Source organism: Aquarana catesbeiana, linkage group LG12, assembly GCF_042186555.1.
Source record: "Aquarana catesbeiana isolate 2022-GZ linkage group LG12, ASM4218655v1, whole genome shotgun sequence".
Taxonomy (NCBI): domain Eukaryota; kingdom Metazoa; phylum Chordata; class Amphibia; order Anura; family Ranidae; genus Aquarana; species Aquarana catesbeiana.
The window spans coordinates 76539068-77115783 of record NC_133335.1 but is presented as its reverse complement, the minus strand read 5'-3'; the positions used below and the strand labels follow the sequence as shown (position 1 = coordinate 77115783).

General features: G+C 43.8%; 5 protein-coding genes across 6 annotated transcripts; 2 read left to right on the top strand and 3 right to left on the bottom strand.

Moving 5' to 3' along the window:
- The first annotated feature begins 125185 nt into the window (after window positions 1–125185).
- Window positions 125186–214952, top strand: TBX21 (T-box transcription factor 21). The gene is made up of 6 exons (XM_073608087.1): window positions 125186–126265; window positions 162499–162653; window positions 168178–168299; window positions 198902–199048; window positions 207994–208079; window positions 208315–214952. Exons 1-6 carry the CDS (start codon window positions 125631–125633, stop codon window positions 208820–208822), a joined length of 1653 nt encoding a protein of 550 aa, XP_073464188.1. The 5' UTR covers window positions 125186–125630; the 3' UTR covers window positions 208823–214952.
- Window positions 214259–267760, bottom strand: MRPL10 (mitochondrial ribosomal protein L10). The gene is made up of 5 exons (XM_073608091.1): window positions 267637–267760; window positions 261898–262070; window positions 249086–249250; window positions 248852–248996; window positions 214259–214514 (listed from the first exon to the last, which is right to left on the bottom strand). The coding sequence occupies exons 1-5, from the start codon at window positions 267677–267679 to the stop codon at window positions 214312–214314; spliced, it is 729 nt and encodes a 242-aa protein (XP_073464192.1). The 5' UTR covers window positions 267680–267760; the 3' UTR covers window positions 214259–214311.
- Window positions 267706–298368, top strand: LRRC46 (leucine rich repeat containing 46). The gene is made up of 8 exons (XM_073608089.1): window positions 267706–267824; window positions 267895–267988; window positions 272779–272887; window positions 277622–277668; window positions 280554–280663; window positions 280777–280846; window positions 291025–291167; window positions 297059–298368. Exons 1-8 carry the CDS (start codon window positions 267815–267817, stop codon window positions 297634–297636), a joined length of 1161 nt encoding a protein of 386 aa, XP_073464190.1. The 5' UTR covers window positions 267706–267814; the 3' UTR covers window positions 297637–298368.
- Window positions 297713–382614, bottom strand: SCRN2 (secernin 2). Its single transcript, XM_073608088.1, has 8 exons — window positions 382462–382614; window positions 368526–368697; window positions 346564–346745; window positions 328596–328795; window positions 319160–319375; window positions 304668–304830; window positions 302595–302775; window positions 297713–298016 (listed from the first exon to the last, which is right to left on the bottom strand). Exons 2-8 carry the CDS (start codon window positions 368691–368693, stop codon window positions 297846–297848), a joined length of 1281 nt encoding a protein of 426 aa, XP_073464189.1. The 5' UTR covers window positions 368694–368697; window positions 382462–382614; the 3' UTR covers window positions 297713–297845.
- A 45498-nt stretch (window positions 382615–428112) lies between these two features.
- On the bottom strand, window positions 428113–467341 carry SP6 (Sp6 transcription factor). 2 transcript variants are annotated; one of them, XM_073608086.1, is made up of 4 exons: window positions 466731–467341; window positions 465871–465905; window positions 452876–453002; window positions 428113–431571 (listed from the first exon to the last, which is right to left on the bottom strand). In XM_073608086.1, exon 4 carries the CDS (start codon window positions 431539–431541, stop codon window positions 430528–430530), a length of 1014 nt encoding a protein of 337 aa, XP_073464187.1. In that variant the 5' UTR covers window positions 431542–431571; window positions 452876–453002; window positions 465871–465905; window positions 466731–467341; the 3' UTR covers window positions 428113–430527. The 2 variants fall into 2 exon arrangements, with proteins under 2 accessions (XP_073464187.1, XP_073464186.1); XM_073608085.1 differs by lacking the exon at window positions 452876–453002 and having other exon boundaries at window positions 428114–431571; window positions 466731–467340.
- Between the last annotated feature and the right edge of the window lie 109375 nt (window positions 467342–576716).

Genomic DNA, 576716 nt, shown 5'->3' with positions numbered 1-576716 from the left:
TTTGAAGCCGTTAATGTGTGTTGAAGCCTCATATACAGTACATAATAAAATCAAAAGATTTACAGAATCTGGAGGAATCCCTGTGCATAAGGGACAAGGCCGACCTGCAATATTGGATGTCCATGATCTTCAGGCCCTCAGACGGCACTGCATTAACCACTTGCCGACCGCCTCACGCATATATACGTGAGCAGAATGGCACGGGCAGGCAAAATCACGTACCCATATGTGATTGCCTTCCCGCGGGCGGGGGGTCCGATCGGACCCCCCCCCCCCCCCGGTGCCAGCGGCGGTCGGCATTTGGCTAGGAGCGATGAGAGACGAGGGGGAGACCATCCGATCGTGCCCCCCCCCCTCGCGATCGCTCCCAGCCAATGAGGAACATCCCCTGCCTGTGTATAGTACACACAGGCAGAGAATATGATGTCATCTCTCCTCGGCTCGGCAGTTTCCGTTCTAGTGCCGAGGAGAGAAGACATGTAAGTGCACCAACACACACACACACACACAGTAGAACATGCCAGGCACACAAAACACCCCCAATCCCCCCCCGATCGCCCCCCGATCCCCCCCCAATCACCCCTCCCCCTCCCTGTAACACTGACACCAAGCAGTATTTTTTTTTTCTGATTACTGCAGGGTGTCAGTTAGTGACAGTTACAGTGTTAGGACAGTGAGTGTTACCCCCCTTTAGGTCTAGGATACCCCCCTAACCCCCCCTAATAAAGTTTTAACCCCTTGATCACCCCCTGTCACCAGTGTCACTAAGCGATCATTTTTCTGATCGCTGTATTAGTGTCGCTGGTGACGCTAGTTAGGAACGTAAATATTTAGGTTCGCCGTCAGCATTTTATAGTGACAGGGACCCCCATATACTATCTAATAAATGTTTTAACCCCTTGATTGCCCCCTAGTTAACCCTTTCACCACTGATCACCGTATAACCGTTACGGGTGACGCTGGTTAGTTGGTTTATTTTTCATAGTGTCAGGGCACCCGCCGTTTATTACCGAATAAAGGTTTAGCCCCCTGATCGCCCATCGGTGATATGCGTCGCCCCAGGCAGCGTCAGATTAGCGCCAGTACCGCTAACACCCACGCACGCAGCATACGCCTCCCTTAGTGGTATACTATCTGAACGCATCAATATCTGATCCGATCAGATCTATACTGGCGTCCCCAGCAGTTTAGGGTTCCCAAAAACGCAGTGTTAGCGGGATCAGCCCAGATACCTGCTAGCACCTGCGTTTTGCCCCTCCGCCCGGCCCAGCCCAGCCCACCCAAGTGCAGTATCGATCGATCACTGTCACTTACAAAACACTAAACGCATAACTGCAGCGTTCGCAGAGTCAGGCCTGATCCCTGCGATCGCTAACAGTTTTTTTGGTAGCGTTTTGGTGAACTGGCAAGCACCAGCGGCCTAGTACACCCCGGTCATAGTCAAACCAGCACTGCAGTAACACTTGGTGACATGGCGAGTCCCATAAATGCAGTTCAAGCTGGTGAGGTGGCAAGTACAAGTAGTGTCCCGCTGCCACCAAAAAGACAAACACAGGCCCGTCGTGCCCATAATGCCCTTCCTGCTGCATTCGCCAATCCTAATTGGGAACCCACCACTTCTGCAGCGCCCATACTTCCCCCATTCACATCCCCAACCAAATGCAGTCGGCTGCATGAGAGGCATTTTCTTTATGTCCTCCCGAGTACCCCTACCCAACGAACCCCCCCAAAAAAGATGTTGTGTCTGCAGCAAGCGCGGATATAGGCGTGACACCCGCTATTATTGTCCCTCCTGTCCTGACAATCCTGGTCTTTGCATTGGTGAATGTTTTGAACGCTACCATTCACTAGTTGAGTATTAGCGTAGGGTACAGCATTGCACAGACTAGGCACACTTTCACAGGGTCTCCCAAGATGCCATCACATTTTGAGAGACCCGAACCTGGAACCGGTTACAGTTATAAAAGTTAGTTACAAAAAAAGTGTAAAAAAAAAAACAAAAAACAAAAAAAAAAAAAACACATACAAAAATATAAAATAAAAAAAAATAGTTGTTGTTTTATTGTTCTCTCTCTCTATTCTCTCTCTATTGTTCTGCTCTTTTTTACTGTATTCTATTCTGCAATGTTTTATTGTTATTATGTTTTATCATGTTTGTTTTTCAGGTCTGCAATTTTTTATACTTTACCGTTTACTGTGCTTTATTGTTAACCATTTTTTTGTCTTCAGGTACGCCATTCACGACTTTGAGTGGTTATACCAGAATGATGCCTGCAGGTTTAGGTATCATCTTGGTATCATTCTTTTCAGCCAGCGGTCGGCTTTCATGTAAAAGCAATCCTAGCAGCTAATTAGCCTCTAGACTGCTTTTACAAGCAGTGGGAGGGAATGCCCCCCCCCCCCACCGTCTTCCGTGTTTTTCTCTGGCTCTCCTGTCTCAACAGGGAACCTGAGAATGCAGCCGGTGATTCAGCCAGCTGACCATAGAGCTGATCAGAGACCAGAGTGGCTCCAAACATCTCTATGGCCTAAGAAACCGGAAGCTACGAGCATTTTATGACTTAGATTTTGCCGGATGTAAACAGCGCCATTGGGAAATTGGGAAAGCATTTTATCACACCGATCTTGGTGTGGTCAGATGCTTTGAGGGCAAAGGAGAAATCTAGGGTCTAATAGACCCCAATTTTTTCAAAAAAGAGTACCTGTCACCACCTATTGCTATTATAGGGGATATTTACATTCCCTGAGATAACAATAAAAATGATTTAAAAAAAAAAAAAATATGAAAGGAACAGTTTAAAAATAAGATAAAAAAGCAAAAAAATAATTAAAAAAAAAAAAAAAAAAAGCACCCCTGTCCCCCCTGCTCTCGCGCTAAGGCGAACGCAAGCGTCGGTCTGGCGTCAAATGTAAACAGCAATTGCACCATGCATGTGAGGTATCACCGCGAAGGTCAGATCGAGGGCAGTAATTTTAGCAGTAGACCTCCTCTGTAAATCTAAAGTGGTAACCTGTAAAGGCTTTTAAAGGCTTTTAAAAATGTATTTAGTTTGTCGCCACTGCACGTTTGTGCGCAATTTTAAAGCATGTCATGTTTGGTATCCATGTACTCGGCCTAAGATCATCTTTTTTATTTCATCAAACATTTGGGCAATATAGTGTGTTTTAGTGCATTAAAATTTAAAAAAGTGTGTTTTTTCCCCAAAAAATGCGTTTGAAAAATCGCTGCGCAAATACTGTGTGAAAAAAAAAAAAGAAACACCCACCATTTTAATCTGTAGGGCATTTGCTTTAAAAAAATATATAATGTGTGGGGGTTCAAAGTAATTTTCTTGCAAAAAAAAAATGTTTTCATGTAATCAAAAAGTGTCAGAAAGGGCTTTGTATTCAAGTGGTTAGAAGAGTGGGTGATGTGTGACATAAGCTTCTAAATGTTGTGCATAAAATGCCAGGACAGTTCAAAACCCCCCCAAATGACCCCATTTTGGAAAGTAGACACCCCAAGCTATTTGCTGAGAGGCATGTCGAGTCCATGGAATATTTTATATTGTGACACAAGTTGCGGGAAAGAGACAATTTTTTTTTTTTTTTCTGCACAAAGTTGTCACTAAATGATATATTGCTCAAACATGCCATGGGAATATGTAAAATTACACCCCAAAATACATTCTGTTGCTTCTCCTGAGTACGGGGATACCACATGTGTGGGACTTTTTGGGAGCCTAGCCGCGTACGGGACCCCGAAAACCAAGCACCGCCTTCAGGCTTTCTAAGGGCGTACATTTTTTATTTCACTCTTCACTGCCTATCACAGTTTCGGAGGCCATGGAATGCCCAGGTGGCAAACCCCCCCCCCCCCCCAAATGACCCCATTTTGGAAAGTAGACATCCCAAGTTATTTGCTGAGAGGTATAGTGAGTATTTTGCAGACCTCACTTTTTGTCACAAAGTTTTGAAAATTGAAAAAAGAAAAAAAATTTTTTTTTTTCTTGTCTTTCTTTATTTTCAAAAACAAATGAGAGCTGCAAAATACTCACCATGCCTCTCAGCAAATAGCTTGGGGTGTCTACTTTCCAAAATGGGGTCATTTGGGGGGGTTTTGTGCCACCTGGGCATTCCATGGCCTCCGAAACTGTGATAGGCAGTGAAGAGTGAAATCAAAAATTCACGCCCTTAGAAATCCTGAAGGCGGTGATTGGTTTTCGGGGCCCCGTACGCGGCTAGGCTCCTAAAAAGTCCCACACATGTGGTATCCCCATACTCAGGAGAAGCAGCTAAATGTATTTTGGGGTGCAATTCCACATATGCCCATGGCCTGTGTGAGCAATATATCATTTAGTGACAACTTTGTGCAAAAAAAAAAAAAATTGTCACTTTCCCGCAACTTGTGTCAAAATATAAAACATTCCATGGATTCAACATGCCTCAAAGCAAATAGCTTGGGGTGTCTACTTTCCAAAATGGGGTCATTTGGGGGGGGGGGTTTATGCCATCTGGGCATTTTATGGCATTCAAAACTGTGATAGGTAGTGAGGAGTAAAATCAAAAATGTACGCCCTTAGAAATCCTGAAGGCAGTGATTGGTTTTCGGGGCCCCGTACGCGGCTAGGCTCCCAAAAAGTCCCACACATGTGGTATCCCCGTACTCAGGAGAAGCAGCTAAATGCAACCGTGGGCACCACTGGACTACAGCGGACAGGGATGTTCAGGCTTTTTAGCAGGACTTTGTTCAAAAGCCTGCATCTCTGATAGGGCCTTTTATAGTATGGCTAGAAAAGAATGCGGAAAGTGCAGTAATCTAAGCTTGATTGAAGTTATGGCAGCCGATCAAAGCTCATCTGTATAAAGGTCAGTGCCTTTGGCAGCAATGTTTAAAACTGACTTCAAAAATTATCTTTATTTTTTATTATTTACATTAGTCCAGCTCAGATAGATTTAATTTGATTTAATCCTTCATATCTCACATCTAGAGGTATGCTGGAGATGCAGAAATCCACTGTAGTAGCCTGTTCTACATATAATATATCAAAAACAATGTGGAATGGAGTGCATGCCTACAATTACTCCAATAAGTAAGTGACTCAGGGTATCATCCTGATACATATGGCAAAAGAGGGATTAGAGAGAGACTGGCACTTTAAATATACCCCTATTGTCACTTCCTTCTATACTGAAACAGAAAATATATGTTGTACAGTATATAAAAAATCTATAATTTTATTAAAAGGAAAGAAAAAATCCAGACGGCCGACACTCCAATGAAATATATTTAATGGTATCAGTCCATACAGCAAAGAATAAAAAAGATTGTTGATGTGTTTCATACCATGGTTACAGGTGCTTACTCATAGCTTGGAAGCTATGAGTAAGCACCTGTAACCACGGTGTGAAATGCGTCAGCCATCTTTTTTATTCTTTGCTGTATGGGCTGATACCATTAAATATATTTCATTTGAATGTGGCCGTCTTTATTTTTTCTTTCCTTTTCATGTGGTTTGCATACAGAGCCGGCACCCACACCTGAAGAGCTAGGAGATATCCAGGCCCAGACACCTGGAGCGGTTTTTCTTTTGTTGTCTATAATTTTATTAAATACAATTTAAAATCATCAGTGTTGTCAGCAGTATGACATCATTTTTACATCACAGAAACAAGCAATCTGTATCTGTATCAAAAAGGTCTACGCGTTTCACAGCTATACCGCTTCTTCAGGACCCACAAGAATTTGCGTATTCAGAAAGCTTATGCACAATCATAAAAACAAGTCTACAAAGAAAAAATGAAAAAAAACAATGATCATAATAACAGAATATCACATTAACATAATACAAATATATACAGGTCTGAAATCAATTTACATGATACATAGATACACGTCTAAGATTCATATATCTATACCTTCCTGATGTATGATATTGACTATACAAGAAGAAAAGGTGAGGTATTTAGGAAATACCCATACAGTCTGGACCTTTGGGCAATCTGGCTATTTACATACGCTATACCTGTGGGTTAAAAGTAACGCAATAATAGGCATGACTTTAGGTTGTTCAAATTTTGTATTCATTTTCTTAACCTGTTCCCATCCACGCTATAGCTGAATGACAGCGAGGACCTACATTGCCGGGAGGCCGTCAATACACATCCTCCCATTTGCGTGCTGTGATCACCAAGTCAATGAGACTTGGGTCATCACAGATCGGAGTAAGGGGCCGATCCCGACCCCTTACCACGTGATCAGCTGTCAGCCAATGACAGCTGATCACGTGATGTAAACAAAAGATCGTTAATCTTTTTTTTTTCTCCTCACGCTGTCAGAGAAAAAGCCGATCACGGCTTCTGTGTAAGGGACATTGGTCCCGAAGAGGAAGAGGCACAGCCGCCTCATCTGCGCCAACCAGTACCGCCTGCCAGTGCCCACACAGTGCATATCAGTGCCCACCAGTGTATATTAGTGCCACCAATCAGTGCCAACTATCGATGCCCACAAGTGCCACCTATCAGTGCCCACCAGTGGTGCCAATCAATGCCTCATCAGTACCACCTAGCAGTGCTGCCTATCAGTGTCACCTACCAGTGCCCATCACTGTCCATCACCGCCACCTATCAGTGCCCATCAGTGCCAGCTATCAGTGCCCTTCAGTGCCACGTATCAATGCCCTTCAGTGCCACCCATCAGTGCCACCTCTCAGTGCCACCTCTCAGTGCCCACTAGTGCCACCTCTCAGTGCCCATCAGTGCCACCTCATCAGTGCCCACCAGTGATGCCTCATCAGTGCCCACCAGTGCCGCCTATTAGTGACCACCAGTGCTGCCTTATCAGTGCACATCAATGCAGCCTATTGGTGCCCATCAGTGCAGCCTATCGGTGCCCATCAGTGCAGCCTCACCAGTGTACAACAATGAAGGAGAAAAAAGAAGAGTTACTATAGAAGAAGAGTTACTATAGAAGAAGAGTTATTTGATCAACCTATGTAAGCTAATAAAAAAGTTAGTCCCCTTTCACACAGGTGCCTCCGTTGGCCGGACTCCGCTTGCTCAGTGGGGGAATTGATTCTTTGATCCCCACTAAGCAGGCGATTGACAGGTTCATCTCCCTTCACTGTGCAGAGCCGAGACGAACAAAGTCTCCCTCACCTCTATGGAGGAATCGGGTGAAAACAGACTGCCTGTCCATGTCTGGATTTGGCGGACAGGATCAGATCTAATAGAGGCGCATGTCTTTGCTGACATCTGCCACTCCATAGGAGTGAATGGAGGGCATGGGAGTGCGAAGCCTATTGTATTAGGTTGTGCACTCAAAGCTCAAACACACATGCCTTTCTCTGCACTGCACGTGGCAGTGAATGAATGGGAAGTGCTCTGTGCTGATCAGCTTCCTGTTCATTCACAAACTGAAGCACAGTTTACTATGCTTCAGTTATGAACGAAAACAATGAATGAGTGTGTTCCTTTAGAAAAAGAAGGGGCCAGTAAATGACATATCTAGTTGCTCCTTCCACACTCTCCATTCTGGGAGCGCTAGGCAAGGGGAAGCCCAGGCAATAGGGGGAAATCGGCACTGCATGCAGTGATTAGGGTGTGGCCAGGCACATCTGGCACACCCCCTGTGCACACCTATGATGGAGGGTCCAATCAGGTGCACCTAGGGTTGCCACTTTTTCTTCAAGCCAAACCTGAACACTTTAGCAACCTGGGACACCTTTAAGTGCCCCAAGGAGAGTAGTAATGAGGTGCGCATAGCGTGCCGCAGCAAAATGTGGGTGTGGCCAAATTGCTCTTGCTGACATCATCGCCCTGCCCCCCACAGTGATGCCGCACCTGCCCCCCAGACAGCTGCCCGCAGATCCCTGACGGTAACAGATTTGTATGTGACTATCTTGGTTACTTGGGGAGCCGCAGCCTGGTCTGAATAATGTGTCCGTGTTTCAGTCCACCTAAAACCTGTACTGTATGGGTGAATCCCAGACAGGTGGCAACCCTAAGTGCACCTGAAAAAACTGACAGGTGGACCTGATCGGACAGCCCATGTGAAGGGGCCATATGCCCACTTTTGCATTACTTTCGGTACAGCCCATGTACTTATAAAAAGGAGACCGTGATCATGGCATCAGTGAAATGAACTATACTGTATTTCTATATACTTTATACTGCTAACTATCACAATATAGTAATACTAAGAATTCAACACTTTCTGGCTTTTTCTCATCCACCCATACAGTATATAGTATATAAATATAACATATTTGTGTAGGTGTAGTGCAGAACGATCGTTTGATTTTCCTCGTATCTCCCCCTCTGCCAGTTCCAGCTGTGTTGGCAGTAGTGGGATCTTCGCCATATGACATCAGCTCTCTCCTATTTACTGTGCCTGCTTTTGAAAATCACGTGATAATCATGAAATGTGGCTCGGACCTCTTACTCATCTTGGGGGGCCGTGTGGTTTTTTTACTTCCACTGTGGGAGGTGATGTCATCAAGTATCGACTGTTTCCAGGCTTAGTTTCTCCCCACACCAAAGAGTGTGAGTAAGAGGGGGAGGTGGGACTTTGTAGATCTTTGAATTGCACGGTAAAGTTCACATTATAATAAATGAACAAAGTCATGTATTCTTATACGTGATAGTGATAAGCATTTTTAACGGATTGTGAAAATGAACAACATAGTGTAACGGTAAATTTAGCATTATAACTGATTTTTAGCATGCAGTGCTTCATAAATTAGGAACCAGCGTTAAAACAACTTTGTCACAGGCAAAACTTTTTTGAGAATTTTTGTTTTGTTTTTTGTTTAATTTTTTTTTTTTATAATTAATTGTTTTATTTTTATTTTTTTATTAATTCTTACCTCTTTGGCCGGTGATTGCTATCTTCATTGATTTCAAGAGCTTTGGTGGCTGAAGGATTTTTCATAATCCATCACACTTCAGGGTGTGTCATATGCTTGGTCTCCCATGGGTTTCTACATCACTACTGGAAGCGAGAAAAAAGCAAAGTTTAAAATGAATAAAGCTACAAATAATAAAAATGTTAGTTTATAGAAGGTCAGCTGGTTAGTTAATCATAAGTGTTTTAGATACAACGGAATACTTAATTATTGTTAGGTACCTTACCGTATTTATCGGCGTATAACACGCACAGGCTTATAACACGCACCTTTATTTTAAGAGAGACGTTTCAGGGAAAAAAAAAAATTAAATAAAGAATTTTGAAGCAAAATAAGGGTCAGTGTCCATTAATGCAGCCTTATCAGTGCCCATCTGCAGCCTCATCATTCCCCATCATTGCAGCCTGATCAGTCCCCATCAATGCAACCTTATCAGTGCCCATCTGCAGCCTCACCATTGCCCATTAATGAAGCCTGATCAGTGTCCATCTGCAGCCTTGCCCATCATTGCACATCTGCAGCCTTGCTCCTCACTGCAGACTGATCAGTGTCCATCTGCAGCCTTGCCATTGCCGAAATAGACAGAGCCGGATCTCCTGTGTACTCAGCTCGACTCGGCGTCACACTCAGTCCTGCCCCTTGCCCCGCATTCTATGATGGATATAAGGCCGGTCCAATCCTGGGACGTCAAGGCTCGGAGCCGTCCAGGGGGCGGGGCTGGGCGTGACTGTGAGCTGAGCCACATGAGATCCACAGGAGATCCGGCTCTGTCTATTTGGTGGCGCTCTTCCCCTCTGTGGCAGCCTAGATCACGATTTCCCCCCTATTTTAAGGGGGGAAAAAGTGAGTGTTATATGCCGATAAATATGGTATTTCATTTTTGTTAAAGGAGGAGTACAACTGTACTTGTCCTGTGGATCACAGGAGTGCAGTTCATTCTGCATTCCTGTGACCTGTTACAGCAGACAGCAGGCTGAAGCTCTCTGTCTGATGATGTCACAGAGCTGGTCCAGGCTCTGTGACATCATGTTGATTCACCCACATGCTTAGCCTGGCACCCAGCTTAGCCTCACAGCGAGTCGCTCCCACAGTCCAGCACTCCAGGGAGCGTGGAGGGCAGAGCAGAGAGCTGGTGACTGACAGTCAGCAGCGCTCTGCTCAGGGAAACCTGAGAACCGAGTGGTCGGCGGTGTTTGATCACACGGTTCTCAGTGTTTGAGCTGGAGGGAGACAGATGCAGCATCACACCGATGCTGCACCCAGCTAGGTAAGAATGATTCTTACAAAAAAATTATTAAAACCCATACCTTTAAGTATTTTTGAAATCATAACGAATTACATCTATTGAACTGAGAGCTCAGTCTTACATGCTTTATACAGTGCCTTGAAAAAGTATTCACACCCCTTGAAACTTTCCACATTTTGTCATGTTACAACCAAAAACTTAAATGTATTTTATTGGGATGTTATGTGATAGACCAACACAAAGTGGTACATAATTGTGAAGTGGAAGGAAAATGATAAATGGTTTTCAAAATGTTTTACAAATAAATATGTGAAAAGTGTGGTGTGCATTTGTATTCAACCCACCGGAGTCAATACTTTGTAGAACTACCTTTTTCTGCAATTACAGCTGCAAGTCTTTTTGGAGATGGCTCTACCAGGTTTGCACATCTAGAGAATGACATTTCTGCCCATTCTTCTTTGCAAAATAGCTCAAGCTCTGTCAGATTGGATGGAGAGTGTCTGTGAACAGCAATTTTCAAGTTTTGCCACAGATTCTCAATTGGATTTAGAGCCCTTTCACACTGGGGTGGTTTGCAGGCGCTATTGCGCTAATAATAGCGCCTGCAAACTGACCCGAAAGTGCCGCTGCTTGCATTTCAGTGTGAAAGCCCCGAGGCTTTCACACTGGAGCGATGCGCTGGCAGGACGGTAAAAAAAGTCCTGCCAGCAGCATCTTCGGAGCGGTGAAGGAGCGGTGTGTATACCGTTCCTTTACCGCTCCTGCCCATTGAAATCAATGGGACGGCGCGGCTATACCGCCGGCAAAGCGCCTCTGCAGAGGCGCTTTGTGGTGGTATTTAACCCTTTCTCGGCCGCTAGCGGGGGGTAAAACCGCCCCGCTAGCGCCCGCATACCGACGGTAAAACGCCGCTAATAATAGCGGCGTTTTACCATCGACGCCGCCCCCCGCCCCAGTGTGAAAGGGCTCTTAGGTCTGGACTTTGACTGGGCCATTCTAACACATGAATATGCTTTGACCTAAACCATTCCATTGTAGCTCTGGCTGTATGTTTAGGGTCGTTGTCCTGCTGGAAGGTGAACCTCCACCCCAGTCTCAAGTCTTTTGCAGACTCTAACAGGTTTTCTTCTAAGATTGCTCTGTATTTGGCTCCATCCATCTTCCCATCATCTCTGACCAGCTTCCCTGTCCCTGCTGAAGAAAAAGATCCCCACAACATGATGCTGTGTTCAGGGTGATGGGCAGTGTTAGTTTTCCGCCATACATAGCGTTTTGCTTTTAGGACAAACAGTTCAATTTTGGTCTCATCTGACCAGAGCACCTTCTTCCAGATGTTTGCTGTGTCCTCCACATGGCTTCTCACAAACTGTAAACGGTACTTCTTATGGCTTTCTTTCAGCAATGGCTTTCACCTTGCCACTCTTCCATAAAGGCCAGATTTGTGGAGTGCACAACTAATAGTTGTCCTGTGGACAGATTCTCCCACCTGAGCTGTGGATCTCTGCAGCTCCTCCAGAGTTACCATGGGCCTCTTGGCTGCTTCTCTGATTAATGCTCTCCTTGCCCAGCCTGTCAGTTTAGGTGGATGGCCATGTCTTGGTAGATTTGCAGTTATGCCATACTCTTTCCATTTTCGGATGATGGATTGAACAGTGTTTCGTGAGATGTTTAAAGCTTGGGATATTTTTTTATAACCTAACCCTGCTTTAAAGTGGGGGTCCACCTATCTATCATTTTTTTTTTTTTTTTGAGTTCATTCACAAACTTTTCTTCTCAGCATTACATACTCACATATTGTGTGTAATATGTCCGCCTGTGTCAGATTTCGTCGGAAAGAATAACTTATATTATTCACTGCAGGCGGTTTCCATCTTCATTGTGGGCATTTGAAGCCCACAAGCATTTATTTCCTGGATGTGGTGAATGCTGTGCTCCCAGCATTCACCACTCATTCCCGCACATGCTCAGTGGCATCCTGGGAAGCCTGAGACTAGCTCCCAGGAGACTGTGCGGAGTCTGGGAGAGGCTAGAAACACGCCTACTCCCACGGGAGGAGAACCAGGAAGTGCAAAGAAGAATAGAAAAATAAAAGGTAATTACGGCGATTTAAGTTTTTTTAAACGGCATGTCAGCATCTAGGCAAGGAAGAGAATACATACAGATATTGTTCAAAATTTGGGTGGAACCCCGCTTTAAACTTCTCCACAACTTTATCCATGACCTGTCTGGTGTGTTCCTTGGCCTTCATGATGCTGTTTGTTTGATAAGGTTCTCTAACAAATCTCTGAGGACTTCACGGAACAGCTGTATTTATACTGAGATTTAATTACACACAGGTGGACTCCATTTACTAATTAGGTGACTTCTGAAGACAATTGATTCCACTAGATTTTAGTAAGGCTTAATGTACACTGCTGATGATAAACTGACATTTAGGAGCAGTTGGGCATTTTTTTCAGTTGCCCTTGAACTCTCCTCTATGTTATCTTATCAGTACATGTACACAGGGTCGTTTATAGTAATTTCTAGGCAGTTGAGTTTAGAAGCATTTTTTGGAAAGCAAAAATATGCATTCAGGACGGATGTTCAGAGGCATTTGAAATGCCAAATGCCTGTAACAGCTTGTAAACGCAGTAACTCACGTTTAGTCGCGTTTCCTTTACAGGAGTTTTTAATGGATAAACATTTTTGACTATTTTTAATGTAAAAAATGCTTCTAAACACAAACGCGGCTAAACCCAGCATGTAAACGCGACACAACAGACGTTTTTAGACGTGGGTTACTATCTGTCAAGTTAAATCGTTCAGGAGAGGTTTTAAAATGTCCCGTGTACATGAAGCCTTAGGTGTGTCAGAGTAAAGTGGGCTGAATACAAATGCATGCCACACTTTTCACATATTTATTTGTAAAAAAATTTGAAAACCATTTATCATTTTCCTTCCACTTCACAATTATGTGCCACTTTGTGTTGGTCTATCACATAAAATCCTAATAAAATACATTTACGTTTTTGGTTGTAACATGACAAAATGTGGAAAATGTCAAGGGGTATGAATACTTTTTCAAGGCACTGTATAAGGCATGTAAGACGGAGCTCTCAGCCCAATAGGCGTAATTCGTTAGGGGCACTGTATTTATAAATCTAAACATACATACTCTTTTGTCAACCAAATAGCATTGACATATGTAGCAAAACCCTGTAATCAGGATAAATAGGAAAAAATGATTTACTGAAAACATTTGAGTATTAATTATGCAAAATAAATTAGAACTGTATTTTTCAATTTTGACTTTTTCTCTGTATATTACAAAAAAAGGGTATATTTATAAGCAAATGATAATATAAAGTAGGGCTGAAAAAACTAATCGACATAATCGATTATGAAAATAGTTGTCAACTATTTTCATAATCGATTAATCCGTCAGCCGATTAGTTGGCCTGCATACAGAATGCATTATTTGTTTACATATCAGGAAATACAGTGCAGCACACATACAGCTCAGTACACCGTCCATACATGTCAGTAAGTGTCTGAGAACTTGTGAATGTGTACAGAGCATTGCCTCATGGGACATGTAGTCCTGGGCAAGAAAAGGAAGTGATTTCAAGTGACTGTAAAAGGCAGGAGGTTTTCTTACCTTGCTATAGGGGCACTCTATGCTATACTTTGGGGCAGGAGGAGCCAGCGGGGGACCCCAGAAGAAGCGAATCGGGGATGCTCTGTGCAAAACCATTACACAGAGCAGGTAAGTATAACATGTTTGTTGTTTAAAAAACATCTAACATTTACAATCACTTTAAGGGCTCTGTGCAGGGAAGATCAGCATCTGAACCCAGAGAGGGTGGAGGCTGAAGGTAATATAAGACATTCCAATTACATTTAAAGTAAAGGTTTACCAGTATTGTGCATTATATTTATAATGATCATATCCATGCAAAAAAGTCTCAGTCTTTAGTACTACTTTAAAAAGATTTATACCCCTCCTCTTGCACCCTTCGTATAGCTTCATGTCTGACTCCCAGTTAAAGTACCCTGTATATTCAAACTCTAATGCCGCGTACACACGAACGGAATTTCCGACAACAAATGTTCCATGTGAGCTTGTTGTCGGAACGTCCGACCGTGTGTATGCTCCATTGGATATTTGCTGTCGGAATTTTCGACAACAAATGTTTGAGAGCTGGTTCTCAAATTTTCCCACAACAAAACTTGTTGTCGGAAATTCCGAGCGCGTGTACACAATTCCAACGCACAAAAGTCCACGCATGCTCGGAATCAAGCAGAAGAGCCGCACTGGCTATTGAACTTCATTTTCTCGGCTCGTCGTACGTCACCGCGTTCTTGACGTTCGGAATTTCATAGAGAGATAGATAGAATTTTCACTGTTTCACAGTATAAATAAACTCCTTAAAGCGGAGTTCCAGTCAACTTTGGAAAAAATAAAAGTCAGCAGCTACAAAAACTGTAGCTGCTGACTTTTAAAAAAACAGCCACTCTCCTGTCCCAGGATCCAGCGGTGCGCTCACCCTAGTCGGTCTCACCCCAGTCGGTCTCACCCCCTGTCTTCGGTCCCCGACACCGGCATCCTCACTATGGACACCTGGCTGCGAAAACTTGTGGCTTCACAGCCTGGTGGCCACTGAGCATCGAGAATGGCAGATGCAGTCTTCTGGGACCTGTCAGTGTCCAAGAAGTGTGCAGAGGGGAGGGAGGAGAACTTTCCTTGTGCCACGGCGGTCAAAACGAAAGTGGGAAGTGGGTAATTGGAAAAAGTGCCAATTGTTCAAGAGGAGCGGGGAACAAGTCCTTAAAGCAGAATTTCCCCTTTTGGGTGGAGCTCCGCTTTAAGGCTGGTATACACTGGCCCAATTATGGCCAGTATTGGCCGGTTCAACAGAAACCAGCCAATGGCTACCAACGCTGGCCGGTGTGTTCTGGCGGGGGGGCGGCCCCCTGTCAGAACACAATAGCTCAGCGGGGAGATCACTGTACTAACATTGCATAGTTAGTCCAGTGAGCTCCTCATCAGCGCCTCATTTTTTGTGTTTGCCAGGTATTATAGTAGTGATTATCTGCTGTTTTTGTACTATAAAGCGCAAATTTTTGTTTCTTTAACCCCATCATGACAAGTGATTAAAAAAAAAAGCATGCTTCTGCGAATAAATGCTTAATGTTGGACATACACCTATCGATTTTTGGATGAGAATATGCGTACAAAAATTCTTTGCGCATTTGATGACTGGACGAATGCCACTTGAAAATTTCACTTGCTTGTAACATTAAATTTTAAAATAAATGTAATTTCTGACTGAAAACCACATACGTTGTCCAAAACTTTGTTTGATCAGGAGAACATCGAATTTTCCTATCACTGTGGTCGAAAATAAATGCCGATTTGTCCCCACTAAGGATTAGGAAATCGAACGAACATTCTTAGAATGAAATTTTTTAAGGAAAAATTTGTTTGTGTATGCCCAGCATAAGTGACAGCAGGTGCAGGGCTTATATCAACCTACCTGCCTATAACAAGGGAGTCTATCATGCATAATATTATACTACAATCCTTTCTGAAAATCTGCAAAATAGAGATTTAGGTCTTTTTAATTTAGTTTTTTATTTCAATAAATGTTTTAATCTCTGAGTCTGATGATACTGTATGTACCAAATTCAACCTCTAACACTATATACTGTACTTCTCGTCTGTCTTTTTCTTAGAGTGGATTCACTATTTTCTGCCCCAGCCATATACCTGATTACTTACATCTACCACTACATATAGATATTAATGAATAAATTGTCTTTTTTAAATTTTACATATTAACTAAATGATTCACCAAACTTTTTTTGAGTTTTTTATCCGATTAATTGAAATAGTAATTGGCCAACTAATCGATTATGAAAATAATCGTTAGTTGCAGCCCTAAAATAAAGGCCACATACATGTTTAACCCCTTCCTTTTGGCCATATGTGGCAGCATGGAAGTGGGTCTTATTCCGTGAAGCCACATATATGGATCGCTGTTTTGTGTTGGAAGTACACTCAATCCCGCAATTCCAGGCTCTCATTCACGTGATCACTGTAACAGCCAATCACAATAAACACATGACCAGGAAGCCCATGATGAAATCAACAGATGTTAAAGGGGAGTTCCACCCAGGGGGTCGGGTAAAAAAAAAAAAAAAAAAAAAAGAAAAGTCAGCAGCTACAAATACTGCAGCTGCTGACTTTTAATTGGACACTTACCTGTCCCTGGGTCCAGCAATGCGGGGGATCGAAGCCCCACTCGTCTCCCCCTCCGTTCAGCGGCGCCGGCATTGCAATTGTGGGCGCCGGGCTGTGGCTTCACAGCCTGGCACCCACTGCGCATGTGCGAGCGGCGCCGCGCGCCGTGATTGGCCGCTCAGTCACCTGGGACCTGTAATGGGTCCCAGATGATTGACAGCGGCGAGGGAGCAAAGCGAAGCCCATCCTGCGCCGAGGGGGAAGTGATGTCACCAGCCTAGGCACTGGAAGGGGCAGACTACGAGGGACCCCCTAGCAACAGGCATTTAGAGGTAAGTTAAAAAAAAAAAATATCCAAATGTTTTTTTGTTTTTAGGATTTTTCAAGTATTTTTGTTTTTTTGGGTGGAACCCCACTTTAAGGTCTGTTGCTACCTTTAGCATTAAGAAAAAAAAGTATCGTTAAAAAAAAATAATTTGGTAAGCAAGACAGTTAAAAAGTTATTGTAAACCAGTGCATACCAAATCTTTATACACATATTAAATCACTGTGCTATAACTAGTACTAATATATTAGAAAAAAGTATATTTGTGTGTATGGATAACCTGCAGTGCAAACTATAACCATATACTGTAAAATGCAAGTTGTGTAGGAAAGTACAAAACTGAAAAAAAAGCTTTATTTAAATAAAATAAAATAAATTGCAAACATTATATTGAAACAGTGTAAAAATACTGTGCAATATAGTATCAAACATCCAAAATCAATACAGCATGCAAGCATTATAAGCAAAATATAAAAGTGCATTCAGCATAAAAGAGTTAAAGAGCTAACAAATCACCATATATAAAATCAACACTATATATAAAAGTTCATAAATCAGTACCATAAGTTAAAATCAATAGTCAAAAAAAAAAAAGAAAAGAATATCCAGCAAGTGAAAGATATTAAATCAAATAATCCTTTATTTTTCTTTCTAATAATCCAATTAGCCACTAAGATCGATTAGACAGGTTGCTGCTGACTTCTCTGAACCGGCAACAGAAGAAGAACAGGGGAGGCCAGCTGTCACTCCAGGAGTTGGTGAGAGACCACTGGCCAAAACCTACTGCACCACATTAAAGAGGAACAATATTGTTTGCTTGGAACACAGCGCCCAGGTTAGGAGGAACTTATCTTGAGCGCTGTATCGGCAGACCTGTGCCCCAACGTGCTCGCCTTGCTTTGTGCACTGGTCCAAAAAATTTGGTGGAGGGATTATGGTGTGGGGTTGTTTTTCAGGGGTTGGGCTTGGCCCCTTAGTTCCAGTGAAGGGAACATTTAAGGTGTCAGCATACCAAGACATTTTGGACAATTTCATGCTCCCAACTATGTGGGAACAGTTTGGGGATGGCCCCTTCTTGTTCCAACATGACTGCGCACAAAGCAAGGTCCATAAAGACATGGATGAGCGAGTTTTGGTGGAGGAACCTGACTGGCCTGCACAGAGTCCAGACCTCATCCCGATAGAATACCTTTGGGATGAATTAGAGCGGAGACTGCAAGCCATGTGTTTCTGGAAGAATGGTCAAACATTCCCATAGACACACTCCTAAACCTTGTGGACAGCCTTGCCAAAATAGTTGAAGCTGTTATATAGCTGCAAAGGGAGGGCCAACTTAATATTGAATCCTACAGACTAAGACAGGGATGCCATTAAAGTTCATGTGTGTGTAAAGGCAGGCATCCCAATACTTTTTACAGTATAGTGTATAGTATGTTGCTTGCTACTTTACTAATAATTTAATTTGATATAATTTTTTCTGTAGAAGAAGGATCTTGCATCCCTTGCTAAATTAATCATTCTCCTTCACTGGTGTTTCCAAATTGCTCCCACCAAACCTGAAGGGACATATTAACTGACCATGATTATGTATTTAGAAGAGCTAATTTTTAACCACTTGCCGCCCGCCATATAGCAGAATGACGGCGGCAAAGTGGTTTCAATATCGTGACTGGGCGTCATATGACGTCCGCAGGATATTGAGACGCTGCGCGCCCCCAGGGGCGCGCATCGCGGCGATCGTTGTTGCGGGGTGTCAGTCTGACACCCCGCAACTCCGATCTAGGTAAAGAGTCTCTGACGGAGACTCTTTACCATGTGATAAGCCGTGTCCAATCATGGCTGATCACGATGTAAATAGGAAGAGCCAGTGATCGGGTTCTCCTCACTCACGTCTGACAGACGATCGGCTGCTCTCCTTACAGGGGGGGTCTGTGCTGAATTGTTTATCAGCACAGCTCCCCCTCAGATCCCACCCAGGACCACCAGGGAAGCCTCCCAGGACCACCAAGGAAGCCATCCACAATGGACCACCAGGTATGCCCCCTAGACCCCCAGGGAAATATTAATCTGTGCCTAGGCAGCTGCCAATCAATGCCCAGGCAGCTGCCATTCAGTGCCCACTCACAATGCCTACCACTGCCAGTGCCACCAGGGATGCCTATCAGTGCCGCGTATCAGTGCCGCGTATCAGTGCCCATCAGTACCACGCATCAGTGCCCATCAGTGCCCATCAGTGCTGCCTATCAGTGCCCATCAGTGCCGCCTATCAGTGCCCATCAGTGCCACCCATGAGTGCCCATCAGTGCCACCTATCAATGCCTATCAGTGCTGCATATCAGTGCCACCCATCAGTGCCGCCTACCGGTGCCCATCAGTGGCGCATATCAGTGCCCATCGCCAGTGCCCGTCAGTGCCCGCTCATTGGTGCCACCTCATCAATGCTGCCTTATTAGTGCCTCTCAGTGCCGCCTTATCAGTGCCCATCAGTGAAAGAGAAAACTTACTTATACAAAATTTTTTAACAGAAACAAAAGCAAAGCTTTTATTTTTTTCAAAAATTTCTGTCTTTTTTATTTGTTTAGCAAAAAATAAAAACCGCAGAGGTGATCAAATACCACCAAAAGAAAGCTCTATTTGTGGAAACAAAATGATAAAAATTTAGTTTGGGTACAGTGATGGATGACCGCGCAATTGTCATTCAAACTGCGACAGCGCTGAAAGCTAAAAATTGGTCTGGGCAGGAAGGTGTATAAGTGCCCTGTATTGAAGTGGTTAATGATAACTAGGGTTCAGGAAATCTACTCAGGTTTGCTTCACAATGGGTTTGGCATATTCTGTTTGAAATTTGGCAAACTCAAGATTAGTGGTGAATCCCACTGAAGTCTATGGAGGGCTAATTCTGTTTAACAGAACAGGTAATCAGGCAAAAGATTAGACAGGAAGTTACTGTAATAATGCAAAACAGATATAAAGTTTACATAGACTACATAATAATGCAAAACAGATTATGAAGCTACACAAACATAAACTCCTCACTGCAGTGGCTCTTTGGCCCAATGAGGGTAACCTGGCTGTAAAGCATAAGCTCTGTAAGACTCTATAGCAGCTCAGAATCTAGCTGAGAATTACTACTTTCACTATAATGAAATTCTGGCAAATCTTGGGCAAACTACTGTCAAAAAAGGTGTGGAAAGCTGAGCACAGGGAAGATGGACCAATGTGAAAAACATCAAAAAATACCATAGAGTGGGGAGCAGTGGCGGCCCATTCACTAGGCGCCGCCCCCCCATCCATGCATCCCGCCCCCTGATCCACATACAGGGCGCTTGACGCATAGATTCCAAAGGGGGGAGGGGTTTTTTTAAGCACATGATAAGAGCCCAAGGCTCTAATAGGCTTCAAAAAAGGGTTGGCTCGGGGCACAGAGCACTGCACTCCGAGCTCACCCAGTAGTGTGACAATAGCAAATTAATATTCGCTATTGTAACACTGATTCTCCTCCCGGCCAATCAAGAAGCGGGTCGTGAGACCCATCACCTGATTGGCCAAAAGGAGATCCGATTAGATTGGCTAGAGAAGCTTCCGCCGCCCGGAGTGCTGCCCCCGAGGTAGGTGCGGGGCCCCTACTTACTGACTAACTGACCTGGGGGGGGGGGTGCTGCCTGTGACTCGACCGAATGACCGGGGTGGGTGCCCTCCATGATCCGACCAGGGGGTGGCGCCTGGTGGATCATTTGCCGCCTCTCCCCAAAAAAAACACCAGCTACCACTGGTGGGGAGTGTGTCTTTCCTTGCAGTTTTAAGGACAACAGTGAAAATACACAAAAAAAATGTTCATGTAGTTTTAACAAGCCAGACATTCTCTCTCAGGGCTGGGCTCAGCCCTTCTTTCTCTGAGCTGGCCGCTCAGCTGTCGGCTAATTGTCAGCTCCCATCTCTCTCCACAGTTACTCGCCTTGGTCAACATCACAAGAAACATCTCCTGCGTTCCTGTTTAAAAATTGGATTTGCTGACATCCCTTCTGGCTCCTATCCTGCTTGCTGTTCCACTACTTTGATCCCTGACTTATGGCTTGGCTGACTATCCGTTCCGGTTACTGAACTTTGGCTATGTTTTGACTACGTTTGTTCTTTTTACTTTTATTATTAAACAAGTGTGATTTAACTGAACTTCTGTCTCAGTCTGATTTCATGGTTTCTGACATTCTCTTTCCCTAAATGGCAATAGCCTTGCTTTGACCAGCAGATACAAATTGTCCAGGTTGCCCCTGTTTTTGCTAATGCAAAACTGTCCTGTCACCAATCAATTTCTATCAAACTTGTATTAAGATTTAAAAGACAACAGATGATACCGAATTGTAAAACTAGCCAGCAGCAGGAAGAATTTCTTGAAACTTGTACTAGAGAAAAAGAGTACAGGTAGTTTTACTACAAGAATTTGGAGGCTGCAGATGATGCAACAGTGTCAAATTGGCCATAAGCAGGACATTTTTAGATAGGAAGGCTAGGCCCAAATGCACTAGAGACAAAGAACACAGACTAGGGCTTTACTACAAGAATTAAAGTGATTGTAAAGTCTTGTTTTTTTTCCTACAAAAATAAAAAACATGTTACTGTATACTTACCTGCTCTATTGGAGTGGATTTGCACAGAGCAGCCTGGATCCTCCTCTTCTTGGGTTCCTCTTCTGTGATCCTGGCCCCACAGCAAGCAGCTTGCTATGGGGGGACCCGAGCTGAGTCACAGCTCCGTGTGTCCATTCAGACATAGAGCCCTGGCCTGGGCCCGCCCCCTTTCTCCCCTTATTGGCTAGCTGACTTTGATTGACAGCAGCGGGAGCCAATGGCTGTATCTCAGCTAATCAGGAGGAGAATCTTGGACGGCTGAGACACTCGTGGACATCTCTGGACAGAGAGGGACCTCAGGTAAGTGTTAGGGAGAGCTGAGGGGGGCTGCTGCACACAGTAGGCTTTTTATCCTAATGCGTATAATGCATTAGGATAAAAAAACTTCTGCCTTTACAATCACTTTAAGATACTTCAGAACAGATACAGCAGTGTAAATGTCACATACCTAAACTGAGACTAAATTGACAAGGATGGCCTCTCTTGTATCTCCAGCCCAGGTTTCTCTGAAGGTGGAACAGAGGGTACCAAGGGACAGGGGAAACACGAGTGCCGGTAGGTGTTGATAGGAGTGCTTGCATATGCAGACCCTGGCAGGCTGGCAGAACGGTCAGGAACGGTAGCAGATCCAGCCAAGGTTAAAGTGGGCAATCTACACAGGCTGAGATGCAAGGCTTGTCAGAGCTCCTAGCAGGCTTGAAACAGGAACTCGCTGTGATGAGCAGAGCTGATATAGATGACAGCCAGATAGGCAGTTAAACCAGATGTGAGTGCTGAATCGGGAACAGCAGTGTGGTCACAGGGATAGCCGAGGTCAGCAGCAGGCAGGCAGCGAGGTACCGAGACATAAGACAGAGATATGGTCTAGAACAGAGCCGGGTCGGGAATGATGACAGAGCAGAAGCAGGATTCAAGTTGGGGTCAGAGACAAGTCAAGTCAGCAACAGGGGAACAAGCAGAGTAATAGCAGGATACAGGGAAAAGCTGAAAGACCAGTAAGCACTGGAGCATGAGCAGGCTCGTGTGCATTCCTGTGCACATGCGCGCACCTAGTCACCATTCTGCTGAGAATGGGTGCACATGTGCATTTCTTTTAGCCATTCTTTGTGCGTGCACATTTCTATTAGCCAAATGTCTGGAAGTCATTCTCTGACATTAAAATTGGCCAGCAGCAGTAATTTTTTCAGGGATAATAGGCCTAGCTAGTGTAGGCCTAACTTTTATTTTATCTATGGGGATGGGGATGGGGAAGTGTGAGCTTGGTGTAGCAACCAATTGTTTGTAGGGAAGGAAGCTCAGCTGGTTATGTGTTTGATATTGTGCAACCTGGCTACGTGGTGCCATCCAGTGCACTGTAAAAAAATGAAAAAATGAAGCATGTCTGCATTTTATCACAGCTCGCTGCACTGCACCTCCAGGGTGCATTACAATGTAAAAGGGGAACACAGAAAATAATTGTTTTCTATGTACCCTAGCGGTGACTGGCTTACAGTGTGGGAAAACGACCAGTCACCGCACTAGTGTGAATGTGCCCTTAGAGTAACACACCTTAAAGTGTCGGATAGCATTGTCACCTGTAGATCTGCAGGAGAGCGAAGACTAGACTTTTCATCCATCGGACAGGTCCGTATTCAACGCATTTGTTTTTTTTTTCCTTGAGACAGGGTTGCTATAAGCATGCAAAGTAGAATTGTAAAATGAGTCTCCTGCACAATACTAAATGCTATTTGTTTCAAAGTGTTCCAGAAAAAAAAATCTATCTGCTGACATTCTCAGAAAGAAGGAAAAGGGTAGCTGAGTAACACATGAGTCAATTTATTTTTAGTTTCACATATGGCCATAAAGTGTTCTGTATGTTTAGTAGGTGTGTTATATTTCCATGTAAAACTCATTTCACTGCCAACAAAAGGACCCTCTTAGTAACGTGCTATAAAAACTTTTTCCATTTTGTTGGTTTATGGGGGCACTGTGTATTGCCAAGCCAAAAGTTTACATCAAGTCAATCACTACTTGACAGCATTAGAAATATGGCTGAAAGCCCCCTGCATATCATCCTCCAGCTTCCACTCCTGCTGCTGGTCAAATGTTCTTAACCTAGACCAGTGATGGTGAACCTTGGCACCCCAGATCTTTTGGAACTACATTTCCCATGATGATCAATTACACTGCAGAGTGCATGAGCATCATGGGAAATGTAGTTCCAAAACATCTGGGGTGCCAAGATTCACCATCACTGGTCTAGAGTGTTAGGCTTTTTTGTCTGTTGGTGAATGTTAAAGTGATATTAAACCTACAATTTTTATATAACCACTTGCCGACCAGCCGCTGTCATTATATTGTGGCAAGTCGGCACGATCCCGCGAACCGTCGTAGCTGTACGTCGGCTCCTTTAAGCGGGATAGTAGGCACGTGCGCCCGCTGCACTGCGGGGGTGCCGATGCTCGTGACCGGCGGTCTCGATGACCGCCGGCCACGCGCGATCACAGGCACGAGACGAGAGGCAGAACAGGAACATGTGTGTGTAAACACACAAATCCTTGTTCTGTGAGGACAGGAGATGCGGATCGTGAGTTCCTAATAGCTAGGAACCACAATCTGTCATCTCCTATAGTCAGCCCCCCCCCTACAGTTAGAAACACACACTAGGGAACACAGTTAACCCCTTGATCGCCCACTAGTGTTAACCCCTTCCCTGCCAGTGACGTTTATACAGTAAGCAGTGCATTTTTATAGCACTGATCGCTGTATAATTGTCAATCATCCCAAAAATGTGTCAAAAGTGTTCGATGTGTCTGCCATAATGTCGCAGTTTCGATAAAAGTCGCTGATCACCGCCATTACTTGTAAAAAAAAAATTATAATTAAAATGCCATAAATCTATCCCCTATTTTGTAGATGCTATAACTTTTGTGCAAACCAATCAATATACACTTATTTGTGATTTTTTTTACCAAAAATTTGTAGAAGAATATATATCGGCCTAAACTGATGAAGAAATGTGTTTTTTACATTTTTTTTGGATACTTATTATAGCAAAAAGTACAAAATATAGTTTTTCTTTCTAAATTGTCGATCTTTTTTTTTGTTTATAGTGCAAAAAATTAAAACCGCAGAGGTGATCAAATGCCACCAAAAGAAAGCTCTATTTGTGGGAAAAAAGGATGTCAATTTTGTTTTGGGTACAGCATTGCACGACCACACAGTTGTCAGTTAAAGCAACGCAGTGCCGTATCGCAAAAAATGGCCTGGTCATTAAGGGGGCAAATCCTTCTGGCCTGTAAGTGGTTAAAGGCATTATAAACCTTCCTACCTGTACCTACCTGTACCTACCTGCACCTCGTGTTTTTCACCTGCATAAGATCTAGATTGATCACATAGTTTCTTGCTGTCATTTGATGGCCTGCATGTAGGATAAATTGTCACAGTTTGTGTAGCAACACGTATGTAGCAGGGCACAGGTTAATGCATGACCTCTGTCTGCAGTGTGAATGGGAACAATTCCTCTATTCCTTGTAATAGGTTTTGTAAGTGAGCCCCAGTGTTAGACCTTATAATTACTATTCAGAAAATATCAACTTCTGACACCTGCTGTCGCCTGTATACCTAAATACCTGTACCACTCAGTATGGAGGAATCCCCACCCCTAAGTTAAAATACATAGATACATTAAGATTAAAATGGTATAAAAACTCTTTTTATATTGAGGGCTCCCCAAAGACTGAAAAATGTCATGATTGGTACATGAGGGGTCCTCGTCCAGCTTGTTGCTGCAACTACGCGTTTCACAGGGAAAACAACTCACTTCCTCAGGGGGGACTTTAAGACATGATAATAATTCCACTCAGTGGAATGACATTGGAAATGTATTATAATGAAAGATAGCAGCCATTGCAACTAACAAGCATTTTTTCAGTAAAATCTCTGTGAAAATAAATGTAAATCGTAAATAGATTACCTTAAGTTTGTTAAAGCACTGTGCATTATAAACAATTGCCATGCTTTTTTCTGCCTTCTTTTGCCGTTGCATATGTGCTATGGGGGGGTGGGGTTGTGTGTAAAGGGGGTAACCACTTAAGGCCCGCCCCATGTAAATTTACTGCGGCAGGGCAGCCCTTAATTGCAAAATCACCGCTGTTGCTGGCTCTGGGGCGCACGTGCGAGCCGCCAGAGCCGCGCTCCCACTATGATTGGACACAGCGGGAGCCAATCAGTGGGTCCGGCAGCCACCCACAATCGTTCAAAGGAGAGACAGAATGGCGGTCTGCCTATGTAAACAAAGCAGATCGCCGTTCTGTAAGGGAGGAAAATGGAGCTCGTGTGTTTCTGCTAAGCTGAAACATGGATCTCAGGTTTCCTCCAGTGTCAGCATTCCCCCCCCCCCCCCATAGTTAGAAAGCACTCCATAGGAGCACATTTAACCCTTTGATCGCCCCCGATGTTAACCCCTTCCCTGCCAGTGTCATTTATACAGTGACAGTGCATTTTCTTTAGCACTGATCACTGTATTGGTGTCACTGGTCCCCAAAATTGTCACTTAGTGTCAGATTTGTCCGCCGCAATGTCGCAGCCCCACTAAAAATCGCTGATCGCCGCTCTTACTAGTAAAAACAATAAAAAAGGCCATAGAAATATCCCATAGCTTGTAGACACTATAAATTTTGCCAAAATTAATAACTTGTGCACAAACCAATCAATAAACCCTAATTGAGATTTTTTTACCAAAAAATTGTAGCAGAATACATATTGGCCTAAATTGATGAAGAAATTGGATTTAAAAAATTTTTTTTTTTAATAAATTTTGCGCAAACCAATCAATATACGCTTATTGGGGATTTTTTTATACCAAAAACATGTAGCACAACACATATTGGTCTAAATTGATGAAAAAAAAAAAAGATTCTTTTCATTGGATATGTTTTATAGCAGAAAGTAAAAAATATTTTTTTTTTCAAAATTGTCAGTCTTTTTTATTTATAGTGCAAAAAATAAAAACCGCAGAGGTGATCAAATACCACCAAAAGAAAGCTCTATTTGTGGGAAAAAAGGACAAACATTTTGTTTGGGTACAGCGTTGCACGACCGCGCAATTGTCAGTTAAATTAACGCAGTGCCGTATCGCAAAAAAATGGCCTGGTCAGGAAGTGGGTAAAACCTTCTGGGGCTGAAGTGGTTAATGAAAGTTGCAGACTTTAGAACTTTAGTCATTGGGTTAGATCCACATAAATAAATACATAAATAAATAAATAAATAAACTGCCGCAGTGGGGAAAAAAAAAAAAGAGCAGAAATTTTCATTCCACCTATAAATTCTCGACTGCATTAGGGAAATAAAGCTAGGTTCTGGTTATTATGGGAACAATTCCTCTATTCCTTGTAATAGGTTTTGTAAGTGAGCCCCAGTGTTAAATGATACGTTGTAGGGCTCACGAGTTGCTAGGTTAATGGGGTTAATTGTGCGTGGCCTGTGGTCTGATACATGCGGCTCTCTCTATGAGTCAAAGAAACTCTCAGGTTGATCTCCATGGGGGCGGTGAGATGATTGTGGGGGTGGAATGCCGCTCACTAAGAGCGCAATGTTTTTTTTTCTGTCAAAGGACAATCTTTTTTTTTTTTTTTTTGCACAAGAAAGAAAAAACATCAGTATGTATAGGGTAAGAAAAGATCAATATATTCAAATGTATTTTATAATGTTTAATTATATTTATGAATTATTTGATTTATTATTTAATTTATTGTGAGTTTAGTTGTTATTACTACTACTGCTACTATTGTATTTATTATTATCTATAAAACATTAATAAGATTATAACTTTATAGTGTTACCTTCTACTACCAGCAGCTATGAATGCCATCATTACCAGTGAATTGCCATTTTTGCAATATGGCAGGAGTTTCAAAAACTGCCCCATATGTACGAGATGGCAAAGCAGTCGTGCACCCACCCAGAAATCGCAGTTAAAGGTGTAGTGTCTTAGAGAAATAGGAAATAACATTGGAGCTTGTCACATGTATAACTGGCCTTGGATTATGACGGTGCAGTACTTGTATGACATACAGCATGTCTGATATATCTGTACATCAATTTGACCATTTGAAGTTAAAGTGTAAGTCCTAGATTCCACAGTTGCATACATTCGCTCAATAGACTTATGTGGCAAATGTGATTCCTAATGAACTGCTGTCCACTGGTTAAAGTTGTTGTAAAGGCTCAAGGTGTTTCACCTCCATGCATTCTATGCATGAAGATAAAAAACTTTCTCTGTAGCAGCCCCCCCCAAGCCCTCACCATCTCGATCCAGAGCTATGCATGAGAGCAATGGCTCCCCTGGGTCTCTTCCTCATTGGCTGAGACAGCATCAGGAGCCACTGGCTGCCAATGCAGCGGCTTGGGAATGAACCTACTCAGGTGCCCCCAGAGCAAGCAAGCACAAAGCAAGGTCCATAAAGATATGGATGAGTGAGTTTGGGGTGGAGATAGTGGCGTCACTAGGGTTGGTGTCGCCTGGTGCGGCAAAACATTATGTCACCCTCTCCCCCCTCTGGTCTATAGCGCCCTGCAGGCAGCCCGTGGTCACGGGGCACACCCCCAAACGTCCCCTGTAAATGATAGTATAGTGCAGGTTAGGGTGGTTTATGGCAGGTTGGGGTGGTATAGGGCAGGTTGGGGTGGCATAGGGCAGGTTGCGGTGGTATATACTTTTGACAATATAGTATATACACATATATAATATATATATATATATATATATATATATATATATATATATATATATATATATATATATATATAGTCCACATTGACCATTGACATGCCAAGCTGTCCAAAATGGGAGTTACATGGGTGGGAACAGACCACTAACACTGGTAGGGGTGTTTACCCCCTGTTTTTATATGGTATAAACCTTTTTTTTCCAAAACCAAATAAAACACTATTGCTGTAACTGCATCAGAACTATTAGTTGGATTTTGGGTTTAAAAGTCCACTTAAACTACATGTCCACCTAAAGCTGGCCCTACACTAATGGAATTTGTTTGAATTGTTTCTTTGTTGTTTTAGCCCTGGTTCACATTGGTGCAATTTGGCATGCGATTTGACATGTCAAATCGCATGCCAAAATGGCAGCGCTTAGAATCGGTGTGACGCTGCATTTGTGGCATGGCACCGATTCCCAAACGTAATTTCTTTACTGCTTTTGGCGATTTTGGGGTGCAATTTCCATTGACATCTGTGCAGAAACCTGCACAGATGTCTCTGAAATCGCCCCCAAAGTTGGGACTGACATGCGGGAATGAAATTGTGCGAGTTCAGCTGATCACATGCCCCCTTGTTCTCAGCCGTGTGAGGAGCAGGAGAGGAGAAACAGCAGTGCACTGGTCTTCTCAGTGAATGGCTGTGCAGGGAGGGGTGTGTCAGGATGAGTCTGATCATTGGAGAAGAGCAGGCTGAGTTCTCAGCACAGCCAGAAAACTGCTCAAGTTGTGCTATAATGCCTAGTGCAGTCAGTTTTTGATAGTAAAGCAGAGAGACTGTCAGGAACACCAGGGATTTCACATAAAGGAAGCAATACAAAGAGAACAGGATACTTATGCCGCGTACACGCGATCGGAATTTTCGTCTGAAAAACCTTGGATGGTTTTTCCGACGGAATTCCTCTCAAGTTTGCCTTGCATACACACAGCCACACAAAAGTTCTCTGAACTTTCGACCATCAAGAACGTGGTGGCGTACAACACGTACGATGGCACTAGAAAAGGGAAGTTCCATACGAAGCGCGCCACCCCCCTTTGGGCTCCTTCTGCTAATCTCGTGTTAGTAGAAATTTGGTGAGAGACAATTCGCACTTTTCAGCCGCGTGCTGCTCTTCAGTTTGTGCTTGTGGGTTCGTATCTGTTCTTCAGTGCGTGTAGTCATTTCACATCTTGGTTTCAGTGCGTATTATTATAGGACGTTTTTTTTTTTTACATTGCATTCTTGTCCGCTCGTTTCTGATTTTCAGCTCGCTCTTCTCAGGCCTTTTTGTTTTTCAGTGCTTTCTGTTAGTTCGTTCTGACCAGCTGACCGTTTTGAAGCCATGTTGCGGTTACGCACTCATCGTAGAGTTCATTCTGTGTGAGGGTTTGGTGTTGGGGTTCTTGCTTTGACCCAAGCCCAGGTCTCTCCCCTCCGCCTTCCACTCAAAAGGCCCGGGAAGGGGAGGAACGTGGATGAGGCAGCACTTGCCCTCATTCGGGATGCTCATGCGACCCTGAGAGACCCCCCTAACATTCAAGAGGGCTATGCCTGCATAGTAGCAGCGAAAATGCAGGAAATGAAGGAGGGCCAACGCCTCATCTGTGAGAACATCATTTTATAGACCCTAAATATGGGGTTGAGTGGCCAACTGACAGAAAATACACACGTTTCTGAGTTCGTCCATCCTCCTCCTCCTCCTCCTCCACCTCCACCTCCCCCAACTCCTTCTCCTCCGCCTCCTCCACCTCCTGCCACAACTCAACGAACAAGCCACAGCATGCAGGGAAGCGTGCAAGTAAGACAAGAGAGTGATGGCCTGTGTTCAGTCTGGTCTGACAGAAGACACAGGCTGTTGTAGTACCACAGCCTGGGGACATATATGCATAGTTGCCAACATTGTAAAAAAATTTTAGGGACACTTTTTTGCCTGTAGGCGGAGTCTTGTTATAATTAGGGGGTGGGGCATGCATTTGTGGGCGTGACACAGCAGAAAAGTACAAATTTGGCGCGCTGTGCGCGCCGCGGCGAATAATGGGGGTCGTTTACGCTAAATAGTGGGCGTGTCTTAAATGGGTGTGGCTCAAATGGGGTGTGGTTAGAGTCTGAGATGAATGGGGGATGGAGAGGGAAAGGGGGGGAGAGGGATGGAGGGACAGCAGCCCTAGGTCCTACACAACAATGGAAATATGTGTATTCTAGAAAGTTTAACAATCAGCAGATAAAGATACTCCAAACACCTGGTGTTAGCACTTCAATCATCCCGGCACCATGGTTGTTATGGTGTCAGGATGATTGAAGTGCATTATTTCTATTATTACATTGTAATATAAAATGAAATCATTCAACTCACCATAATGCCGAATCAGTGGGATCCCTGAGCGTGTCACCTGCCACGTCGCCTGCCACCAGCCGACCGTCCTTGCATCAGGTGTCCCAGCAGAGTCCGTCCTTGCATCAGGTGCCCCAGCAGAGTCCGTCCTTGCATCAGGTGCCCCCAGCGGAGCCCCCAGCGGAGCCCCCCTTACATCAGAAGTCCCCAGCGGAGCCCCCCCTTACATCAGATGTTCCCGAGTGGAGCCCCCCTTACATCAGGTGTCCCCAGCGGAGCCCCCTTACATCAGATGTCCCCAGCGGAGCCCCCCTTACATCAGGTGTCCCCAGCAGAGCCCCCCCCTTACATCAGGTGTCCCCAGCGGATCCCCCCTTACATCAGGTGTCCCCAGCGGAGCCCCCCTTACATCAGATGTCCCCAGCGGAGCCCCCCTTACATCAGGTGTCCCCAGCAGAGCCCCCCCTTACATCAGGTGTCCCCAGCGGAGCCCCCCTTACATCAAATGTCCCCAGCGGAGCCCCCCTCACATCAGGAGTCCCCAGAGGAGCCCCCCCCTCACATCAGAAGTCCCCAGCGGAGCCCCCTTTACATCAGGAGTCCCCAGCAGAGCCCCCTTCACATCAGGAGTCCCCAGCGGAGCCCCCTCATATCAGGAGTCCCCAGCGGAGCCCCCCTCACATCAGGAGTCTCCAGCGGAGCCCCCCTCACATCAGGAGTCCCCAGCGGAGCCCCCCACATCAGGAGTCCCCAGCGGAGCCCCCCTCACACCAGGAGTCCCCAGCGGAGCCCCCCTCACATCCGGAGTCCCCAGCGGAGCCCCCCTCACATCAGGAGTCCCCAGCAGAGCCCCCCTCACATCAGGAGTCCCCAGCAGAGCCCCCTCACATCAGGAGTCCCCAGCAGAGCCCCCCTCACATCAGGAGTCCCCAGCGGAACCCCCTTACATCAGGAGTCCCCAGCGGTTGAATCCGTTGCCATTACAGAAGGCCAAGGGCAAACAACATGTCTCCGCCGGCCGCATGGTTACAATAGAACCACCGCCCACCCCGCCCCTTTCCATAACAGACTGGCAGCGGGGAGGAGTGGGGCGGAGCGGGGATGGGCGGAGTGGGGCGGGGGTGGGCATAGCGGGGCGGAGCGCAGGGGTGGGTGGTGCCGCAGCAGCTCAGTTTCTATTAAAGCCACCCAGCTCCACCCCACTTCTGGTCCTCTCAAAAATGGCGGCCGGCGGAGACATTGTCTCTGCCGGCCGCGGACCTCTAGCGGCGGTGGCGGTGGCGAAAAATCGGGAAAAAGTGGATTTCTCTGGACATTTCCCGGGAGTTAATAAAATCGGGAAAAGAGTCTAAATCCGGGGAATGTCCCGAGAAATTTGGGACAGTTGGTAAGTATGTATATGTGATCTGCTGCTGTTCCTGATCTCTCAGAGTCCAGGACCAGATTGTGCTCCCTATTGTATGGAGACCTAAGGCTACCAATTTTCTTTTTCAAATAATTGTCTACCCTGGGGTCCAAAGGCTTCTCAAACCTCTGCAGTTTCTCCAGCGTCGTCTTCCCTCTTTCTTCTGTTATGACCCAGAATAAATGGTAATTTTGTTTTCAGCAAATACTTGCCTATGTGTTTTTATTAAAAAAGGACAGTTTGCTTGTGAGCATTAAAAGATCCAAAAATTTACAGCGTGACGAATGTGCTATCACCATTACGAACGCTAGTTTTACCAGACCAATCGCTTCCGTCTCGTACTTGATTGTGAGCATGCATGTTTTTTTGCATGTCAGAATTGCATACAGACGAACGGAATTTCCGATAGGAATTTTTTCCGACGGAAAAATAGAGAACCTGCTCTCAATCTTTTGCTGGCGGGAACTCCGCCAGCAAAAGTCCGATGGAGCATACACACGGTCGGAATTTCCGACCAAAAGCTCACATCGGACTTTTACGCGGCATAACTCATACAAGTACATGGTACAGCAGGCACATATCAGGGATATGAAATGTTGGGGTAACATACTCTTTAAGAAGGTTCATTTGCTTTTCTAATGCTTATGGTTAGTTGGATCAAGATGATATTCATTCTTGACTGCTCTAATAAGTAAATTCAAAGCAGCGGGAATATTTTTCTCGAGAGGGTCGTTCAAACGTAAGGCTAAGGGGGCGGTGAAAGGCCCACTGAACTGGGGTTTTACAGCCCTCATTGCCTTATGTTTGAATGAGCTCTTAGAAAGTTGTTCTTTTGAGAAAAATTTTCCCCCACTGCTACCCCTTTTAGCTGCATCACTTGCTGTACTCACTGTACAAAGAACAACAGCAGAGATGTGACAAGACCGTTGGCTGGAGGAATACAAGGTATAGTGGCCACCAGTCTAATTACGCAGGAATTACCCCTATGATTAGAAAAATGCACTATTTCTCCAAGACTACAGACCGAAACAGAAGATGAACTCTATATTATATAAAAGTATGAAATCACCATTAACCCCTTGGCGTCGGCGGTACACAAATATTTGCGTGAATTGCTGCCCATGCACCTATGCCAAGAGCGCACGTGCTCCGTGCTCCCGACACAGTTACCGTCATCTAACCCAGTGGTTCTCAACCTCAGTCCTCAAGTCCTTTATCTTGTGCTTTAACTGCTTCCCTGCTTCAAATGACGGCTGGGTGGAGCGGCTCTCGTTCTGGGTGGTCGTCATATGACCACAATCGGTGGTGTAGTGTGTCCATCACTGTCGCCTATCAGTGCCCATCAGTGCCCACCAGTGCCACCCATGAGTGCCCATCAGTGCCGCCTATCAATCCCCATGAGTGCTGCATATCAGTGCCGCCTACCAGTGCCCATCAGTGCCGATCGCCAGTGCCCATCAGTGCCACCTCATCGGTGCCACCTTATCAGTGCCAGTCAGTGCCGCCTTATCAGTGCCCATCAGTGAAGGAGAAAACTTACTTATTTAAAAAATTTATAAGAGAAACAAAAGAAAAAACATTTTTTCCCCAAAATTTTAGTTATTTTTTTTTTTTGTTTAGCAAGAAATAAACGCAGAGGTGATCAAATACCACAAAAAGAAAGCTCTATTTGTGGGAATAAAATGAGAAAAATTTTGTTTGTGTACAGTGTAGCATGACCGCGCAATTGTCATTTAAACAGCGACAGCGGTAAAAGCTGAAAATTGGCTTGGGCAGAAAGGGGGATGTAAGTGCCCTGTATTGAAGTAGTTAAATCAATGGCTTGGTATTTTGTACAGCTATTTTATCTAATGCCGCGTACACATGATCGGACATTCCGACAACAAAATTTATGTTTTTTTTTCCAAAGGATGTTGGCTCAAACTTGTCTTGCATACACACGATCACACAAATCTTGTCGGAAATTCCGAACGTCAAGAACGCGGTGACGTACAACACGTACGACGAACCGAGAAAAATGAAGTTTAATAGCCAGTGCGGCTCTTCTGCTTGCTTCTGAGCATGCGTGGAATTTTGTGCGTCGGAATTGTGTACACACGATCGGAATTTCCGACAACGGATTTTGTTGTCGGAAAATTTGAGATCCAGATCCCAAATTTTGTTTTTCGGAAATTCCGACGGAAAATGTCCGATGGAGCCTACACACGGTCAGAATTTCCAACAACAATCTCCCATCGAACATTTGTTGTCGGAAAATCCGACCGTGTGCACGCGGCATAAGAGAAATTCCCAAAACATGGCCTGTTGTTGGTACTTGAGGACTGAGGTCGAGAACCACTGGTCTAACCAAAAGCTCTTGATTGCTCCTTGCGATCGGGAGTTTTCAGATCACGAGACCACCATGACAGCCAATCACAGCAGTAACATGGTCTTAAGCCCTGCCCTGCCTCCCGGCATCATAAACCTCCTAAAGGCCCGGGAGGTGCCAGCGCTGAGGGCTTAAAGCAGGAAAAGAGGTCTCTGCCTGGAGTTCAGCTTTAAGATGATCTGGTCCACAAAGTGACAACACCGCTGTGTGATTTCACTGCTAGAAAAAGCAGTTTTGTCAGTCTGTTAAATGACTTGCAAAAATAATGGATCTACTATCAGAATCAACACGTAATAAAACCATGATACAGGGAGACTCGGAAAAAGAAAAACTGCTGTGACAGGCTGCATCATCTTTTTGGTTTTGCCATCAGTTAAACTTTACAGGTTGTGTTGAATGTTTTCCCATTGTTATTTCCCATTATGGGAAGGCAATAAGACTTTTGTGTGGCTTTATAAGTTTGATTCTTAACCTTTTCACACCCACGTTAACACATATGTGCAGAGGCAAATGGGTGAACTTTAAAGCCCACAAACCATACACAGGGTTACCACTCCCGAAGTGAAATTTACTGTCAGGATGCCAACATTTACAAAGGGCACCAATTTTTTACTGACAAATAATCATGGAATTTACTGACAGAGCCATATTTTTTATTGGCACTGCAAAAAAGTACCTAAAATGGACGTTTTCTGTGCTAAACCGTGCAAATATCAATATTTAAGCTATAAACATGTAGCTAAAGCTATTAGCAATGTGTTTATTAAACAAAAGTAAAAAAACCTATTTTTCTATTTACCTGAAGGTCAGATTAATATAACCCAGCCAGCACAGAGTTACCTCATATATCAGAGTGTGCAGCATTCCCCTTTACAGTGCAAAGGAACTCTGATGTAAAGGGGAATGCTGAAGATCATGATCTATGGTGGAACTCTGATATAAGGGGGAACTCTGATGTAAGGGGGCTCTGGTCACCAGAAACCAGCTTATATCAGAGTCCACTGCATTCCCCTTTACATCAAAGATCCCACTTACATCAGGGTTCACAGAGTTCGCCCTTGCACTGTAATGGGGAATCCTGCAGACTCTGATGTAAAGGGGAATTCCAGAAACTCTGATGTGGGGGGGGGAGGGCACTCTGGTGACCAGAGACCACCATCCGCAGAGTGAATACACTAAGGTAAGGGGGGGTTACTGAAATAAGGGGGAACCTTTATATCAGTGCCTCCTTACATAATTGTATTCACCCCCCCTTTACATCAGGGATCCCCCTCAGACTGGCCTGGCAGCGCTGTCACTGACCTCCTCTCAGGTGCACCGTGCAGGGCTCAGTCAGACGGCTCCAGGTTGGTGGCTCTGGTTTTATCCTATAGTCTTCTCTCCACAGTCCACACACGTCTGACTCCTGCCCTAATCCCTATCCCGGCGGATTATGATAAAAGACAAGAGATGGTCAGAGACTGCAGACATGATACAGGAGGTGGTCAGAGGATGTGGACAGGATACAGGAGGTGGTCAGAGGATGCACACAGGATACAGGAGACAGTCAGGGGATGCACACAGGATACAGGAGGCGGTCAGAGGATGTGGACAGGATACAGGAGGTGGTCAGAGGATGCACACAGGATACAGGAGACAGTCAGGGGATGCACACAGGATACAGGAGGCGGTCAGAGGATGTGGACAGGATACAGGAGGTGGTCATAGGATAAACACAGGATACAGGAGGTGGTCAGAGGATGCGGACAGGTTACAGGAGGTGGTCAGAGGATGCGGACAGGTTACAGAAGGTGGTCAGAGGATGCCGACAGGTTACAGGAGGTAGTCAAAGAATGCGGACAGGATACAGGAGGTAGTCAGAGAATGCGGACAGGATACAGGAGGTGGTCAGAGGATGCCCACAGGATACAGGAGGTGGTCAGGTTACAGGAGATGGTCAGAGGATGCGGACAGGATACAGGAGGTGGTCAGAGGATGCACACAGGATACAGGAGGTGGTCAGAGGATGCGGACAGGTTACAGAAGGTGATCAGGGGATGCGGACAGGTTACAGGAGGTGGTCAGAGGATGCAGACAGGATACAGGAGGTGGTCAGAGGATGCGGACAGGATACAGGAGGCGGTCAGAGAATGCGGACAGGATACAGGAGGCGGTCAGAGAATGCGGACAGGATACAGGAGGCGATCAGAGGATGCGGACAGGATACAGGAGGTGGCCAGAGGATGCGGACAGGATACAGGAGGTGGCCAGAGGATGCGGACAGGATACAGGAGGTGGTCAGGGGATGCGGACAGGATACAGGAGGCGGTCAGAGGATGCGGACAGGATACAGGAGGTGGTCAGAGGATGCAGACAAGATACAGGAGGCAGTCAAAGGATGAGGACAGGATACAGGAGGTGGTCAGAGGATGCGGACAGGATACAGGAAGTGGTCAGAGGATGCTTGCAGGATAAGGGAGGTGGTCAGAGGATGCGGACAGGATACAGGAGGTGGTCAGAGGATGCAGACAGGATACAGGAGGTGGTCAGAGGATGCGGACAATATACAGGGGATAGCAAGACAGATTGTGAACATCTGTAATTCTGTACAATCACACCTCTACCATTCTTGTCTGTTAACTGCTGCCTGTGCCTGCCTGTAGACATCACATAGATAGCATCCAGCCAAGCAATGGATGGATGGATGTTGCAGGCAATGGGTGGTGGGACTCTCTCTAAGTTCAAGTTGGCTTGTATGTATTCTACTCAATCACCTGTGGGCTCCAGCCAGGGCAAAGTGTGCTCAGTGCTGGCCAGTGACACTAGTTAGGGTCTTTGTGTGTCCGTCCGGGGTGGGGGGGCAGGTCCGCGCTGTCCATCTCTCTCGCAGTGCTGGCGCTAGTCCTCCAGCTCCAGTGCATTGTCCACACTACAGGCGCCACTATTTGCCATCTGGGCTCCTGGCATTTAAAATTTTACAAGCCGGCGGCGGTGTGGTGGAAATGCCAAAAAAAAAGACATTTTCCCTGCAAGCTGCCTTTATTTTGCTCAGCAATAGCTGGGGAGCCAGTGTGTATGATGAGGCCACAATGTAGTACACTGGGAACAAGGTCTTTGGGTGTCGGTGGTGCCTTCCACAGTAACCCTATAGAGGTACTCTTGATGAACGCAAGAATTGGCCTTGCTGTAAAAAAACGCAATGATATGCACCTGTCAAACAGGTGCTAAAAATTGGTCTTTGGGTGTTAATTGTGCCCATGAAACCTATACTCAAAAACATTCTTCCAGATGAAATGATTGAGCACCCTCAAAGCTAGGCAGCCTCGAAGTCCCGCAGAGATTCCACATCCCAAAAAGACTTAATCAGTGACATCACCATCAGGGGCTTCATAGCTGGAAATCCAGGACTGATTCATATTTATAGTCAAACGGTCTGTGGACAGACGCGTTCTATGATCAGTAACGAAACCTTCTGCAGCACTGAATGCCGTTCTGAAAGCACGCTGGATGCAGGGCAGCCCAACAACTCAATAGCATACTCGGCAAGTTCTGGCCAGTGGTCTATTGGTATGACCCAGTAAGTCAGTGGATCGTCAGCTGGAAAGCTCTCCATCTCTGTTTTCGCCCCGAGGTAATTGTCCACCATGTGATGCAGACGCTGCGGATGGGATGTGGAAGCTGACAGCCATGGGCGGCGAGGACTAAAAAAATTACGAAATGCCTCACTTAGGCGGACACCTTCTCCAATGTTCCTCTCTTGACCAACAGAAGACTCAAAACTATGTAACCTACTGGAGTCAGGAGAAACATTCAATAAAATCCTCTTTAACGTGTCCTCAAGAGATTTTATCTTCTACACTCTCTGTGGGGATGGGATGAGTTCTGAGACCTTCCCCTTATAATGGTGGTCTAGGAGGGTCGCCAACCATTAATCATCCTTCTCCTTTATGCCACATATTCTTGGGTCCTTTCGCAGGCTTTGAATCATGAGGTTGCCCATGCTCCTCAAATTTGCCGAGGCTTGAGAAGCAGACTCCTCGGGGTCACTCAGGATGACAGCATCTGGAACTTCCTCCTCCCAGCCACGTACTACTCCCAAGGGTCCTGGGGTTGGAAAGCCATCGCTTATAGATTGACGCATGTCTTCCTCTTCTTTGAAGCATATGAAAGTGCCAGAATCCTCCTCCTCATCCTCCTCCCCTCTCTCCTCCTGTGTGTTCTGTGACATAGGAATGATGGTGTCTGGATAAAGTGGGCCTTGAGAGGAAAGGAAGTCCCCCTCTTCCTCCTGCTGCTCTGCCTCCAGTGCCCTGTCCATAATGCCACGCAGAGTCTGCTCCAGCAGGAACACAACAGGGATTGTGTCACTGATGCATGCACTGTCACTGCTCACCATCCTTGTGGCCTCAAATGGTGACAATACAGTGCATGCATCCTTAATGATCAGCCATTGGCGTGGGGAAAAGAAGCTGAGGCGGCCTGAGCCCGTTGTCGTGCCGTACTGGCACAGGTACTCGTCGACAGCCCTCTGCTGCATGTATAGCCGCTGCAGCATTGCCAAAGTCGAGTTCCACCTGGTGAGCATGTCACAAATCAGGCAGTTTACAGGCAGGTGGAATTCCCGGTGAATTTCAGCCAACCGAGCACTGGCTGTGTATGACCACCTGAAATGGCTACAGACTCTTCTGGCCTGTTTTAGTATATCTTGCAACCCTGGGTACGTACTTGGGAAACGCTGCACCACCAAATTGAGGACATGTGGCAGGCATGGCACATGTGTCAACCTTCCCTGTCTAAGGGCTGACAGGAGGTTTGAGCCATTGTCGGACACCACTATTCCTGGCTTCAGCTGGTGTGGTGTGAACCACTTCTGGCCCTGTCCCTGCAGAGCTGCAAGAATCTCTGTTCCAGTGTGGTTCCTGTCCCCTAAACACACCAGCTGAAGCATGGCACCTTTTAGCCTGACTCATGGAATAGCCCTTTGAACGCTTAGGGGGTACCTGATGTTCATTGGACAATTCTGCAGAGGAGGGCATGGAGGTGGCGGAGGAGGGGGTAGAGCTCACAGGTCTGGCATCACCACCAGCTGTATGGAGACATGGGGGCACAATAAGCTGCAGCACAGAGCCCTGTCCTGCAACCTTTCAAGTTGCAAGCAGCGTTACTGTGAACGAAATATATCGTCCCTGCCCTCACTTGCTGGACCACGTGTCAGCAGTAAGGTGGATTTTACGGCTGACTGCCTTGCCCAACGATGCCAGAACATTCCCTTCCACGTGATGGTAGAGAGATGGAACGGTCTTACGTGAAAAGTAGTAGCGACTAGGAATCTACCATTGCGGTACAGCACATTGTGCAAATTCACGGAATGGTGCAGAATCCACCAGGCTGGAAGGCAGAAGTTGGAGAGCCAACAGCTTTGACAAGCTTGCATTTAGGCGCTGGGGTTGTGGGTCGCAGGGACTGTATTTTTTTTCTGCTGCAGCAGATGGGGCAGAGAAATTTGCTGGCTACAGTCTACAGCTGGTGGTGTGTTGCTGGCAGATGTGCTGCTAGGACCTGGGACACCCTGTGCTATACCATCATCCCTGTCAGTGGAGGCTGCTGAGAGGTAATGACTCGGTATAGCAGGGGCAGACTGAAGTGGGTAAGGAGGAGGAGGGACAGATTTGTGCCCCTTTTGTGTGGCTTTTAGGTGATCTTGCCAACGGGCTGAGTGGTTGGACGTTAAATGCCTTGTTAGGCATGTGGTACCCAAATGGTTGATGTTTTTGCCACGTTTGATGTGCCTGAGACACAGTTTGCAGATAGCAACAGTGCGATCTGCTGAAGATGTGCTGAAAAAGGCCCAGACAGCTGAGCTTTGGGGAGTGGGCCGGGAGATAACAGCTGCAGAATGTGATGGAATAGGGTAGCTGCTCTCTACTCTTTCTTGATGTCGGCCTCCTTGGGGTTGTTCCGCCTCACCTTCAATTTCCTCCTCTGCTCTATCTGGCACCCAAGTTGCATCAGTTAACTCATCATTATCATCATCGCCATCTCCTCCATCCTCATCATTACCATTGAATACAACTTGGCAATATGCTGCGGCTGGGGGAACATGAATGCCAATTTGTGACCAGTGTTCCTCCCTCTTTCTAGGCTCATGTTCCTGTCATCCTCAACCTCAGAACCAACATCTGAATCCAGTAATGGCTGGGCATCATCAAGGGGCAAGTGGCTGACCCTGTGGTCAAATAACTCAGCTCACTCCTCAATGGCTGATGTTGGGGCTATGGCAGGAATAGATGTGGGCAAGGAGGCAGGTTTATCCACTCAGGCAACTACAGGAGACTGCACACTTGCCTCTGCCTGCGTGACAGAGGATGAGGAGGATGAGGAAAATATAGTAAGCCAGTCCACCACCTCCTCTGTATGCTGTGGCAGGATAGCACGGGAAAACTCACTAAACAGAGGGAATGATGCCCTGCCTGAGGAGTGTCCACCACGTCCACCTTTGCCTGTGGATACATTTGTTGCCGGCCCCCTTACAGTGCCAAGGGAATGTCTGCCTCTCCTTGTTGTCCTCCCAGACATTATTGGGATGGAGGTGGCGGTGCTTATAAGCAAATGTAAAGAAGAAGTTGAAATCTGTACGTAAACGTGCACTTTAATCAATGTAAAGAGGTGTTTGGTGCACTTTAATTTGAGTACTCAAGCTACACAGACACACTCCACAGATACACTATAATAAACTGCAATATAATGTGCCAAACGTACAGTGACGCACAGAACTATATGGCGTTAAACTGGCAGTAACGCACGCAAAACGAAATGTAGTGTTAAACTGGCAGTAACGCACACAAAACGATATGGCGTTAAACTGACAGTAATGCACGCAAAACTATATGGCGTTAAACTCGCAGTAACGCACACAGAAGTAAATGGCGTTAAACTGGCAGTAACGCACAAAACTATATGGTGTTAAACTGGCAGTAACGCACACAGAAATATATGGCGTTAAACTGGCAGAAACGCACACAGAACTATATGTCGTTAAACTGGCAGTAATGGATGCAAAATGATATGGCGTTAAACTGGCAGTAATGGACGCAAAATGATATGGCGTTAAACTGGCAGTAATGCACACAAAACAATATGGCGTTAAACTGGCAGTAACGGACGCAAAATGATATGGCGTTAAACTGGCAGTAATGCACACAAAACAATATGGCGTTAAACTGGCAGTAACGCATGCAAAACTATATGGCGCTAAAAACTGGCAGTAACACACACAGAAGTAAATGGCGTTAAACTGGCAGTAACGCACAAAACTATATGGTGTTAAACTGGCAGTAATGCACACAGAAGTAAATGCCGTTAAATTGGCAGTAACGCACAAAACTTTATGGCTTTAAACTGGCAGTAACGTACACAGAAGTAAATGTCATTAAACTGGCAGTAACGCACAAAACAATATGGCGTTAAACTGTCAGTAACGTACACAAAACTATATGGCGTTAAACTGGCAATAACGCATGCAAAACTATATGGCGTTAAACTGGCAGTAACGCACACATAAGTAAATGGCGTTAAACTGGCAGTAACGCACACAGAAGTAAATGGCGTTAAACTGGCAGTAACGCAAACCAAATAGACATGTTCAACTACACTTACGCTATCTGAACCGTCCCTACTGTAGCTACAGTAATGTCAAGATTACTGACACGGTCTCACTACATTACACTGAAACTATATGAGCTGTGTCTACTTTACACTAATGTATGTATATATGATACAGTCTCACTACACTACAGTGAAACTATCTGAGCTGTCCCTACTCTAGCTGCACACTATGCAAAGCTGAATGATGGTCCTCCTCACTACACTGACACTATCCCTAGACTGACACTAAACTAATATTCTACACTGACATTTGAAGCAAAATAGCACAGTATAGCACACTAACTAACAAATAGCACTGAACAGAGCCCTGTTCTATCTCTCTCCACACCAGAATCACACTGAAAATGGCTGCCGTTGAAAGAATACTTTTATACTATGGGGCGAGAATTAGTCATGATTAGATAAAGTCATGATGACAGTGTCTGTGCCCTGATTGGCTGAAGCTTTCACTGCTTCAGTCAATCAGGGCTTGCAATGCATTGTGGTCGGTTCGGATGCCGAATAAACAGTTGAACTACTTGTTTGTTTGGCTGTTTGTCGAATGTCCAAACTTATGCTCGGGCCAAACCGTTCGCCCATCCCTAGTGAAGGGGTTAAAGGAACTGAGAGTTAGGCGCAAAGGGGTTAATGCATATCTAGACCAAAGAACAAAAACATAATCTATTGTAGCTTACTATTCAAAAGTGATGGCTGTGTTAATCTTTTTTTTTCAGGCTTATTTTCCTTATTTTGTTTTTTTCAATCCTATATTTTTATTTTATTTATATTTATTATTATTATATTTGTATTATATTTTTATTTCCTTTATTACCTGGGGGTGTCCAGTATTTATAATAATTGCACAGCTGTTCAAAACTGCATGTAAATGTGTTCTTTGTGAATAGGGCAAAATCAAATGTTCTCAGGCAATATTCTCTGCAATGTGTGAATGTGGAAAATACCACATTATGGTCACTAGATGATGCTTATTTTGTTTAACTAGACACAGTGGATGACAGATCAATGTATTGGCCCACTGCCCGTATCATGTGGTAGCCATGACCAATCACAGCAGATTGCCTGGCAACAGTACACAATGGATGCCATTCATGTGTACTATTGTATTCATTCCTGTGATTGGTCACAGTGATCACATGGCACAGACAGGGCCAATCACAGCCCACCTGTACCATGTGATTTGCTGTGGCCAATCACAGCTAATCACAATAGCAAACACTGAATTAATCGATTCCATGCAGTAAAATAGTTTTTTTTTATAACAGCGATATTTACTGTTATAAGCAATCATAGTGTGCAAAAAAAATTAAATCTTGATCACTTCCCTAGAGCAGTACAGTCTTACTATGGTAACACTGTGTTGTTCTGGTCCCAGTATGCAAAAACAAATCTTTAAAAAAGAAAAAAATTTGATTAAAAAAAAAATATATTGAAAAACATTATTTATTCTTCTTTTTACTGTAACCAGTTAGTGTCCCTGATCACCGTCACACCAGTTATATGATGAAACTGTATTGGACTGGTTACAGTATGTAAAAAAAAAAAATATGAAAAAAAAATATTAAAAAAAAAATGTTTAATTTTTCAATCAATTGTGAGAAAATTACTACTTCAAAAACTCACCATGCCTCTTACTAAATACTTTGGACTGTCTAATTTCCAAAAAAGGGGTCATTTGGGGAGGGGGGGAGGGGGTATTTGTACTGTTCTGACATTTTTGGACCAGTCAGTACATCAGGATTGATACATTTTCAGATACATACACCATAGTTTGTGGACTGTATAACTTTCCTATAGACTAAATAATAAACACTGATTTGGGTTATTTTCAGCAAAGAAATGTAGCAGAATAGATTTTGGCCAAAATTCATGAAGAACAATTATTTATTTGCAACATTTTATAATAGTAAAAAAGAAATAGTTTTTTTCAAAAATGTTGGTCTTTTTTGGTTTATTTAGCAAAAATACCACCAAATCTCTGCTATAATAATATTCAATAAATAGGACCTACAGTAACTGATAGACTTGTTCTGATTGTGAGGAATGGCACAACTATTGTGCATTGCTCCTATTCAAGAAGCAGAACTTGCATATGTCATGAAAAAACACGATTGTCCCTATGTACATATATTATTACAAACTAAATTAAGGAGGCCACTTTCACATTTCTATGTAAAAAAAAAAAAAAAAAGATTCTTAAAAAAAATCTCCAGATTCCACTTTATGATGAAAGTGGCTGAGCTTATAAAAATTACTTTGCATTTAGTTTTGTTATAAGAAGTAGCTTGTACTTTTGGTTTCAGTGGTACTTTCATTTCCCATTCAAGTCATACTAACTGATTTCCACTTGCAGACTTACGGAACTCACCCTATATGATTATCAAAATAATATTTTTACATAAATGGAATTCCCCATTCAAACTTCAACTCATATTATAACAAAATAGTTATGTTAATATTTCTGTGTGTTTAAAGAATACAATTTTTTCAAACATTTACAGGTTTTCATGTACACTGGATGACATTGGAATCAGTGACAAAATAGGGTGTACTTTTTTAAATAGTGGCATAAAATACCAGATTACTAAAGCATTACCATTTTTGATTATTTAATATTTTTGTATTTTTTTTAATGCATTAATCCCCTTTAAAGTGCTCCTTTTCCCAGACTATGGTCAATAAAGTATTTGCATGTTCTAACAAACAGTAAAGAGCTTTTAAATAGCCAATACATTGCACACTAAAGTATTGACAAATTCTGAACAATCTGTAAAATCATTTTAATACAAGCCTTCATTCACCTCTGCAGCTATAAGAATTGTGAAGAAATTAATCTTAAAATCTCAACAGAGACTGAAATCTTTTTCCTACTAGTTTCTATTGCACCAGAATCTTGGTAGTCTACCAATTTTAATTAGGCATGAACAAATTTGCCATTCGCTGATATCTCCTACCTAGAAAGAACCCTTTGCCATTGCAGCCAGGAAGAAATGAATGGAGGGCAATCAGCACTTCATTAGCTTCAAAGGGAGAAAGGTCAGACATGTCTCGTTAAAGAGAACCTTAAAAATATTTAAATCATATAGGGAACTTTTTGTTATCGATGTGATATAAATAAGCATTTAAGTGAAAGTTTAAAAAAAGCCCTAAAATAAAGCTACATACAAGCACTATTTTTTTTTTCCTGTCCCCCACGTACGCAAACATGCAAGCTTAAACACATCTGTCGGGGAAAATTTTTTTAAAAAGTGACCTATCGCAACCTTGATATAACAATGGCAAATGCTTCCATCCAAGTGGGACTTTGCATGAAACATGTCATTGTGGATAAGGATAATATGTATAAATTAAAATATAGATTAAATTATTTTTAATTTTGATTTGATGTCATTAACCCCTGAGGGTAGTCCATGATTTTTAAAACATAATAAATAAAGTAATATAAAGTAATATATAATACGGATATAATTATAAAAGATTAACATAATAATTATAATAATAATAATAAGTTTAATAATAACAATCAATGGGCATGATAAATACAATTCTTACAAATGAATACATAAATCAATAAATCAATAAAATTACAAATCAGAAATACATAAATCACATGATAAAGGTACAGACAAGGGAAAATAATGTTATTGGAATTCATAATTAAAACAAGCTTAGCTGGGCACCCTTAGTTGAAAAGCTGACGCATTTCATGGCTTTCTGCCAATCATCAGAGGTAAGATTCATGTGTTTACTGAAAAATCAAGTAAATAAAGTACCTATCAATATATAGAACCTTCTAATAGAAAGGAAATATCAGAGACAACCGCTTACTGTAAATACTTACAGAATAGCCCGTAAGTTGTCGGGGGCACCTACATAGGAAACTGTTGCTTGCAATATTGCCGCACACACCCAAGTGAGAGCAATAATTCCAAGCCCATTATTCCTAGTTCACGTTAATCACTTGAGCTCTGGAAGATTCATGGCCAAGCTATTTTTTGCTATTGGGCACTGCCCTACTTTAACTGGTAATTGCGCGGTCGTGCAACGCTGTACCCAAAAAAAAATTGGATTTTTTTTTTTAGAGCTTTCTTTTGATGGTATTTCCTCACCACTGCAGTATAAACAAAAAAGGCAGAAAATTTTGAAAAAAAAAAAATATTTTTTTACTTTCTGTCATAAAACATATCCAATAAAATAAAAAAATAAAAAATCTAATTTCTTCATAAATTTTAGCCAAAGTATATTCTGCTGCATGTTTTTCATAAAAAAAAAAATCCCATTGGTTTGCGTAAAAGTTATAGCACCTACAAACTATGGTATATATACTGGAATTTTTTTTATACTACTAATGGTGGTGATCAGCGATTTATAATTGGACTGCGATAGTGCGGCAGTCAATCTAACACTAACTGATGCTAGAGGGAACTGATTAACTGCCACTGACATGTGATCAGTGATAATACTACATATTGTCACTGTACTAATGGCACTGGCTGGGAAGGGGTTAACATCTAGTGCAATGAAGGGGTTAAAAGTGTGTCTAACTATGTGTGTACAGTGTACTGTTTTTCACTAATGATCTCTCAGTTTCTCATCCCTGCTTTGCAAGGATGAGAAGTGACAGATCTCTGGGCTTTGATTGCACACATAAAGCATTGGCCAGGACTTGCTGACAGGCCCCTGGTGTGTGCAATCACAGAGGGAGCCGGGCGGGAGGCACACACGTGCACGCCCTAAACCCGGAAGTAAGCAGCGGTGTACGGGTATGTAGCTTTGCCTACAGCCGCCACTCCCCTGCAGTACATTGCTGGCGGGCGGGCAGGCGGGTGGCAAGTAGCTTTTAAAGCATTGACTATGCAAAATATAGGGTACAGAAGTTTGTTGTCACTTTGCAGGTGCGTGCAAATTTAAAGCTTGACATCTTGGGTATCTATTTACTTGGTGCAACCTCATCTTTTATATTATACTACAAATTGGGAAGTATATTGCATTTGTGTGCACTAAGATTAAAGTGTTTGTTAACCCATATCTATAAATCACTGCCAGCCCTTCTATTATAAGCAGGCAAAGCACACTGTACATGTCTTTTATAAAAACAAGGCTTGTAAATAACGTTTTAGAACGATCTTCAGGCCGGTCACATGACTCGCGGCCGCTGTACAGCTCCAATGTATGGCTTTTGTAGGAGGGGCCGAGATCTCCCCTTGACGTCAGCCGGGGAGATCACATGGCCAACTCAGCCCCTTCTGCAGTAGCCCTGAAAACTGTCCGAGAGTCACGTCATCGGCCTGAGGACCATGCTAAATCTGTATTTACAAGCCTCATTTTTATAAAAGATGTATACAGTGTGCTATGCCTGCCTATAATACAGGGGCTGGCAGTGAGAATTTATCATTTTTTATTTGTACTAATAGCAGCAGGGGGAGGGGGAGAGGGGTGGAGACAGAGACACAGAAGACAGAGCTGACAGGCAGGGAGGAGAGGGTGAAGGGGAGAGAGGAGAGCAGAGAGGAGAGCTGCGGATGATGAAAGGATGTACTCTGACCACAGTGGTCAGGGCTCAGCAGCTCTGATTATCGTGGTCAGCGCAGAGAGGGGGATACAGGAAGTGGCAGGATCAGCCAGGTTTTTTACAGTTTAGAGGGAGACAGATTACACAGCACAAGCACTGTGCTGTTTAATCTGCCTACCACTTCAGCCCCGGAAGGATTTACCCCCCTTAATGACCAGGCCATTTTTTTTGCGATACGGCACTGCGTCGCTTTAACTGACAATTGCGCAGTCATGCAATGCTGTACCCAAACAAAACTGATGTCCATTTTTACTCCACAAATAGAGTTTTTTTTGGTGGTATTTGATCACCTCTGTGGTTTTATTTTTTTGCGCTATAAACAAAAAAAGAGCAACAATTTTGAAAAAAAAAATCTTTTTTGACTTTCTGCTATAATACATATCCAAAAAAAAAGAGTAAAAAAAACGAATTTATTCATCAGTTTAGGCCGATATATATTCTTCTACATATTTTTGGTAAAAAAATTGCAATAAGCATATATTGATTGGTTTGTGCAAAATTTATCGCTTCTACAAACTACGGGATAGATTTAGGGACTTTTATTTATTTTGTATAATTTTTACTGGTAATGGTGGCGATCTGCAATTTTTAGCGGGACTGTGACATTGCGGCGGACAACCCCAAACGACACTTTTTGGGGACCAGTGACATTATTATATTGATCAGTGCTATAAAAAGGCACTGATCGATGTAAAAATGACACTGGCAGGGAAGGGGTTAACACTAGGGGACGATCAAGGGGTTAGCTGTGTTCCCTGGGTGTGCTCTAACTATAGGGGGGATGGGCTGCTAGGAACATGACAGAGATCACTGTTTTCGGATCACTGGGAACAGCAGATCTCTGTCATGTCATTAAGCAGAATGGGGAATGGCCTTGTTTACATAGGCAGTTCCCCGTTCTGCCTCTGTACACAGCTATCACAGGTCACCAGCGGACATCCTCCCTGCACAGACTGACGCACAGGTATGTCGGTCAAGCAGGTCGGAAAGTGGTTAAGGGATCCTGATCTCTATTTATTTATTTTTTTGGGGGGGTTAACAAACACTATATCTTGAGTGTTTTTTACTGAAGGATACGTAATTTTTTATAATAATAAAATTTGTATAAACGTTTTATTCATTGAAGTGTCTGTCCCATTTGTACCAGTAAAGTCCTACTATAAAATGTTGATTTTGGTTGTTTTTTTTACTGAAACTTTTAGCTTAATTAACACTTTCGGAAATATTGTCCGAAAAAGGAAAAATTGGAACCACTACCATTTTATTCTCCAGGGTGTCCGTTTTCAGAAAATACATAATGTTTGGGAGTTTTAACTAATCTTCAGGCCTAAAATTATTATTTTTTCAACGTGTGCAAAAAAATGCAAATGCGGCAATTAAAGTACCATATTCAGTACCATAATTGGGGATGCCTTAAAGCTGTACATGGTGTTACAGAACAGTATGATTTTCAGGGGCAGTCTCAGTGACAGCATACACTGACAGCGCATAATTGGCCATGGAATTTATTTCTTTCTTTCACAAATAGCTTGGCTTACATACAGCAGCACCCCAATTTGATTCATCACAGTTTATATGTAGTAATTAAAAAAAACAAAAGTAAAAAAAAAAAAGTGTGGGGTTTCCTTTAATAATCCAAACAGATACTATCCAGTCATGCAGCCTGGGTGGCCAGAAAAGGGAATGCAGCAAGTTTGCAGCTACCCCTTCCTGTACCATACCGGGCCCTTTAACACTGGGGGGAGGTACCTTGCACTGGGGCGGAGCTTGCAAAGTACCCTCGCCCCAGTGTTGAGGGACAAAGGCCTCTTTCCTACCTCAGCATGTCCCAAAAAGGAGGTAGGGTAAATCTGGAAGCCCCTTTTTGATAAAGGAGCAACCAGATATCTGCCCCCTCCCAGGAGAATGAGTACAAGGGTACATTGGCACCTTTACCCATAAAGTGTTAAAAGTAAACCAACACACCTTCAAAAACATCTTTAACCACCCCAATGCTGGGTACTTACATCCCCTTCCTGCCCAAGCCATTTTTCAGCTTTCAGCGCTGTCACACCTTGAATGACAATTGCACGGTCATGCTACACTGTAACCATGTGAATTTTTTTATCATTTTATTCACACAAATAGAGCTTTCTTTTGGTGGTATTTAATCACTCCTGGGTTTTTTATTATTTCCTAAAAAAAAAAAAAAGACCAAAAATTTTGAAAAACAAAAATTAAGTTTTTCTTAGTTTCTGTCAGTAAATTTTATAAATAAGTAATTTTTCTCCTTCACTGATGGGCGCTGATGAGGCAGCACTGATGGGCACTGAGGCAGCACTGATGGGCACTGATGAGGTGGCACTTATGGGCACTGATGAGGCGGCACTTATGGGCACTGATTAGGTGGCACTGATGAGGAGGCACGAATATACCGCACTTTTGGGCACTGATAGGTGGCACTGATATGCGGCACCGATGAGCACTGATAGGCGGCACTGATGGGTGGCACTGGGCACAGATAGGCAGCACTGGTGGGCACAGATAGGCAGCACTGGAGGGCACAGATAGAGGGCACGGATAGGTGGCACTGATGGGCAGCACTGATAGGCACTGATGGGCATTGATGGGTGGCATTGATGGACAGCAGTGATGAGCATTAATGGGCACCAGTGATGGGCTTTGATGGGCAGCACTAATAGCCAGCACTGACTGGCATCACTGATGGCCACTGATTGCTGGCACTTGTGGGCACAGATTGGTGCCAATTGTGGGCACTAATTGCTGGCAGTGGCATTGCTGGCTTTTAATTGTAATCCCTAGATGTCCTTTGCGAGGAGATGCCGCTGATCAGCTCTTCTCTCCTCACACTCTGTTGGTGTGAGGCGAGAAGCGCCGATTAGGGGCATCTCCATGACCAGCTCTTCACACAGATCTGTGTCGCACCGTGTCCTTGCAACACGGCGCGGCTGCGATCATCGCGCTGCACGCCCCCGGGGGGGGTGAGAGTGGTCGTTGTGGAGGGCCGTCATGTGACGTCCACCCAGAACAAGAGCCGCGCCGCACAGACGTCATTTGACGGCCGGCGGGTGGGAAGAGGTTAAAGTGTTACTAAACCCAGGACCCTGTATTCACTATATCTGGTCTCCTACAGTACACAGAACATGGAAATGCAATTATTTTAGTAAACATAACCTGCTAAATACCTTTTCTCTTCAGCCGTCTTGTGACTTCTATCAGTGTCTGGTTAAAGCTTGTAGCAGGAGGTTTCCTTCTACTCTGACTGTCCCATGAAGCTGCAGGACCCCCGACCCTCTGTCTGGACAGTGCTGATTGGCCCTGTGCTGATCACATGCACTCTCCCAAGAAAAAACAAAAAAGAACGCTCTAGCAAAACACACCAAACTGAGCATGTGCAGAGTGTCCCATTTGCTCTGTAAGAGCTGTTTCTGGCCAGCTCAGTAGATTGCTTTAAAAAAAAGGCCTAGATTATTTCCCAAATGTATATAATATAACTGGGTACTGACATTTATAGGTAAAGTTTATCCAGGGAAAATCCGATTGCCTCTCGGGGTATCAGGAAGGAATTTTTTCCCCAGCTGTAGCAAATTGGATCATGCTTTGCTGGGGTTTTTCACCTTCCTCTGAACTCTGGGTATAGGATTGTGTATATGGCATTGTATGATTTTTTTTTTGTTTTATTAGTTGAACTGGATGGACTTTTTCAACCTGACTAACTATGTAACTATGAGATGGATTGGGGACTGTGGAAAAAGGGGAGGATCAGAGGAGACAGAATAAAACAGCCTTTTTACACAATGCTCCAAATTAACCCCTTAGGTTCCACAGTGAGTTTAACAAGCATGCTTTACAGCATATACAGATTGATTTTACTGTTGTGAGTTAAGTAACACTTTAAGGCTAGGTTCACACCTATGCAGGCTGGGGTTGATGTGTTTTTTCCGGTGCATTTTACGGCACGGTTTGCATTTTTCACAGGGGTTTTTAATGTGTTTTCGGGATGTGTTAATGTTATGAGGAGGAGGTATCTGCAGGAAAACCCACCAAAACTGCATGTACAAGTGTTTTTCATGCATTTTTTGATGCAACTCAACTGAAGTCTATGGAGCCAAAAACACACTGTGCATAGATTTGAATGTGAGCCATAGGAACCAATGGTAAATTGACTGTAGTGCATTTCTGCAAATCTGCAAACACATATGAAAAAGCATAGGTGTGAACCAGGCCTAAAGGCTGGTTCACACCGTGTGTAGTAACCTGCATTTTCCTGCACCAGATCAATGCAGGTCATTGCAAGGGTACATAGAAAACAATGGTTTTCTGTGTGCCCGGTTCACACCACAATGTTTTGTATACACTGATCACATACCTCCCAACATTTTGAGATGGGAAGAAGGCAAGTTATGACCCACCGCATGCAGATCTATACTCCCGCTGCTAAATGACAGATTCCCAGCAACATTCATGTAAATAGACAGCCAGGAATCCTGGAGTGATGTCACTGAATAAAGGTATTACCCCACTAGATGCCATGATTGACATGCCATGATTTAATTCAGGGACATTTACAAGCTTTATTTTAAAAGCAGGCAAGTATGCTTTTGTGTTATATTTAATTAACCCCTTAGAGCTGGCAGCTCCGAGCCCTTTAAGGGGTTTAGGATGGCGGGAGGCAAGGGTTTATGATCATGTGACCGCCATGATTGGCTGTCACAGCGGTCACATGATCAGAAAGCTTTCCGTTAGCCGCCGGTAACTGTGTTGGGAGCGTGCAGGGCGCGCGCTCTTGGCACAGCTGTTTTTGCAATATCGCATGCATATATGCGGCCGCTCAATGCAAAGGCTCATGCCGAGAAGCCACATATTTGTGCGCAGTCAGCTCTAAGAGGTTAAAGGATTTTTTCATGGTGTGTATGTGTATATATATATTTACCTTAACCCTTCCGCTGCCTGAGCCATTTTTGCATTTTTTTTTTGCACATATGGTAAAATGAAAATTTTAGGCATAAAGATTAGTTAAAAGAAGAAAGGAGGTTTGAAGGCTAAGTTCACCTTTTTGAACATGTTACATGGTCCACCCATATTTAGGCCAGAGCATGTAACATGTTCCAGCTCCTGCCACCAGTTCCCTCTTCCCTACAGTGTGTGACAGCATGCAGGGGATCTTCTCCCCGCACCCACTGTCACAATTTTAAAAAAAGCGCTGCAGTGCTGGGCTCCGCCTGTGAATGAATGAACTACAACTACCATCAGCAACAGCGGCTGAAGGCTTCTAGTCTGTAATGGACCTCAGGGCAGTGATGCATGCTCTCATAATTCATTCATAAGCCCTGCAGCTTATAAACAGTCAGCCTGTATAAAGGTAGGGGAAGAAAGCTCCAGGGCTTGTCTGCAGAAGCCTAACATTGCACCTCTGATCCACTGCTCACAGGTGAATTGCTTTCCGGGCTCCTGCAGAAACAAATAATAAATGCACTTTTTTCCTGCAAAAATATGTGCATTTATTATTTTTTCTTGAAAGGTGAACTTATTAGTAAAAATGTGAAACTCCCTCTCCCAGGAAGTGGTTTCGACAATACATGTCCTTAGTCTGCTTGTCTTCAGCAAACTGTTTGCAGGCTTTCTTGTGCATCATCTTTAGAAGAGGCTTCCTTTTGGGAAAACAGCCATGCAGACCAATTTGATGCAGCGTGCGGCGCATGGTCTGATCACTGACTAGCTGACCCCCCCACCCCTTCAACCTCTGCAGCAATGCTGGCAGCATTCATACGTCTATTTCCCAAAGACAACCTCTGGATATGACGCTGAACATGTGCACTCAACTTCTTTGGTCGACCATGGCAAGGTCTGTTCTGATTGGAACCTGTCCTGTTAAACCACTGTATGGACTTGGCCACCGTGCTGCAGCTCAGTTTCAGGGTCTTGGCAAGCTTCTTATAGCCTAGTGTCAGAAACCATGAAATCAGACCAAGACAGAAGTACAGTTAAATCACACTTGTTTAATAATAAAAAGTAAAAAGAACAAACGCAGTCATAACATAGTCAAAGTTCAGTAACCGGAACGGATAGCCAGCCAAGCCAGAAGTCAGGGATCAATGTAGTGGAACAGCAAGCAGGATCCGGAGCCAGAAGGGATGTCAGCAAAGCCAGTCTTTAAACAGGAACGCAGGAGATGTTTCTTGTGATGTTGACCAAGGCGAAGGCAGAGCTCCTCTGGACTGGATGGCTTAAAGCGGAGTTCCACACAAAAATGGAACTTCCGCTTTTCGGAACCCTCCCCCCCTCCGGTGTCACATTTGGCACCTTTCAGGGGGGAGGGGGGTGCAGATACCTGTCTAAGACAGGTATCTGCACCCACTTCCGGCATAGACTCCCATGGGAGTCTATGCCTCTTCCTGTCCCTCTGCGCTGTCTCCTGGGAAACACACAGCTCCCAGGAGATAGCGGGGACCAGTTACGATGCGCAGCGCGACTCGCGCATGCACAGTAGGGAACTGGAAAGTGAAGCCGCAACACTTCACTTCCTGATTCCCCCACCTAGGATGGCGGCGGCAGCTGCCGAGAACCGAGCGGGTTCTCGGCATCGCCTGCCAACATCGCTGGACTCTGGGACAGGTAAGTGGCCATTTATTAAAAGTCAGCAGCTGCAGTATTTGTAGCTGCTGGCTTTTAATATTTTCTTTTTTTGGCGGTTTAGGTGGAGCCCCGCTTTAAGTAGGCAGGACTGATGAGCAGGATCATCAACAACAGCTGAGTAACTGTGGAGAGAGATGGGAGCTGGCAATTAGCCGACAGCTGAGCGGCCAGCTCAGAGAAGGAAGGGCTGAGCCCAGCCCTGACACCTAGGCCATCTTTATGTAGAACAACAATTCTTTTTTCAGATCCTCAGAGAGTTCTTTGCCATGAGGTGCCATGTTGAAATTCCAGTGACCAGTATGAGAGAGTGAGAGTGATAACACCAAATTTAACACACCTGCTCCCCATTCGAACCTGAGACCTTGTAACATTAACGAGTCACATGACACCGGGGAGGGAAAATGGCTAATTGGGCCCAATTTGGACATTTTCACTTAGCAAGGTGTCATTTCTTCAGTGTTGTCATATGAAAAGATATAATAAAATATTTACAAAAATTAAAGGGGTGTACTCACTTTTGTACGATACTGTACATAATTATACATTCCAGTGTGATACTATCAGCTGATAGAAGAGGGCAGCGAATCCCTACAAGGCTCAAATGGGCCTTATTTAGGAGCATATAAATATAGATTAGGTGCTCTAATTTGTAGCAAGCAATTAGAATCCAGACTTCATAAAACTAAGCATGCTGCCGCTTTGACCATTTTGTAACTTTCCAGTTTTGCATTATGGTGCGTTAATTACTAAAGTTTAAAAAATCCTTAAACAAAAAATTATGAAAGTGATACAAAAACAAACCAGAGAGGCACATGGAAACTGCACGTTCATTATGAAAAATAGAAGAGAAGTGACTAATACATGATAGCAATGCAGTAAATTGTGTCATCAGAATTTTTGTTTCTTTTCTTATTTTATGGAGATTTTGCTAAGTCCTTGGAGGTAATATGATGAATAGCACTGTGTGAACCTTTTCTGGTGTATACTGCATTTCATACATGTGTGTAATGTGGGTAAAAACTGGGTCATGCCTAAAAGCTGAGGTGTAAGTGTCATACCGCAACATTTACTATGAGTCCAGGAGAACGCGGGTCGCAAAAAGCTGCTTTGTACAGAGCTAAGCAGTGCTATGCATGTCATCGCTGGGAAAGTGAAAACAAGATGTTAGGAGCACGTCCAGTTATACTAAAAAGCAAACATTTTCTGGAAAGTTTATGATAGGCGTGCACTTCACGGTAAATACGCTCTGTTTTAATCACCTAAAATAGGTGTGGACAAAAATTATACAAATATAGAGAGAGATATATATCTATATCTCTCTCTATATATAGAGAGATATATAGTATCTCACAAAAGTGAGTACACCCCTCACATTTTTGTAAATATTTTATTCTATCTTTTAATGCGACAACACTGAAGAAATGACACTTTGCTACAATGTAAAGTAGTGAGTGTACAGCTTGTATAACAGTGTAAATTTGCTGTCCCCTCAAAATAACTCAACACACAGCCATTAATGTCTAAACCGCTGGCAACAAAAGTGAGTACACCCCTAAGTGAAAATGCCCAACTATCCATTTTCCCTCCCTGGTGTCATGTGACTCATTAGTGTTACAAGGTCTCAGGTGTGAATGGGGGGCAGGTGTGTTAAATTTGGTGTTATCGCTCTCACTCTCTCAGACTGGTCACTGGAAGTTCAACATCGCACCTCATGGCAAAGAACTCTCTGAGGATCTGAAAAAAAAAATTGTTGCTCTACATAAAGATGGCCTAGGCTATAAGAAGACTATTCTTTATCATGAGGTGCCATGTTGAACTTCCAGTGACCAGTATGAGAGAATGAGAGCGAAAACATCAAATTTAACACACCTGCTCCTCATTCACACTGACCACAATGCATTGCAGTACTGAACAGTGCATTGCAAGCCCTGATTGGCTGAAGCAGTGAAAGCACTGTCAGAGTAATGATTGGACACTGTCATCATGACTTTATTCAATCATGGCTCATTTACGCCCCACAGTATAAAAGTATTCTTTCAATGGCAGCCATTTTCAGTGTGATTTCGGCATGGAACAGGGCTCTGTTCAGTGCTATTAGTTAGTTAGTGTGCTATACTGTGCTATTTTGCTTCAATTGTTAGTGAAGAATATTAGTTTAGTGTCAGTCTAGGGATAGTGTGAGTGTAGTGAGGAGGACCATCATTCAGCTTTGCATAGTGTGCAGCTAGAGTAGGGACAGCTCAGATAGTTTCACTGTAGTGTAATGAGACCGTGTCATATATACATACGTTAGTGTAGAGTAGGAACAGCTCATATAGTTTCAGTGTAGTGTAGTGGACCGTGTCATATATACATACATTAGTGTAGAGTAGGAACAGCTCATATAGTTTCAGTGTAGTGTAGTGAGACCGTGTCAGTAATCTTTACATTAGTGTATAGCTAGAGTAGGGACAGTTCAGATAGCGTCAGTGTAGAGACGGTTGAACGCGTCTACTGTATTTGTTTGCGTACTGCCAGTTTAACGCCATTTACTTTTGTGTGCGTTACTGCCGGTTTAACGCCATTTACTTCTGTGTGCATTACTGCCAGTTTAACGCCATATAGTTTTGCGTACGTTACTGCCAGTTTAACGTCATATTGTTCTGTGTGCGTTACTGCCAATTTAACACCATATAGTTCTGTGTGCGTTACTGCCAGTTTAACGCCATATAGTTCTGTGTGCGTTACTGCCAGTTTAACGCCATATATTTCTGTGTGTGTTATTACCAGTTTAACGCCATATAGTTTTGCGTCCGTTACTGCCAATTTAACACCATATAGTTCTGTGTGCATTACTGCCAGTTTAACGTCATATAGTTTTGCGTGCGTTACTGCCAGTTTAACGCCATATAGTTCTGTGTGCGTTACTGCCAGTTTAACACCATATCGTTTTGCATGCATTACTGCTAGTTTAACGCCATATAGTTTTGGGTGAGTTACTGCCAGTTTAACGCCATATAATTCTGTGTGCGTTACTGCCAGTTTAACACCATATAGTTCTGTGTGCGTTACTGCCAGTTTAACGCGACATCGTTTTGCGTGCATTTCTGCCAGTTTAAAGCCATATAGTTCTGTGCGTCACTGTACATTTGGTGCATTATATTTCAGTATGTTATAGTGTATCTGTGGAGTGTGTCTGTGTAGTGTGAGTACTCAAATTAAAGTGCACCAAACACATCTTTACATTGATTAAAGTGCATCTACGTACAGATTTCAACTTTTTCTTTACATTTCCTTATAAGCACCGCCTCCTCCCTGCCAATAATGTCTGGGAGGACACCAAAGAGAGGTAGACACTCCCTTGGCACTGTAAGGAGGCCAGCAACAAATATGTCCACAGGCAAAGGTGGACGTGGTGGTCACTCCTCAGGCAGGGCATAATTTCCTCTGTTTGCCCATGCTATCCAGCCACAGCATGCAGAGGAGGTCATGGACTGGCTTACTAAACCTTCCTTATCCTCCTCATCCTCTGTCACGCAAGCAGAGACAAGTGTTCAGTTCCCTGCAGTTGCCAGAGTGGATAAACCTGCCTCCTTGTCCACATCTATTCCTGCCATAGCCCTAACATCAGCCATTGAGGAGTCAGCTGAGTTATTTGACCACAGCGTCAGCCACTTGCTTTAGGTATAGGTTTAGGTTTTTGCTTTTGGTATAGGTTTTAGTATAGGTTTCATGGGCACAATTAACACCCTAATGCCCCGTACACACGGTCGGATTTTCCGATGGAAAATGTCCGATTGGAGCGTGTTGTCGGAAATTCCGACCGTGTGTGGGCTCCATCGGACATTTTCCATCAGATTTTCCGACACACAAAGTTGGAGAGCAGGAGATAAAATTTTCCGACAACAAAATCCGTTGTCGGAAATTCCGATCGTGTGTACACAAATCCGAAGGACAAAGTGCCACGCATGCTCAGAATAAATAAAGAGATGAAAGCTATTGGCCATTGCCCCGTTTATAGTCCCGACGTACGTGTTTTACGTCACCGCGTTTAGAACGATCGGATTTTCCGACAACTTTGTGTGACCGTGTGTATGCAAGACAAGTTTGAGCCAACATCCGTCTGAAAAAATCCTAGGATTTTGTTGTCGGAATGTCCGAACAAAGTCCGACCGTGTGTACGGGGCATAAGACCAATTTTTCAGCACCTATTTGAAAGGTGCATATCATAGCACTTTTTTACAGCAAGGCCAATTCTTGCTTTCATCAAGAGTACCTCTATAGGGTTACGATGGGAAGGCACCCCCAACACCCAAAGACCAATTTTTACGCACCCGTTACTTCTATCCAAAGTCAAAGTGACAGTAGAATGTATCCAAAAAATCTCTAATCTTGTTCCCAGGACACTACATTGTGGCCTCATCATACACACTGGCTCCCCAGCTGTTGCTGAGCAAAATAAAGTTTTCTAAATGCAATTATTGCTTATTATTGGCTTTCTAAATGCAATTATTGCTGCAGAAGATTCTAGACATGGTACAGATCTGCCACTTTACAGGTATACTAAGGGGACCCCCCAGGCACTATATTGGAAGGAATTTTTAATTTTTATGCTTTCACTTTAAAAATAAAGAAATCATTGCTCATTTAAAAATGACGTTTTTAACATTTTTTTTTTATTGATACATGTGCCCCAGGGCAGGACCTGGACCCCTATAACCATTGTATGCCCAATTACTTGCATATAGGCCCTCAAAATGGGCACTTTCAATTTTTGCCGTTCAGGTCCCATTGACTTTAATGGGGTTCATTTTTAGGGTCCGGAGTGTCCGGAGTACGCAGTGTTCCGAAGTTCTGGTGCAAACCGAACAGGGGTCTGTTTGGCCCATCCCTAATATCTGAATATATATACAGTATCTCACAAAAGTGAGTACACCCCTCACATTTTTGTAAATATTTTATTATATCTTTTCATGTGACGACACGGAAGAAATGACACTTTGATACAATGTAAAGTAGTGAGTGTACAGCTTGTATAACAGTGTAAATTAGCTGCCCCCTCAAAATAACTGAACACACAGGCATTAATTTCTAAACCGCTGGCAACAAAAGTGAGTACACCCCTAAGTGAAAATTTTCAAATTGGGCCCAATTAGCCATTTTACAAGGTCTCAGGTGTAAATGGGGAGCAGGAATGTTAAATTTGGTGTTATCACTCTCACTCTTTCATACTGGTCACTGGAAGTTCAACATGGGTTGTGGCCACTCATTGAAATTAGAAGAAAAGAGGTTTAACCTTAAACTATGTAGAGGGTTCTTTACTGTGAGAGCGGCAAAGATGTGGAATTCCCTTCCACAGACAGTGGTCTCAGCGGGGGGCATTAATAGTTTCAAAAAACTATTAGATAAGCACCTGAATGACCGCAACATACAGAGATATACAATGTAATACTGACATATAATCACACACATAGGTTGGACTTGTAACATGGCACCTCATGGCGAAGAACTTACTAAGATCTGAAAAAAAAGAATTGTTGCTCTACATAAAGATGGCCTAGGCTATAAAAAGATTGCCAAGACCCCGAAACTGAGCTGCAGCACGGTGGCCAAGACCATACTGTGGTTTAACAGGACAGGTTCCACTCAGAACAGGCCTCACCATGGTCGACCAAAGAAGTTGAGTGCACATGGTCAGCGTCATATCCAGAGGTTGTCTTTGGGAAATAGACGTATGAGTGCTGCCAGCATTGCTCAGCCGGGTCAGCCAGGTCAGCCCATCAGTGCACAGACCATATGCTGCACACTGCATCAAATTGGTTTGCATGTCTGTCATCCCAGAAGAAAGCCTCTTCTAAAGATGATGCACAAGCCCGCAAACAGTTTGCTCAAGACAAGCAGACTAAGGACATGGATTACTGGAACCATGTCCTGTGGTCTGATGAGACCAAGATAAACTTATTTGGTTCAGATGGTGTCAAGCGTGAGTGGCGGCAACCAGATGAGGAGTACAAAGACAAGTGTGTCTTGCCTACAGTTAAGCATGGTGGTTAACTGTAAGTGTCATATTCTGGGGCTGCATGAGTGCTGCCGGCACTGGGGAGCTACAGTTCATTGAGGGAACCATGAATGCCAACATGTACTGTGACATACTGAAGCAGAGCATGATCCCCTCCCTTCGGAGACAGGGCCGCAGGGCAGTATTCCAACATGATAACGACCCCAAACACCTCCAAGACCACCACTGACTTGCTAAAGAAGCTGAGGGTAAAGGTGATGGACTGGCCAAGCATGTCTCCAGACCTAAACCCTATTGAGGATCTGTGGGGCATCCTCAAATGGAAGGTGGAGGAGCGCAAGTTCTCTAACATCCACCAGCTCTGTGATGTCATCAGGGAGGAGTGGAAGAGGACTCCAGTGGCAACCTGTGAAGCTCTGGTGAACTCCATGCCCAAGAGGGTTAAGGCAGTGCTAGAAAATAATGGTGGCCACACAAAATATTGACACTTTGAGCCTAATTTAGACATCTCTCTCTCTCTCTCTGTCTCTGTATATATATATATATATATATATATATATATATATATATATATATATATATATTACATAAAGTGTACCACAAAAAAACTGTATATTTTCCTTGTCAAAAGAAGTTTATTGAGTATACAATGTTATAAAGATACATAAAGTAAGTTTACAAGGATCTATAAAGTAAGCTCATTGTTTTACAGTAGGGTTTATATAGGTAAATATCATGAAATTTCAAATATTAAACATTGGGTTCACGTAAACCTAAATTAAAGATATATATCATTTCCTTAGTTACTTTTGTAGGTATTTAAATGATTTATACCTACTATACATATTGTTTACAAGTAGAGTGTATATAGGTCAAATAAATTCTGATAATGAGCTTTAATCGTAAGGTGGAGAAAAGGAAAGAGAAAGAAGAAAAAGGGTTGAAAGGTAGAGGTATGGTCCACAAGGTTGTCCCGCTCGTCAGTTTATTATTCTTTTTAGTTCTCTTTGAAGCCTTAGAATGGGTGTCTCTGTAAGTCATTTAATCTGTTACCATGGCAACAGGACAGAGTCATTGAAGTTTGACAGGAACTGTTGTTTTATCCAAGGATGCCAAAGTTTTTTAAATTTTGGAATTTGATTTTGATCGATGGCTACCATCTTAGCATGGGACATTGTATTATTCATTCTGTGAATTGTTTCTGCTAGTACCAATGTAGGAGATTTCCATGCCTTGGCCACTGTTTGTTTTGCAGCCGTTATTAGTTGGATCATAAGTTTGAATTGAGAGAGTGTTAACCATTCCGGTTTTAGATTAAGTAAAGTTAAATATGGATCTGGTTGTATTATTTTTTTAAATATTTTAGATGCAATCACGAAGACTTCCTTCCAGAAGGTTTGGATTACTGGGCACGTCCACCATATGTGTAAATATGTGCCTATTTCTGGGCATCCTCGAAAACAAAGAGCTGAGGTATTAGGTGAATATTTTGCCACTCTAGCGGGTACAAGGTACCAGCGAGTTAGGACTTTATAATTTGTCTCCAGTGCTAAGATGTTGGGTGAAGATGACTTAGATGTGAGCCATATGTTAGACCAGTCCGTGTCTTCTAAAGTTCGTCCCAGGTCCTCCTCCCACCTCTGAATGTAAGAGGGTCTATTAAGATTTGCTACTCCATATAATTGATTATAAAGTGATGAAATTGTACCTTTAGCAAATGGATCTTTTGTACAGATTGATTCAAAAATGGATAATTGGGATAATGGTGTATCCCCCTTTAGGAATGGTGTATAGAAATTTTTGATTTGGAGATATCTAAATATCTCAGAGTTTGGTAGATCATATTTTTCTCTAAGCGATGGGAATGAAAGGAATGATTTAGATGCTATGAAGTCATTTAGTGTCTGAATGCCTGATGTTGTCCAAGCTTTAAAAGAATTTGGGTAGATCCATGCCGGATAAAAGGCCGGATTTCTGATAAAAGAAAGGAGAGGATTGTGTGGAGATTGTAACTGATATTTGGTTTTTAGTTTATCCCAGAGAGATAAGAAGTGTTTAGTTATGGGATTATGAATTTTAAAGCGGTCTTTAGGATCAAGCCATAATAAATTTGATATTAATAGAGGGTCATTTTCTGAAGCCTCTATAAATACCCATAATGGGATTTCCTGTTTTGCATGGTATTTGGACAGACTGGCCAAATGTGCTGCTCTGTAGTAGTTAGTAAAATTAGGGTATCCCAGGCCTCCTTTATTTTTGGGAAGATGTAGTGTGTGTATAGGTATACGTGGTTTAGAAGAGCCCCATATAAACGAAGTTGCTCTTTTTTGTACTATTCTCAAAAAATAGGAAGGAATTGGAATAGGGAGGACTCTGAATAGATAAAGCAATTTGGGTAGAATAGTCATTTTGATTGCATTAATCTTCCCTATCCAGGATAAAGGAAGTTGCGACCATTGTTTTATTAGATTTGTGATCTGTCTTAATACAGGAGGATAATTGGTTGAGAATAAGTCAGAATGAGATGCTGTTAAATGAATTCCAAGATATGGGATTGATTTTTCTGCCCATGTGAATGGGAGTGCAGCCCTAGCCGGGATCAATTCCATGTTTGTGAGTGAAATATTAAGCACTAGGCATTTCTTAGGATTAATCATAAGGCCGGATAGGGCTGCAAATCCATCAAGAGCTGGTATTAAGTTAGGACCAGAGACCTGTGGTGATGATAGAAAAAGTAATATATCGTCTGCAAATATACATAATTTGTGTGTAATACCTCCTACTTCAATGCCAGTTATAGTTTGGTTTGTTCTGATGTATTGGGCCATGGGTTCGAGTATAAGGGCAAATAATAAGGGAGATAATGGGCAACCCTGTCGGGTACCTCTTTCGATATTAAAGGCTTCAGATTTGTATCCAGCATATTTTATATAGGCTTTGGGTTTATTATATAATGCTTTGATCCATGTTAAAAAGTGGGGTCCAAAACCCCATTTTTGTAATGAATATTGCATATATTGCCAGGATACTGTGTCAAATGCCCTCTTAATATCGAGAGATAGAAAACATAAAGGAATTTTCCGTTTTTTAGCAATATGTGCCAATAACACTGCCCTGCGTATATTATTGCCTGCCTGTCTATTTGGCATGAAGCCTACTTGATCTCTATGTATTAATTTTCCTATAATGCTATTGAGGCGTTTTGCTATTATTTTTGCTAATAATTTAATATCGAGGTTTAACAGAGAGATAGGCCGATAATTCACACAGGAAGTATCATCAGAAAGGGGTTTTGGGATCATACAAACAATTGCAATTAGTGTTTCTTGCCGAAAAGAATGTCCATCTAGAAGTTTGTTAAAAGTTTCAGTGAGAATGGGAGAGAGTATTTCTGAGAATGTTTTATAGTATAAAGCCGAGTAGCCGTCTGGGCCTGGTCTTTTGTTAAGTTTTAGGTCTTTTATGGCGTTAGCAACTTCATCTATAGTTATAGGCTCATCCAAACTGCTTTTTTGATTCTGAGATAACTCAGGTAAGGTTATTTTTGAGAAGAAGGATTCAGCCTCTGTAGGATTAAATTCATTGTTTGTCTTGTATAAAGTTGCGAGATGTGAGTGAAATTTATGGACTATTTTAACTGGATTACAAGTGTAAACATTTTTTGATAATTTCAAACGTATTGGTTTGAAAGATTTGTTAGTTGAATTTAATGCCCGAGCCAAATATGTACCTGGTTTGTTTGTATTCATGTAGAAATTGTGTTTGGAGCGTTTGAGGGATTTATCAACTGACTCAGTGAGAAATAGATCGTATTCCAATCTAGATTTTTCCAGATGAGATTTTGTACTCTGAGATGGATTATCTTGAAATGATATGTAGGCTGCATTAAAATTGAGTTCTAGTTTTTATGCTAGATTTTTGCGTTCCTGTTTAAATAGTGCCATTTGTCTTTGTATTGTACCACGCAAGACAGGCTTATGAGCTTCCCACAGTGTTATTGGGGAGATGTCTGTTGTATTATTAATTGATATGTATTCCTTTAAAGCTTGTTCAATGGCCATCTGATGTAGTGGGTGTTTGAGCATTATGTCCGGTAAGTACCACGTTGGGTCATGCGCTTTTGGTATGGCTGGGGCTATAGTAGTGTATACTGCATTATGGTCAGACCACGGAATCGGAATTATATCTGATGCAATAATTTCTGGTATCATTCCTATTGTTAGAAAAATATGATCTATTCTGGTGAAGGTTTGATGAGGAAAAACTGTATATTTTCAGGCATCGGCCAAAGATTTCCCCTGCAATATTAAATTCTATAAGCAACTGAAATAAGTAAAACTGTCAGATAGAAAGCAGTGGTGAGGTGGCAAGAGTTAAAATGATATTAAAGCTTTGTTTTTTTTTTGTTTTTTTTTAAGGGCCAGTTAACACCACATGCAGCCCAGTGCATTTTTTCTGCATCAAAAACACATGGAAATTAGGTTATATGATTTCCAATGCATAGTTCACACCAGTGTGGACAGTCCTAGTACATTACAGTTCCAGAAAAAAAAAAGTAGAACATGTTGCATTTTTTCTGCACCGGAATGTGGAAAAACACACCGATATGCACTAGAACACATCAAAAATGCACCAGACCTCAGTACAGGGAAAAAGAAGAAAAAAAACATCTGGAATGCATCCGGAAACGCATCAAAATGCACCAGAGCGCGGCAAAAATGTGTTAAAACCATGCATGCCGAAATTCACCCGGAACGGATTTGGAGTGTGTTTTTGTGGTGTGAACCACTCTGACCACTTGCCTACTGGGCACTTTGACCCCCCTCCTGCCCAGGCTGTTGCACTTTGAATGACAATTGCGCAGTCATGCAACACTGTAGCCATGAGACATTTTTATCCTTTTTTTTCACACAAATATAGCTTTTTTTTTATGGTATTTAACCACCACTGGGTTTTTTATTTTTGCTAAACAAATTAAAAAAAAAAAGTTTTTTCATAGTTTGTTATTAAATTTTGCAAACAGGTAATTTTTCTCCTTCACTGATGAGGCTGCACTGATGGGCACTGATAGGCTGCACTGATGAGGAGGTACTGATGGGCACTGATAAGCAGCACTGATGGGCACTGATAGGTGACACTGGTGGGCACTGATTGGAAGCACTGATGAGCACTAATTGGTAGCACTGATGAGCACCGATTGGCAGCACTGGTGGGCACCGATTGGCAGCACTGGTGGGCACTGTTGGGTCTGCACTACTAATCAGGACACTGATAATCAGTGCCCTGATTAACAGTGTAGATGTCCCTTCATCACAAGCTGGTTATCGGCTCTCCCCTCGGCTTGTATTTACATCATGATCAGCTGTCATTGGACATGTGGTTGGACATGTGGTAAAGGGCCGCTGCAATTGACCTCGATTTACCCCGATGTGTAATCAGTTATGTCTGAAGGATACGGCGATCACAGAGCATGCTGCCCGCCCCCTGCGGTGGGTCCTGAGACACCCTCCCGGCAATGTAAGCACACGCTGGGCGGGGAGTGGTTAAATAACAAACATGTCATACTTACCTGCTCTGTGCAGTGGTTTTGCACAGAGCAGCTCCGATCTTCTTCTTTTTGGGTCCCCCGCCGGCACTCCTCCCCCTCGAGCAGTGCCACCAGAGAAAGCCGCTTGCCCAAGCCGCTGCTCTATGCGCCCATAAGACACATAGAGCCGCGGATTGGCCTCCTCCCCCGCTCTCTCCTCATTGGCTCACTGGCTGTGATTGACATCAGTGGGAGCCAATGGGCTCCTGCTGCTGTCTCAGCCAATGAGGAGGGAGAGTCCTCATACAGCCGAGGCTATCGTGAACATAGCTGGATCAGAGGGGGCTCAGGTTAGGATCGGGGGGGCCCGCTGCACACAGAAGGTTTTTTACCTTAAGGAAAAAAATCTTCAGCCTTTAGAACCACTTTAAGGAGGTATCACCCTCTGCCAAACTCATGGCATCTTTACCCCTGATTTTAGAAAGCTTGCTTTCCCTCACGGCTCCATGTCAGCATAGCTAGGTATAGGCCCCTATGCTTCCGGGACCTAACTCATAAATTTAGGCCCACCTGCAGCCTCCACGTTCCTTTTTTTTTTCTTCTATGTGCAGGACCTAGGTGTGCTCCTCTACCTGGCTTTCCTAAAGGGCTGGCCGTCCATCCATGCCTGTGGGTTTAGGATGGACATGGTCCCTGGTATACCAGCTAAATGACCTATAATCCAGGGAGCCCCACTGCTGGTCCTCAGGGTGGCTTTTATCACAGCTAACAGCCTTGTCTGAAGTCTGCTAGGTTAATGTGAAGTGGGCAGCGGTGTCAGCAGAGTCTCCCCTAGGCATGTGTGCCCGCACAGTGCCAGTGTTTACAGTCAGACGGTGGAGGTTGGGTGAGCGAAATTTAAAAATGCTTAATATCCAAATGAATGCTGCATTGCTGGGTATTGTGCTTTGCTTCCTGCAGCCACTGTGCATACCCTGAGCTCCTCCATAGGGAGTACTCTGCATAACAGGTGCACAAAGTAAAACTTTGTCTGTTCACACATCGCTTTAACCCGTTGGTGGCTTCTCATGTTTGCTTTACTATTGTGCCATTATGCCAACCCCCTTAACTACTTGACCTCCGGAAGGTTTACTCCCCTTCATGACCAGGCCATTTTTTGCAGTGGGTATAGAAAAGAATCACCACCATTTCAAATAGTCGCATTTTGTTGCTTTGCAGCCTGAAATGAAGACAGACACGGTTTTTGTTTTATCCAGCTGTATTTACTCAGTGCAACTTTTAACATCCAAGTGAAAGATATAACACCTTGTGGTTGGATTACACTGTTAAAAAAAACAAAAAACTTGTGGTTGGAGATACAAAATCTTCTGCGACGTCATTCCCATCTGACGACCTAGTCCTAGTGGCTGGTGGTGCAGTCAGACACCAGCAAAGTAGGTTGGGAGCCCTATTTCAGGAGCAATGGGCTCAGGGCCAATGGCCTTTTTAAGGGTCCAAGATGGTTTTCAACATCCTGGAGTTGAGAGCAGAATTCCAGGCTCTCCTAGCCTTCAATTACCTCATCTGGGGCGGACCTGTCTTGGTGAAGTTAGACAGCACAACGACTATGGCCTACATTAGGAAACAAGGGGGCACTTTTACAGTCTCTTATTCCTGAAGAAGGTTTCTCCGATTCTAGAGGCGGTCCAAGTCAATCTTCTGCAACTATCTGCAGTCTATGTGCCCAGTTGGAAGAATCTTCAGATTAACTATTTGTCCAGGACAATCCTAGATGCAATGAATGGTCCAGACTGCCACAAGTCTTTTGAGAACTTGGTAATCTCTTCCAGAGGTAGACCTGTTCACATCCCCAGTCAACACCAAGTTTCAGACGTTCTATTCCAGGGTCCAGCATCTGCAGGCAATCAGGGTGGAGGTGCTGATCACAGAGTGAATCTCCAAGACCATTTATGCCTTTCTGCCACTCCATCTGATTCTCAGCTTCCTGCTGAGGCTGTGGTGAGGGAAGGTGAGTGTTCTGGTGATGATCCAGATTGGCCGAAGGGGCCTTAGTATGCTTTGCTGAGTGTCAAGGATCCCCTCCCTCTGCTGGTGAGATCGAATCTTCTGCAAAGTCCCATTTGTCCAGCATCCAACAGGCTCAAGCTGATAAAGAGAAATATAAACCTTAGCGCCTTTGGATAAAAGAACTGATCATCAGCTGCAGTAAAAAAACTAGCTAATAAGTGTAGCAATAACTCATGGTGGAGCTGCTGGTTTAAGCGGGTCTGTTACCTTCACTCTGCTTCCCTCTGTTTCACCGTCACCGGGTCTAGGGTTCCGTTGAGTTTACCTCTGGACGACACACGCACCAACACTGGAGTAAGTTTTCAATGCTTTATTAAACACTTGTCTTAGGAAATAGCAGGAAAGAGGCGATAAGGAAACTGCAGAAGAAACTCAAACATCTTCTTGTAGGGTTCTTTTAACAAATGTTCGGGTAGAATTCAGATATTGTATGGAATGCGCTCCCCTCATGGGACAAACTCCTTGCTCGTCTGGATAGGCCTCTCTCACCAGCCTAGCAGCCAGTACGCTGCACGAATCAAAGTCTCTGCCACAGACTTGCTTGGAAACAAAATCCGTACGATCCTCTGCCACAGGATGTATCAGATTTTCTGTAATGAATGTCAGTCACAGTGCCTGAACCTTTAAGCCAACCCGGCAACACTATGCTGTATAGTTACTTTCGGATACGTCCTCCAACCGAGTCACCAGGCCCCTCTATAGACCAGCACGCTGCGTGATCCCTTCAAGACGGGTCCTCCCCTGGGATCTCTTCAGTTGTCCAGCTTCGTCACACAGGACCGACAGCTCAGGACCATTCCTCGGCCGCGGTGGTAGACCCCAGACAAGCCTCTGGACCCACCCCTGCGCCGCAGTATCGTGGGCCTCCGGAACAAAGGACCACGAGATAGCTCCTTAATGCATACCTGTCGGCCAGGAGGGCCAGCAGGTGGCTGTAAAACGAACCCCAAAATATGGCGTCTGTCCCATAAATACCTTTGCCCAGAATGCAACTCGGAGGACCACCTCCACCGAGTTCTCTCCGGGACAGAAGAGCATCCATACGCTTCAACACGTTGCCTTTACAACACTAACCAGTGATAACAGCGACAACCACCAGTCAGCACGGAAACACACACAACGTCAGCCAAGCTGGAACAGAGGCAAACTTAACCTTCCTAACGAACAAGTTACTAAATTTACCTAACATGCGGTAGATTGCAAATCTACCAGCGCTACATAAGCAAATGGCAAAGAAGCAAAGTAGGAATTTAAAAACAGTTTGCTGCGCTTAGGGTTGATCAAATTTATGTAAAACATGCAGAACACGCAAAAAAATGCAGAACACACATAAAAATTACAGAGCATGCAAAAAATGCAGAACACGCATAAAAATTGCAGAACACACAAAGGGTTAATAAAGTCCCATTAGGTGATGAAATAAAGTGCTCGTGCTTAAATTGACATCTCCTGTGCAATGGTGTTCAGACTGGGTGCCCCACATAGATTTACAATCATCCTGGATGTTGACCAACTATCGCTAGTATGGTCTAATAGGCATGTGGGTTACCCTTAGGAAGCCTGTTGAAATTACGTCTCTTGCAAGAGTGCACCTCATAAATATAGATGGAAATGACAAAGGAAAACCTTCATTGCGCAATGCCGTAAAACCAGGTTTATTGAATACACAGATTAAAATAGTTCCACTCACATTTAAATGTGCCTTATAGTCCTGGCACCCGGCGTGTGTAGCAGGTGATTGTTAAGGGTAATTGGCCCTGATAAGGAAAGCCACCGTTTGCGGCGTTCTGTTCGATTCCCAGGTAATTACGTATGGGCGGAAGAAACGCAATGTAACCTTTGACGTTTTGGCATATCAAAAAGCCATCATCAGGGAGTGGTGAACTGCCTCTAAAGAAGTGGTGAACTGCCTCTAAGGACCCAAGCTGATGCCTTTAGAGGCCGAGGCTAATAGATCTGGGGTGCTCTGTAAAGGTTGTGAATACTCTTATGAAAGAAAGAAAAGACCGCACTAACATAGTAGAATATGGCTTAAATTCACATGACTATTGTATAACAGATGTATCCCATTTACCCCTTAGAGTCATCAACCCACAACAAAAAAGCTCGCTCCTCCTAACAAACTGAGCTGGGGAGGGATCTCTCCCACTGCTCAGTTAACTCTGCTCCACCCTTTCCTTCAACCCCAACCAATCCCAGCATCTTTTACATAAAATCTCCCTACTCTGGTCCCCCTGTTAACACTGTCATGCCCGCCCTGCGCCCATTGCATTTTATTACTTTTGCTCTGGGCTTCCTTGACTATTGTATAACAGATTTACCCCTTAGAGTCATCAACCCACAACAAAAAACTGCTACAAACCCCTTCACCTTCTTTTTCCCAGAAAATGAGACCACACCAATCTGGAGTAAATATTGGGCGTAGCAGCCAATTCTTTTATTAATAATAATAATAATAATAATAACAACCAATCAAATAGAATTAACATAAATTAACATAACTGTATGAAAGAACACCTGAAATAAACCACCCCCATCTGTTAAATCCTCCCGTTGGTCTTTGCAGGAAAAAACCCACCAATCTTGCCACTCGATCCACTCCAGCACTGCGGTACCTTAACTAAAAATTAGGCCTCCAGCTAACATGCTAGCTCAGAGACAACAAACCAATTGACCGCAGTGCACCCAATAACCAATTCCAGCTAAACCCCTGTTAACTGGAATACCACCAAAACGGGCCTCATAATACCGATGGGTCCCGAACTCTTCATATCTGGGGTTTAATCCTTCAACTGCAAAGAACAACACCACGCCGCTGCCACAACATTCATGCACTGTAAAATACAAACAAATTAATTCATCTTGACCACATACTTACCAACTTCAGGAAGGGAGGGTGGGAAGCTCGCTCCTCCTAACAAACTGAGCTGGGCAGGGATCTCTCCCACTGCTCAGTTAACTCTGCTCCACCCTTTCCTTCAACCCCAACCAATCCCAGCATCTTTTACATAAAATCTCCCTACTCTGGTCCCCCTTTTAACACTGTCATGCCCGCCCTGCGCCCATTGCATTTTATTACTTTTGCTCCGGGCTTCCTTGACTATTGTATAACAGATGTATCCCATTTACCCCACAACAACCCACAACAAAAAACTGCTACGAACCCGTTCACCTTCTTTTTCCCAGAAAATGAGACCACACCAATCTGGAGTAAATATTGGCCGTAGCAGCTAATTCCTTTATTAATAATAATAATAATAACCAATCAAATAGAATTAACATAAATTAACACAACTGTATGAAAGAACACCTGAAATAAACCACCTCCATCTGTTAAATCCTCCCGTTGGTCTTTGCAGGAAAAAAAACACCAATCTTGCCACTCGATCCACTCCACAGCACACACCAGGGGAAAACCTTACCCTTGTGTGCCCTGCCAAACCCTCAAAGCTCGCTGGATCCCATCCTGTAAACCCAAGGCCCACAGGTCGATCCCCACATCATTCAGGTGTACTCCATCTCTCCTCAAGTACCTCCACGTATCCACTTCCAACTCTAGGTGTCTGCAAGCCCACCATTCCTGACCACAAAACCACTAACTTCCTTGTTGACCTTCTTCCTGGCCCGATTAATCTTATCCACGGACCTCGCCAACCTCCAAGTCGTTCATGCCATAAGTCCGACCACACAATAAGCATGTGTGGAAAGGCCACGCGGAGTTGCCAAAAATCGAATTTGATATCTCGAACCAAATCCAACATTGACCTAATAGCTAAATCATTGCCACCCACGTGTAGAACCAACACATTTACACCAATTTAAAAACCTGCCCTTACCCCCCTTTTACATATTCAATAGATGAGGGCGAACATAAGATTGAAACCTTCTAGATTGAGATTCCCATCACCCTATCCTTTTCACCGCCGCCTCATCTAATCCCCATCGAACTGCTTCTTTAGCCACCCCTATCCGAAAAGAATGGGAAGAAAATTTTTGATCCCCAAAACCCAATGCCCCCAAACAATTTTTAAAAATTGCAATAAATTGAAAATGAGATAACGACACCCCATCCCGATGCATCAACAAGGAACCTGCCACCACCGGGCATAGCGAGAGAAATTCCCGCACTAATTTTACTGGGCACAAGAGAGACCCCGGCAGTGAAAACACTTGCACCATTTTTCCCTTGCCCTGCTGATCCATTTTACATTTTGTAACCAGTATGGATAGCCTGTCCTCCCCGCATCTGACATCCGTCACACCTATCCCCCCATTCACCTTCTTAGAGGGACTAACTAATTCGCCAATCCTAAACGCCCCAAAAAATGCCAAGGCGAATGCCGCCTTGAACAGAACCACCTCATACTCTGATGAACAGGACAAAGCTAACTGTGCCAACAACCTTCCAAACAGCTCGAACGAAACAGGATGCCTAGAGTCCCTCCCTGGCTTAGCACGCCGGTAGCCCTTCAGTTAAGTCAGGTAAACCATGAAATTTTAATCAAAACGCCAACTCTGCCATTTTCTTCTCCAATCCCGACACCGACACCCCATCCTCCAAATTGCTAGAAACAAAATACAAAACTAGCAACCTGAGAGTTGGTTCCTCAATGACCTGTTGCACCATGGATACCCATTCCTGCCATACCCTGTTGTATGCTGACTACATCGCGTCGCTCACCGATTGCCTGATCCAGCCGGCTACTTGTCCAAGGCAATCCTCCACAGCCATTAGGGACAAGGGACCCCGCTCTGTTCCGCCCCCGGTGCCAACTCCCGGAATCTGTCCCACTGAAAGCAAGATAACGCATCAGCAATGACATTTTCCACTCTGGGGAGGTGAACAGCATAGTTAAACATGTTCAACTGTAGGCAATGTAATACCAGGTGTCTGAGCAACCTGACTACCGGCTGTGAAGCCACTGACATCTTGTTGATCACCTGTACTACCCCCAAGTTGTCTCCGTGAAACCTTACTTTCAAATTTTTGAAAGATTCCCCCCACAACTCCACAGCTAACACCACAGGGAACAATTCCAACAGTAACATATTCTTCACGAGCCCTGCATCCTTCCACGATTGAGGCCATGACCCTGCACTCCACTTACCTTGGAAATAAGCTCCAAAACCCACAGAACCCGCCGCATCTGTGTACAGCTCCAGATCGAAGTTGCTAACTGGACCCGACATCCACAGCACCCTGCCGTTGAAATTAGCCAGGAACGTGTGCCATAATGTCAGGTCCTCTCTATGAGCCTTTACCAAGCGCACGTAGTGCTTGGGGGACGTAACCCCTGAAGTACTTGCAGACAGCCGCCTGCAAAATACTCGCCCCATTGGCAGGATGCGACATGCAAAATTCAGCTTAACTAGTAATGATTGGAGGGTTCGCAGTTGCACTTTTCAAAGTCCCAAGATCCCCCGAATCTCTGCTTTCAAAGCCTCCAACTTATTCTCCGGTGGCCGGCACTCCATGGCATCAGAGTCTAACACGATGCCCAAGAAATTCAAAACCGTCTTGGGACCCTCTGTCTTCTCTGGCGTCAACGGGATGCCAAACTTATCAGCAACATGCTCCAGCGTGGCCAACAGGACCGCGCAAACTTCTGATGTAGGTGGGCCCACGCAGAGAAAGTCGTCCAAGTAGTGAATGATGGAATTTACTCCCGGGACGTCACGCACCACCCACTCAATGAAAGAACTAAACTGTTCAAACAATGCACAGGATATAGAACACCCCATGGGTAGGCAGCAATCCACATAGTACTCCTCCTGTCAATAACAACCCAACAAACGAAAACTGTCCGGGTGAACCGGGAACAAGCGAAAAGCCGACTCTATGTCAGCTTTTGCCAGTAGTGCCCCCTGCCCATACCTTCTAACCCAAAATACCGCTGCGTCAAAAGACGTGTATGAAACCGCGCATACCTCAGGGTCGATGGCATCATTCACCGAAGCCCCTTTTGGGAATGATAGATGGTGAATCAGCCTAAATTTGTTAGGCTCTTTCTTCGGCGCGACCCCAAGAGGTGACACCACTAGATCCGGTATTGGCAAAGAAGGAAAAGGACCACCCATGCGACCCAACAAAATTTCTTTCCGCAGTTTCTCCGAATTCACGTCCCCATGTTGCAAGGCTGACCGCAAATTGCGTAACAGAGGGGGAGTATCGACCAGCCTTGACGGAATTCTAAACCCTTCCAAAAACCCCAGGCCCAGCAACCGTGCTGCCTCCCTATCCGGGTACCTATCGAGGAAAGGTTGCATCTTTTCCACCATCACCGGCGTTGTCCCCCTTACTAACAGATTCGCCGGTACGGTTTTTGTTCTCTGTTTGAAACAACGGGACACAGGGTGTCCACCCCCACAACATGAACATTTGTGCTTGTATTTGCACGACCCCCCAAATCTGTAGACACCCTCATTAAACTGCCAACAAACCCCTTTTTTCCTTGTGGCCGATTGTCCAGGGTTGGATAAGCCACCGGCTCCCCCTTGAAAAAACTGACTCACCGGCCTAGCCGACGTCATAAGGCGCATCCATAAACTGATGTCCTTATGATCCCACCACAAGGACGAGCGTACAGCCCTCGCTGCTGAAATTGCTCATCGCAACGTAGCCATGCTGTATCCCCGTAGACTCTGTGTGCCTCTCCCACGGCGTCCAGATAGCAAAACAATGCCGAGCAGTGTTGCGGATTTCTTTCCCCAATAACGCTCGCCATTATCGCAAAGGCCTGCAGCCAATTAGTGAAAGTCCTAGGGATGAGCCTATACCTCCTCTTTTCTTCGTCCTCTTATTTGTTATCCTCCGGCTTCACCCTATCCAGATTGAACTTTTCCAGCGGTAGGAGCGCAAAAATCTCCACGTATTCTCCCTTCCAAATTTTTTCCTTTACCTCAGGTTTCAGGTGTGCTCCGAGCCCCTCAAAACACACATAAACTTCGCATTTTGCATTTCGCATTTCCTGTTTTTTAGCCCCTTCCCCTGTTCCCCCCTCTGACGTCGTAGGCGCCACATCTTTACCTGCCACCACTGCGACCTCCGCCGCGGGCGCCGCCGTCTCCGTAACAGGCTCGGGGGAGCCCCTGTGCCTGTCGTCACCCCGCTCGTCGCCCCCCCCCCCGACCCCAGGAGCCATCCACGCCGCCGCAGGCGACTGTATAACACTCGGCCCTGGCTCAAACTTGTGTACTAATTCCTTCAAACCCGCTAAAAATGCCTGCAACCCTGAATCCGCCGTGGCGCAGTCTGCAACCAGCGCGGCCGGAGGGGAGAGCACCGCTGTGACCTGACCCCCACTATTACACTCCCCCACCCCCCACAACATTACCCCCAACACATGGATTAATACATATCGACTTACCGGGAGGCCTGGAAGGGGTCCCACCAGCCGACGTTCCTGTCTCCACCATCGTCGGACGTCCTCGCTACCCATCATCGTCCGACTGCGACAGCTCACCCTCAGACCGGTCCACCGTCATCTCCTCCTCACTCACCGACAGCCCTCCAGCAGATGCGTCACTGGATGCCGGGGATCCGCGGGTCTCCAAACCCCTCCTCTCAGTGCCGGATCCACCCACCGATTTGTGTGGTGCTTTTTTGTGCCCACTGTCTTCCTTCCTGCAGTGCCGTGCCAGGCTCCTGCCATCAGCTGACCTCCGCCCTTCTGTCCTTATGGGGCCTCCTGCCACGGATCTGGGGTGCCCGGCTGCCGTCAATGATCTCTTCCCCCACCGAAGCCCCGCCGCATTGCAGCCAGAGGCCGGGCTCAATCTCCGCACGTTGCTAGGCCCAGAATCCGCCCTGGAATTGCTGGCACTCCCCCTCCTCGCTCCCCGGCCTGAATGTATCTGCTGCTCCTTCCCCCCCGCTCCCTGCGCTGCCACGTGCTTCGCAGGCGGCCCTGGTATCGGCCGACCCGCACAGATGTGTTGTCTCTGCACTCGGGGAGGGATGGGGAGAGGGGGATCCAGAGAGAAGCAAGCCGGCGGCTTGATCCGCTGGACCCGCGCTGACTCATGCCCTGCCGCATTGGCCGCTGAGGAACTCTCACCCAGCGCCGCTGCAAGTCTGTCCTCCAGCCATCCTGGTCCCTTGGATGCCGCCTCGGCCTTCAGTCTGGCAAAAAGCTGCTCCACCACTGCCATGCTTACAAACTCACTCCTCCTAACAAAATGAGCTGGGGAGGGATCTCTCCCACTGCTCAGTTAACTCTGCTCCACCCTTTCCTTCAACCCCAACCAATCCCAGCATCTTTTACATAAAATCTCCCTACTTTGGTCCCCCTGTTAACACTGTCATGCCCGCCCTGCGCCTAATTGCATTTTATTACTTTTGCTCCGGGCTTCCTGGATTGCTGCTTATCAAGGTTTTACACTGGATTCTTCACAGGTCTGTCACATACAGTGGGCATCCAACACTTAATTATACTGTTCCTTACGCTGCAATTTGGTTAAAACCTCCCTAAGGGATTGATGTTCCCGAAGTTGGATCTCCAATTGGTGTTGGACGTTTTTGCATCAGATGCCTTCAATCAAAGTGGCCCTCTGTGGTACCTTTCGCTGAAAACTGCTTTCCTGGTGGCAATTAACATTAGCCAGAAGAGTGTCGGTATTAGCGGCCTTGGGGTTTAAAGGGATTGTAAAGTTTCAAGGTTTTTCACCTTAATGCATTCTATACATTAAGGTGAAAAACCTTCAGTTCTTTTTCTTACCTGAGCCCATCTGTTCTAGCAATGTGCATGAGCCCAGCGGATCCAGCTGCTGTCTCTGTCCTCACTGGATGTATTGATAGCAGCGGGAGCCACTGGTGCTGTCAATCCATCCAGTGACACGGGAGCAGGGGGTGGGGCAGAGTGCCAATGTCTGTGTCAATGTACGCAGCAGCAGGACTCGGGAGCGCGCCCGCACGGCTGCCCCCATGGAAGGCGGCTCTCTGTGGGGGCACCCGAGAAAAAGGACGAGCCAGGAGCGCCAGCGGGGCACCCTAGAAGAGGAGGATCAGTGCTGCTCTGTGCAAAACCCTTGCACAGAGCAGGTAAGTATGTTTGTTATTTTTATTTTAAAAAACTGAACCTTTACAACCCCTTTAAGAACCCTTTCTTACGTTCTTCCCAGACAGGGTAGTATTCATGCCAATGCTCGCATTTGTGCCTAAAGTGGCCTTCAGAGCCCACATCACACAAGAAGTTGTCCTTCCTATGCCCCTCTTGGGGAGTACCAAAGAAGTTAGCCCATTGGATGTGGGCCAAGCTTTAAAATGTCACATCAAGGCAAGTTCTGGCATCAGAAAGTCGGAGTACCTGTTCAGAGGCGGCTCTCTAATTAGGCAAATTAGGCGGTCGCCTAAGGCCTCGCACTCACAGGGGCCTCGCGGCCGCCTAATTTGCCTGTTCTCAATCACTGAAGTTGACGCCGGTGGCTCCGCCTACCCCCACTGGGACTCTGTGGCTTAGGAGCTGATGGACAAATCAGATACTGCCCGCAGCCTGAGGAATAGCGGCCTCATTTTGGAGCGTCCCAGTCCGTGGGGCCTCATGTGTAAGTTTTGCCTAAGGCCTCACAAAGCCTAGAGCCGCCTCTGTACCTGTTTGTCATTCCAGTTGGAGTGCATAATGATTTTAGTGAAGCTCATCTCCTTGACCTACAAGCTGAAAGAGTTGGCTGTGCAAGGTTGATCATAGCACTCTCCACTAGAAGGGTCTCAACCTTGTAAGTGACAATAGGCCGAGTGTTCCCTGCAAGGCAGCTACGTGGGTGGCAATATATACGTTCATGGCTCATTACTGTATAGAAGCAGCCTTAATGACAATTGAGTTTGGCATCTTGCTTTTGCTTTTAGCCAGCATTAAGGAGTGTGTAGCATTATCCCTCCCCTGTGTGGCTAGTTAGTTCCCAGCTGTGCTGACATGGAGCCATCAGGGAAAACTGAAAATTGAATCACAGATCCTTACGGTCATTTTTCCTTTTCTGACGAGCTCCAGCAACTTGGTAGGACTAGTTATAGAGCGCAGATACTGCAGGTGAGCTTAAATTTATGAGTCCTGGAAGTATGGGGCCGGGGCCGGAACCTATACCCAGCTGTGCTGACATGGAACTCATCAGGAAAGGAAAATTATAGTATGTATCTGTCATTAAATGTACTGTTTTTTGTTTTTTTTTACTTTTATTGTTCCAGCTATAGCATTATGTTCAATGGTGATCTTGTTCAAAATACATTGGAGCCTTCTTATAACAGCAAAAGTAATTTGCATGTCTTGCTTTCATCATATCTCCCCAAAATACTGTGTTTCTTTCTCATTTTTAGATAATGGGTGGTGCCACGCAAATCATTCCTTTAGCCTCCTGTGCCCAAACGGACAATCACAATTGGCAGTGGCTTCCATAGTAGAGATTATGGACCAACACAACGGCATTTGTGTTAATCATACCTCCAAAAATGTCCCAGATTGTGCAGGACTGTCTCACAGTTTCACCCTATTCCTACTGTCCAGTGTACAGCAACTGAGCCTCACTACTAGAGTATTGTATTGGTGGAGAGCGAGGGGTCTGAACTGGAGGGGTGATATATACTGACAGGGCTGCTGATAAAAATCATGGGGCCCCGTACAGACTACCTGATAGGACCCCCCCCTCCCAGAAAATATTAAAGCTATATTTCACTAAAAATACAATAAAACTATTAGCAGACACAAATACAACATAACTCACAGAATTCCTGCTAAATCTAAACGGTAAAACTAAGTTAATAAAAAAAATGAAGATGAGATAAAAAAAAAATATACAGGCTCCAGCATCAGAGGGACAGAGGGAGAGAAACAAAGTTAGGCTCCATGCATACTGGGCTTAAAAAAAACTCCAGTTCCCTTGGCAGAAAAAAACGCTCATATAGAACATTGTGGGAGATTTACTAAAACTGGAGCACCAAGAACCTGGTGCAGCTGTGCATGGTAGCCAATCGGCTTTTAACTTCAGCTTGCTCAATTAAGCTTTGACAATAAACCCTGGAAGCTGATTGGATTCTATGCACAGCTCTATCAGATTTTGCACTCTCCAGTTTTAGTAAATCTCCCCCATTGCTTGAACAAAGTTTAGACACGTTTGGGAGAGTTTTAATTTTTTTCTTCCAGTAAGCACCAATCAGAAACGTGAACCAGAAGGAAGGTTTTTTTACTCCTGTCTCTAAACGTTGAGCTCAAAATATGCCTGTAAATCCTCCTAATGTGCATGGATACATAGGATAACATTGAGCTGCTTCTACAGGCAGAATACAAAACTCCTGTAGAAGCTGTGATTTTTAAGCCAATGTGCATGGAGCCTTTCAGAGATAAACTCAGGAGCAGAGCTAACCTTAGTGCCAGTGCTAAGGGGGGGGGGCACACAGGGGAGGGGATTACTGAGGGATAACTGTCTCTTTCTTAAAAGCTGGCAGCAGGGAGAGGGGGAGAGACCAGCTTTCAGCTGCTGGAGGAAAAGAGACACAATTGTCACCTGTAACTAATCCCCCTCCCTGTGTTTGCCCCCCTGTGTGCTCGGCCCCCGTACAAGAGGATCGTTGGTCCCCCCCTGTCAGCGGCCCTGTATACTGGTGTGGGAGGAGGGGTCTGTACTGAAAAGGGGCTGGGATTGGGGTTGTGTTGAGGGGGGTTTAGAGCTGTGGGGGGAAACCTGTACTGAGTGGGAATTTGGAGTTGTTTGGGGAGATCTGCACTGGGGGGGGGGGGGATATGAGTTTGGAGGGATAACTTGTACTGGGGGGGGTAACATTTGGTTGTACATTATGCACTCCTAAAGCCCTGCATGATAAACAGGCTGTTGGGTTTCCACACTATAAATGAACTGTATTCAAAGATATAGCATAAATCATTTTATTAATGAACACTACCTTCTTAGATGTCTTTTCGTTTTTATTATGAAAAATCTTCTAGTATCAGGTGTGATTCTTATCAAAGCTGCTGCAGGATGATCTGTAAACCACACCCATATAACACCCAATTTTTCCTGGGCAAACCCACTTTTTGCTGTGGTGCGTTATGTGCACCACATTCTGCCCCTTTAAAAATTTTCCCCAATTGCCTCCGCACCAGTCACAGTGTTTCTGATCACTGCCACATCAGTCACAGTGTTCCTGATCACTGCCATACAAGTCCCAGTATCCCTGATCACCGCCATAACAGTCCCAGTGTCCCTGATCACCGCCATAACAGTCCCAGTGTCCCTGATCACCGCCATAACAGTCCCAGTGTCCTTGATCACTGCCATAGCAGTCCCAGTGTCCATGATCACTGTCACACCAGTCCCAGTGTCCCTGATCACTTCCATAACAGTCCCAGTGTCCCTGATCACTGCCATAGCAGTCCCAGTGTCCATGATCACTGCCACACCAGTCCCAGTGTCCCTGATCACTGCGATAACAATCCCAGTGTCCCTGATCACTGCCACACCAGTCCCAGTGTCCCTGATCACATCCATAACAGTCCCAGTGTCCCTGATCACTGTCACACCAGTTATAGTGTCACCATAAAGACTTGTTCACATGTGCGATGTTCTCTGAAGAGTGATCAGATCAGTGAGGAGGCAGTGGGGGTTATTTACGAAAGGCAAATCCACTTTGCACTACAAGTGCAAACTACGAGTGCAAAGTGCACTTGAGATTGCACTGAAAGTGCACTTGGAAGTGCAGTTGCTGGAAATCTGAGGGGTAGATCTGAAATGAGGGGAAGCCTTGCTGATATTATTATCCAATCATGTGCAAGCTAAAATGCTGTTTTTTAATTTCCTTGCATGTCCCCCTCAAATCTACAGCGACTGCACTTTCAAGTGCACTTTCAGTGCAATTTCAAGTGCACTTTGCACTTGTAGTTTGCACTCGCAGTGCAAAGTGGATTTGCCTTTAGTAAATAACCACCATTGCATCACCTCCTCACCACCTGCTTTAACGCCTTGGACCATACACAAGCACCCCCATTCACTTGAATGGGTCATGATCGGTGGGCGTACAGAGGGTATAATTCCTGCCACAGCTGCAAAGCAAATCAAAGCATCACAGCTGCAGCCTGTGTACACCCCCCAGCTGCTGCCTCTGAAGCCAAAACAGGTAGCAGTTGAGGAGTGGTAAAACCAGGGCTCAACTGCAAGGTTTTTGCTCCCCACAATCTTACATGTAAATGAGCCCTAATAGTGCAGCAGGTCAGTGTCTCCAATCACTACCACACCAGTGACAGTGTCGCCAGACCAGTGTAGGTAGAATCAGTATTCCTGAATGAACTTGATAAGCGTGTACCTCTGCGCTACCCAAGTGCAAAAATAATAATCAGACTGTGGTGTATAGGTGAAAAAATAAAAATAATATAAGAATAGAGACAGAAAAGACTGTGCTATATTAGAAGGAGTCCCCCGATGAAGTCACGTGTCATGACGTAACGCGTGGAGCATCCCAGACCAGAAGTGATGTCGGAGACTTTCAAACTACTGTACGTAGCAGAGCATTTTTCCTGTTTTTAAAGTTAAAGATACTATTTTTAATAAATGTATTGCTTTTAATTACTACACCATGGGAGATTATTTTCTTTTACCCCAATACATGGAATTAGCGTGGGAGATGGAGTTTTAAAGGGACCACCACCAAGGATTACATTAGGTTACCTAAGAAACCTGGAACCAGGCTAGGATTGCTGGAAAATCATCCCAATCACTGTAATCATAAGGCTTATTTGATTACTTCTAAAGGTGAGAGTTCTGGGAGCACAAAGGTGTCACAAGGAGGTGAAAGCACACCAATTTGTAAATATATATATGCACACAAGAAGCACTTTGTTTGGAAGCAAGTGATTATAGTTGATGCACCAACGGATTCCACTTTTTTAATGCATTTTATATGTTTATATTGATATACAGTTGTGCTCATAAGTTTACATACCCTGGCAAAATGTATTTCTTGGACATTTTGCAGGGAATATAAATGATAACACAAAAACTTTTCTTTCACTTATGGTTAGTGTTTGGCTGAAGCCATTTATTATCAATCAACTGTATTTACTCTTTTTAAATCATAATGACAACAGAAACTACCCAAATGACCCTGATCAAACGTTTACATACCCCAGTTCTTAATACTGTGTATTGCCCCCTTTAACATCAATGACAGCTTTAAGTCTTTTGTGGTATTTGTGGATGAGGCTCTTTATCTTCTCAAATCGTAAAGCTGCCCATTCCTCTTGGCAAAAAGCCACCAGTTCCTGTAAATTCTTGGGCTGTCTTGCATGAACTGCACATTTGAGTCCCCAGAGTGGCTCAATGATATTGAGGTCAGGAGACTGAGATGGCCGCTCCAGAACCTTCACTTTATTCTGCTGTAGCCAATGGCAGGTCGACTTGGCCTTGTGTTTTGCATCATTGTCATGTTGGAATGTCCAAGTACGTCCCATGCGCAGCTTCCTGGCTGATGAATGCAAATGTTCCTCCAGTATTTTTTGATAACATACTGCATTTATCTTGCCATCAATTTTGACCAAATTTCCTGTGCCTTTGTAGCTCACACTTCCCCAAAACATCAGCGATCCACCTCCGTGTTTCACAGTAGGAATGGTGTACCTTTCATCATAGGCCTTGTTGACTCAGTGTTTATGGTTGTGGCCAAAAAGCTCAATTTTGGTCTCATCACTCCAAAATGACTTTGTGCCAGAAGGTTTGAGCCTTGTCTCTGTGCTGTTTGGCGTATTGTAGGCGGGATACTTTGTGGCATTTGCGTAGTAATGGCTTTCTTCTGGTGACTCAACCATGCAGCCCATCTTACTTCAAGTGCCTCCTTATTGTGCATCTTGAAACAGCCAAACCACATGTTTTCAGAGAGTCCTGTATTTCACCTGAAGTTATTTGTGGGTTTTTCTTTGCATCCCGAACAATTTTCCTGGCAGTTGTGGCTGAAATTTTATTTGGTCTTCCTGACCGTGGTTTGGTTTCAACAGAACCCCTCATTTTCCACTTCTTGATTAGAGTTTGAACACTGCTTGTAAGCGGGAGAATTAGCGTGGCTGTACTATAGAGGTAAACACACTGCGTAGTATTGTAAATGAAGTAACTTTAATTGCCAGATAAGCAACAGTGGAAAATTATATTTACAAAAGTGGAGTAAACAGTTCTCTCGTTAGCATATAAGGCAGCTCAGTAAATTGGCACTGTAGTTATTATTCCTCTCTTCAGGCACATCAGTGGTATACAAGGCACATTTTGATTATTTACCATAGGCTGCTGTCCATAAGCAGATCCCACAGATGCAGCAGTGTTCAAAGGCAGGACTCCTGAGGAATCTTGTTCTGTCCCTGTAGGCCGGAACACTCTCCCTGAGTAAGGCCTAGCTTTCCCTCAAAGGCAGTATACCTTTCCCTCACTCATTCCACACACATGTCTCTCAAAATGGTGGCTGGGCTCTCTTTTATATTGAAGCTAACAGAAAATGGTCGACAAAATCTCGAGAGATCTTGTTACCAATCAGAACATGAGGCTTCTCCAAGATGGCTGTTGGAGATGAGTTAGAGAACAGTTAGAGCCTCAACAGGATTTCATAAAACAACAGGAAAACGCAAACACTTTCTGAATATATATGACATTTCTGCAAGAGAAAGTAAGTATTTTACAATTGTATCCGACTTCTCCTCTCAGCCAGCAAGACTGTCCTGTCACAGTTATCTGTATGTGAGGAGGCTACCTACATGCTGATTGGCATTCTCAATTCCTTGGATATATTTTTATATCCCTTTCCTGTTTTATACAGTTCAATTACCTTTTACTGCAGATCTTTTGACAATTCTTTTGCTTTGCTCATGACTCAAAATCCAGAAATGTCAGTGCAGCACTGGATGAAAGATGCAAGGGTCTGTCAGGAGTCCAGAAACGTATTGACCATTTACACACACATTAATTACAAGCAAACAGATCACAGGTGAGGATGGTTACCTTTTTTTTTTATCATTAAAGAATTTTTATTGAAATTTCAGGATGGTTACCTTTAATAGCCATTCAAACCCCTTTGTGTCAACTTGTGTGCATGTTATCAGGCCAAAATCACCAGGATATGTAAACTTTTTATCAGGGTCATTTGGGTAGTTCCTCTTTTGATTATGATTTAAAAAGAGTAAACACAGTTGATTGATAATAAATGGCTTCAGCCAAACACTAACCATGAGTGAAAGAAAAGTTTGTGTTATCATTCATATTCTCTGAAAAATGGCCAAGAAATCATAAATTCTGCCAGGGTATGTAAACTTATGAGCACAACTGTATATGCACTATATATGGTTTTATTACTCTCACAGGATATATCAATATTATGATCTGCTGTTACACCTACACACGTTCTGCGCAACACCAGTCTTTACAATATTCCTGATATACCATATACCAGAATGGTGCAGCCATCAACAAATTTCCTGATCACCGCCACACCACTCACAATGTAACCAGACCAGTGTAAGCCAGCAAAAGAGTTCCTTATCACCAACACACCAGTTGCAATGTCACCACAACCATGTAAGCCAGCAAGAGTGTTCCTGATTGTCGCTATACCAGTCCCAGTGTCCCCAGACCAGTGTAAGCCATCAACAAATTTCCTGATCACTGCCACACCAGTCCCGGTGTCCCCAGACCAGTGTAAGCCAGCTACAGTGTTCCTGATTGTCGCTATACCGGTCCCAGTGTCCCCAGACCAGTGTAAGGAAGGAACAGTGTTCCTGATTGTCGCTATACCAGTCCCAGTGTCCCCAGACCAGTGTAAGCCAGCAACAGTGTTCCTGATTGTGGCTATACCAGTCCCAGTGTCCCCAGGCCAGTGTAAGCCAGCAACAGTGTTCCTGATTGTCGCTATACCAGTCCCAGTGTTCCCAGACCTGTGTAAGCCAGCAACTGTGTTCCTGATTGTCGCTATACCAGTCCCAGTATCCCCAGACCAGTGTATGCCAGCAAAAGAGTTCCTTATCACCAACACACCAGTTGCAATGTCACAACAACCATATAAGCCAGCAACAGTGTTCCTGATTGTCGCTATACCAGTCCCAGTGTCCCCAGACCAGTGTAAGCCAGCAACAGTGTTCCTGATTGTCTCTATACCAGTCCCAGTGTCCCCAGACCAGTGTAAGCCAGCAACAGTGTTCCTGATTTTTGCTATACCAGTCCCAGTGTCCCCAGACCAGTGTAAGCCAGCAACAGTGTTCCTGATTGTCTCTATACCAGTCCTGGTGTCCCCAGACCAGTTTAAGCCAGCAACAGTGTTCCTGATTGTCGCTATACCAGTCCCAATGTCCCCAGACCAGGGTAAGCCAGCAACAGTGTTCCTGATTGTGGCTATACCAGCCCCAGTGTCCCCAGACCTGTGTAAGCCAGCAACAGTGTTCCTGATTGTCTCTATACCAGTCCTGGTGTTCCCAGACCAGTTTAAGCCAGCAGCAGTGTTCCAGATTGTCGCTATACAGGTCCCAGTGTCCCCAGACCAGAGTGTAAGCCAGCAACAGTGTTCCTGATCGCAGATACACAAGTCCCACTGTCACCAGACCAGTGCAGCCAGCAACAGTGTTCCTGATCACCGCCACACCAGTGCAATGTTGCCTCTGCCTGCTGCCTGTACTGACCCATACGCATGTCTGACTTGCTGTGTGCACTCATGGAACCACAGGAACTCTTTGCTTATAGGAATGGGACTGCTGTAGGTGATGCTACACTGAGCTATAGTCCCTGACCACTCATACAGAGACGACCATTACAGTAGAATAATTGTGACACAATTGGTTGATTTGTGTGATGCACAAGATACAATGTCCAGTACATAATCAGTCCAAACAGTGAAATGATCTCACATGTATGGGACTGCCATACTCTTGAACAGTAGTAGAATGTGTTTTGTGTTTGGTAATTCTAAGTATGCCCATGTCCATATTGTGTAAAAAAAACATTTTTTCAAAAGGCTCACCGTGCCCCTTAAAAATACCCAGAGGTGTTTACTCTCCAAAATATGGTCATTTTGTGGGTGTTTCTACTGTCCTGGTGCTCCTGCATTTTACAAAAACGTATGGCAAACAATGATATTTTCAAAAGACTCTCTATTCAGAAAGTACTTTGAAGTGTTTGCTTTTCAAAATGTGGTCATTTTGTAGGTGTTTCTCCTGTCCTGGCACTTCAGGGACTCAAGAAACATGATAGCTAGTCAGGAAATTAGATATATAATTGATACTCCTTGAAAGCCCATGCCCCTTAAAAAAATACCTTGGGGTGTTTACTCTCCAAAATATAATATTTTTTTGGTGTTTTTACTGTTCTAGTGCTCCAGGGCCATTCAGAAATGTGATAGGTAGTCAGAAAATTTGATAATTAGGTAATTTATGCCCCTAGAACGCCTGAAGGTGTTCCTTGGATTTTGGGTCCCTTCTATGCATCTAGACCTCTAAAAAAGCCTCACACATGTGGTATCCCCATACTCAGAAGGCATAGTAGAATGTGTTTTGGGGTGTATTTGTGAGTATGCCTACGCTGTGTGTAAGAAATAACTTGTTAAAATGACATGTCATTTTAACCTTGCCATCCAGTGTCGTACCCTTCAATGTAAAAGTAATCCTAGCCACTAAAAAGCTGCTGGACTACCTATACAGGAGGGGGTGCCACCTCCCCTCCCTCTGCTGCCTTAACCAGGCTCTCCCATGCAATTGGGGAATCTGTTATGGATGCAACTGGTGGCATCCGGTTCCTGGGACACAGTGAGAGGAATTGATGTTGTTCCTTCCACTGTGTGATGTCAGAAACTGGAAGCGGGGAGGATTTAGTCACTTCTGGTTTCAGCCTCATGTAAACAAGCCATTACCGGCTTGAACAGGCATCTGATCAAACCAATCTTGGTTCGATCAGATGCTTTAGAGGGCAAAGGAGAAATGAAGAGGACCTGTTATGGCCCTTGCTATCACAAGAGATGTTGTTCATTAAAAAAAAAAAAAATCACATGTGAGGTATCGTTGTGAATGTTCTAGTGGAGCAATAATTCCAGCACCAGACCTCCTGTGTAACTCTAAACTGGTAACCGGTAAAGACGTATAAAGCATTACCTATGTTGATTTTTAAGTACCGCAGTTTGGCACCGTTTGATGAGCATGCACAATTTTAAACCGTGACATGTTAGGTAGCTATTTACTCGCTATAACATCTTTTATATTTTACCAAACAATTGGGTATGATATTGTGTTTTTGTGCATTACAATTCACTAAAGTGTATTTTTTCCAAAAAATATTGAGTTTTGAAAAAACCACTTGGCAAATGCCTTGTGACATAAAAAATGTAAACATTTTATTCTCCAGGGCCTCTGCTTAAAAAAAAAAATAATAATGTTTTGGGGGTTCTCAGTAATTTTCTATCAAAAAAAAAAAATTATTAGATTTTTACATATATGTTAGAAGTGTCAGAATTGGTTCGGTGTTGAAGTGTTTATAGACTAACTAATGCCCCGTACACACCATCGGACATTCCTACAACAAAATCCATGGATTTTTTCCGACGGATGTTGACTCAAACTTGTCTTGCATACACACGGTCACACAAATCTTGTCGGAAATTCAGATCGTTAAGAATGTGACATACAACACGTACGATGAGCCGAGAAAAATGAAGTTCAATAGCCAGTGTGGCTCTTCTGCTTGATTCCTAGCATGCGTGGAACATTGTGCGTCGGAATTGTGTACACATGATCGGAATTTACGACAACGGATTTTGTTGTCGGAAAATTTTAGATCCAGATCTCAAATTTTGTGTGATGGAAATTCCCATGGAAAATGTCTGATGGAGCCTACACACGGTCGGAATTTCCGACAAAAAGCTCCCATCGAACATTTTCCATCTGAAAATCCGACCGTGTGTACGGGGCATTAGTATTCCTAGCATTGACCCTGTGCGAGGCTGACCGGCTGTGTCCTATCAATCAATGACATCACTGGTTGCTAAGGACACGTTGGACGCCCACACAACTTCCCTGGTTTTCCATCTTAGCTTCTCTCAGTGCCAGGGCTAGAGATGGGAAGGCCTAAGAAAAAAAATTAAAAATTGGGAAAAACTGTTTTTTTTTTTTATTTTTTTCAAAGCCGTTTTTGTATTTTTTCTGCAAAAAAAAAAAGAAGTGTGGAATATGTTCTTTTAAAATGATAAATAGTATATCTATTCAAGCTATATAACATTAAGACCTTCATGAAAGATTTCTGAGACTTTATGTAAAGTCCTAATTTAAATTACCTACCCACTTACGGACCATTATACGGCGGCTCTTTGAAATGGAATATTTATGGCTAGCTGCCATAACCCCGGTATTCGCTTCTTCAGTGGGCAGTCCGATTTCAGATAAAAGTGGTCTCAGTGGCGGATTCGCCGCGAGATCACTTCTATCGGTGGCGGGAGAGGGCCCCCCCCCCCGCCCCGCTCTTGTGCCTTCCTCCGCTTACCGGAGCCGCCGGCAGCAGCGGAGGAGATTGGATCCTGTCCCCTGCTTTGCTGGCTACCGAGTGAGGGGAAGATGGCCCCCGCCCGGGTTCATACCATTGCAGGGTGGGAGCGACGTCAAAATGTCACTTCCGCTCATAGCTCTTAAAGGGATTTTTTTTTAAATTTTTTATTCAATCTACATTTTTTTTATTTCATTTTTGTGTAAATATGAGATCTGAGGTCTTTTTGACCCCAGATCTCATATTTAAGAGGTCCTGACATGCTTTTTTTCTATTACAAGGGATGTTTACATTCCTTGTAATAGGAATAAAAGTGACACTTTTTTTTTTAAAGAACAGTGTAAAAATGAATAAATAAGAAAAAATTATTTTTAGCGTGCCCCGTCCCGCCGAGCTCGCGTGCAGAAGCGAACACATACGTAAGTAGCGCCCGCTTATGAAAATGGTGTTCAAACCACACATGTGAGGTATCACCATAATTGTTAGAGTGAGAGCAAAAATTTTAGCTGAGAACTTCTCTGTAACTCAAAACATGCAACCTGTAGAATTTTGAAGCGTGACATGTCAGGAACCAATTTACTCAGCGTAACATCTTCTTTCACAATATGAAAAAAAATTTGGCTAACTTTACTGTTGTCTTATTTTTTAATTTAAAAAAATGTATTATTTCCAAACAATGTGTCCTTGTAAGACTGCTGCGCATATACGGTGTGACAGAAAGTATTGCAATGACCGCCATTTTATTCTCTAGGGTGTTAGAAAAAAATCTATATATAATGTTTGGGGGTTCCAAGTAATTTTCTAGCAGTAAAAAAATATTTTATCAGCTGAAGGCAAGCAAATCCTGAAATACAATTCAAGTAACACTGTATTTCTCAATGCAGTTCTCAAACAAGAGAAATATGCTTGTTCACCACTAGTGGGCACTGCAGGAGAAAGGCTCCAGTTTAGTTTGCTTGTGGGCTCTAATGATTTTTGGGATACTGAGATCAGGGGTCTCCAAACATTCTAAACAAAGAGCCAGTTTACTGTCCTTCAGACTTTAGTGTGGCCGGACTATGGCCATTGGGAGTAGAAATTGTCCTGGTGTCAGTGGGACTAAAAAATGCATCTTTGGCATTAGGGGGAGGAATAGCACCTCATCATTGGTGTCAGTTGGAGGAGCAGTGTCCCATCATTGGTATCAGTGGGAGGAATTGCGTCCCATTATTGGTATCAGCAGAAGAAATAGTGCCTCATGGATGTTGTCAATGGGAGAAATAGTGCCCCATCATTGGTATCAGTTGAAAGAATAGTGCTCCATCATTGGTGTCAGTGCAAGGAATTGTGCCCCATCATTGGTATTAGTGGAAGGAATAGTGCCCTTTTATTGGTATCAGTGGAAGGAATAGTTCCCCATCATTGACATCAGTGTGAGGAATAGTGCCCCATCATTGGTGTCAATGGGAGAAATATAGCCCCGTTGTTGATGTCGGTAGCAGGAATTATGCCCCCATTGTTGGTGTCAGTGGGAAGAATAGGGTCTTGTATCAGTAGGGGGGCATCTGGCCCCTGGGCCGCAGTTTAGGGATGACTGCTGTAGATGATTTCTGTCATCTCAGGCCTTAATTGATACGCAAGAGGGTAAATTTGTCTGACAAATTAGTTTACCTTATTTAACTTTTAAATTATTCATATTAAGTTTATCCACCATCACAGCATAATGTTTACTTATAGTCTGGTCAGTAAATAATTTTTATCCTCCTCTTAGTAAAATGGTAAGACCAACATCTAGAGTTTGGAAACATTTCCACAGTGCAATTTCTACTGAGAGCAAAGCTGCAATTTACAAATATTCTGAAAATAAATAAATCCTTCATTGCCCAGGCAGTGTGTTTGGGATCATTGTCATGCTGAAAGACCCAGCCACGTTTCATCTTCAATGCCCTTGCTGATGGGAGGAGGTTTGCACTCAAAATCTCACGATACATGGCCCCATTCATTCTTCCATGTACACAGATCAGTCGTCCTGTTCCCTTTGCAGAGAAAAGCCCCAAAGTATGATGTTGCCACTCCAATGCTTCGCAGTAAGTATGGTGTTCTTTGGTTGCAACTCAGCATTCTCTCGCCTTTAAACACGATGAGTTGTGTTTCATCTAACCATGTGACATTCTCCCAGTCCTCTTCTGGAGTCCCTGGCGGCATAGTGTGTTACTGATGGTAGCCTTTGTTACGTTGGTCCCAGCTCTCTGCAGGTCATTCTCTAGGTCCCCCCGTGTGGTTCTGGGATTTTTGCTCACCGTTCTTGTGATCATTTTGACCCCACGGAGTAAGATCTTGCGTGGAGCCCCAGATCAAGGGAGATTATCAGTGGTCTTCTATGTCTTCCATTCTCTAATTATTGCTCCCACAGTTGATTTCTTCACACCAAGCTGCTTGCCTATTGCAGATTCCGTCTTCCCAGCCTGGTGCAGGTCTACAATTTTGTTTCTGGTGTCCTTCGACAGCTCTTTGGTCTTCACCATAGTGGAGTTTGGAGTGTGACTGTTTGAGGTTGTGGACAGGTGTCTTTTATACTGATAACAAGTTCAAACAGGTGCCATTAATACAGGTAATGAGTGGAGAACAGAGGAGCCTCTTAAAGAAGAAGATACAGGTCTGTGAGAGCCAGAAATCTTGCTTGTTTGTAGGTGACCAAATACTTATGCCGCGTACACACGGTCGGACTTTTCGTCTACAAAAGTCCGACGGACGCCGACGGACCAAAGCCGGCTGACAATCCGATCGTGTGTGGGCTTCCCCGGACTTTTGACGGACTTTTCCAGCCAAAAAATCTGACGGACTTTAGATTTGGAACATGCTTCAAATCTTTACGTCGTAACTCCGCCGAACCCAGAAATCCGCTCGTCTGTATGCTAGTCCGACTGACAAAAACCCACGCTAGGGCAGCTATTGGCTACTGGCTATCAACTTCCTTATTTTAGTCCGGTGTACGTTATCACGTACGAATCCGTCGGACTTTTGTGTGATCGTATGTAGGCAAGTCCGTTTGTTAGAAAGTCCGCCAAAAGTCCGTCGAAAGTCCGTCGAAAGTCTGTCGGACGGGCTGTTGGACTTTTGTAGCCGAAAAGTCTGACCATGTGTACGCGGCATTATTTTCTATCATAATTTGCAAATAAATTCTTTCAAAAATCAGACAGTGTGATTGTCTGGATTTGTTTCCACATTTTGTCTCTCATAGTTGAGGTATACCTATGATGACAATTACAGGCCTCTCTCATCTTTTTAAGTGGAAGAACTTGCACAATTAGTGGCTGACTAAATACTTTTTTGCCCCACTGTGTATATACAGTATCTCACAAAAGTGAGTACATCCCTCACATTTTTGTAAATATTTTATTCTATCTTTTCATGTGACAACACTGAAGAAATTACACTTTGCTACAATGTAAAGTAGTTAGCGTACAGGTTGTATAACATTGTAAATTTGCTGTCCCCTCAAAATAACTCAACACACAGCCATTAATGTCTAAACCACTGGCAACAAAAGTGAGTACACCCCCTAAGTGAAAATGTCCAAATTGGGTCCAATTAGCCATTTTCCCTCCCCGGTGTCATGTGACTCAGTGTGAATGGGGAGCAGGTGTGTTCAATTTGGTGTTATCGCTCTCACTCTCTCATACTGGTCACTGGAAGTTCAACATGGCACCTCATGGCGAAGAACTCTCTAAGGATCTGAAAAAATTTAATGTTGTTCTATATAAAGATGGCCTAGGCTATAAGAAGATTGCCAAGACCCTGAAACTGAGCTGCAGCACAGTGGCCAAGTCCATACAGCGGTTTAACAGCACAGGTTCCACTCAGAACAGGCCTCGCCATGGTCGACTAAAGAAGTTGAGTGCACATGCTCAGCGTCATATCCAGAGGTTGACTTTGGGAAATAGACGTATGAGTGCTGCCAGCATTGCTGCAGAAGTTGAAGGGGTGGGGGGACAGCCTGTCAGTACTCAGACCATACCCCACACACTGCCTCAAATTGGTCTGCATGGCTGTCGTCCCAGAAGGTAGCCTCTTCTAAAGATGATGCACAAGAAAGCCCGCAAACAATTTGCTGAAGACAAGCAGACTAAGGACATGGGTTATTAGAACCATGTCCTGTGGTCTGATGAGACCAAGATAAACTTATTTGGTTTAGATGGTGTCAATGGTGTGTGGCAGCAACCAGGTGAGGAGTAGGGATGAGCCGAACACCCCCCGGTTCGGTTCGCACCAGAACCTGCGAACAGACCGAAAATTTGCATGAACGTTAGAACCCCATTGACGTCTATGGGACTCGAACGTTCGAAATCAAAAGTGCTCATTTTAAAGGCTAATTTCCATTGTATTGTCATAAAAAGGATTTGGGGACCCGGGTCCTGCCCCAGGGGACATGTATCAATGCAAAAAACACTTTTAAAAACGACCGTTTTTTTGGGAGCAGTGATTTTAATGATGCTTAAAGTTAAAAAAAAAAGTGAAATATTCCTTTAAATATCGTACCTGGGGGTGTCTATAGTATGCCTGTAAAGTGGCGCGTGTTTCCCGTGCTTAGAACAGTCCCTGCACAAAATGTCATTTTTAAAGGAAAAAAAGTCATTTAAAACTACCTGCGGCTTTAATGTAATGTCGGGTCCTGGCAATATGGATGAAAATCAGTGAGACAAACAGCATGGGTACCCCCCAGTCCATTACCAGGCCCTTTGGGTCTTGTATGGATATTAAGGGGAACCCCGCACCTAAATTAAAAAAAGGAAAGGCGTGGGGCCACCAGGCCCTATATACTCTGAACAGCAGTATACAGGCGGTGCAAACAAGACAGGGACTGTAGGTTTGTTGTTAAGTAGAATCTGTTTGTAATTTTGAACTGGTACATTTTTAACGTGTTTAGCTCCAGCCAAAAAATCTATTTTAAGCTTTTTGGAAAACATAGGGAAGGGTTATCACCCCTGTGACATTTGTTTTGCTGTCTGTGCTCCTCTTCAGAAGATTTCACCTCATTTTTTGTTCCAATGACAAATGTTTTTTGAAAATTTGGGTTTTTTTGTGAAACAAGGATTGGTGATAAAGCATCAGTGGAAAGGAGAAACGTTTTTCCCATATTAACTCTTACAGGAGAGAATTTCCCTTCCTAGGGGTAGATTTCATCTCACTTCCTGTTGTCTCCTTCAGTTTGCAAGTAGGAGTCGTTTGTAAGTTGGATGTTTGAAAGTAGGGGCCTGCCCTATATATTCAGCAGAAATTGGGGCCTTAGGTGTTGTTGTGGCCACAACACTGTAAGCCCTCACAGGGCCCTGCTGTGAAATATTAGATCAAGAAATGTAATAACATGCCCCTGTCGAACAGGGGCAGAAAAATTGGGCCTTTGGTGGTGGTGGTGCTAGTGCCACAACACTGTAAGTCCTCACTCGCTCTTGGTGGGCACAGAAACGGGCCCTGCTGTGAAATATTAGATCAAAAATTGTAATTACTAGACATGTGCATTCGTTTTCGTCCGAATGCATTTTCGTCCGAATTTCACTTATTTTCGTTATCGTTTGTTAACGAAAGTGCAGAATCCGAAAAACGAAAGATCCGACATAAACAAATGCTTTATTTTAGTTTTCGTGCTACAACAGTTCGATATAGATAGGAGATTCAACATGATGATGACAATAACAATCTGTGTCCATCAAACCTGTGGTCGAATGTGCCTAACCTTAACTCTATTAGTCCAAGATTATTCTACATAGAGAGAAAAGATTCGACATAGAGAGAAAAGATTCGACGTAGGGGAGAAAAGATTCGACGTGGGGAGAAAAGATTCGATGTAGGGGAGAAAAGATAAATAAAAATAATGATGATGATGAATGTTATTGGCTGATTGTAACCAAAGAGGAGGAGCAGTAAAATAGCTAGAACTAAGTACACACTTTGGATTATGGTGTCTGTTGAAAGTTCTAAGAAGATTCGACGGAGCAGGTAAACTATATGGCGTCGTACAGTTTAGCTGCTCCGTCGAATCTTCTTTGAACATTCGACACACACCATAAGCCTTCAATGACAGATTCGACCTTAATTTGGATTTTCGGACAAATGCAATTTTTAACGAAAAACAAAATAAATAAAACGAATTTCGGGAGTAACTAAATAAATGTATTTTTCGGACAAAAACGAAATTCCGAAACGAAATATTTCAGTGTGCACAACGTGCCCCTGTTGAACAGGCGCTGAAAAATTGGGCCTTAGGCACTGGTGCTGGTGCCACAACACTGCAACCCCTCACAGATACTCTAGTTGGAATGCAGGAACGAGCCCTGCTGCAAAGTATTGCATTCAAAATTGTAATTACACGCCCCTGTTAAGCAGGGGCTGAAAAATTGGGCCTTAGGCACTGATGCTGGTGCCACAACACTGCAACCCCTCACAGATACTCTAGTTGGAACGCAGGAACGAGCCCTGCTGCAAAGTATTGCATCAAAAATTGTAATTAAACGCCCCTGTTAAACAGGGGCTGAAAAATTGTGTCTTAGGCACTGGTGCTGGTGCCACAACACTTCAACCCCTCACAGATACTCTAGTTGGAACGCAGAAACAAGCCCTGCTGCAAAGTATTGCATCAAAAATTGTAATTACACTCCCCTGTTAAACAGGGGCTGAAAAATTGGGCCTTAGGCACTGGTGGTGGCGCCCAGAGCCAAAAATGTTCTTACAAGCTATCAGCGTGATCATTGAGGAGGAAGAGGATAATTACTCAGGATAGTCACTCAGCATCAGCATAGGCAGTCTTTGAAGGGATCTGAGATTTCAAAAAAAATTATTCGGTTACATCAGCATCAGGTGCTTGGTAGCTGGTGGTGATCCAAGACTGATTCATTTTTATGAAGGTCAGTCGATCGACCGAGTGGGTGGACAGACGCACCCTGTGATCGGTTACAAAGCCTCCAGCAGCACTGAATGTGCGTTCTGAAAGAATGCTGGATGCAGGACAGGCCAGTAGCTCAATTGCATACTGTGCAAGCTCTGGCCAGTGATCCATCCTCAAGACCCAGTAACCCAGAGGATTTTCGGTGGGAAAGGTGTCCAAATCAGATCTTGCCACTAGGTATTCCTGCACTATGTAAAACAGACGCTGGCGATGGTTGCTGGAACCGATCATACCTTGGGGCTGCGGACCAAAAAATTGTCTGAACGCATCGGTCAGACGGCCACCTTCTCCACCGCTCCTTCTTTGACTGACCGAAGCCTCAGCAACACGTTGTCCAGAAACAGGAGTTTGTAACCTCCCAGTCTCTGGGAATGCGTTGCACAGACCTTTCTGCGAGGCCTCCCGAAGATGTTTCATCCTCTGCTCCCTCTGCGATGGCAAGATAAGGTCCGCAACCTTACCCTTGTAACGTGGATCAAGGAGGGTTGCCAGCCAGTATTGGTCCTTCTCCTTGATACCACGAATCTGAGGATCCTTACGCAGGCTTTGCAGGATCAGGGAGGCCATGCAGCGTAGGTTTGCGGAGGCATTCGGTCCGGAGTCCTCTGGGTCACTAAGGAGGACATGGTCCGCAGCCACCTCCTCCCAGCCACGTACAAGTCCATGTGTTTCTTGGGACTGATCCCTTAAAGACTGCTGCTGATGCTGAGTGCCAGGCTCCACCTCCATACTGACACAATCCTCCTCCTCCTCGTCCTCGTCCTCTTCCTGTGTGATCGGCGGGCACGCAGGAACACTGGATAAAGGGGGCCTTGAGAGCTAAGGAAGTCCTCCTCTTCCTGCCTCTATTCTGCCTCAAGTGCCCTGTCCATTATTCCACGCAGCGTGTGCTCCAACAGGTGGACAAGGGGGACAGTGTCACTGATGCATGCACTGTCACTGCTCACCATCCTCGTGGCCTCCTCAAATGGTGACAGGACAGTGCATGCATCCCTGATCAGGGCCCACTGGCGTGGGGAAAAAAAACAAGCTCCCCTGACCCTGTCCTGGTGCCATAGTTGCACAGGTACTCATTGATGGCCCTCTGCTGCATGTGCAGCCACTGCAGCATGGCCACGTTGAGTTCCACCTGGTGGGCATGTCACAGATTAGGCGGTTCTTGGGCAGGTTAAACTCCTTTTGGAGGTCTGCCAGCCAAGCACTGGCATTATATGACCGGCGGAAATGCACACAGACTTTCCTGGCTTGCCTCAGGACATCCTGTAAGCCCGGGTACCTGCCCAAGAACCGCTGCACCACCAAGTTGAGGACGTGAGCCAAACGGGGCACATGGGTCATTTGTCCCTGTTGGAGGGCAGAGAGGAGGTTGGTGCCATAGTCGCAAACCACCATTCCTGCCTTGAGTTGGCGTGGCGTCAACCACCTCTGAACCTGCCCCTGCAGAGCTGACAGAACCTCTGCCCCAGTGTGGCTCCTGTCCCTCAAGCACACCAACTCAAGCACCGCATTGCATCTTTTGGCCTGCATACTTGCATAGCCCCTTGAACGGCTATGAAGCACCTCTGGCTCCGAGGACAAAGCACAGGAAGAGGCCATGGAGGAAGAAGAAGAGGAGGGGGTGGAGGAGAGAGGTGTGTCACAATCATTATTAGTGGCATTTTGGAGGCGTGGTGGCGGAACAACCTCCAACACTACTGCACCTTGTCCTGCATCCTTCCCAGCTGCCAGCAGAGTCACCCAATGCGCGGTGAAACTTAGATAACGTCCCTGTCCATGCCTGCTGGACCATGAGTCAGCGGTAATATACACCTTACCGCTGACCGCCCTGTCCAGCGAGGCCAAGACATTGCCTTCCACATGCCGGTAGAGAGCCGGAATCGCCTTCTGTGAGAAAAAGTGGCGTTTGGGTATCTGCCACTGAGGAACCGCACATTCCACAAACTCACGGAAGGGGGCAGAGTCTACCAACTGAAAAGGCAGCAGTTGAAGTGCTAGCAATTTTGCCAAGCTAGCATTTAACCGCTGGGCATGTGGATGGCTGGGAGCAAACTTCTTTTGGCGGTGCAGCAGCTGGGGCAGGGAAATTTGCCTGGTACAATCTGACGTCGGTGTACCGAAAGTAGATTGCCCACAAGTACTTGGCTGTGACACACCTAATTCTACACCTTCATTCCTCTCAGTGCAGGTCTCAGAGAGGACTGAAGGTATAGTGGGGTTGGAGATTTCAGCTGATGAGGAGCAAGGAGAGGTCCTCTTTGTTCTTTGTTGTGGGTCTTTTAGATACGCTTGCCAACGAACTGCATGGCAGGTCAACATATGTCTGGTCAAGCATGTGGTGCCCAAGCGGGAGATGTTTTGGCCACACGAGATACGCTTGAGACATATGTTGCAAATAGCAGCGGTGCGATCTGATGCACTCGTCTCAAAAAAGGCCCACACCAAAGAACTTTTTGAATAACGCGCAGAGACTGCAGCGCCCTGCACATGCGGAGCTTTGGGGTGTGATGCAGTCAGTGTGTTGCCTTTAGGCTAACCCCTGGAGGGCATCCATTATTGGCTTGTGACTGTCTGCCTCTCCTTGTTGGCCTTCCAGACATACTAATGGCCTGTAGCTGCACTAAGCTGGGATATATATATATATATATATATATATATATATACTGATACTGCAGCTAGCAACTGCCTGCCTGTAGTATGAGAACACCACCAACCTTCTACAGGTAGCTTTAGCTGAACACTGAAATCAGGTATAGTATGTGGCGCTAATCTGTCCTCAAGTACCAACCTATGGAAAAAGGATCACCAATGCTGCACCAATCAGTTTGAGTACAATCTTCCTATTACCAATACAAGTGTGTAGCAATAAACCATAAGACCACTCCAAAAACTGGACAAAAACACAGATTGCTACCACAATATTCCCATATGCCTTCTTACTTCCAAGTGCACAGTGCATATATATTGAAAATAACACAGTATAGCCCCTATATCATAATATTACCTTGTGAATCTTCATGCTTAAACATACATAGACTATTAAAGTGCTTTGTGCAGAGTGCAACTCCTGATGCAATAAATAATCCAAATAATGATAAGTGACACAGTGTGCAAAATAATCATAAGTTGCATAATATGTGACTGAAAGTACAGCCCAAAAATTATTATAGTGAAAAAAAATTTAGTGTGGTTCCTGTGCACTGCTCCTCTCTAAAAATATGACAATTGTTTAAAAAATGCAAAAATGGCCCAGTGTGCAAAATACTCATAAATGCATATCTGCGACTATAGATGCGAGAAAGAGCCCCGCATCAACATATAGGCCTTAATAGTATACAGAGAGTGATGATTGTGCAATGTAGTCATATATGCATCTCTGCGGCTTGAGATGCGATTAAACACCCAGCATCCACAATTTAGGCAGTGTAGTACATAAAAAGTGACAATAGTGCAAGTAAAGTCCACACCAATGCTGTTAACATGCAATGTGACTTCTGATGTCCACACAAAAAGCTGAACACTGTGCAGAGCTCGCAAAAAACTAACTTGTAGCTTATTTAGCTGCCTGCAGTAGTGATAGGATCAGGAAAACACCACCAACCTTCTACAGGTAGCTTTAGGTGAACACTGTGCAGAGCTCGCCAAAAAATAACTTGTAGCTTATTTAGCTTCCTGCGGTAGTGATAGGATCAGGAAAACACCACCAACCTTCTACAGGTAGCTTTAGGTGAACACTGTGCAGAGCTCGCACTACACTAACTTGTAGCTTATTTAGCTGCCTGCGGTAGTGATAGGATAAGGAAAACACCACCAACCTTCTACAGGTAGCTTTAGGTGAACACTGTGCAGAGCTCGCACTACACTAACTTGTAGCTTATTTAGCTGCCTGCGGTAGTGATAGGATCAGGAAAACACCACCAACCTTCTACAGGTAGCTTTAGGTGAACACTGTGCAGAGCTCGCACTACACTAACTTGTAGCTTATTTAGCTGCCTGTGGTAGTGATAGGATCAGGAAAACACCACCAACCTTCTACAGGTAGCTTTAGGTGAACACTGTGCAGAGCTCACCAAAAAATAACTTGTAGCTTATTTAGCTGCCTGCGGTAGTGATAGGATCAGGAAAACCCCACCAACCTTCTACAGGTACAAAATATAGGAAGTGCAGCGCTAGACTAACTGATACAAACAAATAATGATAAACTCTGTTGATCAATGTATAACAAAACCCAGTGACAGATTTCTATCATTCGTGATTAAACAGCGCATGAAGTGATCATAAATATTAATTTTAAAACACATAACCCAAAACAAAAATTTAAATAAGGTGTAAATAAATCGTAAAAGTCCAAAAATATTGTGTAGATGTTCTATACAGGTTCAGGGATGAATCTTCACCATTCAGTGCTGCCCACTACCGGGTAGAAAAAATGAAGGCTTACCAGAAAGCCTGTGACCACCCTTATTCAGGGGGGTCCAAACAGGCTTAGTAGATGGATATAGACCACTGCGGGGGTGCTTCAAAGGACACCGCTGAGCTGATACATCAGACTCCTTCATGAACAGAGAACCAGCAGCAGCTACAGATACCTCCCATGATCATATCCCGGGATCTCCTCTCATAGGGCGATTAATAATGACTCCCACGGATCCAGCACAAAAATAGGATTGAGGTGAGAAAAAGAGGGGAAACAAAGGGAGAAACTCCGCTGGTGCAAATAACTTTTTGGTTGGTTTATTCAAAGTATTGGCAAGTTAAATACAAAAACATTAAAAAAGATTTAAAAAAACGACACTACCGCCGTTTAAAATGAAAACGCGCATGTGCGGTGCGTTCAATGTTGTGACCCTACGGCCGTTTCGTCACAACTGACGTCATCATACCCCTGATGACGTCACCGCGCATGCGTGTTTTCATTTCAAACGGCGGTAGTGTCTTTTTTTAATCTTTTTTAATGTTCTTGTATTTAACTTGCCAATGCTTTGAATAAACCAACCAAAAAGTTATTTACACCAGCGGAGTTTCTCCCTTTGTTTCCCCTCTTTTAGGCACCTCAATCCTATTTTTGTGCTGGATCCGTGGGAGTCATTATTAATCGCCCTATGAGAGGAGATCCCGGGATATGATCATGGGAGGTATCTGTAGCTGCTGCTGGTTCTCTGTTCATGAAGGAGTCTGATGTATCAGCTCAGCGGTGTCCCTTGAAGCACCCCCGCAGTGGTCTATATCCATCTACTAAGCCTGTTTGGACCCCCCTGAATAAGGGCGGTCACAGGCTTTCTGGTAAGCCTTCATTTTTTCTACCCGGTGGTGGGCAGCACTGAATGGTGAAGATTCATCCCTGAACCTGTATAGAACATCTACACAATATTTTTGGACTTTTATGATTTATTTACACCTTATTTAAATTTTTGTTTTGGGTTATGTGTTTTAAAATTAATATTTATGATCACTTCATGCACTGTTTAATCATGAATGATAGATATCTGTCACTGGGTTTTGTTATATATTGATCAACAGAGTTTATCATTATTTGTTTGTATCAGTTAGTCTAGCGCTGCACTTCCTATATTTTGTATATGTTTTTGTGCCCTTATATCGGGGTTATAGTGCACAGCGGCAGGACCATTTTTCACTCACAATTTTTTGCACCTAGGGCAATTCTTCCTTTTTTGAACCTTCTACAGGTAGCTTTAGCTGAACACTGTGCAGAGCTCGCAAAAAAATAACTTGTAGGTTTAGCTGAACACTGTGAGGAGGACGTACTACACTAACTTGTAGCTTTAGCTGAACACTGTGCAGAGGTCGCACTACACTAACTTGTAGTTTTAGCTATACACTGTGAGGAGGACGCACTACACTAACTTGTAGCTTTAGCTGAACACTGTGCAGAGGTCGCACTACACTAACTTGTCGTTTTCGCTGAACACTGTGAGGAGGACACACTACACCAACTTGTAGCTTTAGCTGAACACTGTGAGGAGGGTGCACTACCCTAACTTGTAGCTTTAGCTGAACACTGTGCAGAGGTCACACTAAACTAATTTGTAGCTTTAGCTGAACACTGTGAGGAGGACGCACTACACTAACTTGTAGCTTTAGCTGAACACTGCGCAGATGTCTCACTACACTAACTTGTAGTTTTAGCTGAACACTGTGAGGAGGACGCACTACACTAACTTGTAGCTTTAGCTGAACACTGTGCAGAGGTCGCACTACACTAACTTGTAGTTTTCGCTGAACACTGTGAGGTGGACACACTACACCAACTTGTAGCTTTAGCTGAACACTGTGAGGAGGACGCACTACCCTAACTTGTAGCTTTAGAGGAGGACGCACTACACTAACTTGTAGCTTTAGCTGAACACTGTGCAGAGGTCGCACTACACTAACTTGTAGTTTTCGCTGAACACTGTGAGGAGGACACACTACACCAACTTGTAGCTTTAGCTGAGCACTGTGAGGAGGATGCACTAACCTAACTTGTAGCTTTAGCTGAACACTGTGCAGAGGTCACACTAAACTAACTTGTAGCTTTAGCTGAACACTGTGAGCAGGACGCACTACACTAACTTGTAGCTTTAGCTGAACACTGTGCAGAGGTCTCACTACACTAACTTGTAGTTTTAGCTGAACACTGTGAGGAGGACGCACTACACTAACTTGTAGCTTTAGCTGAACACTGTGCAGAGGTCGCACTACACTAACTTGTAATTTTAGCTGAACACTGTGAGCAGGACGCACTACACTAACTTGCAGCTTTAGCTGAACACTGTGCAGAGGTCTCACTACACTAACTTGTAGCTTTAGCTGAACACTGTGCAGAGGTCGCACTACACTAACTTGTAGTTTTCGCTGAACACTGTGAGGAGGACACACTACACCAACTTGTAGCTTTAGCTGAGCACTGTGAGGAGGATGCACTACCCTAACTTGTAGCTTTAGCTGAACACTGTGCAGAGGTCACACTAAACTAACTTGTAGCTTTAGCTGAACACTGTGAGCAGGACGCACTACACTAACTTGTAGCTTTAGCTGAACACTGTGCAGAGGTCTCACTACACTAACTTGTAGTTTTAGCTGAACACTGTGAGGAGGACGCACTACACTAACTTGTAGCTTTAGCTGAACACTGTGCAGAGGTCGCACTACACTAACTTGTAATTTTAGCTGAACACTGTGAGCAGGACGCACTACACTAACTTGTAGCTTTAGCTGAACACTGTGCAGAGGTCTCACTACACTAACTTGTAGCTTTAGCTGAACACTGTGCAGAGGTCGCACTACACTAACTTGTAGTTTTAGCTGAACACTGTGAGCAGGATGCACTACACTAACTTGTAGCTTTAGCTGAACACTGTGCAGAGGTCTCACTACACTAACTTGTAGTTTTAACTGAACACTGTGAGCAGGACGCACTACACTAACTTGTAGCTTTAGCTGAACACTATGCAGAGGTCTCACTACACTAACTTGTAGCTTTAGCTGAACACTGTGCAGAGGTCTCACTACACTAACTTGTAGCTTTAGTTGAACACTGTGCAGAGGTCGCACTACACTAACTTGTAGTTTTAGCTGAACACTGTGAGCAGGACGCACTAAACTAACTTGTAGCTTTAGCTGAACACTGTGAGGAGGACGCACTACACTAACTTGTAGCTTTAGCTGAACACTATGCAGAGGTCACACTACACTAACTTGTAGTTTTAGCTGAACACTGTGAGCAGGACGCACTACACTAACTTGTAGCTTTAGCTGAACACTGTGCAGAGGTCTCACTACACTAACTTGTAGTTTTAGCTGAACACTGTGAGGAGGACACACTACACTAACTTGTAGCTTTAGCTGAACACTGTGCAGAGGTCGCACTACACTAACTTGTAGTTTTAGCTGAACACTGTGAGCAGGACGCACTACACTAACTTGTAGCTTTAGCTGAACACTATGCAGAGGTCTCACTACACTAACTTGTAGCTTTAGCTGAACACTGTGCAGAGGTCTCACTACACTAACTTGTAGCTTTAGCTGAACACTGTGCAGAGGTCGCACTACACTAACTTGTAGTTTTAGCTGAACACTGTGAGCAGGACGCACTAAACTAACTTGTAGCTTTAGCTGAACACTGTGAGGAGGACGCACTACACTAACTTGTAGCTTTAGCTGAACACTGTGCAGAGGTCTCACTACCCTAACTTGTAGTTTTAGCTGAACACTGTGAGGAGGATGCACTACACTAACTTGTAGCTTTAGCTGAACACTATGCAGAGGTCACACTACACTAACTTGTAGTTTTAGCTGAACACTGTGAGCAGGACGCACTACACTAACTTGTAGCTTTAGCTGAACACTGTGCAGAGGTCTCACTACACTAACTTGTAGTTTTAGCTGAAGACTGTGAGGAGGACGCACTACACTAACTTGTAGCTTTAGCTGAACACTGTGCAGAGGTCGCACTACACTAACTTGTAGTTTTAGCTGAACACTGTGAGGAGGATGCACTACCCTAACTTGTAGCTTTAGCTGAACACTGTGCAAAGGTCACACTAAAATAACTTCTAGCTTTAGCTGAACACTGTGCAGAGGTCATACTAAACTAACTTGTAGCTTTAACTGAACACTGTGAGGAGGACGCACTACACTAACTGTAAATAGTCTAGCTGCCTGACTGTGGTACTAATAGGATCAAAAGAACACCAGCAATTTTCTTCAGGTAGCTGTAAATACTGTAACAAGACAAGCCTGCCTGTTAGTAGGAAGATAACAGGAACGGATCTAGCTAAACTGAATACAGTGTATATATATATATATATATATTTATATGCAACACCTGGGATGCATATATATACACAATACACTGTAAGTGCAGCTAACTCACTGACTGTCCTGCCTAATCTAGCTAACTCAAATGAAATGACACTGTCTCTCTCTCTATCTCTCAGCACACCGGAACACACTACACAGGGCCACCGTGCAGGCGGCCTTATATAGTGTGGGGTGTGTTCTAAACCCCCTGAGCCATAATTGGCCAAAGCCACCCTCTCTCTACCGACGGCGCTGTGATTGGCCAAGCATGCGGGTCATAGTGCATGCTTGGCCAATCATCAGCCAGCAATGCACTGCGATGCCGCAGTGAATTATGGGCCGTGACGCGCCACACGAATTTGGCGCGAACGGCCCATAGCGTTCGAAATTCGGCGAACGATCGAACAGCTGATGTTCGAGTCGAACATGGGTTCGACTCGAACGAGAAGCTCATCCCTAGTGAGGAGTACAAAGACAAGTGTGTCTTGCCTACAGTCAAGCATGGTGGTGGGTGTGTCATGGTCTGGGGCTGCATGAGTGCTGCCAGGCACTGGAGAGCTAAAGTTCTTTGAGGGAACCATGAATGCCAACATGTACTGTGACATACTGAAGCAGAGCATGATCCCCTCTCTTTGGAGACTGGGCCGCAGGGCAGTATTCCAACATGTTAACGACCCCAAACTCACTTCTAAGAGGACTACTGCCTTGCTAAAGAAGCTGAGGGTAAAGGTGATGAACTGGCCAAGCATGTCTTCAGACCTAAACCCTACTGAGCATCTCTGGGGCATCCTCAAATGGAAGGTGGAGGAGCGCAAGGTCTCTAACATCCACCAGCTCCGTGATGTCATCTTGGAGGAGTGGAAGAGGACTCCAGTGGCAACCTGTGAAGTCTGGTGAACTCCATGCCCAAGAGGGTTAAGGCAGTGCTGGAAAATAATGGTGGCCACACAAAATATTGACACTTTGGGCCCAATTTGGACATTTACCCTTAGGGGTGTACTTACTTTTGTTTCCAGCAGTTTAGACATTAATGGCTGTGTGTTGAGCTATTTTGAGGGGACAGCAAATTTGCACTGTTATACAAGCTGTACACTCACTACTTTACATTGTAGCAAAGTGTCATTTCATCAGTGTTGTCACATGAAAAGATAGAATAAAATATTTACAAAAAGGTGAGGGGTGTGCTCACTTTTGTGAGATACTGTATATATAATCAAATACACTGCCTACAATGATTGAATATAGAGTCTACACTGAATATCCAGTCTACACTAAATGCACAGTATATATATATATATATATATACACACAGTGGGGACTGAAAGTATTCCATCTCCCTTAAATTTTTCACTCTTTGTTATATTGCAGCCATTTGCTAAAATCATTTAAGTTCATTTTTTTCCTCATTAACGTACACACAGCACCCCATATTGACAGAAAAACACAGAATTGTTGACATTTTTACAGATTTATTAAAAAAGAAAAACTGAAATATCACATGGTCCTAAGTATTCAGACTCTTTGCTGTGACACTCATATATTTAACTCAGGTGCTGTCCATTTCTTCTGATCATCCTTGAGATGGTTCTACACCTTCATTTGTGTCCAGCTGTGTTTAATTATACTGATTGGACTTGATTAGGAAAGCCACACACCTGTCTATATAAGACCTTACAGCTCACAGTGCATGTCAGAGCAAATGAGAATCATGAGGTCAAAGGAACTGCCTGAAGAGCTCAGAGACAGAATTGTGGCAAGGCACAGAGCTGGCCAAGGTTAGAAAAAAATTTCTGCTGCACTTAAGGTTCCTAAGAGCACAGTGGCCTCCATAATCCTTAAATGGAAGACATTTGGGACAACCAGAACCCTTCTTAGAGTTGGCCGTCCAGCCAAACTGAGCTATCAGGGGAGAAGAGCCTTGGTGAGAGAGGTAAAGAAGAACCCAAAGATCACTGTGGCTGAGCTCCAGAGATACAGACGGGAGATGGGAGAAAGTTGTAGAAAGTCATCACTGCAGCCCTCAACCAGTCGGGGCTTTATGGAAGAGTGGCCCGACGGAAGCCTCTCCTCAGTGCAAGACACATGAAAGCCTGCATGGAGTTTGCTAAAAAACACCTGAAGGACTCCAAGATGGTGAGAAATAAGATTCTCTGGTCTGATGAGACCAAGATAGAACTTTTTGGCCTTAATTCTAAGCAGTATGTGTGGAGAAAACCAGGCACTGCTCATCACCTGTCCAATACAGTCCCAACAGTGAAGCATGGTGGTGACAGCAACATGCTGTGGGGGTGTTTTTCAGCTGCAGGGACAGGACGACTGGTTGCAATCGAGGGAAAGATGAATGCGTCCGAGTGCAGAGATATCCTGGACGAAAACCTTTTCCAGAGTGCTCAGGACCTCAGACTGGGCCGAAGGTTTACCTTCCAACAAGACAATGACCCTAAGCACACAGCTAAAATAACGACGGAGTGGCTTCACAACAACTCCGTGACTTTTCTTGAATGGCCCAGCCAGAGCCCTGACTTAAACCCAATTAAGCATCTCTGGAGAGACCTAAAAATGGCTGTCCACCAACGTTTACCATCCAACCTGACAGAACTGGAGAGGATCTGCAAGGAGGAATGGCAGAGGATCCCCAAAGCCAGGTGTGAAAAACTTGTTGTATCTTTCTCAAAAACACTCATGGCTGTATTAGATCAAAAGGGTGCTTCTACTAAATACTGAGCAAAGGGTCTGAATACTTAGGACCATGTGATATTTCAGTTTTTCTTTTTTAATAAATCTGCAAAAATGTCAACAATTCTGTGTTTTCCTGTCAATATGGGGTGCTGTGTGTACATTAATGAGGAAAAAAAATGAACTTAAATGATTTTAGCAAATGGCTGCAATATAACAAAGAGTGAACAATTTAAGGGGGTCTGAATACTTTCCGGCCCCACTGTATATATATATTAGGGCTGTGGAAATTAAAGATTAATTCCTCGATTAATCGTTAATTTTTTTGATCGATCAAAATTCTTTTGATCGGTACTCACCTCTCCGCCGGCTTCCGGGTCCGACTCGAACATCGGGCTCATCCCTAAAAAGAGGCATGCCTACACCAGATATCATCACTATTGGACTGCTGAGAATTGAAAGGTGGTCTTATGGACCGGTGAATCAAAATGTAAAATCTTTGGTTTGTTACACAGTGTTTTTGTATACTGTTAAGTGAAAGGATGGTTCCTCAGTGTGCAACACCAACTGTCAACTATGAAGAAGAAAATGTGATGGTCTGGGGCTCTTTTGCTGGATCCAAAGATGTTGACTGGCACCCCAAATCAAAAGACCTATCACAGCACTTTTTAGTGCCTTGCAATGCTTTCTAATCTACAATTAGTTCATTACGGGTTTATCCTACGAAAAAGCATGTCTCAAGACATGTAGACATGTCAGAACTACAAGAGAGCAAGATGGTAGGCTTCAATTCACAGAATCACCAACACATTTCCTGACCTAAACCCCATTTGAGCAATCAATAGTACAATTACAACACATTTGTGGGAAGTTCAGCAGCAATGTTGGGGAGAAATTTTTGAAAAGCAATTGATTTACATTGTAGAAAAAAATGCCACAAGCTTGTTTGGCTGGTATATCTTCAAAAGCTGGCTGCTTTGATGAGTCAAACATCTTTACTGCTTAGCTCAAGAACTAGAATTTATTGTATTGGAGCTTACTGGTCCTTAGATGTGGTGGCTACATTAGTTTTATTTTTTCCTTTATTTTCACCTGGTGATTGTGCCAGTAACACACTTCTTGTCCTAGAAGTAGGACAAGAAGGGCACCTCCTGCATCCTGTCATTAGTGGCCTAATGCACACATTCAGTTTCACACTCTCTGCTTTCCTTCTAAGGCTCCATTCACACTAGCGCGTTTTTTGATGCATTTTGCATTTTGCAGAAATGCATGGGAATTTTTTAACATGGGTTCCTATGGAACATGTTCACATCAATGCTTTTTTGTATCTCTGCGTTTTTGGAAAGGGTCGGGGACTTTTTTTCATGCAAAAAGCAGCGTTTTGCATGTAATGGATTTCAATGGACAAGCATCAAAAACGCAAGTGCACCGTTTTTGCAGCGTTTTTGCAGCGTTTTTGGTGCGTTTTTGCCGTTTTTTTTTTTTTGTAATTTTTTTTTAAGACTGTAAAAAAAAAATGAAAAAATAAAAAAATAAAAAAAAAACGCAAAACGCAAAACGCAAATCGCGGCAAAAACGCGGCAAAAACGCTACAAAAACGCTGCTCAAAAACGTGGCAAGCATGAAAAAAAAACCTCCAAAAACGCTCAAAAGCAACATGCATAGGTGTGAATCGAGCCTAAGGGCTTGTTCACACCTTGCAGCACTTCCTGATAAGACCCTAATGAGGGCTTGTTCAAGAAAATGTTGCCTGTCTTAACAGCTGGAACACACAAGCAGACTCACCAATTGCAGTAAACAATTCCACTTTGGGGGTTTCCATCACCTCTGTTACTCATTCTGAGCATCCTGGGTGTCTAAACTCCAATCTGGGGCATCTGGTGGAGAATTCAAACCCAACACCTCAGCTGAAAATCCGCAGAAGCCAGTTGGGCATTTTTACTAGAGGTAGGTTTTTAGTCGTTAATTCCTGACTAGTCCACAGCTGTTCCTTACATACATCACAGGAACCGTCCCCAGAATTTACCTTATTCTTCAAGGATAACCTACGAAAGCCATAAGTTGTTTCTCTTGGTCCTTCCGTACACACACACAAAGACACTTCCATGGCACTCTCGCCTGTGGTAGTTTGCAAAGTACAGTCCCTCATAGCAGTGGTTCTCAACCCTGTCCTCAAGTACCCCCAACAGGCCATGTTTGCAGGTTGTGTTTTATCTTGCACAGGTGCTTAAAATCAGAGTCAATGGCTTGGTATTTTGGACAGCTACTTTTATCTAAGAGAAATTCCCAAAATATGGCCTGTTGGGGGTACTTGAGGATAGGGTTGAAAACCACTGCTTCATAGTACCAAAATCAGCTTTCCAATTTTCAAAGAACCAGCCCAGACCACACCCGCCCTCGCTGCACTGACAGTCTCTGCCAGGGTGCCAAGCACCTTTCATTTCTTGACCATTAAACTCTCTCTTTATTCCAGCTCATACTAACACAAATTGTCTAGTAAAGGTAGTGGTGGCATTTCAATGGTTTTACTTAAATATACTTAAAAAATACAATTGTTTTCTTTTACCCTGGTTTTCCAGCCAGGTAGCTCAGCATAATTTCTACAGTTTCTGCAGATTCTTCCTGTTTTTATGGGTAAGGATGTTACTGTTTACTAATCCTTAGGTCCCCAATTTTCATAATGTCCCTTCTGCTCTCCTCAAGTATTGTCCCTCTTCTATCTTTCATATACTTGCCCTCCTTGGGATTAAACTTACTGTAAAGCAGTCCTGGTGCCCAAGTAATGGGAGTGGGCCCACTCAGTGGAGAACCATGCCTCACCACAAGGGCGTCTGGATTCAGCAACGCAAGTGTCTTCCACCCTGGCCCTTAATATTAAGGGCATCCCCAGGGACATAAGTGGCAGGCAGTCAGAGTAGACATAAATATGCACAATGTCATACTTGACAAAAACAATGTCAGTGCAGGTAGACACATACACAGTACTAATTAGGAGGTGAATATGAGATGCCGAACATCCCTAATAACGAATGGAAAAATCTTTTACACACACAGATGGCTTATGTTCGGTAGCTCTCTACACAATGAATGTCCCTTTCAACGAACAGAGATCTTCTGAACCAAAAATTTATATTTATGTATGTCAGTCAAAGAGGGCTCCAGATGGAAGTTCTTAGAGTCCATCCATTGGGGTTTATTTACTAAAACCGGAGAATGCTAAATATGTTGCAGCTCTGCATAGAAACCAATCCGCTTACAGGTTTTTTTCTTCAGAGCTTTAAAACTGAACCTAAAGAAAAGCCCGGAGCAGCAGCATGCAATGCGATATGGGAAGGGCGTACATGACGGTGGTAGCAGTGTAGGTAGACAAGAGAAAGTGTGGTAACATGGAGCCGAGGGGGAGGGACTGGATGGGAGGGGTTATATAAAAAGAGATCCCACTCTGGGAGGGATCAGCAGAAAGTTGAAGAAAGTTCCAGGTCAGCAGCATGTCCGAGGTGGAGCGCCTGATGGCCCAACTGCGGGAAGAAGCGGCGGTGCGAGGTACGGCATGGCTCCAGGAGACGATCGGGTCCGCGCTACACAGAGCGGACCAGCAGGCAAGTGTGGGCGAGAGGAGCGGCACAAGAGCGCCAGTCCCGGCCGCCTGAGCGGTTCTCCCCGGACCGCCTGATGGCAGCACAGCGGCAGTCGGGTAGTCACGTGCCGGGAATCCTGGTGGGCCCTCCGGCAAAACGGGCAGCAGGGGGAGACTGTGACAGCGTGTCTACGGCCCCAGCGGGACAGAACAGAAGACAGGAGGGAGCGAGAGCCGCGGTGCAGCCTAGCAGAAGAGGACATGCAGGGAGCGTGAGCCCCGCCCCCAGGATGACGGCGGGGAGCTCCACCATCTCTGCTGTAGGAGAACATGGAGTGGTCCCTGGGCCTGCTAATTCCTCGGCAGGGGACAGGAAGAGGGAAGAGTGCGGAAGACCTGGACTGACACTAGGAAGAGCGGAGGCCTGCAGGACTGCGGTATCCCACACCGGTCCTGGGAAGGCTGTCCGAAAGTCGGCAGGCGGTTTCACTGCGCGGAGGCGGGGAAGGATGGAGAGTTCTGCGGCAGCCATGGTCACCAGGCCGGGTGGGCCTTCATCGGAGGAGGGAGAGGAGACAGATCTGAGTTTGCTGGACGATGCATCCGGGTCGGAAGAGGAGGCGACCCCCCTTTCCAGGAGAACAGCTGCAGGGGAGAGCAGAAGGTCGGCTGATGGGGCGACACCAGTGCAGCCAGGGAAGTCTCCTCAATTAGGGTCTAATACGGGTATGCATAATGGTGCGGGTGTAGGGGTTGAGGCAGTGGTGACAGGCGCCAGTACGGTGGGAACTGAAACAGCTGGGGGGGCTTCGGCTTTGTTGGGATTTTTAGTGGGCATAAAAGAGCTAGTGCAAAGGTTTAAGGCTGCAGAGCGGCCTGCTTTGGGCCCGACATCTACTTGGGTCCCGCCAGCAGAGGGTACCGAGTTAGGCGGTACTGCAGGGGGGCTGGGGTGCCAGCAGTTGTGGCTGCGGTCACTTTGCCCATTCCGGGGGCCACGGCGAGTGGCGTTACGCAGGGGAAGGAAAAAGCTGCGTCGTCAGGGGAGGCTGCAGGGAGGCAGGACATTACCAGGCTGGCTGATGCAGCTCGATGTGAGGTGTATGTGTGCTACGAAGGGCCATTAGGAGCTCACCTAAAACAGGAGGTTCATGAAAAATTGTGGAAGGGTGAGTATGTGGAAATTTTTTCGCTGCTGCCCTTAGAGAAGTTTAACCTTGATAGAGTAAAACCAGATGATTCCAAGAAGGAAGATGAGGAGAAGAGGAGGTATCGGTTAATCCCTAGGACATTTGCTAACTGGTTGCAGGCGTTTGCAATTATGGCAAGTGTTATAGGAGAAAAGCAACCCGAACACTGTTCGGCGTTGTTTTGCTATCAAGATGCGATGTGGTGGCACAGCTTGGCTGAGGTACGACGAACAGTTCCGGCAGCGGAGAGCGATACGTCCGGATCTACGTTGGGACCACAAAGACATCAGCCTGTGGATGCATTTGATGACGGCGGCGAGGGCACCTAACCAGTTTTTTCAGGGAGGAGCCGGTGGACCTTCGGCCCAGGGACACTCGGCTAGAAACAAAAAAGGGATTTGTTGGCAGTATAACACCGGAGCCTGCAAGTTTGGCATGACATGTAAGTACAAGCACAAGTGTTCAGGCTGCGGGGGAGCTCATCCAGCATCCAGATGCTTTAAACAAGGTAAAGGTCGACCTGGAGAGGCTGGGAATAAAAGGGAGGACCCCGGTAATGGTGGCAAGGATGCGGCCGTTTCTCGGTAGGTATCCTGACAGGAAAGCGGCACTTTTATTAGAAGAAGGTTTCTCGGCAGGTGTTAAGATCCCATGCATACTAAAGGTTATTCCCCCGGTGCCTCCAAATTTACGGTCCGCATTGCAACATCCGGAGGTGGTTTCGGAGAAACTGCGAAAGGATGTTGCATTGGGGAGAATGGGTGGTCCTTTTCCAGTGGCGCCATTGGCCGATTTGGTTGTATCGCCGTTGGGGGTGGTGCCCAAGAAAGAGCCCAACAAATTCAGGCTCATTCACCACTTGTCATTTCCGAAAGGGGGATCAGTTAATGATGCCATAGAACAAGAGGCGTACTCTGTGACTTATACTTCATTTGATGCCGCAGTGGGATGGGTGCGTCGTTACGGAAAGGGAGCTTTGATGGCGAAGGCAGATGTGGAATCAGCTTTCCGACTGCTGCCAGTTCACCCGGAAAGTTTCCGGTTGCTCGGGTGCCATTGGAATGGCGAATTCTACGTTGACCAATGCCTACCAATGGGTTGCTCAGTTTCTTGCGCGATATTTGAGCAATTCAGCTCTTTTGTGGAATGGGTAGTAAGGGACGTATCGGGAGTGAATTCAATAATTCACTACTTGGACGATTTCCTGTGCATAGGCCCGGCTTCTTCCAGAATCTGCGCGGTGCTTCTGGCTTCATTGAAACATATCGCGGACAGATTCGGCATTCTATTGGCTGACGAAAAGACGGAGGGACCTTGCACGGTTATCACGTTCTTAGGCATTGTACTGGATTTGGAGGCAATGGAATGTAGGTTGCCGGAGGACAAGTTGGAGGATTTAAAAAAGGAAATAGCAGGTTTGATTGGATTGCGGAAGGTGCAACTGCGATTGTTACAATCGGTGTTGGGCAAGCTTAATTTTGTATGCCGCATACTATCGATGGGGAGAGTGTTCAGCCGCCGGCTGGCGGCTAGCACGAGTGGTATCAAATCACCAAGGCATTTTGTGCGATTAGTGAAAACGCACAGGGAGGATTTAGGGGTATGGCATACCTTTTTGGAGTCTTTTAACGGAAGGGCGATATGGATGTCGGGACCAGTCAGCAATTTTGACTTGGAGCTATTCACCTATGCTGCAGGGTCCACAGGTTTTGGGGCGTTTTTTCAGGGTCGGTGGAGCGCAGGTCCTTGGCCGCAATCTTTGATAGGATGAGGGCTTCACAAAGAACTTAGTTCTGCTGGAATTGTTTCCAGTGGTTCTAGGGGTGGAACTGTGGGGTGCATCGTTCAGGGATCTGAAGGTGCGTTTCCATGGGGACAATTTGGGGGTGGTGCAGGTGATAAATAGGGTTACGGCATCATCTCCGCCAGTGATCAGGTTGCTACAGCATTTAGTTTTACGATGTTTACAACTGAATGTCTTCATTCATGCTGTCCACTTCCCGGGGGTTGAAAACGTTATAGCTGATGCGTTATCTCGCTTCCAGTGGGACAGGTTCCGAGAGTTGGCGCCGGAGGCGGAGCAACATGAGGTACCTTGTCCTGAGTGGCTGTGGGGGATAGCATTGGCATCGTCGCTGGATGAATAAAGCAGTCGGTAAGTGGGGCTACCTGGTCAGCATACACGAAGTTATGGAGGGAGTGGATGTCTTTCGTACACGGGGTAGGTGAAGAGCCGACTGGACAGGCAGTGCATTTGCTATTGCTGTATTATATTGCCAGGAAAATGGAAGCGGGTGCGTCAGCGTCTGTGGTTAATACAAACTTTGTGGGGTTGGCTTTCCTTTTCAAGTTACAAGGGCAGCCTGACGTCACAAAAGATTTTTGGGTGTGGCAAGCGTTAGAGGGTTATCGGAGGTCAGTGGTCAAGCGTTTACTCCAGGAGACCGGTGACTTTTGAGATTTTGAGGGGTATTGTAGCCCAGTTGGGGGAGGTCTGCTCATCGGCTTATGAAGTCATTTTGTTCAAGGTGGCTTTTGTGTTAGCGTTTTTTGGGGCATTCAGGATAGGGGAACTGGTTAGTCCTTCTAAAAAAGTTCAAGGGGGATTGGGGTGTCATGAGGTTAAGTTGGAAAATGAAGGTTTAACGTTGTTCTTAAGGAGGTCTAAGACGGATCAGGTAGGAAGAGGTAGGCTGGTACAGGTTTACCCAGTTCAGGGATCTCCCCTGTGCCCTGTTGGTACGGTCAGGGAATTCTTGATGGTTCGTCCGGATCTTATGTACGGCCTCATCTGGTGGTAAGATTGTAGTGAGGAAGTGGGGTTTTTTAGATTCTTCAGTTATTGACGGTTTGTTCATAATAGTGTTTGAGTATAGTGTTCTTGTCTTCTTCTAATTTCAGGTTCGGTGCCAGGAATGGTCTGGATTATGGGCCATTCTTATGTGTGTTGGGGGGCACGGAGGGGGACGCTCGTTATGATGGTAGGCAGTTAGGCTTTGATAGGCGGGAGGCGTATATCAAGTGGTTGGGGATACCGGGCATGTTGTGGGGTAGGTGGTTTCGGAGGTGCATCGTTATGCACAAGGAGACGGGCCGCCTGACGTTTTAGTTTTGCACGTTGGCGGCAATGACCTAGGAATCCGATCCATGGTGGACATCACACACGACATCAAGTTTGATGTGTGGCGCTTGATGGAAGAATTCGCCAAGACGATTATTGTATGGTCGGACATGGTGGCCCGGGCGTCTTGGAGAATGGCCAGGTCGGTGGAGGGTGTGAACAGGGCCAGGAGGAAGATAAATAGGGAAGTGAGCAAATTTGTGGTGTGCAATGGGGGGTTGGCAATTAGGCATATAGAACTAGAATTTGAGACCTGGAGGTATTTAAGGCCTGATGGGGTCCATCTCAATGATGTGGGCATAGATTTGTGGGCTTTAGGCTTACAGGATGGGATACAGCGAGGTATTCGGGTTTGGAGGGGCACCCAAGAGTAAGGTATTACTCTTGGGGTGCGGTGGCGGGCGTTGGTCTGTGCAAGGGAAGGGAGATGGCAAAAAGTAAGAGTGGGATCTAACGTTGGTATGGGTCCGGATGTTGGTTCCCGGGTAACGGAGGTTAGCCGGGAAGTAATAATGGGGCACTGCGGTCATTGGCAGTCTCTGAGCTAGCTTGTTGGCTTGAGGCCTATTTGATATATATTTGATAAGTACTGCAGTGCCATATTTGTTATGGCCATCAGACTGATTGCTAAGTTATTGCCCAGACCAACGCTCATTAGATTTATGGGGTTGTGTAACAGATGTTTTTTGGTTATTGTTTTTGATGACAGAATTTTATAGGTAATTTGAAAATATATATTGTTTTAAATAAAGTAGGCTGCTACGGCCTTTTGTTACTCCAATTCTGGTGTGGTCTTATTTATTTGGAGTAGAAGTTTAAGGGGTGGTTAGATAATGGTTTGATAATAACATCTGTTATCCAACAGTCATGACAGTTGCAGTAAATGCCCTGGATAATTTAATCCAAACCAGGAAAAAAACTGTGAAGAGGTGCCAGTGTCATTGGCAGAGCAGCAAACTGGTTGCTGTATAAGTTGCAACTTACAGATTGCAGTTTACCAATCCTTAGATGCTGCAATTTTTAGAGATATTTGTAGAGGCGGCATTTTTTTTTTTGGGTGGGGAGGATTTACTTTTCTTTTATTTAACTGGTGATCTGGCATTTAACATATTTTTTTTTTTTTTTGTGGGCTATACCCACTCTGCTTTTTCTACGGAGGATCAATGACCCACTCCTCTGCTTTTTCTACGGAGGATCAATGTAGCTACCTTTGGACTGTCAGCTTGTGGACAGGGTAGTGTTAGATGAACCGGTAGATTTAGGCTTTACATACGAGACTAACAAATTAAGGCATAACTCCAGGTAACACTTTTTAAGCAGATAAAACTGTGTTTTTTTTTTCTTTCAGGACAAAGATTTTACCTAAGTGAATAAAAGCTGACCATTGTAAGCACCCATGTCAGTGGTAAATAGTTTGTTTCAGTCCTACAACTGCCATTTTTTGCTGGACACTTTGATCTGGTAGCCTCCCTGACGGTATTCCCGAGTGTGGCTCGGGGTTAAATTTCAGCACCATTAGTGGTAACCCCGAGCCACACTCGGGATTACATCTCAGGATCCTGGTGCAGGTTACTTACCTTGTCCCCAGGATCCTGCGATGTCCCCCTGCACTGTCTGCGGGCTCCATCCTCTGCCCGAAGCCTCTCTGTGCCACGCTCCGTTCACTGCGAGCGTCACAACGCACAAAGGCGGAGCCTGGCGGAAAATTTTAAAAACTGTAAAAATCATAACACATACAGTACTGTAATCTTACAGATTACAGTACTGTATGAAATCATACAATACTTTGGCCCATGCCCTGCATGCAGTTTTATATTATATATACTGTTCTTTCTGCCTGGAAACTTGAGATTGTCCATAGCAACCAAAAAGTGTCCCTTTACGTCAAAAGTGGCTTTAGACCAGATAGTAAACAGCGATAGTAAATTAGAACACTTGCAGAATTGAGCGATAGTGAATCGTGGGGCAATTTATTTTATTATTATTGTATTATTATTTTTTTTAATTATTTATATTTATTATATTATAATTTATGATTTTGTGTTTCAAACTTCATCATACCTGGGATATCTACTAGACTCTTGGTGGACAGATCTAAGTGTGTTATTGCTAAGAATTACAGACCTACAATATAAAACGCCAAATTTCTATGCAAAATAATTGTACCGCTTTGAGACGCAAAAATCTGAAATAATCATACCGCCAGGGAGGCTAAAGGCAGTTGAAAAATTCCGGACTTACTGGCAGAATCAACAGGCGCAAATAAAGGAAAAAGGGCTAATAAGGAAAGATAAAGGCCAAGTTCACCTATTTTCAGTAAATAGTCTGTACAGTCCAAGATCAGATTCATATTCAGAATACTTTAATAATTCCAAAGGCAAATTATTATTAGATATGAAAAAAATTGTAGATATTAGTAGATATGAAAAAAAATTGTGCAGTTTTGTCGAACGTTCATTAACCCCTTTCGGTGGTTATACCGGGATGATACCTGATGACGCCCATCACCCTAGCACCGTTTTTTAGAGTCGGCTCTCTTGTAATAGCAATCGGAAAGGCTCACCAGCCGCTACGGGGGGGGGGGGGTTGGCTGGGGGGGGAGCGGTTTGATCGTCTGTTCATAATGGTAACCTGGAAGCCATGGCATGACATCACTTCCGGTTTACTCAAAAATCATCGGTGCCATTTTTTGAAAATCATAAGCTTTCAGAAACACCGATCTTGGTGTTTTGACAACAGATCTCTCCACAAAGAGGACCTGTCACATGCCTATTGCTGTCACTAGGGATGTTTAAATTTCTCATGACAGCAATAAAAGTGATAAAAAAAAATTAAAACAACAGTGTAAAAAAAAAAAATTAAATGAATATTAAAAAAAAAAAAAAAACCATGTAAAGTGCCCCTGTCCTCCCATGCTTGCGCACAAAGGCAAACGCATGCTTTAGTCCTGCAGGCACGCAAACAGTGATCGTCTTACTCATGAGTCGCGAACGTCTGATCATAAGCAGTAATTCTAGCACCAGACCTCCTCTGAAAATCTAAAGTGGTAACCAGTAAAGGCAACTTCCCACCCAACGACATCATATGATGTCGTGGACTTTGAGTGGGGATAGGACTGCAGGCATCATACAGATATCTTCTTTTTCAGCCGGCGTTTTCTTGCACCGTAAAACAATCATAGTGGCTGTTCAGCTGCTTGATTGTTTTTACAGGTGGCGGGAGGGGACACCCACCTCCTGCCGCCCTCCGCTGCTTTTACCGGCTCGCCTGTGCGTTTGGCAAACCGGAGAATGAATCGGCCGACGGTGGCCATTTACCATAGAGCTGACCAAGGTGTCATGAGGTTAAGTTGGAAAATGAAGGTTTAACGTTGTTCTTAAGGAGGTCTAAGACGGATCAGGTAGGAAGAGGTAGGCTGGTACAGGTTTACCCAGTTCAGGGATCTCCCCTGTGCCCTGTTGGTACGGTCAGGGAATTCTTGATGGTTCGTCCGGATCTTATGTACGGCCTCATCTGGTGGTAAGATTGTAGTGAGGAAGTGGGGTTTTTTAGATTCTTCAGTTATTGACGGTTTGTTCATAATAGTGTTTGAGTATAGTGTTCTTGTCTTCTTCTAATTTCAGGTTCGGTGCCAGGAATGGTCTGGATTATGGGCCATTCTTATGTGTGTTGGGGGGCACGGAGGGGGACGCTCGTTATGATGGTAGGCAGTTAGGCTTTGATAGGCGGGAGGCGTATATCAAGTGGTTGGGGATACCAGGCATGTTGTGGGGTAGGTGGTTTCGGAGGTGCATCGTTATGCACAAGGAGACGGGCCGCCTGACGTTTTAGTTTTGCACGTTGGCGGCAATGACCTAGGAATCCGATCCATGGTGGACATCACACACGACATCAAGTTTGATGTGTGGCGCTTGATGGAAGAATTCGCCAAGACGATTATTGTATGGTCGGACATGGTGGCCCGGGCGTCTTGGAGAATGGCCAGGTCGGTGGAGGGTGTGAACAGGGCCAGGAGGAAGATAAATAGGGAAGTGAGCAAATTTGTGGTGTGCAATGGGGGGTTGGCAATTAGGCATATAGAACTAGAATTTGAGACCTGGAGGTATTTAAGGCCTGATGGGGTCCATCTCAATGATGTGGGCATAGATTTGTGGGCTTTAGGCTTACAGGATGGGATACAGCGAGGTATTCGGGTTTGGAGGGGCACCCAAGAGTAAGGTATTACTCTTGGGGTGCGGTGGCGGGCGTTGGTCTGTGCAAGGGAAGGGAGATGGCAAAAAGTAAGAGTGGGATCTAACGTTGGTATGGGTCCGGATGTTGGTTCCCGGGTAACGGAGGTTAGCCGGGAAGTAATAATGGGGCACTGCGGTCATTGGCAGTCTCTGAGCTAGCTTGTTGGCTTGAGGCCTATTTGATATATATTTGATAAGTACTGCAGTGCCATATTTGTTATGGCCATCAGACTGATTGCTAAGTTATTGCCCAGACCAACGCTCATTAGATTTATGGGGTTGTGTAACAGATGTTTTTTGGTTATTGTTTTTGATGACAGAATTTTATAGGTAATTTGAAAATATATATTGTTTTAAATAAAGTAGGCTGCTACGGCCTTTTGTTACTCCAATTCTGGTGTGGTCTTATTTATTTGGAGTAGAAGTTTAAGGGGTGGTTAGATAATGGTTTGATAATAACATCTGTTATCCAACAGTCATGACAGTTGCAGTAAATGCCCTGGATAATTTAATCCAAACCAGGAAAAAAACTGTGAAGAGGTGCCAGTGTCATTGGCAGAGCAGCAAACTGGTTGCTGTATAAGTTGCAACTTACAGATTGCAGTTTACCAATCCTTAGATGCTGCAATTTTTAGAGATATTTGTAGAGGCGGCATTTTTTTTTTTTGGGTGGGGAGGATTTACTTTTCTTTTATTTAACTGGTGATCTGGCATTTAACATATTTTTTTTTTTTTTTGTGGGCTATACCCACTCTGCTTTTTCTACGGAGGATCAATGACCCACTCCTCTGCTTTTTCTACGGAGGATCAATGTAGCTACCTTTGGACTGTCAGCTTGTGGACAGGGTAGTGTTAGATGAACCGGTAGATTTAGGCTTTACATACGAGACTAACAAATTAAGGCATAACTCCAGGTAACACTTTTTAAGCAGATAAAACTGTGTTTTTTTTTTCTTTCAGGACAAAGATTTTACCTAAGTGAATAAAAGCTGACCATTGTAAGCACCCATGTCAGTGGTAAATAGTTTGTTTCAGTCCTACAACTGCCATTTTTTGCTGGACACTTTGATCTGGTAGCCTCCCTGACGGTATTCCCGAGTGTGGCTCGGGGTTAAATTTCAGCACCATTAGTGGTAACCCCGAGCCACACTCGGGATTACATCTCAGGATCCTGGTGCAGGTTACTTACCTTGTCCCCAGGATCCTGCGATGTCCCCCTGCACTGTCTGCGGGCTCCATCCTCTGCCCGAAGCCTCTCTGTGCCACGCTCCGTTCACTGCGAGCGTCACAACGCACAAAGGCGGAGCCTGGCGGAAAATTTTAAAAACTGTAAAAATCATAACACATACAGTACTGTAATCTTACAGATTACAGTACTGTATGAAATCATACAATACTTTGGCCCTTGCCCTGCATGCAGTTTTATATTATATATACTGTTCTTTCTGCCTGGAAACTTGAGATTGTCCATAGCAACCAAAAAGTGTCCCTTTACGTCAAAAGTGGCTTTAGACCAGATAGTAAACAGCGATAGTAAATTAGAACACTTGCAGAATTGAGCGATAGTGAATCGTGGGGCAATTTATTTTATTATTATTGTATTATTATTTTTTTTAATTATTTATATTTATTATATTATAATTTATGATTTTGTGTTTCAAACTTCATCATACCCGGGATATCTACTAGACTCTTGGTGGACAGATCTAAGTGTGTTATTGCTAAGAATTACAGACCTACAATATAAAACGCCAAATTTCTATTCAAAATAATTGTACCGCTTTGAGACGCAAAAATCTGAAATAATCATACCGCCAGGGAGGCTAAAGGTAGTTGAAAAATTCCGGACTTACTGGCAGAATCAACAGGCGCAAATAAAGGAAAAAGGGCTAATAAGGAAAGATAAAGGCCAAGTTCACCTATTTTCAGTAAATAGTCTGTACAGTCCAAGATCAGATTCATATTCAGAATACTTTAATAATTCCAAAGGCAAATTATTATTAGATATGAAAAAAATTGTAGATATTAGTAGATATGAAAAAAAATTGTGCAGTTTTGTCGAACGTTCATTAACCCCTTTCGGTGGTTATACCGGGATGATACCTGATGACGCCCATCACCCTAGCACCGTTTTTTAGAGTCGGCTCTCTTGTAATAGCAATCGGAAAGGCTCACCAGCCGCTACGGGGGGGGGGGGGGGGGGGTTGGCTGGGGGGGGAGCGGTTTGATCGTCTGTTCATAATGGTAACCTGGAAGCCATGGCATGACATCACTTCCGGTTTACTCAAAAATCATCGGTGCCATTTTTTGAAAATCATAAGCTTTCAGAAACACCGATCTTGGTGTTTTGACAACAGATCTCTCCACAAAGAGGACCTGTCACATGCCTATTGCTGTCACTAGGGATGTTTAAATTTCTCATGACAGCAATAAAAGTGATAAAAAAAAAATTAAAACAACAGTGTAAAAAAAAAAAATTAAATGAATATTAAAAAAAAAAAAAAACCATGTAAAGTGCCCCTGTCCTCCCATGCTTGCGCACAAAGGCAAGCGCATGCTTTAGTCCTGCAGGCACGCAAACAGTGATCGTCTTACTCATGAGTCGCGAACGTCTGATCATAAGCAGTAATTCTAGCACCAGACCTCCTCTGAAAATCTAAAGTGGTAACCAGTAAAGGCAACTTCCCACCCAACGACATCATATGATGTCGTGGACTTTGAGTGGGGATAGGACTGCAGGCATCATACAGATATCTTCTTTTTCAGCCGGCGTTTTCTTGCACCGTAAAACAATCATAGTGGCTGTTCAGCTGCTTGATTGTTTTTACAGGTGGCGGGAGGGGACACCCACCTCCTGCCGCCCTCCGCTGCTTTTACCGGCTCGCCTGTGCGTTTGGCAAACCGGAGAATGAATCGGCCGACGGTGGCCATTTACCATAGAGCTGACCAAGGATCAGATGGTCCCCGGACATCTCTATGACCTTCGGATCCATGGCACTGTGTTATGACGTCACGTCTGGCCTCAACAGTTGTAAACACTGCTGTTGCCTTGGCTGGAAAGCCAAAATCGTTTTTGTATTTTTTATTTTAGGCTTTCCCGCCTACAGACAAGATCTGGGGACTTATAGACCCCAGATCTCACTGTAAAGAGGACTTGTTATGCACCATTCCTATTACAAGGGATGTTTACATTCATTGTAATAGGAATAAAAGTGATCCAAAAAAAAATGTAAAGGGAAATTGTCAAAATATAAAAATAAAAGTAAAGTAAACAATAAAAAAAAATAAAAAATTTAAAGCGCCCACTGTCCCCGCATGCTCACATGCAGAAGCGAACGCATACATCAGGCTGCATATGAACGAGGCGCTCAAACCACACATGTGAGGTTTCACCGCAAACATTAGAGCGAGAGCAAAAATTCTAGCCCAAGACCTTCTCTGTAAGACCCCTTTCACACTGGGGAGCTTTTCAGGCGTTTTAGTGACAAAAATAGCGCCTGTAAAGTGCCCGAAATGCGCCTCTCAAGCCACCCCAGTGTGAAAGCCTGAGTGCTTTCACACTGGGGCGATGGGCTTGCAAGACGGGAAAAAAAGTCCTGCAAGCCGCATCTTTGAGGCGGTGCGGGAGCAGTGTATACACCGCTCCTCCACCACCCATGCCCATTGAAATGAATGGGCAGCACTGCCGAAGCGCCTGAAAAGCGATTCGGCGGCGCCGCAAAAGTGGCTCTTTTAACCCTTTCGTCAGCGACTATCGGGGGTTGAAAGCACCCTGCTAGTGGGCGAAAAGTGCTGCTATATCAGCGGTAAAGCGCCGCTAAAACTAGCGGCGCTTTACCGCTAACACCGGCACCACCCCAGTGTGAAAGGGGCCTAAATTTTAAAATGTCACCTATGGAGATTTTTAGGTACCGAAATTTGGCACCACTTCATGAGTGTACGCAATTTTAAAGCGTGACATGTTAGGTATCTATTTACTCGGCGTAACATTATCTTTCACATTATGCAAAAAAATCGGACTAACTTTTTTGTTTTTTCAAATTTATAAAACAGTTTTTTTTTCCCAAAAAACAATGCGTTTGAAAAATTGCTGCGCAGATACCGTGTGAAATAAAAAGTTGCAATGACCACCATTTTATTCCCTAGGGTCTCTGCTAAAAAAAAAAACCATATGTAATGTTTGGAGGTTCTGAGTAATTTTCTAGCAAAAAATTTAGATTTTTACATGTAATGTATTCTATGCATGAAGCTAAAAAGCCTTCTGCGTCTAGCAGCCTCCCCAGCACCCCCTAATACTTACCTGAGCCCCATCTCTATCCAATGACGTCCACGAGTCCCTCAGCCATCTGATTTTCCCTCCTAATTGGAGACACAGCAGCGGTGCCATTGCCTCCTGTCCTGTGGCTGTCAAAGTCAGTTAGCCAATCAGGAGAGAGAGGAGGCGGGGCCGAATGGCAGCTCCGTGTCTGAATGGACACACGGAGCTGCAGCTCGGCTCAGGTGCCCCCATAGCAAGCTGCTTGTTGTGGGGGCACTCAACAGGAGGGAGGGGCCAGAAGTGGTCAAGAGGGACCCGAGAAAAAGAGGAGGATCTGGGATGCTCTGTGCAAATTCATTGCAACAGAGCAGGTAAGTACAATAAAACCTTGAATTGCGAGCATAATTCGTTCCGGAAACATGCTTGTAATCCAAAGCACTTAGAAATAAGAAATAATGGATACTCAGATGATTCGTTCCACAACTATTTATTCATAAATTCTTCAGTTTATAGTCCATATAAAAAGATTATAGCAATGTGATAGGTTGTGTAACCATAAAATGTCCATCCACAGAGAAGAAGAGAATAGAGGCGCCTCTAAGTGTAGCAATATGATTACATTTAATGAAGGTACAACATTTAGAAACTCATATGGTTGGTGATTAAAAGGAGGCACATCTAAGTATGCAGGCATCTGGGGTAAAGCTGTCCACATAGACCATCCTCCACACCTCCGTCTCTCACCTCTGTCAGTCTGCAATCATGACCAGGAAGACTACCCTGCAGTAGAGCGATCTGAAAGCGTGGCTTGAACCGCTCCTGGAGTGCAGCATGGAAGGGATGACGTCGATGGTGGTGCGGAGGACAGTCTATGTGGACAGCTTTACCCCGGATGCCTGCAAACTTAGATGTGCCAGTTTTACTCATCAACCATGTGAGTTGCTAAATGTTGTACCTTTATTAAATGTAACCATATTGTTACACTTAGAGGCGCCTCTCTTCTCTTTTATACTCAGTTGTGACATGACGCTACTTGTATATCAAAACATTGCTTGTATATCAAGTCAAAAATAATTTAAAAATGTTGCTTGTCTTGCAAAACGCTCTCAACCAAGGTATTACTGTATAACATGTTTGTTATTTAAAAAAAAAAAAAAAAAACATTACAATCACTTTAAAGCGTCCCCTAGGAAAGTAAAATTTACGTTTAAAGCGTGACATGTTTGGTATCTATTTACTCAGCGTAACTTCATCTTTTATATTTTACAAAAAAAATTGGGTTATGTATTCAAAAAAAGTGTATTTTTTTCCAAAAAATTGTGTTTGAAAAACTGTTTGCGCAGATACTGCATAACATAAAAAAATTGCAAAACCCACTAATTTATTCTCTAGGGCCTTTGCGTTAAAAAGTATATAATGTTTGTGGGGGGGTTCTAAATCATTTTCTAGCCAAAAATACTGATTGTTACATGTGAACAAAAAGTGTCAGAAAAGTCGCGCACTGGAAGTGGTTATTTTTCTCATACCTGTAGGCCATTTGAACCACTACGTCTTGCCGTGTTGCTTTATTCTTGTGTGCAAAAAATGAAACTGTTTTCAGCATTGTAATAGTATAAGGATGAATGTCGAACTTCACCTAGGGTGACCTCAGGTTTGCTGTTCTTTATTTCATTAGTTTTTTTTACTTTGCCAAAAGTATTTTTATGGTGCAAAGCGTAAAACTGACCAGCGATATCAAGTGATAAATGGTGTGTAGTGCTTTAAAATGAAAAGCAACTTAAAATCAGCCACAAGATATATATATATATATATATATATATATATATATATATATATATATATGTTTATATATACACACACACACTCCCTATTTAATTTTCGTTCTTAATATGTCTATATATTTATATACTGACCCTGTATATCTCCTCTTGTTTCTCCTCATGTTACCGGCGGATTGCCTGGAGCTGCCGGTAACCTGAGCAGTTACTTCCTGCACATGTTGCACACTACACCACAAACACACACTTCAAAATAAATATGCTCAAAGCACAAAATGCCTTCCAGCAGAGACACATGCTCGGGATATAAACATGAATGACATTTTGTATCTGCACGCCGGTGCTGCCTGTAGCATGCTGGCTGACGAGGGGCTGCCCTGTCACCATCCGTATGCTATAGGTTTGTAGAGCTCGTACATTAGCTGTTGGCATGTGTTCATACATTTATATATTTTTTTTTTTACATACTTGTTATAAGCTGTAGAAGTTTATTGAGGGATACAAAGCTACTTTTTTTTTGCAGGTGGCACCCAGCAAATGTGACGAAGAAACTTTTAAGGCTCAGCCACCACTGTAGGCAGTTTTAATGGGCAACCTAAACCAATCAGTGAAGAGTTAATTTCCCTATGTTAAAAGGCTCGAGGTGACAGAGCGTCAGACTCACAGAAAGCAAGCTGTGGCAGACCGAGTGACATAAAAAGATAGTGACAAGTGACACCTGCAGAAGATCTATAGTTATGTGTGTAATGGATACACATAGAAATAAGGTGACAGGGTTACGGCAAGGAGCTAGAACGGTATGAGCAGAGAAAAATGAAGGACTGAGCATTTTCAGGTTCTAGAAGTTGAAATTGTGTCAGGGAGTGAGTGACATGTGCCAACGTGATGGGGAGATAATGACAGGTGCATAGGTGGAGGAAGGACATCCTCACACGTGACTCTTGTGTGACATCCACCTGGTGTGACAGTGACACCGGAGGGGTAACTCTGAGACACTTCCATGGGTGCAGCGGAGCATTACGCATCAGAATGCACAGAGGGACTCAAATGCACAACTTACCAGAAGAGCAGCACATGCAGGGCACAGCTGAACCACAGAGCATGCCGAGGATGCCAGGCATGATGAAAGTGCAGAGTACAGGACTGCAGAGCATAACAGGAGTTCGGAGCGAAACAGAATTGCAGAGCACAGAAGAGCTAAGCCGCGGAACACCGATGCAGAGTGAAACAGATGCGCAGAGTACGTTGAGTAAGAAAAGTATGATGGGGATCCAAAGGGACAAACTTATGCAGGGAACTGAAGAACTGCAGAGCGGCGCAACTGAGCAGAGCCTTTCCACCCAACTGCAACATAAATTTGATCATCTTGATTCTGGGGATGAAAGCTTACCTGCTAATTATACCTATCTCCATGGAGTCCGTCACTCCTCCACCGTTATCTGCCCCTACAGACAGGACTGTAACCCTGAGATTGAAGAAACCGAAAGTTACCCTCAATGTGATGGACATCTCTCTTTCCCCATAACCCTAACTCACTCCTTCACTCGTACCCCTAGCCCAGGAAGCCAGAGTTCTGAGAAGATACAGGTCACCCTAGCTAATCACCCCCTATGGAGTAAATTTCACAAGCATCACACAGAGATGATCATCACCAAACAAGGCAGGTAAGTAATTGCTCTTCTCTTTTTTTTAAGTAATTGTGTTATTTTATATTTAATGTATATTTAGTATTTTCTATATAGCGGTAATTGCAGTTTTCCTAAAAAAACATACAAACATACCGGTGGGCCTTTGTAGGCAAACCTAACTTTAACTTAATTTACCCCACAGCTACAAGTCTAAATTAATTAGACAATAAATGAATGCGTTCATGAAAATTGCCTTATTTATTCATATGCGTAATTATGGTCTGTGCCTAACTAATATCTATACACTGATTGATATGCTGCCAATGGCATATACAAGATGTTTTAAGGTTTAGACCAATTACTGCCACACATACAAAACTTTATGCAACAACCACAGAAACACACTGACAAAAGATTGGATTCCACAAATTAAAAAAAAAAAAATGACAAAACAACAACAAAATCAAAGTTATAATACAATAAGGCCTCATGCACACTGGACATTTTTACCGTGGCTGTTTTTGGCTTCAGACGTTTTTTCCTGCAGCCAATAAACTCTCCAGCATGTTATCCTATGTGTCTATGGCTGTTATCAGCAATTTTTGGCAAGGGCGTTTTCTGGCTGGAGAAAAAACCCCAGAACTAGTGGGTTTTGAGAGGCGTTTTTCAGCTAAAAAAGGCTAAAAAAACGCTGGAAAATGCGGCTTTTGTGGGAGTATAATTTTTTTAAAAAAAAGCTAAAAGCACTACAGCTAAAAAACGCTGAAAAATGCTACTGCAAAAACACATTCTACAGCTACAGCTTTCTACAGCTAACGCTACTGGCATTTTTAGATAGATAGATAGATAGATAGATAGATAGATAGATAGATAGATAGATAGATAGATAGATAGATAGATAGATAGATAGATAGATAGATAGATAGATAGATAGATTTTTTTAAATTCATACATATTTGCATATATTCATTTTTGGAACTTTAGATAAATCTTTAAGTCATGCAGCAACTCCTTGTCATCATATTGCTGCATATCCGGATATTAGGCCTAATATAATATAGCAGGTGCTGCTCACCTATCAATTGGTGTATATATTATATGTATATATATCAAGTGAACGCATATGGCGTAGTGTTTTACAAAAGAATGCTCCAGCTGAGATTGGTTGAAGTTAGTTGTCAGAATAACCTTGATTAATTCCTACTTCATATCACTATTAGATTTATTTCCATATGTGTACATGTCATTTATTGAAAAAGAAAAAAAATTTCCAACACAATTTTTAAAAGTTGAGTTTTGTTCATTATAGCTAATCCATTATGCAGTGATCACAACCCCCCCCCCCCCAAAAAAAAGCTACGTAGGCTTATTTAGGGGAACATAAATAACCTCCTCTCAAATTGCTGGTAGGTTTCAGTAAGCATGAGTCATAGTGGGCCGTTCACTGTAAAATTCCATGAAAGATCTGTGGTATTTTTTTTTTTCTATGAATTTTTGAAAACTTACTGAAAACAAGGGCATTGTAGGTTACGTGAATCCTAATGGTGGTCAAATGTATAAAGTAAAAAAAATAATTATTCAAGAAGGCCCATACCAAACGTGGCCATTCTAGTATGGTTATTTGTATATTTCTATAACAATATGATTGAAAAAAAAATTGTATTAATGGTTGGTAGATTTTGTATGCACATTTGCATAAGCTGGAGTGAACCCACATGATGAAGAAAAATAATTAAAAGGTGTAATAATGTTTAGTACTCCAATCTGCAAGAGGCTATAGCTCTTGGTGCCAACACACAGACCAGACTAAGCCATGAGTTATTGGCTTTTTTCAAAGAGTCTCATAAGATATCCATAGCTCAGAAATGACCCATTAGGATAGACTTCCCCCTCTTATGAACCCAAACCCTTCTTCCCTATCTCTCTTGCTCAACTGTCCCCCTTTTAGGCCTAATGCACAAATTCGTGTAATTATCTCTCTGTGTAGCATCAAAAGTCATGTTCATATTGCTCTCAACCTTAGGTCAATTATTGTTGCTTTTCTTGGAATATTATTATAAAGAAAAAGTCATTTGCAATAGCAACTTGCCTAAAAATATATATTTTTTAACATTGGTTGATATGGGCAGTACATTTTTTTTTGTTATGAGTACCAGCATGTTTCGAGGGATTTGTGTTTTGGTTTTTGCTGTTGTCTAATGCAAGAGTTTGTTAAGACTTACGTAGGCAGATGCTTTAAGGGTGTTCAAGCTCTACTTACTTTTGCCCTGGGGTATGTTTTTTTTCTTAAAGACCTTTGGTGCTTCAATATGTCCCTCTTTTCCATCATAGGAGTTCAAGAAGTATGCCCATGCTACCCATAACTCCTTCAAAGGGCTGCATTGTTTTTTGAGGTCAGAAAAATGAATGGCTGGATGGCAACGTAGAGTACACCAGCTGTTCTAATAAGTTATATATAATCACAATAGTAGTTATATTAACATTTTTGTAATTAGTGCTTATGTCTGTGGTTTTAAAATGACCATGTTTAAATAGAAGCAACAGCTATTGCAATTCTGAAATGTGTATTTTGAATCATTATAGTAAGTGGAGGACAGAAAACTAAAAAAAACAAAAAACGGAGTAGCTATTAGGACATGGCAGAGAATCAGAGGCCAATCTGGTAGGCAGGCCCCAGATACACCGCAATAACCTTTGTCTGCAATACTGGGTGGAAACAGCATGCTCATACTCAGTGACAACTATTAACTATTTGATTTTTAATATAATAGCAGAGGTTTATTTATCGCACACAGGCATTCACATAAGTGCCTATCTGATAAAATCAAAGACTTTTGTGAGTGACTCTTGTCACTTTTGTGACACCCACACCATCACCCCAGATCTGTTTCACATAAACTGTCACTAAATCAATCATAACATTTTTTTAAAAATAGATTTACCCACTGTAGACAACAAGAACATACAAAAATTCTTCAAATATACAGCACAATAAAGACTTTAGGGCAACATTATATTCTATATGAAATATTGCATAGTTAGTCCATACCATATTGTTGGTATGGATCAGAGAGTTGAAAATTGCATATAACGATCATTCGTTTCTTTAAGCCAGTATATCATTATTAAATCTGCCCTTTCTAATTAGGTTTGGCGCTGTCTCAATTTTCATTTTTAAGGATCAAGGAACCGGGGAGGGAGACGTGTGGGAAAATGGGGGAAGGGGGGGGAAAGGACGGAGAAAAGAAGAAGAGAAACTAGGCTCACAACATCCATCAGGTTACCAAATCATTTTGATTAGTATATAGTTTGGAGTTATCTTGAGGTACTCAAGTTGCCACAGATGAGTATCTGTAGTAAATATAAATTCATTTCAGTAAAACCATTTCCTTTGGAAGGACTCTTCTTTACCGTTAATAGTGGGTGATAGATCTTCCATAGATTTATTACAATTTGTTTGGGCAAACCATTGATTCAAGGAAGGGAGTTCTTGCCTGCTCTGATTCTCCAGAATACTGGTTCTTGTCATCTTTACCAAGGTGCTAATGAGGGAGTTTTTGTATGATTTTTTAAACATAGTATTGAGGATATTTTTCGTTTTTAACCTACAATAAACACACACAAGAATTGCGCATGTTCTAATTTGGCAGAGCATGTCTTTTGACCAGTAGAGGGGGTGAAATGTATAAAACTAGGATCTCACAATGAGTCTGTCTCAGATACATTTCTATAAGATTTCTGCTTTTGGTTTTTTGTAGGCCAAATGTTATAAATCTTCTTGGCATATGTTAGATACTATAGTAGAAATATAAAACTGCACGTTGTTATTCATAGTGTTACTTTATTGGATTTTGCGTGGACACAAATTGCTATACTGTAATTTGGGACATTAGATTGGTGGTTCATTAGTGTACTCTTCCTGTATATATTTTTTCTGAAGTCTCTATATATGAAGACAAGAAGTTAAGCTGGGTTGTAGTTGGTTAAAACATGTTACTGTAAATGTGTTCAAAAGTTCTGCAGAATTGGAAATAGGAAACATGAAAAAAGTTTTTCTTGTTTAGCCTTTTATCTGACTTCCTGGTGGTCTGGTGGTTTGGACGAGCTGTGCCCTGTGTCTTTGCTATGTCCATTGGTAAATGTCATGTTTTACAAAATGGGTTACAAAAGTAGCTTTCCAAATAGATTGTTAAGTTCATAATACAATATTAATCTTTTTGTTTTAAATCCTGTAAGCAGAAGGGATATTATATCCAAACTTGGTCTTTTGTCAGAAAGTTCAACTGTAATAGAAGAGCATTAATAATATAATGAATAATGGCATTAATAATGGCATCAAAATATTCATCCATGTTTTAACTCCAGTCTTGACTCTTTGGCTAGTCCTCTGTGAAATGCCACTTCAATTCTAAAACTCCTATGACTTTACAAACATATATATATATATATATATATATATATATATATATATATATATATATATATATTCTTTTACATAATTAACTAATCCAGATGGGCATTTACTATCAATTGATTCTCAAAAGTGATTCTTATTGCTGTGATTCTCAAATAGGAAAATTAGAGGTTCCAAGTTTTGAAATCCTGCGAGCCAAATAAAGATATAGCTAGTGTTGGTGAGTCACTCTAGCCATAAAAACATAAATATTGAAACGTATTCATAAAAATGATTATAATATTTTTTAATTGATAAATTCTGCTTCAATGTATGCTTAGCAAAAACACAATCAAGCAAGTTTTCAGAGAAGCTTGCTGCAAACCACATCAATAGAAGATAAGGGCCGTTGTTGGGTTCATGAGCGACTACCTCATGGTCTACATATATGTACTGTATATGTATGGATATGAATCATTAAGGATATTCTAGTTAGACTATAAGATACACAATTCCTCTTTTTAAATTGTTAATTAAATTATTTAGGAATTTATTTGCCCTATTTATTAACCTATTTATTATTGAAAAGAATTCAAAAGAACGTGTCCTGTAGTAGACAGATGGAACTATAATCAACCTATTATGTTCATACTAAATTTAGTATCTCACATACGGAATTTCAAAACTTTGCTGGGACCTACTTCATATTACAGCTGCAAAGAGCTCAAGTGTAACTAATTAATGATGGCCAAATTTGTTTTTACTAGTCTATAGCGGCAATCGCAGGAAAAAATTGATCAATAAACCATCAAGATGTCCAGCGTGTCATGATATAAGTGATACTAATGAGCCAGTCATACACAAGTACCAACGCACCCAAGCAAAATTATAGCCAAAGAAATTTAAATGGGGCACAACAGAAGATGGGGGTCACTATCTGACTGAATAAGAACACTGTATACACAGCTCAGATACTTTCTATCTATCAGATTGCAATGAACATAGTATGCAGCACATCTAGGTTGGCCAAAGATAAGTAGATTTCTCATACAAATGTGATTGTCTAAACCTTTGTGCATCTGTACTGCAGAAGAAAAGGGTGGTAGACCCCTGAAAGCTTATTCTGAAAATTGAACTGTTGGTGCAAAGTAAGAGATTCTCATGGACAGTACCCAACAATCATATGAATGGCAAGCCCTTACTTGCCACAATTGTGCTCTGTTAAAAATGTTGCAGTCTTATTCCTCACTAGGTGACTCTTTGACAGTGGTACAATGCAGTCCATGCACAGTAGAATGTTAACATCTTTTTTATATGGAAAAGAATGATTAATGCTCAAGTTATAAAAAAAAAATGTTCTACATGCCGTAAAATCTCTTTGAGGAACAAGAAGCACTTGCAAATTTTGGAAGCACGTGCTATCTCTTGACAATTGCTACTTGGAATTGCTACTGTTTAATAATTTAAAAGGGACATTCCACTCCCAGCAAGAAAGTGGAAACTCCCATAACATTTAGGTCTAGGTTTACCTGTGGGAGTCTGTCTCCTACCTTCAGTAAGTATTTTTAATGACAAACGTGTTACGTAAAAATATTAGGTAACTCCTACTGAGCTAATATTCTATGTGGAAGGTTTCTATTTGGATGGAGCTAGAACAACACATTTGAAGGTGTTTGGTTGCTGTTAAACACTTTATAACAATGTTATTTTTTTTTTACCTTGTATAATAATGGTATAATAATATAATAATAATGGTACATTATTAAAGTGGAGCTCAATACCTTCTTTCTAGAAAGCTTTCTGGCTTTCTGGCTTCAACCATGGAAACAGTATGAAAATGAATTTGGACATTGACAGACTCTTTGGTAATTTTGGAGGTGTTCGTTACCAAAATTAATTTTTTTTTCAACGTTGCATGTAAAAACTAAAACAGATGCAGAAAATAGATTTTCGTTTGACGTCATATACCTAAATATGTTACCCTAACAATTCTCAGTTATATGTAGTTATTTAGTTAATAAGGGTGACAGTTTTCAATGGTTTCTAAATCGGTGCTCTCTAGCAATTTTTTGGACCACAAGCACCGTAACGCCATAATAATGTATTATCGTGTTTACATTTTTAACCACTTAAGCCCCGGACCATTTGGCTGGCCAAAGACCAGAGCACTTTTTGCGATTCGGCACTGTGTCAATTTAACGGACAATTGCGCGGTCGACGTGGCTCCCAAACAAAATTGTTGTCCTTTTTTCCCCACAAATAGAGCTTTCTTTTGGTGGTATTTGTTATTTGTTTTTATTTTTTGCGCTATAAACAAAAAAAGAGCGACAATTTTGAAAAAAAACGCATTATTTTCCACTTTTTGCTATAATAAATATCCCCAAAAAATATATAAAAAAATATTTTTTTTCCTCAGTTTAGGCCAATACGTATTCTTGTACATATTTTTGGTAAAAAAAAATCGCAATAAGCGTATATTGATTGGTTTGCGGAAAAGTTATAGCGTCTACAAAATAGGGGATAGTTTTATGGCATTTTTATTAGTAATTTTTTTTAACTAGTAATGACGGTGATCAGTGATTTTTATCTTGATTGTGACATTATGGCGGACACATCGGACAATTTTGACACATTTTTGGGACCATTGGCATTAATACAGCGATCAGTGCGATTAAAAATGCATTGATTACTGTAAAAAAGTCACTGGCAGTGACGGGGTCAACACTAGGGGGCAGTGAAGGGGTTAATGTGTGTCCTAGGAAGTGTTTTAACTGAAGGGGGATGTGGACTGTGCAGGGAAGCTAACAGATCCTCTGTATGAACAGAGGATTTGTCAGTTCTCCCCTCAGAGAACTGGAAACTGTGTGTTCACACATACGGTTCCGGGTTCTCCGTGTGCCCCAAGCGATTGCGGGAGCTCGGCGGTGATCGAGACCGCCAGGCACTCGCATCGGCTCGAGGGGGGCGAGCTGGGGGCGTGCGGGCGCACCTTCGGTGGTGCGCACATGCCCCTTAGTGGCCACAGGGCGAAGCGAAGTTACATAATGTCGTTTCGCCCAGCTGTGCCATTCTGCCGCCATACAACTGCGGCGGCTGGTAGGCATGTGGTTAAAACATTTTTTGAGAATTGCTTTGGCTACACAGGAAAACCAGGGCAATCTGCTGTGAAAAATAAAGAATTACGAACAACTTTTGCAAAATAAAATGCAGGGGAAAATGGGGTACATCGGGGGGGTCCTGTCCCGTGACCAATTTTTTAACTTGTTCATAAAGAGGTTGTAATAAACATTTCTCTCAGTGTTTGCTGGTGATACAAATCCTAGCAGGGCAGTAACTTCACAACAGGATATAGAAACTGTAGCTATTTAAAATAGAGAAGTGGGCAGCTAAATGGCACATGAGGTTTATTATTAAAAAGATGTAAAGTAATGCACTTTGGAGCTAAAATAATGCATGCAAGTTACTCGTCAAGGGGGAGAACCTCTGAGGGAATCAAGGATGGAGAAAGATCTGGGGGTCCTAGCAGACCTCAGATTGAGCAATAGCATGCAATGCCAAGATGCAGCAAGCAAGGCCAGCAGACTATTAGCATCAATAGGGTATTTAGTTTAGAGATAAAACTAAAAATTCAACCATATTACAAAACTCTAGTTTGACCACATCCTGGGGATGCTGTCCAGTTCTGGTCACCAGTCCTCAGGAAGAACGTGTTTGAACTGGAAAGAGTCCAGAGAAGGGCACCAAAGCTCTTAGGGGGACTGGAGGACCTCAGTTATAAGGAAAGACTACAAATAATTAATTGTATTCTCCCATGAGAAGAGACGATTAAGAGGTGATATGATAGTAATATACTAATTAGTAAATGGTGACTTTAGCATTGGGAGGAATGTAATTAACCCAAGAAGACACAGAGCTACACAATGAAGTTGGACAAGAGGTGGTTCAATCCTAAAATTTGTATGGGATTCTTTACTGTTAGAGCAGTAAGGATGTGTTTCGATGTGTTTCTTAGCATACACACACATGCGCGTGTTGAACTGAATAGATGAGCCTTTATTCAATCTTACCAACTCTGTGGAAATTATTTTTTTTTTCAAAATTGCTGGTCTTTTTTTGTTTATAGCACAAGAAACAAAAACCACAGAAGGGATCAAATACCTCCAAAAGAAAGCTCTTTTTGTGTCAAATTTGTTTGGGTACAGCGTCGCACTACCGTGCAATTGTCAGTTAAAGCGACGCAGTGCTGTATCTCCCGGTCATTAAGGGGACAAATCCTTCCAGGGCTGAAGTGGTTAAAGGAGAAGTACAGTCAAAACATGTTTGGCTTTACTCCTCCTGTGGGTCACAGAAGTGCAGTTCGTTTTGCAATCTTGTGACACGCTTTCAGCAGAGAGCGGGCTGAAGTCCAAAATAAAAAATAAAAACATACTTCGCTTTAAAAAGTAATCTTACAGGGTATTCTAATAACTGGGAAAAAAACACCCAATATTTAAGCAGTTTAAACATCTAATGCACAAATAATGTTCTTCCCATTGAAGTCTCTGGAGTGGATTTATCACTAATACTTTCTCCTATGAGTGTAAATTGGCTCATTGTGTAGCCTCAGGTGCTCAGCTGCAGAAATGCAGATCTCTTCCATAGTTCCATAGTTCCCATGATAGCTAATATGACACAAATATTGAAGTTGATCACAAGAAATTGTAGTCATAGGACGGTGATACTAAAGTATTAGTGGTGCAATTGACAGATTGACAGATTTCAAATTTGCCATTTAAGCATCACAGAATTGAATTAGAGAAAGAAATTAGTTGCCCAGTAATTTCTCCCATATGAAACGGATGGGCAACCTTAGTTCCTGTGAGATTAATCTCTTGGATCTAATCTTAGCAATCATGCAGAAATTGACAACCTTAGAATGAATGACACATTTAGTTAATATTTTTCAGACTTAATTTTTAAAAGCAGTAATAGCAATCAATCGGAATTCATTTTGTAATGCTCTCATTTCAGCACAGTGAATTATGATTGCTACGGGTTGGGTGCACTGAAGAAAGATCTCTTTGACTATGAACAATTTTTTTGGATAGGCCACTTAAATAGAAAAACATGTTTTCATATTTAGTGGTATAATTGCTTCATGGGCCAAGACCCCCTAAAGTGACCCCTTCAGTAGGATACAAAATACTCTATTTCTAAAGTTCGATCAAAACACAAATATCAGAACTGCTATTACTAAGGCAATTAAAAAGGCAGGGGACAATAGATACTTGAAAGCTGCTCTTGCCAACTGTCTGATCACTCACTCTCACATTTTCATAGTGTGCACTGTGTGAAATCAGGCAATTGCCAATCAGCAAGTGTCCCTAACACTCCAGATAAGAACCTGCCACCAAAAGATTGCTCAGCAATTTTTATAAAGTTGGTATGTTTATTGAATGATCAAGGAAAGCCAACATGTCTAATTGATGAGGGCACCCTTCATCAGGGCTAATAATGGGTGTAAATAAAAGAAGAAGTACAGCCAAACATTGTTTGGCTGTACTTCTCCCGTGGATAACGTGTATTTTTTTTTTATTTAGTCCAATTACTGGTACATTTTTTTCATAGTTATATATTTTTTATATTTTTATACTTTTATACAAAAAATTTTCATGCCATTCCTGCTTGCAGGTGTTGACTCTCTGATGTTGATATTTATTTTTGCTCTCCTTATTGTTGTTTATTATATGTGATGAATATTCTGTAGGTGTATTGTTCAATAATTATGTATTGTTTACTTACCAGTTAATATATTATGTGAACCTCAAGTGGATCCTGAAGAAGCCCAATTTGGGCAAAGTGCGGCGATCCCACCACCATCCTGGGTTCTGTTAATTGTATGGCAAATTTGGTAGCACTGTACACACATTTTTAGAATGTCTGCTTACACTTTTTCTATGGATTAATAAATTCTGTTCTTTAAACATATCTTTATCTTGTTCACTATTGGTTGTTGCACACTTACAAATCCCATATACGCCTGTGTCTATCCTTGTGGGAAACTCAGGGATACCCTATGCTCTTTAAATTCTGCATTCCTGTGACCTGTTTTCAGCAGACAGCGGGCTGAAGCCCACTGTCGGCTGACGTCACAGAACCAGTCCAGGCTCGGAAAAGATTGCGACAATGAAGTCGTGATCCACCCCCATGCCTGCACCGGCACCCGGGTCAGCCTCTGAGCGAACCGCTGAAAGCCTGAGCTGGCCGCTCCCACCTCCTCTATAGCTCAGCACTCCAGTGAGCATGGCGGGGGGGGGGGGGGGCCAGGGCAGACAGCAGTGACTGACAGTCATCAGCTCTCTGCTCAGGGAACTCTGAGAACCAAGCGATCAGTGGTGTTTGATCACTTGGTTCTCAGTCTTAGAGCCGGCGGGGGACAGATGCAACATCAGACAGATTCTGCATCCACCAAGGTAAAAAAAAAAAAAATACTTCTTTAAATATAAACCTATAAGTTTACTAAAAAAAGACAAAGATAAAAATTTTAGGAATAGATAATGCTTCCCAATAACATTTAATATTCATTAATAGTAAATATCCAATTATTATATACTGTTCAAATGATGAACATCTACATATTTATTTATTTTATGTATTGTTAGGTATATATATATATAGTTATGTCAATATTATGCAGATGCTTTACATATTTTCTGCGTTAAATATTAAAACACAAAAGAGTCTCTTAAAAAGATCAACTATATAATTATGTATAATTAATTACTAAAATCAAAAGAACCTTATTGCAAAATGCATTCACTACCAGTAGAGGAAGATAAAACAACAATAAGAATGCTTTGTTCTTCTTTTCAGAGTTCTTACAGTATGTTGTGCAACTGAATATCATTCCTTTCATTCCATAGAAAAAAGTAGGACACATTTCACTGAGTACACGCTGTATTGTACCATCACCTGGGAGTAGCCTAGTCAGGGAGAAGACTTCAGCTTTTTCAACAGTGTACAATATAGTCAAGGAAGGCTTTGTCATTGGCAAGAGAAATCTGCTTTTCTTTGGTTAACCTAACTGTACAGTATAGTAATTGTGTTCATAGCAATCTGCTAGAGGTACAGTGGATATAAAAAATCTACACACCTCTGTTAAAATGTCAGGTTTCTGTGATGTAAAGACAAAGATAAATCATTTCAGAACTTTTTCCACCTTTAATGTGACCTATAAACTGTACAACTCAGTTGAACAAAAAATGGAAATCTTTTAGGTGGTAGGGAAGTAAAAATAAAAAAATAAAATAATATGGTTGCATAAGTGTGCATACCCTTAAAGTGGTTGTAAACAAAGCATACTAACTCATTATGAAATACTCACCTTAGCTCAAAGCCCCTGCAGTGTTCCCCGTACACAGTTCCGGCCGGCGAAATCGCTCCCGGAGTGGGCTCCGGTGCTGTGATTGGCCAGAGCCGCCATGATATCACTTCCGCGCATGCGTGCAGGAGCCGCCGTGAATGGCACACTAGCTGAAGCAATGGCACGCATGTGCCAATGTTGTCGGCACATGCTGGTACAGGGGATATCTCCTAAACCGTGCAGGTTTAGGAGATATCTGGGGTAGCCACAGGTAAGCCTTACTATTGGCTTACCTGTAGTAAAAAAGTGGTCTGTAAGGGTTTACAACCACTTTAAACTAATACTTTGTTGAAGCACCTTTTGATTGTATTACAGCACTCAGTCTTTTTGGGTATGAGTCTATCAGCATGGCACATCTTGACTTGGCAATATTTGCCCACTCTTCTTTGCAAAAACACTCCAAATCTGTCAGATTGCGAGTGCATCTCTTGTGCACAGCCCTCTTAAGATCACCCTACAGATTTTCAAACAGATTTAGGTCTGGGCTCTGGCTGGGCCATTTCAAAACTTTAATCTTCTTCTGGTGAAACCATTTCTTTGATTTGGATGTATGCTTTGGGTCGTTGTCATGCTGAAAGATGAAGTTCCTCTTCATGTTAAGCTTTCTAGCAGAAGCCTGAAGGTTGTGTGCCAATATTGACTGGTATTTGGAACTGTTCATAATTCCCTCTACCTTGACTAAGGCCCCTGTTACAGCTGAAGAAAAACATCCCCAAAGCATGATGCTGCCACCACCATGCTTCACGGTGGGTATTGTGTTCTTTTGGTGATGTGCAGTGTTGTTTTTTGCACCAAACATATCTTTTGGAATTATGGCCAAAAAGTTCAACCTTGGTTTCATCAGACCATAACACATTTTCCCACATGCTTTTGGGAGACTTCTGCAAAATTTATCCGGGCTTGGATGTTTTTCTTGGTATTGCCACTCTACCCCATAGCCCAGACATATGAGGAATACGGAAGATTGTTGTCACATGTACCACACAGCCAGTACTTGCCAAATATTCCTGCAGCTCCTTTAATGTTGCTGTAGGCCTCTTGGCAGCATAACCTGACCAGTTTTCTTCTCGTATTTCATCAATTTTGGAGGGACATCCAGTTCTTGGTAATTTCACTGCTGTGCCATATTATCTCCACTTGATGATGACTGCCTTCACTGCGTTCCATGCCTTGGAAATTCTTTTATATCCTTCTCCTGACTGATATCTTTTAATAATGAGATCCCTCTGATGCTTCGGAAGCTCTCTGCGGACCATGGTTTTTGCTGTAGGATGCGACTAAGAAAATGCCAGGAAAGACCTACTAGAACAGCTGAACTTTATTTGGGGTTAATAAGAGGCACTTTAAATGATGGCAGGTGTGTGCTGACTCATATTTAACATGAGTTTGAATGTAATTGCTTAATTCTGAACATAGCTACATCCCCAGTTATAAGAGGGTGTGCACACTTATGCAACCACATTATTTTAGTTTTTTATTTTTACTCCCCCCCCACCTAAAAGATTTCAGTTTGTTTTTCGATTGCGTTGTACAGTTCATAGGTCACGTTAAAGGGGGAAAAAGTTCTGAAATTCTTTATCTTTGTCTCATTTTTTACAGCACAGAAACCTGACACTTTAACAGGGATGTGTTATGTTTTTATATACACTGTAGCTGAGCTGTGTATGCAGTCATTTACCATGCATACAATCTACCTTGACCTACTTTACCTATAAACTGCTCTGCACCTAAACCTCTCTTCTGATCAAAAGTGTGAACCCAGTGTAGACTTTTCCAAAGGCCTTGTTTAAAGAGAATCCATCATGGCAAGATTTATAGTATTCTATACTCTTGCCTCTTCTGAAGTTGAGAATGAGGAATAGTTTGGTTGTACTTCTCCTATGGATCACAGAAGTGCAGTTTGTTTTGCACTCCTGTAACCCATTTTCAGCAGAGAGCGGGCTGAAGTCTGCTCTCTGCTGATGTCACAGAGTTGGCCCAGGTTCTGCGTCATCATGACCATGGAGTTGGGATCCGCACAGATCCCTGGTCCAAAGCCCGGCTCAGGCTCTGAGCGAGCCGCTGAAATCCTGAGCCGGCTGCCCCTGCCCCCTCCCCAGCCCAGCGTTCCAGTGAGCGAGGAGGGGGCAGAGCAGAGTGTGGTGGCTTACAGTCTGCAGCTCTCTGCTCACGGAGTTCTGAGAACCGAGCGATCGGCAGTGTTCGATCTCTTGGTTCTCAGTGTAGAGGCGTCGAGGGACAGATGCAGCATTGGACCGATGCTGCATCCACCTAGGTAAGTATAAATTAAAAAAAAAAAAAAAAGCAGAAACCCATGCTTCTCTTTTAAATATTTATTTCTGTAATTATTTCTTTCCAATTTTAGATTTTTTTTTTATTTATTTTTTTACATTTGATACAACTCTGTTGGGGGGCTTTGCTGAAATATTAGGGTCTAAACAGACCTCTAATGTCTCACATTTGAGAAAGAGAAAGGGGCTGAGGGCATAGATTTCTCATTCCTTTTCTCTGCAGCCTCAGCTGAACTGGATAGTGAATGAACGGAAAGCACTCTGTGCTGAGCGACTTCCTGTGCATTCACAAACTGAAGCCTAATAAAAACAGTGTTTGTGGTGTGCTACTTGCGGCTTGTGGACATCGCCAAATAGTGGACACAGTCGGTAAAGTGGGTGATGTGTCACAGTTTATGCCTTGTAGTGTGCCTTTTTCTCCTCTTTGTTTTGCAATGTTTTAGACAAAATAGGGCCTGGGGGCACACTGAAGGGATTGAGGGAATAAAATAAGCCTCATTGTCAGTGTCAGTGCCAGCAATAACTCTCAGCATGTGTCAGGACCAGCAATAACCCCCAGCAATTATCAAATCCAGCAATGATAACCCCAGCAATATCTAAAACAAATGTCAGGGCCAGCAATAATAACACCCAGTAAGTGTCAGGGCCAGCATTAATAATGCCCAGCAAGTGTCAGGACCAGCAATAATACTGCCCAGTAAGTGTCAGGGCCAGCAATAATAATGCCCAGCAAATGTCAGAGCCAGCAATAACGCCCAGCAAGTGTCAGAGCCAGCAAAAACCCTCAGTGAGTGTCAGGGCAAGCAATAATAATGCCCAGCAAGTGTCAGAGCCAGCAATAACGCCCAGCAAGTGTCAGAGCCAGCAATAACCCTCAGTGAGTGTCAGGGCAAGCAATAATCCCCAGCACAATTATCCTCAACACAATAACCCCCAGCAAGTGTTAGGGCAAGCAATAGTAACCCAACCACAATAACAAAAGTAATAATGTAACACTAGCTATAACAGATAAATAAATAGGTATATTGATATTTACAAGATATCTATTTTCTGTTGCAGAATACTCAACTATGTTGTAGTAGTGAATCATCCCAAATACACATGTATGGGACAAAGATTGTACAACAGGGATTCTTTAGCAAATGCACTCCCTCTAGAATCATTGGTAAGATTTAAGTCATTACCCTGAGGTCACAATACTATTGGGTCACAAAACTCTTAGTTCTCAATTCTGACAATCACATGATGCCAAATCTATCAAAATAACAGCCACAATAAATGCAGTCCACTTGTAAATATGATATATTTATTTGTTCACACAAAGATACACCCAAGGGAACCATAGGCAAATTTGACTCAAGTCGGGCTCCCACGCTGAAAATAAAAACATAGCTCAGCAGTCAGAGCACTTCATAACACGCTGCAAGCTCTTCCTTCAACTTCTGCTTTACAGTTCAGTGTCCCGTGACTTTACACCCCAAAACTCTTCCCACCTTATGGTGGGCCACTGCGCCACTGCTACTGCCCTTTTCCTAGACAACACACTACTCCCTTGCACTGTTACTCAACCTGTCATCCATTTCCCTTGCTATACTGTACACTCCTTGTTTTCTTAATGCTCAGTCTCCTGGCTGCTCCACTAGACTCCTCAGCTTCCCTCACATGGCCCACCTGATAAATAACCATTCTTAAGACCCCGGGCCATACCAATCCACCAGGGACAGCCCTGAGCCCTGACAGCCCTCAGGCAGGTGCTGAAACTATAGTCTAAGGCAGTAGTCTCCGAGCTGTAGCCGCAGGGACAGATGTGGCCTTTTGCTTGCCTATTCTGGCCCTTGGGGCACTATTCCTCCCACTGATATAAATAGTAGGGTCCTAGTCCTTCCACTTTAATAATAATGGGGTACTATTCCTCCCAATGAAACCAACAATGGGACACTATTCCTTCTATTAATACCAATGATGGGGCACTTTTCCTCCCACTGATATAAACAGTAGGGCACTATTCTGTCCACTTTACTAACAATGGGGTACTATTCCTCCCCCTGAAATCAACAATGTGATACTATTCCTCCAACGAATACCAATGATTGGGCACTATTCCTCCCACTGATATAAACAGTAGGGCATTATTCCTTCCACTTTACTAACAATGGGGCACTATTCTTTCTTCTGAAACCAACTATGGGAGACTATTCCTCCAACTAATACTAATGATGGGGCACTATCCTACTGATCACAGGTGCTATGTAATTCTTTTTACTCCCATTGACCACCAAGCCTGAGACATTGTTTACTCCCACTGATGCTAAGGTATTTTCTACTCCCACTGGCAACAGTTTGGCCTTCCTAAAACCCAAAGGAGAGTAAACTGGCCTTTTGTCTATAAAGTTTCGGAACCCCTGGTCTAAGGAAATGCCTATAATGCTTAGCACAGTCTAGTGGCCAAAGGCAGTCTTTTTCATTTTAAATCAGTAGAAATACCTCGTCCAGCACAGAAAATAGCCTAATAACATTATTTTTTTTACTCATTCGCACAAAAAGAATGTACATTCACGTTTAATGGCCAAACTACTACAAGGTGGTATCAAAATGTTTAGAGAATAGTTTTGTAACACACCAACAGATGGCAGCACAAGGCTGCACGCAAAGTCACAGGGAGCACCGATGTACACAGGACGATGCCTTTTGGCACCAATGCCAAAAGGTATCGTCCTGTGTTCATCGGGAGCTGTGCAACTGGTGCTATGCTGACCACGTGCGTTACCACTTCTGCTATTTCATCATGGACAGCAAGTTAGAACAAAGAGCAAACATGAAATTCAGGCTTTGAAAACAATGGCAGCGAGGGGAATCTTGTTGTACCCTGTAGCTGCCAGCACTTAGGGGTGTATTTATAACAAATTGGCATACGGGGTGGTATCAATAAGTTTTGAGACTAGTTATGTAACACGCCACGGAGATATTTGACATGATTCGGTGCACAAGTTGCCAAATGGTTTCGACAGTTTGGGGGGTTGCACTCGTTGAAGGTCTTTCTGATCTCTCGGCGTCCTCCAGTGATGTTCTTCCGCTCTTGAAGTACACTTGTCACTCAAAACACCTCGAACGACTCATTGCAGCATCACTGTAAACTTTCCAAATCATGTCAAATATCTCCGTGGCATGTTGTAAGACTAGTTTTGAAAATTATTGATACCACCCCATATGCCAATTTGTTATAAATACACCCCTAAGTGCTGGCAGCTACAGGGTACAACAAGATTCCCCTCGCTGCCATTGTTTTAGATGAAATCAGTGCAATATATATCAATAGTGTTCCTGGCATTTCCTGCTGATGTAGGTTCTAGCAGAATTTTTAGGGGTGCTATAGCACACGCAAGAACCCTTCTGGTGCCGAATTGACACAACCTGTTACATATTCTAACCATTGGCAGTACACTTGAACAGGAGCATAGAGAAAAGAGGGGTTCTTACCTGACAATTATTAATAAGATTCTATGGGGGGGGGGGGCATTTTAATTTCCATTTTAGAAAGCTCTGCCTTTGCAGGCCACACCTGGCTACAGTTATTGCTTTTAATGCTCTCTATGACCCGACTCTGAGTAACATTCTCCTCAGATGGAACTACAATGTGATTCAGGCTCTGAAACCTTATGGTTTACCTCAGTCAGCTTCCAGCGGTCACACTTCTGTGTTCTCACGGGGCCAGCTTTCTTTGAATCTGACAAAAATAATTCTGCAATATTTTATTGACAACCACTTGTAAACTTGCAGTTTATTATATACAGTATACAGTATAAGTTTTATTTGGAAGAAAACTATTGCATTCATCAGAAATCATATGATGCACTTTGCTAATGAGGCAACATCCTGGAGGAAGGTCATAATGGGCACCATGTTTTTGTATGTTTGTTCACCGTTTCATTTCCTTAGTTCTCCATTTTTCTAGATGGCGTTAACAAAGTTATTTATAAAATATATCTACAGTCAAAACCTTATTAGAAAATGGTTAAAGCCCCTGTCAGTTTTGTTTTCCCCATCTGTGACTCTTTTATTTCCTGCCCGTTAGACACAACAGGAAATGAGAGAAAATCTATCTGATGTGAGAGAACTCAACAGCTAGACAGCTGTCACCATAACAAGATTTCGCCTCTATTGCTATTTTGGTGACAACTCAAAATTTTTGATTTTTTCCCTTGTTTTTAGTTTTGGTGATAGTGGTCACCGGGACAAACAGAGACATACAAAGAACAATGCAAGATCTGGAAAGTAATCCTGCAGCTCCTATGGGAGTAGTGCTACAAAAGTATGCATCTTCTGGAATAAAAAGTCTGCCTGTAAATTTTTCTTTTAAGTAAAGTTACACTTTGATAATGGACAGAGCCGAAACACATTGTTTTTAGACAAATAGTGAGGGTTTAAGAAACCTCATTATTTGTCTAAAAACAATGCTCTCATAGGGGCTGCAGGATTACTGTTCAGGTCTTCCCCATAGGCTTTGCCCCGCAGCCAGGCACACAGGCTTATTCACAGTATCTTCAATGACCAGTCTAGGGGTGTTTTTTTTATTTTTGAAAAATTTGGATAGGATTGAGGGTAATGGTGAGATACCCCAAAAACAAGAACTATATACAACCTGACAACCTTTGGTATTCTTTCTGAGGAAGCTATAGTGATATCCGGCTTGAAACAAACAGTAGACTTCTGCTTCAGAGTAGTAGTTAGAGCTACAAAAGCAGAGTCCCTTAAATAAGAAGAAGATATGGACAAGCTCTTCAGAATGCCAGCTGGTATCCCCTTTAAATAGACTGAGAGCTGACTTTCCCTAGCACCAGAGTGTTGGCAAAAGCACAAAGGTCCCCAAGATCTTTCAGAATGTCTGTACTCACACATGGCCCAAGGAACAGCTGGTTGCCTCTTTCCAACTTCCAAGCAACACCTTACTCCAGTGATACCAGTCTAGATCTTCTGTGGACAGTGTCCCCTCAGTCAGCTTTCTTTAGTTCCAGGGTCTCAGCATCCAGTCCCTCAGGTCGCCCACCTGAGGCCTCATGATGGCAAACATAGCAGCAGTGACTGGGAAGGGCAGCGTGTCCTCCAGGCTGGACCAATCCACTCTGGGAAAAGACCCTGAGCTCAGTGTGCTCATAGAATATACAGTGCCTTGCAAAAGTATTCACCCCCCTTGGATTTTTACCTAATTTGTTACATTACAGCCTTTAGTTCAATGTTTTTTTAATCTGAATTATATGTGATGGATCAGAACACAATAGTCTAAGTTGGTGAAGAAAAATAAGAAAAATATATACATAAAACTATTCTTCAGAAATAAAAAAAAATGATAATTGGCATGTGCGTATGTATTCACCCCCTTTGTTATGAAGCCCATAAAAAGCTCTGGTGCAACCAATTACCTTCAGAAGTCACATAATTAGTGAAATGATGTCCATCTGTGTGCAATCTAAGTGTCACATGATCTGTCATTACATATACACACCTTTCTGAAAGGCCCCAGAGGCTGCAACACCTAAGCAAGAGGCACCACTGGTCAGAGTTGAGGGAAAGATGGATGGTGCTAAATACAGGGATATTCTTGAGCAAAACCTGTACCACTCTGTGTGTGATTTGAAGCTAGGACGGAGGTTCACCTTCCAGCAGGACAATGACCCCAAACACACTGCTAAAGCAACACTTGAGTGGTTTAAGGGGAAACATGTAAATGTCTTTGAATGGCCTAGTCAAAGCCCAGACCTCAATCTAATAGAAAATCTGTGGTCAGACTTAAAGATTGTTGTTCACAAGCGCAAACCATCCAACTTGAAGGAGCTGGAGCAGTTTTGCAAGGAGGAATGGGCAAAAATCCCACTGGTAAGCTGTGGCAAGCTCATAGAGACTTATCCACAGCGACTTGGAGCTGTGAGAGCCGCAAAAGGTGACTCTACAAGGTATTGACTCTAGGGGGGTGAATAGTTATGCACATTGATTTTTTCTGTTATTTTGTCCTATTTGTTGTTTGCTTCACAATAAAAAAAAAAAAACATCTTCAAAGTTGTGGGTATGTTCTGTAAATTAAATGATGCAAATCCTCAAACAATACATGTTAATTTCAAGTTGTGAGGCAATAAAACATGAAAAATGCCAAGGGGGTGAATGCTTTTGCAAGGCACAGTATAGTCTCCCAGCATGCTGCCAGAGCCTGCATCTCTGGGGTAGGCCAGGGCTGTATCAATATTCATGCTGTCATCTGCATAGCTCCACACCTATCATACAGAAACCTCTCAAGTTCTCTAGATGCAGAGGGAGCTATTAAGCCAGACTGGCAGCAGCTGATCACACTGAGCAGACCTAACTTATCAATCACAGCTTCACTGAGTACAGTGAGCAAACTATGCTTTTACCTAACAAACATTACAGCCACACTGACCACAGTGTGGCAACTATAATTACTTATCAAAACACACACTAATTCTATCAAATTTCTAGCATCTATCTAACAGGGTGCTACATTATGTACAGTATATTCTGCAATAAAAGCTTCTTAGCTTAGTGTAAGCTGAGCCATAGATGGCCAAAGACACTGGAAGTTGACTACTAGGAAGCTCACAGACATCACATTGCTGAAGCGGAGGTAAGTTTCATTCCAATTTAACTTTGCAAAGCAATTATATATTTTTATTAATTTACACATGTAAAGACCTCCAAGATAATGAGCAAAATAAATTGTTTTGGCTGCATTTTCACACGCATATGTACAAAAGAAAAGGGGAAAATTATTTTTGAAAATAAAATTACACTTTGCATTCTGCTTAACTCGTAAAATGAAGGGTAACTCTGAAGGGTCACATTCTTGTTTTTATGAGAAATCATTAGTCAGGCTACTATGATCCTTTGCATAACTTGGCCTTTATGCTTCCTGGTGGATTAAATGATGATTTGTGATTACACCTGCCAGTAGAGTCTTCCGCTATGTAAAATAAGATCAGCTGGTAATTCCTTTCTCAAGGCAACGTTGCCTCGTACTTGAAGGGAAAACTTTGATCATGATTCTGCAACATTAGAGCCTGATGGGAAGGGTATTTCACATATCAGATTATTTAACCAAGAGAGAAATAGATGATATATTTTATATATATATATATATATATATATATATATATATATATATATATATATATATATATATATATATATATTATGAATATTTTTTCACAGTCATTCTTTTAATAAGAAGCTAAGGTAATGATAATCCTTAAAATGTTCTATCTTCTAGTAGGCAATGAGATTTCAGATTTTAATCATTTTTAGACTGCTTTATTAAATATGCCAGGCTACTTTAATGTGTTGGTATTTATGATTCCAAAGTTAGTCATGCCATAGTTCTTATTATTAAAAAGTTTGATTAGGTGACTTTTATTATGGGCCAGAGACCAAGTCATCAAATTTCATTAATACAAGCCACCAAGTAATTTGCCTTTCCTCTACTCACATATATTACATACCGAAATAAATATCCATACTTTTTCCTACTAGAAAGTTTCTATCAATAACCTATATGGCCTGACACAAGACAAAGAATATTTTTTATTGTGTCGCATAACATTTTATACTCACTGCTTAGATATCAAGTAATCTCACAGAATATTGGTGGAATGATTTTACAACTATCACTACTGGTAAAATTGAGATCGGAGGGATCGGTATGTGCATGGCAAGCATTGGTCTGTCAAATCCCAATGAATACATGAACAAAAAACACCTGGTGCATATAGCACGGTAAAACCCCTCATGGATTTTTTGACAAGCAGACCAAAGTGTAGGTAAAAAATATATATTTTATTATAACATGATAAAATAATACAAATCAACAATGAACATCATATAGTATTAATTGTGTATATAAGATTATGATACATAATACCCAAAATAGCGCATTCTGTATGTCTGGCACATACTGCCCATGGATACTGGTGGGCTAGCTGTCGTACATACTGGCGTAGACACCTTACATGTTTCAGACTAATTATAGTCCTTCTGCAGAGGTTTTATGTCAAATGGGTAGTAGTAGTTCTACAATATAAATATATCATATTAGTAATATAGAAATGCATATAGAGCAAAGAAAAGTGCATTCATGTATCTATATATGGCATAAACAGATCATGTCATACTTACAAAATTATAAAAACCAAATATTGCATATAACTGATGATTAAGCGCAGACATGCACCAGATGGAACCACGAGGACCGCAAGGAAATGAGCCCAAAACTGCACATACAGGGACCTCAGGTGACGGAGCAAAGGCTCCCACCATGTAACAGCCAGTTTGTAATCGTTCATTGGAGAGTTTATTATGATACTCGTCTGTATAGATAAGCAGATATACAGAGTTGTTAATATGATGTACAGGTATGCAGAGACTTTGAGACATTTAAATTGTAATATAGTCATAAGCAAAGTACTTAGAGATTAAATCTGGCTAGTATCCAGTTATATATCTCATGATTAAAATCAAAACGATCTGCCTCATAGTTCAGCATACCTTGGTCTCCACAGTCAGCTCCAGTACAACCTACTCCTAGTTGTGCGTTGCAGGAATGACCACACAGGAAGGAGCAGATATACCCAGCTGGAGGGCTTGATGATTCAATTCCCAATTCAATAATAGGGGACAGCTGATAAGGTAAGATGGAAAAGCTGGTGCTTAAGTCTGGGCATCCAGCGTCCATCGTGGATCCCTCGGCATCTGGACGTGCAGCGTGGCCACACCCCCCAAGAGAGTCACCAGCGAAGCTGCGTCCCATGTCAACACGCCACTCTACCGTGTTTCAGGGTGGAACGCAAGCAGGAAGGGAAATGGCAGTGAACCCCGCGATTTCCTAAGGAAAAAAGAAAGTCCATCCACGCCCCAAATGGGGGAGGGGTGAGATGGACCCACGTGTGCTGGGCAGAGCATAGAGGGTCCAATCCCTCCAATCCTCCAGCACCATCCGAAAAAAAAATGGGGTGTCTGCGCATGCACAGTTTTTTTTTCTTCCGAGGAATCCATGATGGACACTGGATGCCCAGACTTAGGCACCAGCATTTCCATCTTGCCTCATCAGCTGTCCCCTGTTATTCACTTGGGGATTGAATCATCAAGCCCTCCAGCTGGGTATATCTGCTCCTTCCTGTGTGGTCATTCCTGCAGCGCAAAACTGGGAGTAGGTTGCACTGGAGCTGACTGTGGGGACCAAGGTATGCTGAATTATGAGGCAGATCGTTTTGATTCAGAAGATATGTAACTGGATACTAGCCAGATTTAATCTCTAAGTACTTTGCTTATGACTATATTACAATTTAGATGTCTCTAAGTCCCTGCATACTTGTACATCATATTAACAACTCTCTATATCTGCTTATCTATACACATGAGCATCATAATAAACTCTCCAAATGACCGATTACTAACTGGCTGTTTGGCAATACATGGTGGGAGCCTTTGCTCCGTTACCTGGGATCCCTGTATGTGCAGTTTTGGGCTCATTCCCTCGCAGTCCTCGTTGTTCCATCTGGTGCACGTCTGCGCTGCCCTCTCTGGGAAACAACTGATCACTTACTCATCAGTTACAGTGTCTCACAAAAGTGAGTACACTCCTCACATTTTTTATAAATGTTTTATCATATCGTTTCATGTGACAACACTGAAGAAATGACACTTTGCTACGATGTAAAATAGTGTACAGCTTGTCTAACAGTGTAAATTTGCTGTCCCCTCAAAATAACTCAACAAACAGCCATTAATGTCTAAACAGCTGGCAACAAAAGTGAGTACACTCCTAAGTAAAAATATCCAAATTGGGCCCAATTAGCCATTTTACCTCCCCAGTGTCATGTGACTCGTTAGTGTTACAAGGTCTCAGGTGTGAGACCTCCCCATTTTGGGCCAAAAGTGTCAATTTTTTGTGTGGCCCCCATTTTTTCCAGCACTGCCTTAACCCTCTTGGGCATGGAGTTCGCCAGAGCTTCACAGGTTGCCACTGGAGTCCTCTTCCACTCCTCCATGACAACATCATGGAGCTGGTGGATGTTAGAGACCTTGCGCTCCTCCACCTTCTGTTTGAGGATGCCCCACAGATGCTCATTAGGGTTTAGGTCTGGAGACATGCTTGGCCAGTTCATCACCCTTATCCTCAGCTTCTTTAATCTTCCTGGAGGTGTGTTTGGGGTCGTTATCATGTTGGAATACTGCCCAGTCTCCGAAGGGAGGGGATCATGCTCTGCTTCAGTATGTGTCAGGGCTGGGCTCAGCCCTTCCTTTCCTGAGCTGACCGCTCAGCTGTTAATGATACCCTGCTCATCAGTCCTGCCTTCTTAAGCTGTCCAGTCCAGAGGAGCTCTGCCTTCGTCTTAGTCAACATTACAGTGACGATCTCCTGCGTTCCTGTTTAAAGACTTGCTTTGCTGACATCCCTTCTGGCCCCAGATCCTGCTTGCTGTTTCTCTATGTTGATCCCTGACTTCTGATTTGGCTGACTATCCAATCTGGTTACTGAACTTTGGCTATGTTTTGACTACGTTTGTTCTTTTTACTTTTATTATTAAACAAGTGTGATTTAACTGTACTTCTGTCTCTGTCTGATTTCATGGATTCTGACAGTATGTCACAGTACATGTTGGCATTCATGGTTCTCTCAATGAACTGTAGCTCCCCAGTGACGACAGCACTCATGCAACCCCAGACCATGACGCTCCCACCACCATGCTTGACTGTAGGGAAGACACACTTGTCTCCGTACTCCTCACCTGGTTGCCGCCACACACTTGACACCATCTGAACCAAATAAGTTTATCTTGGTCTCATCAGACCACAGGACATGGTTCCAGTAATCCAGGCTGACCCCCCACCCCTTCAACCTCTGCAGAAATGCTGGCAGCACTTATACATCTATTTCCCAAAGACAACCTCTGGATATGACGCTGAGCACGTGCACTCAACTTCTTTCGTCGACCTTGGCGAGGCCTGTTCTGAGTGGAACCTGTCTTGTTAAACCACCGTATGGTCTTGGCCACCGTGCTTTAGCTCAGTTTCAGGGTCTTGGCAATCTTCCTTTAGCCTAGGCCATCTTTATGTAGAGCAACAATTCTTTTTTTCAGATCCAAAGAGTTCTTTGCCATGAGGTGCCATGTTGAACTTCCAGTGACGAGTATGAGAGAGTGAGACAAAAAAGGAGGAAGGAATGGGACTTTGTATGAGGCATGTCACTGAATGAATACCTTGTTCATATTGATCATTGAATTATTTATTGATTACAAATCAAGTTAAAAAGTGTCAGTCTTTAGTAAAGGACACAATATACTGTTATTATACAAAGTAAAATACAACATGATTAGCAGTACAATTTCATAAAATGTTCATCCATTGATAATAATTAAATAAATAAAGGAAATTGCTCTTAGTGAGCCAAACTTGTCTGGGCATCAGTTCGATGTATACTCGACGCACGTTTCATGGCTCACGACAATCATCAGGAGTAAAATGCTCTGAAATTAAATCAATAACATGTCTATAAATATAGGATACCCTTTAAACGGAAAACCATCTCTCAAAAAAAGGTCTATAACTTACAATGCAACCCAATGGTAATGCCCAACCTGTGTCCAAGGAAGGACGGGGGACAGGGATGATGATCTCCCCCCGGGGCTGAGGTGAGGAATCCCATCCAGACACGAGACAGCAGCCAGGTGAAGACCAGGCGACCATATCATGATTATGTGAATCTTGTGTATGCTTGACAGCCCATACTGCTCTGCAGGGATATGGGGATGAAACCATGTGAAATGAATAAACTGTTAATGGAATGAACCTATACCAGTGAGTGAGTTAAGGTGATGAATAATGTGTAATTACTGCAATGATCTGTTGTCATGTTGAAATACTGCCTTGCGGCCCAGTCTCCAAAGGGGGGGATCATGCTCTGCTTCAGTATGTCACAGTACATGTGGGCATTCATGGTTCCCTCAATGAACTGTAGCTCCCCAGTGCTGGCAGCACTCATGCAGCCCCAGTCCATGACACTCCCACCACCATGCTTGACTGTAGGCAGGGCTTTTTTTCAGCGGGAACTAGGGGGAACTCAGTTCCACCACCTCTGGCTGAGATCTTCTACTCCCTGCTCACCACTATCGCTTGGTAACACTAAAGTCCAGCTTCTGCGTTTACAATTGATAACTCATCTCCCAGTAGCTCCCACAGGTCAGATCTCCTGCGCAGATCTCACTAAGTGCCGGACAGGGACAAGGGAGATACAGAACAGGTGCCCAGGGTTTCAGTGCAGTCTTGGGTAGGAGAGGGTGCGTGGTAGGCTGCACCCTCTGTGGTCTCCATTTTTTCCCTGGTGATCAGTTGTTGATGCTCCTGCTACATAATCTCCCTTGCAAGTGACTGTAGTATAGTATAGTATGCTGGGAGGTACTACAGCCGGATAGGTGTTTCAGCTTAATATTGCAACAAAGGTAAGATATATGACAGATGTGGAGCTTTTAAGGAGGGGGGAGAAAATGAGGGCAGAGGGAAGAGATACTATTTGATGCCTTTTGGCAGGTATGTGAGTGTGGCGGACATGGTTGAGTTCCTGCACCTATTCTCTGAGAAAAAAAGCCCTGACTGTAGGCAAGACAAAGTTGTCTTTGTACTCCTCACCTGGTTGCCACCACACATGCTTGACACCATCTGAACCAAATAAGTTTATCTTGGTCTCATCAGACCACAGGACATGGTTCCAGTAATCCACGTCCTTACTCTGCTTGTCTTCAGAAAACTGTTTGTGGGCTTTGTTGTGCATCATCTTTAGAAGAGGCTTCCTTCTGGGACGACAGCCACGCAGACCAATTTGATGCAGTGTGCGGCGTATGGTCTGAACACTGAGAGGCTGACCCCCCCACCCCTTCAACCTTTGCAGCAAAGCTGGCAGCACTCATATGTCTATTTCCCAAAGACAACCTCTGGATATGACACTGAGCACATGCACTCAACTTCTTTGGTCGACCATGGTGAGGCCTGTTCTGAGTAGAACCTGTCCTGTTAAACCGCTGTATGGTCTTTGTCACCATGCTGCAGCTCAGTTTCAGGGACTTGGCAATCTTCATATAGCCTAGGCCATCTTCATGTAGAGCAACAATTATTTTTTTCAGATCCTCAGAGAGTTCTTTGCCATGAGGTGCCATGTTGAACTTCCAGTGACCAGTATGAGCAGTATGAGAGAGTGAGAGTGATAACACCAAATTTAACACAACTGCTCCCCATTCACACCTGAGACCTTGTAACACTAATGAGTCACATGACACTGGGGTGGGAAAATGGCTAATTGGGCCCATTTTGGACCTTTTTACTTAGGGGTGTACTCACTTTTGTTGCCAGCGGTTTAGACATTAATGGCTGTGTTAAGTTATTTTGAGGGGACAGCAAATTTACACTGTTATACAAGCTGTACACTCACTACTTTACATTGTAGCAAAGTGTCATTTCTTCAGGCTGGATTCACACATGTGCGGTGCGAATTCCAGCTCCGTTTTCTCTTAGAAGAGAAAAAACAGCTGTTCAGTGATTTCTCTCTGTTGTATCTGCGGCTCAGCTGAGCAGGGAGAGGGGGGAGGTGTAGTGAGGAGGGGGAGAGAATTCTTGTTTACAACGGTATGCATCTGCGAATCAGATGCGTTCCCATAGAAGATTATGTGCCTGCAATTCACACCACAATGCCCAGAAAACGCACACCTTTTTTGGGCAATGTAGAGTGCGAATGCAAAGCACATATGTTAACCAGCCTCATTCAAATGCACAGATTTTAAAATGTTCTGCGAATTAGATGCGGTGTAAGCCACATCCAATTCACATAGGTGTAAACCCAGCCTCAGTGTTCTCACATAAAAGATATAATATGAGATACTGTATATGCAATATTTGTTTTTTTTAGAATTTTGTAAGTATGACATATGATCTGTTTATGCCATATATAGATACATGAATGCACATTTCTTTGCTCTATATGCATTTCTATATTACTATGTTACTAATATGATATATTTATATTGTAGGACTACTACTACCCATTTGACATAAAACCTCTGAAGAAGCACTATAATTAGTCTGAAACATGTAAGGTGTCTACGCCAGTATGTACAACCAGTATCCATCAGCAGTATGTGCCAGACATACAGAATGCGGTATTTTGGGTATTATGTATCACGATCTTATATTCACAATTAGGGATGAGCCGAACACCCCCCTGTTCGGTTCGCACCAGAACATGCGAACAGGAAAAAAGTTCGTTCGAACACGCGAACACTGTTAAAGTCTATGGGACACGAACATGAATAATCAAAAGTGCTAATTTTAAAGGCTTATATGCAAGTTATTGTCATAAAAAGTGTTTGGGGACCTGGGTCCTGCCCCAGGGGACATGGATCAATGCAATACCTGAAGGGCCTGGTATGGAATTTAGGGGGACCCCCACGTAATTTTTTTTAAAATTTTGGTTCGGGGTTCCCCTGTGGGGAATTCCCATGCCATTTTTATCAATGAACTTCTATGTGTATTGTTGGACCGGCAATGCAATAGCCGCGAGTAGTTTTAAATGACTTTTTTTCTTTGAAATGTCATTTTGCTGTCAGACTGTTCTAAACACGGGAAACATGTGCCCCTTTACAGGAATACTATAGACACCCCCCAGCTACGAAATTTAAAGGGATATTACACTTTTATTGTTTGACTTTAAGCATTATTAAAATCACTGCTCCTGAAAAAACTGCAGTTTTTAAAACTTTTTTTTGCATTGATCCATGTCCCCTGGGGCAGGACCCAGGTCTCCAAACACTTTTTATGACAATAACGTGCATATAAGCCTTTACAATTAGCACTTTTGATTATTCATGTTTGTGTCCCATAGACTTTAATGGTGTTCGCGTGTTCGAACGAACTCTTTTCCTGTTCGCATGTTCTGGTGCGAACCGAACAGGGGGGTGTTCGGCTCATCCCTATAGGTCTTATATAGGTGTATAGGTGTGCAGTGAAGGAAGAATGTCTAGTGTCAGTGGTTACTTACTGGAGAGCACAAACTGCTCATTGCTTAGTGAACCCCTAGCAACCTCTGGAGAAACCCTAGAGTTCCATGGAATGCTGATTTAGAAAGGCTGTGCAAGGGGATGATGTTGGCATAGAATTGACTAATCATGCAGATCAACAATTTTTGCAATACTAAAGGGAGTATCTTGTTTATTAGATTTGAAAGATCATGTCGTTTCAGGTTTAGGATGTTGTACATGGAGGTTTTCTATTTATTTTATTTTTTTTTTCTGTTGGTTGAACTAGATGGACTTTTTTCAGCCGTCCTAACTATGTAACAAGGCAGCTTTACTTAGCAGGAAACAGAACCTACACTTATACAGTATCTCACTATTCTATCTTTTCATGTGACAACACTGAAGAAATTACACTTTGCTACAATGTAAAGTAGTGAGTGTACAGCTTGTATAACAGTGTAAATTTGCTGTCCTCTCAAAATAACTCAACACACAGCCATTAATGTCTAAACCGCTGGCAACAAAAGTGAGTACACCCCTAAATGAAAATGTTCAAATTGGGCCCAAAGTGTCAATATTTTGTGTGGCCACAATTATTTTCCAGCACTGCCATAACCCTCTCGGGCATGGAGTTCACCAGAGCTTCACAGGTTACCACTGGAGTCCTCTGCCAATCCTCCATGACTCCTCTGCCACTCCTCCAGGAGACCTTGCACTCCTCCACCATTCCATTTGAGGATGCCCCATAGATGCTCAATAGGGTTTAGGTCTGGACATATGCCTGGCCAGTCCATCACCTTTGCCCTCAGCTTCTTTAGCAAGGCCATGGTCGTCTTGGAGGTGTGTTTGGGGTCGTTATCATGTGAGAATATTGCCCTGTGGCCCAGTCTCCGAAAGGAGGGGATCGTGCTCTGCTTCAGTATGTCACAGTACATGTTGGCATTCATGGTTCCCTCAATGAACTGTACCTCCCCAGTGCCGGCAGCACTCATGCAGCCCCAGACCATGACACCCCACCACCATGCTTGACTGTAGGCAAGACACACTTGTCTTTGTACTCCTCACCTGGTTGCCGCCACACACGCTTGACACCATCTGAAACATATACGTTTATCTTGGTCTCATCAGACCACATGACATGGTTCCAGTAATCCATGACCTTAGTCTGCTTCTCCTCAGCAAACTGTTTGCGAGCTTTCTTGTGCATCATCTTTAGAAGAGGCTACCTTCTGGGACGACAGCCATGCAGACCAATTTGATGCAGTGTGCAGCGTATGGTCTGAGCACTGACAGGCTGACCCCCCACCCCTTCAACCTCTGCAGCAATGCTGGCAGCACTCATACGTCTATTTGCCAGACAACCTCTGGATATCACGCTGAGCACGTGCACTCAACTTCTTTGGTCGACCTTGGCGAGGCCTGTTCTGAGTGGAACTTGTCCTGTTAAACCACTGTATGGTCTTGGCCACCGTACTGCAGCTCAGTTTCAGGGTCTTGGCAATATTCTTATAGCCTAGGCCATCTTTGCCATGAGGTGCCATGTTGAACTTCCACTGACCAGTATGAGAGAGTGAGAGCGATAACACCAAATTTAACACACCTGCTCCTCATTTATACCAGAGACCTTGTAACGCTAACGAGTCACACGGGAGGGAAAATGGCTACTTGGGCCCAATTTGGACATTTTCACTTAGGGGTGTACTCACTTTTGTTGCCAGCGGTTTAGACATTAATGGCTGTGTGTTGAGTTATTTTGAGGGGACAGCAAATTTATACTGTCATACAAGCTGTACTCTCACTACTTTACAATGGAGCAAAGTGTAATTTCTTCAGTTTTGTCACATGAAAAGATATAATAAAATATTTACAAAAATGTGAGGGGTATACTCACTTTTGTGAGATACTGTATATGTGTGTGTGTGTGTGTGTGTGTATACAGCAAGCCCATGTAAAGGGAAAGTGATAGAGCCATATACACATCCAGGTTTCAATAATCAATATTTTACACTCTTTTTCTTTAAGACGGGAGTCTGGATCAGGCCAGAAAAAAATATGGAAAAATAATGCTATTTAATAATAATAATAATATACATAAATAATTTAATAAACAAAAAAAAATTTCTCTCTAAATGAAACATTCATATTAAACGCCCACGTAGGAGAGTGCTAATTCATTCAGAATTTTAGTAGATGCGGGTGGGCTGAATAGGTTAGGAAACATTAAGTTTCATATCTTGTTGGTTAAAACAGCTTTCACAGAAAAAGAAATAAGGAATCTGTGTTGCTCGGTACATCTTACTGTCGCAACTGACAGCTCCAGCTCACAGCTGTCATCTCAGGTGTTCCCGTACCTATCTACAGGTACAATTTCCAGGAGACAGAGCACAAGATCCTTCAGAATGACCAGACAGACCCTACTCTCTTACATACGTAGTTCATACAAACAACTGCAGCAGTGCAAAACTGTTTTTTTTTTTACTATTTAGTTCAGCCTAGTTTTCCACTCCCTCACTATCCTGCTAGCTCAGTTTTATTACCGCCCCCTCCCTCCCCCCCCCAATATAGTCTTAGGACAGGATTGTCATTTGTCTGGTCTGGATTTTAAGGGGAACCCCCACACTAAAATTTAAAAAAAAAAGCTGTGGTGTCCCCTAAATCCATACCAGGCCCTTAACAGAGCATGCAGGAAAGGGGGGTGGGGTGGGAGAGTGCCCCCCCTCCTTAAACATACCAGGCCACATGCCCTCAACATGGGGGGGTGCTCTGGGGTAGGAGGGGAAACCCCTAAAGCACCTTGTACCCATGTTGATAAGGACAAGGGCCTCTTCCCCACAACCATGGGCAGTGGTTGTCAGGGCCTGCAGGCAGGGGGTTTATCGGAATCTGGAAGCCCTCTTTAACTAGGGTTCTTTCAGATCCTGCCCCCCCTCCCCCCGATGTAAATGAGTATGAGGTACATACAGTAGTACCCCCTAATCATTCACCAAAAAAAAGTGTAGTGTAAAAAAAGACAGTGGGCAGTATTTGACAAGTCCTTTATTTAAAAAACAAAAAGAAAAAATGTCCCCTGGTATAGATCCATCATCAATCACAATGCCCACCACCACCGCCGATCCAGAAAAAAAAGGTCCACACCCGATGAAGGTTGCCACCGTCTGACAGATCTGAAATAACTAAGGGGCAGGAGCCATCCGATGACTTCACTGGTTGGCCCCACGCCTTGTGACATTACCGACCCAGCATGCCCCCTGTTGATGATGTCATAATGGGAAAGGGTCACCAGGAATTTTTTTTTAAATAGATTTGAAAGATCGTGTAATTTCAGAAAGGTCATGTAAAAGAAATAAGGTCTTAATTCTCACTGTATAAATTGTATTTGTATAAATACACAATGGCTTCCAATAGACTTAGTGCTATGCAAAGTAAGAGATTTTTTTTCTGTAAATATTTTTTTGCCTTCCTTTGGATCAACTGTGGGTATAGTGGGTATAGGATGTTGTTCATGGATCTTTTCTATTTATTATTTTTTTTCTGTTGGTTGAACTAGATGAACTTGTGTCTTTTTTCAACATCACTAACTTTGTAACAAGGCAGCTTTACTTAGCAGGAAACAGAACCTACACTTACTGTATATATGTGTGTGCACGGCAAGCCCATGTAAAGGGAAAGAGATAAAGGCATATACACATCCAGGTTTCAATTTTTTACACTCTTTTTCTTTAAGAGGGGGGATCTGGATCAGGTCAGGAAAAAAAAATGTAAAAAATAATGCTAATTAAAATTATAATAATAATATACATAAATCGTTTCATAAACAACAAAAAAAAGGATTTCTCTCATTCATAACACCCACGTAGGAGAGTGCTATGTCATTCAGGATTTTAGTAGCTGAGGGTGGGCTGATTAGGTTAGGAAACATTAAGTTTCACATCTTGTTGGTTAAAAGAGCTTTCACAAAAATAGAAACAAGGAATCTGTGTTGCTCGGTTCACCTCACTATCACAACTGACAGCTCCAGCTCACAGCTGTCATCTCAGGTGTTCCAGTACCTATCTACAGGTACCAGCACAAGATCCTTCAGAATGACCAGATGACCTGCTCTCTTACATACAGTAGTTGATACAAACAAATGTAGGCATAGTTCCCAACTGTCCCTGATTTCGAGGGACTGTCCCTGATTTGGAACAATGTCCCTCTGCCCCTCTTTCCTCCTCATTTGTCCCTCATTTTGTTCTGATCCATATAACTGTATATAAAATGCACTTTTTATCTTTCAAAAAGTGATTCCCAGTGCTAAACCTTTCATCCAATTTCTAAATTCTTGCATTTGTACATTTTAAAAGCCAATATAAAGGAATAGTAGTGGTAAAAAAAAGTCCTTGTGGGTTTAATGAATCTTTTTTTGGGGTTATTCTCCTTTAAGGGGGTGTGGCAGGGGGCATGTTCTATGCCTACATACGTTTGTTAGTAGGTGTCCCTCATCCCCAACTCAAAATGTTGGCAGGTATGCTGTAGGTAGCCTATGTGTACATGAACACATAGGATAACATGCAAGGGAGTTTAGAGGCAATAACAAAAAAAAAACATGGAGTGTGCATGAGGCCTTAGTGCTAGTTAGTTTTTCCATGTTTGCTCATTCAGTGTTAGTACTTTGCAGAGACAGAACTTAGGATAGTCATTGTCTTCTTAGACTTCAAAAGTCTAAGACTGGAAAAACACAATCTGTGCTGCAATTAGAAGTAAAATTGTGTTGGATTTAACTTCTGTGTTTTATTGAAGAGTTAAAGCGTTTGTTAACCCAAAAAAATGGATCTTGCCCCTTTAAAGCATGTTATGACACAGTGCTTGTCCTGTGTCATTTGGCCCCCTGTAACACCTAAAAAACCTGGCTGATTCTGCCAGTTTCTCCCCACCCCTCTGCAAGCTGACCACTGTGTATCATGGCTGCTGAGACCAGACATCGTGGTCAGTTTACGTGCCTCTGCCATCAGCAGTCTGCTATCTGCTCTCCTCTCTGCTCCTGTGTCCTCCTCCCCCTCCCCTTTCTGTCTGTGTGTGAGTCCCCCCTCCCCCCTCCTGCTGCTCTCATAACATTAACCTGTAAACACCATCAGCACTGCTTCCTATTGCAGTGTCCCCCCTCTGTGAATGATTTATAAATATAAATGCTGTAAATACCTCATTTAAGAGCCGAGATTGCGATCACATGACCAGCCAGCTCTCTCCTCCAGACTGACATCAGCAGAGGAATCTCAGCCCCGCCCACTGCATCTCTCAGAGGAGGAAAGGAGAAAGCTGGGCAGTCATGTGATCTCAATCTCGGCAGTGAAATAAGGTATTTGCAGCATTTATTTTCATAAATCACACACAGAAGGGGATACTACAATAGGAGGCCATGCTTATGGTCTATACAAGTTAGAGCGGCTTAACAACCACTTTAAGCTGCCTATGGATGGTGCCAAGTCAGAAGGTGACCATACTGTCTGGACAGGGTTTAAGGAGGTAGTTGAAACAGAATATTGACTGTTAATGTAAAGAGGATTCTACACTGATCACCATTAAAGTGGTGGAATTTACAATGACTTTGTAAGGAAGGAATTCTGCACATACCACCAATGCCACTGATTTTATGGTGGTCAGTGAAAATATCCTTGTTACATTGGTGATTAGTTTAGAATTCCCTTTCATTGGCTGTCAGTGTAAATGCTCCCTTACACCAATGTCAGTAGAAGAAGGGCCACATTCCCTGGTTTTAATAGCTATATACCACATGACTCAGATGAGCAGTGCTGTGATGATGGTGCCTCTTCCTAGTGACGTTGACCATGGCAGTGGAACTATGTAGGCACCTTAGGGACAGTGTAAAGTCCAGAAACTGACCAGGCTTTTTTTTTCACCTAAAGTACCCTGGTGTGGTCCAAATTCCAGAGCACAGATATATAGAATTTGGACTTCTGCTGAGATAAGTGTTCTTCTTATGGCTTTCAAAGACAAGCTGAACTGACCTCTATTTTTGGGCTTTTCGTGGTGAACTAGATGCTCAACAATTCACTCATCAGACTGGCTCAGATAACTGGCACTTGCATTTCCTGCAAAAGGTAAAAGGCATTCCCAGATACAGTAAAACCTTGGTTTAAGAGTAACTTGGTTTGAGAGTGTTTTGCAAGACAAGCAACATTTTTTAATAAATTTTGACTTGATATACAAGCGATGTCTTGATATACAAGTAGCATCACGTCACAACTGAGTATAAAAGAGAAGAGAGGCGCCTCTAAGTGTAGCAATATTGTTACATTTAATGAAGGTACAACATTTAGCAACTCACATGGTTGATGATTAAAACAGGCAGTATGCAGGCATCCGGGGTAAAGCTGTCCACATAGACCATCCTCCGCACCGCTATCAACGTCATCTCTTCCACGCTTCACTCCACGAGCGTTTCAAGCCTCGCTTTCAGATCGCTCTACTGCAGGGTAGACTTCCCGGTTACAATTGCAGACTGACAGCGGTGAGAGCCGGCGATGTGGAGGATGGTCTATGTTGATAGCTTTACCCCAGATGCCTGCATACTAAGATGTGCCTGTTTAAATCATCAACCATGTGAGTTGCTTAATGTTGTATCTTCATTAAATGTAACCATATTGCTACACTTAGAGGCTCCTCTCTTCTCTTTTATATTCTGTAGCTCCTACTGGATTTTGCTTCTAGGAGGCTTCCATTTGTGGATTGACATTTTATGGTTACACAAAAAAATATAGTCCATATAATCTTTTTATATGGACTATAAACTGGAATGGCCTATAAACTGAAGGACTTATGAATATATGCTATGAACGAATCATTTGAGTTCCCATTATTTTTTATGGGAAAATTTGCTTTGATATAAGAGTGCTTTGGATTACAAGCATGTTTCTGGAACAAATTATGCTCGCAATCCAAGGTTTTACTGTATCAGTTCACTCCATGAAGTGTATGCTTCCATGCCATTTCAAGAAAGGTAGTTGAAATGCATTCTATTACTATAAGCCATAATGGTGTCTGATACCATGTTACGTATTTATAAAGCTACATGGCTATTTATCATATCTGGCATTTATAACATAGGCGTATGTTCTCTCTTACAGACGCATGTTCCCATTCCTTAGTTACCGTGTGTTAGGTCTGGATCCTCTTGCCCAGTACACGTTACATGTGGAAGTAGTTCTGGCAGATCAAAATCACTGGAGATTCCAAGGAGGAAAATGGATCCAATGTGGCAAAGCTGAGGGTAACATGCCAGGTGAGAAATAAAATACCACTTTGATGCCACATGTTACAGAAAAGTAGAGAGGCTGATTCACCATTGAAAATGCTATTTGCCTGGCCATACTGAATCGGTGGTTTTGATGCGTTTTTACATTACTGACCTAGAACAGGAATACAGATTAGTAATTCTGACCTCGCTTTGATTTTCCTAAACTGTTTTAGATTAGTTTAAGTATTGAAATCAAAGACAGCCATGCAACTAGCATATGAAAATGATGTCATCAGTTGCAGCTTCCATATTTCTCTATTTCTATTAACCCCTATGCTGGCTATAGAATTACAAATCTGGTAGTTCAAAACACAACAATTCTACCTCAAACGTATCCTCTGTACTTGCAATCTCTACATCCTGCTGCAGTCGCTGATCGACAAAAGTTTTCCAACATTACCGTTCATCAAATCGTGTCTGCCAAACCGGCCAAATTTCGATCTACCTATGACTAATTTTAATATATGTAGTATGATCTTTATATTGTTGCCTACAGAGCATTCATGGGGAGCATTCAATTATCTATATTGATCTATACATACTGTAGATTACAACAAGATTGGAGAAAATGTCCGATTGTCTTGTACATGGCAAAATCTGCATTGCACTCAAAGCAAATTATGGTCTTTAGTATCTAAGTATCTGTAAATTCCATTCTGCTAATGTTACTGTCTAAATTGTATATCAAACCCACAAACCCAGCACTAGAATTATTGCTCTTGCTCAGATGTTTGCAGCGTTACCCCACATGTGTGGTGCAAGAACCGTTTACATATGTGGGCGTGACCTAAGTATGCGCTCAGTACTGTGCGCAAAATTTCTTTACACGGTCTCCTTAAAAAAAAAAAAAAAAAGTGATCACTTTTATTGCTATCACAAGGAATGTACACAACCCTTTACGCAGAGATCTGGGGTCTAAAAGACCCCAAATCTCTCCTCTACCCTTTAGAAGCAAAAGATCAAAAAAAAAAAAGTTATCTTTTGCTTTAAGAAAAAACAAAACATGTTTACATGGCCCAAGAAGCGGAAGTGATGTCAGACATTGCTCCGGCCCTCCAAGGGCATAGAGATGAGCAGTGACCATCTTGCCATCGCTTATCTCTATAGAAAGACACTGCCATCACCGGATGGTTTCCGGGCTCAGTGATCGGTAAAGTAAGCCGCGGAAGTTGCGGGGGACCATTTTTATCTGAAAGCAAGCTGCCTAAGGGAAAGAAAATGGTGTTATGGCATCTAGCTGCAGCCATCATCCCAGTATTTAACGTCAAAATAATGACGTGAATTTCCAGTTATGAGGTCATGAAGTTACCTTGGTCCAGCTTGGACTGGTTTAAAGCTTGGTTGTATGAAAAAAAACAAAAAACTGACAGATCACCTCATCCACACAAAAATGTGTATTGCAGGGATCTCTCCTGCTGTGCTATTGTATTTTGACAGCGAGGACTCCCCTACCACCAGAAAACACTGATCAGCGCTTGCAGCCATTTGCTGTGAGCACTGATCGAATGCTGGTTTTCCAACAAGACCGTTCGACAAAAGCTGGTCGTTAAATCAGCTTCTGACGAACAGAAATCTGTACACAGGTACCGAAAGTTGTCCGGTTCTGTGCTTTCTGTAACTGGAGGAAGTGAAGCTGGTGATGACACTTCCCTGCCTATCCACATCATACAATCAGAGAAAGCCTTCAATTCATTGAAAAAATAAAAGGCATTCTGTAAATGTTGAATAGATAAGGACCGGCACACGAACTTTGGATTGCTGAAACACATGATAAAAAAATCCATATAAACTATATTACCAAAAGTATTGGGACACCTGCCTTTACACGCACATAAACTGTAATGTCATCCTGTCTTAGTCCGTAGGGTACAATATTGAGTTGGCCCACGTATTGCAGCTATACCAGCTTCAACTCTTCTGGGAAGTCTGTCTACAAGGTTTAGGAGTGTGTCTATGGGAATATTTGACCATTCTTCCAGAAGTGCATTTCTGAGGTCACGAACCGATGTTGGTCGAGAAGGCCTGGCTCGCAGTCTCCGCTCTAATTCATCCCAAAGGTATTCTATCGTGTTGAGGTCAAGACTCTGTGCAGGCCAGTCAGGTTCCTCCACACCAAACTCGCTAATCCATGTCTTTATGAGCCTATTTTTGCCTGAATGCATCTTTAAAAGAAACCTGTCATTAATGATTATGTAAGCTTCCCTTGTCGACCTCTCCTGACAATGCTAGTGTCCTGGTTCTAATGCTGATACCTTGGAGTGGGTATTGAGGAGGGCCCAGTACAAAAGTTAATACCTCCCAGAGGTCTAATTTAAATGTTTTGTAGCGGTACCCCCCGTAGGGGCTGCTAGATATTGTGGTCTACCTGTCACCCTGCCCGGCCCGGCATTCACTTCCCAGTCACTCTTGAGACAATAAACAGTCCATATGCTTGTTTTGTATTTTATTGAGGGATTTGAACTTGGATGGGGTAAGGGAAATTATGGGATGCCCAGAATCAATAGTAGTATCAATTGGATGATCAGTTGGAACCTCTATTTACTCTTCTAGAGTTCCAGTTTCCTCCAGCACAATGCTTATTTGTAGATAGTTTCTCACTCTCTTGTACCATACTTGGTTCCAGGCACAACTAGCACATAGTAGGCCCAACTCTGACTCTGTCAGCCCTTACCAACTGCCATTTGCAGGCAGGGACCGCGGGTAGGGTTGCCACCTTTTCTTCAATCCAAACCCAAACACTTTAGTGGCGCACGAAAAAACATTTTTTAAGGGGGAACACTGTGGACTCTGATGTAAAGGAGAACTCTGGTGGAAGAAGATTTCTGCTCACCACTAAACCTCCCATACACATCAGAGTTTCATGCATTCCCCCTTAAATTAGGGTTCCCAAAGCCCCCCTTACATCAGACTCCACAGGGCACCCTTTACATCTGAGTCCCTCTTACCTCTTACCTACTCACTCGCTCGGAGGCAGGAGAGAGAAGGGAGGGAGGGGGGAGACTTCAGTCACAGACATTGGATGGTGGCAGCTCACTCACCTGAGGTGAAGGCTCAGGTATCGACACCTTTCATCCACGATGTATCTGCCGGTTCCTGAGCTTCAAATTTCCAACCCACACATACCTTTTCTAAGGCACAGAACGCCGAGGATTGAGTGTGGGTTGGCAGGTAGGAGTAGGGGTGGGAGGAGGAGGAGTAGATCAAAACCCTTTCTCCTTTCCTGTCCCTGTATGGAGATGGGGCCCGTGCGCACACCTATTTACTAGGCGGTTGTGGTTACTTGGGGAACCACAGTCCCTTATGAATATTGTGTCTGGGTTTCAGGCAGTCTGAAAAACGGATACACAATTTGAAACCCGGACTGTCCGGGTGAATCCCAGACAGGTGGCAACCCTAACCGCAGACCCCTTTAGTGTAGCAACAAATAGTGAGAGAAAGTTTTTCAATGCTAGCTGTCCTATGGTTGACTACTGCTCCCAGTCAGTCCTCTTCAGGCCCTGCCAGCCCACCCGACTGCAGCTGCCTGACTCCACTGCCCATGACATCACAGTCTATCCTGCTGGCTCTACATCTATCTCAGACTGCACACTCCCAGTCTGCTCCGGCATGCCTCCCCAACTTTCACAACTGTGCCTGTCACTGACCAGCCCTCCTGGCTGCAATCTGGTGGATCCCTCCTAGAGACTTGTTGTCTTTCTCTGTCCCTCTCTGTGCCTCCTGTGTAGATCCTTCTTTGTTTCTCAGAAAGGCTCCGACTTGCACCCAAACCCCACAGGCCCAATGTCACCCCCCCCCCCCAGACTAGGGAGTACCTCAAGGGCCGACAACCCCCCAGCTTCTTCCACTCGACAACTCCTCCCCAGCAGGACTGACTCTAGGTATTTAAAGGGGTTGTAAACCCTCGTGTTTTTTCACCTTAATGCATCCTATGCATTAATGTGAGAAAACTTCTGACACTGACCAGCCCCCCAGCCCCTCCCCGTTTTTACTCACCTGAGCCCTTCGTTCCTTCGGCGATGTGCTCTTCCTCTCTGCCCAGAGTTCTCGTGTCTTGATTGGATAGATTGATAGCAGCGCAGCCATTGCTCCCGCTGCTGTCAATTAAATCCAATGACGTGGGCGCCAGAGGGCGAGGCCGAGTCCAGCATTCTGTGTCTATGGACGCAAATGTTGGACTCGGGAGTGCACCCGAAAGGTAACCCCCAGGGAGAGTGCTTCTCCCAGGGGCTTTACCGATGTGAGGAGGAGCCGCGAGTGCTGCTAGAGGACCCCAGAAGATGATGTTTGGGGCCACTCTGTGCAAAACAAACTGCACAGTGGAGTTAAGTATGATATGTTTGTTATTAAAAAAAAATAAACAAAGTTTTACAATCACTTTAAGGAGGCCTGCCCCCTACCAATCCAAGTTGGGGATTGGTCAGAGCTCCTCAGAACACCCCAGGCAGCTCCACCCCTCTTCCCCTCCTCTCTTCTAGAATCCATGAGAAGTGATGCTGCATGTCACCTGCTGCTACTCTAGGCAGCTCCCAGCCCGCACAGATAAAAAAATAGGCCTAGATTATAGCTAGGCCTAATTAAATTTACCTGTACTCACAAAAATCCTACTTCCAGCACCTTCCTAAAGTAGCGGGTGCTACAGTTTATTAGTTAAGGACATCAAGGGAAGTCAACACATTTCGGGGATAAGGCTTTCCCCTCTTTCTCAGGGATGGAGCAATAGATGTGATTAGATTCATGATGAGATGCAATAGAAGACCCATATTAGAGCTTGCTAGAGACCGTCAAATGTTATCGTATTATGAACTACAAGCATGGTTACTGATTATGATGCTGATACCTTGGTAAGGATTTTCAACTTTTTTTGGGCATTTCATTACAACATACCTGTTTCCAGTCAGTGACACAAAATCACTGAAGCCACACTCGTATTTTTAGGAGATTAGCAATGAAAGGCCCCCTATTTCTATCAAGACAGGGGACCTTTAAAGTGTATATAATGCAAGAAGAAAAATGTAATATATTGCACCTTACCAATCCAGATATAGTTGCTACACCCAGGGTAAGTATATTTTCAGTAAGTACAAAAAAACATCTGTTGACTCTGCCAGAAATCCAGGATGCTGAAATCTCAGAGAATGTTATAAGCTATTATCAGGTTTATTCTGTAAAAATACAGAACCCCCCCATTCCCACCAAATCCCCACCCCACCCCACCTGCACCCCCCCAATATTATAAATATGAGAAGAGTGGGAGGGGTTTGTTGCACAGTGCTTCATTGACTATCACCCTAGGTCAGGAAATGTGTTACTGGCAAGATCAGCAGGTTAAAATTAAGGGAACAAATGCTGAAATAAAAAGATAAGTAATTCAGTCATGACATTGAAAGGACTAATACACTGCAATATACAGTATAGTTTTTGAGTTTAGACTAAAACGCTGCATAAGTGTGTTGATAAAATGAAATACTATTAATATTAGATCTGGTAAAATTTCCATTTTTCTTTCTAGGGAACAGAATTTACCAACATCCTGATTCTCCTAACACAGGTGCCCATTGGATGCGGCAAGAGGTGGCATTCAGTAAACTCAAACTGACCAACAACAAAGGAGCCTCCAATAATATGACACAGGTATGCATGTATCTGTTCATGTAACAGGCATAGGAGTAATACAATTACAGTGCATCTGGAAAGTTTTCACTTTTTCCACATTTTGTTATGTTACAGCCTTATTCCAAAATGGATTAAATGCATTATTTTCCTCAAAATTCTACAAACAATGCCCCATAATGACAGCATGAAAGATGTTTGTTTGAAATCTTTGCAAATTTGTTTAAAAAAAAAAAAGGAAAAAATCCCATGTACATAAGCGTTCACAGCCTTTGCCATGACACTCAAAATTTAGCTCAGGTGCATCCTGTTTCCACTAATCATCCTTGAGATGTTTCTACAACTTGATTGGAGTCCACCTGTGGTAAATTCAGTTGATTGGACATGACTTGGGAAGGCACACACTTGTCAATATAAGGTCACACAGTTAGCAGTGCATGTCAGAGCACAAACCAAGCCATGAAGTCCAAGGAATTATCTGTAGACCTGGATTGTATAGAGACACAGATTCGGGGAAGGGTACAGAAATATTTCTGCAGCATTGAAGATCCCAATGACACAGTGGCCTCCATCATTCGTAAGAGGAAGAAGTTTGGAAGCATCAGGACTCTTCCTAGAGCGGGCCACCCGGCCAAACTATGTGATCAGGGGAGAAGGGCCTTAGTTAGGAAGGTGACCAAGAACCCGATGGTCACTCTGACAGAGCTCCAGCATTTCTCTGTGTAGAGAGGAGAACCTCCCAGAAGAACAACCATCTCTGCAGCACTCCACCAATCAGGCCTGTATGGTAGAGTGGCCAGACAGAAGACACTCCTCCGTAAAAGGCACATGACCGCCCATCTGGAGTTTACCAAAAGGCACCTGAAGGACTCTTAGACCATGGGAAACAAAATTCTCTGGTCTGATTAAACTCTTTGGCCTGAATGGCAAGCTTCATGTCTGGAGGAAACCAGGCACCGCTCATCACCTGGCCAATACCATCCCTACAGTGAAGCATGGTGGTGGCAGCATCATGACTGAGGGAATGTTTTTCCGTGGCAGAAACTGGGAGACTAGTCAGGATCGAGGGAAATGTGAATGCAGCAATGTACAGAGACATCCTTGATGACAATCTGCTCCAGAGCGCTCTGGACCTCATACTGGGGGGAAGGTTCATCTTCCAACAGGACAACGACCCTAAGCACACAGCCAAGATAGCAAATGAGTGGCTATGGGACAACTCTGTGAATGTCCTTGAGTGGCCCAGCCAAAGCCCAGACTTGAACCCGATTAAACATCTCTGGAGAGATCTGAAAATGGCTGTGCACCGACGCTCCCCATCCAAACTGATGGAGCTTGAGAGGTCCTGCAAATAAGAATGGGAGAAACTGCCCAAAAACAGGTATGCCAAGCTTGTAGCATCGTACTCAAAAAAACTTGAGGTTGTAATTGGTGCCAAAGATGCTTCAACAAAGTATTGAGCAAAGGCTACGAATAATTATGTACATGGGATTTTTTAGTTTTTTATTTTTAATACATTTGCAAAGATTTCAAACAAACTGCTTTCACGTTGTCATTATGGGGTATTGCTTGTGAGATTGAACAAAATAATGAATTTTATTTATTTTGTAACATAGCAAAATGTGGAAAAAGTGAAGTGCTGTGAATATATTCCAGGTGCACTGTACATGTCATGGAGCAGACTCATCCTGTGTATCTCAGGGAAGTTATAGTACAACCTAAAGAGCTAGACCAGTGATGGCAAACCTTGGCACCCCCAGATGATTTGGAACTACATTTCCCACGATGCTCAACTACACTGCAGAGTGCATGAGCATCATGGGAAACGTGGTTCCAAAACAACTGGGGTGCCAAGATTTGCCATCACTGAGCTCAACCATGTAAAAATGACATGTAAAATATAGGTGGGATGTCTTCGTCCCTCATTGGTTTTCTTTATCTATTGAAAAACAATGGAAAAATAGAAAATTACACATAGAAACTTAAGCTGCCAACACTCTATTAGACATATAGTGCAAAAAAACATATAAAACAATGTGGCGCTCCAAATGTGAACAAATAAAAAATTGTATCTGGATGTGGACCTATGACGTCCAACGTATAAATGAGTGTATGATAAGGTTGGCACGCTGACCAGAGATGGTGGGCTCATATACTGTACAGCATTTGAGTCAAACAGGCAGTCGTGAGGGAGTACCTCCAATGGAACCAGCATGGAAAGGTCAATGTTTAGAGGATGAGCCCCATCCGGTATTGAGGGAAAGGTTCCAACATCAAAAGGCAGGCTCCAGACTGTGCGGTGGACCTCATCAGATGTTAAAGTGATCCATGGTAGTAGGTATAAAAAACAATACAACCGCACATAGTGTGACACTGTAAGGTAAGTTTAATATAAAAAAGGGGGTGTACACTTACAAAAATTCCAATAAAAATACGCTAGTATCCTTTAGTTGTATAAGCAGTTTGCAATAACTCCACAAGCGTCACCCAACGTGTTTCGTCCTATTGGACATCATCTGGGGTGTGAGGGTCGTGTGTGATCATTGCAGTATATATAAACAAGTCAGCCAGTAAGAAATTGCATCCGAAATGGCAACAGGGGACACAGCTGAAGCGTGCCAACCTTATCATTTGTTATCATTTTTATGCACTTACTTAATTTCTCATGATGGATTATCCCACAACGTTTATACATTTGTTTTGAACAGTGTTCTTTTTTATCCTTTTATTTCTGTCTACCCTCAAGTTGTAAAGCGCTATGTAAACTGTTGGCGCTATATAAATACTGTATAATAATAATAATTTCATTTTTTTCACTTATTACCATTTTCACATCATTGATTGTTTTTTTTATCATACACTCATTTATACTTTGAACTTCATAGGTCCACATCCGGATACGATTTTTTATTTGTTCACATTTGTAGCGCCACATTATTGTTTTATATGTTTCTTTATCTATTGGTGGGGATATCTTCCCTCCTCTATCTATACAGGAATTTGATTCACAGCTCTTAGCGCTTGGGACACAATGCTGGTGATATATTCCTGCCAATCCTATCTACATATTTTCCTGTCCACCATTGGATTTTTGGATGTTCCCACCCACTTTGGTGTGTGCCCGCTCTTCTTGTTACATTCCCAGTAATATAAAACAACAAAGAAAGTGTAATTGTCTATATACCTGTGTATATATACTGTAATATAATATTATATAATGATATAATATAATAAATAATAAAAGTTAACGTACTATATAAGATAATATAACATAAGATAAAACAGCAAAGAGAGTGTAATATTTGTGACAGGTGTACATACTTTAAGAAATTGACCATAAAAATCTCCACAACAGCAGCCATGATAATAAATTGTTAGGTGGTATAACCATCCAGAAACATTTTTCTTTGCCAGGTCTGAAAGTCCAAAAGGGTTTAACTGAATATCATTAGAAAGACATCCATCGCGTTTTGGGGGCTTGGATACGCCCCCTTCATCTTGGCATGTTTATTTTATAATCTCTAAATGTGGCTGGATCTTTTTTAATGAGGCAGGTCTCTGCACTGTACAGATTGCCAGTGGTAGAAATGTGTTACATAATATATAACTGTCACGATGGCCACGTACCTGATATGAGACCGAAGTAGTGGGGAGGCCTCCCTTGCACCTCAGGTCCTTGAAGCCTCTGGAGATGGAGACAGAAACTTGGTGAACACCGAGTGGCACAGGGGCAAGGGGTGCGGAGCACCGTGCAAGCCTCAGTCCGAGATCCGAGCCGAGGTCAACTCCAGTTTGGCAACAAAGTATAAAAGGGTTAATCAGAAGAAGAATGGTGGAGATCCAAGCCGGGGTCGGTTCCAATCTGGCAGCTGAGTACAAAAGGGGCAAAGAAGTAGAATGGTCAAGGTACAAATCCGAGGTCAATGGCAAGCAGCAATCAAGAGTAGTCAAATAGGTTTCCAGGTCACAACAAGTTCAGACAGATCACACAATAGCACAGGAACAAGGGGAGACTGAAGATAATCCCGCAAGTTGGCAGTGTCTGGGCTGGGCTTATATAGGGAAGTTTGAGGTCACTTCCTGTGCGCCTCCTGGGCATTTTCCCACCTTTTTCCATCAGCTTGAGGTCAGTTCCTGTGCGCCTCCTGGGCATTTTCCTACCTTTTTCCATCAAGTCTTCTGCACAGGTGTGAGTTTACGAGGCGTCTTTGGCGCATGCTCAGTTGGCATGGATTTCCTCTTGCGGCAACACGCCATTGGTGCATGCGTAGTAAGCCCTGGATTCTTACAATAACGTGTGTAACTTTTCAATCAAATCTAGCCACATAGAGATTATAAAATACAAAATAATTAAATATTATAGTGCAGACCATTGCTAATGTTTGTCTTTATGGGTTTCGGGCACTACATATTATTGTCTATCTCTGGTGGTTTTGTCCCAGTTAAAATGTATATCTTTTAAGGTATAAAATGTGATATGGGATTGGTTCTACAATCACAGTTTTAGTTGGCAAGATTGAATAGACACCAGTCCATCCAGTGTTAGTGTGTGTGTGTTTATGTCACTACCATTTCCTATATCCCTTTATATTCTGTTCGCAAAGAAGCCCATCTAAAAGTTTTTTTTTTTAAATATTGACACTCCTTGCGGACACCACCAACCGTGGAAGGGAGTTCCACATCCTTAGATTCCCTTTTTTTTTCTAGTTTATTTCTAATTCTATGTATTTTGAAGGGCTAGAGCCATTTCACGTGTTTGTTTATTCTTTATTACCCTTACCCAGTGGGTTCTCTATGATTCCTTTCTATCTTAGAAGAGGTGTGTGAACAAGACTGGCTGAACAAAACTACAAACTCTTTTGGTAGTTTAACCAGCTATGCTATGCATGCCTGAAAAAATCCCCCCTGCTGCCACTCCCTCTTGACGCCCCCCCCCCCCCCCAGGCCGCAATTCCCTGTTGTCAAAATGACAGCCAGGGGTTGCTGTGTAAATATAGCAGCTATTACAACTGCTGCTGTCAAAAATGAACTTTGACACTGCATTTACAAACTCTGTTCAGATACAGACTAGCTTTTCAGATTTTTTTACATGCGATTATTGCCAGCAGCTATAGTTGCTAGCAGTAATCACTGTGTTCTGCTGGTCAGGAAGGCTCCCCAGGGTGGAAGGAAAGAAAATCAAATCATCCATGCTTCGATGGGTCAGAGTTGTTAGGTGGCAACAGGGGGACCTACTCAATATTAGTGGGTAGTCATATTATGGAGGCTGGTTATAATGTTATGGCTGATCAGTGTATACTGTATGTATTTCAATTATGTATATAAAAGTGTGCCTGGAGTTCCAGTATATACACACACGTCTTCATGAAACTCTTTATCATTCGGGATCAGTACTCAAAGCCCCGGTTCACATTATTGCGGTGCAGGAACCAGTGCAATTCCAGTGCCGGTTCCCACATCACATGTCCCTCGCAGGCAGTTCACACCTCCCTCTGCGAACCTCTGCGGGTGTCAATACAAAGTTAATGACATCCCCAGATCTGTTCACAGATTGCAGTGCGAACTGTGGATTCAGACAGGAATTGGATCGCATACTTTTCTCAATCATCTATCTTTTTAGCTTTTTTTTTTTTCTTCAAAATCTCCTTTCTCTGAGCCATTATGTCTAATTTGTCCCACAGACAATATTTACAATTTGTTTGGAATGATGAACATCTGCTCACAAAATAAAATTACTAATTTCTTTTCGATGTTGCACAACCAACTTTCTGTCTATCAAATTCAGAAATTCAGGATTAGGTCTAGAAAGATAACGCTCTCTAAACTATAAATGTCAAGTTGATATCATTCTGGTTTCATTTGCACATAATTTATTTAATGTTTATTAAATAAAAGTCATTCCACAAGCTCATCACATCATAAATAAATATTGCCAAGTATTTATGTGATTTATAGAATGTATTACATTTTTTTTTTCTGACAACTGTTTTTTCTACCAGCCCAAGCACAGGTTGGCAAACCTTCGTTGTTCATTTAAGCATCTGCATTCTTTTTTTGTAAAACCCCCACATCCTAATATTAACAGACAGCTAGGTGAATTTTTTTTATCTTTGTACTATTTCGGCAAGGCATAAAAAGTTTGGGATCTTTGGTTTTGCAATTTATTCCTATTTCTGGCATTTGTCGCTTGCAATTTAAAATACGTATTTTTTGCTAGAAAAATACTTAGAACCTCCAAACATATTATATATATATATATATATATATATATATATATATATATATATATATATGTGTGTGTATGTATGTATGTATGTATGTATGTATGTATGTATATATATATATATATATATATATATGTGTGTGTGTATGTATGTGTATATATATATATATATATTTATATATTTATATAATTTATATATTATTTATATAATTTTTAGCAGAGAATCTAGAGAATAAAATTGCAAACTTTGCAACAGTTTATGTCACACTGTATTTGCGCAGCGGTCTTTCAAACGCAGTTTTTTTAGGAAAAAAACACTTTCATGAATTAAAAAAAACTAAACAGTAAAGTTAGCCCAATTTTTTGTATAATGTGAAAGATGATGTTACATCGAGTAAATAGATACCCAACATGTCATGCTTTGAAATTGCACACACTCGTGGAATGGCTACAAACTACGTTACCTAAAAATCTCCATAGGTGGCGCTTTAAAAAAAAAAAAAATAACGGTTACCAGGTTAGGGTTACAGAGGAGGTCTGGTGCTAGAATTATTGCTCTCGCTCTGATGATCGCGGCGATACCTCACATGTGTGATTTGAACACCGTTTACATATGCGGGCGCGACTTAGTTGTGCGGTACCATTGCTGCGCGAGCTCGCGGGGACGGGGCACTTTAAAAAAAAAATGTCTTATTTATTTTATTTATTTAATTTTTTTTACGTTGTCACTTTAAAAAAAATATATATATTTCCCCTGTGACAGTAATAGGTGGTGACAGGACCTCTTTATGGAGGGATCGGGGGTCTAAAAGACATCCCCTCTCGCTCCTTCAGGATAACAGCCGAGTGGCTTTTAGCCACAACAGTTGTTATCCCTGTAGAGCCGACCGCCCACTCTAAAAAACGGTACCGGGATGATGCCTGTAGCTGCACACATCATCCCGGTATAACCCCTTAAAGCCGAGGTATATGTGCGTACGGTCAGGCCCGGATTTACTCCCTTTGCCGCCCCAAGGCCGGGTCCTTCAATGCCGCCCCCCCCCCATCAGTGTCCTCTGCCCCTAAAGACACACATTAGACTGCCTTACCGAGAGCCATTTAGAGCCAGGAAATGTGGGAGCCGGAGTTTGGGGGCGGAGCGAAATACTCTACTGTATTGCTATTTTCCTTCTTTCCTTCCATTGTGCGGAGGGGCTTGGAGAGAAGGCAAAGTAGAGGCAGGTGCTGCATCGCTGTGCCCAGTGTGTTGGCAGTAAACACAGGAATCAAAACATATCCGAACTTGTGCACTCACTCACAGGGCCGCTGTTAGGAATCATGGGGCCCTCGCCCCCTGAGGGGGAGAAGAGGTGGGGGAGGGAGGTGAGAAAGGGTGAGAAGAGGAGGTATGGGGGTTGTGAGGGGGAGTGGGGTAAGAGAGAGAGGAGGGGTGGGAGAGAGAAGGGGGCTGAGAGGGAGGAGGGGTGAGAGAGAAAGTTGGTAAGAGAGGGGGGTAGCTGACAGAGAGAGGGAGGGTAGCTGACAGAGGGGGGGTGTAGCTGACAGAGGGGGGAATAGCTGACAGAAGCGGGGAGTAGCCGACAGAGGGGAGAGTAGCCGACAGAGGGGGGAGCAGCCGACAGAGGGGAGAGTAGCCGACAGAGGGGAGAGTAGCCGACAGAGGGAAGTGAAGCCGACAGAAGGGGGGACTAGCCGACAGAGGGGAGAGTAGCCGACAGAGGGGAGAGTAGCCGACAGAGGGGAGAGTAGCCGACAGAGGGGGGGAGTAGCCGACAGAGGGGGGGAGCTCCGACAGAGGGGGGGAGCAGCCGACAGAGGGGGGGAGCAGCCGACAGAGGGGGGGAGCAGCCGACAGAGGGGGGGAGCAGCCGACAGAGGGGAGAGTAGCCGACAGAGGGGAGAGTAGCCGACAGAGGGGAGTGAAGCCGACAGAAGGGGGGACTAGCCGACAGAGGGGAGAGTAGCCGACAGAGGGGAGAGTAGCCGACAGAGGGGAGAGTAGCTGACAGAGGGGGGGAGTAGCCGACAGAGGGGGGGAGTAGCCGACAGAGGGGGGGAGCAGCCGACAGAGGGGGGGGAGTAGCTGACAGAGGGGGAGAGTAGCTGACAGGGGGAGAGTAGCTGACAGGGGGAGAGTAGCTGACAGGGGGAGAGTAGCTGACAGGGGGGGAATAGCTGACAGAGGGGAGAGTAGCTGACAGAGAGGGAGAGCAGCTGACAGAGGGGGAGAGTAGCTGACAGAGTGGGAGAGTAGCTGACAGAGAGGGGGAGCAGCTGACAGAGGGGGAGAGTAGCTGACAGAGGGGGAGAGTAGCTGACAGAGAGGGGGAGCAGCTGACAGAGAGGGGGAGCAGCTGACAGAGGGGGAGAGTAGCTGACAGAGAGGGGGAGCAGCTGACAGAGGGGGAAGCAGCTGACAGAGGGGGAGAGTAGCTGACAGAGAGGGGGAGTAGCTGACAGAGGGGGGAGCAGCTGACAGAGGGGGGAGCAGCTGACAGAGGGGGAGAGCAGCTGACAGAGAGGGGGAGAGTAGCTGACAGAGGGGGGGGGATAGCTGACAGAGGGGGGGGGGTAGCTGACAGAGGGGGGAATAGCTGACAGAGAGGGGGGCAGCTGACAGAGGGGAGAGTAGCTGACAAAGAAGGTGTAGCTGACAGAGGGGGAAGTAGCTGACAGAGAAGGTGTAGCTGACAGCAGAGGGGGGTAACTGACAGAGGGGGGATAACTGACAGAGGGGGGGTAACTGACAGAGGGGGGGGTAACTGACAGAGGGGGGATAACTGACAGAGGGGGGATAACTGACAGAGGGGGGATAACTGACAGAGGGTGGGTAACTGACACAGGGGGGGTAACTGACAGAGGGGGGGTAACTGACAGAGGGGGGGTAACTGACAGAGGGGGGATAACTGACAGAGGGGGGATAACTGACAGAGGGTGGGTAACTGACACAGGGGGGGTAACTGACAGAGGGGGGGTAACTGACACAGGGGGGGTAACTGACACAGGGGGGGTAACTGACAGAGGGGGGGTAACTGACAGAGGGGGGGGTAACTGACAGAGGGGGGGGTAACTGACAGAGGGAGGTAACTGACAGAGGGGGGGGTCACTGACAGAGGGGGGGTCACTGACAGAGGGGGGGTAACTAACAGAGGGGGGTAACTGACAGAGGGAGGTAACTGACAGAGGGGGGTAACTGACAGAGGGGGGTAGCTGACAGGGGAGGGGAGCTGACAGATGGGGAGTGGCTTACAGAGGGGGGAGTGGCTGACAGAGGGCGAGAGTAGTTGACAGAGAGGGGGAGAAGCTGACAGAGAGGGGGAGTAGCTGACAGAGGGGGAGGGTAGCTGACAGAGAGGGGGAGCAGCTGACAGAGAGGGGGAGCAGCTGACAGAGAGGGGGAGCAGCTGACAGAGGGGGGAGTAGCTGACAGAGGGGGGGAGCAGCTGACAGAGAGGGGGAGCAGCTGACAGAGGGGGAGAGTAGCTGACAGAGAGGGGGAGCAGCTGACAGAGAGGTGGAGCAGCTGACAGAGGGGGGAGCAGCTGACAGAGAGGGGGAGCAGCTGACAGAGGGGGGCAGTAGCTGACAGAGAGGGGGAGCAGCTGACAGAGGGGGGGAGTAGCTGACAGAGAGGGGGAGAGTAGCTGACAGAGGGGGGGGGATAGCTGACAGAGGGGGGGTAGCTGACAGAGGGGGGAATAGCTGACAGAGAGGGGGGCAGCTGACAGAGGGGAGAGTAGCTGACAAAGAAGGTGTAGCTGACAGCAGAGGGGGGTAACTGACAGTGGGGGGATAACTGACAGAGGAGGGGTAACTGACAGAGGGGGGATAACTGACAGAGGGGGGATAACTGACAGAGGGGGGGGGTAACTGACAGAGGGGGGGGTAACTGACAGAGGGTGGGTAACTGACAGAGGGGGGATAACTGACAGAGGGGGGATAACTGACAGAGGGGGGGTAACTGACAGAGGGTGGGTAACTGACAGAGGGGGGATAACTGACACGGGGGGGTAACTGACACAGGGGGGGTAACTGACAGAGGGTGGGTAACTGACAGAGGGTGGGTAACTGACAGAGGGGGGGTAACTGACACAGGGGGGGGTAAATGACACAGGGGGGGTAACTGACACGGGGGGTAACTGACAGAGGGGGGGTAACTGACAGAGGGAGGTAACTGACAGAGGGGGGGTAACTGACAGAGGGGGGGTAACTGACAGAGGGGGGTAACTGACAGAGGGGGGTAACTGACAGAGGGGGGGTAACTGACAGAGGGGGGGTAACTGACAGAGGGAGGTAACTGACAGAGGGGGGTAGCTGACAGGGGAGGGGAGCTGACAGACGGGAGTGGCTTACAGAGGGGGGAGTGGCTTACAGAGAGCAGGATGCTGACAGAGGGGGGCGATAGGGCAGATAAGAGAGATACCTCAGTGAGGACTCCAGGAGACACAGCAGAGCACACACCAGCTAAGGAGGCGGGACTACGGGCGGCCGCGATCACCCACAGTCCAGCCCCGCCTCCACATGTGAGCAATCACAGACGCTCGTGTCCGCTGCCAATTACAGGCTGAATAGGTACGCCTGCTGCCCACCGCTGAGATCGGTTCGGATGCGGAGCGCACAGGCAGTAATAAATGTGTAAAAGTGATGGCACGGGAATCGGGATGCTGAACTGCTGCTATATGTGCCCGGATTTCAGGCGGCTTGAAAACCGGGCACAACACATGTGTCCAATACCAGACAGGTGGCAATCCTAGCGGTGCCGCCCCTTCACCACTGCCGCCCCGAGGCCTGGCCTCGGTGGCCTTGTGGGAAATCCGGCCCTGCGTACGGTTGGCACTAAGGGGTTATATATAGTCACTTTCTACTTAAGACCTTCCTAACCACTTTAGCCCCGAAAGGATTTACTAGACATGTGTAGTTTGTTTTGTTCCGGATTAATATTCGGACTAATTTTTCGTTATTCGGAAATTCAGATATATCCGAATACCCGAATTACAATATAAACAAATTTTACTGAATGCTCCAAATAACATAATGAAATTCGGACTGAAATTTGAATCGAAATTTACATTAAACTCCAGTCAAATTCTCACTACACATATTGCTAAAATCAAAGGCTGTGTGTGTTATTAGAGTACCATTTCAAAATAATGATGTTTTTGTTAAGCCACAAGTGATTTAAAGGATCATTGTAATCATTTGATGAAGAATTTTCTTTTGTTTGTTCACTTTGCTGCATGCGAATCAAAACAATATAACATTTTTATTTCAACCAATTAGAAAATTTATTGATTCAATCGTTTCGAATCGAAAAAAAAAACGGTGAACTCGAAGAAAATTTGAAAATTCCAAATACGAATTCTGAATACGAATTCCGAAAAGGAATTTAAAGAATCAACTGAATTTAACCAAGCAAAAAAACTAGATTAACGAATCAAAACAAAATAAATTTACCTGTAAACAAAATTGATGTCCTTTTTCCCCACAAATAGAGCTTTCTTTTGGTGGTATCTGATCACCTCTGCATTTTTTTAATTTTTTTTGCTATAAACAAAAAAAGACAATTTCGAAAAAAAAAAATATTTTTTTTACTTTCTGCTATAAAACATACCCAATAAAAAAAAGAAATTTCTTCAAAAATTTAGACCAATATGTGTTCTGCTACATATTTTTGTAAAAAAAAAAAAAAAAACAATCAGCGCATATTGATTGGTTTGTGCAAAAGTTATAGCGTCTGCAAAATAGGGGAAAGATTTATGGCATTTTTATTATTATTGTTTTTCTTTTTACTAGTAATGGCAGTGATCTGTGATTTTTAGCGGGACTGTGACATTGTGGCGGACTAATCGGACACCTAACTGACATTTTTGACATTTTATGGTAAAACCAGTGACATTACTACAGTAATCCGTGCTAAAAATATGCACTGACATTGTACTAATGACACTGGCAGGGAAGGGGTTAACATCAGCGGCGATCAAGGGACTAAATGTGTTCCCTCAGTGTGTTTCTAACTGTATGGGGGATGGGCTGCCTGGTTAGCAGAAAGACAGGATCTGTGTGATCTCCCCTGTCAGAACGGAGATCTGCCTTGTTTACTATGGTAGAACCCCGTTCTGTCACTGTGGGGAACGTTTGCGGGGGGGGCGGCGGACATCGAGTCCACCCCATCCGCTGATTGGCTCCCCCCGCTAGCCAATGGGCGAGCGTGCAGGCCCACAGATGGCTGTGTAAAAGCCCGACGTACACCTCAGCGATTTGCGCAGCAGAGCCAACCTGCCACAATATAACTGCAGCGGCTGGTTGGCAAGCGGTTAAACTTGTTTTATTTCAATTTTTATTCTTTAGTATTTTTATATACAAAAGCTCATATTTATTTTAATCCATGATTAAACTGAACTCTTATTTTCCATTATTTATCGTAGGCTAGATTAATACTTTTCAATCCTTTACACTGAATTGTGTAATAATGTGCATAATGTTAAGGCAGTAAAGGATTAAGAGTACTTTGGGCCCTCAGCTGTTTTTCTTCTAAGTTAAAATCCCAGCTTATTAGCACACATACATTTCTGAATCATGGAATTATCTATGACTTAAAAAAATGTAAAATAATAATGATAAAATGATAAATGATAAAAATAAAATAAGATGTTCAGTCTTCCTTTCCACCCTGTGTCATGTGAATACCATGCCATATGTGAAAGCTGAGATAAGGCTTGCAAGGATTTATCTCTGACCAGTTGCTGGCCATGAGATTTAAGAGGGATGGGGCTAGCATGCATTTATACACAAGAACAATTATCGCTGTGATTATAATGAGGTCTTACGAGCTGACAAACTTTGTGGCATATGGTGTCTACTACATAATATAGTGCCACCCTCATTTTCCCCAAAATGCACAGGTTGGTAATGGGGACAGTTAGATTTAAAGCTCATGTCTGTGATGAGCCGCCAGAGAATGTGACAGAACACAGCCAACATAAGAAACAATTAAACACGAAAAAGATAAAGTTAGATTGAACGCAGAGGCTCTAGAATAGGGTGACCAGACGTCCCCGGTTTCTGGGGACAGTCCCCAGATTGAGCCCGTCTGTCCCCGGATCTGTCCCCGGATCTGTCATCTCAGCAGGGGGGCCCAGAGGTAGAGTGGGCAGGGACTCCCAAATCCTGTCCACCAATAAGCAAATCCCCCGCGGTGTAGCTGTTTACAAAACAAATGTCTCCGAGCCCCCCTGTGCTCAGTGGGGGAAAGTAAACTGACTATTTCTTCATTTTCGGGTTTAGATGGATTAATACGCCACAGCGCGCTACACAGTTGAAGCCCGGCCTCTTCAATAGGAATACACCGTGACCGCCTAAACCCGAAAATGAAGAAATAGTCCGCTTACTGTCACCCGGCTCCCACTGAACACAGGGGACTCAGAGACGTTTGCATACAATAACTCCATAAAGACATACCATATACACTGCATTTGAGGAAAATATGCTTATAAAATAGTTTACCATTTGCCAATAAAAAAAAAAAAAAATGTCCCCTGATTTAATTTTAAAAATCTGGTCACCTTACTCTAGAAGAGCATGCAAATGTCATGCTTACCCCTAACACAGGTGGTTGGACACTATAGCTAGCTTCTGTGTTGGACACCTATAGAAGCCCCCTTTCTCTTAAGGAAAGCAGGCCTACTGGTACTTGGTTGCCCCCAGGACTTATACACAATACTATAGTGCCTATTCTACCAGAGCAGATGTGAACTGAGCAAAGCAAACAGGTACTTGCTGTTGGCAGACAGGCAGAGTGGTTCTATGACAGTCCAGGTAAAAGGCAGGCTGAGTTCAGAGAATAGTCGAAAAGTAGCTACACTGATGTATGGAAGATGCCAATAAATAAGACTTGTAACACACATTAGCCCTCCTAAATGAGACATACATAATATCGTATTTGGTCTCTAATGAATTGAAATTTCCTTATGTGCAATAATACACTATATTACCAAAAGTATTGAAACGCCTACTTTTACACGCACGTGACCTTTTTGCCCATTCTTCTTTGCAAAATAGCTCAAGCTCTGTCAGATTGGATGGAGAGCGTCTGTGAACAGCAATTTTCAAGTCTTGTCACAGATTCTATATAGAAATCAATCAGCGCAAACACAACTCGATAATTATATAAAGCAGCTGAACGCTCAGGGTCAAATGATCAAATCCCAGCATGAAACCTAAAATGTAGTAGTGAAGCGCTAGAACTTCAGCTAATTACACACAAAGAAGTGAATGCCCAGGTCAAGGCTCTCTCAGAAAGCAAAGATATCATGAAACCTACTTTGCTTCTGTCTGTGGGAAACGCCTGGGGCAGCATCTCAAAGTATATCTCAACCTGGTTGAGAAACCCTCTGCATTGGACTGGATCACCCCCAAATCACAGGGGAAGCGGAGCGGAACCAGACATACCTCAGAAGTAATACTCGAGGCGGGTGCCTGCACACAGACTGGAGCAGCAGCAGGGATGGCCTGCAACACAGGTTTGTACTGGGGCAGCCACAGTGGGAGATTCCAGGTGAGCCATGCGACTCAGGAGTGTTTGTAACGCCATGGCAAACTGATCCATGCGGTGATCCAGTTCATCCAATCTGGCCTACGCCTACTGTCAGAAACCCAGAAACCATGAAATCATGCCGAGACAAAAGTACAGTTAAATCAAACTTGTTTAATAATAAAAGTAAAAAAAACAAACGTAGTCAAAACATAGCCAAAGTTCAGAAACTGGAACAGATAGTCAGCCAAGCCAGAAGTCAGGGATCAATGTAGTGGAACAGCAAGCAGGATCTGGAGCCAGAAGGGATGTCAGCAAAGCAAGTCTTGAACAGGATCGCAGGGGATAGTTTCTGTGATGTTGACCAAGGCGAAGGCAGAGATCCTCTGGACAGGACATCTTAAGTATGCAGGACTGATGAGCAGGATATCATCAACATCTGAGTAACTGTGGAGAGATAGGAGCTGGCAATTAGCCGACAGCTGAGCGGCCAGCTCAGAGAAGGAAGGGCTGAGCCCAGCCCTGACAAGAGATGAGTCAATAGGTGGCATTCAACAGCAGTATATTATACAGGTTGGGCTCAGCAGATATGTAAATTCCTTTATGGTGCAAATAGTAGGGCAAGCCCAGATGTAGGATGTTCTATGGCAATAGCAGTCAGATAGGGAGCAAGAACAAAGTCAGCAGTCTGGAAGCTTATGCTCCATGGATAGCTCTGTCAGCCATAGAGTAGCGATGAATGTAGCACCGGCTTCCTTTTTAGTCAGTCTTCTGGTAGCAATAGGTGTACTGTACAGTAGGGAGGGAAAGAGACAGCTGATGTGACGACTCTTACAGCGATTCTGGATGAAGGTGTCTCGAGTCACCAATGCTGCTGCAGTCCTTCTCCAGTTCAGCTTCCAGGTTCTAGAGTCCAGCAAATCCAGCACAGCTCCCCTCGATCCTCCCCATTGGGCACACTTCCCCAACTGCCTGGACTCTTTCCCAGGTTTTTGCTACTATCGGACCCTTCCTGCTCCCAGGTGTCTGTGGGCATTGTAGTTGTGGTCCAGTGATGGTTATAGTTGACATCCTTCTCCGAGACATCTCCCAGATTGCTCCTGTGATAAGGCTTAACTGGCATCGCCATCTTGTGGACAAAGAAAGTTTTGCAATCAGTAACATTGCCCAGTGTTACAGCTGCATTCATTTTTTTTCCCTTTATTTTCATCTGGTAATCCAGGCAGTAACGCACTTCCTGTCTTTGGGTGCCCCCACTCTGGATGGAGAAGCAAGAAAGACACCTTTGGACAACAGCATTGTCAATCTGGGGAGAAGATGCAATAGCAGATTTAGTTGGACTTGTGTAGCCATGCCCCCATAGGGGTTGCTGATTACTGTGGTTCACCTGACACCCTGCCCAGCCAGACATCCATCTCTCAATTACTCAGAGACATAGAACAGTCCATAAGCTTTATTTTTTTATTTAGGGGTACTAACTTGGATGGGTAAAGGGTAGTTATTGGATGCCCAGAATGATTCAGCACAACTGACTTCTATATACACTCTGGGATATACACTCCAGTCTTCTCTCCAGCACAAACACTTGCTTTGGACCGCTTTTCCTTCACTCCTCCAGCACTTCACTTGCTGCAGACTGTTACTCCTCCGGCACTTCCCTTGCTACCAGGGCTGGTGCAAGGATTTTTGACACCCTAGGCGAAACCTCATTTTGCTGCCCCCCCCCTGGCTCCACCGCTTTTTAATGAAGCGCCCATCAAATGCGGCCCACCAGCGTCCATCAATGCAGCCCACCAGTGCCCATTAATGCAGCCTCACCAGCGCCCATTAATGCAGCCTATCAGTGCCCATCAATACAGCCTCACCAGCGCCCATTAATGCAACCTACCAATGCCCATCAATACAACCTCACCAGTGCCCATTAATGCAGCCTCACCAGCACCCATTAATGCAACCTCACCAGCGTCCATTAATGCAGCCTACCAGCGCCCATTAATGCAGCCTCACCAGCGCCCATTAATGCAGCCTCACCAGCGCCCATTAATACAGCCTCCCCAGCACCCATCAATTCAGCCTCACCAGCGCCCATTAATGCAGCCTCACCAGCGCCCATCAAATGCAACCTGCCAGCGCCCATTAATGTAGCCTCACCAGCACCCATCAATGCAGCCTACCAGTGCCCTTCAATGAATGTTTGCTTGCTTCAATTCATTCGGGAATCGGGACACAGACACAGTCCTCCACCGCCGCTGCGCCTCTGACACAATCTGCGAACGGAGCGGCGGCTGCCTGCTGATGCTAAGACCTAGTTGCTTGCTGCAGAGAGAAGAGAGTAGGAACACCAGTGACCAGGCGCCCCCCGGCAGCAGTGCCCCCTAGGCGGCTGCCTAGTTTGCCTAGTGCTTGCTGCAGACTGTTACTCCTCCAGACTAGCTAGCACCGCATGATTAGGCCTGACACTAACTCAGCCAGGCCTTAGTGGATTGCCTTTTATGGGCAGAGGCCTCGGGCCCCTATGGTGTAGAAATGGTCTGGTGCTAACTGTCCTCTATCCAGCTACCACTCCCAGATAGCTCTCTTCAGGCCCTGCCAGCCAGCCTGGCTGCAATGACCTCTCTCTACTGCCCTTCCCACAGTCCTCTCTTCTGGTTCTGCACCCATCTCAAACTGCAATCTCCCAGTTCTCTCAGGCGCATCTCCCCAGTCCTCCCGACTGTGCTCCACTCACCAGCACTTCACTTGCTGCAACCAGTTGTCCTCCCTGGAGTCTCTTAGCGGTGTTCTCTCCCACTCTACTTGCTCTCTCATGTGTTTCTCTTTCCAGGATCTCTTCTCTCCTCCCAGATGCACCAGAGCCCCAGCCCAAGGTGAGTCACCAGCTGCTACCCTGAGCCACTCCCAGCCCAGAATGAAAACAAACAGGCCTAGCTGGTAGCTAGGCCTGCCTAAATTTTCCTACTCTTCCTCCAGAATATCCTCACTCCCTACCTAACTAGAGGGTGCTACACTTGATTAACAAATTAAATCTGAATTTCAGCTAACACTTTAGAAGCAGAAACAACAGTTTTTTTTCCCATTAAGGATAAAATAATAAAAGCTGAACATTATAAGCACCCCTGTCAGTGGTAAATGGTTTGTCTCAACCCTTGAACTGCCACTTTAAATATAACCGGAAAAACCACAAAGGATTTTATATGTGACCTGTCCTGTGTGCACAAAAACAGAATGTATTTTAAAAATAATAATGTAGGTTTCATAAGCATTTGCATAAATATTGCACAACATATAAAACTGAGACATTTTTATTGTTTAGGTCCTATGCTTTTCTAAAATTCATCTGTCAGGTTTTTCTTCTTTTAAGTAGAACATTTTTGGGCGGTTATGAAAGTGACACTAAACTCTGGTTGAAAAAAGTTCTATTCAATTATGTATTCTCATAAAAGTCTCTTCTATTGCTCTCCGCTTCTTCCGATTTTTTTTTCTTTTTTTACTGCTGTGATGTGACTTCCTGTTAGAGGGTGGCTACGTTCATTCTCCATGACCCCACTGTATGTAGTCACCGTCTCTTGTTCACTCCTGGCATGGACTAGAGACAATGGACAATGGGATTTGCAGTGTGCATAGAACAGTGCATATGACTGAAACTAACAAACACTGCTCATTCTGAACAAATGGAAGTGAGGGTGGGAAAAGGAGAGGTTTGAAAGCTCACAGAGGACATTACAAGGAGGAAGAAAAACACCAGAAAAAGTTTCATTAAAAATAAATTACAGGGCCATTAAGTAGTGAATGTGTATGAATTATTTTTGGACTATAAGTACTTAAAGCCACTTGATCATTTCTACATTGCAGGAAAGCAGTGCCCCCCTCCTATTCCATCTTCCTAATGGAGTACCTAGCATATGTGACACCCAGGGCGAGTTGTTTTAGGACACCCACCTCCTCTGTATGTCAAAACTATTTTCAGTAGTAATTATTAAACTAACCACTTCAGCTCCAGAAGGTTTCACCCCCTTCCTGACCAGAGCATTTTTTGCAATTTGGCACTGCGCTACTTTAACCCCTTCAGATCCGTGCTATAGCCAAATGACGGCTACAGCGCGGACCTACTTTGCCGGGAGGCCGTCAATAGACACCCTCCCCTTTGCACGCTCCCCGCGCGCCTCCTGCAGGGCACGCGCTGTGATCACCGAGTCAATGAGACTCGGGTGATCACAGATCGGAGTAAGGGGTTGATTCCGGCCCCTTACCATGTGATCAGCTACCAGCAAATGACAACTGATCATGTGATGTAAACAGAAGATCAGTAATCGTTTTTTTTTCCTCCTCACGCTGACAGCATGAGGAGAAAAAAAAGGCGATCACCGGCTTCTGTGCAAGGGACATCATTCCCAAAGAGGAAGAGGTGAAGCTGCTTAATCTGTGCCAACCAGTACCGCCTACCAGTACCTACAGTGCCATGAATCAGTGCCCAATAGTGCATAACAGTGCCAGCAATCAGTGCCACTTATCAATGCCCACCAGTGCCACCTATCAATGCCCACCAGTGGTGCCGATCAGTGCCCATCACTGCCACCCATCAGTGCCCATCACTGCCACCTATCAGTGCCCATCAGTGCCAGCTATCAGTGCCACCTAACAGTGCCACCTATTAGTGCCCTTCAGTGCCACCTATCAATGCCCTTCAGTGCTGCCCATCAGTGCCACCCATGAGTACCACCCATCAATGCCACCTCTCAGTGCCCACCAGTGCCACCTCATCAGTGCCCACCAGTGCTGCCTATTAGTGCCCATCAGTGCAACCTATCAGTGCCCATCAATGCAGCCTCATCAGCGTACATCAATGAAGGAGAAAAATTACCTGTTTGCAAAATGTATTAACAAAATATAAAACGGCTTTGTATTTTTTTTTTTTTTTATTTTAACAAAAAATAAAAAACCCAGAGCTGATCAAATACAACCAAAAGAAAGCTCTATTTGTGGGAAAAAAATTATGAAAATTTCATTTTGGTACAGTGTTGTATGCCACGCAATTGTCGTTCAAAGAGTGACAGCGCTAAAAGCTGAAAATTGGTCTGGGCAGGAGGGGGTTTAGGTGCCCAGTAAGCAAGTGGTTAAGACCCCTTTCACACTGGAGGAGTTTTTCAGGCTCTTTAGCGCTAAAAATAGCGCCTGTAAAGTGCCTGAAAAATGACTCATTCGCAGTCCCAGCGTGAAAGCCCGAGTGCTTTCACACTGGGTCGCTGTGCTGGCAGGACGGTAAAAAAAGTCCTGCAAGCAGCTTCTTTGGGGCGCTTTAGGAGCAGTGTATACACTACTCCTAAAGTACCCCTGCCTATTGAAATCAATGGGCAGTGACGGTGAAGCGCTAGTGGCCGAAAAGCGCCTCTTAAAATACGGTGAAGTGCTGCTAAAACTAGCAGCACTTTACCGCTAACGTGGCCGCGCTCTCAATGTGAAAGGGCTTTTACTGGTAATTGTGCAGTCGTGCGATGCTGTACCCAAACAAAATTTCTTATCGTACGTCAGGGGACACAGAGCCATAGTAGGTACTATGTGGGTTATAGGCCACCTTCAGGTGATGGACACTGGCACGCCCTAAGACAAAAAGTGCACTCCCTATATAACCCCTCCCACTACTTGGAGTACTTCAGGTTTTTCGCCAGTGTCTAAGGTGCTGGCCAAGAGTAGAGATGTGCTGTGCTGAGCTCCACTGGAGCAATCCTTGCTGGGGCTAGCCATGCAGCTGGATCCATTCAAAGTGTCTTTGTTGGCCAAATTGAATGGTACCCTGGTCTCATATCCGAAGAAACTAGGTCTTGCCTGTAACGCTTCTCTTTTTAGAGAGCTGGACCCCGGGATCCAGTACTTTTTGGTATTAAGGCCATAAAGTTTTTACTGGTGGGGTTCTATTACAGGTCCAGGATTGTGGGTTTCCTCGAGGATCCCCAGCTCCTAAAGGTTTGCAACGAAACCCACCGTGTAGGGTGAAGATTGGGTCTGTTGGCTTACCACAGAAAACCCTGCGGTGGGAAAGGTAAGTGGAGTCTTCTAAGAAATTTTTTAAATGTTTCCTATGAAATGTCTCCTTTAAATTTAGTAAGTGTTGTCATGCCTATGTGTCACCACTGGGAGCTGTATTGAGCACTTACCGTTTCATGCTTCTCAGAAAGCCCACATTGTGTCTAGGAAGCAGAAGTCTTCTTCCTCCAGCCAAGCAGCAGACCTCCAGTAAGTCTGGGGGGGTTCTCTCTCCCCCCACCAGATGCCCCACTATGCCGTTTTTTCTTCCCCTCTGCTTGGGAGAAAGAGCTCCACAAGTTTAAAAAAAAAAAATGGCGCAAACGGCACGCCACTTGGCGGCTCCCCCCCCCCGCCATTCCTCTTTCCTCCTTGTGGATGCCATAGGATCAGGAGCCCGCGCTCGCGCAGGAAAGAGCTCTTTTTAAAAAAGAGGGGAAGGGCCGTAGGTGACAGGGGGCGGGGCTTAGTGCGGCGTTGGCGTCCTCCAACGTCCAGCGCAGGAAGGTATGTTTTAAAAGGCACCATTTGTGCTGTTACATGCTGCAGGAGGGACACAAGAGCAAAGATGGCATAGAGGTTTGGTGACACAGGCATTCCTTTTGACACATTTACTACTGCATCAGGCTGAGCATTAATAGCGGCGACAGGGCTGGACTATTGCTCAAGCAGTAGATGCATTCCTTCTAGTAGTACCTCTGCTTTGTTCACTGGGCTATGGTCAGAAGGGGGGTGAAAAACACCTCAAAAAAAGGCTCTAAAAGGACTACTACAGTCACACGGAAGCCTAGAACCATCACAAAAAAGATGGCATCCTCCCCTGAGAGTAATATGGCTGGTCAGAGTGAGCCATCAGAAGGGGCAACTGTTGCAGCTGCTCTTAACACTGCAGCCCCTATGTATATTACTAAGGAGGTTTTTTCCTCAACCATTTTAAGCTTGGAGCAAAAAATTGATGCTTTAATTGCGTCCCAAAGTGGGACTAAGCGCAGCAGGTCCCCGTCCATTGCTCTGTACCCTCTTGCTGAGGAGCAAGAGATGATGAATTCCTTTTAAAGGACCAGGAAGAGGCTGAAGTCTCCTCTTCTGAAGAACCTGATACAAAGTGTCAGGTTTGCAGGAAAGATTGTTGGTATAGTCTCTCACTGAATTGGTCCGCTCCACATTTTTACTGCCAATAACGCAGTCTGTCGATGAGCTCACTTCTGGTTTGGGCTCAATAAAGCCTCCCTAATCTGTTCATTCTTTTCCTATCCATTCATGGCTAAACATGCTTCTTCTCCAGTGCCAGGGGCATCAGCCTCCAGGCAGTCTCGACGGCCTCCACAGTCAGGTTCAAGAGGTAAACCTCAGGGTCAGTCCCAGGGTCAAAAAAGGACCTGGGGGAAGAAACCCACAAAACTGAATACTAAAGCCTCCTTGTGAAGGTGCGCCCCTGCTCGCTCGAGTGGGGGTGAGGCTTCTACAGTTTTCAAAGATCTGGCAGGAACAATGTCAAGACACATGGGTGGCTTCCTCAATTTCTCTAGGATACAAACTAGATTTCAGAGAGTTCCCACCTCCTCGTTTTCTCAGATCAAACGTTCCCAGAGATCCAGTGAAAAAGAAGTCTCTCTTTCTAGCCTTGGATCATCTCTTGTCTCAAAGAGTAATATTGGTGGTCCCTCTGGAAGAGCAAGGTTTGGGGTTTTATTCAAACCTGCCCACGGTTCCAAAAGCAAGCGGGGATGTCAGTCCCATTTTAGATCTCAAAGATCTAAACCAGTTTTTGAATATCCATTCTTTTCCCGTGGAGTCAATCCGATCAGTAGTCTCCATCCTACAAGGGGGAGAACTTCTGGTGTCAATCGACATAAAGGATGCTTATCTCCATGTTCCCGATTATCCCCGCTCACCAGAAATTTCTACACTTCGAGGTAGAAGATCTTCATTTCCAATTTGTAGCTCTGCCTTTCGGTCTAGCTACTGCACCTCGAGTATTTACAAAGGTCCTGGCTCCTCCTTTAGCCAGGCTAAGGGCTCGAGGTATAACAATACTAGCCTACTTAGACGATCTACTCTTGATAGATCAATCATTAGCCCACCTAAACCAAACTTTGGTCACCGCAGTAGGCTACCTGGAATACATAGGTTGGATTCTCAACCTAGAGAAATCCTCCTTAAAACCATCAAGGAGATTGCTGTACTTGGGGCATAGATACATCTCAGAAGAGGGTGTTCTTGCCTCAGGAAAGGATCAGTTCCATAAAGGAACTGATTCAGTTGGTCAAGACAAAGAAGAAACCTTCTATTGGACTTTGCATGAAATTGTTGGGAAAGATGGTGGCTTCTTTCGAGTCCATTATGCGCAGTTTCATTCAAGACTGCTACAAAAAAGTATCCTGTCAACTTGGAACAAGAAGGTCCAAGCTCTGGACTTCCCAATGCGTTTATCCCCCAATGTGCGTCAGAGCCTCAATTGGTGGTTGATATCCAAGAATCTTAAAAAAGGAAAATCCTTTCTACTGGTTACCTGGAAGTAACAACCGATGCCAGCCTTTTGGGCTGGGGAGCAGTCCTGGAAGAAGTGTCTGTCCAAGGGAAATGATCCAAATCAGAGATGACCTTGCCCATTAATATTCTAGAGATTCGGGCAGTGCGCTTGGCCCTGGAGGCCTGGAATTGTCCTGTCAGAATCCAATCTGACAATGTCACAGCGGTGGCCTATATCAATCACCAAGGGGGCACGAGGAGTCGTGCGGCCCAGGAAGAGGTGAATCATATTCTTTCTTGGGCAGAAAACAACATTCCTTGCCTATCAGCAGTCTTCATTTCAGGGATAGAGAATTGGCAGGCGGATTACTTAAGTCGCCAGCAATTGTTCCCGGGAGAATGGTCCCTTCATCCCGACATATTTCTCGCAATATGTCAGAAATGGGGAGTTCTGGACGTGGATCTGTTTGCGTCCAGGTTCAACAACAAGATCAACAACTTTGTGTCAAGGACAAGGGATCCGATGACATACGGAAAAGATGCCTTGGTCCTTCCGTGGGATCAGTTTTCACTGATCTATGCGTTCCCTTCTGTTCTGCTGCTTCCACGTCTTCTTCGCAGGATCAAGCAAGAAGGGAAAGGGGTGATTCTGGTGGCCCCAGCGTGGCCCAGGAGATCTTGGTTTGCCGAGATCATAAAGATGGCAGTAGGGGACCCTACCACTGTGGCCAGACCTTCTCTCGCAAGGTGCGGTATTCCATCCTACCTTACAAACACTAAATTTAACGGTTTGGTGATTGAGACCCACATTCTAAAAGACCGTGGGCTGCCAGCTTCAGTAGTTTCTACTTTGGTGAATGCTAGGAAGCCGGCCTCCAGAGTCATTTACTAATGAGTCTGGAAGGCATATGTCAACTGGTGTGAATCCAAGGGTTGACACCCCAGAAAGTATGTCATGTAGGATCCTTGAATTCCTACAGATGGGATTAGAAATGAAGCTGGCCTTGAGTACTATTAAGGGCCAGGTGTCAGCCTTAATGGTATTGTTTCAATGACCACTTGCTTCACACTCTCTGGTTCTTAACTTTATTCAGGGGGTAACGCAGATTAATCCCCCATTTAAATCACCCCTGAACCCTTGGGACTTAAATTTAGTCCCGTTGGCTTTACAAAAACAGCCTTTTGAGCCAATTTGAGATATTCCCTTGGTCCTCTTGATGAGGAAAATAATTTTCTTGGTTGCCATATCTTCTGCAAGAAGAGTATCAGAGTTGGCTGCTCTTTCTTGTAAAGAGCCATATTTGATTATTCATAAGGATAAGGTTGTATTGCGGCCTCATCCTAATTTCCTACCGAAGGTAGTGTCAGGTTTTCATTTAAACCAGGATATTGTTCTGCCTTCATATTTTCCAGAACCTCATTCTGTGGAAGAAAATTCACTACATTCTCTTGATGTGGTGAGAGCGGTCAAGGTCTATTTGAAAATGACCGCTCAGATTCGTAAAACAGATGTTTTGTTTGTATTGCCAGATGGTCCTAAAAGAGGACAGGCAGCATTGAAATCTACTATTTCTAAATGGATTCATCAAGTGATTGTTCAAGCTTATGGTTTAAAAAGGAAAATTCCTCCTTTTCATATTAAAGCGCACTCCACCAGGGCTGTTAGTGCTTCTTGGGCAGTGCATCACCAAGCCTCCATGGCTCAGATCTGCAAGGCCGCAACTTGGTCTTCAGCCCATACATTTACCAGATTCTATCAAGTAAAAGGTCATGAGGATATCTCCTTTGGGCGCAGTGTACTGCAGGCTGCAGTATAAGTCCTCTAGTCTCTTGGTGCCCTACTTTTGTTGTGTCTCCCTCCCTTCAGTTGGCATTGCTATGGGACATCCCACATAGTAACTACTATGGCTCTGTGTCCCGTGATGTACGATAAGAAAATAGGATTTTTATAACAGCTTAACTGTAAAATCCTTTTCTTTGAAGTACATCACGGGACACAGAGGTCCCTCCCTTCTTTGGTATACACGTGTATTGCTTTGCTACAAAACTGAGGTACTCCCACCAGTGGGAGGGGTTATATAGGGAGTGAACTTTGTGTCTTAGGGTGTGCCAGTGTCCATCACCTGGAGATGGCCTATAACCCACATAGTAACTATTATGGCTCTGTGTCCCCTGATGTACTTCAAAGAAAAGGATTTTACAGATAAGCTGTTATAAAAATCCTATTTTATGTCCCTTTTTCCCCACAAATAGAGCTTTCTTTTGGTGGTATTTGATCACCTCTGAGGTTTTTACTTTTTGCGCTATAAACAAAAAAAACCCGACAATTTTGAAACAATATTTTTTAGTTTTTGCTAAAAAACATATCCAATAAAAAAATTTTAAAAATCTAATTTCTTCATCAGTTTAGGCCAATATGTATTTTGCTACATATTTTTGGTAAAAAAAATCCCAATAAGCATATACTGATTGGTTTGCACAAAAGTTATAGCGTCTACAAACTACGGAATATTTTCATGGCATTTTTTTTTTTTACTAGTAATGACGGGGATCAGTAATTTTTTTGCGGCGGACAAATCTGACACTAACTGACACTTTTTGGGGACCAGTGACATCAATGCAGTGATCAGTGCTAACAAAAATGCACTGTCACTGTACTAAAGACACTGGCAGGGAAAGGGTTAACATCGGGGTTAAACGTGCTTCTAGGGAGTGTTTGCTAAATGTGTGGGATGTTTTGACTGGGGGAAGAGAGATATCTGTGCTTAGCAGAAACACAAGATCTCCATCTTCCCCTCTGACAGAACAGTGCTCTGCTTTGTTTACATAGGCAGACAGCCGTTCTGCCTCTATCAAGAGAGATTGCTGGGTGGCGGCAAACATCGGGTCCACCGTACCTTCTGATTGGCTCCCGCTATGTCCAATTATAGTGGGAGTGGCTTTCTAGCGGCTCGCGCCCAGACCAGGAAGAAGCTGTGACGCACAGGTACGTGATTTTGCGCTAAGGGACCGCCCTGCCACAGTAAAAGTACATGGGGCGGTCCGGAAGCGGTTAAACAAACTCAATGAGCTGGCGACAACCAGTGACAGGATCACTAACAGATCACTTACCTTTTGCTATGGAGTCAAGATGAGTATCAGAGCCAGGGAAGCTTTAGATGTATGATCAAAGTCATGAAGCCTAAACACTTTTTACCTTAAAGTGGTTGTAAACCCTTCCATATACCCAGAGAAGTGACTGTCCTCAGGTATACACAGAGATGAAACTGATCCTCCTGCATAAGTTGTACTTGCTTATCTGCAGTCTTCTCTTCTCTATAGCCAGTGCAGATTTTATACAGCTTGTCTGAGCTTTCAGAAAACAGGGTGCAGGGAGCTGAAGTTACACTCTGTAGAGCTCAGTGAGGGCTGATTTTAGAGACACACCCCACCTTTACACAGGAATAGTGCTTAACCACTTCAGCCCCAGAATGATTTCCCCCCTTAATGACCAGGCCATTTTTTGCAATACGGCACTGCGTCACTTAAACTGACAATTGCGCGAGCATGCGATGTTGTACCCAAACAAAATCAATGTCCTTTTTTTCTTACTTTCTGCTATAATACATATGCAAAAAAAATATTTATTCATCAGTTTAGGCCAATATATATTCTGCTACATAATTTTGGTAAGAAATTAAAAAAAAAAACGAACTCTATTAACCTTTTCATTGCATAAGACCGTTGTTTATTTATCTCTTTTGCACAATTTTTTCATATGCATACTACTACCTTTAGCACTTTATTGAATTCTTCACTGTATGGACATTTTTTAACATATATCGTCTAGTTAGTATTAATTTTATTTTGCTTTATTCATTTACCTTAATAACAGCGCAGCATCATTTATTTTATATATAGGCATCAGAATCCCCCTCTCATCCCCCCACCCCCTCTTTTGCTTACCTGATCCCTCATTCAACCCAGAGCTGTGCCTGTCTGCAGCTCTCCTCCCCCTCACTTCCTGGACTTTTGGGCTTTGCTGAGGCAGTGGAGGCCATTGGCTCCCGCTGCTGTCAATCAAAGCCAGTGATGAGGGAGCGGGGTGCACGGCCAAGTCCGGCTGTCTATGTCAATAAATGCAGACAGGAAGACTCTGGAGCATACCCGCACAAGTGCCCCCAGAGAAAGCTGCTACTGCTTGCTATGGTGGACACTCGCTGGAGAGGAGTAGCCAGGGGTGCCGTTGGGGGCACCAAGAAGAGGAGGTTCGGGGCCGCTCTGTGCAATGGAATTGCAAGGAACAGGCAAATATAAACCTGTTTGTTCTTTAAAAAATAAAAATAAAAAAAAGAATTTACATTTGCGACTACTTTACTCACTTGACCTCCAGAAGAATTACCCCTCTTCATGACCAGGCAATTTTTTGTAATATGGCACTGTGTTACTTTAACTGACAAGTGCAACACTGTACCCAAATAAAATGTATGTCCTTTTTTCCCCACAAATAGAGCTTTCTTTTGGTGGTGTAACAGAACCCAGTCGCACTCCGCTTGAGTAACTTAACCCAGCCTAGGTGACTCAATGCCCACCCAGACAATGTTGTGATTAATCAAATATCCCCACTTCAGGTCAGACTTGCCGGCATCAAACTCCTAAAGTACAATACACATTGTTACAAGTATAAACATATACCCAAGGGTTTGCTAGGATAGACAAAATGTGTTCCAATTAGTACAATTAACAATACAAACAGTGATCTCCCCCCTCCTCAGCTTAGTATGCAACAGACTATAGCAGGGGACCTCAGTAGCAGACTGTCCGTCTTCTACATTGAAGAGATCAATGGGACCAGCTCTTTCAATAAACATGTATAGTTCAGAATCAAACAAACCAGGAATAGTCTTTATATATTTCCTGGGAGATATTGTGAATAAATATTACTGTCCCATCTGAAGTAATCCACCACATTCTCAGTGTCCATTAAGTAGTTGTCCATCACTTTCTCAGTCACCCTGTGCCCCTAATAGACACAGGGCTAGTGCAAGAATTTTTGACACCCTAGGTGAAACCTCATATTGCCGCACCCTCCTTGGCTCCACCCGACTCCACCCCCTCTGTCCCACCCATGTATACTCCACCTTTTTAATGAAGCACCCATCAAATGCAGCCCACCAGCGCCCATCAAATGCAGCCTCACCAGTGCCCATCAATTAATGTTTGCTTGCTTCCATTCATTCGGGAGTCAGGACACAGACACAGTCCTCCGCCGCCACTGTGCCTCTGACACTATGTGCGAATGGAGGGGCAGCTGCCTGCTAATGCTTAGACTTAGTTGCTTGCTGCAGAGAGAAGAGAGTAAGAATACTAGTGGCCGGGCACCCCTAGGCAGCAGTGCGCCCTAGGCGGCTGCCTAGTTTGCCTAGTGGTAGCACCGGCCCTGAATAGACACAGGGTAACTCAGACATAAGAGGGGCCTGGGGAGCTGAAACATAGGTTTCTCAACCTCTCCAAGGGAAGCAGGTGGTATTTGGTATTTTTTATTTTTTTTGTGCTATATACAAAAAAAGACAGACAATTTAAAAAAACAAACAATATTTTTTACCTTCTGCTATAAAACATTTCCAATAGAAAATTTGAAAAAAATTAAATTTCTTCATAAATTTAGGCCCATAAGTATTCTACTACATATTTTTGGTAAAATAAAGTCCCAATAAGTGTACATTGATTGGTTTAGGCGAACGTTATAGCTTCTACAAGCTATGGTATATAAGTATATAAGGAATTTTTTTTTTTTTTATACTAGTAATGGCAGTGATCAGCGACTTCTATCGGAACTGTGATATTGCAGCGGACAGTTGGACACTGACACTTTGCGGGAACCAGTGACACTAATACAGTGATCAGTGCTAAAAATATACACTGTCACTGTGCTAATGACACTGGCTAGGAAGGGGTTAAACATCTAGGGTGATCAAAGGGTTAAATGTGTGCCCAGCACCCACAGAACAATCACAGCCGAAGCAGACCACTGGCAGACAAGGTGCTATGGGGGGGGGGGGTGTTGCTCGTCCCCTCCCTTTTCTGACCTGCTGGGCTGCCTGCTCGGATAAGGGTCTAGTATGGGTTTTGGGGGCCCAAGCCATTTTTGGTTACCCTCAAAATCCTATACTAGACCCAAAGGGCCGTTTTTTTGCTGATTTTTTTTGTTATTGCCGCCAATTCTTGTTATTTACATTCAGCTGTCAGCGGGGAAGCCTGAGAGCTGATGATTCATCGGTTGTTAAGGACGAGGCGGCTGGCTTCTCAGCCCTGCTCTCTAACAAACAGCTAACATAGTTTGTTAAAGAGTAAAAAAAAACAAAAATGTATGTTCAAAAACGTAAAACGCGCCTGAAACCTGCATCGTCTGCAACTGCATAGATGTGGAGTTAGGGTTAAAGGGGGTTGACATTGTTGTCTTTATTTTAATTACACAGTGGTCCAAGAGTGTCTATCCTGTTTTTGGTACTGTGCGCTTCAATAAACTTTTTGTGATTTTGTATTTATTAGACATGTGCAATTTGTTTCGTAACTAAATGAAATTCGGCCAAATTTTGCATCTTTCGGACATTCGGATGCATCCGAATGTCCGAATAAAAAAAATAACGAATTTCAACTAATATGAAAGAAATTATAGCGATTATAACGAATGAATTTGACATGATTCGGTAATTCGAGATTTAATGAAACAAAAGGTCAACTCAAAGTAAATCTTACAGTCCAATCAGCTGATTAATTTTGTGGTGGAGGTTGGATTACTGGCAAAGTGCATTCCTGAGAACTGAGTGAGAAGGATGTTGTATTGTATTTGAGCAGAGGAGAAGAGATATTGTCATTGTGTGTCTTAATAGATTCAATAAACAAACGACTTTACAAACTACGAATCATTATCACGAATATATATATACAGTACATACATAAATATCGAATTTCAACTAATACGAAAGAAATTATAGCGGATATAATGAATTAATTTGGCATAATTCGAGATTCAGTATAACGAATATCGACACTACGAATAATAACGAATTATCCGAAAGCGAATTAACGTAACAACGTAACGAATATAACAGAACCAAATTATGTATTTTACGAATGACAACGAACCGAAACTAAACAAAATTTCCTGTTGTGCACAAGTCTAGTATTTATGACTTCTTGTTATTTTTGTTGTGGTCCCCCCACCACTAACAGAAGTGACATGCTGAAGAAGAGTTTGCACACACATCTCTTCATTTGTTTCATTCTTCCACACAATAATCACTGTTAGAAAACTGAGGACTCCATGAATAGTATGTCTTCCCTCAAGAGAGTTAATAATTGAATGAAAAATGTATTTATTCTCTCATTTGGCAGATGGTGGTACTGCAGTCCCTTCACAAGTATCAACCACGTCTGAATGTGACACGAGTGATGGAATCTGGAGTTGTGGAGAACCACAGTCACACCTTCATCTTCACAGAGACCCAGTTCATAGCCGTCACAGCTTATCAAAATGCTGAAGTGAGTACAGATCTAATGTTGGGACACATATAACAGAATGTATTAAAGTGGTTGTAAACCCCAATTGTTTTTTTTTTCCTAAAAGAAAAAAGATGTTATATTTACCTGCTATGTACTGTACTATGGTTTTGCACAGAGCGACTCCTTACAGCCTGATCTGGGCCCCCCCCCCCCCCGGCTCTTTCTCCTCCTTCCCTTCTCTGAGTACCCCTGTAGCAAGCCGCTTGCTATGGGGTCACTCATGCAGGCGAAGTCTCAAGTCAGGCTGTGTACGTCCATAGACACACACCGTGCAGCTCGGCCCTGCCCCTGCTTCCTCCTCACAGCATTTGATTGATAGCAGCATGAGCCAATGTCCACCACTTCCGTCAGAACCTCCTGTGAATACTGAGAGGCGTCATAGCTGTCCTGCAGACAGGACAGTGCTACTGATCAAGAGAAGACTCAGCTGCAGTGGAGTTGCTAGGGGTGGCTACTGGGGCTATAGCCCTGAATCTAGGGCTCATAGCCCCGGGTATCTCACCTACGGTTGGCTCTGGGCTCCATCTGTATATATATATATATATATATATATATATATATATATATATATACATACACACACACACACATACGCACACACACACATGTGTATTATATACATGTGTATGCCCGCCCAAGCGCATGACTTTCTTTACTTTGCTGCTATGGGCTCTAGCATCAGATCTTTTGTAGACCTAGCAACGCCCCTTCTCAGCCGACAAGCCCATAGTAGCCCTTGTCTCAGCCGACAAGCTCATACCAGTTTTTATTTTTTTTTAACTGCGACCGATTCTCTTTCAGATAAAAGCAGTCCTGTGGGTGGATTTTCCGCAGGGTCACTTTTAGAAGCAGCGGGAGGGGTGTCCCTTCCTCCCACTGCTTCCCAGTCGTTCCCGGGCTTACCTGACCCATCAGTGAAGCCCGGGAGCGATCCGGTGCTAGCGGTAGCTGGGTATGGAGAAGAGTGAGGCCAAGACGGTGGGCACTCCTCTCTATACCCTTGGAGGCAAGAGCGACGCATGTCGTCACTTCCAGGCCATAGTAAATCTTTTTTTTTAGAGCAAAAGTAAAAAAAAAAAAGTTTTTTTTCCCTTTGCTTTTAGGTAGAGGAGAGATTTGGGGTCTTTTTGACCCCAGATCTCTCAATAAAGAGGATCTGTCATCCTTACTTCTACTACAAGGGATGTTTACATAATAAACAATAAAAGTGATTAAAAAAAATAAAAATAAAGGGACAGTGCAAAAATAAAAAATAAAAGGTAAAATAAAGAAAAGTTCTGCGATCGCACACAGAAGTGAACGCATACGTAAGTCACACAAACATATGTAAACAGTGTTCAAACTACACATGTGAGGTACTGCCGTGAACGTTAGAGGAAGAGCAATAATTCTAGTGCAAGATTTACTCTGTAACTCTATACAGGTATTTTTAAAGTGTCACCTATGGATATTTTTACGTATACATCATTTGTCACCATTCCATGAGCATGCGCAACTTTGACATGTTAGGCATCTATTTACTCAGCATAACATCATCTTTCACATAAAAAAAATGGGGTAATGGGGTAAATATTGTGTTTTGTGGCTCTGGGGGGTGCTGTGATTGGACACAGCGGGAGCCAATCAGCAGGTCCGGCGGGACCTGCCGATTGTTCGTAGGAAAGGCAGAATGGTGGTCTGCCTATGTAAACAAGGCAGACTGCTGTTCTGTCACAGAGGAAGAGAGAACAAAGGTGTCTCTCTTCCTCCAGTCAGTCCATCCCCCCACACAGTTAGAAATCACGCTCTAGGAACACTGTTAACCCCTTCCCTGCCAGTGTCATTTATACAGTGACAGCGCGTTTTTTTTTTAGCACCGATCACTGTAATGGTGTCACCGGTCCCCAAAAAGCGTCACTCAATGTCAGATTTTTCGCTGCAATGTCGCAGTCCCGCTAAAACTCGCTGATCTCTGCCATTACTAGTAAAAACAATAAAAAAAAGTTCATAAATATATCCCATAGTTTGTAAACACTATAACTTGTGCGCAAACCAATCTATATACGCTTATTGGGATTTTTTTTACCAAAAATATTTAGCAGAATACATATTGGCCTAAATTGATGAAGAAATTAGATTTTTTTACATTTTTTTATTGGATATGTTTCATAGCAGAAAGTAAAAAATATTGTGTAAAAGAATACTTATGCGCTACTCTGTGTGTAAATTACAAAAAGTAATCAAATTCACTTTTTTGCACATTTTTGTATATTTGAAGAGACTATTTTTACAACACTTTTTTGCACTGGACATTTTTTATGAATTCTTTATTCATCATTGCACTTTAATGTTTATTTGCACATTTTTGAGGATTCGCACATTTATATTATCTACTGATATGTATTTTTTTTATTGCATCTTTATTGATTATTTATTGCGATATTACACATATAGCGCTGCTCCATCATATACATTGTAAGTAAAAAAAAAATGTTTTGTTTTCGAAATTGTCGCTCTTTTTTTGTTTATAGCGCAAAAACTAAAAATCGCAGAGGTGATCAAATACCACCAAAAGAAAGCTCTATTTGTGGGAAAAAATGGACATCAATTTTTATTTGGGTACATTGTCGCACGACCGCGCAATTGTCAGTTCAATTAACGCAGTGCTGTATCGCAAAAAATGGCCCAGTCATTAAGGGGGGGGGGGGAACCTTCTGGGGCTGAAGTGGTTAATTAAAGTGTATTTTTTCCCCCAAAAAAATTTGTTTTAAATAATTTTCTAGCATAAAATACTGATTTAAACTTTTCAACAAAAAGTTCCAGAAAAGGCCTGGTCAACGAGTGGTTAAGGGGGGGGGGGGGGGCTGCTATTTTTTAGAGAATAAAGTTTTATCAGGTTTTCAATAAATGAGTTACAGAGTCACAGTGTGCTATCAACTTCACAGATATCATGCGTAATGCGTATGCACAGTACAAACAGCAGAGTTGTGCACATATTACAGTCTAAGTCATGTTTCAAAGAGTTCAAGCAAATCCAGAATCCTGAGTAATATAGTGTGTTACATAAATATTGGCTCTACAACTTACAGGAATACAAGAACTTATCTGAGTCTGAGCTGGCTATAAATCCCTCACTCTTCACCTGAAACATTGAATATATCAAACAGCAGACAAAATAATGAAAGCATATTGTGGGAGGAGGAGCCTAAAGAGAACAAAAAATCCCAAAGATGGAGACAGAGAGACAAAAGTAAGCGAAGGAGAAGGATGGGAAGGAAAAAAAAAAGGGGGGGTGGAGACGTGAAGGGAGGAAGAGCCACCCAGCTAGGGTTGCCACCTGTCTGGGATTCACCCGGACAGTTCGGGTTTTGAATCATGTGTCCAGGTTTCAGTCTGCCTGAAATCCGGACACAAAATTCAGACAGGAATGTGGCTCAGAACAGGGGCTGATAGAAAAGTGAGGGGCCACTATGCGTGCCACATTACTATTCTCTTTGGAGTGCCCTAAGATCTCCTAGGTCTGTTATGCCTTGTTTCCACTGAGCGGATTGGTTCGGGTCGGTACAGTGTGAATGGCCTAGAATGGTCCGGTATATTCTGGTGGGCGTTTCCACTGCAAGTGGGACCACAAGGGGCCATACAGGGTTTCGAAAAAATGCCTCAGCATAGCACAGCAGAGGGTTTTCTGTCAGCCAATCAATGGAATGTATCGTAGCTCCGCCCTAACCGAACCGTTCCATTTTCTATGGCCCCACATCTGAAGCAGGACCCTGAATGGAATGGTTCGGTTCGGTTGTATGGGCCGCTTTCATAATGGAAACCAAACCGATCCACTCAGTGGAAACGAGGCATTACAGTCCTATAGTGTATAGAAGAAAAAAAAAAATTACTGTGCGCCACTAAAGTGTTTGGGTTTGGCTTGAAGAAAAAGTGGCAACCATACACCAAGCGGGCAAGCTGGCCGCACCATCTTACAGTGTACTGCAAGGTCTCGGCAAGGATTTTTTACCTTAATGCAGAGAATGTATTCAAGTATAACTAAAGTATAAGAATAACCTGTTTTTATTTCTGTCTGTGCCCCCAGTTAGGGAGATTCACCCTCTCTATGCGTCCTTTTTACCATTAACATTAAAAGTGAAAGTAAAAGAAAATACCAAATTTTAGGTTGCCTAAGAAAAGTAATAGAGGGGGATCTTCCAATAAGGACACTAGTTCTGGTGATCTGGGGGTCCCCAAGGAATTCCCTTAATTTGGAGGGATTTCCTCTCACTTCTTGCTTGGCTATGGGACAGGAAGTGAAGGGAAATCTCTCTCGATGGTGGAAAAAAATCTGTCAGGGGTTATAACCCTCCCTTACTCTATCCAAAATGAAAATAAAACGTTTTGCCTATAGGTCTACTTTAAGAGGAGTTCCAGTTGTTTTTGTGTTTATTAAAATTTAACAGCTACAAAAAGTGTAGCTGCTGACTTTTAATAAACACACACTCACCTGTTCCACGGTCCAAAGATGGGGCCGTCCGAACCTCTGGTTCCCTCTTTCTCCTCTCATCACAAGTGTGGGCACACGGGATGCAGCTTCACAGCAAGGTGCGCATTGCTCATGCGCGAGTTGCACTACGACATCTCAGTGGCCAGGCAATCTTCTGGGACCTGCGACGTGTCCCAGAAGATTGCAGGGGGGGAGAGGGAGAGAAGGATTTGGATTTCCACTCAGATCGCCTAGGCGGCTCGAGCGGAAATGGGAGCCGAGTACCTGTCAAAACTAGGTACTTCAATGTATGTGTGGTTGCATACTAATTTACAAGGATGGAAGCTGAGACTAGTGATAGGGGGATTTCCATACATCGAAGTGTAGAGAAGTCATTACCAAGGACAAGGGGGCACTCTTTATGCCTGGAGGAAAAGAGTTTTAACCACCTTAATACTGGACACTCCCCCCCCCCCCCCTGCCCAGGCCAATTTTCAGATTTCAGCGCTGTCACACTTTAAATGGCGATTACTCAGTTTATGCAACACTGCACCCATATGACATTTTTACCATTTGTCTTAGGCAGATAGAGCTTTCATTTGATTGTTTTTAATCACCACTGTTTTTTTGTTTTTTTTTTACTATGTAAAGGAAAAAATACTGAAAATTAAGAAAAAAGTAAAAAAAAAAAAAAAAAAGCGTTTTTCTTAATTTCTGTTATGAAATCATCATAAATCTTTCTTCATACATTTAGGGCAAAATGTATTCTGCTACATTTCTCTGGCAAAAATAACCCGAATCAGTGTATATTATTCTATTCTATTACTAAGTGTAAAAGTTATAGAGTCTACAAACTATGGTATATATTTCTGAAAATTGATCAATCCCTGATGTACTGATGGCCTATCTCCGAAACCCAATCCTACACTGTCTTGAGGCCTTAAAATGCCAGGACAATACAAATACCCCTCAAATGCCCCTTTTTGGAAAGTAGACAGTCTAAGGCAGGGGTAGGCAACCTGGGGCCCTCCAGCTATTGCAGAACTACAAGTCCCATCATGCCTCTGGGAGTAATTGTAACTGCCAGCCTTGCAATGCCTCATGGGAAAAATGTAGTTCCACAACAGCTGGAGGGCCCCAGGTTGCCAACCCCTGGTCTAAGGTATTTCGCTAAGAGGCATTGTGAGTTTTTTTAAGAAGTTTTTTTGTTACATTTTTTTTGGAAAATGAAGAAATTAAACAATATTTATTTTTTCTCACATTTTTTAAAATACTCTCATCAGAGCTGTACAGTGTCACCATACGACGTGGCGTGGTATGATGTGACGGTGATCAGTGACACTTTAACGTTTTTTCTTTTTTTTTCTTTTGTTACATACTGCTCTGGATTTTTTTTTTTTACACTGATTGCTTATACCAATGATCATCACTCTAATACACAATCATTTTTATGAATGGTATCCTTTCATGTACCATTGTGTACAATTGTGATAGCTGTGATTGGCCGTGTAGCATGAGATCGCTGTGACCAATCACAGAGATCACAATAGTACACAATGAATGGCTATGAATGAAAGCCATTGAGTATGACTAACATGCGATCACAGCGAATACAGGTACCAGGGTCGGCATGCCCCTGGTGGTGCACACGAGTTGCAAGAGTGACAGGACGTCACATGACATCCACCCGGGATAAGGAAGCTCAGGCGGGGCCGTATTATCATAATAGGCCAGACCAGATGTGGTTAAAAAAAGAGCTGGATGTATTCCTAAATGCACACAATATAACTGGATATTAACATTTATAGGTGATTACACCAGGGGTGGTTGATCCAGGATATATGCGATTGCAAATTGGATCATCCTTTTTCTTTTTCCTTCCTCTGGATCAACTCTGTATATGCATGTCTTCTTTTTGCTTTTTTTTCTATTGCTTGAACTAGATGGACTTATATATTTTTTCAACTTACAGTGCCTTGCAAAAGTATTCACCCCCCTTGGCATTTTTCGTAATTTGTTGCCTAACAACCTGGAATTAACATGGATTGTTTGAGGATTTGCATCATTTAATTTACAGAACATGCCCACAACTTTGTAGATGTTTTTTTTTTTATTGTGAAGCAAACAACAAATAGGACAAAATAACAGAAAAAGTCAATGTGCATAACTATTCACCCCCCTAAAGTCAATACTTTGTAGAGCCACCTTTTGCGGCTATCACAGCTCCAAGTCGCTTTGGATAAGTCTCTATGAGCTTGCTACATCTTACCAGTGGGATTTTTGCCCATTCCTTTTTGCAAAACTGCTCCAGCTCCTTCAAGTTGGATGGTTTGCGCTTGTGAACAGCAATCGTTAAGTCTGACCACAGATTTTCTTTTGGATTGAGGTCTGGGCTTTGACTAGGCCATTCCAACACATTTACATGTTTCCCCTTAAACCACTCAAGTGTTGCTTTAGCAGTGTGTTTGGGGTTATTGTCCTGCTGGAAGGTGAACCTCCATCCTAGCCTCAAATCACACACAGAGTGGTACAGGTTTTGCTCAAGAATTGCCCTATATTTAGCACCATCCATCTTTCCCTCAACTCTGACCAGTTTCTCATTCCCGACTGCTGAAAAATATCCCACAGCACGATGCTGCCACCACCATGTTTCACTGTGGGGATGATGTTCTTTGGGTGATGTGATGTGTTGGGTTTGTACCAGACATTAGGCGTTTTCTTTGATAGCCAAAAAGTTCACTTTTAGTCTCATCAGACCAGAGAACCTTCCTCCATACATTTTGGGAGTCTCCCACATGCCTTTTCGCAAACTCAAAACATGCCATTTTGTTTTTTACTGAAAGTAATGGCTTTCTTCTGGCCACTCTGCTATAAAGCCCAACTCTATGGAGCGTACAGCTTATTGTCGTCCTATGTACAGATATTCCAGTCTCTGCTGTGGAACTCTGCTGGTGCTCCAGGGTTACCTTATGTCAGTGGTCATCAACCCTGTCCTCAGGGCCCACTAACAGGCCAGGTTTTATGTATTACCTTGGGGAGATGCAGACTAGAATACTGCAATCACTGAGCAGCAAATGATATCACCTGTGATGTATTTCAGTTATCTTGCAAACCTGGCCTGTTAGTGGGCCCCGAGGAGAGGGTTGATGACCACTGCCTTAGGTCTCTGTGCTGCCTCTCTGAATAATGCCCTCCTTGACGGTCCATGAGTTTTGGTGTGCGGCCGTCTCTTGGCAGGTTTGCTGTTGTGCCATGTTCTTTCCATTTGATTATGATAGATTTGATGGTGCTCCTAGGGATCATCAAAGATTTGGATATTTTTTTATAACCTAACCCTGACTTGTACTTCTCAACAACATTGTCCCTTACTTGTTTGGAGAGTTCCTTGGTCTTCATTGGCAGTGTTTGGTTAGTGGTGCCTCTTGCTTAGGTGTTGATGGGGCCTTTCAAAAAGGTGTGTGTATATGTAATGACAGATCATGTGACACTTAGATTGCACACAGGTGGACATCATTTCACTAATTATGTGACTTCTGAAGGTAATTGGTTGCACCAGAGCTTTTAATGGGTTTCATAACAAAGGGGGTGAATTATTATTATTATTATTATACAGTATTTATATAGCGCCAACAGTTTACGTAGCGCTTTACAACTTGAGGGTAGACAGTACAAATACAATACAATTTGATACAGTAGGAATCAGAGGGCCCTGCTCCTTAGAGCTTACAATCTAAGAGGGAAGGTCAAGAGATACAAGAGGTAATAACTGTGGGTGATGTGCTGATTGAGAAGATAAATGTACAGTTGTTAGGTGGGGGCCAGATAGGCTTCTCTGAAGAGATGAGTTTTCAGGGATCGTCTGAAAGTGGATAAAGTAGGAGAAAATCGGACGGATTGGGGTAGAGCATTCCAGAGGATGGGGGAGGCTCTGGAGAAGTCCTGAAGGCGAGCATGGGATGAGGTGACAAGGGAGTTTGAGAGCAGGAGATCTTGGGAGGAGCGAAGAGAACGATTAGGTTGGTATTTTGTGACTAGGTTAGAGATGTAGCTAGGGGCCAGGTTGTGGATGGCTTTGTAGGTTATAGTTAGTATCTTGAATTTAATTCGGTGACTGAGTGGCAGCCAATGGAGGGATTGGCAGAGGGGTGTAGCAGACGCTGAGCGGTTTGTGTGGTGGATGAGCCTGGCCGCAGCGTTCATGAATACATACGCACATGCCAATTATCATTTTTTTATTTCTGAAAAAATTGTTTTATGTATATATTTTTCTAATTTTACTTCACCAACTTAGACTATTGTGTTCTGATCCATCACATATAATTCAGATTAAAAAAAAAACATTGAACTAAAGGCTGTAATGTAACAAAATAGGTAAAAAGCCAAAGGGGGTGAATACTTTTGCAAGGCACTGTATGTAATAAAAAGCATGACAACCTCTAAATAAGACTGACATTCATTCCATTCTTTTCTGCTGCAGATCACACAGCTGAAAATTGATCACAATCCGTTCGCTAAAGGATTCCGGGACCACTGTGAAACACAAACAGGCAGTGAAATGATGGGGTCAGTAAAAATAATAAAACTCTTGTCCACAAAAAGCAAGAGCTGTGGAATTAAACTTGAGTATGACTTTTTTAAACCAAGAGTCTGTAGGGCATTCTGTCAACCTACTAGTGTCCCAGAAGTTCTCAGAAGCATAGTGTACAAATTCTGTGTGTGTAAACTAGTAGTGTTATTTGTGCTGGTTTTGTGGACCATATGATGATAAATTATTATTCTTTTTTCTTTTTTTTGGTAGGTTGTGTGTCTCATCTGCTGAACGCCAAACACCACCACCACCACCACCACCTCTCTGCTATTCTAATCCTTTCTTGCACAACCCTCTGCAGACCACACGTCTCTACTCCGTAGAACAGAAAGAACTGCCACCTTGGTACTTATCGTCTCAAGGTATTGCTCCACCCCGGGACTACGCACCTTACGAAACCACAGGCAAAATGGCCGCAGCCTATGCTGTAAAGTGTTATACCCAGCCACCTCCTCTGGGCTATTATGCAGATACCTTGGGTTCAGCCTGGGCAGGACCAGCTCAATACCATCCGAAACCCAATCCTACACCATCTAGCTGGGTTTATCCCTTTCTAGATAACAGAGAAAAAGAAGAGCAATCTAGTCTTTGGGGAGACCATACAACATATGCAGAAGACAGCAAAAGGAGGAGACTGTCACCATATAAACCAGAAGCATCCCCCCATATGTATGACAGGGACACAGACTTGCCTTTCTGTGGATTCTACAGCCAATGACATTAACAAGAGCATACAAGTTACCACCAAACTACAGAAGAGAACAGTGCCTTGTGCAAGGGTATTGCTAATTATGTATGGGCCCTAGCGCAAATATTGGACTAAGTTCCCTCTTATAATGGGTGGTTTTGATGTTGCATGGCCAAGAGCAGGAAAGGTATAGGGGTACTACCAGAGCACCACTCCTTAACAGCTCTGCCTTGAAGACCCGATGTCAACACCTGTCTGCTCAATGTACTCTGCGAACTGAGCAGGGCCCTGTCTGCCTCATAAGTGTACTTTGACAAAGGCTTCCATCTATTTTGCCACCTTTTTTTTTTTTTCAATGTGTAGTATACAAATGTAGACAACTTTATAGGGGCCTGGCCATATTTCAAGGCAGTAAAGTAAAGCATATTCAGGTTCATAGACCCGGGTGTCACCAACTCAAAACCAGCATGTTGCCTATTTTATTTTTGCCCATATACACAGTTGCTAGAAATTGGTTATACCCTTGCCTGGTCATTGGCACAAAGAACTCCCACAATATGGTCCATTCTTTAATGAAGTCAGTAGATCATATTTTGTATTACTAACACACAAACATTTGTACTCTTTCACAAAGACTTTCAATTCACTGGTGTTTCTGTTTTATTTATCACATGAAAAGCTCTCTTTGGCTTATCATCCCGAATGAGTTGAGGTCTGGTCCCCAACTTCACAATTACAGAATATATGGTGAAACTCACACTAAGCATCACTAGAGAACTCACATACAGTATCTCACAAAAATGAGTACACCCCTCGCATTTTTGTAAATATTTTATTATATCTTTTCATGTGACAACACTGAAGAAATTACACTTTGCTACAATGTAAAGTAGTGAGTGTACAGCTTGTATAACAGTGTAAATTTGCTGTCCCCTCACAATAACTCAACACACAGCCAATAATGTCTAAACCGCTGGCAACAAAAGTGAGTACACCCCTAAGTGAACATGTCCAAACTGGGTCCAAAGTGTCAATATTTTGTGTGGCCACCATTATTTTCCAGCACTGCCTTAACCCTCTTTGGACATGGAGTTCACCTGAGCTTTACAGGTTGCCACTGGAATCCTCTTCCACTCTTCCATGATGACATCAAGGAGCTGGTGGATGTTAGAGACCTTGTGCTCCTCCACCTTACATTTGAGGATGCCCCACGGATGCTCAATAGGGTTTAGGTCTGCTAACATGCTTGGCCAGTCCATCACCTTTACCCTCAGCTTCTTTAGTAAGGCAGTGGTCATCTTGGAGGTGTGTTTGGGGTCGTTATGTTGGAATACTGTACTGCGGCCCAGTCGCCGAAGGGAGGGGATCATGCTCTGCTTCAGTATGTCACAGTACAGTATGTTGGCATTCATGGTTCCCTCGATGAACTGTAGCTCCCCAGTGCCAGCAGCACTCATGCAGCCCCAGAGCATGACACTCCCACCACCATGCTTAACTGTAGGCAAGACACACTTGTCTTTGTACTCCTCACCTGGTTGCCGCGACACACGCTTGACACCATCTGAACCAAATAAGTTTATCTTGGTCTCATCAGACCACAGGACATGGTTCCAGTAATCCATGTCCTTAGTCTGCTTGTCTTCAGCAAACAGTTTGCAGGCTTTCTTGTGCATCATCTTTAGAAGTGGCTTCCTTCTGGGACAACAGCCATGCAGATCAATTTGATGCAGTGTGCGGCGTATGGTCTGAGCACTGACAGGCTGACCCCCCAACCCTTCAACCTCTGCAGCAATGCTGGCAGCATTCATACATCTATTTCCCAAAGACAACCTCTGGCTATGATGCTGAGCACATGCACTCAATTTCTTTGGTTGACCATGGCGAGGCCTGTTCTGAGTGGAACCTGTCCAGTTAAATCGCTGTATGGTCTTGGTCACCATGCTGCAGCTCAGTTTCAGGGTCTTGGCAATCTTCTTATAGCCTAGGCCATCTTTATTTGGAGGAACAATTCTTTTTTTCAGATCCTCAGAGAGTTCTTTGCCATGAGGCACCATGTTGAACTTCCAATGACCAGTATGAGAGAGTGAGAGAGCGATAACACCAAATTTAACACACCTGCTCCCCGATCACACCTGAGACCTTGTAACACTAACGAGTCACATGACACTGGGGAGGGAAAATGGCTAATTGGGCCCAATTTGGACATTTTCACTTAGGGGTGTACTCACTTTTGTTGCCAGCAGTTTAGACATTAATGGCTGTGTGTTGAGTTATTTTGAGGGGACAGCAAATTTACACTGTTATACAAGCTGTACACTCACTACTTTACATTGTATCAAATTGTCATTTCTTCAGTGTTGTCACATGAAAACATATAATAAAATATTTACAAAAATGTGAGGGGTGTACTCTTTTGTGAGATACTGTATGTACCAGAATCTTCTATAGTAAACAATGGCCAATCTGGGCAAACATTCATGGCCTAACGAAGTTCTGGGCCACTGCTTTGATATTTTCCTCTGGGATAGGAAACCAGCCCAAAACTATGATGCTCCTACAATGAGACAGTAGTCTCTCTTTCAGTGCTGGGTGCTGGAACACAGAAAGCAATCCAGCACCTGTCAGCCTTTGGCTACTCTACCCAACAGCCCGTGGACTGCATGCAGAGGGCCGCGCGTTGGGCATCAGGGAACTAGGTGGACTTTTGCAGAATTGATTATTTACTTCTGAAGTGCAGTGGTTTCCCTTGTAGAGTCCTTTCATGTATATTCTTGTTCAGTGTTCTAACACTGGATACATTAAACAGGCTTTCACAAGCTCAGGGATTTCTACGGTGCTTTCCTGTTCTGTTGTTTCACCTTCATCATTGTACGCTGCACTATTCACATGATATTTCCAGAATGCCCACTCAAAGGGAGAGTAGCGAATGCACTATATTTTTTATTTATTTTTTCTTTTTGTGGCGCAATGAACACCCAGGTTTTTGTGTGTACCCATTTCCAGAATTCTTTTAGCATCTTAAAGTTGAACTTCACCCAAAAGAGGAAGTTACGATTTTTCTCCTCCCCCATATTTGGAATGTCTTTTTTTGGTGGTGGTGAGCAGGTACCTGATTTTGACAGGTATCCACTCCCACTTTTGGTCAGATCGCTGCGGCGATCCAAGTGGAAGTTCGGTCCCCTCTTCAGTCACGTCACAGGTCCCAGGAGACTGCAGGACCATTCACGGGGCGCAGCGTGGCTCACACATGTACAGTGGGCAGCTGGCTGTGAAGCCCCAAGGAGTCACAGTCGACTGCCCACAGTTAAGATGCCAGCGCCTGGACCCGAAGACCGGCAAAGAACGGGGTCGAGTGAGGACAGCGCTGGATCCTGCGACACCTGAGTGAGTGTTTTTTAAAGGTCAGCAGCTACAGCATTTGTAACTGCTGACTTTTACATTTTTGTTTACAGGTGAAGATCCTGATCCTCTAAGTAATATCCTTGGAACTGGGCCAGAATCATATCAGCAGATCTTTCTTGAGATAACCAGACTATCAGTAACCAAACAAGGTGTACTTGTTTTCTTCCTTAAAGCGGAGTTCCACCCAATATGCTTCCTTCCCACCTGCGGTGTCACATTTGCCACCTTTTAGGGGGAGGGGGGACTCATTTATGACAGGTCCCCTTCCCCACTTCCAGGAGACGGGCTGTGGCCCGATCTCCCAGAAGTTTGGCCCCTTCCTCCTTCCCCTGTCCAATTGGAAAGGGCAGCAATCTTCGCACATGCGTAGTAGGGAACCAGCAGTGATGTTGAAAGGCTTCACTGCCTGGTTTCCTTACAAGGAATGCGGCGGGAGCACCTGGGAGTCGATCTGAAGATCGGCTGGGATGCCGACATCGCAGGCTCCCTGGATAGGTAAGGGTCCTAATATTAAAAGTCAGCAGTTGCAGTATTTGTAACTGCTGACTTTTACATTTTTTTTTGGGCTGGACCTCCTCTTTAAATCAGGGTAGGGTGCCATTAACACACCTGTGACAGCTTACTGATTGGAATACTAATACCGTATATACTCAAATATAAGCCAACCCGAAGATAAGCCGAGGCACCCAATTTTACCAAAAAAAAACTGGAGAAACCTATTGACCCGAGTATAAGCCGAGGGAGAGAAATGCAGCAGCTACTGTAAGTGGAAAAGAGGGTCAACAATGCCCATTTGCAGCCTCACTGTGCCCATCTGCATACCTCAGCCTCACTGTGCCCATCTGCATACCTCAGCCTCACTGTGCCCATATGCATGCCTCAGCCTCACGGTCCTCAATTATGTAAAGCTGCATTTACTGTGGGGGTTTACAGGCATCTGCGGTGGGGTTTAATTGGCCATCAGGGAAAGCTCCCTGCCTCATGTACCTGATCTCCCAGCGCAGCCTGTGTCCATCTGCAGCCTTACGATCTCCCGGCTGTTCTGTCCAGGTTTCTGCCTGCAGTGTGGTAATGAAGGGTAATGGTCTGGGGGAGGAAGGAAGGAATTAATTCTCTACAATCTCCCGGTGTCCTGCCGAATAAGGTCCCCCGGTGGATAATGCCCCCCCTGTACTGCACAGGCGCAACGCTTGTGCAGTACGAACCACAACGGAGCCGCCGAAAATAGCCGAAGATGAACAGCTGTAGTCTAGTCAGCGCCCGTGCAGTGTACCAAAGCCCCGCCTCCTCCTTGTCCGTGACGGAACACTGACTCAGTTTCCCAGCAGGGAGTCAGTGTTCAGCCTATCACGGACGAGGAGGAGGCGGGGCTTTGGTACACTGCACGGCTGCTGACTAGACTTCATATCACAGCGCCGGGAGATCGTAGAGAATTAATTCCTTCCTTTCTCCCCCAGACCATTACCCTTCATTACCACACTGCAGGCAGAAACCTTGACAGGACAGCCGGGAGATCGTAAGGCTGCAGATGGACACAGTGAGGAAGGAGACTCGAGTATAAATCGAGGGGGGCATTTTCAGCACAAAAAAAATGTGCTGACAAACTCGGCTTATATTTGAGTATATACGGTACCTTATTTTTTAAATGTCATCCTAAAATGGTCAATTTTCATTCAAGGAACTTGACTTTAAACTATTTGTTCAATAAAGATATGACAATGTGAAATAGTGTATGTTGCTTGTTAAAGATGACTGTCTTATGAATTAGATGAGGGTGAGGAGCAATTTCTACAGCAATCGTTCACAAACATTTTTTCCTGCAAGTGTACAATGCACTAGGTGCTGTATGGTAAAGTTAGGAACGGACAGGCTATTAAAGTGCTGAGACATTAAACTACAATTGCTGTGTATTACAACTTATAACCATTCTCAGGGCAGATGGACTGCTTCTAGTCCAATATGGATGTTATAAACTGAACAGGTGTGCCATTCTATAACATATGTATAATAAAGATCATATGTTCTGATTGATCATGTTAATAAAAAAAATTTATAGACGTGGTGTTCACTACATGCACTTTTATTAAAAAGTCTTATCAATAATATACAGGGATTCCTCAATCAGTCTTGACATTCTCCTTGCTGTGTTGCTCTAGTAGGCTGGACAGATGTGATGAATGATGTGTCAATAAACTCGACGTTTGGAATGTCATTGTTGCCAGTGTACTCACAAGCTGGCCATGCAGTGTCTCCTTGCTAGGTAGCTTGGAATAATTCACCATCCCTTGTGGGCTCATCAGTCTGTTTTCAACATAGGCTCCTAAAAAAAAAAAAAAAAAAAATATTTAGAATGTCTTGCAGAGTGCCTTAGGGCATCCCTCTTCTTGGCTACGCCTGTTTGCCTGCTCTGCCTGGGTAAGCACTACAGTATTCAATACCTTCCTTCCTCAATTTTTACAGGACAGTCTGCCATATAGAAATTATATTGTACTGTTTTACCATAGAGGATTTGTATGTAATTCCTCCCGAGGAAGCAGTTCTCGCCACGAAACAAGTAGAGGACTCAGTATACATTCAAGTACTTCCAAAGTCATGGATATCCTCAGCCCTACTTAAGGATATTGCCTTCCCAGCAACACCAGCTCGGAATAGCAATGATTTTGGAAATGCCACTATAACCAATGCTTTTTACTTTTATGAATATATGTCTTGAATGATTTTATTCATGGATAAATAAAACTGTATCTTTTTTAAAAAACATGTTTGTAATTCTTGGGCACTGAGAAAGTCCATTCAGCTCTTCTTGGTGGGCAAATAAGGGATTCCCCTAAATCTTTTCTTGACCAGAATGTCTTGCAGCTGTAAGGCTCGGTTCACACAGGGGCAACACGACTTACAGCGCGACTTTGCAAGGTGACATGGAGGTGACTTCAGCGCGACTTTGAGCAACTTACAACGCAACTTAAATTTGCCTCCAGGACAGGCGACTTTGGCTGTGGCCAATCACAGAATAATCAGCTCTCTGGGAGGGAGGGGTTTGCCTGGTTAAACTATTTTCTTTTCCTGTAAAGTCGCTTCAATATAGATGGGAGATCCGACTTTGAGGCGACTTCCATTGAAATCTATGGGTACAAGTCGCCTACAAGTAGTAAAGGAAACTTTTCTTAAGTCGGAGCGACCTCAGTAGTGTACATTAAGATGGCTCTCATTAACTATGATGGAATTTTTGATGTCAAGCGACTTGGGGGGACTTGAGGTCTGACAAGTCGGATCCCAAGTCGCGGTAGTGTGAACCGAGCCCAGGTGTGTACATAACAAAAAAGAACAAAAAAAAGGTGTGTCTGTGTTTGGAGGGCATCCTTAAGTGCATCTATGCCTGGACTATGGTTGAAAAAGCAAATTTTCCAAGGGAGAGGGCTGCTCTCCAAGACAGACTGGGAGGGAACATAGAATAGAAATTGGTAAAAATGTTCTAATTTTTTGACTCTTTAATACCATTAGATTGGTGCAAGGCTGATGTGGTGCCTATTTTTCAAAAAGGAATCAAAGTCGGTTAGGTTAACTATATTTGTGAAGATACTTGAGAGTTTAATAAAAGACCACGTAAAATAGTTGCTAGAAAATTTGGTAAAAAAAAAAAAAGAAAAATGTAGTTGTATTTTTCTTGTTACTACCATAACCTACCACCAAAAACAAACCAAACTAAATTCTCCTGTTCCTGATGATCGCAGTGATACATAGTCGTATGTTATTTGTACCCCTAGTACTGCCCAGAAGCAATGGTGTACATTTTGCTTTTTTATCTTAGCTAAAACACGCTGACATTGATACTATTTTAACCATTTCCCGACCGCCTAACGTAGATATACTGAGGCAGAGCGGCACCGCTGTGCCGCATCATATATATGTACGTGATCCAGCTCTCCCATGGTGGGGGTGCCCCCCCACAGTGCTGTCATTCACTACAGCACATGCCGATCAGTGGGTCCCAACCACTGATCCATGGCTGGATCGGCTGAGCAAATGACAGAAGAGAGCCACATGTTGGTAAACAACACAGGGCTCTCTACATATAGCAGTGACGTGACTTTTTTTTAACCCTGCCAAGCAGGGAATAAAAACTGACACATTGCTTTGTATAAATAGTACACAGTAAACATTGGTAGTCACACAGTTAACCCTTTGATTGCCCATAAATGTTAACCCCTTCCCAGCCAGTGTCATTAGTACAATGACAGTGTATATTATTAGCACAGATCACTGTATTAGTGTCACTGGAGATGCCAGTTCCCACCCAGCGTCAGTGTCATACTGCCTGTCGCACTATCACAGTCCCACTATAAGTCAATGACTGCTGCGATTACTAGTATAAAAAATAAATAAAATTCCAGTATATATACACCATTGTTTGTAGAAGCTATAACTTTCATGCAAACCAATGAATATACACTTATTGGGATTTTTTTTACCAAAGAGATGTAGCAGAATACATTTTGGCCTACATTTGAAGAAATTTGATTTTTTTTTTAAATGTATTGGATATATTTTATAGCAGAAAGTAAAAAAAATGTGTTTTTCCAAATTTTCGGTCTGGTTTTTATTTTTATAATTAAGAAAATTTTAAAAAACCCAGTGGTGATCAAATACCACCAAAAGAAATCTCTATGTGCATGAAGCAAATGATATACATTTCATTTGGGCACAGCATTGCACAGCCGCGCAATTGACAGTTAGATTAGCGCAGTGGCGAATAGCAAAAAATTACCTGGTTGTGAAAGGGGGTAAAACCTGAGGCTTAAAGTGATTGTAAAGGCAGAATGCTTTTTTTTTTAATCTTAATGCATTCAATGCATTAAGATAAAAAGCCCTTTGTGTGCAGCAGCCCCCCCTCATACTTACCTGAGGTGTATCTAGAGCCAGTGATGTTGCACGAAAGACACGGCTGTCTGGGACTCCCCTCCTCATTGGCTGAGACAGCAGTGCCGTGCCATTGGCTCCCGCTGCTGTCAAAGTCAGTGAGCCAATGAGGGAAAAAAAGGGGGTGGGTCAGGCCTTGGTTCATGTCTGAATAGACACAGGGAGCTGTGGCTCAGCTCCCCCCGTAGCAAGCTGCTTGCTGTAGGGGTACTTCATCAGGAGGGAGGAGCCAGGAGCACCAAAGAGGTACCTGAGAAAAGGAGGATCTGGGCTGCTCTGTGCAAAACCATTACACAGAGCAGTTAAGTATAACGGTTGTTATTTTTAATGAAAAAAAAAAAATAGACTTTAATATCACGCTAAGTGGTTTAACCACCCAACAACCGTGCCATAGCCGAATGACGGCTACAGCGTGGCTCGATAATTCTGGGAGGATGTATATTGACGTCCTCCCAGAATCAGGCACGCACACTAGAGTATCCGTGACCGGCGCATCACGGATCAGGGTAAATGGCTGCTGAGAGCGGCTGTTTACCATGTGATCGCTCCGTCAAATGACGGAGCGATCACTTGTAAACAAACCGGCGTCATTTCCGGTTCCTCTCTCCACCAATCGGTAAAGTGTGAGCGGAGAGGGGAGAGATCGGGTGCAGCAGCGCTGTGGGCTGGATCTGTAGTGCCCACTGCAGCCTCATCCAGCCATTCATCCATGATGTCATACTCATCCAGCCATTCATCCATGCTCGGCCATCCCTCTGTCATACTCATCCAGCCATCCATCCATCCTCAGCCATCCCTGTCATACTCATCCAGCCATCCATACTCAGCAATACTCATCCATCCATTCTCCGCAATACTCATCCATCCATCCACCCCTATCCATACTCAACCATACCCAGCCATACTCATTTATGCTCAGTCATCCCATCCAAATGCAGCCATCCACATTTATGGCTCAACCACGCTCAGCCATCCCAATCCACGGCTCATACATCCCCATTCATGCTCATCCATGCCACATCTGTTCTCAGCCATGCCACTACAGTGCCTCACAAAAGTGTAATAGGTAGTCAAATTAGATTTGAAATGTATGCCCCTAGAACACCTGATGGTCATGTTGGGCCTCTCTATGTGGCCTGGCTGTGGAAAAGTCTCCCACATGTGGTATCGCCATACTCAAGACGAGTAGGAGAATCTATTTTGAGGTGTAATTTTTGGTATGTACATGCTGTGTGTTAGAAATATTGTATAAATGGACAACTTTGTGTAAAAAAAAAAAAAAGTGTTTTAATTTTGTTTCCACATTTTCCAAAAACTTGTAGAAAAAAAATGACGTTCAAAAGACTGCCTCAGATTATACGTTGGGGTGTTTTCTTTCCAAAATGGGGTTATTTTTGGGGAGTTTCCAATGTCCTGGTGCTCCAGGGCCTTCAAAAGTGTAAGAGGTAGTCAAGAAATTATATGTGTAATTTATGCTCCAAGAACGCCTGGTGTTGGGCCTCTGTATGTGGCCAGGCTGTGTAAAAGTCTCACACATGTGGTATCGCCGTACTCAGGAGGAGTAAAAGAATGTGCTTTGGGGTGTAATTTGTGGTATGCACATGCTGTGTGTGAGTAATAACCTGCTAATATGACAATTTGGTGAAAAAAAAAACAAACTTGATTTTGCAAAGAATTGTGGGAAAAAAATACAACTTAAAAAAACTCACCATGCCTCTTATTAAATACCTTGGAATTTCATTTGAGGGGGTTTTTGTACTTTCCTGGCTTGTAAGGCTCGGTTCACACAGGGGCAACACGACTTGCAGGCCGACTCTGTGAGGCGACCTGCACACGACTTCAGCGGCCACTTGCAAAACGAATTCTGTAAAGAAGTCAATGCAAGTCGCCCTAAAAGTAGCACAGGAACCTTTTTCTAAGTCGGAGCAACTTAAGTCGCTCCTATTAGAACGATTCCATAGTACAGAACGGGACGCGACTTGTCAGGCGGCTAAGTCGCCTGACAAGTCGCCCCTGTGTGAACCGAATGTTAGGGTCTCAAGAAACGAGATAGGCCGTCAGTACATCAGGTGTGATCAATTTTCAGAGATTGGCACCGTAGCTTGTGGACTCTCTAACTTTTTTTTTTATTTTTATCAAAGATATGTAGAAGTATAAATTTTGGCCAAAAATTCTGAAGAAAAATTACTACTTTGCAAAATTTTATAACAGAGATAAATGCATTTTTTAAAGAATTTTCTTCTATAGCGCAAAAAATAAAAAACCCAGCAGTGATTAAATACCACCAAAAGAAAGCTCTATTTGTGTGAAAAAAAGGACAAAAATTTCCTATGGGTACAGTGTTGCATGACTGAGTAATTGTCATTCAAAATATGAGAGCACCGAAAGTTGAAAATTGGCCTGGTTAGGAAGGGAGTTTAAGTGCCCAGTGGGTAAGTGGTTAAAATGCTTTTTATAAAAGTCCTACCTAATATACTAACCTTGACCTTTGACCCCGGCACCACTCCCACCTCTATTTTTTTTTCTTTTTTTCACAGACTTTTGTTTATTTACATTTTTATCTCTAGCATGTTTCTCCATTCAGAGGAGAAAGCACATACGGGGCAGGCTTTACAGTCATTAATTACTGTGATAGCCAATTAGAGGCTATCACAGCAATCAGGTGTTCAGGAATCGGGCTTTCCTCATCCCAATTGTTATCACGGGGCCCAGAACTCTCGGTGAGAACCCGGACCCTGTGCCGGGAGAGCGCTGTGCAGCACGATTCCAGCACAAACACAGGTACGCATGTATGCGGCCTGATGGAAGATGACCCACTTCATATGTGTACACTCGGTAGCAAGGGGTTAAATTAGAGGGCTGGCCAGCTGTCAAAATCTACTCTAACAGGAAAATAAAGGTAAGATTTCAGTGCTTGTGTTGTGAACTTTGATAATGAAGGCTGAACTCCAGGCATGCTATTCCAGGTATGGCTGAACTCTAGCTTGGACCAATGCACAGGAAGTATACATAATCCATACCTGTGGGACCACTGTGGAAGATCACTCAAGTAGTCACCACTTCTACCGTGATTGTTGTGGTCTTCTGGGTCCTCTGCCAGAAGACCACAGAGTTTTTTTCTTCTAAGGAATACACGGTGCTCTCTAATTGGATGAGGTTGTTTTAGTTATATACTGATTTCTCTGTATTTAGTTATTTTACCCGGATTAACTCCGGATTGATCTCTATATCTGGTTTTGAAGGTTGATAACTCAGACAATCCACACCAGAAGAATAGAAGATATAACTAATACCTTGCCCGACTCGAGGCCTCTAGTAGCAAGATGTGGTATTCCTCTCCTGACACAGTGAGTTCCCTACTGGGGTGTTAGGAGACGAGGTGGTAAATAAAGTCATCAGACATTTAGAGGCCTGAGACGGATTAATAATCGCCTCTTTAAATCTCTCAGGTCGCACAAGGTCTTCCTAAAGACTGTCTTCTCCTTAGTGAACATTATTGACCTAGAATTTATTGACTTATTCTGTACATTGAACCTATTTTTCAGCTGATATTCTGAATGTAATGGTATTTCATGTTATCCTTTTGAAAAACCAATAAAACTTTAAAACGTAAAAGATGACATAAAAAAAAAAAAAAAAAAAAAAAAATGTAATGTTTGGGGGTTCTAAGTAATTTTCTAGCAAAAAATACTGATTGTAACATGTAAACAAAAAAGTGCCAGAAAAGGCCTGGAACTGAAGTGGACCCTGTCACCATTACAAGGGCACAGCAATGTATTGTAAGTAATCGGACCATTATGCATTATGATCTTCCACATACACATTTACTACCAGCATTTCTACAGATTCTGTGACATTGATATTCAGTGCTGAGTGAAGACTGTACAGGGAAATATGGAGGCTGCCATTGCTGCGCTCTCCTTCTGGATATGTTAGTGTCCTGGCTATCATGATGACCCAAAGCTTACAGTACTTTCTGAGTCACTGATCCGGAACAAATGTGTGTTTTAGGAGATCTGGCATTTCTCTGACTTCACTAGCTACATACTTGTAACAGGTCTCTGACTATGAAAGCATTGAAGCCAGAGAATATAGGGGAGAAGATGTTGCAGGGACTGGTCTATCAGCATGGAGGAGTGGAGGATTGAGTAAGTGAATCCTCGTTAACCTATTTCTGCCTGCAAATGTGCAGCAGCAAAAGAGTGGGCTTTAACACCCTCACTCCGCACATGTGTAACTTGGGGGCAAATGTTCCTGTGCTGTGTGGATGCTGACTGCATGCTCCTAGCACAGAGACTGAGCTGTCAAAAACAGCTCTCAGTCGTCACTTACGTTCAGAACCAGCACCTGACCTGCTGCTTGGCTCCCGCTAGAGCTGCACGATTAATCGACAAGAATCATTATTGCGATTTTTTCCCTGTTGCGATCTTGATAAAAGTGTTACACGATTCTTGCTATGCAAAGAATTCTCTCTGCTCTTCTAAAGCCACAGCCATCAAAAGAAGGAAGAAAAAAACTGGGCAGCCTGCCAAGAATCACAACATTTTTTATCAGTTGAACTAAGTCTAAACATTGTAACAATTTGGCAATGGAATAGACTTTGTGTGTAAGTGAATTAAGTTTAACCACTTAAACAATAAACCTTTTTCTGACAATTGTTGGTTTCAAGTTAAAATCATTTTTTTTTTGCTAGAAAATTACTTAGAACCCCAAAACATTATATATATATTTTTTTAGTAGAGACCCTAGAGCAGTGGTTCTCAACCTGGGGGTCGAATGACGATTTGCCAGGGGTCACCGAATCCTGGGCTGTTTCTGAAGCCCGCGCTGCTCTCCCAGGCTTTGCAACTGTCCAGCAGGGCTGTCCCTGGAGCCCACAGCTGCCCACTCAGCCTCTTCGCAGCCGCCCATTCAGTTCACGGCATGTCTGGGGGATAGAGACTAGAGGTCAGCTGAGTAGCGAGGAATGTGAAGTGGGAGGGGCTGGAGGAGACCCTATCTCCTGATTTCGGCATAGGTGTCACTGCTATGAGACACAACAAAGTCAGAGACCCAGTGAGTAACACTACCTGTGATTATAGTTGCCATCAAAAGTCCCCACTAAAGTTCTCAGATCAGCAGATGACTTTGATCGAGAGCACCTAACTTGGCTGATCCGAACTCCCCCCAGCACTGCCACTCCTCCCAACTCCCCCACCAAGGAGTAAGAGAAGGAATAAAAATAGAGAATACGTGGAAGGGAGAGGAAAAGAGGGGGAGGAACAAAGAAAAAGGGGAGAGAAAGAACAAGAAAAAACAGCTAGAGAGAGGGATGGGGGGAAAAAAAAAAAAAAACAAGAAATTAGCATAGAGAGGGATAAAAGGGAAAGAAAGGAGAACAAACAGAAAGAGTGGTACATCCTAAAATGTACCATAAGGGGTTTTAATACTGTACGGGTGGAAGGGACTCAGGGAGCGCTTAATGTTCGTGGGTTAGGGGCGCAAATTACTTGTCTTGCCTTGGGTGCTGACAACCCACGCTACAAAATTAATTTTACAGTTGGGGTCCCCACAACTTGGGAAATTTTATCAAGGGGTCATGGCACTAGAAAGGTTGAGAACCACTGCCCTAGAGAATAAAATGGTGGTTGTTGCAATATTTTATGTCACACTGTATTTGCGTAGCGGTCTTTCAAATGCTATTTTTTGGGAAAAAATTACTTTAATGAAAAAAAACTAACCCGTAAAGTTAGCCTAATTTTTTTTTTTATAACGTGAAAGATTTTACGTAGCGAGAATGGTGAGAGAATGGTGATCTTTTTATTCTAAGCAAAAAAAAAAATCATGATTCCCATTTTGGCCAGAATTGTGCAGCTCTAGCTCCCGCTGCAGGTGCAGTTTGCCGGCGACGCGCGTGCGTGCCACAGACCTGGAAATGCAGAATCACGTATCTATATGTGTTTCTGCGTGCAGGAGCCACTGCCTCGCAGTAAATGTACATGGGACAGTCAGCAAGAAGTTAAAAAGAGGCATGATTCTGTGATGGACATCACTGCATGGGCTCAGGAATACTTCCAAAATTCACTGACTGTGAACACAGTTTTCTGTGCCATCAAAAAATACAAGGTAAAGCTCTATCATGCAAAGAAGAAGTCATATCCGAGTATGATCCAGAAACACCGCCATCTTCTCTAGGCGAAAGCGCATTTAAAATGTTCTGTTGCAAAATGGAAAAAAAATGTTCTGTTGCAAAATGGAAAAAAAAATGTTCTGTGGTCAGACCAATCAAAATATGAAATTCTCTTTGGGCACCACTTCCTCCAGAGCAAAGAGGAGAGGGACCTTCTGGCTTGTTATCAGCACTCAGTTCAAAAGCCTACATCTCTAATGTTATAGGGGGTGCATTAGTGCGTATAGAACAAGCATCTTGCACATGTAGAAAGGCACTATCAATGCTGAAAGATATATCCAGGTTTTAGTGCAGCATATGCTCAGGGAAGAATGGGACAACATTCCTCTCCTAAATCTCCAGCAACTGGTCTCCTCAGTTCCCAGAGTGTGGTTAAAAGAAGAGGAGGAGATGCTACACCAAAACATGGTCCTGTCACAACTTTTTTGAGATGTGTTGCTGCCATCAATTTTAAAATGACCTTATTTTTCTTAAAATAGCACATTTTCTAAGTGTAAACATCTGATGTTTTCCATTTTATTTGTGAATAAAATATGGGTATATGAGATTTGCATTCAGTTTTTATGTAGATTTTACACAGCGTCCTAACTTTTTTGGAATTGGGGTTGTATAATACAGTGTAGAGAGTGCAGCAGTCTGTAATGTACAATACAGGGAGGGTTTTGCAATGCACAGAGTGCAAGGGTCAGAGGTACATAAGTCACAGAATGCTCGTTCCAGTAACAAAGCCATCTACCTCATTCTAGCAAACCCCCCCTTCCACAAATCTACCATTTCAGCACAAATCTTCTCTCCTATTCTAGCACAAACCTCCTGCCCCCACCCCCCATCTTTATTTCTGTACAAATGCTCTCTCCGCCCTGAAATCTCCTCCCCAGCACAAATCCCCCTCCACACCCCCTCCCTAACACAAATCCTCTCCCCCCTTCTAGCATAAAGCCCCCTTCCCCCCCCCCACCCCCACTTCTAGCACACATCTTAATAGGTGATGTCTATTATAAGCTCAGTTCATAAAGCTTTCAAGCTGTTCATCTAGTCCACAAACTTACAGCAGAGCCCTGCTTTGCAGTGGAGAAGACCAGATTTTTCGCTGTTGCAGTTTTTCTTTTACTTACAGGTCTTCTCCCCACATTATGACTGGACAGTAAAAGGAGAAGCAGCACACTGATGAGCTTATCTCCCTGGACCCCAACCCTCTCCTCCTACCAGAGTGCATTGCAACACACCTAATAGACTCCTCGTCTTGCTTCTCCCTCCACCCCTCTGAGCTCTGTTGTACAGAGGCGGTTTTCATGTTAAATTCAGGAACTTACACTGCTAGCATTTAACCATTTGCCGACCACTGCACGCAGATATAATGCGGCAGGGCGGCTGCTCTGCGCTGGATCACGTATCTGATACATGATCAATGCTTCCAGGTAGGGGCCATGCAGGTCGCCTGGCTGTGCTGTGAATTGTTACAGCACAGGCCAATCAGCCAGTGCAGGCCAATGACTGGTCACTGGCACCCGCTGATTGGCTGTCATTCAGAGATGACAGCCAATCTTGCTTTTTTTCTATTTCCTGCAAAGCAGGGGGAAAGCACGAACGCTTAGTAAAAGCAGCACATAACACACAGACACACAGTAAATATTGTAAGGCACACATCTAACCCCTTGATCGCCCCTAGATGTTAACCCGTTCCCAGCCAGTGTCATTAGTACAGTGACAGTGTATGGTCTTAGCATTGATCACTGTATTAGTGTCACTATTGATGTCGGTGTCAGTTAGTGTACCTCCCAGCCAGCGTCAGTTAGTGTCAGATTGCCCGCCATACTATCACAGTCCCACTATAAGTCGCTGATCACAGCCATTACTAGTATAAAAAAATAAATAAGAATTCCAGTATTTATACCAGATGCTATAGCTTTCATGCAAACCAAACAATATATCCTCACTTGTTTTTTTGTTTTTTTTACACTTGATTTGTTGTAGCCGTATTAGTGCAATTGTGACAGAGAAAATGGAGTACTGTCCGTGATACTTTTTTTATTTGCACTAACATACAATTTTTCAGGACAAGCTTTCGGGGTATGTCCCCTTCTTCAAGGTCCAAGCAGTACGAGTACTGCTTGGACCTTGAAGAAGGGGACATACCCCGAAAGCTTGTCCTGAAAAATTGTATGTTAGTGCAAATAAAAAAAGTATCACGGACAGTACTCCATTTTTTCTTTGTTTTTTTACCAAAGACATGTAGCAGAATACAGTGTAGCCTAAATTTATGAAGAAATTTGATTGTTTTTTAAAAAATTATTGGCTGTGTTTTATAGCAGAAAACAGAGGTTTTTTTTCAAAATTCTCCATCTTTTTTCATTTATATCCCAAAAAAAAAAAAAACCCAGTGGTGATCAAATATCACCCAAACAAAGCTCTATTTGTGTAAAAAAAAACCAAACAAACAGTGTTGCATGACTGTGCAATTTCCAGTTAAAGTAGCGCAGTGCAGAATAGTAAAAAACACCCTGGTCATGAAGGGGTAAAACCTTCCAGAGGCAAAGTGGTTAACTCAAGGTGTTGGTGGGTTAGCTTTGTGAATAGAGGCTATTTGTCAGTACAGGCCAGTGTTGATGGGCTTTAGGTGTGACCATGAATGTGTTTTTGACATTTTCAGTTTGAGACTCTTAATGAACAGGCGCATCTGACTTTCAGTTGTCCTCCTCCTGACCTGCATTTAACCTGCTTCAAGCTGCATTTCCTTCCATAGACTTGTACACAAGTCTGTCAGCACTGGTCCTTACTGTACTACCTAAATAATGAGCAGGAAAAACTAAAGAGAAATTCCAGACACAGAACGTCTCTGTATGTATTAGACCCTAATCACACCTGAGCGTTCCATGAACATATGCAAAATCACGCATTTTTGCATGCGTTAATGAAACGTTCCAAAACTGCATGTTGCACTTGTGGTGGCACGCATTGTCAATAGCACCCAAAATGCGACAGACGCATCTTTTTTGAGCTTGGACAAATCAAACTGCACGATCCTCAAGGCTGCATGAGCTACTTAAGCACGTTTGCTGCACGTAGGGCAGCCCACTGAGATAAATCAGCTGCCCTACGCATGTAGTATGAAAAAAAGCATACAAAATGCACCATAGCACATCATAGTATTAGGCTCGGTTTCTACTAGTTGCGACTTTTCATGCAACTTGGGACTGCAAAGTCACATGACATGTCGTACCCCATGATTTCCAATGAGTACTGTTCATATCTGTGCGACTTCAAGTCACAGCGACTTCAAAGTAGTCCCTGCACTACTTTGGTCCCACTTGCGACTCCATAGACCTCAAGAATACACAGGCATTGTTTTAAGTCACAGCAAAAAAAACAAAAACGCAGTAAAATCGCACGACTTTGAGTTTGCAATAGTGGAAACCGAGCCTTAATGGGGCCTCAGCCTGCATTCACACCTGAGCAGAGGATTCCTGATGATTTTGAAGCATTTTTTTCAGGCGTAGAGCTACTGAGCGTACAATTGTGAACAGGGACAATTAAAAAGAATTCTGCGTCAGGCATAGGGAAACAAGCAGAAAAATACTCAGGTGTGAATGGGGGATCAGAGATGATAATTTGGAGGGAATTTAGCAAAATTGATTTTGCCATTTGCAAACTGTCACCAACGTCGTCACTTTTTTTGGGGGGGTGGGTGCATATTTGTAGTAGCTGGATGGCTCATTTATATTTTTTTTCTTTTGTATGTATTAGATCACTGTTCATATAACATGGCTTCAATTTCTTTCTATTTTACTTTATTTGCTTGTTTTGCCTTTCTGTGCAAAAATGTCAAAATAACGAGGCTGTTGAGGGATAATTTTTGGTTAAAAATAGAACAAAGCATCCATTTTTAGTAGAGTGGGAACGATTTAGATCCTCTGACAAGTTAACCACTTCCTGCCCGCTGGACATCATATGACGTCCTGGACTTTGAGTGGTTAAATCTGATATTCTTTTCTGCCGGGGATTCTCTGTCATGTAAAAACAATCATAGCAGCTGTTCAGCTGCTTGATTGTTTTTACAGGCGGCTGCGGGAGGGGACGTCCCCGTCCCCCGCCGCCCTTTGGTGCTTCTACCGACTCGCCCATGCGATCGGCGAGCCAGAGAATAAATCGGCCGGCAGCCGTTTACCGGAATACAGCTGGCCGGATGTTCCCGGCAGTCTGTATGACCTTTGGAGGCCAAGCGCGTCGTTATGACGTCACTTCTGGCCTAGGCAGATATAAACACTGTCTTTTTTTTTACCTGAAAAGCCTGAGATCGCTTTTTTTTTTTTTTTTTTTGATCTCAGGCTTTCCAGGCTAGAGGAGAGATGTAGGGTCTTATAGAGGTATCGTCATCAACGTTAGAGCGAGAGCAATAATTCTAGCCCAAGACCTCCTCTAACTCTAAACATGTAACCTGTAAGGAAATTTAAAGTGTCGCCTATGGAGATTTTTAAGTAAACCGAAGTTTGGCGCCATTCCACGAGTGTGTGCAATTTTAAAGTGTGACACGTTAGGTATCTATTTACTCAGTTCAACATCATCTTTCACATTATACAAAATAAATCAGCTAACTATAGTTTTTTTTTTTTTTTTCATGAAACAGTCTCCCCCCCCCCCCCCCCCCCCCCCAAAAAACATGTTTGAAAAATTGCTGCCCAAATACCGTGTGACATAAAAAAGTTGCAATGACCGCCATTTTATTCCCTAGGGTCTCTGCTAAAAAAAACATATATAATGCTTGGGGGTTCTGAGTAATTTTCTAGCAAAAAAAATTATGATTTTTACATGTAGGAGAGAAGTGCCAGAATTGGCCTGGGCTGGAAGTGATTAATCACTGTGTGGGTTTCCATTGGGGAGACATGTCCACATTGCTGATTATGGACTGGCAGTATGCGGTCTATGGGACGATAAAAAAGGCCACTGGTGTGGCTGGAACCAAAGGATTCATGGCTCCAGAGGTTTGTATATTTCTCCAAACTCATAACTTATGTTTTCAGTATATCAGAAGTCTTAAAATATCCCTCTGATCCTTTTAATAATGCTCGAAGTCCTGAGAAGCCCGCAGAGTGCTTTATAAAAGGTTTATTTTTGTAAAGCAGCAGTATGGCCATTTAAATTCATAGCTCTATAAATACGTCCCTTAGAATATGTGTTTAACATACATTATAAAAGGAATTGTATATAAAGGACTATAAGTTAGGGGGGCTTGTGCCTTTTATAAGATAATGGGGTCAGCCTTTAGAAATGAACTCAGCTCTTCTGTACTGACCAATGTACTTATTGATGTCTTTTCTACGGATTGGCAGGTTATCAACAATGACTTCTACCAGTTTGAACCTGGCTGGTTTTCACTAGGAGTCATTACCTACATCTTGGCCACAAAGTATTTGTCATTTAAGAGCAGGACCTTAGATCAATACAGGAGAGAGGTCAACTTTAGACATCCTGATTACCCCCCTGACATGGACCTGGACCTGGAGGACTTCATAGAAGGAGTAAGTAGAAGAAGACCTTTTTTAACGCTAAATAGCCAAAGGAAAGGCTTCTGGGCCTACTACTTCTGCTCTAAGAGTATGATGTAGGTTTGCTGACAAGTCTGGTCATCGGCTTGACTGCTGGGTAGTTTAACTTCTCTGTCCCCCCCCATAAAGTTTCAGTTACGCAACCAGGAAAACACTTTATCATGGGGCAGAATATACCACATGGGGTAGATTACGGATATGCACACTATAATTTTATCAAAAGCAGAACTCAAACTCATTTGTTTGTTTGTTTTGGACATAGTGGGGAAGATTAGATTTTCTGTCATAAGGTTTCTGTCTATGTCTATTGTGGATATTTCACCTCACATCCTGTAATGGTGACACAACATAAAAAAAAATAAAATAAATAATGCCAATGGGGACACCTATATTAACCACAACCTGACAGAGATTCTAACCCTTCTTCACTCTACTAAGTAAAATGCTTTGTCCCCACTGGAGACATTCTTCTCATTTTCTGGTGACCACATAGATTATCCTGGAAAATTACATTAATGTGGTCAAAGAGAAGTATAAAAATCCCAAAGTGGTTCTTTCTCCTCCCTGCACTATTTAATAATTTTTTTTTTTTTTTAACTGGAATTCTGTCTTAAGTGTCTCTGCCAATCCAAAGACCTGATTAAATGGCAGCAGGGTACTAATTTGTTGTGCTTGTATATAATATGGATTATATCCATGGGAAATTACTCTACACACTCTATTACCTACACATGAGCAGACATACATCCAGGACCTGTAGTAGGCTATCTGTGTGTGTCTTCACACGCTAGGATGCTTTACTGGGTCGAAAAGGACCCAGGAAGAGATGCACAGCAGTCAGAGTTCTTTCCTAAACTATACAAAACCAAGTGAAATAACTTATTACCCATGTATACAAGTCCTCATAGATAACTGTTCATTATTTTATAGCTGCTTTGCAAATATCCAGAGGAGAAACTGGGGATCCGTGAAGTACAGATGATGTAGGGAACAGGGATACAGTATCTCACAAAAGTGAGTACACTCCTCACATTTTTGTAAATATTTATATCTTTTCATGTGACAACACTGAAGAAATGACACTTTGCTACAATGTAAAGTAGTGAGTGTACAGTTTGTATAACAGTGTAAATTTGCTGTCCCCTCAAAATAACTCAACACACAGCCATTAATGTCTAAACCGTTGGTAACAAAAGTGAGTACAATCCTATGTGAAAATATCCAAATTGGGCCCAAAGTGTCAATATTTTGTGTGGCCACCATTATTTTTCAGCACTGCCTTAACCCTCTTGGGCATGGAGTTCACCAGAGCTTCACAGGTTGCCACTGGAGTCCTCTTCCACTCCTCCATGATGACATCACAGAGCTGGTGGATGTTAGAGACCTTGCGCTCTTCCACCTTCTGTTTGAGGATGCCTCACAGATGCTCAATAGGGTTTAGGTCTGGAGACATACTTGGCCAGTCCATCACTTTTACCCCAGTCTCCGAAGGGAGGGGTTCATGCTCTGTTTCAGTATGTCAGTATGTCACAATTTGCGGGCTTTCTTGTGAATCATCTTTAGAAGAGGCTTCCTTCTGGGAAGACAGCCATGCAGACCAATTTGATGCAGTGTGTGGGGTATGGTCTGAGCACTGACAGGCTGACCCCCCACCCCTTCAAACTCTGCAGCAATGCTGGCAGCACTCATACGTCTATTTCCCAAAGACAACCTCTGGATATGACGCTGAGCACTGGCACTTCTTGCAGCTTCTTTGGTCGACCATGGAGAGGCCTGTTCTGAGTGGAACCTGTCCTGTTAAACCTCTGTATGCTCTTGGCCACCGTGCTGCAGCTCAGTTTCAGAGTCTTGGCAATCTTCTTATAGCCTAGGAGTAGTGTATTTAGGTTTTGTGCTGCCCTAGGCCTGACTAAACTCATGCACCCCCTAATTTAAATATGACCCACCCCTTCCTGTCAGGGCCACACCCCTTGCTGTTTAAGACCCGCCCTGAAATTTTCGAGTGGTGACAGTAGTTCTGAGGGCCTGGGGGGGGCAATGGATTTCCTTAATTTGCATAGATTTCCTCTCACTTCCTGTTTGGCTATGGGGCAGGAAGAAAAGGAAAATCTCTGCAATGGGACAGGGATGGTAAAAAATAAACTGACAGGAGTTGTAACCCTCCCTTACTCTATCCAAAAAAAAAAAAAGTGTTGCCTATAGTTCTACTTTAGGCACAAATTTCTGATAATTTTATGGAGAGGACTAAGAAGATATAACCATGCCAATGGTGCAGCAGAAAACATATAGCACAGTGAGGAAGGTTTGTGGTCTAGGATGAGAGAGCAGTCAAAATTAGAAGCGGCGCCCCCCCACAGTTGCAGAATGCCAGCCGCCCGCATACCGTAAGCAGTGCGGTCGCTTTATGGGGGTGCTAGACTAATGTGCCTCTCAGCCTAGTCCGCCCCATAAGACTGGTGCTACACTAACAATGTAGCGCAAGCCGGCAGGGACTCTTTCCGTGCTGCCCCCCTGCAAGGTGCTGCCCTAGGCCTGGGCCTTGTCGGCCTAGGCCAGGATACAGCGTTGTAGCCTAGGCCATCTTTATGTAGAGCAACAATTTTTTTTTTCATCCTCAGAGAGTTCTTTGCCATGAGGTGCCATGTTGAACTTCCAGTGACCAGTATGAGAGAGTGAGAGCGATAATACCAAATTTAACACACCTGCTCCCCATTCACACCTGAGACCTTGTAACACTAATGAGTCACATGACACCAGGGAGGGAAAATGGGCAATTGGGCCCAATTTGGACATTTTCACTTAGGGGTGTACTCACTTTTGTTGCCAGCAGTTTAGACATTAATGGCTGTGTGTTGAGTTATTTTGAGGGGACAGCAAATTTACACTGTTATACAAGCTGTACACTCACTACATTACATTGTAGCAAAGTGTCATTTCTTCAGTGTTGTCACATGAAAAGATATAATAAAAATATTTACAAAAAAGTGAGGGGTGTACTCACGTGTAACATACTGTATATTCCAGCCTGAAGGAAAATCTCACAGACTAACCGGTCAATTGTTCCCTTTTCCATGAGAGAAGATAACAAAATTTTCTATGTTATGCACCAGACACAATGGTGCACAGTTGGGAGTGACCGTGGAAGTGAGATGGTACAATAGTACATAATACAATCTCTATGAGATCTATGAGATGTGACGTCACCCATCACCATGTTGTGGAAGCGATGGGCATAGATTTGTACCCTATCTGCTCTCCCACTGCATGGAAATGAGGAAGAAGAGATCAGCTCTAGTTTGTATTGAGACAGCTGGTCATTATTAAACAATAAGACCAGGGATCTAAAAAAACAATGAATCTGACTTATGTGTTTTCTTTTAAAGCCCTTGGATATGGAAATGGATCGTCAACTTTCTCCATCAGCTATAATGCTTAAACCATCAAAGGATCCAGAAGAGATACATGTACCCATGTTCACATACATCAACAGCATGTGGGCACGCTTGTGAATCTGCAGAACACAATGACATCATCCTGCGAAGATTCCGAAAAAAAAAAAAAAAATCTATGTATATTGGACAATTTGTTAACATCACAGAAATGTTACACCACAGATGGTTGATCCAGGGAGTAATCTGATCGCCTTCGGGGGTCAGGAAGGAATTTCTTTGCCTGTTGGAGCAAATTACACCATGCTTCGCAAGGTTTTTTTTTTTGCCTTCCTCTGGATCAACAGGCGAGTTCCACAATGTACCATCACCTGTTAAGTAGAGCTGCACGATTCTGGCTAAAGTGAGAATCACAATTTTTTTGCTTAGAAGATAGATCACGATTCTTGCGGTATAATATCATTTTTCACATTAAAACAAAAAAATTGGGCTAACTTTACTGCTTCGTTTTTTTTATTCATTGAAGTGTATTTTTCCCCCAAAAATTAAGTTTGAAAGGCCGCTGGGCAAATACAGTGCGACATAAAATATTGCAGCAGTTGCCATTTTATTCCCTAGGGTCTCTGCTAAAATATATATAATGTTTGAGGGTTCCAAGTAATTTTCTAGCAAAAAAAATTGATTTTAACTTAAGAAAGAAGTGTCAGAAAAATATTTAGACTTTAAGTGGTTAAACTTCTTGCATTTACACGTTGTTTAAAAACTTGGCAGACTGCCTGGATTTTTTTTTTCACACAGAAGCTTATCCCTTTGATCTAAGAAGGAAGAGCTAGTTACAATTTTTCATGTTAAAAACTTGGCAGACTGCCTGGATGTTTTCTTTTGACAGTGGAGTGAGCAGATAAGTCTCTCCACTTATATGAAAGAATCGGCAAACTCTGCAATAGAGATCGTCAGGGGGGTTGAATCGAGATCACGATTTTTTAACGATTAAATTGTGCAGCTCTACTGTTAAGGCTCAAATCCTGTATATACAAAAGAAACCACCAAGAATTTGTGTCCTGCGCCTAGTGTTTTCCTTTTGATAGAAACTGTCAAGCTTTGTGCCCTGTGTCAAAAGACACCATGAAACCACCTAGGATTTCTTCCCTGTAGATGCAGTGTAGGGTTGTCCCGATACCACTTTTCTAAGACCGATTACAAGTACGATACTTTTTTTCAAGTACTCGCTGACACCAATTCTTTTTTTTTCGTGTCAGTAGCTTTTTATTTAATTTTTTTTATTTAATATATATATATTTTTTTTTTTTACAGTGCTTTCTTTTTTTTAGGTGGGGGGAGGTGGACAGTCAGTGTTTATTTTATTTTTTATTATACTTACAATTTTACCTTAGAATATTTATTGATTACAATGTTTCTTTCTTTTTTTATTCAACCCTGTTGGGGGGTAGGGGGCTTTGGTGAGATATGAGGGGTCTAAACAGACCCCTGACATCTCCCCTTTGAGACAGAGACTGAGTATAGAAATTCCCCAGTCCCATTCTCAGCAGCCTCAGCTGCACTGAAGATGAATGGACAGGAGACAGCGGCTCCTCTCGATTCATAAACTGAAGCAGAGGAAACACAGAGGTACAATGCTCAGTTAATATGAATGGACAGAGTCAGTAATCAGTGACTCTGTGCATTCAGAAAAGGAAGGAGCTGGTAAATTACTGGCTCCTTCTTCCGCTCTCCATCCTGAAAGATCTGGCACATGGTGGAGGAGGACGGGGGACCGGAGGAGAACACGGAGGAGCACATGGAGGGGGACTGGAGGAGGACAGGGGAAACACGACCAGAGATGAACACAGAGGAGCGCACGGAGGGCGAGCGTAGGAGGATGGGGGGGGGGGGGGGGACCGGAGGAACCCACGAAGGAACACAGAGGAGGACTCATAGGGGAGCTGGAGGAGGATACAGGGGACACTCAGGAACAATCGGTGCGGTGGCGATCTCCCTGTGCTTCTCCTCCTCTCCCCTCCACACCTTTCAGCATTATGGAAAGCTGCAGAGGGAGATTGGTAATTATAACTTCCCCGCCACCACGCCGATATCGGGTGAAGCATCGGGAGCATTTGCATGAGTATTCCTGCAAATACTCGGTATTGGGACAACACTAGTGCAGTGTTTTTATACTGGAACCACTAAGCTTTGCTCTGTATGTACAGAGAATAAAAAACAAGCTAACATACACCCTCATCTGTATTTACCTCCCAGGGTGCTGAGCTGTCAGTGCCCACGGAGCCAGATAAACACAGTAAGAAAAGATTTCATGAAAAATAGATCATAGGGCCATTAAGTAGTGGGTATGTACAGAATGTGTTTGGATGTTTTGGGAGGACGTCATATGATGTCTTAACACTCTCACTGCGGGGACACATGGCGATCGGTGGTGTGCTCTGTCCCTGGGACACGACGTATTACCGATCTTGGTAAAGAGCAGATGACAAGGCTCTTTACCCATGTGAACAGCTGTGTCCAATCACAGCTGATCACATGTAAACAAAGGAAATGCCAGTTATCGGCATTTCTCTCCTCACACTGACAGTGTGAGAGGAGAGGAGGGACGATCACTGGCATTTCCACACAGGGGAGATCTGCACAGATAATCAGGGCACTGATTATCAATGCAGCCCCAACAGTGCCCAGAAATGCTGCCTTTTAGTGCTGCCTATCAGTGCCCAACAGTACGACCAATGAGCGCTAGCCATCAGTGCCTCCTCATCAGTGCCCTTCAGTGCAGCCTTATCAGTGCCCATCAGCGAAGGAGAAAAATTTCTTATTTACAAAATGTTGTAACAAAAACTAAGAAAATTGGCCCAGGCAGGAAGTGGGTGAAAGTGCACAGTAGGCAAATAGTTAATAAAAAAGATACTTGTAACTCTCCAGGCAGTGAGGAGGGTGGCACTGTTGCAGAGTTTGGTTTTGGCGTGGAAATCAGTGCTGAGGACAGCATAGAGGGAGCAGCGTGCAGAGGAGCGTGCTGAAGACTGGACACTCCGAACCCCGAGGAGCGACATCCCAACCCCCCTGACCGGACCCCCCAACGACTGTGCAGTGGGTGACCCGGGGACCCATAGCGGTGGCAGAGCGGGATATCGTGGTGCAGGAGCGGGTGTACTGAGGACAGTAATCACCCCACAGACACCGACAGAGGAGGCGGGAGGCCTTCCAGTGGGACCGGGAGGTTGAAGGCTGACAGGGAGAGGCGGCAGGTAAAAAGTGCAGACTGGAGGAGGGACAGTGACAAAGACCTGAAGCGCCGAACTGTATGCTGTCTACCGGGCGCTCGGGAATCGGCACATCACGGATCTGGTGGACACATTATTAGATTACTGGAAGGGGCTGGGGAAGACCTGGCTGTCATGGTGCACGTTGGCACCGATGACAAAGTCAGAGGCAGATGGAGTGTCCTAAAGAACGATTTTAGGGACTTGGGAGCTAAAGTGAGAAAAAGGACCTCCAAGGTAGTATTATCACCGGTACCTTGAGCCACACCAGAAAGGCAGAGGGAGATTAGGGAAGTAAACAAGTGGCTGAAGAGCTGTTATTGTAAGGAGCGGTTTGGGTTCCTGGATGACTGGGCCGACCTCTCAGTAGGTCACCAGTACTATAGAAGGGACGGACTGCACCTAAATGAGGAGGGTGCAGATGTGCTGGGAGTGAAGATGGACAAAAGGTTAGAGGGGTTTTTAAACTAGGCAACTAACTGGGGGGAGGGTCCAGAGGTAGAGATAGTCAGCGCGGAACATATTCCAGAGGATAGCATTGGGGGCATTAGTGGTAGGCTGATTAAAGCTCATAAACCCAAGGAAAGTAACAAGTCCTAGTTGCAATCTCGGAATACCCAATAAGAGGACAGTGTGCGACCGGTCTAAACTACCTGGCATGTTCACCAATGCCAGGAGCCTGGTGGCCAAGATGGGTGAACTAGAGATACTGTTGTATGAGGAGGATTTGGATTTTGTTGGAATTTCAGAGACCTGGTTCAACAGCTCTCATGATTGGCTGGCAACCATTCAAGGGTATACCCTTAATGGCAGGGATAGAAAGGCTAAAAAAGGGGGAGGGGTATGCCTATATATCAAGAATAATGTACAAGTGAATGTGAGAGATGACATCACTAAGGAAGCTAGGGAGGAGGTGGAATCCTTATGGGTAGAGCTCCAAAGAGATGAAACTAAGGGGAAAGTAATACTGGGAGTATGCTATAGGCTATAGGAAAGAGGGGGAGACGGACCTGCTATCACAATTTGGATTAGTAGCAAGGATGGGAAGGGTTATCATAATGGGGGATTTTAACTATCCAGACATAGACTGGGCGGAGGGAACCGCGCATTCGTCTAAGGCTCACCAGTTCCTAAATGTATTGCAGGGCAATTTCATGGGTCAGATGGTGGACGCACTAACTAGAAATAAAGCGTTACTGGATCTACTGATTGCCAACAATACAGACATGATCACGGATGTGGAAATACGGGGCAATTTAGGAAACAATAATCACAGGTCAATTGGCTTCAGTATAAATCACACAAATAGGAAACACAAGGGGAATACAAAGACACTGAATTTCAAAAGAGCCAAGTTCCCTAAACTACGAAGCTTGCTAGAAGGCATAAATTGGGATAAAATCTTAGGAACAAAGAAAACAGAGGAGAAATGGGTTTGTTTTAGGAGCATATTAAAAAAGGGCATTTAGCCAGTACATCCCATTGGGTAATAAATTTAAAAGAGCGAACAGAAGTCCTGGATGGCTTAACTCCAATGTAAAAATGCATATAAAAGCAAAGGAGAAGGCCTTCAAAAAACACATGGTTGAGGGATCATCGTCAGCATTCAGACTTTATAAAGAATGCAACAAGAAATGTAAGGGTGCAATTAGGGCGGCTAAGATAGAACACGAAAGACTCATAGCGGAGGAGAGCAAAAAAATCCCAAGAAATTCTTTAAGGACGTAAAAAGTAGAAAAGGGAGGACAGACCATATTGGCCCCATAAAGAATGAGGAAGGACATCCGGTTACAAAGGATGGGGAGATGGCGAATGTATTGAATTTATTCTTCTCCTCAGTCTTCACGAGGGAATCGGGGGGCTTCAGTAACCAAAACTGCAGAGTTTATCCTAATGACACATCACAGGAAGCACCCTCATGGCTAACAGAGAAAGGATTTATAATTAGACTTGGGAAACTTAACATTAATAAATCACCGGGAATGCATGGCTTGCACCCGAGGGTACTTGGGGAACTCAGTCAAGTAATTGCCAGACAATTGTTCCTAATTTTTACTGACAGTCTACTGACTGGAATGGTACCAGCGGATTGGAGAAAAGCCAATGTAGCAACAATATTTTAAAAGGGCCCAAAATACATCCCTGGGAATTACAGACCAGTTAGCCTAACATCAATAGTATTCAAGCTTTTGGAGGGGATGATAAGGGACTATACACAAGATTTTAGTAATGAAAACGGTATCATTAGCAGTAATCAGCATGGATTCATGAAGAATCGTTCTTGCCAAACCAATCTTTTAACCTTCTATGAGAAGGCGAGTTGCCATCTACATAAAGGAAGGCCCGTAGATGTGGTGTATCTGGATTTTGCAAAAGCATTTGACACAGCTCCCCATAAACGTTTACTGCACAAAATAAGGTCTGTTGGCATGGACCATAGGGTGAGAGCATGGATTGAAAACTGACTACAAGGGCGAGTTCAAAGGGTGGTGATAAATGGGGAGTACTCAGAATGGTCAGGGGTGGGTAGTGGGGTCCCACAGGGTTCTGTGCTGGGACCAATCCTATTTAATTTGTTCATGAACGACCTGGAGGATGGGGTAAACAGTTCAATCTCTGTATTTGCGGACGATACTAAGCTAAGCAGGGCAATAACTTCTCCACAGAATGTGGAAACCTGGCAAGAAGATCTGAACAAATTAATGGGGTGGCATTGAACTACATGGCAAATGAGGTTCAATGTAGAAAAATGTAAAATAATGCATTTGGGTGGCAAAAATATGAATGCAATCTATACACTGGGGGGAGAACCTCTGGGGGAATCTAGGATGGTAAAGGACCTGGGGGTCCTAGTAGATGGCAGGCTCAGCAATGGCATGCAATGCCAAGCTGCTGCTAACAAAGCAAACAGAATATTGGCATGCATTAAAAAAGGGATTAACTCCAGGGATAAAACGATAATTCTCCTGCTCTACAAGACTCTAATCTGGCCGCACCTGGAGTATGCTGTCCAGTTCTGGGCACCAGTCCTCAGGAAGGATGTACTGGAAATGGAGCGAGTACAAATAAGGGCAACAAGGCTAATAAAGGGTCTGGAGGATATTAGTTATGAGGAAAGGTTGCGAGCAATGAACTTATTCTCTCTGGAGAAGAGACGCTTGAGAGGGGATACAATTTAAATTTACAAATACTGTACTGGTGACCCCACAATAGGGATAAAACGTTTTCGTGGAAGGGAGTTTATCAAGAAAACGTGGCCACTCATTTAATCTTAAACTATGTAGAGGGTTCTTTACTGTAAGAGCGGCAAGGATGTGGAATTCCCTTCCACAGGCGGTGGTCCCAGCAGGGGGGGGGGGCATTGATAGTTTCAAAAAACTATTAGATAAGCACCTGAACAACCACAACATACAGTACAGGGATATACAATGTAATACTGACATATAATCTCATACATCTTTTTTTCAACCTCACCTACTATGTAACTAGATATACTGTACATAATATATGAATAAAAATAACTCTTGCTCGCAGCCACCATATAACACTGAGTAAAAGTGGCTCTTCAAACTCAGCACGAATAATGTAGCACTTTGCAGTAGTCACTACTATCTAGTTAAAAAAACAATCCACTTACAAAAGAATCAAGAAAACAATAAAAAGTTCAAATCCAAATGTCTGGAAAGGTTTTTTCAATCGGTAGCTAAACACTCCTAAATACTGTCTAAAAGGTTTAACTATACTGTATATGATACAAAACTCGAGTATGACTTCTCCACAAGCATCAAAAAGACAGCATTTCATCAGCCACTCCACTGGAGCAATCCAGCCACTCACACATCCAAAAAAGTTTAAAGCAAACCAGAAAAACAGAGGGACTGGTGGCAAAAAAAAAAAGTTAATTAGAATGCGTCATAAAAACAAATGCTTGCTTCTCTCATGAGAATTCCAATGCGCTGTGATACTGTATGTGTGGCACACAAGAGCAATCTAAGATAAGAGCTGCAGCGGATGGGAAGAGTCTAAATTATCCTGAATAATTTCCCCTCACTGAAGAACTAAAGTTCCAGGTCTTCACAGGATTTACTATGGAACATATCAGCATTTATAGAACTAAATGCCTATTGAGATCTTTTAGATATCTGGCAGTTGCGATCTTTGATGTTGATGGATTTGTGTTGTGAAGATGAAGAGCTGATGTTTACACACATACAGTGCCTTGAAAAAGTATTCATACCCCTTGAAAATGTCCACATTTTGTCATGTTACAACCAAAAACGTAAATGTATTTTTTTTAGGGATTTTATGTGATAGACCAACACAAAGTAGCACATAATTGTGAAGTGGAAGGAAAATGATAAAATGGTTTTCAACACTTTTTACAAATAAATATGTGAAAAGTGTGGTGTGCATTTGTATTCAGCCCCCTTTACTTTGATACCCCTAACTAAAATCTAGTGGAACCAATTGCCTTCAGAAGTCATCTAATTAGTAAATAGAGTCCACTTGTGTGTAATTTAATCTCAATATAAATACAGCTGTTCTGTGAAGCCCTCAGAGGTTTGTTAGAGAGCCTTAGTGAACAAACAGCATCAGGAAATCTAAGGCTGCTTTCACACTGAGGCGTTGGCGGTAAAGAGCAGCAATTATTAGCGGCACTTTACCGTCGTTTTAGCAGCGCTATTCGAACGCTAGCAGAGTGCTTTTAGCCCCCGCTAGTGGCCGAAAAAGGGTTAAAACTGCCAGCAAATTGCCGCTGCATCGGTGCTTTGGCGGCGCTCCCCATTGATTTCAATGGGCAGGGACACTCGAGGAGCGCTGTGTACACCACTCTTACAGCGCTGCAAAGATGCTGCTTGCAGGATTTTTTTTACCGTCCTGCAAGCGCACCGATCCAGTGTGAAAGCACTCAGGCTTTCACACTGGCATGAGAGAAGAGGCTCTTTATTTGCACTATGCAGGCGCTATTTTTAGCGCTATAAATTGTATATTGTAAAGCGCCTCAGTGTGAAAGCAGTCTTAGGAACACACCAGACAAGTCAGGGATAACGTTGTGGAGAAATTTACAGAAGGGTTAGGTTATAAAAGAAAATATCCCAAGCTTTGAACATCTCACGGAGAACTGTTCAATCAATCATCAGAAAATGGAAAGAGTATGGTACAACTGCAAACCTAGCAAGACACGGCCGTCCACCTAAACTGGCAGGCCGGACAAGGAGAGCATTAATCAGAGAAGCAGCCAAGAGGCCCATGGTAACTCCAGAGAAGCTGCAGAGATCCACAGCTCAGACAGGAAAATCTATCCACAGGACAACTATTAGTTGTGCACTCCACAAATCTGGCCTTTATGGAAAAGTGGCGAGAAAAAAGCCATTGTTGAAAGAAAGCCATAAGAAGTCCCGTTTGCAGTTTGCGAGAAACCATGTGGAGGACACAGCAAACATGTAGAAGAAGGTGCTCCGGTCAGATGAGACCAAAAGTAACATTTTTGGCCTAGAAGCAAAATGCTATGTGTGGCAGAAAACTAACACTGCACATCACCCTGAACACACCATCCCCACTGTGAAACATGGTGGTGGCAGCATCATGTTATGGGGATGCTTTTCATCAGCAGGGACAAGGAAACTGGTCAGAATTGACGGGAAGATTGATGGAGCCAAACACAGGGCAATCTTAGAAAACCTGTTAGAGTCTGCAAAAGATTTGAGACTGGGGCGGAGGTTCACCTTCCAGCAGGACAACGACCCTAAACATACAGCCAGAGCTACAATGGAATGGTTTAGATCAAAGCATATTCATGTGTTAGAATGGCCCAGTCAAAGTCCAGACCTAAATCCAATTGAGAATCTGTGGCAAAACTTGAAATTGCTATTCACAGACGCTCTCCATCCAATCTGACAGAGCTTGAGCTATTTTGCAAAGATAAATGGGCAAAAATGTCACTCTCTAGATGTGCAAAGCTGGTAGAGACATCCCCAAAAAGACTTGCAGCTGTAATTGCAGAGAAAGGTGGTTCTACAAAGTATTGAAAATGTTGAAAGCCATTTATCATTTTCCTTCCACAATTATGTGCCACTTTGTGTTGGTCTATCACATAAAATCTCAATAAAGCACATTTACGTTTTTGGTTGCAACATGACAAAATGTGGAAAATTTTCAGGGGTATGCATACTTTTTCAAGGCACTGTACATACATATACCAGTGGTAAAAAGAAAGAAAGTTTCTATTATGTCTATTGCTTTCTTGAACCTTTTTAAGTGGGATTTTTTTTGGAATGCATAATGGTGGTAAACATTACTGTAAAACTGCACATTATTCTGATCCAGTTTTAACTGCTTCCTGCCCAGGAAACAATGGGAGCGCTCCCATCCTGGGTGGACATCATATGACATCCTACCAGTCACAGACCTTGCGCACACCCTAGGGGCTGCACTGCGGTGTGATCTGTCACCTGCTGTGTCTACCGGACACAGGCAATGACAGATTATTGCATCGGGCCAGTCCCAGGGCCATGTGATTGCTGTAACCAGGTGTACCCAATGAATGGCTTCCATTCATAGCCATTCATTGTGTACTGTTGTGCTGATCTCTGTGATTGGTCACAGTGATCACATGTTACAGACAGGGCCAATCACAGTGCATCTTTACCATGTGATAGCTGTGGCCAATCACAGATCAACAAAAATAGGATTTTTTAAAACAGCTTACCTGTAAAATCCTTTTCTTTCGAAGGACATCACGGGACACAGAGCCACAGTAATTACTGATGGGTTATATAGGTATCACTGGTGATTGGACACTGGCACACCCTATCAGGAAGTTCAACCCCCTATATAATCCCTCCCCCTTGCAGGGATACCTCAGTTTTGTAGCCAAGCAATATAGTGTATTAGAAGAGGGGCGGGACCTCTGTGTCCCGTGATGTCCTTCGAAAGAAAAGGATTTTACAGGTAAGCTGTTTTAAAAAATCCTATTTTCTTTCTCGAACATCACGGGGCACAGAGCCACAGTAATTACTGATGGGATGTCCCAGAGCAATGCTACCTGAGGGGGGGGAACCACGACCAAGTAGGGTGCAATCAGACCTGAGGACCCTGTACCGCTGCCTGCAGCACACTACGCCCAAAGGCGATATCCTCATGCCTTCTCACATCCACCTGATAGAATCTGGTGAATGTATGAACTGAAGACCAGGTTGCGGCCTTGCAGATTTGAGCCATAGAGGCCCGGTGATGCACTGCCCAAGAAGCACCAATAGCCCTTGTGGAATGTGCCCTGATCTGAAACGGAGGAATCTTCTGTTTCAAACCGTAAGCTTGAATGATCAACTGTCGAATCCATTTAGAAATGGTAGCTTTTGACGCTGCCTGTCCTCTATTGGGACCCTCTGGCAGCACAAACAAAACATCCGTCTTGCGGATCTGAGTAGTTGCCCCTAGATAGGCCTTAACTGCTCTTACTACATCCATCGAATGTAGAGATCTCTCTTCCGGAGAACAGGGATCTGGAAAAAAGGAATGTAGAACAATGTCTTGGTTTAAATGAAAATCAGAAACCACCTTCGGTAAAAAACTAGGATGAGGGTGTAGTACCACTCTATCCTTGTGTATAATCAAATAAGGCTCCTTACAGGAAAGAGCTGCTAATTCTGATACTCTTCTAGCAGAAGAGATGGCCACCAGAAAAATTAATTTCCTTGTCAACAAAACCAAAGGAATCTGACTTATTGGTTCAAAAGGCTGTTTCTGTAACACAGCCAGGACCAAATTCAAGTCCCAGGGGTTTAGGGGCGCTTTAACCGGAGGATTAAGACGCATCACCCCCTGCATAAAGTTTCGGACCAAAGAATACGAAGCAAGTGGCCGCTGAAATAATACTGATAAAGCAGAAACCTGGCCCTTGATGGTACTCAAGGCCAGCTTCATCTCTAATCCCATCTGTAGAAAATCAAGGATTCTACCTATGACATATTTCCTGGGATGCCAACCTCTGGATTCACACCAGGTTATATAAGCCTTCCAGACTCTATGATAAATCATCCTGGAAGCTGGCTTCCTTGCATTAATCAAGGTAGATATGACAGGACCTGAGAGCCCACGACTCTTCAGAACGTGGGTCTCAATAGCCAAACCGTCAAATTTAGCGTTTGTAAGGCAGGATGGAACACTGGACCTTGAGATAACAGGTCTGGGCGTACCGGTAGGGTCCACGGGGAACCCACCGTCATCCTTACTATTTCTGCATACCAAGTCCTTCTGGGCCAAGCGGGGGCCACCAGAAGTACCGACTTCCTTTCCTGCCTGATCCTGCGAAGGAGTCGTGGTAGTAGCAGAATAGGCGGGAATGCGTAAATCAGTGAGAACCGATGCCACGGAATCACCAACGCATCCGTCCCGCATGCAAGAGGATCTTTTGTCCTTGCCACAAATCTGTCTATCTTTTTGTTGAATCGGGATGCAAAGAGATCTACATCTGGAACCCCCCATCTTTGGCATATGGCCCAAAAGACGTCGGGATGCAGAGACCATTCCCCTGGAAGTAACTGCTGGCGACTTAGATAGTCCGCCTGCCAATTCTCTATTCCCGGGATGAAAACTGCCGATATGCATGGCACATGCATCTCTGCCCAGACTAAGATCTGGTTCACCTCTTTTTGAGCAGCTCGGCTCCGGGTGCCTCCCTGATGATTGACATAAGCCACTGCTGTGGCATTGTCGGACTGGATCCTGACCGGACAACCCTGTAGCCTGATAGTCCAGGCTTTTAGAGCTAGATGTATCGCCCGGATCTCCAGAATGTTGATGGGTAAGGTCCTCTCTGTCTTGGACCATACCCCTTGGACCGCAGCCTGTTCCAGAACTGCTCCCCAACCTGACAGACTGGCATCTGTTGTTACCACCGTCCAGGTAACCGGTAGAAAGGATTTCCCCTTCTGCAGGTTTTCGGGTATGAGCCACCAATTGAGGCTCTGACGCACCGCATGCGACAGGTGCATCGGAAAGTCTAATGCCTGAACCTTCTTGTTCCAGGTCGACAGAATACTGTGTTGCAGCATTCTTGAGTGAAACTGAGCATAGGGAACTGCTTCGAATGAAGACACCATCTTCCCTAGTAGCCTCATACAAAGGCGGACTGAGGGACCCTTCTTAGTCCTTACTGTCAGAATCAGCTCTCTCAAAGCAGTGATCTTTGCCTGGGGTAGAAATATTTTCTCCTGGCTTGTATCTATAATCAGACCTAAATACTCCAGTCTTCTTACTGGTTTTAGGAAAGACTTTTCTAAGTTGAGGATCCAACCCAGGTGTTCTAGATACCTGACCGTGGTCCTCAAGTTTCCATTCAAAGAGGCTACCGACCGGTCTATCAAGAGCAGGTCGTCTAGGTATGCTATGACAGCTATACCCTGAGCCCTTAATCTGGCCAGAGGAGGAGCCAAGATCTTTGTGAACACTCGAGGTGCAGTGGCTATCCCAAAAGGCAGAGCCACAAACTGGAAATGGCGCCCTCCTACCTCGAAGCGCAGAAACTTCTGATGAGCAGGAAAAATGGGCACATGCAGATATGCATCTCTGATGTCTATTGATGCCAGAAATTCTCCTCCCTGCAGGGTGGGAACTACTGTTCGAATTGATTCCATGCGGAAGGATTGAATCCTTAGGAATCGGTTCAGATCCCTTAAGTCCAAAATGGGCCTGACATCCCCATTTGGCTTTTGGACTGTAAAAAGGTTGGAATAGAAGCCCAATCCCTGGTCCTTTGCGGGAACTATCATAATGACCTCCTGCGACAAAAGTCGCTCTAACGCTAGAAGGAGCGACTGCTTCTTCTCTGGGTCTCTGGGAACATTTGATCTGAGGAACCGAGGAGAAGGGAATTCCTGAAACTCCAGCTTGTACCCTAAGGTTACCGTGGAGACTACCCATCTGTCCTGGAAGTCCTCGTGCCAGAGCTCTGAGAACTGTCGCAGTCTTCCCCCCACTCGAGTGAGCGGGGGCGCCCCCTCATGCAGAGGTCTTAGTGTTTTGCCTAGTAGGCTTCTTTCCCCAGGACTTCTTTTGTCCCTGGGGTTGACTCTTGTCTCTGGACCCCGATGGAGGCGGCCGTCGAGACTGCCTGGAGGCTGAAGCCCCCGGCGCTGGGGAAAGAGTCCGTTTGAAAGAGGGACGCTTACTCTTCTTCTTGACAGGTAAGAGAGTGCTTTTCCCACAAGAGATTCTCTTGATATAGTTATCCAAGTCCTCTCCAAACAACCTTGCACCACGAAATGGAAACCCAGCCAGTAGCTTCTTACATGGTGCTTCGGCTGACCAATTTTTCAACCATAGGATTCTACGTATATGCACCAACCCCAGTGAAAGACGGGAGGTTTGCACGATAGAATCTCTAATGGCGTCAACCACAAAGCATAAGGCCGCTGGAAGGTTAGCAAACCCCTGGGCCTGCTGTTCAGGTAATACTTTGATGACCTGCTTAACATGGTCTCTTAAGTATTGACAGACTCCAATCGCTGCTACTGCAGGTTGGGCCACTGATCCTGCTAAGGAGAAAACATCCTTCAATAGGGATTCCATCCTTTTATCTACAGGATCCCTGAGCATCTGAGCATTGTCTACAGGACAAGTCAGGCTATTATTTACGGAGGAAATGGCGGCATCAATAGCCGGTATTCCCCACATTTTAATAAACTTTTCTTCCATCGGATAAAGTGTTGAAAACTTTCTCGGCGGAAAAAAACGTTTGTCTGGGTGATCCCACTCAGAATAAATAAGCTTTTCAAGTAAAGTATGAACAGGAAAAGCATGTGCTGCTTGGAAAGGTTTCAGTGACCCCAAAGCAGAAGAGGATTCTTTAGCAGTTTCAGGTATGGGCAACTTAAATGTGGATCGGACCAATCCAGTGAGGATCTGCACTAAGACTTTCTCCTCTTGGGAAGTCGCAGAGGGTCCCTCTCCACCTGATTCCCCCGAAGAGGAATCATCCATCCCATCCCGATCCTCTGAAAGGGATTCATCTCCTTTATCCCAGAGCTCCTCTGTCTGAGGGTCTTGGGGAACAGAGGAAGGCCTAGTGCGTTTTCTTCCACTGAGTGAAGACGTAATCATGGCCATTAATCTTTCCTCTAGACCATTAATGGTTGAGGAAAAAACCTCTTGTGTAATATATACAGGGGCTGAAGTGCCAGAAGCAGGTGTAGCCCCTGACCCCGATGGCTCTCCCTGGCTAGCCGTCCCTGGCCCATCTTTAGGGGGGGAGGATGCTGCCGACAGGGGGCCCTCAGAACCTGAACGAGATCCCCTAGTGTCTCTGGTTCCTGGGGTGCTTGAACCTCTTCTACCCATAGTGCAAAGCAACAAGGTGTGAGGTATACAAATGAACACTGCCCGCTGAGCGATGTAGTCTGGCTAAAAGCCTTGCTACCCAATGCTCAGTCTGGTGTTACTTCAGTAAATGCTGCCTAGGAGAATGCCTGTGTCCCACCTTACATGCGACCGTCAGCTCTGTGTCTCTCAGAAGGCTGAGTGCACCTGTACAGAGTGCCTCTAATAGCCTGCAGCTGGCCTGAGTGGGAGTCTAAACACTCTGTGCTGACATCCCGCCCCCTCCTCTACCACCCCCCCCCCCCTCGAGTTTTGAAAAAAACGAGCGCTTCCCGCACTGCCGACTCTCCTGTCATGCTTCTGGAGAAAAGGCTGAGGATGGGGGGGGGGGGGGGGAAGGAGGGAGACTGGTAACAAGATTTGCCTGAACGGCTATCTTCAGAGATGGTGGCCATTAGGCCACAGAGCCCGGGTGGTATAACCACTTTCTAGACCCCTGTGGCCCCTCTCTAGCCTGGGGGGAACATTCAAACATGAGAAATCCCCCCTTTCCACCTTACCTGCTTGCAGCCTGCTTTGAGATGCTGGGAATAATCAGCACTGAACACCTGAGACAAAGTCAGCATGTGTAGGTTTGTGCTCTTGGCAGCCCCCGGTGGTCACAATAGGCATAGCATGCATTTACCTTAAAGGAGAAAAGCCACTAGAACTCAAAAATTCTGTGGAATCTCCTCTTACCTTATCCAGCCGCAGGGTGCTGTTTACACAGACCCAATCTTCACCTCTCACGGTGGGCTCCCTTTGAAAAAACCGTCAGAGACTGGGGCCCCCATCAGTAGGGGGATCCAACAGTTCTGGGACCGTAAAGCACCTCGCCAGAAATTAGGAAGTTTAAAGCCATTTTCTGATCTGCGGGGTCCAGCTCTCTAAAAAGAGAAGCATTACGGGTAAAACCTCGTTTCTTCGGACACGAGGCCCGGGTACCATTCAATTCGGCCATGAAAAGACACTTTGAATGGATCCGGTTCGCCTGGCTTGCCCCAGTATAGGATCTTAGGATATTCCCTTTGGAGCTCAGCACAGGACATCTTTACACGTCCATCACCTAAGACACTGGCGTAAAAACTGAGGTATCCCTGCAAGGGGGAGGGATTATATAGGGGGTTGAACTTCCTGATAGGGTGTGCCAGTGTCCAATCACCAGTGATACCTATATAACCCATCAGTAATTACTGTGGCTCTGTGTCCCGTGATGTTCGAGAAAGAAATAGTACATTTTTTTTGAACATAGATGCTCAAAAAGATGTACAAAGATGGCGGCCTTTGGTCTACAGATGTGAGCACATGGTTTGTTACCGCCATCTTTGTTTGATCTGATTAACATCTGGGAAGCTGATTCTATCTAGTGATCTCAGTCATGGTGAATTTGGAGGAGCTTCATGCCTATATTGTAAATAAATCAGTTTTGACTACTTTATCAGGGTAGTCTAACGCTTAGGGTAAGGGTCAGTGGGTGTCCCCATCAGTGGTGGTCTTCACTGCAACACCTATTGTTACTGGAATCTTTTTATATGGACTTTATATTTATACTCAATTAACGCACTATTCCCATGTTTACAAGAGTACAGCCATTCCCTTGTGTGTGGCTCCCTTAGTGTGGCAAAGCGGCAGAAGATTTAGGCTAGGCATAAAAAATGCCTATAATCATTCATGTGCATGAACCCTTAATGGTGCATGCAGGAAGTTTTTCAGGATATCTCTAAAAACTGTGCTGCTTCCTCTGGAACTGTGCAGACCAGCCTCAGAAAACCTGTTTGAGAAACACTGGATTTCTGAGACCAGGCATGCATTACGCTGCAGAAAGTCAGAAGCTCCCCCATTGGGGACAACCTCAGAGCTGCTCCACAGCTGTCAAAAGAGCAAGCTGAACATTTCTGAAATGTTGATATTTTTCAGAGGAGCTCTTGAGAACAAGTATGTGTTATCATTAACCTCATATGCTCTCAAATGCACAAAAGTGTTATTCCATCAGATATTAATTCGTCACTCACCCAAAAGCACTATTTGTGGCACTGTTCGTGCAGCCTGTAGCATCTCCTTCACCTTTGGTTGGGGATTCACCACTAGAAAGGTATATCCAATAAATAATGGTAGCATGGCTTGGAGTTGGAACTGGCCCAGAACCTTTCTAACGACCTGGAGACAGGAAAAAGTCATAGAAGTTTATAAATCCATATTCTTAATCTTCTACATTTCATGTATAAATAATATTTTTCCATCAGTACCTGATTAGGAAAAATTTTAACATGAGCGCCATTTTTGAATAGCCTGTGTCGAAAAAGTAAGAAGTCCTCTGCTCCGATTGAATTGCGCTGGAATACTGCAATCATCTTACTGTCCTGGAGAACCGCATGTAGCTGGTTACATAGAAATCGCTCGTATAAGTTCTCCTAAAAATAAGACACATCACGTTTATCACACAAATATCTACAATTAGGCCAGGCCTTGTTCACAGCTTTTAAGAGAGGAGTGTGTACAGCAAGCTTTTGTGAATCCTTCAGCAAGCCTTTTCAATAAATTTCCAAAGTATTCAACAAGCTTTGTACATCTTTGCTAAAGCCTTCCAGTTCCAATTTGAGAATGTGAAATAGATCATACTGTATTTGGAGTGCTGTCACTTTAAACAAACTGTTAGCAGGCTTCAAGTAAAGCTGAAAGAAGTCGTCTTTTTTAAATTTTGTTCTGATTGCACGTAGCACTTTGTCCCATCAATGTGGTCTTCAAGCCAAGCTAGTGTGGTTGTCAGCACATCCCCCTCCCCCCACCGCTGTCAGACCACAAAACTAGCAAGAAGACAAATAACTACTGAGTCTTGATTGAGGATGCTTGTTTTATGTCACGGGGAGGAGCTGTGTCAGTTCCCCTGTTGTACCTTATTTTTTCATTGGTGCCAGGACACTGGCGGCAACAACCTTGGTTGCTAGGACGCAGGCAGCTGGGCTGCACAGCATCCTTCGTAGCTAGGATGCAGGCAGCTGGGCTGCACAGCATCCTTCGTAGCTAGGATGCAGGCAGCTGGGCTGCACAGCATCCTTCGTAGCTAGGATGCAGGCAGCTGGGCTGCACAGCATCCTTCGTAGCTAGGATGCAGGCAGCTGGGCTGCACAGCATCCTTCGTAGCTAGGATGCAGGCAGCTGGGCTGCACAGCATCCTTCGTAGCTAGGATGCAGGCAGCTGGGCTGCACAGCATCCTTCGTAGCTAGGATGCAGGCAGCTGGGCTGCACAGCATCCTTCGTAGCTAGGATGCAGGCAGCTGGGCTGCACAGCATCCTTCGTAGCTAGGATGCAGGCAGCTGGGCTGCACAGCATCCTTCGTAGCTAGGATGCAGGCAGCTGGGCTGCACAGCATCCTTCGTAGCTAGGATGCAGGCAGCTGGGCTGCACAGCATCCTTCGTAGCTAGGATGCAGGCAGCTGGGCTGCACAGCATTCTTCGTAGCTAGGATGCAGGCAGCTGGGCTGCACAGCATTCTTCGTAGCTAGGGCGCAGGCAGCTGGGCTGCACAGCATCCTTCGTAGCTAGGGCGCAGGCAGCTGGGCTGCACAGCATCCTTCGTAGCTAGGGCGCAGGCAGCTGGGCTGCACAGCATCCTTCGTAGCCTGGCAGCCTGCATCCTAACAACCAATGACACTGTGCACCCCAGACCAGCTTCCTGTGTCCTAGCAAACAATGAAAATGCAGCTAGCGAGGAGACATAACTAATGAGTCTTGATTGATGTCACTGGTCTCTGGCTCCTGGCTCCATGCACTTGCCCGCCATAAGCAATGTCACAGAAATGCGGGCAGTTCCCCTGTTACACCCTGTCTCTTTATCGGTACCAGGATGCTAGAGGTGCACAGTGTCATTGATGCTAGGATGCAGGTGACTGGGCTGTTACTGGTTACTTGGATGCAAGCAGCCAGACAACATAGGTTGGATGGCAGGGAGAAGATGGAAAATATGTAAGCATGGAATAAAAAAGGGAGAAGATGGAAAAATAGGATTTTTTAAAACAGCTTACCTGTAAAATCCTTTTCTTTCGAAGGACATCACGGGACACAGAGCCACAGTAATTACTGATGGGGTTATATAGGTATCACTGGTGATTGGACACTGGCACACCCTATCAGGAAGTTCAACCCCCTATATAATCCCTCCCCCTTGCAGGGATACCTCAGTTTTGTAGCCAAGCAATATAGTGTATTAGAAGAGGGGTGGGACCTCTGTGTCCCGTGATGTCCTTCGAAAGAAAAGGATTTTACAGGTAAGCTGTTTTAAAAAATCCTATTTTCTTTATTGAACATCACGGGACACAGAGCCACAGTAATTACTGATGGGATGTCCCAGAGCAATGCTACCTGAGGGGGGGGAACCACGACCAAGTAGGGTGCAATCAGACCTGAGGACCCTGTACTGATGCCTGCAGCACACTACGCCCAAAGGCGATATCCTCATGCCTTCTCACATCCACCTGATAGAATCTGGTGAATGTATGAACTGAAGACCAGGTTGCGGCCTTGCAGATTTGAGCCATAGAGGCCCGGTGATGCACTGCCCAAGAAGCACCAATAGCCCTTGTGGAATGTGCCCTGATCTGAAACGGAGGAATCTTCTGTTTCAAACTGTAAGCTTGAATGATCAACTGTCGAATCCATTTAGAAATGGTAGCTTTTGACGCTGCCTGTCCTCTATTGGGACCCTCTGGCAGCACAAACAAAACATCCGTCTTGCGGATCTGAGTAGTTGCCCCTAGATAGGTCTTAACTGCTCTTACTACATCCAACGAATGTAGAGATCTCTCTTCCGGAGAACAGGGATCTGGAAAAAAGGAAGGTAGAACAATGTCTTGGTTTAAATGAAAATCAGAAACCACCTTCGGTAAAAAACTAGGATGAGGGCGTAGTACCACTCTATCCTTGTGTATAATCAAATAAGGCTCCTTACAGGAAAGAGCTGCTAATTCTGATACTCTTCTAGCAGAAGAGATGGCCACCAGAAAAATTAATTTCCTTGTCAACAAGACCAAAGGAATCTGACTTATTGGTTCAAAAGGCCGTTTCTGTAACACAGCCAGGACCAAATTCAAGTCCCAGGGGTTTAGGGGCGCTTTAACCGGAGGATTAAGACGCATCACCCCCTGCATAAAGTTTCGGACCAAAGAATGCGAAGCAAGTGGCCGCTGAAATAATACTGATAAAGCAGAGACCTGGCCCTTGATGGTACTCAAGGCCAGCTTCATCTCTAATCCCATCTGTAGAAAATCAAGGATTCTACCTATGACATATTTCCTGGGATGCCAACCTCTGGATTCACACCAGGTTATATAAGCTTTCCAGACTCTATGATAAATCATCCTGGAAGCTGGCTTCCTTGCATTAATCAAGGTAGATATGACAGGACCTGAGAGCCCACGACTCTTCAGAACGTGGGTCTCAATAGCCAAACCGTCAAATTTAGTGTTTGTAAGGCAGGATGGAACACTGGACCTTGAGATAACAGGTCTGGGCGTTCCGGTAGTGTCCACGGGGAACCTACCGTCATTCTTACTATTTCTGCATACCAAGTCCTTCTGGGCCAAGCGGGGGCCACCAGAAGTACCGACTTCCTTTCCTGCCTGATCCTGCGAAGGAGTCGTGGTAGTAGCAGAATAGGCGGGAATGCGTAAATCAGTGAGAACCGATGCCACGGGATCACCAACGCATCCGTCCCGCATGCAAGAGGATCTTTTGCCCTTGCCACAAATCTGTCTGTCTATCTTTTTGTTGAATCGGGATGCAAAGAGATCTACATCTGGAACCCCCCATCTTTGGCATATGGCCCAAAAGACATCGGGATGCAGAGACCATTCCCCTGGAAGTAACTGCTGGCGACTTAGATAGTCCGCCTGCCAATTCTCTATTCCCGGGATGAAAACTGCCGATATGCATGGCACATGCATCTCTGCCCAGACTAAGATCTGGTTCACCTCTTTTTGAGCAGCTCGGCTCCGGGTGCCTCCCTGATGATTGACATAAGCCACTGCTGTGGCATTGTTGAACTGGATCCTGACCGGACAACCCTGTAGCCTGATAGTCCAGGCTTTTAGAGCTAGATGTATCGCCCGGATCTCCAGAATGTTGATGGGTAAGGTCCTCTCTGTCTTGGACCATACTCCCTGGACCGCAGCCTGTTCCAGAACTGCTCCCCAACCTGATAGACTGGCATCTGTTGTTACCACCGTCCAGGTAACCGGTAGAAAGGATTTCCCCTTCTGCAGGTTTTCGGGTATGAGCCACCAATTGAGGCTCTGACGCACCGCATGCGACAGATGCATCGGAAAGTCTAATGCCTGAACCTTCTTGTTCCAGGTCGACAGAATACTGTGTTGCAGCATTCTTGAGTGAAACTGAGCATAGGGAACTGCTTCGAATGAAGACACCATCTTCCCTAGTAGCCTCATACAAAGGCGGACTGAGGGACCCTTCTTGGTCCTTACTGTCAGAATCAGCTCTCTCAAAGCAGTGATCTTTGCCTGGGGTAGAAATATTTTCTCCTGGCTTGTATCTATAATCAGACCTAAATACTCCAGTCTTCTTACTGGTTTTAGGAAAGACTTTTCTAAGTTGAGGATCCAACCCAGGTGTTCTAGATACCTGACCGTGGTCCTCAAGTTTCCATTCAAAGAGGCTACCGACCGGTCTATCAAGAGCAGGTCGTCTAGGTATGCTATGACCGCTATACCCTGAGCCCTTAATCTGGCCAGAGGAGGAGCCAAGATCTTTGTGAACACTCGAGGTGCAGTGGCTATCCCAAAGGGCAGAGCCATAAACTGGAAATGGCGCCCTCCTACCTCGAAGCGCAGAAACTTCTGATGAGCAGGAAAAATGGGCACATGCAGATATGCATCTCTGATGTCTATTGATGCCAGAAATTCTCCTCCCTGCAGGGTGGGAACTACTGTTCGAATTGATTCCATGCGGAAGGATTGAATCCTTAGGAATCGGTTCAGATCCCTTAAGTCCAAAATGGGCCTGACATCCCCATTTGGCTTTTGGACCGTAAAAAGGTTGGAATAGAAGCCCAATCCCTGGTCCTTTGCGGGAACTATCATAATGACCTCCTGCGACAAAAGTCGCTCTAACGCTAGAAGGAGCGACTGCTTCTTCTCTGGGTCTCTGGGAACATTTGATCTGAGGAACCGAGGAGAAGGGAATTCCTGAAACTCCAGCTTGTACCCTAAGGTTACCGTGGAGACTACCCATCTGTCCTGGAAGTCCTCCTGCCAGAGCTCTGAGAACTGTCGCAGTCTTCCCCCCACTCGAGTGAGCGGGGGCGCCCCCTCATGCAGAGGTCTTAGTGTTTTGCCTAGTAGGCTTCTTTCCCCAGGACTTCTTTTGTCCCTGGGGTTGACTCTTGTCTCTGGACCCCGATGGAGGCGGCCGTCGAGACTGCCTGGAGGCTGAAGCCCCCGGCGCTGGGGAAAGAGTCCGTTTGAAAGAGGGACGCTTACTCTTCTTTTTGACAGGTAAGAGAGTGCTTTTCCCACAAGAGATTCTCTTGATATAGTTATCCAAGTCCTCTCCAAACAACCTTGCACCACGAAATGGAAACCCAGCCAGTAGCTTCTTACATGGTGCTTCGGCTGACCAATTTTTCAACCATAGGATTCTACGTATATGCACCAACCCCAGTGAAAGACGGGAGGTTTGCACGATAGAATCTCTAATGGCGTCAACCACAAAGCATAAGGCCGCTGGAAGGTTAGCAAACCCCTGGGCCTGCTGTTCAGGTAATACTTTGATGACCTGCTTAACATGGTCTCTTAAGTATTGACAGACTCCAATCGCTGCTATTGCAGGTTGGGCCACTGATCCTGCTAAGGAGAAAACATCCTTCAATAGGGATTCCATCCTTTTATCTACAGGATCCCTGAGCATCTGAGCATTGTCTACAGGACAAGTCAGGCTATTATTTATGGAGGAAATGGCGGCATCAATAGCTGGTATTCCCCACATTTTAATAAACTTTTCTTCCATCGGATAAAGTGTTGAAAACTTTCTCGGCGGAAAAAAACGTTTGTCTGGGTGATCCCACTCAGAATAAATAAGCTTTTCAAGTAAAGTATGAACAGGAAAAGCATGTGCTGCTTGGAAAGGTTTCAGTGACCCCAAAGCAGAAGAGGATTCTTTAGCAGTTTCAGGTATGGGCAACTTAAATGTGGAGCGGACCAATCCAGTGAGGATCTGCACTAAGACTTTCTCCTCTTGGGAAGTCGCAGAGGGTCCCTCTCCACCTGAATCCTCCGAAGAGGAATCATCCATCCCATCCCGATCCTCTGAAAGGGATTCATCTCCTTTATCCCAGAGCTCCTCTGTCTGAGGGTCTTGGGGAACAGAGGAAAGCCTAGTGCGTTTTCTTCCACTGAGTGAAGACGTAATCACGGCCATTAATCTTTCCTCTAGACCATTAATGGTTGAGGAAAAAACCTCTTGTGTAATATATACAGGGGCTGAAGTGCCAGAAGCAGGTGTAGCCCCTGACCCCGATGGCTCTCCCTGGCTAGCCGTCCCTGGCCCATCCTTAGGGGGGAAGGATGCTGCCGACAGGGGGCCCTCAGAACCTGAACGAGATCCCCTAGTGTCTCTGGTTCCTGGGGTGCTTGAACCTCTTCTACCCATAGTGCAAAGCAACAAGGTGTGAGGTATACAAATGAACACTGTCCGCTGAGCGATGTAGTCTGGCTAAAAGCCTTGCTACCCAATGCTCAGTCTGGTGTTACTTCAGTAAATGCTGCCTAGGAGAATGCCTGTGTCCCACCTTACATGCGACCGTCAGCTCTGTGTCTCTCAGAAGGCTGAGTGCACCTGTACAGAGTGCCTTTAATAGCCTGCAGCTGGCCTGAGTGGGAGTCTAAACACTCTGTGCTGACATCCCGCCCCCTCCTCTACCGCCCCCCCCCCCCTCGAGTTTTGAAAAAAACGAGCGCTTCCCGCACTGCCGACTCTCCTGTCATGCTCTGGAGAAAAGGCTGGGGATGGGGGGGGGGGGGGAAGGAGGGAGACTGGTAACAAGATTTGCCTGAACGGCTATCTTCAGAGATGGTGGCCATTAGGCCACAGAGCCCGGGTGGTATAACCACTTTCTAGACCCCTGTGGCCCCTCTCTAGCCTGGGGGGGAACATTCAAACATGAGAAATCCCCCCATCCACCTTACCTGCTTGCAGCCTGCTTGATACGCTGGGACATACACAGCGATTACAACACCTGAGACAGACATTCAGCATGTGTAGGTTTGTGCTCTTGGCAGCCCCCGGTGGTCACAATAGGCATAGCATGCATTTACCTTAAAGGAGAAAAGCCACTAGAACTCAAAAATTCTGTGGAATCTCCTCTTACCTTATCCAGCCGCAGGGTGCCGTTTACACAGACCCAATCTTCACCTCTCACGGTGGGCTCCCTTTGAAAAAACCGTCAGAGACTGGGGCCCCCATCAGTAGGGGGATCCAACAGTTCTGGGACCGTAAAGCACCTCGCCAGAAATTAGGAAGTTTAAAGCCATTTTCTGATCTGCGGGGTCCAGCTCTCTAAAAAGAGAAGCATTACGGGTAAAACCTCGTTTCTTCGGACACGAGGCCCGGGTACCATTCAATTCGGCCATGAAAAGACACTTTGAATGGATCCGGTTCGCCTGGCTTGCCCCAGTATAGGATCTTAGGATATTCCCTTTGGAGCTCAGCACAGGACATCTTTACACGTCCATCACCTAAGACACTGGCGTAAAAACTGAGGTATCCCTGCAAGGGGGAGGGATTATATAGGGGGTTGAACTTCCTGATAGGGTGTGCCAGTGTCCAATCACCAGTGATACCTATATAACCCCATCAGTAATTACTGTGGCTCTGTGTCCCGTGATGTTCGAGAAAGAAATATGTAAGCATTAGAGCTGCACGATTAATCGTTAAGAATCGTTATCGTGATTTTTTCCCTTTGCGATCTTGACAAAGTATTTCCCGATTCTTTCTATACAGAGAATTATCTCTGCTCTGCTAAAGCCGACAGCCGTCAAAAGAAGGGAAGAAAAAAAACGGGCAGTCTGCCAAGAATCACAACATTCTTTAGCAGTGGAACTTAAGTATAAACATTGTAACAATTTGTCCTTTAGATCAAAGGAATACACTTTGGTGTGTAAATGAGGGAAGTTTAACCACTAAATCTTTTTCTGTTGGTTTCAAGTTAAATTAATTTTTTTTTGCTAGCAAATTACTTAGAACCCCAAAAAGAGGGAGAAGATGGAAAATATGTAAGCATGGTACAAAGGAGGGATTTTCTTCACATTTCAATGGCATTTCATTTGAGGGGCTAATACAGATACATAGACATGAGTGTATGGACCTGTATGCCTTTTTTTAATGCTCATGAGAGTTGTTCTTAAAGTTTAAGCTGGATGGGCAGCTTGTTTAAAGTGACTCCAATCAAGATCTGTATTTAATAATAAAGCTTGCCAAAAGCTCTGCGAATAAAAAAAGTAAAGAACATAGATATTGCTTGTTGATTTGATGTATACTGGTAGAATGATGTTATAAACCCCTTATCTGGGCTTTTAGGACCTTAAGACCCCTTTCACACTGAGGCGGTTTGCAGGCGGTATTGCGCTAAAAATACCGCCTGCAAACCGCCCCTAAACAGCCTCCGCTGTTTGTTCAGTGTGAAAGCCCGAGGGCTTTCACACTGAAGCGGTGCGCTGGCAGGACGGTGAAAAAAGTCCTGCAAACCGCTTCTTTGGAGCGGTGAAGGAGCGGTGTATTCACCGCTCCTAAACCGCTCCTGCCCATTGAAATCAATTGGACAGTGCGGCTATAGCCGCGCTGTACGAGGGATTTTAACCCTTTTTCGGCCGCCAGCGGGGGTTAAAACCGCACCGCTAGCGGCCGAATACCGCTGCAAGAACGACGGTACAGCAGCGCTAAAAATAGCGATGTTGTACCGCCGACGCCCCCACCGCCCCAGTGTGAAAGGGGCCTTATGGAAATACTCCTGAGCCTCTTTGCATCTGCATTTTGCAAGTTTTTAGTAATTCCATAAACTTTTCACTTTAGTGATAGAATATAGAGCCCTACACTTCCAGATGGCGATGAAGAATGTACATAATGTGATACAATTGAGAAGACAGTGTTAAAATTTGACCATATTTACCTCTTTAATCTGAATATTTTTAAATTTAAATTTTTGTCCTAGATTTTGTTCTGAGACAGTACAGCCACTTGAAGGCTGCAGTGATCACAGAAGGGGCACCATCATAGGGCTATACATGGGATATCTTCCAATCTGCCATAATGTCACATTTTCACTCCCAGCATTTAGGTAGTAGTCAGCTGGAAGTCTAAAATAGATGGGCAACAGGACAGAAACTCTTCAGTCACTTTAAGTGGCTGTAAACCCTTACCTATACCCAGTAAAGTGACTGGCCTCATTTGATACAGAGATGAAACAAAATACTCTGACATAAGTTGTACCTGTTTATCTGCAGCTCCCTCTTCTCTACATCTGTTCAAAGTGCTGAATTTTAAAGCTGAGTTGAGAGTTCAGAAAAAAGGGGGCGGAGAGCTGAAGTTACACTCTGCAGAGCTCAGTGAGGAAAGCTCTGGGAGCTGATTGGAGGGAAGAGACCCCCATCACACAGTGCACAAGAACAGATCTGAGGCTGTCTCTCTCTGCTGGAAATCCCTCCCCTGTCACCATTTTTCTCTTGGCGTCAGGAAAACTTGTCAGTAGTGTTTCATGCTGTTAGCAGAGGGATGAAGCAGCAGACAGAAATTACACTTAGCTTCCTGGATAAAGACAAGTATACACTGGGCATATTACTATAGGGCTGCTTTCACACTGATGTGCTGCAGTTTACCCACACCAGGTGCAGTGCAGTGTACCTGCAAATTTGCTGCACTTAGCGATAGAATTCTATTATATTCTGCGCTTTTAGTGCACTTTCTGAATGCAGGAGTTTTGGTGCGATTTCAAAAAGTGCATCACACATGCATAACAAAAAGAAGAAAAAGAAGAAGTCTATGGCAAAGGGCAGCTAACCCAGGAAAGTTGCAGATGCACTGCGCTGCAACTGCGATGTAGGTCACACGCAGCACATCAGTGTGAAAGCAGCACTATACTATTATGCCCAGTGTATTGTTTCACAATTAAATGACGAACTCCTCTTTTTACATTTGCAGTTTGGGGGGTGGTAAAACCCCATAGTTAAGACATGTTTTTATCACCCCTGCCCCAATCGCGCCCCCTTTAGCTGCAGTGTCCAGGGGTGTACACATGTCGCAGCAGGAGTTCTACACCCTGTCATGGTTGGTGGATGTAGCAACTGCCAATCATGACCCATTCAAGTGAATGAGGCTGCTCTGCAACCTTGTGCAGTACAGCAAACAAGAGGTGAAAGTAGGCAGCATTGTGCTGCTTTCTCACCACCTGCTTTAACCCCTCGGACCCCGCAGAAGCATGCAGTTGCAGGGCACTTGCACAGTGGCCCTATTTACTCGACTGGATCTCGAATGAAGAGGGTAGCACTCACCAAAAGCAACAAGGGGCTTTATTCCTGCTGCGGCATGTGTACACCTTTGGCAGCTGCCTCAGCAGCTAATCGGGGTAGGAATTGGGGACAGTAAAACTGCAACTCAACCACAGGGTTTTGCCACCCCTCAACTTTACGTGTGAACGAGCCCCACTGGGGCCACTGCTGAATGCAACTAAGGGCTCATTCACAAATGCAGCAGGCACTGCTGCTCCTCTGAAAAGCATTAATAGTGTGTTTGACAGGTGGTGAGGAGGAGATATGCTGCCTCCTCACCACTTGATTTAAACCCATGATTGCCTTGTAATGCACGTGATTGAGACACAGTAGTACAGCAATTAGAGGCTTAAATCAGGTGTGAGGAAGAGACACTGTGCCCAGTGATCTCTGACTTCTCCCATATTCTTCAGGTAGATATCCACCTCTTTATGGTTGCCTACCCCTGGTCTAGAGGGATACGCTTTGTTCAGATTTCATGCCTGAGGTTTACAACCACTTGCCTACTGGGCACTTACGCCTCCTTCCTGCTCAAGCCATTTTTCAGCTCTCAGCGCTGTCGCACTTTGAATGACAATTGCGCAGTCATGCTACACTGTACCCAAACAAATTTTTTATCATTTTCTTAGAGCTTTCTTTTGGTGGTATTTAATCACAGCTGGGTTTTTTATTATTTTTTTTTTTTTTTTTAAAAAGGCCAAAAATGTTGAAAAAAACATTTTTTTTTACTTAGTTTATGTCAGTAAATTTTGTATCCAAATAACTTTTCTCTTTCACTGATGTGCGCTGATGAGGCGGCACTGATAGGCTGAACTGTTGGGCATTGATGAGGTTGCACTTATGGGCACTGATACGGGGCACTGATAGGTGGCACTGATGGGCACTGTTAGGCGGCACGGATAGGTGGTACTGATGGACATTGATCGACAGCAGTGATGGGCATTGATGGGCAGCACTGATAGGTCGGCACTGATAGCCAGCACTGACTGGCATCGCTAATGGGCACTGATTGGTGACACTGTTGGCGCTATATTGTAATCAGGGCAGTGATGATCAGTGCCCTGATTACATGTGTAGATGTCCCCCTATGATGAGATGCCACTGATCGGCTCTCCTCGCCACACACTCTGTCAGTGTCAGGCCAGGACCGCCAATTACCGGAACTTCCGTGTTTACATGTGACCGGCTGTGATTGGACAAAGCCGATCACATGGTTAAAGAGCCACGGACGTGTCCCAGCAACACGGCACGGCCGTTCTGGGACGCCGTAATATAACAGCGTCCCAGAACAAGAGCCACACTGTCCACCGTCATTTGACGGTGGGCAGGCGGCAACTAGTTAAGTAGAGGGATGGCACACTGACTCAAAGTTCATTTACTTGTAGTGGACTTACATTTAGCCCCCCCCCCCCCCCCCAGCATTTTTACAATAGGTCAAACTTATCCGTAACACTGTTCTTACAGCATCTTCACTGTGTGGCCTTCCTGGCACTACACAGCTTCAGAAAAATCTTCCCAATTGGCATGAGGCTATTTCATTTAGGATCTTAAGACTTAAAGGCATTGTAAAGTCAGAAGGTTTTTTATTCTATGCATTAAGATTAAAAAAAAAAAAAAAAAACCTTCGGTGTGCAGCAGCCCCCCTAATACTTAGCCCGTCTTTATCCAGCGATGTTGCAGGAGTGTCTAAGCTGCTCTGGACTCCCATCATTGGCTGAGAAGGCAGCGTGGTGTGACTGGCTTCCGCTGCTGTCAATCGAAATCATTCAGCCAAATCAGGAGAGAGAGGGGGCGGTGCAGGGTCGCGGCTCTGTGTCTGAATGGACACAGGGAGCTGTGACTCGGCTCGGGTGCCCCCATAGCAAGCTTCTTGCTCTGGGGGTACTCAACAGGAGAGAGGGGCCAGGAGCACCAAGGAGGGACCCGAGAAGAGGAGGATCTAGGCTGCTCTGTGCAAAACCAACAGCACAGAGGAGGCAAGTATAACATCTTTTTTTTTATATAAATAACAAACAAGACTTTACAATCACTTTAAAGTAGAACTATGGGTAAAACAACTTTTTTTTCCCCATTTTGGTAGGTAGGGGATAACCTGTCAGACTTTTCTTATTACCATCTGTGTCCCATTGGGGAGATTTCCTTTCACTTCCTGTCCCATAGCCAAACAGGAAGTGAGAGGAAATCTCTGCAAATTAAGGTGATATCTCACCCCCCGTCGGTCACCAGAACTACCCCATTGGAAGATTTACTTTTCTGGGGACAACTCAAAATTTGGGATTTTCTTTTACTTTCAATCACTGTATGGCCAGCTTTAGAGCTGGGGAAGTAGGATGGTAATGGGAGTGTTAAGAGCTTGCATTAAAGAGGAAAAGTTAAGTGTGAGGATTTCAAATGAAGCTGGTGGGCAGCTACAGTACTGGGAGCCTTACACTAGGGTTCCTGGTGCTGAAAGTGAATGCGTCATTTTTTACATACCTGCCTGAAGATCTTTTAACACTTTACATTTACCTTTCCAGTGTCTTCACGTTTAGGCTTTGGTTTGAAACAGCTGTCGTTGGAAGGTTTAGGTGGAATATACTTTGTGAGTGCCATAATCTTTTGCCTCTCAAAGTGCATGGCCTTCTTATGGCGGGTAACTGCTTTGGAGCCATGGCGGACACACTGCAAGGACGGAAGCCAGGCTGAGGGGAAAAGAAAAATGGATACTGTTAATTCATTAAAACAAGATTGTAGCCACTGCAAAGTAATCAGTGTTTTTGTTGGAAAAACAAACTAAAGTTCACATGTATCCAATGCTAACCACTGAAAAATAGGGTAACAGATACAGGGAAAGACAAAGGGGAAAAAAGTTGTAGATCCTTAAAAATGTTAGCCTCTCAGATTTTTACAGGTTGCCAACAACAGTGCTGGATGCTGCACTTGAGCCTTCCACCCGCACAAAAATCGCTGGGATCTCATGCACAGGCACTAAACGCCTAGTCTACATGAGGTCTAAAGGGTTGGTACAGACACATATCTGAATCCAGGGAGTGAGCACGTTACGCAAAATGTATAATTAAAGCTAATAAAAATATTGAATACCCCTCCCTCATCATAACCAACTAAAATGTGAGTGCAAGGTCAAAGATTCACAATGGCATCCATTTATTTAAATGGCGGAGCTGCTCTAGGGAGTATGTAGTATCTACTAATTAACCACTTCAGCTCTCTAAGATTTACCCCCTTCCTGACCAGGCCATTTTTTGCTATACGGCACTGCGTTACTTTAACTGACAATTGTGCGGTCGTGCAACTCTGTACCCGAATAAAAATTTTGTCCTTTTTTTTTCCCACAAATAGAGCTTTCTTTTGATGGTATTTGATCACCTCTGCAGTTTTTATTTTTTATGATAGAAATAAAAAACAACCGACAATTATGAAAATAACCAAAATATCTTTTACTTTCTGCTATAAAACATTTCCAATAAAAAAAAAAAAAAAAATCGAATTTCTTCCTCAATTGAGACCAATATGTATTCTGCTACATATTTCTGGCAAAAAAAAATCCCAATAAGCGTATATTGATTGGTTTGCGCAAAAGTTATAGCGTCTCCAAACTATGGGATATTTTTATTAATTTTTTACTAGTAATGGTAGTGATCAGCGACTTATAGTGGGACTGCGATATTGTGGTGTACAAATCGGACACCTGACACATTTTGGGGACCAGTGAGACTAATACAGTGATCAGTGCTAAAAAAAAATGCACGGTACTAATGACACTGGCTGGGAAGGGGTTAACATCGGGGGTGATCAAAGGGTTAATTGTGTGCCTAGCTTGTGCTTACTCACTGTGTGGGAGGCGCTTGTACTAGAAGAAGGCAAAGATCCATGTCCCTGTTTTGCAGAAACACAAGATCAATACCTTTCCTTCTGACAGAACGGCAATCTGCCTGGTTTACATAAGCAGATTGTTGTTCCGACTCTGTAATCAGCGGGTGCTGGCGGACATCGAGTCACACACAGCGGTAGTGGGTCGCGGCGGAGCGGGTGCCCCAGACCCGGAAGTGTTAGATCAAGTACTAGGTACATGATCTGGCACAGAGCAGCCGCCCTGCAGCAGTACATGTACAGTGGGTGGTCCGCAAGTGGTTATGGTGACAATTATAGTTTCCAAATTTTATTTTCAGTCAAGCTATACGATTTCAGAGCCCTATGTTCACAAATACCATCAAGTATTACTAAAGACAACACTTTATTTTTGTTTTGGAGTGGAGAGGGATTAGAACACCTGTCAGGTTTTTATTGCTGTCTTCTTATTTTGGCTACAGGACAGGAAGAGCCCTTTCACACTGGGGCGGTTTGCATAGCGCCTGCAAACTGACCCGAAAGTGCCGCTGCTTGCATTCCAGTGTGAAAGCCCCGAGGGCTTTCACACTGGAGCGATGCGCTGGCAGGACGGTAAAAAAAGTCCTGCCAGCAGCATCTTCGGAGCGGTGAAGGAGCAGTGTGTATACCGCTCCTGCCCATTGAAATCAATGGGAAGGTGCGGCTATACCGCCGGCAAAGCGCCTCTGCAGAGGCACTTTGCGGTGGTATTTAACCCTTTCTCGGCCGCATACCGATGGTAAAACGCCGCTAATAATAGCGGCGTTTTACCGCCGACGCCGCCCCCGCCCCAGTGTGAAAGGGCTCGAAGCGAAGGGAAATCTCCCCAATAGGACATAGATGGCAACAAAAACTGACAGGGGTTATAACCCTCTCTTACGCTATCCAAAATGAAAAAAAAAAACAAAGAAAAACAAGTTTTGCCTTTACTGTAGTTCTACTTCCAAGTCCTTTCAGGATTTTATAGCTGTCTGGAGCTCTGACTAGAGGGATTCCCACTCTCTTCATCCTAGTGATCACTGCAAAATCCAGCCATCCTAACACAGTACCATGCATTTTGGTGCGGCACATTTAACCACTTTATGACCACCGACTGCACATATACTGTGGCAGGGCAGCTGCTCTGTTCGGGATCACTTACCTAGTACGTGATCCGACAGTTCCGGCTGCGGGGTGCGTATGTACGCCACCCGTGACCCACTCCCATTGTGAGTAGACACAGCGAGAGCTGATCTGCAGGTACTGCGGTCTCGATGTCTGCCGACACCTGCCGATCAAAAAGCAGAGAGCCAGAATGGCGATCTGCCTATGTAAACAAGGCAGATCACCGTTCTGTCAGTAGGGAAGGCATTTATCTATTGTTCCTGCAAAGCAGAGACATGGGTCAATGCCTTCCCCTAGTAAAAGCACCTCCCACACTGTTAGAAAACACCAACTAGGCACACAGTTAACCCTTTGATCACCCCCCAATGTTAACCACTTCCCAGCCAGTGTCATTAGTACAGTGAGCATATTTTTAGCACTGATCACTGTATTAGCGTCATTGGTCCCCAAAGAGTGTCAAAAGTGTCAGTGTCCCTACTGTCTGCTGCAATATAACAGTCCCACTATAAGTCGCTGATCGCCCCCCCATTACTAAAAAAAAAAAAAAAAAAAAAATTAAAAATGTAAATATCCAATAGTTTGTAGATGCTATAACTTTGCAAACCAATCAATATACACTTATTGGGATTTTTCTTTTTTACTCAAAACATGTAGCAGAATACATATTGACCTAAATTGGATGAAGAAATTAAGACGTTTACATATTTTTTTATTGGATGTGTTTTATAGTCATGACATTACTTCTGGCTCTGGCAGATCTAAACTCTGACATTTTCTTTCCCCATGAAAGCATTTTTGCGAAACTGCACTGCGTTGCTTTGACAATTGTGCGGTCGTGTGACGCTGTACCCACACAAAATTGATGTCCTTTTCCCCCCACAAATAGCGCTTTCTTTTGGTGGTATTTGATTGCCTCTGCGGATTTTATTTTTTGCGGAATAAACAAAAAAAAAGACCGACAATTTTGAAAAAAATAAATAAATACATTTTTTACTTTATGCTATGAAACACATCCAATAAAAAAAAAATGTAAAAAAAAATGCCTTCATCAATTTAGGTCAATATTTATTCTGCTACATATTTTTTGGTAAAAAAAATCCCAATAAGTGTATATTGATTGGTTTGCGCAAAAGGTATAGCGTCTGCAAACTATGGGATAGATTTGTGGAGTTTTATTTTTTTTTAAAAGAGAAGTAAAGGGTTTTTTTTTTTTTGCATATTCATTCTTACCTAGGTCCGATGCTGCATGTGTTCCCCGACGCTTCTGCACTGAGAACCGAGCGATTGAACACCACCGATGGCTCAGTTCTCTCAGCTCCCTGAGCAGAGAGCTGCTGACTGTCAGTCAGCGGCTCTCCGCCCTGCCCACCCCCCCCCCCCATGCTCACTAGAGTACTGAGCGCAGGGGGCAGCTCGCTGAGAGGCTGGGATGGGTATCAGTCCAGGCACCTGACGGATCCAGACTTTATTATCGGGATGACGCGGTGCCTGGACTGATTCCTGTGACTTCAGCAGGGAGGGGACTTATGTTTTATGCATAAAGGTGAAAAAACTTCTGTCACTGATCGGCCCCCAAAATTTTACTCACCTGAGCCCTGCAATTCCCATGCTGGAGACGCGCTCTTCCCCTCTGCCTGTTGTCTCAGCTCTTGATTGGATAGATTGATAGCAACGCAGCCATTGGCTCCCATTACTGTCAATCAAATCCAATGACGCGGGTGTCAGGGGGCGGGGCCGAGTCCGGCATTCTGTGTATGGATGCAAATGCTGGACTCGGGAGCTCGCCAACAAGGTAACCCCCAGGGAGAGCGCTTCTCCTAGGGGGGGTTATACGATGCAGGGAGGACCCCAGAAGTCGAGGATCAGGGCCATGCTGTGCAAAACGAACTGAACAGTGGAGGTAAGTATGACATGTTTGTTATAAAAAAAAAAAAAAATTAGAGGGTTCACAATCACTTTAAGACCGCTCTCTGATGAAAACAGGTCACAGGATTGCAAAACGAATTGCACTCCTGTGACCCATAGAAGAAGCCCAGCCAAACAAGCTCAGGCTGGACTTCTCCTTTAAATTTTTTTGACTAGTAATGGCGGTGATCAGTGATTTTTTGCGGGACTGTGACATTGCGGCAGACAAATCTGACACTAAGTGCCAGTTTTTGGGGACCAGTGACACCAATACAGTGATCAGTGCAAAAAAAAAAAAAGAAGCACTTTCCCTGTACTAATGACACTGGCAGGGAAAGGGTTAACAACAGGGGCGCTCAAAGGATTAAATGTGTTCCCTGTGAGTCCTTTCTGTGTGGGGGGTGGGGAGAGGTGCTTTGACTGAGGGAAGACAGAGATCTGTGTTCCTGCTTAGCAGAAACACAAGATCTCCATCTTCTCCTCTCACAGAACGGCGATCTGCCTCGTTTACATAGGCAGACCGCTGTTCTGCGTCTCCCGGGAATGATCTTGGGGCGCCCGCCGAACATTGGTGTCTGCTGGACCCACTGATTGGCACCCGCTGTGTCCAGTCACAGCGGGGGGTGGGCAGGCCCCAGACCTGGAACTAGAAATCACACACAGATATATGCGATTTCGCCCAGGAGGGACGCAGTATATATGCACGGGGCGGTTCAGAAGAAGTTAAAGTAACGAAGTGCCATATCACAAAACAATGACCTGGTCATGAAGGGGGTAAATCTTCCAGAGAAAAAAAAAAAAAGGGGGTCACATAATGCTTTTGTGTGAGTGTTCCATGTAAGGCATCCCAGTGAGATGAATGGGCGTCCCTAAAGATGATGAGCCAAAATCACACAAGCGTGCATCTTTCTAAGTGTGATCTGAACCTCAGTGCAAATTCACAAAGAAAATAAGAAAAGTGTTACACTTGCTGTTTAATTTTTTTGTTAATCCCCCCCAAATGTGACAAGCAGATGTGTGTTTTTCATTAGATATGCAAAAAGTAAATTAAATTAAAAAAGTGCCCATTTATGGAGAATACGGTTGGAATGAAAGGGCTGCTCTCTGTGTATAGTGTCACAGTGTGAGGTCATAGTGTGAATGGGGCCTGAATGCTGCCTGTCCTGTTTGAGGAGAACATACAATGTCCTGTCTGAGGAGAACATACAATGTCCTGTCTGAGGAGAACATACAATGACAGGTGCCCCCCAGAGGTCACACTCTGCATGTACAAGCCACTGACAATACACACAGCCTGGAGGAAGAGAACACGGCCCCCCACCTCATACCAACACCCCAATGTCACCATTCACGTGTCCCCCTCCTCCTCACCTAACTCCCGGGCCACCACCGCTCTCACCAAGGCCGCCGCCATGTTGCCGGAAGTCACTGACAGAGCAGAGCTGGCGCACAGGATGACGGGAGCCGGCCGTATCCTAGCAACCGAGGACGCGCCGAGAAGTCAAAGTAGTCTCCGCTGATACAGAACCTCTACCAAGAGCGACCCAACATGTCTGCAGGTGAGTAGAGGACACAGTTATCGGGCAGAGGTAAGTGTGCAGCGACTTATCATCTACTCCTCTTCTACAGGGAGGAGGGGGAAGGAGGACACACCGCCCATCCTGGCCGCCATCCTCAGGAGGAATGTCAGCACTCCCATCCATGGAGCTACACAGGACGATGTGTAAGTGGGATCTGCCTTCCCTGTCTGTGTGTCACATGCAGGTGCAACATGCAATCAGAGGAAAGCAAACCTATGCTTATAGTGTTACTAAACCCACAGCAGTAAAATCATTCTGTATATGCAGTAAATCATGCTTGTTATACTCACTGTGGAGCCTAAAGGGTTAATCATCTGCATTGTGTAAAAAAGCTGTTTGATCCTGTCTTCTCTGATCCTCCTCTTCTTCCACTGTCGCCAATCTATCTCCTGGTAGAACAGAGCCTTGTGGGCACTCTGCACATGCTCAGTGTGTATTGCTAAAGCTTTTTTTTTCTTGTGAGGGCATGTGATCAGCACAGGGCCAATCAGCACTGTCCACACAGATGTAATGCAGCCTCATAGGACAGTCAGAGGAGAAAGAAAACTCCTACAAGCTTTAACCACACACTGATAGAAGTTCTAAGACTGCTATATACTGCCAATGAGAACATTTATTTAGCAGTTTATATTTACTAAAATAATTGCATTTCCACTAGAGCTGCACGATTCTGGCTAAAATGAGAATCACAATTTTTTTGCTTAGAATAAAGATCACGATTCTTGCGGTGTAACATCTTCTTTCACATTATACAAAAAAAATTGGGCTAACCCTTACTGTTTAGTTTTTTTTAATTAATTAAAGTGCATTAAAAAAAAAAAATGCATTTGAAAAACCACTGGTGTGACATCAAATATTGCAACAACCACCATTTTATTCTCTAGGGTCTCTGCAAAAAAAAATATATATATCATTTTTGAGTACTTCAAGTAATTTTTCTAGCAGAAAATGATTTTTTACTTGTAGCAACAAATGTCAGAAAAGGTTTGGTCTTTAAATGGTTAAACTTCCTTCATTCACACGCCGGAGTTCTTTCGTGTGTTGTAATAAAACTTGGCAGGCTGCCTGTTTTTTTTTTTTCCAGCTGTGAGAACTCTCTGCACTTGTTAGAAAGATCGTGACATCCTGTTTTGAACATCGGGAAGGGAAAAAGATTGCGATTTCGATTCTTAACCTTTAATAGTGCAGCTCTAATTTCCATGTTCTGTATACTGTGGGAGACCAGATATAGCAAATGCAGGGTCCTGGGTTTAGTAACACTTTAAGGAAGGATAATAACTTCTGTCAGCATCTATTGGAGAGATTTCCCTTCACTTCCTGTCCCAAAACAGGAAATGAGAAGAAATCTTTCCAAGATAAGGGAATCCCTGGATATTACTAGAACTAGCATCCCTATTGGAAGATTTCCACTCTGTTCTTGTTCTGGTGACAACCCACAATTTGGGATTTTCTTTTACTTTTATTTTCGATAATAATGGTGAACAGGACAAATAGAGAGAGCAAATCTTGCTAATGGGTACACAGACAGCAATAAAAACTGGCAGGGGCTCTAATCCCTCTGCCTCCCTAAAGAAAAAAGTCTTGCCTTCAATTACACTTTCTACACTTTAAAATATTAGTTCACCTTTGTAGAAAAAATGTAATGGTGAACTTCCACCTTCTCCACTTCCATAGTGGCAATCCTGAGCTGTTAGCTCTCACACAGCCAACAGTCCAGGGGTTTGAAATCCCCCACTCTTCTCCCTTTTCTCCATCAGACCAGATTGATTCACTGTGATGGAGATGACCAATCAGAATCAATCTGGTCGGTCCGGGAGGCGCTGCTCAGAGAACAGCGGAGATTACAAATCCTCGGACTGCTGGCCCGGCTGTATGGGAGCTGACAGCTCAGGATGGCCAGAGGTAGGTACAGCAGGGACCGGGGGTGGGGAAGGTATATGGTGTTAGTTCACCTTCATTTTTTTTGGAAGCTGCAAAGGCAGCCAGACTGGAGAGACCACATTCTGTGAGCGCACCAAGAATTAAACCTCCTGTCACATTTGGCTGGCAGTACTGCCCACTCAACACGACCCATTCACAGGTGAACGGGGGCTGCCACAACTGCAGCTGAGCCATCTTTTAGGGGTTAAAACAGGCAGTGATGAGGTGACATTGCGGCTTCTCACCACCAAAACCCCTCTGTAAAGGGTTCCACTGTGGATCGCTTTTCAGAGGGCTAATGCTTATATAAACCACCTGTGAAAGATGAATTCTAGGTATGCATATTTTTGCATAGTTACATTGGTCCAGCTTGGATCGGTGAAAGTTGATATATTCCATACCTGGCCGATCCTTGTGGAAGCGGAGAATCTTTGTGCTAGGCACGGCTACTACAGTGATCCTCGCTGTCTCTGGGGTCCTGTGGCGTGCAGCTGCCCGGCTGCATAATGAACACAGGAGGTTGTTCACTCAACCTGGGTTCAATGCACAATACACCTTGCATTTTTCTCCGCTAAGCCTTTTCTGATTGGATGAGGCAGAAGGGCAGGGCGATGATGCCATGATCTCCACCTTCTCCAATCACAAACACCTTGTAATGAGAAAAATGCAAGACGTTCTATGAATGGCACCTGTGCGAGAGTGCTTTAAAGAGTAACTCTGCTTTAGGGGAAAAAAATAATAATATAGCGTATACAACTGTGACACAAGTCGTAATTGAATGTTATTAACCACTTAAGAGCAGAGCCTCTTTCTGAGATTTGTTGTTTACAAGTTAAAAACAGTTTTTTTTGCTAGAAAATTACTTAGAACCCCCCTAACGTTATACATTTTTTTTCTAACACCCTAGAGAATAAAATGACAGTCGTTGCAATACTTTCTGTCACACTGTATTAGCCCTGCGGTCTTACAAGCACACTTTTTTTGGAAAAAATACACTTTTTTTGAATTAAAAAATAAGACAACAGTAAAGTTAGCCCAACTTTAATTTTGTATTGTGAAAGATAATGTCACGCCGAGTAAATTGATACCCAACATGTCATGTCAACATGATACCCATCGCTTCAAAAGCGCGCCCGCTCGTGGAATGGCGACAAACTTTCACCCTTAAAAATCTCCATAGGCAACATTTAAACAATTCTACAGGTTGCATGTTTTGAGTTACAAAGGAGGACTAAGGCTAGAATTACTCTCGCTCTACCGATTGTGACGATACGTCACATGTGTGGTTTGTGCACCGTTTTCATATGTGGGCGCTACTCACGTATGCGTTCGTTTCTGCAAGTGAGCTCGTCGGGACGGGGCACGTTTAAAAAAAAAATGTTATTTCTTTTTTATTTTTACAGTTTAAAAAAAAAAAATGGTGTTACTTTTTTTTTTCCTATTACAAGGAATGTAAACATCCCTTGTAATAGAGAAAAGTATGAGAGGACCTCTTAAATATGAGATCTGGGGTCAAAAAGAGCTCAGATCTCACATTTACACTAAAATTCAATTAAAAAAAATGTTATTTGAAAAAAAAAATATATAAATAAAATGGCCCTTTAAGAGCTACGGGCGGAAGTGACCGCTCCAGTAAGTGGCGGAGGGCACCGAAGCATGGCGGGAGGTAGGGGGGCCCATTTCCTGCCGCTAATAAAAGTGATCTTGCGGCAAATCCGCCGCAGAGACCACATTTATCTGAAACCGGACCGCCAGCCGAACAAGAGGATACCAGGATTATGGCAGCAGCTGCTTCCATAACAACGATACCCCTCTTCAAAGTACCGACGTATCACAGCGGTGGTCAGTCCGGAAGTGGTAATGACCTTTGCTTTTCAATCTGCAGCTCTGTAATTTTTCTGTAAAATGCAATATGTCTACCTAGAGGTGTTCTGTATACAGATGGTGTACGGAACGCCCCAAAGAAATGTCATGTGCTGTGATTGGCACACTGATTTCCCCAGAAGTCTGCACTAAGATACTAATCAGATATCAGACATCCCCTGCAATAAAAATGTAATTTTTGGTGAGATACTTCCAATAGGAAATCATGCTTAAAGGGATGCAGACCTTGCCACTTTCCTCATTAGTGCCCTGCAAGTGCTCTCATACAGATTCTCTCTACACATGGACACAGACAAACATCTATTTTGTCAGAATAACAAAAGGTAGGAATCTGCAACAAAGTTTGTTAAAATCCTTGCAATGTACATAGATCACCCAGAGGGGTGTTTTTTTCTCAACAAAAGTGGAGTTATTCTTTAGCCCTGGTTCACACCGGTGTAGCTTTGAAATCACGCTACTTCAGTGCGATTTCAAAGCCATAGATCAGTGCGATTTTCTCCTCTGATTTCATTGTGGCTTGCGACTTTGTTTAACAGAAGTCTATGCAAGTCGCAATGAAATCGTAAAAAAAGTAGTGCAGGAAACTTTTTTCAAAGTCGCTGCGACATAAGTCATGTCGATTTGAACAGTGCCATTGCTGACAGTGGGGTGCAACGTGTCATGCAATATGGAACTGTCAAATTACATGACACATCGCACCAGAGGGAATGAGGGCTTAAAGCTGAAGTTTAGTAAAACTTTTTTGGGGGGTATACATCACACAATTCATCTCTGATGATGTGCATCCCATGATCTGGGACTGAGGGACTGCAGGGGTTAATCGCAGCAGCTGCGACTGAAAGGCTTGTGCTGCTTGGCTCCTCCTCCTGCCCCCTTGGCTATTCATAAAACCCCAAATTTTCTTTCCCCAGAATGCAACTCATTCTGTGAATGGGCAGGGGACAGCCTATCATTCATCTGCACCTCCTCCATTCACAGAACTTCTTGCATCGCAAAACCTATAAGTGGAAAAACACAGCTGCCCCCAGGTAAATATATCAGCTCATAGAACATATTTAGTAAGGTTGTGTATATCAAGTGGATTTCTTTTACTAAAAAAAAATGATAAAGACTATGCTTGTCTTAACAGGTCTTCAGCATTACAAAGTCTACAAACGGTGAGACTGGACAGAGAAGGGATCACAAAACTGAGCAATCTGGAGGCTGTAAACAAGGCGCACAGCCTGTACTTGCAAGAGGTAAACCAGTTAATGACATCCACAGTACAAATGCAACGTACAGTGAGGGGAAAAAAGTATTTGCTCCCCTGCTGATTTTGTACATTTGCCCCACTGACAAAGAAATAATCAGTCTATAATTGTAATGGTCAGTTTATTTTAACAGTGAGAGACAGAATAACACCAAAAATGTCCAGAAAAAAACGGATTCCAAAAAAGTTATAAATGGATTTGCATTTTAATGAGTGAAATAAGTATTTGACCCCTTTGCAAAACATGACTTAGTACTTGGTGGCAGAACCCTTGTTGGCAATCACAGAGGTCAGACGCTTCTTGTAGTTGGCCACCAGGTTTGCACACATCTCAGAAGGGATTTTGTCCTACTCCTCTGCAGATCCTCTCCAAGTCATTAAGGTTTCGAGGCTGACGTTTGGTAACTCCAACCTTCAGCTCCCTCCACATATTTTCTATGGGATTAAGGTCTGGAGACTGGCTAGGCCACTCCAGGACCCTAATGTGCTTCTACTCGAGCCACTCCTTTGTTGCCTTGGCCGTGTGTTTTGGGTCATTGTCATGCTGGAATACCCATCCATGACCCATTTTCAATGCCCTGGCTGAGGGAAGGAGATTCTCACCCAAGATTTGACGGTACATGGCCCCGTCTATTGTCCCTTTGACACGGTGAAGTTGTCCTGTCCCCTTAGCAGAAAAACACCCCCCAAAGCATAATGTTTCCACCTCCATGTTTGATGGTGGGGATGGTGTTCTTGGAGTCATAGGCAGCATTCCTCCTCCTCCAAACACGGCGAGTTGATGCCAAAGAGCTCGATTTTGGTCCCATCTGACCACAACACTTTCACCCAGTTCTCCTCTGAATCATTCAGATGTTCATTAGCAGACTTCAGACTGGCCTGTACATGTTCTTTCTTAAGCAGGGGGACCTTGTGGGCACTACAGGATTTCAGCCCTTCAAGGCGTAGTGTGTTACCAATTGTTTTCTTGGTGACTATGGTCCCAGTTGCCTTGAGATCATTGACAAGATTCTCCCGTGTAGTTCTGGGCTGATTCCTCACCGTTCTCATGATCATTGAAACTCCACGAGGTGAGATCTTGTATGGAGCCCCAGACCGAGGGAAATTGACAGTTATTTTGTGTTTCTTCCATTTGTGAATAATCACACCAACTGTTGTCACCCTCTCACCAAGCTTCTTGGTGATGGTCTTGTAGCCCAATCCAGCCTTGTGTAGGTCTACAATCTTGTCCCTGACACCTTGGACAGCTCTTTGGTCTTGGCCATGGAGGGGAGATTGGAATCTGATTGATTGCTTCTGTGGACAGGTATCTTTTATACAGGTAACAAGCTGAGATTAGGAGCACTCCCTTTAAGGGAGTGCTCCTAATCTTAGCTCATTACCTGTATGGAAGACACCTGGGAGCCAGAAATCTTGCTGATCGATGGGGGATCAAGTACTTATTTCACTCATTAAAATACAAATCAATTTGAAACTTTTTTGAAATGCGTTTTCCCGGATTTTTGTTGTTGTTATTCTGTCTCTCACTGTTAAAATAAACCTACCAATAAAATGATAGACTGATCATTTCTTTATCAGTGGGCAAATGTACAAAATCAGCAAGGGATCAAATATTTTTTTGCCCTTACTGTACATGCTAAACACACAAACTATAGCCTGCTCATATCTGGGTAAAGTTGGCCCTGTCCACTAAAGGTGGACATTTTTAAACAAAAGAAGAGAGCCTGCTCATACTGTTTTTTTTTCAACTTCCATTGTTTATTTTCTGGAAGAGATTTTGGGGTCTAGTTATAAAACATTCTTTGGACGAATGTCGCACACATTCGCGCAGGCTGGATGAATTTTCTCCATATCTTCTGTAATAGATTAATTCCTAGGATTGTCATCTCCATCTAGTGGTCAAAATGCCATATAGCTTTCTGGATCTCCTCAATAGGAAAATCTGATGGAGCTACACTAGGTGGAGCTGACGTTACTAAAAATGAGTCTAATACAGAAAATACAAGGAAAATTTGTCCAGCCTACGTGAATGTTTTATACAGAGACCCTTTAGTGTGTCTCTCTGGTCAAGGTCTCCATTTTGGGACTTGTTTAGCATTTAGGCTTGTACTTGCTTTTAATTGCAATAAATAAAGCTGGCTATAGCTGAAATAAAATTGACGTTTTTGAATTTAAGTGAGTGTAAGGCCATTACTTTAAGTGTATGGCCATCCCTGTTTGGATGGTCCTTATTCATAAGATTAGTGTGAATCAGGAAAATACCTGATTATGACCACTAGATGGAGCAATGATTATAGGAGTTACATACTTGTCTGCTATGATCATCAGCTCCATTTAATGTCCATAACGTGGTGTTTTTCTGATTTACACTATTCTTATGAATGAAGAACATCTGACCTAGAGAGAAAATAACCTAGTAACATTCGATTTCGTAAGCATTCGCACAGAACAAATTTACATGCTTTTTCACTGGAAGATTAGTTCTGAAATGTTTTATAAATACACTCCAAAGTGTTTTTTGTGTCACAGGAACAGGAGGTGAGCAGAAATTTTGAAACGGGGAAACCTGTTCTGCTGACAACTCTTTAACCACTTCAGCTCTGGAAGATTTACCCTCCTTCCTGACCAGGCAATTTTTTGCGTTGCGGCACTGTGCTACTTTTACTGACAATTGTGCGGTCATGCAACGCTGTACCCAAAAAAACAAACAAAACGTATTTCCCTTTTCCCCCCCACAAATAGAGCTTTCTTTTAGTGGTATTTGATCACCTCTGCGTTTTTTTATTTTTTGCAATATAAACAAAAAAAGACCAACAATTTTGAAAAAAAATAAAAACATTTTTTTTACTTAATAAATAATAAACTTAAAAAAATCTAAATTTTTCATAAATTTAGGCCAAAATGTACATGTCTTTGGTAACGAAAAATCCCAATAGGTGTATATTGATTGTGACAGTTATAGCATTTACAAATGATGGTATATGTATGGGAATTTTTATATATATTTTATTTTTTTCTGCTAGTAATGGCAGCGATCAGCGACTTATAGTGGGACTGTGATAGTGTGGTGGGCAATCTGACATTGGGTTGGAACTGACATCACCAGTGACACGAATACAGTGGTCAGCGCTAATAATATGGACTGTCACAGTATTAATGACACTGGCCTGGGAAGGGGTTAACATCTAGGGCGATCAAGAGGTTAAATGTGTGCCTAACCAGTGTTAATGTGTGTGCTGTTTTTACTAAGCAATGTGCCAGTTTTTACTCCCTGCTTTGCAGGGAGACAAAACAGCACATTGCTGCTGCCAGAAGAGAGCCCTGTGTTTGCTTACCTACACAAGGCTCTCTTCGGTAATTATCGGCAGGTGCCAGTGACCAATCAGTGGCCAGCACCAGCTGATTGGCTTCTGCTGCAGCGAATAACAGCCCAGCTTGGGAGGTGGGAATGCGCAAGCGTGCCCCCTACCCTGGCGCACGGATCACTTACTAGGTACGTGATCCAGCGCAAAGCGCCTGACCTGCCGCAGTATATGTATGGTGGGCGGCGGCAATCGGTTAAGAAGGAATTCCTCTTACTATAGAGAAATTTTCTCTAACTTCCAATCATGTTTCTAGGACAGTAATTTAAAGGACTTATAGGCGTCAAGGGACCCAAAAACAACACAAAAAAAAAAAAATCTTGGTCTTAAAGCCCAACTCTGGGTAACATAAAAATGATCCCTTGCGGTGGGGCTGCAAAGGTTAATTTTTCATTAAAGTGGAGTTCCAGCTTGGGGAAAAAAGTTAAAAGTCAGCAGTTTTACAAATACTGTAGCTGCTGACTTTTAATATAAGGACACTTACCTGTCCAGGGAGCCCGCAATGTTGGCACCCCAAGCCGATCGGTCCATCGGCTCCAGGTGCAGGCGCCAGCATCTTCACTAAGAGAAACAGGAAGTGAAGTCTTGCGGCTCCACAGCCTGTTTCCTGCTGCGCGTGCACAAGTCACACTGCGCTTTTTGAATGGTCCCGCTGTCTTCTGGGACCTGTGTGTCTCCCAGAAGGCAGCGGGGGGGGGATTGCGTAGATCACCCCACAACGATTTACCCGGGAGTGGGAGCGGATACCTGGTTTTGACAGGTATCTGCTCGCACCTCTCCCCTGAAAGGTGCCAAATGTGGCAGCGGATGGAGGGAGCAAACAAGCGAAGCTTCCCCTTTTGGGTGGAGCTCCGCTTTAAGGTCTGGGGGACTTGCTAAAGCAGATTTACTTACCCGATCCTCTGCATTTCTAGACCAGTTGCTGCAGTATCCCCTCCCCCACATTTCAGCGGTCTAAGGTCCTGAAGTCATCAAGACCAATGCTGGGCTCATAGACATAGAGAGTCCACCACTGGAGTGTGGGGGAGCGCCATCTGCTGGGAGAGCAGAGGAAACAGGTAAGTTAAAGTGCTTCTCCTCTCCCTAGACTAAATAAGCTGTTAACCCTTGCAGTGCCAGTGCAGCCCCTCTGCAAGGGATGATTTTCAAAGTTGGGCTTTAGCCATGTCCAGCTCTATCCACCAACTTTATAAAAAAAAAGGACCTTCCATTCCATTTAATTATTCATCTTTTTGCTCACAGAACACTGTTTATTGACTAATCAGAAATCAATGTTTATTATTTCCTTAGCCGAACGTCACTCACTAACTCGCCCTTTATTTACAGATCACTCATGTGACCTTTACCTTTTCTCTTTTTAGAATCAAATAAAGACCATTGAAAATGTAGAAGTCCTCCAGAATCTGCAGTGAGTGTGATCAGTAACCTCTATATCCGCTTACTATCTGATAGCAGCGTGTTTTTCTGTTTGTAGCAGTCTACCGGTTGCTTAGCATAACCCGATATCTGGCTGACATTGCTCTCTATTGTTCACCACAGATGAGATGTTTCCTACTTTGATAGTATCTATGTGGTACTTCTTTACAGCTGACTAGGATTTCATTTCTCTCTATACTTCACCAAACACTGCAATAAAAAGGGTGGAAACCTAATCTGATCATTTATCCCTAGCATGTCATCTCTATCTGCTAAGTCACATTAGTATTGTTATTGTTAGTATTCTGGTAATCTAGTATTAGGCTGGAAATGTATCATCACAAACTGGTTTGTGTTTAACCACTTCAATACCGGGCACTTTTACCCCCTTCCTGCTCAGGCCAATTTTCAGTTATCAGTGCCGTCGCACTTTGAATGACAATTGCGCGGTCATGCAGTGCTGTACCCAAATGGGTACCCAATGATGGGTGCTCCGACAGGTACAACGATGGGCTGCGCTGCGCTGACAGGTACACCGGTGGGCTGGGCCGACGGGTACACCGATTGGCTGCGCTGCGCTGACGGGTACACCAATGGGCTGCGCTGACGGGTACACCGATGGGCTGCGCTGACGGTTACACCGATGGGCTGCGCTGATGGGTACACCGATGGGCTGCGCTGACGGGTACACCGATGGGCTGCGCTGATGGGTACACTGAGGGGTGTTCTGACAGGTACACCGATGGGCTGCGCTGACAGGTACACCGAGGGGTGTTCTGACAGGTACACCGATGGGCTGCGCTGACGGGTACACCGATGGGCTGCGCTGACGGGTACACCGATGGGCTGCGCTGACGGGTACACCGATGGGCTGCGCTGACGGGTACACCGATGGGCTGCGCTGACGGGTACACCGATGGGCTGCGCTGACGGGTACACCGATGAGCTGCGCTGACGGGTACACCGATGGGCTGCGCTGATGGGTACACTGATGGGCTGCGCTGATGGGTACCCCGAGGGGTGTTCTGACAGGTACATCGCTGGGCTGCGCTGACAAGTACATCGATGGGCTGCGCTGACAAGTACATCGATGGGCTGCGCTGACAAGTACATCGATGGGCTGCGCTGACAAGTACATCGATGGGCTGCGCTGACAAGTACATCGATGGGCTGCGCTGACAGGTACATCGATGGGCCGCGCTGACAGGTACATCGATGGGCCGCGTTGACAGGTACATCGATGGGCCGCGCTGACAGGTACACCGATGGGCCGCGCTGACAGGTACACCGATGGGCTGCGCTGACAGGTGCACCGATGGGCTGCGCTGACAGGTACACCGATGGGCTGCGCTGACAGGTACACCGATGGGCTGCGCTGACAGGTACACCGATGGGCTGCGCTGACAGGTACACCGATGGGCTTCACTAACAGGTACGCCGATGGGTATTCTGACAGGTACACCGATGGGCTGCGCTGACAGGTACACCGATGGGCTGCGCTGACAGGTACACCGATGGGCTGCGCTGACAGGTACACCGATGGGCTGCGCTGACAGGTACACCGATGGGCTGCGCTGACAGGTACACCGATGGGCTGCGCTGACAGGTACACCGATGGGCTGCGCTGACAGGTACACCGATGGGCTTCACTAACAGGTACACCGATGGGTATTCTGACAGGTACACCGATGGGCTGCGCTGACAGGTACACCGATGGGCTGCGCTGACAGGTACACCGATGGGCTGCGCTGACAGGTACACCGATGGGCTGCGCTGACAGGTACACCGATGGGCTTCGCTGACAGGTACACCGATGGGCTTCGCTGACAGGTACACCGATGGGCTGCGCTGACAGGTACACCGATGGGCTTCGCTGACAGGTACACCGATGGGCTGCGCTGACAGGTACACCGATGGGCTGCGCTGACAGGTACACCGATGGGCTTCGCTGACAGGTACACCGATGGGCTGCGCTGACAGGTACACCGAGGGGTATTCTGACAGGTACATTGATGGGCTGCGCTGACAGGTATACCGATGGGCTGCGCTGACAGGTACACCGAGGGGTGTTCTGATGGTTACACCAATGGGCTGCGCTGATGAGTACACCGAGGGGTGTTCTGACAGGTACACTTCTCAAAAATAAGAATTTCTAATGGTGTATGTGATTTTTGTTCGGTAAAATCCATAGATTCCAAAAATCGAATGTTAAAAGCAAACAAAATCTTGACCTACTTTTGACGAAATTCGAACGCATTGAGAATTTTTGTACAAATTTTCTTTCAAAATTGTACTAGTGTATACCCAATTTAGGGCTGTGTTTGCAATTGAGCTGAGCATGTTTAGCTGTTTTACATTTTTATCTTTTTTTTGTTTGGCTTCAAAGTTTTAAAAAACACCAAATATCTGTTCCTCCACCTAATGCCACACATGAAGTCTTATCGTAAAAAATATCACCCTCTAATATAGAGAAGTCACATAATGCTTGAGAATAGCAGACAAACTCTGGCAGTAAGTCAGTCGTATCGCCATTTCCATCCACAATGTGTATCAACTCAGGTTCAAAGAAGCATACATGGGAAGACAAAAAAAATCCAGATGCCCAACATAGCTTAAAACCGCTAATAATAACATTTTTGGAATCATTATAACTACTCACATAAAAATTAGGCAACCAAAAATGTAAAAACAATGTACTCTGGGGATACTGAGTGGATTGTTTCCTCATTCTCTGGTGTATCGTGATGTCACAAGCGCCAGCTCTTCCCTATGCGTTTTGTCGCAACTGACGTCATCGTGGGCTCTGTTTGACCAAACAAAAAGTTACTAGCCTTTTTTTAATTTAGTTGACTTTGCATATTCACATTTGTATTGCAGGTTCCTTAATCTTTCTGGAAATCGAATTGAGAAAATTCAAAATCTCCGCTCCTTGCAGAACCTGCAGTTCTTGGATCTATCTAATAATTTGATTCAGAAACTAAATGCTGGTGAGCTTTATAAATACTTAACATCTCCTTGCACTTCAAACCTAAAATTGAAACTGGATTCCAATGATTATGTGCTTCTGGATCTCAAATGCCAACTTCTTTTATCTGAACAGGAGAATTACCCCAGAATCTCCTCATCTTAGATGTGTCTGGAAATCCATGTACAAAGACAAAAGGCTACAGGTGAGGCTTTAGAGATATACTATCAAACTGCGGATAGAGCCATTTCTTTCTCGAACATCACGGGACACAGAGCCTCAGTAATTACTGATGGGTTATATAGGTATCACTGGTGATTGGACACTGGCACACCCTATCAGGAAGTTCAACCCCCTATATAATCCCTACCCCTTGCAGGGATACCTCAGTTTTTTTACGCCAGTGTCTTAGGTGATGGATGTGTAAAGATGTCCTGTGCTGAGCTCCAAAGGGAATATCCTAAGATCCTATACTGGGGCAAGCCAGGCGAACCGGATCCATTCAAAGTGTCTTTTCATGGCCAAATTGAATGGTACCCGGGCCTCGTGTCCAAAGAAACGAGGTTTTACCCGTAATGCTTCTCTTTTTAGAGAGCTGGACCCCGCAGATCAGAAAATGGCTTTAAACTTCCTAATTTCTGGCGAGGTGCTTTACGGTCCCAGAACTGTTGGATCCCCCTATTCGTAGGGGGCCCCAGTCTCTGACGGTTTTTTCAAACGGAGCCCACCGTGAGAGGTGAAGATTGGGTCTGTGTAAACAGCACCCTGCAGCTGGATAAGGTAAGAGGAGATTCCACAGAATTTTTGAGTTCTAGTGTCTTTTCTCCTTTAAGGTAAATGCATGCTATGCCTATTGTGACCACCGGGGGCTGCCAAGAGCACAAACCTGCACATGCTGACTGTTTGTCTCAGTGTTTTTTTCATCGCTGTTTATGTCCCAGCGTCTCAAGCCGGCTGCAAGGTAAGATGGAAGGGGGGATTTCTCATGTTTGAATGTTCCCCCCCAGGCTAGAGAGGAGCCACAGGAGTCTAGAAAGTGGTTATACCACCCGGGCTCTGCGGCCTAATGGCCACCATCTCTGAAGATAGCCGTTCAGGCAGATCTTGTTACCAGCCTCTCCCCCCCCCCCTCCCATCCCCAGCCTTTCTCCAGAAGCATGACAGGAGAGTCGGCCAGCGCGGGAAGCGCTCGTTTTTTTCAAAACTCGAGGGGGGGGGGGGCGGTAGAGGAGGGGGCGGGACGTCAGCACAGGTGCTTAGACTCCCACTCAGGCCAGCTGCAGGCTATTAAAGGTACTCTGTACAGGTGCACACAGCCTTCTGAGAGACACAGAGCTGACGGTCGCATGTAAGGTGGGACACAGGCATTCTCCTAGGCAGCATTTACTGAAGTAACACCAGACTGAGCATTGGGTAGCAAGGCTTTTAGCCAGACTACATCGCTCAGCGGGCAGTGTTCATTTGTATACCTCACACCTTGTTGCTTTGCACTATGGGTAGAAGAGGTTCAAGCACCCCAAGAACCAGAGACACTAGGGGATCTCGTTCAGGTTCTGAGGGCCCCCTGTTGGCAGCATCCTCCCCCCCTAAAGATGGGCCAGGGACGGCTAGCCAGGGAGGGCCGTCGGGGTCAGGGGCTACACCTGCTTCTGGCACTTCAGCCCCTGTATATATTACACAAGAGGTTTTTTCCTCAACCATTAATGGTCTAGAGGAAAGATTAATGGCCGTGATTACGTCTTCACTCAGTGGAAGAAAACGCACTAGGCTTTCCTCTGTTCCCCAAGACCCTCAGACAGAGGAGCTCTGGGATAAAGGAGATGAATCCCTTTCAGAGGATCGGGATGGGACGGATGATTCCTCTTCGGAGGAATCAGGTGGAGAGGGACTCTCTGCGACTTCCCAAGAGGAGAAAGTCTTAGTGCAGATCCTTACTGGATTGGTCCGCTCCACATTTAAGTTGCCCATACCTGAAACTGCTAAAGAATCCTCTTCTGCTTTGGGGTCACTGAAACCTTTCCAAGCAGCACATGCTTTTCCTGTTCATACTTTACTTGAAAAGCTCATTTATTCTGAGTGGGATCACCCAGACAAAGTTTTTTTCCGCCGAGAAAGTTTTCAACACTTTATCCGATGGAAGAAAAGTTTATTAAAATGTGGGGAATACCGGCTATTGATGCCGCCATTTCCTCCGTAAATAATAGCCTGACTTGTCCTGTAGACAATGCTCAGATGCTCAGGGATCCTGTAGATAAAAGGATGGAATCCCTATTGAAGGATGTTTTCTCCTTAGCAGGATCAGTGGCCCAACCTGCAGTAGCAGCGATTGGAGTCTGTCAATACTTAAGAGACCATGTTAAGCAGGTCATCAAAGTATTACCTGAACAGCAGGCCCAGGGGTTTGCTAACCTTCCAGCGGCCTTATGCTTTGTGGTTGACGCCATTAGAGATTCTATCGTGCAAACCTCCCGTCTTTCACTGGGGTTGGTGCATATACGTAGAATCCTATGGTTGAAAAATTGGTCAGCCGAAGCACCATGCAAGAAGCTACTGGCTGGGTTTCCATTTCCTGGTGCAAGGTTGTTTGGAGAGGACTTGGATAACTATATCAAGAGAATCTCTTGTGGGAAAAGCACTCTCTTACCTGTCAAGAAAAGAGTAAGCGTCCCTCTTTCAAACGGACTCTTTCCCCAGCGCCGGGGGCTTCAGCCTCCAGGCAGTCTCGACGGCCGCCTCCATCGGGGTCCAGAGACAAGAGTCAACCCCAGGGACAAAATAAGTCCTGGGGAAAGAAGCCTACTAGGCAAAACACTAAGACCTCTGCATGAGGGGGCGCCCCCGCTCACTCGAGTGGGGGGAAGACTGCGACAGTTCTCAGAGCTCTGGCAGGAGGACTTCCAGGACAGATGGGTAATCTCCACGGTAACCTTAGGGTACAAGCTGGAGTTTCAGGAATTCCCCTCTCCTCGGTTCCTCAGATCAAGTGTTCCCAGAGACCCAGAGAAAAAGCAGTCGCTCCTTCTAGCGTTAGAGCGACTTTTGTCGCAGGAGGTCATTATGATAGTTCCCGCAAAGGACCAGGGATTGGGCTTTTATTCCAACCTTTTTACGGTCCAAAAGCCAAATGGGGATGTCAGGCCCATTCTGGACTTAAGGGATCTGAACCGATTCCTAAGGATTCAATCCTTCCGCATGGAATCAATTCGAACAGTAGTTCCCACCCTGCAGGGAGGAGAATTTCTGGCATCAATAGACATCAGAGATGCATATCTGGATGTGCCCATTTTTCCTGCTCATCAGAAGTTTCTGCGCTTCGAGGTAGGAGGGCGCCATTTCCAGTTTGTGGCTCTGCCTTTCGGGATAGCCACTGCACCTCGAGTGTTCACAAAGATCTTGGCTCCTCCTCTGGCCAGATTAAGGGCTCAGGGTATAGCTGTCATAGCATACCTAGACGACCTGCTCTTGATAGACCAGTCGGTAGCCTCTTTGAATGGAAACTTGAGGACCACAGTCAGGTATCTAGAACACCTGGGTTGGATCCTCAACTTAGAAAAGTCTTTCCTAAAACCAGTAAGAAGACTGGAGTATTTAGGTCTGATTATAGATACAGGCCAGGAGAAAATATTTCTACCCCAGGCAAAGATCACTGCTTTGAGAGAGCTGATTCTGACAATAAGGACCAAGAAGGGTCCCTCAGTCCGCCTTTGTATGAGGCTACTAGGGAAGATGGTGTCTTCATTCGAAGCAGTTCCCTATGCTCAGTTTCATTAAAGAATGCTGCAACACAGTATTCTGTCGACCTGGAACGGGAAAGTTCAGGCATTAGACTTTCCGATGCACCTGTCGCATGCGGTGCGTCAGAGCCTCAATTGGTGGCTCATACCCGAAAACCTGCAGAAGGGGAAATCCTTTCTACCGGTTACCTGGACGGTGGTAACAACAGATGCCAGTCTGTCAGGTTGGGGAGCAGTTCTGGAACAGTCTGCGGTTCAGGGGGTATGGTCCAAGACAGAGAGGACCTTACCCATCAACATTCTGGAGATCCGGGCGATACATCTAGCTCTAAAGGCCTGGACTATCAGGCTACAGGGTTGTCCGGTCAGGATCCAGTCCGACAATGCCACAGCAGTGGCTTATGTCAATCATCAGGGAGGCACCCGGAGCCGAGCTGCTCAAAAAGAGGTGAACCAGATCTTAGTCTGGGCAGAGATGCATGTGCCATGCATATCGGCAGTTTTCATCCCGGGAATAGAGAATTGGCAGGCGGACTATCTAAGTCGCCAGCAGTTACTTCCAGGGGAATGGTCTCTGCATCCCGACGTCTTTTGGGCCATATGCCAAAGATGGGGGGTTCCAGATGTAGATCTCTTTGCATCCCGATTCAACAAAAAGATAGACAGATTTGTGGCAAGGACAAAAGATCCTCTTGCATGCGGGACGGATGCGTTGGTGATTCCGTGGCATCGGTTCTCACTGATTTACGCATTCCCGCCTATTCTGCTACTGCCACGACTCCTTCGCAGTATCAAGCAGGAAAGGAAGTCGGTACTTCTGGTGGCCCCTGCTTGGCCCAGAAGGACTTGGTATGCAGAAATAGTAAGGATGACAGTAAGTTCCCCGTGGACACTACCGGTACGCCCAGACCTCTCAAGGTCCAGTGTTCCATCCTGCCTTACAAACGCTAAATTTGACGGTTTGGCTATTGAGACCCACGTTCTGAAGAGTCGTGGGCTCTCAGGTCCTGTCATATCTACCTTGATTAATGCGAAGAAGCCAGCTTCCAGAATGATTTATCATAGAGTCTGGAAAGCTTATATAACCTGGTGTGAATCCAGAGGTTGGCATCCCAGGAAATATGTCATAGGTAGAATTCTTGATTTTCTACAATTAGAATTAGAGATGAAGCTGGCCTTGAGTACCATCAAGGGCCAGGTCTCTGCTTTATCAGTATTATTTCAGCGGCCACTTGCTTCGCATTCTTTGGTCCGAAACTTTATGCAGGGGGTGATGCGTCTTAATCCTCCAGTTAAAGCGCCCCTAAACCCCTGGGACTTGAACTTGGTCCTGGCTGTGTTACAGAAACAGCCTTTTGAACCAATAAGTCAGATTCATTTGGTCTTGTTGACAAGGAAATTAATTTTTCTGGTGGCCATCTCTTCTGCTAGAAGAGTATCAGAATTAGCAGCTCTTTCCTGTAAGGAGCCTTATTTGATTATACACAAGGATAGAGTGGTACTACGCCCTCATCCTAGTTTTTTTCCGAAGGTGGTTTCTGATTTTCATTTAAACCAAGACATTGTTCTACCTTCCTTTTTTTCCAGATCCCTGCTCTCCGGAAGAGAGATCTCTACATTCGTTGGATGTAGTAAGAGCAGTTAAGGCCTATCTAGGGGCAACTGCTCAGATCCGCAAGACGGATGTTTTGTTTGTGCTGCCAGAGGGTCCCAATAGAGGACAGGCAGCGTCAAAAGCTACCATTTCTAAATGGATTCGACAGTTGATCATTCAAGCTTACGGTTTGAAACAGAAGATTCCTCCGTTTCAGATCAGGGCACATTCCACAAGGGCTATTGGTGCTTCTTGGGCAGTGCATCACCAGGCCTCTATGGCTCAAATCTGCAAGGCCGCAACCTGGTCTTCAGTCCATACATTCACCAGATTCTATCAGGTGGATGTGAGAAGGCATGAGGATATCGCCTTTGGGCGTAGTGTGCTGCAGGCAGCGGTACAGGGTCCTCAGGTCTGATTGCACCCTACTTGGTCGTGGTCCCCCTCCGCTCAGGTAGCATTGCTCTGGGACATCCCATCAGTAATTACTGTGGCTCTGTGTCCCGTGATGTTCGAGAAAGAAAATAGGATTTTTTAAAACAGCTTACCTGTAAAATCCTTTTCTTTCGAAGGACATCACGGGACACAGAGGTCCCGCCCCTCTTTTAATACACTATATTGCTTGGCTACAAAACTGAGGTATCCCTGCAAGGGGGAGGGATTATATAGGGGGTTGAACTTCCTGATAGGGTGTGCCAGTGTCCAATCACCAGTGATACCTATATAACCCATCAGTAATTACTGAGGCTCTGTGTCCCGTGATGTCCTTCGAAAGAAAAGGATTTTACAGGTAAGCTGTTTTAAAAAATCCTATTTTTGTATGTAGAACAATCAAAATGTTCATGTTCTATGCAAATATGGGGGAAATAACATGTACTCAGGCTATATTCTCTGCAATTTGAATGTATGACTACGGAAAATACTGCATTATGACCACTAGATGGAGCGGAGGAGCATAGTTATTTTCTAAGATAGTCAGCACCATCTAGTGGCCATAATGCAATATTTTATGCATTAACACATTCGAACTGCTGCACAAATAACCTGAAAACATTCGATTGTTTTCCCCATTTGCACAGAACAAACTTGCATGCAGTTTTGATGCAAGAACAGCTATGTGGATTTTTTACCCCCCCCCAAGCTGTCACCCAGGTGTGAGACTGAAGTGAAAACTCTGGCAAAAAAATGTACATTTACATGGATTTGCCCAAGAAAGATTGGGCTCCAGTTGGTGTTATCAAGAAGAGTATAGTTCCCACATTATACTCCTGGGAAATGCTGCAATGATGGGGATGATCCATAAAAAATGGAGAGAAGAAAATAAGCCCAAAAGTAGAATTGGTAATAGCAACCAGGCAGGTTTAATTTTTTTGGAAACATTTCGGGTTAATTCTGATTGGTTGCTTGGTACAAAAACTTTACTCTACTAGTTTTGGGGCTCTTTCACACAGGTAGCTGGACTGGGGGTGGTAAAAACTGGAGGCTAAGCTGCGGTTTTACCACCCTGGCTACCTACTTGAATCTTAACATTACAGCCTGCCAGAGCTAATCTAATGCCACGGCCGTGGCATTTTTAACTCAGGCTGCAGAGTCTGACCAGCGGCGCCACCTGTAAAACTTGCCCATTGAGATCATCCGACCAGCAACTGTTTGCAATGCACGCGATTGAGGACTGTTAGTATGGCATTTACAGGTTATAAATCATGTGGTAATCACTCTTCAGAAGGCACTGCAGGTGTGAAAGAGCCCTTTAATGCACTGGCCCTAGAATTTCACCTGCAATTGAAAATAGTGTAGCTGAGTGAATATTCCTAGTGATGAGTGAATCAGTTTGAAAATCAGGCAAATTGGGAAATAGCAGTGTTTTGTTGTCCTGAATATATGCTTGTAGGTTTGTCCAATCTGCAGGAAAATATGCAATGAATGAATCATTTCCTAATTTGCAGATAAGGAGCATCAAAAAATAATACTTGCACAATTCTCCTGATAGGATTTTTCCACATCCACCCTAATCTTGAAATGTTACCCGTAACTCTTACTGCACCCAAATTAGTATTCTTTCTACAGTGCATCCGGAAAGCATTCACAACGCTTCACTTTTTCCACATTTTGTTATGTTACAGCCTTATTCCAAAATGGATTAAATTCATTATTTCCTCAAAATTCTACAAACAATCCCCCATAATGACAACATGAAAGAAGTTTGTTTTGAAATCTTTGCAAATATATTAAAAAAATAAAATAATAAAAAATCCCATGTACATAAGTATTCACAGCCTTTGCCATGACACTCAAAATTGAGCTCAGGTGCATCCTGTTTCCACTGATCATCCTTGAGATGTTTCTACAACTTGATTGAAGTCCACCTGTGGTAAATTCAGTTGATTGGACATGATTTGGAAAGGCACACACCTCTCTATATAAGGTCCCACAGGTAACCGTGCATGTCAGAGCACAAACCAAGCCATGAAGTCGAAGGAATTGTCTGTAGACCTCAGGGACAGGATTGTATCGAGGCACAGATCTGGGGAAGGGTACAGAAACATTTCTGCAGCATTGAAGGTCCCAGCGGCCTCCATCATTCGTACATGGAAGAAGTTTGAAACCACCAGGGCTCTTCCTAGAGTGGGCCTCCTGGCCAAACTGAGCGATCGGGGGAGAAGGGCCTTAGCGAGGTGACCAAGAACTCGATGGTCACTCTGACAGAGCCCCAGCATTTCTCTGTGGAGAGAGGAGAACCTTCCAGAAGAACAACCATCTCTGCAGCACTCCACCAATCAGGCCTGTATGGTAGAGTGGCCAGACGGAAGCCACTCCTCAGTAAAAGACACATGACAGCCCGCCTGGAGTTTGCCAAAAGGCACCTGAAGGACTCTCAGAAAATGAGAAACAAAATTCTCTGGTCTGATGAAACAAAGATTGAACTCTTTGGCCTGAATGGCAAGGGTCATGTCTGGAGGAAACCAGGCACCGCTCATCACCTGGCCAATACCATCCCTACAGTGAAGCATGGTGGTGGCAGCATTATGTTGTGGGGATGTTTTTGGGCAGGAATTGGTAGACTAGTCAGGATCGAGGGAAAGATGAATGCAGCAATGTACAGAGACATCCTTGATGAAAACCTGCTCCAGGGTGCTCTGGACCTCAGACTGGGGCGAAGGTTCATCTTCCAACAGAACAATGACCCGAAGCACACAGCCAAGATAACAAAGGAGTGGCTACCAGACAATTCTGTGAATGTCCTTGAGTGCCCAGCCAGAGCCCAGAATTGAACCCGATTGAACATCTCTGGAGAGATCTGAAAATGGCTGTGCAACGACTCACCCCATCCAACCTGATGGAGCTTGAGAAGTCCTGCAAATAAGAATGGGAGAAACTGCCCACAAATAGGTGTGCCAAACTTGTAGCATCATACTCAAAAAGACTAGAGGCTGTCAGTGTTAATTTCATTGACTAAATGAATACTATTTTAGTCTACTAAAATACGACTAAAACTAAAACAATTGAGATGACTAAAATACGACTAAAACTAAAATGGCATTTTAGTCAAAAGACTAATGCCCTGTACACACGGTCGGATTTTCCGACGGAAAATGTGTGATAGGACCTTGTTTTCGGAAATTCCGACCGTGTGTGGGCTCCATCACACATTCTCCATCGGAATTTCCGACACACAAAGTTTGAAAGCAGGCTATAAAATTTTCCGACAACAAAATCCGTTGTCGGAAATTCCGATCATGTGTACACAAATCCGACCCACAAAGTGCCACGCATGCTCAGAATAAATTAAGAGACCAAAGCTATTGGCTACTGCCCCGTTTATAGTCCCGACGTACGTGTATTACGTCACCACGTTCAGAACGATCGGATTTTCCGACAACTTTGTGTGACCGTGTGTATGCAAGGCAAGTTTGAGCCAACATCTGTCGGAAAAAATCCATGGATTTTGTTGTCGGAATGTCCGATCAATGTCCAAACGTGTGTACAGGGCATTAGACTAAAACTAAATTGAAATTTTACTTAAAAATTAACACTTGTCTGTAGTGCATGTTTATACCTCAATACCATAAATAATAACATTTGATTTTTCACTCCAGCAGTATATGTTGAGTTTGGAAATTGTAGAGAAATGTTAACTAATGCATTACAATTAAACTACACCCATTTGATTTTAGATGACTAAAATGAGTTTTAGTCGACTAAAATGTACTGGAGATTTTAGTCGACTAAATACGACTAAAGCAATTGCAGAAGACTAAAATGGGACTAAAACTAAAATGCCATTTTAGTCCTAAGACTAAGACTAAAATGAAATTGAAATCTGATGCCAAAATTAACACTGGACGCTGTAATTGGTGCCAAAAGTGCTTCAACAAAGTATTGAGCAAAGGCTGTGAATACATATGTGCATGCGATTTTTTTTTCATTTTTTATTTTTAATACATTTGCAAAGATGTCAAACAAACTTCCTTCACTCACGTTGTCATTATGGGGTATTGTTTGTAGAATTTTGAGGAAAATCATGATTTTAATCCATTTTGGAACAAGGCTGTAACATAACAAAATGTGGAAAAAGTATACTTTCCGGATGCACTATACCTGGACTCCCTCCCCTCCTTCACAGCTTATTCTTTTAAAGAGACCCTGTTATGTCTCTGAAGGTTTAGTTCTAAATGCCAAAGATGCTTTATAGTGTGGCAGTGGTGGAGCAAAGAAGAGATAGGACAAACTGGCCACCAGAGAGGTGAGTACATGCTATCTTCAGACAGGGAACAGCCTGGTTTAAAGATATGTCAGAGGGTGCCTTCAAAATAAAACCTGTTATGGCGCTATCATCTTCTTCTGTAAATGCTAGTTTCTATGCTTCAGTAATTTTGAGTGAAGCATATACAGGGTCTGCATATAGTAACGTAGGTGTCATCTGCCTGGGACCATTTACAGGTGTGACAAAACGAGATGGTCTCCATCTCTATTGTGCCAAGCCCTATACCCTCCACAAGGTCTGCCAATGTACAAAATTGTTATAGGTTTGTAAGATATCCATTTCTTTCTCAGACAGCAAGTAATAGACGCCTTGCCCCTCCTGCAAGAACTAGATGGAGTAACGGTAAGAGCCCCAAGCAGCCAGAAGTCTGTCAGCGTAGAAGAAAAAGATGGCAGTGACAGCGATGACCCCAGCCTTCTGTCTGAAGATTCAGGTACAACATACTATTCCAATGCTGTGATCTTAACCCCTTCACGCCTAAGCCTTTTTATGACACTTGATGCTTACAAGTTACAATCCGTATTTTTTGCTTGAAAATTACTTAGAACCACCAAACATTATATATATATAAATAAAAAAACAGCATTTTTGCTTGCACATGATTGGATGATGGAAATCAGCAGAGCTTCCCCTAATTTTGATCTTCCCCTCAGATCTAAAACGACTGCACTTCCAAGTACAAAGTGGATTTGCCTTTAGTAAATCAACCCCACTATCTCACAAAAGTGAGTACACCCCTCACATTTTTGTAAATATTTTATTATATCTTTTCATGTGACAACACTGAAGAAATGACACTTTGCTACAATGTAAAGTAGTGAGTATACAGCTTGTATAACAGTGTAAATTTGCTGTCCTCTCAAAATAACTCAACACACAGCCATTAATGTCTAAACTGCTGGCAACAAAAGTGAGTACACCCCTAAGTGAAAATGTCCAAATTGGGCCCAAAGTGTCAATATTTTGTGTGGCCACCACTATTTTCTAGCACTGCTCTAACCCTCTTGGGCATGGAGTTCACCAGAGCTTCACAGGTTGCCACTGGAGTCCTCTTCCACTCCTCCATGATGACATCACAGAGCTGGTGGATGTTAGTGACCTTGCGCTCCTCCACCTTCCATTTGAGGATGTCCCACAGATGCTCAATAGGGTTTAGGTCTGGAGACATGCTTGGCCAGTCCATCACCTTTACCCTCAGCTTCTTTAGCAAGGCAGTGGTTGTCTTTGAGGTGTGTTTTTGTATGTGGTGTGTATGTATGTATGTATGTGTGTGTGTGTATGTATGTGTGTATATATATATAACATTTTTTTTAATAGAGACCCTAGAGAATAAAATAACTATCGTTGCAATATTTTGTCATCACACTGTATTTGCGTAGCGGTCTTTCAAATGCAATTTTTTTTTAAAAGGAATACCCTTTCATGAATTGAAAAAAAAAACAATTTTGTTGTATAATGTGAAAGATGATGTTACACCGAGTAAATAGATTCGTAACATGTCATGCTTTAAAATTGTGCACACTCGTACTTAAAAATCCCCATAGATGACGCTTTAAAATTTCTACAGGTTACCAGTTTAGAGGTACAGAGAAGTTTGAACACCATTTACACTTGCGGGCATGACTTACATGTGCGTTTGCTTCTGGAGGGATGGGGCCCTTAAAAAAAATCATTTCTAATCACAAACATCCATTGTGACAGTAATAGGCGGTGACAGTTACTCATTATGGAGGGATCGGGGGTCTATAAGATCCCAAATCCATCCTTTGCACTTAAAAGCATTCAAAACGTCAAGTTTGGCTGTTTTGAATTCTGTCATTTTAAAAAAAATTTGGCTCCTTTAAGTCTTCTGTAAAACGGAGGTGATGTCACAACATCGCTTCCCGGGTTACTAGATCCAAGACCCAATCCCGGTGTTCTGGAAAAAGAGCCAACTCATCAAAATCTCCAACCACGTCACTTCTGGTGACTCTCCAGCAGCTGTAATTGGAGATTTTGACTAATTGGCTGTTTTCACAGAACCACGACAGCGTATACACTATGGTACATGACGAGTTGGCTGTTTTGACAGAACACCAGGTAAGGAGTAAAAAAAGATGTCGCCGCCTTAGAGGCAGCCATTTTGTTGGTTATTAGCATGGGCGGACTAAAAATGTTTACTCATTATATCGTGTACCGTAGTGCAGTGGTCATCAACCCTGTCCTCAGGGCCCACTAACAGGCCAGGTTTTAAGTATTACCTTGGGGAGATGCATACTAGAATACTAGAGCAGAATACAGACTAGAGCAGCAAATGATATCACCTGTGATGTATTTCAGTTATGTTGCAAACCAGGCCTGTTGGTGGGCCCTGAGAACAGGGTTGATGACCACTGCTGTAGTGTATACGCTGCCAGTGTTCTGTCCAAACAGCCAAGTCGTCAAAATCTGCAAAAAGTGTTGCTGGAGAGTCCCTGAAAGTGAAAGTGACATAATTGGAGATTTTGGCGAGTTGGCTCTTTTGACAGAACATCAGCTTCTTTTGTGTCTCCAGCCAGCCAGCGGACGTGCCAGCTGGTGGTCGCTCGAGCCTCCTGGTGGAACAGAAGAGCCCAGGCAAGGCGCGGATGGCGGTGGCAGGGAGGGGGGGAAATGTCCCCTCGCGCTGTTTGGGATAACAGCCGAGCGGCTGCTTAGCCGCATCTGTTATCACAAGAAAACCGACCGTCGGCTCTAAAAAAACAGTACCGGGGTGAAGCGTGCAGCGGCATGCATCACCCGATACAACCCCTTCAAGCCGTAGGCCACATATTTGCGTTGCGTCAGCATAAAGGGGTTAACAGATGTGTTTTTCTTTCTTTGGGGGTATATATATCTTTTGCCAAAACAGTAAGCCCTGGTTCACACTGCTGTGACTTGCGACACAAAGTCGCATGACAAGTAAAAACACATTTAGTTCACTTGCAGACGTTCCAATTAAACCACTTCCGGACCACCTTCCGCACATTTACTACGGCAAGGTGACCTGGCTACACTAAACTATGTAGCTGTACGTTGCTTCGTGCAGTAGCCTCTGGGGGCGCACGCACGGTGATTGGACAGCGGGCGAATCAATCAGCGGGGGAGTCAATCAGCGGGTCCGGTGGACGCGATGTCCGCCGGCCAGCCACGATTGTTCCCCAGAGAGGCAGAACGGCAATCTACCTATAAACACAAGGCAGATCGCCGTTCTGACAGGGGAGAAAATAGAGATCTTATGTTCTTGAGCATCATGGGAAGTGTAGTTCCAAAACATCTGGGGTGCCAAGGTTCGCCATCACTGACCTAGGGACACACTTAACCCTTTGATCGCCCCTGATGTTAACCCCTTTCCTGCCAGTGTCATTAGTACAGTAACAGTGCATATTTTTAGCACTGATCACAGTATTAGTGTCACTGCTCCCCAAAAAAGTGTCACTTAGTGTCAGATTTGACCGCCGCAATGTGGCAGTCCCGCTAAAAATCGTTGATCGCCACCATTACTAGTAAGAAAAATAAAAATGCAAGAAAAATATCCCAAAGTTTGTAGACTCTTTTGCGCAAACCAATCAATATACGCTTATTGGGATTTGTTTACCAAAAATATGTAGCAGAATACATATTGGCCTAAATTGATGAAGAAATTCGATTTTTTTATTGGATATGTTTTATAGCAGAAAGTAAAATGTGTGTGTGTGTATGTATATATATATATATATATATATATATATATATATATATATATATATATATGTGTGTATATATATATTTTTGCTATTATAAATATGCCCCAAAAAAATATAAAAAAAACACATTTCTTCTTCAGTTTAGTCCAATATATATTCTTCTACATATTTTTGGTAAAAAGAAATTGCAATAAGCGCATATTGATTGGTTTGCACAAAAGTTATAGCGTCTACAATATAGGGGATAGATTTATGGCATTTTTATTATTATTATTTTATTTTTTTTACTAGTAATGGTGGTGGTCAGTGATTTTTAGCGGGACTGTGATATTGTAATGTCAGAGGGGGCGAGGTCACCGGTTTACGTCACTGGGTGGCCCCGCCCTTGGCTATATAACAGCTGCCATCGCGAAAAGGCTGCAGTCGGCGGGACACCCCCCGTGGAGGCAGAGTTTTTCCTGTTTATTTCTCTCTGGACCATCGGCGCCGTGATTGACGATGGATTTACATTGCGGACACTTTGTTTTATAAAGGAATTGTCAAAAACTGTCTGCTGTCGTTTTTTTTACTTTTTTGACACTTTTTTGATGAATGGGTAAGGGGTACATACATACCCATTCACATGGGGGGGCGGGATCTGGGGGCCCCCTTCCAGATTCCGATAAGCTCCCCACCCGCAGACCCCGACAACCACCGGCCAGGGATGTCGGGATGAGGCCCTTGTCCCCATCAACATGGGGACAAGGTGCTTTGGGGGGACCCCAAAGCATCTCCCCATGTTGAGGGCACATGGCCTGGTACGGTTCAGGAGGGGGGGGGCGCTCTCTCTTCCCCCCCTCTTTTCCTGTGGCCTGCCAGGTTGCATGCTCAGATAAGGTCCTGGTATGGATTTTTTTTTTCACATTTGGTGCGGGGTTCCCCTTAAAATCCATACCAGACCTGAAGGGCCTGGTATTGATTTTGGGGGGACCCCCCACGCCATTTTTTTTTTAAATCTTGGTGTGAGGTTCCCCTTAATATCCCTACCAGACCCGAAGGGCCTGGTAATTGACTGGGGGGGGGGGGGGGGGGCACGCCATTTTTTTCAATGATTTTTTATGTATGTTGCCGGGATCCGGCAATACATTACAGCCGCGAGCAGTTTTGCATTAAATTTTTTTCTTTAGAAATGTAATTTTTGCTGCGGTACTATTATAAACATAGGAAAGAGGCGCTACTTTACAGGCAGACTAAGGAGACCCCCCAGGCACAATATTTAAAGGAATATTTCATTTTGATTGTTCCACTTTAGGCATTTTTAAAATCACTGCTCCTGAAAAAACTGCAGGTTTAAACTTTTTTTGCATTGATACATGTCCCCTGGGGCAGTACCCAGGTCCCCACACACTTTTTATGGCAATAACTTGCATATAAGCCTTTAAAATGAGCACTTTTGATTTTTCACGTTCGTGTCTCATAGACTTTAACTGTGTTCGCACACATTTTTTGTCTGTTTGCAATGTTCTGGTGCGAACCGAACCGAGGGGTGTTCGGCTCATCCCTAGTGACAACAGTTGGTGCGATTATTCGCAAATGGAAGAAACACAAAGTAACTGTCAATCTCCCTTGGATCCCCCGCTGGATCAAGAGGGGGCTCAAGTGAGTATTGGGGGGGCTGCTGCACACAGAATGTTTTTTATCTTATTACATTAAGGTAAAAAACCTTCTGCCTGTAAAACCACTTTAAATGACAACTTTCTGTATTTAAAAGTCCTGTGTTGTTGGTTTGTAAAGTGAATATACAAATCCTTGATTTTGGATCTTGCATATGCAGCCTACCAAACCGGCTGATCCAGGGAAAACTGGGTCCCGTGCTCTTGGCATCTCAGGTTCCACTGACTTAGGTATATGTTTTTAGATGTTTGAACAATAGTCATCTTCAAATCATTGGCAGCCCGTCCACTAGGGGCACAGGGGCGCTGCCCCCCCCCTCCCCCCAAATACATGCGCCCGGCCCCTAATCTCCATGCAGGGCGCCAGACGCATGGATTTTAATGTGGGTTTTTTTTTTTTTTTTAAGGTGATTAGAGCCGGAGGCTCTAATTGGCTTCCAAAAAGGGTGGGCTTGGGGCGCAGTGCTCTTGTGTGACATTAGTGAAATAATATTCGCTAATGTCTTCCTGCTTTTCCTCTCGGCCAATAAGAAAGCGGCTCCTGAGACCCGATGGGCCAGCTGGTCTTTTCAGGACCCGGGTTCTCAGGACCCGCCTCCTGTTTGGCCGGGAGGAGAAGCATCAGCCCCGGCAGCAGCAGTCTCTCCTAGAGCCCTACCCTGGATTGGTCTAAACAGCGCACCACCACCACCTTGTCTTCCTTCCCCACCTCTCGCTGTATAAGGTAAGAAGGCCATGGATCACGTGGAGGGGTGGCGGTAGTGTGAGGATCGCCGCCTATCGAGCCCCCGGGGGGGCAGTTTTAGTGTAGTGTGAGTGGATCACCACTGTGCGAGTGAGGGGGCCAGGTCTGTTTGCCGCCCAAGCACCCCCAAAAAATTTTTTGACTACCAGCCGCCACTAATTCAAATATATCCAAATCTATAGGAAAATAGCACTTAGGTTCCTAATGGACATTTCCACTTTTAACACATTAATTCTCTTCCCAGACAGTCTCTCATCTCTGACTCAGGACATGCTGCAAAGGTCTCATCAGAGGAGGCAGAGGGCACTAAGAGAACATGAGGATCGTCTGGCAGAACTGAATGAGAACAGAAATGGACAATCCTTTGTTTCATCCCAGCAGTTGTGCAGTGCTGAACTGCCTGGAACCTCTCATCTTAATATAGACTCACAGGACAAAACCTCTTTGCAAACCAAGAACACCGGTAAACCTAACAAGGACCATCAGGCTGCCTCTCTACTTGAAAATACTACCAAAGATCTCCCTAAGGTTGGGAAAGTTGTATTTAAGAAACAGACAGCAGCCCCTGCTAGTGCTGGAGTTTCAGCTGCAAAAAGAACTAACTTAATTAAAACAGCACCAGCATCTAACACACAAACAAAATTCCAGCAAACGAGTAGGCGTTTTGCAGAAATAACCCGAGGTACAGCCTCTTGTAACCTGAAAGAAGGACAGACTACGCAGAAAATAACACGGCACACCCCAGAGAAGGCAACAGCTCCTGGTAGATCAGCCATGAGTGCTCCAAATCAGAAACGAGCTGTCTCCTCAAAGAAATTGTAGACTGGTTGGTCTCTGTATAGACTGTATAGAAGTACATATCTGCATGCTAAGAGAAAGGAACATGAAAACACCATGCTTGCCAGAACAGGTTGTATTTATTGATTTCTGTAACAAGTTTATTGAAAACATTTATTATGGCTGCCATTAATCTGAAGAATGGTGTTAGGTGGCGCAGTAATGCACTTGCAGCAGGCATGGTTCATAATTTGTTAGTGGTTGAACTCTTTGTATAATGCAAGCTCTTTCTCCACACTGAGACAAAATAGGTCAGATAGTTTAATAAGATCTGGGTTCTTGGTTTCATCTAGCAAGTTACTGACCACCAATAAATTCTCTTTCTCCATTTCTCTTTGTTTCTTCTGTAATGTCTCAAGAGCCTCCTGTCCACATAAATAAGACTCATATTAGAACAAAACATAAATGTAATTCAAACACCCCAAAGATAGTCTTATACCCCCCCCCCCCATATCTACATATCTATCGCTTGCTGTGAAGGCCAAGGGTGCCTACTCTAGATACCTGTCTCCGCTCACCATCCAAGAACACTGATGGATGACTGGTGTGCTGCACCCATTCATAAGTGTCCTACTGGTTAAGTTTAATTAGGCAAAAACTTCTAAAAGAAGTGGCCATTGTACAGAGGAAAGTGGAAAGCTAGCATTGGACCCATAGGTTTACTTTACTGCTATTGTTATCTTAAGTTATTATTGTTGGTGTAAATGATCTGGTTCCTGATCATTTACACCAAGTCTCTTTGGGTTGTAGTGTAATGTAAGAAGGGTTGAAATTTAAACACCACGCCACTGCTAAGAGGTCCAGATACAACTTTATTCCAATAAAGGTCAGGGGTACAGATCAAGAAAAAGCCAACGCGTTTCGGGGGGTCTACGTGCCCCTTCATCAGGGCTAGAAAAAACATAAGAAGATTATCATGTCATTCTGAAATCAATACAATGTCCCCTAAACGGGGTCATAATTAAAACCAAACCATCAGTAATAATGAGTGTCAAAATAATTACATAAAAAAGAGAACATGAGAACAAAAATAAGAATATGGGTGCTGAAAGAAAGGGAAAAAAAATTATAATAATAATCATCACTTATTAAAATGATACATTGTGGATGGGATGTTAACCCAATAAAAAAAAGAGAGCAAAAAAAAAACTCTCGAAACTGGTATGTGTATAAATTGAATCATACATTATACAATCTAATTGTACAGTCGTAAACGAAAATAAAAAATGAAAAGAATATTTTTTTAAATAATGGCAGAATAATATTATTAATAATGATGATATTACTACCGACAATAATAGTCATAATGACTATTGTTAAAATAATACATTCTTGGCATTAAATTGATCTAAAAGGAATAGATGTATTTATTTTACTCAAGTTTTCATACATCTATTCTTTTAGATCAACTTAATGCCAAGAATGTATTATTTTAACAATAGTCATTATGACTATTATTGTCAGTAGTAATATCATCATTATTACTAATATTATTAGTAATATTGTACTATTATTATTATATTGAATACATACATCTGTCTATTCCTTTTAGATCAATTTAATGCCAAGAATGTATTATTGTAACAAATACAGTCAGTAGCAATATCATTATTATTATTATTAACATGCCATTATTATAATTTGTTTTCATTTTTTTTCTTTTTCCGTTTTACGACTGTACAATCAGATTGTATAATAGAGGTTCAATTTATACACATACCAGTTTCAAGAGTTTCTTTATTTTTTTTCTCTCTTTTTATTAGGTTAACATCTCATCCACAATGTATCATTTTAATAATAGTGATGATTAACATTAGTGTTATTATTATTATTATCATCATCATTTTTTCCTTTCAGCACCCATATTATTCTCTTAACATGATAATCTTCTTTTGTTCTTGTTGTTTGTAGCTCTGATGAAGGGGGCATGTAGACTCCCAAAAACCAATTGGCTATTTCTTGATCTGTACCCCTGACCTTTAATGGAATAAAGTTATCCATTAAAGAATAAAAATGAAATATTAAAGATATCTGGACCTCTTAGCAGTGGCATGGTCCTTTAATTTCAACCCTTCTTATATTGTACACATTTTAGCCTCATATTTGTTTTAAGGCAGTAAAACAAATGTCTAGCTTCAGTGTAATGCCCTGTACACACAATAGGATTTTCCGACAACAAAACCATGGATTTTTTTCCGGAGGATGTTGGCTCAAACTTGAATTGCATACACACGGTCACACAAATGTTGTCAGAAATTCCGAGCGTCAAGAACGCGGTGACGTACAGCATGCACAACGAGCCGTGAAAAATTAAGTTCAATAGCCAGTGTGGCTCTTCTGCTTGATTCCGAGCATGCGTGGACTTTTGTGCGTCGGACTTGTGTGCACACGATCAGAATTTCTGACAAGTTTTGTTGTCGGAAAATTTGAGAACCTGCTCTCAAACATTTGTTGGCGGAAATTCCGCCAACAAATGTTCTATGGAGCATACACATGGTCGGACTTTCCGACAACAAGCTCACATCCAACATTTGTTGTCGGAAATTCTGACCGTGTATACGGGGCATTAAGTAATATGTTTGTCTTGCAGTTAGTAGACTGCTGGGGAGTATGAAAACGCTGCTTGTAATAAAGGCTTGTCCGAGAGTTATTCTTTATATTATACAGTGCCTTGCAAAAGTATTCACCCCCTTGGCTTTTTACCTATTTTGTTACATTACAGCCTTTAGTTCAATGTTTTTTTAATATGAATTATGTGATGATCAGAACACAATAGTCTAAGTGGGTGAAGTAAAATTAGAAAAATATATACATAAAACTATTTTTCAGAAATAAAAAACTGATAATTGGCATGTGCGTATTTATTCACCCCCTTTGTTATGAAGCCCATAAAAAGCTCTGGTGCAACCAATTACCTTCAAAGACTTTTGATCAAAAGTATAAAATAAATGAGATTTATATGTAATATAATTAGGTTGAAAAAGTCCATCTAGTTCACATTATAGAATGGTAACATTCCAAGTGGAAGCTTGTGTTTTAATTTAGGGGAGCTTTTTTTTCCCAACATTTTTAGCATAACATTAAAGTGGAACTTTAGTCAGAAAAGTAAGTCCTTCAGGCTAGCCCTCTTTGCAGGTATATCTATGTAAAACATTAAAATTAAGTGTCTACGCTGTTTAAAATCCAGTAATACACTATTCTGCACATGCTCAGTTGCTCTCCATTCTTAGGCCTGTTTTAGGCACCGCTGAGTTAGTAGAGGCCGATCTGCTGACAGCCTTAAAGCCAAATTAAACCCTCCTATCCTTTACAGCCAAGGAAGCTGCTTCTTTTAAAATAATGGTGCAGCGCTAGTGCCATTTGGAAATGAAACCAAATGAGGATCCTTGGTTGTTAAAATAAATGAAATACCGTAATTGTGCTATCAATACATCACAATTATATAGTGCAATGAATAAACAAAATAAAAAGTAAAAAAAAAATACAATATATCCACAAATATGTGAAAAATAAAAAACTGAAAATCCACTCTTAAAGAATTAAAGAGCAGTACAGTAAAGCAAACAGAAGCTGCTTCTGCTTGATCTGCAACTGTCATGGTGCTGAAATGACACCAGTCATTTGATGGTTTTGACAGTTTGGTTGAAAGCACAAGCAAATGTGACAGTTAGCAATTCCAGAAATGTAACTGTGTTTTAAAATCGATGGGTTTTTATGCTTTATGATATACTGCTGTTCAGGGGCTCTGGGCTTCAACAAAATGGCAGCCTCCAGCAAGAAGAAACAGGAGCAATGCTGGAGACAATTTACAGCACACACTCAGTTTGGTAGCATAATTATTTATGTGGAATGTATGTTTCTTGCTAAAGAATATTATTTTTTATAAAGTTGTTATGGGTAAAGTTCTGCTTTTAGATAAGATCAAGTCAGGTTTGCATGTGCTAAAATTTCGAATGAGGCAGCATATGTAAATGTCATCCAAAACATCTAATGTATCAGTTTGAATCTGGATATTAATGTGGGACAGGAATATTTTTGCAGAAGTGCTCTGTAGCAGCATTGGAAGCCAAGGAGCTGGTTGATTCCTGGCTGTCACGGACAGGACCCCTCCAGAACCCGCCTATCCAAATCCCATTTTAACTGCTGCTGGAACAAATAACTGTGCCTTAAAATGGCATCTGGGACTTGAGTGGTTAAAGTTAAAGACATAACACCCTAAATGAAAAACTAAGTTAAATATAAAAGTAGGCACCACCTGGTGCCAGATGGTGCCTTCTGCTCATTAAAACTGAACTAAACCCTCCTATCCTTTACAGCCAAGGAAGCTGCCATCTTGGCCTCTGTTTGATCTGCAACTGCCATGATGTTGCACATGTGATCAGTTATGACACCAGTCATTGGATGGTTTGACAGTTTTGTGACAGTTAGCATTCCTGGCATGCCGGGAAACGTAACTGTGTTTTTAAACTGTTAAATCGTTGGGTTTAGTTCCGCTTTAACTGTTCCTCCGGAGGTGCCCTGGGAGTCCCTAGACTCTGTGTGTTTGCAGCATGCAAATGAAGGTTCGACTAAAGCCTGGTACACTCATACCAAAAGTCTGCTTTCTCCTCCCATCAGCATGCTTTTTTTTTTTTTTTTTTGTCAGCACATGATCTGATTGACTACTTGTACTGCTTGTTTGTCTCTGTAGCCAGTACAGGGACTCAGACGCTAACACCAGGTCAAATTCAAGTATTTACACTGCTTGCATTTAAAAAAAAAAGCTGCAATAATGTGTCTTTTTATATCAGTTGTATTTACATGTGTATGACAAAGTCTGTTAAGGAGCAGACCATTCACATGCTTAAGCAAGCAGGATTGCCCATTATTTTTATGATGGCCAATTTTATCCACCACTTCCCCATTATCAGCCTGTCCCAATTACTTAGTGGCCTCCATCATACCTCATTGCCCTTACAGGCCTCCAGTGCATTCTGGTGGTGCTTGTAAAGTTCATGTCTTCTGTCCACTTGGGTTTTAAACCGAGGAATCTGCCTGAGAGGGTCTTTTTCACCAAATACAGGGGACAGCAACCAGGGTACTTGTGTAGTGTGTGTGCCAAACACAAACGGCTTGAACACCGACCTGCGCCAAACATAGGAAGTTGGTAATATACAATCAGTGATCAAAAGGGAATTAAAGTATTACTAAACCCACAACAGTAAAATCAGTCTGTATATGCAGTAAAGCATGCTTGTTATACTTAAGGGGTTAATCCTCTGCATTGTGTAAAAAGGCTGTGTTATCCTGTATACACAGATCCTCCCCTCCTACACTGTCTATCTGGGGAAGGCCAGCTAACACAGCGGGGGCGACCTGTCCATTAGGGGCACCGCCCCTCTCTCCTCTCCACCCCCTATAAGAAAGGATAGATTCATGCATAGCATAGGCTTTAATAGGCTTCAAAATAGGGTGGACTCAGGACGCAGAGCATTGCGTCTGTAGCCCACCCAGGTGTGTTGCAACAGCAAATGAAAATTTGCTGTTGCAACAGTGATCCTCCTCCCGGTCAATCGGGAAGCAGGTATGAAACCTGTTTCCCGATTGGCCAAATTGTCAGGCAATTCTATTAGACGCCTAGCGCCAGGAGGAGGAGATACCGCGGAAGCTGCTCCAGGAGAGGACACCGGAGCAGCTTTCCCTGAGCCCGCCACGCTCTCACCGCCCGCATCCAAGGTAAGGACAGCGGGTGGTGGTGGGGGGGGGCTGTGTTAGTGCCACGGGCAAGGGGGTAGTGCCACTCCACCAAGGGGAGGGGGTTGTTTGCTGCCCACCGCAAAAAAAAAAAAAAAAACATCAGCCGCCACTGTAACACAGGCAGAGTAGCCAACCTGCACATGCTCAGTTATGTCTTTTATGCTGGAGAGAGCATTTACTTGTTCTCCGAGTTAGCCAGGTCACATGATATTGACATCACACATGTGGGTGTGTATACAGGCTGTAGTTAAAATCTCCTTCCTGAACTCTCAGCACTGGAGAAACTGTGCAGTTTATCATGTAACCGTGGTATACAGTTCATCTAAAAAAGGTATATAGTGGCAGTATTTTAATGTAAAAAGATGATTTATAAGCTGTGGGCACTGTGGGGGGGCGGATGAACTATTTTCATATTACTGGGTTTAGTAACACTTTAAGTAAACATTTCCTGAGAGAAACAAAACCAACCATTGATGGCCTTCTGAAAATGCTAGTTGCCTGGAAGACCAGGAAAATCAAAGGGAGGTCCTTATCGGAGTGCTTCTTCTGGGTCAGTGACACAACATATTGAAGCCAGAAGGTCAGCATGACAGCCTTCAAATCTCATCATTGCAGAATTAGTTAGCAGTAGAAACTCTCAAGTTTTTCCCCAAGCAAGGTTTCCTTTAGTTGCACTTTGCAGGGCAATTATTATAGATTTAAAGTAGCTATACATGCTGAAACCAAACTATCAGATGTGACTTAAGAATGGATCTTTAACAGATTCAGTCACATGATTCTACTAGGCACACAGACCCTGTACTGTGCAGGTAAAAGAAGTCATCATACAATAAAGGCGAGTACTGATGGAAAGTGCTTCACCAAGCTCAACATCCAGGAAAAGTTGATGTTAACCTATAACAGTGATGGCGAACCTTGGCACCCCAGATGTTTTGGAACTACATTTCCCATGATGCTCCACTACAATGAAGAGTGCATGAGCATCATGGGAAATGTAGTTCCAAAACACCTGGGGTGCCAAGGTTCGCCATCACTGACCTATAACGTCAGATGTTTTTATGTCTGCATCTTTAGTACTTACAGGAAATTATGGCTTGCAGTTTCGAAGGTGACTTCGGTGTGTGAAATTTTTATATGATCACTGCAGATTATACAGGTTTACAAGCACGGATTTCATGTATAATCTGGGAACAGTGTAAAGCAAAAAAAACAACCCTGAGCCCTACAACAAAGTGTGTCTGCAACTATATGCTTCATTTTTGGTAGAGGTGGTCTCTTACTTGGATGGATCCGGTGTGCCAGTGATCAGATGGATGCATGGTAATTGAGACTGGGGCAGAATAGAGATCATACTGCCTGTTGTGCGGAATCCACCAGAATCCATACAGATGCCACTGTCCTTATCCCGTAGAATGTGCAGCATTGAGTCAACTGTGATGTGCCCTAAAAGGGAATTGGATATGTTATAACTTTACTATAGTTTGTCTAGATCTCAACAAGCTAAAACTGCTTTTTTTTTTTTTGAAAATTCTCAATTTCACTGCCTATTTTGCAAAATATATTAGGGATATTTGAAAAAACAAAATTACTACTTGAACAAAAAACAGATTACTAAATTTTTTTTTCCGGTGGAACTCCGCTTTAAGCACATATCAGGATATGTGCTTAAAGCGGAGTTCCGCTGGAAAAAAAAAAATCAAGTCAGCACCTACAAATACTGCAGCTGCTGACTTTTAAAAGAAGGACACTTACCTGCCTAGGGCGCCCGTGATGTCCTCACCCGAAGCTGACTTGTCCCTCGGCTCTCAGATGCAGGCGCTGGCATCTTCAGTAAGGGAATCAGGAAGTGAAGCCTTGCGGCTTCACAGCCTGGTTCCCTACTGGGCATGCGCGAGTCACGCTACATGTACTGACTGGTCCCTGCTGTCTTCTGGGACCTGTGTGTCTCCCAGAAGACAGCGGGGGGGGGGGGTGCGGCGGACATGGCGTAGATAGCAGTGGATTCTGCGGCGATCTATCGCCAGAAGTGGGAGCAAATACCTGTATTAGACAGGTATCTGCTCCCCCCTCCTCCCTGAAAGGTGCTAAATGTGACACCGGAGGGGGGAGGGACCGGATAAGCGGAAGTTCCATTTTTAGGTGGAACTCCGCTTTAAAAAATAGTGATAATCGTTTTAAGGTATACCAGGCATCAAAGGTGTCTGGTCACTAAGGTTTTGATTACTTCAGGACTTGAAAAATTTAACGTACACATGCAATGAAAGAAATATAGAGGGTGCCAAGCGTGCATCTATTGAAGTCAGCACAGGATCAGAAGTTAATTTAAATGTTTTCCCAGCACAATCATGCACAAAGTAAAGAAGCGATTGCATCAACACGGAAGCTAGGTTTTTATTGGGCTGAGTTCACACCTATGTATTTTTTAGTGCATTTTCAGTTTTGCAGAAACACACAGCAGTCCATATAACATGGTTTCCTATGGATGTAGTTCACATCTGTGCATTTTATGGAAAGGGCCAGGGACTTTTTGGTTCCATAGACTTCAATGGATCAAAAAGGTGTATTGAAAAACGCAAAATGCACCTGGAATATGCAAACTCCAACTTTTATAGGTGTGAACCAGACCTGAAGGAGAAGTAGAGCCAAAGCTTGTTTGGCTCTACTTCGCCTGTGGATCACATTAGTGCAGTTCGTTCTGCACTCCTGTGACCCGCTTTCAGCTGAAGCTGGTGTCAGCTTGGGCAAGATCGCGATAATGAAGTCGGGATCCTCCCACATGCCTAGACTGGCACCCGGCTCAGTCTCTCAGAGCTCCTACCCCCTCCACAGCCCAGTGCTCCAGTGAGTGAGGAGGGGGCAGAGCAGAGAGCGCTGACTGACAGTTCGATTGCTTGGTTCTCAGTGTTAGAGCCAGCAAGGGACAGATGCAGTATTGGATTGATGCTGCATCCACCAAGGTAAGTATTATTCTAAAATTTAAAAAAAAGTGCATACTTCTCTTTTCAAATGCATGTTATTCACGTTGGTGCACTGCGGTGCCATTCACTCTTAATGGCATCCTATTGCACTTTATCAATGCACAGTAACTCATTACCATGCACTGTAGTTTGCAGTGTTAGAAAAAAACACATTACTATACACATTAACATAACACACAAATGTGAGCCCATCAAAAAACTGATCCTATGCCCACACTTTGCATACTAAAGTATTTACATGTTCTGAACAAGCAGTAAAATCACTTTAAAAGCAAGCCCTCAATAACTTTTGTAGCTATAGGAATCGTATGGTGAATCGTATGACTTCAAAATAGGCACTGACATTTTTTTTTCTTTCAATTGCTTTCTATTGAGCCAGAATCTTGGCAGCTTACCAGCCTTCTAATGTAAAAATAAACAGATGTTTCTTAGCTTTTGGTAAACTACTGAAACCTGACTTTAGAGTCAATTGTAGTTTTTGAGAACTAATTACTCCACATTACAAGCAGCTATCGAGGTTAGGGATAGCTTGTTTACATCTCTTTTACTCCTTAGAATCATACAACAGGGACAGCAGAAAAAAGACCAACGGGACGGCAGAAAAAAGACCACCAGGCCATCAAATCTGCTCTGTCCCATCTTTTAACTTTTTTTTGTCTAAGTATAGATCTATGTTTGTCCCAAGCATTTTTGAATCCACGTACTGTTGACTGACTCACTAACTCTTCTGGAAGTCTATTCCATCAACTACTCTTTTAGTAAACTAATACTTTATAAGATTAGTTCTAAACTTTCCCCCTGCTAGAGTTTGTGTTCTTCATTTTAGCTTCATATTGAAAATACTGCCATCTTGCCACACCCTTCATGTATTTCAAGGTTTCAATCTTGTCTTCCCTTTCCCTTCTTTCCTCCAGACTGTACATATATAGTACCTGCACTCTCTCTCCTGATATGTTTTACTCCTAAGACCTTTCACTGTTTTTGTTGCCAGTCTCTGTACTTGTTCTATTTTATCTATATGTGTTTGTAAGGGAGATCTCCAGAACTGCACACAGTATTCTAAATGTGGTCTAACTATAGATCTATATAGAGGAATCAGGCCCTCCATCCTCCTGCTGGTGACCCATCTAGTGAGGAGACTACAGATCTATAATGGAGCATCAGGACCTCCTTCCTCCAGCTGGTTGGCCCATCTAGTGATGCATCCTAGAATTCCATTTGCTTTTCCCACTGCCTGGCCACACTTTGTTCATTTTGCAATCATCTGAAATAAGTACCCCCAAATAATTTTCCTCTGTAGTCAGTAGTGTATTTAGGATTTGTGCTGCCCTAGGCCTGACTAAACTTGTGCACCCCTCAATTTAAATATGACCCAACCTTTCCAGTCAACAAGGCCACACCCCTTGCTGTTTAAGAAATTTTCAAAAGGGGACACTAGTTCTGAGGGCCTGGGGGGAGGGGGCAATGGATTCCCTTAATTTGCATAGATTTCCTCTCACTTCCTATTTGGCTATGGGGCAGGAAGTGAAGGGAAATCTCTGCAATGGGACAGGGATGGTAAAAAATAAACTGACAGGGGCTATAACCCTCCCTCACTCTATCCAAAATGAAAAAAAAAAAGTGTTGCCTATAGTTCTACTTTAAGCACAAATTTCTGATAATTTTATGGAGAGGACTAAGAAGATATAACCATGCCAATGGTGCAGCAGAAAACATAGCTCAGTGAGGAAGGTTTGTGGTCCAGGATGATAGGACAGTCAAAATTAGAAGCGGCGCCGCCCCCCCCCCCCCAGTTGCAGAATGCCGGCCGCCCGCATACCGGAAGCAGTGCGGGCGCTTTATGGGGGTGCTAGACTAATTTGCCTCTCAGGCAAGTCCACCCCATAAGACTGGCGCTACACTAACAGTGTAGCGCAAGCTGGCGGGGACTCTTTCCGTGAGCCCCCTGCAAAGTGCTTCCCTAGGCCTGGGCCTTGTCAGCCTAGGCCAGGATACAGCGTTGTCTGTAGTGCTGTTTAAAATGGCTGGCACACAGAGGCTGCAATCGGTGGGCACAGAGGCTGCAATCGGTGGGCATACAGAGGCTGCAATTGGGTGGCGCAGAGAAGCTGCAGTGGTGGGCACAGAGAGGCTGCAGTGGTGGGCACAGAGGCTGCAATTGGTGGGCACAGAGAGGCTGCACTCACGGGCACAGTAAAGCTGCATTTGATGGGCACTGATGCATTGATCTCTTGTACCATGTCTGCAGTCTCTGGCCATCTCTTGTACCATAAAAAACCAGGTGAACCAATATCTGCGCTAACTAAAAAGAACAAGAAACGCAGCCAGCATAGTTTGTTGATTTCATCAAACACAAATATAAAAATCCAAAATGCAGCGCTGAAACAAATTTAAAAATGCAAAATGCAATGCTGAAACAAATTTAAAAATATATGTGATAGTCCATAGAAGATCAATAAGAGATAGAGATAACGTGAAGCCTCCAACAAACTTCAGTGTGCAAAGGAAAGGCACACCACACCCACGTGCTATCAATCTGCTTACCAGAAAGATATGAAAACAAGCAATGTAATCATATGATGCAAAGGGTTAACAGTAGATCCGAATGGAACACTCCATACTTGACAGGCAGGTCATAGAAATTATCAGGTCGTCAAATATCAAAAGGACATCAGGACTTTATGTTTAGCGAAATAAACTGGTGGCCCCTTCAGTAGGAGCAAAAACATTCTCTCTGCAGATTTAACATTTTTTATTGCATTCAAATCTGGCTTTCCAGTGAAGAAGATTTTTCCTGGAAGAGTTTCCACCTTACTCCTGAGATTTGTTTGGCATGGCTCATATGGTTAGTCAAACGACATCTCTTGTACCATGGCTGCAGTCTCTGGCCATCTTTAGTATGATGTCCTCAGTCTCTAACCATCTTCTGTACCATGCCTGCAGCCTCTGACACCTACTGTATCATGTCTGCAGTCTCTGACATCTACTGTATCATGCTTGCAGCCTCTGACCATCTCTTGTATCTTGTCCTAAACCTCTGACCATCTCTTGTATCATGTCCATAACCTCTGACCATCTCTTGTATCCTGTCCTCAGGCTCTAGCCATCTCTTGTATCCTGTCCTCAGTCTCTAACTATCTTTTGTACCATGTTCGCAACCTCTGACCATCTCTTGTCTTATATCATGTCTGCAGTCTCTGAGGGGGAGTCTGGAGAGGAGTCAAGAGTGGGAGTGCCGCCAGGATGGGGGTCATGGGAGAAGTAAAATGTGTGTGGACTGTGGAGAGAAGACTATAGGATAAAACCAGAGTCACCAACCTGGAGCCGTCTAACTGAGCCCTGCATGGTGTACCTGATAGGAGGTCAGTGACAGCGTCGCCAGGCAAGTCTGAGGGGGGAGTGAATACAATAATATAAGGGGGCACTGAGATAAAGGCTTCCCCCTAATATCAGTAACCCCCCCTATTCTTTCTGTGGAAGGTGGTCTCTGGAAACCAGAGCCCCCCCCCCCCCCCACGTTCCTGGGGTGCCCCTTGACGATGGATCAATTTTACCACTTTTAACTGGAATGGAATTAGCTTTTTTATATACAGTACCTCACATAAGTTAGTACACCCCTCAAATTATTGTAAAATCTTTTCATGTGACAACACTGAAGAAATTACATTTTGCATCAATGTAAAGTAGTGAGTGTACAGCTTGTATAACAATGTAAATTTGCTGTCCCCTCAAAATAACTCAACACACAGCCTTTGATGTCTAAACTGCTGGCAACAAAAGTGAGTACACCCCTAAGTGAAAATGTCCAAATTGGGCCCAATTAGCCATTTTCCCTCCCCGATGTCATGTGACTCGTTAGTGTTACAAGGTCTCTGGTGTCAATGGTAAGCAGGTGTGTTAAATTTGGTGTTATCGCTCTCACTCTCTCATACTGGTCACTGGAAGTTCAACATGGCACCTCATGGCAAAGAACTTTCTGAGGTTCTGAAAAAAAGAATTGTTGCTCTACATAAAGATGGCCTAGGCTATAAAAGATTGCCAAGACCCTCACAGGTTGCCACTGCCGTATGGTAGGTGTGTCCACCGCATCTGGTAAGGGTGTTTTATCTTTTCCACTTTGAAAATTGATTTGAAATCTACATATATATTTCACCTATTCCATCTGAAGTCGACCCATCCTTCGTCCTCAGAAGTGGATCCTTCACTGCTGGCACTCTCTGGACTTTGGTGTTTACACTCTAGTGAACTGGTTTTTCTTCATGCATTTCAGTGTATTTACTTTTAAAGGAACCAAGTTATCATGGCTCATTGATTTTGATGTGTTTTATGTTAGCACTTTTGCACCTGCACTTTAGTGAGTGACTGACCATCACTCTCTTAGTAGATTTTTATTATTCAGTGCTTCTTTGCACATACAGGCATTTCACTATTTAGCGCTACACTATTTTTCACACATTTGTGTAAAAAGCTACTGTCCACACTGTGCAAATAAAAGATGGATGTGTTACATTGTAACTAAGTATAACACCGAGATATAAAGATACTGATTGCTGAGTCCAGTCCACCAAATTTTTAGTGACAGCTCTAAGCCTGTGTAGCTGGAAGAATGACCACTTACATTATATTCCTGACTTTTTGTATTCTTATTTTTAATTTCCTTTTTTACCCGTTTTTTATTTCCTCTTTTCATTCTGTATAATAATACATATATTGTGTAGCATCTATCTCAGTATATGGTTGGTCTGCTGATATGTGCATTAGGACTATGGGGTTTCAAGTTATTTTACCAATAATCCTATTGATTCCCATCAGAATATCAATGTTACGAATGTATCCAATACTCGTTGATTGTACAAATGCATTCAATATTTTCCAACTGTATATATGGTATGTAAATCAGGAAAATGCAATGTAATATTACAATATCTTTTGATAATTTCTATGGAATGTATCCAATACTCGTTGATTGTACAAATGCATTTAATATTTTCCAACTGTATATATGGTATGTAAATCGGGAAAATGCAATGTAATATTACAATATCTTTTGATATTTTGTTGCGCATTTTTACAATGACCTGTTTTTGATCCCCCATATCTAATATTCCAACGTATTATCAATCACTCTTTCTTTCCATTTTTATCAGCATTATTCAGGTACTGTCGGTTTGTTTTTCGGCCCTTGCATTTTCCCCCTTCACGGGTAGGCTCCACGCATCAATGCGTGGAGCCATACCATGGATGCCTGGGGATCTGCAGCACTCCGCCATCCGCGCATGCACTGGACGGCGGACCTTCGGATTCGCTACATTGGCGTCCCTCTTTCCGTGTCGGCGGCGCTTGGACGTCTGATGTCACCGCGCCAGCCGGCGAGGTGGCATCATACGCCACTGTGCTGGGGGAACGAGCTCTAGGTGATAGTATCACCCCCTTTGCTGACACTTGTCAGCAGTGGGAGGTGTATCGCCTAGCTGATCCCACCCTCCCCTCTCTGCCCATACATCTCTGATCCACCAAAACACCTACAGCTGCGAGGTTCTCCGCCCTCTATGGGCGGCTACACCTCGCAATCAGCTGGTTTATAATCTGGCAACACACCAGTCTCCTCTCATACACCTTTGGTGTGTCTTGTGGAGCAGGTGTATGCAGACTCTCAACTACAAAGTAAGCACTGGCTATCATGCTCTTTCTTTTGGTCCTTTATTCTTTTTATGTCCTAGCAATTATATATACTTGAATTATTGCTAGATACTAAGTAACTAATTTTATTTATTTAGTAAATTGCTTCCTTATTTATAAATCATGGGCAATTTTTCACCTATATAGCCATCAAAAAATATGTAGTTTTTTTATACTATACATAGGCCCTAAACCCCCCTTTTTGCCATGTGTTAACATGCCTGTCAGTTCCATACTTATGGATAAAACAGAGCATAGGTCCATATATATGGAGTTAGCATTTTACTCTATAAAACCCTCTCTCTCCCCTTTTCCCCCTCCCTCCCTTTTGAAAGTAGCATATATTGTTGAGTTTATCCAGCTCCTACAATTTTCTATATAGGCCAAGTTTCCCGTATATATAGATTTATGTACAAAAGTTCATTTGCAGTATAGCATATCTGACTATGCATTATTCTTTTACCATAGGATTTGGCATAGGTATCCACTTAGCCGTTCCTTGTGGACCGCATAGGCCGGATGCATTCTATGACTCTGCCTGTCTGAAATGCTGTTACCCATGAATATTGATATGGGACAACACTACCAAATGATGGTTTGAGTTTTCAATCCACTCCAATCCTTTCTCCTCCACTACCTCAAAAATTTGGGAGATCAATACTGCAAGCATTACACTTGGAACATTGCATCCTCCTTGATTCTTATAAACAACTATAAATGGTGTAACAAGTAAGTTTGTTTTTTGTTGGTGTGTCACTATTACCAGCTAGAGTTTTTCCCAAGCTCCCCAACCAACTCCTGTATGCCGACTAAACTATAGATGTCCAGTATTTTTGTACTCTGTTTCTTAGTATATTTTTACTTCTTATACACTTGCAGATTACATAAGCTGGATGGCTTTTTGAGTCACCGCCGCGTGACAGGAGAGGGGAGTGGGCACACTGTGTGTGCAAAAGGTGCCGGCTGGATTCAGCTCAACCTGCTGGTGCATATGCCGGTACTGGTATATTCCTGCAGTATCTGCACCCCTGCCTGGGGCTTTGTAAGTGTTGAATGCCAGCTCACCTTTCTGCCGTCTTGGGGGGGGGGGGGGGGGCCCATAGTGGTGGAATGCCAGGGCCGGACGCAAATGTAACCTAGGTAGCTCCGTCACTGGTAAAGTATATAAGAGGAAGCCATGAAAGATTCAGGAGGAAGTTTAGAAGTGAATTAACATTGAAGCTTAAAGGATGTTTTAGTGCCGGAAACCTACTTTAACCGCTTCCCAACTGCTCCATAGCCAAAAGATGGACGTCCTCCAAAACTGTGCCCTCCGTGCGCCCGCTGGGGCATTTCCTTTGGCTACAGTTGATCACAGATCGGGGCAAGGGGTCAATCAGCTGTGTTCAATCACAGGTGATCACATGTAAACACACTTGTCAGTTATCGGTATTACTTTTCTTACGCGCTGTCACAGCATGAGGAGAGGAGAGCCAGTAACTGGCAATTGTGACAGGGGACTTTTCTTTTACAAAAGATTTTATTTGCAAAATAATTCGAACAGGTAATTTAGGTAAACAATAAGGCCGTTACATTATATATGACAAAGGCGGAAAAAAAATCCCAAAAGGATAAAACAAGATAGTTGCAGAGCTTCGGAGTTCCATTTAGCATCCTAACAAATGTCCAAAAGTCTCTGGTTAAGAGAGCTCAAGTTTCCTGGTTGTATTGTACGGTGAACTAAAACAGAACAACTCGGGCCACGTAATTAGAATCCCAAAACATAGAAACTTATTAAGGTTGGACATCAATATAAAGAAGTGCACCCTCCAATCTTAGGAGGATACCCCCCCCCCCCGATAAGAAAAAGGGAGGATTCAAATCCATTGTATTTAATTTTTGCCTGGGAGGAATCATACAAAGCCGTTAACCACTTCAATAGGGCATTTTCACACCCTTCCTGCCCAGACCAGCTTTCAGCGCTGTTACACTTTGAATGACAATTGCGCGGTCATGCAACACTGTACCCATATGAAACTTTGATAAATTTTTTTTTTCCCCCACAAATAGAGCTTTCTTTTGGTGGTATTTGATCACCTCTGCGGTTTTTAATTTTTGCATTATAAAAACAAAAAAAAGAGCGACAATTTTGAAAAAAAAAAAACAATATTTTTAACTTTTTGCTAAAATAAATATCCCATTCAAAAAAAACAAAAACACTTTTTTTCCTTAGTTTAGGGCGATATGTATTCTACATATTTTTGGTTAAAAAAAAAAAAAAATTGCAATACGCGTATATTGATTGGTTTGCGCAAAAGTTATAGCGTCTACAAAATAGGGGATAAATTTATGGCATTTTTATTGTCATTATATTATTTTATTGTTATAGTGTGTATCCAGCTTAAAGCCTCGTATACACGGTACGAAAATCAGAAGGGGATTGTCATTTGACAGGCTGTTGTCCAAAGTTCTTACCATTAGTAGGCTCCTTTCAACAATTGTTGTCCAATTTTCGGCCAACAAATGTTGGATGATAGGCTTATAAAATTTATTTATTTTTTTTTTATTTTATTTTTATTGTGACTGCGATATTGCGGCAGACACTTCGGACACTTTTGACACTATTTTGGGACCATTCACATTTATACAGCGATCGGTGCTATAAAAAAATGCTCTGATTACTGTGTAAATGTGACTGGCAGGGAAGGGGTTAACACTAGGGGTGATCGAGGGGTTAATTATGTTTCCTAGGGAGTGATTCTAACTGTGGGGGAGGAGACCGATCTGTGTTCTTCTGTACTGGGAACACACCATCGGTCCCCTCTCCTCTGACAGGACATGGATCTGTGTGTTTACACACATACAGATCCATGGTCCTGCTGTGTTCACGGAAATCGCGGGTGCCCAGCAGACATCGCGGCCGCTTGGCACATGCATCAGGTGCCTAGTGACACGGCGCGCCCGCCCCCTAAAGGCTCAGGAAGAAAAGATGTCATATGATGGCGGCCCGGAGGGACAAAGGGTTCCTGCCACCGTCATATGACTATGCGCGGTAGGGAAGTGGTTAACAAGTGTAGATACGAGACACCGAAACCATAATGACGGTGCACAGACATCGAGTAGGGCCAGGACAAGGTATCGAAGGCTTCATTCACATCGAGTGATGCAAGCATCATCTCCAAAAAGCGATGGTGAGCGATGTGTTGCAGCTGTATGATTCGTCTGATTGCATCTGCAGCCTGGCGTTGAGGAATGAACCCAACCTGGTCTTTTTTAATTAAGTGAGGGAGGAACAGTTTCTCTGTCCTAAATATTTGCTTAATTATGGGCCGAATACAATGTGGCAAGTCTATGGCGGGATTCATCTAAAATCCTAGTTGGGTCGCTAGTGAGTATGTTATGGCGGATGCGCAAAGTGATGATAGTGAACTTAGGGGTAAAAAAGGTGCGCAACCTATTGGCCAGCATCGCATTCAGTTTATTCGCTTTGGCATACCATTTCTGGCAGGACCAGCGTAAAGTGCTTTCGGCAATATCAGTAAGACATAGATCCAATTCCATAGTTTATGGTTAGCGAGATTAGGAGATTGTTTAAAAGTAGCAAAGATTGACTCAAGGCAAGATTTTAAATCACATTGGAGCTTTTGGCACTCTTGTTTGCGTTTCATAGCTAATTGAATGATGTGGCCCCTGAGCACTGCCTTATATGCCTCCAAAAGAGTACCAGGAGAGGATACTGATGCAGAATTCAGGCTAAAGTATTCCGACAAAGTTTTCAAGAGGTCTGCCTGAATATCTTTAGGAGACAAAAGGGAATCATTCATAACCCAAGAGAAAACATGGGGCTTACATAATAGGGAACGGCAAACAACTAAAACGGGGTCATGGCCGACCAAGGGGCAGCCAGAATGATATGGAGCATACCAGGGGAAGATGTTTACTTAACATAAACATGTGGTCGATTCTCGAGTGAGAATGATGAGGATGAGTGTAATCTTTACCCACGGAATGAAATTCCCTCCAAAGGTCCACCAGATCATGAGATTGCAAGGAATGAGAACATTTTCTCGCATCAGGTGATGCGGCTATTCTTTCCGAGGGATATTTGTCTAGGATAGGATTCAAGGTCACATTAGAGTCTCCCGCCAAGAGCAGAGTACATTTTTGGTGTGACATCCACAAAACGCAGACATGAGTCAGGAAAAGCCCTGGGTTGGAATTAGGAGTGTAGTAGGTCATAATAGTGACCTCAGTATCTTGAATGGAACGCTGAAGCAGAAGGTATCTGCAGTATGAGTCAGCTATCTGTTTAGTGCAACTGAACGGGACAGAATTGTGAAAGGCTATGAGCGCTCTTTTGCAAAAAACACCTGAGAGTACTGAGCATGAAAGTACCTGGGGAAAGAGGTGGATGAAAAAAGCGCATCCTGTAAACACGTGTCGATCTGTTGTTTTTTAAGATATTTACATATAGTTACATAGTAGGCGAGGTTGAAAAAAAAGACTCAAGTCCAACCTATGTGTGTGATTATAAGTCAGTATTACCTTGTATATCCCTGCATGTTTTGGTCGTTCTAATAGTTTTTTGAAACTATCGATGCTCCCCGCTGAGACCACAACCTGTGGAAGGGAATTCTACAGCCTTGCCGCTCTTACAGTAAAGAACCTTCTACGTAGTTTATGGTTAAACCTATTTTCTTAAAATTTTAATGAGTGGCCACGTGTCTTGTTAAACTCCCTTCCGCGAAAAAGTTTTATCCCTATTTTGGGGTCACCAGTACAGTATTTGTAAATTGAAATCATATCCCCTCTCAAGCATCTCTTCTTCAGAAAGAATAAATTCAGTGCTCGCAACCTTTCTTCATAACTAATATCCTCCAGACCCTTTATTAGCTTTGTTGCCCTTCTTTGTACTCGCTCCATTTCCAGTACATCTTTCCTGAGGACTGGTGCCCCACACTGGACAGCATACTCTAGGTGTGGCCGGACCAGAGTCTCGTAGAGTGGGAGAATTTTTGCTTTATCCCTGGAGTTAATCCCCTTTTTTTTTTTTTTTTAATGCATGCCAATATTCTGTTTCCTTTGTAAGCAGCAGTTTGGCATTGTACGCCATTGCTGAGCCTATCATCTACTAGGACCCCCAGGTCTTTTTCCATCCTAGATTCCCCCAGAGGTTTTCACCTAGTGTATAAATTGCATTCATATTTTTGCCACCCAAATGCATTATTTTAAATGTTTCTACATTAAACCTCGCCCTCTTTTGGGGGGAATTTATACCCTGGACATTTAAGGACAACCAGTTCAGCGTCACGATGAAATAAAAGGCAAAAAAAACTGTAAAAATGTCTCCAATTGCAGACCCCGTGGACTCCAAGAGGGGGAGAAAAGAGTAGGAAAGATCTTAGAGGAGAAGGTGACAGGGGACTTTTACATTGATAATCAGGGCATTGATCATTAGTGTCCTGATTATCAGTGCAGCCCCAACAGTGCCACCTATCAGTGCCCATCATTGCCGAATATCAGTGCAGCCTCATCAACTCACATCAGTGAGGAAGAAAAACCACTTATTTGCAAAATTTATAACAGGAACTAAAACTTTTTTCCAAATGTTTGCTTTTTTTTATTTGTTTAGCAAAAATTAAAAACCCCAGTGGTTATTAAATATCACCAAAAGCAAGCTCCATTTGTGTGAAAAAAAATTATAAAAATTTCATGTGGGTACAGTGTTGCAATTATCATTCAAAGTGTGACAGTGCTGAAATCTGAAAATTGCCTGGGCAGGAAGAGGGTGAAAGTGCCCGGTATTGAGGTGGTTAAGGATATCAGTGAGAGCATACAGATGAGTTTTACTATTGTTCACTCCACTCGGGCTATTCCTGATAATTTACTCTGCTGCTGTCAATGTATATTGGAGTCACGGGACAAAGATCCATTGAGAACAAAAAATATTACAAAAATCCAAACAAAATGGATTGCACCCTATGGTCAGAGGCGGTCTATAAAGAATCAGAAAGCTAGAACTTCTAAAAACGTTAGAAAAGTAGCATAAACAAAAGCTCATAATGGTGACCAAGGTTGCATTTGTACCTGCTGGAGGCCCTTCTCACATTCAAGCGACATCTCAGAGTTGGATTCTCTTCTGCACACTGCTCATTGGTACGTGTCTGGTCACAAGACCGTTCCCAGCTCCAGCCCTTCAGTGTGGTGGGGCGCTCTGGGACAAAGCCTTGACACAGCTTTCATTGGACAAATAACTGAAATTCTGAACTGTCCAGGTAAATCAGGAGCAGTTGGCAGATATGCTTTAAAGTGGTTGTAAACCCCAGTCATGGAATTTGAGCAAAGCACATATCGTAGTGTACACTTACCTATCGCCAAATCTCTAAGTGTCGTTTCTCTCTGGTGCTTCGTTCCTCTGTTATCAGTAACTTCTGAGAAGTTTTCCAGACACATGACAAATTTGTGACGGGAGGGAGATAAGCATGGAGCGTGTCTATTTAGAATACAGCTCTGCATGTTCTCTCATACCTCTGCCTATGTGGGGTGTCCCGGGTGAGGGGGGTGTCCCTTTCCTCCTATTAGCTCTCCCATACTAACTGAAGCCTCTCCGCCCCCTCCAAATGCAGAAGGATTTTAACACTTTTCTGGCCTTTTGCAGGGGTGTAGGGAAGAGAAGACTGCAGATAAACAAGCAAAACCTATGTAAGAGGATGTGTTCATCTCTGTGTATAATCTGAGGCTGTTCACTTCACTGGGTATATGTGAGGGTTTACATTCAGTTTATTTCAAAGTACACTACGCTGGGAACAAAACAAATACATAATTATCTGCACAAACTTTTGGTATTATGTAAGACTGAGAGCTGCAAATTGTGAAGTAGGATGCTTTTAAGGAATTTAGGGATCCTTAAAATGCCAGATTTTTAAGAAAAGCTGAACTATCCTTTATAAGAGCACCACTCACATAATGAAGACTAAATATTTCCATCTTCTTCTCAAGAAACAAGACGTCAATCTGATAAGTGAGCGGCTGCAATAAATCACAAAGCATGGGGCGGGTATCATCTTATCTCCTGAAAGCATTATATAGATAACCTAAAATCTGATTGCAATCTAGCAGAACATATCTCTACTCACCTTCTTGTCTCTGCAGCAGTTCTTGCCCAGCCTTATATCGTGCCTTTGCTGCCTCCATACGAACTGGCTGTTTCTCTAGAGAATAGACTTTCCTAAAGTTGAACTGTTCTTTTTCATTCCACCAGCCCTGTGCCAGGGCATGTGAGCAGAGCTGTGGGTGTTTCTGCCATATATCTATGCCCACACTTAGCTGGTTAGAGATGTTTCGTGCTCCCCCTATGTAAGAGACACAATATAAATGGAACTGAGCAGGACAATTACCATTCAGACTTCCACAATAATCCTATATTTTAAAGTGAATAAATAAATAGCACAATGAAATACATATAAAATACACACACACATATTTTTTTCAACTACTGCATTAAAGAGCACACTGAATCAACATTAACACACATGGGGAAAAAAAAAAAAAAAAAGCATCTTCAAGTAAAAGTATGGCCACCCTACAAAAAAATGTGCAGCAGCACTTAAAGCGGAGCTTCACCCAGAAGGGTGCCACAGAACAGGTAAGTGTCAATATTAAAAGTCAGCAGCATTTGTACAGTATTTGTAGCTGCTGACTTAATTTTTTCGTGGGGGGGCTGGACCTCTTCTTTAAAGTAGAACTATAGACAACACTTTGTTTTCATTTTAGATAGAGCAAGGAGAGTTATAACCCCTGTAAGTTTCTTTTTTGCCATCTGTATCCCATTGCAGGGATTATCCTTCACTACCTGTCCCATAGCCAAACAGGAAGTGAGAGGAAATCCATACTTGCTGACAGCCTTTTCTGGAACTTTTTGTTTACAAGTTTAAATTAATATTTTTTACTTAGAACCCCCAAATACTATATACAGTATCTCACAAAAGTGAGTACACCCCTCACATTTTTGTAAATATTTTATTATATCTTTTCATGTGACAATACTGAAGAAATGACACTTTACATTGTAGCAAAGTAGTGAGTGCACAGCTTGTATAACATTGTAAATTTGCTGTCCCTTCAAAATACACACAGCCATTGATGTCTAAACCACTGGCAACAAAAGTGATTACAGCCCTAAGTGAAAATGTCCAAATTGGGCCCAATTAGCCCTTTTCCCTCCCTGGTGTCATGTGACTCATTAGTGTTACAAGGTCTCAAGTGTGAATGGGGAGCAGGTGTGTTAAATTTGGTGTTATATCTCTCTCTCTCTCTCATACTGGTCACTGGAAGTTCAACATGACACCTCATGGCAAAGAACTCTCTGAGGATCTGAAAAATCAAGTTAGACTTACCGGTAACTTGTTTTCCAGAAGTCTTTCAGGACAGCACCTGAGAGATAGCGACTCCACCCACCGGAAACAGGAAACGCCTTCTTCCTCCAAACTTTAAAGGGAGGCGCCTCCCTACCATACCTCAGTTGTAATCGAGAAGACCTCCAGCCCCGGCTGGAACACATAAACACATACGTTAGTCACAGCATAGTATATTAAATACGATAGGGCGGGATGTTGCTGTCCTGAGAGACTTCTGGAAAACAAGTTACCGGTAAGTCTAACTTGATTTTTCCCAAGGCGTCTTTCAGGACAGCACCTGAGAGGATAACAGAGACTTACCCCCTTAGGGCAGGACAACAGCTTGCAGGACCTTTCTGCCAAACGCCTGATCATTAGCAGATGTGGGGTCCAGCCTGTAATGTTTCACGAATGTGTGAAAACTCGACCATGTTGCCACCCTGCAAATTTGTTCAGGGGTGGCGCCAGCTTTCTCTGCCCAAGTGGCTGCTAGTGCTCTTGTTTAGTGCGCACAAATTCCTGCTGGTGGAGACACACCTGCATGCGAATAAGCCTCTGAAATGGATAGTTTCAGCCACCTTGCTAAAGAAACCTTAGAAGCCTGGCAACCCTTCCTGTTGCCTGAGAAAAGCACAAAGAGTGAATCTGAACGTCTAAAGGACCTTGTTCTTTCCAAATAGCATAACAAAGTCCTTCTGACATCCAACATGTGGAAACAAGTCTCCTTCTCCCCTGCTGGGTTGGGGCAGAAGGTTGGAAGTATAATGTCCTGAAAACGATTCTGTATTGAAGCTACCTTTTGGTAAGAATTTCTGTAAGAAAGTAAGAATTACTGTCCTCAGTATAACCCTATCAGGAAAGATAGACAAATAGGGTTCCTTAATTGATAAAGGGTTAAGCTCACTGATCCTGCGTGCAGAGACCATGGCTATCAGAAACACAGACTTAAAAGTGAGATATCTGAGTGGTGCTTCATCTAACGGTTCAAAGGGACTCTTTGTTAGAGACTGAAGGACTATAGACAGATCCCATTTAGGAAAGACTTTAAGCAGTGCTGGTCTGGATCTCGTAAGGGATCTAAAGAATCTGGTTACCAACGGATTCAAGGCCACAGATCTTTCTAAGAACACTGCTAGCGCAGCAACCTGCACCTTCAAGGTACTAACTGCTAGTCCCTTGTCGGCTCCATCCTGTAAAAATTCAAGAATGGTAACAAGACTCCCTGGGTCCTGGGCAGATGAATTACACCATGTCTTATAAACGCTCCAGACCTTGGAATAAATGTCCCTAGTCACCTTTTTCCTACTTGATAATAGTGTTGCAATCAATCGGTTGGAAAAACCCTTGCTTTTTAGGAGCTGCTCTTCAGATACCAGGCTGTGAGAGCCAAAGTGGCTACCTCTGGATGATTTACAGGACCCTGTAATAGTAAATCGTGCCTGAGGGGCAGATGCCAATAAGGCTGGACCGCCATTCTCAGAACGGTTGAAAACCAGGCCCTTCTTGGCCAAAAGGGCATGATTAGAATGACTGGTACCATTTCTTTCTGAATTTTCCTTAATATTAAGGGAATTAACTGGAATGGGGGGAAAGCGTAGCAAAGATGGAATTTCCATGGATACGCCAGAGCATCTGTCCCTAGTGACCCGTCATGACTGTTTAGGGAAAAAAATAGCGGAACCAGGGCATTCTCCTTTGAGGTGAACAGGTCCACATCTGGCAGCCCCCATTTTTCGGTAATCAGAGCGAACACCTCTGGGTTCAGAGACCATTCTGCTTCCTGAATGGGGTTTCTGCTCAGGAAATCCGCCACTCTGTTTAGGGACCCTTTTAGGTGGACCGCAGGTAGAGACAGCAAGTGTCCTTCTGCCCACCGAAGAATGTCCATGGCTAGTACTTGCAGCGATTTGCTCCTTGTACCTCCCCTGTCTGTTTATATAAGCCACGGCCGTGGCATTGTCTGTTAGTATTTGAACATGCTGAGCCTGAAGACCCTGAGCGAACAACCTCAGAGCCAAGTCGATCGCTTTGAGCTCTCTCCAGTTTGAGGACTTTGTTGCCTCTTTCCTGGACCAGTTTCCCTGAGTGAAATCCTTTTCTAGGTGGGCCCCCCACCCCCAGGAACTGGCATCGGTTATCAGCCTTTTTCCGATCGGAAAGGCCCAGACTAACCCCTCTGATAGGATATCCTGCCTCTTCCACCACCATAGTGACCTCTTCACCTGGGTTGGAATTTTTACTTCCGATTCTAGAGATTCCAAATTGTGATCCCAGGATCTCAGAAGAAAGGCCTGCAGATGCCTGAAATGTAACCTTGCCCACTGAACAGCCGACATTGACGAAGTCAGAACACCCAGAGCTGACATGACCCGCCTTACCGACAGCTGCTGTTGGTCTGCAGTAAAGACACTGTATCCTGGATCTTTTCCTCCTTCTCTGAAGGAAGAAAGATCCTTTGAGCTACCAAATTTATTATATACCCTAGAAACCGAATCTCCTGAGAAGGGTTCAGGGAAGATTTTTTTGGAGATTTAGAATTCATCCGAGAGACTCCAGATGGCTGCATGCTCTGCCTAAATTTCTCTGCAATTCCTCTCTTGAGGGGGCGAAAAATAACAGATCGTCTAAATAAGGAATTACTGCAATTCCTTGAAGACGAAGCGGAGCTAGTGCCTCTGCCATCACCTTGGTAAAAATTTGTGGTGCGGAAGATAGTCCGAAGGGTAGGGATCTGAATTGTAGATGCTGGATTCCGCCCTCCAACCTTACCGCCAACCTGAGATACTTCTGGGATTGGGATGAGATTGGAATATGCAGGTATGCATCTTTTAAATCCACTGACGCCATGAAGCAACCTGGAGTCAGCAGATTTCTGACAGTGAAAATTGAGTCCATCTTGAACTTTCTGTACTTGATGGCTACGTTTAGCGGTTTTAGATTGAGAATTAATCGAAATCTTCCTGTTGGTTTTTTCACTAGGAAGACATGCAAATAGAATCCCTCCCGCTGTTCTTTTGGTGGCACTGGGATTACTACATCCTGCTGCATCAGTTCCTCCAGAGAGGACTTTATGGCCAGGGCCCTTATTGGATCTTGAGGGGTATTTGTTAACAGAAACCTTCCTGTGGGGCTTCTGGAAAACTCGAGAGTATAGCCCTGCGAGAGAGTGGTCAGAATAAACTGATTTGAAGTTATCCCTGACCACTGCGGAAGAAACTCTCCTAATCTTCCACCAACCCGCAGGGACGGGTCATTGCGATTTTTCGGCCTGTGAAGGAGGACGGAAGAGAATTCCGCCTTTACCCTTCGTTTTTTTTTTGTGGACCAATTTTTCCTCCTCCCCTGAAACTTGCTGTCCTGGTCTTGAGCTTTTTGAGGTCGAAAAAGACGTTTTGGGGCCTGCTTTTTCTTTTTGACCGGGAAGGACTTCTTTTTATCGGCTGTTCTGTCTAGGATATTATCTAGATCAGGGCCAAAAAGGTCACCTGAAAAAGGAATACCACAAAGTTTGCTCTTTGAAGCTGTATCCCCTGGCCAGGTTTTTAGCCATAAATCTCTTCTTGCAGCATTTGTCAAGGCTGCAGACCTAGCTGACATTTTAATTGCTTCAGCCGAAGCATCCGCAATATAAGCCACTGCAGAGATCAGGGTAGGAAAGGAATCTAAGATCTCTTGTTTGGGTGAATCTGCCACTATATGTGATCTAAGCTGGTTCACCCAGTATTCCAGATTCCTGGCCACACATATAGTGGCCATTGCTGGCTTCAAATTGCTCATGATTGATTGCCATGATCTCTTGAGAAAAAGATCCATGCGTTCGTTTTGTCCATTGGATCCTTCAGAACCCCCATGTCTTCAAAGGACAGGTCTGTGGATCTTGAGACCTGGGAAAAATGCAGCATCCAACCTGGGCACCTTATTCCACACCGCAGAAGGGTCCTCCTCAAAAGGGAAGCGCCTTTTTGTGGGCTCTGGGAAAAAAAGGGTTTTCCCTCTGGATCTTGCCATTCTTTAGCAATGGCGTCAAATAGCCGAATGGACCGGAAATGTTCGGCCCTTAGGTTCATTTAATCCTGCATATATGCGGTCATGAAGAGAGAATTCCTTTTCCTCACTTAAGCCAAGTGTAACATGAATAGCCTTAAGGAGCCCGTCTACCTCCTCTAGGGATAGCTTAAATTTGGAAGGGGCCACCTCCGCTTTCTCACCCTCCTCTTCCGAATCTTTAACAGAAGGAGCAGGGGACTGCTCTTCCCTGGTTGAGGGGTTTTCAGATAGAGCTTCCACCACCGGGATAGAAAGGGAACCCTGGGAAGCCTCAGAAGTGGATGGCTGAATAGCAGCTGGATTAAGTAAAGAGTCACGAAAAGTTTGAATCGTGGCATATAGTTCCTTCTTTACAGAGGCAACCAGGTCATCACAAACCGAAGCTGATTCCTCCCTGACTAAAGAAGTGATGCATGTACTGCATAGGGCTTTTTTCCAATTTTCTCCCATTTTGGCCCTGCAAGAAGGACATCTCTTTTTTGGGTCAGAGCTTTTAGCCTATGAGAGAAAAAAACAAAGGGGAAAAAAACCAGGGGACCTTTTAGTGAGACCCAGTCTCAGCTTCACAAGAATCACCAACAGGTGCACTTAGAAGAAACCAGTCAGCCTCTAGTGCCCAGACAAGCCCCTTGCCACTAGGGGGTAGAGAAAAAAGGTATAGACCAAACCCAGGTAAAGGAAGAAAACAGACTTTAAACCGCTGCTCCTACCTGAGCTTTGCTGGCACCTGTGCCTGTCCCCACCGCTGCAGACGCTGAGTCCTCCATCTCTGGTGTGCAGCTTTCCACTCGTGGCTTCATATACCGCTTCCGGACTCCCATAGTGCATCTGCACCGGACCGGAAGCGGAAATAGGCGCCAGCTCCTGTCCTCCCTCCTCCCCCTTGCGTCCATGCCGGAAATGGCGATTTCGTTGACCCAGTGACCCGCTTTGTCACTTGCGCAAAGGAAGCCCCGTCTCCCAGGAGCACCCGAGAGACCTTGACTCCCCTCCCAAAAGATGTTCCCTCCGGGCCGGAGGAAACACAAAAACTGAGGTATGGTAGGGAGGCGCCTCCCTTTAAAGTTTGGAGGAAGAAGGTGTTTCCTGTTTCCGGTGGGTGGAGTCGCTATCTCTCAGGTGCTGTCCTGAAAGACGCCTTGGGGGGAAAAAAAGAATTATTGCTCTACATAAAGCTGTCCTAGGCTATAAGAAGATTGCCAAGACCCTGAAACTGAGCTGTAGCATGGTGGCCAAGACCATACAGCGGTTTAACAGGACAGGTTCCACTTGGAACAGGCCTCGACATGGTCGACCAAAGAAGTTGCGTGCACGTGCTCAGCGTCATATCCAGAGGTTGTCTTTGGGAAATAGACATATGAGTGCTGCCAGCATTGCTGCAGAGATTGAAGGGGTGGGGGTCAACCTGTCAGTGGACAGACACCGCACACTGCATCAAATTGGTCTGCATGGCTGTCATCCCAGAAGGAAGCCTCTTCTAAAGATGATGCAGCATGCTAAGGACATGGATAACTGGAACCATGTCCTGTGGTCTGATGAGACCAAGATAAACTTATTTGGTTCAGATGGTGTGTGGCAGCAACCAGGTGGGGAGTACAAAGACAATTGTGTTTTGCCTGCAGTCAAGCATGGTGGTGGGAGTGTCATGGTCTGGGGCTGCACAAGTGCTGCCGGTGTCTTGCCGAGAAAGTTCCCCCGGCGGATAAGGACCCCCCCCCCCCCTCTACGGCGCAGCGCTTGCGCAGTAGGAACAACAAGGGAGCCGCTGAAAAGAGCCGAAGCTGAACACCTGAGTCAGCTGTACACGGCGCCTGCACACTACATTCTACCCTATGTCCACGTTAAAGCCCCTTACCATCCAAATGGATATAGAGTTAGAATAATAATATGCCGAGTACAGCGAGGCCGTGCCCGAATCGTGGCGAACGTAGCGAGGCCGTGCCCGAAGCGTAGCGAGCCCGCGAGGTGCCTGTTACAAACTCTTTTTTATTAAAATTGTCTTTGCACGCAGGCGCCGTGTACAATTGACTCTGGTGTTCAGCTTCGGCTGTTTTCGGCGGCTCCCTTGTTCCTACTGCGCTGCACCTGCGCAGTAGAGGGGGGTCCTTATCCACCGAGGGGAACGTTCTCGGCAGAACACAAGCACTGGGGAGCTACAGTTTATTGAGGGAACCATGAATGCCAACATGTACCGTGACATACTGAAGCAGAACATCATCCCCTCCCTACGGAGACTGGGCCGCAGGGCAGTATTATAACATGATAAAGACAACCAAACACACCTCAAAGACGACCACTGCCTTGATAAAGAAGCTGAGTGTAAAGGCGATGGACTTGCCAAGCATGTCTCCAGACCTAAACCCTATTACGCATCTGTGGGGCATCCTCAAAAACGGAGGGTGGAGGAGCACAAGGTCTCTAACATCCATCAGCTCTGTGATGTCATCATGGAGGAGTGGAAGAGGAGTCCAGTGGCAACCTGTGAAGCTCTGGTGAACTCCATGCCCTAGAGGGTTATTTAAGACAGTGCTGGAAAATAATGGTGGCCACACAAAATATTGACACTTTGGGCCCAATTTGGACATTTCACTTAGGGGTATTCTCACTTTTGTGAAAGATGATGTTACGCTGAGTAAATAGATTCTCAGCATGTCATGCTTTTAATATTGCGCATGCTTGTGGAATGGCAGATTTCCTCATTAGTGCCCTGCAGCTGCACAGCTGACAGATAATTATGAAACCACTCCCATTAGACCCACTTAGCACAGAGGCACAGAGAAACAGAGGGATTTCTTCAGAATAACAAAAGGTAGGAATCTGCAACAAAGTTTGTTATAATCCTTGCACATAGATCACCCAGAGGGGAATGTTTTTTTCTCAAAAAAAGTGGAGTTACGCTTTAAATGCTATGGAAAGCTTGTACTTGGAACATACTGCAGATAGAGCTTTTCACAGAACTGAATGGAGATTGTAAAGTACCACACTGTGGAGCTCTTGCTGGAATGTAAAAAGGTGATTATAGGAATGTTTAGGGAGGCTGGAAACATGGGGGGGTTAAAAATAGTGTTATGCCACGTACACACGACCGGTTTTGCCGTCGGAACAAACTCCGAAGGTTTCTCCGACGGAACTCCGACAGAATTCCATTCAAGCGGTCTTGCCTACACATGGTCAACCCAAAGTCTGAACAAAGTCCGACCGTCAAGAACGGGGTGACGCACAACACTTACGACGGGACTAGAAAAAGGAAGTTTAATAGCCAGTAGCCAATAGCTTCCGTCTCGTACTTCAGAGCATGCGTCGTTTTTGGTCCATTGGAACAGCATACAGACGATCGGTGTTCCCGATAGGAATTGGTTCCATCAGAAATATTTAGAACCTCTATTTCTATGTCTGTCAGAATTTTCGAAAAGAAAAGTCCGATGAGGCATACACGCGATCGGAATAGACGATGAAAAGCTTCAGTCGGACTTTTTCTGTCGGACATTCCACTCGTGTGTACACGGCTTTAGATTAGAATGAAAAGCACACAGAAAATGCTTGCGCATTCATGCGCGTTTCCATACATGTATATTTGTATGTCTTGCAATTCTTCTCTTCTCAATTCTTCTCTGCACTCTTCAGAAGATACAGGAAATACAGACTGCAGGTCCTTTTACCAGACAAACACCACTTTTTTTTTTTTTTTTTTTTTTTTTTTTTTACTAAGTCGCAATATGTTTACATGCGTTTGTGCATGTTGCCCTCTGAATAAAATGCAGCCTGCCCTACTTTTTTAAACACATGTCACCATAATGCAATGGTGTGAAACCATTCATTTTATTGTCTATGTGTTTAGAATGTGTTTATGAACAAATCTGGTGTGAACAGGTCCTAAGTGTTAGGAGACTAAATGTTAAGAGTTATTCATTTATTTTCTACAGGTAGGGTAAATCTTAGGTTACAGGGCAGTTCAGGGTTAATTCTTAGCGTCATGTCAGGGTTAGGAAAGGTTTTACACTGGGGACATGCCCACACACATTTAAGAAAGCCTTGGACTGTGAAGAACCGCACTGAAAATAGCAAACTGCAAGGAAATACCCTGTAATACGTGATAAGGCCATGTTCAAAGCAATATTCTGTAACTCACCAGTGATCTTCTCAGCTGCCCAGTACTGCCCAGCTGTCTCAAGCACGTATGCTTCTTGGCGGTCACACAGTAGGAATGTGTTGTGGTACATGAAGGGCTCAGGCTCCTCTCTACAGCTGCCCCCCTGACCATAACATGCCAGGAGTTCAGTTATAACCTGTACAGCAGCTTTGGCAGAAGTTGCACGCTCCAGTGCTAATCTTCAGAAAGAAGGAGAAAAGCACAAGGCTGTTAAAGTATCATTGTAACATAGACTCTTGCAAATGAACATACTTCTTGAACATAGGTACATACAAATAAAATAGTCTTGTTTCAGCATTGTAGGTGGCTTGATTTCCTCCTCTTTTACCAATCAATCAGTTTTGTAAGGGGAATTTCACTAATGCCGTGTACACACGGCCGGACTTTTCAACCAAACTTGTCCCACGAACAAATCCAAATCCGTCGGACAATTCGACCGTGTGTGGGCTTCATTGGACCTGCAGCGGACCTTTTCTGTCGAAAATGTGACGGACTTTAGATTTAGAACAGGTTTCAAATCTTTCCGACGGACTCGAGTCTGGTCGAAAAATCCGTTCGACTGTATGCTAATCCGACGGACAAAAACCGACACTAGGTCAGCTATTGGCTACTGGCTATGAACTTCCTATCCTCCGATTTTACGGAAGTCGGTTGAAAAGTCCATCAAAAAGTCAGACGTGATTTAGTCCGTCGAAAGTCCGGTCGTGTGTACACAGCATTAGTCGTGGTGGTGGGGTTTGGTTGATAAAAAGAAGGCATATGCCAATATGGTTTAAGAGTCAAAAGGCTTGGGAAAATTGGAAGAGTTAGGAACCGCTCTCCAGGTATGCATCTCCGCCTCTGGTAGCTCACCTGGTACGCATCTACACATCTGATTACAATGCCCCATGGTGGAACAATTTTGGTCTGACATATTGCAGATGCTCACTAAATTATTCCCAATCACCCTTTCTCCTGATCCACGCACAGCCCTTCTCAACGTATGCCCCACGATTTTAAGCTCTACCCAATGCAAATTATTATAACATTAAAACTGATGAAAAGCAAACTATTGTGAAAATCTAGAACTCCCCCTTTATGCTTGTTGTGGAGACTAAAAACGTGATTACTCAATCAATAATCCATGATCCATGTCAAAATTGAGGCCATCCACCTAAGTAGTTCACAAATATGAAAGACTATAGCAATCTTGGGTGACTTAATTCCTTACTCCCAACTTTGAGTCCCTACTCCTACCTTAGGAATGTCACTGGCTAGCCCAATCATCTTGTTGCCTGTCTGCACAACACTCCTTGCCAACCCCCCATTTGCCCCCCCCCCCCCCCCCCGTCTTCTCTTCTCCGTCCTCACCCTTTCCTCTTCTCTGGTTAGAACCATGGTACCTGTAATCAGGGTGCTATTTTACTGTCTCTGCTGCTTACTCTTTTTGTGGACATGACTGCTTGTGCCAACAGTTACTGTTGACTTTTTTTTGTTTCCAAAATCAATGTTCATTGTAGACAAAAGGTATAATGCACAATAGGAATACAAATGTAGTGTCTAATGTGTATCACAATGCATTGTTACAAGTTGACATAGATATCACTGGGAAGAATACATTATACTTTAGTAAGGTGTAAGAAGAATAAAGCAGAAACAAAACAGCAAAAGATGAACAACAAGGGCATCTAGCCCTGCAGGTAACCAAGTGGTTATATAGTCACCACAATTAATTGGTTAGCATGCTATAGTTTCCCTATCTTTACATTACAATCTGGGACGCTTGACTGTTCTGGTAGCAGGGAGCCATCGTGTTTTTTAGGGTATTTCCATTATATCAGTGTTGGTCCTGGGTAAAGGTCTTAGGAAGCCTTGGCGGTAATAGGGGGCGAGTGTAGACACACTAGTCAGGCTTCCCTTTTGGAGATGATTGTTTGCTATCATAGGTTGGGTGTTCGATGATGTCATTGGTTAGTTGCCAAATGTCTCTAGATTTCCTGTGGGATTGCGGTCACCGGACCACTAGCAATCCACAGGTGACAGGCGAATCTAGTAGGCATGTTCCGTCTTCAGGTTAGTCCATTGAGTCATTGGGGAGGCACTGTTAGGTCAGTTGAATGGAGGGGAAGAGGGGACCGTGGAAAGAGAAGCTCCTCGCGGCAAAGGAGTGTGTTAGCGGATATAGTTAACGGGGGGGGGGGGAATAAAAGGCCTAGGGAGAAGGGTGCGAGTGGTAACTCAGTCTATGGAAAGATGTATTAATTGTAGTGTAATGTGTGTGTAGAGGGAAATGAAAGGAGATGTTGGTTTGGGGGGGGGGATGGGGGTAGATGAAAGGAGAAGGGGGTGGCCTTTTCCTCTTCCTCCGACCTGATATCGTGTTTCTTTGTGTATCATTGAGACAGTAGTAGTAATTTTCCTGAATTGAGTCGGCGTGTCTTTGACTTGGTCCACTAAATCTTCCATTTCTGCCACTTTATTTATGAGTCTGATCCAGTCTGCAATGGTTGGGGGTTTGGAGGACCTCCAGAGAGTTGGGATACACGTTTTTGCAGCGTTTAAGAGGTGTAAAGATAGTGAGTGTTGATAATCTCTTTTGGGGATGGCGGAGTGGTGTAGGAGCATTTGGGCTGGGGTTAATTCTATCTGATAGGTGGTAATTAGAGTAGTGTGGCAGTGGACCCCTTTCCAGAAATTTTGGATTAAGGGACATGACTGCCATTTATGGAGGAGTGATCCGTCTTCGTTAGAGTAGTTGGGGGGAATAGTAGGAGAGATTTTGTGTAGTTTAAGGGGGGGTCTTGTACTACCTAGAAATAACTTTGAAGCCATTTTCCTGCGCAAAGACATTGATTGACCCCTTGTGGATATAAGAATTGATGTTTTCCCATTCTTCATCTGAGAGGTTAATTGAGAGCTCCCTTTCCCAACTATGGGTTACTATATTGGATTTGGGGTTGTGGTTACAGAGTAGAATAGAATATATGTCCGAAATCAAATGTCTTTGCGGTTCTTTTTTGGTACAAAGCACTTCAAAAGGTGCGAGTTGTCTAGCATATTTGGAGCATGTTTGTGGGTGAGTGAGAAATGTCGGATTTGGCAGTACGTCCAGAAAGGGAAGGGTTGTCCAGACATCTGCGTAGACAGTTTGGGTAGGGTCAGAAAGGTGTCCCTGGAGAAGAAGTGTTCAGCTCTCATATCAGTGTGTCGCCAAGTATATGAAAGGAACAAGTCTGATAGGCCTTGTGGGAAATCCAGGTTGTTGCAGATGGGGGTTAATGGGCCCAGTGAAGAGCAAATTTGGAAGTTACGGCATGTTTTCTGGAAAATTTGGAATGTGTTGTAAATCAATGGGTGTTGTTTGCAGCAGGTGAAACATACATTGGGGCGGTCCAGGGTAGTTGCCGTATTGGTATGGAGAGCGCATTTTCGATGTTCGTCCATGCTTTTGTATGTGCGTGAACATTCCAATCTATTATTCTCGTCAACTAACACTACCCAATTTGTTAATCTTTCGAAGCCAAGTCTTGGATGCCCTTTTCCCCACAAAAATTCTGAACAGGTTCTGCGGTACGAAGCAAAAAAGGCTTGTGGCAATTTTATGGGGATCATTTGCATAACATATAATATTCTCGGGAGGATGTTAATTTTGATTATGGATGCCCTCCTAAATCATGAGAAGATGCCTGGCGACCATGACTTCAGGTCATTCTGAATGTGTTAAAGGATCGGGAGGTAATTTTTGTTATATAGTTCAGAAAACTGAGATGTCAGTTGGATCGCAAGATAGGTGATTGAGTCTCGGTTCCACCTGAATGGAAAGTTTGTTTTACATTGCGCTAGGGCCTCTTTTTGTAGGGAGATATTCAGGGTTTTCAATTTTATGAAGTTGATTTGTAGGTTGGTCAATGTGTTAAACGTGGCGGAGTCCTTAAATAAGTTGGGCAGTGTAATGTGTGGTTCTGTCAGGAACATGAGTATGTCGTCTGCGAATGCAGATAACTTGTATGTAGTCTTGGAGATCGTCACGCCTTTGATGTCCAGGTTGGACCTAAGGCTTTGGAGTAGCGGTTCTAGGGTGAGAACAAATATTAATGGGGAGAGAGGGCAGCCTTGGTGAGTTCCGTTCGAAATAGAGAAGGCCGTTGGCTCGGACCTTAGCGGCTTGGAAGGAGCAGAGTGCCAAGATAAATTGTAGCATGCAAGCTCATATGTCAATTATTTTGAGTACTTCCGACATGTAGTCCTATGCCACTCCATCGAACGCCTTCTCGGCATCAAGGGATAGAAAAACTCCACATTGTTGAGTAGATGTTAGCCATTTGTGAATATTAATGGCTTTTATGGTGTTGTCTCTCGCCTCTCTGCCTGGTATAAAGCCTACGTGATTTAGTGAATGGAGTTTGGGTAGTAAGGGTTGAGGTGATTTGCTAGGATTTTGGCATAAATTTTGAGATCTACGTTCAGTAGGGAGATTGGACGATAGTTTGTTACCAGGGAGGGGTCTTTGTTTGGTTTTGGGATCACAGTGATGTGCGCCGTTAGGAGGTCTCGAGGTGGGGGATTGTCGGATGAGAGGTAGTTAAATGCACTCAGGAAGTGTGGCTTAAGTGTTTCTTTAACCACCTGAGATCCGCGCTATAGTCAAATGACGGCTACAGCGTGGACCTGCTTTGCCGGGACTGCGTCCATTGACGTCGTCCCGTGCACGGGAGGCCTATGCGCCCCCTGCAGGGCGCGCACGGTGCGCTCTGTGATCAGCGAGTCTGTGAGACTTGCCTGATCACAGATCGGAGTAAGGGGTCGATCCGGACCCCTTACCACATGATCAGCTGTCAGCCAATGACAGCTGATCATGTGATGTCAACAGAGCCAGTAATCGGCTATTTTTTCTCCTCGCGCTGACAGCATGAGGAGGGAAAAAAAAGCCGACCGCCGGCGGCCGTGAGAGGGACATCAGTCCCGATCGCGGCAAGCTGCTAACGATCCTCAGTGCCCACCTGTGCCCCCTGCCAGTGCCACCTAGCATTAGGCAGCAGTGCCGCCTACCAGTGCCCACAGTGCCCACAATCAGTGACTCAATAACAGTGCTGCACATCAGTGCCACCTACCAGTGCCGTCTATCAGTGCCCATCAGTGGCCACCTACCAGTGGTACCTATCAGGGCCCATCAGTGGCCATCAGTACCGCCTTATCTTTCCCCATCAGTGCTGCCTTATCTGTGCCTATCAGTGCCCACCAGTGCCGCCTCTTTAGCGCATCAATGAGAAAAATTACCTGTTTGCAAAATTTTATTACAAACTATGAAACATGATTTTTTTATTTTCAAAACTTTCCATCTTCTTTTGTTTGTTTAGCAAAAAATAAAAACCCCAGCTGTGATTAAATGCCACCAAAAGAAAGCTACGGGCAACATTTCTTAATTAGGATAGATACTCCTTTGGATTTTGCATTGTGGTTTGTTGCATGGAAAGAGGTTGGGAAGTGTGTATTGGAAAGTTTCGGGATGGAATTTGTTTCAAAGTGTATTTTCTGAAAGAAGATGTCTGCTTCGTTTCTATGCATGGAGAGAAGTAATTGGGAGCGTTTTTTGGAAGGTTGAGGCCACGTACATTAAGGGAGATGATTTTGGTTTTGGATTTGGCTTGTTTATGTGGCGATCTTGCCATTGTTTGGGGAGAGCTGGAGACCTTTAAGTAGGTAGTGATACTTGCTGGAGTCAGTTAAGGATGTATCGGAGGAGGAGGGAAGGGGTTCGGAAAGGGACAGGTGTCCTGTAGAGAGCAGAGGATCAAGATCAGTAGGAAAGAGTGCAGGAGAGGGTCTGGGGTAAGGGAGGGGGCAAAGAAGAATGTGTCATTTAGGGATTATTTTTTTTTTTTTTTTATCAGAAAATTTTTTTTATTTTAATTTAATACATACACTTCACAAAACAGTTATACATAATATATAATAATACAATTTCTATAATCTTACAATGGGAGCCTACACCAACTGTTACCTTTTTTTTTTTTCTGTCTGGTGAGCAATGGCCCCAAATTCAGTCGAAGATACTCGGCTGGCTCTGGGGACTCCATCACTCCCAAATATTTAAAGCAGTTAACAATAGCAATTTGTTCAGCCCCCTCTGGGAGTCCCTCCCTCGTCTGATCTAATGGCATTATAGTTGATTTCGACCAATTAATTGCAAAGCCCGAAAAGCTGCCAAAGTTTCCCACTATCTCCATCACTGCCCGCAAAGAAGAGGACATATCCCCTAGATATATAAGTGCATCATCTGCATATAAAGATATTTTTTCCTCTCTCTGAAATCTGCGGAACCCCACTACCTCAGGTGGGTTCCGGATCAGTATAGCCAGGGGTTCAATCGCCAAGGCGAACAGTAATGGAGACAGCAGGCAACCTTGTCTAGTCCCCCTATATAATCCAAATGGGGGGGAGATGCGCAACCTGGCTCTAGGTTTGGAATACAGTACTCTTACCCAGGATATGAATTTACCTCCCACACCAAATCTTTCCAGTATTTCCATGAGGTAGGGCCACTCCACACTGTCAAACGCCTTAGTCGCGTCAAGTGACAGAATGGCCCTACCCCCGGATTGTCCACTGGCATCTGCAAATTCATGTATAACCTCCTTATATTATCAGACGTAGAGCGCGTTGGTATAAAGCCAGACTGGTCACAATGAACCAGTTAGCCAATTACCTGAGAGCCTCTTCGCCAAAACACTGGCCAGCAACTTAACGTCTGCATTCAATAACGAAATTGGATGGTATGAATCCATTAGAAGTCTATCTTTTCCTGGTTTCAAAAGAACTGTAATTATTGCTTCTTGCATACTATCTGGTAACCTTCCCACTTCCCCAGCCTCCTCTATTGTCTGCAACAATGACGGTAAGAGGACCTCCCTATAATGGGAGTATACCTCTACCGGTATTCCTTCTGGGCCTGGTGATTTATGACGCATTGCCCCCTCTAATGCTTCCGTTAATTCAGCCAGTGAAATTGGGGAATTCAGAGTTTCCCTCTCCTCCTCCGTTAACCGCAGAAAAGGACAGGTTTGTAGGAACTGTTCCAAGTCCGATGGTTTATACCTGGTTTTACTAGAGTACAAATCCCTGTAGAACTGCTGAAAACTATTTACTATGTCTGAGCTGAGAGTTAACTTCTCTCCAGTTTCAGTCCCTATAGCTAGTATATTTGTAGATTCCCGTTGCTCTCTAGCTATTAGAGCTAATAGGCGGGCAGTATTTTCCCCCTCTTCGAAATAATTTTGTTGCTGAAAATATCTTCTCTTCTCTGCTGCAGATAGCCATACCGCATTGTGTACTGCCTGCGCCTCTCTCCATAGCTCTTGATTGGATTGTGATGGATCAATTATTAAGGCTTGCTCCCCTTCTTTCAGTTCTTCCCGTACCCTGGTTTCCCACTCTCTCGATCGGGATTTAACTCCCGCAATTTCTTTAATGAGGCAACCCCTCAAGAATGCTTTGTGTATCCCAGACTACCGCTTTACTGGCTGAGCCCCCATTTAATTGTAAAAATTCCCGTAAAACCTCTCCCGTTCTATCTGCCTGTGGAAGCAGAGTCAACCAATATGGGTTCATTTTCCACAGTGGTTGTCTCGAGGTACCAATAATGCCCAGTCGTACCCAAAATGGGGAGTGGTCAGACAGAAGGCGCGGCTCATATGCAGAGTCCTCTATCCACTGAAAAAGTGACTCATTCCCCAGCCCCAAATCAATACGTGAGAAACCATCATGTGTTGCAGAGTAACAGGAGTAACATCTATCCTTGTCATGTCTCTCCCTCCATACATCCCTAAGTCCCAATTCCTCGAGGAGGGCGGCAAAAGCCGTCTTCCCAGAGGTATGTCTCATATTTTTGGATGTCAAAGACATTCTGTCCAGGGAATTATCCAAGATATTATTGTAGTCTCCTACTGCTAACACCGGGACCCCCAGATGCAGAGCCATGAACTGCGATAGGCACCCAAGGGGAACTGCTGAAAAAGGCGGAGGAATGTATATGGAAGCTATTATACACGTTAGTCCATTAAGCTTACATAGTAGAAAAACAAACTTTCCCTCCTTATCCACTCTCTGTTGCAAGCACTCAAAGGAGATATCCGAGGAGATCACAATACTAACCCCCCTTGAATATGAGGTATGCATAGAATGAAACTGTATCGGGTATCTCCTTGAGCGCAATAAATGTACAGAGTCAGGCCGCATATGTGTTTCTTGCAAACAAATTATCTGGGGTTTCATTTTATCAAAATATTTAAACATTGCACTTCTCGTATCCCTATACCCCAGCCCCCTTACATTCCATGTCATTAATAAAATACCCTTTTTTTTTTTCCCCCCTTTACTCATACATGATAGCTCTCTATTTTTTGCACTCATAGAATCAAACAGCTACATAAATAGTAAATCATAACACCGTTGGCCTTCTGGGTTTTAACCATTCCAAGGACCCTGCCAGCATACAATACATTTCTACATAACTTTATTTTTTTTCCCCCATTTGTCAGTTGTGTGATACAAAAAATATATTTGTGGCAAAACTTATACTTGTGATAACTTCCCTTTCTTAATTGCATAAATCCGCCCTTTCTCGTGCCTACCCTACCCCCCCTCCCTCCTCTCCACCCCACTCCCTCCCAAACCTTCCCACCCTTCTTCTCCCCCCTCCCCTCCCGCCCAACTGGGCCTACCCTAGGGGCTTGTATCTTGACCTCCCCCCTATATTCACTCCCCAACATACTCCCTCCCATCTTTTCCATACCATACATCTCTGTATCCCCCTGTTCTACGGGGACTTACCTCCCCCCCTCTCCAACCTTTTTTAGTGCCACTCCTGTGCGATGACTTTTGTGTTTGTGAAGGTAAATACTCATATCAGCCCCATTTTAATCTAATTAATATATCAATCTTCCACTATTTTATTACATTCTAATCCCCCTCCTAATCCGTGTTTTACTTGCCAACACTAAACATTTATTTAATTTTTATTTTTTAAATAATTATTATCTGTGATCCCTTTTCTTCACCTTTCCTTCCCACTTCCCCTATATAAAAAAAAAAAGGGGGGGGGGGGGGGGGTTGGGGGGAAAAAAGTCTAAATAGTCTCTGATCTCTCATCTTCTGTATTCCGTGCTGTTTTCCCGTTGTCCTTCAACCACTCTTCAACACTCCGTGGGGAATCAAAAAAGTGTATACCATTTATATTAGTCACTCTCAATCGGGCTGGGTATAGCAGTGCATAGTCCATCTTGATTTGCTGTAGCGTACGTTTGATTGGTATGTATGCCGCTCGGCGCTTTTGTAGCTCTGGAGAAAAGTCCTGAAATAATAAAATTTTGGCCCCCTTGTATAGAATATCTCTCATTTCTCTTGTCTTCCGGAGCAATGATATTTTATCTCTAAAGTTGAACAATTTTATGATTATGGGCCTTGGATATTCTTTTCCCTGACGAAGTCTAGAGGGCATTCGGTGTGCACACTCAATGCCAAAAAAAGGAGAAAAAGTCGCAGCCCCAAATATTTCTTTGGCCCATTCCTCCAAGAACTCTATGGGGTTAGACCCCTCACTCGCTCAGGCATGCCAATTATTCTTACGTTGTTTCTTCGATTTCTATTTTCTAATTCGTCCATTTTGGCTGCTTGTTCTTTTATACGTTTTTTTCATCTCAATGACATCCTGTTTGAGTGGAGATAGCGTATCTTCTACTGCACTTAATCTTTCTTCTAAAGCCGTTGTTCTTTCCTCCATCTCCTTCAGCTTGCCGCCTATCACTGCGATTTCCTCCTTTATGCCTTTCAATTGGGCATCCACCCCTGCGATTGATTCCTTGCATGCGATTATCGCATATAGGAGGTCCCTCATTGTGGGTTCTTCTGCTCTTCCCCTTTGTTCTCCCTCCATATCTGCCTCTGTTATGTTAGAGAGCTTTCTAGTTGCTCTGTCACCGCTTGATGTATCCATTTTCCCTGCTTCTTGTTCCTTTTATATGCAAGGCAGTCGTCGGGCTTGGCACCACCGGCACTGGTCCGCAGCTTGAACTTTTCCTAGTCCCTGATGGAACTGTGTGGGTTAGTTGTGTAGATTTAGCTGGTGAAAAATGTCCTAGCAAATCGCTCTAACTTAGTTGCTGCTGCAACTGCAGTTGCTGCTGCAGCTTTTGCTTGATTTGTCTGATTTTTTTTGTAGAGCGTGTGACTTGGGATCCTTCTTGTTGTGGCTGGTTTACTTTCTCCTCAGCAGCTCGTTTCCCCACCATGTTGTTTTCCTCCTTTCTCCTTCTCCTTTAAGGATTAACCAGTTTATACATTGTTTCAAAGCATTGCCCAGTGTTGCATCATCACTTGTTATTTCACCCTGTTAATTCCTGTTGGACTCAAAAAGAACGACAAAACAAACCAAAAAAAAAGGGGAAACACTGTCCCTTTACATATGTCCAGAGTTTACAATGTCATTCCGCTCAACTGAGCCTGAGATTAAATAGTAGGCAGTGAAATACTGCACTTTAAATTGCCACTTTAGTCATAATAGCCAGCTTTTAAACACCATTCCTCTATTTATATTGATTTGTACTATTGCTGTTTGGTTTAGTTGGCCTCCCCAGCTTGCTCCCCTTCTGTCTCACACCCGGGACTAGAATTGCATCTTTCTGAATCGCAGATATAATGTCTTTGACGGCAAGGGTTAAATAAAGAAAGGCAGCAATGGATTCAGCTCAGCCCCAGTTCCAGCTGAAAGTTTCTATTAGTTTCAGCTATACATTCAGGATAAACAAACATATATGGCAGATATGTAGGTTGAAAACAGTAGGAAGAGCTTTCACCTGCATCAGACGTCTTCACACATGATAGTCAATCTCCAACGTTACCTTATGAATTTTATATGTATAGAGTCTTTAATAACAACCGCTAAGCAGTAGATCAGCTCAGAGAAGGTTCCAAGTGAGAGTGCAATAAATTTATATTTGTTTCTTCTGTTATGGGCTAAGCTTAAATAAGCATATGTGGCAGATATGCGATTCGAGACAAATAGAAAAAACTTTCACCTGCATCAGACGTCTTCACACATGTCTGTTGGTTTTCAGCATTACCTTATGTTCTTAACAACCGCTCACCGCTTCACCCCCCTCAGCCCCAGTTGCTGAGGCCAATTCGTTACTCAGCTGCTGATGTCTCAAATGGGAGCCTTTCACGCTACCCCTCTGGTTCCTCTCACCAAGCGTTCACTCCATCCCTCACACCGGCGCTGTTGCTGCTCTTAAAGCCGGTTTTCTCGCCGAGCGCCGGCAGGTCTGGGAGACCTCTCATGCCTGACCTCCGGGACTCTGCTCTCACCGGGACTAGGTATGTACTTGTGCTGGTGAAGGTGTCTGTCTCTAGGGCTGAAGTCGGCTGCTTTCTCCTGCTGCCGGGTCGGCTAGCATTTCCTCAGCTGTATGCTTGCTAGTTAGAGCTGGGGGAGAGGAGATCACACACACACCCTCTCACTCCCACATCCGGTCACCCATTTAGGGATTTTAGTGAAAGCGTAACCGGTTGAAGGTTTGAGAGTGGAGGATGTGTAAACACGCGGTAGTGTCCAGCGAGTAGCGAGGACAAGCTCGCTAGTCAGAGTGGGCTATATACCTATTTCAAGGTGTAGCCGGAGCGGTTCAGTTTTATAGTGTACGAATGTGAGCAGAGATCTAAATGGGCAGTGCTGGGTACCACTGTGGGGGAGGAGCCAGCGACGGTGGGAAGTAGTAGAAGCAGTGAATGGGGTGTGACCTGCTAATCAGAGGAGGCTGTATATGTTTGGAATGAAGAGGTTGCGCATGGGAGAGATGAGGCGGGGTGGAGGTTGTGCTACTTGAAGACAAAGTGGTGGTTTGGAAGGGTGTTGTGGTTTGGAAGGGAATGGAAGGAAGACCCTGGCATGAGGCAGGTTAGATGGGCGGGAGTGGGGAGCTAGCCTGAGTGCCTTACCAGTATATGATAGGGACCAAGGGTAATATCAAACTCAACAAACAATACCCTGTTGTCTGAGCAGCAAAATGCAAAGAAAAAAACTTGCTTATCTAATAACTGTAAGAGGCAAAAAAAAAAAGTACAGTGTACAAAGTGAAACAGTCCATTATCCCATAGTGCTGGTTTGTAGTGCGATCCTGCATTACCTGATCTAAACTATTGGTAGTAAAGGGGTATTCGTTCTTGCTAATGCCTGTGCCCCATGTGGTGCGTCATTCAGAAAATGAGGGGTTGAATGGCTCATGGGCTTAAGTAATCCCACTTTTAGTGGGACAGATAAGAACTATGTAGAAAGGATCCCTCATGGGATGCATATTAAGGCAAGTCACCTAACTATTTCGTATTACATGCGTTTAGGGTATTTTAAGGTAGGTGCCATGGTATCCATTAGTCCCTGTATGGGAAAACATCATTAGCAAGGGTATTGTTCTAAAGGGGAATACCGATGGGGCTTCTGCACCCATGAGAGGAAATGTTTGTTGTCTTGCCGGCTATTCAGTGTGAGAACATGAATTGAGTTCCCTCATATAAGGGTTGGAGTCTGCCAGGAGTCAAAATCCAAGGGGTCCTTCAGTTTTCAATTTGGCATCTAATCCGTATTGCCGTGACAGGTTCAGCTGCAGGATATTGTATGCATTCCCCATTAGAAAGTGATCTTAATTGTGAATGGTATACTGTAAATAGACAAATGGTATGTGCTAAGCTATTGAACGTTGACGATAGGTTTAACAATAGAAGATTTCCAGTGGGTATTTCTTTTATACTGGGACGAGGATGATCTGCAGGGGCCACTTCCCCAAGCCCCTACTATAAGGGGGTATTGGATGCGAAAGGTTTTTTTATTTTAGGGATTATAACCAATGGGTAGTAGCCTGTGCTGAGGGTTTGGTATTATGGTCTGGCCCATTAAGTGCTATATGTCAAAATGTGTGCAAATACAGACGCTTGAATCAGCTTGGCAAAGCTGTCAGAGACCTCCCAGGGGGGGCGATGTATTGTGGGCAGAGTGGTAGGGCCGTGCAGATCATTCTCACAGCATGGGCCTCCTAGAGGAGCTGAGAGGCCCTACAACTGTCTTTTTCCATCACTGTTACAGTATTGTGTGTATGCACAAATATATCAACGGAAAGAAGCGAAGAAAACAAAACTAGTAAATCTGGTATAGCCACCAAGGTGTAAAGCGTCCACTGCAGCTAAAGTCCCAGACTTACAGTCAGGTCCATAAATATTGGGACATCGACACAATTCTAATCTTTTTGGCTCTATACACCACCACAATGGATTTGAAATGAAACGAACAAGACGTGCTTTAACTGCAGACTTTCAGCTTTAATTTGAGAGTATTTACATCCAAATCAGGTGAATGGTGTAGGAATTACAACAGTTTGTATATGTGCCTCCCACTTTTTAAGGGACCAAAAGTAATGGGACAGATTAACAATCATCCATCAAACTTTCACTTTTTAATACTTGGTTGCAAATCCTTTGCAGTCAATTACAGCCTAAAGTCTGGAATGTATAGACATCACCAGACACTGGGTTTTATCCCTGGTGATGCTCTGCCAGGCCTCTACTGCAACTGTCTTCAGTTCCTGCTTGTTCTTGGGGCATTTTCCCTTCAGTTTTGTCTTCAGCAAGTGAAATGCATGCTCAATCGGATTCAGGTCAGGTGATTGACTTGGCCATTGCATAATATTCCACTTCTTTCCCTTAAACTCTTTGGTTGCTTTTGCAGTATGCTTTGGGTCATTGTCCATCTGCACTGTGAAGTGCCGTGGGAGCCACATATACAAACTGTTGTAATTCCTACACCGTTCACCTGATTTGAATGTAAATACCCTCAAATTAAAGTCTGCAGTTAAAGCTCATCTTGTTCGTTTCATTTCAAATCCATTGTGGTGGTGTATAGAGCCAAAAAGATTAGAATTGTGTCGATGTCCCAATATTTATGGACCTGACTGTATGTGGTTAAATGGGCAAATAAGTGGGGGATGGGAGCACAGTGTGTTCAAAATGTGCAGGCCCAGGTGCAGAGTCTCATATGTTTGCGGGTCTTGTGGTGGGGTCCCACTTGGAAAGAGATATCGATTGGGTACTGGGTAGGTGAATGGGGTTAGAGTAGGGAGAATAAAAAAAGAGAAAAACTGAAAAGTAACTTAGCTGAGTATTGAGGGCTCCAGCGCCGCTGATCAGTGATCACAGCGAGCTCTTCTTGTGTGCAGAGCTTTCGATGGGCTATAGCCATGGTTAGGGCCTGGTGCTGAGTGGTAGGCCCAGGCTTTGGACGGCAAATGTTGCCTATGGAAGCGGTATTCTTGGATTTCCATGGGTTCACTGCTGGGTGGAGTGCGTCTTGCAGCAGGAGGGTGAAATTCCGCATACCATTTGGATACATCTGTGTATGGGATCTCCAGCGTTTCACAGAAGTAACGCAAATCTTCTGGCACTCTTATGCCCCGTACACACGGTTGGATTTTCCAACGGAAAATATGTGATAGGACCTTGTTGTCGGAAATTCCGACCGTGTGTAGGCTCCATCACACATTTTCCATCAGATTTTCCGACACACAAAGTTTGAGAGCAGGATATAAAATTTTCCGACAACAAAATCTGTTGTCGGAAATTCCGATCGTGTGTACACAAATCCGACGGACAAAGTGCCACGCATGCTCAGAATAAATAGATGAAAGCTATTGGCCACTGCCCCGTTTATAGTCCCAACGTACGTGTATTACGTCACCGCGTTTAGAACGATCGGATTTTCCGACAACTTTGTGTGACCGTGTGTATGCAAGACAAGTTTGAGCCAACATCCGTCGGAAAAAATCCTAGGATTTTGTTGTCGGAATGTCCGAACAAAGTCCGACCGTGTGTATGGGGCATAAGAAGTGTGGAGCGGCCTTGTGTGGAGGCTGAGAGGCTGAAGGGGAACTTCCACCTGTATTGAATTCCCTTGGTGTGGAGTACCTCCAGGAGTGGGCGGAGTTCTCTCAGACGCTAAAGTGTGATGGTGGAGAGATCCTGGAACAATCGAATATCTGCGTTGTTGTACTTTAGAGGAGTTTTATTACGGGCCTTCCTTAATACCTCCTCCTTAAGTTGATAGTCTATTATGCAGCAGACTACATTTCTAGGAGTATCAGAATCTCTGCCTCGTGGGCGGAGGGCGTGGTGGATGCGTTCCATCCCTATCGGGGTAGTGGGGGCTCTTTCTAGTAAATTATTGAAAAGGCCTACCACTTTGGCCTGTAGTTGGTCTGCATCGATCGATTCAGGGAGGCCCCGTAAATGGAGATTGTGGTGCCTGCCACGGTTGACCAAGTCTTCCATATGGCGATTTAGGTACCTAAGTTGCAAGGTGTGGACATGGCATGTGCGACGCAGTGCTGTGGAGGGCTGTGCTGTCACCTTCTCAACTTCTTGGACTCTGCCTCCGATCGCTTGTATGTCGATCCGGAGGTGAGTGATTGCAGCCGTTAGGAATACTTTTATGTCTGCTGCTACGGATCGGAGATCACTGAGGCTGGGGTGCTGGCGTGGTGTGAGTTATCTCGCCATTATCGGGAGAGAGCCGCATGGTGGCTGTAGTTCCGGTCGTCAGGCCTGATGATGGGGGAGAGCCTAGAGTGGGCGCCATGTTGCCTGCTTGGGACCGGAACATTTCCAGGATGTTTTGGCTCAATCTGCCGGTCAAGTCACGGGGAGACCTGGAGCGGGATGCAGAGGAGCTGTGGGAGGAGGTCCCCATGATGTTTTCTGCCGAGTTGTTGCATTAAAAACCACCGTTGTAGGCTGGTGCTTACAAGCTAAGCTACCATCTTCCTCCGAGGTCAGGCCACGCTCCCCTACTGTTGACTTTTTAATGGAGCCAAAGTTTTGTGACAACTATTTCTCAGGTTACCTTATTGTCTGTACCTGCCTCACAAATCATAACTCTGTAAATTTCTTTGTCTCTAGCTCGTCATACGTGGGATGTACTTCAACCTGTCTTTTTATGAGTACCATGTACCCTTTTTGGGTTTTTTCCTGTCACTATGTTGTATTGTTTTTACCCCTTTGCTTCTTTTGCGATAAAATATTTGATCAAGGAAAGAAAAAAAAGAAGTTAGGAACCTAAAGGGATTAGGACTGATAAATGGGATGCAGAGAAGGGGAGCGATTAAGAAGTGAGATGCAGAAAGAGGAATAACAAAAGTCAAAACTTGTCAACACCATATTTGTTTCATCTCAGGATCTCTGAGTATATAAACTAGAGGGTCAGTATCACATGCAGACATTAGCATTTTCGGAAAGAGGTTAGGGATGAAAGCAAACATTTTTCCCAAAGTACAGGTTGCCATTTTAGCCTATCCTGTCATTTACAGTATAATTGCCTAAGTGTCACTTTCCCTTTGTCACTGAGGGATTCTGCCTCCAGTCCTAAATGTAGTCAAACAGAGTATGTTCTAGCAGGGAATCCCACCCGCCAAAACACAGGTGTTTCTCTAGTGAGATCTCACTTTCAGCACACACACACATTGGTCTTTTTCCATTGAGATCCCAACTTTAGCACAGCTGATCTAAGCAAGGTAGCACCTTTGCCCCTCTTCTTTGGTGCAACAGGCAAAGAGAAGCCACACCATTTGCATTTTATGTACTGGAATGGTAGCTTGAGATGCCAACTGGCTGCAGGTGCATCCTACTTCATAAGATGACAGGAAGTTGCACATCTTTGATGATAAATGATGTGGCTCTGGTTGAATCCCACCTCCAATGCACACACTGGTCTTTTTCCAGTTAGATCTTACCTCTATTACACACACAGTGGTCTTTTTTCCAGTTAGATCTTACCTCCATCACACACGCACAGTGATCTTTTTCTAGTGAAATTCCACCTCCAGGACACAAACTGGTCTTTTCCCTATATCCTACCTCCAGCACACACTACAGTTTATGCTCTAGAGCAGTGTTTCCCAACCATTTGTCAGTTAAGTAACCCTTTAAAGTTTGCACAATTTTCTAAAATGTAAACTAATAGTTTTACATAACGCAGCAACATCCACACACATTGGACACTCAACGTTAGAGGTGATTTATTCTTCCAAAGCAAACACACATTTGCATAATGGTACTGATTAGTATTCCAATGTTTCTCTTCTCCCTCAGTTTCTCTCACTCAGCTAATGTAACCCCAGTGCTAACAGAGAGGGGCAAACAAGAATGCTGGGCAGGCACCTGACATCCTCCTTATCAACCGATGATAACATTGTAATGGTGCACAAAAAACCTGTGGCTTTGTGTAACTAAAAGACAGGCTTGATCCACTTGCTGGCTTGTATACAATTCTTGGGCAATTTTTAGGTATTTTGCCAAGGCACCCTTGAAGACCCCAGTGTGCCTGGGCACACTGGCTGAAAATGGCTGCTCTAGAGACTCAATGTGCAATACCCACACTCTCATCACACACATTACACATTTTGCATGCTTTTTGCTCACTGAGCATTGACACAAAGACTAAAGGTTTAGCACCTAGAGTGCCGTTAAGTTTCCCTCCTGTGGGGTGTGTGTGTTTGGTGTAGGACACACATTGATCTTTCTCTGTATTCTGCCCCCAGCACTAGAGATGAGGTTTGAGTTGGCCACTACCATGGGTTTGAGGCGAATATTGCAGGATCCAGAGTCATGGTACCCTCACTTTAAAAGTAGGCACGCAGAGCAGCCATTGTGTTGGTGAATTGAAAGCTGTTGTAGGGAATGCATCGGAAAAACAAACTGCATAGGGTGAGATTAGGGTCAGTTAATAAACTACTTTAATTCTGATTGCTAGCTCTTTGGGTAATCAACCCCTTTGTAAGAATAAGTAACAGGCATTTGTAAAGGAGAAGGACTGATTTGAGAAGACAAAGTGGTGTTTGTTATTTTCTCTGGTCCACCACAATGGGTTTACAGGCCTCACCTTACCAAATCCATGCCGAGCAGAGCCTCATGCTCTACAACTGGTTCTTTGGTCCACACTGCTTCATTCCCAATGCAGACTCCCATCTCATTAGCTCCCATCTCGGCCCCCCACAACCAGGATGGGCGACTCAGGATCACAGCTAGTGTCCTTGGGGCCTGCTCCACTTCTATGTAGGTACACTATACAGAGAAATTTTAGGTACATTTATTTAGTAGAATGTATGCCTAAAGTAAAAACAAAAGTTGTTAGACACATTAAAGTAAATCTGTCACAAACCTGGGTTAGTAATGTAAACATGCTTACGCAGAGATAACCTTCAGTGAAAACCTCAGGTCAAAGTGATCAGTAGATCCAGAAATGGGAAGCTTAAATTATAAGCATATCAGTTGCTGCAGTTGTCATTTGTTAATTTATCTTGGAGTGGCTTATTACCTTCCTTATCTCAGGGCAAGAGGGCAGCTCGGATCCAAAGTGATTCATGTCACAGAATTGAGTTGTTATGAGACAATTGGGGTCATGTTGCCACTTACAGGAGAAACTGGACACAGGCAAACAGCCATTGGCCAACCAGGTATGACTGCTCCCACTCCCAGCATGATTCAGTTTTTGCTAGTGTCCTAGCAGGATGGGCATCTTTTCTCTATTGAGAAATGATTAACTATTTTTCTAGCCATTCTCTCTTTTCCCAAGTTATGTGTTTTTTTTTTTTTTTTTTTTTTTTTTTTCAATCAAGGCTTCAGCTACATGCTACTGTGTTGGGCTCTTTATGCAGCTGTCTGGATCGGAATATCCTCAAAATTAGTTCCTGTGATCTTTTTCAAATACTGCTAGCCTCTCATTCATTGGAATGAGACATTTGAACAGGGTTTCTATCAAGTGGCTCCTCCTGCTCAGCTGTCATATGTCTGGGATTGAACCTAGGTGTGGGCTGTGGCTCTCTTCCTTCTGCCACCTGAGGAACCTGAGTCAAGCAGTTGTAATATTTTAGAGTGTTTAGCTCAGTGGTAGATGCTTTTTCAGTGAGTCCACGGCAGTCAGCTATCAGGTTTTAAGGGCGTGGTAGCCCGTTTTTATTAAAAGGAACAAAATAAAAGTTCATACCCAGGATTCTTCTCCAATAAATGCAACAAATGAAAAAAATACTGTTTCACCTGGCACTTAGGCTTACTCTGCCTTGACTTGCAGTTCCTTGCTGCACAGGCCTACTCCTGGCCTTAACAGGATTATCCAAGCCCCCTGGGTTTGCTCACTCTCCCCAAGACTTCAGGACTTCCTCCAGCCCCCTTGGACTTTGGTCACCCAGACTCTCATGGCTGGCCAGCCTTTCCCAGTCCTTAGGCATAGAATACCCCTTACATGGGCTGCAGTCCCAGACAGAGACCACCAGGTTCTTTGACAGGGCACTGAATCCAAATGGCAGCACCTGCTCACACTCCAACTTCCACCACCTACTATATGGGCTGTGTGAACCTGGGCACACACCCTGCTGGCTATCCACAACACCTGCACACAGGGTTGGAGATCCCATCCCACCCAAGACTCTTAGGAATCTCCAAACTACAGAGCCCCATCCGGAAATAGCAAACTCCAGGGAAAGCTGCCAGACAAGTTTTCTTCTCTCAAAACCTAAGCTCTGTATACCAGCAGTCAGCAGAAATGCAAACTCTGTGTTCATTTCCTTGCCATTCCTATAGTGACAGAGTCTCGCCGTATTACAAAGTATACACCTTGCATAGTACCTCTGCTCCTAGTACTCCCTAGCCCCACCTGGCTTCCAGCTGCAATCAATCCATAGTCAGATCAGTAGTTCCTGTGGACTATGCCCATTTGTTGGATTTGTTTCCCTGGATGTATGATATACTGCTGATCCACTAAACTTCTGGACTTTGACCTCTGCCTGTTTCCTAGATTACTCCCTTTGCCTGAGGATTTTACACTACTCTGGCAGCCTGTGCATGACCCTGCCTGTCCCGGACCACACTTCTGGATTCTGACTTTGTACTATGCTATCAAGACTTGTTGCTGACACGGTCTGCCTGACTACGCCAATTCCTCAACCCCCAGCCAAAGCTCCACTCTGGACTAAACCATACCTTTCAACAACCACCTATTACTCTGCACTTCAAAGACCGCCATTTGAACCCATCAGGGATATTCCCCTTTTTACTCTCACCCACAAGTTTGCTTTCCTGGATGCCATTGCTTGTCTGCAAGGTGTGTGTCTTAGCCTTAGCTGGCAGCCTTGTCCTGTAAATGACCCCATTTGGTCTCACATAAGGATAAGGTGGTGTTGATGCCTGGAGCCTCCTTCCTAAGGGGAAAGGTTTAGATCTTATACCTCATTATTATTCTTCCCTCTTCCTGCCTGGCTCCAGTACATCAAAAGGAAATGTTCCTTTACTGCCTGAATGTAGTTCACGCTGTGTAGGTTTACCTTTCAGACACTGCTTCCATTAGAAAGACCAATTCTCTTTTTGTCATTCCTGATGGTCCCTGTAAAGGTGAATCCACTTATCGCAACCCATTTCTCAGTGGTTCAAGCAGATCATTGTTCTAGCTTATGGTCTTAAAGATCAGATTCCAGCCTTTGCTATCAAGGCACACTATACTATATCTGCAAGTGCCTTACACAAGGTATTTCGGCATCAGTTTCCCAGGTTTGCAAAGCTTATCTGTTCACATGCTGTCTAAGTTTTACAAGGTCAATATCAAAACCTGATTTTTTTTTTTTTTTTTTTTTTCCAAAACTGAGGCATGCTTGCTGAGGGAGGGATGGGTTATATCTGGCTGGCTATTAGGAAGGTTGGTCATAGAAGTAGAACGTGTCCAAGTGAAGATGGATGTTGAAACATCCATTCAACCGTTAACCACTTCAGCCCCGGAACGATTTACCCACTTCCTGACCAAGCCATTTTTTTGCGATACAGCACTGCGTCGCTTTAAATGACAATTGCGCGGTTGTACGATGCTGTACACAAACAAAGTTTTTGTTTTTTAACCCACAAATAGAGCTTTCTTTTGGTGGTATTTAAACACCTCTGCGGTTTTTATTATTTTGCACTATAAACAAAAAAAAGCAATATTTTTAACTTTTTGTTATAATAAATATTCTTCAAAAATATATAAAAAAACAAAATTTCTTCCTCAGTTTAGGTCGATATGTATTCTTCTACATATTTTTGGTTAAAAAAAAAAAAAAAATCACAATAAGTGTATGTTTGGTTTGCGCAAAAGCTATAGCGTCTACAAAATAGGGGATACATTTATGGCATTTTTATTACAATTTTTTTTTACTAGTAATGGCGGTGATCTGCGATTTTTATGGGGACTGTGACATTGTGGCGGACAGATCGGATGCTTTTGACACTATTTTGGGCCCACTGACATTTATAGAGGGATCAGAGCTAAAAATAGCCACCGATTACTTTATAAATGTCATTGGCAGGGAAGGGGTTAACACTAGGGGGCGATCAAGAGGTTAATGTGTGTTTCTAACTGTGGGGGATGGGACTGACTGGGGGAGGAGATCAATCGCTGTTCCTAAGTACTAGGAACAGAGGATCTGTCTCTACTCCCCTGACAGAACGGAGATCTGTCTGTTCTGTCCGTCTCAGGAGCAATCGTGGGTAGCTGGGGTCCATTGCGGCCACCGGCCAGGCCCATTGGCTGCTATGTCACGGGTTAGCGTGAGCGCTCCCTATACTACTTAAAGTGCTCGCCGTACAGCTACGGCGATTCGCCAGGAGTGCCATACTGCGTGAATCAGAGTGCCATACGGCGGGCGGTCGGCAAATGGTTAAAGTGGGGTTCCACCCAAAAAACAAAAATACCTGGAAAAATTCTAAAAAAAAAAAAACAAAAAAACATTTGGATATTTTTTTTTTTCACTTGCCTCTAAATGCCTGTTGCTAGGTGGTCCCTCGTAGTCTGCCTGTTCCTTTGCCTGGGCTGGTGACATCACTTCCCCCCCCCCCCCCCCAGGCACAGGAAGGGCTCCGCTCTGCTCCCTCCCTCCTGTCAATCATCTGGGACTCATTACAGGTCCCAGGTGATTGAGCGGCCAATCATGGCGCGTGGCGCCGCTCGCGCATGCACAGTGGGTGCCAGGCTGTGAAGCCACAGCCCGGCGCCCACAGTTGAAATGCTGGCGCCGACGAGCGGAGGGGGGGACGAGCGGGGCTTCGATCCCCCGCATCGCTGGACCCAGGGACAGGTGAGTGCCCAATTAAAAGTCAGCAGCTGCAGTATTTGTAGCTGCTGACTTTTAAATTTTTTTTTTTTTTTTTTGACGGCCCCCCTGGGTGGAACTCCTCTTTAAGCAAGCCTGTCACTAGAAAAAAAAGTCTAGTCTGCAGAATACTGTGAAAGAAGCTGGATACTCAACTCTCAACCACCGCTGCTACTATTTGACACTTCCAGGAGTGTCAGATATTTTATCTATCCCTAAGGGGCTGTAGTTACTCTGTTGGCCACTACATCACTACAAAACACGGATAGCAGCATGCTGTTAACTGTGGATAAAAAGGGAGCTGTGATTTGCTAACTGCCCAAGAAGTAGGTACAGTACAGCTTCCTCTTTCACATCATGCTGCAGACGGCTTTAAAATACAAGCGGCAGGGTTGCTTTAAAGCTTAATTCCAGCAAAAACTTTTTATTTCAGTTTTGAATTGTTTAGGGGAGGGCAAGGGGAAGGGAAGTGGAAGCATCTGTCAATTAGGGATTTGGGAAAGGTAGGACATGGAAAATGGAAAAAACTGCGCTACCAATATACAAAAAAACCCCCAAAGAGCAGCAGTTTAACTGTGAGATGCACACCAAAAATATCAAATGTAAAGAAAAAAACTGCGCTAAACTATGGATAAAATGTGAATGTACATAAGTAAATCATACATATCATGAGATCATAAAATGTAAATGTAAAAGATTCCTCTTATGAAAACGCAACACCAAAGAAAACCAAAAAATGTGCAATAATCAAATAGATCATAAAGGATCAGTGATAACTATGACAAATACCGTATTTATCGGCGTATAACACGCACCCCAAGTTTAGGAGGGAACTTTAAGGAAGAAAATGTTTTAAGGGAAAAAACTTACATTTAAATGCCCATCAATGCAGCCTTGCACAGCGTCCATCTGCATGCTTGTCCAGTGTCATTTGCAGCCTTGCAGTCATTTGCAGCCTTGCAGTCAGCAGCCTTGATGTCATTTGCAGCCTTACAGCTTTGCAAGTGCCGATCTGCAGCTTTGTCTGTGTCCTTTTGCAGGCTGCAGTTAAACTGCAGTGACATGTCAGTGTCACTGCAGTTTGAAAATGGCGCAGCCGGCACCGAAATACACAGAGCCGGTCCTTGGCTCTTCTCGGCGGCTCTCGTTCACTTTCGGCCACTTTCAGCTCCACTCGTAGTCCCGCCCGAGATGGTACACTCGGCTAGGTTTGGGCAGCGCTCGAGTGAAGCCGAAAGTGGCCGAGAAGAGCCGAGGACCGGCTCTGTGTATTTCGGCGCCGGCGGCGCCATTTTCAAATCGCGGTCGGCGATCGCTTCGCTAATTCAGCAGGGGATCGGCATATAACACGCACCCGTGATTTTCCCCTGATTTTAAGGGGAAAAAAGTGCGTGTTATACGCCGATAAATACGGTAAAATTATGAATAAAATGATGAGTCAGTATATGCATATGATCTTGGCTGCAGAGAAACAGAGACCTCAGGTGAAATGAGAAAAAGTCCCAAAGGAAGCCCCTCAATATTGTACAAAGAGGACTTGATTATGAAGATTACAAAGACACACCGCTCACAGGGATCCTTCACCACATAGATTTTGCGCTTACCAAAAAGCAAGCAATAAAGGCTTGTGTGCAGTCCAAGCAAGGAATGTCCAGCTGGTGATATGACTTGTCTGTGTGCAGCGTAGCTACGGAAGTGCAACAGGGAATCCAAACACTCGAGCTCAAAGGCATGTAGACAAAGGAGAAATGGCCATAGTGTAAATCAGAAATGTGGGACCCTTATTACGGGGGTCTTTCAGGCTCTAATGTAGCGAATCTCGCAGGCTGGAACGGCCAATGAAGTCCTGCTACACACACACACACACACACACACACACACACACACACACACACACACACACACACACACACACACACACACACACACACACACACACACAGTGGGGACAGAAAGTTTTCAGACCCCCCTTAAATTTTTCACTCTTTGTTATATTGCAGCCATTTGCTAAAATCATTTAAGTTAATTTTTTCCTCACTAATGTACACAAAGCACCCCATATTGACAGAAAAACACAGAATTGTTGACATTTTTGCAGATTTATTAAGAAAGAAAAACTGAAATATCACATGGTCCTAAGTATTCAGACCCTTTGTGACACTCATATATTTAACTCAGGTGCTGTCCATTTCTTCGGAGCATCCTTGAGATGTTTCCACCAGTGCTGTGTCTTGGCCCAGGCCTAGGGCGGCACTGTGCGGGGGGGCGGCAGAAAGCCGCCCCCCCCCCCCCCCCGAAAATGGCAGCGGCGCCCTCTTCCCGACTCCCGCACAGCAGGGGGTACAGCTTAGCAGTGCAGTACAGTGGCGTAAAGCTGTGAGTCTGTCTGTCTGTTCTGAGGAAAACAGCGGGGAGGAAGCTGGGCGGCGGCACGGCGAAACCAATTAGAGCCGCTCTCTCTCTCTCTCTCTTCTCCCTTCGGCTGACAGAAAGGGGAGGGGGGGCGAGCGGGGGAGTTCTCTGGCAAATGGAGCAGCAGATCTGTGACAGGGAGAGGAGAGATGCGGGTTGTCAGGGGAGGGGGGGCGAGCGGGGGAGATACACAGACAACCCGCATCTCTCCTCTCCCTGTCACAGATCTGCTGCTCCATTTGCCAGAGAACTCCCCCGCTCGCCCCCCCTCCCCTTTCTGTCAGCCGAAGGGAGGAGAGAGAGCGGCTCTAATTGGTTTCCTGCGCCGTCGCCCAGCTTCCTGACCGCTGTTTTCCTCCCCGTGATTGGCCACAGCAGAGGGCCAATCAGAAGACTCTGGGGGGCATCATGGGAAAAGTAGCCCCCACAGACATGCTACAGCCCCCAGCATGCACTCTGCTGAGGGGGGGTGTTAGAGGAGAAAAAGAGAGCCAGGCTGTACCCGCACCACCAGAGAGCCAGGCTGTACCCGCACCACCAGAGAGCCAGGCTGTACCCGCACCACCAGAGAGCCAGGCTGTACCCGCACCACCAGAGAGCCAGGCTGTACCCGCACCACCAGAGAGCCAGGCTGTACCCGCACCACCAGAGAGCCAGGCTGTACCCGCACCACCAGAGAGCCAGGCTGTACCCGCACCACCAGAGAGCCAGGCTGTACCCGCACCACCAGAGAGCCAGGCTGTACCCGCACCACCAGAGAGCCAGGCTGTACCCGCACCACCAGAGAGCCAGGCTGTACCCGCACCACCAGAGGGGGAGAAAGATGAAGCCACTGCCGGGGTACAGACATGCTACACTACTGACCAGAGTCAGCCTGGGCAACCCAGAGTGAGCGAACGTCCAGCCGGAGGGATCACTGTTGCGGTTTCACCGGGTCTGGTAAGAGAGCCTGTTGGCCATTATTCATTACTGTTCCCAGGAACTGAGCCATTAGGAAGTGCCTAACCTGATATCCTCTGGGCCTTGTTGACCGCCACAATGAGCTCCAACGCTGGGCCTCCAGTCAAAAAATTAAGGGGGGATGACACAATTTTTACAGATCCAGGTGACACCAAACCTAGTGACGCCACTGTCCCAGAGCCCACAACAAGTTCCGGCACTGAGCTTCGGTAACTGGCAGCCAGAGTGCGCTAGCGTGGGCACCCAGGACATCTGCCACCCAGGGTCCCACAAGCGGCGATCGGCTTTCCGTAGCAGCCACCACCTCTCTCCCCACTGTCAGCCACACACACTCCTCAGCTCCTCCTCCTTCTCAGCTCCAATGTTCTAGTGTACACAGCCAGGAGGAGAAGGAGCCACAGGGGAGGGACACTACTTCAGTGCAAGAGCCGCGCTTCTGCTCTGAGGTCTGTGTATAGTTTACAGTGGAGGGGGACACAGTAACCGGGAAGGGGGTAGATAACAAATGCACACATGGATGAGGGGAGGGGGGGTAAGGGGATATGTGCTGGGTGCTTTGGGAGGGGTCTGATCCTCCCCTCCCAAAGCAACCAGCACATATCTCCTTACCCACCAAATGAAAAGATGCTGCATGCCTCTCTGTCCTCCTCCAATGAAGATGACAGGGCGGATCTTTAAAAGAAAGGGGTGTGGCCTTGACAGGAAGGGGTGGGTCATATTTAAATTAGGGGGTGCGCAAGCTCAGTCAGGCCTAGGGCAGCACAAAACCTAAATACACCACTGGTTTCCACACCTTCATTTGAGTCCAGCTGTGTTTGATTATACTGATTGGACTTGATTAGGAAAGCCACACACCTGTCTATATAAGACCTTACAGCTCACAGTGCATGTCAGAGAAAATGAGAATCATGAGGTCAAAGGAACTGCCTGAAGAGCTCAGAGACAGAACTGTGGCAAGGCACAGATGTTACAAAAAAATTTCTGCTGCACTTAAGGTTCCTAAGAGCACAGTGGCCTCCATAATCCTTAAATGGAAGACGTTTGGGATGACCAGAACCCTTCCTAGAGCTGGCCGTCCGGCCAAACTGAGCTATCGGGGGAGAAGAGCCTTGGTGAGAGAGGTAAAGAAGAACCCAAAGATCACTGTGGCTGAGCGCCAGAGATGCAGTCAGGAAATGGGAGAAAGTTGTAGGAAGTCAACCATCACTACAGCCCTCCACCAGTCAGGGCTTTATGGCAGAGTGGCCCGACGGAAGCCTCTCCTCAGTGCAAGACACATGAAAGCCTGCATGGAGTTTGCTAAAAAAAACACCTGAAGAACTCCAAGATGGCGAGAAATAATATTCTCTGGTCTGATGAGACCAAGATAGAACTTTTTGGCCTTAATTCTAAGCGGTATGTGTGGAGAAAACCAGGCACTGCTCATCACCTGTCCAATACAGTCCCAACAGTGAAGCATGGTGGTGACAGCATCATGCTGTGGGGGTGTTTTTTAGCTGCAGGGACAAGACGACTGGTTGCAATCGAGGGAAAGATGAATGCGGCCAAGTACAGGGATATCCTGGACGAAAACCTTCTCCAGAGTGCTCAGGACCTCAGACTGGACCGAAGCTTTACCTTCCAAAAAGACAATGACTAGAAGCACACAGCTAAAATAATGAAGGAGTGGCTTCACAACAACTCCGTGACTGTTCTTGAATGGCCCAGCCAGAGCCCTGACTTAAACCTAATTGAGCATCTCTGGTGAGACCAAAAATTGGCTGTCCACCAACGTTTACCATCCAACCTGACAGAACTGGAGAGGATCTGCAAGGAGGAATGGCAGAGGATCCCCAAATCCAGGTGTGAAAAAACTTGTTGCATCTTTCCCAAAAATACTAATGGCTGTATTAGATCAAAAGGGTGCTTCTACTAAATACTGAGCAAAGGGTCTGAATACTTAGGACCATGTGATATTTCAGTTTTTCTTTTTTAATAAATCTGCAAAAATGTCAACAATTCTGTGTTTTTCTGTCAATATGGGGTGCTGTGTGTATATTAATGAGGGAAAAAATATGAACTTAAATGATTTTAGCAAATAGCTAAAATATAACAAAGAGTGAAAAATTTAAGGGGGTCTGAATATATAAATATATATATATATATATATATATATATATATATATATATATATATATATATATATATATATATATATATATATATATATATAATTATCCTGAACTTCTCCCTTAGGACACAGACAGCAAACTTGTTGGTTCGCTGGATTCTTCAATATGAATATTTCCTAAAACCGTTCTCTGCTTACATAGTGTTTGCAAGCAAGAAAATATTTCGGGTAGAATTGGGCTTTAAATCTACCTCAATGTCAACTTGCAATTCAAATGAAACCCTTTCATATAAGGCAAGACAGTGCTTATAATCAACATCCCAATAATGAATACATAACTTTTGAGCATACAAAAAAGAGAAAAATTCATACAGTGTTCAGTGTTTGGAGAGCTGGGTTTGCCTTGTTGACTGTAAGCCCTTGCACACTGGGGCGGTTTGCAGGCGCTATTGCGCTAATAGCGCCTGCAAACCGCCCCGAAAGTGCCGCTGCTTTCATTCCAGTGTGCAAGCCCCGAGGGCTTGCACACTGGAGCGATGCGCTGACAGGACTGTAAAAAAAGTCCTGCCAGCAGCATCTTCGGAGCGGTGAAGGAGCGGTGTGTGTATATCGCTCCTGCCCATTGAAATCAATGGGACGGCGCGGCTATACCGCCGGCAAAGCGCCTCTGTAGAGGCGCTTTGCGGTGGTATTTAACCCTTTCTCAGCCGCTAGCGGGGGGTAAAACCGCCCCGCTAGGGGCCGCATACCGACGGTAAAACGCCGCTAATAATAGTGGCGTTTTACCGCCGACGCCGCCCCCCGCCCCAGTGTGCAAGGGCTCTAAGTGCACTACTTTTTTACCAGTGAGTCCAATAAATTTATTGCACTATGAGAGACTCTTCCTTTCTTCTTTGATGGTCCTGCTGTACAGGTTGCGCTGTTATGAGAGAAATGTAAAAGGGACATCAGAGAACACCTGGTGGAGGATCCAGCATATAACACATCCTGTAGGAGTGTGTTTTGACTGTCTTGTTTCATACAAAATAAGTCAATATTGTCCGGTGAGTGCAGTGTGTGAATTGGGCACATTGGAGTGAAAGCACTATTTCATTTGGAACACATTCAAATAATCAAGTGACACAGAGCACAAATATCACTTGGACTTCAAAGAACAAAATAAGTGCAGCGCTAAAGCTAAATATGAATAGTATATCATACTACAAATAACCATAAACCGGTAATTGATCCACCAAAAATAACCATAAACAGATAATTGATCCACCAAAAATAAATGAAAAAAATAAAAATGATAAAACAGAGAACAGGTCTCCCATAGAAGACAAAGACAGATGTCTCACCATATACCACAAGTGAAAAAATTATTGTGTAAAGTGATAAAATAAGTCCCAATTGTAAATATTACAAAAACTCAAAAAAGTCCATAAACAGGATGAGTTGATGGCCAGAGTGCATATATTCAGAAGAGATGTGACATAGGTGAGTCCAGCATCCAAAGTGATTCGCACCCAAGTGAGATATGAGGCTCCTTACCAGCTCGCGGTGACCACCATAACAGTGGTCTCACCAGGCATCTGGGAAATTATCAGGTCACCCACAAACCTATATCGATATCCCCAGTAGTAAGCGTGGTACTCAAAAAACAAAAACAAGAAAGGCTCCCATAGCGTAAAATTGCAATATAGTGTGGTTTATTTAACTAAAGGTTTGCACTTACAAAAATCTTCATCCATTAACAGCGTGTAGCCAAACATAAGGATCGCGGCGTCTCCACGAGCTTCCGCCTGCTTACTGTGTATGTCCCATCAATCACTAAGAAAACGTAATGACGTCAGTGTCACAGGCTCCTCCCTACGCGTTTCGTCACGATAGGACGTCGTCTGGGGATTGGCCGAGTGACGCGGTCATCACGCTTAAGATTTAAATAGTCCCACGGCGCCATGTTGACTACTGGCTACTCGGGTAGAAAAGATGGGAACAACTTACTACGCTTACTACTGGGGATATCGATATAGGTTTGTGGGTGACCTGATAATTTCCCAGATGCCTGGTGAGACCACTGTTATGGTGGTCACCGCGAGCTGGTAAGGAGCCTCATATCTCACTTGGGTGCGAATCACTTTGGATGCTGGACTCACCTATGTCACATCTCTTCTGAATATATGCACTCTGGCCATCAACTCATCCTGTTTATGGACTTTTTTGAGTTTTTGTAATATTTACAATTGGGACTTATTTTATCACTTTACACAATAATTTTTTCACTTGTGGTATATGGTGAGACATCTGTCTTTGTCTTCTATGGGAGACCTGTTCTCTGTTTTATAATTTTTTTATTTTTTTCATTTATTTTTGGTGGATCAATTATCTGTTTATGGTTATTTGTAGTATGATATACTATTCATATTTAGCTTTAGCGCTGCACTTATTTTGTTCTTTGATGTATTGGAGTTTAGTATTAGACTTTTAGTGCTGGCGGCTTTTACAACTCACATATCAATATACACCTTTCTAGCGCAGCGTTAACCCCCTTTTTTGGGTTTTTTTATTTTTATTTGCAATTTCTGATACTACCACGTTGCTGCTGAATTATCATTATGGATATTTTTGATTTTAGATCTCAACACAATATTGACACTGAGGGTGTGTTTAATGGTAAAGGGGAACAGACTGATGAAATAGGTGGTCTTTTCCTTAGACTTAAGAACCTTCTAGTCTCAGAGTTACATACTAGTTGGGACATAGCATACCTTGAGCAGTATGTTGCGCAAAAAATGGTACCCCGTAGTCTAAGATGGGAGGTGAGCCCGCAAAAGGGTGAGACAGATTTAGAGGGTTGGTTTGCCTATTTTAACGCTATTGGCATCCGGTTTCTCCAGTTTTTGGTGGGGAAGAAACGTGATAAGCTTAAAACCCTCAATGATGAAATTTGCTCAGTTAGAGACAAACTGTCTCCTCTGAAGGGTCAAGATCTGTACAAACAGAAATCTGATCAATTGAGACTCTTTCTTGAGAAGGAAGATATAGATCAGAAGAGTAAAAAAAAGAAAAAATATAATCGTGACCTAGCGGACTACTCCAATCAGGTTGTCTTTAAATGGCAGATCAAAACGGATGAACCTATGGAGGGTGCAGGCACAGATATACCCCCCACTATACCAACGCAACCCCCCCCCCCTCTTTTGCCTAACACCACGGGACTTCCAATACAAGGTGATGGCGGCAATATGAGGGGACTTAGAGGACATCCCTCCCAGGACCATCATAATGGTTACGGCTCCACTAGACCGAAACATAACAATAAAAATAAGAAAAACAACTACAATCAGTATAGACATCCTGGAGGTTCACAATTGCCTTATCAGTATGGCAATGGCCCTGGGAGACCTGAGATGTATCCTCAAAGGACCCCCTATGGAAAGAACTTTCCAGCACAGGGGACACCTTATAGGAATGATCACCCATTTCTGAGGACCCCCTACAGGAATGATTATAAACATCAGAGACCCAGGGATTCGAGGGAAGATCCCAGGGATTTTGTTAATCACCATAGGGGGAGGCCCAATAGGGGTACATCTGGCGATAGGGGTGTTCCCCTACGAAATAGGTTTGCCCCACTCTACCGGGAAGAAGATTATGGCTTAGAGTCTGCCATTATGAGACATCCTAATGACCGGTATTTGGAACAAAGGAATGAGCAGCAAGAATCCCCCTATGACCTTGACCGAATGGAACGAAACCGTTTTTTTCCCATGGGCAATACCAGGCCAAAAAGGGGTTTCGAAGAAAGAGGCACTAGAGGGGGGAGGAGGGTCAGGTCCAAAGAAAAGAAAATACTAGATATTACTGGTGTTTTTAACCTGAGCTCTGTCCAGCTATCACAAGGGGAACAAGCTGTCCTCAGTCGAGGACTTAAATTTGCACCCCCCCGTGCACTAAATAAATTCGAGACATTTATAGATGTCCATAAATTCATCCGTAAAATGAACATAAAGAGACATTTTTTGCTGAATTTGATTGGCAATCGGAGTCAGGTGGCTTCTACTAATGTATATCATAATACTAATGTGGCCCCTATTAATGCTATCTCTGATGCCAATCAAGAAGCTGATCTTACATCTACCGGAGGAGTGGCAGAAGCAAGCATGGTTCAGATTAGACATACTGATCTGGCTAACGCTTCATTATTCAACCCTCCAGGATTTGTAGCCCCCTCTGTTCAAGTGTTTAAAGAGATGGTGATTAGGGATCTGATTGCTCTCAAGACACCAAGATCTGGCGGCAATTACGATCTTCAACATAATATCAAACAAATTTGCGCACGTAATGATATTATTATACGCCCTGCTGACAAGGGTGGTGGTGTCGTCGTTCTAAATAAAACAGACTACCTAGATGAAATGAACAGACTTTTGTCTGATAGTGTAACCTATACTAAATTAAGGTCGAATCCTACTTTTAAGTATAAGAAAGCTCTTTTATCATTAGTTGATTCTGGATTCCAAATGGGCATTTTGAACAAAAAAGAAAAATTACACCTGGTGCCCTCAGCACCAAGGGTACCAGTAATGTATTTGCCCAAAATTCATAAAAGTCTAATAAAACCACCTGGTCGCCCTATCATTAGCGGCATTGATTCAATTACATCAAGAATAGGCCGCTATGTTGATAATTTTTTGCAACCCCTTGTGGTTAAAACACCTGCTTATTTGAGGGACACGACTCAAGTAATAAAACTTGTAGCTGAGTGTGACTGGAAGGAGGGTTGCATCCTGGCCACTGCTGACGTTGCCTCCCTCTATACTGTCATATCTCATGAACATGGCTTTGAGGCTGCTAAATTTTACTTGGAACAGGATCAAGCTTTACCTGCTAATCAAAGGGAATTTATTTTAAATCTTTTGACTTTTGCTACCAGTCATAATTATTTTTGGTTTGGGGGGGGATTTTTTTCTGCAGACTGTCGGTGTGGCTATGGGGGCAAAGTTCGCGACCAGCCTAGCAAACCTCTTCATGGCCCGATGGGAAAGTGAAGAAATTGATGTTAACCCCCCAAAAGAGCTACGCCTCTGGAGAAGGTACATCGACGATGTCCTTCTCTTGTGGGAAGGGGATTTGCCTTCTCTTGAGGCTTTTTTCCATAAGCTCAATTCAAATGACAGAGGGATTTCCTTGCAGTATGAGACTAGCCAAACTCAAATTCATTTCTTAGATCTCAATATTTGTGTTAAGGATGGTCAATTGATTACAACTACTCACTTCAAAGAAACCGACCGAAATGCCTATATTCCGCTCAACAGTTGTCATCATGCCTCTTGGCTCAGGGCAGTTCCTAAAGGGCAGTTCCAGCGGATCAGGCGTAATTGTACCAACTTATCAGATTATCAGCAACAGGCTCTGATCCTCAAAGCGAGATTTCTGGATAAGGGATATGATGAGAGGGAGATTAATGAAACCATTATCAATGTTGGTAATATGAACAGGGAGACTATGCTTCAAGGACCCAGTAGGGTCAACCAGAGAGACAACAATAAATTTGCCTGTTCTTTAGTGACGAGTTATTCCAACCAACACTTCTCAGTCAGTAAGATCTTTAAGAGGTATTGGAATTTGCTGAGGAATGATAAGGTATTGGGTCCAGCTCTCCCTGACCAGCCTGTGGTTATTTTTAGAGGAGCACCCTCTTTGTGCCATAGGTTAGCCCCCAATGTTGTAAATCCCCCCAAAACCATCTCCTTTTTCCAAAGCATGAAGGGTTTTTACCCTTGCAGGAAATGTGAAATATGTCATTGTCACGGACCTGGCCGGGACGGAGGCTGTTGGAGAGGACTGTATGCAAGCCTGTTGCCCACCGATTATGGGCCCTAGCATTTGGGGAAATGGTGCTCTCTGTGAGCTGTATGCCTGGGGACCCTGGGGTTGATGTTACTATGGATTCAGCTCCATGTCCCCCCAAAACACACAGACTCTGGAACCCTTTATATGCCATATTAGAATGGTGACTGATTTATACCATTGGGACTCATACTGTTAAATGCTAATGTCATCAATTCTGCTATAATGTGTTTAGTGTGGCTCTAAGAGTCTTTTCACCCATTGTTGTTTATGTTAATTGAGAGAGCTGATCACATTAGCCACCAGCACTGGCTAATAGACGAATGGTCTGGGCTGAGGAGGGGGGAGATTGTTGTTTGTATTGTTAGTTGTAATTAGCTCCAGCTATTGTGTTTATATTAATGTGTGAAGCTCGGTGCCTACAAGTCTGTCATCTGGTCTGGGTACATTTTGTAGTAAATTAGCTCATGTTAATTAGGTTAGCTTTCAGTCATCCCTGCTGTATAAAGGTCTGTGAAATCTCAAAATAAAAGAGTTCTGATGTACTCCAAGACTGGTGTTGTCTAGTTCTTGGGGTTCCTATAGCCAGATCCATTGGACTCGTGTTCCAGAACTTAGGAAGCGGTATATGACGGAAGCACTCAAGCGGAGTGTGGGGCGTTCCGTGACATTGGTGGCAAGCAGCGGGAAAGCTTCCTGAAGTCTGAAGTCTGGGACATCCAAACCTCCAACTGGATCCAAGATCAGCATAGCAGACTTCAGTCACCCCAGCGGAGATATGGACCTGGCATCAGAATTCCCGGGGCTGCTGCGGATCATCCTTTCAACGTACACCAGGACTGTGTCTGAGGATGAATACCTGGAGCTCAGGCAGCTGATTCGGGTGGAGCTCTGGATTGCAGCCCTCCGTCTCGCTGGTATAAAACAGGGCACGTGCTTTCCAACCCAAGAGCAACGGGCCAGTGACCAACGGGCATTGCGGATGGCATTCCTGGGAGAGCAGCCCCAGGAGCAATGGGTGACTGAGTTGGACAGGTTGGTCCAGCAGGAGATAGAGCTGGACAATCGTTATCGGGCTCTGCAATGGCACGCAGAGGAGGGATATTTAGGGGAGACAACAGAATGCTCTCCGGAGGGATATGACTTTGGCGGCCCTGGATTGCTGTGGGAGAACCTTACAGATCTTTTTATGTTTGGCGATGAGGGAGAACCTGACCTTGAGGACATGAGAGACTATAGAGAGTCTATGCTCGGTCTTGCAGGGGTCTCAGAGCTCAAACCTGATCTGGACCATTTGCTAAGGAAGGAACAGCATCTGGAAAGGGCATACAGGAAACTGCTAGAACAAGTTCAGCAGCATGCCAGAGGATCGGCAGTGGAAAATCCGGAGATTGCCGTCCCCAAACCTGAAGTGCTGACAACAGGGCAGAGCTCTGCTAACCTCTGTCCAGAAATGATAGCATCTTCTGGGTTCCATGGACAGGAGATGGTGAACCTCTATTCCCAGACATCAGTTGCAGAGACATGGGATTTGATAGACTTTTCTGCTGAGGAAGAACAACCTGATGAGCCTCCAGCAGAAGAGCTGCTATCAGGGCCAAAGTTCACTGTGTTCTGCCCAGCACCAACAGTGGCTTCGGCCTTCCTGAGAGAAGAGGTAGTCGGCCTTTCTCCCACAACACTGACAGGGACATGTGATTTTCTGCCAGCAGCATCTATGGAGTTAAAACAAACTTCTCCAGCTGAAGATCTGGTAACTGAACAGAGGGTCCAAGACCTCTGTCCCACACTTTTACCACTTCCAGAGACTGGGGATTTAATAGACATTTCTGTAGAGGAGGAACCACCTAGCAAACCCCCAGCAGAAGTGCTGGCAACCGGACAGAGGGTCCAAGACCTCTGCCCCACACCTGCAGCAATTGTGGAGGCTCAGGGTGAGAAGATGGCAATCACTTCCCAGCAGCAGATACAGGGGGAGAAGGGAGAGGAGGTGTGTGTTGTCCCTCCCCAACAGTTGGCCAGGGTGGAGGAAGTGGGCTTTCCTCCCCAGCAAAGATCCGTGTACCTGGGAGACAGTACCATCGACATGTCGTCCCAGCAGCCAGATGAGGGAATGGAAAAGGAAGCAGCCGGCTCACCTCCCCAATGGCAGCTACACAGTTTGGGAGGGGAGGAAGCCAGCTGCCTGCCCCAACAGTTAGCTGGAGCAGAGGATGCGGAGTCCCCAGCAGAAGTGCTGGCAACAGGGCAGAGTGCTACCAACCTCTGCCCAGCACCAGCAACAACTACAGAGTTCCAGGGAGGCGGGGCAGTCGGCCTCCCTCTCCAACAGTTAGCCGGAACAGATGGTGTGGAGTTTCCAGCAGAAGGGCTGGCAACAGGGCCGAGGACTGCTGGACTCTGCCCTCAACTAACAGAGGATGGATTTCCTGTGAAGGTGGATGGGACTTCAGTCTCCACCTGTATACCCCAGGGATGCTGGGCAGTGGGCCCCGATCCCCAACAGCATGACAGAGAGGTTGGCTGGGTGAGTGATACTCTGTTTGGAATAATTTATTTGGGGTACGGTGTGGGTACAGGCAGTAGAGGACTGGAGCTGTTTACTAACTTCGGAGTCAACCCGTCTGGGGTCTCCTCCTGTGTTAGTCTCCTGCCAAAAGGGGAGAAATGTCACGGACCTGGCCGGGACGGAGGCTGTTGGAGAGGACTGTATGCAAGCCTGTTGCCCACCGATTATGGGCCCTAGCATTTGGGGGAATGGTGCTCTCTGTGAGCTGTATGCCTGGGGACCCTGGGGTTGATGTTACTATGGATTCAGCTCCATGTCCCCCCAAAACACACAGACTCTGGAACCCTTTATATGCCATATTAGAATGGTGACTGATTTATACCATTGGGACTCATACTGTTAAATGCTAATGTCATCAATTCTGCTATAATGTGTTTAGTGTGGCTCTAAGAGTCTTTTCACCCATTGTTGTTTATGTTAATTGAGAGAGCTGATCACATTAGCCACCAGCACTGGCTAATAGACGGATGGTCTGGGCTGAGGAGGGGGGAGATTGTTGTTTGTATTGTTAGTTGTAATTAGCTCCAGCTATTGTGTTTATATTAATGTGTGAAGCTCGGTGCCTACAAGTCTGTCATCTGGTCTGGGTACATTTTGTAGTAAATTAGCTCATGTTAATTAGGTTAGCTTTCAGTCATCCCTGCTGTATAAAGGTCTGTGAAATCTCAAAATAAAAGAGTTCTGATGTACTCCAAGACTGGTGTTGTCTAGTTCTTGGGGTTCCTATAGCCAGATCCATTGGACTCGTGTTCCAGAACTTAGGAAGCGGTATATGACGGAAGCACTCAAGCGGAGTGTGGGGCGTTCCGTGACAGTCATATTAATTCCTTTAGAGGACGTAGATGTGAATCTTTTCAATCAACCCAAACCAACAAATCATACAATATAGAGTCGTTTATCACATGCTCGACGGAGTGTGTGGTTTACATGATCCAGTGTCCATGCTCCAAACAGTATATAGGGCGTACCAAGAGAGCCCTACAGGTACGCCTGTCTGAGCATATAGGGAATATCAAACGCGGTTTCAGTAAACATAACCTTTCTAGACACTATGCGAAACACCATAACAAACAGCTTAAAGGGACTTTGTTTGTTGCTTTGGATAAGCTTCAACCCCACTGGAGGGGTGTTAATAAAGTGAGAGCCATCTCTAGGTGTGAAACGAAATGGATTTTTTTGATGAAATCCTATGTACCCCTAGGCCTTAATGTTGACTGGGACATACATTTTTTATCAATAATTCTTAAATTATATAATAAATTTTATTTTGTATTTTTTTTGTTTTTTATTTTTCATTTTGTAATTTTTGGTAATTTCTGTAATCTTTTAATGATCAATATTTTTTAGGGTAATTCTGCATTATTTTAGTGGTGTATAAAGTACAGTTATTACAACTCTTTTATGCAATGTTTAAATATAATATTTTTTTGTGTGGTATGGCCATGTGTTTTCCATGGGTTTCTAGCCTGCTAGTGTATATAACCCATCAGCTTATAAGTGGTATAGTTTTTGTCCACTAGATGGCGAAAACTCTATCTCATTTTTTGTTGTTTCTTTTAAACGAATACTTGTCACTGGTGTCATTATTTGTAACCACTAGATGGCGGAAATTCTATATTTCATCTAACTTGTATGTTCCCTATTTGGCTTATATAGGCTGCCAGAAGTCAATATGGCGGCGTTTGTTTTGTTCCCATCTTTTCTACCCGAGGAGCCAGTAGTCAACATGGCGCCGCGGGACTATTTAAATCTTAAGCGTGATGACCGCGTCACTCGGCCAATCCCCAGACGACGTCCTATCGTGACGAAACGCGTAGGGAGGAGCCTGTGACGCTGACGTCATTACGTTTTCTTAGTGATTGGGACATACACAGTAAGCAGGCGGAAGCTCGTGGAGACGCCGCGATCCTTATGTTTGGCTACACGCTGTTAATGGATGAAGATTTTTGTAAGTGCAAACCTTTAGTTAAATAAACCACACTATATTGCAATTTTACGCTATGGGAGCCTTTCTTGTTTTAGTTTTTTGAGTACCACGCTTACTACTGGGGATATCGATATAGGTTTGTAAGTGACCTGATAATTTCCCAGATGCCTGGTGAGACCACTGTTATGGTGGTCACCGCGAGCTGGTAAGGAGCCTCATATCTCACTTGGGTGTGAATCACTTTGGATGCTGGACTCACCTATGTCACATCTCTTCTGAATATATGCACTCTGGCCATCAACTCACCCTGTTTATGGACTTTTTTGAGTTTTTGTAATATTTACAATTGGGACTTATTTTATCACTTTACACAATAATTTTTTCACTTGTGGTATATGGTGAGACATCTGTCTTTGTCTTCTATGGGAGACCTGTTCTCTGTTTTATAATTTTTATTTTTTTCATTTATTTTTGGTGGATCAATTATCTGTTTATGGTTATTTTTGGTGGATCAATTACCGGTTTATGGTTATTTGTAGTATGATATACTATTCATATTTAGCTTTAGCGCTGCACTTATTTTGTTCTTTGATGTATTGGAGTTTAGTATTAGACTTTTAGTGCTGGCAGCTTTTACAACTCACATATCAATATACACCTTTCTAGCGCAGCGTTAACCCCCCTTTTTTGGGTTTTTTTATTTTTATCACTTGGACTTACCTGAACACCATCTATGAATGTCTCTTTTTTTTGTATGCTCAAGCTATATATTCATTGTTGGGCTATTGATTGTAAGTGCTGTCTTACCTTATATCAGTGGTGGAACTACCAGGGTCGCAAACATCGCATTGTGACTGGGCCCTGGTGTTCCACCATTGTGGGGGGCCCCAGGCCTCCTCTCCTCTCCCCCTCACCGGCCGATTAGTAATCGGCTGAGCTCAACTCAGTCTCAGCTGGACTGGACTGGGCTCAGGCCACTGGTCAGGTGAATCTGAAAGCAACTGCAAGGAGGGGGTGCAGGGGCAGAGGAGGACCAAAAGACTTACAGGAGGTCTGTGTGACAGCTTCATGCCACACACAGTTTGTAGGGCAGTTAGTCACTCTGTGGGGGGGGGGGGGGGGGGGGGTGTCACTGATATAAGAGGGAGTAGGGACCCTACAGTAAGAGGGGACACTGATATAAGGGTCCCCTCTTATATCAGTGTCTTTACTCTCCTCCTACATCAGTGAACCCCTTTACCTTAGTGTATTCACTCTGTGGACTCTGGTGTAAAGGGGAAATCTGATATAAGAGGTTCTTTGGTCACCAGGGATCCCCCTCACATCAGAGTTCCCAGCATTTCCCCTTACAGCAGAGTCAGCAGAGTTCACCCTTACAGTGCCAGGGGAAACTTTGCGGACTCTGAGGTAAAGAGGAACTCTGGTGTAAGCGGGGGGCTCTTTAGACCAGAGAGTCCTTTACATCAGAGTCCACAGCATTCCCCTTTACATCACGGTCCACAGTGTTCCCCTTTACATCAGGGTCCTCAGAGTTCCCCCTTGCACTGTAAAGGAGAACCCTGTGGACTCTGATGTATTGTAAAGGGGAAGCCTGATGTAAGGGGGGCTCTGGGAACTCTGATGTAAGGGGGAACTCTGTAAAGGACCTGGGAATCAGTGGGAAGGCTTGGGTCAGAGGGGCCCTCAAAGGCCTTTCATGGTTTCTTGCGCCTGGGCCCTGACTGTTTTAGTTACGTCTCTGCCTTGTACACAAGGGCTTCGTTTGTTTGGGTTTGAGGCATATTATTTGTCTTATGACAGCAGCTTTACTTATAATTTCAGTAGTTTTGTTTTTGATAGCGTGGGTGTAGGTCATTGTTTATATTATAACTTGCAATTCAGTCAACATGTATACATTTGACAGACTCATTGTTCTTACCAAGACCTTTGACCCTGGTGGATATGTAGCTGCAGGATAGTATACAACCTCCTGGACCTCTGTGTGAGGTCGATCAGAATTTTTTGCAAATATAACCACAGGGGAGCTTGAAGCCGGTGGAAGTGACACAAAACAGTCACATGAGTTAGGGTACAATCTTTGGGACATGGCGCTGCAAAAAAAAAAAATAAAATAAATGGTGTTAGACATACTGGTAAATTCATGGTCTTCGAGGACAGCCCCTTCGAGGACAGCCCTCCAACAGAAGTCTTAGAAGTTTGCTTTCCCCCAAAAGATAACAGGTCTTTAGATTTTTCTAAGGAATACAAGAAAAGTATTTCTGACATCCAAGAAATGCAAGTTCAATTCTACAGCAAACTTTTTATCGGTCATGCCCCTTCGACAGAAACCAGCCAAACTTCTGTCGGACCTGCAACTGTACACACGGGCCGAATGTTGGCTGGTTTCTATTGAACCGGCTGATGCCGCCCGATATTCTGCCCATCATGTGTACGGCCCCTAAGCATCATGAGCAGCCATCAAAATATAGAAAGAAAAGGTTCCATAATTGCAAGCTTAATCCACTTATTTTGATAGGGGAGTGGGAAGAACATCTGTACTAAGGTTGACCTGCTTCACTCCAAACACAACTTCCAATAGGACTTGCCCTCGATCCCGAAGACTCCACTGGTGTGTATTTGCCACTGACAGAGACTCAACCACCCAATTCAAAGGCTAAGAATCAACAGTATTCTTCTACTTCAGGAGCTCCAGATCCCTAGGTCAAGGATACAGTGGAACCTTGGATTATTACGAGCATAATCCGTTCCAGGAGAATGCTTGTAATCCAAAGCACTTATCAAAGCGAGTTAATCCATAGAAGTCAATGGAAATGAAAATAATTCGTTCCACATTGAGTTCTATTGCATGCATACATGTGGCCAGAGGTGTGGGGTGGGCACCGGAGAGCCTCGGAAATACTCAGGGACAGCTCGGCTGAACTCGGAAACCCTTGGAAAGGCTCGGAAACACTCGGGAATGGAGTATTTCTGAGAATTTCCAAGTGATTCCGAGCATTAAATTCTCGCAAACCGAGTCAGAATTAAAAAAAAAAATGTTGCTTGTCTTTCAAAATGCTCATTAACCGCGTTACTCGTTAACCAAGGTTCCACTGTATCCTGTCTGTGGGTAATAGTCATCAGGTTGGACGTTGGGGCGCATTTCCCTGCAAGGGCTATCAGAGGAATCATGTCCACCAAATATTCTGTTTTGTAAAACATTATTGTTGATATGTATGCTAATTTTCCTGATTCTTGTAATACCGTGTATGCAGTGCTGGATTAAACTCTGTGGAGGCCCCTAGGCAGTTGAAACCTTGGGGCTCCCCTCGCAGGTTTCTGGAGGTTTCTCGTGCACATGCTTTAGTCTAGTGAGAACATTGAACTAAGTCATCAGACACTAGATGGAGATGACCATCACCATAGTACATTACACGTATGTTGGTTGCACTAAAACATTTTTACAAGCTGACAGCTGAAAGAAAATGAGCTTTTAGGCGACACTGTAATGTAAACCCGATGTCTATGGTTTATGTACTTTAAAGCGGGGTTCCCATTTGAAAAAAAAAAAAATTAAAAGTCAAATACTACAAATACTGCAGCTGCTGACTTTTAATCGGACACTTACCTGTCCCAGGGTCCAGCGATGCTGGGGATCGAAGCCACGCTCCCCCCCCCCCCCCCTCCGCTTGGCGGCGCCGGCATTTCAACTGTGGCTTCACAGCTGGGCACCCACTGCGCATGCGCGAGCCGTGCCACGCGCCGTCACTGGCCCCGCAATCACCTGGGACCGGTCACGTGTCCCAGATGATTGACAAGAGGGAAGGTGGAGAGGCGATCTCCCTTCCTGCGCCGGGGGAAATGACGTCAGGAGCCCAGGCACCGAAGGAGGCAGACTATGAGGGACCCCCTAGCAACAGGCATTTAGAGGTGAGTAAAAAATAAATAAAATTTTTCTCCAAATGTTTTTTTTTTTTTTTTTTTTAAGAACATTACAAATTTTTTTTTTGGGGGGGTAGAACTCCACTTTAAGTTGTTATTGGGTACATTTCATTAATACAGTATTTTCTCTATAGATTCTTTAACCACTTGCCGACCAGCCACCACAGTTTTACTGCAGCAGAATGGCACGGCTTTGCGAAACAATGTTATGTTACGTCGCTTCGCCCTGTGGCCACTAGGGGTGCCCGCTGCTCGCCCCCGGAGCCGATGCGAGTGTCCGGTGATCGCTCGTGATACAGCGAGAACCGGAAACTCACAGATCCCGGTTCTCTGAGGGGAGAAGAGACAGATCGTCTGTTCATAGAAAGTATGAACAGCGATCTGTCATCACACCTAGACAGTCCCATCCCCCCTACAGTTAGAACACACACTAGGGAACACATTTAACCCCTTGATTGCCCCCTAGTGTTAACCTCTTCCCTGACATTTTTACAGTAATCAGTGACTTTTTATAGCACTGATCGCTGTATAAATGCCAATGGTCCCAAAAAGTGTCAAAAGTGTCCGATCTGTCCACTGAAATGTCGCAGTATCGCTAAAAATCGCAGATCACCGCCCTTTCCCATAGTTTGCAGGCGCTATAACTTTTGCACAAACCAATCAATATATGCTTATTGCGATTTTTTTTTTTTTTTTTTTTTTTTTTTTTTTTTTTTTTTTTTTTTTTACCAAAAATGTGTAGAAGAATACATATCGGCCTAAACTGAGAAAAAATTTGCTTTTTTTTTAAAAAAAATGGGGATATTTATTATAGCAAAAAGTACAAAATATTGTGTTTTTTTTCAAAATTGTCGCTCTTTTTTTGTTTATAGCGCAAAAAATAAAAACCGCAGAGATGATCAAATACCACCAAAAGAAAGCTCTATTTGTGGCAAAAAAAAGGACGTCAATTTTGTTTGGGTGCAGCGTCACACGACCGCGCAATTGTCAGTGAAAGAGACGCAGTGGCGAAACGCAAAAAATGGCCTGGTCATTTAGCCAAATCTTTCGGGGCTGAAGCGGTTAAAGTGGATGTAAACTCCATTCATGAAATCTGACCTGGGCACATATATCTGCAGCGTTTACTTATCTGTAGCTCTGTTCCCCTGTTATTGGCATGATAACTTCTGACAAGTTCTCCAAAATGGGAAATAAAAGCAGCTGGAAATTTGTGTCGGGGAGGGTGCTATAAATAGATTAGCAGAGAGCTTGTCTTGTCACAGCACAGCTCTGCATGTTTCTTCATTCCTCTACCTATGTGCAGGAAGGTGTGTGTGCCTTTCCACCAATCAGCTCTCACACAGTCTATGCCCTGACTCCCCTCCCACTGCGGAAACAGGAAAAAAATTCTAACATGATGTGAACTTTCTAAATAATCTAGAAAGCTGAAGATAGCAGATATACATGTAAAACTTATGTAGGGAGATTTATTTAATCTCTGTGTATCATCTGAGGCTTTTCACTTCACTGGGTATATGTGAGGGTTTACAGCCACTTTAAATTAGAGTTAAACCCCCCCCCCCAAAAAAAAAAAATGAATGTGCTTAAAAAAAAGAAAAAACATTTGGAGAATTTTTTTTTTTTTTTTTTTTACTCACCTCTAAATGCCTGTTGCTAGGAGGTCCCTCGTAATCTGCCTCCTTCTGCGCCTGGGCTCCTGACGTCACTTCCCTCAGCGCAGGAAGGGAGATCGCCTCTTTCCCCTCCCTCTGTCAATCATCTGGGACACGTGACAGGTCCCAGATGATTGCGTGGCCAGTCATGGCGCACGGCGCAGTTAAAATGCTGGCGCTGCTGAGCGGAGGGGGAGACGGGCGGGGCTTCGTTCCCCCACATCGCTGGACCCCGGGACAGGTAAGTGTCCGATTATTAAAAGTCAGCAGCTGCAGTATTTGTAGCTGCTGACTTTTATTTATTTATTTTTTTCAGGGCAACACCACTTTAATGTAAATTATTCATTTATTTGAGTCGATTCATTTTTTTCAATATTCTGTGAACAATTTAACCAGTTGCCACCCGCCCACAGTACATTTACTGCGGGTGGGCGACACGGGCAGGCTAGATCACATACATGTATGCCATCCAGCCTGGGGCGCACAGTTTGAAGGAATATTATTAACAGCTGTGCTTCCTATACAGTGATGCTGTGATTGGCCCACAGCTATCATATAGTACCTGGGCCAATCACAGCACCCTGTACCATGTGATTAGCTGTAGCCAATCACTAGTAACCCATTCATGACCGTTCAAAACATTGCTTGTTTCAGTGATCATCATTGTAACAGCAATCAAAGTGTACTCTGATAAAAGTAAAGTAAAATGTAAAAAAAAAAGGAAAAAAAAAATTACAAAAAGAAAAGAAAAAATTGAATAAAAAACTATTAAGGAATTATGCCTTGTTAGTGTCATTGGATGGAATAGTGCCTCAAGGCCCAGATTAAGGCAAGCAAAGGGCCAAAGGGCCGCATCCGCCCCCCCCCCCCCCCCCCCCCCCCCCCCCCCCCCCCCCCCCCCCCCCCCCCCCCAGGCTGAGCGGACAGAAATCACACTCAGTGCTTTTGATCAAGCAAGTACACACTATAGAATGATATGCTTTATTCATTTTAAATTTACGAGTTTACAACCACAAAGTTTGTTATTTTAATATTATTTTGCAGCCTACGTTTCTCTCTTTTTTTTTTTTTTTTTTTTTTTTTTTTTTGAGCCATTCTTCCCTTTATGTGCACCTACAGTATGGTCCTTCCAGTAATACACTTCCTGTCCTTAGGGTGATAATGTTCACACACTCGTATTGTATCTCCAGAGGAGCAGCGTTGCACCCTAGGACAGAAGGTGCTTAGGACTACAGATCTACTCCTCCTCCCCCTCTTCTCCATAACATAGGGGAAGGTGTTCTGTAGTTCTATGAAACCATTAGGTACAATGCTAACTGTAAGCAGAAACAGAGAGCATACAGTGTTAAAGTTTTCATCAGTATTACCAGGCTTCACAGGACAGGTATTGTCTTGCAACAAAGAGAACTAAGCTGCATTCTGTGTACCCTTAAACTACTCTTTAATTATAGTGGCACAAATGAGAGTCTACAGACATACATTTCCCTGAGCACAAAGGATCCTTTTTTATAACTGAACCCCTTTCATTATATAGGCCCTTTCTCTGCACAGACTCTAGGCTACCGCTACCACTTTGTCTGATGCCACCTTTAATAAAATAGACAGTTACACCATGGTCAGGAGACGGGATGAGCTGACGAAGTTTGCTTGTTCTGGGTTTGGCTAATGGCTCATCTAAACTGGTGTTTGGCCGAGTCGAACCGCCGGCTGCAGCAGCAAGTGATACATTTATTAGCAGTATAGCCGGTGTCCTAACAACCAGGTCTCATCCCTGCATGACCCATTCAGCTGTCCGCCAAGAATCCTAAATATTACAGTTGTCACCGGAAAAGAAATAAAGAGGATTTCAACTAAGTGGGGGATTTCCTTCACATTGGAGAGAAGTGGAAAAAAAAAATTCCACTTTCAGTCAGGGCCGGGACAAGGGGGCGACTGCCCTGGCACTGTTGTATCATGTGAGGGAAAGGGATTTGTGCTGGGAGGGGGGAATTTGGAGGGTGGTAGGGGATAAGAATTGTTCTAGGAGGGGAAATGGGGGTGCTGGGAATGGTGATTTGGGGGATTTGTGTGTGGGCAGGGGTAGAGGATTTGTGCTGGGAGGGGGGATTTGTGCTAGAAGAGGTGATATGGTAGAAGGGGCATGAAATTTGTGCTAGGAAGGGACATTTTTTGTTGGGGGGGGGGGGGGATTTGTGCTAGTAGGGATGATTGTGGGGTATTTATTCTAGGAGGGGAAATTGGGGGGGGGGATTTGGGGAGTTTGAGAGGTGATATGGTAGAGCGGGGGAAGGAAATTTGTGCTAGGAAGGGGACATTTGTTGTTGGGGGGGGGGGGCGGTTTGTGCTAGTAGGGATGTTTGAGGGGTATTTATGCTAGGAGGGGAAATTTGGGGGGGGGGAGTATTTGTGCTGGAGGAGAAACTTGAGGGGTGATTTTTTTATTGGGGGGATTTGGAGAGAGAGGATTTGAGCTTGGAGGGGGGATAGGGGGCAAATTTGTACTGGGAGGAGGGGAAATGTATGCTTAGAGGGTAAGCATGCAGATTGGTGCTCTTTTTTTTTTTTTTTTCTTTTTTTGGGGGGGTTTGCCGACACATAATGCTCATACATCTTGGGGGGGGGGGGGTGCTGTTTGGAATGTTTGCCCTGGGTGTCCCGGCACTGCTTCAGTGATGCACTTAGGCGGGTTTGGACACGAGTCAGAACCTGCCTGAGCTATCCTGCCAGGAAGCTGTCAAAGCTGAAACCAATCATAGGTGACGGAGGCATTCTCTGCCGCACAGTTACACATACATGCACCTTGCATATGAGCAGCTGCAGGGCAGGGAATGCATCCGTCGCCTATGATTGGCTGTTGGGTTTGACAGCTTCCTGGCAGGATAGCTCAGCAGGTTCTGACTTGTGTCCAAACCCCGCCTGAGCTCATCTGTACTCACTTCCCCTGACTCTCTGGACAAGAAGTGTAAGAATTTTCCCCGATGGGGTACAGAGGGCACCCAGAAAAATGTTTAAGAGGGGGTTTTATCAAACTAAAAAAAAAAGTTTTGATCATGGATACACCTTTAACCACTTTAGCCCCGGAAGATTTTACCCCCTTCCTGACCAGAGCACTTTTTCCAATTCGGCACTGCGTCGCTTTAATTGACAATTGTGCGGTCGTGCGACCGTTGTACCCAAACAAAATTTGCATCCTTTTTTCCCCACAAATAGAGCTTTCTTTTGGTGGTATTTGATCACCTCTGCGGTTTTTATTTTTTGCGTTATAAAACAAACAAAAAAAACGAGAATTTGAAAAAACAATATTTTTTACTTTTTGCTATAATAAATATCCCCCAAATAAAAAAAAAAAAAAAAACAAATTTCTTCATCAGTTTAGGCCAATATATATTCTTCTACATAAAAAAAAATAATAATCGCAATAAGCGTATATTGATTGGTTTGCGCAAAAGTTATAGCATCTGCAAACTATGGGAAAGCTTTATGGCATTTTTATAAATTTTTTTTTTTTTTTTTTTTTTTTTATTTACTGGTAATGGTGGTGATCTGCGATTTTTAGTGGGACTGCGACATTGCAGCGGACAGATTGGACACTTTTTTTGGGACCATTGACATTTATACAGCGATCAGTGCTATAAAAATGCCACTGGCAGGGAAGGGGTTAACACCAGGGGGCGATCAAGGGGTTAAATGTGTGTTCCCTCAGCGTGTTCTAACTGTATAGGGATAGGATTGACTAGAAGAGGAGACATATCGTTTTTCCTATTTAATATGAACAAACAATATGTCTCCACTCCTCTGACAGCACAGGGATTTGTGTGTTTACACACAAATCCCTGTGCTGGCGCTCGGTCCACGTGATCGCGCATGACCGGCGGCGATCGGGTCCCCCAACGTGCAACGGGCGCACGCACCCTCTGGTGGCCGAAAAAGGGCAGGACGTACCTGTACAGGATTTCGCCCAGGAGAGCCATTGTGCCGCAGTATATCTGCGTGACATGGTCGGGAACCGGTTAAGCCCTGGTTCACATAAATGTGGTGCAGGAAACGCAGTTAATGTTAAATGACACCTCAATAGGTCGCAAAATGCAGTGCGATTTCAAGAAACACCCATGCGATCCAATTCCAGTACGGCAAAATCTGCTAGTATATATAACACTCCCCTCCCCCCACACTCACAATGCAGCTGTCCAAGGGTGCCCCTGTGCTCCTTCATCCAGAGTGGGGACACTCTAATACAGGAAGTGTGTTACTGGCCAGATCACCAGGTGAAAACAGAGGGGGGAAAAAAGTGAAAAAAGAAAACAAATGCAGCCACCACATGTGATCATTGTTAAGTTGAGACATATGACATTTTTGGTTTCGGGTTTAACACTGCCTTAGGAAACAAAACAAAAAAAATGTTTCTTGCCCCAAAACAAATGCACGGAATGGACCTAAATGGACGACATCTGTTTTTGTGGACATAAACGGAAGGGGATGCAGACCTTCTGTTTTTTTTTTTTTTTCTGCGGACTTACGGCCCGTACACACAATCAGAAAATCGTATGAAAAATACCTCTTTCAAAGCGATTGTACAATAATCTGATTGTTAGTACACAGCTTTTGAGAGCCGATCACAAATTTTTTTCTTGTACAAAACCAGAATGTGTGATTTTCGTTTAACCACTTCAGCCACGGAAGAATTGGCTGCTCAATGACCAGGCCATTTTTTGCGATACGGCACTGCATCGCTTTAACTGACAATTGCGCGGCTGTGCGACATTGTACCCAAACAAAACTGACATCTTTTTTTCCCCACACATAGGGCTTTCTTTTGGTGGTATTTGATCATCTCTGCGGTTTTTATTTTTTGCGCTATAAACAAAAAAATAGTGACAATTTTGATATATATTAAAATATTTTGTACTTTTTGCTGTAATTAATATCCCCATTTTTTTTTTTTTAAAAGCTAATTTTTTTTCCTCAGTTTAGGCCGATATGTATTCTTCTGCATATTTTTGGTAATAAAAAAAAAAAAAAAATCACAAAAGGCGTATATTGATTGGTTTGCACAAAAGTTATGGCGTCTACAAAATAGGGGATAGTTTTATGGCATTATTATTATTATTATTATTATTATTATTATTATTATTATTATTACTATTTTTTTTTTTTACTAGTAATGGCGGCAATCTGCGATTATCGAGGCTGCGACATTATGGTGGACACATCAGATAAATTTTTGGGTCGATTGATAAATATACAGCGATCCGTGCTATAAAAATGCACTGATTACTGTATAAATGTCACTGGCAGGGAAGGGGTTAACACTAGGGGGCGATCAAGGGGTTAAGTGTGTTCCCTCGTGTGTGTTCTAACTGTAAGGGGAGGGGACTGACTATAGGAGATGAGAGATTGTGGTTCCCAGCTCGTAGGAACTCACGATCTGTTTCTCCTCTCCTCACAGAACAGGGATTTGTGTGTTTACACACACACACTGCCTCTCGTGCCTGCGATCGGCACCCCTACTGTGCAGCGGGCGCGTGCCTGCTATCCTGCTTAAAGGGACCGATGTACAGCTACGACGGTTGGTGGGAACGTACCGACCTGCCGCCGTATAATGACGGCGGCTGGTCGGCAAGCGGTTAATCAGTACAGCTGACTTTGAAAAATACATTACAGCGGTGTTTCTCAACTCCAATCCTCAAGGCGCCCCAACAGGTCATGTTTTCAGGCCTTCCATTATTTTGCACAGGTGATTTGATCAGTTTCACTGCCTTAGTAATTACCACATACATTTCATCTGAGGGAAATCCTGAAAACATGACCTGTTGGAGCACCTTGAAGACTGGAGTTGAGAAACACTGCACTACAACACATTACATCACTTATGAATTTTGATTCTGTTGTACAAGAATTTTTGTAACTCTTCTTTTTCGATATGAGACTAGCATGCAAAAAGAAAAAAAAAAAAAGGATAATCATACGTCCGATAATCTCATCGTGTGTAGCAGGCATTAGGCTTCGTTTACACAGGGTTTATTATACTGTACACCTGTGCAGAGTGCGTTGTACCCATATAGCATAGTTGCCAACATTGAAAAAAAAATATGTGGGACACTTTTTTGGCTGTAGGCGGAGCTGTACAATAATTAGGGGGCGGGGCATTCATTTGTAGGTGTGGCTTAGCAAAAATCCATAAGTGCGATGCGCGCCGCGGCAAAAAGTGGGCGTGGGTTGTGTGGAAAAGTGGGCGTGGCTTACGTGAAAGTGGACGTGGCTTAAATGGGCGTGGCTCAAGAGGGTGTGGTTAGAGTCTGAGATGAATGAGGGATGGAGAGGGAAAGGGGGAGAAGGAAAGGGGGAGAGGGAAATGACGGGACAGCAGCCCCAGATCCTACACAATAGAAATATGTGTATTTTAGAAAGTTTAACAATCAGCAGATAAAGATACTCCAAATGCCTGGTGTTAACGCTTCAATCATCCCGGCACCATGGTTGGTATGGTGTCAGGATGTTTGAAGCGCATTATTTCTATTATTACATTGTAATATAAAAATTAAATCATTCAACTCACCATAATGCCGAATCAGTGGGATCCCTGAGCGTGTCACTAGCCACGTCGCCTGCCACCAGTAGAGTCTGTCCTTGCATCAGGTGCCCCCGGCAGAGTCTGTCCTTGCATCAGGTGCCCCCGGCAGAGTCTGTCCTTGCATCAGGTGCCCCCGGCAGAGTCTGTCCTTGCATCAGGTGCCCCCGGCAGAGTCTGTCCTTGCATCAGGTGCCCCCGCCAGAGTCTGTCCTTGCATCAGGTGCCCCCGCCAGAGTCTGTCCTTGCATCAGGTGCCCCTGCCAGAGTCTGTCCTTGCATCAGGTGCCCCCGCCAGAGTCTGTCCTTGCATCAGGTGCCCCCGCCAGAGTCTGTCCTTGCATCAGGTGCCCCCGCCAGAGTCTGTCCTTGCATCAGGTGCCCCCGCCAGAGTCTGTCCTATATAGACCCCCTCAGTGCAGACCCCCCCTCAGTGCAGCCCCCCCTCTATTAGTGCAGCCCCCCCTCAGTGCAGCCCCCTCTATTCGTGCAGACCCCCCCTCAGTGCAGCCCCCCCTCAGTTAGTGCAGACCCCCCCTCAATGCAGCCCGGCCCCCGCTCAGTGCAGGAGCGGCCGGTGTTCTGCCGAGAAAGTTCCACTCGGCAATGGAGGACCCCCTGTACTGCGCAGGCGCAGCGCTTGCGCAGAACGGGGCTGGGAGCTTTCAGCAAGACACGGCGACGACGCTGTGTCTTCTGCTCGCTTCAGTGGAGAGGGGAGGGGCCGTGCAGCTAAAGAAGGCGCTTCATTGGCTGCACGGATCGAGCCCCCTTCCCCTCTCCACTGAACACTAGAGGAAGAGAGAGCGGCGGCGGCCGCCGCCATTTTGCTGGAGCCCGCTGCTCCAAAAAAAAAAAAAACAACATTCCCGATTTTCCTTATGGAAAATCCCGATTCGGGACACTCTCCAATCGGGACGAGGGTCCCAAAATCGGGATTGTCCCGGGAAAATCGGGACTGTTGGCAACTATGATATAGGGATGCACAGGCGTTCCATGCAATCCTGTGCAGGCAATCTCATTGATGTCTATTGGAACACAGCGACTGCATACACATGGCCCTGTGTCCCAATATGACATACGCTACACTGCCAAAAGTATCGGGACGCCTGTCTTTACACGCACATGAACTTTAATGGCATCCCAGTCATATACAGGCAGTCCCCGAGTTATGAACGGGTTAGGGACTGCCAGTTTGTTCTTAAGTCGAATATGTTCGAATATTTGGAAGCGCATGCGCATAACGGCAGGGACGTCGTTCTCCGATGTTCTGTCAAGTAGCCACACATGCGCAGACGTCGTTTTCCGTTGTGCCCGCCGTCAAAGTGGCCGCGGATGGGCAGAACGGCAGGGTTCGTAAGTAGGAGTCGTTCGCGAGACGGATGTTCTTAACTCGGGGACTGCCTGTAGTGTAGGATAATAAGAAATATGTGGCGCTAACCAGAGTGCATAAATAAATAATAGGGATGATAAAAAATAAATACATCAAATACTAACTGAAGTGCATAAGTGAAACAGTATTAACCTCAATACATAAATAAACTACAGTGAGATAACATAAATGAAGTGACCGTTCATAAAATGTGTCAACAAATGGATTGATAAGAGGGATCCTCTAAGACAAAATAAACTAAAAAAGTTGCATAAAAATGGGGAAAAAAAAATCGCATAAAGTGCAAAAAAGGGCAAAAATCTCAAAAAATGACTAGTCCAGGTAGTGCAATACGGTGCCAACAAATACGAAGTGAATCTTCATATAATAGTTTGTGCAACAGGTGAAATTCCTCTAAACATCCGTAATCCGTGGTGCGCAGCACATTTCCCCCAGCCTCTCACCTCTAGTAGAGACCCCTACGGGTCAAGTCGAGCCTGCAATCAAAAAGTGGGTAAAGACCACCGATCGATCAATATCATCCGATCGTCACAGCCCCGGCAGGTCTCCAATGGAAGGCTTCAAGCTCAGCAGATGGGGTGGAGGCTGAGCGTTCCAACCCTCAACAGCGTAGCTACACTTAGCGGTTCTCCCAGTGTAGATTACTCCGCTTCGGGAGTAACGCAACGCACAGATCACTCCGCCGCGTAGCAAGCAATGCGGTGCACGTGGTGTAGTGGCGGCTACCAGACGCTGGGGGCAGTGTGGACCATTGTGGTTCTCAGAAGGAGACACAATGCCTGTAGTGTGTATCCAGCTTAAAGCGGGGTTCCACCCAAAAGTGGAACTTCCGCTCATCGGATTCCTCCCCCCCTCCAGTGCCACAGTTGGCACCTTTCAGGGGGGAGGGGGGGGTGCAGATACCTGTATAATACAGGTATCTGCACCCACTTCCGGGAATAGACTCCCGCGGGAGTCACGCCCCCTCCCGCACTCCTCCGCTGTCTCCTGGGAAACACACAGGTCCCAGGAGAGAGCGGGGACCATTGAGAACGCGCAGCGCGACTCGTGCATGCGCAGTAGGGAACCGGGAAGTGAAGATGCAACGCTTCACTTCCTGATTCCCTCACTGAGAATGGCGGCGGCAGCACCCGAGGACCGAGGGACAGTTCGGTCTCGGGTGCTGACATCGCTGGACCCCGGGACAGATGAGTGTCCTTATTTTAAAAGTCAGCAGCTGCAGTATTTGCAGCTGCTGACTTTAAGCCCGGGTTCAAACCACAACGGGCTGCGGATCGCACAGGAGCGCTGTGCGTCCCTGTTCCACGTTTCAGGGACGAATCAGGGCCGATTCAATGCCTGAATTCGGCCCTGAAACGCAGCCAAAGACGCACAGCGTTTTTGTGCAGTGCGCACCGCAGCCGCCCCGGAGATATGTGAACTGGCTCCATAGGGAGCCAGTCACATTCTCCTGCTATGCGAATTAGAGGTGCGGAAACGCACCTCTAATTCGCATAGGTGTGAACCCGGGCTTAAAAAAAAAAATTTTGCGGGACTCCTGCTTTAAAAGGTGGATACACACTATACAACTTTTGTTGTTCGATTTCCTTTAAGCCTCGTGCACACTGTACTATTGTTGGCTGTACTATTGTTTACACACACAGATCCCGGTTCTCGGTGTGTCACGAGCGATTGCGGTTATCGCACTTGCATCGGCTCTGGGGGCGAGCAGCGGGCGTGCGCCCCTAGTGGCCACAGGGAGAAGCGACGTTACATAAAACTGCAGAGGCTGGTCGGCAAGGGGTAATCGGCCTCAGAACCTGTGTAATTAATGTGTGTTCGGGTTTAAAGGGATGAGGTGGCAACCCTAGCTCCACGTCAGATTTTCGTATGGTCAGTACACAAATCCGTCACACAAAAGTGGAAAGTACAAACACACATGCTCGGAATCAATGCTCACCAAACACAAAATTAGCAGAAGGGGCCCAAAGGGCGGCGCTCAAGAGCTGAAATTCCTTGTAGTACATCACTACGTTTGTGTTTGTGTACCGTTAGCATGCAAGACAAGATCCAGACACACGCCCTTAAGACAAAAATCAGACGCTCGGTTGGCCAACAATCATACTGTGTGTACGAGGTTTAAGACTCCGTATACATTTTACTTGTTTGTATATATTTTTTCTTTACTTGCACTCTTTGAATGGAGAATATGAAGTCCTGGGCCTGCAGCAGGAAATGAAGCCTGACTTCAGAGTACTCGGCTGAGTTTCTGATTAGAATACACACATACTACTTCTTGTTTTAATCCTGCTGATCATTCTTATCCATGCACTCCTGTAGTTACCTGGTAGTGTGTCTTCGATTCTTGCTCTTTCTAAGCTTTTTCCTTCGTGTGAGAATAGAATACAAGTACCTGGCTGAACTACGCAGCGTCAGGGAATGGCGTACACCACAGACACCGTCTGCCCTCCGGTGAACACAACTGGAATTGCGCCGCTGTTCAAAATGTTCCACCAGAGAGAAAAGACGTGAAATTTCATAAGATCTGTTAGGCCTCGTTCACACAGACGTACTGCAGTGTACACCCATGTGAGGGCCGGTGCTAGACTATTTTGTGCCCTGGGCAAGACCAGATATTTGTGCCCCCCCCCTACTGTAAGAAAAAAGAAAAATAATAATTCAATAATTCTAGCGTCAGAACTACCCTATATTATTTCATAGGCAAAACTTTAAAAGCCCCTGCAGGACATCAGGTTAGTGTTGTGCAGTAGTTCTGATGATAGAATCATTGCTCTCACTCCAGCGTGCGCGGTGATACATAACGTGTGTGTGTGTGTGTGTGTGTGTAGGGGAGGGTGAGCTCTAAAATGTTTTGTATTTTTATGCGTCTCTTTAAAATGTTTCAAATTTTTTTTTTATATTTTTATTCTTTTTTTTTTTTAACGTAACTTTTATTGCCATTACATTGAGGACCAAAGGCACCCTATGTGATAGCATATAGGTGACAGGTACTCTTTTTGTAGACATTCAGGGTAAATTAGACCCTCGATGTCTCCTCTGTACTCCGCTACAGCTGATGGAACACAGGTGGGCAGTAGAGGGGGGGGGCAGAGCCAGGTGGACAGGTCGGGGGGGATGTAGCCAGGTGGAGGGGGGGATGCAGCCAGGTAGATAGGGGAGGGGGATACAGCCAGGTGGACAAGGGAGGGGAATACAGCCAGGTGGAAGGGGGATACAGCCAGGTGGACAAGGGAGGGGGATACAGCCAGGTGGAGGGGGGATACAGCCAGGTGGACAGGGGAGGGGGATACAGCCAGGTGGAGGGGGGATACAGCCAGGTGGAGGGGGGATACAGCCAGGTGGAGAGGGGGGATACAGCCAGGTGGACAGGGGAGGGGGGATGCAGCCGGGGGGGGGTGTAGCCAGGTGAGGGGGTGCAGCCAGGTGGACAGGGGGGGATGTAGCCAGGTGGATGTGCACCCAGGTGGAGGAGGGTGCAGCCAGGTGGAGGGATGGGGTGCAGCCAGGTGGAGGAGAGTGCAGCCAGGTGAGGGGGGTGCAGCCAGGTGGACAGGGGAGGGGGGAAATCAGCCAGGTGGAGGTGCAGCCAGGTGAAGCGGGGATGCAGCCAGGTGGAGATGCAGCCAGGTGGAGGGGGGGATGCAGCCAGGTGGAGGTGCAGCCAGGTGGAGGGGGGGATGCAGCCAGGTGGAGGAGGGGTGCAGCCAGGTGGAGGTACAGCCAGGTGGAGGTGGGATGGGGGAGGCAGCCAGGTGGAGGTGCAGCCAGGTGGAGGGGGGGATGCAGCCAAGTGAAGGTACAGCCAGGTGGAGGGGGGATGCAGCCAGGTGGAGGTACAGCCAGGTGGAGGGGGGGATGCAGCCAGGTGGAGGGGGGGGATGCAGCCAGGTGAAGGTGCAGCCAGGTGGAGGTACAGCCAGGTGGAGGCAGTGGCGTCTCCATCTTTCAAATTTAGGGGGGGCACATGGGGGGACAGGGACAAAAGTAGGGGGGCAACTATAAAATCTCTATCTATCCTGGGGCCCTTTCACATGTTCTGCAGTGAGCTCCCTTCCTACTGTATTGGGGCCCCCCAGGGTGGCAGAAAACAAGAAATATATGTCACCAGCATACCAAGAAAATATAAGGGTCCAAAGCAGTGGGAGAACTATCAGGGTTGCAAAGGTTGTCTTGCCACCGGGCCCTGGTGTTCTGCCACTGTGGGGTTCCCCAGCCTCCTCTTGCTGTCCTGCCCCTGCTATTGACTGCTCTGGTCTGGCATCTCTTGGAATTTACAGGCTGGTTCTCCTGTCCTAAGGATAGGAGAAATCAGTCTGTTTTTTCAGTAACTGAGAGTCCTGGTGGAGTCCTTCCTACAACTCGCTCTTCTCCCTGCCAATGAGGATGCAGGTGAAGGAGCAGATCGGGCGGCTGTGGTTGTGTGAGCGCTCACATTATGCAGTGTCAGCGAGCAGGGGAGGAATCACCCGCAGGAGCTGACTGGGGACTCTCTCCCTCTTAGACATTGATTTTTTTTTTTTTTTTTTTTTTTTTTTTTTTGGGGGGGCACATGGTGGGGCACAGCATAATGTTGGGGGGGTCAGGGCCCCCTCTGTCCCCCCTAGGGATGCCATTGGGTGGAGGTGCAGCCAGGTGGAGGGGGGGATGCAGCCAGGTGGAGGTGCAGCCAAGTGGAGGGGGGATGCAGCCAGGTGGAGGTACAGCCAGGTGGAGGGGTGATGCAGCCAGGTGGAGGGGGTGCAGCCAGGTGGGGGGGAGTGCAGCCAGGTAGACAGGAGAAGGTGGGGGGGTTCTTACCTTGAGGGATATGATCACTGGCACTTTTTCCTGCTCCCTCCACAAGTCAGGCAGCCAGTGTCACCAATCACAAGATCAGGAGATGGGGACCTCCTCAGTTTTTCATGCACTTGTCAGTGTTTAACTGCTTAAGGACCGCTCCACGTACATATACGGCTGCAGGGTGGCCCTTAAGCGCCAAATCACGTACCTGTATGTATATATTCTTCTTCTGGGTCTGGGGCCCACATGCACACACGCCACTGGCGACCTGCTCCCACTGTGTCCAATCACTCAGCGGGTCCAGCGGACCCGATGTCCCCTGGGACTCGCTGATCGTTCCCAAGGCAGACAGAACGGTAGTCTGCCTATGTAAACAAGGCAGATCACCATTCTGTGGTTGTTTCTGCTTAGGCCCCTTTCACACTTGTGAGACCTGAAAGCCACGTGACTTTGCCGTGATTTTTGCTGTGACTTTGCCGTGATTTTTGCTGTGACTTTGCCGTGATTTTTGCTGTGACTTTGCTGTGATTTTTGCTGTGACTTTGACGCAACTTGAAGCAATGCCTGTGTAATCATGAGGTCTATCTAGTCGCATCAAAGTCAGACCAAAGTAGTGCAGACACTACTTTGAAGTCGCACAGATATGAATGGTACTCATTGGAAATCACAGGGTATGACTTGTCATGCGACTTTGCAGTCCCAAGTCGCAGTACAAGTGAAAGGGGCCTAAGCAGAAACACGAATCTCTGTCTTCTTACAGTACAAGCACCTCCCCCACACAGTTAGAAATCACCCCCTAGGGACACATTTAACCCTTTGATTGCCCCTGATCCTAACCCCTTCCCAGCCAGTTTCAGTACAGTGACAGTGCATATTTTTAGCACTGATCACTGTATTAGTGTCACTGGTTCCTAAAAAAGTGTCAAAAGTGATTTGTCCACTGCAATGTCGCAGTCCCGCTTTGTCACTGATCGCCACCATTACTAGTAAAAAAAATCTATAAAAATTCCAATAAATTATCCTATAGTTTGTAGACGCTATAACTTTTGCGCAAACCAATCAATAAACACTTATTGGGATTTTTTTCACCAAAAATATGTAGCAGAATACGTATTGGTCTAAATTGATGTAGAAATTATTTTTTTACATTTTTTTTATTGGATATGTTTTATAGCAGAAAAGTAAAAAATTATTGTTGTTTTTTTTTTTTAAATTGACTTTGTTTTTTTCTTTATAGCGCAAAAAATAAAAACCGCAGAGGTGATCAAATACCATGAAATGAAAGCTCTATTTGTGGGGAAAAAAGGACACAAATTGTATTTGGGTACAGCATCGCACGTAATTGTCAGTTAAAGTAACGCAGTGCTGTATTGCAAAAAAACAGCCTGGTCATGAAGGGGAAATCCTTTCGGAGCTGAAGTGGTCCCTTTAAAGAGGAAGTAAACCCTTATGGGTTTTACTTCCTCTTTTTTTCCCTGCAAAGTAAAAGCATAATGGGCTAATATGCATCGCATACTAGCCCATTATGTTGCACTTACCTGCACATGAAGCCTGCAATGTCCCCGAGGTCCCCGCTTGTGGCCGCGTCCATCTTTACCCCTCTTCCTCCCGGGGCCATGGACTCCGACTCTGTGACTGCCCGTAGTCGGGTGACGTCACTCCCGCGCATGCGCGCCGGAGCTGACGGTCACGTCATGGGCCCCTTAGAAATGGCACGATCGTGCCCTTTCTTCAGTGCGCATGCGCATATGATGTTGGCACAAGCTTATATGGAAAATATGTCCTAAACCGTGCACATTTAGGAGATATTTCCAGTACCTCCAGGTAAGCCTTATTATACTGTAGGCTTACTTGTAGGGAAAAGTGGTGTGTAAGGGTTTAGAACCACTTTAAGTCCTATAGAACTCTTCAAACCAATGTAATGTTAGTGAGGGTGCTCTCTGTGGCATGCTCAACAGAATTTGCTTTTCAACTGTATCCCAGGAGGGTTGGTATTTTGTCACACTGCTGTAATTTCTAGCAACCAATCAGTGAGCGGTAATGATAAGCAGTAATCTATCCCTACCAATCGGTGAGCAGTAATGATGTGCAGTAACCTCTAGCAACCAATCAGCAAGCAGAAATGATGTGCAGTAAACTCTAACACCTAATCAGTGAGCCATAACATGTGCTGTAATCGCTAGCAGCCAGTCAGTGAACAGTAATGATACACTGTAACCTCTGGCAACCAATCACAATCGCTGCCTGATCTCCCGCAGTAAACTGATTTTGAAAATGTTTGCCCAGGGTCCATTTAATTTTAAAGAGGGTCCTGGCTCTCGCTGCTCCGCCTCTGCACCTCAGTGCCTCCAGGTTCCTTTATATGAGATTGTCTTCTTGACTTGTCCAGCCGCAGCCACCAGGACAGGAGGAAGCACTGAACAGAGTGGGAGCAACCGCCACCTACCCGCCCACTGGTCCTCCCTATTTCCATTGGCTCCGCCTCCTTGCAGTGCCGCTTCCCACCTTTGACTGCCGCTTGGGTGAGGAGCTGGGCCCCCAAGGGTGCTGTTAGCCACCAGCCTGCCACGTGGACATAGATGTGGATGATGTTCTGAAGTGCTGCTGTCTGTTGACCCAGTCCCCCCCGGGCCACCAGGTGTGTCCCTCTTTTTCTCTTGTGTCCTCCTCAGTCAGGTTAGCTTAGAACTGCAGTGCTGCAGAATTTATTCCAGTCATTCTACTGGTATCTGAGATTGTGGCAACTGCTGGCAAAGTTGGTAATTGAGGCTCTGGACTGACTCTTCCATAATTGCTGTTGTGTTAGCCTGTTAGGCACATGTAGCGATTTGGGATCGTGGGTGTGATTCTGCCTGCAACCACGCCCTGATTCCAAATCACACTGCAATGCTGGCAAAACGCAGCCCATGTGTTTGTGGTCCATTCATTTTTACTGGCACCACAATGTGGTGTCTTTCTGCTGTGATTGTTGAGCGATTTATCACACAAGAAGCATCCAAAACCACACCGTGTTTTGGTACCACTAAAAATGAATGGAACACAAGCGCATGTCCTGCGTTTTGCCAGCATCGCATTGTGATTTGGAATTGCGGACAGAATCACAGCGATTCTACCCACGATCCCAAATCGCTACATGTGAACAGTTAGGGCCTAACAGGCTAACACAACAGCAATTATGGAAGACTCAGCCTCAACATATTTTATAGGTACAAGGAAGCCCAGGTTGTGTTTAAGCTGTGTCCCTTAAGACCCTCCCACTATCATGTTTGGCCACACCCACTTTTTTGCAGCGGCGCGCTACACGCGCCGCAGGACACTGCTTCCCTGTCATGCCCCTCATTCTCATTATGCTGGGTTAACAAAAAATCAGTGAGTGTGCCGCCTTCCACAAGATGGAGCCTGCAGGCACCTGCCCAGTAAGATTGGCTATTACAGTGCACCACCCTGTGATAGGCACTCCAATGGCAGAGAGCACTGATCCGTCAGGTTTTTTTCATTTTTCGTTCAGCCAGTACCAGGCCTTAGACTGGATAATAGCCAACCTCACTGGGCAATGTTCATAAAAACTGGAAGAAGGCAAAACTGAAATCGGGTTCGATTTTTCAAAAGGATCTGAGAAAATACAATTAAGGATGTTTACTATGAGCAACACATAGGTTTTCCCTTTTCCAGTCTCTATGAATTTTGCGCAATTTGTTTTGCTTAAAAATACTTTTACTTAGTACCTGTTGTAGAACCCCCCCCCCCCGAGGAAACAATTATCTATGGCCCTGTGATGGAAGGAAAACCTTCTTCCCATTGACAACTTTCTGGCAGCAAGAAGAATTTGATGGTATTTTTCCCCATCCATTTTTCCTTCTCTCCCGACAAGTGCTCCAGTCCCTGCTGCAGAGAAACACCCCCATAACAGGATGATACCACCCCCCCATAACAGGATACCTACCTAACATATCGTTTGATGTTGAGGCCGAAAATTCAATTTTAGTCTCATCTGACCATAACACCTTTTCCACGTGGCCTCGGAATCTTCAAGGTGCATTTAAGGTGGTCAGATGAGACTAAAACTCACAAACCCCCTTTCCCAGCACAAACCCCCTAGGGGAAACTTCTTTTGGTTCTGATATTTTTTGTTGTGCCACTCAGTTGGCAGGGAGAGGTGCAAGCTGCTGCAATTACTGGTGACTGCAGCACAGGAGATGCAGGGCATGTGCTCCGAGTGCCTGCCCTAGCATGCCCCGGCTAGTGCTGAAAAGTAAATTAGTGGAGCCAAGTGCCAGAACTTGCCAAGTGCCAGAATAGTCCTGCAGGGTTTTATGGATGGTATCCTCCCAGCCAATCAGGAAGCCGGTCTTTAGACAGGATAATGCCCCGTACACACGGTCGGACATTGATCGGACATTCTGACAACAAAATCCTAGGATTTTTTCCGACGGATGTTTGCTCAAACTTGTCTTGCATACACACGGTCACACAAAGTTGTCGGAAAATCCGATCATTTTGAACACGGTGACGTAAAACACATACGTCGGGACTATAAACGGGGCAGTAGCCAATAGCTTTTATCTCTTTATTTATTCTGAGCATGCGTGGCACTTTGTGCGTCGGATTTGTGTACACACGATCGGAAATTCCGACAACGGATTTTGTTGTCGGAATATTTTATAGCCTGCTCTCAAACTTTGTGTGTCGGAAAATCCAATGGAAAATGTGTGATGAAGCCTACACACGGTCGGAATTTCCGACAACAAGGTCCTATCACACATTTTCCGTCGGAAAATCCGACCGTGTGTACGGGGCATTAGTGTGGGGCTGGTGGGTGGACGGGCAAGCGACAGGGGTTTGTTCGCTTATCGACTGATCAACGGGTGAGTGTGGGGGGATCAATGTTGGCTTTGATCAACAGACCGACCGAACGGGGTTTGTTTGCTGCCCCCCCTCCCAAAAAAATGGAGCACCAGCCCCCACTGATAGACCAACATTTTTAAAACTTGTGCACTGTGTCCTCAAGTAGTAGCAAAATAAACACTGAAAAGACCAGGGCTTTTTTCTCAGAGAATAGGTGCAGGAACTCAACCATGACCTCCACACTCACATACCTGCCAAATGGCATCAAATAGTAGCTCTTCCCTCTGCATACAACCCCCTCCCTCCACTGCCCTCATTTTCTTACCCCTCCCTAAAAGCACCACCATCTGTCATATATCTTACCTTTGTTGCAATATTAAGCTGAAACACCTATCCGGCTGTAGTACCTCCCAGCATACTATACTACAGTCACTTGCAAGGGAGATTATGCAGTAGGAGCATCAACAACTGGTCACCAGGAAAAAAATGGAGACCACAGAGGGTGCAGCCTACCATGCACCCTCTCCTGCCCAAGACCGCACTGAACCCTGGGCACCTGTTCTGTATCTCCCTTGTCCCTGTCCGGCACCTAGTGGGATCTGCGCAGGAGATCTGACCTGTGGGAGCTACTGGGAGATGAGCTATCCTGGGAGATAAGCTATCACTTGTAAACGCAGAAGCTGGACTTCAGTGTTACCAAGTGATAGTGGTGAGCAGGGAGCAGAAGACCTGAGCCAGAGGTGGTGGAACTGAGTTCCCCCTAGTTCCTGCTGAAAAAAAGCCCTGGAAAAGACTATTTGATACATTTGGATTACACACCATACATACCTCCCAACATTTTGAGATGAGAATGAGGGACACCTACTAGCAAAGGCATGTAGGCATAGGACAGCCCCCTGCCACACCCCTTAAAGGGGACATAACCCCCCAAAAAAGTTTAATTAAATCCACAAGTGCTTTTTTTACCACTAATATTCCTTTAAATTGGCTTTTAAAATGACAAGCAATTTAGAATTTATAAGAAGGGTTTAGCACTGGGAAACCCTTTTTGAAAGATAAAAAGTGCAACTATATAGATCAGACCAAAATGAGGGACACGTGGAGGAAAGAGGGAGAGAGGGACGTCGAAATCAGGGACAGTTGGGAACTATGACCATATCTATTTTGTATATTGTAGTTTGATAGCCAACCTTAAGTGAAAATCGTGTTTTCATGTGTTTCCGATAGCATTTGCCATCATCTCCTGGTTTCCCTGACGGCAGTGGTGACGTAGTCCTCATAGTCCTCGTAGTCCTGTGCATTGCAGTATCACAAGCATTTTAAAAATGGCAGCGCGGGAACAGGTACTCAAGCAGCACAGAGGCAGAACAAAGGTAGGTAAGTATGAAAAAAAAGTCACAAGGATATAGGTAAGTATAAAACGGAAAATTGTATACTTACCTTCCGTAATTTTCCTTTCCTGACGCATCCCATGGCAGCACACACAATGGGTTGTGACTCCGCCTCCACAACCTGATAGGACTGGTTAGCTATAAGTTTTGAAGAGGAGCCCACCGCTGCATTCTTAGTAACTATCACCTTAGAAGGGTGGGATTCCGTGTGCTGCCATGGGATGCGTCAGGAAAGGAAAATTACGGAAGGTAAGTATACAATTTTCCGTTTTCCTGACGCATCATGGCAGCACACACAATGGGAAATAACTCGCCACATGGGTGGGTGCTTTTAGAGCATTTTATTTACTCAGGTACAAGGTATAGAGGAGTTAGATTGAATGATTGATCTTCCGAACTCAACCGTGGTTAATTGAGCCGGATCTATTTTGTAGTGTGACATGAACGTGTTTTTAGAAGACCAAGTTGCTGCCTTGCAAATAGTTTCCGCTGACACTCTGCAGTACGCTGCCCAGGAGGTGGCCACTGCTCTGGTCGAGTGGGCTTTTAGACCATCCGGTATTGGGAGCGATTGTATACTGTACGTCCTCTTAATGATTTTAATCAACCAGGTCGCTATTGTTCTAGGGGAAGCTGCTTGCCCTTTTCTAGGGCCATGTGGAATGACTAGGAGGTTTTCGACCTTCCTGAATGGTTCAGTAGCTTCAAGGTAGGCAACAATGGTAGACTTGACATCTAGGGGGTGTGGATGTCCTTCATTAGAGAGAAAAACTGGAAGATTGATTTCCGAGTTAAAGTGGAAGGTAGACGTCACTTTGGGTATAAATCGTTCTGATGGTCTGAGAACAACTCTATCCGGGTAGAGAACTAGATGTGGTTCTTTAATTAATAGAGCGTGCATCTCTGAGACTCGTTTGGCAGACGTTATTGCGATCAGAAATGATAATTTGAGCGTCAGATCCCATAAGGATACTGATTGCAGGGGAAGATGGTTTTTTTGATAGAGCTTCTAACACGGTGGACAAATTCCAGGTTGGAAAGACTGGTTTTCTGGACGGCCTTATCTTCATGCATGCCTTCAAGAACTGAACTATGAGCGGGTCTAGGGCCCATCTAGTTCCCATCATTGCGGACAGTGCCGAGACTTGTACTTTAAGAGTGCTCGCACCCAGGCCCTTTTCCAGGCCTAGCTGCAAGAATTCCAGGATATTATAGACTGAAGGGGATAACTGATCCCAAGAATGTTGCTGGGCAAATGCGGTAAATCTTTCCCAGATCCTGCTGTACGTGCCATTTGTTGATCTTTTTCTGGCCTGTTGCAGTGTGGCCACTACTCTGAGTGAGCATCCCTTATCCAGCAGCCTTTCCCTTTCAACCTCCATGCCGTTAGGTGTAAGCGTTCTGGTGCCGGGTGCAGGAATTGACCCTGAGAGAGTAACTCCGGGCTCAACGGGAGCGGAAGCGGCTCTTCTGTGTTCAGTTGTAACATAGTCGCGAACCAAGGCCTCCTTGGCCAGAAGGGCAGTACTGCTATGACCGTGGATGTCGAGTTCCTCAGCCTGGCCAGAAATCTGGCTATTAGGGGAATTGGAGGAAAAATGTATCCCAGGTGGAATTCCCATGGGTGGTGAAGGCAATCGATCCCTGCTGCTGTCGGATAATTGTTCCTCGCTAAGAATTGAATACACTTGTTGTTCTCTGGGGTTGCTGCTAGATCTATGTCGGGCATTCCCCATTTGTGGGTGATGAGAGCAAAGGCTTGGGAACTGAGAGACCACTCGTTGTTCGATATAAACTTCCTGCTCAGGTCGTCCGCTAGTTGGTTTTGTATACCCGGAACATAAATCGCCTTCAGATCCGTCAGGTAGATCTGAGCCCACTCGAGTATGGGACGCACTTCCTCCATGAGCGTTTTGCTCCTGGTACCTCCTTGTCTGTGGATGTAATTTACCGCTACTGTATTGTCTATACATAAGAGAACACTTTTCCCTTCTAGGTATGGTCCGAATGCTAGAATAGCCTGCCAGGCGGCTCTGAGTTCCAGGACATTGGAGACTATGCCATGTGGGCAGAAAGACCAACGTCCCTGTGCTCCGTGATGTTGGTAATGTTCTCCCCATCCCTGAAGACTGGCATCCGTCGTGACCACTTCTGGTAGTGGAGGAACTATGGGACGACAGCGTGATAGGTTGCTGACCCGTGTCCACCACCATGCCGATCTTTTTACTGCCTGGCTGATGATTATTCTCTGCTTCATAGAGGACCCGTTCCATTGAGACAGGAATGCGTTTTGAAAGACCCTTGAGTTCCACTGGGACCACTGGATCATTAGGAAGGTCGAGGACATGGAGCCCAGGATGCTCAGACACATTCTGGCAGGAAGATGTTCTGCCGCCAAAAGGCAAAAGGTTCTTTATTTTGTGAATCAATGGGCCTATCTTCTCTTGAGGCAGTCCGACCGTATTGGAACTGGTGTCCAATTCTGCGCCTAAGAAGACCATTCTTTGCGTTGGAACCAGACTGCTCTTTCCCCAATTTATTACCCAACCGAACTGTTGAAGTGTAGAAATTAGAACTGCTCGATGTTGGAGGGCAACTTGTTGGCTGTCGGCCAGGAGGATGATGTCGTCGAGATAGTGCAACACCCTTAGACCTTTTTCTCTTAGGAGAGCTATGATCGGGAGTAAGACTTTTGTAAAGGTCCTGGGAGCCGTCGATATGCCAAAAGGAAGGCTTTGGAACTGGAAATGCTGATGACCTATTGCAAAGCGTAGGTATTTCTGAAAGGTTTGGTGCACCGGAATATGTAGATAGGCGTCGGACAAATCGACCGAGAGCATCCAGTTCTTTGTCCCTATTGCTAGTAATATGGACTGGAGGCTCTCCATTTTGAAGGATTCGACTGAAATTGTTTCGTTTAGGTCTTTCAAGTCTAGCACTGGCCTCAAATCTCCCGTCTTTTTTGCTACTAGAAAAAGCGGAGAGTAGAATCCTAAACCTCTCTGTTCCTGAGGAACCTCTATGATTGCTTGTTTCTGCGATAGTTCTTGAATATAACTGGTCAGGATCTTTCGTTTTGGTATAGAAGATGGTGTTCTGGTCAGTCTGAAGTGGTCTTTTGGAGGTTTGTGTTTGAATGACCATCTGTGACCCTCCTGGATGGTGGAAATCGCCCAGGCATCTCTTATTTGATTTTCCCAAGTCTGAGTAAATCGCCTCAACCTCGCTCCTACTATCGCGGGTTGGGCGTGCACGCCATCAAAATGACTTCTGCTGCTCTCCTGAATTGGGGACTTTAGGTTTTTGCACCCTCACAAAGGACGACTGGGGATTTCGCCAGTTTCGCTTGAATTCCCTTCCTGGTTTGTAAGATCTTGCCTCTCGGTATCTTTCTGGCAACTGGCGTCTAAACGGTGGATTTCTTTGTTTGGGCCTTCTATCGGAAGGGATGAGGCCAGACTTCCCTCCAGTAACTTTTGAAATCGCTGTGTCTAGTTTAGGGCCGAATAAGTTGGTGCCGTCGTAGGGAATCCTACACCAGGTCGACTTAGAAGTCGCATCTGCGACCCATGGTTTTAACCAGAGTGCTCTCCTTGACATTACTGAAGCCAACATCGCCCTTGCTGAAGATCTTATGATATCCACGGCCGCTTCAGCCACGAAGTCTCCTGCTAGGCTAAGTTCTTGCATAGCTGATATGATTTTTTCCTGATCCGCTGCCTCTAGCAACAATTTCTCAATGTTGGCTGCCCAAAAGGTAATCGCTCTGCCGACCGCTGCCAGAGTGATCGCTGGTCTGCATGCTCCTCCTGCTGCTGAATAGGCTTTCTTAAGATCGAGGTCTATTTTTCGATCCATTACATCCCTAAAGGTAACGGCATCCTCGATCGGGAGAGTTACATGTCGTGCCAAACGCATTAGTGAGGAATCTACTACAGGAGCTGAAATTAGAGGGTTCACCATTGGTTCCCTTAATGGGTAGAGTTTTGCTATCCTGTTGTTCAGACTGTTTTTTTTATCTGGTTTCTGCCACTCATCCTTTATTAGCTCTTCTAGCTCTTCAATAAAAGGAAAGGTTTCAGGGTCTCTTTTCAGGTTAGGAAAATACTTTCTTAATTTGCGTGGTGCCTCTTTGTCCTCTTCCCAACCGATTTCCTCTTTTACAGATTTTGCGAAGGGATCTATAAGCGCAAAATCAAACGAAGTGGGCATTAGAATTTCTTCCTCTTCTGGGGAGTCTTCCTGAAGAGTATGGGAGGCTGACGGGGAGAGATCTTGCGGCGTATAAGAGGTTGAGGCCATTGAAGCCTGTCTGATGGATTCGTGGGCTGCTACTTGCATGATAGACTCTTTCACAGATTCTTTTATTATATTGGATGCTTCCCTTGCATCCGCTTCTTTTTCACGGGTTGCTTCATCCAAACAGACTTGGCAGACTAGCTTAGCAGGTAGTGCTACTGCTCCGCAAACCCAGCAGGCGTTTGCCGCAGGATGGGTGCGATGGTCATCACGAGCTTGACGGGATGAAGTCTCATCTCTATGGTGGTGGGATGAGGTTCTTGACCGACTTCGTCTGGACTGAGAATGTTTTGAAGGTGATCGGTCCTTGCGTTTGGAGTGCGTTGATCTTGATGATCTGCCAGAGCTATTAAAATAATATAGCATTAGTGGCAAAGCTCTCTTTTACTCCTCTTCACTACTTACCTAATGTCTGTCCCCCCTTACCTTGTAGCCCGTGGATGGTCTGCTGGAGCAGCGGCCTCCATGAAAAGGAGATAGAGTGTATCTGAAAGGAAAAAAGTTTGTATGTGTTTTTTTTTTTTTTTTTTAAAGACAGGAGGTGCCCAGAGAATAGAAATGCAGAGTTTTAGCAGAGAGGATGAGAGTTCCAGACTTACCAGTGTCAGGGATCAGAAAAACAAACACAAGGCAGCACTGTGGTGATGTTCTGGGGCTCACAGAGGCAAAATGACAGAATTCCTCCGTTTTTAAATATACCGCCGTCGCTGTGGCTCTGACGTCACGGCCGCGCATGCGCAGTGGCCATTTGCGGCGTCCGGCGCCATCTTGGAATCTGGCGTGCCCTAACGCCGCCTATGTCAGATCCTGTGCGCCCTGGAGCCAGTGCTATGCATAGCTATGCATAGTAGGAAGACGCTGTGAGACTACAGCGCACAGCGCACCTGGAGCCCACATTACACAGATGTGTATAAAGAAATACAGCATGTCAGGAGAGGGCAGAGAAGGAAGGAAAGCTAGTACCTGGAGGCCGCTGCAGATGTCACCAAAAAACCTCTTTAAGGTTTGTAAGGCACAGGTGGATTGTTTGTTTTTAACCCCTGAGACCACCAGAGTGGGGTTCCCTTGCATAAAGCTCTTTTAGAGACTGTACAGCCAGGGCTTCCAACTAGGAGAGGCTTGAACCTAGCTGGAGCGAAGCGGTAAGGGGTTCTTCAGCTTTTACCGGTCCAACCATCTAGGTGAGGAAAAAAAGGAGAATGCAGCGGTGGGCTCCTCTTCAAAACTTATAGCTAACCAGTCCTATCAGGTTGTGGAGGCGGAGTCACAACCCATTGTGTGTGCTGCCATGATGCGTCAGGAAATGTTTGTTTCCCACCAGTCAAGTTTTAATATTTATAGAGTAGGGGCAGGGAGGAGGAGGTAGGATGAAGGTCCTCTTTAACATCATTTCTCATTTATTAGCTAAAATCCCTATATTCCAAATATTGTATGGGAAGAATAACATTTTAATAGAGGAGCATATACAGAATATATTAACCAAATAGAAAATAGCACTTTCATGGAGGGCGAATAAAAGGCTAGACATTAAAAGGTATATACAAATGGACATTACCGGTGTGAATAAAGTAAAATACATCAAATATAAATCATATTACAAAATGAACTACTGTGGATTTACTACCTCCAAACATTGTTACTGTAGCACGGCCCCCTTGGGGACTGCTTGGATTTACCTGCTCATCTGCATTGCTGTGACCCTGTAAACATTCCAACCCACCTGACACTCTGGGTTCAGACATCATTGCAGCACCTTGGAGTAATGAGACAACACTCAATGCGTTTATGTTCTATTAATGTTTACTGGAATACTTCAGATAAGGTATTGCTGTACAAGGTAGGTAATGGTTCAACTGAGCTTTGCTTAACAGCACAAACTCAGTAGAATGATTCCTCCAAAATGCCAGTCAAAATAGTTGGTAAACAGAGTATTATTTATACATATGTACAATAGGGCACCACATGGACATAACCTGAAAGGATAAGCAGGGCTTAAGTATAAATTCTGACAATACTTCTAGAGAGGAACTGACAGAATGACAGAATGTCCCTGTTGCGGATCTGATGGCGCTCATTAACTATATCAAATAAGGTTTAATAACAGAGTGGTAGTATATCTTATGATGACTGTAGCTAAGGATGCCTATGTACAGTGTTCAAATAGAAATGCAGTGAAGTGGTCTGTACAGTGTCCCAGTGAAACAACCAAGGAAAGACTTGCAAAGGTGCGCAATTGCTCTCACCCACGACCAGGCAGAATCAATGCCTTGCAGACGTCCTGGCTGCAGACACACTTGTGATGATTCCCCAAATGCGAAACACAAAGCGTGGTTTACTGAACGGTCGAGTTGTTGCTGGTCAGATGTCCGATGTACAGCAGGCAGCGCTGGACCTCTTCTCAGTCGGGTAGGAATGGTGTACACCCGCGTGGTAGGCCGCGACCTCACTTTTCCTGCACAGAGAGATCCATCACACATGAGGCCTGGGAAGAAGAGCGCCTGGGGCGGGTCTCTGGTTTCTTTTATAGCACTTCTCAGCAATCTCTCCGGTGGTAGCAAAGATCCCTGGGATATGTAGTCGGAGCATATAGTCATGCAAGGGAACAGCCATCTGGTGGAACTACAATCCCACAATCCCCTTGGTTAGGCTCACAAATAGGATGTCAGTTTAATAACACTGGGCACTAGAGGGATAATATGATATACAGATAGAGCAGGGAATAGTGGTTTGTTGCAATCATGGTCCATATTTCTACATCCTCCCCTCACTTGAAAGTCTTTAGTCCCCGAAGACAGAACGCCACCTGTAGGATCAATTCACTGTATTATAAGAAAGCCAATGGTTAATTATATGAGAAATTAGAAGTTGCAATAGCCAACAACTGATCCAAAGAGGGATCTTCTAACAATAACTTATGTACATTGTCAGGCAAAGTCATATCAAGTTCCTGACAGGTCAGTAACAAACTAGTGGCCCACCCAGTAGTGTCAGGGGGTGGATCAAGGTCATATTTTACTAAAGGTTCAATAAAGGAGGCAAGTGCTTGTCTAGAATGTTGAGCAGTAGGAATAAGTTCATCAGAATTTTCCCCAAAGGTATCATACGTAAGTCTTTTTGGAGGGCAAATTTTCTGTCTCAATCTAGAGTAGATATCTTCCAGTGGTTTTTATTAAGGCTCTGATTCATGTTCCGGTTCAAGCTCGGGTTCAAGCTCGGGTTCAAGCTCGGGTTCAAGCTCTGGTTCATGTTCTGGTTCAAGCTCGGGTTCAAGCTCTGTTTCAGGATAGTCTCTCTATTTACTTCATTGATGGGGGAGTCAGGAGTCTCTGGAACATTGGGTACTTCATTGGGTTCGATCTTGACGTCCTTGTTTCCTCTTAGTGGGTGAAAATCGAACACTTCCACTTCTGGTAGAGAAGGACATGTCTCCCTCGTGGAAGGTGTCCCCTGAGCGGTGGGATTGTCTTCAAGAGGGGAAATCCATAACCAATCAAGGGCTAATTCCTCTTCATCTCTCTCCTCTTCAGGTGACATGGGTTGGCAGGCAGCCCTAGGCCTCAGCGTAGGGGATTGATAAGTCTCTTGACAGGAGGATGAGGGTACTTGGACAGCCCCGGATATGGGCAGCAGATGGTTTCGGTGCCAAGTCTTCAGGAGCCATTGATCAGCCAGTTTATGCTTTCCGGGCACCCCTAGGTTGTGTAACAACACTCGATCTCCAGGTTTGAGATCCTGCACCCTCACGCTGAGATCAAACTTTTTCTTGTTCCTCTGTTCTCTGGTGGTGGATGCTTTCTCATAGGCCATCTTCATATTTTTCCGGAGCCGTCGACATACCCCTGGTAGGAGGCCTGAGAGGTATGATCTAACGATGTTATGAAAAAGTTCACATAATCTTCTGATTAGTTTGCTTTCAAAGTCTCGACCTTGGTCTGAGTGTAAGCTTCGAGGCAGCTCATAATGAATAAAAAACTTCTCCACTAGGGTTTTTGCGACAGTATTGGCTTGTTGGTCCCGAGTGGGAAAAGCTTGGGCATAGCGGGTGAAATGATCTGTCAGAACCAGGACATTACTCCATCCACTCAAGCCAGGTTCAAGACACAAGAAATCAATGCACATGAACTCCATTGGTCCCTGACTCTGATGAGGGCCCATTGGGGCTGCTCTGCCTGGTAAAGTCTTTCTCTGAATGCATCTGATGCAAGAGCGACAGTAGCTTTCCACCTTAGCTCTCATGGATGGCCAATAGAATCGATCCCTGACTAACTTGAAGGTTCTGTCCGGGTCTAAGTAACCATAATCATCATGAAGGGTGGTCAAAACTTTCAGTCAGTGCTTTTCAGGGAGGAACAGTTGACTAGTGCCCTCTGGCTCTTCAGATGGGCCTCTCCGGTATATGATTCCGTTCTCCAATCGGATTCATTCCCATTCTCTATGGACCACTTTGGCTGCCTCAATGGAACTATTCAACAGCATCTGGGGGTCCCAAATGGATAGTGCCTCCCTTAATAAGATTTCCCAACAGGTCTTCCAGTTGGTCCCACCTCATATCTTCTCTTGTCGACTGGGGCAATTCTTGGCTGCGCACTTGTGTCAAATCACAGTAGTATTTGGGCACACCAGCAGGAGTGACTCCTATAGCTTCAGCTCCTATTGCCCCTCTGTGCTTATGCTCAACCCCTTGACATACGGCTAACTTTCCTTCCAGGGGCAAAATACCCCCACTTTTCTGACCAACATTTGTGGTATGAGGTTTTTGGGAAAGGGCATCGGCATCCCGATTTCCCACTCCTGGCCGGTATTTCAGACTGAACCGAAATTCAGACAGAGCAGCCAACCACTGATGTCCAGTGGCGTCCAGTTTGGCAGTGGTCAGTAGGTAAGTTAAAGGGTTATTATCCGTTTTCACCACAAAGGTGGCCCCGTATAGGTAATCATGTAACTTATCTACCACAACCCACTTGAGAGCCAAAAACTAAAATTTGTGTACAGGATAGTTCTGCTCAGGAGGGGTGAGGCTGTGGCTCACATATAAGCTACCGGGCTGAGTCTTCCCTCTGAATCTTGGTACAGCACTCCTCTAAGGCCATCTCTGCTAGCATCCACATGCAGATCATTCCCTGTCACAGGGGTGGCAGCACTCACTTTCCCATTCACCATCCAAGGCTTCAGGCTAATCGGGTGACCGGTGACATTCCTCACACTGACAGGGATTCGCCCTCCGCTTCTCAATAATGCCCTAGTGGGTATAACCTCTGGTACCAATTCTATTCCAATGTCCTCTTCAGCTGAATCGGCTTCCACCACCACATAATGGCCTGGCTGATCCCAGGATAACTTAACAGTGGCTTTCAAGCAGGCCCTCTCACCCGGCTGCAAGACCTTTTTGTAAGTGTCCAGTCGCCACAGTCTTCCTACTCCTTCCATGGGGGCCTTCTTCTCCTGTAACACTCGCTAAAAAAGCCTGTCGCAGCTGAGGGTGGATTTTCCCCACTGGAGCGCCTTCCAAGGCCAGGGGAGTGAGCAGTCTCCTCACAAGATTGGTGTTGGTGCCTATCAACAAAGAATTTCGGCCTGCCCCCGAGGCCAGGGGCAGACAACAGCCAACATGTCAAAAGTCTCGGGTTTCCCAGCCAGGGAAGTATCAAAGGCTATCTTGATGGGTATGTATCCGTCATATGGGCATTTCTGGGTCCCTATGCCCCAGATCTCTAGCTCCTCAAGTTTGCACAAAGTGATATGCTTCAAATACTTGTGATAGAAGTCTCAGTATAGCAACGTCACTTGGGCTCCTGTATCCAGCAGGGCTTGGGTATAGATACCCACTACTTGTATCAAGACTATAGGGGGGGCCCCCACTATGTTCTTTGGCAGATTTCCAGCGGGTGACTCTATAGTTTGTGCCCTAATCAGTCTCTTTTGTAGGTGGCAGAGTTGGTCTAACTATTCGCTAATAGGGTGTGCATTGATTTCCTGCCTCCGACTCTCCTTCCTTGAGGGTTTAATTTCTGTTGTTTTCCTTGGCAAAGAAAGGGGAGGAGCAACAGAGAGCTTGTGTCTCTTTTTCTTCTTAGGTCTTTCCTTGGGTGACGGAGGGGGGGAAGCAGCAGATGACCTGTGTCCCTTTTTCTTCTTAGGTCTTTCTCAGTCTTCCCTCGGGACTCTCAACTAGCTCCTTCACTGAGGTCTTCTGGAGTTTCCTGCTGGTTTTGAGAAGAGTCGCTTCTGTAAGTCCTTCAGAACGTCCGCGAGTAATTGGGAGCTGATGCCGACCTTAGGAAACTCGGCCCAAAAGTGTCCAGCCTCCCCATATCCGTAACATCTCCTCTCCCTTGGGAAAATTTTAGCTCCCCTTGGCAAGTCCCTTGTTCTTTGACCTTTACCGCATCAAGGCATGATACATCTGGGTTTGAGCTTGAAAGACTTGAGCCATTAGATTGGTTGGTCCCAGTTCATTTACTGGCTTATTAGTGTCAGGAATGGCTAGTCCTGCCGGTTCAGACTTAGTTCCACTGTCTTCATCCGAGAAATTCATCTCTGCATGGACAGCACGGGCCACCACTTTCTCCCTTTTTCCAGTAATAGAGCCCACTTCTTGTCCTTTGGCTTTTCTGTTCTAATAAAGCCTCTTCTTCTCGCACTTCTCTTATCAATTCAGGGTATGTAGGCACTACTTTGGTTCTCTTTAGTAGCAGCTTTAATAAAATCGGGTGATTTGGCCTAGCCCCTTGCAGAACCCGGTCTAGACCAGCTTGATCAGTAGCTTTGGGATCAATACCCCTCTTGAGAATAATTTAATGCAGCCTTCTGTCTACTCGAGATATGTACTCAGACAGGCTTTCCCCTTTTTGCTGGTGGATGTAGTTGAACTTGTACTTCAAGTCTGCAGTAGTTGCAATTCTTCCAAATACAGCATACAGGGCATCTATGTAGTCCATGACAACACAAATCTTCTTCCCCATCCTCATCTGCTGGGCCTCGAAGAGTCTCACTGAGCCTGTCGTTCCAGGTTTCAAACTCATCTTCCCCTACAGGAGTCGGTAGCTGCCCTGAGAAAAACCTGAGTGAGTCTGTGGTAGCTCTGGTTGTCATTTCCAGGACCATTTTTCACCAAACTATCAACTAAGAAAGAGGAGGGGCATGGGCCCCTTGGGAGTCGGCTCCCACCAGTACTGGGTCCCTCTCCTGAGCCCTTGGTGAAGGCTGCCGCTCAGCAAGCTCTCCCCCCACTTCAAGTGGGATCACTCTAGCAATCATATATAATGTGTTATGTGCATGTGTACCAAAAGACACACACATATATCACTCCTTCGGCTAAATGTACCTCTTCTCTCTGGAAGCACACAGGTATCTCTTCTTGCCACTCCAGTAGTACCCTGACTTGATCCAAGTCGTAGTTGGCTTGCGTGTCTACAATGTAGGCCCAGTGTTCTGGGGCTAGAGCTCTCACCCACTTTCTAATCTCTCTCTCAGTATGTTCACTTCCCGAGATCTCTAGAACAGTGCTTCTCTCCATTTGAGCTCCCTGAGTTATGCCCCAGGCAGCCGCGGCTACCGAATCAGCCTCTCATGCAGGTTGTGGCTCTTGTCTAGGTTGGTTGGGCTCGCTGCAGTTGGCATCCCGGACAATCCCCCAAATGTAGCACGGCCCCCTTGGAGACTGCTTGGATTCACCTGCTCATCTGCATCGCCATGATCCTGTAAACATTCCAACCCACCTGACACTCTGGGTTCAGACATCATTGCAGCAGCTTTGAGTACTGAGACAACACTCAATATGTTTATGTTCTATTAACGTTTACAGGAATACTTCAGATAAGGTATTGCTGTACAAGGGAGGTAATGGTTCAACTGAGATTTAACAGCACAAATTCAGTAGAATGATTCCTCCAAAATGCCAGTCAAAATAGTTGGTAAACAACAGAGTATTAAATATACATATGTACAATAGGGCACCACTTGGACATAACCTGAATGCAAAACACAGAGCATGGGTTACTGTACGGTCGAGTTGCTGCAGGTCAGATATCCGATGAACAGTAGGCATCGCTCGACCCCTTCTCGGTCGGGTAGGAATGGTGTACACCCGCGTGGTAGGCCACGATCTCACTCTCCCTGCATGGAGAGATCCATCACACACGAAGCCTGGGAAGAAGAGAGACTGGGGCAGGTCTCTGGTTTCTTTTATAGCTCTTCCCAGCAATCTCTCCAGTGGTAGCAAAGATCCCTGGGATATATAGTCTGAGCGTATAGTCGTGCAAGGGAACAGCCATCTGGCGGAACTACAATCCCACAATCCCCTTGGTTAGGCTCACAAATATGATGTCAGTTTAATAACACTGGGCACTAGAGGGATAATATGACATACAGGAGGGAAAAGCGGTTCGTTGCAATCATGGTCCATATTGCTACATTACCTTATGGATTAAATGTAGAGTTTAAAATGCAACCTTTTTTTATAAATGGTGCTCTGATATTAGATTATTGAACAGACCCCTAGATGTTAAAAAAAAAAAATTGGGATTTTTTGGTCATTTTCCATGTGGTTTGTCTAACTCTGCTAATGCTGTTTATAGTCTAAGGAAGTGCTGTATCTTGGCCTAGGCCGACAAGGCCCAAGCCTAGGGTGGCACTTTGCAAAAAAGCCTCCACCTGAGACTCTACTGCCCACTGGTTGCTAGAGCTGCCTTGTGACTAGCAACCAGTGATGTCACGGCCACAACTCCCTGGCCCTGCCCATAATTCAAAGCGGAAGAGGATTTAACTTCCTCCTCCTCTGTGTCTAGTGCTCGTGGGGCCCAAAGCAGCTGTCAAGTTGAGCCCCTTGTCATGGAGAGTCCCGTCGGCCCAGTGGCGGTGGGGAGCTAAATCCACTAATCTGGTGCTGATAGCAGTCGCTGCTGCTGAGCAGCGGCATCTTCACACAGTGAGCGGCAGCCCCGGAGGCTGGCTTAAACCGAGAGCCCGGGAGGGAGAAGACCTCCACCGCCACCCTGATCTGAGCAGCAGCAGGCGCAGCCTCGCTGGTACACACCAGAGCCTGTCCTCCTTCTCCAAGCTCCTCTCCACTCCCAGCTTTCCCCCTTAACAGGAAGACAGGCTGACCGAGGGCCTAGAGAACGAGGGTGGGCAAGAGGTAGGTGCATCACACCTACCCACAGGGGCCACAGGAGGTACTGCAGGCAGGGCACAGGAGGTACTGCAGGCAGGCATTCCCCACAAATTCGTATGAGATCACTTTTACCCCTTCCACCACATCCCGATTATCTCCGCTTACCGGTAGCGGCGGAGACGATCCGATCCTTTCCCTTCAGAGGCATGAAGTCGAGTGAGGGAATGATGGCCACTCGACTCCATACCATTGGATGACGGAAGCGACGTCAAACTTCACTTCCACCCAATGGTCTTAAAGGGGAAATTATTTATTTATTTTTTTCCATAGATTTTTATTGAATAATTTTTTATTAAACTTACACTTGCATTTAAGTGTAAATGTGAGATCTGATGTCTTTTTGACCCCAGATCTCACATTAAAGAGGTACTGTCATGCTTTTTTTCTTTTACAAGGGATGTTTACATTCCTTGTAATAGGAATAAAAGTGATCCAATTTTTTTTTTAAAGGGACAGTGTAAAAATAAAAAATAAAGTATAATAAATAAGAAAAAAAAATGTTTCTAAAAGTCCCCCGTCCCGCCGTGCTCGCGCGCAGAAGCGAATGCATATGTAAGTCGCGCCCACATATGTAAACGGTGTTCAAACCACACATGTGAGGTATCAGCGCGATCGTTAGAGCGAGAGCAATAATTCTAGCAAAAGACCTCCTCTGTAACTCAAAACTGGTAACCTGTAGAAATTTTTAAACTTGCATATGGAGATTTTTAAGTGTCAAAGTTTGTCACCATTCCACAAGCGGGCGCAATTTTGACTAGCATGACTAGGGTGTCTGAAGAAAAAAAAAAAATATGTATAACATTTGGGGGTTCTAAATGATTTTCTAGCAAAAAAAAATGATTTTAACTTGTAAACACCAAGTGTAAAAAATAGGCCCGGTCCTTAAGTGGTTAACCACTTACCGACCAGCTGCCGTCGTTACACGGCGGCAGGTTGGCTCTGCTGCGCAAATCACTGTGCCTGTACGGCGGCTCACGCCGCCAGCAGCGCGCTTGCTGCACGCTGCGAGAGCGTGGCCGTGGGTCGGGCAGACTTGATGTTCGCTGGTGACCCACGATCGCCTATTACAGAGGCAGAATGGGGAACTGCCTTTGTAAACAAGGCGATTCCCCATTCTGACAGGTGACATTACAGGGATCTTCCCAGTGATCTCTGTCATGTTCCAGTAAGCCCACCCCCCCCCCTACAGTTAGAACACACCTAGGGAACACATTTATTTTTCACTGTTTTTGTTATACAGAGGAATCGCTGCTTGTGTCACTTTTTGATCGCTCACATATTTAATTGTTTTTGCATATACCTCAGTGCAGTTTTCTCCTCTTTTTCTTTAAAAAAAAGACAAGCAGATTCTGAATCCAAACCAGAATGCGCTTTTGCATACAAATTTCAAATTACACTTACCTTAACATTTGCTAACTTGTGCTTTTGGCATGTCACTTTTAGTTTCAATAGTTTTTTATTGATATATAAAGAGATTACAAAATTATTTGTACTAACATATGTACATTCTGTGGAGCATACTAACATTCTGTAGCATCACTGGTAAATTCCGCATTATACATTTCAGAATAGATCACCAATATTCATCTTGTTGTATGTACGTATAGACCATTAATAAAAGTTCTGTTGTACTCAGTAGCACATATTTGATGTACAATGTGAATCACATCCCGTTTTTGCCTAGTGAGTGTTAGTAGATACTCTGGGAGTCCCGACACACTAAAAATTTGTCGTGCCGGGTGTATTTTAGCCGTTATGATCTCACAGCAGGAGAAAAAACGGCAGGTAAGAGGAACAGCAGGGGTAGAAAATATAACATATAAACATAAGAAAAACAAAACCTGAAAACATGAAAAGCAGCAATATGTACTTTGTAAATATAAAAGATACAGATATTTAGTACATTAAGGGTTTCGATCTTTATGTTGAGTGGAGTACCATGAGAGCCATTTGGACCATTTAGTTTGCATTTTCTGAAATTGACCCTGAGCTGTTGCAAACATAAGTTCATAAGAGGCATGTGTATTTGTTATTTCAACTATCTCCTGGAATGTGGGGGGTTTAGTGTCTTTCCAGTGTCTCAGTAGTGCCAGTCTAGTACTGAGTAATATGTGGATGACTATAGTTCTGGTTATATGTGGAAAGCTCTCTACCTCTAATGAGTGAACTGCCACAGCTGCTACTGGGGTGATTGTAGAACCAGTTATTGCTGAGATTAGACCAAAAACTTTTTGCCACAGAGGGCGGATAGTTGGACAGTACCACAATATGTGTGACAATGTGCCTACGCTTCCACAATGTCTCCAGCACAGGGGTGAGACTTGTTTAGCAAATTTTGATATTTGGTAAGGGGTTAAATACCAGTTCAGTGTTATCTTGTAGGTGGTCTCCCATAAATTTACACATTTAGTAGCGGTAAATGTATTGCGCAAGGCTTTTTGCCATTGATCTTCAGTAAAGGTTATACCCAAATCACGTTCCCACTCAATAATATTGTTAGTTTTTACAAATACACTTTTATTGTTTAATAGATTATAAAATAAGGATATACCTTTTATGTTGGTGTTTGTATTTGTGAGATATAGATATACTCGCCATGGCACTTTGATGTATGTGCTCGTGAGTTTTTGAAGTAGATGAGAGATCTGAAGGTAGCTATAGTGGTCTTTGTCCTGCAAATTATATTGTTTTTTTAAAAATTCAAATGTTTTGGGTGTTGTACCTAGCATGAGATCTTCAATTAATAGTATGCCTTTGTACACCCAATCTGTTATGTGTAGGTTTGGTATGACTAAGGTGAGACTAGTTAACGTGATTGGTATGTTTTTGGTTGCTTGGTTCAGAAAATCTAATGATGTAAACATCTTCCAAGCCGATAGTGTAGCTTCTATTGTGGGTGATAGGTCTGTCTGGGTATATGTTCGAATATTGTTGGATAACAAAAGGTCTGCTAGTTTAGAACCAGGTATTTGCGCCTCTTCTAGTTCTAGCCATCTGTGAGTTTGTGACTGAGACAACCAAAATCTTGTTTGTGAGAGAATTGTCGCTATATAATAGTCTTTTAATATGACATGTCCTATGCCCCCAGCATCTCTATTGTTAGTTAGTTTCCTAAAGGAGCATCTAGCTTTCTTTCCTTGCCATAGAAACCTGTTGATCTGGGCTTGTGTTTTGTCAAAAAAAGAGTTGGAGATAGGAATTGGCAGTGTTCTAAAGAGATATAGCAGCTGTGGCAGAATTATCATCTTGAACGCAGCCAAACGTCCTGCCCATGACAGTTCCGCTCTAGCTAGCTCCGTTAGTTTAGCTGGTAGTGTTTCTAGAAAGTGAGTGAAATTAACTTTGACTAAGTTGTCCGTTGTTGTTGTTAGGGTAATACCTAGGTATTTTATCCCCCTCTTTTCCCATGTATAAGGGAATTGCGAGCTTAGTTTAGTTTGTAGGCTAGCTTCAATTCCTATACCCAGTATGTAGGATTTACTCTCATTTACTTTATAGTAAGATACTTTGTTAAACAAATCTAGTGCTGTGTGTACCGAAGCCAGGGAAGTTTCCACGTTGGTTAATATCATAATTATGTCGTCCGCAAATAAGCTGATTTTGTGGGTAGATTTAGCTACGATGAAGCCTTTTATTTCAGGGCAAGTGCGGATATATATGGCCAGGGGTTCTATTAGCAAATTGAAAATTAAAGGAGATAAAGGGCAGCCCTGTCTTGTACCGTTCGTGATGTTAAATGGTTTGGATAGTGCTCCCGATGTGAGTACTCGTGCAGAGGGTTTGGAGTATAGGGCTAAAATCGCTGATAATATATTGCCTGTAAAACCAAATCTGTATAAGACCTGGGTAAGGTATTGCCAGTGGATGCGATCAAAGGCCTTCTCGGCGTCTAACGCCAATAGCAGAGATGGCCTTTTGTGTACCTTAGCTAGATGAATGATATTTATCAATCTCCGGGTAGCGTCAGACGTCTGGCGACCCTTCGTGAAGCCAGTCTGGTCGGGGTGTATTAATAAAGGGAGTATATGTAATAGGCGGGATGCAATAATTTTGGCGTAGATTTTCAAATCAGAATTGAGCAGTGAAATGGGTCTAAAGTTTGAGGGGACAGTTGGTTCCTTCCCCGGCTTCGGTAATGTCACTATGATTGCAGACAGCATTTCTGGTGGGAAGGAGGCAGAGGCAATAGCAGCATTAAAAGTGCGTTCCATATGAGGGGTCAGTAATTGTTTGAAGGTCTTATAGTACTCCCCAGAGAATCCGTCAGGACCTGGAGATTTGTTGCTGGGTAGGGAATCTATGGTTTTGTTTATTTCTTCTGTGGTGAATTGTTGGTTTAAGGTCTGGAGGTGTTCTTGTGTGAGTGTAGGTATGTCTAGATGTTGTAAAAAGGAGGTGATTGCTTCAGTGCTAGGTTGTGCAGTATTTGTATCGTCTTTCAGGTTATAAAGTGAGCTATAGTATTGGCTGAAGGTATCAGCTATGTCTTGGGGGTGATACAATTTGTGTTTGGTGTGGGGGTGCAGTATGTAAGGTATCTTTGTTTTATGTCTGTGACCTTTTATCCTGTGTGATAGTGTTTTCCCAGCTTTGTTGTTTGTAGCGTAGTATGTCATTTTGAGTTTTTTGGAAGCCTTTTCAAAGTTTTCTAGTAGTAGTAGCCTCAAGTCATAACGCAGTTTTGTAAGTTGTTGGGAAATTATATGAGATGGATTTTGTTTATTGCAGGATTCTAGTTGGGAAATTTTGTCTGTCAGCTCTCTCATGCGCTGCTGCCTCTGCCTCTTGGCTCTAGCCCCCAGTTGAATAAAGATGCCCCGTATGTATGCTTTGTGTGTATTCCACAGAACAAAATGGTCTTGTACAGAGGAGGTGTTAATGCTAAAGAATTCGCTTAGATGCTTGCTAATAGTATTTCTAAAGTCTGGCTGTTGCATTAGATAGGTATTTAAACGCCACATATGGGGTACACTACACATTGAGTCATCATTCAAAGAGAGGGTGATGGACGCATGGTCTGACCATGTGATGGAGTTGATTGTTGTAGAGGTCACTTGAGACAGAGTTCCTTGGTCTACCAGGAAAAGGTCTATACGTGAGTATACCCCATGTGGAGAGGAGAAAAATGTATAGTCCCTTTCGCCGGCATGCATGCATCTCCATGCGTCAAAGAAATCTTGTGAGTGAAATATAGCGGAAAGAGAAGGGGTTAATCGCCTTGTGCCAGAGGAAGAGTCCAGGCTTGGGTCAGGCGTAGCATTGAAATCTCCGCAAACTATCACTCTTCCTCTTTGATGTTTTTTAGTTATTCGAAGAATTTTATGTAGGAAGTGCACTTGATGATGGTTGGGTGTATACACGTTGACTATAGTGTATGTGATTGAGTTAAGGTCACATATTAAGATTAAATATCGACCTCTGGGGTCTTCAATGGTATCATGTAGGGTGAATGCCACTGTGTCTCTTATTGCTGTGAGAACGCCCTTGGTTTTGTTATGGGCTTTGGCTGTGTAAACATGAGGAAAATTTCTATGGGTGCAGGAAGGAGCAGCCTCTGCAGAGAAGTGTGTTTCCTGCACACATATAATATCCGATTTGTTGGAGAAGGCTTCTTTCCACATTGATTTCCTTTTGGCAGGATGATTAAGGCCTTTAGCATTAATGGATATGATTTTTAAGCCCATATATAAGGTGTTGTAATGCTAAAGATATGGTTGAGTATGTTATTCAACTTTAAGGAGGTAGCGCCCTCTAGTGGTTGTTTTTCAGAATAGCAGGTTGGTTTTCCCATAAAGTATGATGGAGCATGGATATACTCACTGTTGTGCAGCCGTATTCCTGTGTGGTTGAGTGCACGTTGAATGTTGATCGTTGTTTTTCTGTTGTCCTGAGTAGTGAAGCAGAGCCCGGTTCATCTGTGGTCCCATGGGATCTAATTGCTGCGTTTTTCAAGAACAAAAACAAAAAAAGGAAAACATAAAAGCGAACAAAGTTTCTGAAAATAGTGCAAAGATCAGTTTCATCTGGTGTCAACATTTACAGAGGTTGACCCCAGATACCGATAACTAGAAAAGTTTGTGTACAGCGTTTGCTGTTCAGGCTGTAGGGGGAAGAGTTCAAACTTGTGAGCATTGAAACTCCAGGAATTTGTAAGTTGTAAAATAACCATCCTAGCTCAAGTGTGCGTTTTTGCATTTCTTGGTGTAACCATTTTCCATGCAGGTTCTACTGCTCTGGGAGACTGAATAGATCCAGATTCCTGTTCAGGGATGATTTTCCACTCCTCCAAAAGAGCAAGTCCCCTTTCTAAGGAATTTACCACATGGGTGCGTCCATCTCTCGTGATGGACAATTTGGTAGGATATCCCCATCTGTACATGATATGGTGATTTCTCAGTGCTTTGGTGATAGTGTTTAAGTTCTTTCGCTTTTGAAGTGTATATTGGGAAAGGTCTGCGTAAAACTGTAGATGTTGGTATTGTGCAGGTATTTGTTCTTTTTTACGCATGGTTAGCATCAGCTGTTCTTTCGCGTGGTAAAAGTGTAGGCGTAAGATTACATCTCTTGGGATGTGTTCTGATAAGTGCGATGGTTTTGGCAAGCGGTGAATTCTATCGATTGTAATCTCAAGATCAGTAAGGTCAGGCATGAGGGATTTAAACAGTGAAGAAACATAAGATCGCAAGTCAGTTTGCAATATTGTTTCGGGGATCCCCCTGATTTTTAAATTGTTCCTCCTGTTTCTGTCTTCGATGTCTGCGATTTTAGCCTTTAGCCATTCAGTATCTCCCTCTCTCTGATCATGTGAATCCACCAAATCATTAATGGTAACAGCATACTCTCCCATTTTTTGCTCAATATGTTCAACCCGGGTTTCTACTGCCTGGACACTGGTGTTAAACTTATGCATGCAGGTCATCAGATCTGATTGCAGTGAGCTTCTTAATGATAAAAGCATGTCCTTCAGGACAGTGTCCAACACGGGTTTGTGCATGGTGGGGAAAGTTTCAATGGAGTCAGGGAGTTCACGTGTGTCATCCCCTGATTCCATATCTGGGCTGGCCGCTCCGAGGGATCCCTCTCCATCCATCCTGCATTTAGCCTTAGCTGGGCTGCCTGAGGGGGTAGAAGGAGAGTGTGGATGTGGGGTCCCTGTCGTGGGTCTATTTGGGAGTAAGCTGTTTTTCTTAGGAGGATTATTAGAGGTATAGCCTAACGGTGTGGATGATGACTCGGCGCCATCTTGCCTACCGTCATGTTGCTTCATATCATAGAAGTCTGTCAGTCTTTGTGGCTTCCTCTGTTCCTTTCGTTTTCTGGACATTGTCCCAGTGATGTCCTTACACAGATCGCCTGCTGTAGGGATCGGAATCCGAGCTGGATGGATCGATTTGGGCCGCTTTTTATCCTGGGGTCAGCGGAGCTCCGGATCTATGCTGCCATCCCGCTCGCTCCTAGGGAACACATTTAACACCTTGATCACCCCCTAGTGTTAACCCCTTCCCGGCCAATGTCATTTATACAGTAATCAGTGGCTATATATAGCACTTATCGCTGTATAAATGTCAATGGTCCCAAAAAAGTGTCAAAAGTGTCCAATCTGTCCGCCGCAATGTCGCAGTCTAGCTAAAAATCGCAGATCGCTGCCATAGCTAATGAAAATGCCATAAATCTATCCCCTACTTTGTAGACGCTATAACTTTTGTGCAAACCAATCAATATGCGCTTATTGTGTTTTTTTTTTTACTAAAAATAAGTAGAATACATATTGGCCTAAACTGATGAAGAATTTTTTTTTTTTGGGAATATTTATTATAGCTAAAAGTTAAAAATATTGTTTTTTTTTTTTTTTTTCAAATCGGTGAGTCTTTTTTTGTTTATAACGTAAAAAATAAAAACCGCAGAGGTGATCAAATACCATCAAAAGAAAGCTCTATTTGTGGGAAAAAAAGGACGTCAATTTTGTTTGAATACAGTGTTGCATGACCGCGCAATTGTCAGGTAAAGCAATGAAGTGCTGTATCGCAAAAAATGGCCTGGTCATTAAAGGGGCAAATCCTTATGGGGCTGAAGTGGTTAAAGTGGATGTAAACCCGATTCATGAAATTTGAACTGAGCACATCTATCTGTAGTGTTTTCTTAGCTCTCTTAAAAGCACTGAGTTCAGTTGAGTAAAACTTATGTAGGAGGATTTGTTTCATCTCTGTGTATCATCTGAGGCTGTTCACTTCACTGGGTATATGTGAGGGTTTACATCCACTTTAAGTACATAAGCACAAAAAGACACAGGCTGGAGAGGCGTGGAGCAGGCTGTGACTCTCAGAACCTCCCCCTAGATATCTTTACAATGTACCTTTTTGTTAACTCCATAGAAGATCCCCCTGCTGATGTTTCCCTGAAGACAGGGCAGTCTTACTCTGAGTAGGCACCCCTGGGCACTGCACTGCCCAGGGGCCCCAGGTGTCTCAATGGGAGAAGGTAGGGGCGGGTGCAGTAGAGCTCCATGGCTGCGCTGGATTTTGGAATGTGTGTAAGTGACATTAAGCTGACACCGGGCTCTTTGCTGCCCCCTCTGGTAAATTCCTGCATGTGCACCCCTCGTGTGTGCTGCACAAGAGCTGGGACAAGGAACACCACCTTACAAGTAAGGGCTGTTCTACAAGTGGGGGGGAGGGGGTATTGTATGTGTGTGCCTGTGTACATGCGTGTGTGTGTGTACATGTGTGTGTGTACATGTGTGTATGTCTGTGTACGTGTGTGTGTGTGTCATATGTACACATGTGAGGGGGGGCTGAGAGCGTACAGGTGTGAGGGGGGGCTGAGAGCGTACAGGTGTGAGGGGGGGTTGAGAGAGTACAGTTCTCTCAGGGATTTTTTTATACCAAAGACATGTAGCAGAATACAATTTGGCCTACATTTAAGAAGACGTGTTTTACATTTTTCTAATTTGATATGTTTCTTAGCAGAAAGAAGAAAATATTGTACTTTACTTCTTAGGAGTAGGTGCGTAAATTGGGCAGGCTTGTAGGGGCCCATGATGCTATTAAGATGGCTCTGCCCGAAGAATAGAAAGAGCTGAAGGAAGTCACGTGACTGATGTATATTGACTATGAGAAAAGGCACTTACATTTTTTTTTTGGTTATGATCAGTGGCATCCTCCATGAATTTATAGGCGTCCGAGCCGACAAAATCTGCTGAAAACAGATGTATGGCCATACATTCACCATGCATCCAGTGGATCAGATCGGATGACAATTGGATGGAAACGAACATGTAGTCCGTTTCCATCCGACGGCCCCATAGAGCAGGAGAGGGCTGTATCTGTGTCCAGCCTGCATAGTGGAGCGGACACGGACCTGTCATCCGCCTGCTCAGCAGGGATTCCACTTGGACAGATCCGGCCCATGTGAAAGGGGCCTTAGAGGACAGCAGAATACTATACAACACGATTTAGGGGGTCAGTTTACTTATGATTTTTATTCTTGGTCTTATCTAAGATAAACAAGCAGCTGGTGACACATATACCTAAAAATATCAGTTCTGGCTTGAATTAAATTGCAATTTAAATTTTAAATGGAGTTAGTCAAAAATGTAAAAAGCCTGGGGTATACGTTTAAATTAGGGCTATAGAAAAATATTGATTTTGAATTTTTTTTCCCATAATTATTTTTGTTTTCTGGATAATTTGTACAAACAAGAGGTTATCATACAGAATGTGTCAAATAACTCTTATATTGGAAAAATGGTAACTACAGTGATTGATCTCATAATAATAATTTGTACTCTTAATGTAATTGTTAAGCATGGATGAACAGTTGGACCATTTTACAGTTTAACATTTTAACAATTCTAGATTCCTTGTCAAAAAACCATTCTAACCTAGTAATTTAGAGTGTTTTAGAGTATGATAACGTATAATAAAATAAGATTTAAAAAAAGGAATTAAATAAAAACAAAAATATCAAAATAAAAAAGGGAAGGAAATGTAATGACTGAAACTGGTGTACCTAAGAGTGTCATTTTAGTCCAGAGGCTCCTTGTTGAGCAATGGGATAATTTGCAGAACCAGATATTCTAAATGAAAAAGTAATGAGCAGGTCATCAATTCTTCTTTTTTTTTTTTTTTTTTTTTTTTTTAACTTAAAAACACTAGTGAAAGAATGGAGAACACGTTCAATGAATACAAAGGAAAACAAGTAACAGAAAAATAAAAACAAGAAAAAAGGTAAATCTTTATTTTCAGAGTCCCGAGATCTTGTGTGAATGAATGGTCATATATGCTAGTCCCATGGTGTAGCACCATCTGATGTAGCACCAGTCCTGTCTGCCCATCCCATGATCACATCAGCAGAGACCACAAATCCCACAGGAGACGCTGATTCATGGATTATACAAAGTGTTCACCCTCGAGACGCCTGCTAAGGAGAAGACTGAAACCTGGGCTCCTAACCCCCTCCTTGTGTCTGCCCCTAAATAAAAACACACCACAAATTTTACAATATTTTTATTCCTGCTGCTGTCAAAATTTCATTCTTGTTACTAACACTAGGAGATGAATCATCTAGATCAGCTTTTATCAACCTTTTTACCCAAGAGGAACCCTTGAAATACTAGTCAGATCTCAGAACCCCTGAAAAAAATAAGTATATTAGGAGTCAGTGAGAAAAATTTCCCTTGGTTGTCAGAGAAGAATGCCCCTCTTACAGTTGTGGTCAGAATGGCATCCTTCTAGAAGGCTAAAAAGATCATTGGTGTCATGCTGCTGGCTCCGCCAAGTGGCATTGGACCCAGAAATATCTGGGCACCATCAGATAGGAGGTCAACCTGTAGGCAGGTGCAGTGGACTTTCTTCACTGCAGGTGGCATAGTGGCCCTGTAGCTGGAGAGGAGGTCAAGAGAGACACAGTTCCTCTATGGTTTCCTGGATCACTGGGAAAGCAATCCAGTTTTATGCTGCCACCCCATGTAACTTTGGCAGCCATCTTGGGTCAGGCAGAGCCTATTTGTGGCTCTCCCTCCGAGGTTTGGCACGCTTTTTGCAAGTTGGTAGAGTAGGGACAGCTACCCTATCTGTTAGGAACAGCACTAGTGGTAGGGAAAAGTTCCGGATGAGGGGGGACATCTTCCCACTTAGGCATGAGAAGGCACGGCCGCATTCTGATCTCTTAACAGATACTGTTTGGGCAGCTTTCCCACTGGGTTTGTTGTGAACTGTTGCTGTACTATTTCAATACAAGTGTCTCATTGCAGCTAACAAACAAAAAAGAGCGCTAGGTGCTAATATGACCCCCAAACTTCACATATAAAACAATATTAGTTTTATATACTGTATCTGCTATGCCAGCTTTTTATTCTTGCCTCTGAGAGCTTGTGGAGCAGGATACCGGGGAGTTAGCTCGGGACTCCTAGAAAGCGTTATTAGTGTTGAAAGAACAACAGCAAGTAATGTAAAGTTGCTTTCTATACTGTGAACTATATACATTATACCTATCTATCCAGCAGGTAACACTGTAGTGTGTATCTATGGTAATGTAATCAAAAGAAGCGTACTCTCTCAGTGGATGTAGTTGTATGCTCCTTGTGCCTGTTCCATGAAAAGACATGTTCTGATAATCCTTCATAAAAGCAAAGAGTATTGCTTTAAACAACAAGCTTCCAGTGCATTATTTCAATACTCTGACAAGAGGTTATGGGTCCAGGCACTGGAGAGTATATTACAAGCCCTTGAAAACCCAGGCACTGGAAAGAATTATACAAATCAGTGAGTACTGTATACAAGCTGCTGAAAGATGGCAAGTGGTTCAGATGTGAAGTTTGCAATTGCAAAGCTGAACAATGCCAATTGCCAGCTGTGGAAGTTCAAACTACAAATGCTTCTTAGCAAAGACAACTTGTGGCAAGTGCTGAATACAGACAGACCCACAAAACAGGGAGACGGAGGAATGGGACAGGAAAGAGACAGGCAAAAGCGACTATAAGCTTACTAGTGGAAGATGACTAGCTTATCCACATAAGAATAGAAAAAACGGCCAAAAGGTATGTGGACTTCATTGCAGAAACTGCATGAGCGTTCAAGTCTGCGGGCCATAGGAGAGGACATCAAAAAGATAACCATGTTGTTGCCCTGCTCCTCTGCAGCCTTTCAGAGACATATACTGCTCTTATAAACGCTTTAGAAACCAGACCCGAGCAGGATCTGACACTAGAACATGTCAAGAGGAAATGAATCAACGAATATGAAAGAAGGAAAGAAAATACGCACCGTGATGACAAAGCTCTTAAGATGTACAAAGGCACAAAGCACAACAAAGAAAGCAGAGCCTGTTTTTGCTGTAAAAGGACTGGTCACTTAAAAAAGGACTGTTCTATCTGGAAAGCCAAGCACCGAAAGCTAGAGCTATCCACAAAAAGAGTCAAAGCAATCACAAAGGAAACTGAAGACACATCATGGAGTGGCACCTTTAAAGTAATACAGAGCGGCAAGCCACGCGGTTGGTGCATAGACTCAAGTGCGACAAGCCACATGACTAGCGATGAGATCTTCTTCACAAACCTTGATTACAGTGCAAAGTTTTCCTAGCAAACGGGAAAAGCATTACTGTGGAACGTAAAGGCCAGGGCTTCCAGAACTGCATTACACCACAAGGAGGCAAGCAGAGTATTCTTGTAAAGAAAGCGCTGTATGTTCTAGAACTAGAAGACAGACTTCTATCAGTGAAAAGCTTTGCAAACAACGGTCTCACAGTTAAGTCCCGGGGTGATGAATGCACAAATCACAATAATGAGCGATTCCTCGCAAAAAACTGGATGATCACCTATACAGGCTCATCACCACAGACCAGCAAGCCAATATAGTCTCTAAAGACCCACACAGCAAATGTATTCACTTATGTCACAAGCAGTTGGGGCACAGAAGTCCAGAAGCTATTCATAGATACTCTGCATATATGAAAAATTGAAGTTATTTACCTTTTGTTTTGTACATTAAAATCTTTTTCAAAGTGTCTTCCATGATTCCTTAGGAAGGCATCTTGGATATTACGATAGCGGCATCCTGCGGACAAAGAGTTGTCACTACAGTGATATCCTGTCTAAAAAGTATCTAAACCCAAAAGTAACAAATGTTATATATTGCAGTTTACCAATCCTTAGATGTGGTGTCTACGTTTGTTTTCTTTTTTTAGTCATTTTGTTCCCCTTTATTTTCACTTGGTGATCTGGCCAGTAACACTTTCTTTATTAGGGTGGCTACACTCACTCCTTCACTCCATCTGTGGGTGAGCAATTTAGCTACTCTTGGACAACAGTAATGTCAACCTGTGGAGACGGTATTATTCAATGAACCAGTGGATTTAGATGGACTTTGCATAAGTGACTAATACATTAAAGCCTAACTCCAGGTAACACAGAGCAGTTCTAAAAACAGTTTATTTTCCTTTTGGAATAAAGTTTTTGCCTAAATGAATAAACTCTGAACGTTGTAAGCACGCCCCTCAGTGTTAAATGGTCTGTCCACCCTCTAATTGTAACTTTTTTATGGACAGCTTGGTCTGTTAAAAGGAAGTTGCAAAATAACAGACTTACTGGCCAGATCAACACATGAAAATAATGGAGAAAAACATTGAAAACAAATGTAAATACACATCCAAGAATTATTAAGCTGGGGTAGATTACATTTGTGTTTTGGGGTTTAGATACACTTTAACCACTTTACAACCGCCCTATAGCAGTTTTACTGCTACAGGGCGGCCGCTGTGCACAGGATCACATACAATATATATAAATATAAATATAAATATATATATATATATATATATATATATATATATATATATATATATATATATATATATATATATATATATATATATATATATATATATATATATATATATATATATATATATGGCTTTTTTTTCCCTCAAACAATAGGTGCTGGAACTCAACCACGACCCCCCAAAACCCCTCCCCCCACATAATCACATCAAATAGTGGGTGTGGTCATATTTCACAAACAGTAGAAGGGTCTTAAAGGGGCATTAAATATCAGGATTGCATTACATACAGAGTGTAGAGTTCATGGGGGTTACACACAGAGTGCAGAGCTGTCACTTGTAAACACAGAAACCAGACTTCTGTGTTTACAAGTGATTGTAGTGAGCAGGCAACAAAGGGTCTGAGCCAGAGGTGGTGGAACTGAGTTCCACCAAGTTCCCCCAAGTTTCCCCTGAAAAAAAGATATATATATATATCCATATATATATACCAAATTACTAGCTAGGCACACATTTAACCCCTTGATCCCCCCTGATGTTAACCCATTCCCAGCCAGTGTCATTAGTACAGTGACAGTGCATATTTTTAGGACTGATCATTGTATCAAGCCTCTTGCACACTGTAGCTTGAAAAAGCTCAATACAGCTTTTTTTTTTTTTTTTTTTTTTTTTTTTTTTTCTTTGAGCTAAAATAAAGCCTAATAATTGTAATGTGCCTATGCACACAGGTGCATAAACAAGCGCCATGCATTCTGCAGTAAAAAAAAAAAAAAAATAGAAAAATCAGCTTTTTGGTCAGTCGTTTACGCCTCATGCATGCAAATGCACGCAAATGCATTACATATTGTGCAGAGGAAGAACGTGAGAATAAGTTTTTGCTAGAAAATGCACAAGTGCGTGCGAAAATGCGCAAACTCATGCGCAAAAATGTGCATAAATACATGCAAAAAAAAAAAAAGTCTTAAAAAAGTAGATGCTCAAACAGGAGTAACGTGCAAAAGGCCTTAAGCCGCGTACACAGGGGCGGACTTTTCGACCGGACTGGTCCGACGGACTTTTTAACAAACGGACTTGCCTACACACGATCACACCAAAGTCCGACGGATTCGTACGTGATGACGTACACCGGACTAAAATAAGGAAGTTGATAGCCAGTAGCCAATAGCTGCCCTAGCGTGGGTTTTTGTCCGTCGGACTAGCATACAGACGGGCGGATTTCTGGGTCCGGCTGAGTTACGACGTAAAGATTTGAAGCATGTTCCAAATCTAAAGTCCGTCATATTTATGACTGGAAAAGTCCGCTGAAGGTCTGATGAAGCCCACACACGATTGGATTGTCCGCCGGACTCAGTCCGTCGGACCAGTCCTGTCAAAGTCCGACCGTGTGTACGCTGCATTAGTGTCACTAGTTCCCAAAAAAGTGTCAGTGTCTGATTCCATAAAAATATACCATAGTTCGTAGATGTTATAGCTTTTGCGCAAAACCAATCTATATATACGCTTATTGGGATTTTTTTTATCAAACATTTGTAGCAGAATACATATTGGCCTAAATTGATGAAGAAATTCGATTTTTTTTTTTTTTTTTTTTTTAAATCTTTTTTTTTTTTTTCAAAATTGTTGCTCTTTTTTTGTTTATAGGGCAAAAAAAAAAAAAAAAAACTGCAGAGGTGATCAAAGACCACCAAAAGAAAGCTCTATTTGTGGGGTAAAAAAAGGACATACATTTTATTTGGGTACAGCGTCGCACGACCGTGCAATTGTCAGTTATGGTATCGCAAAAAATGGCCCGGGAAGGTGAATAAATCCTCCAGAGCTGAAGTGGTTAATCATGTGCTTGTCCTGGCCAGATTGGTGCTCCTGGTACTGATAGTTACTAATGCCGCATAAACACAGCCGGAATTCCCGACAGAAAAAGTCCAATGGGAGCTTTTGGTCGGATATTCCGACCGTGTGTATGCCCCATCTGACTTTTTCTGTCGGCATTTCTGATGGACTTAGGTAGAGAACATGTTCTAAATCTTTTCGTTGGAAATGCCGACGGAGGTTATCCCGGTGGCAAGTCCGACCGTGTGTACGAGGCATTAAACTAAAGCCGGCTATACACTAGTAAATGTTTGCCCGAATGTACAAAACATACACAAGATATGCTCATACAAACATTAGCAAGAAAATTTGACTAAAGAGTCTCTGTACATTGGATGACTTGATAAATTTCATTCGAAAGTACTCCAAAATTTTGTTTGCTTTTAACATTTGATTTTGGAACAAATTAACTTTCCTAAACATAAACTACACATTGTCAGAAATTCTGATCAGTGTATGGCCTTCCGGTCTCTTAAAAAGGGACCTGGTGGAAAACTTTTGTCAATCAGCAGCTGCGGCCAATCTGCTGCAGCCGCTGACCAGTGTATTTTTTTTTATTTTATCTTATCTTTATATTTATTTTCCATATAAAAAAGCATCATAAAGCTATACATTTCGTCAACTACATTTTCTCAAAAAACATATAAATTTAATTATTAAATCTTTCTACCTGTCCCTTCTCTCTACTACTAAGGTATTCCAATTTAAAAATATATTCCATTCTTTTATGTTTGGTTTTTCTGGGTCCAAACAATTTTTTGGCATTAAGCCTTTTGCTGCATTTAGTAAGTAAGGGGTCATGGTTCTCCTGTATTTTTATTTTTTTTATTTTTAGTATTATGGAATAGACAAGCCCATGGATCATTTAATATCTTTTTCCCGTAATCTCCTTTATATATCCTTGTATTTCTTGCCAAAACTCTTATTTTTGGACACTCCTATCATATGAGTCATAGTACCCATCTGATTACAGCCTCTCCAACATTGTGGAGATTTATCTTGTTGCTATTTTTGGGCTCTCTCTGGCATTATATACCATCTTATAAACACAATAAAAATGAACTGGAAGTGTTTTGTATCAGTTGCATAATCATAAACCTCTCTAATCATTCTTTCTATTTGTTGCTCTTCCAAGCCTGTGCCCTGTCCCTTTTTTCCAATGAATGGGGGTATCCCCACCCCCTCCAGTTCCGTGAGAATACTATAGATCCGAGATACCCCATGGCTCACTGGTGTATGTACACTACATAGTTGTTCTATGGTTCAACTTCCCTCCATCTCTAATTGGCTGGGGTATTTTGGTTACAAAACGCTTTAGCTGTAAATATCCCCATTCATTGATCTTCATCCGTCCACTACTGCGTTTTAATTCCTGAAATGATCTCATTTTCTATGTCTACTACATCTTAACTATGCATTTCCTATCCAACTTCCAAAAAGTGTCCCCTTCCCAGGCAAAAAATAATTTGTTCCTGAAAGTGAGATTAATGGTCAGTTATAGTCCCATTTTTCTTGTTTATGTATTAAGTCCCAAAAACTTTAAAACATTTTTTTGTCAACTCATGCACATCCTTAGCAAGTGTTCTATATTTTCGTGGTATCCAAATATTCTTGTTCAACTGTGTCTTACTAAATCTACACTTCTCATTCTTTCTTCTGGCTTCTTTCAACACACACAGTCACTTTCTGGTGCTCAGTTTGTGTCAGTATCTTTCCTATTTACACACCCCTATTCACACCCTGGCTCACTATCATTTATCATTTTTCAATTTTCTCCACAGCCTTTTCATTGTCATCTAGCCTCGCTGTTTGCCCCCGCCTGGCGGTCTTTTGGGGAACTTTGGTCAACCTGGTGGCTGTGGCCGACGGGTTTCCGGGTCCAGCTCTCTGCCTCAACCCCGGGGGAGACTTTGCAGACCCGGACCAATGCTGCATTTCAGTATATTGGTCGCTATCGACCAATGCACTTTTTGTGAGTATCATGGAAACTTAGATTCCCATAGTACCCCTTCTCTACATATCTGCCCGTACACTAATAGATGTTTCATTGTTTTAATGCAGCCAAATTGCATCGGACTCCTGATGATTGGTTATAAGCCAAGAAACGCGTTGAGTTAATAACTATGGATGCACATATCAACCTACAGTACAATGTATTCCCTTTTGCAACTGTACAATTTTTATGTTTGAATGATGTCTGTTAATACACTGCTTATATATGCTCAATTGTGCCCTACGATGTTTTCCTTCATGATTGTACTAGTCTTACGATCCATGCCATTAAACCGTTTTACCATCATTATCTTGCAAATTTTTTGTAGATACAACTGTGTATATGACGTACCTTAGATATTACATCCCAGCACAAATCACTGAGCTCACACACTCACCAACATGCCTCATGCAAAGTCCCGCTTCTATCCTCTTATTTATTCTGTACTAATTGGGATGGAGGCATGTTGGTGCATCCTTCTAAAATTGTGGGGACAGGTCACAACCCCATTTTTAGTGTCTTACTAAATGTATTTTCCATCTTATGCCATGTACACACGGGTGGACTTTTCGACCGGACTGGTCCGACGGACTGTCCAACGGACTTTTGACGGAACAGACTTTTGATGGACTTCCAATGGACTTTTGAACGAACGGACTTGCCTACACACGATCACACCAAAGTCCGACGGATTCGTACGTGATGACGTACGACCGGACTAAAATAAGGAAGTTGATAGCCGGTAGCCAATAGCTGCCCTAGCGTGGGTTTTTCGTTCGTTGGACTAGCATACAGACGAGCGGATTTTTCGACCGCACTCGAGTCCATCGGACAAATTTGAAACATGCTCCAAATCTAATGTCCGTCAGATTTTTGACCGAAAAAGTCCGCTGCAGGTCCGATGGAGCCCACACATGGTCGTATTGTCCGCCGGACACGGCGTGTACACGGCATTAACCAATCTTTTTTCACTTTTTTATATTTACCCATTCTATCATACCTACTAATATTACTGCTTTGTAATATCTTTTTTAAATCTGGTGTTGCCAACCCCCCGTGTTTTTTCCCTCTACTTAATAATGCAAACTGTACTCTGGGCTTTTTATCCTGCCATATTTTAGAATCTTTTTTTTTTTTTATTGATAAAAACAAACTCTGGGGGAGTGATATTGGTATCATTTGAAATTCACATAATATTTTTGTGAGGATGACCATTTAAAATATTTATCCTTCCTATCCAGAATAGTGGGCATGTTGAAATTACCGATATGCAATCAGCTTGATATAATTTCCCCAGTGAGGTTGTCAACTTAATTCCAAGATAGTTAAACTCCCCCCCCCCCCCCCCCCCGTGTAAATGGGAATTCTCTCTGAAGTTCTAGTTCTTCTTTCTTATCTAAATTTATGTTTAGTATGTTTGATTTGATTTATTTTGCAGGGTTGCAAAAAAAAAAAAAAAAAAGTTCCAGCGATAGTACGTACAGGAGAACGGGCGCCCTTGTCTTGTTCCATTAAACATCTCAAAGGGAGGTGACATATTTCCATTGACCTTTACCGACGCTGTAGGGTGGCTGTATAAGTTTTTAATCCAATGGATCATTTTTGGCCCTAACCCTAAATCTCTTAATGTATCCATCATGAAATCCCCAGTCTACCTGGTCAAATGCCTTTTCCGCATCTATTGACAGGAGTAGTGCTGGGGATTCCATATTTCTTTCTTTTTGCAGCATAAAATAATGTTCTTACACTATTATCTTTTCCTTTTCTACCTGGTATAAACCTTGTTTGATCTGCAAAGATCTATTCCGACATCAATTCCTTTATTCTTGTTGCTAAGACTTTTGCATGTAGCTTTGTATCCGCATTCAACAGTGCTATTGGTCCATAATTAGAACAGATTGTTATGTCCTTTCCTTCTTTAGGAACTACCATAATATATGCTAACAATGCTATAATTGCTTGATGAAGGCTTCTTAGCCGAAACGCATCAGCGTTTTTTCATCCTAATGATGGCTTGCTTCACTGATAGTGACAGCTCTTTGGATCTCATATTGAGAGTTGACAGCAACAGATTCCAAATGCAAATAGCACACTTGAAATGAACTCTGGACCTTTTATCTGCTCCTTGTAAATGGGATAATGAGGGAATAACAAACACTTGGCCATGGAACAGCTGAGCAGCCAATTGTCCCATTACTTTTGGTCCCTTAAAAAGTGGGAGGCACATATACAAACTGTTGTAATTCCTACACTGTTCACCTGATTTGGATGTAAATACCCTCAAATTAAAGCTGAAAGTCTACAGTTAAAGCATATTGTGTTTGTTTCATTTAAAACCCATTGTGGTGGTGTATAGAGCCAAAAAGATTAGAATTATGTCGATGTCCCAATATTTATGGACCTGACTGTATATGCCAACAATGATTCTCTTCTCATCTCTTCTTCCTCCCCTAATTCATTCAGATATTCACATATTTTTGGTATTAGTTGTTACTTAAATTTTTTTATACTAGCTAATTGTAAACCCATCGGGACCTTGGCTCTTCCCTGTTGCTGTACCATTTATTGCTGTTCTTATTTCTTCCTGTGTTATTGGATCTTCTAGGGCCTGCAGTCTTTCTGCTGAGATTTTAGGTAGTTTTGCATCTCTTAAGTATTCTTGTATTCTTTTTTTCTGCTTCTCGTGTCTCTTTATTCCTTACCACGTATAGGGCACTATAATATGTTTGGAAGGCCTTTGCAATTTCTGATGTTTTATATACCATCTCTCCTTTATTATTTTTCATCTTTTCTATGCAATTTAATGCTTTTTTTGTTTTTACGAAAGGTATTTCCCTGGTTTGTTCCCCGATTTATACCTGTCTTTCGCTAATTTATTAAAGGCTTTTCTTGTTTCATTAGATGTTTTAGTTGGTCCCTTTTCATTATTAGTGTCTGTTGTATTTTAACATCTAATCCTTTTTATTCATCTGTTCCAGCTTGTATATATATCCATATTTCTTGTTCTCTTTTTCTTGCCCCTATAGAGATCTGTTTTCCCCCCCAATATAGGCTTTATGTGCTTCCCATATAGTGGCCTTTGCGACCTCAGGGGTGTCGTTCAGCAGAAAATATTGTTCTATTTCATTTTTCTTTTTTACTGTTTTTTTCTACTTCTGTGTCTATCAGATCTTCATTGAGCCTCCATGCTAACCGCACATGCGGTCCCACTGGACTGGGCTTTTTTCCGTGGGGCTGAATACTTGTGCATCTCCCTTTGTGCTCGGCCCTCCCAGCACAGAGGCCAGAGTCTCACGGAGAGCCTTGGGCCCCATTCCTGATTCTGGGTCACCTGATCGCTGTGATAACCTCCGATTGGCTATGACAGTGATCAGCCACTGCAAAGACCACCCAGTGTTTCCTTTCTCTGTTAATGGAGGAGAAAAAAAAAGTGTGCATAAAAAAATAATTAATAAAAAATACCTAGCTCAAGGTTTCATCTAAGTTAGTGTTTGGGTCAAGGTCTTTTTTTTTTTTTTTTTTTTTTTACTTTTTGTTTTAGTATCAGCATATTTTAGGTAGGATAAAAAAAACAAAATGGGAACTATGTTTTTTTGGCTGTACTACAGGTACTTACAACAACCAACATACACATATATACGGTATCATGGCAGTAGCAAGAAAGATACATCTACATTTTTTTTTTTAAAAAGTGTTTTTTTTTTTTTTTTTTTACGATTTTGGGACAGTTTTCCTTTGATAATAATAATAACAACAATAAATAAAAAAAATATCTCAGGCAATATCCATTACCATTTACCACCAAATGAAAGCCCGACTTGTCCTGGAAAAAAAAACCCACGGTATTATCCACCCCGATGCACAAAGTACACTGTGTGCACAATTATTAGGCAAGTGAGTATTTTGACAAAATCATAATTTTTTTTATGCATATTGTCCAACTGTTCAAGTATAAACTTGACTGCTTATTGGATTTAAGCATATTAGGTTATGTGTATTTGTGTAATGAGGGAGGGTGTGACCTAAGGAAATCAACACCCTATATCATAGTGTGCATAATTATTAAACAGGTTCTTTTCCTCAGGCAAAATGGGCCAAAAAAGATTTAACTGACTCTGAAAAGTCAAAAATTGTAAAAAAGTCTTTAAGAGGGATGCAGCACTCTTAAAAATTGCTAAGATCTTGGAAGAACTTGTTGATAAAAAAAAGACGCAAATTAACTGCCAAAGATTTGAGAAGAATCAAACATGCGGGAACCAAATTTTCCTCCAAGGCTATCATTTTCCAGAACTGCAACCTACCTGGGGTGCCCAGTAGTACAAGGTGTTCAGTGCTTAGAGACATGACTTAGGTAAGGAAGCCTGAAACCCGACCACCACTGAACAAGACACACAAGCTGAAACATCAAGAATGGGCCAAGAAATATCAGAAGGCAGATTTTTCAAAGGTTTTATGGACTGATGAGATGAGAGTGACTCTTGATGGACCAGATGGATGAGCCTGTGGCTGGATCAGTAATGGGCACAGAGCTGCACTTTGACTCAGACACCAGCAACGTGGAGGTGAGATATTGGTATGGGCTGGTATTATTAAAGAGGCGCTAGTTGGACCTTTTCGGTTGAAGATGGACTCAAAATCAACTCCCAGCCCTACTGCCAGTTTTTAGAAGACACTTTCTTTAAGCACTGGTACAGGAATAAGTTTGCATCTTTCAAGAAGACCATGATATTTATGCAGGACAATGCTCCATCGCATGCATCAAAGTACTCCATTGTGTGGCTAGCCAGTAAAGGCATTAACAATGAAAGAATAATAATAATGACATGGCACCCTTCCTCACCTGGCCTAAACCCTATTGAGAACTTGTGGGCCCTTCTTAAATGGGTGATCTATGGTGACGGAAAACCGTACACCCCTCTGAACAGTGTCTGGGAGGCTGTGGTTGCTACTGCACCAAAAGTTGATCATCAAGAAACTGACCGACTCCATGAATGAAAGGCTTATGACTGTTATTGAAAAGGGTGGCTGTATTGGTCACTGATTTTTTTTTTTTTTTTTAAATGTCAGAAATGTTTATTTATAAAATTGAGTTGTTTACTAGTCTCACTTTAACCAGTTCTGGACCGCCCTACGCAAATATACTGTGGCAGGGCGGCCCTCATGCACGAAATAACATACCTGTACGTGATCTCGTGCACGGGGTCTGGAGCATGCATGAGTGACCTGATCCGGGTGTGATTGGACACAGCGGGAGCCAATTAGCGAGTCCAGTGGTACCCAGCGATCATTCTAAAGGAGATGCAGAACGGCGGTCTGCCTATGTAAACAAGGCAGATCACCGTTCTGCCAGAGGGGAAAACGGAGATCTTGCGTTTCTTCTAAGCATCCACCACATGGTTAGAAAGCACCCCCTAGGAACACACTTAACCCTTTGATCGCCCCTGTTGTTAACCCCTTACCTGCCATGCAGTGTCATTAGTACAGTGCATTTTTTAGCAATGATCACTGTAATAATGTTAATGATCCCCAAAAAGTGTCGCTTAGTGTCAGATTTGTCCGCTGCAATTTCACAGTCTCACTGAAAAGCGCTGATGGCCGCCATTACTAGTAAAAAAAAAAAAAAAAAATTATAATATATGTATAATAAATATATATATATATATATATATATATATATATATATATATATATATATATATATATATATATATATATATATATATATATATATATATATATATATATATATATATATATATATATATATATATATATATATATAATTATTATATATAAATTTTTTTTTTTTAAATGCCATAAAAATATCCCATAGTTTGTGGACGCTATAACTTTTGCGCAAACCAATATGCACTTATTGGGATTTTTTTTTTACCAAAAATATGTAGCAGAATACATATTGGCCTAAACGTATGAAGAAATTCAATGTTTACATTTTTTTTATTGGGTATGTTTTATAGCAGAAAGTAAAAAATCGTTTTTTTTTTTCAAAATTGTCGCTCTTTTTTTGTTTATAGCGCAAAAAATAAACACCGCAGAGGTGATCAAATACCACCAAAAGAAAACTATTTGTAGGGGGGGGTGGACATTTTATTTGGGTACAGTTTTGCATGACTGCGCAATTGTCAGTTAAAGTAACGCAGTGCCGGATCGCAGAAAATGGCCTGGTCATAAAGGGGGTGAAGTGGTTAACAGATGAAAACAAGGCAGATGGGAAAAATTTTCGTTTTTCATTTACTTGCATAATAATTGTGCACACAGATAATTCTTCTAAGAAAGCCAAAACCTCACTTTTAAATATTCAGGTTTATTAACATTTTGGATTGACAGAGAGCACTGTTTATTAAGGAAATGAATCCTCAAAAATACAACTTGCCTGATAATTGTGCACGCAGTGTAGTTGTGGTGATATGTACAGTTTTACTAACACATGTCAAAGTTTCAAAGTTGAACTTAGGCATTTAGATTTGTTTTACCCTTAGGCGCAAAGGGGCATCCGACGCTCCCAAAAGCGATAGACACTTACTACATTTTGAGCACTGATCAATTTACTAAATATGCGGGACAGCAAGTATTTACTAATTTATATATTTTCTGTTTGCATGGAGTAATTCAGAAACTTTGATCTGATGGCAAAATCCCTTTAAGTGGGTGCTAAATCCTTCCCTTTGGGTGCCATTTGTGGAATTTAAAAAAAAAACATTGTACGCATTCCACAAATATTCATGAATGGCAACACATATGCAAATGTAATCCTATCTCCTATTACAACAGGCAGAAAACCTTGATAAATATAAAAATAGTGAACTTTAATAAGTGCACGCAAGAACATAAAAATGCAATAGATGAGTCTTCAGGACTGCATTTCTACTGTTTATCCTGAATCACTTGATCTCCAAACTATAGCAGGGCACCCTATACCAACCCCCTCCCCATACACACCCTTCTTGGATAAGACTAGTTAAAGTCAAGACATAACAGAAATATGTTTTAGGGCGTGGCCCTTCATTAGGCAGAACTGAGAACGAGCCACACCCTGAAACACTGCACGCTTCTGTCATGCCGTGACTTTGCAATAAATGCCATAATCTGTGAAAATGGTTGAACTCTAGATGGTCTCTTGTTTTCAGGTAACCCTTTTCCATGACAGGTACATAAATGATACACCTTTAAGAAATCAGTGGAAGTTTTGTGCAAAGACTAGCCAAAGCCTGGTTGGACCGTAGTCAACGAAGTCACTGCTGGCTATTAATATGCCTCCAGGAATCACCAAAATCCTGACTCTGCCCACCATATAGTCAGGCCTATTAGTTACTGAATTCGCCTTTCACATATAGAAAATTCAAACGGGAGAGAACTTGACTACCTTGATAAGCTTAAAGATAAGACAACAGAATTGTTCACGGATGCGATGGTTTTGCAAACGTTTCAAGCTTTGAGTTCCGCTGCTTGGATCCCAGAGAGGTAGAAGCAGGCCATTGTTTCATTTAACAGCAATCACCCATCAATGAAACACCCCTTGCAAGCAGATATAGCCTTTTAATGCTATTTATTCTCTTTTTCCACAATTAATTGTCCATTACATTTATAGTCAGACTCTTCTGCATTTACTGGCCCATCTTCCCATTTCTTGCTCTATTACTACACCACAGTATGTGCTAGAGGCAATTGTCTATCTACAAATAAATTAATACATAAAATAACCTAATCCATTGGCGCTCAACTTCACTAATCACGGCCTACTAAACAGTGCATATTTTGCCCAATATCAGGTGAGGGCACAACTGCATTAGTTAGTATAGCAAATCTTACACCTACAAGTCTGAAAAGAACTAAAAATACATGTAATTTTTTTTGGTTCATACATTTTGTATATGGGAATCCATGTGCGTTGACGCAGATGCATTGTGTAGGTAGCCTGTTTATTTTATTTTTTTAGAGAGCTCCCTATGCATTTTAATGCAAGAAGATAATGCACCTGCACTATTTTTTTGACAACTGTGTGGTGAATATGAATATTTGTTACTGTATATGTGTGTTGGGCTGCCAAATGCAGTACACAAAAATGCACATATACCTATGTGTTTTGCAGAACACATGGTAAAGCCTGCCTTTTATAAACAAGCAATGCAAACTATTATGTGCCCTAATATGCTGAAGTTGAGCACCACTGACCTATTCCACACTACTGTTTCTTGAATGTGGAGGATATTATTGCAGGGGTGAAAAGCCCTGTACTACTAAAGATCTTCAAGAATGGCTACTACTGCTCTCATCTGGCTCTCTCTTGGTCTTGACAGCTATCTCTGAGTTTCCCCTGTTTTCGCCTTCATGGGTCTTCATGTGCTTGGTCAGATGATCACTTCGCATGAAGACACGACTACAGGAAGGACAAGGATATTTTTTTGCCCCAGTATGGGTCTGTAGATGCCTTTGTAGCTCATCGCTTCTAGTGAATCTTTTCCCACAGAACAGCCAGTTGCAGACAAAGGGGCGATCTCCACTGTGCCAGCGCAAGTGTGCTTTCAGGTGAGATGTCTTGGCATATGCCTTTCCACAGCCGGGTATGTGGCAGTTATGCATAATTTTACGCTTTGTTACATCATTAGTGGAGCCAACTCGTTCTGCCTCTTGGCAGTTGGGGCAACGGCAAGCAGCTTGAGCAGCACTGCGTGGCATTGCTCGCCTGGCACCCTTTGGACGAGGAGAAGTATCTGAACTGGGATCAGCAGCATGAGATTCCATTGTTGCATCCATATTTCCCATTAGATGAGGTGCAGGAGTCAGCATATGTGTAGAAGGAATGCAAAGGTCAGAACCATAGCCTCCTAAAGAGGCTTGGTGGGGTGAAGGAGCTGTAAAGCCTCCTGAGCTAGGTTGCATATCCATCCAGCTGGATGCAGCATGAAGATCCCACCATGAAGGAACACCACTCTCCTCCCCAGGGCCCCCAGGGGCTGGAGGTCTCATCCAGGACTCATATGGATGAGACATCTCAAGTGGTGGGTGCAGAAATTTGGTGAATGATGTGGTTTCTGAGGAGTCTCGTCCTGCAAAAGTTTGATATGGCAGTCGCACAGAAGACAGTGATGTATATCGCTCAGAGGAATATGGTGAGTCTTGAGCAGTGTCCTCATGAAGAGGCAAACCGGAATCGGCTTCTGAAGGGATGGTATATTGTTTTAAGGGGAGTTCAGAGGTGGAGGGAGATCCAGGAGCCTCTGATGGTTGGTTTCCCAGAGAGCTACATACAGCAGTCAGCATTGCAGAGAAGGTTGTGCAGCCAAGGGTGCTCTGTAAAAATTAAAAACACAGTTATAAATAAAGTACAAGTAATAAATTCTTATTCATTTTATAAAATATATGTTATTCTCTTTCTTTCACATGAAGCAATTTATATATTTTTATCTCTTTATACAAGTGGTAGATTAATAGTAATAAAAGACTTCGGAACTATCTGTTGAATATTCTGTTCACTAGACTCCACCAAGTACATAGTTTATATTAGATCATATACTGTAAAAATCCACATGCTAAATAACTACTTTTGGGTATATGTCTTGCTAAATTTCTCAAATTCAATTATTTGGGTTTCCCTTCATCCCTTATACCCCCCCAAAAAAAACAAGGGCTGATTTTTCTAAAGTGTGAAGTGTTGTGAAGTACAGTAAAGAGAAGTGAACCCTGGGGGCCCAAGCGATCTTGAACCTTTATTTTCCTCCTATGGTGCTGTGCATTTCAAAATCATACCACTCTCTTTAGTCATGTTTACACTGGAATGTTACTCTCCACTTCTGCAATAAAAGCTCTACTTGGTTCCGGTGTGCTCTTGAATTCTTATGTTCCTCTTATGAGGTCATATGCAGCAGAATCATTTCTTTGGTTGCGTTTACACTAGAATATTACTCTCAACCTCTGCATTAAAACCCCTACTTGAGCCATGTGTGATCTTGAATCCAATACATTCCTCTAATGGTGCCATGTGCATAATAAATCATACCACCCTTCCTTTTGTCATGTTTACATTACAGTAATACCCACCACCTGTTGTGACAGTGAGGCCCTGCCACTGTGGAAATGTAGGCGAAAATGACACAGGATTCACATTAAGGCTTAAAGCAAAGTTAAAGTATATAATTTCTAAGCAAAGAAAATGTTGTTTTGGTTCGGATTCTGTAGTCCCGGATTGGGCCTGAACATGAAGGTTCTAAAGTGTGTTGGGTAGGACTTAAATCTCAAACCTGTGTCCACATTTTACTAGGTGCCTGCAGATTGTGTGTGAGTACACAGGTGCGCAGGGTCATTATATACACTCAAGCCAGAGGATAGCTCAGGAGAGGAGGCTCAGAGGTGCCCCAGCCAGGAGACAGAAGGTCTCATCCCAGCACTCAAGTGGGCTCCTATCAGGGTGTCAGGAGAACCCCTATCAAGAGACCAGGAGTGGGCTATGCAGCAGGGCTCTGTGACTAAAGGCTAAGCAAGCCAAGTGAACCAGGAGAGCTGGACAATACAATCAGAGGGACTGGTAAGAAGAGCAGCGGTGCTGCTGACAAGGGAGCCAGGTGGCTCTGTATTTTTCGATGACTAATCATGTTAATGTGGAAGAATCCCTGCATGGGCAACTGATGTTTATGTGAACTTTCTATTTTGTTCAATAAAATTGGGCTGCCATGCTCTAAAAGAAAGTTTGGACTGGCGAAAAAAACATTGGAAAAAGCATCTGCCAAATGGAGTATAATCACCCCGATACCACACTGTGCATTTAAACTCCTACTGCATACTTTCGAAACCTTATGTTCCTCATATAGTTGTGCGTGTAGCAGAATCGTACCAACTTCCTTGGCCGTATTTACACTAAAATATTACTCCTCACCTCAGCATTAAACCCCTACTTAGTCCCCGTGTGCTCTAAACCCTTTTGTTTCTCCTATGGTGCTGTGTAGAAGAATCATACCACCTTCCTTTTGTAGTGTTCACACGAGAAAATTACGCCTCGCATCTCCATTAAAACACCTACTTGGGCTATGTGTGCTCTTGAACCCTTATGTTCTTTCTATGGTGCTGTGTGTAGCAAAATCATACCACCTTCATTTGGTCGTGTTTACACTAGAATATTACGCTGCACCCCTGCATTAAACCCCTGCTTAATCCTTGTGTGCTCTTGATCCCTTATTTCTCCTATGCTGCTCTGTGTAGGAGAATCATACCACCTTCCTTTGGTCGTGTTTACACTAGTATATTACTCTCCACCTCTGCATTAAACCCTTACCTGGTTCCTGGGTGCTCTTGAATCCTTAGGTTTCTCCTATGGTGCTGTCTGTGGCAGAATAATACCACCTTATTTTGGTTTTATTTAGAATAATACTCCAAAGCTCTTCATTAAAACCCTACTTGGGCTATGTGTGATCTTTCTTTCTATTACTCCTATGATAAAAAAAATCCCCTTAGAGAGAGAGTACAACATTGGGGGGCAGTGTTAGCCAGCACTACAGAAGAAAAAGATTTGGGGGTGCTTATTTCAGATGATTGCAAAATGAGCAGTGTGACCGGGCAGTGAGGAAAGCGAATAGAATGCTTAACTAGAGGGATCACCAGGAGGAGGAAGGAGGTGGTCCCGATTCCTCTATATAGATTTTTAAATCACTAGAGGAATCACCAGCAGGAGGAAGGAGGTCCTGATTGCTCTATATAGATCTTTAGTGAGACCTCATTTAGAATACTGTGTCCAGTTCTGGAGACCTCACTTACACATCAAGGGGGTGAATACGGTTCAGGAAGGCTGGATTTTTCAATATGAAACCAAAATCAAGAACACAGGGACATGACCTCAAACTAGAGGAAAGTTAAAAACGAATCTTTGAAAGTATTATTTTACGGAAAGATGATTGGAATAAACTACCAACAGAGGTAGTGAGACAGTCAACAGTAAATGGCTTTAAACATGCTTGGGATAAACATAGATCTATGCAAAAAAAGGAGAAAGGCTGGTGCCATGGAAGTCAGCTAGAAACATTGTTTTATTATTAAAAATAGAAAAGCCGCGCATTAGACTGATATATGCATAAATAAATTAATAAAAAATGAATCTGTGAAAAAATGTATGAAAAAGTTCCTTTGTGATATAGAGCTAATAAAAATCCAGCTGCAAGAAAGGAAATCCAAATACTCCTCGACTATCCAATGGTTATAACTTAATTGAATGAAACAATTCAGGCTGGATTCACACCTATGCATTTTTAGTGCTTTTTGCATTTTGCAGATTTGCACCACATAACGTGTTCCATAGCAAACCATGTTAGATGGACTGTAGTGCAAATCCGCAAAATGCAAAAAGCACTAAAAATGCATAGGTGTGAATCCAGCCTAAAAGTCCCAACTGATGAATGGCATGCTTACCAGATGGCAAGCCAAGTCGAGCAGATGGCTTAAACCCAGCCTAGGCCTTTGAGAAACCGATCAGTGGAATTTGGCAATTTTCACTCGTGAGATTGGCGTGGATTCACAAAAAATTCAACCCAAAAAAATATAAAGCAACAGCGTGATACTGACATATAACTTGGTAATAAAAAGAAAAAGGTGGCACTCACAAAGTGAGAGAATCATATAAACACCCAGTGCTTGGAAACAGTAGATAACACACGAAGGACCTCTTAAATATTGGCAAAAATTTAGTGCAAATCATGCGGGTATGTGGATCAACTTCCAGTGAAAAGGATAGTAAATACACCAGCACCACACAGAGGGTCTGCTTACCAGATGATATATATAACAAATGTGGATAATATATCGGTCAACCGAATGCCTATCCATGAAGGGGTTAATGCGTGCAGCAAACCGCATAAAGAGCCTGCTTACCAGATGTCAGACTTCGGGTGAGCAAAATGACACAGCCAGAGGAAACGACCAACTTAATGTAAAGAGCGGTGTAGATCCATCATAGCAGACATGTCAGGGGCTCCACAATACACGAGTGAAAATTGCCAAATTCCACTGTGATCGGTTTCTCAAAGGCCTAGGCTGGGTTTAAGCCATCTGCTCGACTTGGCTTGCCATCTGGTAAGCATGCCATTCATCAGTTGGGACTTTAATCAGTCTAATGCGCGGCTTTTCTATTTTTATTTGTCTTTTGGTGTACCCCACTAATAGCCGCTGCTTCACTTTATTGGTCCCTAGCGCAGTTTTTCTTTTTTCTTATTGTTTTATTATTGCATGTGAACAACAGTCAAAAAGAAAGCATAGATCTATATTTAGACAAGGTTAATGGAAAAAAAAAATGGGCAGACTCGGTGGACTACTCAGTCTTTTTCTGCCGTTACTTTTCTATGTTTTTATGGTGCTGTGCGTAGCAGAATCATACCGCCTTCCATTAGTCGTGTTTATACTAGAATATTACGCTCCACCTCTATGTAAACCCTTATTTTGCTTCTCTGGCTGTTTGTGTGCTAGAATCACTGCTTCTCTCTGATGCTGTGGACTCTAGAATTTCCACTTGAGATCCCTCAACTTTCGTTTTATAGGCACCTGAACTTTTTCCATTTTTTTCAGATGTCTATTTGTTTTTTACTTTTCCGTATGGGATGCATTTCATTCTTCACTTTCTATGCTAAACATGCTGCCATGAAATTCAATCATTCTAAAAGCGCCTGTTGCTATAAATCGAGGAACCGATACTTGCAGGCTGTAAACTGCCAGACTTGCAGCCCACGTCACCCACCCTGATTAGATGTTTTCAAACACAGAGGAAATGTAAATATAGTTTATCTTTCATTTCTAAATATCCCAGGAGCCAGCAACTGTAATAAAGGGCTGCAGGATGCAAATTACAGTAATTATTGTCTGAGCTCCAACTAGATGTGGAGGCTGACAGAGACCCCAAGGATATTAGGGTCAGAAAGTCTGGGGAACAGAGAATTAACCCGTGCACTGCCAAAAAGTCTCGTATGTAAAGACTTGGCTTTGTAATCTTGTGAGTGTGTATACTATATATTGTAAGTATTGTATATATCTTCTACAATGCGCACATGCATACCTCCTAAAAAAGTGGTTTTATTACAGGAATGTGTGGGTTAACCACTTCTGGACCGCCCAACAGAGATATACTGCAGCAGGGTGGCCCTCCTGCGCGAAATCATGTACCTGTACATGATTTTGTGCACTGGGTCTGGGGCATGCGCAGGCGTGCCGCCAGCTGCCTGCTCCCGCTGTGATTGGACAAAGCGGGAGCCAATCAGCGGGTCCAATGGACCCGATGTGCGCCGGCACCTTGCGTTCATTCTGAGGAGATGCAGAACTATGTAAGCAAGGCAGATCACTGTTCTGTGAGAAGGCAAGATGGAGATCTTGTGTTCCTGCTAACCCCTTCCCTGCCAGTGTCATTAGTACAGTGACAGTGCGTTTTTTTAACACTGATCACTGTATTGGTTTTACTGGTCCCCCAAAAATGTCACTTAGTGTAAGATTTGTCCGCAAAAAACAAAACCATTCCATAAATATATCCCATAGACGCTATCATTTTTGCATAAACCAATTAATATATGCTTGTTGGGATTTTTTTTTACCAAAAACATGTAGCAGAATACATATTGGACTAAATTGATGAATAAATTAGATTTTACATTTTTTTTAATTGTGTATGTTTTATAGCATAAAGTAAAAATTTTTTCTTTTTTTTCAAAATTGTCGGTATTTTTTTTTTTTGTTTATAGCGCAAAAAATAAAGGACCGCAGGAGGTGATCAAATACCACCAAAAGAAAGCTTTATTTGTGGGGGGGGAGAGAAATACATTTTATTTGGGTTATTTTGCAATATGGCATTGCCATAATGCAATGCCATATCGCAAAAAATGGCTTGGTCATGAAAGGGGTAAACCTTTCAGAGCTGAAGTGGTTAAAATAGCAGTACTGCACATGGCAACCAAATTCTATTTATATTTCTGGACAACAATTCACAAATGATTGATTTGGCTAACAGAGTTTTCTAAACAAAAAAAACAAGTGGTTGAAAATTATCGGTATAATCATACACAGATCTTTACACACACACTATATTATATATATATATTTTTTATAAATATAAGACGCTTGAGAGGGCATATGATAGCTATCGATATACAAATACTGTACTGGTGACCCTAACATAGGGAACAAACTTTTCAGTAAAAAGGAATTTAAAAAGACTTCCGGACATTCACTAAAATTAGAAGAGAATTGGTTTAACCTTAAGCTGCGTAGAGGGTTCTTTACTGTCAGAGTGGAATGTGGAATTCTCTTCCACAGGCAGTGGTATCAGCGGGGAGCATCGATAGTGTAAAACAAAAAACTATTAGATGGGCACCTTAATGATCACAACATAAGGGGTATATTATGTACTAGTGACATAAACACACTCATCATAGGTTGAACTGAATGGACTGGTGTCTTTTCAACCTCACCAACTATGTAACAGGTCTTCTTTACAGAGAGATCTGGGGTCTATAAATCCCCAGATCTCTCCTCTAAGCTGGAAAGCCTGAGATAAAAAAAAAAAAGAAAAAGAAGGGGGAGTCATAGAGATGGCCAGGAACCATCTGGTCCTCGGGCAGATCTATAGTAAAATGGCCGCCGGCAGCCAATCAATTCTCTGTCTTGCCCATAGCACAGGCGAGCTGGTAGAAGCACCGAAGGGCAGCGGAAGGGGGGGGCGCACTACGATTGTTTTTACACGAGACGGAATCGCTAGCAGAAAAAAAAAATTATATCTGAATGATGCCTGCAGATACAAGCATCATTCAGATTTAACCACTTAAAGTCCAGGAGGTCAATTGACCTAACTGTCAATTGATCCATCTAAGGAGAAGTTAACCACTTCCGGACCAACCACCGTGGATATACGTCACTACTTTGCCTTTAAATACCAAGGTTATGGCATAACCCCGGTATTTTTTTTAAACAGCGGGCGGTCCGCTTTAACATAAAAGTGGTCTCAGCGGCGGATTCGCTGCAAGATCACTTTTATGGGCGACGGGAGAGGTTCCCCCCCTTCCGCCACATCCTGGTGGTCTCTGCCGCCTACCGGACCCATGGGTAGCGGTGGAAACCATCCGAACCCCGGGATGGATGGGCAGGAAGTCGAGTGAGGGCAAGATGGCCCCCACTATATGCCCTTAGAGGACCGGAGCGACGTCAAATGTCACTTCTGCCCAACGGACTTAAAAGATGATTTTTTTTTTTTAAATTGTTTAAGTGTAAAATGTTAGATCAGAGGTCTTTTTTTCTCACATTAAAGAGGCCCTGTCCTGCTTATTTCTATTACAAGGGAGGTTTAATTTTTTTTTTTTAAGGAGAGTGTAAAAATAAAAACTAAAAAGTAAACGAAATAAAAAAATTTAACGTGCCCACTTCCTCCAAGCTTGCATGCAGTAAACGGTGTTCAAACCACACATGTGAGGTATCAATGCAATTGTTAGAGTGAGAGCAATAATTGAAGCCCAAGACCTCCTCTGTAAACTGGTAACTTATGGAGATTTTTAAGTACCAAAGTTTGTCGTCATTCCACAAGCGGGCGCAATTTTGAAACATGTTATGCTGAGTAAACTGATACCTAACATTATTTTTCACAATATAGAAAAAAATTGAGCCAACTTTACTGTTTTCTTTTTTAATTCAAATTTTTTTTATTTTTTCAAAAGAAATTGCATTTGTAAGACTGCTGTGCAAATATGGTTTACAAAGTATTGCAACGATCTCCATTTTATTCTCTAAGGTGTCTGAAAAAAAAAAAAATTATAATATATATTTATAATATAAAATATATATATATATATATATATATATATATATATATATATATATATATATATATATATATATATATATATATATATATTTGTATTTTTCTTTATATTATATATATTTTGGGGTTCTAAGTAATTTTCTAGCAAAAAAAAAAATGTAACTTGTAAAAACAAGTTTGAAAAATAGGCCTGGTCCTTTGGATCATGGGGTTGGGTTTATTTTATTTTTGAGCAGGAGCTCCTCTAATGATTGATTAAAAAAAAAAATCCATTTGTAGTTATATAGTACAATAAAGGAGGGGCAGAAGCCCAATGGGACAGCTTGAAGCTATGAATATTTCTCCTACTGCTTGGAAACAACTGAAAAGTGTAGCTTTAATGATAGTAACTCATTTTGTGGGAGTGTCAGGATGTGAAGGGAATGCGATTGGAATTCCACACTTGATATATCTCTACTTTATTAATACAGACATCAATGAAAGGATGAAAACAGTCTGCTATTTATCTGTCAGGGATGCAGCTTTCCTCTGCAATTTACTGCATTCTTATCCAAGTACTAGATAGAAGTAAAATAATTTATCATGCAAGATTCAACAGACCAAGGCACAAATGTGGAACATCCCAATGTAGAAATCAGTGCATTTTGACACATAAAAAAAGCTTGCCCAGATATAAGTTGGCCATACACTAGTAGATTTTCATACAAAAACTGTATGAAAATTTTTAGGAACATTTACACAAAAATTCTCAGTATATTCAGTGACTTGATGATTGTCACTCAAAAGGACTTTAAAAATGTGCTTGCTTTTAATATTTGATTCTGGAATGAATGGAATGAATGAAAACTACATTCTCTGTTAGACATGTGTTCACTCAAGAAACATTTTTCCATCCTGCTGCTTCAATTTTTCTCATCACTTCAGTTTGACCAGTCTGACGATTAGACAATTGAATGAACATTCATACAAAACTTTACTACTGTATGGCCAGCTTTAGTCCCACTTTTCCACGTTTGGTAGAACTGTCTCGGTGATCAGACTATTATGTACACTCATTTACCATCTTATTTTGACCTTATTGGGTCACCCCATCTCAATAGATTCTTGAGAAAAAAACTTTGCTCAGTAAAAAGTCTTTTACTTGCATTAAATGCGGGATACATTTGTGTCAAAAATAATTTGATGCCCTGCAGATTTTGTAAGTTTGCCCACTTACAAAGAAATGAAGGGTCTATAATTTTTATCATAGCTATATTTTAAATGATAGAGACAGAATATCAACCAGAGAAAAAAAAAAAAACACATGATACAAACGTTATAAATGGAGTTACAGTTCAGTGTTTAAAATAAGTATTTGATGCCCTACCAACCAACAATAATTCTGGCTCCCACAGACTGACTACAGTATGTGCTCATATGGTACACAGATTAGTCCTGTCAATTTAAGAAGGTGCTCCTAACGACAACTCGTTATGTGTATAAAAAGGACACCTGTCCACAGAATCTCTTTTTTCCATTCAAACCTCACCATCATGGCCAAGACCAAAGAGCTGTCAAAGGATGTCAGGGACAAGATTGTAGATCTGCACAAGGCTGAAATGGTCTACAAGACCATCAGTAAGAAGCTTGGTGAGAAGGAGGCAGCTGTTGGAGAGATTTTTCACAAATGGATGAAATACAAAATAACCATTGTTCTCGGTCTAGAGCTCCATACAAGATTTTGCCTCATGTGATAAGAATGATGAGAAAAGTGAGGGTAGAGAACTACACGAGGAGGAGCTTGTAAATGATCTCAAGACAGTTGGGACCACAGTCACAAGAAAAAAAATTGGTAACACAATACACCAACAAAGAAATTATCAGTCTAGAATTTTAATGGTAGGTTTATTTTAACAGTGAGACAGAACAAAAACATTCAAAAAAAGTTAAATTGATTTGCATTTTAACGAGTGAAATAAGTAGTTGATCCCCCATAAACCAGCAATATTTCTGGCTCCCAGGTGTCTTCTATACAGGTAATGAGCTGAGATTAAAAGCAGTCTCTTTAAAAAGGGAGTGCTGCTAATCTCAGCTTGTTACCCGTATAAAAGACACCTGTCCACAGAAGCAATTGATCAGATTCCAATCTCTCCTCCATGGCCAAGACCAAAGAGCTGTTCAAGGAGGTCAGGGACAAGATTGTAGACCTACACAGGGCCTGAATGGGCTACAAGACTAATCGCCAAGCAGCTTGGTGAGAGGGTGACAACAGTTTGTGCAATTATTTGCAAATGGAAGAAATACAAAATAACTGTTAATCTCCCTCGGTCTGGGGCTCCATGCAGGATCTCACCTCGTGGAGTTTCAATGATCATGGGAACGGTGAGCAATCAGCCCAGAACTAAACGGGAGAAACTTGTCCATGATCTCAAGACCGCTGGGACCATAGTCGCCAAGAAAACAATTGGCAACACAATACGCTGCCATGGATGGAAATCCTGCAGCACCTGCAAGGTCCCCCTCAAGAAGGCACATGTACAGGCCTGTTTGAAGTTTGCGAATGAACATCTAAATGATTCAGAGAAGGATTGGGACAAAGGGCTGTGGTCAGATGAAACCAAAATTAAGCTCTTTGGCATTAACTCGACTCGCCGTGTTTGGAGAAAGAAAAATGCTGACTACGACCCTAAGAACACCATCCCTACAGTCAAGCATGGAGGTGGAAACATTATGATTTGGGGCTGTTTCTCTGCTTAAGGTATAGGCTGACCTTGCCGCATTGAGGGGCCAATGGACGGGGCCATGTATTGTAAAATCTTTGAGAACTTTCTTCCCTGAGCCAGAACACTGAAGATGGGTCGTGGATGGGTCTTCCAGCATGACAATGACCCAAAACATACAGCCAAGGCAACAAAGGAGTGGCTCAAGAAGAAGCACATTAAGGTCATGGGGTGGCCTAGCCAGACCTTAATCCTATAGAAAATTTATGGGAGGGAGCTGAAACTTGGAGTTGCCAAGAGACAGCCAAGAAACCTTAAGGGTTTAGAAAAGATCTGTAAAGAGTAGACCAAAATCCCTCCTGAGATGTGCAAACCTGGTAACCAACTACAAGAAACGTCTTACCTGAACAAAAGTCCTGTGTACACCAATGTATGGTTTATGAAAAACTAACCACAATTTAAAAAGAAAGAATTATCCAATTTCATTAAAAAAAAAACAAAAAACACACAAACACACTTGAGATCCATGGATCATCCACTTTCTTCCTGCACACATTGACTGCTGCCTACTTGAGACTTCTTGACTCTTCTACTCCTCTTGACTTCTTCTACTCCTCTTCTTTTCTCCTCTCCCCTTGTAAGGGACTTTATCAGATTTTTTTTTATTTTATGTTCCCATCTCCATGCAGCAAATCCATAACCTTGGAGTCCAAGCATTTTTTTTTAAATTTTTGCCTGCAATGTTATAGGAAATTTACCAGCATTCTCCACACATTTGCTATATTTAGAATGTAGCAAAAGCAACTAACAAATCTCTTGCTGTAAGTGGCTTTGATGTGCCATCTGAAGCTCACCATACAGCGTGGTTTTTTTTAACAATAAAGAGAATTAAGAAAAAAAAGGTGTATGGCCTTCCCAGGGCATATGTACAGGGGTCACCATTGAGACCGGGCTCCATGCTCAAGGGGGCCCGTGCAGCCCCCTCTGAATGCCTGGATAGGAGGGCAGAACTGATTCCCCCCCCCCCATGCAGCTGCTGAATGCCCGCTTCTCCTCCTCTCCCTCCTGCAGACATTCAGCAACTGTAGGAGAGAAATCAAGGACATTGGTTCCTCCACATACCACTCATCACTTCCCAGGCCTGCTGCCCCGGGCCCTGTCTGCTTCCCCCCACTCCCCCGCAGCACGGCTGGGTTTCCCCTCCCACCAGCTGCTTTTGGGGGGGGGGATCAGGATGGAGAGCGGGCGGGGTGATTTACAGTACAGGCCCCTTCCTTGTCTTAATGAATAGAGTCAGTGATCGGTACCAGTGTTTTTGTGTTTTTATTTTGTTATGCATTTATTTATAGTGGGGCGTAGTGAACTGCGCTTACTATGCCTCAGTTTATGAATGAACAGGAAGCTCTGTACAGAGCTATTCCTGTTCATTCATTCTGTGCAGCTGAGGCTACAGAGAAAGGAACTGATGAATCTGTCCTCAGTTCCTTTCTCCATCTCAAAAGTGAGACATCAGGGGTCTGTTTACACCCCTGATATTTCACCAAAGCCTACCAGTGGGAGTCCTTTAAAAAAATATGTAAAAAAGTCATAAAAAATAATGCAGCAAGGTCCCAGGCCTCCTTCGGTCTAATGGGAACCTCCAGGGCCAGAGATAGCTGACATCCTTCTTTATATGGTGAGTTGTGAGGCATGGTAGGTGCAATGTAGTTAAAGTTATTGGGCGCCATGCAGGGAAAGGCATCCAGCAAGATGCCACATCTGCATGTGCAGGGATGCTGCCTATGGCAACAGTCTTTAACAGTTCTTTCACTTCCACTACAATTGCTCCTTGTAGTTCATCAGCCCACTGAGCTTCCAGTCTCTCACTAGACCCACCGATTTACTGCCACTGAATCTCTTGAGCTCCTCCAATCTTCACGGCGGTATCTTCCTCAAGCGTCATCCCCGCTGGGTCCCTAGCTTGGCGCTCAAGATACTCCTCAAGCTTCACCCATGCTGGCCTGCTCAGTCCCTGGCTTGACACACAAGACTGCTCTGCAAGTGTCGCCTCCGCTGGCTGGGTCCCTGGCTTGATATCTGCTGAAGTTTTCCCGATTCTTCACCGTCCATGGTAATAAGGCGGATGGTCCCTTAGTGGCAACAGCTTCCCTCTACCTCCGACCACGACAGGTTCTCCGGCCGGCAGAACCGTCACTTCTGGTTGGACTGCAAGCCGAAGACCCAATCCTGCGCTGCTTTCTTGCTTCTGGATAGGCCCTCAGACAGCCCAGCAGCCAGATGTGCCCAGGATAGGCCCAAACTCCGGCCGGACAGTACAACACACATCCACCCAGACAGCCGTCCAGGTGGCACAGAACACCGATCACCTAACTCCACCCAAATATATAGGTTCTCCCAGCAGGCCAAGGGATTTAATAAAACCCCTGCCCATTGGCTGGGATACCCCAAATACCCATAATCTGACCTTGCATTGCCCTTCTCGTATCTAATGCCACCAGATACCCGGCCACCTAGCAGCAAAAGAGAGAAGTGCAGCAATTACAGACTTAGGGTAAAATCAATTGATCCCTAACAATAGTCCAAGGTAGCTATACCTGGCAGGTAAATTTAGGAGCAACCCTGCCTAAACACCAGGGTGCTACAATAAAATTGTAAAAATAAAACAAACAAAAATGTTAAAATAATCAAAAAATAAAACAAATAAAAAAACTACTGACACCAGTGGATGGAGCTACCAGGGTCACAAAAGTCGTACTGGTGACTGGGCTCAGGTGTTCCCCCACCTTTCATGGGCCTTTCATGGTTTCTTGCATCGGGGCCCTGAAGGTTCTAGCTACGTCTCTCACACATATCACTCCCACATTTGTGATGCAATACAGAGAAAATGGCAAGGCATTGACTGGACACTGCGTGTACCAGAAAAAGAAGTTACCTGTCCCATTAGTGAATAGGGACAAGCTAGGTGATAAAAAAAAAAAAAAAAAATCGATCAGCCATGACACTGCATACATAATATGTGAACCCATCATTACATAATAAGGCAAACAATATTGCAACTATAACTACATTAATACCTAGTTAAAAAAACATTTGATATTTTACAATGCTTTTAATTCAAATGCCTTTGGACAGGCAAATCAATCAGGGCAGGGGGGGGGGGAGTATGAATTAAAGCGCTGCCTGGCAACTAGGATGCCAAGAGCCTGAGGTTGGTGCATTGCCTGATGTGACCACAGGAGGGGACGGACCCAAATGGGAGTAGTCACAAGTGACAGACACAATCTGCTTGGCAATAATCTTCATCATATGCAGTGTGTGACAGCACAGTGGGCCCCATCACCCTTGAGGCTCATGTGCCTGGCACACATTGCACCCATGCAGTATATAGTTATCTCCTCAGATATAGAATGACATCTGGAATTGTCCAGGAATTCATTCAACTTAAAAAAAAAATATTAGTTATATATAATATAGTTGCAATACTTTGTAAACCATATTTGCACAGCAGTCTTACAAATGCAATTTCTTTTGAAAAAATAAAAAAAATTTGAATTAAAAAAGAAAACAGTAAAGTTGGCTCAATTTTTTTCTATATTGTGAAAGATAATGTTGGGTATCAATTTACTCAACATAATATGTCATGTTTCAAAATTGCGCCCGCTCGTGGAATGGCGATAAACTTTGGTACTTAAAAATCTCCATAAGTTACCAGTTTACAGAGGAGATCTTGGGCTTGAATTATTGCTCTCACTCCAACAATTGCATTGATACCTCACATGTGTGGTTTGAACACCGTTTACTGCACGCAAGCTTGGAGGAAGGGGGCACGTTAATTTTTTTTATTTCTTTTATTTTTTATTTTTACACTGTCCTTAAAAAAAAAAAAAAAAAACAAAAAAAAAAAAAAACCTCCCTTGTAATAGAAATAAGCAGGACGGGGCCTCTTTAATGTGAGATCTGGGGTCAAAAAAGACCTCTGATCTAACATTTTACACTTAAAAAATAATTTTTTATTTTTAAATTGTTTAAAGTCCATTGGGCAGAAGTGACATTTGACGTCGCTCCAGTCCTCTAAGGGCATATAGTGGGGGCCACCTTGCCCTCACTCGACTTCCTGCCCATCCATCCCGGGGATCGGATCGGTTCCACCGCTACCCATGGGTCCGGTAGGCGGCGGAGACCACCAGGACGCGGCGGGAGGGCGGGCACCTCTCCCGTCACCCATAAAAGTGATCTTGCAGCGAATCCGCCGCTGAGACCACTTTTATGTTAAAGCGGACTGCCCGCTGTTTAAAAAAAAATCTCCTGGAAAACATTGCACCCATGGTCATCAGATCACAGGTGCCAAGCAGGACTCCTGCAGACTTCTCAGTGTAACTATCTGCTCGTAACTTGTACGGGCAGGCACATACTCACTGACAAGAAGAAGGAATGAACTACCTAGAGCGCTCAACAGCACCATAGTAGTTCATTGAAACTACAAGCCGACAGAATGACTTAGCTGTGCGGGCGGAACCCCATACGGCCATGACAGCGGCCTGGAGAAAATGCCCGGCCGCTGTCACTAAATATGGGCGGAACATGTAACATGATCCAAAAATGTGAACTTAACCTTTAAATGATATCAATAAGGCCTCATGCACACGGGCGTTTTTACAGCTGCTTTTTTGAGCTTTTTTTCAGCTTAAAAAGGCCTGTCTATGTTAGTCTATGGCTTCATGCCCACCTAGGCGTTTGAGCTGTAAATGGCATAAGCGTTTTTAAGCTGTAAAAAAAACCCAGGACCAGTGGGTTCTGAGAGACGTTTTAAAGCTGTAAAAACACTCTAACGCTGATAAACGCTCAAAAACGTCATTCACCAACGTTTAACGTTTTTGTTCCATTGAAAAAAAAAAAAAAAAAGCATTTTGAAAAAAAAATCTAAAAAACGCTATTGCAAAAAAAAATCACTGCAAAGATACTGGCGTTTTCATAACATTATTTTAACAGCCTGTGTGCATGAGGCCTTAAGAATGAGTGAATCTGCCCAGGTTCACAAAACATTCTCAAAATTTGGAAAATTCTAACTTTTCTTTGAACCTAATTGAAATCTAAGTGGCATGAATCTTGACATTTTCATTTCTTTCTTCTTGTGAGGTTAATAAGCAAACTCAAATGACTGCTCAGTGTAATAATATGCTCAAACCATTGTGACTCCATTTTGATATGCTTTGCCATTTCAACTATGAAAGAATGCTTAGAAAAATGCTTGAACAAGCTATAATATCTATCTAGAGGTTTGTCCTTTCCTGTTCTCTGTTCTGTAGGCCATGGGCCAGGATGCACGACTTATGACTCATAACCAGTGGCCTGTTGACTCTTGTAACCTTGTGATAAATGTATTTTAGGGGGTCATTGACTTGTGTAACCATATATTTATTAAACCAATACAAAACATCATTTACTAACCACTCCTCCCTCTCATCTTTCTATTGGTATGTTGCGCCATATATAAGCTGTAATGCACCTAATAAAGGCATTTTATGAATGCACAACCTGCTTCTCGTTTCATTTGGTGTCTCCACATATCTGAGGGCCCTGTTGGTGTACCTATAAGAGTGGTCATGCAGAATACCTACTATTTCCTTTCACTCAGGTGACAACACTCAGGCTCAAAATGCATTACAATCACAAAAATCGCAACCGCAAACACTCCTGGCTCGGTGACAAAATTTGGTATATGAGCTTCTTTGGAGAGTTTTTGGAGGGGAGAGGGAGGCCCATTCAAATGTATGGCGCGGCACCAAAAACGCTCAACTAAAAAACACCGAAAAAGCTAATAAAAAATGCGCTGCAGCAGCCCTCGATGCGCTACGCTCAGGTATGAATGGAGCCTAAAGAGGACAGGAAGTATAGGGAAATCAGATTTCACTCTATCCCAAATGAAACAAAAGGTTTAGGATAGAGTTGTACCATTGTGTATTAAAAAGGGGTAATTCATTCTATGCATCAAGATAAAAAAAACCTTCTTTGTGCAGCAGCCCCCTCAGCCCCCCTAATACTTACCTGAGCCCCATCTCTATCCAGTGATGTCCACGAGTGCCCCAGCCCTCCAGGACTCTCCCTCCTGATTGGCGCTGCTGCTGTCAGACTCAGTTAGCAAATCAGGAGAGAGAGGTTGTGGGGCAAAATTGTGGCCCAGTGTCTGAATAGACACAGGGAGCTGCAGCTTGGCTCGGGTGCCCCCATAGCAAGCTGTGTGCTGTGGGGGCACTCAACAGGAGGGAGGGGCCAGGAGCTCCAAGAAGAGGAGGATCGGGGCTGCTCTGTGGAAAACCAACTGGAACAGAGCAGGTAAGTATACAGTAGTATATATTTGTTTTTTGTATAAAAGTAACACTTTGACTTTAGTACTACTTGTGTACTAAATAAATGCTTATTCATAGGGTGATCAGACCCGTGCAGCATGTAAAGCAGTTTGTTTATCTTTTTGGACTAGCTCTGCGCTGCATGCAGTCAAGTTTGACGAGTACGCATGGATGGCTGAACCGGTCAAAACTTGGCTGCATGGGTGAGTCTTTACAGCCAATGTGTATCCACTCACCCACATGTTGTATGGGGCTGAGAGACTGTATGAATGAGCACCAATAATTTTCTTACAATGTGATATGGTGCATAATGATTATAATATATTTTTAGGCAATAGAATGCTGCCACATGCCCCCTTTGCCCAATCTTGCTTTTACGAATGAGCTTGGTACTAAAGTTGGCCACACACCAGTAGAATTTAATTGAAAAATGTGTGTTTTTTAAATGGTTAGTGGGGTCAATCTGACACTCATTTTCAACCATAATGTTAAAAAACCAAAAAAAAAAAAACAACCAGCGCATGGATTCCGGCCCCTAACGCATGGATTCCAATTTTTTTTAAAAGCACATGATTAGAGCCTGAGGCTCTAATTGGCTTAAAAAAAAAGGGTGGGCTCGGGCTGCGCCCTGAACTCACCCACTTGTGTGACAATAGTGAATTAGTATTCGCTATTGTCTTCCCGATTCTCCTCCTGGGTCCCAATTGGTTGGCCGAGAGGAGAAGCACTCATATTGAAGGTGGAGGAGGAGGAGACATCACCGCCCGAGGGAAGTAGGGACATTTCCATCCGATTGCCCCATAGGAGGAAAGCGGGACCTGTCATCCACCTGCTCAGCAGGGTCAGCAGAGAGATCCCTCGCTGAGCAAGCGAATACCGCTTTGTGGAGGCACCCATGTGAAAGGGGCCCATGGCTCTGTCTGTGAGCTCAGCAGATGTTAGAAACACTCCAACTGCTGAGTTCAAAGCCTAGTAACTCAGGATCATTCATATTTGTTAGGATTTCCACTGCCCTAAACTCAGCCCACCTCTTCTCATTGAATTACACTAATCTAAACTTCCCAGAAGTTTAGAACTGCAAAATAGCAGCCAGCTTAGAGTTGTCTATCGTGATATTATCGCTTTTTTTTTTTTTTTTAGAGGGCTGGTTTACACCACAATTTTTGCATTGTGGATGCGTTTCTGCATACGCATTTTTATGCATTTTGAAGGAATTCCGGTGCATTTTACCACATTCCAGATGCACGCCATACAGAAAATTGCAACATGTTCTACTTTTGTTGACTGCATTGGAATGCACTGCCCTGGTGTGAACTTGATGCAGAATAAAAACGCACTGGACTGCATATGGTGTCATCCAGTCCTGAGTCTTTTAATCTGTTGACTATTCATTATACCGTTTTATATTTGTGACGTACGCTTATACTTGTGCTTTATGTAAATGGTGGCTTGCATTGCAAAATTTTCAGCATAGTCAAATAATAAATAAAGTCGCCTGTAAAAGTGGTTGTAAACCCTTTACAACACACTTTTTGCTACAGGTAAGCCTATAATTAGGCTTACTTGTAGCTACACTGGATATCACGGTTTAGGAGATATCCCCTGTATTTGCATGCACCAACGTCAGTGGCACATGCACACTGAAGCAACGTGCTGTTGCTTCAGTTAGACTGTGCCGTTACTGGTGGCTCCCGCGCGCATGCTCCAGCCAATCACAGCGCCGGAGTCCGTGATACCCGTAAATAGTCGGGAAGCGATGTTGGCCGCCAGAGCAGGGTACAAGGATGGCTGCAAGAGCTTCGATCTCAGGTAAGTAATTCATAATGAGCTAGTATGCTATGCATACTAGCTCATTATGCCTTTGTCTTGCAGGTTTTGTTTCTAGTTTACAACCGCTTTAACTTTGGCCATCAAACTGCTGTTGCCGTTAGACATCAATGATGACCTAAGTGGAAATCTTTTACTCATTATCTGTAAGTGCAATTTATATAGGATGCCTGAGAAATTTTTAATTGGTCATAACAACCAATAATTTATTTGCCTAATAAACAGCTGCCAGTATGAATCATAAATTACTTGGAATTAGAGGCATATGCACAAGCCAGGTAGACACCCAGCTAATGGATTAAGTGGCAGGTACCTTATTTAAACGCTAATCACTTATGTTTGAAAAATGGTGGTACAAAGCACTAAATTACCCTCTCAGTTATTGATTAGTCTGTAGATCATTGTGGCAGGCTAACATTAAAGATATGGTAGAAGAGCTTGGTGCCAACAGGAAACTCATAGATCCCTAGAATAGGGAATCCAATTGTGACACTCAAGGTAAGCAGCTGTGAATAATTTTAGGGTTTCAGGAAAAACTTGATTTTACAGTAACATAATATGTTGGTAATAAAATTAGATGTATACTGAGTAGGTGTGTTCCTCTCTATTACCCTTTGTGACTACATTATGTTTGTCCACAAGTGAAAGCTCACACAGCCATCAAAATAAGTCAGAATTGATGAAGCACCAAGAAATCATCTTTCTGTAATAAATCATTTTTATATATTGTAACTGATTGTTTTGACAATATTTTAGACGTGTACCACCTCTGCACTCCTAGAGAGGTTGGTATTCATACCAATGAAACACGTTGAGTTTTCATATCTGCAGTAATCTGAAAATAGTGATACATGTATAAAATATGTCTTAAGCAAGTAAGGACGTGAGGGAGAAAGTATATTGCAGAAACTAATATTTAATGGTGGATTTTGAGCTTGGAGGTGGTCAAAGTTAATTGAAACTGTATATGTAAAAGGTGAATTCTAAATGTCTGAGACTTTAATATAGATTTCAATAAAACAAGCAAAAGATGTTAATGGTTCACGTTTATTTAAGCAGCATTCTGGCACAGTCCCTAATGTTCAACTTTCATCTCTAATCTAGAAATGATGAGCTGCTGTACAAATAAATATGTCTTGGACCTATGCCTGTAATATTATTTATATATATATATATATATATATATATATATATATATATATATATATATATATATATATATATATATATATATATATACACACACACACAGTGCCTTGAAAAAGTATTCATACCCCTTGAAATGTTTAACATTTAGTCATGTTACAAACAAATACGTAAATGTATTTTATTGAGATTTTATGTGATAGACCAACAAAGTGGCACATAATTGTGAAGTGGAAGGAAAATGATAAAATGGTTTTCAAATAAATATATGAAAAGTGTGGGGTGCATTTGTATCCAGCCCCCCCCCCCCCCTCCCCGAGTCAATACTTTGTAGAACCACTTTTTGCTGCAATTACAGCTACAAGTCTTTCTGGGGCTATCTCTACCAGTTTTGCACATCTAGAGAGTGACATTTTTGCCCATTCTTCTTTGCAAAATAGCTGAAGCTCTGTCAGATTGGATGGAGAGCATCTGTGAACAGCAATTTTCAAGTCTTGCCGGACATTCTCAATTGGATTTAGGTCTGGACTTTGACTGGGCCAGTCCAATCTGACCAGAGCACCTTCTTCCACATGTTTGCTGTGTCCCCCACATGGCTTCTCGCAAACTGCAAATGGGATTTCTTATGGCTTTCTTCTTGTCACTCCTCCATAAAGATCAGATTTGTGGAGTGCACAACTAATAGTTGTCCTGTGGACAGATTCTCCCACCTGAGCTGTGGATCTCTGCAGCCCCTCCAAGAGTTACCATGGGCCTCTTGGCTGCTTCTCTGATTAATGCTCTTCTTGCCCGGCCTGTCAGTTTAGGTGGACGGTCATGTCTTGGTAGGTTTGTAGTTGTGCCAGACTCTTTCCATTTTCAAATGATGGATTGAACAGTGCTCTGTGAGATGTTCAAAGCTTGAAATATCTTCTATCTATATATATATATCCTAACCTTGCTTTAAAAAGAGATGTATGTTTTTTTTTTTTTTCCCCCCAGAATCATACTTACGCACCAGTCTGATGCTGCATCTGTCCCCCACCGCCTCTGCACCGAGAACCGAACGATCGAACATCACCGATGGCTCGGTTCTCTCAGTTCCCGGAGTAGCTCCCTCCTCTCTGCTCCCTCCTCGCTCACTGGAGCGCTGAGCTCTTGGAAGGGTAGGGAGTGGCCCTCTTAGGCTCTTAGCAGCTCGCTGAGAGGCTGAGACAGGCATCAATCCAGGCACCTGGCGGATCCAGACTTTGTCGCAATGATGTGGTGCCTGGACCAATTTCTGTGACGTCAGCAGAGAGCGGAATCCAGTCCGCTCTCTGCTGAAAACAGGTCACAGGAGTGCAAAATGAATTGTACTCCTGTGACCCATAGGAGAAGCCCAGTCAAACAAGCTTTGGCTGGACTTCTCCTTTAAACTCCTCCACAACTTGTTTACTAAGGGTCTCTAACAAACCTCTGAGGGCTTCACAGAACAGCTGAGTTTATACTGAGATTAAATTACACATAGGCAGACTCTATTTACTAATTAGGTAACTTCTGAAGGCAATTGGTTCCACTACATTTTAGTTAGGGGTATCAGAGTAAAGGGGGCTGCATACAAATGCATGCCACACATTTCAAATATATTTTATTTGTAAAAATATAATTTTCCTTCCACTTCACAATTATGTGCCACTTTGTGTTGGTCTATCACACAAAATCCCAATAAAATTCATTTATGTTTTTGGGGTGCAACATGACAAAATGTGGAAAATTTTAAGAGGCATGAATACCTTTTTAAGGCACTGTACGCATGAAAGAATAACTTGCTGCATATAGATACGTACTTCTTAGTTTTAAAGTTCCCTGTAAAAGTTTGCTGCAGACTGGCACATGTAGCTGCCTTTTTCAGGTTCTTAGAATTTCTTTATGTTGATTTTCAGACCACATCCCTTGTTGTGTTCAGTCCATTAACTGCAAATAACCACAAAAGTGATAAAAAAAAAAAAACACCAAGAACATTCGTAACTTCAGCCTCTCAAATGTATCAATTTTGCAAAGCTGAGGGAACTTTTTAGGTATTTCTAAGAACCTTCATAAAAAAGTAGTTCTATCTAAACAGGCCTCCTAATGTGCTCCTATTGTGGATTCAAACTAAAGTCCGACAATTAAAATGCTGCTAGAAGTTAAGATGGCTATTGTTGGATTGAAATTCAGATTGTTCAGCAGCTACATGCCATATATAATTAATTTTTTTTTTTTTTTAATTAAACAAAAATTGTGAATTTTAGCTCTTAGGATCTTGGCAGTCCTCTGTGAAAGCCCCCTATTCTTCATGATTTTCCTTTGTTCAGCAGCTACCAGCCAAATTTTAATCCATGCATGGCCATTCCCACAACAGAAGTCAATCTAATCTATGGACAGAGCGTCCTGGCTGGGGGGGGGGTTTGTATTGTCCCCCACAGCACAGCAGGGGAGATCACTGTATTAAAGTCAGATAGTTAGCACAGTGGCTCCTTCTGAGTTTTTTTTTTTTTCGTTCAGCCCGCTGGGTTGAACGAAAATAAATAAATAAAATAAAAAGTAGTGTGTACTAGGCTTTAGAGTTTTTGATAGAAACTTTTTTTTCCCCCAGTTTCTTGCAGGTTCTTAGTTTCTATGTACACTGGAAGGTGCTTGCGGTATACAGTGTACAGTCCCGGCCTTATTATTTTATCAAATTAAGTCTCATCACTGAAGGAGTACATTGTGTGAGGCGTTTTATGAAAAGAGCCCACCCTCCTACAAAGCAAACTTTTCCACTTAAAAAATGCCCCCTCAATGAATACACTATCTACTGGGCCCCAGAACCTATAACAGTCAAGTGCACATTTAATAATAATAAAAAAAAAAGCATAACTTTTTTTTTTTTTTTAATCTATGTATGGCCTTCATTCTCAGAAGTAGGGCACAGCTAAAAAAGTTCCATAATGCATCTTCCTCAGGGGCATTTTGATGAACCCATAAGGTTTGCTTTACTAATGGCAAACAGACTGTTTACTTTGTAAAGGGGAGTTGAGCTTTGCATGCAAGGGAATGTTTCCCAGAGTTTAAAGCAGATTGTTGCCTAAAAGTTCCACTCACCCCCCCCCCTCAACCTTTTTTAATTTTATTTTAACCATTTTGGACAGGTACCTTTTCCCACTTCTGCTTTTCTTGCCTAGGAACTATGGGTGATATTTCACTACTCACTCAAAATCAGTGAAGCCAACAGGTGACTCAAATCACAAGACTCCACTTATAATTCAAAGGGTCACTTTGTAGAGTGACCCTTTTATAATTTAGGGCGAAATTGTAGCAAAAAAAAAAGAAAGTGTAAAATAAATTCTAAAAGCTTGCCAATGGTCATAAATTTCTGGATATTTGAATCCTAAAGCAAATCTGCAAATTTATAAGAAGATGCATGAAATAATATGTAGTATATACACTTACTTCCAGTCATTGTAAAGAAGAAAACAGAAGAAAAAAAAAAAAAAAGGAGCACACTTTAGAATGGACTTGTGTGTCTATAACACCACTTTCTTGTAACTACATAGTGTGAACTATTGGCAAAAAAGTACGGTTTTTAAAAGGTTAAAACGTGTATGTAAGGCCAAAACTTTTTTTTTTTATAGTTTTAGTAAAAGTAGAGAATGGCAAAAGGTGTTGTCCAGGTTTTGTTTTTGTTTTTATGGCCTGTGTCCTGATAGGAAGTGAAGGGAAGTCCACCAATCAACTTGAGAAAGCAGGAAGTAAGAGGATATATCTTTTTTGGGCATTTGTCACCAGAACAGGTTTATCCTTTGGTTAATATTATGGTGTAGGGCAGGTGTCTTCAAAAACTTTGGCCCTCCATTTGTTCAGGGACTGCAATTTCCATCATGTCTAGTCATGTCTGAATGTCAGAGTTTTACAATGTCTCATGGGATGTGTAGTTCCGCAACAGCTGGAGAGCCGAAGTTTGAAGATGCCTGGTGTAGGGTATAACATATTTTTCTATTGCCATAACAAAATGTAAATCACGTAATTTTTTTTTTTTTTAAATAGTTCCACTTTAAGATATCCTGAAAAACATAGGAGAGTTAATAACTGTACTCTTTAACTGCGTTAATACTGGACACTTTTACGCATTTCCTACCCAATTTTCAGTGCTGTCATATTTTGAATGACAATAGCAAGGTCATGCAACACTGTACCCAAATTACATTTGTTTTTTTTTTTTTGAGACAGAGCTTTCTTTTGGCGATATTCAATTGATTGATTGATTCAATGATTTTTTTTTTTTTTTTTAAGCAAAAAATAAAACGTTTTTCCTGGTAGAAAATTTTGTAAAGAAGTACATTTTCTCCTTCACTGATGTGCACCGATGGACACTGATGGGTGTCCATCAGCTCTTTACCAAGACTGGGGATGCGCCGTGTCCCAGGAACACAGCGCGGCACCGATCATAGTGCTGTGCGCCCGAGAGTGGGACGACGTCATATGACGTTGTCCCAGAACAGTAGAACCACCCCGCAGCCGTCATTTCCCTATACATCAGGTGGGAACTGCTTAAACTATTTTTGCCTGAAAACATTCTAGGCCTGCAAGAGCAAGTGAAAAATGTTTACACAGACAATTATACATAGATGGACAGAATACATAAGAGAGACTTAAGATTTTCCTAAATGGTCACAATATTCTCGTACTACTGTGATAATTACTTACTACCTTGATATGACACAACAGTCTGTGTGTCTGTTGCGCATACTCCTCAACCACATACTGTAGGTTTCCAAGTTATGCTGAAGTATTACTAATACCCAGATCAGACACATAATCTCTATCTCTCTCTCTCTCTCTCTCTCTCTATCTATATCTATCTCTTTAGCATTTACAACGTGTACTTTCAAAATTACAAACCATAAGAAATTAAATCTAAGAAACTGATAAGGAGAAAAAAACTATTAAAAAAAAAAAAGGGTATAAAAATGTTAAATATTGGGGAGCAGAACACCCCCACCACAATTTTTAGAAACTCCAGCCTGTAGAAGTGATCAGACCACAAAATACATTCTAGTGTAAGATTTACTTTTATCCCCAAAGTGTCCACTAATGTTTTCTTCTATGTCCTGCTAAATGTTTTTGGTTAATAACTACAAAGGGGGGGGATTTACTAAAACTGGTGCACACCGAATCTGGTGCAGCTGTGCATAGTAACCAATCAGCTTCTAACTTCAGCTTGTTCAGTTAAGCTTAGACCAGTGGTCATCAACCCTGTCCTCAGGGCCCACTAACAGGCCAGGTTTTATGTATTACCTTGGGGAGATGCAGACTAGAATACTGCAATCACTGAGCAGCAAATGATATCACCTGTGATGTATTTCAGTTATCTTGCAAACCTGGCCTGTTGGTGGGCACTGTGGACAGGGTTGATGACCAATGGCTTAGGCAATAAAACCTGCAAGCTGATTGGTTTCAATACACAGTTGCACCAGATTCTGTGTGCTCCAGTTTTAGTAGATCTTCCTCAATGTGCGTCTTTAAAGTTATACTAAAGTCTTGGTTTTTTTTTTCTCAAAAAAAAGTTTATTGGAACACAAACAAAGAAAAACATTACAGTTTACAAAGATACACCAGCAACGATCTTCATGCAATTCACAAAGATAGAATGACAACTGTCATAGATTCCGGACACATACAGTTCAGTGGTTCATTCAGCACAAACATCACTCAGTACTCATTAGCCTGGTATACAAGTTACTGCCAGCCCCAAGCGTCTCCCATATATTTCATATCTAGGAGGTCTGCCCCCTACACCTGATTATTAGTTTACCCCCCCCTCCTGCCCTCCCCTCCATCTCATCTGAGCAGATTAAAGCAGCAGCCTATCCATCACCAGGTCTATAGGAGAGATGCCAGGGGTATCCAGCCAGGATGACTACAGTTTGTATGTTGAAAGATGTATTTCTCCAGCCGGAGCGTGTCCCCCATCTGTGCCAACCACTCCTTCAGCGCTGGAGGGTCAACCGCCTTCCAGTGCCTAAGGATTAATTTGCAGGCCTGAAACAGAGCCCTGGCAATGGCCTGCTTCTGATCGTCCCCAGTGGGGATGTCATCCGCAATCCCCAACAGTCAGGGTTTTGGATCCATCGGCACAGTGACCTGAAAGGCTCCATTTATCGTGGATACGACCCCTGTCCAGAACCGATGCAACTTGGGGCAGCGCCATAACAGATGTATGAGATTTCCATGGTCTCTCAGACATCTAGGGCAGTGCGAGTCCGGCCTTACCCCCATTTTGATCTAGCCGTATAGTGAACTCTAAGGACAATATACAGCTTGGACAAACGTTGGGCCACGTTAAGGGAGCACAGCTGTACCGCCTGCAGCGCCTCCTGTTCAAGTCTTGTTTTTTTTAGTTATTTTTTTTTTAAAACAACATGTTATACTTACCTCCTCTGTGCAGTTTGTTTTGCACAGAGCAGCCCAGACCCTCCTCTTTGGCATTTCTGGCTCCTCCCTCCAGTCGAGTTCCCCCACATCAAGCAGCTTGCTATGGGGGCACCCAAGCCGAGCCACAGCTCCCTGTGTCCATTCAGACATGGAGCCCTGGTTCGTCCCTGCCCCCTATCTTTCCTGATTGGCTAACTGACTGATAGGCAGCAGCAAATAGCACTGCTGCTTTGTCTCAGCCAATCAGGAGGGAGAGTCCCAGACGGCTGAGGCACTCGTGGAAATCGCTGGATAGAGATGGGACTCAGGTAAGTATTAGGGGGGCTGATGCACACAGAAGATTTTTTATCCTCATGCATAGAATGCATGAAGATAGAAAAAAAAAACCTTCTGCCTTTACAATCACTTTAAAATTTCAGAAAATATTGGCAGGCATCTGAATACTAGTCTATGGAATTTCCTAGATTTCAGATCTCCCACCAAAGGATTGTGGGAACTTGTTTTCCATTACCTTCTCAGTTAAAAATGTTTATATCTAAAGATTATGATACATTAGATTAATCAGCAAGCTGCATAGATATAAAAATCAAACATTTTTAACACCCTCGCCTATATACAGTAAAACCTTGGATTGTGAGCATAATTTGTTCCAGAAGCATGTTTGTAATCCAAAGCACTTGTATATCAAAGTAAATTTCCCCTTAAGAAATAATGGAAACTCAGATGATTCATTCCACAACCATTTATTCATAAATCCTTCAGTTTATAGTCCATATAAAAAGATTATAGCAGTGTGATAGGTTGTGTAACCATAAAATGTCCATCCACAAATGCAAGCTTCCAGAAGGGGATTAGAAGCAAAATCCAGCAGGAGCTACAGAGTATAAAAGAGAAGAGAGGTGCCTCTAAGTGTAGCAATATGGTTACATTTAATGAAGGTGCAACATTTAGCAACTCACATGGTTGATGATTAAACGAGGCATATCTAAGTATGCAGCTATCCGGGGTAAAGCTGTCCACATAGACCATGGCCCGCACCGCCGGCTCTCACTTCTGTCAGTCTGCAATCGTGACCGGGAAGACTACCCTGCAGTAAAGTGATCTGAAAGCAAGGCTTGAACCACTCATGGAGAGCAGGGTGGAAGGGATGAGGTCGATGACGGTGCGGAGGATGGTCTATGTGGACAGCTTTAACCTGGATGCCTGCATACTTTAGATGTGCCTGTTTTAATCATCAACCATGTGAGTTGCTAAAAGTTGTACCTTCATTAAATGTAGTCATATTGCTACCCTTAGAGGCGCCTCTCTTCTCTTTTATACTCAGTTGTGACATGACGCTACTTGTATATCAATTTATTTAAAAATTTAGCTGGTCTTGCAAAACGCTCTCAAAACCAAGTTACTCTCAATCCAAGGTTTTACTGTACAACAAAATTGTTTTTAGTAGCATAAAATGAAACAAATAATTATAAGATATAAACGAAATTCTGCGCTGGCAACTTACCAAGTGGAAAATTAATAAACTATAATAAAACCAAATAATAAAACCAAATAATAAATACACTATGCAAATAGTTGTGAATGTGAAAAAAAATGTATAAAGGGAAATTTTTTTTTTTTTTATGTAGACCTTGCACAATTTGCTGTGTACTGAGTGAAATCGTGCACATATGCACTAACAGACTGGGTAACTCAATGTGATAAGGGACAAATCAAAAATATATATGTACATACAAGTGATGCAGTTTGGATGAGTAATCCAAAAAAACACACATCCAAAACACTATGCGACTTGAGGCGATAGAATATCGCTAAACTGATGCAAAAAATATATATATATATAATATATATATGTGCTCTCATGTATTCATAATCATAAATAGCAATGAAGTGAGCCTCTAAACAAAATAAACACCAAGTGAAATTATGAAACAAAAATGTCAATTGGATCAGAATTTGCAAATGACAGAGTATCTATTAAATCAAAATGTTCCTTCACAAAAGGACAATCAGCAGACTTCCAGCTTTTTCATCCGTATGATAAATCAGGGCAAAAGGTATGCTGATGTAGGAGATGGTTAGAAGGAAACTTTTGGGACCACAAAGCTCGCGTTCCACCAAAAGAAAAGAAAAGACATATAGTGTAAAACCTTAGGATACCATGGGGTCACCTGCGCATATGTGCGCTACTCACGGGACCGGCATGCAGAGCAAGCATTCAGATACTTGGTCGGTTCGCCGCTGAACGGCGTGCGTTCCACCAACTCCAGGAAGTGATGTCACTGGTTAAACAGGCGTAGGCAGGATGTTGCGTTGACGCGTTTCGCCCCTCCCCCAGGGCATAAAAAAACATAAAAAAAAATTTTTTCCCTTTTATACATTTTTTTTCACATTCACAACTATTTGCATAGTGTATTTATTATTTGGTTTTATTATTTGCTTTTATTATAGTTTATTAATTTTCTACTTGGTAAGTTGCCAGCGCAGAATTTCGTTTATATAAATAATTATAAGAGTCAGTAAACAGGCAATGAAAATTGTAGTGTCCCTTTACATTGAACAGCCCTGTTATGCTGGTAGTCAGTATAGTGGCCACTGCTAAGACTTGCCATAAACCAGTTGACCTTTGTTGGAAAATGTCATTTTAAGAATGTTAGTTCAATTTTCAATTAGAGTCAAATCAATGTTTGTTTTAGTGTACAGAAAATTCAACGCAGCAGGAGGGAAACTCATTTCTAATAGTGAATGTAGTTCATTCAGGAAAGTCAATTCATTCCAAAATCAAAATGCTGAACGCAAACAAAATTTAGAAGTACTTTCAAACGTTCCTTAAGTCGAATGTACTGAGAATTTTTGTACAAATTTTCATACTACTGTTCATGTGAGCTTTCTTTCGAAAATCTACTAGTGTATAGCCAGTTTAAGGCACATCAGTACCAGAGCTTTGCAGGCTCCATCAGGTAGGAATTCAATTGATCACCGATAAAACAATACCTAGCAAATTCTGGAGGAACAACAGGGTAAGTTGCATCAAAGTGAATAGCCTGCTTTCATTTACAAAATTGGTTCAAAGTGTTACTAAACCCACAACAGTAAAATCAGTCTGTATATGCAGTAAAGCATGCTTGTTATACTCACTGTAAAACCTAAGGGGTTAATCCTCTGCATGGTCTAAAATGGTTGTTTGATCCTGCCTTCTCTGATCCTCCCCTTCTTCCACTGTCCCCAATCCATCTACTGATAGAACAGAACCTTGTGGGCACTCTGTACATGCTAATTTTTTTGTGTATTGCTAGAGTTTTTTTTCTTGGTTTGGCAGGGTGCATGTGATCAGCACAGGGCCAATCAGCACTGTCCAGGCAGAGGGTCAGGGGTCATCCAGCCTCATAGGACAGTCAGAGGAGAAGGAAGACTCCTCCTGCAAACTTTAACCAGTGCCTGGCCAGATACTGAGAAGTTATAAGACTGCTATATGCTGTTGATGAGAAACGATGTTTAGCAGTTTAGGTTTACTGAAAAAATTGCATTTCCATATTCTGTGTATTGTGGGAGACCAGATATAGTGAATGCAGGGTCCTGGGTTGAGTAACACTTAAATTCAACAGCATACACTATAGTGTCCTCCTACGTTTTGTTCTCATTTTTCTTGATATGCAAGGATGTTCATATTCCAATTATAATAGAACAGTCAACAATGGTGCATTGATATGGTCAAGGAATATTTTTTTACATTTAGGCCTCATACACACTGAACTCTTCTGAATGGCTTTTCTCGTGGCAGGAGAAAGACACGCCCCTAAAGCCAAATGCATTTAGGAGCATCAAACGCTTGGGTGTTCATACATTTCATTGGCCAGAATATGAATTTATTCTGGCTATTGAAATGAATAAATGCTCAAGCGTTAAATGCAAAGCGTTGATGCGCGCTTAGACGCATTAAACCTACATCTTGCCTCTAAACTCATGTAAACACCTATGTGTGCATGGACACAAACTCTCCTCCATGTTAGCCTAACGGCAGAAGAAAAAAAAAAACTCAAACGCTTGTAAATCAAGCGTTTGAGCTACAGTGTACATGAGACCTAATAATTTCTACATTGGCCCATTTTAAAAAAAGTTGGCACTAAAATACCCTCTAACCAAGGAATTATTTTAAAAGTCAAAAGCCGCATTAGCAAGTTACATATAATTGAAAGATTACAAAACTGGCTTTTTCTCTCCTTGCAGGTTTATTGAATACACATAATGTTTAACCCCCTTAATGACCAGGCCATTTTTTGGCAATACGGCACTGCGTTACTTTAACTGACAATTGCGCAAGCGTGCAACGCTGTACCCAAATAAAATTGATTGTTTTTTACCCACTTTTGGTGGTATTTGATCACCTCTGTGGTTATTTTTTGCGCTATAAAAAAAAGAGAGGACACTGGAGAGAAGGAAAAAGGATTGCTGCTCACCCCTTAAAAGCTAAAAGCAAAAGAAGAAGTTTCCCCAGGGTGGGGTTTTTAGGCAGCACAATGACAAAATAGAGTCAGTGATGTATGAAAAAATATAACAAATTTATTAAATAGTATACCATAAGAGCTAAAACAATGAGCTCCAGTGGGGGGGGGTACTTAGATTTAAAATTGAAATAAGCTGAACATACATTGGCAGACACATATTCATAACAACGCTTGGTAACATGAATATTAAACCTGACGCGTTTCAACCCCTATACTTGGGGTCTTCTTCAGAGGGTCTGTCCAATAATGTGTGTCCAGCAGAAAAGGAAAAAGGCCTTCTCCTGCTCGGTGGACTGCAAGCACTCTCTGTTTTCACTTCAACTGTTGGACTCAGGGTTGGATACTAATCCACTGAGCCTCATACAGTTTGTGACCAATTCCGGGTTGGCTGACAAGCAACAGTCTAGCTATATGGGGCAACATGGTGCAAACACATGAGCTACCTAGCACCTTTTGAGGTGTGTTTTTGTGTTTCCTGGTCGGTCGTCTGACCTGACGGGCGGTGCCCAAGAGTGTGACCTCTCATAAGTCACGTCGCTGTTTTTCACTGCCCTGGTCTGAGGCGTGTTGGCGATAGAGGTGCCTGGGACTCTCCCTTTGGGGAAGAGGGGAGGACAGTCTTCTTAGGGGATCTCCATGTGGGAGGCCTTTTTCCTTTTCTGCTGGACACACATTATTGGACAGACCCTCTGAAGAAGACCCTAAGTATAGGGGTTGAAACGCGTCAGGTTTAATATTCATGTTACCAAGCGTTGTTATGAATATGTGTCTGCCAATGTATGTTCAGCTTATTTCAATTTTAATCTAAGTACCCCCCACTGGAGCTCATTGTTTTAGCTCTTATGGTATACTATTTAATAAATTTGTTATATTTTTTCATACATCACTGACTCTATTTTGTCATTGTGCTGCCTAAAAACCCCACCCTGGGGAAACTTCTTCTTTTATTTTTTGCGCTATAAAACAAAACAAAAAAGCGACAATTTAGAAAAAAAAATAAAATCAATATTTTTTTACTTTCTGCTATAATACATCTCCAAAAAAAAAAAATTCTTCTTGAGTTTAGGGCAATATGTATTCTACTACATTTTCTTTGGTAAAAAAAAAAAAATCCCACTAAGTGTATATTGATTGGTTTGGGCAAAATTATAGCGTCTACAAACTACGGGATAGATTTATGGACTTTTTATTTATTTTTTTATTGTTGTTACTAGTAATGGCAGTTATCAGCGATTTTTAGCGGGGCTGCGACATTGCGGCAGACAAATCTGACCCCAAGTCACACTTTTTGCACTGATCACTGTATGAATGACACTGGCAGGGAAGGGGTTAACTACAGGGGTTATCAAAGGCTTAAGTGTGTTTCTAACTGTGTGTGTGTGGGGGGGGTACTGACAGGGAGTACACAGAGATCGCTATTCCTAATTACCAGGAGCAGCAGATCTCCATGTTCTCCCCTTTCAGAACAGGGATCAGCCTTGTTTACATCAGATCAGTTTACAGGCAGATCCCCGTTTTGTCTCTTTGTGAAGCGATCACCGGTGGCCGGCCGGACACGCGCATTGGCTCCTCCTCCACGCAGTGAGCGCACCAACAGGTACAGGCAACAGGTACGTTGTTTCACGCAATAGAGCCGCCCTGCCGCAGTATGTGCGGTCCTTAAGTGGTTGAATCATAAGTGTGTATTTTTTGTAGCTGTACTACATAAAAATAAAAATGATGTTCATATGAGAGTCAGACCAACCATTCAACCCCATTATAATAAATACTATATTGATAAAAAAAAAATAAATACATAAAATAAAGGGAGGAAGGAAGAAACGGGGGGGGGTCTTCTTTAGGTCCTGATTCTATGGTCTTGATGATTGTGATTTATAAAGAAGTTTTATCTGTGGGTAGATATGTTATACTTTACATCAATAAGGTTGTTGATCTGTTAGCCATTAAGGCCCCTTTCACACTTGTGCGACTTGTCCTGCAACTTGGGACTGCAAAGTCGCATGACAATTCGTACCCCACATATCTGTGCGACTTCAAGTTGCAGTGACTTTGATGTGACTTGGGGTCCGTAGACCTCAAGCTTACACAGTCATTGCTTCAAGTCGCGCAACTTTCAGGTTGTACAAGTGTGAAAGGGGCCTAACCCATAGTTATTGTATCTACATTACTACTGTATAAAAAGAAAAAAAAAAAAAAAAAGTTATAGAACTCAAACAAGGGAGGCAGAGCTACTGAAGTAACTAAAAGAAAATAGTTTTAAATCCAAGGCTTAGTTATTCAACAAATACAATCTTCATCAAGCCAAATATGTGAACATCAAAGTTCCTGCCTTCTTACATACCAACACCCCAATTAAATCTCTGACTATAGTCTAAAAACTACCAGGAGTCAGTAACGACTTTGTGAGGCACTACTGAAGTCTAAGTTCACTTATCTTATATAGGAGATGCCAGATTTGTTAGGAGCTGACAGCTACTTTACATACCTGATGGTGCAATGGCCAGTAAATCTGGTTCTGCAAAGCAAGGCTGGCTAGCTACCATAAGAGCAATTAGCAGGGAGCCCTGGCATGGGTCTTCTTCTATGGCGGTCTGTTAAGTCCACTTTATACCTTTGTATGGGTGTTAATTAGAGCTGTTCGAGTGCAGACATTGGGTTCACATCAAACTAGCCAATCGGTCATTATTTGTTTTTTTATTTAAAATATTTTTCCAGAATTAAAAAGTTGCAAACACACAAGACCCATGAAATTTTATCTAAGGAGTAATGGAATTCCCCAAGGATCACATGCCAAGTTCATTCTACTGAATTAGCAATGGCCAAAGTAAGTAGCAGTGAAGTTCAACATCTGATTGTATTCATATTAAGAAAAACTGAACATAAATCATGACAATTTAGAAACGCACCAATATTAGAATTCTTGCCTTATTATGACCCAAATTATCATTAGAGACCTTGGAAAAGTCGTAGCCTAGGTTGAGATATTATAAAATGTTAGTATCAAGCAACCCTCACCTCCCTCTCCTGTCTTTTCCCTCTTCCTCTCCCCCCCCCTCTTCTCATACCCAAAATTTTATGGAATTTTATGCTTCCATCAGTTAAATTTTTATAGAAACAAACTTTATTTTCAAATTGATCCCAATTAAGATCTTCTTTTAAACCCCTAAATGTTCTTTTCATGCTATTAAAATGCCCCAATGATGTTGTAAATTATTGTATTAGACCACCTTAAACATACAGTTTAAACATTTTCTTTTGTGACCTCCTTTTTATAATGTATTTTTCAGGCTTCGTGCACACTAGTATTTTTTATAAGCTAAAAAAAAAAAAAAAAAAACACACTGGATGAAAAACACTGAGAATAGCATTTTTGTGCCAGCTTGTAGTAGCTTTTAGAAATGTTTAGGAGCGTTATATTAGTGTTTTCACAGCAGTACAAGAAAAAAAAAAGCTGTTTTAGTAGCTTTTAGAAGTGTTTGGGAGCGTTCCTGCCAGAAAAAGGCTCCCAAGAACTATTCTTTTTTTCTGCTCCTAAACTCTGAAGCTTTAAAAACACTTTGATCATCAAATAGTGTTTTATCCTATGTGTTCATGCACACTATTAGATTCTAGGAGCAGAAAAATGCTCATAATAGCTTCTAGGAGCTTTAAAAAAAAAAAACGCTAGTGTGCACAGAGTCTCATTGTAGCAATTTTTTTGATTGAAAGACAGTAGCACATGGTAAATCTAACAGATAGCACAGTCAACCTGTAGCAAAAGCTATGTAGTACATGGGGCAATCAGACTGGATATACATTGATTGGATTATTTAGGTTGATTCTCCTACTACATAGATGATGTTCACTGGAGATTGTACCACCATGTAAGGTCAGCTTTACTTTACCTTATGAAATGATGTATAATTCAATGAAGCAGATTCTGGAAGAAAAGAAGAAACACAAAATTCACTTACCGGATTTGTAAAGTGGTAAATAAATAAATTAAAATAAATAAATACATTAAAAAAAAAAGGGGGGGGGGGGAGAAAAAGGATGTGGATATTATTTTAGACAAATGCTTTGTTAGTTGGTGGGGTTAGTTGTTAGTTTGGGGGGGTTTACTTTTGTGGTTATAGAATTAGTGCATGACCCTAATAGCACACCCGGCTAGTGTGTAATCTGTAGAACACAAATTTAAATGTGAAACCAAATCAACCACTTAGGTTTTTTACTTACATGTTCTAAATACTATTTTTTTGATTGGTCACCAAAAATATTTTAATGGCCACTATGGGCAACAGTTGCCATTTTGCTCTCATTTCTTTTCTCCTCTCTTAACAAATTAGAGTCACATCATCTACATTGGCAATGTCAATCTTTACTGTGATTTTTTTCACTCAGATTTACCAAAACTGTATGAGGTCAAACCTTAAGAGTTTCAGTTTTTTATGCAATAAGGCAGGCCCTTGCACTTCATGGTTTTGGCAAATCTTAAGGAAATCAGACAACTATACAACAACAAAAAGTTGTATAGTGTGTATGGGGTCTTCCACGCCAATTCATTTGAGAGGCCAGAAAACCACAGAGGTCCAAAAACTGCACTAAACTGGAGTAGATCAGTATGCATCCAAGGGAAAAATCTTCATCATTTGTCGCAAAGAAGTAGGTTAAGTAGTAGTAGAAACTCCATTTAAGCATTTTCCTTTTAAAATTGTATTTTACCCTACATGGAAATACATGCTTACATCATAGTACAAGTAAATACCTTCACAATCCAGTCTGGAAACTGCCCATAAAAAATGTTCATCCAGAAGATGTTGAGAGGTCAGCAGGATGGTCCTTTCTAGACAGTCACATTATTGGGGACCTGAACATTGGTGTCAACCATCACTGTTGTGAAAGTCCATCTGTGATCAGATCTGAGGTCCACCTGGTAAATTGAACTTGACAGCTGGAAGATGTCCAAAAACGTAAACATAAAGACAGGATTTCCTGATCTCAACAATTCCCTGATCTCCTTCTTCAAATTAAGAGAATAGCTATTTACTTAGGTCCATCTTCCTTAGAGACGTTGACAGCCAAGCGTAATCTAGCCTTAACGACAAGCAGCCTTAGGCCATCCACTGATTACCAGTGATGAAGGGAGCTTGTGCTATCTGTGCTGTCCACTTGACACCTCCACAAAGCAGCATCTGGTCTCATCTGCATGGAGCTCCTGTAATGTTTTCAGACCCAGACTGCTCCTCTCACACACCTAAAGTTTTTCCTGTCTGCACCTCTGCCTTATTTCTCAGCCAGCTCCTCCTCTGATAACTTTAACCCTTTGAAGCGGAGGAAACAGCCCAGCTGGCATGGCTTCACCCTGTGAAGTTACTTGTTAAAAGGAGGGGTGTGTCAGCCGGCAGACAGCTCAAGCACACAAGAAAGGAAGAGGGATTTGTGGGATTACCTGGGAGATGTACATTAGTGGAGGAAGTCACAAGCGCCTGACAGTCTGCAGGATGTAGACCTCAGGAAGGAATAAAGACTTCTATCAAACACAATACCACATATATAATACAGGTTCTTTTAATAACCTGATCAAGTCAGGCTACTGCAATCCACAACACAGCTGAGTACTGTCCGTGATACTTTTTTATTTGCGCTTACCCTAGGTTCACACTTGTGCGTGCACATTTGCACAAGCACATCATGGGTGCAGCAGCCCATTCATTTGAATTAGCTGTTGTACCCACAAGAAATGTAAAGAAAGAAGCCCCTGAACCTTTTTTTTTTTTTAAATGTGCTGTACAGAACTGTGTAGGGCAGCCCATTCAAATGAATAGGCTGCACTATGAGTGTCGCATGAAAACGTGCACAAAAGTACGCAAAACTTCAGTTCCTCCTACACCAAGTATGAGTGAAACTGACTGCATTCACATTTGTGCATCCTGGGAAAGCGTGCAGAAAGAAATATTTAATGGCATCCTGAACGTGGCCATGTGCTATCATGGCTGACCTGTCTTTACAGAGATACATGGGCTATCATGGCTAACCTGTCTTTACAGAGATACATGGGCTATCATGGCTAACCTGTCTTTACAGAGATACATGGGCTATCATGGCTGACCTGTCTTTAGAGGAATGCATGGGCTATCATTGCTGACCTGTCTTTAGAGAAATGCATGGGCTATCATGGCCGACCCGTCTTTAGAGAAATGCATGGGCTATTATTGCTGACTCGTCTTTAAAAAAAAAAAATACATGAGCTATGATGGCTGACCTGTTTTTAGAGAAATAAATGGGCTATTATGGCTGGCCTTTCTTTAGAGAAATACATGGGTTATCATGGCTGACCTGTCTTTAGGGAAATGCATGGATTATGATGGCTGACCTGTATTTAGAGCAATACATGGGCTATCATGGCCAACCTGTCTTTAGAGAAATACATGGGCTATGATGGCTGGCCTGTATTTAGAAAAATACATGGGCTATGATGTCTGGCCTGTATTTAGAAAAATACATGGGCTATGATGGCTGGCCTGTCTTTAGAGAAATACATGGGCTATCATGGCTGACCGGTCTTTTGGGAAATGTATGGACTATGATGGCTGGCCTGTATTTAGAAAAATACATGGGCTATGATGGCTGGCCTGTCTTTAGAGAAATACATGGGCTATCATGGCTAATCGGTCTTTAGGGAAATGCATGGGCTATCATGGCTGATCCGTCTTTAGAGAAATACATGGGCTATAATGGCTGATCAGTCTTTAGGGAAATGCATGGGCTATCATGGCTGATCTGTCTTTAGAGAAATACATGGGCTATTATGGCTGACCTGTCTTTAGAGCAATACATGGACTATGTGTTGTCAGAGTATTAAAATCATTTGCTGGAAGCTTTTTGTTTGCAGAGAATACTTTACTTTCATGGAGAATGGCAGAACGTATGTTACAGCATGTCTTTATCATGGAACAGGAACAAGGAGCATACAAGTACATAGTGAGGAAAGCAAACACTTCCTCTCATTACATTACCATAGAATACAAACCCTAACACTGCAGTGCCACCTACTGGATAGATAGATATAATACATATAGTATTGTCTATTAGCAACCATGCTGTTTTTCTTTCCAACACTATCATGGCTCACCTGTCTTTAGAGAAATACATGGACTATCATTGCTGACCTGTTCTTAGAGAAATACATGGACTATCACTGCTGACCTGTCCTTAGAGAAATACATGGACTATCATTGCTGACCTGTCTTTAGAGAAATACATGGGCTATCATGGCTGAACTCTCCATCAAAAAATACTATTTGCCTGATAGTGGTGCTTTTGATTTGGCATCCATACTTTGAGTCAGTGACAAAGAAGAAGAACGAACATGGAGAATTCTGAGTTTACTCTAGCTTTCATTTGACACATGCTTATTATGGATTGGCATATGACTTTAATCACAGTGCCACCACACATTTTGCATATTAAAAGCACTCTGGTTTGATTTTTTTTTTTTTAAGTATACAATTGCATGTGCTGGGCAGTGAATGATGAAGGGTGCCATTGTTCCCAGAGCATGTGCTTTATTTTCTCAGCTCCCAGTCTCCAGTGCATATACAATAATCCTTCACATTTATTCAATATGCTGAACCAAATATTAATGCTATCTTTACTGCCCTTGGTCTAATAGTGATATTACCTCCACTTTCCCATTTCCCTTGTTAACATTCTCCAGCAACAAATCTCTCACTGTGTCACCTGCTCTGTACCTGGACTCGGTAACGCAGTACCTGCTAATAACCTGTTTTAATTTTGGTGAACCTTTTTGATGTCCCCAATTTCATTAAGGCACTCCTCCCTTTTTTAAATTTCCGTGCCCCCTTCCCCAACACCTTTACAGTTTGCTGTGCTGCTGGCACATTCCCCACCAGCTCCACTGTCCTGGAATAACCTGCTTCAATTTCAACCATACTGAGCAACGCTGTCACCGTAGGACAGGGAGTGTGTTAGGACTACACAACACTGTGTTAGGACTACATAACACCTCCCTCTTACCTATAACAGGGGGAGGTGTTTAGTAGTCTGTGGCAGTAGCATGAAATTCCAGAGCCAGACAAGACAAGAAGTTATCAGCTCAGAAGGTTTTTGGCTGAATAAAAAAGCTTTTTTTTTTGCACTTTTATGTATTGAACAGACCAAAAGGGAACAAATATGGAAAATGTATTGTTAGTGTTTACATACAGTATCTCACAAAAGTGAGTACACCCCTCACATTTTTGTAAATATTTTATTATTTCTTTTCATGTGACAAAACTGAACAAATGACACATTGCTACAATGTAAAGTAGTGAGTGTACAGCTTGTATAACATTGTAAATTTGCTGTCCCCTCAAAATAACTCAACACACAGCCATTAATGTCTAAACCACTGGCAACAAAAGTGAGTACACCCCGAAGTGAAATTCTCCAAATTGGTCCCAAAGTGTCAATATTTTGTGTGGTCACCATTATTTTCCAGCACTGTTTGGACATGGAGTTCACCAGAGCTTCACAGGTTGCCACTGGAGTCCTCTTCCACTCCTCCATGATGACATCACGGAGCTGGTGGATGTTAGAGACCTTGCTCTCCTCCACCTTCCATTTGAGGATGGCCCACAGATGCTCAATAGAGTTTAGGTCTGAAGACATGCTTGGCCAGTCCATCCCCTTTACCCTCAGCTTCTTTAGCAAGGCAGTGGTCGACTTGGAGGTGTGTTTGGGGTCGTTATCATGTTGGAATACTACCCTGCGGCCCAGTCTCCGAAGGGAAGGTATCATGCTTTGCTTCAGTATGTCACAATACATGATGGCATTCATGGTTCCCTCAATGAACTCTAGCTCCCCAGTGCCAGGAGCACTCATACAGCCCCAGACCATGACACTCTTGGTCTCATCAGACCACATGACATGGTTCCAGTAATCCATGTCCTTAATCTGTGTAAGGTACCTGTGATAGGTAGTGTCCGAAGTGGAGCTTGTGTGCTGAGGATTCTGGCGAAAACTTAGGCAGATCAGGACGGCAACAGATCAGGCAAAGCGGTACACAATCGAAATCCAGAGATTGGTCAGGCAAGTGAAGGTCATACACGAGCTGGTGGTGAAGTACAAAATCAGCAGGCTAGAGAGTAGTCAGGAATTCAGGCAGAAGTTCAAACACGGTATTCAGAGTCAAAAAGCAGTCAAAAGACCCAGGAAGCTAGGCCAAACAAACAGGCACTGAGAGATAGGAAGTGCTGCTATTTATGGGCTATGGGGTAATGCATCAAATTAAGAGAACATAGCTATAACTCCAGAGCTCCTCTGTGGCACAACAAGTAAGACTGCAGCTGTGAGACCAGGAACATGCCAGTTCAAATACACCCAGGTACATGACAGGGTCCCCTCCCCGTGGACCCCTCTGGGGGTCTAGCATGGTGTAGTGGGAAAAGAGACATGGAAGTCTCGAGCAGGAGCATACAAATCTTTGGCTGGGACCCAGGAACGGTCTGTGACGGGATATCCCTTCCAATGAACCAGATTACCGTAGGCCACAACCCTGTCTTCTAAAATCAAGAATCTTAGAAACTTCAAACTCATTTTGTCCATCAACAAGAACAGGAGGAGGTAGCTGTTGTGTTCTGGAGCAGTGATTGAAAATTGCCTTTTTGAGGAGGGAAACGTGAAATATGGGGTGAATCTGGAGAGAGGAGGGCAATTTCAACTGATAGGAGACTGGCCCAACTCGAGCAATAATTCTGTAAGGACCGATGAATCGAGGGCCCAATTTGGTAGAAGGTTGTTTTAGTCTCACGTATTTGGTTGATAGCCAAACTCTGTCCCCCACCACATATGGAGGTATATGGCGTCTTTGTTTGTTTGTTTCTTGAAAAGCGCATACTTGCCTGCTGACTTCCGTAGTAATAAGCTAATCTTTTTCCAATGTAGCAGAATATTTTTTCACCCACAGATCTGCTGCTGGTACACCAGAAGAAGGCTGAAGTAGAGGAAAAGTCTGAGGGTGATAGCCTAGGGCTGCATAGAATGGTGTGGTGTGAAGAGCACTGTGCCAACGGGAATTAATGGCGAACTCAGCCAAAGGCAAATACTTAGACCAGTTGGAGTGTAAGGCATTGACATAATGTCGAAGATCGGTTTCTAGGGTCTAGTTCATGCATTCGGTTTGTCCATCTGTTTGAGGGTGATGTGAGGTAGAGAGTGAGAGTGTTACTCCCAGTTTCTTGCAGAATGCTCTCTAGAATTGGGAAACAAACTGGAATCCACAGTCTGAGATGGCATTGGTAGGTATGCCATGATATCTCACAATATGGGAAAGGAAGAGGGTAGACAGTGCTTCTGCTGTAGGTAATCCCGGGAGCGGCACAAAATGAGACATTTTGGAAAAGCGATCCACTATGACCCATATAGCAGTCATGCCCTCGGACTTGGGTAAGTATGTAATGAAGTCCATAGTCAAATGGGTCCAAGGCTGGTGAGGTGCCGGAAGTGGTTGTAATAGTCCAGTAGGCAAAGTACAGGGTACTTTATTAGCAGCAAGTTGGACAGGCAGCCACATAGTAACATTCCTTTTCATGTCATGAGGCCACCAGACATGACGTTGCTTAAGAGTGATGGTAACACCAGGATGACCGGATAACACACCATCATGAGCACAGAAGAGTACAGGTTTTCTGAGGCTAGGGGCTACGAACAGGCGACCTGGTGGTATCTTCATGCCTTGGGGAACACAATTCTGGGTTTCTTGTAACTGTTGGGAAAGAGCTGTAAAGATCTGTGCGACAATTTTGTGAGGTGGGATTATATACTGCTCGGTAGGTTGATCTTCTTCAGAGGTAGCGAATTGTCTGGAAAGAGCATCAGCTTTCTTGTTTTTATGCCCAGGCACATAAAGAACAAAATTAAAACGGGAGAAAAACAGAGCCCATCGAGCCTGACGTGAGTTTAAACGTCTTGCAGTCTGAAGATACAGCAGGTTTTTATGGTCAGTGAGGATAGAAAAGGCTTGGGAGCCCCTTCCAGAAGATGTCGCCATTCGGACAGTGCCAATTTGATGGCCAGTAGTACTCTTTTCCCAACGTCGTAATTCATCTCCGCTGGAGAAAACTTTCTAGAAAAAAATGCTACTGGATGGATTCTACCAGACTTAGGCTGTCTCTGGGACAGCACAGCACCTGCTCCTACTTCGGAGGCATCAACCTCAACTATGTACTGGAGATCGGGATTTGGATGCTGAAGAATTGGAGCCTTGCTGAACATGTCTTTTAATTGCTGGAAAGCAGATTCTGCTTCTGAGTACCACACCTTGCAATTTGTACCTTTCCTAGTCATAGCAGTAAGGGGGGCCGCAATGGAGGCAAAACCTTTGAAGCGTCTATAGTAATTTGCGAACCCCAGAAAGCTTTGGAGCCCTCTTAAAGTGGTCGGTTTGGGCCATTGCAAGACAGTGGAAAGTTTTTGAGGATCCATTTGGAAACCGACAGCACTTATAATGTATCCAAGGAAAGGAATAGGGCTTTGATGGAAACTGCATTTCTCAATCTTCACGTAAAAGATGTTTTTTTTCTCAGTCGTTGTACTACCTGCTTTACATGTGAGATGTGCTCTAGATGAGTCTTGGAAAAGATTAAAATGTTGTCCAATTATATGATCACAAACCTGTTACTGACATCGTGAAAAATGTCATTCATGAAACGCTGGAAGACAGCAGGGGCGTTACACAACCCAAATGGCATAACCAGGTATTCAAAATGTCCATTACGAGTGTTAAATGCTGTCTTCCACTCGTCTCCGTCTTTAATTTGAATCAGATTATAAGCCCCTCGTAGGTCCAGCTTAGAGAAGATAACGGCTCCCTTAAATATATCAAGCAGTTCAAGAATGAGAGGTAAAGGGTAGGAGTGTTGTACAGTGATTTGATTTAACCCTTGATAATCTATGCATGGTCGAAGACCCCCATCTTTTTTTTCAACAAAGAAAAAACCTGCCCCTACTGGAGAAGAGGGTCAGGTAAAACCTCTTTCCAAGTTGTCTTTCATGTATTCCTCCATGGATTTTTGTTCAACCAAAGACAGGGGATAGGTCCTTCCTTTGGGAAGAGGTGCTCCAGGAATCAAGTTGATTGTGCAATCAAAAGAACGATGTGGAGGTAAAACCTCTGCTTGAAAAATACATCTGCAAACTTATGGTATTCATGATGCAAGGTAGGTGGGATGGCAACGGAAGCCAACAGACAACCAGAAAGTCTTTTGGGTTGAGACAAACTGTTTAGATGACAGAACGACCCCCAAGAGGTTAGTTCTCCATTTTCCCAATCAAAAGAAGGGTTATGTTGTTGTACCCATGGGTAACCAAGGATAATGGGCAGAAGTGGGGAATCAATAAGAGACAAGACAACTTCCTCTTTGTGGAGTATGCCTACCTGAAGGGTGATAGTCGTAGTCTCAAAATTTAAAATGCTATCTCCCAAGGGTTGTTCAATTGGGGTGGTGATGTTCAGGGGTCTAGACATTGGAACAAATAGGATTTTATTTTCTTTAGCAAAAGTGTAGTCCGAGAATATGCCAGCGGCTCCAGAATCCACAAAAGCCTCACAGGAGACACGTTTAGAGGGTAAATGGATAATTGCAAGAATGGTACACTTGGTCTTGGAGGATATACCTGTAAGGTCTAACCCAGCTCCTCTAACACTGGTTAGACCCTGCCTTTTACTGGACGGGAAGGGCAGACAGATAACAAATGTCCTTTAAGTCCACAGTTTCTCTGATTCAGTGTGGAGATGGCTTACTTCCATGGGTTCCACAGGTGCCTGGGGTTCAACTGAGATTTCAGGTCCTGGCTGAGGTGGTGCTTGGAAGTTAGGGGCCAAACGGTAAACTGGCCTAGGAAACTTGCGAGTTCTAAGTCTCTCTTGGCACATTTCATGATACCAGACATCCAGACGAACACACAGCTTTATGAATTTCTTAAGGTCTTCTTGGGAATCCTTATAGACTAATTTGTCCTTGATGCGATCTGTAAGACCGTTTCGGAAGTCTGCACGTAATGCCCTAGAGTCCCAATTAGTCTCAGCAGCCAGGGTACGGAACTCAATAGCATATTGTGCCACAGACCTGGTACCTTGTTGTATGTCCAAAAGTGAGTACTCAGCTGCAGAAGCTCTATCTGGCTTGCCAAATACAGTCTGGAGAGAAGCCAGAAATGTGTCAGCGTCTAGCAGCACAGGATCATTGTGTTCCAGGTAAGGAGAGACCCAGGCCAGGGCCTTCCCCTTTAACAAGGAAATTACAAAAGTCACTTTGGCAGACAAAGTGTTTAAAGTCCCAGGGTTGTTGTGGAAATGCAAATGGCAAACATTTAAAAAACCTCTGCAGACCTCAGTATCACCACCAAATTTTTCAGGCAGGGGAAGCTTGGGTGGTACAGAAGAGGTGGGTTGGATTGGAGCAGGAGTCTGGACTGTTGCAGAAGGACCAGGCAAGCAAGATTTAAGCATAGTACAAAGTTCATCTAACTTGGCATCCAGGGAAGAAAGATGGTGTTCATGAGCTCCAATCAATTGTCCCAGACGTGAAATCCCCTTAACAATCTCAGCAGGGTCCACTGCCATTGTGTCCACTTTATATGCTTGGATAAATGGTACCCGAGCCTCGCAAAGATGACTCAAGATCCTGCAAGGTTTTGCCTGTAATGCGGCCTCCGGGTGCTGGACCCTGCGAAGTGGAATCCTGGACACCACAGCGCTAAGGCATTCCTGCAGGGTGCTGTACAGGTCCAAGGGAGTGGACTCTAAACATGAAAAGGGTACCCAGTCCTTGAAGGTCCTCAAGTGACAGGAACCCGCCATGAAGGGTGAAGATTGGGCTCTTAGTTTTTAAGCTGCCCTGCGCCTGGATGGATAAGTCAAACCCCTTTATTTATTATTGTGAGGTGTCAGTCAAGGTAGCTAGAGGCTGGACACCTGTGTGCGTTGACCATACGGGGGGAGCTTTGGGCTAGCTGTGGGTGTTTGCAAGGCGTACTTTTTTGCTTGTGTCTGGCTGTTTTTTACTTGTATGATGGCGCACGACGGTGCACCATTTTGCCTTGTTTCACCATGGCGCATGTGAATTCACAAGAGTGCCGCTGTGCTCAGCAGTTTGTTTGGCAGGCCATGGCACAGTGCATTCACAAAAGCGCCACTGGACTTACCTGGATTATCCAATGTTCTTATCTCCTCGGGCACGCTTAAGCCCAAACTGGTGGTTCCAGGATAAGAACCTGCAAAAGGGAAGATCCTTCCACCCGGTAACTTGGAGAGTACTGACTACAGATGCCAGTCTCCCAGGCTAGGGAGCGACCCTAGAGGGGCTCACATCTCAAGGGAAATGGTCAAGGACAGTACAGATCCTGCTCATCAACATCCTAGAATTACAGGCAGTACGACTGGCCCTACGGTCATGGACAGTGGAGCTTCAGGACTGTCCTATCAGGGTTCAGTCTGACAATGCCACTGTAGTGGCCTATATAAACCACCAAGGCAGTACCAGGAGTTGTTCAGCTCTGAAGGAGGGTAACCACATACTAGCCTGGGCAGAGAGACATGTGCCGATTCTATCGGCAGTCCATATCCCGGGAGTAGAGAACTGGGAGGTAGATTATCTCAGCCGCCAGCAAATCTGCCAGAGGGAATGGTCCCTACACCCAGGAAATTTGCCAACGTTGGGGATGCGCAGAGGTCGACCTACTGGCATCCAGGTTCAACAACAAGCTACAGCAGTTTGTGTCCCGAACAAGAGATCCTCTTCAAACGAAAGCAGATGCTCTGGTAGTTCCATGAAGCCAGTACTCCCTGGTTTATGATTTCCCTCCGATACCTCTCCTTCCACATTTGTTGTGCAGGATTTGGAAAGAGGGGGTTCCAATCATTCTGGTGGCACCAGCCTGGCCCAGAAGGCCTTGGTTCCCGGAGATTGTGAGACTGACAATAGACGGCCCATGTACGCTTCCACGTTGCCCCGATCTACTGTCTCAAGGTCCTATATTCCACCCCAATTTACAGTCTCTAAATTTGACGGCATGGCTATTAAAGCCAGGGTGTTAAAGGACCATGGCATCTCGGGACCAGTGGTGTCTACCCTAGTGAATGCTAGAAAAGCTGTCACTAGGAAGATCTATCATAAGGTCTGGAAGACATATTGTTTGGTGTGAAGCCAAAAAATGGCATCCTCGGAAATACGTGATTGGGAGAATTCTCTCTATTCTACAGTCAGCTGTGGAAATTCAAATTGGCTTTGAGTACAATCAGAGGTCAAGTTTCGGCCCTATCAGTATTCTTCCATAGGCCTTTAGCCTCCCATTCACTGGTTATGCAGGAGGCAACTCGCTTGCTTCCCTCCATTGGGTCACCTATGTGTCTTTGGGACATGAACTTTCTGCTGTCTGTGTTATAGAAACAACCATTGGAACCTATCAAGGAAATTCCATTAGACTTGTCATGCAAGCTAGCCTTCCTGATGGCTATCACCTCGGCTAGAAGGGTGTTAGAGTTGGTGGCCCTTTCATGCAGGGAACTGTACTTGATCCTTCACCACAACAGGGTTGTATTACAACCTGTTCCATAATTTTTTCCAAAAGTGGTGTCAGCTTTTCATTTAAATCAGGACATCATTTTGCCTTCTTTTTCCCTCAGCCTCGTTAGGTGGAAGAGAGACGACTGCACTCCTTGGATGTTGTCTGGGTAGTTAAGGTTTATTTGTCTATTTTATTTGTTATTTGACTTTTTTGTCCAAAAGGACCCAAGAAAGGGCAGGCAGCTTCCATTGCCAATTGGGTCCGTCAATTGGTCATTCAGGCCTACGGTCTGAAACGTAAAACTCCTCTCTTTAGGATGAGTGCTCATTCTACCAGGGGTGTAAGAACCTCCTGGGCTTTTTGCCATCAGGTATCTGTGGTTAAGATTTATAAGGCTGCTACTTGGCCTTCAGTGCATACGTTCGCAAAATGTTATCAAGTGGATGTTTAAGCAGCCGAGTATTCGGCTTTCGGTCGCCGTGTACTGTGGGCTGTCGTATAAGTTCTGATGGCTATTGTTTGGCAGGGTATCTCCCTCCCCTCAAGGCTATCACTCTGTGACATCCCAGCAGATAATGAATATTAGCCTGACTGTGTCCCATGATGTATGAAAAAGAAAATAGGATTTTTTCCTCATACTTACCTGTAAAATCATTTTCTGTGAGTGCATCATGGGACACAGAGATCCCTCCCCTCTTTTTTGAGGATTTAGTGCTTGCTACAAAACTGAAGTGCTTCCTGTATGGGAGGGGTTATATAGGGGATTACTTCCTGTCTAAAGACCTTTGGTCTACCAGTGTCCATTCACCTGGATATGAACTATAACCCAGCAGATAATAAATATTAGCCTGACTCTGTGTCCCATGATGTACTCAAAGAAAAGGATTTTACAGGTAAGTGACAAAAAAATCCTATTTTTCATTCTGGTATTTCCCTACATCTGTCCGCCTTGCCAGACAAATGCTCATAGATGACAATCTTTATCTTTTTTTTTAATGATCTGGAATATGAACCTCACTGAATGCATGTAAGGGCTTGTATCAATGAGCTTTTGTTCTTCTCAGAACGGCTTCTCTCCTCATACAAATCAATGGGAATGCAAAAGTGACTTGTAGCAAGTTGATGCAGAAGGACATAAAATGCAGGTCAGAAAGTCAACTGCAGGTCAGAAAGTCAATGAATTTTGAAATATTTTTAAAGTGGATCTAAACTTTCTTAATCAACATTAGCTATTTTGAATCCTTATGCTGTTAGCATTAGTAAATATATAGCGCTACCCCTGCAGGCGCCGTTAGGGTCTGTACTCATAAGGCTTCTGAAGCACCAACGGCAGCCTTCCTCTGTGATACCAGTCAGGATCCATGGACGTTCTCCCTTGGTCAGCTCTCAGCACAACCCTGGGTTTCAGCCCCTTTTGTTCAGGCCCTCAGGCCGCCCACCTGAGGCGACATGGCAGCCTGTGCTGAGGAGGGGCAGCAGGCCCCTGCCCGCCTGGACCTCTCTTTTTCTGGAGGAAGACCCAGAGCCCATGTGAGATATAAATACAGACACTCAGCATGCCCAGGGGCACCTCCCCTTATAATTGACCAGGAGTTAATGAATATTCCCATTTGCATGGTTTCCGACTACTGTCCAGCACTTTACATAGTTGCTAGGACACAGGGAAACTTCAAGACAGCATGGGCAGCATCAGAGCACACTGAGCAGACTACACTAAATGATCACAGCTCTCTGTTAAGCAGACAGCGCATACATTTACCTTCTTTTCCTCTGTTAAGCAGAGAAACCAAAAACTAAAATACACTCATCCTAGCACCTACTTAGGAGGGTGCTACAAATAGATAGGAAGGTATATTATATTTACTTGTTTTAACTTTTTTCTACACTTAGGCTAAAATTATATCTTCATGGGCAGTTTTTTCTGTGATTTGGAGGAGGGGCTTTCTTAGATAAGCGCACCCTCCTGTCTGCATGCCTGAGCTAAGGGCAGATGGATTTCAGGAAGCAAATGCTACATAAATCATCTGCCCTTACTCAAGATGGCCATGGCAAGTAATGCTAGGGGGTGTTTTTCAAAGTAATTTCTCACTTGAAGCATGGAGACTTAAATGGATGGGTGAATTTGCTTTGAATGTTAAAAATGAATTAAATAGCGTTTTCAGTTTAGAGTTCAGTTCCACTTTAAATTGATTGCAATGCAAGTGGAATGCACCTGAAAGAAAGCTGCATTTGCCTATCAACAAATACCCAATGCCTGTAGACGCAGGCCTTTCATGTGTTATGTAGTTACAGCAGGTAATCTGGATTCATTGTAACCTTGCTAACATACACTGAAAATTTAAAACACCACACACACCACAGAGTCAAGTGACAGGTGCCTGCAGCACCGCCCTAAATTAGGTTGCAAGGCTCTTGATCATTTGACATCAGCACAGGTTTATTAATGATGTTAATCAGGGCCGGTGCAAGAATTTTTGTCTACATAGGTGAAAGTGCATTCTGCCCCCCCCCCCTTTCTCCAGTTATCCCACCCTGTTACTGCTAGCCCACTTCCCCATCCTCCAGCCACCCCACACAGGTACTGCTAGACCACCCCTGACTCCCCCCGGCTCCATGCTGCCCTGCACTGGTACTGCTTTACCCCCCCTTCCTCCAGCCACCCCACGCTGGTACTGCTAGAACACCCCTTCATCCCCCCGCTCCATGCCACCCCACGCTGGTACTGCTAGAACACCCCTTCATCCTCCCACTCCATGCCATCCCACACTGGTACTGCTAAACTAAAACACACCTTCACCCCCCGTTCCATGCCACCCAACACTGGTACTGCTAAAACACACCTTCATCCCCCCCGCTCCATGCCACCCCACACTGGTACTGCTAGCTCCCCCACCACCATTTTCCTGCCACTCCACACTGGTACTGTTATACCCCCCACCCCGTCCTCCAGCCACCCCATGCTGGTACTGCTAGACTACCACCAGTATCCTAGCACCCCACGCTGGTACTACTAGGCCACCTCCCCGTCCTCCAGCCACCCCGCACTGGTACTGCATCAGAGGGCTCTGCACACGGGGAGGGTTGGAGGGGACGCCGGGGGTCCCGAGATTCTGGGTGGGGGTTTGGATTTTGTTACCCCCCCATCCTAGCGTCCTAAGGTAGCTGCCTTGCAGGCACCGGTCCTGTTGTTAATTGTTGGCCAGAGTTGCCCTTTAATTGAGAACTGGCTTGCTTCCTATGAATCGATGATCAGGTATAAGGGCTGCAGGGTTTTCAGGTATGTTTCAGTTCTTTGTGTGTCAAAACTGGTAACAAGCTGGAGATGAGTAGATTATTGTATTGGGCATAACAATTTGGATACGCGGCCCCAGCCTGCATGCATGTCCCTGGGTGGTAGCCTGGGATCAGACCACACACAGACTACAAGTCAGTCACCTAATTATACGCTCTCTGTTCATGAAATACCAGGCTATAGAACCACAGAGACTCAGCGTGTGCTAATGAGCTGACTGGACGCACATTACTTTAAATTATCGAGGATGCCATGGGATTACAGGCGGCGTAAGAGCACACAACAACTATAATACAAAATACATTTCAAATTAAAAAATAAAGGCAACGGAACTTAGAAATGTATATGGCTGCGTCACTTTATTTGATCAGAAACAAATTAAATAAATCTGTAAACAAAACTTTATTAAACAATACTTAACAAAATTGCTGAGACATTAGGATTGCGAGTCTAGGATTATGCACCCAGAAGGGCTTTGAAAAGGTACTCTTCTATCTGCCATATCCATGAGACAGGTAATTCCTACTAACCCTAAAGACATACAGTAGAGGTGCTCCAGAACGACCACTGCAAAGCCATGGTGGTTGGGAGCACCCATCATTTGTACAGATACCTTTAACAGGGTATATTTGATTTGGGAGCTCGTCCTAGATAATTTGTTGGAAAATGTGACATTTGTGCAAATGTGCTCCAAAAACTCAAATCAGCTATTGGATAAATTTAGTGTTAGAGGCTAGTTTAAAGGAAACCTGTATTGATGTAGATATGTAAGCTGCCATTGCTTATCTCCTTTTTTTAAAATGTTTTATTTATTGCAAAACAAGAAAGGAGCAGACAATATTGGCAATAAGCAAAATATGACATAAGCATCTGAAATGATCATATCGTATCCTGGCTACTCTTGAAATAACAATCAACAGTCAACCAGCTGAATGATGATGTCTTGTTTTGTATATGCGTGATATACCAAGATATTTCCAAAGGAGGTTTGTAAGGCAAAAGGGAAAAGTTGGAAATGTGGGTGAGGTATAAGGTTACTTTATTTAATGGAAACGAAAGTAATTATTTTTGCATTCTCCAATTGTGAGGCTAGTCAGAGATGCAGAAAAAAGGTACAAAAATAAAAAAAGTGGTGTGTGCAGGGGAGTACAAAGTGAGAGCAGAGTGAGTGAGTCGCTTGTTATGAACCAGAGGAGAGTTGGAAGGGAAAATAGAGGGAAGGGAATAGAAGGTAAACATTTTAACTGATAAATCTAAAGTCTATCAGGTAGGAATGAAACTCTTTGGGCAAATAAGAATGATAAAGGGAAATACCAAAAAGGCAAAAAAAAAGAAAAAAATATATAGATATATATACAACCCCTGGCAAAAATTATGGAATCACCAGTCCCTGAGGATGTTCCTTCAGTTGTTTATTGTTGTAGAAAAAAAGCAGATCACAGACTTGGCCAAAAACTAAAGGCATTTCAAATGGAAACTTTCTGGCTTTAAGAAACACTAAAAGAAATCAAGAAAAATAACTGTGGTGGCCAGTAACAGTTAGATTTATAGAACAAGCACAGGGAATAAATTATGGAATCACTCAATTCTGAGGAAAAAATTATGGAATCATGAAAAACAAACAAACAAAATAACACTCCAACACATCACTAGTACTTTGTTGCACCACCTCTGGCTTTTATAACTGCTTGCAGTCTCTGAGGCATTGACTTAATGAGTGATAAACAGTACTCTTCATCAATCTGGCTCCAGCCTTCTCTGATTGCTGTTGCCAAATCATCTTTGCAGGTTGGAGCCTTGTCATGGACCATTTTCTTTAACTTCCACCACAGATTTTCAATTGGATTGAGATCCGTACTGTTTGCAGGCCATGACATTGACCTTATGTGTCTTTCTTCAAGGAATTTTTTCACAGTTTTTGCTCTATGGCAAGATGCATTATCATCTTGATAAATGATTTCATCATCCCCAAACATCCTTTCAATAAATGGGATAAGAACAGTGTCCAAAATTTCAATGTAAACCTGTGCATTTATTGAAGATTTAATGACAGCCATCTCCCCAGTGCCTTTACCTGACATGCAGCCCCATTTCATAATTGACTGTGGAAATTTGCATGTTTTCTTCAGACAGTCGTCTGCATAAATCTCATTGGAACGGCACCAAACAAATGTTCCAGCATCATCACCTTGCCCAATGCAGATTCGAGATTCATCACTGAATATGACTTTCATCCAATCATCCACAGTCCACGATTGCCTTTCCTTAGCCCATTGTAACCTTGTTTTTTTGTGTTTAGGTGTTAGAGATGGCTTTCTCTTAGCTTTTCTGTATGTAAATCCCATTTCCTTTATGCAGTTTTTTACAGTTCGGTCACAGATGTTGACTCCAGTTTCCTCCCATTTGTTCCTCATTTGTTTTGTTGTACATTTTCTGTTTTCAAGGCATATTGCTTTAAGTTTTCTGTCTTGACACTTTGATGTCTTCCTTGGTCTACCAGTATGCTTGCCTTTAACCACCTTCCCATGTTGTTTGTATTTGGTCCATGTTTTAGACACAGCCGACTGTGAACAACCAACATCTTGTGCAACACTGCGTGATGATTTACCCTCTTTACCTACATACTAACAAGCAGATTTAATCTGATGCAGGTGTTAGTGTTTGTAATGAAAATTTACAGGGTGATTCCATAATTTATTCCCTGTGCTTGTTCTATAAATCTAACTGTTACTGGCCACCACAATTATTTTTCTTGATTTCTTTTAGAGTTTCTTAAAGCCAGAAAGTTTCCATTTGAAATGCCTTTAGTTTTTGGCCATGTCTGTGATCTGCTTTTTTTCTACAACAATAAACAACTGAAGGAACATCCTCAGGGACTGGTGATTCCATAATTTTTGCCAGGGGTTGTGTATATATATATACAGTATCTCACAAAAGTGAGTACAGCCCTCACATTTTTGTAAATATTTTATTCTATCTTTTGATGTGACAACCCTGAAGAACTGACACTTTGTTACAATGTAAAGTAGTGAGTGTACAGCTTGTATAACAATATAAATTTGCTGTCCCCTCAAAATAACTCAACACACAGCCATTAATGTCCAAACTGCTGGCAACAAAAGTGAGTACACATCTAAGTGAAAATGTCCAAATTGAGCCCAATTAGCCATTTTTCCCCTCCAGTGCCAAGGTTCGCCATCACTGGCCTAGGCTATAAGAAGATTGCCAAGACTCTGAAACTGAGGTGCAGCACAGTGGCCAAACCATACAGGGTTTAACACGACAGGTTCCACTCAGAATAGGCCTCGCTATGGTCGACCAAAGAAGTTGAGTGCACATGCTCAGCGTCATATCCAGAGGTTGTCTTAGTATGAGTATTGCTGCAGAGGTTGAAGGAGTGGGGGGGGGGGGGGGTCAGCATGTCAGTGCTCAGACCATATGCCGCACGCTGCATCAAATTGGTCTGCATTGCTGTCATACCAGAAGGAAGCCTCTTCTGAAGATGATGCACAAGAAAGCCCGCAAACAGTTTGCTGAAGACAAGCAGACTAAGGACATGGATTACTGGAACTGGAAGATAAACTTATTTGGTTCAGATGGTGTCGTGTGTGTGGCGGCAACCAGGTGAGGAGTACAAAGACAAGTATGTCTTGCCTACAGTCAAGCATGGTGGTTGCAGTGTCATGGTCTGGGGCTGCATGAGTGCTGCCGGCACTGGGGAGCTACAGTTCATTGAGGGAACCATGAATGCCAACATGTACTGTGACATACTGAAGCAGAGCATGATCCCCTCACTTTGGAGACTGGGCCACAGGTTAGTATTCCAACATGATATCGACCCCAAACACACCTCCAAGACGACCACTGCCCTGCTAAAGAAGCTGAGAGTAAAGGTGATGGACTGGCCAAGCATTTCTCCAGACCTAAATCCTATTAAGCATCTGTGGGGCATCCTCAAACGGAGGGTGGAGGAGCACAAGGTCTCTAATATCCACCAGATGATGTTGTCATGGAGGAGTGGAAGAGGACTTCAGTGGCAACCTGAGAAGCTCAGGTTGCCCAATTCCATGCCCAAGAGGATTAAGGCAGTGCTAGAAAATAATGGTGGCCACACAAAATATTGACACTTTGGGTCCAATTTGGACATTTTCACTTAGGGGTGTACTCACTTTTGTTGCCAGCGGTTTAGACATTAATGGCTGTGTGTTGAGTTATTTTGAGGTGTTGTGAAAATTTTTATTAATGTATGTTGTCAGATGTACCCAGTGTCAATTTTGCTGTAATACGCTCATGTGAGGGTATTCGCACATACAGACGTTGATAGAAGACCATTGGCTGCGGAAACCTTTCCGTGGGCACGACAGATCTGTTTGATCTGTTTGCTCTTTTAAGGATGTTTGTTTATGACTCACCAAGGGACTGGCCACTCCATGGTAAGTAAGCAGATTTGCGTACATGGGAACCATAGCATACCCATACAAAATTATGGCCCACTGAGCCATGATGGAGTATGGCTCGCATCATTGGTAGCAGTGGGAATGTGCACACGATCGTATTCAGAGCCATGCAAGTAATGTTCAAATTGTGAGTCCTTTGTGTCTCACAAAGAACTTGCTGCATGGCCCTGAACATGACCATCTGCACACGTTACTACTGTATTTCTATTTGAATATATACATGTGTGCGATTGGTTCTTTTGAAAGAATACAAGTGTCTGATTGGCTGATTCTGAAGCCACCACCTTTCTTTGTTATTCATGTTTATAGTATAAATAAAAGGAGCTGGTTATTCTCTTGATGATTCTGCTAAGCTCAAGGTGATACCAGCATCTGTCTGTGTTACTTGGAGAAATAAAAGCACGCTTTCCCGGCATTATATGAAAGAGCTGTTTTTGTGCTTTTAAGTGCAAAGAAATTATATGCTTATAGGGAGAAGCTTAGAATTTCGCTGACAGAGTGGACTGCAAATTTACACTGTTATACAAGCTGTATACTCACTACTTTACATTGTAGCAAAGTGTAATTTCTTCAGTGTTGACACATGAAAAGATATAATAAAATATTTACAAAAATGTGAGGGTGTACTCACTTTTGTGAAATACTGTATGTATATAAAAATAATAATGCCACCCAAACATGTGTTGTGCATCTTCCATGATTTGAATACAAGGGCAGAACCGCAGCGATTCTGCCTGTGATTTCAAATCGCCTTATGTGAAAGGGTTCCTAATGTATAAATAAAGGCAAAACTTGTTTTTAGTTTTGGACAAAGTGGAGAGCGATTAGAACACCTATTACGTTTTTACTGCTGTCTGTGCCCCCATTAAGAAGATTCACCCTCTCTAAATTCCACATTTTGGGTTGTTCCCAGAAAAGTAATAGAGGGGAAATCTTCAGACAACAAGCATAAGGCAGCCCATTGAAGTGATTTTTCCATGGTGTTTGATGTTGGAAGTGGTAAGGAGTAGCTTACTTTCACCCAGTCAGCCTGTCGTCCAGTGAGGTAGATGTTAGCTGAGTATTGAAATCATGCACTGAAAGCTTCTTGGTTGCAGCAATAGCTTTGCTTTTACAGAGGATTGCAATGCATGTCTAACAGCATGAGAAACATGAAACAGGAACCTAGAGGATACAACTACGTACACTGAGAGAGATAACACTTCCTCTGATTATATTACCATAGATACACACTACAGTGCCATCTGTTAGATAGATAAATATAATGCATTCAGTATATAGTTCACGGTACTTTACATTACATGCTGTTGTCCTTCCAACACCCCTTCTCAACAGCATGTGCCATGTCAAATTATATTCAGCTTCTTCTGTATATAATTATGACGTGCCTTCAACAAAGGCTTGGTAAATGCATCAGCAGTCATCTCCTCTGACGAGCAGTATTGAATTTCAATAACATCTTGCTCTTGATTGTCCCTCAGTAGGTGATACTTGACATCGATGTGTTTGGTCCTAGGATTGACCCTTTCTGATTGCGTGAGCTTTATACAGGAGTCAGAAACCATGAATCAGACTGAGACAGAAGTACAGTCACAGTAGTTTAATAATATTAAAAAAAAGGTAAACATAGTCAAAACATAGCCAGAGTTCAGGAACTGGAACAGATAGTCAGACATGCCAAAATGTCAGGGAGCCAGAGAACAGCGTAGTAGAACAGCAAGCAGGTTCTGGAGCCAGAAGGGATGTCAGCCAAGCAAGTCTTTAACAGGAACACAGGAGAGCGTCTCTAGAGATGTGACCAAGGTGAAAGCAGAGATCATCTGGACTGGACGGCTTAAGTAGGCAGGACTGATGAGCAGGGTATCATCAACAGGTGAATCACTGTGGAAAGATAGGAGCTGGCAAAAAGCCGGCAGCTGACTGGCCAGCTCAGAGAAGGAAGGGCTGAGCCCAGCCCTAACAGTACCCCCTCCTCAATGACCCCTCCCCCTCGGAGGACCACCAGGCTTGAGGGGAAAATGTCTATGGAAATTACAGAGCAGGACAGGGACATGTACGTCCGAGGATGAGACCCAAGAGCGTTCCTCCGGACCATACCTCTTCCACTGCACCAGGTACTGTATGCGCCCATGGAACCTACGGGAGTCAATAATGGACTGTACTTCATACTCCTCATGGTTCTTAACCTGCACAGGGTGAGGACGAGGTACTGAGGTGGTAAAGCGGTTGCAGACCAAAGGTATTAATAAGGAGACATGAAATACATTTGAGATGCGCATTTTAGAAGGAAGGTCTAATGCGTAAGCCACTGGAGTTAATCCTTCGAAGAATACGGAAAGGCACAATAAACAGAGGTGCGAAGTTCAGAGAGAACACAAAGTCGGAGGTTGCGAGATGACAGCCAGACCCTGTCCCCAACCTGGTAGGAAGTAGCAGGCAGACATCTGCAGTCAGCATGGAGTCTGTACCTATCGTTAACATGTCGCAAAGCCTCCTGGACTTGTGCCCAAGTGGAACAAAGACCACATAGATGCTCCTCTAACACAGGAATACTCTGCGGAACAAATGAGTCAGGCAACATGGAAGGTTGGAAACCATAGTTCACTATAAATGGGGACAATCGGAAGCAGAATTCAAGGCACTATTGTGAGCGAACTTTGCACATGATAAGAGGTCTGACCAGTTATGATGGTCAGAAATATATTAACATAGGAATTGCTTCAAGGACTAATTGGCTCGTTCTGTTGCCCCATTAGACTGCGGGTGATCCGCAGAGGAGAAAGCAAGCTGAATTCCTAACTGTGCATAAAAGGCTCGCCAGAACCGGGACACAAACTGACTACCCTTGTCCGAGACAATCACTTTGGGTAGCCCATGTAAGCGAAAGCTCTCCGGAGCAAAAATAGAAGCCAGTTCCTTAGAAGGGGGTCAACTGAAGAAGTGGAATACAATGAGACATTTTCGAGAACTGGTCAACCACCATAAGGATAACTGTGTTGCCCTGGGAGTTGGGTAACTCCACAATGAAATCCATAGACAGGTGGGTCCAGGGCCTCTCTCCATTGGGTATGGGTTGTAGGAGGCCCACTGGAAGGTGTCATGGAGTCTTACTCTGAGCACACACGTAACCGGCAGCTACCAAGGAAGCGGTTACATCAGCACATAGACTAGGCCACCAGAATTGTTGGAAAATGGCCCAAAAGAGTTGATTCTTCCCAGGGTGGCCAGCAGCCTTGGGAGAATGGTAAGTCTGGAGCACGGCAGTACGGAGACTTTCTGGGACAAAGCAGCGGTCACAAGGTTTCTCAGGAGGAGCAAGGTCCTGAGCAGCAAGAATTTTGTCATCCAAAGGAGAAATGAGACTGGAGCGAACCGTAGCCAGAATACGTTTAGGAGGAATCACAGGAACCGGAACCGACTCCATCTTGGAAGTGGAGAAAAATTGTTGTGACAAAGCGTCAGCCCTTACATTCTTAGTACCGGGTAAGAATGAGACAATGTACAGTGGGGACGGAAAGTATTCAGACCCCCTTACATTTTTCACTCTTTGTTATATTGCAGCCATTTGCTAAACTCATTTAAGTTCATTTTTTTTTTCCTCATTAATGTACACACAGCACCCCATATTGACAGAAAAACACAGAATTGTTGACATTTTTGCAGATTTATTAAAAAAGAAAAACTGAAATATCACATGGTTCTAAGTATTCAGACCCTTTGCTGTGACACTCATATATTTAACTCAGGTGCTGTCCATTTCCTCTGATCATCCTTGAGATGGTTCTACACCTTCATTTGAGTCCAGCTGTGTTTGATTATACTGATTGGACTTGATTAGGAAAGCCACACACCTGTCTATATAAGACCTTACAGCTCACAGTGCATGTCAGAGCAAATGAGAATCATGAGGTCAAAGGAACTGCCTGAAGAGCTCAGAGACAGAATTGTGGCAAGGCAAAATAAATGTGCTGCACTTAAGGTTCCTATGAGCACAGTGACCTCCATAATCCTTAAATGGAAGATGTTTGGGATGACCAGAACCCTTCCTAGAGCTGGCCTTCCGGCCAAACTGATCTATCGGGGGAGAAGAGCCTTGGTGAGAGAGTTAAGAAAAACCCAAAGATCACTGTGGCTGAGCTCTAGAGATGCAGTCGGGAGATGGAAGAAAGTTGTAGAAAGTCAACCATCACTGCAGCCCTCCACCAGTTGGGGCTTTACGGCAGAGTGGCCCGATGAAAGCCTCTCCTCAGTGCAAGACACATGAAAGCCCACATGGAGTTTGCTAAAAAAACACCTGAAGGACTCCAAGATGGTGAGAAATAAGATTCTCTGGTCTGATGAGACCAAGATAGAACTTGGCCTTAATTCTAAGCGGTATGTGTGGAGAAAACCAGGCACTGCTCATCACTTGTCCAATACAGTCCCAACAGTGAAGCATGGTGGTGGCAGCATCATGCTGTGGGGGTGTTTTTCAGCTGCAGGGACAGGACGACTGGTTGCAATCGAGGGAAAGATGAATGCGGCCAAGTACAGGGATATCCTGGACGAAAACCTTCTCCAGAGTGCTTAGGACCTCTGACTGGGCGGAAGGTTTACCTTCCAACAAGACAATGACCCTAGGCACACAGCTAAAATAACGAAGGAGTGGCTTCACAACAACTCCGTGAGTGTTCTTGAATGGCCCAGCCAGAGCCCTGACTTAAACCCAATTGAGCATCTCTGGAGAGACCCAAAAATGTCTGTCCACCAACTTTTACCATCCAACCTGACAGAACTGGAGAGGATCTGCAAGGAGGAATGGCAGAGGATCCCCAAATCCAGGTGTGAAAAACTTGTTGCATCTTTCCCAAAAAGACTCATGGCTGTATTAGATCAAAAGGGGGCTTCTACTAAATACTGAGCAAAGGGTCTGAATACTTAGGACCATGTGATATTTCAGTTTTTTTCTTTTTTAATAAATCTGCAAAAATGTCAACGATTCTGTAATTTTCTGTCAATATGGGGTGCTGTGTGTACATTAATGAGAAAAAAAATGAACTTATATGATTTTAGCAAATGGCTGCAATATAACAAATAGTGAAAAATTTAAGGGGGTCTGAATACTTTCCGTCCCCACTGTAATTGAAACTAGACTAGAAAAGAGCCCATCGTGCCCTTCTGGGAGAGAGCGTTTAGCCTCAGAGAAGAATTTCAGATTCTTATGGTCAGTAAGAATGAGAAACGGCACAGTGTTCCTTCGAGGAGATGTCTCCATTCTTTCAGGTCTAAAATTATCGCTAACAGCTCTCTGTCACAAATCTCATAATTGCACTCTGCAGGTGACAATTTCTTGGAAAAGTAGCCACAAGGATGCATAGCGCTCTCAGAGGTAGGACGTTGAGACAGAATGGCGCCGACTCCAGTCTCAGAAGCATCAGCTTCAAGAATAAAAGGTAACATAGGATCAGGATGTGCCAACACAGGAGCAGAAACAAAGGCAGCCTTGAGACTCAAAGGCCTTAATGGACTCCGGAGACCAACTCTGTGGGATACCGTCCTTTCTGGTCATATCAGTCAAGGGCTTGACCAGAGACGAGAAGTTACGAATAAACTTCCGATAATGGGTTGGGGCCACTGTAGAACTGCTGAAAGTTTCTCTGGGTCTATCGAAAAACCAGCAGGGGAAATGACATAACTCAGGAATTTAACCTGTTCACAATGGAATTCACACTTCTCCAATTTACAATAGAGATTGTTCTCTCTTAGTTTCTGAAGCACACGACAGACATCTGTCTGGTGGCTCTCCAGGGACTTGGAAAATATGAGGATATCGTCGAGATAAACCACCACACATAACTGCAGCAAATCTCGGAGGACATCGTTAATAAATTCCTGGAAAACTGCCGGGGCGTTACAAGGGCCAAAAGGCATTACAAGGTACTCATAATGGCCTGTTCTGGTATTAAATGCAGTTTTCCACTCGTCGCCCTCCTTAATTCTCACGAGATTATATGCCCCTCTCAAATCAACTGTTGCTACCTTGAGGCGGTCAAATAACTCCGTAATCAACGGAATCGGATAGGCATTCTTAATCATGAAATGATTGAGACCCCTATAATCAATACAAGGTCTCAGTTCACCACTCTTCTTCTTCACAAAGAAGAAACCAGCATCAGCAGGAGACGAGGATTTGCGGATGAAACCTTAAGAAAGTGCATCTACAACATACTCCTCCGTGGCCTGATCCTCCAAGACCGACAAAGGGTAAACCCGGCCTTGAGGGGGTATGGTACCAGGTTGAAGGTCAATTGCGCAATCATACGACCGGTGTGGAGGCAAACTACCGGCTTGACCTTTGTCAAAGACCGCTAAAATCGCGGTACTCCTCTGGCAGGGAGGAGAGTGAAGAGGTGCACAGGACCTTGGCTACCTTCTGGAAGCATGTCTTACTGCATTGTTGCGACCAGAAGAGAAGCTCAGCACAGAGCCAATCAAAAGAGGGGTTGTGCCTCTGTAACCAACGATAACCAATAACCAGTGAAAACTTAGGTAAGGAAATAACTTGGAATTGGATTATCTCATGGTGAAGAGCCCCTACGGCCATGGACTGTCTCATGAGTCACATGGGCAGGCTGTATAGGTCTCCTGTCAAGAGCCTCAATGGCAAGTGGAGTGTCACGCAGCTGCAGCAGAATCAAGTGTTTTAATTCAAAGGCAGCATCAATGAACAGGCCTGCAGCCCCAGAGTCGATCAGAGCCTGTATCTCAACGGACAACTCATGAAAGGGTAACCGGAACCAGGGGCTTATCCTTCTGGATAACTGGGGACGAAACAACGCCACCTAAGGTCTGTCCGTGACAGGACATCAAGGCTCGGGCGTTCCCTGGACAGGTAGGACAAGACTTCAAAAAGTGACCTGCCTGGCCACAATAAAGGCACAATCTCACCTCCTAAGGGTTCTGTTATCCGCAGAGAGACACGTGAAGCCCAAGTGCATGGGTTAATCTTCACTGACCGACTCTGTACCAGGAGGTAAGGGAGGCAAGGGTGGGACTGCAAAGCTGAGACAAATGTACAGGAGGTTTCTGCAAGCCCTCCTTAAAAGGGAGTCTTTCTCTGAGTCTGGAGTCAATGAGGATGGCAAACGTGATCAACTTCTCCAGCTCAGTGGGTATGTCTCGGGCTGCCATTTCATCCTTGATGGTATCCGAGAGACCATGAGAAAAAGCAGCCACAAAGGCCTCATTGTTCCAAGCAACCTCTGCTGCCAGAGTACGGAATTCAATGGTGTAATCGGCAACAGTTCTCGTACTCTGTTTGATGGACATGAGGCATTTGGCAGCAGAAGCGGAGTGTGCGGGAACGTCAAATACCCTTTTAAAAGAAGCCACAAACTCAGGGTAACTCAAGACAACAGGTTTTTTCGTTTCTCATAGAGGATTTGCCCAGGCCAAAGCTCTCTCAGAAAGCAAAGATATCACGAAACCTACTTTGCTTCTATCCGTGGGAAACACCTGGGGCAGCATCTCAAAGTATATCTCAACCTGGTTTAGAAGCCCTCTGCATTGGACTGGATCGTCCCGGAGTTGCTGGGGAAGCGGGGCGAAATCAGACATACTTCTTATAGAGGTAATACTCGAGGCGGGTGCCTGCACAGAGACTGGAGCAGCAACAGGGATGGCCTGCAACACAGGTTGTACCGGAACAGCCACAGTTGGAGATTTCAGGTGAGCCGTTTGTAACGCTGTGGCAAACTGATCCATGCAGTGATCCTGCTCATCCAATCTGGAAAAAATATTACTAACAAGTGGATTGCCTGCATCTTCTGACAACTTCAGACTGAGACAGAAGTACAGTTAAATCACACTTGTTTAATAATAATAAAAAAAGGTAAACGGAGTAGACACAGTCAAAACATAGCCAGAGTTCAGGAACCGGAACGGATAGTCAGACAAGCCAAAACGTCAGGGAGCCAGAGAACAGCGTAGTAGAACAGCAATCAGGATCTGGAGCCAGAAGGAATGTCAGCCAAGCAAGTCTTCAACAGGAACACAGGAGAGCATCTCTAGAAATGTGACCAAGGTGAAGGCAGAGATCATCTGGACTGGACAGCTTAAGTAGGCAGGACTGATGAGCAGGATATCATCAACAGGTGAGTCACTGTGGAGAGATAGGAGCTGGCAATTAGTCGACAGCTAAGCGGCCAGCTCAGAAAAGGAAGGGTTGAGCTCAGCCCTGACAACATCCCTGGCTGTCTTCAAAGATGGGAATTGGTTTTGACATGTCTACCCCATTGCCCACAAAAAGTTTACGAATCCATATCATTTCTTGACATGCGTGTGCTGTTGTAATGTACTCTGCTTCAGTTGAAGATAGATCGACAGTTGCTTGCTTTTGACTATACCAATTTATGGTTCCTTCCCCATACTGGAAGGTGAATCCACTTGTGGATTTGCGGTCTGTGCAGTCCCCGGCCCAATCAGCATCCACATATTTAACCAGTTTTGGATTGGATGTTGCTGGTAACCGTAACTTCATCTGAATTGTTCCTTTGAGATATTGCATCACTCTCTTCACTGTGTTCCAGTTACGCTGAGAGGGAGATGAGACTTTCCTGCATAGTATTCCCACTGCTGTGGCTATGTCTGGTCTTGTCACTGTGGCAATATATAACAGCTTACCAATTGCTCTGCTATACATGTCATTGTTGGGTAGCAAGTTTTCTGCTTCATTGCTCTTTAGATAGCCTGGTTCCATAGACGTTTTCACTTCCTTTGCATCTTGCATATGGAATTGTTCAAAGATTTCTGAGATTTGTTGAGAAGATAACTTCCATCTTCTTTTCTCTCTATTTGGATTCCCAGATAGTAGCTATGATTTCCTAGCACTTTGATTTCAAAATTTTGAAATTCTGATTGTAATCCCCTTCTTGTTCAAAACAGGTTAGAATGTCAACAACATAGATAAGGATGTATATCCATCTGTCCTTTTGTTTCCAGGAGTAGAGACAGGAGTCTGCTTTACTTCATGAGAATCCCTCTCTAGTAAGAGAGTCCCGGAGCCAAAGAAAGGAGAGAAATAGGCGTAGGGACAACATGACATGGCTGGACGGCACAGTTGCCACTTTAAGATCAGGTTTCCCCTTTTAGAAAAGGGGAGTGGGCTGGGTGAGGGCGTCGCCCAGAGCTTGAGAAAGGAAAGGAGAGGGGGAAGTGACATCAATCGTAAGAGCGGAGGAGGAAGCGATTAGACGTCTCACCCTCACCGCTCTGTATCCTCCTCTCATCCTCTCATACACAGTGCTGCATAGCTAGGATGGAGGGCTGATAGCCCAGCGCAGAGCGGCGGCCGCCGCACAAGGTGCAGATTGGCTGTAAGCCCCTATGGCAGCCAGGGAGGCGGTCGGCGGAGCGGCAATAGACGGGGGGGCGGCGGCACCACATGCACGGCGGTCACGGCCGCCGGAAGTTTTCAGCCAGGGAACAGGCGACAGTGGAGCTCAGAGGTGGCAGCTAACAGCAGAAGGGAGTGAACCCCCGACCCAGGGCACACCATGGTGCCGGAGGACAAGGTACAGGGGCAGAGCGGGACCTGTCCAAGGGGCAAGGGTGCGGCGGGGGGAGCCCAGTACAGCGCATGGCTCTGCTCCCCCTGGGCTCGTCGCAGACACACAGCGCAGGCGGCCAGGGGCTGCGGGGGGCAGATCTGGGTAGCCAGCCGGCCCACAGTTTCACTCTGCACAGCTGAGGGTTCAAGAGGAGCACAGGGTTGTTGGGGAGCGACGTCGGAGGTCAGGGTCGAGGACCCAGCCAAGCAGTAAGTGCAGGGGCCCGTCACGGGGGACAACGAACACTCAGAAAACGGAACGGTCCTGCAGGGATGCAGCCTACGGTCGGTAGGACGGAAGGACAGCAGCAGATTGGAGGGTGAACGGTCCGGGTCGGAGCGTGACGATGGTCAAGGACATCCAGCAGCGGTGGTTCCAGGAGTGACGGCTGGTGGGCCCCTTGCCTAGGCAGCCTGGTGAGGATGATTCTTACTTTATTTCTACTTTCTGATTTAGTCTGTTGGGGTTGGGTTAGTTTACCTGGGCTGTCAGGTTTAGGGGTAATTGCGGGAGCTGGGGGGAACACGTCTACTCCCGTACTGACAAGAGACAGGACTCCGGACAAGTACCATCTGGGTTAGGTGGGGTTAGTGGCAAAGTGGTTGGTGAAGCGCTTTTAGCTGGGCATATGAAGCAGTCCTGGACAGGCATTCTACACCACCACATACACTCATACGGTAGGGGGCGCCCTCAGGGTGCAGGAGTTACAGCTGCGACATGGGTGAGTCTCCCGGTTTAGTGGACAGGCTCAGTATAGCCAGGGTAAGACAGGGGAGGTTGCAGCCAGAAAAGGCAAGTTGGACAACGGGGATATCGGTTGAGTCCCCGTGCCCAGCCACGTGGCTACAAGCATTTGCCATAGGGGAGACAGGACTAAGTAAAAGACCCCGAGCAATGTTCGGCTCGGTTGGTTTACTTGCAGGCTTGTAGTGATGCACACAAGACTCATGGCGGTGTGGCTTGGCTTAGGCACAATGCATAGTTTTGGCAACGGATGGCCGTCCGACTGTCCCTACACTGGGCCCATAAGGACGTCAGCCGGAGGATGAGGCTATTGCAGCGTCGCGGGCTACTAATCGGTTTTTAGGCAAGGGTAAGATTTGGGACAAACTGTCTAGTCTGACACACGGGTTCAGGCGGTGTCTATCCCATTCACGGTTCGAGGGGTTTTTTGGAGGTAAGAACAGTAAGTGCCGTGGGGTCCGGTATTAAGAGGGTCTACGCCCGTGCATGGGAGTAGGATGCTTTCTTTCCTCAGTACATGCCCGGACCGAGCAGCGGTAAAAAATTTTTGGGGACAGGTTTTTGTCCTAACGGTTTATATACCTTGGCGTTTGCGAGGGTCCTACCCTAGTCGGTGAATTTATAGGCTGCCTTGGTCATACAGAATCGGTTTTGGAAAAACTGGGAAGGGGGTTTGCTATGGGGCCCAGGGCACCTTTAGCAGGCCTCTTCCGGGCAGGGTGGTCTTTCCACTGGAAGTGGTTTCCCCAGAGAGAGCCCAACAAGTTTGGATTTATTCAACACCGGGCCTTTACAAAAGGGGGGTCCGTCAGTGATTCCAATGCCCCTGAGGAGGGGGAGGGTAAAGTACACTTCTTTTATGCATCGGTGGCATCGTGTGACGGTATAGGTATAGGTCTTAGGGGGCCAAGTCAGGCAATTCATTGGCTTTTAGGATATTGCTGGTACATACGGTCAGCTTTCTGCTGGTGGGAGACACAGGGTAGGGGCACAGTATGCAGATCTTTGACCGCTGATGGGTCGGTCCAGCTAAGTGCCGTTTTTTCGGGATGTTAAGTTCTTTCTAAGACAGGGCAGTACGGGATCTTTTGGGTGTCTCAGGGCGCATGCTTTACATAGATTAGTTGGTATGTTTTGCACGGCGGGTTCCAATATCTGTGCCGGCTTGTGGGGGACGGTATAACATCGGAAGGTATGTTTCGGGGTTTCGTTAGCTATGGGGGATAACAGAGGGCCCCTCAAAAAACATTTCATTCCTGGAAATCGCAATGGAGTCTATGGGTATGTAATGTGGCCTGCCTAGGGACAAGCTAGAGAGGCTATAGGACGAGGTGCAGGGGGCTTTTTAGAGTCCGCAAGGTGCAAGTTACGCCAACTACTATAGGTGCTGGGGAAAACGGTGTGTTGTTTTCAACAGCATTAGCCCCATGGGCAAGGTTTTATTGTGCTGGCGGCAGCAACCGCAGGCTCAGGGGCTTCCACTCACTTTTGGAACATTACTAAGGTTACTGAAAGGACTGGCGGGTGCGGCAGTATTTTCTACACTCGCTCAGCGGGCGTTTTTTTGGATGTCATGTCCCATCAGCGATGGTGACTTGGGAATTAGTCGCGGAGGCTGCATGGTCCATGGGGTCGTAGCCTTTTTCAGGGGACCACGGAGCGCTGCTACGTGGCCATCAGCTTGTTTCGATACCGGGTTTTGCAGAACCTGGTTTCGGGTGGAATTGTTCACATTGTAGTGACCTTACAAGTTGGGGGCATTCCTTTTGCAGCCAACAGGTCTGTTGTAACTAGGTCTATCGGGGGGTTGTACAGGTGGTTTTTTCTGCTGACCACGGCATACGTGCCGGGGGTCAGGCGTGTTGTGCCATTGGGTACTGCGCTGCTTACAAGGGATACATTCATTTACGCTGTGTACTTATTAGGGATTGATAACACTTTGGCTGTGGCTTGTCTCGTTTTTTCAGTGGGATAGGTTTTGGGGTTTGTCGCCATAAGTGGGCCTGCTTTGGGAAGGTAGTAAGGAGGATTGACAACCTATTGGTAAGGCAAATTGTTATGAGTACTTAAACGGTATGCAGGACGGGTTCGCTTGCTTAACAGGATTGGTATGTCCCCAGCAGGTCATTGCACAGCACATGCGGTTCTCTATGGTATTAATTTGGTTTTAGCAGGGGATCTCGGCAGCTGCCATTGACCGCAGGTTGTCAGGTTTGTCCTTTCTTTTAAGTGGTTTGGGCTATGGTATCACACCAAAGGGTTTTTAGGTATAAAACAATTGGTTATGGGTACAGGTTGGGGATAAGAAGAGGGTTGGGAGGCGCCCGGTCTCCTTTGAGATATTACAGGTCTGGTATTTGGTTTGCTAAAGGTTTACAGCTCTCTGTATGCAAGGGCTTTATGGGTGCAGCAGTTGCAATAGCATTCTTTTGTTGGGACATTAGGCCTGTGGTCTTGGAGTCCTTTTTGTACACATGTGGACAGGTGTGTCCTTATCGAGGTTAAAGCGTGGAGCGGTCAGAATAGGGGGTCAGCAGCTGGGCATGACCCACAAAAGAGTTTTTCGTTCTTATTCCCTTTTTGGATGGGGCAGCCACAGAGCAGCACGGGTGGCTGCTGTAGGAAGCAGCTTGGCGCATTGGTGCATGGGACTCAGATAGATGTAAGGGGTACATTCGCCCTCATTGTATGGGGTAATAGGTTGCACATTTCTGTGTGCTAATGGCATACAGCGTTGATGATTGCTGTTTATGTGTTTTGCGCTGTCATTTATTATTGTGCACAGGTCGCGAGGATGGCCAGTTGGTATACTTGTCACTCCTATGTTATGGGGGGTTCAGAAGAACTGAGGTTCGGCTGAACGGCAGGCAGTCCAGTATCCTCTGGCTGTAGTCTGGTCAGGTGCAGTGTGCCCTGGCAGGTGGTGGGACAGGGTTGGGGGATGTACACAGGTCCTCCCGTTTGCACTTGTCCCTGTATGTTTGTGGTTACGCGTGGGGTAATCGGTATGGGAGCCAAACTTCTGAGGGACCTCATTTGTGACGTAATAATGCAATGTTTTTACGTTTATTAGTGGCTTACCCAGGTATGGGCAATAATATGGTTTAATATGGTGGGGCTGGATGTCATTGCAGTGGACCCTGTCTAGTAAGAAGGTGGACCGGGCCCGCTTAAGGAGGTGAGCAGGCTTTCATAAAGACGGGGGTTGGTCATACGCCTCTGAGAGCGGGTGCTGGATACATGGAGGTATCAGAGTAAGGTTGGGGTACACCTTAAGGTGTGGATTTTGTTGTAGGCAATGTACCTTCAGGAAGGCATTCAGCGAGGGCTGAGGGTGTGGGGGCGCACGCAAGGGTAAGGTGTTACCCCTTTCGTGCTGTGGCAGTGTTGGGTGGATGGAGAAGGAGAAGATAGAGGTTACATGTATGGAACATGTTGTACCCATCCATGGGATGGGGGTGTTTTCTGGTACCCATCCATGAAAGGATGGGGGTTGTTTCTGGTACCCATCCATAAAAGGATGGGGGTTGTTTCTGGTACCCATCCATAAAAGGATGGGGGTTGTTTCTGGTACCCATCCATAAAAGGATGGGGGTTGTTTTTGGTACCCATCCATGAAAGGATGGGGGTTGTTTCTGGTACCCATCCATGAAAGAATGGGGGTTGTTTTGGTACCCATCCATAAAAGGATGGGGGTTGTGTCTGGTACCCATCCATGAAAGGATGGGGGTTGTTGTTGGTACCCATCCATGAAAGGATGGGGGTTGTGTATGGTTCTTTCAGGTTACGAAGGGGTTAACCTGGAAGGGTTAAAAAGGGTAGGTCACTGCGAAGGTTGGGTACTGCCTCCGAGTCAGGGGTTTCCGACTGGAGGCCTAAAGTTAAAAGAGGTTGTTCGCAGTGACCAATCTATGTTGTTTCCCGCTATGACGCTAAAAAGTATATATTGAAGTTTAATGGTTATTTATGAAGATGTTATTTAATTAATGTTATAATTGGTTAATAAATAGGCCGTCAAGGCCATTTACTCCAAAACCTTGTCAAGTCATTTGTGAAGGGTTTGGAGGGGAGGGGAAGTTGTTGGGGACAAAAGGTATCAGGAGACTGGGCTTAAGTCCTACATATGTCAAGCAGTTTGTTCACTTTCTCATTCCACATCCTTGCAGATTGCTTAAGACAGTAGATGCTCTTCGGAAGTTTACACACAAGATTTTCCCCTTGCTCAAACCCTGGTGGTAGAGGTCTTCCTTGAAGTCTCCAGTTTTAACATCTAGGTGTTTCACTTGCTTGCCCTTCCTGGCTGCAATGCTAAGAAGCGCTCTGATAATGGAGTGTTTTACGACAGGAGCGAATGTTTTATTGTAATCTTCACCAAATTTCTAGGAGTAACCCTTCGCAACTCAACTGGCTTTATATTTGTGGATATTCCCTTCTGTCTGACTTTACTTTGAAAGTCCAATTACTTCCTATAGTTTTGCGGTTAGGAGGGAGCTGTGTGAGTGTCCATGTTTTATTTTTTTGAAGTGACTTTAATTCTTCTTCTGCTGCCTTCCTCCATTTATTGGCTTCACGTTTTGGCAGTTTTTCTATGTCTTCACAGGATCTTGGTTCAAGTATGCTGTGTGTGTTTTGACAGTGTATGACAGCTTGCGGGGTGGTATCCCCTTTGTAGTCTGAGTGGATCTTCTGAATTCAGGCAGTTCAGCAGGATCTGGTGGGGAACTTGATTAAGGCATTGTGAGTTCCACCTCTTGTTCTGACTCCTGCACAGGTTCGCTTTGGTCGACCTTTTCTTCTGGTTTGCTGTGTATATTCACTTTGCAGCTTTCAGGGATTGGTGTTTCTGGTGATGGGCTCTCATCAAAATAAAACCTACGGCTTATTGTCACTTTGTCAGTCTTTGGGTGTAGGATTCTGTAACCCATTGTTTGCTCACTGTAGCATACCAGAATGCCCTCTATGGCTCTGTTCTCCAGCTTGGATCACTTTTCACTTGGAATATAGGCATATGCTTTACATCCAAACACTCTGATGTGCCCTATGCTAGGCTTTGATCCATGCCACATTTCGAATGGAGTACTTTTAATGGCTTTTGAGGGTAGTCTGTTCTGTAGGCAGCAGTCATGACAGCTTCTCCCCAGTACTTGTGAGGTAGGTTGGCATCTGACAACATGCACTTGCCCATTTCTATAAGAGTGTGATTTTTCCTTTCTGCTACACCGTTTTGTTCAGGAGTATATAGTGCTGTTGTCTAGTGTACTTTTTTCCTTGTCGCTTCATGTATGAGGCCACTTCTTTGCTTATTTATTATCCCCCATTGTTAGTACATATTATTCCTGGTTTGCATTGGAATTTGGTGCTAGACATGGCAACTAACTCAGATTCTCTGAGGTTTCATTCTTGTGTTTCATCAGATATGTAGCTGTGTACCTGGAATAATCATCAATGAAAGACAGTAGATATCTGTTCCCGCCTAACGTGGGAATTTTCATTGGACTGCATATGTCACTGTGTATGAGCTGCAGGGGGGTGGGTAGTTTTTCTGTAAGATGCCTGTGGAAGGGGAGTATGTGTGGCTTTTGCTTCAATACAGCATTTGCATTTCATGTGCACTTTGCAAGGCGCTATTGTCAAATCTTGTGATAAGCCTCTCTTTATAGTCCTGTATAGCTTCTGAACTTCTGTGTCCCAGCCACCTGTGCCATAAGTGAATACATTTGCTGTGCGCTTCATTATAGACTATGTTGGCTTGCTGGTCTGTGGTGATGAGTCTGTAAAGGTGATCATCCAGTTTTCCTTTTGCGATGTATTGCTTATCATTGTGATTTGTGCATTTATCACCCTGGAACTTAACTGTGAGACAGTTGGCTGTGAGGCTGCCTTCTAGTTCTGGAACATACAACACTTTCTTTACGAGGACACTCTGCTTGCCTTGTGGTGTAATGCAGTTCTGGAAGCCCTGGCCTTTATCTTCTGCAGTGATGCTTTTCCTGTTTGTTAGGAAAATTTTGTCTTTTGCACTGTAATTAGTCTTTGCACCAGCTACGTAGCTTGCTGCTCTGTCTCTGGAAGGCTGCAGAGGATCAGGCAACAATATGGTTATCTTTGATGTCCTCTTCGATGCCACACAGCTGCTCTATGATTTCTATCATTACTTTCACATGGTCACACATTTGCTGGTCTTCTTCTAGTCTCATCTTATACAGCTTCCTTAGCAGAAAGAGCTTGCTGTTTAGACTTGAACACTCATGCAGTGTAATGAAGTCCACATACCTTTGGCTGTTTTCTCTGTTCTTATGTGGATAAGCTGGTCATCTTCCACTAGTAAGCTTATGGTTGCATTTGCCTGCCTATCCTTCCTATTCCAGACCTCTGTCTCTCTGTATGTGGGTCTGTCTATTTTTCAGCACTTGCCACAAGTCATCCTTGCTGAGAAACATTTCTAGTTTAAACTTCCACAGCTGGTAATTGGCATTGTTCAGCTTTGCTATTGCAAACTTCACATCTGAATTACTTTCCAGGTTTCTGTAGCTTGTATACGGTACTCACTGTACTCACTGAGTTGCAGAGTTCTCTTTCCAGTGCCTGGGTGCTGCTGGGTGCCTGGGCCCATAGCTTGTTAGCTGAGTATTAAAATCATGCGCTGGAAGCTTCTTGTTTGCAGCAATAGCTTTGCTTTTATAGAGGATTGCAATGCATTTCTTACAGCATGAGAAACATAAAACAGGAACTAAGAGGATACAACTACATACACTGAGAGAGATAACACTTTCTTTGATTACATTACCATAGATACACACTAAAGTGCCACCTGCTGGATAGATAGGTATAATGCATACAGTACATAGTTCACAGTACTTTATATTACATGCTGTTGTCCTTCCAACAGTAGATTCAGGAGTACACAAGGAAGGTCTTCGGAGAATGGCAAAAAAAATACAGCTACATTTCTATAAAATTATGTTTTTCTACTCTTTTGGGTAGAACTTAGGAGATATCTATTACCATTTCCCACCAAATGAAGGTCCAATTTGTCTTAAAAAAACAAGACTAATTCCTTGGATATACTAAGTAGAATAATTTGTTTTAACATATAAAGAGGTTAAAATACATGCTGCAGCAAAGCATTTAGCATTCAGAAACGTGCGGGGCAGCAGGTGTGTGCTTGCAGTAATGCCGTGTACACACGAGCAGACTTTACGGCAGACTTTGTCCTGCGGACTTTCCGAATGAACGGACTTGCCTACACACGATCAACTAAAGTCCAACGGATTCGTACGTGATGATTTATGACTGGACTAAAACAAGGAAGTTCATAGCCAGTAGCCAATAGCTGCCCTAGCGTCCGTTTTTGTCCGTCAGACTAGCATACAGACGAGCGGACTTTTCGACCGAACTCGAGTCCGTCAGAAAGATTTGAAAGATGTTTCATTTCTAGGTCCATCGAACTTTTGGGGAAAAAAGTCCGCTGGAGCCCACACACGATCGAATTATCCGACGGACTCCGGTCCGCCGAACCAAGTATGTCGTAAAGTCCGGTCGTGTGTACGCGGCATAAGCCAACATTTAGATATTTAGATTACATTTCATATTTCTTGAAAACAGCCACAAAAGTAACCCACAGCTATACACTTGCATTTTCCAGCTCTAGAGATTTTATGTTCTTCTTAGGCTGGGTTCACACATGTCTGGTGTGAATTGTATGTTTTCACTGCGAATAAAAAAAGCATTTGTTTAGTGAATTTGCAATGACTCAGGACCAGATTTTTGTCACAGCTGCAATTTCAGTGCTGGCCAATACATTGTAGAAAAGGGTTGTCAACTCTTGCAGTAGGAGAGCAATCCATGCTGAAATCCTGAACTGAATCCTAAACACAACTGAACACATGTGCAATTCAGAAGTATTTTGGGGGGGCCATGCCATTTTGGCTTTGGGGTTCCCCTCAAAATCCATACCAGACCTAAGGGTTTGTGGGGCCTCAGCCAGGGTTGTGGGGTCTGCTGGCAGGGGGCTTTCCAGAATCTGGAAGCCCCCTTTAACAAGGGGGCCCCTAGATCCCGGGCCCCCCCTATGTAAATAAGTATGGGGTACATTGTTAAAAGGGGCTTCAAGATTCAGATAAGTCCCCTACCCCCAGACCCCCACAATCACCGCCCAGGGTTTTGGGGAGGAGGCCCTTGTCCCCATCAACATGGGCAGAGCAGCACCGCCCCAAAGCACCCCCCATGTTGAGGGCATGAGGCCAGGCTGCATGCTCGGAAAAGGGCTTTTTATGGATTTGGGGATGACCCCACGCCATTTTTGTGTAAACCGCATCAACCACACAGATGTGAACCTAGTGTAAATGCCAATTTGGCAGAAGTCCTAATAAAATAGCATTAAGTGACTGTGGACCAAATTTGTTGCCAATTCTCTTCAGTGTTATTGCCTTTAGGATTGATTCTATTTTGAAAACGTAATTGTAAGCTTTTGGCCGGGTTAAACGGTTGATTTTGGAAAATGTGAAAGTTATCAATTTGGGAGAGAGAGGCGTGTGATAACAAATAACTGTAAGCTCACGTTCACACTGAGGGCTGGTTTGAAATCGTGCTAGTTCAGCTGAAATTAATGAAATTAAAACCAACTTAGTGTTAACTTAAAATTTACCACATTTTACCCTGTGCTAATAAATAACTAAAATATATTTCTCCTTAAAACATACTCAAAATGTGCTTTGCAATGTGTTACAACCATACACATCCATATGTAAGCCTTCAACTGCAATAAAATGTTCAGTTCAACAAAGACCCATAATACATCTCCATATCTTTTGTAAACATTCTAATCTTCTGTGCCAACTTCAAGTGATTCATATTCAATGTGCTCCAAACGAATTGAATACAATAACCTTGATTACTGGTGCTCCACACACATTTTGTGGAAAACTCACTCCTACCCAAGATGGCTGTATGCTTCAAATACCGGAGGTGACATCACAGACGTAGCCCTGCCCAATGCATTTAATCTGTTGGATGTTTTCAGGGATCGCCAAACAATATGGAACTATATAGAATTTATAGCGGTCCACTAGCTAAATAAACCAGGGTAGGTACAAATAGCAGGTTGGCTGTGAGTGGTAATGAAGGTAGATGCAGTGGAATTTGTATGCTGACATTTTTAGCGGTTTCGGAAATGGCTACGCTGTGTGGCATCCACTGATGACCTCTTGTTTTGGTCTGAACACAGGTTCAGTCTGAACATTGCTTGTTTGGGCCTTCATCCAAACACTGGACTTTTAACTCTTTGGTGGGAGCCAAAAGTCATATATCAACTTTCGGACCGCCCAATGTATATATACACGTCATTACTTTAACGTTATATACCATTGTTATGGCAGTGGGCGATCTTCCTTGACACAAAAGTAGTCCCGGCGGCAGATTCGCCACGGGATCACATTTATAGGCAGCAGGAGAGGTTCCCCCCCCACCCCCATGCAGATTCCTGGTCATTTCCCCGCTTACCGGAGCCATCAGTAAAGGGGGAAACGATCTCAATATCCCTTGGAGCAATAGGCAGGAAGTCGAGTGAGGGCAAGGTGGCCCCCACTCGACTCTGTGCCCTTGGAGGACCGGAGCGACATCTGTTGTCACTTCGGCCTAACGCCTTAAGGGGCCAATTTTATTTTTAGTAAATGTAAAATTATATTTTTTTTTTTTTTTTGCTTTTAAGTGTACAGCTGGGGTCAAAAGTTTTGAGAATGACACAAATATTGATTTTCACAAAGTCTGCTGCTTCAGTGTTTTTAGGTCTTTTTGTCAGATGTTACTATGGCATACTGAAGTATAATTACAAGCATTTCATAAGTGTCAAATGCTTTTATTGACAATTATATTACGTTTATGCAAACAGTCAATATTTGCAGTGGTGACCCTTCTTTTTCAAGACCTCTGCAATTCGCTCTGGTATGGTGTCAGTCAACTTCTGGGCGAATCCTGGCTGATGGCAGTCCATTCTTCCATAATGAATGCTTGGAATTTGTCAGAATTTGTGGGGTTTTTTGTTTACCCACCTCTTGAGGAATGACAACAAGTTCTCAATGGGATTAAGGTCTGGGGAGTTTCCTGGCCATGGACCCAAAAATTTTGATGTTATGTTCCCCAGTCCACCTAGTTATCATTTCTGCCTTATGGCAAGGTGCTCCATCATGTTGGAAAACGTATTGTTCATCACAAAACTGTTTTTAGATGGTTGGGAGAAGTTGCTCTCAGAGGATGTTTTTGTACCATTCTTTATTCATGGCTGTTTTCTTTCTTTCTCTGTTTTGTGAGCGAGTCCTCTCCCTTAGCTGAGAAGAAACTCCACACATGAATGGTCTCAGGATGCTTTACTGTTGGCATGACACAGGACACAGGACTGATGGTAGCGCTCACCTTTTCTTCTGTGGACAATGTTTTTTCCGGATGCCCCAAACAATCAGAAAGGGGATTCATCAGAGAAAAGGACTTTACCCCAGTCCTCAGCTGTCCAATCCCTGTACCTTTTGCAGAATATCAGTCTGTCCCTGATGTTTTTCCTGGACAGAAGTGGCTTCTTTGCTGCCCTTCTTGACACCAGGCCATCCTCCAAAAGTCTTCTCCTCACTGTGCCTGCAGATGTACTCACACCTGCCTGCTGCCCTTCCTGAGCAAGCTCTGCACTGGTGGTTCCCACGATCCCGCAGCTAAATCAACTGTAGGAGATGGTCCTGGAACTTGCTGGACTTTATTGGGCAACCTGAAGCCTTCTTCACAAATGGAGTGGAAATGTTTTTTATGGGATTAAGTTCATTTTCATGGCAAAGAAGAACTTTGCAATTAATTGCAATTCATCTGATCACGTTTTATAACATTCTGAAGTATATGCAAATTTCCATCATAAAAATGGAGGCAGCAGACTTCGTGAAAATTATTATTTGTGTCATTCGCAAAACTTTTGCCCACTGCTGTAAATGTGAGATATGAGGTATTTTTGATTCCAGATCTCATAATAAAGAGGGGACCTGTCATGCTTATTTCTATTACAAGAGATGTTTGCATAGTGGCTGACATCATTGCCCGAATATGGCCTTATAGTCATCATTTATTGTGATTAAGAAGGATTTGACGATGATGCGATTGACAATGGATATACATTGTGGGCCATTTTTGTTTTGTTTTTTATTTTTTTTTAACAAAAGATATGTCAAAATATGTGTCTTTATTTTCTATTACTATTGTTAATGTATAAGTAGGGGAACTACAGTAACTACAGTATGTACTTTTTACTCATTCACATAATGGGCAGAACCAGTAACTAAGAGCTCCCTTATTTTTAAACGGGGCTTCCAGATGGCAATTAACCACCAGGCCAGGGTTGTGGGGAAAATATCCTTGTCCTCATCAACGTGGGGACAAGTGCTTTGCTAAGGGGGTCCCCTCTAGAAAGGTACAACCCCTATGTTGAGGGGGGTGTTTAATCATCCCCCCTTTCCTGGTCTGCCAGGCTGCATGATAAAGGGTTGATAAAGATTTTGGGGTTCCCCCTTAAAATACATACTAGATTTAAAGGATCTGGTATAGAATTTGGGGGAGACTCACTCCTTTTGTTTTGTTTTTTATGGGGTTCCCCTGACATCCATACCAGACCATTTAGCCTAAAAAAATTACCATTACTGTTTTTTAACATTCAGTTCCCATTTAGTACAATGGGGTTCAGATTTGGCACCCAAACTTTGGTAAACTGAACTCATAGACTGAGGACTTGATTGGGGTGGAAGCCAAGGGAGTGCCAAGGGAGTGGATGTTCACAGGTGACTCCAGGTCTACCCACAAAGGTAAAGAGAGGTATTAGCGGGGTAATCTTAGCTGCCTTACAATATTTATGAAAGTTAGGAACTCCCTGGCATTTATGTATATACAGCATATGTTTGGTAATTAGAGGTTTCTTATAGGACCAGATACATTTCGTAACTTGGTTTTGTAATGAATTGAGTGTAAAGGTCAGGATGGGGTTAGGGAGTATGCGAAACAAGTACAGGGGTTTCTATAGGATAGTCCTCTTTATTGAGTCCATTTTCCCTATCCATGAGATCTTGTATTTTGACCAGGAGGATAATGAAATACATTATTTTTCAGTTGCCTGACTTGCATTACAATGGTTATACAGTAAAGCACAACCATTGTGTAGCCCTCTAAGTCTGGGTTCACACTATGTGCAGCGCGGGGCACAGCAGGGTGTCCGGTGTGTCCCCATTCACCATTTCAGGTCTGAATTAGGTCCAAATTTTTGCCTGAATTCGGACCTGAAACTGAGCCAAAAACGCACAGGACCCTTCTGCTGTGCGCTCCGCGGTCACCCTAGAGATGTGTGAACCGGCTCCATTGAGAGCCGGTCACACTCTAGTGTCATGCGATTTTGATGCGGGGAAAGCCTCATCCGATTCGCATAAGTGTGAACCCAGCCTGTAGCAGAAGACAGAGCCTGCATACAAAATGTAATGACCTTTTTTTTTTGCATTAGGCTGATGTCTTCTGGATGTTTTTCTGAAACAAAACCTTAGAAATGCCTTACCTTTAATCCCAAAAATAATTAAAAATGCATAAAAAAGAACAAAGACAGCGGAAACAAGACAATGTCAGATTAAAATAAAAAATGTTCTTCAATGTCATTGGTTATTCCCTGTTTCAGAGGTCATTGAAAACAAGTTAAGAACTGGCACATGTGAAATCATGCCACGCCACCCCCTGTTCCTCCCTGCTCTGAAAATATAATGCTGCTGTACATGGCATATTACTTAATACTGCAGAGTACCAGTCACACACATTACTGGAGGTGGAGGGGTTACCGCCCGGGCTAATTATCTATACCTCTGGCAGATTTATTGATAATAATTAACCCACCTCCTGCCTTCCTGCTTCTAGCTACCTCAGGGGTGGGCAGGACTACAGAGCAGGGGTATTGTGCATATCAAGCAGCAAAATATTTATGATCTTTTCCAAGAAAAGATCAAAGCACATGAACAAGCCTGAAATAAGAATTTATATTGGGTGTTGGAAAATACGGCAGAACTATACAGTAGGTAAGATAACATTTTGGGGATCGGGTAATCAGGTTTCGACAATGCTGTGTGTGAGAAGAGCCAGGTCACATGCTACAAGACAAGACTCTACCTGTCACTTGGCTCTTTACAAATGTCAAAATCTGTGAGCATTTTGATACTATTACACAGGGGTTGCAAAAGAAATAATTAGGAATCATATCTATCTTTGTCTCTGTTTTTGGCTTTATTCTGGTCTGTCCTTGGTTGAAGTATTAACATGAAGCCTCATTAGCTTGTATACAGTTCTACATCAGCTGTTTACACTTGGATGTGCACTTACCATTGTTTATAATAAACCAGAACAAAATATAGACTGCACCATCTAGCAATTACCAAATAGACCAAATTACTAGTCCATGGCAGTCAATAGCTTGTTTGAAAAGATGTATAAATTAATTATTATTTTTGTATTATTAAACAGGATTTATAAAGCACCAACAGTTTGCATAACGCTTTATGATCTAGAGGGAAACAGTACAATTTCAATACAGAAGGAATAGGGGGGCACTGTTCATGGAGCTTAACCTCCCCCACCCACTTACCCTTCCAGCAACATGTAGTATCATCTGTGCTAATAAAGAACAAACAGTATGCATAAAATGACATCAATAAAAGTGAGTAATTGTGCGAGTGCACAAATAGTGTTATAAATAGTCCCAAAGAAGTGAAAAACAAAAACTGTCCCAAATGTAAGGATGAATCTTATAGGAATATCTTGATCCGCATCTTGACCCCCGATGACGTCAGATGAGACGAAACGCATAGGGAGAAGCAATTGCTCATGACGTCACCATGTAACCAGGAAGTGGCTCTTTTCATATGTCATATTTGTAGATGGGGCGCAAATGAGGATGTAACGGAAACCTGGAGGAGACTACATGAATTTACAAGCGTGTTTGACTTTTGTTGTTCAAAGAGACCATTAGCTCCATTAGCTAAGTCTGCCCATCAAAGACTTCAGGTATGAATGGGCAGGAAAAGGAGTGAAAGTGCAAAGAAATGAGAGGTCAGAAGCAGAGATTGGCAAGTATGTAATGAAGTCTGAACGTTAGCAGGGCTGTTAGAAATCTGGTCACCTGCAGGTGGAGAGCAGGCAGCGAAGACTGGTCATGGAAAACAGAAATCATTGACCTACTGCTATAGATTCAGATACCTTTAAGGCCTCATGTACAGTGCCTTGAAAAAGTATTCATACCCCTTGAGATTTTACACATTTTATCATGTTACAACCAAAAACATAAATGTGTTTTATTGGGATTTTATGTGATAGACCAACACAAAGTGGCACATAATTGTGAAGTGTAAGGAAAATGATCAATGGTTTTCAACATTTTTAACAAATAAATGTCTGAAAAGTGTGGCGTGCATTTGTATTCAGCCCCCTTTTAAACTGATACCACTAGCTAAAATCCAGTGGAACCAATTGCCTTCAGAAGTCACCTAATTAGTAAATAGAGTCCACCTGTGTGTAATTTAATCTCAGTATAAACCAGTGCTGTATTTGGGCCTAGGCCCACAAGGCCCAGGGCGGCACTTTGCGGGGGGTGGCCCACCGCACGAAAATAAAGCCCCCTCTCCTCTAGAGTCAGTCCATTCACTGCCGGGGGTTACTGGTTGCAGCGTCTCACATAGCGCAGAGTGTGTGCTCAGTTCTCCCCTCCTCCTCCCCTCTGCACAGACAGGAGAGCAGAGAGAGAGAGAGAGAGAGAACTGGTCAGCCTCCTGTGTTGTGACTCCAGGGTGGAGCCTCTAGATCGGTGGGATTGTGGCTTCAGCTGGCAGATCCAGCTACATTCTGCATGTCCTGGAGGGAATAAAAGTAAGATACCCATCCTCCTCACTGTCTCTCCTTACAAACCTCACACCTCTGCTACCACTTTGTTTCTCCTGTCCCCTGTTATCTGAAATAGGGACAACTGTCTGATAATTAACCCTCTGTGTCCTTGGTGCTAGGGGAAGACTATGCTTTTCTTCTCTGCATCAATGGACAAATGTACACTGCTGCTTACATATATGGTTAACTCTTTGCAGCTCAATATCTGCAGGCTGGTTCTTCTGGAATCAATGGAATTTAACTCCTTAAGCTACTTTCACACTGAGGGGCTTTACAGGCGCTTTAGCGCCTCTGTCACTCCAGTGTGAAAGTCCAGGGGCTTTCATACTGGAGCGGTGTGCTTGCAGGACGCTCAAAAAAGTCCTGCAAGCAGCTTCTTTGAGGCGCTTTAGGAGCGGTGCCCCTGCCCATTGAAATTTGCGACGGCAAACCCTTTTTTAACCCTTTTTCGGCCGCTAGCGGGGGTTAAAAGCGCCCCGCTAGCGGGTGAAAAGCACCGCAAAAACTAGAAAGCGCCACTAAAAGCTTTTAGCCGCGCTTCACCGCCCACGTCCCAGTGTGAAAGTGCCCTTAATGTTTGCTTGTATATATGTGGTAACCTTTCAAAGCTACCTGTATGGCTAATGCTGCCTTCTGACATATGAAGAAAAGTGTAATTTCTGATCATAGATCAGTCTGGATTTCATTACCCATCCTGCTGACTACATTAAGCCCAAGTTCACACTGATGCGGGTTAGAAACCCTGTGGGTTCAGCTGATTTAGCAAGATTTCAAACTGGCAATGCAGTCCAACTTCGGAGGGCAATTTGACAGACATCTGTGCGGGTTCATGCACAGATATCTATATAAATGGCACCCAAAGTAGTAGTAGTACAGGAAGTACTTTTGGGAATCATTGTAGCGAGGCAAAGTCGGCGTTGCACCAATTTGGACAATGCCATTGCTGCCAAATCAGCCCGATGTGAACAGGTGCTTAAAGAAGAACTGCAGTCTGCTCATATAATTTGGTATGATTAGAATGCATTTGGCAACCCTTATTGGGTACTGATGAGGCTGCGCTGATGGGTGCTGATGAGGCTGTACTTGATGGGCACTGGTGAGGCTGCATTGATGGGCAGTGATGACGCTGCATTGATGGGCACTGATGACACTGCATTGATGGGCACTGATGAGGCTGCATTGATGCGCACTGATGAGGCTGTGCTCATGGGCACTGGTGAGGCTGCATTGATGGGCACTGATCAGGCTGCATTGATGGGCACTGATGAGGCTGCCCTGATGGGCACTGATTAGGCTGCGCTGATGGGCACTGATAAGGCTGCCTTGATGGGCACTGATGAGGCTGCACTTTTAATGTACAGAGAGGAAGCGGTGGGGCTGTAAGAGGAAAGGGTGGAGCAAAAATAGGAAGGGGTGTGGTTTACAGATGACAGGGCGGGTCTTAAGCAGGAAGGGGTGTGAGATTGACAGGAAGGGGTGGGCCATACTTAAATTAGGGGGTGCACAAGTTTAGTCAGGCCTAGGGCAGCACAATACCCAATTACACCACTAGTATAAACACAGCTGTTCTGTGAAGCCCTCAAAGGTTTGTTAGAGAACTTTAGTGAACAAACAGCATCATGAAGGCAAAAGGAACACACCAGACAAGTCAGGGATAAAGCTGTGGAGAAGTTTAAAGCAGGATTAGGTTATAAAAAATATCCCAAGCTTTGAAAATCTCACAGAGCACTGTTCAATCCATCATTTTAGCAAGGAAAGAGTGGTATTTCTACTACTGAAACATACTGTACTGGTTTTAACTACCCCACAATTAATAGACTGTGGTGGAGATTTACAGTGCCTTGAAAAAGTATTCATACCCCTTGAAATTTTCCATATTTTGTCATGTTAAACCAAAAACGTAAATACATTTTATTGGAGTTTTATGTGATAGACCAACACAAAGTGGCACATAATTGTGAGGTAGAAGGAAAATGATAAATGGTTTTCAAAATGTTTTACAAATAAATGTCTGAAAAGTATTGCTTACATTTGTATTAAGCCCCCTTTACTCTGATACTCCTAACTAAAATCTAGTGCAACCATTTGCCTTCAGAAGTCACCTAATTAGAAGATAGAATCCACCTGTGTGTAATTTAATCTCAGTATAAATACAGCTGTTCTGTGAAGCCCTCAGAGGTTTGTTTAGAGAACCTTAGTGAACAAACAGCATCATAAAGGCCAAGGAACACATCAGCCAGGTCAGAGATAAAGTGGTAAAAACGTTTAAAGCAGGGTTATTATTATTATTATTATTATTATTATTATACAGTATTTATATAGCGCCAACAGTTTACGTAGCGCTTTACAACTTGAGGGTAGACAGTACAAATAAAATACAATTTGATACAGTAGGAATCAGAGGGCCCTGCTCCTTAGAGCTTACAATCTAAGAGGGAAGGTCAAGAGATACAAGAGGTAATAACTGTGGGTGATGTGCTGATTGAGAAGATAAATGTACAGTTGTTAGGTGGGGGCCAGATAGGCTTCTCTGAAGAGATGAGTTTTCAGGGATCGTCTGAAAGTGGATAAAGTAGGAGAAAATCGGACGGATTGGGGTAGAGCATTCCAGAGGATGGGGGAGGCTCTGGAGAAGTTCTGGAGGCGAGCATGGGATGAGGTGACAAGGGAGTTTGAGAGCAGGAGGTCTTGGGAGGAGCGAAGAGAACGATTAGGTTGGTATTTTGTGACTAGGTTAGAGATGTAGCTAGGGGCCAGGTTGTGGATGGCTTTGTAAGTTATAGTTAGTATCTTGAATTTAATTCGGTGACTGAGTGGCAGCCAATGGAGGGATTGGCAGAGGGGTGTAGCAGACGCTGAGCGGTTTGTGTGGTGGATGAGCCTGGCCGCAGCGTTCATGATGGACTGAAGTGGGGATAGCCTATTTAGAGGTAAACCAATGAGGAGGGAGTTGCAGTAGTCAAGGCGGGAGATGACCAGGGAGTGGATTAGAAGCTTTGTGGTGTCATTGGTTAGGAAGGGGCGTATCTTGGAGATGTTGCGAAGACAGAGGCGGCAAGCTTTGGATAGTGATAGAATGTGGGGTCGAAAGGTTAGTTCAGAGTCCAGGATTACACCTAGGACCTTGGCGTGGGGAGATGGGTTGATAGTTGAGCCGTTGATCTTGACAGGGAGATCAGGGGAAGTGGCACCTGAGGGAGGAAATATCATGAGCTCGGTTTTGGATAGGTTGAGTTTGAGAAAGTGATGTGACATCCAGGCTGATATGTCTGCTAGTAAGTTGGTAATGCGTGAGGAGACAGATGGAGAGAGCTGGGGGGTGGAGAGATAGATTTGGGTGTCATCAGCGTAGAGATGATATTTAAAGCCGTGGGAGGCAATCAACTGACCCAAGGAGGTGGTGTAGATTGAGAAAAGGAGAGGTCCGAGAACAGAACCTTGGGGGACCCCAACGGAAAAAGGAAGAGGAGAGGAGGAAGTAGAGTTGTAAGTGACACTGAAGGAGCGGTGGGATAGGTAGGATGAGAACCAGCGAAGAGTACAGTCACGGAGACCAAAGGAGTGGAGTTTTTTGAGGAGGAGGGGGTGGTCCACTGTGTCAAAGGCAGCAGAGAGATCCAGGAGAAGTAGTACAGAATAGTGTCCATTGGCTTTAGCCATTAGTAGGTCATTTGAGAGTTTAAGGAGAGCAGTTTCCGTGGAGTGTTGAGGGCGAAAACCGGACTGAAGGGGATCAAGAAGTTTATTCATGGTCAGATGGTCGCTTAGTCGGTTGTAGACCAGTCTTTCAAGAAGTTTGGAGGAGAAGGAGAGTAAGGAGATGGGACGTAAGTTGTTGAGACTGGTGGGATCCAGTGAGGGCTTTTTTAGTATGGGGGTGACTAGCGCATGTTTTAGAGAGTTTGGGAAGATGCCCCAAGAGAGGGAGAGGTTGAAAATGTGAGTTAGAGAGCGTAGAATCGAGTCAGAGGGTGAGCGTAGCATTTGCGAGGGAACAGGATCCAGGGGGCAAGTGGTTAGATGAGTGCCAGATAAAAGTTTAGCAACCTCAGTAGTAGTAGCAGGGTTGAATGAGGGAAGTAATGATTGTATCTGTGGATATGGGGTGTTGCATGGGGGAGGTTTTTGCGCATTGGCGATCTCCTCGTGAATTGTATCAATCTTAGTTTTGAAGTGATTGGCAATCTCCTGGGCAGTGAGTGAGTTGGTGGGTGGAGGCAGTGGAGGACAGAGTAGAGTGTTGAAGGTAGAGAAGAGTTGACGTGGACTGGATGAGAAGGTGTTGATGAGTGTGATAAAGTAGGTCTGTTTGGCAGTGTGAAGGCAGGAGTAGTATTTTAGGAGGGCAGATTTATATTGTGTGAAGTCTTCCTGGCTCTTAGTCTTATGCCACAGGCGCTCAAGAGCGCGGCTACGTTTTCTGAGACTTCTGGTGTCATCTGTTTGCCAGGGTTGTAGCAGTCAGGGCCTAATTCTGCGTGTAGTGAGGGGGGCCAGCTTGTCTAGGGAGGAAGACAGTGAGCTGTTGTAGATGAAAGTAGCTAGGTTGGGGCAGGACAGGGGGGAGATTTTGTCATAGAGGTGATCAGTAGCAGAGTAGAGAAGAGAAGAGTTGAGGTGGCGAAGGTTTCTGCGTGTAACTGTTAGGCGGTTGGAGGGAGAAGAGGTGGAAGACAAGGAGAGAGCAAAAGTAATAAGGTGGTGATCAGAGAGTGGGAGTGGATTGTTGGAAAGGTTGCACGGAGTGCACAGATAGGAGAAGGCAAGGTCAAGGGTGTTGCCATTGGAGTGGGTAGGAGCCTGTATCCATTGCTTCAGGTCAAGCGATGAGGTTAGACTGAGAAGTTTAGAAGTAATAGTAGTGTTAGTGTTGACAGGGATGTTGAAGTCCCCAAGAATAATTGTGGGGATTTCAGAAGAGAGAAAGTAGGGTAGCCAGGCAGAGAAGTCATCAAGAAAGGCTGATACCGGCCCAGGGGGCCGGTAGATGACAGCAATTCTTAGAGAAATGGGAGGTTATAAAAAAAATATCCCAAGCTTTAAACATCTCATGGAGCACTGTTCAATCCATCATCCGAAAATGGAAAGAGTATGGCAAAACTGCAAACCTACCAAGACATGGCCGTCCACCTAAACTGACAGGCTGGGCAAGGAGAGCATTAATCAGAGAAGCAGCCAAGAGGTCCATGGTAACTCTGGAGGAGCTGCAGAGATCCACAGCTCAGGTGGAAGAATCTGTCCACAGGACAACTATTAGTCGAGCACTCCACAAATCTGGCCTTTATGGAAGAGTGGCAAGAAGAAAGCCATTGTTGAAAGAAAGCCATAAGAAGTCCTGTTTGCAGTTTGTGAGAAGCCATGTGGGGGACACAGCAAACATGTGGAAGAAGGTGCTCTAGTCAGATGAGACCAAAAATTGAACTTTTTGGCCTAAAAGCAAAATGCTATGTGTGGCAGAAAACTAAAACTAAACATCACTCTGAATACACCATCCCCTCCGTGAAAAATGGTGGTGGCAGTATCATGTTGTGGGGATGCTTTTCTTCAGCAGGGACAGGGAAGCTGGTCAGAGTTGATGGGAAGAAGGATGAAGCCAAATACAGGGCAATCTTAGAAGAAAACCTGTTAGAGTCTGCAAAAGACTTGAGACTGGGGTGGAGGTTCGCCTTCCAGCAGGACAACGACCCTAAACATACAGCCAGAGCTACAATGGAATGGTTTAGATCAACGCATATTCATGTCTTAGAATGGCCCAGTCAAAGTCCAGACCTAAATCCAATTGAAGAAGCTATGGCAAGACTCTGTTCACAGACGTTCTTCTTCCAATCTGACAGAGCTTGAGCTATTTTGCAAAGAAGAATGGGCAAACATGTCACTCTCTAGATGTACAAAGCTGGTAGAGACATCCCCAAAAAGACTTGCAGCTGTAATTGCAGCAAAAGATGGTTCTACAAAGTATTGAGGGGGCTAAATACAAATGCACCCCATACTTTTCACATATTTATTTGTAAAACCTTTTGAAAACCATTTATCATTTTACTTCCACTTCACAATTATGCGCCACTTTGTCTTGGTCTATCCCATAAAATACATTTACGTTTTTGGTTGTAACATGACAAAATGTGGAAAATTTTCAAGGGGTATGAATACTTTTTCAAGACACTGTAAATCCCCACCACAGTCTCAATTACCCCATCCATCGTCTGTGGTTTGTTTGGTGGCTGACCTGTATTGGGTTCAGCATATAGTATGCTGCAATGCTACAAGAGAAGACAGAAATAATATTTGCTTCTTTAAGAACCTTCACCTGGATATCACAAAAATAAAAGTTAGCAGTTACAAATACTGTAGAATTACCAGCTGATGGAATCTAGTGATGCCTTCCCTGCAGCTGATTATTCTCAGGTCTGTTGATTTCCTAGCTCCCAGCTCCCCATTGCTCAGGCACCAGACATGGCACACTGGCCCTGCAGCCTCTTAGTACATGTGACATGATGTCATTAGGCAAGTGAAGAGGTGTGTGTGGGGGGTCATATGGACATCATCCTCACTCACCTAGGCAAGGAATAAAGTGGTGAATACCATTATAAAAAGGTGCTTGCTAACATGAAAAAAATACTAATTATTTATAACACAGAGTTCTCCAGGCCATGGTTCCCCTGCAGCCCCAAGTCCGTGACATTATTATTATGTAACAAGCTATAGGGGAGGAAGTAGATGAAGAACACTTTCATTTCCGGGTGAAGGTCCACTTTGAGCTGCACTGATCTTTCCTGTTCCTGGCCATTGACATACAAATGTAAATGCTACAAATCATAATGCCATCGTAAGTACAAAGTGATGACATACAACTAGAATAATAACATGCCAACAGAATGAAGTAATGTTACAAGATCCACAGTAAAGAGATGCATAGCTTTCAACATTTGTAAATGATATTTATAAAAACTGTGAAGTAAAGTGCTCTATGAACAGTATGCTAACCACCCACAATACTGCCTTGGGGAAAGTACCCAATGCATTAAAATATACAGTATAAGCAAAGGAAGAAGGCACACCAGCCTAGTGCATTACTGTTAAACTCTTTAATAAAAGAGTAGAAAGGTAATCCATTGTGCTCACAAAAGGAGAATCAACACAGGCGTCAATATATCAGGACATTACCAGGCGCATGACCATCGGATAGGGTGCAGCTAACTCATTTCAAGGGCCATGTCCTTTTCCTCATGAGCTCTGGGGAAGAGGGTGTAGCCCTCAAAAGGCATTAGTGGCACACTATCCAATGGTCATGCAGCTGGTAGTGTCCTGTTATATTAACACCTGTCTTGATTCTCCTTTTGTGGGTACAATTGATTTATCTTTTTACTATTTATTAAAGAGTTTAACAGTCATGCACTAGGCTGGTGCACCTTGTTCCTTTGCTTGTGTTTTAGTTTTGGTTTCCCTGAAACGAAGAGGGCGGGAAAGCTTCAGTGCTTATGTTGGTGGTTCCAGTTTGTAGAAACATACAGCGGTCCATTTGGTTGCCCAAGGTGGAAGATTGTCTATTCGGGCTCCATAAAGATTGGACTGGCAGTAAGAGTCATACCTGTAGCATGGACATTAGTATATATACTGTATATGTCTATTAAAATATAAATTACAGTGTATAGTGTGAATACCCAAAGGATGCTTGAGCCCCCGTTCACACCTATGCGAATTAGATGCGGTTTACACCGCATCCAATTCGCAGGACATTTTAAAATACATTCATTTGAATGCATCTGGTTCACATATGTGCGTTGCATTCGCACTGCGCATTGCACAAAAAATGTGTGCGTTTTTTGGGCATTGCGGTGCGAACTACAAGCCTATTATCTCCTATGGGAACACATCTGATTTGCAGATGCATTGCGTTCTGAACAAGGATTTTCTCCTTCTCCTCACTACACCTCCCCCTCTCACCCCCCCCCTCCCTCCCCCTCTCCTTGCTTACTGATCCGCAGCTACAACGCAGTGATTCCTTTGAACAGCAGATTTTTATCTTCCCAGTGAAACCTGAGCTTCAATTCGCACCGCACATATGTGAACCCAGGCTAAAAGTTTTATATAAATATATTTGTGTGTGTATTGTAAGGTGCAGACTCAATGGCTCAACTAGCTGTAGTAGCATTCACAAGACAACATAGAATAGGCCAAGCCTGTTCTGCCTTTTTATTAATCAAAGCAGCAAGTTAACACAGCTTCATTACAGCTAGGCCTTTTTACAGTAGGTTCATAGCATAAAACAAACAAAACATTGTCCAAGCTGCTAACTTAACACAGTTCAATTCCAGACCAACTGATTGTCCCGTAATGGGCTCCCCAAAACAAACAGGCAATGTATGTACAACATCCTTGGTGTGCTGTCATCGCTCAGCCTTTTCACCCAGCAGAAGGCTCGTACAGCAGAGAGAGCAAGAGAAAGAGCACTGAGCATCAGTCAGCTTACATATATAAAGACCTGTGCACAGTTGATACTAATAATGAGGTCTGGCTACCAGAAAAATGTGAACCTAGGAATGGAGGCTTCTGCCCACCCATGTGTATATATACAGTACTGTGCAAAGGTTTTAGGCAGGTGTGAAGAAATGAAAAGAATAAGTGATAAGGGGCACTAAATATTAAACCCACTGTGTGAATGTGCTGGTGATTATGGTAAATATACCAATTAAGACCACATATAATACATGGAAAGCAAAGTGCTAAATTAAATTGCAAAACAATGAAATTACAAGTGTCCTTTAGACAGTCCTTAAAATCTTCAGTGAAGTATCTTCAATTAGCCAATGACATACAATAGTATTCCTCCACCACTTGGCTATAGATTCAAAAAACACACACAATGTGCACGAATAGGAAAACCTACTCACCAGATAGCTGTGACCTTGTTAATTAAAACGAAGGTCTAAGGCTACTTTCACACTGAGGTGCTTTACAGGCAATATAGTGCTAAAAATAACGCCTGCAAAGCGCTTGTAAAGCACCTCTCCTCTCACTCCAATGTGAAAGCCTGTGGGCTTTCACACTGGAGCGGTGCGCTGGCAGGATGCTCAAAAAATTCCTGCATCTTTGAGGTGCTGCAGAAGCGGTGTATACACCGCTCCTACAGCACCCCTGCCCATTGAAATCAATGGACATCGCCACCGAAGCGCCGGCGCTTTTTGCTGCCTGTTAGCGGGGTTTAAAACAGCCGAAAAGCGTTGCAAACATTACGGTAAAGCGCCGCTAAAAATAGCTTTACTGCCGATGCCCACCCACCCGCCCCAGTATGAAAGTGCCCTTAAAGTGCTTTGTTGAAAAATCCTGTGGCTTGCTTAGATAGGGATGAAGCAGGAGACTCTCCACCATGGTATCCCATTGGGAATGAAAGAAAGGAAGGGAACTAAATATCATAATACTGCTTTATTAAACGATGTTAAAACAAACAAACTGCCTGCTTACATGTACTAGTGTCTTGTCCTAGCGCTAGGGATGACTCGCATAAGATGCTGATAGGAGCCGCCCTGCTTGCACTCAGTGATCGGCGTGCGTTCCACTGCCGTTGGGAGACAAAACCAGAAGCCGGGACCTGGAAGTGACGTGACCAGAGAGCACCTCGAGGTACGTTTAGTTTTACAACATCATCAGGAACATTTTAGTTCTAATTTGATTTAATTTTTTTCGTTAATACCAGATCTAGGATAGCTATTTGTCTCTGGATGCCAATTGGCTAAACATTTTAAACCATAAATGTTGGTATTTAATGTGCTGAGAAAAGATTCTAAACTGGCTTTGGAACCCTCCCACAATAAGACAATGTCGTCAATATATCTTTTAAAAAATGTGAGCCCCCTCCACTCCTGTTGATAAATAGTTTCATGCTCCCATTTATTTAGCACTATGTTGGCTATGCTCCAGTCACTTCTGGGTCCTGACTTCTGGTTTTGTCTCCCCATGTGACAACACTGAAGAAATGATACTTTGCTACAATGTAAAGTAGTGAGTGTACAGCTTGTATAACAGTGTAAATTTGCTGTTCCCTCAAAATAACTCAGCACAGCCATTAATGTCCAAACCGCTGGCAACAAAAGTGAGTACACCCCTAAGCTAAGTGAAAATGTCCAAATTGGGCCCAATTAGCCATTTTCCCTCCCCAGTATCATGTGACTAGTTAGTGTTACAAGGTCTCAGGTGTGAATGGGGAGCAGGTGTGTTAAATTTGGTGTTATCGCTCTCACTCTCTCATACTGGTCACTGGAAGTTCAACATGGCACCTCATGGCAAAGAGCCCTCTGAGGATCTGAAAAAAAGAATTGTTGCTCTACATGAAGATGGCCTAGGCTATAAGAAGATTGCCAAGACCCTGAAACTGAGCTGCAGCACGGTGACCAAGACCATACAGCCGTTTAACAGGACAGATTCCACTCAGAACAGGCCTTGCCATGGTCGACCAAAGAAGTTGAGTGTACGTGCTCAGCGTCATATCTAGAGGTTGTCTTTGGGAAATAGACGCATCGCTGCTGCTAGCATTGCTGCAGAAATTGAAGGGGTGGGGGGGTCGGCCTGTCAGTGCTCAGACCATACGCCGCACTCTGCATCAATTGGTCTGCATGGCTGTCATCCCAGAAGGAAGCCTCTTCTAAAGATCATGCACAAGAAAGCCCATAAAACAGTTTGCTGAAGACAAGCAGACTAAGGACATGGATTACTGGAACCATATCCTGTGGTCTGATGAGACCAAGATAAACTTATTTGGTTAAGCGTGTGTGTTGGCAACCAGGATAAGGAGTACAAAGACAAGTGTGTCTTGCCTTCAGTCAAGCATGGTGGTGGGAGTGTCATGGTCTGGGGTTGCATGAGTGCTGCTGGCACTGGGGAACTACAGTTCATTGAGGGAACCATGAAAGCCAACATGTAGTATTTACAAGTTAGTGTACTGCGTCCTCTGCACACTGTGCACCTAAAGCTACCTGAAGACAATTGCTGTTGTTCTGCTCCTATTAATACCACAGGCAGGCAGCTGCAGTATTTACAGTTAGTGTACTGTGTCCTCTGCACAGTGTGCACCTAAAGCTACCTGAAGAAAATTGGTGGTGTTCTTCTGATCCTATTAGTACCACAGGCAGGCAGCTGCAGTATTTACAGTTAGTGTACTGCGTCCTCTGCACAGTGTGCACCTAAAGCTACCTGAAGGCAATTGCTGTTGTTCTGCACCTATTAATACCACAGGCAGGCAGTTACAGTATTTACAGTTAGTGTATTGTGTCCTCTGCACAGTGTGCACCTAAAGCTACCTGAAGAATATTGGTGGTGTTCTTCTAAACCTATTAGTACCACAGGCAGGCAGTTGATTCTGCTAGCTGCAGTATCAGTATATATATATATATACATCCCAAGCTTTGTGCAGCTACATCTCACTGCAGGCCATTAGTATGTCTGGAAGGCCAACAAGGAGAGGCAGACAGTCACAAAGCAATAAAAGAGGGCAAACAGGCTCTGTGTCTAGAAGCAACAGTGCTGATCATGGAGACGGTGCATCCTCATCAGCACGTGGCCCTGGGACACGCTTGTCCTTTTTTTCGGCAGCTGGCCGTGTTGAGACGCAACATGCGGAAGACTTGGTAGAGTGGATGACCAAGCCGTCCTCATCCTCCTCATCTTCTCTCACCCAGGCTCAGGGTACTTTGTCTGACAAAGCAGCTGCCAACGCGGCCTCTTCCCTCGGCTCAATGGCATCAGTCACTCCTTCCCTAGCCTTACCATGGCCTCCTGAGGAGTCCCCCGAACTGTTTGACCACAGTGTTGAGTACATGCTCCAGGAGGATGCAAAGCATTTTGAAGGCTCAGATGATGGTACCCAGCTAGAGGAAAGCAGTAACGTGAGCCCAGAGAGAGGGGGTGCCCAAGAAGGACAGCAATCTGGCAGTCATGTTCCCCCAGCTGTAGCATACTGCCAGCTTTGCTCCAGTGATGAGGAGGGAGGGGATGATGAGGTCACTGACTCCACGTGCGTGCCTGATAGGAGAGAGGAGGAGGTGGAGGAGGCACATCTCCAACGAGGCAGGATGCCCTCCAGGGGCCAGCTTAAGGGCAGCACACCGACTGCATCACACTGCAGAGCTCCGCATGTGCAGGGCGCTGCTGTCTTTGCGCATTATTCCAAAAGTTCTTTGGTGTGGGCCTTTTTTGAGACAAGTGCATCAGATCCCACCGCTGCTAGTTGCAACATATGTCTCAAGCGTATCTCGCATGGCCAAAACATCACCCGCTTGGGCACCACATGCTTGACCAACATATGTCGACCTGCCATACAGTTCATTGGCAAGCGTACCTAAAAGACCCACACCAAAGAACAAAGCGGACCTCTCCTTGCTCCTCATCAGCTGGTATCTCCAACCCCACTATAACTTCAGTCCTCTCTGAAACCTGCACTGAGAGGAATGAAGGTGTAGAATTAGGTGTGACACAGCCAAGTACTTGCGGGCAATCTGCTATCGGTACACCGATGTCAGATTGTACCAGGCAAATTTCCCTGCCCCAGCTGCTGCACCGCCGAAAGAAGTTCGCTCCCAGCCATCCACATGCCCAGCGGTTGAATGCTAGCTTGGCTAAATTGCTAGCACTTCAACTGCTGCCTTTTCAGTTGGTAGACTCTGCCCACTTCCGTGAGTTTGTAGAATGTGCGGTTCCTCAGTGGGAGGTTCCCAAACGCCGCTTTTTCTCACGGAAGGCGATTCCGGCTCTCTACCGGCATGTGGAAGGCAATGTCTTGGCCTCGCTGGACAGGGCGGTCAGCAGTAAGGTGCATATTATCGCTGACTCATGGTCCAGCAGGCATGGACAGGGACGTTACCTATCTTTAACCGCACACTGAGTGACTCTTCTGGCAGCTGGGAAGGATGCAGGGCAGGGTGCAGTAGTGTTGGAGATTGTTCTGCCACCACGCCTCCAAAATTCTACTAGTGGTGATTCTGCCACACCTCTCTCCTCCACCCCCTCCTCTTCTTCTTCCTCCATGGCCTCCTCCTGTGCTGATTTGTCCTCAAACCAGCGGTGCTCCGTAGGTGTTCAAGGGGCTACACAAGCACGCAGGCGGAAAGATGCCATGCAGTGCTTGAGCTGGTGTGCTTGGGGGACAGGAGCCACACTGGGGCAGAGATTCTGTCAACTCTGCAGTGGCAGGTTCAGAGGTGGTTTGCGACAGCTTAAGGCAGGTATGGTGGTTTGCGACAATGGCACCAACCTCCTCTCCGCCCCCCGACAGGGACAACTGACCCATGTGCCCTGTTTGGCTCACGTCCTTAACTTGGTGGTGCAGCGGTTCTTGGGCAGGTACCCGGGCTTACAGGATGTCCTGAGGCAGGCCAGGAAAGTCTATGTGCATTTTCACAGGTCATATAATGCCAGTGCTCGGCTGGCTGACCTCCAAAAGGAATTTAACCTGCCCAAGAACCGCCTAATCTGTGACATGCCCACCAGGTGGAACTCAACGTTGGCCATGCTGCAGCGGCTGCACATGCAGCAGAGGGCCATCAATGAGTACCTATGTGACTATGGCACCAGGACAGGGTCGGGGACCTTGTTTTTTTTCCCCACGCCAGTGGGCTATGATCAGGGATGCATGCACTGTCCTATCACCATTTGCGGAGGCCACGAGGATGGTGAGCAGTGACAGTGCATGCATCAGTGACACTGATCCTCTTGTCCACCTGTTGGAGCACACGCTGCGTGGAATAATGGACAGGGAACTTGAGGCAGAACAGAGGAAGGAAGAGGAGGACTTCCTTACCTCTCAAGGCCCCCTTTATCCAGACAGTGTTCCTGCATGCCCGTCGATCACACAGGAAGAGGACGAGGAGGAGGAGGATTGTGTCAGCATGGAGGTGGAGCCTGGCACTCAGCATCAGCAGCAGTCTTCAAGGGATCATTTACAGTCCGAAGAAACCCATGGACTTGTACGTGGCTGGGAGGAGGTGGCTGCGGATCATGTCGTTCTTAGTGACCCAGAGGACTCTGGACCGAATGCCTCAGCAAACCTACGCTGCATGGCCTCCCTGATACTGCAAAGCCTGCGAAAGGATCCTCGTATTCGTGGTATCAAGGGGAGGGATCATTACTGGCTGGTAACCCTCCCTGATTCACGTTTCAAGAGTAAGGTTGTGGACCTTATCTTGCTGTCGCAGAGGGAGCAGAGGATGAAACATCTTCGGGAGGCCTTGCAGAAAGGTTTGTGCAACGCGTTTCCAGAGCTTGGGAGGTTACAATTCTCTGGTCCTCCTGGACAACGTGTTGCTGAGGCTTCGGTCAGTCACAGAAGGAGCGGTGGAGAAGGTGGCCATCCGATGCGTTCAGACAATTTTTTAGTCCGCAGCCCCAAGGTCTGATCAGTTCCAGCAACCATCGCCAGCGTCTGATTCACATGGTGCAGGATTACCTAGGGGCAAGATCAGACTTGGACACCTTTCCCACTGAAAATCCTCTGGGTCTTGAGGATGGATCACTGGCCAGAGTTTGCACAGTATGCAGTTGAGCTACTAGCCTGTCCTGCATCCAGCGTTCTTTCGGAACGCACATTCAGTGCTGCTGGAGGCTTTGTAACCAGTCACAGGGTGCGCCTGTCCACCGAATCGGATGATCGGCTGACCTTCATAAAAATGAATCAGTCTTGGATCACCAGCTACCAAGCATCTGATGCTGATGTAACCGATTGATTTTTTTTTTAGAATGTGAGATCCCTTCAAGACTACCTATGCTGATGCTGAGTGACTATCCTGTTATGCTGAGTCACAATCCTCTTTCTCCTCAATTTTCATGCTGATAGCTTGTAAGAACATTTTTGGTTCTGGGCACCGCCACTAGTGGCCAAGGCCCAATTTTTCTGCTCCTGTTTAACAGGGGCTTATAATTATAATTTTTTATGCAATACTTTGCAGCAGGGCTCATTCCTGCGCTCCAACTATAGTATCTGTGAGGGGTTGCAGTGTTGTGGCACCAGCACCAGCGCCCAAGGCCCAATTTTTCAGCCCCTGTTTAACAGGGGTGTATAATTACAATTTTTGATGCAATACTTTGCAGCAGGGCTCATTCCTGCGTTCCAACTGTGAGGGGTTGCAGTGTTGTGGCACCAGTGCCTAAGGCCCAATTTTTCTGTCCCTGTTCAGCAGGGACATGTAATTACAATTCTTGATCTAATATTTCACAGCAGGGCCCATTCCTGCACCCACCAAGAGTAACTGTGAGGGCTTACAGTCTTGTGGCAACACCACCACCAAAGGCCCAATTTTTCTGCCCCTGTTCAACAGGTGCATGTAATTACAATTCTTGATCTAATATTTCACAGCAGGGCCCGTTCCTGTGCCCACCAAGAGTAACTGTGAGGGCTTACAGTGTTGTGGCAACACCAACACCTAAGGCCCCAGTTTCTGCAGAGTATAGAGTTAATGTGTGTTGAAGCCAAGGCATGTGTAAATGAGCCCTTAGCAAAAAAAACGCTTTAGTTGGGGGGGGGGGGGGGGGGGTGCTAAAACCCTGAAAATCAGCATTAAGTTAAATGCTGTTAAGATTACCCTAACAACCAGCAAGGCAATGACCAGTAAGAAAGAACCTGCAGCTTGATACAACAAATTTGAAGGCCTTGTTCACGCTGCTGCTCAGCTGCACCCACCTGCCACATTAGGACCAGTGCTGTGTTTATAAATTAGTAGTCTTCAATGGGCTGACTGTATGCAGCACCTGGAAGGTGACATGCTTCCAAAAACGACCCATTCACTCTATACAGGTATCATCACTATACATGTGAACAAGGCTTAAATTAAAGATACTTTATTACAACAGCACAGAAATATTACTATTCTAGATTGCAAGAGGTACTGTAATAAAGATATGTATTGTTATACAATTTATGCTCATTCTTACCAACCCTGTGGAAACTGTTATATCTCAGATGTACATGCCAAGAATGTCTATATCGTTGCCATGTAAAAGGATTTCCCAAACTGCATAGAACAGTTCCTTCTTGTAGTAGTTGTTTTGGTTTAACATTTTTCATATTAGGGGCAGTCCCTCGAAATCAGGGACAGTGGGAGCTATGCACATCCCGCTTGGGGGCTAGACGGCCAGGCCGCACTCTGATCTCTTTACAGATGCTGTCAATTCGACTTATGCCTGCTCTCTTCACATTGCTGGAAACTGAGTGCATCTCGTTGGGAAGCTTTCCCACTGGGTTTGTTGTCAACAGTTTTTGTGCTATTTCAATACAAGTTCTTCATTGCACCTGATTTTGTGAATTATTGCTGCCGCACCACGCTACACCCCATCTACATGAGTGTTATAGACATACCCCCTGGACTGTCATAAGCAAATCTGCTGCATCCTCTGGGGGTTTTACAAGCAAGTACATGCTGGTGCAGCCACTTAGAAATTCCCACTAGAAAATAATTGTCCCTGGCTGGTGGAAGGAGTGGCATGGAAGGAACTCAGTGACTATTGAGACATGACATGTAGTCCTAGAGATGCAGCACACACGCAGCAAAATGTGGTCTCCCGTTTACTCCTTCCACCAGCTAATATTGAGTAAAATCCACATGAGCACTTCTGTTAGTGTATTGGTTAATAAAATGTCTGCACATAGTATGCGGGTGGGACGGTGGTTTGTACAGAAGATTACACATTTCTGCTTATTAGTGTTGGGCTTTAACTTTATTTTTTTTTTATTTTGTATTTGGGCATGTTATTATTATTCACTGTTTTTATTATTCATTTGCACCAAACTGAAAAATCTTAATTTGAATATGCATGAATTGTTGTTCAGTGTTGAGTTGCACAGCGTACTTGGATTCATTTTTAAACCTCCTATACAATGCAAAGAAATCCATTCCACTCCATGACAGCTGCATGCTTTTTTAAGCTTGTATTACATTTCTCAGCTTTTCATGAACAATTTGTACGTTAGCTAAATGGGGACATTGCTGAAGGCAAAGTGCTAATAGAGCTGCAATTAATATGTAATCCCTATGAGTAATATCTGTGGGAGGCCCTTCCTCCAGACCCTTTCTTTTAATGCACCTAAAGGTTTACATAAAAGGTATTTAAAAGGTCCCAGAAAGAGATATTTGTATAACTTTCCAATAAAGAGCTAAAGAAATAATGTATAGAAAGTGGAGTATATTGACTGGGTCCTCAGTACTTTAGTAAGTGAAATGATCACACTGTGCCCTGCAGCTAGCTGCCTCCGCGTATCTGAATGGAAAGCCTCCACATACTCATTTTTATCTAGACTGCAAATGCAGGGGATGATATAGGTACCATCAAAGCGGTCCTGTTACAAATATTGAAGCGGAACTAAAGTCCTGCTGTTACACACTATGAGCAGGCAGGCTTTTTATTGCAGATTTCTGGATGGGTAAGTGCTGGATTGGCCACCATCTCTAGCAACTATTCACTCTTATAAGTTTATTGCTCTTTTCAGAAAAACATTTATGTTTATTACTATTACTATTGGTATTATTTTGTACATTTTCTGTCCTTTTGTTGTAGAACTTTGCTCCCTCAATTTACTCCTGAAGAAGCAGGTCACCACGAAACATGTTGAGTTTGGCTGATTGCATGTACACCCCTGTCATGGTTACAGGAGTGTACATGCCATCTACAGTATATAATGTAAGTGGGCACTATCTTGTGGGTGTAATACAGCCATAAAAGGGGAATTTTCATTCTAATGTAAAGTATTTTTTTTTTGTGATGTTATTTTTAACTGTAGGACCCTCTACCAGTAGATAGGTGCTAGTAAGGGTTATATTAGTAGGGTTTGTTCAGCACAGGCAAATTTAAGCAGGCTTATGCTGAAAGCTAGGTTTGTCTGTTTAGATCTGGGGGCTGGGAGTGGTCAGAGTAGCAGTGGGTGTGATCACTTGTGCTCCAGTTCTGAGGCACCTCCCCTGCTTCCAGGGAGAATGTTCTGGAGGAGAGGTTGGGACAAGAGCTGGAGTGGCAGGCAGCACATGTGGGAGCCCTGACTAATTCCTATCTGGTGTTGGCAGGGGGCGGGCCTCCTATATGAGCTGAGGTCACATGTCACTGGGGAGGAGAAGTCGACTGGGTGAAGTGAGGAATGGAGTGCTAGACAGCTGCAGGAGGACACCCCCATCTGCAGGGGGGGGTGTACCGATCGCAGGAGGAGGCCCGGGGAGAGCTGTGAAGGGACATTGCCTCTACACAGTCATTGGCAATGTCTCTGTCACCACACGGTCAGTGGCAGGGAACTCCTGGAGCAGAGGGGCAGGAGAAGCTGTCGGAACGCATTTTTCAGACAAGTTCCTCATCAAGGACTCAGTGCTGGAAGGTCAGTGAGTGTTACCAGAGTGAATTGCTGGAGGTGCCAGGGAATCTGTGAGGGAACTCTGCTTCTACACGGTCACTAGCAGAGTCTTTATCATGCACACGGTGGATGATGAGGAGTCCTGGATCAGAGAAGAGACTGTGGGGATCTGTGTCAAATCAGTGTGGCCAGAGGACACATGGTTTGCAAGTTGGGCTGGCTGGGAGCAGTAGTCTATTTCCTAGAAGATAGACTTTTAACCTACTAGGGCTCTGGGGAGAGGTTCTGCAGGCCTCAGGCCTAGTAGCAGCGAGTCACCAGAGCCAGTAGAGGGGCTTATTCAGAGTGAGTTCATGCTAACCAATAGAAGAGGATGTGTCATACTTCAATTAGCAACTACAAGTTTGTGCAGGAGGAATCAAGTCTGTACGGGAGGAAGCAAGTTTGGGCAGGAGGTGAAGAGATCTAAGACCATTGCTTATACACGGTCAAAAGTGATGTTTCTGTCCCTCACACGGTGACGGATGGAGAACTCTTAGGAACAGTAGTCTGCATAGAAATGCAGAGGGAGTAACAGTCTGCATAGAGATGCAAGGAGCAACAGTCTGTAGGGAGCTGCAGGAGAAGATTTATACTTAGTCAAATATGCACATTCAATCTTCAGGCTCTAACTTTGTTCAAAGTGTATTGAATTATTTAACCACTTCAGTACAGGGCACTTATACACCTTCCTGCCCAGACCAATTTTCAGCTTTCAGTGCTGTCGCAGTTTGAATGACAATTGCACGGTCATACAACACTGTACCCAAAATAAATTTTTATCATTTTGTTCCCACAAATAGAGCTTTCTTTTGGTGGTATTTGATCACCTCTGCGGTTTTTATTTTTTGCGAAGCAAATAAAAAAAGACCGAAAATTTTGAAAAAAATAAATGTTTGCTTTTGTTTCTGTTAAAAAATTTAGTAAAATAGTGAGTTTTCTATTTCACTGATGGGCACTGATAAGGCGGCACTGACAGGCACTGATAAGGTGGCACTGATGAGGTGGCACCAATGAGCGGGCACTGACGGGCACTGACGATGGGCACTAATATGCGGCACTGATAGGCACTGGTAGGTGGCACTGATATGCAGCACTGATGGGCATTGATAGGTGGCACTGATGGGCACTCATGGGTGGCACTGGGTGGCATTGGTGGGCACTGATAGGCAACACTGATGGGCACTGAAAGGCTGCAAAGATGGGTTCTTATGGGTGGCACTGATGGGCACTGATAGGCGGCACTGCTGGGCACTGATAGGCAGCACTGCTGGGCACTGATAGGCATTGATACGTGGCACTGATGGGCACTGATTGGCAGCTGCCTGGGCACAGATTAGTATTTCCCTGGGGGTCTAGGGGGCATACCTGGTGGTCCATTGTGGATGTCTTCCCTGGTGGTCCTGGGTGGGATCTGAGGGGGGGCTGTGCTGATAAACAATCAGCACAGACCCCCCTGTCAGGAGAGCAGCCGATCCGCTTTCCTCTACTCGCGTCTGTCAGACGCGAGTGAGGAAAAGCCGATCACCAGCTCTTCCTATTTACATCGTGATCAGCCATGATTGGACACGGCTGATCACGTGGTCCGTCAGAGACTCTTTACCTAGATCGAAGTTGCGGTGTGTCAGACTGACACCCCGCAACAACAATCGCCAGCGATGCGCGCCCCCGAGGGTGCGCAGCGGCCCAATATCCTGAGGACGTCATATGACGCCCAGTCAGGATATTGAAACCACTTTGCCACCGTCATTCTGCTATATGGCGGGCGGCAAGTGGTTAAACATGATGGCAATGATTAATTCCAAGGGTATCCCATATCTCTATCCCTATCCAAATTGTACCTCCCCAATAAAACAACAAAAACAAAGCTCGCAAAAGACTGTTCATTGTTTCTGGAAAGGATGCATGAAGTCTGGCAGTGGGTGATTTGGCGGATTGTTTGTCAGTAGTTCTAACACCATGGCTACATAACAAAAAAAAGATGTGATTTTATTCTGGTGTAATGTCCTTGAAGGTACCAAGAAAAAACCTGCTGCCCCTTTTGTGAGCCTTTAATGATATCTGAGGACTGGTTTGGAACACTAGTATAACTAAGTTACACTATGTGGAGTTTCTCTGTTTCTCTTGTATATATTGTCTGAGTGCCATTCGGATATAGTGTATGCCTCTGGTCTGCTACCTGTTGAGTCCATTTAACCATCATGGGACCAAGTTACATCAAGGACCCAGGGATCATCTCCCATTAGACCGGCACTAGCGGTGTGGAAGCTCCACCATTGGTGTGATTACACCTCCTGCTTGGTTGACTCATGGGGTATATGCCTTTTTGAGTCCACTCGCTCCAGTAAATAATTGGTGGTGGATTCCTTCACTCATATGATCTCTGCTGTTTGCATTGGGATTCAATCTCCCTTTCTTACTTGAAAACCTCAAAGAACTTTTGTTTTTCACACTGGACATTTTTCCGTGACTTCTATATATTTTTTCTATATATTCCGTTTAATATCATGTGTCATTGCATGTTCAACACTGTTTATGATAGACACAATAATCACATAGGCACTTTTTAGTGTTTGGTTTATTTTTCAAATTGCACTGTAGCCATACAGGCTTGTTTGTTCATTTATTAGTGCTGCACATAACTTTTTCCACTGAATACAAATTTGTCTCTTGCTGTGCTGGCTGCTTTAACAAATTCAGGGATCAGTGCAATATTAACCCTTTTCTTTCAGGTCATGATCTGCGCAAGTGTCATCAGTCACTCAGACAGCCATTAGGAATCCTTGGACGCAGTGAGTGCCTTTACTAAGACAGCTAATCCCCCAATGCTAGGCATAAGCATAAACAAGTTGAACCCACTGTTGTGCCCTGTACACATGGTCGGATTTTCCGACAGAAAAAGTATGATCGGATTGTGTTGTCAGAAATTCCGATCGTGTGTAGGCTCCATTGGACTTTTTCCGTCGGAATTTCCGACACACAAAGTTTGAGAGCAGGCTATAAAATTTTCCGACAACAAAATCAGATCGGTTAAATTCTGATCGTGTGTACACAAATCCGACGCACAAAGTGCCACGCATGCTCAGAATAAATTAAGAGAGGAAAGCTATTGGCTATTGCCCAGTTTATAGTCCCAACGTACGTGATTTACGTCACCGCGTTCGGAACTATCGGATTTTCCGACAACTTTGTGCGACCGTGTGTATGCAAGACAAGTTTGAGCCAACATCCATCGGAAAAAACCCATGGATTTTGTTGTCGGAATGTCCAATCAATGTCCGACCGTGTGTACAGGGCATAAGAGTTATTTTTACTAAGGTGCAGTTGTGCAACACTTCTATTGCTTTGCTAATGGACCAGATACATGGAATGATGGCAGACATTTCTTTTCTTAGACATGATTGACAGAAGGTCAAGGAGAGAGCCATAGTTCTGGAAAGCAGGGTTAAAAACCTTGAAGATCTAGATACTCCTTTACAGACTGATGTAAAACATGCTCTGCAAATCTGCTGCCAATTTCCTAAAATCTGAAAGTACAGAAAACAGGAAGAATAAAATTAGAGTAGTGGGGATCCCAGAGCACAGAAAGGGAAAAAACCCTGCAGATTTTATCAAACAAAACCTTTTTACATTATTAGACAGGGACGGACTTTCACCTATGTTTGCTGTGAAAGAGTGCATATGGTTCCTGCATGTCCATTGCCTTCAGGTAATACTCTGGGACACTTACTATTCAACTTTTGAACTATAGAGACAGAGTAGGTATGGTATATAAAGCAGGAAGGTGTGGTGAGGTCAGTGGCTGGTGAGGCACTGGCTAGTATCAGAGCCAGATACATACAGGTTAAATACGCCACGATCGTTAGAATGAGAGCAATAATTCTAGCACTAGACCTCCTCTGTAACTCTAAACATGTAACCTGTAAAAAAAATTAAAGCTTTACCTAAGGAAATTTATAAGTACTGAAGTTTGGTGCCATTCCACAAGTGTGCGCAATTTTAAAGTGTGACATGTTAGGTATCTATTTACTCGGCGTAACATCATCTTTCATAGTATACAAAAAAATCTGGCAAACTTTAGTGTTTTTTTTTTTTATTCATGAAACAGTTTTTTTCCCCAAAAAAAGGAGTTTAAAAAGTGATGGCAGTGATGGCGAACCTTGGCACCCCAGATGTTTTGGAACTACATTTCCCATGATGCTCAACTACACTGCAGAGTGCATTAACATCAAGGGAAATGTAGTTCCAAAACATCTGGGGTGCCAAGGTTCACCATCACTGCCCTAGGGTGTCTTCTAAAACAATATATATATTGTTTGGGGGTTCTGAATAGTTTTCTAGCAAAAAAATTTTGATTTTTACATGTAGGAGAGAAGAGTCAGAATTGGCCTTGGTGGCAAGGGGTTAATTACCATAAGTAAGTGTAGCAATATGGACTACAAGCATAAAGCACCGTACCTTCTAGCATTTCAAAGTATCGCCTGTCCCTCTAGTGATCAATGTATCCAGTGAAATCATATCTGTGTGCCAAATAAAAGGATTGTGGGACGAATAGTTCCCCCGTCAGATAATTGCTTTGCACAATTTTGTGTCAGGACTACATATCCCAGGGATCTTTGCTGCCATCTGAAGATTGTTGGGAGTAGCAATAAAAGCAGCAACAGAGTCTCTTCCTCCTGGGCCTGACGCTGTATCTGGACCTCTCTGTGCAACAGGGAGAGAGAAGTCGTGGCCTACCACGCAGAGTCTTACTTCCAACCCGTGGCCTGAGGGGCCTAGCTCTGTCGGACATCCTTTCCAGCACCACTCCGGTCGCCTGCCAGTCAGTGTGTGTGGCAAGCTCCACTCTGGGAGATCGAGACAGCGAATCTGCTGTACGAGTGTCGCTACACGAGTTCCGTTTTTCGGAAGACAACGGGGAGATCTGGTCATTGGTGAGATGGCAACTTGCTTGACCCTTATCCATTCTTTACCACCATTACATTAAGACACTTTGCACAGACATCTCTACTCCAAGAACACTTTACTGCATTATTTGAACACTGTGCTCAGACATCTTTCGTTTTCTTCTCTACGAGGAATCTACTGTTCTCACTATACCCAAACAGATTACAGTTAATGAGCTCCGACTAGCCGGTGAAGAACAGCAGATCTGCAGCGTGGACTTTACTGCCATTACTTATAGCAAGGCCCCTTTATTACTCTTCTTTAGACCCGCTCTCCATTCCTAGTATAGCGTGTAGGCTGGCCAGGTTCCATCTTTATAGTGTGGCGGTATAAGCAGTTAACGGAAACATCCATCTAGGGGGTATCATTCTCTCTAAAGGAAGTGTACATATATGTATAGAGTATTGTCGTTAAAATATTGTCTTGTGTCTTCCAGAGGAATACTTTTGCTGAGTTGGTGCTGTTGCCTAGAACTCAGCAGATCTATTACCTCCTCTTTGTGACAACCTCCCCTTTTATTGGTTAAAGTAAAATATTCATAGAACCTAAATACATTGAGTTGTTTGATTATTGCCATACAGTGATACAAGGATGTCTGAACCCAGAGTGTCAGGTGAGTTGGAAAGTTTACCAGGTCATGGCCGTGCTATATTTAAGTAACTTCTTAGAATACTGTAAAGATAACCCATTTGGTATAGAATTTACCCATGTCATTGATAAATATTGCCTAGTCTTCCTGCACCCAGAACTTCAGGGAAACTCTGATGGCGACATCTTCTCTAGAACCCACTTCAAACTGAGTGGAGGTAACTCTTACCTGTACGCGAAAAGTAATCATCATCCTAGATGGATACAAAATGTCCCTTATGGGCAAATTTGCCGTCTAAGGCATACATGTACAAAAAAGGAGGACTATTTAGAACAAAGTGAGCTCCTCACAAAGTCCCCTAGGATGTGCATCCAGCGCAATCACAGCGGCCCTTTACCATGTGATCAGCTGATCACATGTAAACAGACTTGCTGGTTATCCACAGCCCTTTCCTCTCACGCTGTGTCTGTGTGAGGATAGGACTGCCAATAACCATCAAGAATGTCAGTAAATTGTTTACACTGATAATCAGTGCCCCAATCATCAGTGCCACCTATCAGTGCTCATCAATGCCGCCTATTAGTGCCCATCAATTCTGCCAATCAGCACCACCTATCAGTGCTCCTCAATGCCGCTTAACAGCATCCATCAGTGCCACCTATCAGTGCTCATCAATGCTGCCCATCAGTGCCATCTATCAGTGCTATCAATGCTGCCTATCAGCGTCTATCAGTGCAGCCTATGAGTTCTGCCTATCGGTGCTCATCAATGCCCCATAGTGCCACCTATCAGTGCCCATCAATGCCACCTATCAGTGCTCATTAGTGCAGCCTATCTGTGACCATCAGTGCCTCCTATTAGTGCCCATCAATGCCTTCTATCAGTGCTCATCAATGCCTCCTATAAGTGCCTATCAGTGCCTCCTATTAGTGCCCATCAGTGCCTCATATCAGAGCTAAATAATCATTCCTATCAGCACTCCTCAGTGCCGTCTGCCTTCTCAGCACGTCTCTGTGCTGACAGGGTCTAGCTCATTGAACGGCACAGAGCTGGCATTGACATTTCTATCTCCCCTTCCATCCTCTCTCACACGGAATGAGACAGGACACAGCGATCTGCTCCCCCTTCTCCCCCCTCCCCTCACCTGTGTGTGCCCCGCGGGAAATGTGAGCTTCGCACTTGACTGCCCGTGGAGCACACACAGAAGAGGTGAGGCTGTGTCTTGTCTCATCCCATGCAAAAGAGGACATAGGGGAAGATAGAACTGTCAATGCTGGCTCTGTGCTGTTCCGTGAGATAGAAGCTGTCAGCTCAGAGCCGTGCGACTAGCAACCCCACTAGGGCCCCCGACAGTGGCGGAATGCCAGGGCCCCATAGCAAGTGCGATTGTTGTGACCCTGGTAATTCCGCCACTGGTTAGGGGTTAATATTAGGGTTAGGGGTTAATGTTAGGATCATGGGTTAATATTAGGGTTAGGGGACAATATAAGGGTTAGTGGTTACTATTAAGGTTAGAAGTTAGGATTAGGGGTTAATATTAGGGTTATCTGTTAGAAATAAGGGTTAGGATTAGGGTTTGGGGTTAATAATAGGGTTAGCATTTTTTTTTTATATATATATATTTTTTTTCTATTATTTATTAATGTATTATTTATTTAGTTTTAAATATTATTTATTTTTATTTAATTATTGCATTTGAGCATAAAAAACGCTCAAAACCAAAATGCTCAAAAATTTGTACAAATCAAGTTTTTCAATGCATTTCTATGGAAGAAAAAAATGCTTCAAAAACGCACCGATCCGCCCGATTCGAGCTACAAAAAAAGTTCCAGACCCTTTTTGAGCTTCAGGCCTTTGTCTTTAGGTGACTTGTAATGGAGATGAACCCTCTCCATAGAGAATACTTGATTTTTTCTCCTCAAGCGTTTTGGAGCTTCAATCTTCAAGCTACAAAACGCTAAGGTGTGGATAGTAAGTGTCATCTATCTTTAAGCCATTATACTGTCCTTTTTGCAATGACATCATTCCAGCTCACAGATTTACCTCCTGCTGTTCAGACCTAATTGTTATAGTCACTGTCACACAATAGTGTGTCAAATCATTTACACAGCTTTCAATTAATGAAAATAACTAAACATGCCAAAAGGACTTCAAGTTTTAGTTTTCCTGTATACAACTGAAATCCATGGATCTTGGGGTCAATTTGAATAATCCTTCTTCTTTCCTCTTCTGGGTGTCCAGAAATTGCATTCAATACTTTAAGATGCACAGGATAACCCACCATGGAATCATTTCTTCATGGACGGAATGAGAGTTCTATCCTCCCCCAATATCAAAGAAAATTCTATTTTACCCATGTCAAACTCAAATTGTTCACAAGGTTTTTTCAACTCCCCAGAATACTTCTGCATGGAGACTGTTTAACGTTTTGATGTTGAACTAATGATTGTTGCAAAGACTTGGATTGCATTTTTTTAATTCTCATTTCAGCAGATATGTTTGGTGCAGGACTACCTGTTTGGATGACATTGTGGTCAAGTGTGGGACGTACTCATTTAAAAAGAAACTGATGAACTTTCTTTGTGGGTTATCTTCATCTTCTCATCAGTATGTAATGTATTTGCTATAGTCTCATTTCTAAGCAACAACTTACCATAGCATCATGGAATGTTCGCAGAATGGGTGATCCTACAACAGGTCATATTTGACTGTTTAAATAATAACACATTTATTGTTTGTGTACAGGAAACACATTTGACCATAGATACTGGTGAACTTATTGAAAGATGATTTCGCCAACAATACTAGCATTCCCTTTGCTCCTCAAAAGCTAGGGAGATTTCTATATTCATTCACAAAAACATGCAGTTTTCCTTTAGAAAGCAAAATCAGACAGTACTGGTAAGTTTATCTTCCTTTACTGTTTAATATACGATATAGAATGCATGTTAGCAAATATCTATTCCCTACCCCATACACTAGTGATATCCTGAAAGAACTTGCAAAATGTATATCAAACAAGCTCCCCATACCTGTTATAGCAGGTATTTGGTGATTGTAAGGATTTTTTCACAATTGATAAATTCCTTTCCAATTCTCATTCTCGCACCATAATACATTATCACACATTGTCTTGGTACTGGAGAACAGACAGGAAGCACCATGTGAGTGTAGTATTAAGTTGTACAATTTAATCAAAGGATAAAACACACTCAAATTAACAAAGTAAAAAATAGGCTCATCTGGTGCATGGAAAAGCCCCTCTAATCAATCTCACGGACATTGTGCTGCGCTCAGGGACCACAGATGTAGTAGGTGCTGTATGCTAGCTGAGTAGCGTCCCGGGAAGCAGGAGGAACCACTGTGAACCGCAAAGCGGATGTGACGTCACTGGAGACGGGGAGATGGCCAAGATGCACTCAGAAGGAAAGGCTCACTTGGATGAATAGGCTATGCGCTCGGAGCGTCAGCTCCTTCTAAAGGCCAGAGCGCCTGAGATGGATTGGAGGGGCTTTTCCATGCACCAGATGAGTCTATTTTTTACTTTGTTCCTGTGAGTGTGTTTTATCCTTTGATTAGATTGTACACCTTAATACTACAATCAGGTCCTGTTTGTTCTCCATTTGATTTTACAGAGCTGGCTTTTCTCTGAGGACGGCTGCCACCACTAGTTTATATTAGTTTCCATTGGACTCATAGACTTCCCCCCCTCCCCCTTCTTTTTAGTTGAGTCATTCCATTGTTTTGTTTTTTATATATGGGCCCACAGATATATTTGTGACCATCCATAGGGTTTTTATCGTGTATTGTGTATGTTTATTCTCTTGGTCAGTTTGTATGTTGCGCCAGTTCCTTCACCCTTTCTCATTGTCTTGCTACTGGCCACCTCTGAGATCTTATCAGTAGTATTAGATTAGCATTAGTATTATTATCAAATCTGTGTCATCAATAAAGATACAACTTAGGTTTATCTCTAATCATTCTTTAATTATTACTATGCTTAATATGGGTTTTAAAGGTCCACAAGAACTATGGCATTTTAAACCTTTTTGGCTATCTCTAGTTCCCGCTCAGACAAGCAAAATAGGAGATCTCATCTCCTGTATCTTAACAAATATGGACACCACCCCACAGACAGTAGTTTAAAGACTCAATGAAAATGTACCTAAGAAGACTCCTTCTACTATTTATCGAGAGGCCTCACGGAGGCAGCCTTCAATGTAGACCCATTATCTGTTACACCAAATGGTCTGAGGCTCATTAACAATTAGAAGCCTTCACCTCACAGAAGGCTCAAAAACTAACTCTTCTTTTCAAAGAGGGTATTCTGGACAGAAGGAGACTCCATGGACAAACTTCTGGTAAGATATCTTGATCTCAACAGAGTAAAACCTTTGTTGGGGATCTAAAAGACAATAAAGCGCAACTTCATACTGATCCAGGTTCCATACTAGATATTTTACTCTGACTCAGAACTTACTGATTTTCTACATAATATCCAATTTCTCATACCAAATTCAAACGATGGTCAACTTTTGGTTCCCCTGTTAACGTTACAAGAACTTGAGGCAGCTCAAGCTAGTTTCCCTAATAATATGTGCCAGAGGAATTCCAATTGAGTTGTATTAACAATATAGGGACCTTACTCTACAGATATTGCCTAACCACAGGTAATGTATCTTCCCAGTCTTCATGTATGATGCTATAGTTGTTGCCCCCCTCAAAAAAGGTAAAAACTTGTTGCTATTAGTCTCTTATCGGCCTATCTCCCTTCTATCAGTTGATGTCAAAATTTTGGTCATAATCTTGGTGAACAGACTTTCGACTAACATTAAAATTTTGATACATCCAGACCACACAGGTTTCTATACCCAATAACACAACAGCTGTTATTATTTTTAGGATGTTTCCTAATGTGCAATTAACCATGGATAATCCTGTAATAGAGCTCTACTTTCTTTAGATATAGCAAAAGCATTTGATAGTGTGGAATGGCGATATCTTTGGAAATGTCAGAAACCATGAATAAGACCGAGACAAAAGTGCAGTTAAAATCACACTTGTTTAATAACATTAATAGTAAAAGGTAAACAGAGCATCGTAGTCAAATCATAGCCAGAGTTCGGTAATTAGAACTGATAGTCAGAAAAGCCAGGACGTCAGGGAGCCAAAGATCGGCATGCTTCAGGATACGCCAGGAAATCAGGGAGCAGATGAGGAACAATAAAGGGATGTCAGCCAAGCAAGTCTTCAACATGTATACAGGAGAGAGTCTCTGGATGTGTTGACCAAGGCGAAGGCAGAGAGGAACTGAACTGAATAGATTAAGTAACCAGCAGGACTGACGAACAGGATATCATCATCAGGTGAGACACTGTGAAAAAGATTGGAGCTGGCAATTAACCGATAGCTGAGCGGCCTGCTCTGAGAAGGAAGGGCTGAGCCCAGCCCTGACAGGGAAGTACTGTCTTGCTTTGGGCATAATTTCTGTAGTTGGGCATGTCTTCTAGGATTCTTCTGCTAGGATTAGAATAAATGAATCTTGGTCTCAATGCTTCTACCTAAGCAGAGGAACAAGGCAAAGCTGCGCCCATTTACCAAACATTTTTGCTTTAGCCATCAAACCCCCCTAGCAGCACTCATTCCCCAATCTCCTGATATATATATAGTAGGATTTCAGAGGGGTACAGGGGAGGATGAAGTGGATATGTATGCTGATGATACACACCTTTTCTTGGCTGACCCCCAATCCTCTCTTACACCACATGTCCCTGCTGTCTGAATTTGGCAAGTTTACTCATCTGTCAGAATAAATCCATCCTCCTCCCCCTGGACCCCTTATCAGAACCTCTGCAAAATGCTTTGTTGTCCCTAGTGGTAGGGAGTAGTGGAATTACATGGGCATGCAGGTCTCCAGAGTCAGCTGATTGCCTCCCCTTACAGATGTTCAATCAAATGAACACCATTTTCAGAATTTGAATTGGGAAATAAAACACTCCTAGATTAAAATACTTCAGTTTTCCAAAAATCAGGGAGGCTTGGCTAAACCCAATCCTTGGATTTATTTCCTCAAGTTTCAGCTTCAACGTATTGCAGGGTGGGGAAATGGAGATCTTCACCCTCATCTATATAAAGCCTTTCAATACCTTTTAAGTGGAGCAAATCCACTTTATCACTTAGAAACCATGATAAACAGTACTGTGCAAAGGTTTTAAGCAGGTGTAAAGAAATGCTGTAAGGTAAGAATCCTTTCAAAAATGTATACACTTACCGGCCACTTTATTAGGTACACCTGTTCAATTGCTTGGTAACACAAATTGCTAATCAGCCAATCACATGGCAGCAATTAAATGCATTTAGGCATCTAGACGTGGTGAAGATGACTTGCTGAAGTTCAAACTGAGCATCAGAATGGGGAACAAAGGGAATATAAGTGACTTTGAACGTGGTATGGTTGTGGGTGCCAGATGGGCTGGTCTGAGTATTTCAAAAACTGCTGATCTACTGGGATTTTCACACACAACCATCTCTAGGATTTACAGAGAATGGTCCAAAAAAAGCAAAAATATCCAGTGAGCTGTAGTTGTGTTTACGAAAATGCCTTGTTGATGTCAGAGGTCAGAGGAGAATTGGCAGACTGGTTTGAAATATTAGAAAGGCAACAGTAACTCAAATAACCACTCGTTATAACCAAGGTATGCAGAATACCATCTTTGAACGCACAAAACATCGAACCTTGAAGCAGATGGGCTACAGCAGCAGAGGACCACACCGGGTGCCACTCCTGTCAGCTGAGAACAGGAAACTGAGGCTACAATTTGCACAGGCTCACCAAAATTGAACAATAAAATATTGAAAAAACGTTGCCTGGTCGCTATGGACCAAAATCTCTGAGGAATGTTTCCAACACCTTGTTTTTTTTTAAATATACGTTTTTATTAATTTTCAAAAAAACAGACAGCAAACAAAAATGAATATTTGCAGCAATTAAAGAAACTATATACATAGAAAACAAAACACACAAAAAAAAAAAAAAAAAAGAAAAAAAAAAAAAAACAAAACAAACCCCACATACATACATACATACATACATACATACATACATACATAGGTCATACCTGGTTCCTATGCCAGTTTGATTTTAGAGAAAGGTGTCATCCCGTGTTACATATGTACACCTAGAGGCCAATAACTAATGGAGAGATTGCAAAGAGTCATATTCCTCTAGGAGGCTATTGAGGCTGTAGAGGGGTCCGTGAGCCATTTGGACCAAACCTTTTCATATTTGAGGAGACAACCCCTATTTATATATGTTTCTTTGTATAATGGTAAGCTATTATTAATGAGTTGTTACCACAAAGTCAGTGATGGGGGGGTGGTTTTCTTCCAGCTGAGAGCTATGGCTTTACGAGCATAGAACAAAAGCAGCCCCACCAAAGTGCGCCCTGCTGTCGTAGGAATAAATTGCTCTATCAGACCTAAAATACATATTGGCATTGCTCGTTGCAGTGGGATATATGTTATTTTGAATATAAAAGCTAGTATTTCTTCCCAATACCTTACGATAGCTGGGCAAGTCCAGAATATATGGGTAAAGTCTCCAGGAATCTCCCCACATCGCCAACAGCCAGGAGCAGAGTCTGAATTAATTTTATTTAATATATGGGGGGTGTAATATGCCCTGTGGACTATCTTAAACTGAATAAGTCTGTCTCTCAAGGAGACGAGAGAGTTGAAGGGAGAGTCCCATATATTATCCCAATCATCCTCATTAAGTTCAGGGATATCCTTAGACCATTTTGATCTTAATTTCTCTAAATCAGGGAGAGAGGCAGTTGTTAAGTGAAGATACAATTTAGATGCGGCATTCTTTGTGCAATCCAACCTAAGAAGCTTCTCTAAGGCAGATTGGACTAGTTGTAGAGGAGAGCCAGAGAATTGATAGCTGAAGGCATGGGAGAGTTGAAGGAAACGAAAAGAATACGACTGAGGGATATTGAAATCCGAGATTAGTTGGGAAAAAGAAATCAAAGATTTATCCAAAATGATCTGTGTCACTGTTTTTATCTTAAAATTAGTCCAAGCATAGGGTTCGGGTAGTGAATAGAAATGCTCCAGAGTGTGATTTAACCAGAGGGGAGCATTAGGTGATATTGCCTGTAGGGGATATTGTTCAATTTTGAGGCCCTCTCCCCATACACGTAGCGTGGTAAGCATAGATGGTGTCAATGAATATGGAGCACGAGGGCCCCGAAAGATCAAAAATTTCAGCGCCTCTAGGGATCCCAGCACTGCTGCTTCTACCTGAGTAGCGGAATTTGAGGTATCTGGGTTAAGCCACCAGGCCATAGTTACTAGCTGAGAAGCCAAGTAATATTTATGGAAATCTGGACATGCCAGGCCACCTTGGGAGGTCGGGCGTACCAATGTTGCCCAGCTATACCTAGGGGGCTTTGATCTCCATATGAATGCTGAGAAAATACGATGTAGCCTTGCAAAGAAAGATTTAGGGATCCACTGGGGAGAGTGTCGAAATAAATATGTGAATTTAGGTAATACATTCATTTTTATTAAATTTATGCGTCCTAACAATGAAAGGGGTAATGACTCCCATGCCTTCAGCCGTTGTTGAGTCTCCTGGATCACAGGTGTTAAATTTAGGGATATATAGTCTGAAACCTGTCTGGAAACCACCACCCCTAGATATTTAAAATTCTCCACCCATCTTAGGGGGGTATCCATATCAGCAGTAGCACGAGCCGCAGAGTCTATAGGAAATAGAAGTGACTTTTCCCAGTTTACTTTAAGGCCTGTGACTGCGGAGAAAGAATTGAGGACCTGTAGGGCCCCCCTAAGTGATGGTCCTGCGTCATTAAGAAAGAGGAGTAGGTCATCCGCATACAAGGCGACCCTTTCCTCCAGCCAGCCAACGCACAATCCCTTAACATGAAGGGAAGTACGGAGAGCCTCCGCCAGCGGTTCCATCGCTATGGCGAAAAGGGCTGGAGAGAGGGGGCAGCCCTGTCGAGTACCCCTTGACAGAGAAAAAGACTGTGATAAGCTACCTCCCAACTTGATAGCTGAGGTGGGGTTTTGATAAATTATCTGTATCCATTTAATAAAGATCAGGGGGAACCCCATCCTTCTAAGGACCTCCCAAAGAAAAGGCCATTCGATAGTATCAAAGGCCTTTTCAATATCTAAGGAGGCCACCACCCTAGTACCTTCATTCAAATGCTTTGCATGTATATTAGTAAACAAACGTCTCAAATTTACATCGGTTGACCTGTTGGCCATGAAGCCAGTTTGATCAATATCTACAACAGATGGTAATAGTGGTTGTAGTCTGATGGTAAGTAATTTAGTCAAAATTTTAAAATCTGTATTAAGTAGGGCAATTGGCCTATAGGAGGCACACAATGAGGGATCTTTTAGATCTTTATGAATTAGTATAACATGGGCATGGCTCATAGAAGTTGGAAGGGCTCCATCTGTCAGGCATTGAGAATAAAGTTGTGCTAGCTTGGGAGCTAATATATTCCCATGTGTCTTATAAAACTCTATGGGGAGGCCATCCGGACCCAGAGACTTCCCCCGCGGAAATGATTCGATTGCTCTCAGTACCTCCTCCGGGGTTATTGGCCCCACCAGAGATTCTCTTTCTTTATCTGAAAGCCAGCCTAATGCCAATGGGTCTATCCAGGATGCCAAATCCTTGGGCTGAAAGTCAGAAGGCAACACAGAGGTATAAAGAGAACTATAATATTGGTGAAAGACCTCTAATATATCTGGTAATAAAGAAACTGATGCACCTGAGGCAGACACCACATTGGCAATCACTGTTGGAGGATAATCTGGCTGTGCCAACATCGCTAGAAGACGACCATTACGGTCCCCCTGTTCAAAGAACATTTGTTTATTCCGATGTAGATCTAATCTGGTGATCTCAGTAAGATGGAGATGTAGCTTACGTTTTGCAGCATTCAGGAGGTCAAAATGGATATTAGTAGGGTCAGTAGTATAAATATCAGACTGACGTTGCACAGCTTGCTGTAGCGCTGTTGCAATGGCTGCCTGTTCCCTGCGAATCCCAGCAATAGAGGAGATATATTGTCCCCTGGAAAAGGCCTTGAAGGCGTCCCATATCATTGCAACAGAGGAGGATCCCTCATTAAACTCCCAATATTCCGCCAGTCGTGGTGCGATATTGGTCGTCAGGTCTACATGAGAAAGCCAGTGGGTCCCCAAGCGCCATAGGGCTGCAGTTCTATAGGATGGGGCATGAATTTTAAGAAGTAATGGCGAATGATCTGAGAGTCCGCTGGGTAGATATGATACATCTAATACATCCAACAGCATAGTCGGTTTAGCAAAGGTGAGGTCAATACGAGAAGAGGTTTTATATGTGGCAGAAAAACAAGAGTAAGCTCTAGTCTCAGGATGTTTCCACCTCCAGACCTCAGTTACACCCATTACTTGAGCCCAGGTAAGTAAATCTGTAGAAAATTGTTTTGGGGGAACAGGTCTGTGCAGGTCAGGAGCCATAATAGCATTGAAATCACCCATCAACAACAGTTTTGCCGGATAATACAAAATTACTTTCTCCAAGATTGAGTATAGGGTGGACGAAGAAAAAGGAGGGGGAATATACACCCCTACTACTATATATCGAGTACCCCACACCGTAAATACTATTATTACATATTTGCCTTGGGGATCAGTATAGACCTGTTCCATTATACATGGAAGAGATTTACTGATTAATATCGATACTCCTCTTGCATATGTAGAATAAGAAGAATGAAAGGCTTGCTGAATCCATGGCTTTTTTAGTGCCAAACACTTGCTGCCCCTGAGATGCTTCTCCTGTAAAAGCACCATATGTGGAGAATGTAATTTAAGGTATCTAAAAAGTATCGCCCTCTTAAACTTAGAATTAAGTCCCCGAACATTCCAGGATAATATTCTGAAAACGGAGACATCACGTGTCGTCATTATACATCAAGTTATAAATGAAAGAAGGAGAAGTAGAAAACAAATTGAATCTAGGTGTACACCCTAATGTACATCTCAGGGGCAGCACCAATCCAGGGAGTCTATACCTGGTAATAGCATAACCAATGCATAACCAATCATTCCAAACAAAAACATATACACATACAACACCAATAAACAATACCCAAGATGACAAAAGGGTATATATCCTGCCCTCATCTGGTAGCCAGATCAGGCTTTTACCCAAAAAAACAAAAAAGGAAACCCTAAAAAATTTAGTTAGCAACAGTTTGTTAGTAACCGCTTGGTGCTGTAGCGCAGCACCTAGGTAGGGGAAATCTGGTTCAGAAATCGGGGGGAAAAAAATAAACAAATAAATAAAACAGAGAAAAGAAAACAAACAGCTCCGTGCATCAATTGAAGCAGCTTTCCCAATACCTATGAGGTAAAAAAAAAAGGTGATTGCTTGTCGGCCATGGCCAACACTAAAAAAGGGTCTAGGAAGGGGGGGGGAGAGGGGAAGAGGGAAAGGAGGGAGGGGAGGGGAATTTTTTATTACCTATTGCCATTGATTTCAGCTAATCCCTCAAAAAAAAAAAAAAAAAAAAGAGAAAACGGAAGGGGTGGCTTCTATACTGAAACAGACACAAGCCAACTTAGAATGCAAGATAATATGATATAATAATAATAATAATATAAATTGATACAATTGATACAAATTTAATACAAGGGAAAGAAAAAAGAAAAAAAAAAAAACACAACAGCAGCATTGCCCAAAAAAAAAAATAAACAAAAAAAAAAAAAACTTAAGCATAGAATATATGTGAAGCATGTATACCCCTATATATGTATATATATATATATATATATATATATCCACATATATACGCATACATACGCATACTCACCCACCCCCACTTCAACCCATGTGTATATAAAATACACTGCCTTAAAAAAAAAAAAAAAAAAAAAAAAAAAGGGGGGGGGGGAGGGGTATGATAGGCAAACATTTAGCAACCATACATATCAGAGTAATAAAACAGTAATGCAACAATAATGGAGCCATAATGAAAAATATAATGAAAATACAATACAAAAAAACAAAACAAAACAAAACAAAGCAAAACAAAAAACAAAAGAAAAAAAAGTGTAGCTAGGTGTACCTAATAAAGTGGCTAGTGAGTGTATTTTAATTGTTTATTTTTTTTTATTTACAAAATGCAAAGTGAGCGAACAGAAGAAAAATCTAAATCAAATCAATATTCTGTGTGACTACCCTTTAGCTTCATATTTCATATGTAGGTTGAAATATAGCCAATAACTGAAACAGAACAGCTGTGTAGGAAGCTTTAAACCGGGTGAGGAACAGCCAAACTCTGCTACTAAGGTCAATAATGGAAAGAGAAGCCTAAGGCTTTCATAAATGCCCCTGGCCAAAATAGGGAAATTGACTATCTCAGTACCCAAGGATTTGACAATAGTTCAAATAAAAATTAACATTTTATTAGTAGAAATATTTGGTTAAAAAAGGGAAGCATACAAGATCAAACAATTCTAAAAACAATAGTTACAGCAGCTCATCATTATTGGTTTCACAGGATCAATAGTCCCCAATAAGTGCTGGGGATACCGAATGTGGTAGATCTTGAGATGGTCCTCTACATGTTTTGCGGTATGTACCGCTTCCTCAGGAGGAGTCAATCAATGTGATCTACAAGTTAATAAGTCAAAATAATAATGATCTTATATACAATCAGCTGTAACAATTACAATATAACAGAAAATGAGAGAAAAAAAACCCAAAAAACATAATTTGGTAAATAACAGATAAATATTTATTTTTTTTAGGGCCATATATTGCTTACCCGAAAAAACCCAGTGGGTGATGAGGGCAGCACGCTAGAGGCACCCGAAGGTAATCCCCCCACGGCGGACACTAACAAGCGCTCAAATCTAAAAGTCTGGAAGTTGTACACAATAAACAAATTTTCCATTATAGTAAAAGACCTAAGGGAATTAAAAGAAGAGGGAGGAAAAAAGGAGAGAAAAGAAAAGAAAAAAGGGGTAGTCCTAGGCTTCTCTTTCCATTATTGACCATTTGTGGATGATGGTACCCTCCCCCATGAAAGATTACCTTTTCTGAGGCATACTTTTAAAATCTGCTACTAAGGTGCGGTTGTAGAAGACAGTTTCGTGTCACAGGTCATACACCATGGCAAGAGTGACACAAGGTAGTCAACAAGACACAAGGTAGTTATACTGCATCAGCAAAGTCTCTCCCAGGCAAAGATTAAAAAGCAGGCTGGGGTTTCGAGATGTGCTGTTCAAGCTCTTTTGAAGAAGCTCAAAGAAAGGGGCAACGTCGAGGACAATAGATGCAGTAGTTGGCCAAGGAAACTTAAAGTGATTCTAAAGGAAAGAATAAAAAAAATAAAATAACATGTTATACTTACCTGCTCTGTGCAATGGTTTTGCACAGAGCAGCCCCGATCCTCTTCTTTTTGGGTCCCCAGCCGGCAGTCCTGGTTCCTCCCCCATGCCAAGTGCCCCTTATAGCAAGCCTCTTGCTATGGGGGCACTCGAGCAGGTTCTCTCCAGAGCTGCGCTCTGTGTGTCCATTCAAGCCAATGGCTCCCGCTGCTGTGTGAGCCAATGAGGAGAGAGATACCCAGGAAAGCTTCTGCTCTCATGCACATCGCTGGATTGAGATGGGGCTCAGGGCTGCACCCTTAATACATAGGTACACCCATTTACTGTCTTCAGTAAAGAAGTCTGGTCTTCACAGAAGAATTGCAGCCAAAAATGAATTCCTCTGATGTGGAAACAAGGCTAAGGATCTGAACTATACACAAAAACATAGGAACTGGGGTGCAGAAAAATGACAGCAGGTGCTCTGGACTGCTGGGTCAAAATTTTAAATATCTGGCTGTAGCAGGAGGCAGTTTGAAGGGCTGGGGAGCCGTACAATAATAAGTGTCTGCAGGTAACAGTGAAGCATGGTGGAGGTTCCTTGCAAGTTTGGGCTGCATTTCTGCAAATAGAGTTGGAGATTTGGTCAGAATCAATGGTGTCCTCAATGCTGAGAAATACAGGCAGATACATACATCATGCCACACCCATCAGAGAAAAGTGTGATCGGCCCCAAATTTATTCTGGACCAGGACAATGACCCCAAACATACAGCCAATGTCATTAAGGACTATCTTCAGCGTAACAAAGAACAAGGCTTTCCTGAAAAGATGGTTTGGCCCCACAGAACCCTGATCTCTACATCATGGAGTCTGTCTGGGATTACATGAAGAGACAGAAGGATTTGTGGCAGCCTACATCCAGAGAAGATCTGTGGTTAGTTCTCCAAGATGTTTGAACTAAACTGTTAAACTACTTCTGGGCATTGATAAATTTACAAAATTGACACCTCTATCTGACAATGACAACCTACCTGAAGTACCTAAACTCCATGATTTTCATAAATAGGATAGAATAAATAGAACTATATCTTAAATCTATAAATGAGTATTTCTTTTCAGCAATTGCAATTTCATTTCGCTCTATGCAAAAACAAACTTTATGAAAATTTCCAACCATACCGTGCTCTAGGAGCCCAGTTTGTCCCCTATGGTGCAACTGAGTCATCCGTGCTTGATGATTTGGTTAGGACAATCAGCGTGAAAGGCATCATTTCCCACGTCTGTTCTCAACTTCTACTCAAATTTCTACTAAAGTTTCCTCTACTTTGTAAACAGGGATGGAAGTCTAATCTGGGAAGTCTAACTTGAGGACTAGAAGGTTATCGTACAAGAAACTTTAGGAGTATACCTTTCTACCACTCATGGGCTGACTCAGACATTCATTCTACACTGAGCCAACTCTTGAATTTTTATATAAAAAATAGCCTCAAACAAGACCCCTGCTGCTCCAAATGCAAAATAAAGAGTTTTTAATTACATCTAATTTGGAGATGCCCAAAATTAGTGTGGGAGGTTTATGCTCTCAAAGATGTGTTTAATTCTACACCAGTGTTTCTCAACCGTTTTTGCAGTCAAAACACCCTTTAAAATTCTGTACAATCTCAAGGCACCCCATTCTAAAGTGTAAAAAAACTATTCTAATAGTTTTACATAATGCAGCAACATCCACACAAGTAAGACACGTAATGTTAGAGGTGATTTATTCTTCCAAAGCAAATACACTTTTGCACACTGGTACTGACTAGTATTCCAATGTTTCTCTTCACCCTCAATTTTTCTCCATATCTCAGCTAATGTGACCACAGTGCTGATGGAGAGGGGCAGAGTAGGGTCAAAAAAGGATGCTGTGTTGGGGACAGACATCCTCCTTATCAACTGATGTCATTGGTTGTTAGGATGACGGTGCCTAGAAGGTCATAATGGTGCACAATGAAAACCTGTGGCTTTGTATAACCAAAAGACAGGCTCAATCCACCTGCTGGCTTGTATACAATTTTTGGGAAATTTTTAGGCATCTTGCCAAGGCACCCCTGAAGAAACCTCAAGGCACTCTAGGGTGCCTGGGAACCCTGGTTGAAAAAGGCTGGTCTACACTATGTAACATTCCACGCACAAGTATTTTGGGTCTATTTGATTCTTCTCTTCGCTAGACCTTCCTGGCCCTTTCCAGGGCACTGTTTGCGGTGCGTCAAAAGGATGTGCTCAAATAGGTTTCTGATCAGCTTTTGATTCATGGCTGCTGGAACTAGACAAAATCATTACTTTAAAAAAAAAAAAATCACTTATCGATCTTGGGGTGTTGTGGTCTAAATGGCTGACCTATTGGCCATCAACCAACAGCCATTTCTTCACTTTGAGTGCAGTAGCCCTTCACTATTCTCTTGCTAAGATCTCTGAAAAGAACAGTGACTGTACTAACTTAAGTTAAGAAATTCAATTTTCTTGAGAATGCTGATGTACTGCTTATGTAGATGCTTTTGATATGTAGCCTGCTAAAGCCTCCAATGTCTTGTACGTGGACTTATTACCGCTTATGTAATCTGCTTTGACTGAAAACTGATGGCTCTTTCTTTCGTCACCTGAATAGATTACCTCTGTGTAAAATCAATCCAATCTCTTTGTTTTGTTTTAATTTTCTTATTTTTTTGTTTAAAATTGTAATTTATTAAACATTATGTAATTTAAAAAAAATGTTTTGACTTTAGATACACTTTAAAGCTGAGATCTAGGCAGAAAAAAAGGCAGTCTGGTACTGGCACTCTAGACACCATTGCAGCTCTGTCAATATTACTATAACATTAACCACTTGTCTACCTTGGCCTTTTTTGAATTTTTTTTGCTAGGAGTTACTGCAAATCCCCCAAAAATTGTACATTTTCTGAAAGCAGAGACCCTGGAGAATAAAATGGTGGTAGTTGCAATTTTTTATGTTCCTATTATTTATCAAAAGCATATGTTTAGGAAAAAATACACTATAATGAATTTTCTTGCAAACGCAATATTATTTCCAATTTTTTTTCATGAATAGTAAAGGATTGGGTTATGTAAAGTAATTAGATACCAGACGTGTCAAGTCTTGAAATTACACATTCACATGGATTTGCCACAAAAAACAAAAAAAAAACAAAAAACTACCCAAAATTCTTTTAGAAACCTTGACAGGTCATCAGTTTAGATTTACCATGAACTATGGCCCTAGAATTATTGCATTCACTCCGACATTCAAGATGATACCTCACATGTGTAGCACAATTGATGTTACGTACACATGCTTGCCCTACACCTAACAGATGTTTCCCAAGTTCCTCCTGCTTTAATTAGGGAAGCAGTTTTCCATTGTCGGTGGAACAGGAGAGCCCCGGAGCAATTGTTGATGATGCTAGTGAGGCCAACAAGAGAGGTAGCCTATTTGAGAGCCCATTAAAAGGAATCAGGCAGCTCTAGAGCTGCCTGATCACTTTTATCGAAAAGCTCTTTGCTGGCTCTCAAAGTGTTACTAAACCCACAACAGTAAAATCAGTCTGTATACGCAGTAAAGCATCCTTGTTATACTCACTGTGTAACCTAAGGGGTTAATCCTCTGCATTGTGTAAAAATGCTGTTTGATCCTGTCTTCTCTGATCTTCCCCTTCTTCCACTGTGCCCAAACCATCTCCTAATAGAACATAGCCTTGGGGGCACTCTGAACATGCTCAGTTTGGTGTGTATTGCTAGAGAGTTTTTTTCTTCTTGGGAGGGTGCATGTGATCAGCACAGGGTCAATCAGCACTGTCCAGACAGAGGGTCAGGGGTTCTGCAGCCTCATAAGACAATCAGGGGAGAATGAAAACTCCTACAAGCTTTAATCAGACACTGATAGAAGTCATAGGACTGCTATATACTGCTGATGATAAAAGGTATTTAGCAGTTTATATTTACTAAAACAATTACATTTACATGTTCTGTGTACTGTAGGAGACCAGATATAGTGAATGCAGGGTCCTGGGTTTAGTAACACGTTAAACATACCTTCCAACTTTTTGAGATGGGAACGAGGGACACCTATCAGCAAAAGCATTTAGGCATAGGACACACCCCCTGTCACACCCCCTTAAAGGAGAATTATAAAAAAAAATGATTAGTTAAACCCACAAGTTCCTTTTTTTACCACTATTATTCCTTTATATTGACTTTTGAAATTTACAAATGCAGCAATTTAGAAATTTAGAAAAGTTTAGCACTGGGAAACACTTTTTAAAAGATAAAACATTTTTTTTGTACAACTATATAACTCAGACCAAAATGAGGGACAAATGAGGAGGAAAGAGGGACATAGGGACTTTGTTTCCGAATCAGGGACAGTCCCTCAAAATCAGGGACATTTGGGAGTTATGCTTTTAAAGTCATTATCCAGCTCACAACTGCAACAGCAGCCATGAGCTTGATTCAACCACTTATCTACCATGAGGTTTATGAAGGTACCTTGTAGACAAGTGGTTACATTTTTTTTAAATACAGCAGTGTATATACTTGAATTAGATCAAGTATCAGCCCTTGCAGCTACTACAGAGCCAATCAGTTCATGTGCTAACAAGCAGGGCCATGACAAGGGGTGGGCAGGAGGCTGCACTGGGCACTGTAGTGTCATGTGAGGCAGGAGGGCACGAGGAGGAGATTGGGAGGGGGGGCATTTGTGTTGTAAGGGGGAATTTGGCAGGGGGTAAGAATTGTTCTAGGAGGAGAACTTTGGGGTGTGTGCTAGGAGTAGTGATTTACAGGGATCTGTGCTGGGAGGGGAGCTGGGTGGAAGAGGATTTGTGCTAGGAGGTGAGATTGGGGGGTTTTGTGCTAGAAGAGGTGATATGGTGGTGGTGGTGGGGGGTTGTGCTAGGAAGGGAACTTTTTTTTGGGGGGGGGGGGGGGGGGCGGCGGGAGGATTTGTGATAGTAGTGATGATGGAGGGAGTATATGTGCTAGGAGGGAAAAAACTTTGGGGGGGATTTATGTTAGGAGGGGGAATTGGGTGGGGGAGGGGGGAATTTGTGCTGGGAAAAGGAAATTAGCAGTGGGAGGAAAGGATGTGTACTTGGAGGGGAAACTTTTGGGGTAGATGATTTGTGCTAGGACGGGTGTTTTTTTTGGGGGGGGAGGGGGGGGCATTTGTGCTGGGGGGATTGGGGGATGGGGGGAAAAGATTTGTACTGGGAGAGGGGATTTCAGCAGTGGGGCAGATTTGTACTGGGAGGAGGGGGTCATTTATGCTTAGGGGGTAATCATGCAGATTAGTGCTCAGTTTTGAGCACTTGGGGGGTTTTTGCTGACACATATTCCTCATGCATCTTGGGGAGGGGGCAGGTTATCATGTTCGCCCTGAGCTCTAGACGACCTTATCCCAGCACTGCTTATAAAGAGCATGTGGATAGGGAAAGAGAGCAGAGTGACAGACAAATGAGCTTATTAATGTGCTGCATCTCCTTTTAGTATCTAGAAACAGGCTGTGGCAGTTCAAGGACAACTTGAGTTGAATGATTTTGTCCAAGAGATTGACTTTTATCTTATTTTTGACAGGAGCTCTGCTTTAAGTTGATGTTCTGGTTTCTTTTACTCTGGGTCATGGTTGCCACTTTAGAAATGCTGATGTCTGAGGTTTTGCCTCTGGAAATTTAACAGGTCAATAAATTTTCTCCACACCCACAAAAACACCCGGCTCCATGGGAACCTTGCCATTTAAAAAATGGAAGAGATTTTTATTTGGCTGATGTTGTAAGTGGAAGGTGTGCAGCACATGTACTCCTGCATCCTCTAGTCTTCGTTCTTTGTTCTTCATGTTAGACACTTGGAAGGTCACTCCTGGAGGTAGCTGCTGTCACTCAGATCGTGTCCTGTAAGAAATAACTAGTTGCCTGTCACAGCATAAAAGTGATGGATGGAGGAGGCCTACATTGTGTGAGTCACAACCTGTACACACCCAGAGACACACACAATTCCAGTTATACAGTACACAAAAGAAACATATACATTGTTACACATTTATTAGTTTTCTTTTCTTTTTTTTTTTTTAGGTGTCTAAAATTTAACTATTTGCCACCTGCCTGTTTTGCTATTCCCCTCTTCCTCTAGAATAGGTGTTTTGAGTGGATCACAAATCTCATGTGGCTCCCAGGAGCCTTTAACCACTTCAGCCCCGGAGGATTTGGCTGCTCAATGACCGGAGCACTTTTTAAAATTTGGCACAGCGTTGCTTTAACTGGTAATTGCACGGTCATGCAATGCTGTACCCAAACAAAATTTGCGTCCTTTGTTTCCCACAAATAGAGATTTCTTTTGATGGTACTTGATTGCCTCTGCGATTTTTATTTTTTGCGATATAAATGGAAAAAAAACAAACATTTTGAAAAAAAATGATATTTTCTACTTTTTGTTATAAAAAAAAATAATAAACTCAATTTTAGTCATACATTTAGGCCAAAATGTATTCAGCCACATGTCTTTGGTAAAAAAAATGTCAATAAGCATATATTTATTGGTTTGCGCAAAAGTTATAGCGTCTACAAACTAAGGTACATTTTCTGGAATTTCCGCAGCTTTTAGTTTATGACTGCCTATCTCATTTCTTGAGGTGCTAAAATGGCAGGACAGTACAACACTCACCCCCCCCAATGACCCCATTTTGGAAAGTAGACACCCCAAGGAAATTGCTGAGAGGCATGTTGACACCATTGAATATTTTATTTTTTTGTCACAAGTGATTGAAAAATGACACAAAGTTGTCACTAAATGATATATTGCTCACACATGGCATGATTATATGTGGAATTACACCCCAAAATACATTCTGCTGCTTCTCCTGAATATGGGGATACCACATGTGTGATGAGATGTTTTGGGAGCCTAGCCACGTACAGGACCCCGAAAACCAATCACCGCCATCAGGCTTTCTAAGGGTGTAAATTTTTGATTTTACTCCTCACTACCGATCAGTTTTGAAGGCCATAAAATGCCAAGATAGCACAAAACCCCCAAATGACCCCATTTATTTAAACTCTTAATTCTTAATTTTCCAAAAAAAGTGACTGTCTACCTTCCAAAAAGGGGTCATGGGGGGGGGGGGGGGTGTATGTGTACTGTCCTGGCATTTTAGGCTCCCAAGAAATGAGGTGGGCAGTACATCAGGATTGATCAATTTTCAAATATATATTGTAGATGCTATAACTTTCACACAAACCAATTAATATACACTTATTGGGAATTTTTTTTCACCAAAGACATGGAGCAGAATACACTTTGGCCTAAATTAATGAAGAAATTTGACTTTATCGGATAAATTTCATAAAAGAAAGCAGAAAATATTTTTTTTTACCAAATTTTTTATTTGTTTTGTGTTTATATAGCAAAAAATAAAAATAGCAGAGGTGATCAATTACCACTAAAAGAAAGCTCTATTTGTGTGAATTTTTTTTAACAAATTTTATTTGGGGACAGTGTTGCATGACACTTCAATTGCCAGTTAAAGTAGGGCAGTGCTGAATAGCAAAAAATCGCCTGGTCATGAAGGGGGTAAAGGCTTAGCTCAAGTGGTAAATACTGATTTAACATTTTATATGTAAAAAGATAGTTTGAGCTATCCTATCCTTTACTGATCTGTCTTTCCAAGATCTGCCTGGTTAGGTGTTGATATTCCACAGACCTTTAGGTATTATCCAGCAATGGGACACACATTGAAAGTGCCCACCCAAGGCAGGACACCATCCTTAATTATTCTCATTAACATTTTCATGATTCTGGCCATAGGACCAGGGCCTGCTGATAGGGGGGACCACCAGTCCTCCTGTAGGGGGCCCAGACACATTGGAGGGGGGCAAACAGCAGGGGGAATTAGTGCGGTCAAGCGGGGGGGGCAATTACAGAAGGATTACAGAATTACAGAAGGATGCCCTGTCAGGCTCTCTGCAGCAGCTGAAAGCCGGTTTATCTCCCTCCCGTTGCTTTCAGCTCCTGCAAGGAGAGACACAGACACAGGGCATCATTCTTATAATTGCTCCCCCTGCATCAAACCCTCCCTGTTCTGCTCGCTTCTGCCTCCCCCCCCGTGTACCCCCTGGCATTGTGCTGCCCCTCACCTACTGTGGCTCTGCTGGCTATCCTATCCTGTAAAAAAGAACTTTTTTAAACATTGTAATAAATAATTTTTAGAAATTGTAAAGTAAAATAATTTTAAAAATGTGAACATTTTTTTTAAAAATCATTCGTTTAAATTTTTTTTTTTTTTTTTTTTTTTAAAAAAGGGCTAATTCGCACAGGTTCTCTGGTGTGTTTGTGTCCACTAATAATGATTTTAGTGTATTTTTACTGAAAATTTAGTTTTGATATATTTGGGGGGGTGTGCCCTGCCAGGTAGGCTGTACGGGGCCCCGTGATTTCTAACAACAGTCCCTGCATAGGACATCCTAGTTTCCCCCAAGGACACAAGACAGGGAATTCCACTCACACTTTTTAGCCTAAACCATGTGAGATAAACACACTACAGATCTCTGGATGGCTGGAAATATCGACAAGACATCTGAATACTAACATCCTTGCCGCTCCCCTTTTGGAGAGCTTTACAAATCCATCACTTCCTTATGCACCATTTCATGAGACTGCACTTATATTTAGGAGCAATTTCTTTTGAGGAACTGGAAGGAGGTCCTCTAGACATATTCCACCTTTTTCTCAACACTTCCTATGAGGATTTCACACCTGAATAATTGCTTAAGTGGTAGGGGAGAGGGATCTGGTCATCTCACTGTCCAATGAATAAAAGGCCCACTTTCTACACTTTGCCCACAAGGCCTCCATAAACAGTAACATTCAAGAAACATGATATAGGACCTTGTCTAGATGGTACACAGTCCCCAAATCTCTAATCTAATTTTTATAGCTATCTTTTTCTTTCCATCTCCTATTCACTTTTGTTGAACGTCTTCAATCTCATACTCCACCTCAGCAAGAAAATTGCACATAGTAAAAATGGACTTAACGTCCCTTTATCTTTAATTAGTTTTGTGCCTTACAATGAATACTGACATACAACACTGAATGTTGTCTATTCCGTTACTCACTTGATGTATCAATAAGCTTTGTGATCCTATGCCTTTATTATACAAAGACGTATATCTACTCTTGCTGTGTGGTATGAAAACAAAACAAAGAATTAATGAATAGGTTAGCCCAACATTTCATGTTGCGGATATGCTTTATTCTCGCATATCGACAGGGATGGAGGCGCACAGCCTTTCCAGGCCATAGCCTCATTTAAAGGGGTTGTAAAGGTAAAAATTTTTTCACCTTAATGCATTCTATGCATTAAGGTGAAAAAACTTTTGACAGTACCGCCGCCCCCAGGCCCCCCGTTTTACTTACCTGACGCCTCGAATCTTCGCTCCTCGTCCTCGTCAGCTTCATTGCAGCTCAGCCTGGTCGCTGATTGGCTGCAGTGGATGGATTGAAAGCAGCGCAGCCATTGGCTCACGCTGCTGTCAATCACATCCGATGACGCGGCGCGCCGGGGGGCGGGGCCGAGTGATACAGCGAGCGGCTATAGCCGCCGGCTGTATCACGGGAGTGCGCCCGCAAGCACTCACCACCGTGCGAGGGAGCTCGCATGAAGGTGGTAAATGCTTGCGGGGAGGAGCTAAAACAGCCGCCGAGGGACCCCAGAAGACCAGGTTCGGGGCCACTCTGTGCAGAACGAGCTGCACAGTGAAGGTAAGTATAACATGTTTGTTATTTAAAAAAAAAAAAAAAATAACTTTACAACCCCTTTAAAGTCCCAGTTTTCCCCTTTCCCTCAAAAATAGTATGTTCCGGATATGGGTCTGCTGTACCATATACTTGTAGTAAAATGTATTATGTTCTCTTTGTATGGCTTCCTTTGTGAGAAATCCTTTGTGTTCCTGCCAGTCCCTCTGCTTTCCTATTAAAAACTGACTGCACTAGGCATGATAGCACAGTGTGGTCAGTTTTCTAGCTATGCCGGGAACTCAGCCTGCTCTCCTCCAATGATCAGACTTGTCCTGACACTCCCCCTCATTCCTGTACAGCCATTCATTAGGAAGATTAGTGTGCTGCTGTTTCTCCTCCCCCACCCCAGCTCTCTAAGCTCCTTATGCTACTGAGAAAAGAGGGTATGTTGTGATCACTTATAACAAAAGGGAAAAAAAGGGTATTTATAATGTTTTTTAAATGTATACACGAATGTTTTGCCTTTCATTTCTGTTTTAAACTGAATGGGGTGTTTAACAAGGTGAGGGTTTACATATACTTAAAGTAGTATTAAACCACCGGCGTTTAAAAAAAAAAATGTTTTAACCTGCAAAGCAAAGCTATAAAGTGCTAGTATGCATTGCGTACTAGCACATTATGTGAAACCTACCTTAGAACCAAGCCCTCCAGTGGCGCGCTGTTACCACTGACAGGGCTTCCATCTTCACTGTCTTCCTTCAGGGTTTGCAGACTCCACCCGTGTGAGTGGCCGGATGTCACTCCTGCGCATGCGCATGGGAGCCTCCGCTTACGGCACAGGACTATGAAGGAACGGCCCGAGAGGCCGTTCCTTTAGAGCGCATGCACCGGTGACCTCAGTGGCTGCATGTGCAGTAAATATCTCCTAAATTGTGCACGTTTAGGATATATTTACAGTACCTATAGGTAAGCCTTATTATAGGCTTACCTATAGGTACAAATTATGCACGAGAGTTTACTCCCACTTTCAAAAAAAAAAAGATCCTTTTCTTCAAAATTGATGCTGTGGAAATTGTCTTGGTGCATTAAACTAAAATATTTCTGCATTTTAAAGGATACCTCTTTTACTTGTTCGTGAATTATTACAAGGTGCCATGTACCTGCAGCAGTTTTATTTTTGTTCCGGAGAGCCCAATAGACTAAAATTCAGGGCACTATAATAGGGTCAGTTTCAACAGGCTTCTGTTTGCTACTACTTTTCTCCCCATAGAAGTCCAAACAGGAAAAAATATGCACAGCTATAGTAGTGTAGAAATACAATAAAGAAAAAAAGTTTATGCAAAGCAGCTGGAGCAGGTCAACTTCATATGCAATAAATTTCAGATCATTTCAGATGATTCCAGAAGTGTATCAGAAGTGTCAATAGCAAGCTACATTTGTCGAAACAGGTCTTTATAAAAATCTCCAGACCTCTTTAGCACTGTAATATGGGCAGGCATTCTACTTTATTATGTACAATGCAGGACCAGCTGTGGCTGCATTGGGCCACTGTTTTGTCTATCATATGAGCAGGGCCAGGAGGTGTGGCTGTGAGTGACAGAGCGCCGGGTACACAGGAGATCGCGGCTCTGTGTAATTCCTCTTCCCATTGTTGGTCAATTTAATGGCTGCAGATGGGCACTGAGCAGGGTGCATTGATGAGTTGTCAAACTTTTGCGTCAAAGTTCTTTATTTAAAATGTACGTTTTTCTTGTTAAACTTCCCTCCTAAAATTGAGGTGCGTGTTATATGCCTGTGCGTGTTATACACCAATAAATACGGTAATAGCCTCTGTCCCAGGCTAACATTACATATTGACGGGGCTTTTTTTTTCAGAAAAAAGGTGCAGGAACTCAACCACGAACCCCCCAACCCCACCAACACAAACACACCCTCTAAACCGCATCAAATAGTGGGTGTGGTCAAATTTCACCAACAGTATAAGAGTCGTAAAGGGGCACCTTAAACACCAGGAGTGCATAATGTACAGAGTGCAGAGTTCGGGGGGGGGGGGGAGGGTGTTACACACAGAGTGTAGAGTTCAGAGCTGTGCTATGTTCAGAGTTCGGGGGTGCGCTACACACATTGCATGCAACACTCCTTCCACTGTCCCCATCTTCTCCCTCCTTAAAAGCTCCACCATCTTCCACATGTCTTATTTGTGTTGCTGTATTAGGCTGAAGCACCAGCCGACACTAATACCTCCCCACACACTGTAGTTGGCTCCGCCACTTTCACTTGCAGGGAAATCATCCAGTGGGGGTGTTGGGATCTGCTCTGCATCCCAGGCACCTGCATCTCCCTTGTCTCCATCCCGAACTCTCAGGAGATCAGATCTGTTGAAGCCATTGGGAGACAAGTTGTCATTTGTAAACACAGAAGCCAGATTTCTGTGTTTACAAGTGATAGTGGTGAGCAGGGGAGCAGAGGGCCTGAGCCAGAGATGGTGGTGGTTTCACCAAGTTCCAGACCTGACTATTGTACTCTTCAAAGTAGAAAATAAATAAAATCTCAATTCCAGCCAAAATGTTTTGCTTGGAGTTGCAAGAAGGCAAAATGCTGTATGTGTCTTCTTTGTAAAGATTTCTTCTTACTTTCTGTCCTTTCTGATGTGTATCAAAGAAACACTAAATTGAGGAAAAACTCACCATAGAAGACACAGAGAGCAATAAACTCCTGACAGAACTAAATGTTATGACTGGAGATGAGTTTAAAAAAAATCTATTCGAAGATGGAACAATCTTGTAATCGACATATTGGGTATGCAGGCCCAGATCCGAAGATGGAACGATCTTGTAATCAGCATATTATGCAGGCCCAGAAACAGATATGCAGAATTTAGATTAGAGTCCATGAGAGACAATAAATAATTTTTCTAAAAACTCAATCAGCATTGGCAATACCCATATTTCTCTTAACACTAGTTTCCTTTAAGCTGGGTTCACACTAGTGCAAACTGAATGTGGGTTTCCCTGCATCCAATTCGCATCACAGGAGATTGTGACCGGCTCTCAATGGAGCCGGTTCACACATCTCCATGGCGGCTGCGGAGCGGCTTACACAGGAACGCTGTGCGTCTTTGGCTCTGTTTCGGGGCTGAATTAAGGCAAAAATTCATCCCTGATATGTCCCTGAAACTGAGAAAAGTGACGCACCGGACCGCTGCTGTGCACGGAGGTGTAAGGCCAGCCTTAACAATCATGAACTGAAATAGAAATTTTGGGTGGATTGACCCCTTAGTGACACTTGACTAATTTAACAGTAGACAATATGCTACTAAAATGATTGCTGGTAGGCTGCATATACAGTAAATCTCCCCATTAAATTCTGTGAGATGACAGTGCTGTAAAATGATTTACATAGACAGAATAATGGCTTTTCCAAGGATGAGGTCTATACAGGACTGTCCCTTGTAGCGATAGAGACAGGCTATTAAAACCATGCGTTCATGGTGGCAAAGGTATTATTTAGCAATTAGTGACACTAATAGTTTAAAGACAATGTTCTCTGTGCTGTGTACTGAGATGACAGCCCCAGATAATTGCATGCATGTCCCTGCAGGCACTGCCCTGCATCCAGTGGGATCCAGAGTTCCAGGCGGGGAGGATTTTACAGAGAACTGGATGAACCAGCTAGCAACGCCCAAATCCTGCTCTAGATTACACTGAGCCCACACCTGGGGGGGGGAAACGAGGACCTTTCCACTGAGGGCAGAGCCTGTTTTGTTACCAAACTGTGGGCACGCTATAGGACATGTAATGTCACTGAGGGGAACAGCAAAATAATAGCCGCCTTTCTGCAATAGTATTTTAACCTTAGCCAAAAATAAATGTCATTTCTTCTTAGGAAAGTATTGCCAAGATGATGTGTCATTCTATCTTTACAATAGCATTATGCTTATTTGTTTCACAGCCTAATACAGAACACTTCCAATGTGTACAGAAGAGTGTAGAACTCTCAAGAAAAAAAACTTTATCAAATACAATTAAAATAAAATACTAGTGGGCCAATTAAAAGCGCATGCAGGACAAAGCATTAAACTGACATTAAACAATATCCTTATGCCACGTACACACGACCAGTTTTTCCGTCTGAATAAACTCCGAAGGTTTCTCAGACGGAACTTGCATACACACGGTCACACCAAAGTCCGACCGTCCAAAATGAGGTGACGTACAACACGTACGACGGGACTAGAAAAAGGAAGTTCAATAGCCAGTAACCAATAGCTTCCGTCTCGTACTTGCTTCAGAGCACGCGTCGTTTTTGGTCTGTCGGAACAGCATACAGACGAGCGGTTTTCCCAATAGGAATTGGTTCCGTCGAAAATATTTAGATTTTAGAACATGTTCCATTTCTAGATCCGTCAGAATTTTCAAAAAAAAGAAATCCGATGAGGCATACACAGGATCGGAATAGACGATGAAAAGCTTCCGTCTGACTTTTTCTGTCGGACAATCCGCTCGTGTGTACGCGGCTTTAGTCTCCACTACTTAATTGCCCTGTAGTCTAATTTAATTAAATTAAAGCTCTCCTTTTCTCTCCTTTTCACTTCACTTCCATTTGTTTGGAAAAAACGGTGCACATTAGTCGCACTTTGGTGCACTGCTCTATGCACACTACACATCCCATAGTCCATAGTCCATTGTAAAACTGTCTGGCTCTGAGAAAGAGTGAATCTCCCCTCAAAAAGCGTCAGCCATCTGGAAGGTCTTCTAACTTGCTAGGGAACAGTCTTAGTGACCTAGTAGCTTTGTGTCTACTATGGACCTTGATGCTTTTATCATTAATGTGTTTGTGAGTATACTTCTTTTTATACATTATTAAAGGTACCACTTGGGTAATGCACAAGATTGGTGTGCTCTCTTTTCTTTGTTTTACAGTATTTTCATTGGGTTTATTCCCCCTACCCTTAGAGGGCAGAAAAACCTGTGCTTTCATTTGAACCACCAAGAACTTATGATACATCCATCCCTATTACACCACCCTTGAGTGCAGGAGAATATCATTGTACTGTTTATTCAGTGCATAGTCCATCTCAAGAGAGCAAGAAAGGTTGACTACATTCCTACATACAGTGGGACCATGAAGAACAAATGTAGCCACCTTCTAACAGGAAGTCAGATCACAGCAATCAAAATAATTTGGGGGCAGCTGAGAGCAATAGAAGGTACTTTTTTAGGGTAAGCATTAATAAGTTGATGTATTTGTTCCCTCGGCATTCTGATTAGCTGCCAGGTGCAAAGATAAACCTTCTATGAGCTCCTATTTGCTCTTACTCCACACGGGACTTTCCCTGCAGCTTTCATTTCATTTCAGTTTGAGGAAATTTTGCCATTTTGGCTAAATGCGTTGGAGTCAAAGGGAAGGTGTTTTTAGTGATTTTTTTTTTAAAGGGTGCAATGGGCTTTAAATAGGTTGTAATAGTATGCTTCTTTTAACTATCCTAAGTGCCATCACTGCACCACTTCTCCCACTGGGGGACATTACACCACTGTAGACTTATGAATTGAGACCTATTCTCAAACTGAAGGCCTTTCTCACTGAACACAAATTAATTGGGTGCTATTCTGCTACTAAGGGCCTCTGCCATGAACACCAATGAACTGGGAGCTATTTATCCACTAGAGATCATTATCCTACTGAATACCAATGAACTGGGAGCTATTCTTCTACTGGAGATCATTCTCTTACTGAACACCAATGAATTGAGGGCTATTCTCCCACTGGGGGGACATTACCCACTGAACAGTAATAAAACCGAGCTTTTCCCCCACTGGGGGCCATTATCCTACTGAACACCAATAAATTGGGAGCTATTTTCCACTTGAATCCATTATTATACTGAACACCAATGGCCTGGAAGCTTTTCTCCTGCTAGGGGCCATTGTCCCACTGAACACCAATGAATTGAGAGCTATTCTCCAACTGAAGGCCTTTCTCACTGAACACCAATGAACTGGGAGCTATTCTTCCACTGGAGATCATTATCCTACTGAACACCAATGAACTGGGAGCTATTCTTCCACTGGAGATCATTATCCTACTGAACACCAATGAACTGGGAACTATTCTTCCACTGGAGATCATTATCCTACTGAACACCAATGAACTGGGAGCTATTCTTCCACTGAAGATCATTATCCTACTGAACACCAATGAACTGGGAGCTATTCTTCCGGTGGAGACCATTATCCTACTTAACACCAATAAACTGGGAGCTATTCTTAGACTGGAGATCATTATCCTACTAAATACCAATGAATTGAGGGCTATTCTTCCACTGGGGGGACATTACACAATGAACAGTAATAAAACTGAGCTTTTCTACCACTGGGAACCTATAAATTACTGAACACCAATAAATTGGGAGCTATTTTCCCTCTTGAAACCATTAACATACTGAACAATACCAATGGCCAGGGAGCTTTTCTCCCACTAGGGGCCATTATCCCACTAAACGCCAATGGATTGGGACCCCTTCTCCCACTAAGGGTCATTATCCCACTCCACGGCGCCACGGCAATGGATTGTAAGCTATTTCCCCACTGGGGGCCATCGATTCACTGAACACAAAAAGAATTGAAGTTATTCTCCCACTGAACACCAATTAATTTAGAGCTATAGTATTCTTGATACCAATCACAGGGATTATTTTTACGCCCACTCTCAACAATGATAGAACTGTTTCTTTCACTTTCAGACTGGTAATGTAGGGGACAATGTTACATACAGTACTTCTGACCACTGCACTCTGTAGGATACATTGTACATTATATATTCATAGCGTTTACTGTCCCAATATTTGCTGGTTGCTAAGTAGTCCATAACTGTTGTTCATAACAGATGTGAACATGAGTTTAAAGTGTCAAAGGTAAAAAAAAAAAGTGCAAATAAATTAAAAATCTAAATTCACATAGTTGCTGTTAAATATCACATAACCAATTCATAAATATTAAAGTGCCAAGTGTCAAAATTAGTGTAATCAAGCCAATAGGAACCTCATGTAAACTTCAAATATAAAAAATGAATATAACAAATGAAGTGCTATTGAATGCTTAATATGTGCCAGTAACCAATAAAGTGGAAGTCTCTATGTGTGCAATCAGCAAATAAAGTGCAAATCTCTTAGTGAACAATCTTTTCTCTGTTTGTACCACCACAAATAAATCGATCAAAAAATTGATGTCCAATCGAATTTTCCATTGTGCTTCATATTACCTATGGAGTGAATGGAAAATTCACCAGCAGTATGGCTACTAAATGCAGAGATCTGTGCCTGTCCACCTAGACAAGTGGAAGATCTAAGCCTCCAGGGATTATAGCAATATGTGCCTCTCCACCTCCGCAAGTATAAATTCAAGGAAACCAGAATTTAGCTGGCCACTACCCTCCATCCATGGACAAGAATCTCCCGTTTTTGTAAGAATGCTATAAATAATTTCTCATGTGCAAAACAAAGGAAGCATGCCAATGAAGTAGTATGGTCTATTTAAAAAAAAACTTCCAATGTATTTTGTCAGAACGGACATTATCAAACGTTGTCCAATATTCAGCACAATCCACCAATGTCTGTTTTTAGAAATATGCAGAACAGAAAAATTTGTTTAGTTTCGGAGAGATTCCTTATGTTACTAGTTTGTTGACTCATCAGCTGTCAACGGGCTTCCCCACTGACAGCTGAAATGTAAACAAAAGAATACCGGCAATGAAGAATTCAGAAAAAACAGCATGGGGTCCCCCCCAATCCATACCAGGCCCTTCAGGTCTGGTATGGATTTTAAAAAGAACCCCATGCCAAAAAAAAAAAAACGGTGTGGGGTCCCCCCGAGGATCCATCCCAGGCCCCTATCTGTGCATCCACAGGGCAGGCCAGGCCACATGCCCTCAACATGATGATGGATCAAAAATGGGACATTTAAAAAAAAAAATTTAATAAAGGACTTGTCTTGTGTTGTGCCTTTACTCACTTTTTACACTTTTTTGGTGAAGGGGTAGGGGCACTATGTACCTCATACTCATTCACATGGGGGAGGCTGGGATAAGAGGGTCCCTTTGTTAAGGGGTCCTTCCAGACTCCGATAAGCCCCCTGCCCGCAGACCCCCACAACCACCACCCAGGGTTGTGGGGAAGATGCCTCTGCCCCATCAACATGGGGACAAGGTGCTTTGAGGTGGGGGAGGCAGAGCACCACCCCACCCCAAAGCACCTTGAAGGACATGTGGCCTGGTATGGTTTAAGAGGGGGGCACTTCCCCCCCTCTTTTCTAGCCTCCTGGGCTGTATGCTCGGATAAGGGTCTGGCACAGAATTTTTTTGGGGTTTTTTTTTGTCGTTTTGTTCTTAATTTTTCATTGGCGGCAGCCCGCTGACTGCTAATGAGTTATAGGTTGTTAAGGACGTGACGGCCAGCTTCCTGGCCCACTCCTTAACAACCAGCTACTCTTCACGCAGAATTTGAATTGGTTGATCATTTTTGTACCGATCCGAATTCAAATCATTCTGAAAATTTAGAATTAGTTAGAAAACAAATTTACAAAACGAAATTAAACAAATTTGAATGAAATTTGTAACCATTTCATTTGGCGCTTTGGATACATCCGAATCTCAGAATAACCAAAAATGTATCCGAATTTATATTCAGACCGAATCCAGTTGCACATGCCTATCTGCTTTTCGTATTTCATCTCTGCATTTTTGTGTATGATGTGTATGCTTATGAAAAATCCCCCTTTTTTTCTGTTCCTGCCCACTCCTCTCCTCCATTTTCATCTAGGCAAGAATGACCTGTCCTGCTTCTGCTGCCTCTTGGGTTATGCACGTCACATATCCCAGAAGGCAGCGGCTTCCATTCAGCAGATGGACGAGGAAGACGTGCCTGGCAGCGTGTCATCAGCAGCAGCTGCCTGAACCCAGAAGAGACATACGCCTCCCGATTACATTACAGAAGAAGATGGCAGTGCAGGACCCTTGAGATGCAAGTTGAGAAATTGATTTGCAGCAGGACAATTCTGGTCCATTGGATGGGTGAGTATCTGAATTGAGGACAATCCAGCATTAGGTAAGCAGGTTTTAAATAAATAAATGGGGGGGGGGGGGGTGAAGTTTTTCCTTAAAGCGTAGCTCCACCTGAAAGTGGAAGCTATGCTTGTTTACTTCCTTCCCTTTCAGGGGGGTACCTGTTTTTGACAGGTACCCGTCCCCACTTCCGGATGATCTCGCCACGGCGAGGTCCCCCGGAAGTTTGGCCCCCCTACTCCCTCCCCTGCCGCCAGGCTATTCACAAAGTCCAGAATGCTTTGATCTGCTGAGAGCCTGAGCCAGCCCCTCCTGCCCCCTCCACATCCCAGGGATCCAGTGAGCACTGGAGGGGAAGAGGAAAACTGAGCAATTAGTGGCATTTGATTAGATCATTTGATCATTTCTCACTGCAGAGCCGGCAGTGGACAGATGCAGCATTGGATCAATGCTGCATCCACCTGGGTGAGTACAAATGTTTCTTTTTTTTAAGTCCAAACTTCTCTTTTAAGCTCTTACTGGCTAATATAATTGTATTGCTGCTTCCCTGAAATGTGCATCAAGTTCAACCTCTTACAAAGGGAACAAAGGACAAAACTAGATGGATAACTATTGCCAATTTTATTAGGCTGTCGATGATACATTCATGTTGTCACCCCACAAGGACTGCCCCTTTTTCATCACACATAGCTTGATCGCAAGCTAGCTACATTTACATTTCAGCCCTGACATTTACAGCTACATTTACATTTGAACCCTGATGAAGGGGGATTGTCTGCCCCCGAAATGCAGTGGATACCTTTTTATCATCCTACTGCCACATTGTTATCTTCAATAACTAATTATGGACTCTTAAACCGACCAACTGGCACTCTTTCTGTTAATTCCATTTAGATTTCTCAAATTGGGAGGGCATTGCCCCTTGTATTGTGTTGGAGCTGTCAAGCAGTCATCAAGCACAACCAACATCATCTGTTCTGATGGACTATAAGGCCTGGTTCACACCTATGCATTTTTAGGGCATTTTCAGTTTTGAAGAAACACACTACAGTCCATTCAACATGCTTTCCTATGGATGTAGTTCACATCTGTGCATTTTATGGAAAGGGCAAGGGGTTTTTTTTGTTGGTTGGTTTTTGGTTCCATAGACTTCAATGGTTTAAAAATGTGTATTGGAAAAACGCAAAATGCACTTGGAATATGCAAACTACAACCTGCACAAATGTGAATGCGGCCTAATGCAGCCTGTCTGATAGACTTTTGACAGACTTTCAACGGACTTATGGCGGACTTTTGACAGACTTTCTAATGACCGGACTTGCCTACAAACGATCACACTAAAGTCCGACGGATTTGTACGTGATGACGTACACCGGACTAAAATAAGGAAGTTGATAGCCAGTAGCCAATAGCTGCCCTAGCGTCGGTTTTTGTCCGTCGGACTAGCATACAGACGAGTGGATTTCTGGGTCCGGCGGAGTTACGACGTAAAGATTTGAAGCAAGTTCCAAATCTAAAGTCCGTCAAATTTGCGACTGGAAAAGTCAGCTGAAGGTCCGGTGAAGCCCACACACGATCGGTTCATTTAACATGGTTTCCTAGGGGCCATGTTCACATCTATATATTTTATGGAAAGGGTCAGGGACTTTTTTCTGGTTTTTGGTTCCATAGACATCAATGGATCAAAAACATATATTGAAAAATGCAAAATGCACCTGGAATACGCAAACTGCAACCTGCATAGGTGTGAACCAGGCCTAATATCTGATTTCAGCACTTCATATAATTGTGTCTGTGACTCCTCTGGGGAGATTTACACCACATTTTATGCCTGTGACACCAAGATAGAAAAAGAGGGAATGGGGGTCATTGGGACACAAAGTTGTGGACAGCAAGAAAAACCCCACAGAAGTTATAATGCTGCTTTATGCTATTAAATAGGTGAAATTGGGGTTTAATTATACTGTAAAGTAAGTAGATGACAGATCTGCTTTCACTGTGATAATATTTTTGTCTGACAGCATTGCTACTATTGGTAAATTTGCTGTTTAGTGAATTCATTACTGTAGTAGGTAATATGGTTAGCAATGTGGTAAATATTTGTGGAACATCAGCTGGCCCACATCCTTCTGTGATTAGGACTTCAATACAGCTGGTATCCATCACCATAGATAAGGACTGAACAAACCAGAAGGAAGAAAGCTATTAGCAACAATTCAAAGAACTGCAAGTGAGAACAAACTGAGCTTTGTTGTGGGTAATGACACACCTTGGGTGTGTGGCAATGACTACACAAGTTGGCTTGATAGACAGGACAGACCACCATCCTCTGTTCTCTCAGATCCTTTATTTATGTCGAACCAGAGTGTGGGTATTTGATGCAAGAAAAAATAGTTTGTGAGCAGAGCTGAATTTTGTATAAATGTGTATTGTTCTGTGTCTATTAAGCTGGCCCTAAACATACACAGTATATTTTTTTTCTTTTCACCCTAGTAGATTCCTCCATCCATTGTGGATAGACAAATCTTCTCATCGCAGCTATTGTATTTTGAAAGCCAGCCCTATCATTTGTCAAAATACCCAAACAGTGTCTGTATCTGATTGGATGCAGGTACTGTTTGGCCAACAATTTTCAAGGGATGTCTGGCAGGAGGGGGCTGACAAGTGTACCCACTGATCGAATTTCAGTTAGTTCATTAGGAAGCAGCCAAAATAAGCTCTGTGTATGGCCAGCTTTAGATTCTTAATATTTATGTTGATCACACGATATACATATGCACCTTTCAGTGCATGTCATTTGATGTCCCTGGTAAACCCTATAGGCAATTCAAAATAGTACCAGACATCTCAAGTCTCCTGGAAGGTGCGGGAGACTCCCGCATTTTTGCGATGGCACCCGCAAGCGCCTCCCAATCTCCTGGGAATAATTGGTGCGGCGGTAATCAACTGTCAGCTAAAAAGCTATACAGGGAGATCGGTGACCACATCTGTCCCTCCAGTCGCTCCGATCATCCCCAGCTGCTCTATGTGCTCTTCCCGGGCCCCCCCCATGTCCTTCTCTGCCCCTGTTCTCCTCTGGCCCCCCTCATCCCCCGCAGCCGGATCCCCTCCTCTCCTCTCCCGCCAGCTGCGGGGGGAACTAGTTAATGGACACAGCAAGCGAGATCACTCCTGTGTCCTGTGATAAATGAGTAGAGTAAACTGTGTTTATTCTGCTCAGTTTATGAATGGACAGGAGCCTCTGTCTCCTGTTCGTTCATCTTTAGTGCTAAGAAAGGGACTGGGGAATGTGTCCTCAGTCCCTTTGTCTGTCTCAAATGGGAGATGCCGGAGAAAATAAAATAAAAAAAACTACTGACACCACTCTCCCCTGCCCTACCAACATTGTCCACTGCCCCAACCCCCCCCTCCAAAAAAGCATTGTTAAAAAAAAATTAAAAGCAAATTAAGTGGTTAAAAAAATCAATTATTAAAAATAAAAAAAAAACTACTGACACTGTCCACATACCACCCACCCCCACCCCCTTCCCCAGAAGCACTGCCAAAAAATATTGAAAAAAGTGATTTAGATAATATTTTGCCGCGGGGGGTGGGGGGGGGGGGGTGTTTGCAGGCGCGCAGGGCCACCTCCCTGAAATGAGTTTGCCACCTCCCTGAAATGAGTTTCTGCAGGTTGGGATGTCTGTAGTACAAGCTCTGCTTGTGAAAGGCTTCACTGCCGGTTTTCCTTACCAGGAATGGCGGCGGCAGCACCCGGGAGTTGACATCGCGGGCTCCCTCGACAGGTAAGTGTCCATATATTAAGAGTCAGCAGCTACAGTATTTGTAGCTGCTGACTTTTAATTTTTTTGTTCCCCAGGCGGTACTCCTCTTTAACTAACTGTTTTAAAGGTTTAACAAAGCATCGCTGCGCATGCTCTGAAATGTGGTATCACCCCCAGTGACATCACTTCCAGTTACAGTTACATAAAGGGGGCTGCACATACAGGGGGTTCTTCCAAAGAAGTGGGGTTGTTTAAATAAGTGGCACTTCCACTCTTGCACCATCCATCTGAACATTTTCTTCTCTCTTCACAGGTAAATCTGCGTTTATACTTTCATATACCTTAAACTGAACATTGACTGACTGCTCGCATGCATATTTGGTAAATCTGCATTTATACTTCCATATACCTTAAACTGAACATTGACTGACTGCTCACATGCATATTTGGTAAATCTGCTTGTCACCACTGTTTCAACTCTATCTGTAGCCATGCTCACATTATTTCAATGTTTAGCTATTAAGTCTTACCTAAATTATGGGTTCCCTTATCTTTACAATTTTGACCTTTTAGTCCCCTTGCAGTTTGACTGTGGTGTGAAAGTTTTGCTCTGCTAGCTGTGTGCCTAATATCACCTCCTGATTGATTAATTGCCAGATTCTTTCCGCACCCAACACAGTATAAAAACAAGGCCTTCTTTACGAGGGAACACATACAGGGGGTTCTTCCAAAGAAGTGAGGTTCTTTACATAAGTGACACTTCCGCTCTTCCACTTCAGCGATTTGCACAAAGCAAACCACAGCAGACTACAGGTGACCTCATTTCCAAATTATCTCACCTTCCTCTCTGAAACATGCTCTCTTTACCTCTCCTCCTTTTCACAATTGCAGTCTCTATCCTCAAACTATTTTTTTCACCCCACTGCTCCACCCCAAAATCTGTACATATCACCCTCACTTCTCCCCTCCCCCTATTACTGCACTCATCACCTCTTTCTAACGCTAAGCCCATTTGCTAACAAACCCCCCAGGATACTGAAGCATGTCCCCTCATACAAATCGTATTCTCATATTACCTCCCTTACTCTTCTGCTTCTCCTAACCGCTGGAGATATTTCCCCAAACCCTGGGCCTCCCTTTTTTAACTGTACCCAACACACCCATCACCCTACACCCTCTGGCAGTAGTTGAAATCTACGCAATTTAGCCTCCATTCCTCTTCTTCCCAACGCCAGCCTCCCCCTCTCCTGTGCCCTCTGGAACGCTCGCTCTGTCTGCAACAAACTCACTGCTGTTCATGACCCCTTTGTCACTAATTCCTTTAATCTACTTGCTCTCACAGAAACCTGGCTCCACGAATCTGACACCCCTTCTCCTGCTTCCCTATCCCAGGGTGGCCTTCACTGGGCTCCCCTAGGCCTAATGGACGCAAGGGAGGTGGAGTGGGATTCCTCCTATCCCCCCAGAGCACCTATCAGGTTATTCACTCTCCTCCCTCTTTTTCCCTTTCATCATTTGAAGCCCACTGTATACATCTATTCTCTCCAACTTTCCTAAGAATTGCTGTTATCTACCGGCCCCTGGACCATTATCGACTTTCCTTAATGAGTTTTCTGCCTGCCTACCCTACTTTCTCTCTTTGAAAATTCCCACAATCCTTCTCAGTGATTTCAACATCCTTGCAAATTCAAACACTCCTGCTACTTCTAAACTTCTTAGTCCAACCTCTTCATTTGACCTGAAGCAATGGGTACAGGCTTTTACTCACTCTGATGGCAACACCCTTGACCTTGTATTCTCCTACCTATGCACTCCATGCAACTTCTCAAACAATCCTTTTCCTCTCTCTGACCACCACCTTATTAGTTTCTCTCTCCCCCTGTCTTCCACCACCTTTCCCTCCAATCGCCTAACCATCACCCGTAGAAATTTTCGCAACTTCAACTCCCCTCTCCTCTATTCTGCTACTGACCACCTCTTTGATAAAATCTCTCCCCTGTCCTGCCCCAACCAAGCCACGTCCATCTACAATAAATCCCTGTCCTCCACCCTGGACAGCCTCGCTCCCCTCACTACACGCAGAATTAGGCCTTGACCCCTACAACCCTGGCAAACAGATGACACTAAAATTCTCAAAAAACGTAGTCGCGCTCTTGAGCGTCTGTGGCACAAGACTTATGCCCCGTACACACGGTCGGACTTTGTTCGGACATTCCGTCAACAAAATCCTAGGATTTTTTCCGACGGATGTTGGCTCAAACTTGTCTTGCATACACACGGTCACACAAAGTTGTCGGAAAATCCGATCGTTCTAAACGTGACGTAAAACACGTACGTTGGGACTATAAACGGGGCAGTGGCCAATATCTTTCATCACTTTATTTATTCTGAGCATGCGTGGCACTTTGTCCGTCGGATTTGTGTACACACGATCGGAATTTCCGACAACGGATTTTGTTGTCGGAAAATTTTATAGCCTGCTCTCAAACTTTGTGTGTCGGAAAATCCAATGGAAAATGTCCGATGGAGCCCACACACGGTCGGAATTTCCGACAACACGCTCCGATCGGACATTTTCCATCGGAAAATCCGACCGTGTGTACGGGGCATAAGTCTCTCAAAGACTTCAACCAATACAAATCTGCCCTCCAAAAATACTATTCTTTCCTCCACACTGCCAAGAAAACCTATTTTACAACTCTTATTAACACCTTCTCATCCAGTTCCCGTAAACTCTTCTCTACCTTCAACTCTCTACTTCGTCCTCCACCGCCTCCACCCACTGACTCACTCACTGCCCAGGAGATCGCTAATCACTTCAAAAACAAGATTGATACAATCCGTGATGAAATCTCTACTCTACAGGTATCTCCCCCAGTTAAGACCCCATGTCAACAGGTACAACTAACACTCCCCTTATTCAAATCTGCTACTACAGATGAAGTTACTAAACTCCTTTCTATCGCCCACCTAACCACCTGTCCCCTGGACCCTATTCCCTCTCAAATGCTACGCTCGCCCTCTGACTCCATCCTACACTCTTTAACCCACATCTTTAATCTCTCCCTCACCTCTGGCATTTTCCCCAATGCTCTAAAACATGCACTGGTCACCCCCATACTTAAAAAGCCGTCCTTGGACCCTACCAATCTTAACAACTTACGCTCTATCTCCTTACTCCCCTTTTCCTCTAAACTCCTTGAACGCCTGGTTTACAACCAACTAAATGACCACCTCATTAAGAACAACCTTCTTGATCCCCCTTCAATCTGGATTTCGCCCTCAACACTCCACAGAAACTGCTCTTCTAAAACTCACAAATGACCTACTAACTGCAAAAACCAATGGACACTATTCTGTACTCCTACTGCTGGATCTTTTAGCTGCCTTTGACACAGTTTACCACCCCCTCCTCAAACAAAACTTTACTCCCTTGGTCTCCGTGACTGTGCTCTTCAGTGGCTCTCATCCTACCTATCCCAACGCACCTTCAGTATCACTTACAATTCTACTTCCTCCACTCCTCTTCCCTTCTCCGTTGGGGTCCCCCAAGGTTCTGTTCTTGGACCTCTTTTATTTTCAATCTATACCTCTTCCCTGGGTCAGCTGATAGCCTCTCACGGCTTTCAATACAATTTCTACGCTGACGACATACAAATCTATCTCTCCACCCCTCAACTCACTCCATCGGTCTCCTCATGCATCACTAATTTACTAACCGACATATCTGTATGGATGTCACACCACTTCCTCAAACTCAACTTGTCCAAAACTGAGCTTATAATATTTCCTCCCCTACGTGCCTCTTCCCCTGACTTGTCTGTCAAGATCAATGGCACAACCATCCACCCATCCCCACATGTCGGGGTGCTAAATGTTATCCTGGATTCTGAACTCTCCTTTCGGCCCCACATCCAATCACTTTCCAAAGCTTGCCGCCTCAACCTCCGCAACATCTCTAAACTATGTCCCTTTCTAACCAATGAAACCACAAAGCTCCTGATTCACTCCCTGGTTATCTCTCGCCTTGACTACTGCAACTCCCTCCTTATTGGCTTACCTTTAAATAGACTATCCCCCCTTCAGTCCATCATGAATGCTGCTGCCAGACTCATCCACCTTACAAACCGCTCAGTGTCTGCTACCCCTCTCTGCCAATCCCTCTATTGGCTGCCACTCGCCCAACTAATTAAATTCAAAATACTAACAATAAGTTACAAAGCCATCCACAACTCTGCAACCCTACATCACTAGCCTAGTCTCAAAATACCAACCTAATCGCCCTCTCCGTTCCTCCCATGACCTCCTGCTTTCTAGCTCCCTCATCACCTCCTCCCATATCCGCCTCCAGAACTTCTCCCGAGCCTCGCCCGTTCTCTGGAATTCCCTACCCCAATCTGTCAGACTGTCTCCAAATTTATCCGCTTTTAGGCGATCCCTGAAAACTTTCCTCTTCAGAGAAGCCTATCCTGCCTCCATCTAACAACTGCACTATTTTCTCCATTAGCTCATCCCCCACAGCTATTACCCTTTTGTATAACTTGACCCTCCCTCCTAGATTGTAAGCTCTAACAAGCAGGGCTCTTTGATTCCTCCTGTATTGAATTGTATTGTAATTGTACTGTCTGCCCTAATGTTGTAAAGCTCTGCGTAAACTGTTGGCGCTATATAAATCCTGTATAATAATAATAATAACAAGCGTTCCATGCTTGCTCCAGAAGTGCAGCCATCTTGTCACGATTCTGTTCCCTTTTCTGCTGTTGCCTAGTGCAGAGGTTTCCGGAAAAGAGCCGAGACACACAAAGCCACAAGAGTGTGTCACAATGGGTTTTATGAGCTTGATTGTCGCTCGTTTCTGTTTTTAACCTTTATTCCTGTAATAAATGAGTCTTTGTCAGGAGTCATAAACCAGGCAGAGACAGACAATTCTGTTAAAATCACACCTTTATTGTAATAGCAAAAATAACACAGAACAGGAACTTACTCAAAAACAGAAGCCAGGGTTTGGAAGCCAGAGCGAGGAATCAGACCAGCCGGAATCAAGAAGCCAGAAGTCAGCGTTGTCAGAATCCAAAAATCAGGTTCAGGAATCAGAAGAGACATCAGCCAGGCCAAGTCATAACAGGAACACAGCAACGACACACTGGAGATGTTGACCACGCGAGGGCATGGAGGGAATGAGCAAGGCAATTTAAATAGCAAAAAGGGGCTGGCTGTAGGCGGGACTAATGAGGCAGGTAATGGTAACCAGGTGAGTCACTGTGGAAACAACGAGTGGCTGGTAATTAACCGACAGCTGAGCAGCCTTAAGCACTGAGAAGAGAGCTGCTAATAATAGCAGAAGCCCAGCCCTGACAGTACAACTTCCCCAACAACCCCTTCCTCTCGGAGGGGAACCAGGCCTGAGGGGAAAACATCTATGGAAAGCACTGAGGAGGACAGGAACATATATGTCTGGGGATGAGACCCAAGAGTGTTCCTCCGGACAGTAACCCTTTCAATGAACAAGGTACTGTATTCGCCCACAAAACCGGGAGTCAATGATAGATTGTATCTCATATTCCTCATGCTTGTCAATCTGAACCAGCGAGGACATAGTACCAAGGTAGTATAGCGGTTGCAAACCAACCAAAGGTTTTAATAAGGAAACATGGAATATGTTGGAAATACGCATACTGGAATAAGGGATCTAATACGTAGGCCACTGGGTTAATCCTATGGAGAATGCAGAAAGACCCAATATACCGCCATGCCAATTTTATGAGGAAACACTGAGTCAGAGGTTATGAGAAGACAGCCAGACTCTCTACCGAATTTGGTAGGAGGGCGCAGGTACGCGTCGGCAGTCAGCATTGAGTCTTTACCTCTCTCTGGCACGTTGCAAGGATTCTTGGACCTCCACTCAAGTGGAACAGAGTTCACGAAGATTTTCCTCTAATGCAGGAATTCCTTGTGGAACAAATATGTCAGGCAACATCGATGGCTGGAACACATAGTTCGCCATAAATGGAGAGAATCGGGAAGCAGCATTGATGGCGCTATTGTGAGCAAACTCTGCCCAAGGTAACAGGTCTGACCAGTTCTTATGGTGGTCAGAAATAAAGCAAAATAGCAACTGCTCCAAGGCTTAGTTGGCTCGTTCTGCAGCCCCATTGGACTGCGGGTGATACGAAGAGGAAAAGGAAAGATGAATTTCCAACTTTGCACAAAAGGTTTGCCAAAACCTGGACACAAACTGGCTACCCCTGTCCAAGATGATAAACTTAGGTCACCCATGTAACCGAAAGAGCTCC

Excerpts from the sequence above, each read along its gene's own strand:
- TBX21 (XM_073608087.1), top strand. The coding sequence starts at position 125,631 with ATGCACAGAGGGACTCAAATGCACAACTTACCAGAAGAGCAGCACATG. Across the intron at positions 126,266-162,498 it reads ATCATCACCAAACAAGGCAG|ACGCATGTTCCCATTCCTTA; the intron begins GTAAGTAATTGC and ends TCTCTCTTACAG. Across the intron at positions 162,654-168,177 it reads AGCTGAGGGTAACATGCCAG|GGAACAGAATTTACCAACAT; the intron begins GTGAGAAATAAA and ends TTTTCTTTCTAG.
- MRPL10 (XM_073608091.1), bottom strand. The coding sequence starts at position 267,679 with ATGGCGGCGGCCTTGGTGAGAGCGGTGGTGGCCCGGGAGTTAG. Across the intron at positions 262,071-267,636 it reads GGTGGTGGCCCGGGAGTTAG|CCTGGCTTCCGTCCTTGCAG; the intron begins GTGAGGAGGAGG and ends TTTTCCCCTCAG. Across the intron at positions 249,251-261,897 it reads AACGTGAAGACACTGGAAAG|GAGAACTTATACGAGCGATT; the intron begins GTAAATGTAAAG and ends TCTTATTTTTAG.
- LRRC46 (XM_073608089.1), top strand. Across the intron at positions 277,669-280,553 it reads GAAGTCCTCCAGAATCTGCA|GTTCCTTAATCTTTCTGGAA; the intron begins GTGAGTGTGATC and ends TTTGTATTGCAG. Across the intron at positions 291,168-297,058 it reads CCTTCTGTCTGAAGATTCAG|ACAGTCTCTCATCTCTGACT; the intron begins GTACAACATACT and ends TTCTCTTCCCAG.
- SCRN2 (XM_073608088.1), bottom strand. The coding sequence starts at position 368,693 with ATGTCCCAAAGATTGTACCCTAACTCATGTGACTGTTTTGTGTCACTT. Across the intron at positions 319,376-328,595 it reads GGCAGCTGAGAAGATCACTG|GGGGAGCACGAAACATCTCT; the intron begins GTGAGTTACAGA and ends TCTCTTACATAG. Across the intron at positions 298,017-302,594 it reads AGGCCTGTAAGGGCAATGAG|GAGGCTCTTGAGACATTACA; the intron begins GTATGATGGAGG and ends TTATGTGGACAG.
- SP6 (XM_073608086.1), bottom strand. The coding sequence starts at position 431,541 with ATGCTGACTGCTGTATGTAGCTCTCTGGGAAACCAACCATCAGAGGCT.